Genomic DNA, 522,217 nt, shown 5'->3' with positions numbered 1-522,217 from the left:
ACAGTGGTAGAGCTAAAGTAATAAAATGAATAAATGTTTCTAGAGGCAGCGTTGGGGAATAGACGACTTGTCAAGAGACTCCTGTGTAGCAAATTGGCGAGTAGAAAGTTACATGCAAAGCGGTAATACACACTAGTAGCCTGCTGACAAGGGTACCGGGAAATGAGTATTCAGTGCGCGTGAGACTTTTTTTGTTTGTTTTGTAAATAAGTTTATTTGTATCATTTTTTAGATTGCACATATAAATCATATTTGTCTTTCTCTGTTTGACTTACTTGCTGCTGCTAAGTCACTTAAATAGTGTCCAACTCTGTGCGGCACCATAAACGGCAGCCCACCAGGCTCCGCCGTCCCTGGGATTCTCCAGGCAAGAACCCTGGAGTGGGTTGCCATCTCCTTCTCCACGCATGAGACTTTAAATTGGGGTGTTTCTGAGAGCAGATTGGGAATATATTTTAAAAACCTTTTGAAAAAACTCCTTTCAACCAATAATTCCAGTTCTCTAAAACTTGAAGAAGAAAAATGTGAATAAAGAGCTTAATAAGATGAAGATGATTTGTATGATTCAAAATACACATTCAGTTCACCTCTTCAGTCCTAAAGCATTAGATGTGCAAAACAATGTAAGCATCTACACCCAGTGGTCCAGAGCAGCCTGTCAGCACCTAGCCATTTATAATATGTAAAGGATAAAGTTTCCTTTTCATTTTTTAGCCATTCATGCTGTTTGAATTTTTTATTATGTATATAATTTATTCAATTTAAAACATATTTTATAAATTGTTTAAAGATTAACACGAGAATGTAAAATTGTGCAGATATTTTGGAAAACAGTCTGCCAGTTCTTCAGTTAAATATAGTTAGCATATGACCCAGCAGTTCCTATGTGCAGCAGTTCCTATGACACAGCACTCCTATGTGCTCAAGAGAAGTGAAAACATAATATCCATACAAAACTTGTACACAAATTTTCATGCAAATTTATGGCAGCATTATTCATAATAGTCAAAAAATGGAGACAACCCAAATGTCCATCAACAGATAAACAAAATGTGGCACATCCATGCAATGGAATGTAACTTGCCCATAAAAAGGAATGAAATGCTGATCTGTGCTATAGCATTCATGAACTTTGGAAACATCATGCTAAGTGAAAGAAGCCAACCACAAAATCCCACATATTTTGTTATTTCATTTAGTGAAATGTCCAGAATAAGCAACTTTATAGAGACAGAAAGTAGATTAGTGATTGTTCAGGATTTGGTGGGAAAGCTGAGCAAGAAACAGTAGAATGACAGCTAAGGGGTAAAAGGTCTCCAAAAACTGAGATCTTGGCATCCAGTCCCATCACTTCATGGCAAATAGATGAGCAAAAAGTAGAAGCAGTGACAGATTTTATTTTGGCCTCCAAAATCACTGCGGATGGCAACTGTAGCCATAAAATTAAAGGATACTAGCTCCTTGGAAGAAAAGCTATGACAAACCTGGATAGCATATTAAAAAGCAGAGACATCACTTTGTCAATATAGGCTCATATAGTCAAAGCTTTGGTTTTTCCAGTAGTCAGGTACGGATGGAATATTTGGACCATAACGAAGGCCGAATTCCAAAGCCTTGATGTGTTTGAACTGTGGTGTTGGAGAAGACTCTTGAGAGTCCTTTGGACTGCAGGGAGATCAAACCGGTCAGTACTAAAGGAAATCAGTCCTGAATATTCATTAGAAGGACTGTTGCTGAAGCTCCAATACTTTGGTCACCTGATACAAAGAGACACCTCATTGGAAAACATCCTGATGCTGGGAAAGATTGAGGGCAGGAGAAGGGGGCAGCAGAGGATGAGATGGTTGGATAGTATCACTGACTCAATGGACATGAATTTGAGCAAACTCTGGGAGATAGTGAAGGACAGAAGAGCCTGGCATGCTGCAGTCTACGAGGTCACAGAGTCAGACATGACTTAGTGACTGAACAACACCAACACCATGCAATGATATGAATGAATCTCATTAACATCTTGTTGGGTAAAAGAAACTAGACATGAGAAATATACATGTATATATCATAAATATATTATACATATATTTACTAAAAACTGACAAATCTAGTCTGTGGAGGTGGAAGCTGGGACAGAGGTTATCTTTGAGGAGGAGAGGAATCGAAAGGTGAGTGGAAGGAGGCTTTTAAGGTGCTAGTAATGTTTGTTTTCTTGCTCTGGGTAGAGATTGCAGGAAAGTGTGTTCCACTTATGATTTTTATTATCTTTCAATAAAACAATGTGTGTTCTGGACCTATGTTACCCCTCAATAAAACAATTACTAGAGAAAAAAAAAAGAAATTTACCCAACATCACTAATTATCAAGAAAATGGAAATCAAAACCACAATGAGGTATCACCTAATACCTGTTAGAATGGCTATCATAAAAAAAAAAAAAAACAGAGATAAGTTTTGGCCGGGTGTGGAGAAAAGGGAACCCCTGGGCTTTTTGGTGGGAATGCAAATTGATACATCAAAAAACCCCATAAAATTAGTGGAGTTTCTAAAAAAAAATTAATTAAAAATAGATCTACCAAATGATCCAACAATTCCACTCTTGGGTATGTATCCAAAGGAACTGAGATCAGGATCTCATAGAGACCTCTGCACTCCACGTTCAACCCAGCCTTATTCACAGTAGTCAAGATACGGAAACAGCCTAAGTGTCTGTCAACAGATGAACAGACGAAGAAGACCTGGAATGGAATATTACTCAGTCATGAGCTACAAGGAAATCCTGTCATTTGCAACAATGTGGATGGATCTTACTCTAAATGAGGTAAGTCAGACAGAGAAAAACAAATACTGTATGATCTCACTTGCGTGTGAAATCTATAAAACCCAAACTCAGGGAAACAGTAGAGTCGAGGTTACAAGAAACTTTGGTAGAGGAAATGAGGAGATATTGGTCAGAGGGTACAAACTTCCAGTTATAAAAATCACAAACTCTGAGGACCTGATATACAGTATGGTATAGCTAATAATACTGTAGTATATAATTGAACATTGCTCAAAGTAAATTTAAATGTTCTTACACAAAATAGAAATGGTCATTATGGGATAGCAAGGAAGGCTTAGTTAATGCTATGGTATAATCATTTTACAATATATAGCTTTGTCAAATCAACATTTTATACACAAACTTACACAATGTTATATGTCAATTCAGTTCAGTTCAGTCGCTCAGTCGTGTCCAACCAACTCTGTGACCCCATGGATTGCAGCACACCAGGCTTCCCTGTCCATCTTGAACACCCAGAGCTTGCTCAAACTTATGTCCATCGAGTCAGTGATGACATCCAACCATCTCATCCTCTGTTGTCCCCTTCTTCTTCTGTCTTAGGTCAATTACATCTCCATAAAACATGGGAGAAAAATAAATCACAAGAAGACTTTTTTTCCTTGTCAGAAAATAGGTCAGACCAACTGAAATGTATTTTTATTTTTTCTATTTCAGTTTTTAAACTGAAAGAAAATATAGGCCTTTCTCACATTAAAACATACAGGCCTTCTGAGTATTTTGTGGGTTTAAAAAAATTATGTAACTAATGCCAGCTTAATATGGGGGAAAAAACTAGAATAGTATAAAAAGATAATAAGAACCATTCACGAAACACTACCATTTACGTTATGGAGTCCTGTGTTCATATTAGCCATGCTCACACAGTTAATATTTTAGAATCAGTGAACTTTATGATATTATCAGCCTATGAGTTTTATTTTAGCAGCAAGTCCATATTTGCTTCTTACAAATTAAGACCTTTTATTCCCTTATTATGACAAATTCAACTGGGAAATTCAAAATAAAATAATGTCAAGTTATGGTAAATAAAAGTTAATCCATATGAGGAAATTCCAACTTACGTTTTCCCTTTTTTTTTTTTTTGCCATACCCCAAGTAGCATGTGGGTTCTTAGATCCCCCACCAGAGATCAGACCCACACCCCCTGCAGTGGAAGCTTGGTAACCACTGTACTGTCAGGGAATTTCCTTCTTCATTTTTATACCACATTTTCCTACTCTCTAGTCATGAGAGAACTCTGACTCTTTATTAAAGGCTTTTTACTATCATTAAAACTCCCTTTGCCTATAATTCATCCTGCAGGGTGGGGCTGACTTTTTTAATGTTTAAATAAACAGCTAAGGAGTAGAATCCATTGTCTAGATTTTTAAGCTCCTGTGAGTTTGGCAGCTGTTCCTATTGAGTAACTGAGTGAAGAGTCACAGTGGAAAGGGTAGCACTACCCTCCCCTCCCCCTTCAGAGGCAGTACATCCACTTCCTCAGTTCTAGATGTCAGACATTCCAAATGCAATGAAACCACTGGGTTATTTTGGGAGCCACATTTAATGGTCACTTGCCCTTCATTTAAAGGAAAAGGTGCTCCAGCAAGGTGGGGGCTGATGCAGTTTCAATTGCTCTCTAAGGATGTGGCTTCAACCAGACAGGATGTCAGATCTGGCACCTTTTTTTGGAGGGGAGTGGGGGTAGGGACCTCACCCTGGCTTGGCATCCGTGAGAGATGTGCTATTTTGCTTTTCTCCCTTGGGGAGCGCAATGAAAGAAGATACACTTGGGACATACCAGCTTCCTTGAGGGCAGCTGTGGGGAAGGAAGTCTTGACTTCCTTTGCAATCACAGTCCAGGATCCTGGATATTCTTAATCTCTAATCTGGTCTGAGATGAAACAAATCTTTCCCAGAACATTTATTTGAATGCTTGTCATCACTGGTCAGTTGTGATTTTTTTTTTTTTTTTTTCCATTCTTGCTTCTACTCAATGGAAAACCCCAGCATCATCCTTTTCCTGTCAAGTGCTTTGCAAAGATTACAGGCAGGAAATTTAAAATGAGAGTGACCATTTAATCTACAGATTTGAGAGCCCTGATAAAAGAATACAGCACCTACACAGGTAGAGTCATAGTAACATCTATCAATCTCTTAATAATTCACACTCCTGCTCAGAGGCCAGGTCACCTTGTAGAGAGCGTAGAATTTGTCTAAAGAGAGTTTCATCCCCAACAATGAACAGTGCGTGACATGAAGTCTTGGGTTTATGTATGTTTTAAGATATTTTAAATTAAATTATTATAAATTACATTAAAACATCAGTGTGTTTTAGCTCAGTTGGGAAAGAATCCACCTGCAACGCAGGAGACCCTGGTTCAATTCCTGGGTCGGGAAGATCCCCTGGAGAAGGGATAGGCTACCCACTCCAGTATTCTTGGGCTTCCCTTGTGGTTCAGCTGGTAAAGAATCCACCTGCAATGTGAGAGGCCTGGGTTCAATCCCTGGGTTGGGAAGATGCCCTGGAGAAGGGAAAGGCTACCCACTCCAGTATTCTGGCGTAGAGAATTCAGTGGACTGTATAGTCCATGGGGTCACAAAGAGTCAGACACAACTGAGTTACTTTCACTTTCATTTTCACTTCATACTCCCAGGGAGCAAGGAATCTCTTCTCTGTGATGTTCCAGATTGTTTTCATTGTACAATCCCATAAAATATAAAGTATTGTTATTGTCATTATACTGATAGCAATTTGGTGTCATTATAATTACTACTGAGTGATACTGCTATTTATTCTTGCTCCTGCATGTGCTTTCTCTGAATAGATCTTTATAACTAGATCCTTGTCTGGTACCTGATATGGGGATTCTGTGCAGAGAGTGGCAAACAGTTCATCTGAGAATTTTAGAGCTTAAATTAAATAATAAAACTGAGCCTTGGAGGGTTTAGTGGTGTCCTTTGTGGTCACATAGCTAGTTAGGGGTAGAATAATTTAGTTCAGTTCAGTTCAGTCGCTCAGTCGTGTCCGACTCTTTGCGACCCCATGAATCGCAGCACGCCAGGCCTCCCTGTCCATCACCAACTCCCGGAGTTTACTCAAACTCATGCCCATCGAGTTGGTGATGCCATCCAGCCATCTCATCCTTTGTCGTCCCCTTCTCCTCCTGCCCCCAATCCCTCCCAGCATCAGGGTCTTTTCTAGTGAGTCAACTCTTCGCATGAGGTGGCCAAAGTACTGGAGTTTCAGCTTCAGAATCAGTCCTTCCAGTGAACACCCAGGACTGATCTCCTTCAGGATGGACTGGTTGGATCTCCTTGCAGTCCAAGGGACTCTCAAGAGTCTTCTCCAACACCACAGTTCAAAAGCATCAATTTTTTGGCACTCAGCTTTCTTCACAGTCCAACTCTCACATCCATATATGACCACTGGAAAAACCATAGCCTTGACCAGACGGACCTTTGTTGGCAAAGTAATGTCTCTGCTTTTTAATATGCTATCTAGGTTGGTCATAACTTTCCTTCCAAGGAGAAAGCGTCTTTTAATTTCATGGCTGCAGTCACCATCTGCAGTGATTTTGGAGCCCAAAAAAATAAAGTCTGACACTGTTTCCACTGTCTCCCCATCTATTTCCCATGAGGTGATGGGACAAGATGCCATGATCTGAGTTTTCTGAATGTTAAGCTTTAAAATTCCCAGGTTAATGATCTTCTAGAACCTCTTGGTACCTTGCCAAGTAATAGATAGGTAAAATTTGTTTTATGTGATAGTCATCAGGTAAGTTTGGCTGTGACATTTTCAAGTATCTCCAATTATAATGACACTAAATATCTTGATCATGCCATAAATAAAGATAATATGATTGTTCCTTTATCTACCACCTTTCTCTAATTTTCCTACTTACCTTCAATATCAAGTGGCTTCAAACCATATTTGGCATAAGTTCAATAGTTTGAGTAGATCATAATCCACGTTTTTGAGTTCTATGAATCTGGGGCCAAGCTTAGAAACTGACAAAACTCAATGTCATTTGAACTTAGTTTCAAAACTGTTGGGGGAAAAAAGCAATTTCATATAATGTCCATAATGCATACAGTTCAAATTTATTTTAGGGAAATAATCAGAGATGTGCACAAAGATTTATATATAACAGAGATGTATATTTCAGCATTACTCATAATAACAAGCTGTAAACACAAATTAATTTTTCTTTTATACTAACTTTGTTTGCTCTCTTTCATTGAATTCAATGTTTTTTTCCCCCATTCCCCCTTTCCCATCTTGGAAGAAAAAATCAAGAATTTGTTAACAGTAATTACCTTTAGAAAGAAAGACTTATCAAGTGGGAAGAAAAACTTTCACTTTTCATTTTGTCCTTTTTTTATTTTGTTAGATTTTTCTGTGAATATAAATGAACTGCTCTTTGTTTTTTATTTTCTTTGAAAATGTCAACAGGTATTTCCTAGGCACGAAGATAATGGCAATTTTTGTTTTCTTTCTTTGAATTTCTCCATGCTAAAAAAGTAATAATTATGTTATCTTAAGAAATTAATGTCCCCAAATGGAGGATTTTATGATCCATTTAACATGATGAAACTTAGTGCATCAGTTTAAAAATCTCTCTTTATAAAGAGTAATGTAACGGCAGGGGAAAATGCTCCAAAAGTAATGACAAAAGCACTTATAAAAATTATATACATATGAGCACCATTTTATTATTAAAATACAGTGTAAATATATATGATGGATAGAGAGAGGGAGAGACAGAGAGAGAGAAGACAAAGGAAATATTTCAAGATGCTAACAGTGTTTATTTCTAGGAGGTAGAATTATGGAGAAGGAAATGGCAACCCACTCCAGTATTCTTGCCTGGAAAATTCCATGGACAGAGGAGCCTGGCAGCCTACAGGGGCTACAGTCCATGGGGTCGCAAAGAGTCAGGCATGACTGAGTGACTGAGTACACAGAAGGGTGGGTGAGATTATTTTATTTTTTCTTTTGTGCGTTTCAGTGTTTTCAGATTTTGTTGGTGAGTATTTGTTAGTTGATAGTGCCTCAGAGGGCTTCCCTGGTAGCTCAGATGGTAAAGATTCTGCCTGCAATGCAGGAGACCCCAGTTTGATTCCTGAGTTGAGGAGATCCGTGGAGAAGGGATAGGCTCCCCACTCCAGTACTCATGGGCTTCCCTGGTGAATCAGACAGTAAAGAATCTGCCTACAGTGCAGGAGATCTGGCTTCGATCCCTGGATTGGGACGATCCCCTGGAGAAGGGAAAGGCTCCCCACTCCAGTATTCTGGCCTGGAGAATCCGCATGGACAGAGGAGCCTGGCGGGCTGCAGTCCATGGGTCACAAAGAGCTGGACATGACTAAGCACAGGCACAGTGCCTCAGACTCTGTCCCTTTTTTGTCTACATTCTCTGCTATGTGCTCCAACATCTTTATGCTGATGAGTTCCCAATTTTATTACTGCTGGTCTAGACCTCTCCTCCTGGGTTTCAGACGTGAATGCGTGCTAAGTCACTTTAATTGTGTCCGACTCTTTGTGAACCCATGAACTGTAGCCCACAAGACTCCTCTGTCCATGGGATTCTCCAGGCAAGAATACTGGAATGGGTCACCATGCCCTCCTCCAAGGGATCTTCTGGACCCAGGAATTGAATCCACATCTCTTATGTCTCCTGCACTGGCTGGCAAGTTCTTTACCACTAGTGCCACCTGGGAAGCCCCCTGAGTTTCAGACATATACAACCAACTGCCTCCTTGGAATTTCTAATACTTGGATGTGTCAGTGGGCATCACAAACTCAAAACATTTCAACTGAAGCACTTGATTCCACTTCCTCACCCCACTCTAACCATCCCATTTCCTCTCTTTGAAGTACCACCCACATCCAAACTGTCAAAAAACTGAGGAATCCTTCCTGGCCTTGGACTTCAGAGCCTCCACTATGGCCCCTGTCTGACCATACCGCCCACCACACTGGGAGAAGTCCTCAGGACCAAAGGGTCATGCCTGCACAGAGTCTATGTCCCCTACTTCTAGACCATTCCCTGGTTCCCCAAGACTCCAGAATTTCCTCTCCAAACAGTGCAGGGCCTCTTTCCCTGGTCCACCTTCCTGAGAACAGAGTGACATACTACACCCAGGTGTAGGCTCCCCCAGGCCCAAGAGGGGCCCAGGAACTATTTGAGGAGGCGTGGACAGAGCTTGGCTCATGGGCTGGGTGTCCACACACCTGGGGGTGAAGGCCCTTGCAGCGTAAGATGAAGTTGGAGGGGAGAAGGGAAGGGGCAGCTGTGAGAAGAAAGCTAGTGGCCAGTTCTTCCCATGGTGCATTCTAGCACTCTAGGGAATTTGAGAAATCTCAATTCCAACCTGGACTTCCATATTGTTGTGAAAGTATATTTCTCAAGATAGGAGGACACCACATATTTTATTTGATGACCTGAAGCTTAATGCATCATTTTTGCATAAATAAGCATTTGGTATTTGGCGTCCACATGGCCTCTTGCCCTACGTCCTGAAACATCAGGGGCTGGGCTGCCTATAAGTTCTGTCTCCCAAACATAAGAATCCTACTGGCCCTCTGCCCTCCTGAAAGTCCATTCTCCATAGAGCAGCTCAAGGATCTTAACAAACACGCATTAGTCTCTGTTGAAGACCTACCAGTGGCTCCAGTTCCGAAACCATCATCAGACTTCTCAGCTCTGCCTCCATCAGACCTCATCTCTTTCTACTTTCCCACTTAGTCACCAAGCTCTGGCCACCGTGACCTTCTTTCCTTCTTCTGAACGCAGATGTTGTTCCTGTTTACTCAGAGTGGAGACCCTATGTTTGGCCGCCTACTTCTTGTTAACTGTGTCCAAAGGTGACTTCCTCATCCTCACTACATTGTCCCTGTAGTTACTATTTGTCACAGTAACACTTTGTTTTCTTCTTTCATTATCTTCTTTGTTTATTTACTGGCTTATTTTTTGGTTCCTTGTTGGTTTACTTCATCTGTTGTATTGGCCATTTTGTCACTGGCTCTGAGAACCTTACCTGGCATATAGACAGACAATCAGTAAATATTTGTTAAATGGATAAATTTGTCCCTTCTCTTTCTTAACGGATCCAGTAAACAGTGTCAAGCGCATATAAATTAAGTACCACGATCCAGTGTGATCTCTGCTTTACTGAAGATATTGGTAGCCAGAAAAGTTTGGGTTACAGTACAGATCAATGGTGAATATTAAACCATAGCCAGGTCTAATCTCACCTGCCCAGGCTCTTTCCATAGCAATGGGTTACCTGCTTGAGGGTTCACTGAAACCGAAGACGATCCAGTGTGATCTCTGCTTTACTGAAGATATTGGTAGCCAGAAAAGTTTGGGTTACAGTACAGATCAATGGTGAATATTAAACCATAGCCAGGTCTAATCTCACCTGCCCAGGCTCTTTCCATAGCAATGGGTTACCTGCTTGAGGGTTCACTGAAACCGAAGAATCTGTCCTCCTTATGTATTTTTTCTATAGTTTTTGTAAAACTATCTACTAAATCACCCTGTAATAGAGAAGGAAAAATCCTTATCAAGTTTCTAAAAAGCTCCATCTGTCATGTACTACAATGCCCTCTCTTTTTTTATCCTTTTCTTTTTGGCTTCACCTCATGGCATGCAGAACTTCCCCAACCAGGAATTGAACCCAGGCCCCCTGTGTTGGAAGCACAGAGTATTAACCACTGGACCACCAGGAAAGTCCCCATGCAAAACCTTCTTAAAAAAAGAAATATTTCTAGGCTTTCACTCAAAACTTCCTTTCATAACCTTTCTGTCCTCATAGGCAATAAAAAAAGTATGTAATTTTTTTCACATGAAATCATTTTGTTTTTCTTCAATCCTTTTAGACATTTGCAATGTAAACATAAAAAGAAGCATTCTGGCTAGAGAGGGAGGTGGGAGGGGGGATCGGGATGGGGAATACATGTAAATCCATGGCTGACTCATGTCAATGTATGACAAAACCCACTACAATATTGTAAAGTAATTAGCCTCCAACTAATAAAAATAAATGAAAAAAAATTATAATAAAAGAGAGTTTTCTGATACAAAAAAAAAGAAGCATTCTTATTTTGAAGGATTAAGACTTTTGATTACAAAATGAAATAATCAGTTAATCCACCTGGTCCTTCTTATTCCTCTTCTTCTAACAATTGTGGTACTTCTTTTTTTGTTTGGTTTTGGTTTGGTATTATTTGTGTTAAAATACAAAAAAAAATGAAGAAAAACCTGATTACCCCTTCACTTTCTGTAAGGTGCTGTGCCATGCTTAGTTGCTTGTTGTGTCCGACTCTCTGTGACCCCATGGACTGTAGCCCACCAAGCTTCACTGTCCATGGGGATTCTCCAGGCAAGAATACTGGAGCGGGTTGCCATGCCCTCCTCCAGGGGATCTTCCCTGCTCAGGGATCGAACCCAGGTCTCCTGCATTGCAGGGGATTCTTCGCCATCTGAGCCACCAGGGAAGCCCTTCTGTAAGATAACAGGTCCCAAATTCAGTGCTATATACCCTTTAGAACTGGGAAATCAATAAATACATTCAAATTAGTTTAAATTCTATTGAGGGAATTTTCTTTTATATTTTTAAAGCATTTCTTATACTTTAAGCTTTTCTTTTTTTTTACATATCTATTGAGACATAATTATATGATAGGTGGCATACGTGGGGAGGATAACATTTGAACAATTTTGACACATGTGGAGAAACCATCACCACAATCAAGATAATAAACACATGCACTACCTCCTAACAATTTCCTTGTGCCCCTTCAGAATCCTGCCCCTCTGCATCCGCCCATTGCCCCTACTATAATTTTCATTTTTTAAAATTTTCTTTATTTTACATTTTATTGAAGGGGCTTCCCTGGTGGCTTAGGCAGTAAAGAATCTGCTTGCAGTACGGGAGACCCAGGTTCGACCCCTGGATCGAGAAGATCCTCTGGAGAAGGAAATGGCTACCCATTCCAGTATTCTTGCCTGGAGAATCCCCTGGACAGAGGAGCCCGGCAGGCTATGGTCCATGGGGTCGCAAAGAGTCAGAAACCACTGAGCAACTGACACTCTTCACTTTTGTATTTGAATTACTAGGTTGTGTTTAATTTCTACTGTTCAACAGTGACTCAATTATGCATATTTTTTTCATTATGGTTTATCCCAGGATATTGAATATAATTCCCTGTGCTATACAGGAGGAACTTTTTTTATCTATCCTATGTATAGCTAGAATTTTATATTAATGCAATTGTATGGTATGTACTTCTTAATGTGCTTTTATTGAGGAGGGATTGTCTGGCTTCTTTCACTGAGCATACTTGCTGAGGTTTACCCATGTAGTTGTGTGTGTCAGTAGTTCATTGATTGCTAAGTAGTAAGTCATCTTATTGACACATCACAGTTAGTTTATTCACCTTTTGATGGATATTTGTATTGTTTCTATTTTTTTGGATATTACAAATAAAACTTCTATAAACATCTGTGTACAAGTCGTTATATGTATATGTTTTTATTTCTCTCTAGATAGCCAAGAGTACAATAACTGGGTCATATGGTAGGTGTATGTTGAACTTTTAAAGAAATTTCAGAATTATTTTCCAAAGTGTTTGAACTATTTTAGGGAATTCCCTAGTGGTCCAGTGGATGGAAATCTGCGCTTTCACTGCTGAGGGCCCTGGTTCAATCTCTGGTTGGGGAACTGAGATCCCACAAGCTGTATGGCACAGATTAAACAATATTTTAAATAAATAAAAATACGGTGAATTTTTTAAAAGCTATTTTACATCCCATCAGCAAAGTAGGGGAGTTCCAGCTATTCTACATCTTTGCCAGTATCTGGTATGACTAGTCCTTTAAAATATGTGTCATTCTAGTGGATGCATACTGGTACCTCATCGTGGTTTAAATTGATACATTTCAATGACTAATGTGGGCTTCCCAGGTGGCTCAGTGGTAAAGAATCCCCCTGCCAATGCAGTAAGACGCAGGAAATGCAGGTTTGAGTCCTAGGTTGGGAAGATCTCCTGGAGAAGGAAATGGCAACCCACTAGCAGAGTCGACTGAGCGACTGGGCATATACACACTGACCAATGATTTTGAGCATTTTTTATATGCTTATTTGATAACCATATATATTTGTTGGTGATGTGAATATTTAAATCTTTTGCCCATTTTGAACTGGGTTGTTTGTCTTATTATTGAGGTGTGCTTTTTTAAAAGTTCTTTATGTACTTTAGATAAAAATCCTTTGTCAAATGTGTGATTTATAGCTCCCCTGGTGGCTCAGGTGGTAAAGAATCTGCCTGCAATGCAGGAGACGCAGGTGCGATCCCTGAGTAGGGAAGATCCCCTGGAGAAGGGAATGGCAACCCACTCCAGTACTCTTGCCTGGAGAATTCCATGGACAGAGGAGCCTAGTGGCCTATAGTCCATGGGGTTGCAAAGAGTCGGACACGACTGAACAACTAACATTTTCATACTTTCACTTTCTCCCTGCCTGAGATTTGTCTTTTCTTTCTTTTTTTTTTTTAAGAGGTAAAGTTTTTCATTTTGATGAAGTTGGGGTTTTTTTTGTATTCTATCTTGGAAACTTTTGCCATTCAAATGCCATCAGGAAAATTTTCTTTCATATTTTGAATAACATTTCTTAAGCCCTGAATCTTCAAAATATACTTCTGGATCATGAAAACACTTAAGGAAGAGCTCCCCAGCTCCCTCACCTGGTGAAAGTGCTTTTTAAAGCATTTGAACCTAAAACATTTTAAAATTATGAAAGTATCAAAAGTACTCTAAAACCTTTTTTTTTTCAGATATTTTTTCAGAAGTGCAAAAAAAAAAAAAAAAAAAGAAGTGCAAAATACCTTACTATTGGAAACACAGAAGAAATAATTTTAAAAATATGAGATGTGGTCTCAGTCAGTAAGATGACTTGTTTCTAGTCCACCACACCTGGAGTATATTTTCTTATCACTCTTCTTTGCAGTGAAATTCTGTTTGAATGGAGGTGAAAAACATTTTACTGCCTTAATAGATAGCACTGAAGTCCTCATCACTTCATGGCAAATAGATGGGGAAACAGTGGCTGACTTTATTTTTCTGGGCTCCAAAATCACTACAGATGGTGACTGCAGCCATGAAATTAAAAGACACTTGCTCCTTGGAAGGAAAGTTATGACCAACCTAGACAGTTTATTAAAAAGCAGAGACATTATTTTGCCAACAAAGGTCTGTCTAGTCAAGGCTATGGTTTTTCAGTGGTCACGTATGGATGTGAGAGATGGACAGTGAAGAAGGCTGAGTGCCAACGAATTGATGCTTTTGAATTGTGGAATTGGAGAAGACTCTTGAGAGTCCCTTGGACTGCAAGGAGATCCAACCAGTCCATCCTAAAGGAGATCAGTCCTGGGTGTTCATTGGAAGGACTGATGCTGAAGCTGAAACTCCAATACTTTGGCCACCTGATGTGAACAGCTGACTCATTGGAAAAGACCCTGATGCTGGGAAAGACTGAGGGCAGGAGGCAAAGGGGACAACAGAGGATGAGATGGTTGGATGGCATCACCAACTCGATGGACATGGGTTTGAGTAAACTTCGGGAGTTAGCGATAGACAGGGAGGCCTGGCGTGCTGCGGTTCATGGGGTCGCAAAGAGTCGGACACGACTGAGCGACTGAACTGAACTGAAAGTCCTCTTAGGAAAAGAAGCATTCTTGTATTGGGATAGAATATTGGGGAAGAATATTGTGTTTTAATAAGTCCTTGAAGTTGGTGAACACCCACAGACACTGCCTCCTATCCCTATCCTGAGGGTGTCAATTGGCGCCAAGCTTAAGAAAATGAAAGCATGTTCTCCATAACAGAGGAGATGGGAAGGAGAGAGAAAAGTGGAGAAAGTGGCATGGAGGTAAAAACTTTGCCAGATACGATGTAACCCTTTTCTAAGAATCCCACAAAGTGGGGTACATCTATTGAATGAGTGACTTTTACTGTTATAACTGTAGAAAGGGCCTAAAATGAAACAATTCAGAACAGAAGTAACATGTGAGATTCAGGAGCTCAGAGTCCCAGATGACCCTGGGGACCTTGGTCTCACTGGGATTTACAAAAATCTTGGGAAAGGCCTCAACTTGCACAGAGAGTGAAATGATGGGTATTTGAGTTCATCTCCTTACTCCTCACTTGACCTTTGAGGAGTAAGGAGACCCCAACTGATACCCTGGACCTTTGCATGGTACAACCTCCAATATCACAAATTTAAAACACTTTATCCTAAAAAAAAAAAGAACAAAAACAAAAACACTCTATCCTTTGACCAAAACGGGCTTGGTCTGATCAGTGACATGAAGAGATCTTAAATCCCTGCCCAGGAATTGAACCTGGGTAGCCTGGATGAAAACTGGGAATCCTAGCCATCAGATCAGCAAAGGAGAGAGAAAACAAGCTCTTTTTCATGGGATCTTTGTCCCCAGTGAAAAATGAATTTCTCAAGGAGGCAAAAACTGAAAATGCAGGTGCAAAGTTTATCATTAGAGACATACCACAACAAGTGGCAAAGCACACAGAGAAACAATTTATCTAGTTAAGACAGAAGCAAGGCAGACATGTATACCCAGAGAGAAAGGGTGTGGGCATCCCCCCAAGTGAGGAGGAGTGCAATAAAGAGGCAATTAAGTCATTTATATAAAGCAGTTCTTCAGGGTCTTTATCTTCCCTTTGGCCAATTGTCTGGTTTCTTTTTCCACACCTGACCGGTCCTATGACCCTCCCTGACATGTGTGGGCGACATTTTCTCAAGGTGGATTTCAGCCCAGAGGCCTATGGGATTGCATATTAGCATCACATATTATGGGGCGGTGCCCTCTGCTTTTGACTCTCAAGGAGACTTTCCGCACATGTGAAATATTTCCCTTGCCCCAAGGATGGAAAATACATGACCTCCTGATCCTGTACTCAAACAAGGTTTAGCCTCTCTCTGTTACTACGATGACTATTATCTTAAGGAGTCCATGGGGACAAAGCCTGGCTATTTGCCCTGTTTCCGTTGTTAGTTCCATTTCAGAGAGCAAACAGGAGGCTGGTTGTAAATATCTAACCTGGAGCCCAACTATTATCCATTTTAATAAATGCATACAGGAGGCCAGTTCTAAGTGTCCAGCCTGAAGCCTCTCTTTTTCTTATCCCAAGAAATGTAAACAGAAACCTAGCTGTAAATGCCAAGCCTGGGGCCTATCTGTCTTCTGTCTCAGGCTCACTTGCTCGAGTGCTCTCCTAGAAACAAACCATAGGCCCCATCCAGAGCTCAACTTAGTTAAATCCCCACCTTCACTCAGTCTCCTTCTGTCACTATTCCATCCAGTCCAGGCTTTAAGGTTCATCACTTCCTGCAAATACTTCAAATCTCTTGTCTCTTTTTCCTTCCGTTGCACTTAGGAAAACTTCAGCCATGGAGTGACTTAATCGTCTTCTCTGGTCCTTAACATCCTATCAAAAACCTAATAACACACCTATATCTAAATGCTTCGTCCTGCATATTAGAGTGGAGAGAAGTGTTGCTGTCAAAGGCTATCTCTTTCTGAGACTTTCCTGGTGGTCCAGTGATTAAGAGTCCATGCTTCCAATGCAGGGGGCATGGGTTCAGTCCCTGGTGGGGGAACTAAGGTCCTGCATGCTGTGCAGTGGGACAAAAAAAAAAATTAAAATCTCAAACGCTAACTCTTCCACACGTCTACTCAAGGTCTTTGTTCCTTTGATACATATAAAAATACATATGTAACAATACATATCTAAGAAGGCATATATAAAATACATATATAAGAATCTAAATAGCACTGTTCTGTTCAGAGTTGCAAAAAACCTCAGACCATTTCAAATGTTTATCAATAAGAGAATAGTTAAATAAATTGTTATACATTCAGTAAAGAATCATACAGAGCAGTAAAAATTTTCTAAACTACATCTGTGTGAAACAACCCAGCAGAATCACTGGACAAAATATGAAATCAGGAAAGTAAGCCCAAGTAGACTGCCTACAGTTTGATATAATTTTTTATAAAACTAAAAACAGGCAATATTGAACAACATATTGTTTACATTATTCAGGCCTATAACTATATACAAAAACTATTTTTAAAAGGAATGATAGATACAAAATTCAGGATAATGGTGATTTCAGTAGGAAGGAGGATCAGAGAAGGGATAAAAAGATATAAGATGTTGGTATGTATCAAAAATAGAAGGGGGAAAAGTGGAAGTAGTGACAGATTTCCTCTTCTTGGGCTCTAGAATCACTGTGGACAGTGACTAGCAGTCATGAAATAAGAAGATGATCGCTTCTTAGCAGGAAAGTGATGACAAACCTAAATAGTGTGTTGAAAAGCAGAGACATTATTCTGCCAACAAGGATCCTGATGGTCAAGGCTATGGTCACCCCAGTGCTCACGATGGTTGTGAGAGGTGGACCATAAAGAAGGCAGAACACCAGAGAATTGATGCCTTTGAACTGTGGTGCTGGAGAAGACTCCTGAAAGTCCCTTGGACAGCAAGATCAAACCAGTCAATCTTATGGGAAGCCAGCCCTGAATATTCACTGGAGGGACTGATGCTGAAACTGAAGCTCCAGTATTTTGGTCATTTGATGTGAACAGACGACTCATTGGAAAAGTCTTTGATGCTGGGAAGGATGGAGGGGAGGAGGAGAAGAGGGCTCAGAGGCTGAGGTGACTGGATGGCATCACGGATGCAATGAACATGAACTTGGGCAAACTCCGGGAGAAGGTGAGGGACAGGAAAGCCTGGTGTGCTGCAGTCCGTGGGGTCACAAAGAATCAGACATGACTAGATGACTGAATAACAACAACAATAAAATGTTGGCTAGTTCTTAGATTGGAAGGTGTGGTCGCAGATTTGTATATTCTATTTTTGTGCTTTGTAATATACATAAACATTATATATTATTCTGTAGGTATCAAATATTATGTAAAAACAATATTTAAAACCTTTTAGGAGCTATGAAAAAAATTATGAAGAGATCTCTCCATTTAATATAGCTATCCCACCTTTATTTCCCCAACATTTTTTTGTGTGTGGGGGGGTGGGAGCGGGGGCTTCCCTTGTGGCTCAGATGGTAAAGAATCTGCCTGCAATGTGGGTGACCATGGCTTCGATCCCTGGGTCGGGAAGATACCCTGGAGAAGGGAATGGCAATCCACTCCAGTATTCTTGCCTGGAGAATTCCATGGACAGAGGAGCCTGGGGGTCTATAGTCCATGGGGTCGCAAAGAGTCAGACAACACTGAGTAACTAACACTTTCTTTTCAACATTTTTTATGCTTCTGTTGTTTCTCTTATTTTAGGGCACCTTCCCATACATCTATCCAAATCCTACCTAATTCCAAGATTCTGGTCAAGTTCCAGATCTTTCCAGAAGTCTTCATCAACTTCTCCAGCTCTTATTCATCTTTATTTAGAACTTAACTTTTGAATTAAGCAAATCAGCATTTAACCACATTTTGTCTTCTATCATTTATAATTGGTCCATGTATGTTAGGATTCTTCACCGCAAATAACAGAATCTGGTCTCAGTTCAGTAGCTCAGTCGTGTCTGGCTCTGCAACCCCATGGACTGCAGGACGCCAGTCTTCCCTGTCCATCACCAACTCCTGGAGCTTACACAAACTCATTTCCATTAAGTCGGTGATACCATCCAGCCACCTCATCCTCTGTTATCCCCTTCTCCTCCCACCTTCCATCTTTCCCAGCATCAGGGTCTTTTCAAATGAGTCAGTTCTTCGCATCAGGTGGCCAAAGTACTGGAGTTTCAGCTTTAGCATCAGTCCTTCCAATAAATATTCAGGACTGATTTCCTTTAGGATGGACTGATTGGACCTTCTTGCCATGCAAGAGACTCTCAAGACTCTTCTCCAACACCACAGTTCAAAAGTATCAATTCTTTGGCACTCAGCTTTCTTTATGGTCCAACTCTCACACCCATACATGACTACTGGGAAAACCATAGTTTTGACTAGATGGACTTTGTTGGCAAAGTAATGTCCCTGCTTCTTAATAAACTGTCTAGGTTGGTCATAACTTTTCTTCCAAGGAGCAAGTGTCTTTTAATTTCATGGCTACAGTTGCCATCTGCAGTGATTTTGGAGCCCCCCAAAATAAAATCTGTCACTGCTTCCGTTGTTTACCCATCTATTTGCCATGAAGTGATGGGACCAGATGCCATGATCTTAGTTTTCTGAATGTTGAGTTTTAAGCCAGCTTTTTCACTCTCCTCTTTCACTTTCATCAAAAGGCTCTTCAGTTCTTCTTCACTTTCTGCCATAAGGGTGGTATCATTTGCATATCTGAGGTTATTGATATTTCTCGCAGTCATCTTGATTCCAGCTTGTGCTTCATCCAGCCCACGATTTCTCATGATGTACTCTGCATATAAATTAAATAAGCAGGGTGACACTGTATAGCCTTGACCTAGTCCTTTCCCAATTTGGAACCAGTCCGTTGTTCCATGTCCAGTTCTAACTGTTGTCTCTTGACCTGCATATAGATTCCTCAGGAGGCAGGTCAGGTGGTCTGGTATTCCTATCTCTTAAAGATTTTTCCACAGTTTGTTGTGATCCACACAATCAAAGGCTTTGGCATAGTCAGTAAAGCAGAAGTAGATGTTTTTCTGGAACTCTCTTGCTTTTTCGATGATCCAACGGATGTTGGTAATTTGATCTGTGGTTCCTCTGCCTTTTCTAAATCCAACTTGAACATCTGGAAATTTATGGTTTACATACTTTTGAAGTCTGGCTCATCAGTAGTAGTTTAAACAGAAAAGAAATTTATTAAAGGATACGGATGGCTCCTCGAGTCTCTGAGTGGTCAGGAAATGAGGTTTGGCCACTGACAGGCTGATGTCAAACCTGTGCTTTTCTCCTACTCTAGTGCAGACTCTACTGGTGCCACCACTGGGCAAAAGCGGACTTGAGCTCTCGCCACGGACACTGGACACATGCTACTAGCACCTCTAGCCTCGCTGCCCTTGGAAGCTGGTTTCTTTTTTTCCCCCATAATGGACTGCAAGCAGTGCCTCCATCTTCACTTCACCCTATTCTGACCTGAAGCCTATTTAGTTGCGGAGCTGGGGTACCCAAGATATATCAATTGTGTGGGACCCTGAGAAGATGAGTTTTTCGCTGCCAAACATAGAAAGTATAGTTTGAAGGTAATCTTACCAATTTGGCTTATTACCTAAAACACATAACAATCAATAAATATCTGTTAATTTATTACTCTTCAGTATCTTCCATTAAAACAATACCTTTGGAATCAACTAATTTACACCTTTCGTCTCACAAAGGAGCAAACAAAGCAGTAAAGTGATTTGATGGTGGTCAGACTTTTAGTTCTTGGTGGAGCTGATGTTATGTTTTGAGGATGATGTGAATGAATGTGTTAGTCGTTCCTCTGTCCATGGAATTTTCCGGGCAAGAATACTGGAGTGGGTAGCCATTCCCTTTTCCAGGGGATGTTCCCAACCCAGGGATAAAATACAAGTCTCCCACATTGCAGGCAGATTCTTTGCCATCTGAGCCACCAGGGAAGCCATAAAGATTCCCAAAGGTCTAATACAATGATGTAATAGGTTTCTTCTGCTGAAATTGCTTACATGCTTTATTGTGAAAGTACTAGCTATTTATATTCTTAATATTTTTGGAAACACTCTAATTTTCCAGATTTACAAAATAAAACCATTAGCTTATTTTTTTCTATTTTATTATTTGTGGCAGTCTACTAATTTCCCCCCAACATCTTTTCACCCCCTTCTTCCACAGTAATAGAAACCCTGAGTTTTTACTGGGCCATGGTCACCGAGAATAAAGACTGTTCCCAGGTTCTTTTGCAGCTGTGTGTGGCCGTGGGTTTACGTTCTGGATGTAACCACAATTGTTGTATGCAACTTCTGGGAAATGTTCTTAGAAATGTTGAGTCATGCCCTTCTCTCTTTCCTCCTCCCCACTGATTGGAATGCAGCTGGAGCTGTAGAAGCCATGTCAGATGATGAGGTGAACTTGAACTTGCTCTTGTGGTAAAGCAAGAAGATAGGGTACCAGTTTCCTGACACCATGGAGCATCATACCAACAACGAAATTACTACCTCCCAGCTTCTTGTACATGAGAGACAAACTTTCTACCTTGCTTATTGTTATTTTAGTTTATTTCTTTTATTTTAGCCTTTTCTCTCCTGTTATTTGTAGCTGGCCAAATCCTAATTAATAATCCCTGGGCTGGTCACCTTGATTATTCATGCTGATGCAGACCTGACTGGGTGATATGATCCCAACTTGGGCGTGTTATGTACATGACAGGGGCATGTCAATGCCACAGTCTTGAACTGGAGTCCTCAAGCACACAGCAGACTACTACTATCAGCCACTCTAGGACACACCTAAGTGATAAGCCCAGATAACACCAGCCAATTGATAAGACACAGAGACTTGGCTTTTTTTTTTTTTTTTTTGGCAAAGAAGAAACATTTATTTTATTTTTCCATTTATTTTTATTCATTAGAGGCTAATTACTCTACAATATTGTAGAGGTTTTTGCCATACATTGACATGAATCAGCCATAGATTTACATGTGTTCCCCATCCCTATCCCCCCTCCCAAGACTTGGTTTTTTAAATGTGGTTTAGAAATAATTAATGGTCTTTCAGTTTTAAAATATTTTTCTCATTTCTCTTCTTTCAAACCTCACCTCTGGACTGGTTTCCCAGCTTGCCAGAAAAACTTTTACACCCTATACACAATCTTTGTTCTTTAATAGTCTATTTTTTCTTTAACACTTAATTTTTTCCCCAGCTCTTTCAAATCATTTTAATAACCTGGGAATGATTCAAAGTATGAAAAGAAGATTCAAACATCTTCTCTTTAAAGGGGATGCTACCATGATGTCTCACAATAAGCATGAGACTGCAAGGGTCATAGAAAGGCTTCAGGGCTCCCAGATTGGAGAGTTTGGTTTCAGAAAGTCTCTTGAAGGCCAGTAGGCAGATGAAGAGACATGAAATTTAATAGATCCTCAGAGGATGGGATGTGGTTGCTGGGTCCTGAGCACCTTGAAGCATTTCTTTTTTATGTATTTATTTGGCTGCATTGGGTGTTAGTTGCAGCATGTGAGATCTTTTGTTGTGGAGCAAGGACTCTCTTGTGATGCTCGGCCTTATTAGCTGCGGCGCTCAGGCTTACTTGCATGTGGGATCTTAGTTCCCCTCAGTTCAGTTCAGTTCAGTCACTCAGTTGTGTCCGATTCTTTGCGACACCATGAATCACAGCATGCCAGGCCTCCCTGTCCATCACCAACTCCCGGAGTTTACTCAAACTCATGCCCATCGAGTCAGTGATGCCATCCAGTCATCTCATCCTCTGTCATCCCCTTCTCCTCCTGCCCCCAATCCCTCCCAGCTCAGGGTCTTTTCCAATGAGTCAACTCTTCGCATGAGGTGGCCAAAGAATTGGAGTTTCAGCTTCAGCATCAGTCCTTCCAATGAACACCCAGGACTGATCTCCTTCAGGATGGACTGGTTGGATCTCCTTGAAGTCCAAGGGACTCTCGAGTCTTCTCCAACACCACAGTTCAAAAGCATCAATTTTTTGGCATTCAGCTTTCTTCACAGTCCAACTCTCACATCCATACATGACCACTGGAAAAACCATAGCCTTGACCAGACGGACCTTTGTTGGCAAAGTAATGTCTCTGCTTTTTAATATGCTATCTAGGTTGGTCATAACTTTCCTTCCAAGGAGTAAGCGTCTTTTAATTTCATGGCTGCAGTCACCATCTGCAGTGATTTTGGAGCCCAAAAAAATAAAGTCAGTCAGTGTTTCCACTGTATCCCCATCTATTTCCCATGAAGTGATGGGACCAGATGCCATGATCTTAGTTTTCTTTTTTTTTTTATCTTAGTTTTCTGAATGTTAAGCTTTAAGCCAACTTTTTCACTCTCCTCTTTCACTTTCATCAAGAGGCTTTTTAGTTCCTCTTCACTTTCTGCCATAAGGGTGGTGTCATCTGCATATCTGAGGTTATTGATATTTCTCCCGGCAATCTTGATTCCAGCCTGTGCTTCTTCCAGCCCAGCGTTTCTCATGATGTACTCTGCATATAAGTTAGTTCCCCTACTAGGGGTCAAATACAAGTCCCCTGCATTGCAAGGTGGATTCTTAACACTGAACCACCAGTGGAGTCCAATGAGTGTTTCTTTTCTTACCTTTTTTTTTTTTTAAATATTTATTTATTTGACTGTGCCAAGTCTTAGTTGTGACATGTGGGATCTAGTTCCCCAACCAGGAATTGAACCCTGGGCCCTCTGACATGGGAGCATGGAGTCCTAGACACTGGACCACCAGGGAAGTCCTGAAGTGTTCCTTGATCATTATGCGGTGTCAAAGTATTTGTCTGGGGAGAACCGAGCAGGATGGGCTGAGCAGGTCTGTTCCACAGGGTCAAGCTTCTTCAGCATGTGGAAAAGGTCTCCCTGCTCATTGAGGTAATACTGGAGAAACCTGACCACACTGAAGCCAGAGTTTCCAATTCCATCTGCAGCTGCATCTAACTGTTGGCCTCATGTGTTTTCAATACTATTCACTTTTAAAAACACCAAACAATTCTAAAAGTTTTAATGACATGGCCTATGTGAAAGCTATTTTTTTTTTTACATTCTGGTGCAATTGCTAAGGAAAATGTATTCCTAGTATTTCTCCCACGTGAAAAAGGTCAGATATTAATATGTCAATGCCTTACAACTGTGGTAGTTATATTCACACGGTGCATGCTCAGTGCCTCAGTGGTGTTCTACTCTTTGTCAACCTATAGACTGTAGCCAGCCAGCTAGGCTCCTCTGTCCATGGGAGTTTCCAGGCAAGAATAGGAGAGTGAGCTGTTATTTCCTCCTCCAAGGTATCCCATGGTAGGCGGCTTCCTTACCACTGAACCACCTGAGAATTCATGTTCAAGGGATTCTGATAGTAAATCTGAAGAATCGGTAGTTTCTTACAAAATTCTGTTTGCCGCTATCCTTTATATTCCATCCACAGTCCAGTTTTCTTTTCTTTTTTTTTTCATTTATTATTATTAGTTGGAGGCTAATTACTTTACAATATTGTAGTGGTTTTTGTCATACAGTGACATGAATCAGCCATGGATTTACATGTATTCCCCATCCCGATCCCCCCTCCCACCTCCCTCTCTACCCGATCCCTCTGGGTCTTCCCAGTGCACCAGGCCCGAGCACTTGTCTCATGCATCCCACCTGGGCTGGTGATCTGTTTCACCCTAGATAATATACATGTTTTGATGCTGTTCTCTTGAAACATCCCACCCTCGCCTTCTCCCACAGAGTCCAAAAGTCTGTTCTATACATCTGTGTCTCTTTTTCTGTTTTGCATATAGGGTTATCATTACCATCTTTCTAAATTCCATATATATGTGTTAGTATACACAGTCTAGTTTTCTAAAAAACCTGAGATCTATTTCCAAAGACTAAAGTGCACAGAGCATAAGCAACACGAACATCACAGGAGAAAGGAGGTTAGACCCAGAGGAATTCAGGAGGGCGGATGCGATGAGGAAGGTCAGTAGTGCTATGGGCCGGACCTGGGAAAGGTGGGGCAGGCATGGGTGGGCGGGACCTGGCGGAGGTCGGTCTGGTAGGCACCGCCCAGCGTGCGCGCCGATTTGGCGCCGAACGCCAAGGAATCTTCTCGCGATAGTTCGAGGGAAACGCGGTTTTTTTTCCCGCCGCGCGGGGCTCTGCGCTGTTGGCGGCCGCGGCCCGAGCGAGGTGAGAGCGGCCCGAGGGGCGAGTGAAATTACGGAGGGAAGAGACGGTCGAGGTAGTCAGGCCGGGGAGCGGGCATGCTGGGCAGTTGCAAGGAGGGAGAGGAAGCAGGCGGGCATGACTTAGACGGACGTGGGCTGATTAGGACTGCAGGGAAGGGAGGCCTGACCGGCCACGGCCTGTGCAGAGAGGAGGTCGGTGGGGGCCAGAGCTGCCGCTTTTTTACTTCGTTTACGTTCGGGTTTGCCACTCTCTAAACCAAACCTTTTAGTTGAAAGGAGCGTGTCAGATACATCTTTTACATCTCCAGCTTCTGTACCGCGATTTCTTAAACGCAGGAGGCGTCCTGTGAATGTTGAATGAATACGGTTGAAAGAGAGGCTAGACAAGGAAGCACGGAAGGGGGGAGGTTGGAGAAGAGGGATAGGATGGGAAGCTTTGTGGTTTTAAGCCTGGGTAGCAAAGGTGATGGAGTCAGTTTGGTAGGACTTCTGGCGACAGGGTCTTCTGTTTTGATAACTTTAAAGTTGGACACCAAAGACTGTGGGAATGAATGTGTATATTACGTTTCTTTGTTACCTTCACTCCTCTGCGATTCTGAGGCGTAGAGGAGGAAGTGAAGAGAGCTTCATCAGTGTCTAAAAAGAGACTGCAAGGAGCTGTCATACTCACTACCAGTTTACTGACAAGTCCCACTCCAGGCTCGACCAAGGTATACTTACTATAGTTTGTGCCTTGTCACCTCATTCATAGCTCCCTTTTGGCCTCAAAGATGTGAACCACATTTCTTCCCAGGAGGCTTAGCCAGAATGGGGCTAAGTATACTTTTTGGTGAGGTGAAGCTAGATTATTTTAGTTTAGCCAAAAGGTTCTTTTTTTTTTTTTTTTTTTGGTGTAATGGCTCTAAATAGCACTTAGTTGTGCTTAACTTCATTGAAAACAAATTTGTTACATTGTATTGTGACAGCTGTCATTATCAGCATGCGTTTAAAAAAAATCAAAATTGGTGAATTTTTGTGTAGCCGTTTTAATATTGAAGATGGTAGAAGAAAGCATTTTTGGCATATTATGCTTTATTATTTTAAGAAAGGTAAAAATGCAACTGAAACTCAAAAAAAGATTTGTACAGTGTATGGAGAAGGTGCTGTGACTGAGCATAAGTGTTAAAAGTGGTTTACAAAGTTTCATGCTGGAGATTTGCTGTACGATGCTCCATGGTCTGGTAGACCAGTGAATAAATCGAGACATTGAGAACAGTCACCGTTATACTACATGGGAGATAGCTGACATACTCAAGATATCCAAATCAAGCATTGAAAATAATTTGCACCAGCTTGGTTATGTACATCACTTTGATGTTTGGGTTCCACATAAGTTAAGTGGAAAAAACCTTCTTGACCTTATTTTTGCATGCAATTCTTTACTTAAATGTAGCAAAAAACTTCCATTTTAAAAACAATTTGTTATGGGCGATTTAAAATGGATACACTACAATAATGTGGAATGGAAGAGATCCTGGGGTAAGGGAAGTGAACCATCAACCACACCAAAGGCCTGTCTTCATCCAAAGAAGGTGATGTTGTGTATATGGTGGGATTGGAAGGAAGTCGTCTCTTAGCTCTTTCTGGAAAACCAAAGGATTGATTCCAACAAATACTGGTCCCAGTTTGTTCATTAGCTAAGTGTTGTCCTACTCTTTGCGACATCATGGACTGCGGCTTGACCAGCTTCCCTGTCCTTCAGTATCTCCCCGAGTTTGCTCAAACTTATGTCCATTGAGTCAGTGATGCCATCCAGACGTCTGATCCTTTGTTGCCCCTTCTCCTCTTGCCTTCAGTCTTTCCCAGCATCAGGGTCTTTTCCAAGGAGTTGGCTCTTTGCATCACATGGCCAAATTATTAGTTTTACCATCAGTCCATCCGATGAATATTTAGGGTAAATTCCTTTAGGATTGACTGGTTTGACCTCCTTGCAGTCCAAGGGACTCTCCAGAATCTTCTCCAGCACCGCAGTTCAAAAGCATCAATTCTTAGGTGCTCAGCCGCCTTTACGATCCAACTGTCACATCCGTACCTGAAGGCTGGAAAAACCATAGCTTTGACTATATGGACTTTTGTTGGCAAAGTGATGTCTCTGCTATTTAATACTCTGTCTAGGTTTGTCATAGTTTTTCTTCCAGGGAGCAAGTGTCTTTCAATTTCATACCTGCAGTCACCATCTACAGTGATTTTGGAGCTCAAGAAAATGAAATCTGCCAGTTTCCATATTAGACCAGCTGAAAGCCCTTAACAAAAAGCGTCTGGAATTAGTCATCAGAAAACAGAATGCAAGACCACATGTTTCTTTTCTTTCTTTTAAAAATATTTATTTATTTAAAATTCATTTATTTTTAATTGAAGGGTGATTGCTTCACCATATTGTGTTGGCCTCTTCCATACATCAACATGATCAACCACAGGTATATGTCTGTCCCCTCCCTCTCAACTCCCACCCCTCTAGGATGTTGCAGAGCCCCAGTTTGAGTTTCTGAGTCATAAAACAACCTGTTGGTTATCTGTTTTACGTATGGTAGTATATATGCTTCCATGTTTCTCTCTCAATTCATCCCACCTTCTCCTTCCTGCCCTCCTCCTTGTCTGTTAAGTTTTGTCTCTATGTCTGCATCTGCATTGCTGCCCTGCAGATAGGTGCATTACTGCCATCTTTCTAGATTCTATATATATGCATTAATATACTATAATTGTTTTCCTGTTTCTCACTTCACTGTGTATAATAGGCTCTAGATTCATCCACTTCATTAGAACTGACTCAGATGTGTCCCTTTTAATGGCTGAGTAATATTCCATTGTATATATGTATCACTGTTTCTTTTATCCATTCATCTGTTGATGGGCATCTAGGTTGTTTCCATGTCCCAATTCTTGGAAATAGTGCTGCAAAGGACATTGGGGTACATGTGCCTTTTTCAGTTTTGATTTCCTCAGAGTATATGCCAAATAGTGAGGTTGCTGTGTCATATGTCAGTTCTGCTCCCAGTTTTTTTGGGAATCATATTTTCCAAAGTGGCTGTATCAATTTACTTTTCCACCAGTCGAGCAAGAGGGTTCCCTTTTCTCCACACCCTCTCCAGTGCTTATTGTTTGTGGGTTTTTTGATGAGGGCCATTCTGACTGGTGTGAGGTGATACCTCGTTGTAGTTTCGATTTTCATTTCTCTAATAATGAGTGATGTTGAGCATCTTTTCATGTTTTTATTAGCTATCTGTATGTCTTCTTTGGAGAAATGTCTGTTTAGGTCTCTTGCCCACTTTTTGATTGGGTTGTTTGTTTTTCTGGTATCATATTTCTTTGATAATCTGGCAAAAACTGTTACAGCTTGGCTGGGAAGTTCTGATTCATCCATCAGACATTGCACCTTTGGATTTCCATTTATTTTGGTCTGTACAAAATTCTCTTGATGGAAAAAAAATCTCCATTCTCTGGAAGACTGTAAAAGGCACCTGGAACTGTTCTTTCCTCAAAAAGATAAAAAGTTTTGAGAAGATGGAATTACAAACTTGCCTTAAAAATGGCAGAAGGTAGTGGAACAACAGTGAATACGTTGTTCAATAATGTTCTTGGTGAAAATGAAAAATATATCTTCTATTTTTACTTAAAAACCAAAGAAATTTCAGTATTACCTTTAACTGCCTTTCCAATTTTGAAAATCTATGGTTGATAACTTGGTTTTGTTTTTATGTACTTGTTGTCTTGGAAATTTAGAATTGGAGAGACTTTGGAAATCATCTGGCTCTAGTAGTTTTACAGTTTCGGGGAAATTGTGAAATTCTTCATTCCTCCATCAACAATTGTTTTTCATTATTTTTGTTTTTTAGTGGTCCATCGCAGTTATTAACCCTCCTGCTAGGTGGAAATTGCAAGGGTCAAGTATCATTGCCATCAGAACTCTCCCTGTCCAAACTCAGGAACTGAACAGATTCAGATAACTTTCTGAGATATCTTTCTTTCATGAACTCTCATGTTATCCAAAACTCAGGAATCTGATAGATTGGGATAAAGCATTATACCACCCATGACCTGAACTTAGTAAAAGTAACTCTCAATATCTGAATTCAGGAAAAAACATGGATTTGGATAGTGAGGATTCTTGGGCTACTTGTTCTGGCAGTGAAATGAGAAAGATCAGTTGGTCACTTCAGTTCTCCTCTCTGGGACCAACACTTTGTCCGCTTCCTCCAGGGTTCCAGCCTTGCCCTCCAAGAGTCCCTTCCCTGTCCATTTCCCTCTTGGCCATATTTGCAGTCAAATGCTCTTCCACTGAGCTATACCCCCTCTCTTGGCCATATTTGAAGTAGGTGTTGGGAGGTGTGCTCTCCTTTGGGACTGTAGAGCTGCCCAGGTTTTCTGCTAGTTCAAGTTGAAGGGCCAAGATCAAGAACTGTTTCTCCAACACCAGCTGTGTATCAGCTCTGGGGCTACGTAGAGGAGACCAGAGACCCACCTTGTCATTGCCCTTTTGGAGCTACAGTCTCCTATGGGAGACAGACATTTATCAAACAACGACACAAATAGAACCTAATATTCGGTCTGCATAGTGCTATGAAACTACTACTTGACAGTTTGAATGCTGATTATAGAGGATTTAATTTAGGAAAATTGGGGAAGATTTTTCTGATTTGACAGTTGAGATCTGAAAGGGATGGGGAGTCAGAGAAGAGCCTTTGTAAAGGTCTGAGGGATAGACATAGTATAGAGAATGGTGTGAAGTCTGTAGAGAAGTAGGAAGGTGCTAAACCCTGCAGGGCCTTAGAGTTTTGTCATTAACCTAAGAGCAGCAGAAAGTTGAAGTGTTTAAGCCTGGTGGTGATGTGACTAGCTTGACGTTTCCAGAGGTTAGTTAAGCTGTAATAGGAAGAATGGAGTGAAAGGGCAAAATGAATAGGAGTAATGGAATAATCCAATAAATGTTAGGAAGTAGTTGTGGAAATAGAAATGGCGGGCTCAAGGAATAATCTGGAAGTAAATGGACAGGGTAAGTAGGATAGGGGAATGAAGTATTAAGGGTGACTTGCAGGTTTCTGACCTGTGTAGCTGGATTGGTGTCATTTACTGAATGGGGAAAATTTAGAAGATTGGTTTTATACATGTTAAGTTATAGATGCCTTTGAAAAATTTTAGAGCTGTAGAATGAGAAGTCGGGATTTAGGACTCAGATTTGATGCTTGTGTAGAAATAAAAAATTAGTGACTCATCTATAAATTAGAGTCATGTGCATAACTGAGTGAAGAGGGCCTCGGATGAAATCTTGGATACTTATTAACCAGGTTAGAGGAAGATAAATTCTCAGGAATTTAGGAGGCATGTCCAGGAAGGGAGGAAAACCAGCTGAGTACTGTGTTTCAGAAGTCAACAAAAATACTTTTCCAGCAAAAGGAACTGATCAAAAGTGTCAGATGTTTCTGAGAGGGCAAGTGAGATGGTATGAAAAGCATTCTTTCAAGTTACCAATCAAAAATTATTTCCATTTCAAAGGAAACTTTACTAGAAAGCTAATATATAAACAGTATTTTTATTTTTTTCCTTTTTTGGCCCCACTGCACAGCTTATGGGATCTTAGTTCCCAGGGCAGGGATTGAACCCAGGCCCCCGGCAGTGAGAGCACAGAGCCCTAACCACTGAACCACCCGGGAATTCCCAGTAATAATTTTAAAAAGCTCTGGTTGGAGTGGAAGTGAGGTTCTTATACCCTGCCTGTTTTACCCCATTTGGACCACAGTTTGAAACCTTCTGAAAAGTTAAAATCATTTTATAATGGGAAAACTCAACAGTTAAGGTAAAATGTTTTGCTCAAACCCATAGTTATTTAGTGGTAGGCTGTCCATTAGAACTCAGTTCTTCCAGTTTCTAACTTAGGTTCTTTTTGCTGTAACTGTTATATTCTCCACTTTGTTTCACGATGTGTGAGTTTGAAAATTGGTTTAACTGACTGAACAACATGCATTTTGCTGCAAGTGGAACTTAACTGTGCAATAGAAAAACTGCTTGGATGAATAAACATTTTACTTTTTTTTCCCCCTAGAGGAAAAGATGCTAGAACCACAGGAGAATGGCTTGATTGACATACCAGATTATGAGCATATTGAAGATGAAACTTTTCCTCCGTTCCCGCCTCCAGCCTCTCCAGAGAGAGAAGATGGTGAAGGCGCTGAACCTGAAGAAGGTCCATGACACTAAAGTGGTGTCCATGTTCAGCTATCCCTCTGTCAGCTTACAAAATGACACATTTTATAAGTGAGGCTTAAATAAGTAATATTAAGTCTTGATATGTTTCACCAGAGTCAGGGAGAGGAGCGTCTGTTCCTGTACCTCCGAAGAGAACCGTTAAAAGGAATATACCCAAGCTGAATGCTGAGAGGTACATTTACTGTTTCTTTAAACACTTCTACTTGTCTTTCCATCATCTTTTCCCTCTTACGTTACAAGCTTTTGGTTGGGATGGTTTTGGGATCAGATACTTCTAAAGGCATTTTTTTCAGTTTAACAGATAACATTTTTTTTCTTATGGTCTTGCTTTGGCCTTGATGGCTTTAGAAAACTTGAAATTTAAAAATACTTCTATTCACAGATTAATTTCAGAGAGAGGGCTCCCAGCATTAAGACATGTGTTTGAGAAGGCAAAATTCAAAGGTAAAGGTCATGAGGTAAGAAATGTCTGATTTGTATTTTAGACCTTTGTTTCTTAAAATATTGGTAAGACTGTGTGCCCATTATCATGTTCTCAGGAATCTTAGAATGTTTCACAGATCCTGTCATTCATCATCATATCTTTAGAAACTGATAACGTGGAAAGGACATTGAAGACATTTAGGAACTGTCAGTCTCTGCACAAGTGAACATTTAAAAATTTCCTTTGCATCATGTAGAATGTAGATAGAATTTTTTTGCAGATGATATCTTTGTAGAGCTTTGTAATAATTTATGAAGGATTTTCAAATATGTTCTTAAATTATCAACCTCTGGGGTAGGTGTTGGTCCCATTATGTAGTGAAGGAAACTGAGTTTTAGTTTTAAGCTTCCACTGCCAGTGGTTAAGAGCAGACCCTTGGCTTTTGTTTCATGGACCAGCTAGAGGAACATTAATACAACATGAGCATGATTTTGGTGTAGCATTTAGGAGAGTTGGAAAGAGGGAAGTGACCAGAGGCCGACTATTCAGAGGCTGTTTCACTCCCAGGGGAACGAAGTGCAATAGCCTAGATCGGATATTAATAACAGCAGGGGGATGAACAACATATAATACTTGGAGGTGATTGGGAGGTACAGAAGTAAAAGTTAATCCCCAAATTTTAAACCTAGGAGGCTGAAAAGCCTGTATTACATTTTCTTAGTTTCAGTGGACGATAAGGAAGAATATAAGCCTGTGTTCTGTTTTGCCACAAAACTAAACCTAAGTCGAGATATTTTAAAACCATGCCCAGCTCAGTTAATTCATTGCTCTTATCGGAATTTTCAGGTAGTAATGATAAACTGGTGCCTGAATTTGTGACATCTTCATCATTTTCATAAGTACTTTGTTAAGATAAATAAACTTATACGAAGAGTGAATATTTTGTACTCCTTCACTGGGTGAGGGTGGACTCTTGAGTCTGTCTAGTCTCCTCTACTTTGCCTTTGAAAATTCTTACTGTGTTCTCACAAAGCTGCATCACTGATGCCTTTTTTCCGGGTATGATTTGGGACTTTACACTGTATTTAGGTTTGTCTCTTCTCTGTCCCTTGGGTCTAACATGACATTGTGAGGTGGCTGATCAACAACTGGAAGATGGTCATAGGTGGTTGAGTCTTTAAAAGAACTTTTATCTTTATCAGAATGAGAATGATAAGACATTATGTTCTCAGTATTATATACTGAGTTATTGGTAGAGTTGATTGTTTTAACCATGAGCTTCTTACGGTTCAAATACCTCCAAGATCAAATACCACCATCACAATAACAGTGGACATTTGTGGGCTTGCTTTGTGTCAGGCACTTTTCTTGTATTACTTAATTCTTCTAACAACCCTATGAAGTGTGTATAATCTCATTTTATTCATGAAGAAAAATTACACAGGTAAAGTGATTTGTTTAAAGTCACACAGCTATTAAGTGGTAGAATTTAGATTTGAATCTATGCAGTCTGATCCAGAGCTTTTAACCACTCTCCTATTTTAAAATTCTGTAAGAAAAAAAAATTTATAGTAAAATCAGGGATTTGGAACTTTTTTCATTTATTACTGTGGTTTATTAAATTTTGTTTTTCATTAGAATTTCTTTTAATGTTAAATTGAAGTTTCAAATGTAGAGAGGTACTGTGATCTGAGAATGTTTGCACTGTCTTACTAGTCTTCAGCACTTTGCCCTTGGAGTTTCTGAGTATATTTTCACAGAGCTGATTCTCAGTGCTTTCTTCTCTGTATCAGATTTTTAGGGTCCTCTCAGTTTGTATAGTTATTTCTAAAAGATAACCTTGTCATATTTTATTAAATTTATTTTCAAGTATTACTTTATAGTCCTGAAAAGACACATGATTATCTTTTAACTTTTAGTAAGTTTTCATACTAGGTTTCTGTTTTCCTCTGATTTTTAAAGCCTACTGCAGGTTTTAAACCTACTGCAATCCTCTAAGCCCTTAATACATACTTTTCTTCTTAAAGTTTCTTGTAAAAGTTTATTAACCTTATAGATATAGAGGGACACCAGTGACTTTGGTACTACTGTTCAATTCTGAAATGTGCTGACAAGATCACTTGTGAGAATGAATCTTCTATTTAGCACTTTTATTTTTATGTGCCAGGCTGAGGACTTGAAGACCCTAATCAGACACATGGAGCACTGGGCACATAGACTCTTTCCTAAACTGAAATTTGAAGATTTTATTGACAGAGTTGAATATCTGGGAAATAAAAAGGAAGTTCAGGTAGGTGTTGAGATTATTATGAATATCATTCACAATGCTAAATTGTATAAGGATATATTTAGTTGAGGCTAAGTAGCTCTTTGGGGTCTTCATTTTGCAGTCTTAGTAGAGAGGAGGAGAGTTAATAGTAGTTACTTGAGCAACTTTTTTTGAAACTAAGAGTAAAATCAGTGACCACTTTCTCCCAAATCTAAGTGAAAAATGTAAAAAATGTCTTTTATTTTCAGACCTGTTTAAAAAGAATTCGACTTGATCTCCCTATTTTACATGAAGATTTTGTTAGCAATAATGGTAAGAATATAGGTTTATGTACTTGATAAAGTTTGCTTTTACAAATGGATCTAGTTGGGGTCGGCAGTGTTACAGGACTGACTTCTTAGTCTATTTCGAGTATATAATTACAATATAGTAAATAGGAATGAATTAAGGTGCTTTGATATATCTGGAATACACAGTGGTAAGAGATGTAAAAATATCTTTACATGTTCACAAAGAGCATGAGTTTTTGTGAACTGTGGGTCATGACCCATTGATCTTTTGTAGTGCTGGTTAATAAAAATATATGAAAAGATACAGTGTTCATATACATGCCCATTATAAAAAAGTGGTTCTGGGAAATTAGAATAATTTGATGTTGGACTACTTCACATTTCACACAAGAGTACAGATCTTGTGTATATGACTTTATTTAGACCTTTGTGACTGTTCCTGGTATTGATTGCATTTGTTAGTTGTACAGTGCAACCATAGGCAGTCACATACATCAAAACATATGGTTCCTGCCGACAGGGTCTGTATAGTTATCAGATTTTCTGTGCGATGGCTCCATACATGTTTACTTTTGTTTTTAAAATTTTTAATAGATGTAGTAGAAAATACAGGCTCCATATAGAATACCCAAAAGTTATTTATAAATTGCTTTTGAAGGTGTAAAAGATTGTGATTTAAATAATCCAAGGCTTAATTATTTGGTAAGAATTTATGGTATGAGATGCTGGCGTGGGATTTGATATGTGACAGGAATCAGTTGTTAGACTCTGAATCCCACAGCATGCCCTACTGGCTTAGTTAGCTTATCCATTCAGCTTTTTGAGCTGCGTACAATGTGCTCATGGGCTTCCTTGGTGGCTCAGTGGTAAAGAATCTGCCTGCCAAAGCAGGAGACATGGGTTGGGAAGATCCCTTGGAGAAGGAAATGGCAACCCACACCACTATTCTTGCTTGGGAAATCCCATGGACAGAGGAATCTGGTGAGCTATGGTCCATGGGGTCACGAAAGAGTTAGACATAGTGACTAAACAACAACAACACTGTACAATATATATATCCTCCCCCCACCCCAGGAAAGGAGAGTAAATGTAAATTCATATTTCAAATGGTTGTCTTGGTGATACGAATTTTTTTCCCCACTTGTCAGATCTGATGAGTTATCTTTTTTTTTTTAACTCCATGATGTGAATGATACAAAGAGAAGGTGAAGTGTCAGCTTTGCCATCTTCTTACTTCTTGCTTATACTTCTGTTATCTTCTACCTACAGATGTTCTGTTATTTTGCAAAAACCTTTTAAAGTTACCACTTGTGCATTTTGTTAGGGTTGTTTTGGTTAAAATAGATAGTATTTCAGTTTGCTTAACTGGGTCATCAGAATATCAGCTATATGTCTTAATATGCTGAATTTAAAAAATGAAGACTCAACTCCACCCTGCCTTGAAGGTAGCTTAGGATAAGTGATAGGTTGTCACTGCCAGTTCTTCTTCTAAATGTAAGTTAGAAGAAGAAATATAAATTTTTCTTAATTACTAAATGAAATATAAAGGGAAAATTTAGTATTTACTTTTCATACCCTTGTGGATCATTTTAGGAACATCCTACTTTGAATAACTGGTGTACAGGGCTTTAAGAATTTATTAAGACTAATAATGTAGAGAGCACTTAATTTAAAAAAAAATTAGCTTGGGAATATGTCCACAGATCTCTAAATTTCTTTTTCCTTTTTCACTTTGTGTCTTGGTTTTACTCTATAAAAATAGCCTATATAAAATAATTACTGTATATCATACAAACAATGTAGCAAGCTGGTAAAATGTTTTTAATGTAAAACAGGGCTATGCGTTGGATTCTTTAAGTTCTTTTATTAACAACTACAAACTTTTGCTGTTAATGCATATTTTAAAACTAGTATCCCATTTGACTTAAAATAAGTTTAAATATTCCTTCTACTTGTTTGACTCAAGCATGTCAAGCATCTGACATTCTCATACCTCACAAATTGTTTCTTCACGTCTGGTACCTTGTTGTTTTAAATTGGTTTTCAGTCAATAGCTGCAGAAACTCTTTTTTCTAACTAGTTTAACACTACAGATACACTTTTTCTTTTCTACTGCAGATGAAGTAGAGGAAAATAATGGCCATGATGTAACTGCTACTGAATTAGATCCCTTTCTGACAAACTCACATGAAAGTGTAGAGTTTGCTTCTGAGTCAAGTAGAAGCCTAACAGAAGAAGAACAACAAAGAATTGAGAGAAATAGACAACTGGCCTTGGAAAGAAGACAGGCAAAGCTACTGAGTAACAGTCAGTCCCTAGGAAACGGTAAATTTTATGCTGCATTTTATGTGCTACCATTCATATATCAAGGGCATGTTACAAATTTTAACTTCTTCGCTATTCCTCCAAATAAAATACCTCGAAAAATAGAAAAATATGGTATAGTATATTAAATTTATGTATATTTGAGAGAGAGAGTGAGCGAGAGACCTAGTTGGAATCCACGAAGAATACAAGTTCAAGATAGTTTTCTGGGTAGCTGAGCATTTGTTAAAAAGTTATTCTAATAATCACTTAAAATTGATTCTGGATCTTTCAAAAACATATTCTTCCCTGACTCCCTAAAGCATGTGACATATAATTTTATCTTAATGATCATAATTAAAATAATAACTGCTTTGTTATTAACATATAAAATATAATATAAAATACTCTGCACCCATTGAGGACTTTAGAGCCATTTGCTGTGACATGAATAGGTCCCCAAATGCTTTTTATTGCATTGTGTCACTTCTGTTGTGAGCTGTCATATTTGCTTTCTTATTGATTCCCTTATCTTTTAAAACTGCCTTAAAATTTGCTGATTTAAAACAGACTGTGGGTTTGGAAACTGGATAATCAGGTTTGGTAAAGCTGTATTTAAAAAATAATTGCAAATTGCTTTTGAATAAAGCACACCTAACCACATTTATCTTTGTCAGTTTCCAATCCAGTTTTTCCTTTTGAATTGGGAAAATAAGAATTATAGTAGTGAAGATACCATGTTATAAAACAAGTTTCACCCAAAATAATGAAATTCTCAAGTGAAAATTATTCAGTAGTATTTTAAGTTTTTTTCCAGTTAGAATGAATTTAATTTTTAACCTGACAAATGGATGTTTTATACTACTTTGTGAAAAATACATGAAGATAGAACTGTTGTTGATGGCAGTTCTTCCTTGCTGTCATTATCAAAGTTTACCTGGCAAAAAGTATTTTAAGGCACATCTTCTATTTATAATATATGACTTAAAATTTTCTGAGTAGAAATGAGTACCTTAAATAGTTTTTATTATAGATCACTTATATATCTCATAAGAACATTTGACTTTTAAAAAACCTATCTAGTAATTGTAATATTTGAATGGGAACAGTTGTATTTGGCTATGATTCAAAAGTTTGAGTTCGACTTGCATTTTTAATGAATTTTATAATAATACATGTATAGAAATGGCTTTATTTGGAAGAAAGGGATCATAATTAACATTAAAATGATCATAGATTTCATTTTTATTGATTTAGACTCGTGAAGAAGTTTGTACTAGGTAAGATTGGATCCGGTGTTTGTAATGAGTAATAATGGTTTCTCTTGCAGACTTGTTGGTGAACACGCCCAGCACACAGCCACCTGAAGAGGGTAGTACAGGTGAGGAGCAAAAGGAGGAAGAATCAAATGGATTTAACAAAGACCTTCTAGATAGTCCACGTAATGATGGTGCTGCCAGTACTGTAAATGAAGAGGAGGAATTAAAAGTCGAGAAAACGCAACTGGACCAATCCTTTTAAAATTTACAGTAGTTACTTAGGCTTCATCTAGAAATATTCCTGAAGTTGGATAGGCCTCAAATGAGAAAATCTGTTAAGCTGCTATCTTCCAAATTTGAGATGACTGTGCAGTGCATTTTGTCTGCTTTGAATAAAAATCTTTATGTAGTAGAAACTTTATGTAGAAACTTTCAGATTCTTGTTTAAAATCTGGTATTATTTTAATTATGCTATTTGCTCAGTTGTGTCTGACTGTGACCCCATTGTAGCCCACCAGGTTCTTCTGTCCATAGGATTTTCCAGGCAGGAATAACTGGAGTGGGTTGCCATTTCCTCCTCCAGGGGATCTCGACCCAGGGATCAAACCTGCATCTCCAGTGTCTCCTGTATTACAGGCGGATTCTTTAGTGCTGAGCCACTGGGGAAGCCTTATTTATAATTATACTTGTTTCTTACTAACTTTTGTTGTCTGTTTTTCTCCTTAGTGTTTATTTGTATATAAGTATGACCTTATAAAAATGATTGTTAATAAGTAGCTTTTGCTGCTTGTGTTCCATTGAATGCTCTGTTTTTACTAAATTGGGTGGTGTTTTAAAATGTAAATATGTATAATAAATACTAATGTTCTTTTTTTTTTTTTAATAAAAATCTCACAAAGTATCCCTAGAGGCTTTATAAAAGTTTCTTACTGCTCTTTAGTGCTACACTATATACTTATGGTAAAATGTTTACACTTGCTATATATGTGTTTACATGTCTTTTGAGAAGTCACTTTAATACTTTCAAAGGGTCGATGAAAAGCTGATGTATTGCCTGGCATGCATAGGTCCTGCTGCTGCGTCACTTCAGTCGTGTCCGACTCTGTGAGACCCCATAGACGGCAGCCCACCAGGCTCCGCCGTCCCTGGGATTCTCCAGGCAAGAACACTGGAGTGGGTTGCCACACAGGTCCTAGGGAAGTTCAAGTGCTCCTTGGTACCTTTTTGTTGTTGTTCAGTCACTAAGTTGTATCCAACTCTTTGTGACCCCATGGACTGTGGCACACCAGGCTCCTCTGTCCATGGGGTTTTCCAGGCAGTACTGTAGTGGGTTACCATTTCCTTCTCCAGAGGATCTTCTCAGACCAGGGATCAAACCCGTGTCTTCTGTATTGACAGGCAGATTCTTTACCACTGAACTACCAGGGAAGGTTGGTACCTTACTGACTAGTTAGTTGGAGAGAAACTTGCAAAGCATCATGAGCACCTCGGGAGGATTCACAGGAGATCCTGCGTTGGTGGAGATGCCAAGGATTGGGAAGAACATGTGCAATAATATAGAAATGAAAATCTAGGAAATAAAGAGATTTGGGAATGGTGGATATAAGGCTGAAGTGTTAGAGGCACTTGGTGGGAAGACCTAGTTGGAGTTTTTCCAGCCTCAGTTTACTTACTTGGTGGAGGGGTAATTACAGACAGTACTATGTTGAGAATCAAGTTTAAAGGTTTGTCTGGTTCTTAGGAGATTCCCATGAGAGAGGGCAAGGCAAAGCTAGTCTTTACAAACCAGGACATGGGAAGGTCGCTTCTGGGGCGAGGGGCAGGCTGGCAGAGTGATGGTGCTAAGTAATAAGTCTCCAGCAAGGGCAAGGCCTGGGCAACTCATCTGAGGAGTACTCAGCTCAGTGAGAGGATGGAAGGGAGGTGTGAGAGAACAGACCTTACCCTGTGCATCCCATCCCACTCCCTATGCCCCAACTCCAACTGGTGCTGGGGACAGCAGGGGAGACTGAGTCAAATATGAAGTCAAAGGTTTTACAGTGGACACATGGACAGGACTGAGTCTTACTATCTGAAGGAAACTGAAAAGTTAATCTGGCAGATGTCAGAGGGACCTGTGACCCAAATGGCCCAGTGTAGAAATTACTGGAAAATTAATGCAATAAAAGAACTGACTTGAGACAAGCTAGCCAAAAGTCAATTCTGGGTTTATTAACAAGACTGGCAACCTGTTTTGCAGAGCCAGGATTCAGTGATTCAGTATCTCTGAAAAACCACTTTCCATAATGACCTAATTGAATTTTAATGCAACTTAGTGATAAGAAAACATTACACAAATACGTGAAATATCTACCCAATTTCCTCACCCCCCACCCCCCGCCGCCAATCAGGGATTGGGTGGCACTGAAGGGCACAGAAAATTTTACCTTGATGTTTAAAAGAAGGTAAAACATTCACGTAAGACAAAGTTCTCCTTTAATGAAGTCAGAAGAGTTTCATATGCCATAACTGTTGGAGACATCCAGGAGAGCTAGGTCTCTTATTTCCTCCAGAAGTGTATACAGGCTTCTTCCCTTTGTTTGGCAGTATTTTTTATAATCTTCAGTGATGTTTACTTCGACTTCTTGAGCAAGTTGAGCCTCCTCCACAGATCTAGTTACTTCTTTCACTAAATCACTCTTTAGCAAGAGGGAACTCTGCTGAAAAAGTTCTGTATCTGGTGTCATGTGTGGTTTACTGCTTATTATTTCAAGCCGTATTGTATCAGAATGGCAACGTGAGGTCTGTACAGATATTCTCACCTATCATAGAGGAGAAAATGCATATTACTAAGTCACATTCTTTGCTTGTTGCATGGAAAGCAATGCTTAATGTAAATACAGACTTACTGTTACATGGTCAAACAAATGGAACGTAACAGATTCCCCTCCTGTCGTGGTAGAGGTGATTTTGTTTTGAAAGCGTTGAAGGGATCCTGGTTTCCATTCAGAATGGCCATCTGGGCCACATGAGATCACCAAACCATCTTTATTTCTTAAATAAGCAGCACCTTTAATCCCAAACCTGAATTATTGTTAGAGTAAAAATTCAGAGATGTATATTCTTTAGTATGCAGATCTTGTATACTTATCTAGAACGCTAGTTTTTCTTACAGCTTCAAAACAACAACAACAAAAATCTTCCAAAAACAAACAAACCCAGCAGAAAACGAACTTTACATCTGATTTACCTCCAAATATCTACTTCACTGAGCAGATGAAAACAAAATGTTTTGCTAAAGAAAAAATAAAACTATCTGATGACTTACACAGAAGTGAGTGAAAGTGTTAGTCGCTCAGTTGTGTCCAACTTTTTGTGACCCCATGGACTGTAGCCTGCCAGGCTCCTCTGTTCATGGAATTTTCCAGGCAAGAATACTGGAGTGGTTTGCCATTCCCTTCTCTAGGGGATCTTCTTGACTCAGGAATTGAACCCAGGTCTCCTGCATTGCAGGCAGATTCTTTACCATCTGAGCTACCAGGGATCTCTTTTTTTATACTTATATAATGAATTATATAAAGCATTAAAGCGTCTGCCTGCTGTGCAGGAGACTGGGGTTTGATCCTTGGGTCGGGAAGATCCCCTGGAGAAGGAAATGGCAACCCACTCCAGTATTCTTGCCTGGAGAATCCCATGGACGGAGGAGCCTGGTGGGCTACGTCCACGGGGTCGCAAAGAGTTGGACATGATTGAGCGACTTCACTTTCACTTTCTTTCAATGAATTATATATTACATTATGTACATATGGTAACTTCAAAACAGTTGCTAAAGTAAGTGCTTTAAAGAATGATATCTAATGTACCATTTCTATAAAGTGAAAGTCATTCAGTTTTGTCCAACTCTGTGACCCCATGGACTATACAGTCCATGGAATTCTCCAGGCCAGAATACTGGAGTGGGTAGCCTTTCCCTTCTCCAAAGGATCTTCCCAACCCAGGGATGGAACCTACCATTTCTATACTGTGTCTATACTTTAAGGTTAACTATGACTTCATAACAACTTTTGTGTTAGAAATAACATACCTTGGTATAAACACAAGCACACCATTTGTCCTAATTGAATAAATGACCCCATCAGATATGCAACGCTCCTCAGTTTCTGGGTCTTTGTCTTTAAAATACATGCATTGGAAGAGCTCAGTAGACTGCTTCTGAGAATGTTGTGCTGCCTGTAAGAAGAAACACAACCCCCAAACATGATGATGGATTCTTGACACCCCAGAAGAAACATGTGATTCATAGTCCCAAAGAAACAATGTCTTTTTTAAAAGGCTAGGTTCTAGAAAACTATTAATACATGTGATTCATAGTCCCAAAGAAACAATGTCTTTTTTAAAAGGCTAGGTTCTAGAAAACTATATTAATTAAATCAATTTTGTAAGACCCTTTATCAAGCCCTCAAAAATGTCTTAGAAAATTAATTCTTAAACTACTTGTTTGTTATTTAAAAGCTGTTTATAGTTCACTCAAGAAGAGGAAAAGTACCCAGGTCTATGTCTTACCTGATTTTTCAAGTCTGTCCTAGCAAATCCTGCTGATGGAAGTGCAAATTAGAACTATATTCTGGAGGGCAATTTAGTAATAGGTATGAAAGTTTTAATTATGCCTGATTTATGTTGATGTATGGCAGATTTATTTATCTGATTTATTTCACTATAAATTATAAAGCAATTATCTTCCAATTAAAAACAAAAGCTGAAAGTTTTGTGTATCCCTCTTGATTCAGTAATTCATTATTGTCAGGAATTTATCCAGGCAAAATGTGAGAAGTCTATAAAAAATGTATACACAAGGATGGTTGTAAACTAGATTTCGAGGAACACTGCTGCCTATCCAAACTTTCTGAAAGGATGGAAACATTCTGTATCTGTGTCGTCCCATAGGTAGCCACTAGCCACACATGTCTATTAAGCATGTGGAATGTGGCTAGTGCAACTGTGGAGCTGAAGTTTTAATTGAAACCAACATGAGTAGTGGCTATAAGATTGTATAGTATCAAACTAGTGTTCCAACTGGATACAGATAATATTAAACATTTAGGTAGTTTCCAATCTGATGTATCACCAAATGGTCTAGTTCTATCTAAGTTGTATAACATGGTCAATAGAAACAATTTGAAATAAAATACAAGGTAGTTTCTAAAATAATGATGTAACTATATTGATATGGTGTGCTATCAATAACAAGTGAAAAAAGGCCTACTTCAAACAGCAGGTATGATTGGATATTTTTATAAATAAAAAGCATTGTCTAGAATTGTTATTATCTTTGGGTAGTAAGATGATAGACAATCTTTCACATTTCTACACTTTGGGGGAAAAAATCTGACTGGTTGAATCTCATAAATCAGCATTAAGTATTTTAGAACATTTGTAAATGTATTGAGAGCTACTCAACAAACTTTATGATTTTTCATCTTTCTTATTGATTGGAATAATTCTAGAGTTTAATTTGCTGGAATAGATGGTACTGCATTCCACTACACAACAAAGCTGATATTCTGTTAGCAAAGGAGAGATGGATAAGAGAATTAAAAACCCCCCCTTACTCGGTTTCTGTTGTTGATATGTCTGCATAACTCCTCAAGATCTTTGTTGCTGAATAAATTTTCCTCAATTTCCATTTTCTTATCTTTTGAAATGGCTGCCATTAGTAATCGATGTACTATAATATCTGAGTATCTTCTTATTGGAGAGGTAAAGTGAGTATATTTATCTAATGCAAGACCTTAAAAAATAAACCAAAAAATCAAAATCAACAACAACAACAAAAACTTTTTTAAACATTTTGCTCAAGGCTTTGGCCATAACAGAAGAAAACTGTAATCATTCACCATAATGATGGAACTCTTCCTCAGCACATGATCCGGTGGAAAAATACAGAGCGTTAGACATGGCCTGTGCAGCCATTGATCGAAGTAACTTGTTGACGATGGGATCGTGGGGGTCATTTGCATTATCCAGAGAATCAGCCAGTGCTTTATTGGACCTGACAAAAAAATGGAAAAATTCTTCTTTGGTCCCCAGCAATAATTTACAAGTCAACACTCGAGGGGAACCCTTTATTCACCAACTGAATATGCTCATCTGCCCACAGTTAAATTTATTTGGGGCACACTTCAGAGAAGCAACTTTTTTCAACTACAGAAATCTAACTTGCTTTTGAGATTTAAACAAAGAAAATTTCAGAATTCAAATAACATTGTTTTCTGTTTTTGCCACACTGCACGGCTTACAGGATCTTAGTTCCCCAACCAGAAATGGAACCCGGGCCACCGCACTGAAAGCGCCAAGTCCTAACCACCAGATCACCAGGGAATTCCCTCCAGTACTTTTCTCAAGTAGTGAAGAATAATGTGCTGAACCTATGAGGTGAAGGTCACGCTCAGCACATAGTGGGTGGCCAGGTACCTTTTGAACAAAATTCCTAATGCCCTTAACCTTAAACATCCTGTATAGGTCAATAAATGAACTTTTTCTTTTTTTAAATCAAGAATTATTGAGCCAAGGACTCCCCTGGTGGCCCAGTGGTTAAAACTACATGCCTCAATTCCTGGTTGGGGAACTAAAATCCCCCAAGTCATGCCGGGCAGCCAAAAAGAAAAAAGGAAGCCTCTTTACCTACATTATAGTAAATGAAGAAAAGGCAAGAAGTTTTCCCTTTTTGGTCAAAGATCTGGCTGTCACATTTTAATATCCACTGTAAAATACACAAGTGTACAGTAACCCCTTCCATCTTCCTGCCCCTTCAAAAGAGAAATTACCGTGTATCTATGAAGAAGCCCTTTGCTTTAGCACATTCTCGGAGTTCGGAGAAAAACTCCTGGTGCGGAGGAGGGTGTCGGCGCAGCAAGGCTTGGTGGGGGAAGCTCTCCCAGATCTTCTTGGCTACCCAGTGGTTGGCCAGGATCATGCATTCAGCCACGGTCTCGTGGACTTCCAGGGGTTGCCTCGGGATGAGGTCGTGAATGTTCTTTTTCTCATCGAGCTGGATGCGAACCTCCACCCCTTCCAGCTCCAGGGCACCGCAGCAGTCCCGCCTGGCTCGGATGTGGCGGGCTATGTCTGTCAGCTTCCTGATCGCCCACACTAACTCCTCCAGCTTGGCCTGTCGGCTCCTCTCCTCCAGGTCCTTGAATTCCGGAATATCCTTCACAACGCTGAAGTTTCCGTCCAGCAAGTCTTGGGCTGCTTCATAAAATAGTTTGTATGCCGATCGAATAATGGTTCTGCCATACCACACTTTCTTAATCTCATAGGAGGTCTTATCTAATTCCCACATGACGCTTACAGCATACCTGCAAAACCAGTCACATGCATCATTGTTAATTCTACCATTTTTTGAAATGAACAGAACTAGAGCCTAAATGTAACGAAAGAAATGACGCGGCTATGGGTTTCTGATGCTTCAATCCAACACTCTGCTGCTAACATGAAAGATATTTAAAATTAAAATGAGGTTAGGCAAGGTTCTAGGAGAAGGCAATGGCACCCCACTCCAGTACTCTTGCCTGGAAAATCCTATGGATGGAGGAGCCTGGTAGGCTGCAGTCCATGGGGTCGCTAGGAGTCGGACATGACTGAGGGACTTCACTTTCACTTTTCAATTTCATGCACTGGAGAAGGAACTGGCAACCCACTCCAGTGTTCTTGCCTGGAGAATCCCAGCGACGGTGGAGCCTGGTGGGCTGCTGTCTATGTGGTCGCACAGAGTCGGACACGACTGAAGCGACTTAGCAGCAGCAGCAGCAGCAGCAGGCAAGGTTCTATGGACCTCTGAGCAAATCTGAAATGAGTTCACAGGTACTGTTGCAAGCTCAACTTGACGGTTCTCCATGCTCCTGAGAACAGCACAGCACTGATAGTTAAGTCTACTGGGTTCTCCAGCAAAGGGGAGTCAAGCCTTTTGAATGCTACTAGGTAACACTGAACTAGGATATCAGTCTTGATGGCAGGTTCATGAGCAAAAAGTTCACTTAGTAAAGAACAACTTTACTACCATCACTCTTAACATCTGCAACTGACATAAAAAACAGAGCTAATTTCTTAACATGGGAAGAGCTCTTACATACCAATTACTAATAGATCAAGAAAGCAAAAGAAAAAGGGGAAAGAAACACAAGAGTTCACAGAACAGGATACACAAATGACTGTTAGGCATACAAAAAAAAATGACTTTACTCATAGAAGGAAAAATGCAAACCAAAACCACTTTTGTAAGATACCATGTTCATTTATCAAATTGGCAAAGAGAAAAAAACACAATATATTGTGTTGGCAAGGTTGTGGGGAAACTAGTACTCTCATATATTGACAGAGAATGTAACTGGTATAACCTCTATGGAAGGAGATTTGCTTTTTAAACACAAATGCATATACCCTTTGACACAGAAATTCCACTTCTAGGACTTTATCTTCCAGAGATACTGTACTTTTAAAAATGTGAAATGAGCTATATTCCAAGTAATTCATTACAGTTTTGTTTATAATAGCAAAAGCTTGGAAGCAACCCAAATTTCCCTAGATAGAGAACTGTTATTAACATGGAGTGATCTCCAAGATACATTGTTAAGTTAAAAAAGAAGCAAGGTCTGAAGAGTATATGTGGTCACCATTTGTATGACAAAGAAAGACCACATGTCCAAACATGCGCATTAGTGTGTGACATAACAGAAAACTCATGTTGGTCTTTGTCCCTACCTCCTGACACAGGACTCCTGACACCCTTGTAACTTCCTGGGGGACAGGCATGTCTTGTTCTAACGAGGTGGGCTCCTGGATGAGGCTGGTCACTAGAAAGACCAAGTCATGATTAGAAGCTGTCAATCCTGCCCCTCATTCTCTCGAGGAGAAGGGCTGAAAATGGAGTTACTAATTGAGCCTGCCAATGTGATGAAGCTTCCATAAAATCCCCAGTGAGTGAGGTTTGGAGAGCTTCTGGGTTGGTGAACACACGGTGGTGCTGGGAGAGTGACACCCCGGGCCTAGAAGCTCTGTGTTCCTTCCACATACCTTGCCCTACACGACTCTTTCATCTGGATGTTCATCTGTATCCTTTATTATACACTTTTATACAGTGAACATAAGTAAATTGTTTTCCTGAGTTCTGAGAGCCGCTCTAACAATTAATTGAACCTGAGGAGGAGGTCTGGGTATCTCTGATTTATAGCCAGTTGGTCAGAAGTACAGGTAACAATGTGGACTTTCAACTGGCATCTAAAGTGCAAGGAATGGGTAGTGGAAGCCTGTAATCCAGTGGTCCCCAATCTTCTGGCACCAGGGACCCATTTCGTGGAAGACAGTTTTTCCACAGGCCAGGGGTGGTCTGGGGATGGTCTCGGGATGAGCCAAGAGCAGTAGGGTTCGTGCTACGAGAATCTAATGCCACCACTGGTCTAACGGGAGGTGGCGCTCAGGTGGGAACGCGAGTCATGAGGAGCGGCTGTAAATACAGATGAAGTCTCACTCACTTGCCTGCTCACGGCTCACCTAACGTGCGACGGTCTGGTTCCTAACTGGTACCACTCCATGGCCTGGGGGTTGCAGACCCCTGCTCTAATCTACAGCAGGTCAGTCAGAAGCACGGTGACAATCTGGGCCTGTGACAGTGTCTGAAGTTGGGGAGAGGGGGACAGTTGTGTGAGACTGAGCCCTTACCCTGTGGAACCTGATGCCATCTCTGGGGAAGATAGCATCAGAACTGAATTAAATTGTAGGACACCCAGCTGGTGTTGCAGAGAATAGCTTGGGGTGGAGAAAGACCTCCACATGTCGAGTGGTGAGCAGTGTCAGATGGAACGTGCTCTCTGTAAAGACAAAGCAGACTTATTGGAAAGAAAGACACAACAGGGAAGAACTGGGTGTTTCCCCATATAGGAAGGTGGAAAACAGAGTGTTTTTTGTTACAGCATTTTATCTAGAAAAAAACATAAGAGATTGGTAACTGATGGGAAGTGGCAGGTGGGAGCCTTTCACTAAACATCTTTTGGAAGGTGAATTTTCAGCTTCACGGACAGATACAAACTTTAATTACAACAAATAAACACAAAACTCCCTAAGTTCATGGTCCTTGTGAAAAATAGCCTCAACCAGGGAACATATATGTACAAAGTGACACACATTTGTTCTAAGACTTTGACTTTAAAAAGTCAACAAGAGGAAGAAGCAGCCTCCCAGCTAGGCAGAAGGAAAGGAGACAAAAAGAAAAGACGGGTGGAAGGGAAGGGAAGGTGAGAGAAATAAAGCTGCCCCCAAACAGAGGACTGAGGCGGGGGAAGCAGGGGCAGGAAGGGCGGTGGGAAAGTAGCTTAGAAAGAGGAAGAGGCCAGGAGCAAGAGCCGCCAGGCACCACAGAAGGACCAAGACAAGTTCTGACGGTGAGAATAATGAACAGACTCACCTATCAACGCCTCCCAGGAGGGAGCACACGTCAGCGCTGAGGATGGCGGGCAGCATGTCATAGTGACGGTCCGCTAGGTAATACGTGGTGGCCCTGTGAACGACACAGGCAGGTCCGTGACCTTCAGCAACAAGAGGCAGACCTGCTGGCGGCACAGGCTGCGGTGGAAACGGCCGAGAGCTCAGCACGAGCTCCCCACGGCTGCTGCTTTTTCATAGAGTGCAGCAGACTGGGCGGCAAAGCTATTCCTGTGTTCCCACTTTTTCAAGTGAGACCGCTTTGGGCTGAATATTCTTCCACTGATATAAAAGGGACAGAAAGAGTGGTACAAATCGTAGCTGTGTAAGAAAAATTAAAGTGTAATGATCCAGTATTTATAGAAAATAGGATATTACTACATGAAAAATTTAACCCATTTCACTGTAGGGTACAGCATGTGAAAAGATTTTGTTAAAAAAGGAAAGGCAGGGGCTTCCCTGGTGGCCAGTGGTTAAGAATCACTGGTCAATGCATGGGACTCAGGTTCAATCCTCGATCTGGGAAGATCCTACATGCCATGGGGCAACTAAGCCCTTGCAACCTCCCTCAAGAGAGGCCACTGCAACAAGAAGCCTGCACATTGCAACTAGGGAGTAGCTCTCACTCATTCCAACTAGAGAAAGCCCACAGCAGCCAAAAAAATAAATAATGGAAAGGTAAATTGATCGAGATACTACTTTTCTAAAGGAAAAAGGGAAGTGGACTTCAAAAATTTTTTTTCCCCCTGGAAGGATCTTCAGGCTTGTTCCTAATTGTGAAATCTTTGGTTTTAAAAATCTGAACCTAGCATGGGCTTCCCAGGTGGTGCTAGTGGTAAAGAACCCACCTGCCAATGCAGGAGATGTAAGTAAGAGACTTGGGTTTGATCCCTGGGCCAGGAAGATCCCCTGGAGGAGGAAATGGCAACCCACTCCAGTATTCTTGCCTGGAGAATCCCATGGACAGAGGAGCCTGGTGCGCTACGGTCCATAGGGTCGCAAAAAGTCAGACACGACTGAAGTGACTTAGCACAGTTGTAGAACACGTTATAGTCACACACACACAATCCTAGTGCTGATTTCTGAAAGCATTACCTTGTCCTAGCTTCAATGTCAATATAAGAGTGTGGTGCTACAAAGTGCGTCACATCTGCAATGTGGACTCCAAGCTCCAGGTTGCCGTTATCCAAGGCTCTGACCGAGAGGGTGTCGTCCACATCTTCACAGCCACTGGGGTCGATGCTGAACACCAGGTGGGTTTTCCTCAGGTCTTTACGTTCTCGTTCCTCTTGGGAACTTACCTTCCAGGGATTTTCCGGTGTGTTGACTGGCATCTCACACATCTGTACAAGTAGAGACCCAAGATTCAGCAATTCATGCACCAGAAGTTTCCATAAAAACTCTCTAACATTCTCCATGTGACCGCATAGAAACCCCATTCATTACTCATCGTGTGCGTGTGCTAAGTCGCTCAGTCGTGTCCGACTCTTTGCGACCCCATGGACTGTAGCCTACCAGGCTCCTCTTCCCATGGGATTCTCCAGGCGAGAATACTGGAGTGGGTTGCCATTTCCTTCTCCAGGGGATCTTCCTGACCCAAGAATTGAAACCGAGTCTCATGTCTCCTGCACTGGCAGGCGGATTCTTTACCACTAGTGCCACCTGGGAAGCCCCTCATTACTCACTACCTTCTACCTATTTGTTTCTTTTGAGCAATAATTATTTATTAGGTGCCTGACACGTGTCAGGAGCCGTGTGAGGCTCTGGGAAGTCGGGACTCAACAGGAAAGACACAATCTGTATGCCCTTGAAGACTCTACAGTCTGACAGGAACGTTCCGGAGCATTTACAGTCTCTTTAGTTGTGAGGGTTGAAGTAAGAATGAATGGGTGGCTTATAAATAGTACAATATCTACCCCATTTTCAAATGATCCATTTGTTTAAATGTAGTTGAGCTTTTAATTCAAGCCAAGCCCTGAAAAAATCAACATGTCCCAGATATTAAAAGCATATTCCCTTTTTAAAGCAGGATCAATCTTGGGCATTTTTTCTGCATTATTACCTATTCAAGCCATCAATTTGCAGTTAAGTAGGCTAAAAGGGAAGAATTCTAGTCCTATGAAGTCTAATTCATGCTTTATTTTGTTCCAACTTTTTCACTAAGCTGTCAAAACAAGTCAACAAATGATTTTGAGATACTAATGTTAAACATAAAATTTTAATAATGTAAGATATTCTAAAGTATTTTTACTATTATAGTTACTATTCTGTCAAAAATTATAATGAAAATAAGAACACCCATATGCTCTTGATGACAATGCAAACTGGCCCAATTTTTCTGGAGGACATGCTGCCAATTCACAGCAAAAGCTATTCAAATTTTTTATGCCCTTTGACTTGGTAATCTCAGTTTAAGTATTACATTCCAAAGAAAATGATCAAAAGATAAAAAAAAGTGATGCTTATGAAACATTTGAAGTAGCATCTTTTATAATACTGAAACATTAAAAAGCCCAAATGCTCAACAACTGAGGAAAGCTTAAGCAAACTAGAGTACATCAATATAGAGTAATTTGCCATCATTATTAAAAATAAGTAGGCTATGTCAACACATAGAAATAATTTTAAGTGAAAGAAGCAAAAAATAGCCTGTGTGCACTATGAATATAGCTATGCAAGAATAATAAACAAGATGTATGAGGATTTTAACAGATCATAACGTGACACAAATAGCTGATGCTTTATGTTCACACAATTTTTGTTTTCCGTAAAGGTCACAAAAATGGTTTCATAATGAGCATGATTTTTTTGACCCATGGGTCAGAGATGTATACCCAAGAAGCTGCTTCCTACAGTTTTCTGCAGGCCTCTGGTTGAATGATCAAGACAGGGAGCAGAACCCAGTGGGTCTATAACAACTAGGTACCCATGTAATCACGGGGGATGGATGCACACTTACATCAGGAAGATACTGACATACCATTTGTTAGCACAGTTGGAAAATGTAAAAATTTGAGAGCCACGATGCTGTAACAAACTAACTACACTTGAAGCTGACTTCAATCTAGTTCAAACACAGAGTTAAAGAGGAGTGACCTTTTTCCATTAGCTATGGTTTAGATAGCAGTTTGTTACACAGTACAAAAATTTTTCTTTCTTACTGACAGAACAACAACAAAGGCAAACAAACAAAAAAGTAGAAAATGTCTTTTATCAGACCAAAGGACTGGGGAAGTCTGACCTGAGCTTCTGAGAAGGGGACCACTGAAATGCTGTTTTCCACCAGGATGGTGGCAATTTCCCCTTCCAGATCTCTGATTCTTCCTAGAACACGCACGAAATGTCCATTTGGGTACATGGATGTCGACTCCCAGGAGTCGATGCGCACGACCACCCTGAAGTCCTGCACAGAGGGGGAAACACGAACCCGGTGTCAGGAGCTAAGTGGGTCAGTTAACGAACAAGGGATAAACAGCATTGAGCTCCATAGAGAGGGGCCAATTTATTAATACAAATAACCATCTTCCTTTTTTTCCTTTCTTGGGTTCTTCCTGTTTTACTAAATCGCCAGATGGTAGGTAAATGCTTAACCCAGTGCTTTGAAGGGAGGCATTACCTCTCCGCACCAAGTAAGTGGGCTGGAGATGGAAGCTTGAGAAAGAGGGCCAACTGTGACACATTCTAGTTAACACACGCAGCCCAAGGGAAAAACCCAACTGTGTACAGTCCAGATTAAGTTTCAGAACAAAACATTTCAACTTTTGTGTGTTTTGGAGTTACTTTCTAATTTCTTAAGACATCTTTTGGTGGGAAGAAGGTTATCAGCGTGAACTGAACCTCACTGCCCCATGTTCCAGCACACCACAGATACGAAAAGCAGCTATTGCACCTGGCCTCTGAGAGCCTGAGTGAGGCTTCAGGATGGAAAGGTACACGATGAGCAGGTTACAGGCTGGGGACATCCTGCTTCAGCATCTCACTTACAAACTACAGAACACGGGCAAATCAGACAGGGTGATGCCTATACCCTTTGCCACAATAAAGGTTAATTTCTAACGTTTTTGTTTATGTCTTCTCTCCAGGGCTCTGTTCCTTTATGGATAATCGATTCTGTGAAGTACCGCTATATCATCCCCACAGGGCAGAGCAATCGTATTTCTATATCACTTGCTGGAAGAAAGCTTGTTAGCGCTGGCAAAGTGTATCTACTGGAAGTTTCTGTGTTGGACAGCTGGATAATGAATGTGCTCTCCAGCTGTCGTGCACAGCTCTTTCTAGGACGGTTTCTCTCTGGCCTTCATTCATTAACCAAGGACGACTTAATAGATGGTTCTATATATTTAGAATTTTAGAAAACAGGATCTCGGAATGCCACATGCCATCAATAATTTATCCCTTCTTATGCAAAGAGGTTAACGTTTCCTGGTACTGCTCAAGAGCTGGCAGAGACAAGAGGCGAAGAGAGGAGGTACCTGGAGGGCTTCTGCTTGTTGAGTGCTGATTCGGATTTTGGGAATTCTGTAATCCCAAGGTGTAACTAGGATTTTCTGAGCATTTTTGCCCTGTGATTGGACCTCTTCTATGGATGGAAAGGTCACCACATAGTCCCGCCAGTTCTTCTGAAGGATGCCTACCACTCTGCCTTTGGGAAAACAAAACAAAAGAAAGCCTTCACTGGTAAGGTGTCACCTAACTGGACTCTGACCAGCTCAGCAGTGAGGAAGAAAACAGGAAATGCAACATCCAATTTTTTCAAGCACATCCACACAAGTTGAGAGATGCAAACATTTGCCTTCCTTCTAAGAAGGATGGATCATTTTTTTTTAAGATAGGTAATTTTTAAAATAAATATTGTCAGTATGCCCCCCTCCCCCTTTTATTTTGTGGTGTGACTTTTAGAAGGCATTATTCCCACTTTCTCTTTGGCCCTTACTTCACCAATCTCAGGTTTAGGTATGTGGGAAAAGTCAATGATTTTCACCATTTTTTTTTTCTTTTTTTGTGACCACACTGCATGGCATGTGGGATCTTAGTTTCCTGACCAGGGATCGAATCCATGCCCCCTGCAGGGGAGGCATGAGGTCTTAACCACTGGACCGCCAGGGAAGTCCCTGATTTTCACTTTTTTAAACCTATGCCTTCTGCTGTGCATTTTCACTGTCTTGCATTTTCCTACCAGCCAAAATCATTTGGTTCAACATTATTAAGTATACAAATCATAAGTCTGATACGTAAAACTTTTAATCAGCACAGACTGAAGTCAAGAAAAGACAAAGTGTAATAGTTGAAAGTGCTATCTTTGCTTTTCACAAGTATTTATGGAGCCCCTACTAGGGATGAGGCCCTGTTCTAGGTCCTAGTAGGGAATACAGCTGTATCAGAACACAGTTCCTGACTTCTTGGGGATTACACTCCAGTCTGGGTGTCTGTGGGGATGGGAGGCAAATATGTGGGGCAGTGAGGACTGCTAAGAGATGCAGAGCAGCTAAGGTGGCCAGGAGGGATGAAGGGTCAGAGTGGTGGCTATTTTACATGAAGGGACTTCTGAGCAGAGACCTGAAGTGAGGAAAGGAGGTGTGAGAAGGCTTGGGGAAAGCTTGTTTCTCAGGCGGTAACAGACAAGCTGGATATCCTGGCAGAGACCTGATAGGACCTGAAGGTTTTGAAAGGACCACTGTGGCTCCCTCGTAGAGAGACTCTCTGGGAGCAAGGACAGGCGCAGGGAGGCCAGTGAGGCGGCTGTCAGGAAAATCCCACCAGAGGTCTGAGTGTACTGGCTTAGGAGCCAGGTGGCAGAGGGCAGGAGTGGCTGGATCCAGACCACACATTAGCACTAGCGTGGACAGCATATGCTGATGCGTGAATGAAGGTGAGGATAGCTCCAAGGTCCTGGGTTGACCAACTACAAGAACAGCCTGGCCATTTACTGAGATGGGGAACAGTCAGAGAGAAACAGGTTGCTGCTGCTGCTAAGTCACTTCAGTCATGTCTGACTCTGTGCGACCCCATAGATGGCAGCCCACCAGGCTCCCCCGTCCCTGGGATTCTCCAGGCAAGAAGAACACTGGAGTGGGTTGCCATTTCCTTCTCCAACGCAGGAAAGTGAAAAGTGAAAGTGAAGTCGCTCAGTCGTGTCCAACTCTTAGCGACCCTGTGGACTGCAGCCTACCAGGCTCCTCTGTCTATGGGATTTTCCAGGCAAGAGTACTGGAGTGGGGTGCCATCGCCTTCTCCGAAGAAACAGGTTGGGGGGGCAGAAATCAGGAGTTTGTTATTAGGTGTGCTAAGTTTGAGGTGCCTGTTAAGACATCCAGGGGAGGAGGCCAATCAGACGACTGAGTAGACAAAACTGGCTGCGGAAGGGGTCTGGGCTGGAGAGACAGTCAGAGGATCGGAGGGCAGCTCCTGGGGAGAGTGTGCAGAGAGGGAGAGATCCAGAGAGGAGGCCGGGTGCATCCGAGAGGAGAGTAAGACGGGCAAGAACCAGCAAAGGAATAAGGAGGAATCCACCAGTGGAGGAGAAGAGCCCAGCAGCTGAAGAGGTGGCAGTGCTCTGCCAGCCAAATGCTGCCGGCGGGTTCTAGGTGCCGAGGACTGTGGGCAGTGAAGTCACTGGTGACTCTGACAAAGGACAAGAGGTAGGAAGGGGTGGTGCCTGGATGTTGTGGTTTGGGGAGAGACCAGGGAGAGAGGAACTGGAGAGAAGAGAGAGAATTCCCTTTTCAAAGAGTTTTGCCAGAAACTGAAGCAGAGAAAACGGCGATAGCTGGAGAGGATATGGGACCTAAGAGGGTTTTTATTTTGTTTTAAGGTGAGACATATTATAGCCTATTTGGGTGCTGATGAGAATAAAATAAACTTGCAGAGACAGGAAACTGATAATGTAGGAAAAGAGATGATATCATATGTCAATAATTGCAGTATTTCCGGACTAAGAAGAGGAAACAACAGCTCCCTCGGATGCCGGGCAGCCTTCGGGCGGGCTCACCTGTGGGCATGGGCTCACTCGGGGACTCGCCTGGGGCCCTGTCGTCACCGTCACTCTCGCCCAGGGCGGCGGTCCTCCCTTTCCACTCACTTTTAGGGAGCAGTTCAACAACCACCACGTCTCCATGAATTGAGCGGTTTCGAGCCTTCATCCCGTGGATTAGGACGTCACTGATGAGATCTGTTTGGGGAGCAGCACAGAGAAACCCCATAAAGCCAAGGGGAAGACCACACTGGTGAGGCCTTTCAAACATAATCCGTTCAAGACCTAATCAGCATTACTGCAAATAAAAGCTCCCTCCTTTCAAAGATGAAGTCAAACAAGGCAAACTTTTGCTCTGCAGGTTAGGAAGGAAGAGACGCTGCAGCTAGGCCATGCTGTATAATGTGCTTTCATAAAGCCACCCCCAACCATCTTTTTTTTTTTTTTTTTTGGCCCCACCACTTGACACACGGGATCTTCGTTTCCCAACCAGGGATCAAATCTGCATCCCCTGCCCTGGAAATGTAGAGCCTTAACCGCTAGACTGTCTTTTAAGGTAGCTTCCCTGCACGAGGCAGGGTCAGCCCACACTGGGACTCCGCCCCATACCTTTAGGGGCCACGCGGCCAGGGAGCGGTCCGCAGGCTGTTGAACTGCAAACACTGCAGAACTAGAAGCCTGATGAGCAGAAGCCTGGAGAAAGCCGTGGCTTCTCACTTTCCTCCAGCCTCACCCTGTCACTGCAGAACTAACAGCACACTCTAGTATGATACAATTTATTCACACAGTTTTTCATCTATGTTACTTTTTAAAAGACTCCAATGAGGCAATAAAGCTCAGGGATGCGGTACAGGACAGTGTCTTAAAACCTCAAGGTTCAGCCCCACTGCTTACCAGCTGCACCATCCTGATACACCGGGTAGTTACTTTGCTTCTCCGTTGTTAAATTTCTTCATGTGTAAAAGGCAGTAAACAATAACAATACCCACTTTAAGTGCTTAGAAGAGTATCTGATACATAGGAAGCACTCAATAAAAGAGTAGCTATTACCATTTTTTAGAGTTATTACTAAAAAATCAGAAATTATAGACAAAAAAGCTAGGGAAGAAAAAAAAAACACAGCCCATGACCCCACACAACCAGCGTATCTGAGGATATCTCACATGGCTCATATGGAGTGACAATCTCAACTTTGCTTTCAAAAGCAGTCTGGAAATTTATGTAAGGTTATACTGAACCTGAATCTTTACTGCTGGCTCCTTGAAGTCGAACAAAAGCTTCCATTTGTGCTCTGTGCTTGTTGACGTTCAGAGTTCCCTAAAATCAAAATCAATATGAAAAGCTTCTTTCCTGTCTGTTTTAACCTCCAAAAGGTACAGCTCAAAAATTTTAGGAAAATATCCCCATTATATTCTTATAAGGTTTATGATCCCTTTCTTTAGGAATAATAATAATAATTCATCACCAATGTTTATTTTCTCCAGAGAATGTACCGTCATTTTGACCTACTCTTAACTGTACCAAGTATTGTAAGGGCTACGATTTATCTTATCTAAGTGATGAGCAATCTTTAAAATATCTTCTTCCCCAAAATATCCTCTCAGGGATGCTGTAAACTTCATTATCAATTGGAAGCATTAGCCTCTCCAATAGATATAGTTTTTAAACACCCACATTCAGGGACTTCCCTAATGGTCCAGTGACTAAGACTCCTTGCTCCCAATGCAGGGGGGCCTGGGTTCAAATGCTGCTCGGGGAGCTAGATCCCACATACTGCAACTGAGAGTTCACATGTCACAACTAAAAATCTCACGTGTCACAACAAGGATCAAAGATCCCACAAATAAATAAATAATAATAAAAAAAAAACCCTACACTTTAGGGAGGGAGTTTAGTGTGGTAGGTTCAACCTAAACCTATATAAAAATCTGTATGTAAGATATTTGTCAGAACAGTTCTGTATCCTGACTGTGGTGGTAAATGCACAAATTTACACATGATAAACCTGTCTGCGTGCACACAGGCATGCACATACATACAGTAAAGCACAGAGAACTGTTGAAATCTGAATAATAATCTTGATTTCCTCTCAAGACCCTGATAGTATTTGGGTCCTGGGTCCTGAGATAACACACAGACACAGTTGAAAGGGGCAGGAAAATGGGAAAGGCATGAGGAAGCCAAATTTCAACAACTTTACAATTCTGCCAAACCTCTAGACCTTAATGCAAAAATATATTCTCCTTCCCAGTGACGTGCGTGCTAAGTCACTTCAGTCGTGTCTGTCTCTGTGTGACCCTATGATCTGCAGCCCACCAGGCTCCGCTGTCCATGGAATTCTCCAGGCAAGGATACTGGAGCGGGTTGCCGTGTCCTTCTCCAGGGATCTTCCTGATCCAGGGATCGAACCAGCATCTCTTACATCTCCTACACTTGCAGCTGGTTCCTTCACCACTTGTGCCACCCGGGAAGCCCACGGGAGGCATTTAAAGGCCACCCGTGTGATGCTTCATACGTAACCTAATTAAGAACACTAGAGAATGGCTCCGAACCCAAGGGTGATGCCTGCGGAGGGGACTCACATCACCTTGAACGTTGGCGACTCTGGCTTACTGAGGCCATCTTGCTGACAGCCTTTGAAATCAGAGGCCTGGGACAGGAGCTAAATAAAGAGAAGGAAACACGCTGGCTGGCCCTATGCTGACTCTTCACCACCACCCTCACCTGGATGTAGCGCCCAGACTTGATGCCGGCTTCTAGCACTTCCAGCGGTACATGTTCTGGGTACTCCTTCCCGTGGCTCTCCTGACTCTCATTCTCTCTTTCTCGTCGAGACTGAAGGATAGACTCACAGAGCTCATGGGCAGCCTTTAAATCAGGCCAAAAATTGTCCAGGTAGTTCTGCATTTAATAAAGGCACAAGAGAAACGTGGTCAGAAGATAAAGATTCTGTTAAAGCAGCATTACGAAAACTCCCCAATAGGAACTGCTGGCATTCAGTTTTGAAGAGGTGTTAAATGGGCAGTACCCTCCCAAGCCTCATGCTACCGGTTCATTTTCTACCATCTCATTAATCCCGGCAGCCTTGCCCATGGAACTGAGGGAGGCTGTTCCTGTTGTGGAATGCTTCTGCCCTCTGATCACTCTGCATTTTCAGATCTCCCTCACTCTCCACAATCATGCAAGTATGTGCACACGTCCAGGCTGCCTGTCTTTACAGGGATCTCACTGCTGCAGTGAATGGAGACCCCAGTGAATGGAGAGGAAAAGCTCCTACATGTGCACTTTTTCTTTTCATCTTGAAATGCTTGAGATTTATAAGAAATCTAAATAACCTGGCAAAAAATGGTGAGGAGTAAAGTATAATAAGGCAGAGTCTCCCCTCCCTCAACCTACAGGCAATCTCCGATGCTCAGAGAGGAGGAAAGAGGTTTCTGTTCTTTGATGTTAGGCTTTCCAGCCTCATAAACTCCCTGAGGACCACATCTTCTTTTATGACTATACAGATATAGTCACAATATTCATGTGGAGACACTCTATCAATGTGACGACCTAGTATGAAACATAATTCCCAAACAAGTGTCAGGGTACCCTCCAAGTAGAACATTACTGAGTATTATTGTACTTCTTGGTGTAACTTGCAGAGAGGCCCTAGATAAGACACCAAGGTCACCACCTAGAGGAGACTGGTGTAGTGAGGCTGCCTGTGCTTTATCTACTTCCTGCATCCAGGCTACACGCCCTCACTTCTTCAAGAGGAATTTATTGTCCTCATTCCTTCCAATCTACCTTCAAGTCTCCACAGAAAATTCTGGGCTTCCTGCTCATCTGAACTTCACAGTATCTCTTTTTCTCTGCTATCATACACTGCTACAAAGCCCTCGGTTACACAGTTTGCTTAGGAAATGCTATACAAAATCAAACTGTACTATGCTACTGGGCTACAGAGAAAAGTAATTTTCACAAAAAGTAGAAAAACGTAATTTTAGTCAGCTGTCCCCTGCAGGAACAAGACATGATGTATTGCAACAGGAAAAATAAGTGACACTGCCATTAATATCCAGCGCCCCTGGATTTTTCTGGCATGTCAGAACACTTTTTCTTTATAGCAGGGCCAAGAAAATTCTATTGGCAAATCTTTAGCAATACATGCACATGGGAACCTTTATAGGATCTACAATTCAAAATCCAACTAGACGCTCTGTAAACTGACAGGGGTAATGGAGGGCCTCATTCCAGTTTCTGAATCAAAAAACAATATTCACCATTGAAACCTGATCGACCAACTGGGCGTGCAGAAGTGGCCAGTAATCTCTTGAGAGATTAACAGACATCCTATTCTCCAAAAAGGTACCTAAGAAATAGGAGGACTGTGTTGGTCAGAAAGCTCAAAAAACCGTCACTGATAATGCCGCTCCTGTCTGTTACATGGACATCAAGCTGGTCCAACAGCCTTCACAGAAGTAGTATCACAGGTCACCCTTCCCTTTACCCTTACTGACCCACGCCCAAGGTCAGAAGCAAAGAAGTGTGAGGGACAGTGGAACAGTAGAAAAAGAAGACTGACCTTTAAAACTATGTTTTGTGTATATTCAGCAAAACAGTTTTGGAGTCAACAGGGCATAGTGATTAAGAGCTTTGGAGTCAGACTGCCTGGGTTCTTATCCCAGTTCTATCACTTTCTCTCTGTGACCTTGGGCAAGTTGCTTTAGCAACTTTCTGGGCTTCAGTTTCCTCTCTGATAAAATGGGGATATTAACACCTGTCTCAAAGGGTTGTTGTTAGAAGTAAGTGAAATAATATGCTCAGAACAGTGCCTGGCATAGATAAATGCTGGCTATTATTTTTAGGTAGAACCATGTAAAACTGCCATTTTGTAAGTCAAAAACAACAGAATATTGGCAATTTTATAAGATTCAATCTATTATCATTACTACTAGTATTATTGTTATAACTCTAAACATGTGTTCACTGTCAGTAGGGGTTTACTGGTCTGCCGTCTTAGAAACTGTAGGCCTTACAGTCACAGGGAATTTGCCCAAATTTTCCAAAGATAAGATTAATTAGGTGGAGAATGATAAAGACATGGAACTTCTTAAAGTCTTCATTCTTTATTTTCCCTTTTTTGTACTGCCAAAGGGATCCAGAGCCTTATGAGCGCCACTGTGGAAGTGAACACACACACACACACACACACAACCCAGCTGAAAATACCTTGAAGGAAATCACAAACACTCCTTCTGTTTCACTTCCATACTGCTGAATTGCCTCTTCATCTTCTGTCACCATAACGATGGGCATCCTATGCTGGCAGTGGTGATAGTACCAAGCGGCTGCATTGTAGATGCTCCTAGAAAGCAAGGGGCACATGAGCCCTCCCAAGGCAGACAAACCCAAGCTCTTGATCAGAACTTCATACTTGGCTTTCAATCTGCTACCCTATGGTTTATACAGACAACCATTCACTCATTCAACACATACTTCCTGAGCACCCATTATAAACATGTCCTGAATTGGGTCCTCTGGGGGATAAGAAGAATCAGAAAGTGCTTGAGATCTCTTGTTCTCTAAGACATCCAAGCAGCACAGAAACCTCATCCATTTCTTGATATGGCCTAGAAACCATGAGGCTCTGCCACCATTAACACATTTTAACTAGAGGGATGAACCACATAGCACCACAAACAAGCCTTTGGCTAAGAGCAAAAGTAGACTGGATGCAAGTAGCTGAAGATCATAACCCAGTAAAGACAAAATCCAACATGGTACCACGTGAAATGTCTGAAAATCTTCCTGACGAGAATCTGAATTGAAAATGGAGTCTAGGTCTGGAGAACGTATTCAAGAAAGGATCATATTTCCAATGAAGTGGATGGACTTGGAAAGTCAGTTTCAATAGGCATCTGTCTCCCTTTCTGCAAATGAAGATGCTATGTAAGGTTCCTTTAGTTCTAGAATTAAAAAATATTCACTCAGTACTGACTGTGTGCAAGGCTGTGTAGTTAGTAAGTGTGAGTCCTCACACGTGACCCAATCTAGGAAAAGATTTGCTTTTCCCTTTCTGGTGTTGAGCCCTGTGGGAACTTAGTCCATTAAGGACTCAGTATATATCAGTGCTTATTTTGCTTTAGAGAATTTAAATATTTAATGGCTACACAGACAAAGAATTACAAGGAAAAAGATGATGTAACTATTTTGTATGGATAAGCTATTTTAAAACTACAGTCTCTTTTGCCTTCTACAGAAGAGTGTAGCAGGAGCTATGGGTGCCCAGCACCTGCACCCTGAGGCTGCCTCTGACTTCAGCTGAAGCGGGGTGACAGTTCCATCCCTTCTTAAGGGCGTGCTGACTGGAGTTAACACCCTCTGGGAATGACCCTCAGCTAAAGCGGTAACTACGTGCCTTCGCCTCCACCCTTGGAGGTGACTTCTGGGGCACGCTCTGCATTCTTTCTTAGAGGTTCCCAGCAGACAGAGCCTCAGTTTCCCTCAGCTGTAACACATTCTTTACTGGTTTCCCTCATTCTCTGCATCACTCTCCCCAGTTCCTCACTCCTGCTTCTGGGAATTGCTTCTTACATTAACAACTCATCTCCCAAGTCCTTGCCTCAGGGCTCTGCATTTAGGTGGACTCAATTATGACCCCTCACTTCCTAAAACAGCTTGACTAGAATGAAACTAGGAGTTTCAGTTTAGTAAGATTGGTGGGGATATTAAAGCAACTTAAATCAGAGAAAGTGAAATGACCTTGGCTTAAAAGTAGGACCTCTCCCTGCCCCCCGCCCCCCACACACCTGCATTAAAGCTGTGACTTCTGGATCCTATTAGCTTTTAGGGGCCTGGGGCAAACTTAACTCTAGGCACCTGTATCTCCTTAATTACAATTTCTAAAATTGTATTCAAATGACATCTCTAGAATATTGACACATTAAGCATTTCAGTATTAATCATAGTTCCAGAATAATTGTTGGTTTGTTCTGGCATTCTGTTTAGATCAACTCCCAAATAACCAGTGATAGAGAAATGAAAGAAGCTGATAGGGTGAAAACCCAGCTATTATTCAGGGCCATACCTGCTCTGCCACTTCTCCATGGACTCCCCTCTTTCCCGAGGGAGATAGCAGGACTGCTGAAATTCATTAGCGAAGAGGACACAATCATGACGCGCATCCTTTAGGAGATTTCGCAATTTGTTATACTGTCTGTGACACAGAGAAGAAGAATGAATCTCACATAGCATGTACTCATCTCCTGCCAGCTCTTGCTAAGGTTCAAAAAAGATGAGGTATTTTAGAGTGAAAGATTGATTATTTAAAACCCAAGAAACACTTATTTATATTGGCCTTGGTGTGTGCAATATGCTTGGGCTGTTGTTTCTCCATTTCACCTGCTGGAATGGGTGTGGGCAGAGCCTCATTAGTTAGTTCGTGGATCAATTAAATTCCTCTACATCCCTTTCCCTTTCTGAGACCTCTGGCTGTTTATTACATAATTATACGAACTTGCCTCACACAGCCCCTTAGTCAAAGGCTCACAGAGAGGCAAGCAGAGTTTAGGGCTGTATTTTTGTACTTCACTTTATTCCATAAATGGCATTGGGTATTAATACATTTTATTTTTTGCTGGCAGACCTGGAAAAGGCAGGTAAGGTAAGTTTGGGGATTTATCTGTGAATTTTATTGATGCAGCCACACCATTTACATGAATGAAGGCTAGCTTCATCTGTCAGACAACTAACAGAAAGTTTTAAGGTTTTTCCCCATCAGGAGATCTTCCTGTGAATCTCAGCCAAAGCAAATAAAATGTGAAGTCTCATTTAAGTCAGTTTCTAAGAAGGTGCTTTTCAATTGTCTTGGTAATATGAAATATATAATATTCACAATTATTTTAAAGGAAATCAATTATTTATTTTAAAATGGATTAATATTAAATCAGATGTTAAATTAACATATAAATTATCCAAGGTAGACGACTGGTCTTTAATATAAAAAAATTTGTGTCCTTGCATTCCTACTTCCAGCCTGCCACCATGGGTTTTTAAAAATAAGTCTTTTCATTAGAGCAAAGGCAGAATTTCAACTTTTTTCCTCTAAATAAATGCTAACTATCAAATCTGTATCATCTCAACACTTCGCTGGAAAACAAGAAACACATTTTACTTTCTCAGTAATTCTAATTTTGAGCCACTTTAAAAGGAATCAACAACAAAAAGAATCATTAAGTACAACTTATAAAACTGTCCTAATGAACAAAAGGATTCAGCTTCATTTATGTGAATGGTAGCTTTCCTTAATAGAATTCCATTTGTGTAAACAAAAGCTGCCCCTTTCTCCTGGAAATGCCTAGAACATATTAAATTTATAACTTTCCCACTTTCACAAAGATACACTTAAAATAATTTTTCAAAACCTTTTAGAATATGCATAGAAGAGTCTCCATCACTGTGCTAACAAGACCTAGACCCTCCTTACCAGGTGCTTAGGCAAGGACTTTCACTTTCTGCTTCACACATTTCTGTCATGCATGAATTTTTTAAATGAGTACCATTCTTGTTAAGCAATAAAAAAATTGAGAAGAGGTTTTATAAACACCTGAAATTTATTAATTCAGAGAAAATACTGAAAAATTACTGCCTGCTTTTCCTGATCTCTTCCAGTTTTTTGCTCCCTTTAGCCATATCCCTAATAAAGCACCTGAGTTCCGTGCAGGTATTGGCTGCACTATACCAGCTAAACACCTTCCAGTTAGTAAACTCCTTTGTGCTCCGCTGAATGCCCTCAGGGGAACCACCAAGATATCCCTGATGCTGCCCTTCGTCTGCATGGTCCTGCTCATGATGAACGCAACACAACCATCCATTCCTCAAAAAAAAAAGTCAAAACTATAACTACCACATGTCCCAGCAATCCACTTCTGGATACAGACCTCGAAGAACTGAAAGCAGCATCTTAAAGAGATATTTACACACCCATGTTCATAACAACATTATTCATATTAGCTAAAAGGTAAAACCAGCCCAAGTGTCTACAGTGGGATGGATGGATAAACAAAATGTGGTCTATACATACCATGGACTGTTACTCAGCCTTAAAAGAGAAGCTCTGACATATTCTACAACACAGATGACCCTTGAAGACATTATGCTGAGTGAAACAAGCCGGTCACAAAAGGACAAGTATTGTATGATTACACTTATATGTATTTCCCTGAGGAGCCAAATACATGGAGACAGAAAGGACAGTGGTTGTCTGGGGGTGTGGGGGGGTGTGCAGGTCTTGGGGGAGGGGCGCGGGAAATTAACATTTAATGGGTTTCAGTTTGGGAAGATGAAAAATTTCTGAAGGTGGCATATTACAACAGTGTCAGTGTATTCAATGCTACCAAATGGTATACTTAGATAGGGGTACATTTTATGTTATATATATTTTACTGTGATTAAAAAAAAAGCTACACTAATTGTCAAAACAAAATAAAACCACAAAAAAAGATAGAACAACCCATTTCAGTGGGATAAGTGCCATGAAAGGCAATGCGCAGGGTGTGATGGGAACCCAGGAGGGAGGGAACAGACCTGAAGGATGGGTGAGCAGTAAGTGGACAAAGGGCCCCAGGGAGGAAAGAGAGGGGACAGAAGGCTTGAGAGAGCAGATAGCACGCTTCCTCCTTATATCTCTAGTACTTAACCCACGGCAGGTACTCAAAAAATTTCTTCTAAATGAGTCAATGAACTCACAACCCATTGCTACAACAGTGAACCAAGCACAAGATACAAATGTCCTGGGACAAACTCTGACATTTCCAGAACCCAGTTGCTCTTTTGCTAGGCTTCGCATACCTCACTGCATTGGTTAGCACACCCATACTCTAAACCTGGGACTTCTCGAATCCAGTCCTCTCCAAATACCTGATGCTCCACAAGCCAGACCCAGGGGGGTTTAGCACCAAATAAGTGAAATGACAATCCTTGCCAATGTTTAGAAAAATCTATCACTTAGCAAAAAGAATTTTCTGAATTTGAAGTTCTACTCCCATATATTTTCCTTAGACTTTTAGAGTGTGCCTCCATTTGTCAGCTACCTATCAGCCAGATAAAACAAATGAACAAATGGCATGAGAATATTAATGGCGAAAGCAGGAAACAAACAGTGAATCACTCTGAGTGTGACAGTCAAGGGCTCTTGTAGGCATGTGGGCTTATGGTTATAATTTAATAGCATATCTATAGAATCCAGTCATATTTTTTGCTAGTCAGGGCTGGTGGTGCACACGATGGAATGAGATATATGAGCATCCTGCATGGAGACAGCAGAGAACATCACAGTGCCTTAACCAAATCTAGCCTGAATGACAGGACAAGAGTTTCAAATAGTCAAGTACAATAAAATGATCTCAAGTTTAAAAAACTTCCAGTCTTACAAAAAAACCCTAGTTCCCTGGTCTGGCTAAACTATTTTCTAAATCTCCATTATCTATAGACAGTTGCTCAGGGGAAGCAAAACTTACCTTTTCTAGATTGATTTTTAAAAAATTTTTATTCAATAGTGATCTTATCTGCAGACTCAACATTCCTTCCCCTGCTGACTCCTCTCTCTGGGGATTAGAAGTGGGTGTCACACAACCCGTGGGAGATGTGCAAGGAAGTGGGCTCCGTACTCAATGCTGCACTTCTTCAGTTTTTGCAGAACTTGGGTGAGGTCTCCTAGACTTGCTTTCAGAGGTCCCTAAGTTTTCTACAAGAATTTCAAAAATTTCTATTTCCATTTATATTAGGTTGTATTCTTTCTTTTAAAAAAATTGTTTTTTTAACTGTGGTAAAAGTCAAATAATATAAAACGTAGTAGCTTAACCATATTTAACTTATAGTTTAGTGACACTAAGTACATTCAACCTGTGCAACTCTCATCCATCATCCATCTCCCAAATTATTCATCTTCCTAAGCTGAAACTCTGTCTCCTTTATACATTAACTCCCCATTCTCCTCTCCCCCCGCACACCCCCCCAACCCCAGCCCCTGGTATCTATCAATGTACTTTCTGATTGTGAATTTGACTATTCCAGATACCTTGTATAAGTGGAATCAAACAGTATTTGCCTGCATTAGGTGATATTCTTAAAACATTTTAAATGGAGAATATTTTGGACCAGGCTTCCAGCTGCAATGCCATTTGGTGTCAGGACCTGCCCTTTTGGAAGCCTCAAAGACTCCTCAAACTCAAGACCTCCACCCTCCCACCCCTGACCTCCTCCAGTATTCCCCCTCTGTATCGGGTTACACAAGCCAGAAACCTTAGTGACATTCTTGACACTATCTTCTCCCTTATCTCACTTACATAAATCCATTACTAAACCCTATAGATTTTTTTTAAAAAACAGTTGCTTTATTGAGATATGATTCATAAAATTCACCCTTTTAAGATATACAATTCAATGGTTTTTAGTGTAGTCCCAGAGTTATGTAACTGTTACCATTATCCAATTCCATTTTTATCAGCCCCCAAAGAAACTTACACCCATCAAGCAGTCACTTCCCATTCTCTTTGACTCAGCCCCTGGCAACTACTAACCTACTTTCTGTCTCTTGGATTTACCTATTCTAGGCATTTTATATAAATGGAATCATACAATATAGGATTTCCATGTGTGTGGCTGGATTCTTTCACTTTGCATAATATTTTCAAGTCCATGTTATAGCATTTATCACTACTTTATTCCTTGTTATGGCTGAATAATATTTCATTGCATGGTTAAACCACCTTTTGTGTAACCATTATTACTAGCCGGACATTTGGGTTGTTCCCATAGTTTGGCTATTATGAATACAGCTCTTATGAACACCTGTTTCCAAGTTTTTGTGTGGACATGTTTTCATTTTGTTATACACTTATAAAGTTCTATAGATCTTACCTACTAAACAGCTCTTAGAAAAGTCTATTTCTCTCCCTGTCTCTAAGCCAGCCATCTCTCTCATGTGAACTAAAGCAAGTGCCTCCTCTTCTTTTCTCCAAGCCTCTTTTCCACTGGCCCAGTAATCTTTTTAAAATTGGAATTTGATCATGTTATCCCCCTCGCTTAAAACCCTTTAGCACATCCCTGAGGCCCACAGGCCCTATCTTAGTCCAGTCCAGGGCCCTGCCTCCCTCCTTCTCCAGTACTCCCTCCCCTGACCTTGCATGGCAGTTTCCTTGCCTGGAAAGCTTTTCTCCTTTCTTTGCCTGGGACTCACACATCCCTCAGAGCTCAACACAGGCCTCTCACTCAGGAAAGCTTCCCCTCCGGTGCCCAGTCTGGGCTCTCCTGAGCCAAGTCCCCACGCCTCAGCATGCTTGTCACAGCCGCACTTCCCATCTGTGTCTGAGTGTGTGTCTCCCCATCAAGGGCACGTCTGCTTTTGCCCCCCACTGTATCCTCGTGCTGGCACAGTTTCTGACACACAGAATCTCTCAGGTACACAGAGGAACATCTTAACACAGGAATGATGTCAGCCTTACAGGGCAGCACATGAGCTCTCATTAAATAAGCATTTGAGGATTGTTAGATGGCAGAACGTGTGATTATTCCAATCAAAAACTTGACATTCCTCATACTGTTTTGTACAACATACTTATGAGAACAGGCATTTTCTGCATTGATATTATTGAAATCAAGCTACAAAATCATATTAAATATAGAATCTATGTCTATAGACAGAGGCAGTGTGTGCATGCTTACTCGCTCAGTCATGTCTGACTCTTTGAGACCCCCATGGACTGTAGCCTGCCAGGCTCCTCGGTCCATGGAATTTTCCAGGCAAGAGTACTGGAGTGGGTTGCCATTGCCTATCCAATAGAGGCTGTGTCTTTCCATTATTAAACCCAGCTCTGGTGATTTCATTTCAGTAAAACAATGTCATTGGTCCCCTTAAATTAATGTTCATTTGCAGTTTTCTGATTTTGTAGCTTTGTTTAATTTGAAGGTCTGATTTGGGTTTAGGGTTGCATTAAGTAGTTAGGTATGAGGATTTATGCCTAAATTTATGTTGAAACATATTTAAGTAACTTAATTTAAATTAATGCTGCTGCTGCTAAGTCGCTTCAGTCATGTTCGACTCTGTGCGACCCCATAGACGGCAGTTCACCAGGCTACCCCGTCCCTGGGATTCTCCAGGCAAGAACACTGGAGTGGGTTGCCATTTCCTTCTCCAATGCATGAAAGTGAAAAGTGAAAGTGAAGTTGCTCAGTCATATCTGATTCTTAGCGACCCCATGGACTGCCGCCTACCAGGTCCCTCTGTCCACAGGATTTGCCAGGCAAGAGTACTGGAGTGCGTTGCCATTGCCTAAATCAACGGCGGGTATCCATGAGAATTTCTTTTTAGAAACAAAGTTGACTCTGTTACTCATGTTGAGTAACACTGATGTAGGATGGGGAGTTAGATCATGTTGACCTCTGAGATCCTCTCCAGCTGTAACACTTTGATCTCAGTCTTACGTTATGTACTAAGAGACTGAGACTCATGCTATACAGATGGTATTTAGGAAGGAGTCAAAAGGAGAAAGGCAGGCATCCTTCTTCCAGACACTAGAGTAGACCAGGTATTTTCACTTGACAAAACTTACCTAAGCAATAATGTTCCTAAAAGCATGCTAAATAGAATGAATTATTTACCAGCCTCTCAAAAATCTCTAAGGAAGAACTGAAAAACAACTTTTCCCAACATTAAATGAAGCAAAGCACCAGAGAGCCTCTGCTAGGCCGCAGGCATCCCAAGTCACTTCAGTCGTGTCCAGCTCTTTGTGACCCTATCGACTGTAGCCCGCCAGGCTCCTCTGTCCATGGGATTCTCCAGGCAAGAGTACTGCAGTGGGTTGCCATGCCCTCCTCCAGGGGATCTTCCCAACCCAGGGATTGAACCTGCATCTCTTATGTCTCCTGCATTGGCAGGCGGGTTCTTTACCACTTCTGCTAGGCCACCTGTGGTTAAATACAAATACTCAAATGATTTACATGTAACACTTATGAAGGCCAAATTAATCAAGCATATCTCCTGAATCTTACACATTCAATGGCTGTCATCAACTATAAAGCTAGCTTTTAAAATATGACACTTTTCAGGGCTTAGGTAACTTCCTTTAGCTGTTTCAACCTGAATACACCTGCTGGTCGCCTAACGGGTAAATAAAGCACCAAGTCCCAAAGCTGCATTCTTTTTGCTGCTTCTTATTTCTCATCAGCAGTCATGTTCATTTCCCTGCATTGATACCAGTCTCAAAACTATTCCCTTCAGAAGGCATTTTAAACTCCCACACTCCATGTTCACGTCTGCACTTTGCACAGTCCACATTAAATCATCTTACATGTGGCCAAGGCATGCCACAATTACCTTCTTGCTTCTTGCATCTAACTCCAACAAGACAACAAGTTTGTTGAGAGAGGAACCAAGACTTCTTTTTGTACTTCAGAAGGCCTGGAAGTAGGAGCTCAAAAAATGCTCACCAAAACCTGGGAGTTACCCTGTGAGTCTGTTCCATGACTCTTTAGCTTTCATTTTCACAGTTAGTACATTCAGAGACACGATGGAGTAATGGAAAACCAGTAATTTTTCAAGTTAACTACTTCTAAAATGTTCAGGAAAAAAAGACTATTTAAATTCCAATTCTTTGCTTTCAAATGTCCCAGGAAGGGGTTTTTAAAACAATCCTTAATATTAAAAATATTTTAGAAAACAGAAGTTGAAAAGCCTCAGCAGTGTGTTAGCAACTCACACTATAACAGCAAATTGATTTTAGTAGCAGAAATTGAAATACGACACCTGGAGCAGCATTTAAACCTGGATGTGTATAAACATTTATATCTTTGTGTCTGAACAAAATCAACTTCAAGCTCATATAAAAAATATTCTATCTGAAAAACCTGCACACAATCTAGTACATGTGTATTTTTTTGAACTGAGCATATAATAAAGACAACTTATCATTTTCATATACAAATAAACACACTTCATCTTTTACTACCAACGTCTGAAAAAACTACAACATTTAAAAAAGAATAAACATAATTTCTGCTTAACTTGGGGTGTTAAGAGGTTGGGTGTATAATTCTAATACGCTGTTTCCATACAGTCAAGTTCAAATCATAAATCTTTTCCCAATGTAAAAGAAGCAAAACCATTTATAGTGTATTTACTTAAAAGGTGAAAAACTGTTCTTCCTTTACTTATAAGGCAAGCATTTTACACTGAGTTCAATCAGAAATTCTTGTTTAGCAAATACAATGACTATGGTTGGTGGTTATACCAGTAGTCTAAAAATAAAACAAGTTAATTCTGGTTTCATTGAATAAATCACAAGTGATTAAATAAATTTATAAAGAAATTTGCCTGTCCAATAAAGGAGCCTCAAATTTTAAAACACTTTCTTTTTCCCAGGGGGAAAATAATGCATGATTCTGAAACAATGTATCTATAAATAAGAAGATCAAATAATATGCAGTTTTCAACCAGAAGTAAGCAATAGGTCTGCTACTATAAAAATGCAAACCAAAAGCCAAGAATCTTAAATACCCACATTCTGGGGACACTGCAGTTTATTGATTTATAGTCAGATCTTTGGGCCAGGTGTTGAAGAAGAAATATAAAAGAATGTTACTGCATTCCTCACTGGCAAAGAAAATGCCAAATTAGTTCAAAAAGTCCTTTCTGATGAAAATAATGAATTCCTCCCCTCTCTCTCCAACAAGGGACCTTTTCTAAAGGGGAAAAAAAACCCTGCACCATAAATAAATAAATAATGCAAAACAGATACCTCCGGCCTCTTTGACGCTGCACAGCTTGACAAGCCGTTTGCATGAAAACAATTCCCTTCAACTCGGGAAACTCAAGGATCTCAAGGTAATCTTGAACGACTTTCCAATCTGGAACCATGTAATGAGTCACGTCACTGGACAAGAGTTTCCCATCTGAAGCATAATTCAAAACGGAAGAGATCAGACAGCGTTTGCAAACCTGGCTTATTAAGATTTCAATGTCAGGGTGTCCCCATGTGCAGAACAACTTCTAATCTTGGCAACACTGTGAAGTTTTTAAAAGAAAAGACAGATCCACTTTGGTAGAGGTAAATTCAGCACCTTCATTTTTCTGAAGTTATGATAAATAAAAGCTCAATGTGGTCTATGGTGTTGCCAGTGGTGCAGAAGGTGACAGATTAAAAAACAAAAACCAAAAACAAGCAAATCCTAAGCACAACTTAACTTTTTTTGTGTTAACTCAGCGACCTACACTCTCATTCCAGTGGGGCACCACAAATAAACATGTTAGCCACTTGCTTATGCCCAGGCATAAGCCGCTTCTGTTTCAAGCTTGCGAACGTGCTCAGAAGTCTCCTTGGGCCAGGAAGGCTGAATTGACTAGAAAAGATGCTCAGTGCAAGCAGGGGCAGAGGTGGGACTTCCACCCAGCCTGTGTCTCGGAGCTGGTTAGCCAAGCTGTAACTGAAATGTTCACCTTAACCATAAGCTGAGGACCCCAGATATTGGCTGAAAAAGACTACTATGCTCCTCTCCCACCACGGGGAGGAGAACCTGCCGCCCCAGCCACCCCGGCAGCCTAGAAATCAAGTGGAGGAAGGTGTAGCAGGCAGCCGACCCAAATCCAGTTTCCCCATGACCTTCCTGGACGACGAGGGCCCAGATGATTCACAAATCCTACAGTCAAGAGGGCTCTCCACTACGTCAATGTGTGAGGCCTCGGTGCTGGTAGGTCAGAAAACGGGTGGGGAGCGAAGCTAAGGACAACGAGAGCAGCAGCGGCGTTTGCTCCCGCGCCCCGACTGGGACTGCAGGGCCCACCGCTTCGCCGCTGCGAGCCTGGGGGCCGGACGCTCCCGCGCCCACAGGCCCCTCGGAGAGCCCCCACACCAGGCCTCTGCGCGGCGGGGGCGCCTGCCCCTCGGCCCTTCGGCTTCCCGGGGCAGAGCAGACCGCGGAGCCGTGGCCCGGACCAGCTCTCGGAGGTCTGGAAGCCGCCTGCCCCTTGTGCGCGACCGGCAGCCAGGTCGGAGGTGATGCCTGGAGGCGGGCGGAGGCCCGGGGGCCTCGGACTCTGCGCCTCTGGGCTGCGCCTTTCCACCTTAAGGCCGACGCTCTACCCCGGCCCCGCCGCCCCAGCTCCAGCTCCTGCCCGGCCTCGGCTCCCCGCGCTCCAGCCCCGGCCACCCGGCTCCCGCCCGACCTCGGCTCCCGGTGCCCCCAGCCCTCCGCACCCCGGGCCCTGACCGTTGTGGCAGGTGGCGGGCTGCGGGCAGAGCGGGCTGTTGCAGGGCACGCTGGGCCGCAGGTAATGCTCCCGCACAATCCGCAGCGTCCGGCCGTGGAAGGTCCTCAGAAGCAGCACCTTCTCCCGCTTCTGCAGCATGCTGGCCGCGCCCGGTCAGAGTTCCGGGCCCCGGAAGGCGCCCGCTCCGCGAGCGGCCGGGAAGCGGCAGCCGCGGCGCCGCGCGGGCGGAGGCGAGGCCGAGGCTTCGGGCCCGCCCCCTCGGCCTGGTCTCCGCGGAGCTCCAGGCGGGCAGGCCCTCCCGGCGGCGGCCTGAGCGCTCCGGGCTCCCCACCGAAAACCGCCCTAACTGCCCGAACCCCGGTGTTGAGAGCAGCAAGAGGCCCGCGGTGTAGGTTCTCCAGCCGGGCTCACAGTCTTCCCCCCAGCCCTGCCTCAGTTTCTCCCCTCCTTAACGGTTGCCTGGGGATGGAATTGCCTGGGAGGGGGTGGAAACCACGTAAAAGACTTCAGGGAGACGAAGATAAAACAGATCTTCTTCCACGTACGACGGGGTCAGGTCCTGATAAACCCATCTAAGTTGAAAATCCATTTAACACACCTAACCTACCCAACATCACAGCTTAACCCAGCCTATCTTAGACCTGCTCAGAAAACTTACTTTGGCCTAGAGTTAGGCGGAATCATCTAACACAAAGCCTATTTATGACACTGGTGAATACCTCATGTAATTTATTGAATGCTGTACTGTGAGCGAAAAGCAGAATGGTTGCCAGCGTTTCGGTTGCTTACTCTGATATCACCGTGCTGTCTCTGAGCTTAGACTTGTTCCCTGCTCAGCATCACGGGGAGAGTGTCTTGTGCCATTAGCCCAGAAAAGATAAAAATTCCAAGTGGGTATTACTTTCACACCATGGTAAAATCCAAATATTATAAGTAGAATCATGGGAAGTTGAAACTGTCAGTACAGGGAAACTAAAGTCTTGCAAAGATTTGGTGCAACTGTGAAGGATTATTGTACTTTGTTTCGATCTTCAAGTCCATATAGGAATGGGACTCCCTTATTAAAATGGATACTTATCTTTTTGTTGTTGTTTAGTTGCTAAATCCTGTCCGACTCATTGCAACTCCATAGGCAGTAGGCTCCTCCAGACTCCTCTGTCCATGGGATTTTCCAGGCAAGAATACTAGTGTGAGTCGCCATTTCCTTCCCCAGGGGATCTTTCGGACCCTGCTTTTGCATCTCCTGCTTTGGCAGCTGAATTCTCTACAGCTGAGCCACCAGAAGCCCAATTATTAGTGTTTTGTATTAATATAGACAAATATTAGTATGTTCTCTTTGTTGCTCTTGCTATCCCTGAAAGAGCTAAAAGATTCAGCAAATAAGCCAGCAACCCTGCTAACTCAACATTTTTTCCCTTTAAAAAAACTGTATTTATTTTTAATGTCATGTATTTTTAATTCATATAAAAATTCAAACAATGCAGATAAAATGGAAACCAATCCTTTCCCTTGAGGTAAACATTATCTATTCAATCTCAGCATGATAGCATTTGCAGCCTCTGGCAAAGGAATTCTTGCAATTTGATGGAGACTAAAACACAGTCCAAAACCACTGCAGATGGTGACTGCAGCCATGAAATTAAAAGACGCTTGCTCCTTGGAAGAAAAGCTATGACTAACCTAGACAGAATATTAAAAAGCAGAGGCATTACTTTGCCAGCAAAGGTCCATCTGGTCAAAGCTATGGTTTTTCTAGTAGTCATGTATGGATGTGAGAGTTGGACTGTAAAGAAAGCTGAGCGCTGAAGAATCGATGGTTTTGAACTGTGGAGTTGGAGAAGACTCTTGAGAGTCCCTTGGACTGCAAGGAGATCCAACCAGTCAATCCTAAAGGAAATCTGTCCTGAATATTTATCAGAAGGACTGATGTTGAAGCTGAAACTCCCGTGTTTTGGCCACCTGATGCAAAGAACTGACTCATTGGAAAAGACCCTGATGCTGGGAAAGATTGAAGGTGGGAGGAGAAGGGGACGATAGAGGATGAGATGGTTGGATGGTGCATCACCATCCAACTTGATGTGCATCACCAACTTGATGTACATGAGTTTGAGCAAGCTCTAGTAACTGGTGATGGACAGGGAAGCTTGGTGTGCTGCAGTCCATGGGGTCACAAAGAATCGGATACAACTGAGTGACGGAACTGAAAATACAGTCTCTTTTGAGATCACACTCTCTTGGTTGGATGGAAGCCACTGTTCCTCCAAGCTCTCAACAAAAACCTTTGAGCTGCACCAGGAGCTTTACGAAGAAGTGAAACAAGTTTAATTTCCACAAGTCAATGGAGTCAGGCATTATTATCCCCATTTTACAGATGATGAAACAAGATTAGAGAGGTTAAGCTTATCAAGGTCAAGATTATTCAGTTATTAAGTGATGGAATCAATATCCAAGCTGGAATCTGGCTGAATCCAAAGCAGGCTCTTCACTAATTACCGTGCTCTTCACAGATGAATAAAATACAGCTCTTGTATCTAAGGAGTTTATAGTCAACTTGTTCAGTGCTCGTTAAGGCACCTCAACCAGCTGATAGAAGAACATTGGCACTTCCTTTTATGCTAAAGTGAGCAGAACTAGAATATACAGTTTGATCACTTTCTTTAGGGCACTGGTCTGAACCTTCTTGACACCAGGGACCCGTTTCTTGGAAGAGTTTTCCACTGACTAGGGGTGGATGGGGGAGTGTGGCTGGGTGGGGTGGCTGGGTGAGGGAATGGTTTCAGGATGATTCAACCTCATTACATTTAGGGTTTGCATCCTATGAGAATCTAGTGCCACTGCTGGTCTGACAGGAGGCGGAGCTCAGATGGTAATACCAGCTTTGGGGAACAGCTGTAAATACAGGTGAAGCTGTGTGGCCTGGGGGTGGGGGGGATGTTGGGGTCCTCTGCTCTAGGAGAACATATTTTGTTGTTGTTGTCATTTTTAATCTTTGGGATCTTAGTTCCCTGACTAGGGATGAGCCTTCATCCCCTGCATTGGAAATGTGGAGTCTTAACCCTGGGCCGTCAGGGAAGTCCCTCTGCGGGAATATATTAAAAGAGTCATGATCCCTCACTCATTGCATTTTTATGTAAAGTTATCTGCACGTGGGATGATGTGAGTGAGATCTGAGGCAGAATCACACAAGTTAGGAGAACATCACAGGGCTGGTCCCCAGGTCAAAGCACTAGGCGGGCCCATATGGCAACTAACAGTGCAGGAGGACAGTTCTAGAGACCCCAGGCACGCAACAGGGCTTGACCTTTATGTAAAAATGCTTCTGACAGCAGCTCATGATTCCCTCCAAAGTGCTCCCATTCTCTTTATTTCTTTTTCTTACTTCTTATATGTCCTTAACATCCCTCTTTAGCATTTTGTAACTTTAAACTATTTAAAACAATAGGGAAGGACAGGGAAACCTAGCGTGCTGCAGTCCACGGGGTCGCAAAGAGTTGGACACGACTGAGCAACTGAACAATGACAACTTTAAACTTCCTCTAAATTGGGACTAGTGATCTTTTAAGGTAGAGAATGTGTCTGGGGCTCTATTGAAAGTTGATGTTATCAGTATTTAAAATAATCCAAGGCCTGCCAAGCACTTCTTTGGCTTGCATGGCAGCGATAATGTACAAATTATGTTCTCAAAAGCATACTCCCTTATTTCTTGGAACTGATGATCTAAAACGGACAAGAATGCCTTTTTGTTGATTTGTTTGTCTCACAGACCATCTGATGCCTCTTGGATGAGAATATGTTTCTCTCTCAGAATAAACTAGGTCATGCTGCAGTATATACAACTTAAAAAATCCCAATGACTTAAAACAACAAGATGTTGCATGGGTGCCTGTAAGATCCATTCTGTATTTTCTCCAGGGTCCAGGCTGGATGGAGTGAGTCCTCTCTGAAACACTATTTACTTCATTGTTGTTTAGTCGCTCCGTCATGTCCAACTCTTGCAACCCCATAGACTGTAACCCACCAGGCTCCTCTGTTCATGGGATTTTCCAGGCAAGAATACTGGAGGGGGTTGCCATTTCCTTCTCCAGAGGATCTTCCCAGCCCAGGGATAGAACCCAAGACTCCTGCATTGGCAGGCGAATTTTTTACCACTGAGCCACGAGGGAAGCCCCCCTTGTTCTTCACTGGTGGAGGGAAAAGAGCCCTCTAGACAGCCTTATGTCAGAAATTAAAACCTCCGTCTGAAAGTGGTACATGTTTCTTCTGCCTAGTGGCCAGAACTAATCACATGACCACACATCCAAGGTCAGACAAGGGGTGGAGGTGGGATGACTGGGTAGGCAGTGCAGCTCTTCTCTCTGGGCTTGAAGGTGGTGCACTGAAACCCCTTGGTGAGCAGTGTTAGTGACCACTGACTTAACTCACACCCCTTACACGAGGCTGGCTCTACCATCTCCTCACCTCCTGTGACTACTCCACTCTGGTTTCACCTCTTCTTACGGTGCTGGTCTACGTGTGATTTCTTGTGGCAGAGACTGTCTGTTAACCAAATCCATATCCTTTTTTCCCTCTGCACACACAGATGACAGCACATTTCCCAGCCTTCCTTGCATATAGATAGGTGTGGCCACAAAAGGTAATGGCATCATTTCTAGGCCTGACCCTTGAACACCTCACATGGATATTCCTCTTTCCTGAATGGATGCCAGAGCCCAGGGGATTTTGAAAGTCAGCACTGAAGACAGCATACCCACCAACTCTTCGAATGAACATGGGTCCCTGAAGAACCATGCAGAGCAGAGTTCTGTCTTCCCTCCCCAGGAGCATCCCCAGGAGTCTCTTGCAGGGGTGAAATAAACTTTTCTTATGGCAGCTGGTGTAATCCTAAGTAACATAGCCCCACTTTACAAAGGAGATTAAGGAACTTGCCAAAGCCTTGCCTATTTATTTCAAAACTCCTCACTAGATACTAAAAGTCCTGATGAAGCTGCTCCAGGATCCTCCAGCAGTTCTAAATGGCGCTCCCACACTGGGAAAGATACTTGGTAGCCTGCTTCTCTTTGCAGTTTTTCCTTTCCCTGTCAGTCTGAGCGCAGATGGACAGCCTGGTGCCCAGAGAGCAGAATGCGGTGACAGCTTGCAGTGCTCTGTGGCTGATAGAAATCTCTGATTGTGGTCAGGTTTCCCTGGTGCTTGACTGCAGTCTTCTTCAGGCTGAGCACCAGCATGCTTACACTGCAAGAGTTTGTAGCATTTGCCTGCCGTTTTTGCAGATGCGCCCCGGGAGTGCAGACATCAGCAACCACTGGATTATAATCAAAAGGTTTCATCCAAGGGTTAGCCTAGAGAGGACAGGGTGTCTTTACAAAGGGCTTAGAGGACAGGGAGGTTAAATGTATAAAAGGAATTCTGGATGATGAGATCCCAGGGCTACAGGGGATTATTGAAGCAGGCTTTGAAATATTCTTTCTTTACTTATTTAAAATCACAACAGTATATGCTTGCTGCAATACATTTCAACAATACTGAAGGATGCCAAGTGAAAAGGTTGAAGTTCTGCTTGCATGCAAAATCTACTTCTTCCATGTAATTTACCATTGTTGATATCTGATACACATCCTAGACGTCTTCCTTCTTTTCTTTCTTTCTTTCATTTTATTTTTTTGGCTGTGCCGTGTCTTTGTTGCTCTGTGCGGGCTTTCTCTAGTTGTGGTGAGCAGGAACTCCTCATTGTGATGGCTTCTCTTTGTGGGGGAAAACAGGATCTAGGGTGCAAGAGCCTCAGTAGTTGTGGCACATGGGCTTAGCTGCCCCGTGGCATCTTCCCAGACCAGGGATTGAACCTGTCTCCTGCTTTGGCAGTTGGATTCTTAACCACTGGACCACTGGGAAAATCCTAGAAGTCTTTAAGTATAACCCCAAATGTTTGCAGCTTTTTGAAGTGCCTGTCAACCTGAGAAGCATCAGCTATTGCACTTATAGCTAACGTTTCTCAGACTTTTACTAGCTGCCCGGCCCTCTTCCTGTGTTTTCTCACTTAATCCTCAAAATAATGCCTTGACTGTATACTGTTACCAATTACATTCTGCAAGTGAGGAAACCGAAGTACGGGAGAATTGACTAATTGCCCCGGGCCACAGACTTGAGCCAGCCTTGGAACCCAGGCAGTTTGGTCAGAGTCCAGGCGGCGATGACTCAGCCATGCCACCTTTCAGCTGGCAAACAGCCAGGTATGGCATGGGGTACCTTCTCTATAGTGGACCATTGGATAAGCTTATTTATTTTAGGTTTAGAGAATTGGAAACATTGGGTTTCAAATGTGACCTTACTACTTTTCCTAACCTCCCTGGGCCTTCATGATTTCAATTACAAAATACAGCTAAGCAGGGCAGGTGTTGGGTATTGGGATCACTGAGTCAATGACCAAAGGGTCCTGTAAATGTCTAACATGATCCCATTTATCTGAAGAATCAGCTAGCTTCCATTTGTGCTCCATCTCAGTGGAAGAATCATTGGAGGACAAACTGCTGCTGACATTGCTTTGCCGGTTTGTATGAGGGGTGATTTAATTTCCTATATGTTAAAGGCCGTTAATCCTTGATTTTCACTTTTCCCAGCAGATACAATGTCTCCCTTTTGGCTCGCTAAACACCCCGTGAATCCCTATAATCCAGTTTGCAATGATTATTCTAAATATTCTACTTAACTCTTTCTAATATTTTTTAAAGAGAACTATTTTGTGCTTGCCAATTGTCTCTCAGCAAGGTTAGCGTATGGATACTTTTGCCCCTCTACCACAAAGGGGCGCTGTTTCATTGATTTTTGTTGTGGGGGCGGGTGCTTCAGATAAAGTGCCTTCTGTGCTGGTATCTGAGCCGTTGAGACTTGCGTTTCACATACTGCCATTAAAATGCAACCAATTATTTGAGACAAAAACCAAACCAGCAAATAACCTTAGCGTTAAACAATACCTTTATCCAAGGAGCTCAAAGATCCAGATGCTCCAAAATTAATTAGAAACTAAGCTCCATTGATTAATACAGGAAAGAAAAAGAAAATCCTTTAAGTCTTGAAGCAGACTAGAAGAAAATTCATTCAGTTATGTGGACAGCTATTTATCAGGCAAATAGAGGAACATTACTATTTGTCATTTTAATTTTTTTGTATTGTTATTTGATGAAATTGCTTTCACCCATTTTGTAGGATTATTATTACCATTGAAGTATCAGTCATGGTATAGTTATTTCATTGGATTAAAGTTAAAATTAAGTTATACTTGACTTTGTTTTTACAATTTAGGCCAGAGCAAGGCCTATGTCTGTTTGTTTTAGGTTTCTATTGCGGTATAATGAATTCCCACGAAAATTTAGCAGCTTCACTCATTTATTTATTTTATTATTTTTTAAAGTTGCAACTATTTATTTGGCTGTGTTGGGTCTTAGTTTCGGCACATGGGAACTTTGTTGTGGCGTGTGGTCTCGTTAGTTACCGTGTGCAGGCTTAGTTACCCTGCACCATATGGGATCTTAGCTCCCCAACCAGGGATTGAACCCATGTCTCCTACATTAAGGCAGACTCTTAACCACTGAACCACCAGGGAAGGCCCCAAAACCTCGTTTATTACCTCCCAGTTTCTGGAGTCAGAAGCCTGGGCATGGCCTAATTAGGTTCTTGGCTCAGGATCTCACAAGACTGAAATCAGAATGTCAGCTGGGCTGATTCATTTTGGGAGCTCGAGGTCTTCTTTCAAGCTCACATGGTTGTTAGCAGAATTCAGTTCCTAGCAGCTGTAGGACTAGCCCCTCTTCTCTTGTTGGATGTTAGGCAGGATTCTAAGCAGAGGAGGATGTTAGGAGGCCACCCATGTACCCCCTCCGTAGGCCCTTTTACACTTCATATCTTTTTCACCAGGAGAACCCAGTTCCTTTGAGAACCACGGAGGATGATCTTCTATTTTAAGGTCAACTGATTGGAGAATTTAATTGCATTTGCAGGATCCCTTCACAGTAGCACAGGTTCGTGTTTGACTGAGTAGCCTGTGGAAGTGTGTGTACACAGGAGCACAGGAATCCTGGGACCATCTCAGAATGCTGCCTATCTGTCGTAGTCTGTTCAGGTTGCTGTAACAAAATACTACAGACTGGGTAGTCTGTAAGCAACAGAAGTTTATTTCTCATGGTTTTGGAGGCTGGAACTTGGAGATCAGGGTGGTAGCATGGTTGAGTGGGGACCCTCTTCTGAGTTTCAGACTTCTCTTTGAATCCTCATATGGCAGAAGGGGCTACAGATCTCTCCAGAGCACCCCCCCTTTTTTCTTTCTTTTAAAATTTATTTTTATTTTCAATTAATTAATTAATTCTAATTGGAGACTAATTACCTTACAATATTGTGGGTTTTGCCATACATCGATGTGACTCAGCCACGGGTGCACATTGCCCACCCATCCTGAAGCCCCCTCCCACCTCCCTCCCCACCCCATCCCTCCGGGTTGTCCCAGAGCACTGGCTTTGAGGGCCCTGCTTCATGCATCGAACTTGCGCTGTTCATCTATTTTACATATGGTAATATACATGTTTCAATGATATTCTCTCAAATCATCCCACCCTCGCCTTCTCCCACATAGTTCAAAAGTCTGTTCTTTACATCCGTGTCTCTTTTGCTGTTTCGCATATAGGGTCGTCATTACCATCTTTCTAAATTCCATATATATGCGTCAATATACTGTATTGGTGTTTCTCTAACTTACTTCACTCTGTATAATAGGTTCCAGTTTCATCCACCTCATTAGAACTGACTCAAATGTGTTCTTTTTTATAGCTGAGTAGTACTCCACCATGTATATGTACCACGAATACCTTATCCATTCGTTTGCTACCTCTAGGTTGCTTCCACGTCCTGGCTATAGTAAACAGTGCTGCAGTGAACACTGGGGTACACGTGTCTCTTTCAATTCTGGTTTCCTCGGTGTGAATGCCCAGCAGTGGGATTGCTGGGTTGTATGGCAGTCCTATTTCCAGTTTTTAAAGGAAGCTACACACTGTCCTCCATGGTGACTGTACTAGTTTGCATTCCCACCAACAGTGTGAGAGGGTTCCTTTTTCTCCAAACACTCTCTAACACAGACCTTTTTTTTCAGAGCCTCTTTTTTAAGGCACTAATTCCAGTCATGAAGGCTCCACCTCATGATTTAAGCAACTCCCAAAGGTCCAACCTATTAATACCATCATCTTTGGGGGTTATGATGGCAGCATGTGAATTTTGTTGGGGGGACACATTCAGACCATAGCACTACCATAATGCTCTAAAACAAACATTTGAACTCAATAAATTATACTTAAAACCATAGTATTTATTAAGTTTCTGAGAGCAGCATAAATGACTCTCTTAAAAAAAGAAATGAGAGAACCAAGCTAGTAATCCAGAGGCTAAATGAAAGTAAATGAATGATAGATAATGCTGCTTTGGTTAATTCAAGCTAAGGAGGAGAAAACTCCACCAATACAAACCCACATTCTATTAATGTTTTTAAAGAAGTGTTTATTTATTTGGCTGCACTGGGTCCTTGTGTGGCACATGGGATCTTTAGCTGCATCATGTGGGATCTAGTTCCTTAACCAAGGATCGAACCCAGGCTCCCTGCATTCAAGCACAGAGTCCCAGCCACTGGACCAGCTGGGATGTACCTCTATTAATCTTAAGTAGCACTGATTTACATGGGACCCAGAATCTACTAAGGAATCATTGCATAGAGCCCAGCCCCCTTTGCTAACACAGGATCATCTCGCAGAGGGCATCTTGGAACGGGATCTGGTGGGTAGAACCATCTCCTTTTGTTTTACCCCTTTTAGTTGCTTCAGAGGAATGATGCTATATCCACCCCCTCACCCCCGCTCCCAGATTAGGATCCTCTCTTAAAATCTCACTGTGACAGGTGATAGGAGCCCTTGGCATTTTTGGATATTTGAATTTTAAATTTAAAATGTCGCCATCATTACAGGCGTCTTTCATTGTGTGGTTGGCCACCGTCATCAAAACCGGGAGAGTGGGAGGCTACTGGTATGTGCTGCCCATCTTCTGTGTAGGACTGTGAAGGTGGTCAGAGCCACGATTCAGAAACCTTCTCTGACTGCAGTGTTTTGGTGGGGGAGAGCAGGGCGGTTTTCTTTTCATTTTTTTTTCTATTAAATCTGACATTTTAAGAGAGATCATTAAAAAATATTCTTCTACCCAGGAGAGAAAAGGCTTGGATCTTGGATATCTTTCATTGAAACCATAAGGCTCTTGTTATGTTTGTCATTTTAGCCTTCAAGGCCTTGTCTTTTCTGACTTAGAGAACTAAAGGCATTTTGATCCCCTTCCAGTTCTACAAACAATGTTCTTTAATCAGCTGGAGGCATCACTGTTGATCAGAGAACAGCACTTCCTCCCTCCCTAATGCGAACAGCACCTGCCAATCCCCCATCCAGAAGCAAGAGAGACGGGCTCTTCTTTGAGCCTGCGAGCACTGTTATCGCAAATGTACATTAAACCATAGAAAAGAGCCTGAAACCTCATTAATAGATGCAGAGCACAATGGTGCATAGAGATAGACACCAAGCTCACAGACCCACATATACAAACAGCATAGGTGTTTATTTATGGCCATTGTCATATGCCTGATATTGACAGCATGGTGTTTCATTTCCACTAGCATTAAGCTCATCATCTTAGTGAAAATGTTAAAAGGGTTAAAAGGGTAAACAGAAAGTACAGTGTATTGTTAATTGTATTGATTAATACAGAGCAGGCTGTAATAAACCACATATTTTTCTTTCAAACCACTTGTTTTAAGCTTTCTCCAATTTTAGAAAGGTAGGATATATATATATACATATATATATGAAAACATACAAATGTATGTAGATATAAAAATATAAATGTGTATATATATCACATACATATTGTATATGTAAAATCAGTTATGACTAGCTGGGTTGTGCTGCAGTAATAAACAACCCTCAAATCTCAGTGATTTAAAACCACAAAGCTTTATTTTTTGCTCCCTCTATTTGTCTCTCCACTCTGGGGTGTCAAATGTTGTTGTTTCGAAAGAGGGGCACACCATATGGCTTGTGAGATCTTAGTTCCCTGACCAGGTGCTGAGCCCATGCCCATAGCAGTGAAAGCGTGAAGCTGTAACCACTGGACTGCCAGGGACCTCACCAAGAGACCTGGACTGATGGGGCTCCTGTTAGCACTTCTGCAATCACTTTGCAGGGGAAAAAGAATGAGATGGTCGTGGAGTTGCTCTTAAAGATTCCAGCTGGAAATGGCAGCGGTGACTTCCGCTTTACATGCGTGTGTGTGTGCTTAGTCGTGTCTGACTCCTTTGCAGCCCCATGGACTGTAGTGAGCCAGGCTCCTCTGTCCCTGGGATTATTCTGGCAGGCATACTGGCGTGAGTGACCACTTCCTTCTCCAAGGGATCTTCCTACCAGGGACTGAACCCACGTCTACCCCAGGCTTCTAAAGTGCAGGCAGATTGCTCACTGCCGAGCCACTAGATCACTAGCTAAAGCAAGTTATTTGGTCACACGCAATCCCAAGGGCAGAAGATATCCAGAAGTATTTGGTGAACAGTACTAATTCTCTCTCTCTCACACACATATACATGCTATATATATTTAATATGTAGATTGAAAAGGGGGGAAATAACTTCACTTGTAGCCAAATGAAGAGACTCAACTTTGATTTATCATTGTAATATTGTTACTAAGTTTAGAATCATTGAAAACAATGGCATAGGCTATGTTCATAGCATATACTGCAATCATTGAGAAGCATCAGGCAGATCTTTATGTTCAGACATGCAAATATCCCTCAGAAATACTGAGTTTTAAAAAGAACAAATAACAGAATGTCATGCTTTCATTTATTAAAAAAACAGACATATAAATATATTTATGTGCATATGTCTGTGTGTGTGTGTGTGTGTGTGTGTGTGTGTGTGTGTGTGACATGCATAGGAAAAGACCTCGAAGGGTTATTACCAACAGTTACTACTAATTGGGGGCACAGAGAGATTTGTGTGGCAGGTAAGAGATCATCACTCTTTTTTACTTTACATAATCCTGTATTGTTTGAATTAATTACATCCATTTGCTCATGTATTGTTGTGTTATTTTCCTAGGGCTGCCTCAACAAATTACCACGAAATTAGCAAAACAGAAATTTACTTTCATAGTTCTTGAGGCCAGAGGTCCGAAGTCTGGCATGACCGTGCTCCCTCCCAAGGCTGCAGGGGAGGATCTGTCCCTTTCTTCTCCCAGGGTTGGAGGCTGTTGGCATTCCTCGACTTGTGGCCTCATCGCTCTGCCTCCACAGTCACACCGCTTCCTCCTCTTCTGCGTGTCTCCTCTGTGTCTCTCCTCTAAGGATATTTGTCACTGGATTTAGGAGCTACCTGGAGAATCTATCCCGGAGGGATGACTCTCGGTTTGGCGTTGGAAACTGGGACAACGGTGGTGTCACAGGCTAAATTCTCATCTCGAGAGCCTTAAGACTCCTTTTCCAAGTAAGGTCACATGTATAGGTTTCAGAGATTAAGACGTGGACATAACTTTTTTAGGGGGAAGTGGAGTAAAGGGCACCACCGTTCAACCCACTACACCTATGTAATGTGAAGAAAATTAGAAAGGAAGAGATTAAAAAAAAAAAGGAAATCATTATTAACAGTGATTACTCCTAGGAGGGAAAAATTTCCAAGTTTTCTATGGTGAACTCATATAGCATTTATAATCAGTAAAAGCAAGCAAACAGACAACATAAGAGAGCAATATAACCACCACCACCATAACATAAAGTGAAACACAGGCAGGTCCCAACTCACACACACACACCTGTTAACAAATGACCCTGACACTGGGAGGGGATGGAAAGGTCCCGCCCTCACACTTAGTGATGGGCCAGGTGTGGGGCTCAGACTTTAGGCCAGGGGGCCCTATAGCAACCTTGGCTTCTAAGAACCCCAGAGACATTAGCCTTCCATCATGCAAGGTAGAGCCTTAACCTAAGACTGTACCTAGGAAGAGCCACCCACTTCAGCGGATGAGAGAAAATAGTTTCCTGTTGGCTTGTAGACATTAAGATGAATGTCTTTTTCTCAAAGAAGCAACATTATTATTTCTGGCTGTGCGGTGCAGCATGTGGGCTCTTAGTTTCCCACCAGGGATTGAACTCACACCCTCTCCAGTGGAAATGCAGTTTAACCACTGGACCACCAGGGACGTCCAGGAAGCAACATTATTAGGCGGCAGTTGTAAGCATGAGCGCAATCTCAGCAGGAAGATGTGTCTGTTTCATCTATACTGTGTATAGATATTTTTCTAATTAGGTGCTAACTATTTTCAGCTTAAGATTCTGGTTTTGGCTTCTCCTGATGTGCTGCACTGGGCCCCTGTTCTCCCAGGGCAGCCACTGCTGGAGCTGGGGAGGGGCTCCAGCATGCGCCGATGGGGAACTCATTTAGATGGGGCATGCACAGGGGTCTCCCTCATTCCCTGGTCTCCAGACCTGACTCTCCTCATTTAGACTGTCCACCCCCCACTCCACCCCAGCCACTACAGACATTTGAGTTTGCAAACCTCTGATGAATAGAATGAAAACCTTTGTGGTATTAAAGCACAGTGTGTTATGGGTTAAGTGAGCTGTGCTCACTCATGCTTCCAGCGAAAAATGAGTTCTGAGTTCCAAAAAGCTAACAAATGAACGTGAAGCGAGCAACCTGTTAATAAATTGGCGACTCCTCTACAACGATGTTTTATAATCTACGTAAACAAGTAATGGAAAACGCATATCCATATATGCACTCAGATATCAGAAATTCAATTCCACGGGCTATTTGGGAACAAAGTTTTAAAATTCTGCCGAGGATGATTATGCATGTCTGAATCTGCATGCAGGCGAGCCTGGTGCACCCTCAGAGTCCCAGAAGTGCTGTCGTTCGGCTCTGGCCAGAGCCTGTTCTCATAACCCCACCTGTGTGGCTTGTTGGGTCGTGAGCCAAAATTAGCCATACCGTGATTGGGTTAGATCCGGGGACCTTGACAAAATTTCCTCTCTTCCATCTGTGTAGCCTCCTGGTGGTGTTTTCAGCGAAGCTCTTGAATTTTTAATCCGAGTTGAACCGTGGAGGTGAGATGAAGTGGGTCATGTGGAGGGTTGCCTCAACTGGGGCTGAAGCTTTTTGGGAAGGCAGTCCTTTTTTGTAATTTCCAGAACAGACTGCTGACTTTCAAGACCTTTGTGAAGAAGAATTCTCTTAAGGTTTTCCTCTCCTAAGTGTTTAATGAGCACCTACTCTGTTCATAGCAATTGATTAGGGCACATGCGGAAGTTAAGACGTGGACAGTGCTTGCAGACCAAGGAGCTTTCAAACTGATCAGGCAGTGGAGACACAAAGAGGCAAAACGATGTCATGTGAAACAGATGAGATGCCACAGGTAGTGAGCCATGAATTGCCGAATGGACATGTATTTGAAAGAGCGCTGCTAAATATACTTAGAGATTCTAGGTATATTGTCTTTCAGTTCAGGCCACGGGATGGCCAAGCAGTGGAGGCAGTGGCTGAACTTAATGTGAGCAGAGAAGAAGGTAAAACATCAAGCAGACACATGACAATGAGAGAATGGAAGGTGGTTTTCGCTGAATGACAGGTTACCCGATCCTGGGCTTCGTTGTATAAGCAATGGAGACCCCTGGAAAGCTTTGAAGCAGAGGAATGGTATGATCCAAGTCACACACTGAGACACCAACCTGGAGATGATGTCAGGATGGTTTATTCAAAGGAGAAGGAGATAAGAGCAGGAAGGAGACTGGAGGGAAGCTCCTACAGAGGAGAAATGGTTTCAACTTGGGTAGATCAGAAAGTGAATTGGTAGATCAGAGGGGATGGAAAAGAAGGGATAGACGAGGGAGGCTCTTGAAGGACTTGAGGGCAGACAGATTGCAATGAATGGGGAGGCGGAGGAACGGCAACGGCATCATGAAGGGATGGCTCTAGGTTTGGAGCTGGAAGCTAGGACAACAGTAGTGCCGTGGGCTAAAAGATTAGCCAAGTGTGGCAGGCGGTCCACTGAGAGACGACAAGAAGAGCAGACCGATTTGAGTCCTGCCCTGAGGTCCTCACGGGGCACCCAGATGGCAATGACCCAGCTGTGATGCCATATTCTCAACTACCCTATGGTGCTTTTCATCTGCATGTGTCTGTCTCTTTACTCTCACTCTCTGGGCTCAACACCAATAAGAGGATGGAACTTATTGTAGACGCTGAAACTCACTTGGTAGATCTCCATGCCCCCATTGCTTCCTCCAGACAGCGGTCAGCAGTCTCAGACTCAGCAGACCAAACTCCACACATCATTGCCTGGTTGGGTAAGGATTTGTACCTGAATGATGTGAGAGATGTGCAGTGGTTATTCTAGTCTGTATCTCCACCTTCAGGAAGACCCACATCTCTGAAATTCAACAAGCTCTTTTATTATGCTTCCAGGGTGCAGCATTCCTCACTGTCAGAAAGCCTTTCCTGATGCTCACTTTACATTGTTCACACCAAGCTTTGACCTTTGCAAGGAAATTTCTTTCTTTCTTTTTTCATTGTGGCTTGCTTTGAGGCCTGAGTGAGTCTAATTCCCCGACCAGGGATCAAACCCTTAAGAGTCCCAACCATCGGACTGCCAGGGAATTTCCCACAGTGGATTCTCAATATGGGCCTCCTCCCCCTCCCCACTCTTCAATTAGGCCCCCTTGACATCTGTGAACTCATGGGGGGAGTAACCCCATAAGAAGAAATTCCAGCAGGGACATTATTATGTTCCTGTTGAATACTCATTACAGCAACACCTTCATCCGAGAATGGGGGAAAGCAAAGGAACCAATGCCCTGACTGGGTTAAGGCTAAACGCAGGGACAAAATCACCACATGAAGCCTGTTCTTAGGTTGGATTGAGGATGCATTATTTAACGGGACTCTGAGTAAACCCATCCTCATTCCTTTTTATTTTCCGTTTCCCTTTGTCCTCTTCAATTTTCTCCTGTTGGGCATCAAGTCATTTTTCTATGCCCTTTGTGCTCCCTCCACTTCGATCCTCGTCTCCCTTCTTTGCCCCTTTGATATTTATTCCAAAAATTACCCAGCCCATTCTGCAGTGGAAAGCCGAGCCCAGGGACGGGTGCAACTGTTGGAATATATAAACATGACTCTTTTTCAGGTAGCATCTAAGATGCCAGTCTTAGCAGCCTCATTTTAAAAACTATTTATATTCACAAAAGTCTATAATAGCGTTTTTATTGTGTATGCCTGAGATTTGGGCGCGTTTTTTTCCTCATGCCAGTTTCTTATTATCATTCAACACTGACTACAGCCTTAAATGATAATGAAAACAGAAACACTCTTTTTAAAAGGCGATGACTGCTTTCCATGTCCTTTAGTCTAGGGTGCTCCCCTGCCTGAAGGGGCCGGTTTAGTGTTTAAAACCATCCGCACCGACTCCCTCAGAACCCAAGTTCACATCCTTGCAGCGTTGACTCAGCCTTTTATTCCTCTGCAGAGAATAAATTGAATACCAGGCTATTTAGTGGCGGGTGTCTTTCAGATGAGCCCTAAAAACCCAAAGGCTCTCTTTGGCCGCTGGGAATGTTGGAGTCCTTCCTGTCCTGCTGTCCTAGCCCTGGGTTCCAGAACCTGGCCTGGTCCCAGATGTCACACACTCGCCTTTGAAGAGAGACCTTTCTTGGGGCCTTTTTTTCTTCAGTTCCTGCTGTTTCTTTGCTTCTATATCACGACCTGCTGCTTTCATCCCTTCGTTTTCCCCTGCATTAAAAAAAAAAAAAAAATCAAGTAACAAAACAGTTTTCCCTCAGAGTGAAAGTGCTACAAATACAAGCTTGTTATCTGTATTCCATTCTTATGAATAACTCACCAACTCTCATGCCATGTGTATGATTGACTTGCAATTACGGGTTGTATTTTTTTACAGCGACTCTGAATGGTATTCTTCCCTGGCTGTTCCTTAAGCCAAGCCTGGAACCCCTGGGTCACAAGAGAAAGGGTGGATTATATAGACTCCACCCTGTCGCTGTTGTTTTTTTACTCAAAGCCTAGATATTGGATCTGTAATTAGTAATTAGGGATGCAATAATAATACCTTCCATTTGCTGTTTTGTGCCTTTTCAAAAGTTCTTTATGAGTTCTTGTGATTGATTCTCACAAAAATGCTTTTGGCACAGGCAGTGCTGATATTATGGACTGATTTTATAAGGAAACATACAAAGCAAGGTTAAATGACTTGTCCAAGTTCTTCAGTTCAATTCAGTCACTCAGTCTTGTCCGACTCTTTGAGACCCCATGGACTGCAGCACACCAGGTGTCCCTGTCCATCACTAACTCCAGAAGCTTGCTCAGACTCATGTCCATTAAGTTGGTGATACCATCCAACCATCTCATCCTCTGTCATCCCCTTCTCCTCCTTCCTTCAATCTTTCCCAGTATCAAGGTCTTTTCCAATGAGTCAGTTCTTTGCATCAGGTAGCCAAAGTACTGTAGTTTCAGCTTCAGCATCAGTATTTTCAATGAATATTCAAGACTGATTTCCTTTAGGATTGACTGGTTTGATCTCCTTGCAGTCAAAGGGACTCTCAAGAGTCTTCTCCAACACCACAATTGAAAAGCATCAATTCTTCATCGCTCAGCTTTCTTTATAGTCCAACTCTCACATCCATACATGACTACTGGAAAAACCATAGCTTTGAGTAGACAGACCTTTGTTGGCGAAGTAATGTCTCTACTTTTTAATATGCTGTCTATGTTCGTCATAGCTTTTTTCCCAAGGAGCATGTGTCTTTTAATTTCATGGCTGCAGTCACCACCTGTAGTGATTTTGGAGCCCCTCAAAAGAGTCTCTGACTGTTTCCGCTGTTCTTATAGAAAGTTCTTATAGCAAGCCTAAGCGCGGCCCAGGATGGAACCGGATTTGATGATTTCAAGATGTGTGGTTTTCCTACGGCCACTGCGTTTGTGATTAACTCAAGGCATTTGTTTTACATACAAGATTTTATTTGATCCTATGATGAACTTACAACCAACAGTGAACACCTATTATAATCCTCATCTTCCGGAACAGGAAGTAGAAGCTCAGAGAGGTTGAGTTACCAAGGTAATATGGTGACAAACAATAGGCTGGATTTGACCCCAAGGCTTCTTAACCATTTCAAAGTATGTAGTTCAGTAGTTGTACATTCACATTGTTGTGCAACCCATTTCCAGAAATCTTCATGTTGTAAAACTGAACCTCTATACCCATAAACAACTCCTTAACCCTCTTCTTCCCCTTATCTAGTCCCTAGCAACCGATATTCTACTTTCTGTTTCTATGAATTTGACGCTTCTAGCACTTCATGTAGGTAGACTCATACAGTATTTGCCTTTTGGTGACTAGCTTGTTTTGCTTAGCCTGATGTCCTTAAGATTCATCCATGTTGCAATGTGAGTCAGAATGTCCTTCCTTTGGTGGTTTCTGCCTTTAGGCTATTGTGAATAATATTACTGTGAACAAAAGTGTACAAGTATCTTTTGAGGCCCTTACTGTCAATTCTTTTGGGTATACACCCAGAAGTGAAATTGTTGAATCATACGGTAAATCTATTTTAACTTTTTTGTGGCACCATCATACAAAGAAGATTTTAAAACATAAATTTTGTCACTCTCTTGCTCAGAACCCTCTACTGACTTTCCATTACTCTTAGAATAACATCCAAGACCCCTACTCTGACCTACAAGGCCTGATGTAACCACCTCAAGGTCAACTCACCAGCCTGCCTCCTCTCTCTCTCTGCTTCAGGCATCCTCCGCATCTTGCTGCTCCTGGTGACCTCAGGCATAATCCTACCACGGGAATTTTCCACCTGCCATTCTCTCTGCCGGAAATGCTCTTGTCTGGTTACCAGCATCTGGTTATCCTTATCTGATTCAGGTCTCAGTTCAAATGCCTTTTCCTTCAGAGAGACCTTCTCTGACCACCCCCATCATCTCTGTGTCTTTAGTTTTAAAATTTTAATATTTATTTTTATTTATTTTATTTACTAGGCTGTGCCAGGTCTTTGTTGCAGCACTCCAGATCTTTGAGTTGCAGTACGTGAACTCTTACTTGCGGCGTGCGTGCTAAGTCACTTCAGTCATGTGCAACTCTTTGCAATCCCATGGACTGTAGCCTGCAAGGCTCCTCTGTCCATGGGATTCCTCAGACAAGAAAGAATACAGGAGTGGGTTGCCATGCTCTCCTCTGGGAAATTTTCCTGACCCAGGGACTGAGTCCATGTCTCTGTGTCTCCTGCATTGGCAGGCTGGTTCTCTCCCGCTAGTGCTGCCTGGGAAGCCCTCAGTTGTGGAATGTATGGAATCCATTTCTCCAACCAGTGATGGAACCCCGGCCCCCTGCATTGGGAATGTGGAGTCCTTAGCCACTGGACCACCAGGGAAGTCTCTCTACATCTTTACTTTTAATTGATCACTTTATCCCTAGCAGGTAAGTAGGGGATTTACATTAATGGCACACACATATAACACTAAACATGCACCTAGCTCTGTTCTATACACTTTACATACTTTAAATGTAAATATGCTAAATACTTTCCCTAAGGCTCTATAGCTAGTAATTGACACAGGTGGGACTGAACCAAGGCAGCGGGGATCCAGAATCCACTATATTATACTTACCTCAATGTAAATGTCTATGTGTAAAATCTGTGTATATCATGTGTGTGCTTTTTATTGTCTGTCTCTCCCCTTGGGTGTAAGCTCCCAAAGGACAGGGGCTTGGCTTTGTTCACCCTTCCCCAGGGCGTAGGACAGCATCTGGCATGTATTAGGTTTTCAATAAAAAGGCACTGAATGAATGAGTGAATGAATGAATGGGTTATTTGTATATTAAAAAAAAAAAGGACTCTCCATAGTTTTTTCTGATAGTTTAAAAAAATATCTATTTATTTGGCTGCACCGGGTCTTAGTGGCATGTGGGATGTAGTTCCCTGACCAGGGATTGAACCCAGGCCTCTGCACTGGGAGTGCTGAGTCAACTTCGGGACTACCAGGGAAGTTTCAGCTCTCAGTAGTTTTTCCTCCTGAAGTTGATGGCACCCCCAAAGCACCTCTAGCCAAGAGCAGTCACACAGAGTACGTGTTCAATACTTACTTATTCAGTGAATGATTTGTGAGTTGCTTGAGGACACAGGCCTGGGTCTGTTTTACCTCTGTCTCCCCCATAGCCCCAGTCCCACTGCTGGGCTGCCCAGCCTTTGTTGCTGTTGTGGGAGAGAAAAACTCATTGAGGGAATCTCATCTCCTGCGTTGTGGCAGTGAATGGGTGCAGTTGCTTTGGCAGAAGTAGCTACAAGGAAACTGAGGGTGCGAAATACAGGCCAAAGACTATGTGGAAGAAATACAGTTTTTGGAATCTTTTCTCCTTCTCAATCCTACACCCCTAAAACATCATTTTCCTATTGGATTTAGAGTTAGCTTATTTTAGACTCTAAAACAAGTTTGTCAAGCGGTTTCCAAAAAGAGTGTTTCAGAAAATATCCATCATCTCCTTTGTCATTTTCCTCCTCTTAAAGAACTTCCATGATGTAAAATATATCTCCTCTTGTTAGCTGTGGGAGAGCTGGAACTTCAGAGGTCTTCCTGCACAGAGAAACTGCTCTAGAATCGAGTGCCAAAATAATTAATTATTTAATAAATTGCTCTGTTTAGAAATTGCTATGAGGGATTCAGTTCCACAACTGGGTAGTTTTTAGTTGAGGAGCCGGTTGTGGTTCAACATTTCTCTCTCTCTCTCTAATTTCGAATATACTTAGGAGAGTCCTTCCAGCTACCTTTTTTCACCAGATTGTCATCAAAATGCAGGTCAGAATTAAAGGAGACAGGTATCTATTGAAGAGTAGCATCAATGCATTAAAACGTACCCTGGTGGCCTTGAAGACTTAATGCAGCTTTTTAAAATAGCTAATTTATACACCAGGCTACTCTAGCTCACCCTGGCATACTAGATCACATTATACAGAAAAGTAGATGGAACACACATATAATAGGCAATGGCCAGGCTCCGTTATGACCTTATTTTCACTGATAAAGACAAATCTCATAATTCACTGGTAGCAATGTCAGTCTTTTATCTTTCCCTGGACTCATGAGGATACAAGTCACATCCACTGAGCCTGCTCTCTGTGTGACAAGGAAACTCAGGCAGCCAATCATCGCAAAGGTGATTCATTCATCTGCATTCAGAAATCCTGTTGGTTAAAAAGCAGTGAAAGTGTTAGGGACTTTTTTTTTTCCCCCTTTCACTCTATAAAAAGTGGCTCACTGCTAAAATATATGTCTTCACTCATCTCTCAGAGCTGCTGTAAAAAATAACATTTGGCAGTGGGAAGTGTAACTTTTGCTCAAAGAACTGACGTGTGTGTATATAGTATTTGTATATTTCTTAGATGTCCATGGACACTTGTCAATGCTTCCGTGTTCCAGAGACTTGCATGGCTAAAGTTTACTATGGTGTGGGTTCTTGATTTTTAAAGTGTTTGCGAGGCTTTGTAGAGTGCAAGGTTGCAGAATGAAGCGATAAGAGAGACAAGGGGACCGGAGCAGTAGGTTGGGTGACATGAAATGAAGTATCTAATTTGACTCACACGAACCAGTTGGTTGTGAGAAAGCTCTCTGCTCTCTTTCCCTGTGCCCCTTGCCTGCTCTCGCTCCATCTCTGAGTCCTGATTGCCCACATCTGCTTCACCCTCTGCCCTGTTCTCTGAGCCAGGATTTGGCCACAGAGGCCAGTTGAGGGCCAAGCCACCCAGACATGTCCTCAGAACCCACAGCAGATTCCAGAAGACCCCAAGTTGCTCCAGGGAAATAAGAAAGCACCTCAGATGGGTGGAGGGGTGGGTGCTTCCCTGTTGCTGAAGGGGGTGGAACCCCCCTATGCCCTGCTGGAGCGTTAATCCAATAGGAGAGCCTAGATGTTTATTTTCAAAGCAGGAGTTGCCTGTTCCTCTGTGCTCTGCGCTGTGCTGAGTGCAATGTTGGTGCTGGATAAATGTTAATAACAGCAGCCATAACAACGATGACAGTCATAATGTGATAACCCCACTTCCTTCATGCCAAGGGAGTTTAAGAGACTTAACCATGGTATTGTGATTGATGTTAATATATCCAAGGGCAGTGTTCCTTGTCTGGCAAACCCTGACCCACTGGTATTTTCCTGTTCTCCCATCTGATTGGGGAAAACAGGTAGGAGGTAGGAAAGAGGTTCCAGAGCCCAGGGTTTCATGGGTATTCATCTTTAGAACCATCACTCTGAAAATGGGCAAATGCCTCTCATGTGTCTTGTCTGCCAGTCAGACCCCTCTGTCCGCTGAGACCTTTTAAAAAACAATAATGATACCTTCATTTTAATTATTTTCTGTTTTAGTCCCACTTCAGGATCGTGCTTTTAAAATAAGCTACACCAGAGCGTCTTCTCTCTCATCTTGCTCCTAATTAAGGACAGTAGGGGGTTTTCTTTGTTGTTTTTTTTTTTTAACAGATTTAATTAAACTGATCTTAGCTTAAAAGAGGACTCATTTAAGTGCTGAGAAGATATGTATTTTCTGGTTCAGTGAGGGTTTTCCCCTCCCATTCCTCTTAGAAGAGGACAGAGTTGAGGGCCCTTCTCTGGACACCAAACCTTAACTAAGCTTTCCTGGCCCTGGATGAAGGACAAGAAGCCTGGATGGGGACCTGGGCTGCTGCAGGAGAGAGGTTTACAGCTTCAGGAGAATTTCCATTTTGCCAGGAAGAGCAGCCATCATGTTGGGAAGCCAGAGTTGGGGTGTTAACTCTAGGAAATGCTGACGCTGCAGGGGTGGGCATCTCAAAAAGTGAATGATCCCCTGGGTGCCCTTGCCTGCACTCCATGGCACTTGCCAAGTCATGCATAGAAAGGCAGTCACCAAGCCACTTCCTTTCCTTCTCTTCTTTCTTCTGGATCCTGGTCTAGCGTAGCCTTGTTGGAATACTGCTGCTTTCTGCTTCCTAGAGTCCATATGACTCCATGGTAAAAGACTATGAGCACTGAAGAAAGACCAAGGTTCGAAGCCCAGCCTGGGCAGCACTGGTGATGTAGTCTTCGGGAAATGATTTTCTCCTTGAGTTCTGGGGTCCTTTTCCATAAAAGGAGATCATGATGCCTTCTTGGGAGGGTAGTTGGGAAGGATGCATACAGTCATGAATGCTAAGTGAAGAATGCCTCTTGGCACAAGGTTAGGGTTCCCTAAATATTTGTAGCCCTTCTCCTTTGTCTGATAGGTATAGGGAAGTAGAAGGGTGGGCAGATATTTGAAGGCCTGAATAATAAAGACAGCAATTCACAAACACACACACAATATCTATCTCTACCTCTCTGCCTGTCCACATCCCATTCTTTTCTCATGCCCTGTTTCACTGCCTCCTCCTTCATAAGGTTTATTCTGATTATTTTGCCTACATGGATCCTGCCCAACTCTTATGTACTTATTGTCTCAACCATGCAACTTAACATTTCATTATAAAAAGTCATGGTGTATATATTAAGATCTCTTTCTCATAAGGTATGGAGAAGGAAATGGCAACCCTCTCCAGTATTCTTGCCTGGAGAATCCCATGGACAGAGGAGCCTGGCCAGCCATGGTCCATGAGGTTGTAGAGAGTCAGATATGACTGAAGTGACTAAGAGCTAATAAGGTAAGCTCCTTGGGAAGGACTAAGCATGCTTCTTTTTCCTGTGTCTTTGCAGCATCCAGCACAGTGCCAGGCATGCAGTAAATGTTTAGTAATTGATTATTAAGTACAGTGCCATTCCTAGTTCTACCTGAGGGTAGAGGCTGTATTTTATATATATTTCTTGCATCTCCACAGTAGTTTGCCCAGTGCTAAGCATCTAGGCACTCATAGGTACTCAGTAAACATTTGTCAGGTTGAAATTACCTTTTGCTGTTGAGGGAAGGTGGGTTTGAGGGGTAGTTAAGTCACTGATATGAAAAGCATAGCAAAAGACCCAGGCAGTAAAAACTGAATCTACAGAAGGTTGTGAAATGCCTGGGATCTGAGGAAGACATATCTTCTTTTATAACAGTTTGTAAATCACATCCTGGTAGGGCAGAAAAACAATAGAAAAGGGTGTTTGGAACCTTGGAATCTGGTTTCAACTGGGACATTTTATTGAGTATTTGATATGGACACAGGGGCCAGGTCTGGAAACAGGTGGCCTCTGGCTTACAGTAAAAAATGTGTTTTCTCCTGACTCAGGGGCCCTTTGGAAACTTGTCACCTCTCGGTGACCCTGGTGACAGCTCCCTGATTCTTCTGATAGCTTTGATCTTGGCCCATAATCCTTGAATAGACAAAACTTCCAAAGCAGCCGATTTGCAATGAACCGAAAGTCAATCGGGCCACCTCAAGAATATGAAATTAGGCCTCTGGGGATGGAACGGTAGGTATTTTTCAATTATCCACAGGTCGGAGGCAGCAGTGGGGCTGTTCATCTGGAGTCACACTGAGAAGGTGACCTTCTGCCTCCCTTAAGTGCGACGGGAAACGCAGCTGGACTGCTGGACTGTCTGTCCCCCAGCCCATCATGAGGCTCATTGTCCTTCCGTGTGGGTACATAGCCCTGGCCCCCTCCGCTTCCTGGACCCTGACTGAGGGGCCCCCTAGACTGGTGGCCAGGATGTTCCCCGAACACGGGAGCTCTGTTCTGTAGGCCTTTGTGACTCTACATGTCCGCTTAACGCAGCAGATGCTACAGGAACCTCGACGTGCAGTCTTGCAGGCTGCGAAACCCAGCAAAGGCCCAGCCCCGATTCTGCCCCAGCACTCGCTTCATGCTGTTCTAGAGGCAACGGGCAGGGTGGCCTTCAACGCACAGAGCCAGGGGGCAGGGTAAGTCCCACATTATTGTTGGTATTCCCCACAGCCTGGTTTCTCTTTCCCCCAGCCCAATTTCTTCCAGCCGTCCTTCACACCATCCCCACAGTGAAGGGCAGCCAAGCTTGATGGGAGTTCCAGGGCAACCACGGAGCCGTCCTCAAGTACACAGCCTGCACGCTTCCATTAATTCACAAAGCGCTCTCCACGAGGGAGCCAGACAAGCTGCATTATTATCGTCATCAATCATCCCGTGCTGAAGAAACTGAGGCAGCTGAGGAGAAGAGGGCTGCCTGAGTTGGAGCATCCAATGGTAGAAGAAGGAGGAGAGAGTGAAAGTGCAGGCAGCCTGGGCTTGCCTGCCTCTGGGGAGCTTGGAGGTAGGTGAAAGGACGACCAGCCCGCTGGAGCCGCATTTCAAATCAGGCACCTACCAGGGCCATCCTCCTTTCGGGTCTCTACATCGAATACATTTTGATTCAATTTGGATGTTCTGGATTAGTGGAAGGGAATGAGGTTTAAAAGAGGTCAGTTCCATTACTCAGCGTTATTAATGATGTTGTCGGCCGTTAAAATCTCAAAAAAACTAGGAAACTAATAAATTTTACATATTGAGAAATCACAGATGGATCAGGCAAATGGATAAATTCTTAAAAGTATTTAATATCTGTTAAGAGGACAGAATGATAAATTCAATATTGAAAAGCAATATCAGATTCACAATTACAGGCCATTTATCATAACCAACTTGCATGGACAGCATCTTACTGTGGGGAGCATGGTGTGATTCATAAGCAGAGACCCGGAACAAGTCCATATGAAACGAGAAATAAATCTGCTTTCCATATTGGAAACTTATTTCCACTTCCTATCTTTATTGCCAACAATAATGTTAGCTTTCAAGAACAAATTGTTACACATTAAATCCATGCATAATGAGCCCAATTGAGTCAGAAACTTCCCTAAAAAGAGCTTTAAATTATTCCAAATTGGGTTATTAGCTTTAATTCTAATTCCTCTGAGAGGGCCCACCAATCTTATAGTAAGTTTCATCGTTTAAACAGTTTATTTCCCAGGGTTGGGCCCCATTCTGGATTGTTTTTTCCTTCTTCCCCCCGACCCTCCCCTGAAGAATTAACAGAGTCAGTCAAAAGAGCAAAACATGATAACGTTTAACAGAAGTTTTCAACAAGCTGTAAGAACATCACAATTTATATTCTGATTTTAAGATGAATGATTCTGCTTTCTTTGAACCTTTTTTTTGGTTGTTATTTGTTTGGTGGCTGTGGGTGGTCGCTGCTGCACGCAGGCCTTCCCGACTTGCAGGCTTCTCTTGTTGCTGACCACGGGCTCTTTGGCTCAGTAGCTATGGTTAGCTTAGCTAACCGGCTTGGCTGCCCGTTGGCATATGGGATCTTCCCGGACCAGGGATTGAACTTGCGTTCCCTGCATTGGCAGATGGATTCTTAACCACTGGGCCACTGGGGAGGTCCTTTTTGAATATGAGAGTGACTGGAATGATTTGAATTCAAACCCTTGCATGTCACAGTCAAGATATCAACTCAATCAATGTTTTGACATCTACATGTCCTGGCATCAAGTGGCGGGGAGGGGACTTGGCTATGAATGCTCTCATTTTACCTGCTGCTCAGGCTGACCCAGCCGACGTGACTCCAATCAAGATACAGGATGGGTTTTTTTTAATTTAATTTTTTCTTGATTTCAAGGATGAGGTGCTCAAATGTATTAATAGAAAATCTGGAATGTAGGGGAAAAGAGTTCTTAACTTCCTTATAGAGGCCACAGCTTAGTTACATTTTGGGGGCTGTGCTGGGTCTTTGTTGCTTGGGCGTTCTCTGGTTGTGGTGATTGGGGGATACTCTTTGCTGCAGTGCACACACTTCTCACTGTGGGGGCTGCTCTTGTTGCAGAGCAGAGGCCCCAGAGCACTCGGGCTTCAGTACTTCTTAGCTGCTCCTCCGCATCTGGATTCCTCCCAGACCAGGGATCAAACACGTGTCCCCTGCATTGGTAGGAGTACTCATATCCACTTGACTGCCAGGGAAGTCTTTGATTACGTTTGACATGTGTTTTCCACTGTGTTTGTGTGTCTGTATTTTTTTTTTTTCTGTGCATTTTTTCTTTACACAGTTCAGATTATATACACACAATTTTCTATCCTATGCCATCTGGTTATATAATACTCCATTTTATTAAAAAACACTTTCCCTAATGCTGGTCACTTAGTTTGCTTCCAGCTTTTCTCTATTATAAATAACATTGCAATAATCATCTTTGTGCATACATATGTGGCTGAATTTCTGATTTCTTTAAGATTTGTTCCCAGAAATCTCATTGCTGGATTAAGGAGTGTGAACATTTTATGGTTTTTGATATATACTAAGGCTAAAAAGAGGATTTTATGTAAACTCCTCATTCCTGAATTTTTTAATTATTTGCACAAGTTGAAGCCACAGCTTATAGGTTAAAATCATGGAGTTTGAAGTCAGATCCATTTGCATTGAAGTTCCAGGTCTGTTATGGATTAACTGGATGTCTTAACCACTCAGAGTCTTTATTGCCACACCTATAAAGTGGGCATCATGATACCTAAATCTCGGGGTTGTTGTGAAGAGAAAATGTGACAATGGTTTTCACCTGCTTAGCATAGCACCTCTTGACACACAATAAATTTTCCATAAAAGGCAGATTGTATTGGGCTTTACTTATTTTTTTGTGACAGAATGTTATATCCATTTTTTAAACAAAATGGTATAATAATTTAAAAATTGATGTATAGTTGATTTACAACATTGTGTTAATTTTAGGTGTACAGCAAAGTGATTCAGTTTTAGGGACTTCCCCGGTGGTTAAGAATCTGCCTTCCAATATACAGGGGATGCGGGTTTGATTCCCTGGTTGGGGAACTAAGATCCCACATGCTGTGGGGCAACAAAGCCCGTGTGCCCCAGCTGGGAGAGCCAGGGCACCGGGGCTAGAGAAGCAGCCCGTGTGCCACAGTGAAGAGTCCACATGCTCCGACTAGGACCCGACACAGCCACATTCATAAATAAATATTTCTAGAAGTGATTCAGCTATACATATGTGTGTATATGTAATATATGCATCTATAACATGTATAATATATACATAAAGGTGTCGTAAAAGTTTAAAACATTTAAGCTTTAATAATAGTCATCTCCATTATCTCCAGAATAAACTTCTAACTTGTTATTGTTCAGCATCAGAGCCCAGCTCATCTCCCCCACCTTTTCCTCTCCTTTCCTCTGCAGTTATATTTGCTCCAGCTGTCTATGGCAAGCATCCTTCATGGCCGCACCCTATGTCTCCGGTAGCCGTGCTCTCGTCACTTCTCTCTCCAGCCTGTCCATTCCATTTTCCTCGCTGTTTGTCAAACTCTACTCGTGGACTTCAGCTTGGCTTAGGCATCACCGCTTCCATCATGCCTTCCCAGGACCTCTCCAGACAAGAAGCAGATGTTTGTCTTCTGTCTTCCTGAAGCACCCTGTGTGTACCCGGAGTGCAGAACATCTCCATCTCACATGTTATAGGAGGTAAGGTATGTTTCAATCTTTCCCACTACACTGAGAGCTCTCTAAAGGTCAAGATCATGTCTTATTAATCTTGGTTTTCTTTAATGCCTTCTACAGTGCCTGACACAATAGAAGGACTCAATAAAAGTTTGTTAAATGTAACATAGGTAGTGGGTTTGATCAAAGAAAGCCATGAATGGCATATAAAGGCAAATTGAATTTCAACTGAATTGAAAGTTGATTGGACTTTAATTTTTTCTTTACCATGGGATTTTAAGTACAAATGCATTTTGCACAATTGTGAAGTGTTTTCTAAGCCTTGAAATACTTAATGTTATTTGCAAAGCATTTCTATGCAAATTGTGGAGATTTTAAAATGTGCAAGGAATTTCAGAGGACCCCATATAAACATTTATCAAAATGTCTCATGAGAGAATACAGAATGTGTTCAGTATGTGGGTGGGAACCCTGAAGCCCAGGGAGGAGAGACCATGGAGTTATTAGGACCTGGATTTCCTGCCTTAACTTAAATAATATGGTTAAAGCTGAAGTGTAACACGGGCTTTGCATTGACTCTACACACCCCTTAACTAGCCTGGTGAAATATCTGGGTCGTGTCTAATTGATAAGCACTATCATCATCATTATTTTTGTTTGTTTGACTCAGTGCTGGCTCTCCAATACCAGATAGTGCTTGGCACATCATAGGCCCTCAATCAATATTTGCCAAGTGACCAAATGAATCAGCAATCACATTTGGTATGACCCAGTCTGCATTCACTTGAAGTTGTTTAGTTCAACCTGACAAATCTTTATAGAGTGCTTTCTACGTTCTGGACACTTTGCCAAGGAGCTGAGGGTATGAAGATGAATAGCATATGGCTCCTGTCTTCACGATCTCAAAGTCTAGTGTAGAAAAGCAGACACACAACAGATAAGTGCAGTGTGCTGAGGTTGGTGACATGAAAGGCCTATATAGATGGTGCCAGGTAACCCAGAGGAAGGGTGTTCTATCCAGCTCAGGTGCTTCAAGGAAAACTTCCTAGGGGAGGCCATACCTGAATTGTCTTGCTGGATGAGCAAGGGTTAGGCTAAAGAAAGATGGAAGGACATTCCAGAGGAGACATCACTAACAGAGATAAAGGTATGACATCTTGTTCATGAATTCATCTCATCCCATTCATGTTGATGGAATGAACGGCCTACTGTGTTTCAGATATCGTTCTAGGTGCTGGATATATGGTAGCAGACAAAACGAAGTCCTTTTCCTGGCAGACCTTGTGTTCTACTGGACTCCGAGCCCACAGGCCTGTCAGTGTTGCCGGAGGACCCGATGGAAAGCAGGGAGTGATGGGAGAGGAAACTGAAGCGGAGACAGCAGTTTGTTTCCTGTGGAAGAATTGAATCGATACCTTACCTACTTCCACAAAGAATTTGAGGCACTTATAAAAAGCTAAGGATGTGCCAAATCCAACTGTCACTGGGCAGGAATCCCAAACCCCTTCCTGAGGAGGAGATTCTTCTATTTCCTCCAAAGTCTCTTGATTGCTGCACAAAGACTGTCAATAGTGTTGGAGAAAAGAGGCCGCTCCTGGACACTGTGCACTCCTAGAAACCCCCTTGGGGTTGATTCAGTAATTGGATTGTGACCCAAGGCTGTGAGTGGAGAACCTGGTACACAGTGAGAACTTCATAAATGTGTGTTGAATGAAAATAAGAGGGTGAGGACTTTGTCTGTAAAGTAAAGGAGTGGTTAATTTCCTTTGAGCTCTGACTTCAACCTAAGACTGAATGGCATTATGAACTTCCTGGAAAGTCAGATGGTTCCTATACCAACACTCTGCTCAACTCAAGCCGAAGGATAAACAACGTCACAAGTAAACCCTATGTGCCTTTGTTTCTAAGTTCAACCATCTATCCACCCATCCATTCATCCTTCCAACATGGCAAGGCACTGTGCATGACACTGGGGATACTGAAATGACTTCATTGAATTCACTATCCAACTCACCACTGTCAGACGACAGTAAGAAAAGTGCCAGCTGAAGTAGGTGAACCGGGAGGGTGAGGGGGCCAAGGAAGGCCGTGCCAATGAGCAGACTTTTGAAGAATGAGACTGGAATTTGCCAAGCTTGAGAGAAGTTGGGAAAGGCATTCAGGTTCTGAGCATAGAAAAATTAAAATCAGGGGGCCCAGAACACTGTGTTGAATTCAGGACATGCAGGTAAACTGGTATGGGTATCCGGTAAGATGTAAGGGTTGGTAGATTATTGAAGATGGGGAGAAGGGGAAGTGTTTAGAGATATAGTTTATTTTTTATCATCTATTGCAAAGAAAATTAAAATACTGTAGCATTGAAGAAATATGGCGGGCCTGGTGCACTGGGAAGACCCAGAGGGATCGGGTGGAGAGGGAGGTGGGAGGGGGGACTGGGATGGGGAATACATGTAAATCCATGGCTAATTCATTTCAATGTATAACAAAAACTACTGTAATGATGTAAAGTAATTAGCCTCCAACTAATAAAAATAAATGGGAAAAAAAAAAAAAGAAATATGGCAACATTGACTTGAGTCAGAGGTTTACTCTCTATCATATGGTTTTATTGTTGCTACTGTTCTTTTGGCAGCATTTGTTTACATTTTCTTTGGACCCCAAATCAAAGCAAATCAGAAAGTGCCAAGGGTGTGTGGGTGAAATGAGTTATTAAGGAGTTTCTATCCTGCTGGCTGCAGACTGCTGTGACACAGGGGATATTTCCTTTGATTTAACTTTGGCCCCTAATAAACCACACTTTATAATGACTTTTTATCTAGAGAGCATCAATAATATAATGGTAACTTACATAAAATCTGTGGGCTTCCCAGGTAGCGCTAGTAGTAAAGAACCTGCCTGCCAATGCATGAGACATAAGAGACAAGGGTTCAATCCCTGGGTCAGGAAGATCCCCTGGAGGAGGAAATGGCAACCCACTCCAGTGTTCTTGCCTGGGAAGTCCCCCTGGTCGGAGGAGCCTGGAAAGCTACAGTCCACAGGGTTACAAAGAGTCAGACACAACTGAAGCTATTCAGCACACACACAGGAATGTAAAACCTGCACATGTGGATACGCTAAATTCATTCATTGATTTTCAGAATCTGAAATCCTCCAAGGATTTTCCCGAATCTCCATGATACCTCAGAAAGCTCGTTTTGCATCCAATTCTCTTAGTTCAGTAAAAAGAGATTCAGAAATTCACCTTGCTAGTCTCCAGTGTACAAAGCAGAGCTCTTTCTCTTGGACAAATTGGTCTTGGGCAAAGTATGCCACATAAATTGCTTCCAGATCATCTTGAGCCGGTGTGATGACTAAGGGCTTAAGACAAGATGCATTTTACAGCATCATTTTGGACTCTTTTCCTAGTAAACATGGAGGAAAGAGAACAAGAGATCCAATCTGTGTTTGCCTGGACGCAAGGAAATCTGGCATCTGAACGCCAAATTTCTTGGGACTGTATAATACTCTATACTAGTGGAGCATCAATACAAGTAATAGTGTAACAGTTTCATGATGATAACCTATAATTTAAAGAAACCCATGAAGTGTAGAATTTTGCGATCTCCAGCCCTAGCCTCTGTGAGTCACAAACTCAATTCTCAATTCAAAGCAATTGGCACTTCTGACGTTTATGTGTAAATAGATCTCAACCAATCTCATTAAATATTCAATCCATATTCAAAGTTATTAAATATTGAGCATGATTTAATAAATATAACCAAGTTAATCAATTCTTCGATTGGTGGTTGTGGGTTCATAAAAAGCTTGTGAAAAAGAGTCATTTCATTAGAATTTTTCCTGAGTCTCCACCTCCCTCCCCTGTTTTTTTTAAGATGTATTTATTTATTATGGCTGCTTTGTTACAATGCACGGGCTTCTCACTGCCATGACTTTGCACAGGCTCTAGGGCACACGGGCTCGGTAGTTGCGGATTGTGGGCTATAGAGCTCAGGCTCAGTGGTTGTGGCGCATGGGCTTAGTTGGTCCAGGTGATGTGGGATCTTAGACTAGGAATCGAACCTGTATCCCCTGCATTGGCAGGCAGATTCTTCACCACTGGACCATGAAGGAAGTCCTCTCCCCTGTTTTTAAGTGAGTGCAGGAATTGTACCATCCGCCCATGTGGGCATTTTGGGTTCTGTTGGTATGCACGTAGGTGTGTTGAGTTGCTAGCTCTTAGAAGTTGTGTCCCGGGCAGGATCACTGTGTGCAGGTCTTTTTGAGGATGTGCTGGGCGGACTGTTATTGCGTGTCATGTGAGCAGGTGTAAGCCTGGTGAGTTGCCTTACATCCTGCCTGCTCCACAGTTTCTTCTTTGTACCTTGTCAATGGCTAGGATGCAGGGGCCCCACGGTCCCCTCTAATTCTTTGGAAGTATCCAAAGGTAGATTTTTCTCAGGGTTCTGCAAAGGTAGAATTGGCCCTTTGCTTGCCTCACTCCAGCCCCAGCCCTGCAGTGAGAGACACTGTAGCATGGATGATAGAGCTTTGAAAAAGCTAGAGTTCAAATTTGGGTTTTGTCACTTTCTAGCTATGAGAACTTGGGCAAGTTACCTCTTGTAAGGCCTTTATCGCATGCTTAGTTGCCCAGTTGTGTCTGATTCTTTGTGACCCATGGACTGTAGCCTGCCAGCCTCCTCTGTCCATGGGATTTACCAGGCAAGAATACTGGTGTAGGTTGCTATTTCCTTCTCCAGGGGATCCTTCTGACCCAGGGATTGAACCTGAGTCTCCTGCATTGCAGTGGATTCTTTACCCTCTGAGCTACCAGGGAAGTCCCAGTCTTTAGTTTTTACTTATTCTTTTTACAAGGCAAGGCCTGATGTGAGGCTTTGTTATAGACATGTAATAGACATGAAAATACCTTAGAGTCTAGTGGGAAGATAGACTTTTTTTTCAAGTGCTTGAATATGGCAGATGTCACTTGAGGGCTTAAAAGATCTTAGAAGTTCCAACAATTTTTCCACCATTCACAGATTCCAGCCATCTCTGGCGTGTGTTGGATGCTCTTCCTGGGACTTTGAACTGGAACTCTGTAGGAAGAGGGAGTGGGGGAAAAGGGACCCCTCAACAAAGAAAGGAGAGAGAAGGAAGGAAAATGAAGGGATTTTCCTGCAAACTTGAGCAAAGGGAAGGTGTGGACCATTATGGTCTGAGCATGGACATTCTGCCCAGCCTCCTACCCTTCTACTTACTTCTGAGGAGGAGGAGCACCTGTCTTGGTCACCAGAATTTTGACCACCTTACCTCCCACCACTGTCCACGCTGAAGGGTATAGAGGTGGAAATGGAACTGGGCTTCAGATGCCACCTCCCTGGGGAAGAGATACTCTAGAACCCTGTAGAAAGAAGGCTTAGAGAGGCTGGGGGAAGGAGGTGGAGGGTGGGAGCAAGGACTATGAAGTTAATTCTGCTTGAGCTCCATTTACCTTCTGGGTGACTCTCAGCCAAGGAATTCTTCTCTCTGAACCTTTGTTTCCTCCTCTTTGAGATGGGGGTGATAGCAGTACTTACCTCATTATCATTCCCATTTTGCAGATGAGAACACTGAGGCATAGAGAGATTAAGTAACCAGCTCAAGATTACATAGCTGACAAGTGAAGGGGCTAGGCTTTGAACTCAAGCAGCTGCTTCCAGCGTTCCTGCTTTCAGATATCTCAGTCAACTCTTCTGTCTTATGTCATCTTGCCCCTGTTAGAGTGGAAGCTTTTAGAGAGCAAGGCTTATAGCTTCAAATAGTGGACTTTTGTTTTCCATTATGCGTTCAGATGAATAGACTGGTCCTAGGTGTTGTCATAACTTCCCAAATAAACTTGTTGCAGTTGGATTGAAACTTATACAATAGGAGGTGCACAGCAGTCCTTCCCATAAGCAGACTCTCAGGGACTGACAAATGAATGATGCGATGGCGGGCTCCAGCATGACCCGGAGGCGACCCTCAGAGATGTTTGCTAAAAGTGTTCCTGGCTCTGTTGGGACATGTGTCCTTGGAAGCCTGCCAGCTGGGTGGAGAAGGTGCAGCTTTATAGATCCGTGTGGGTTTTTAGAGTATGGCAGAAAATCAGGCAATCCTCTGCCCAGTGTGGAGGGCCCAGCAACCCTCAGCCAGGCAGCTCACACCAGGCAGTGTGGGAGTGTGCGTGAGAGAGACAGGGAAGTGGGTTGCTTCCCATGCATTTGCTTCTTGAGTGGGGTGTAGGAAGAACTGAATCTCCCCAAACCTGTTAGAACTGAAGTTTGAGAAGGTGGCAGTTGCAACTCATAATCCAAAAGGGAATATGAAGAAAAGATATTTGAAAACCTACCTTGTGTAATATTAGTTGCTAGTAGTGCTAGCAGTTACCGTGTACTGCTAAATGTAGCATTTGGTTTATTCCTCACAGGGCTCACAGGATTATCATCGTTCCCATTTTACTGATAGGGAAACTGAGGTTGGAGAGGATAAGTGGCTGTCCAATGCCACGGTTAGTAAGTGGTGGAGCAGGAATAAAAACCCAGAAAGTTAGAACCCATTCTTTTAACCTGTGGCATTTCGGCTACCCACAAGCTGGAGTCCCTCAGAGCTGAAGAAACCCTTAGAGAACATGTTTCAGCCTCTTCAGAATCAGGTGGAGAAATGGAAGGCCAGAGAGGGGTGGTGATGGACCCAGGTGACACAGCTGGTTGGTGACAGCCCTCGGATTTGACTGCATGACCCAGACACTGGGTGCATCCTTGAATTTTGTGCCCTAGGTGTGTCTCACTGGCTTCAACATAGTCCAAACCCCGACCAGACGCTTCTTCTGGTTGTGTGATGTGAACAACAGAGGCCCAGGCAGGGGTTTCTTTATTTGACTTGATGTCCCACGGCAGGGAACTCAAGGTGGTATTTGTGTGGGGTTTTGCCTGGATGGTACCACGGAAGGGACAGTACTGAAGGGGGACAAGTTCTGGCCCCGTTAATCAGGGATGAAATGAGGAGAAATGTGATCCTGTCTTGACAGAGCTGAGCTGCAGAAGAGGTTCCATGGGAACCGAGACACTGCGTCTCCTCTCCGGACCCCACTGGGCTGAAATGGGGTAGCGCCTGGAAAAACTTCTAGGGGTGGGACTTGCCCCAACAGACCTGGAATTAAGTCCATTATCAATAGTTGACCTGAGAGGGCTAGGTGCTCAGACACATGTATAGACATGCATTTCCTAAAGCCTCAGACAATATGTCTGCTTTATGCATACATACACACACACAATTATTCTCCTGGGGCTTCCCTGGTGGTCCAGTGGTTAAGACTCTGTGCTTCCACTTCAGGGGGTGTGGGTTTGTCCTCTGGTCAGGGAAGTTCCACATGCTGCAAAATAGATAAATAATAATAAAGCAATCTCCTGAGGGGTATACAACACCTTTTTCCAATCTGGGCCTTCCTGGTCTGTGGTAGTTCAAGGAGAAAAAGAGACAAACCACACCAGCAAAGCACCTTTCTGCTCCTCTCCCCCTGATAAGCAGGAGTGGTTGGTTAAGTTCCCCATTGCTTGGAGACGGGGTGGGTGGGAAGAAGGCGTTTGTCACCTTTGTCACTTCCAAACCAGGACCTCCCCTTCCTCCTGTCTTAGACCCCCTAGGAATGCTGCGGGGCAGTGAAGTGGCCAAAGGCGCTCTTGGAGGGAGAAGGCTTTGTCCTGGTGGCCTTGGGAGCCTGGACCAGGCAGAGACTGGAAGGAGTGGGAGGCCTCCGGCGGCCCTTCCCCTGCGCCCGCTTTCTGGGGTTCAGTGGAGGAGCCCTTCCCGGACCACGAGGAGCAGTGATGGTCTAGGCCTTGCCTCTGGGGCAGACCTCAGCAAGGCGGGTCCCTGCCCTCGTCTCTCCGTCTCAGTTTGCGGCTCAGCTGAGTCCTGACTGTCTCGAGTTCTTGGCCTTCTAGCTTCCCCCCGGCCCAGCTGTTTCTCAAGCCCTCGTCTCTGGCCCTGGCTCGGCCCTCTCTCCCCTTCCTCAGCCCGTTAACAGCGCGACCCCCAGGGGCGTCCCCCCTCCAGGGGGTGGGGTTCCCCGACCTGAGCTGAAAGACTCAGGCGCCTGGCAGGCCACTCTGAGTAGGGATGGGAGAGGAGGGTAAAGATGGGAAAAGGTTAAAAGGAGGAGAAAAATAGTAAAAAGAGGTAGAAAGGGGTTAGAGAGAGAGAAGAGGAAAAGGAGAGAGAAGAGTGAAAGAACGGGAAGCTGGGGGGGGGGGGGGGGGGTTGTTGGCGGGAGTGAGAAGGGAGGTCCGGAAAGGCTGAATCGGAGAAAAAGGAAACCGAAGGAAAGCGAGAGAGAGAGAGACGCAAGAAGGAAGAAGAGCAAGCGGGAGAGATCGAGAGAGCAGGGTCGGAGAGGAACCTAGAGGGAGAAGGAAAAAAAAGAGGCAGGAGGTGGGGGTGGGGGTAGACATCGGAGGGAGGGAGCCGCGAGCAGGGAGGAGGGAGGCTGGGAGGGGAGGAGGGAGGAGGGACCGAGGGACGGAGCGGGTGGGGGCTGGCTCGGTGGCGGCGGCGGCAGCAGCAGCCGCGGCTCCAGCCGCCCGCCTGTTCGCTCTCTCGCTCGCCGTTCCCTCCGCTCGCCGGCCGGCTCTGGACTGCCAGCAGCTCCGGCTCCTGGCCCGGCGCTCCGGCGCGGCTCGGGCTCCGGAGGACAGGACAGCAACTGGCCGGCTGAGCCCCGGGCGGGCCGCGAAGCAGGTAGGTGGCTGGGCGGGGACGGCGAGGACGCGGAGCCGTGGAGCGCTGGGGGCACACAGGGCCGGGGGCTGGGAGGTTCTGACCCCGGGGAGGGGGCTTTGCATCCCCTCGACTAACTTTCCACCGGCTCCGTGGACCCCCGGTGCTCAGCCGGGGTCCGGGCTGCGGAAGCCGAGTTCGGTGCGGGAGGAGGTGAGTGTGGATAGAATGCCAGGGGTCCGGGCAGGACGCGGGGCGCCCCGGCGCGGGCTTTCTCTCCGCAGTCGGGACGCAGCACCGGCGGCGGGGGAAGACCCTAGCGCAGCGGCGCGGCGCGGTTGTCCCGGGGAGGGCGCCTGCCCGCCTCTAAATCTGGGGACTCCCACCACCGAGCGGCCCCGGGCGCGCCGAGGTCCGCGCGCAAAGCCTGCGGGGCGCGGCCAGATCCCTCGCCGTGGCTAGCCTTGAGCCTAGCTAAATGTAGCCGAGCCCCGGCAGGTGCCATGCGCACTTTTGCTTTTTGGAGGCGCGAAACCGAACGTCTGTTTCCTTCCTTTCTCGTCCCGGAGTCCCGACTCTCTTTGGGGAACTCCCGGACGCCCGACCCGGGCAAGTCCGGGTCGACTCCGCGGAGGTCCCTACTGCCCGCGGCCGTGACCCCAGATCCCGAAGTTGAGAGAAGCGCATCACTGCCAGTGCGCGCCTGGAGCGCGGTGCCGAAGTTCCCAACTTCTCGCCCAGCCTTGGGGGGTGGTGTTGGAGATGGGGGTAGTTGGTGGTTGTGGCCCCTTGGAGCAGCAGACGCAGACGCTTTTCCCCTGCACTTGGTTTATTTCCCTGATTTGCTTGAAAAAATACGACGAAAAATATACAAAAACGTTCCGCTGGGGACTCAACGTTCGTGTGTGGGACGGAGCCGCCCCCTCGACCGGAACCTGGGAGCGCGGAGCCTTGGCTTGACGGTTCTTGGAGCCCCGGCTCTTTCTCCCGACCTGGACTCGTGGGTTCCATCCTAGGGTAGCCGCTTCTCGGGATCCGTCCCCGCTAGCCCGCGCTGCGAGGCTGGTCTGACTCCCTCTCCTGTGGTCGTGTTCTTTAGAAAAATATTTCGAACTGTCTCCGCTTCAGGATCTCCAGCTCTATCCCCCCGGGCCTGCAAAGCCCGAGGCCTCGGGCAGGTTGGAGGAGGCCTTTGGGTGGTTTGGGCTCCGGGCCATCTCAGCTCGCTCTGGCCAGGGTACTCGGGCCGGAACATCAGCGCCCCTTCTGCGCTCTGCCGGGAAAGCATGGGTTAATGCTCCGGCCAGGTGACGGCAAGCGCAGGCTTGCGGGGGGCGTCTTTCCGAGCTGCCCGGGGCGCGAGTCCTTCGGTTCCCGGAGTCCGGGAGGCTGGACTCAACCCAGTTGGGCTTCTGCGGAGCTAGCGGGACCCCGGCTTCGCAGCCCTCTTTGTCGGAGTGCTGTTGGAGAGGTTTTTGAAGGGTTTAGAGCCTGTTTCGTGGGACTGAGAGCTGGGGCTTTTTGGAGAGGGTCCCTCTGCCCTTGTCCCCTGCCAGCTGGGCGGGGTCCCCGAGGGCGTCGAATCCACCGTCACCCCATCCTCAGCTCCTTTGGCGGGTTTCCCCTAGTGCGCATCCCGCTCTCTGCGTTGCTCACACGTTCTTTAAGCCGCTAGAGATTCAAGATCCACGACTGCAGGCTCCACCTCTTCCTCCCAATTCACAGATCTGCAAGCGAAGGCCCAGAGAAGTTGAAAGGATTCGCTTATAGCTAGTTAAGGGTGTAAGGGAACGGTAAACCAGGTCTCTTGACTCCTCATTCAGGGATCCCCCCCTCCCCCCAGCACTCTGTGCTGTCCTTAGCACTTTCTCAGCGCCCGGCGAGTGTTACCAGCCAGGCCACTGTAAGCCCTTTGCAGGCTGCAGGACTCGGTGTGCGTGAGGTCAGAGGGCTGGTCTCTTGTTAGGTGCTGGGCTCCGATCACCCCCCAGGACAAATCACTTAGGTACAGTTGGTCCAGTATCTATCCTGTGCCTGCACTGAAGTCTGGGGGTAAAGAGAGCTCTGAAGACTCTGCCCAGTCCCATAATGTGCAGTCTACAGGGAAAGAAGAGTCACTATTTCGTAGCCAAGGGAGGGAGTCCAGGCTTCCCAAGTGAAATCACTGTTTGGAGGGGGAGGGCCCAGGGTGGTCCCTGGAGAAAGGAGGGTTTGGAATTGAGCCTTGGGTAGATTTCTAATTGAGGGAGTAGGATCACCTGGCTTGGGCACGAGGCTGGAGTCCTGAGAGGGTAGAAAAGCTCTTATTAAGTGTCTGGTCAAAAGACAGAGGAGTCAGGACCAGTGAGAACTGGCCTTTGAGTGAGAAACAGGAGGGCAGTTAGAAGACCCACTGCTTAGAAATCACGCCCAGAACCTGTGGTCAATGCCTTATCATCCTCCAGCTCCTGCCTTTCCTGCACAAGAATTCTAATATGCAAAAACAAAAGACATTCCCCCCCCCCCCCCACCCCGCCGCCCCACCTCGGAAAGAGTCCTGGTCCAGAAGTCTCCTAGTTCCAGATTCAAGGTGAGCAATTGGCTGAGGGCTGTGCTTCAGCTGGGAAATATTCAGGCTCTCGCTTTTCCTTTTCCCTTTTCTCCTTGTTCCCTGGGGTTTGAAATAGTTTCTTTGCCCCTTTCCAAACATAACTTTTAGGTACTTGAAGGTTTGGGGCTTATGATTGGACTTACTATGGACAGGGCATTTACTGTGCTAGGAAAACTTAGTCAATAAACAGTTCTTGAGCTCTTGCTTTGTGCCAGGCACTGGGCAGACAGCCATGAACCAGTCAGGCAGAGTCCCATACCTCACGAGGCTGGCATTCTAGGTGTCATCCTCAGGCTTAAAGCCTAGATGTAGAGTGGAGGCGAACAGAAGCGATGTCTGAAGAACTGCTGAAATGGGGCAACAGAACAGAATAATCCTGAGCCTCCTCTCTAGTGGTTCAAGGCTCTGAGGTAAAAAGGCTTGAGGCTACTGGCTATGGGATTTCAAAATTCTGTGGGCTATCATGACTCTGGCTCCTGGTTGCCAAGGGTAACCCAGAGGCAGCTGAAGTGATGACCTTAGACGTGGCATTGGAGGACTGCTCTGCAGAGCTTCTGCCAGTCAGTATGGTGGGAGGGAGCTGTTGAGTATTGGCAACTATGATCTTGCTAGGTATCCATAGAGACTGGTGCCAGGTAACCACTTATTTCTTAAATTCCAGCACCCACAGCTTCTTGGTGAATGCTGTAGCCCCATTGTACAGATGGGTAAATGGAGTCCTACTCTGCAGTTTGAGACAGTTATTCAAAAAGGAACCCAGGCTCTGAAAAGTCCAGGTATCCCTTATCCCTGATTCAATTTACAATAATGCTCTTTGCTTCCTGTTTTATAGACCAGTGCTTCTCAGACTTCAATGCAGCACGCTTGCTTGAACACAGATTGCTGTGTTCCACCCCCAGAATTTTTGATTCAGCAGGTCCAGAGTGGGCCCAGTAATTTGAATTTTTAACAAGTTCCCAGGTGATACTGATGCTCTTGGTGCCAGGACCACAATGAAAGAACTACTATGTGAGAACAAGGGAAAGTGAGTGATTTTCCTGAGATGATGCAGTGAGGGAGCCTGGAACAAAGACTGTGATTTAGCTCTAAGAACTCCAAGAATTTGCCTAGGTTGATTCCCTCTGCCTTATCCACCAGGAGGCCTTAGAATTAAAAGAATATTTTATATTCATCAGTACATATTCAGAGAGAATATATTGTAATATAATTAGGGAATAAATAGGTGTCCTGTGTTGGGATGTAGACTCGATGCCCTGTGGCTCTGTGGGGGTTTATTTTAGCACTGTTATAATTGAAAAGATGTCATCCACTCCAAGAGCCCCTCATGAAACTTTCATGGCCCCTGTGGTCATTGTCCAAAGGGGCATGTCTTCTTCATTTAAAAGAAAGTCAGAGAGATTGCTTCTCCTGCTAATGGGACTATCTGTGTTTCATTTGACAGCATCTATATAATATGTTCATAGGGGACAGAGGAAAAAGTTCAATAGTTGAACAGACAAGCATTGGAGGAAGTCCACCTCACAGGTTTACAGATGTTTGTGGAACATTTCAAAATGTTTTGAAACTGTCTGTTTCACTTGTGTCTCTGATGTGAAGCTGTATGTCAGCAGGAGAATTTGTTTCACCTTAGTGGGTTGGGTAAGTGTAACAACACATTTTATCCCCAATGTGTTAATTAGACCCAAAAGAAAAGAATTATAAAAGAATTGTTCTCCTAAATGCTGGCATTTTTCATCTGGATTCTGTTTATTGATTATTTTACAGTTGAGAAGGAGCAGGAAAAAAATCCATGTTTTTATAGCAAATAAAGCCGGCTGCAGTAATTATGCAGGCTCAACATGTCTGTTCTGGAGCAGGAAGTTGGAATTCAGCCTGACTCTCAAACATTTGGGTGAGATCTAATTGAGAAAGACATTTCAAAGAACAAATATTTAGGAACGCGGACTTTTGGTGATGGTCTCTGTGGGCGAAGTGTGAGTCCGTTGCTTTTAGCTTGATCCTTAGAGGTGGGGGGAGGCGATGGGGAAGGACCTGGTAGAAATGTTGAGACCACAGTGCAAATGTGAAGCTGAAACTTAGAGATAATCAGTGAAGCTGAGTAAAAAGAAGAAAGATAACTGATGAGCAAAGGGAGAATCAGTTAATCAAATATAAATTGAATACTTATTGAAGGTCCAGTCTTGGGAAAGGCACAATGAGGGCAAGGAACAGGATTTTACTTGTTATGTATCTCCCATAATGCTTGGCTCAGGTACTGTAGTGACAAAAGCCCTTGGTTGGTGTGGGTATCAGTCAGGGGTGCATGTAGCAAAAACCTGGATTCAACTGGCTGAAACAATTATGGCTTAGCACCTCCTACTACAACAGATGTGGGCTGTCTGCCCCAAGCTTAGTTCTTTCAGTGGTTCAACACATCATCAAAGATACAAATTCTTTTCATCATTTCTTGGTCTCAAGGTCACAAGTTGGCTCTAACAAATCCAGGTATTACACCCTTACAATGATGTGCAGAGGCAGAAAAGGCAGGAGGGGAACCTTGACCAGAAGGCTCAGTAGACTTTCCTGCAAGTCTCACTGGCTGAATTGTGAGTCACATGTCCATGCATAAGCCAACCATAGGCAAGGGAAGGAGACCACCATAATTGGTTTAAAATAATCTTGATTTGTTGAGTCTCAGAAATGAAAAAAATTAGAATGCTTTTGGAAAAAAGAAAGGAGCAACCAACAATACCTGCTATAGCATTTAAGACTTGGGTTTTAATTTTTTGTACTCTTTCTTAGCCCTGTGACTCTGAGCAAAGTATTTTACTTCTTTGAGTCTTAGTTTATTCATCGGTGTAATGGGAATTTATTGGGAAACTAGATATGATTTAACTCAATAACTGCATTTGATTAGTATGTAAGAAGCAGAAAGTTATTTGAAGATTTGATCTCTGACATTGAAGAATTATAATCTAGTGCAGCAGACTTGTAAGGTCTAGACCATGTAGACTATCAAATAATCAGAGAACAGAACTAGAGAGTCGGAAAAGGCAATGGCACCCCACTCCAGTACTCTTGCCTGGAAAATCCCATGGATGGAGGAGCCTGGTAGGCTGCAGTCCATGGGGTCGCTAAGAGTCGGACAGACTGAGCGACTTCACTTTCACTTTTCACTTTCACACATTGGAGAAGGAAATGGCAGCCCACTCCAGTGTTCTTGCCTGGAGAATCCCAGGGACGGGGGAGCCTGGTGGGTTGCCGTCTATGGGATCACACAGAGTCAGACACGACTGAAGTGACTTAGCAGCAGCAGCAGCAGAACAAGAGAGTAAATCAATAATTGTGACTTGCAGGCCAACCATGGTATAAGGAGTATAACATCAGTGGGAGCCCCAGAAGTTAGAAACGACTTCTTAGAGGAGGTGGTTCATCGTGCATACTGGAACTCTAGCATCTTAGTATGGATGGGTTATGAGCTTCTGCCCAGCTTACTGTCTCTTGCTTTTCTTTTCTCAGTGGTGAAATGGGACCTTAAGCCAAGTTGGGTTCTTATCTCTTTTCTGTCTTTGACAGTCCAAATATAGTCTGGTGCTCTGGGAGGCAGTCACAGTGACTTCCTTGCCAGTCTTCAGTTCCTGGTTTCCACTCCTTTGAACGGCCCATCAGTCTCCAAATCTCATACATTCTAGTTGCTGATTAGATACTATTATTATTAGGGTATCTGGCTGCTATCATAAAGTCTATATGCCTAAAGTGGAATCTAATGTCTTCCCATCTCTCAAGCCATCTGCCCTTCTGGATTCTTCATTCTTGTTGTTGGCAGCACCGTCTTCCCAGATGCTTAGGCTCAAAACCTTAGCAACACTTCTGATGCCTGCCTCCCTCTATTTCAAATATTAAAGCACAGACTTTCTTTTCTCTTCATTATGTTTCTTGAATATAAGTCCTTCTTTCTGGCATGAGACGTTCCCTTTGTGCAGGTTCTTTCTATCTCATGCTGGGTGATGGCAGTAGCCTCCTGCTCTGATCTCCAAGCCGCAAGCCATAGTGCCTTGGGGTCGTGGGGACAAACGACCAGAGAATAAATCAACAGTTGTGACTTGCAGGCCAACCATGCTAGAAGGAGCATTCTATGGTGTTCGGCAAACAGGATGGTCAGTAATTAAAGAGGTGGTGATGAGCCTAGAATGTGTGCTACAGACACATTATATTGCTTGAGGTGCTATTTCGCAGCTTCTCATATCTCCCTCCTTCAGGCCATCCCCAAATGTCATTTTTATCCACTCATTACCTTACATTTTTCCCCACAGTACTCACTGGATGAAGTGCAAACTCCTCAACAGACCCCTGTAAGTCTCTGCAGCTTGCCTGCATCCTTTCTCCTGGTGGTGCGGCTCACTATCACGTCTGACTCTGCTTCAATTTCTGCCTTTCTCTGTGTTTAAGTCAAACCACCCTTTCCTTCAAGCCCAGGGTTAGAGCTGCATCCTCATTAGACCATCCCAGACCACCAGAGCCCATAGTGATCGCGAAGCATCAATCTCTCCTTCCCCTGAATTTCTGTAGCAGTTATTGCTGACACCACAAATTTGGTACTTAACAATACGCTCTGGGGTCATTGTTCAGCATTTTATTGCAATGTTCCTCATCTTCCCAATTGGATGTAAGGCCATCAAGGTCTGAGATGGGGTGAAAGCGAGTCCTTCTTTGTATCCAGTTGTGACCTGCAAGCACAGGGCACTTCAGTGAATATTTATTGAATTAATAAATCAGGAATAAGGGGAATAAGATTATTTACCTGAAAAGTCAGTTCATCCTCATCCTTTTTTTCCTTAACCTCAATTTGGAGAAGAGACTCACTTTGATGAATGCCTGCCTCCTGTATGCCAGGCACTAGTTTAGGTGATTTTTAGGAGCTGTTTGAACTCAGCCTTGTAACCACCCTTGAGGTTGGGATTATGGTCATCATTTTACAGATGAGGAAATGGAGGCTGGGAGAGGTTAAGTGGCTTCCAGGCTTACTCAGCAGCAGGAGGCAAAGGGAGGGCAAAGTCAAGTTCTCTCTTCTACGCTCCATTTCATACATCTTCTGGATGTTCTCCTGACCTGTGGGTGCCCTGTTATCCCAGTATCTTTTTCCCACTTGCTCTGTCCCCCTTCCTCCTTCCATCTCTCATCTCTGATGAGGCTCAGGCCCTCTCTGCTGTGCCAGGAGACTTTTAAAACTGTGACATTTACCGTGACTCTTTCCTGAAGACCTTCCACCCCCTGTTATGTTGTGGCTTGTTTTGATCTCTTACTTTTTGGAAAAGGGATATTTTATTTATCTGTTTGGCTGCACAGAGTCTTAGTTTCAGCAAGTGGGCTCTCTAGTTGTGGCCTGGCGGGCTTAGTTGCCCCATGGTGTATGGGATCTTAGTTCTGCAACCAGGGAACAAACCCATGTCCCCTCCATTGGAAGGTGGATCCTTAACCACTGGGCCACCAAGGAAGTCCTGATCCCTCATCTTCTTATTAATACCTTGACTATCTTTCCTGCCACCCTCAAGCCGGATCCTGAGATTCCTTTAAGAGCAAAAAATGTTCTGCCAGTGGGATCAAGCTGGATCTGAGCCAACTTTTCTGAACCCCTACGCCCTCCCTTTACTCCCTTCTGACCCTTTGTATCCACCCACCCTCACCTACCACTCCTGTTCTGTGTCTCCACTGTCTCACCTGTGGAAGGAAAACACTGCTGACTTACCAATAGCGAGGAGGTCTCTGCTACCTCCAGGAGCTATGAGTGGTGTTCTTCAGCCCGTTTTAGCATTCTTCTTTCCTTTCATTCATTCAGTCTGAAGACACTGATCATTGATCACATACTCAACATAGCAAGGAACAAAACAAAGCCCTTGCCTTCAGGACTTTTCACTGAAGTGGGGGAGACAGGTGGTAAAAAGTGAGCATACTATATACTTTGTGCCAGTTACAATAGATGGTGATGGAATGCAGTGTGGTCAGGAAAGGCCTCTCTAATGGTGACAATGGAGCAGAGACTGAGAGGAAGGAAGCCATGTGGATATCTGGGGGTAAGGGGTACCTGCAATGCAGAGGGAATAGTAAGTGCAAAGGCCCTGAGGTGAGAACTCCCTTGGTAAGTCCAAGGATAAGCAGGAAGGTGGCAGTGGAGAGAAGGAGGGGAACTTGGGAGGAGGTGAGGGCTGCCCATCTCTAGCTTCTTCAATGCCTCAGGAACACTGTCATCTTCTCACAGCTGTGACCACTGGCTGAAATGACCACGTCCCTCCTCTCAGCCAGGTCCCACTCAATCTTCACATCTCAGCTCTGGCACCCCACCTTCTAGGGACTTCCATCTCTGCTATCTCTCATTGATCTACCTCTTTCCTGAGTTGCTGTAGCTCCCGCCTCTCCACTGCACAACGTAGCTCTTAATTAACCTGCTGCTTGGTTCACCTTCTCCTGGGCTCTGTCTGTGTAGGTCCTACCTTTCTAACAAACTACCTCCTCGAAACTGGTTTAGTCCTTCTCCCAGAAGCCAGCCCTGAGCTGGCCTCAGTGTCTATCCATCAGAGATGCTGGTGTCAGAGGTGGGGAAGGGGCAGGCTCTGCAGAGATCTGTGGGTGGAACCTTCTTCATTCATTATCCCTTCACAATAGACAGGAAAACTTTTATTTTGAATCTCTTTGGAACACTTTGAGCTGGGAGCCTCTGCTTGGAGCTGGCATAGGATCTACCTTTCTTCAGGACTTGGATTAAAGTTTGGCTCTGCTCTGGGGTGAGGGAAAGAGGAACCAGCATGCAGAGAAAGTCACTTATTAGCCTTTATTCTTCAGTCAATATGAATATTCAATATGAATATTCAATGTTCAGAATAATATGCTTCAGGAGTGAAGGAAGAAGGAATTTATCTAAGATTTCTGAGACTTCCCTGACATCCAAGGTCGGGATCCTGAGTATGGAGACTGACCGATGAGTGACCTTGGGCAAATCACTTAACCTTCACCTACTGCAGTTTCTTCTCAGCCAAACCTCCCCTCTTCCCATCCACTGTTGAAGAAAATGAACAATAACCCTGATTTTTACAGACTCTATCTACTCCCCAGGTTGTTCTCTGCATTAATTTTTAGGCCAATGGTCTTAAAACTTGAGAAGTGTACAGATGGTTCCATTTTAGAGGGAGAAAATGCTTCCCACAGACCTCTAATATTGTCTTAAATTATTAATATGATAATATTTAAATCTATATAAACAAAAAATTAGACATCAACAGTTTAGGCTTATAACTCATACATAATCTTAGCGCTCAAACAAGTTCATAAATTAAAATGCAAACTACAAAGCCATTAACATTCAGATTAACAATATTAATTTCACATGATAGATGCTGTTATAGTGCTAAGACTAAATCAGCCCTTGTGACATGATCATGGTTTTGGTCGCTTGCTCCACCACATGCGCTGTGGTTACTCAGCTCTCCCAGTACTTTTCTTAGCTGGAATGTTTGTTCTTAACAACATGCTGAGGAATCATCTGGCCAGACCTTGGCACAGAAGTGTTTGTGTGTTAGGCGGCCACTTTTTTTTTCTCATTAGCCCATGACAATTAAAGGAACTCGAGTGCAACTAAAGGAATTCTAGTGCAACAACAGACACTGATGCAGAGCTGGGTCTTCAGACTGAGCGTGACTCCTTGAACCCTGAAATGAAACCACAACACCAGTGTGATACTTGGGTGCCTAAGGAACTCCTGCTTGAGAACAAGTGTTGAGCGCTCGGAAACAGCGCCCCCAGTGGTCTGAAAGAGTTAATGCTAGAAGTGAGGCTGATGGTCCTGCAATCCTAGTAATAGAAATGTTTGGTAGTTTTGTTAGGTACCATTGTCTAAGGGGTAGGTAGAATAGTGTTAGCCCCGTTGCACCGATGAGAAACTTGAGGCTCAGAGAGATTGAGCAGTCAAGGTCCCATTGGACATTGGGATCATCTGGACTCCATCCAGGTCTGTAGGACTCCGAGTCCTTGAACTTGCTCACAGGCTTCACGGCCTCCTCCCTACAGACCCTCACCAGGTTTCAAGGTGCCTTGAGTGATCAGAATACAAGGACTCTGGAGTAACTTGAGAAACACTTGATTCTCCCAGTGGACTCACAGCTTTCTGGTGGAGTAGTCAGGGTGTTATTTGGCGCAGTAAAGAGGAGTGAAGCCAGTAAAGACAGAATAATGGTTCTCAGGTCCTCCGGTGGATGGCAGTAGCAGGAGATGGTGCCTTCCCTAAAGGCACTTGGGAGGGGTGGATACCAGTGATCCCAGGAGAAAAGATATCTTAACAACAGCTACCTTGATTAGGGCTTCACACTTTAACAAGCACTTTTTTGGTGCATTTATTTTCAAGTTTGTCCTTTTTTAAAATTTTATTTTTATTGTGATAAAATACACATAACATAAAATTTGCTACCTTAACCATTTTGAAGTGTACATTTCACTGGTATTAAATACTACATAATGTTATGTGACCATCACCACCATTCATTTCTATTACTCTCTAGTGTGTATTTTTCAACAACTTTGCAAAACAGGTCGCCATCCTCAGAAACGGGGGTTCAAGTGACTTGTCCAAAGTCACGCCTCAAACCTGTGCCTGACTCTCAACTGTGACCTTGAGTGATAATGTTGGGGTTGGTTTCCCAAGGGCCTGTGGGGGGCCATGTGGGATGGCCAAGCTTTCTGAGGTAGGGGCTGAATGGGATGACCTTGAAAGAGCCATCCTGGAATTGATTCTGCTCATTGGTCAGGGTTGGGATGACTCACCCCTGTGTATCTGGGATATGCCTTTCCTCGCATCAAAAATTATTTAAAACCTACTCCTGCCCTTGGAAGCTGCCCTTCCCCTGCCTGACTTGATTGGTTTATCATCCAAGCTTAAAATAACTACAATAAATAAAAACACCCCAAAACTTTTTATCCTGCAGTGAATGAGCAACAATCTACATATGCAAATAAATGGCATGCCTGTCCCTATGAATATTAATTTGGGAAGAGAGCTCAGGGCCCTAAAATACACTCAAAACCATCAATGTGGCATTTTGCAACTGTTCTAGCTTGCTCTGAAATCACAGTCTTATTATATCTTAAGGTATTATAAAATATAATAAGCTCCAAGCTGACATCCCTTTTGAACCTCTTAGGCTACCAAGGGGACATAGATATCTCAGGTAGGCAAGCCGAGAGGCCAGGGTTGGTGGCTGAATCCTGACTCCAGGATTGTGGCTGACCTTGTCCTACCCTGGCAGGGCCCAGGCTTTAGCTCTTCTCAGATCCCAGCATTAGCAGTGAGTCCCCAAGGTCAGGGGACAGTTCTGGGGAACACTGAGGGGTAACTACTAGCCTCAGGGAGAGGGAAGGTAGGAGAGGTAGGGTCCTTGAGAATTAGCTTGTTTACCTCTCAAACAAGGCAAATGAGGGAATTGAGACCCTGGGACAGTGGGTGACTTGCCCAAAGTGACATGCTGATTTAATAGAGAGTGAGAAGTCTTATTCATTTTTTGCTCTGAAAAGCACAATTCCTTTTCTCTGTGTGTGTGTGTGTGTGTGTGTGTGTGTAGGCATGTAGGAAGTGGTGGGCAGAGTGGCATTTAAAGTTTGTATACTTTGGGGGAAAGCATCATTTTTCTAATGTGAACATTCACCGTGAGACAGGCAGAGACTGAAAATCTAGTCTTGTATCCCATTTGGATGGAAAGAAATGATTGCCTTCCTCCCCCAGGAGACCTTCAAATTAGATTATACAAAGGCCAGAATTAATGTAAGGTTGTGTGGTAGGGCACACCCCAGGCAGAGTGATGAAAGGGCCGAATGGAGAAGGGCAGGAGTGCCTCTGAGGAAGCCAGAGGTTAACCATTGGCTCGGGAGGACCACAAGGTGGAGGAGGAAGAGCTGGCAGTGATGTCTGTGTTCTTGCCCAGGGAGGCTGTGCTGGGGGAGGGAAACGGTGTGGCTTCATGATGCCCTCCGTAGCGGGGTCTGTCTTTTGTGTTACTTTCCTGTAAGCTCTAGCCTGTCGGCTCACCTTTGGGCCTCCTTTTCCTCATCAGTATTTAAATATTGGAATATACACCCCCGCCCCTCCTTAACTTTGCTTTGTGAAGATCAAATGAGGATTTCAGGTTCCTGCACCTTGCCTGGTGCAAAGTAGGTATTCAGTTGTTCTTGTTGTTTAGTTGCTCAGTTGTATCTGACTCTTTTGTGACCCACAGACTGTAGCCTGCCAGGTCCTCTGTCCATGGGATTTCTCAGGATTTCCAAGACTGCTGGAGTGGGTTGCTCTTTCCTTCTCCAGGGGATCTTCCCAAGCCAGGGATCGAACTCACGTCTCCTGCTTGGTTGGTGGTTTCTTTACCACCAAGCTACCAGGGAGGACCTAAGTATTCAGCACCTCTAGATTTCTTTCTTTCCTGATAGATTGATCAGACTGGCTCTGCTGGGTCAGCATGAAGGTGTGTGCTTCTGTGTCTGTGTTAGTATGTTTTCACTAGTGTGTGTCTGCTTTCATCCATGTGTGTCTTCAGATGTGTGGTGGGGTGGGCAGTTGTGTGAGTCTGCGTCTTTGTGAGTGACTGGTGTCTGCGTGTCCGAGTTTCATGGCAGCATGCCTGTTTATGTGTGTTTCTGTGAGTGCTGTGTGTGCTTTAATGGTGTGCTGGTGTGGTGACAGCAGTGTTGTGTGTGTGTGTGGTGCAGTGTAGGTGTGACCGGAAGAGTGCATGGGCTTTGGGGGGCTCACAGTGCCGTGGACCTGGGTCCCCTCTAAGGTGCTCCCACCCAAAGCCCCCACCTGGTTCTGGCTCCAGGTCCTGACTGCCCAGGTCCACTCACCTCCACCTCCCTCTAGAGGCCACTGGGTGCCTTCGCCCTGGCCTGGCCCTGGGTTAGTTGTATTCGAGTTTGCATGTTACATGTGTATCATTTGCATTGTCTACATAGACTGTGCTTTCAGTTCAGCACTTTTCAAGGTAAAATGGACTTGCTCTTCTTCAAGGTCATTATGTTAAGAAGTGCGGCTTTTGCTTTTACTCTTTCTGGTCCAGGACTCCCTCTCAAAACGGGACGACTAGGGCAGGCTGAAAGCTCAGAAACCTCTGCTTGTCCCTCCTTTGAACAAAGGGATTGGTTGGTGGGTAGAGGTGCTGGGACCCTTGGAGGAGCAGCTAGGGAGGACACTTTCTTATTCCATGGTAGTTGCTTGTGACCAGAGCCAACTGTGTCATATCAGAGCTGGAGACAAATACACTCCGACTTGTGCCCTGTTGCCTGCTTCTCAAGCACCCACCAACATCCCCCTGTGGGGTGTAAAGGAAGGGTCACTTTGGACACTTCAGCACCTTTGTATCCATATTTGGCTGGGGAGGACCTTATGGGAAACAAAGGAGCCAAAGATGTTTTTTCTATTCAAACACCTAATACATTATATACACATACACACACATATTCACTTATTTTCTTCCAGTTTTATTGAGCTGTAATTGACATATAGCACTGTGTAAGTTTTAGGTGCGCAGAATAACGATTTGACTTACATACATCATGAAGTGATTATCACAGTAAGTTTAGTGAACATCCATCATCTCATATAGACACAAAATTGAAGAAATAGAAAAAATATTTTTCTCTTGTGATGTGAACTCAGGATTTATTCTCTTAACAACTTCTGTATGTATCATAAAGCAGTGTTAATTATATTTATCTGGTTATACATTACATCCATACCTAGTACAGAATTAATAATATTTCTAACACCACAGTAAATACCAACCCGAAAAGCTTCCTTAGGAAGACTATATTCCCAACATATCTTCCTTATGGGCCATCATTGTGCTCTACATTACCCCTTTAGATATAAGCATTGAGTCCTGGCTTCGTGGTTTCTGGCATGTTACTGAACGTGTCTGAGCACCCGTTTTCTCATCTGTGAAAGGGACAGTAGTAGCACTTAATTCTTATAACAGTACCTAGGGTTGTTGTAAGCATTACATGAACAGTGGAGGTAAAGGGCTTGGCTTAGTGCATGGGACATAATGAAGACTCAATAGGTGTTAGCATCACCAGTTCTCAGGGGCTCCATTTGAAAGCAGAGGTTCTATAGTATGTCTTTTACGCCCTAGTAGGAATTGTTTATCAGATGCTCCTCAGACCAGCAACAAGCCTGGATCCCTTCAGTGGCTTTCAGGAAGTCAAGTTCCCTGGGCTGCTTTTACCTTTCCATGGGTGGAAGAGTTTCCAGAAGCAGCATGGGAAGCAGGAGATTCTTGGGTCTGTGTCTCCAAGGATTTGGGTCACTTCCCCCATCAAGGGGGTAGCTGTGTCTGATTTCCTTCTCAAAGTCATGATTCATCTTCTCTTTGGATCTTTGAGTAAAGCCCTGCTAGCACCAAAGGCCATCCATGGCTGAGTAGATTTTAGGTTCCCAGAAAACAGAGATTAAGGCAAAACTTGGTGCTGTTGCTTCCCCTGGGTTAGGGGTGCAGTCCCAGGGCAAGGAGAGTGAGAGGAAAAGGAAGGTGTGCAACAAGGGAGGAAAAACGAATGCCAACCAGCCACAGCTTCACAAGGAAGGGGGGAAAGAAAGCCAGCTGCTTCCTCACAAGAGATGTTTGTGGTTAAGCCCAGTGGAACCAGTGTGACTCAGAACAGTTTGCTTAGGGTGGAAGGGAGAGAATCTATCTGCCAGGATCTTGGTCGCTTGCTGCTCCCTTGCATTTCTGGGTCACATCACCTGGTCCCTCTGGGCAGCCACCAGGTAAGCCGAATCCTAGACCCTGTAGATGGTGTCTCAGCGAGTCCAGAAGTGAGAAGAGCCAGCCCCTCCTCTGTCCAGTGGACAGAGAACAGAACCTGGGCACTGCTAGGGGAGGCTGTGCCAGAGTCTTACCCCAGGGGAGAGGTAGTGGGATAGAGGGGGTGTTAGATGAGATGCTGGGTGGCAGCCTGGTTCTCCGTGAAAAAGTAGCTGATGGATGATGTGGTAGGCAGGTGCGGCAGAGCCAGTCTGGGCACTGAGTGGTCTCTGATTCAGCCACCATCACTCAGTTAATTAATGCACATGTGGGACCGGATGCTGGAGTCTGGACCTTCCCCTGCAGGCAGTGGGGAGCCATCAGCATTCCTGAGCAGGTGAGAGACCCACTCAGCACTCAGCGATGACAGAGTATGTGAATCTGCTCAGACCACTGTAACACAGTACCATAGACTGGGTGGCTTAAACAACAGAAATCCATCTCCTCACAGTTCTGGAGCCTGGAAGTCCGGGATCAAGATTCTAGCCAATCTGAGTTCTGGTGAGAGCTCTCCTCCTGGCTTGCAGACAGTTGTCTTTTTGCTACCTGCTAGCATGGCTTTTCCTGGGTATGTGCTCACTCACAGGAGGTGGCAGGGGGAGAGAGGTAGAGAGAGTGCTTTCTGGTGACCTCCTTAGAAGGACGCTAATCCTATCGGATCAGGGCCCTACCCTCATAACCCCGTACGTACATGCATGCTTGCTAAGTCGCTTCAGTTGTGTCTGACTCTGTGCGACTCTATGGACTGTAGCCCACCAGGCTCCTTGTCCATTGGGTTCTCCAGGCAAGAACGCTGGAGTGGGTTGCCATGACCTCCTGCAGGGGATCTTCCTGACCCAGGGATTGATCCTGTATCTCTTATGTCTCCTGCATTGGCTGGTGTGTTCTTTACCACTAGCACCACCTGGGAAGCTCTCTTATGACCTCACTTGACTATAAGTACTTCCTTACTCCAAATACTTACTCCAAATACAAGACTCTTGAAAGTCCCTTGGACTGCAAGGAGATCTAACCAGTCCATCCTGAAGGAAATCAGTCCTGAATATTCACTGGAAGGACTAATACTGAAGCTGAAGCTCCAATACTTTGGCCACCTGATGCGAAGAACTGACTCATTGGAAAAGACCCTGATGCTGGGAAAGATTGAAGGCAGGAGGAGACGGGGATGACAGAGGGTGAGATGGTTGGATGTCATCACTGACTCAATGGACATGAGTTTGAGCAAGCTTCGGGATGGACAGGGAAGCCTGGTGTGCTGCAGTCCATGGGGTCACAAAGAGTTGGACATGACTGAGCGACTGAACTGAACTGAACTCCAAATACAACTGCTCTGGGATTAGGGCTGAAACATAAGAATCTTGAGGGAGGAGGGGCACAGACATTAAGTCCATCACACAAGGGTTATTTGGAGAAGGTCTGTTTTCAAGTCTGCTTGTCTTTGCCCACAAAAAGTCAGATGGGGACTGCTGCCAGAAGCCCTGGTATTTCCATCTCAGGTCAGGGTAACAGAGGCTGAGAGACCATGGTTGCCCACGGAGTTTCATTTAGCAGTGGGAGAAGGTCCTTTCTGGGTCAGAAACCAGAGTGCCTGGGTTTGCATGTCAAGATGAACAGATTGAAACCTGTGCCCTTGTGGAGCTTACCTTCTAGTGGAGGCAGCCAGCCTATGAACAAAATAAGTTAGTCGATGACAGAGCATGTCTGAAGGTGACAGGGGAGTGATGGGGTGGGGATGGGAACACAGCTTTAAATAGTGGTTTTAGGGAAGGTCTCAATTAAAAGGTGACATTTCGGGCTTCCCTGGTGGCTCAGTGGTAAAAAAAATTCTGCCTGCCAATACAGGAGACCCGAGTTCGGTCCCTGATCTGGGGAGATCCCACATGCCACAGAGCACCTAAACCCACGTGCCCCAACTATTGAGCCTGTATTCTTGAACCTGGGAGCTGCAACTGCTGAGCCCACGGGCCCCAACCACTGAAGCCCGCGTACGCTAGAGCCTCTGCTGCGCAACAGGAGAAGCCGTTGCAATGAGAAGCCCGTGCACCACGACTGGTAGCCCCCACTCACCGCGACTACAGAAAAGCCCACGCAGTGACAGCGCAGCCAGAAGTAAACAAAATGATAAAGAAGGCGACATTTCAGTAAAAGCACCAGGGAGGTGAGAGAGGGGGCAATGCTAATATCTCAGGGAGATCCTGCTGTGACTCAGCTTCCTCACCTATTCAGTGGGGTTATGATAGCACCTGCCACACAAAGCTGCTTTGAGGGTTGAGTTAATCCAGGCAGAGCCTTAGCCAGGGCCTGGCACACAGTAAACACTCATCAATGTTGCCTGGCATTATTGTCACTGCCTCTCAGGTAGGATCCTGTCCCTGCCATCTCCGGGCAGCATGCCTGGGCTCCAGACTACAGGGGTTTCGGTGGCCTTCATCTCCCCAGGAGTCAGAGCGGCTCTCCTGCAACCCTCCCTGTCTCCTCATTAAAAGGGGACACGCACCCTTGCAGCTTGAGAAACAACACATGCATTTTCTTTTTACTCGAACGTCTAACTCCCAGAGGGAATTGCAGAAGCGCCTTTAGCAGTATCCAGGCTTAGGAAGCAGCTTCTAGCCTTTCTCTGGAGCATCTGCAGACTGAGTTGAGCAGGTGTTTGTGGCCTAGCTCAGGGCTGGGCTGGGGGGAGGAGTCACCCACCATGAAAATCAGACCCCCAGCAGTGGGGATGTGGGGCCCTGTCCTGTTCTCCCTGCCCCAAGTGACTGAGCGGCTGTCCACTTCTCATCAGCAGGCGCCGGGAGTTCCTTCAGCAATTGGGACACCATTATTTACTGTCGCAGAGATTTTTGTGGCTGTAATTTACCATCACTGTGAAGCCAGGGACCTGAATCCCAGTAGCTCTCAGTATAGATATTGCATCTAATCAATCCTCTATTACTATGCAAATACATCCTATAGGTTACTGATGTCTTTTCCTTTCAAACACTTAATACATAATTAATGGTATTTCTAATGCCATGGAAGACACCAACCCAAAAAGCTTCCTGCTATAATTTATACCCCTCAGATAAAAAGATTGGTTTATTGGTTCACTTATCATGCAGGAGGGCACCTCTCCTTGCCCTCCCCAGGAAGGGGCCAAAGTGTGGATGGATTCGGGAAACACTGGGAGGGCAGTGTATCCTCCAGATGGCAATGAGAGGAGCAGGAGGATGGCTACGTGTGGGAGGGTATGACGTGCCAGCCTCTTTATGGGTCATCTAATTCAGTTCTCTCACACCAACCTATAAGGGAGGTCTTCCTGTTATCCCACTCTGCAGAGGAGGAAACTGAGGCCAGAGAGGTAATAGGACCCAAGGTTAGACGTGGGCCTCTCTGCAGGCTGGTGGAAGGCACAGGAGAGCTTGGAGGTCCAGGCTCAGGCTGTGACCTGTGTAACTTGGGCAAATGGCTTGACTTCTCTGAATGTTAGTTTCTTAACCTGGAAAATGGTGGCCAGAGTTGCTCCTCTATAGGATTACTGGAGAATTAGAGATAATGGCATGTGTTAGGCACTGAAAACACGCTTGCAGTTTTCCTTTTCTCCAGGTGAATGGTAGAACATTAAATTTTTTTTGGCCCTGCCATGCAGCATGTGGGATCTTAGTTCCCTGACCAGAGATTGAACCTGTACCCCCTGCAGTGGAATCATGGAGTCCTAACCACTGGACCACCAGGGAATTCCTGAGAACATCACTTTTGAGTGTATTGTTTTGGAAGCACAGTGGTCGATTTTGGCAGAGAAAGTGATTGGGACAGAGACAGGCGTTGGACAACCTGTCTTCAGGGAACACACCATGAGCAAGAAACCGCATCCCCAAGTCCCCGTGGGGAGTCTCTTCCCCTGGTTCTGGGCGGCATCAGCCTTGAGAAGGCAGTGCACCTGGTGAAAATGAGCAGACTCAGTACCCAGTGTGATGACCCTGACGGTGGGGGCAGCCGGGTGGGGGCGTCAGTGCACAGAAGAAGGTGCTGCGTGGTGGGTGGGGTGTGGGCCAGGCCCAGCTCCAGGAGGGGCCTGAGAATAAGGAAGGAGGTGAATTTTGAATATGAGATGGTAGGCAGCACAGTCCAGTCTTTCCCAGGCAGGGGGTGGGGGTGGGTTGCCCATCTTGGCTCTGTCTCTCTGGCCCTCCGCTCTCACAGGGAGGAAATGGACCTGGGTGGGCAGAGCCTTCTCTCCAACCTAGGGCAGGAAGAGAGATGGAGGCTGAGCAGAGGCAGGAGGGACTGGGGTGCTTGGGTATGATGAGGAAACTGCCTGTGAACTGTGGCCAGCTGGGTGCAGGGGCTTACCGGGGACCCCTTGCAGCTCAAAGAACTGAGATTCAAGTTGCTTTCCTTCTCACCGTGCCCTTCCTCTCCCCAGTCTCGGAGCCCCAGGCTGCCCCCTGCTCTTCCTTGTTCGACCAGTCTAGACCCTAGCAGACGTGGCTTATGCCCCCAGAACAAAGAGCTGCTCCTCATTCAGGGGCCCTCGGCTTTGCCTCGACCCTTCCCCATCTTTTGCTGAGGGGGGGTTCTCCCTCATTGCTTCCTGCCCCCTAGTCCACACTCCTAATGGCAGGCAGAGGGATTGTTCTAAAGTGCAAACTGGACCATGTCCCTGTCTTGTCGGAAACTTTTTAATGGTTCCCTGTTGCCCTTGGGATAAAGTCAAAACTTATTAGCACGGCAGTCAAGGCCTGGCTGCCTCCATCCCCTCTCCATAATCTACCCTGTGCTTTATGCTTGGTGATAATGACCTGCTTCCACTTCCCCTCTCCCAGAACATGCAGTGCTGCATTACCCCTGAGCCTTACTCACGCTGTTTTCTGACTGCAGTGCCCTTCCCTGTTTCCTTTGTCTGGCTGCCTCTTACTGTCTTTCAAAATTCAGCCCAGATACTGCCTCCTCCAGGAAGGCTTCCCTGAACTCCTCTCCCTCCACTGGGTTAAGTGGCCTATATTCCTGCTCCCTTGGCACTCTTCTTATTACAGTCTTATAACTGCAAAACCACAGCAAGGGGCTTAGGAACAGGGATCTGGTCAAAAAGGGACTCAGTATCTAGTGCCATCCTTGGTACCTCGGGCTAAAGATGTGTTGTTAGACCGAACTAGGGCAATCCTCATCCTTGATATGAGGCCCTGATGCCTGCTTGTGGCTCTCCCTGACTATTGGAGAAGAGGTGGGATTTGGCTGCTGGATTTTAGAGTCTGTCAGTGTTCTGAGCACCTGGAAGGTCTTGGGGAGTGATGGGGTGGAATGATTTTGAGGAATCCTCAGAGACTGGAGACATGAGGATGATCCAGGCAATTGAGACACCTGGGTGGGTGAAGTCATTTAATACAGTGTTTCCATTTTCCCTCCTGTTCATGTCTTTGGATGTGTGACATATCATATTTGGGATTTGAATTGTTTTAATCAGCTTCCTACTTTTGATCCCCAACTTGATCTCCCCTCCCCACCATGTGCAGCAGAAGGGACCTATGAAGAGGAAATCTTCAATAAGTAGGAGCCCCTGCAATGGTCTGCAGGGAGCCAGCGGCACCCCTTTTCCCACCTTGGGCAGAGTAGGAGTCACGAGGTGGCTGCGGGGAAGACAAGGCGGTGTGACATCCCTGGCTTCTGAGCTCCACGGTGGGAAGGGCAGAGAGGGCCTGGTTCTAGGCCAGGAACTTCTCCGGGGCTCCCCGGCAGAGTCTCTGTGTCCTTCTGGGTATTTTCCACCTTTAATTTCTCAGCATTTTATGAACAGGGAGTAAATCAGGATCCCACACCGACTGCTTCATGTAAAGGATTAATAAACTGGAGATTTACGGGGCAGTGGCAGAGGAAGGCAGTGAAAGGGAGAATGAAATGAAACTTGGTTCCCAAGGGGCAGGGGCTGGCTCCAGGAGCTCCCTCCACTGTGGGGGGTCTGCTGAGGGCCCTTGCTGGGATCCTTGTCCTTCAGGGCTTGATGGCCAGACTGGGCTTTGGCCTGTGTTTTCTACCTAGGTTTGACTCCGGCAAGCCCAGACTCAAAGGGATGGAACCATCCCAGGGTCTGTGGAGCTTAACAGACCAGCTTGGTATCTAATCTTTAGAGGGGCATAGAGATATAAGGTCTGGGCCTGGACTCTATCTAGAGTTCACATTCTCTTTGTTACATTGCAAATAACAGAAAAGCAGGACCCCATCAAGTTACGCAACAAGAACCTAGATCCTTTCTGTCTCTTTGGCTGCTCTCCTCAGCATGTTGGCTCATCCTCATGTTAGTGCCTCATAGTGATGAGATGGCTGATGTAGTTCTAGTCATCACATTCACAAATGACAGTGTTCAGTGGAAGAAGGGGTTGTCCATCTCTTACTGGGCCTCTCCTTTTATAAGCAAGGAAACTCCCCCGATACCCTCCCTCAGGCCAGAATTAGGTCATGTGCTCCTTCCTAGACCAATCACCAGCATAATGTAAGGAATTACTGTGACTGGCTTAAAGTAATGAAATTCCACTTGAGTTATGCTTCCCTGAGTCATGGTGGAGAGGAGAGGGCACCTGGACAAAAGTCAGGCACTCTGGGGATGAGGAAGTTGACGTGGCTACTGGGTAAGCACTTACTGCAGTGACTTTGGGTAATTTATTTTAGCTTGTTGAACCTTCAGTTCAGTTCAGTTCAGTCGCTCAGTCGTGTCCGACTCTTTGCGACCCCATGAATCGCAGCACGCCAGGCCTCCCTGTCCATCACCAACTCCCGGAGTTTACTCAAACTCACGTCCATCGAGTCGGTGATGCCATCCAGCCATCTCATCCTCTGTCGTCCCCTTCTCCTCCTGCTCCCAATCCCTCCCAGCATCACGGTCTTTTCCAATGAGTCAACTCTTCAAATGAGGTGGTCAAAGTATTGAAGTTTTAGCTTCAGCATCAGTCCTTCCAATGAACACCCAGGACTGATTGAGGATGGACTGGTTGGATCTCCTTGCAGTCCAAGGGACTCTCAAGAGTCTTCTCCAACACCACAGTTCAAAAGCATCAATTTTTCGGTGCTCAGCTTTCTTCACAGTCTTAGTAAAGTGATAATAATAGTACTTGTCTTATAGTGTTGTGAAGATTAAATGTGATAATGCATGCTGAGTGCAGACCCAGGTGCCTGGCACACAGTATGTGTTAAGTTAGGTGTTCATATAGAAGTAGCTGAGTGAAGTCAAGCCCACTGATTACCCTGTTTGTGTCAGCGCTGTGTCAAATGAAGGTGGTGTTATCTCTGGCAGGCTCACACCTGCCTGGTTTATTACGGTCCTAACCCCATGGCCTCCTTGACGGCAGCATGGACTAGGGTCCTCCACTCACTTGTGGCTTTGGTGAAGTCAGTTCACTTCTCTGAGCCTCAGCTTCCTCCTCTGTACAATGGGGACACTATTACCCCCCAAGGTAGTTGGGCATGTTAAGGAAAGGAGGCAGGAAGTATGGTCCCTTGCAGGTGTAGGCCCTGCATGCTATGACCTCGGTGAAACTCCCTGGCCTTCCTCTCCCACTCCCCTCTTCCTTCAAGCGCTCATTTCAGAGGCTGAGGTCTAAGGTCAGGGTCCATTCCCTTGGGGGTGATAAGGTGAAGCAGGCTATATTAGTCAGTGTTCAGGTCCCCAAGGGATTGTGATGCCAGGCAGGAAACAAGGCCAAAGCCCAGAATGTTAGAGGGGCCCACAGACCAGGGGCAAAGGTAAAGCCAGAGCTCAGCTCTGTGCGGCTGCCCGCAGCTCCCAGAGGACTTCGCTTATTTCTCTGGCATTGCTGGTCTTAGTTGCAGGTAGGATCTTTGATTATTTTTCAGTTGTGACATGTGAACTCTTAGTTGCATCAAGTGGGATCTAGTTCCCTGACCAGGGATCAAACCTGGGCCTCCTGCCTTGGGAGCATGGGATCTTGGCCCCTAGATCACCACGGAGGTCCTTCTCTGGGGATTAGATGATGAGTGTCTGATTGCACAGCTAATTCTAGCCCCTACCATCTGCCTTGACTGAGGCTGGTCCAGCTGAAGAGAAAGGCCTCCTGATTGCAGCTGACCAGGACTGGGTGGGGAAGGGGACGAAGAAGCCAATGGGCTGGGGAATTGCTGGACTTGATGGAGGTGGTCTCTATAGCCTGGGGGTCTTGGTGCCCCTGGGCCATCCTTGACTCCTAAGATCTGCACCTGCGGCGAGTTCAGCTCTGCAGGCTCCTGGCCTGAGACCATCAGCTGGGGCAGTTCAGTGGACTGGTTCTGAACAAGGCCTCCACATGCACCCTCTCCCTGGATTCAGAGCCCAGCTCTGTCACTCATCATCTGGGTGATGTGGACAGAATCCCTTCACCTCTGTGTTCCTCAGTTTGCCCAACTGTAAAATGGGATGTAAAACAGAACCCACTCCAAGGGTTACTGTGGGGAGTGGATGTGGGTAGACACCCAGTGTGGGGCCTGGAACACAGTAAGTGCTCAATGAGGATTAGCTGTTCTTGTTTGAGGATGATAAACAGATGTGTTTCCAGATTTCATAGAGCGAATCATATTTTCTCTTCCATGGCCCATGGCCTTGCTACCGAGGAGGAGAAGGGTGGAGAGGAAGAATGGAAAAACCCTGCTTCATTAGTGATTGTCAATACAACTGTCCAAAGGGCCTGTGAAACTGCCAGAAAAGCTGGTGTGAGCACAAAAGGGTCCAGAATTGGATTAGCAAAGATGCGAGGGGTGGCAGCTTGAGTCAGCAGCTCAACTCCTGGCTCAGGAGAGGTTAGAGAGCTTGGGGGCAGCCTGTGCAGGAAAAGCACCCCCTCCCCCACCCCCGTCTCCTAAAAGAAGCCTTGTGGGGCCCTGACATTATTTGGGAGCCCTGAGAGCCAGCCTCTGTTTGGGCTCCATGTACCCTCTCAGCATTGTTGACAATGCCTGTTCTGACTCAGCCATTAGCTAGAGACTGCCCCGCATCCCACGATAGTCCCTCACTTCCCTTGCAGATTATGTTTGTCCACCTCTTGTCACCCAGGACTCTGCACACACCCAGAAGGGCTCATCTGTGGTGCAGGTTTTCACGTGGGTTTCGCTTACTTCGGGTTCCGATGTCTGGAAAGCCCTGCTCTGGGGGCTGGCAGGGGGTCTGGGGGCATTACAGGGCTCTTCTGTACTGTGGGTCTGATGTAGCTCAGTGTTTCCCAACTGTGTTCTAGGGAACACTAGCTTTCCAGAGTGCTCTGTAAAGGTTCTGGCGAGTCCTGCAGGAAATGGACAGGATGGCTTTGTTTAGCCCTTTGTTGAACTTATTTAATCACACATCTTAGTTTCCATAGAACCCTTTTAACATCCTGAGGAAATGGTGTTAGTGAGACCCACTTTGAGTAACAGTGGTGTAGAAAAGAGAGCAACTGACAAAAGGCAGGGATGCCACCTTGTTCTTGGTCACAAGGGTCCACACAGACTGAGTGATGCGGCCAGCCCACCGCTGTCTCTGGGTTTCAGTCTCTTCAGCTTTAAAAGAAGACTGGTGATGACCATGCCTTTTACTTGGCTTACATAGTATAGTGTTTTTGTTTTTTTAAACTCTTTACGATGGAAAATTTCAAATCGATCCCCAAGTAGTGAGAACAGTGTAGTACACACCCTGTCCACATCACCCTACTTCAGCAGTAATTTGCATTTTGCCCATCTTGTTTCATCTATGCCACCCCACAAACTTTTTATAAAGATGATTTTGAAGCTGATATAAAATTAAGCCCATGAAAGTGCTTTGCTGTCTTCAAAGTGCTATACAAAGGTAAGACATCTATCATTACTGTTATTAGGTTTATTATTTCTTATTTCTAAAGTTCAAAGTGCTGCATAAATGGAAGGCATCTGTCATTGTCATTATTATTCTGCTTATAATTTCTACCCAGTCTTATCACCAAAAACGCCCAATCATGTGGATACTTATGGAACTCCATTTGTAAGAAGATAGGGGGAGCTTAGATGGGGTGCAAAGCTTAAAACCCAGCCCTGCTCCTGGTGGGGCTTCCAATCTAGTGGAGGGATGAGACAGACTGAAGATCAGAAGACAGCCTGGCAATACCTGGTGGGGCCTGGGCAGTGCCAGACGAGGGATTCAACAATTCTGAAGCAATTCAGGAAAGAAAACGAGTAGAAGGCCAAGGGGTGTCTAAGTGTTCAAGTGCTAGTCACTTGTGTCCAGCTGTTTCTGACCCCGTGGACTGTCGCCTGCCAGGTTCCTGTGGAATCCTCCGAGCAGGAACACTGGACTGGGTTGCCATTTCTTCCTCCAGGGGATCTTCCTCACCCCGGGATCGAATCTGTGTTTCCTGCATTGCAGGCAGATTCTTTACCAACTAAGCCACCAGGGACGTCTAGTTGGAGCCTTTTCCTCCTTGGAGAGATTTTCCTCTCCCAGCGAGCCTGGAAGTTTGGCTGAGCCTGGAGGCAGCTGGAGGGATAAGATGCTGTTTCCAGAACACAGGCATCTAAGCACCCAGTGATTGGATGGTTCTGAAGGAGGATAAACTACACCAGCCTTTGTGAATGATGCTAATTTGCCTGTCTCCCAGGAGATAAAGATGCTATCATCACCTTCCCCATCAGGATGGGGACTGTGCACCTCTGCAACCTTCAGATAGAACTTGATGCATCCTCAAAACAGAGTTTGGTACTAAAGAAATGAATGAAAGAACAAACAAACCCCAAGTAACCCAAAACTTTCTGAGGCTGATTCATGGTCCAGTGGGTCACCCCTTCTAATCACTGCAATCCAGTTCCTCATCTTGCCCGGCTCCCTGTTCCTGACCTGGGGCCATTGGCATTACTGTTGATGCTGCCCATCTTTCCCTGTGGTCTGAGCTTTGCCAAGGGCCCTCTGCCTCAAGGACGCTTGCCGGCCTTCTTCCTTCCCTGAGGCAGAGACTCAGAGATTCAGAGTTTGCAGCCTTGGCAGGGCCACCAAAGCTATCATTGCTCCAAATCGTCTGCACAGAAGATGGAATCTCAGTATCAGAGTGTAACTTGTCGGGGAACAAACAATTCTCTGTTGGCTGCAGATGCATTTGGCTTGAGTTTTGCTTTTAAAACATGTGAGCCAAGAGAGAATTTCACATAAAAATATGTATTTCCAATTTCCTTTGAATAATTAGAAGATCTGCAACTCCAGGCCTGCATTCCGGCCTGGCCATAGTGGAGGGAGCTGAGTGGTGGCTTCCTGTCCCACCAGGGTGCATGCTATCTGGGTCACCATGGTCCCTTGGGAGTCTTGGACTCACTGACATCTTCTGCTGGGTCCTAGTGGGCATTCAGAGTGAGGATCCCATCACTGAGAGCTCCGTTATATGCAAAGCCGTAAGGCCAGGTAACTCCAGAGTTATTTCTGCCTGACTTTTTTCTGGTCATGATGGTCTTGCCACGATTCAATCAAGAACATGCTACCTGAGTGATATATTAGAATACTGATGGAAATAGGTGGCACAGTCAACCTGGGTAATTTGATGAGAACTTAGTAAAAGGGCTGTTTACAAAGGTTTGGGAAATTAGCAAAGGACAGTGCAGTATCCTGAGACCAACAACCATAAGAGCTGTTAGCACCCCAACCCGTGGGCCCATGAGGACTTGGAGAGGGTACTGCGTACAGAGGGCTGCCTGATAAGAGAGTGGCTTTCCAGAAAGGATGCAGCCACATCTTAGTGATCCTGCTCACTCTCCTCCAACTTCCTGCTGGCTGCCCCGTTGGCAGAGCCCAATTGATCATGGGTGAACCCAGAGATCAAGGGAGCCTCTGATGCAACCCATACCTGTCAGCCTCCTGGAACCCAAAGCAGAGGGAGAAATATGCAGAGAAGATCCACAGGAATTCATGGAAAACGTCCAACGCAGTGTTGACAAATCCAAATCCATTTAGCTGTAGTAGGAGATGCTTCAGTCTGCGTGGCCCAGTCTCGAGAAGCAGTTCCCTCTGTGGGTGGGGGGCTGTTATTCCTGGGGGCTGAGGAGCTCCTCCCCTGCAGGCCTGCCTGGCCTGGTTTCCATCCTGTCCTCTCCAGTGTGTGTCTGTGGGCATGTACAAGTGGGCGGGCACCCCCTCCACCAGCCACACCCTTCTCTGGGATTCTCTGGGCGTCTGCAAGTGGCCCTAAAGCAGCAGTCCCAACATTTTTGTCACTAGAGACCTGTTTCATGGACCAAGGGTTGAGGGGGATGGTTGCAGGGTGATTCAAGCACATTACACTTATTGTGCAATTTATTTCTATTATTATTAATATATCAGCTCCACCTCAGATCATCAGACGTTAGATCCCAGAGGCTGGGCATGCCTGCTGTAACGGGGAGCCCAGAGGAGGAGGAGCAGGCCTGGCTGAACGTGAGGGCTCCGTGGTTGGGGGCAAGGAGGGGGGACAGCCCACCAGTAGGCCCCCGGGCAGGGCAGCGTCTCTTCTTGACTCTATTACCTGAATACTCTCTATGTGCAGCGTTTTCTGAAGAGCCTTCCTGCTGTGCTGTGATTTAAAAAGCTCCCTCACCACAAATTACCTTACTCACGAGCCTGCCTTGGATTTTGAGATTCTGGTAGCTTCCCAGCCTCCGAGAGTGTTATAGCGTGATGACCTTCTTGTCCCCTCATTGGGCAGAGGGCAGATGGAGACCCAGAGAAGGGAGGTGACCGGTCCGAGGTCACAGGGTGGTGTTGGGCTGAAGCAAGAACAGGAACCTGGGCTAGCTCTTGGGGTCTTGTGCCTCCACCCCTAGTTACTCTGGTGGGTGTTTGAGGGGGCCGGGGCAGTGCCAGAGGCTGGGTGGTTGAGCTTAGGAGGAGGAATCTAAAGCATAAACGGATCTGCTGCCTCGCTGGGCTAGGATGACCCTTCCCTGGGAGCCTCAGGTGGAATGGGGATGAAGAAATGGAAGCTAAGAGCCGTTTCAGAGCACGTCCCAGACAGCAGAGCGTGGACCATGTCCATGGAATGAACTGGAAGGAAAGACATCGTCTGCTTTTTCCCTTCCCCTCTACCCCTCTGCCCACTCTTCAGGAAGATGTTGAGAGGCAGGGAGAAGCTCAAAACATGGGGCCAGGCAGGAGACGCAGTCCCCTGGGGGGCAGTGGGCACGGAGCAGAGGAAGGAGATCCCTGAAGTAGGGGCCTGAGCCCAGCTCTCCCGTTCAGACATGTGGTCTTGGGCACAAATCATCTGAAGTGCCTGGCTTTTGTTTTCACTTATACAGAATGAGGAAAATAATGCCTCATGGGATTGCTGTAGGATTTATTTTCATTAACAGTCAATATCAATAATAATGTCAAGAATAAAAGCTATCGTTTGCTGAGGCTTACTATTGCGGCAGGCACTGGTGCAGCAATTTCCATATATGCTCTCATTTGAGCTTCGTGCATCTCCAGGGGAAAACTGAGGTTCGAGGTGATTCTCGGGTTAGCAGTAGAGCAGGGACTTGGGAGGTAGTGTCGGAAGATGTTCTCCGTAAATGGAAACTCTGGGTGTTTTCTATGGACCTAAGAAAGCTGTCCCATCCGTATCAGTCTTAACTCCCCGCGGGCTCTGGGCATCCTGAGTCTTCTTCCACCATGGGCTTTGTTCAGAGGTCTTTTTGGACCTGTGTGTGTTTCCTGCTTCTTGCCGCCTCCCTGGGAATCTTGTCCAGGTAACAATTTTCTGAAGGAGGTAAAGGGCCCGGCAAATGGGAAAACAATCTTCTGACTTAACCACTGGCCCCCTGCTGCCGGTCTGCTCAGCAGAGCCTGGGGCCTGGAGGGCTGAAGGGCTGCCGCTGGGTAAGTGTGTAAGGATGTGAGAACATAGGTGTGACTGTGGACCTGCATGAGCATCTGCTTGCATGTTTATGTGAATATGTAATTTATGCATGCGTGTATGTGTGAGTCTGAGGCAGGCTGTGGGTCTGAAAGTGTCAGGAAGTAGACGTGTGGTATGAGCATGTTTGCATGTGTATGAATGTGAATGTGTGTCTGACTGTGTGTGTTTTCAGACTGTGTGTACTTCAGTGTGTGACTGTATATGAGTGTGTGTCAGTGTGTATAGCTGGGGTCCCCAGCCTCTGGGCTGAGAACTGGTACCTCCTGTCACATCAGTGGCAGCGTTAGATGCACAATAGATGTAATACGCTTGAATCATTCTGAAACCATCCCCTCCCTGCTGGGCCCATAGAAAAACTGTAATTGTCTTCCAGGAAACCAGTCTCTGGTGCCAACAAGTTGGGGACTGCTGGTGTATAGGATAGTGTATTATATGTGCATGCATATCTGTGTGTGTGTGTGTCTGTGATCATGTATGTGTGTGAACTATTTATGGGAGTGTATGTGAGTGTGTGCTTGCAGATGTGTGTCTGTGAGCGGGTGTGACCCTGATGTGACCCTCCAAAGGGCAGTTGTTAGGGAAGCGTTTTAATGACCCACACCGGGTGGACGAAGCTGGTTGGGTGTAGGGTGGTGTCAACCCGCTGAGTGCTGGGCCCTACCGCCTCACTGGGGCTGCTAAAGCCAGTTGCCCTCAGCACAGTTCCTCAGACGTCACCTTTCCGGGGAGAACGCTGGCTTTGGACGCTGTTCTGAAGCAGTGCGGCGTGGACAGAGGGCAACTCCACTGCAGAGGCGCCTCTCTGGGGCGGGGCAGGGCGGGGCTGCTCGAGTTTCCCCCCCAGGAGGAGAGATGCTCCTAGGCTGGGCCTTGGCGCTGCTCCGGAACAGGCGCTGGTGGAGGTGCCGGCTGGGCCCTAGCGCGAACCCGTGCCAGGCTCTCAGCTCCGCGGGCAGTGCAGACGGCAGGGCCGGGCTTCTCCGGGCAGCCGTTCCGCTGCCCTGGCCTCTCCCTGCCGCGCACCTGCCTCCTTGTCTCAGGGTCTTTGAGATGCCCAGGCTACACTGCTGCATTTTTTTCTTTCCTTTAAAAAAATTTAAAAACCTATTTACTTATTTTTTGCTGCACCGGGTCTTTGTTGCTACATGTGGGCTTTCTCTGCAGCGACCGGGGGCTACTCGCTAGCTGCGGCGCTCGGGCTTCTCATTGCGGGGGCTTGTCTTGTTTCAGCGCACCGGCTGTAGTGTGCTGGGCATTAGGAGGTGTGGCTTATGGGCTTAGTTGCCCCGCAGCATGTGAGATCCTTCCGGACCTGGGATCGAACCCATATTCTCTGCATTTCCAGGTGGACTCTTAACCGCTGGATTACCAGGAAAGTCCTGCCATGTTCTTTCTTGCTCTCACATCCTCTATGTCCAGGACGCTTCCCTGTGGGAGAAGAACTAGGGTCTAGTTCTTGGGCTAGGGGAAGAACTGTATACCTCCAGTAGAAATGGGTGCTTAGAAGTGAAATGAATATGAATTTTTTAAGACTTGCCTATCACTAAACCAAGCAATGAGATTCACTTCTGCATCTAGGGAAAATTTCTAGCTAATCCTTGTATAGCTAGATAGTATAAAGTAAACTCCGATGCTGTATAAAGCAATATTGCATAATTGCATATGGAATATTGCAACATTCCATAACCTGGAATGTTAGGTTCATGAATCAAAGCAAATTGGAAGTGGTCAAACAGGAGATGGCAAGAGTAAACATCTACATTTTAGGAATCAGTGAACTGAAATGGACTGGAATGGCTGAATTTAACTCAGATGACGTTATATTTACTACTGTGGAAAAGAATCCCTTAGAAGAAATGGACTAACCCACATAGTCAATGAAAGAGTCCAAAATGCAGTTCTTGGGTGCAATCTCAAAAATGACAGAATGATCTCTGTTCATTTCCAAGGCAAACCAGAGAATATCATGGTAATCCAAGCCTATGTCCAACCAGTAGTGCTGAAGAAGCTGAAGTTGAATGGTTCTATGAAGACCTACAAGACCTTCTAGAACTAACACCCCCAAAAGATGTCATTTTCATTACAGGGGACTGGAATGCAAAAGTAGGAAGTCAAGAGATACCTGGAGTTACAGGCAAATTTGGCCTTGGAGTACAAAATGAATCAGGTCAATGGCTAACAAAGTTTTGCCAAGAGAATGCACTGGTCATAGCAAACACCCTCTTCCAACAACACAAGAGAAGACTCTATGCATGGACATCACCAGGTAGATGGTCAATATCTAAATCAGATTGATTATATTCTTTGCAGCCAAAGATGGAGAAGCTCTATACAGTCAGCAAAAACAAGACCGGGAGCTGATTGTGGCTCAGATCATGAACTCCTTATTGTGAAATTCAGACTTAAATTGAAGAAAGTAGGGAAAACCACTAGACCATTCAGGTATGACCTAAATCAAATCCCTTATGATTATACAGTGGAAGTGACAAATAGATTCAAGGAATTAGATCTGATAGAGTGCATGAAGAACTATGGATAGAGGTTCATGACATTGTACAGGAGGCAGTGATCAAGACCATCCCCAAGAAAAAGAAATGCAAAAGGGCAAAATGGTTGTCTGAGGAGGGCTTATAAATAGCTGAGAAAAGAAGAGAAGTGAAAGGCAAAGGAGAAAAGGAAAGATACACCCATTTGAAGGCAGAGTTCCAAAGAACAACAAGGAGAGATAAGAAAGCCTTCCTCAGTGATCAATGCAAAGAAATAGAGGAAAACAATCGAATGGGAAAGACTGGAGATCTCTTCAAGACAATCAGAGATACCAAGGGAACATTTCATGCAAAGATGGGCACAATAAAGAACAGAAATGGTATGGACTTAACAGAAGCAGAAAATATTAAGAAGAGGTACAAGAATACTCAGAAGAGCTATACAAAAAGATCTTCATGACCCAGATAACTACGATGCTGTGATCACTCACCTAGAACCAGACATCCTGGAATGCGAAGTCAAGTGGGCCTCAGGAAGCATCACTGTGAACAAAGCTAGTGGAGGTGATGGAATTCCAGTTGAACTATTTCAAATTCTAGAAGATGATGCTGTGAAAGTTCTGCACTCAATATGCCAGCAAATTTGGAAAACTCAGCAGTGGCCACAGGACTGGAAAAGGTCAGTTTTCATTCCAACCCCAAAGAAAGGCAATACCAAACTAACACACTGTTACACTCATCTCACACGCTAGCAAGGTGATGTTCAAAATTCTCCAAGCCAGGCTTCAACAGTATGTGAACCATGAACTTCCAGATGTTCAAGCTGGATTGAGAAAAGGCAGAGGAACCAGAGATAAAATTGCCAACATCTGCTGGATCATCGAAAAAGCAGGAGCATTCCAGAAAGCATCTTCTTCTGCTTTATTGACTGCACCAAAGCCTTTGACTGTGTGGATCATAACAAACTGTGGAAAATTCTCCAAGAGATGGGAATACCAGACCACCTTACCTGCCTCATGAGAAATCTGTATGCAGGTCAAGAGGCAACAGTTAGAACTGGACATGGAACAACAGACTGGTTCCAAATCGGGAAAGGAGTATAACAAGGCTGTATATTGTCACCCTGCTTATTTGACTTACATTCAGAGTACATCATGTGAAATCCTAGGCTGGATGAAGCACAAGCTGGAATCAAGATTACCGGGAGAAATATCAGTAACCTCAGATATGTAGATGACACTACGCTTGTAGCAGAAAGCGAAGAAGAACTAAAGAGCCTCTTGATGAAAGTGCTAGAGGAGAATGAAAAAGTTGGCTTAATACTCAACATTCAGAAAACTAAGATCATGCCATCTGGTCCCATCACTTCATGCCAAATAGGTGGGGAAACAATGGAAACAGTGACAGGTTTTATTTTTGGGGGCTCCAAATTCACTGCAGATGGTGATTTCAGCCATGAAATTAAAAGACCCTTGCTTCTTGGAAGAAAAGCTATGACCAACCTAGACAACATATTAAAAAGAAGAGACATTAGTTTGCCAACAAAGGTCCATCTAGTGAAAACTATGGTCTTTCCAATAGTCATGTATGGATGTAAGAGGTGGGTTACAAAGAAAGCTGAACACCGAAGAATTGATTCTTTTGAACTGCAGTGTTGGAGAAGACTCTTGAGAGTCCTTTGGACTGTAAGGAGATCAAACCAGTCCATTGTAAAGGAAGTCAGTCCTGAATATTCATTGGAAGGTCTGATGTTGAAGCTGAAACTCCAATACTTTGGCCACCTGATGGGAAGAACTGAGTCACTGTAAAAGACCCTGATGCTGGGAAAGATTAAAGGCTGGAGGAGAAGGCGACAACAGAGGATGAGATGGTTGGATGGCTTCACCGATTCGATGGACATGAATTTGAGCAAGCTCTGGGAGTTGGTGATGGACAGGGAAGCCTGGCGTGCTGCAGTTCATGGGGTCACAAAGAGTTGGACATGACTGAACGACTGAACTGAACAGTACTGAATCCTTGCATAGCATTTATATTATGACCAGTCATTTATATGTATCAATTGACTTTATCTACACAATGGCCTTGTGAGGTGGATTATTATTATCCTTTCATTTTATAGATGACAAAAACCAAGGCTCAGAGACATGAAGTAACTTGTGCAAGGTCGCACAGCTGATAAGAGGCAAAGCTAGGATTTGACACTAAGTGATCTCATTTTAGAAACTTCTCTTCACTTCTATAGTATTTTATGTCTCAAAGTAGCAAGTGGTCCTGTTATTGATTGAAAGAGGTCAGTCACTGTCTTGTTAGGCCAAACAGATCTTGAGGGAGGTTATATAATAGTGGAAGAAAGAGGCTCCATACTTACCCACCCTGAATAGAGTTGTGTCCAGGGGGCTCCGGCTCCTAGGGCTTTGTCCTTGCTTTGCCCCCTGCCCCCACATAGTAAGTGCCCAATAAGTGATTAAAAAATTTTGGCAATAGCTTTATTGAAAAATAATCCACATACCATATAACTCATCATTGGAAAGCATACAATTCAATGATTTTAGTATATTATTTATATTTATACTCATTTGGCTGCACTGGGTCTTAGTTTCATGTGCAGGATCTTTAGTTGCAGAATATGGGCTCTTAGTTGAGGCATGTGGGATCTAGTTTCCTGTCTAGGAATCAAACCCAGGCTGCCTGCATTGGGCTCATGGAGGATGATGCTACAATGAAGTTTGTGTACACATCTTTGCACAGATGTGTTTTCATTTTTGCTGGATATATATGTAGGAGTGAAATTGCTGGGTCATATGGTAACTTTGTGTTTAACATTTTAGGAAGAGCCAGACTGTTTTCCAAAGTGCCTGGACCATTGTACATCCCCACCAGCAGTGTGAGGGTTCTGGTTTCTCCACATCCTCGTTAACACCTGTTATTGGCTGTTGTTTTTTTAAAATTTTAAATGTACCTACTTTTTAATCGAAGGATAATTACTTTATAGAATCATGTTGGCTTCTGCCAAACATCAACATGAATCAGTTGTGGGTATACATATATACCCTCCCTCTTGAATTCTGTTCTTTTGATAGTTGCTATCTTGATGCCAAAGACTTTGACTGTGTGGATCACAATAAACTGTGGAAAATTCTGAAAGAGATGGGAATACCAGACCACCTGACCCACCTCTTGAGAAACCTATATGCAGGTCAGGAAGCAACAGTTAGAACTGGACATGGAACAACAGACTGGTTCCAAATAGGAAAAGGAGTACGTCAAAGCTGTATATTGTCACCCTGCTTATTTAACTTATATGCAGAGTAAATCATGAGAAACACTGGGCTGGAAGAAGCACAAGCTGGAATCAAGATTGCCAGGAGAAATATCAATAATCTCAGATATGCAGATGACACCACCCTTATGGCAGAAAGTGAACAGGAACTACAAAGCCTCTTGATGAAAGTGAAAGAGGAGAGTGAAAAAGTTGGCTTAAAGCTCAACATTCAGAAAACTAAGATCATGGCATCTGGTCCCATCACTTCATGGGAAATAGATGGGGAAACAGTGGAAGCAGTGTCAGACTTTATTTTTTGGGCTCCAAAATCACTGCAGATGGTGACTGCAGCCATGAAATTAAAAGATGCTTACTCCTTGGAAGGAAAGTTATGACCAACCTAGATAGCATATTAAAAAGCAGAGACATTACTTTGCCAACAAAGGTCCGTCTGGTCAAGGCTATGGTTTTTCCAGTGGTCATGTATGGATGTGAGAGTTGGACTGTGAAGAAAGCTGAGCGCCGAAAAATTGATGCTTTTGAACTGTGGTGTTGGAGAAGACTCTTGAGAGTCCCTTGGACTGCAAGGAGATCCAAGCAGTCCATCCTAAAGGAGATAAGTCCTGGGTGTTCTTTGGAAGGACTGATGCTGAAGCTGAAACTCCAATACTTTGGCCACCTCATGCGAAGAGTTGACTCATTGGAAAAGACCCTGATGCTGGGAGGGATTGGGGGCAGGAGGAGAAAGGGATGACAGAGGATGAGATGGCTAGATGGCATCACTGACTCGATGGGCGTGAGTTTAAGTAAACTCCAGGAGTTGGTGATGGACAGGGAGGCCTGGCATGCTGCAATTCATGGGGTCACAAAGAGTCGGACACGACTGAGTGACTGAACTGAACTGAATCTTGATGGGGTGAGGTTATATCTTGCTGTGGCTTTGATTTGCATTTTCCTAATGATTACTGATGTTGAGCATCTTTTGTGTGCCTATTGGCCATTTGTGTATCTTCTTTGGAGAAATGTCTGTTCAGATCCTTTGCCCATGTTTTGATTGGGTTCTGACAAATTTGTTAAAGGAAAGAAAGGAGTGAATGAGTGACGGAGATCCTGGGATGTCAAGATGAGTTAGACTCAGCCCTTACCCTCAAGGAGCTCACAGGCCAGAGCTAGAGACACACACACACAGCTGAGCATTCACATGGGTATGGTGAGTGCTTGAGCAGCAGTGGGTGTGAGAGGCTGGGTCAAGGAAGGAAGGCTTCCTGAGGAACTGACTTCTCCAAGGAGACGCGGGTGAGTGGGAATGAGGAAAGGCTGTTGAGAAGGACGAACTTGCTCTGGGAGGAAAAGGCAAGAGTGTAGGTGGGGAGCAGCTGGGAAATAAAGAACAGGGGGAAGGTAAGGCAGGTGGGGCTGGGTATCTAGAAGGTTGTATTGACTCCAAGGAGAAACCAGGAGTGGTGCCAGCGTGGTTGATGGTGTAGAGTGGCAGAAGCTTAACATGGCTTTAAATTTGCCATCCAAACGCTGCTTGTCCTCGAGCCCTCTTCACACAATTGCTGAAGCTGCTGCTGTGGTACCGAGTGGGTCTTTTTATGTTTTAGTAATTATCCTGTCACCCACCAAAAATAATTTCATCCTGGGAAGAAGGAAGGTTGGGTGGTATTGAAAACTGCTGCCGCATAAGTGCGAGTGGCCTAATTGGGATTCATAAATCCACTTTTTAACAAGCACAATTAGGAATACTTATTGCAGGCCAGCTTGAGGATATCAGGAAAGTGCTGTTAGCAGGAGCAGCTTTTATGTGGCTTTATATAATGGGGGTGGAAGACTTGGTTTGATCCTGGCATCCCAATTAGTCGAGGGGAGCAAGCCTCAATAGTGGAATTTTACCCCAAAGTTTAGTTCTGAGTAGGTTATTAGACAATGCTATCATGGGATGAGGTATGTTCTAGATTGTCCTTTGGGGGCATGGAATGGCAAATCCCATAAGTTTGGGAAAAGATAAGAGAGATTCCCCCATAAGGGGTATAATATGGACAAGCAATCTGTGTTCTATCCACCCTGCCACACTTTTTTGATTTTCTGTTCACTCAGGTAGGTCAGGTGCACTGGAGAGGGTGGTGGTCTGGCAGTGGAGGGAAGATGAAACTAAGGGCCATGATGATTGTGAAATCATATGAGACTTGGAGGTATCAGGGGAACGGAGGGCCGAAGCAGCAGTGATTGATGGAAGGAGAGACCCTTGTGGGCTGGAATAACCTGGAACAATTTCAGGGGAAAGGCAGGATTGAGCTGGAGCTGGGAGGACAGGCAGGATTTAGGAGTATGGATGGGAGAGGGAGTCCTGTAACCTCTGTGAGCCCCTGACCCAGGCAACCAGGAGAGATGCCAGGAGGGGCACAGGCAGATCTGTTGGAGGTGATGGAGTGATGCTGTGTGGGGGCCTGTGTGGACAGGGCTGGACACGAGCTAGGAGGTCCGAGGGCTAGTCCTGGTCCTGCCACATGTCACTGTAGAGATGGAGGCAAGTGCCTTGCTCTCTGTGCATCTCAAAGTCATCTTGAATGCTCTCTGAGGGTCCTTCCAGCCTGACACTGGACACAGCCAAGACTCTAGCTGTCTATAAAGTTGGGGAGGTGTAGGAGAAACCTGGAGGGCAAGACCGAGAAGTGACGGTGGGGTCATTGCCTAGGGAAGGCAAAGGATGCTCCAGGGAAATCCCAGCATGGAAACACAGAATGTAATAAGGACGGATTGAGCCTTTGGGAATGCAGAGTGAAGAGGGACAGCTGAAGATCCTCACATGTGTGCTGCCAGAGCACTCACGGGTCTGGCCAATTCAGGAGATCCCCACAGAGAAAGGATTTCCAATTGCTTCTTGGTAAAAGGGAGTGTAATGAATGAATGGGTGGATGAGAGCATGCTGGACTTCGTGCCTGTTGTAAAGGAAAAATCCCTGCTTTGGAGTCAGGCGGGCTTGGGTCTGATCCCCATTCTGCCTTTACGGGCTGTGTGTTGTTGGATGTTACTTAACCTTTCTGAACTGAGGCGTTTGGTTTGCAAAATGGAGATTTAATAATACTTTTGTCATTGTTTAGTCTCTAAGTTGTGTCTGACTCTTGGCGACCTAATGGACTGCAGCATGCCAGGCTCCTTTGTCCTCCATGAACTCAATGAGTTTGCTCAAATCTAACCATCTCATCCTCTGCCGCCCACTTCTCCTTTTGTCTTCAATCTTTCCCAGCATCAGGGTCCTTTCTAATGAGCTGGCTTTTCGCATCAGGTAGCCAAAGAACTGGAGCTTCAGCATCAATCCTTCCAATGTATATTTAGGATTGACTGGTTTGATCTCCTTGCTGTCCAAGGGACTCTCAAGAGTGTTCTCCAACACCATAATTTGAAAGCAGCAATTCTTCAGCACCCAGTCTTCCTTATGGTCCAACTCTCATATCCCTACATGAGTACTGGAAAAACCATAGTTCTGACTATATGGACCTTTGCTGGCAAAGTGATGTCTCTGCTTTTTAATATGCTGTCTAGGTTTGTCATAGCTTTCCTTCCAGGAAGCAAACATCTTTTAATTTCATGGCTGCAGTCACCATCTGCAGTGATTTTGGAGCCAAATAAAATCTGTCACTGTCATAATCTTGTTGTAATAATCACATGAAAGAAAATAAAGTGCCTGGCATCCAGTATGCGATTAATTGTGCTGGCTCTCTCCTTCCTAGTCCTCAAACACCTCTCTCATGTGTACCTCTTTGATTTGGAAAAGTGGGATTTTTACATTTGCTTTGCCTCCAGCTAGGGTCTTGCTGGGTCCCTAAGAAGGCATAACACATGGGTAAAAAGTACTGTGTTAAACTGTATTTTGCAAGCATAAAGGAACAACTTCTGTTTTTGCGAGAACATTGGAGTGATAGCTAGGATCAAGATGGAGGGGAAGAAAGGGAAGGGATGGTAGTTGGGGTCTCTGAGCTGGGAAGGTTACCAGCAGTACCCTGTTAACACTGAGGGTCAAGTGGCAGGGGAACTTTGCAAAGCTTGGCCTGTGTTACGGGAAGGGGTGTTGTTTCCACGGAGGTCTGAGCTTCAGGTGCAGCCCGGCCCCAGGTGAGGGATATGGAAGACCTGCATATTAGAGGGACCTGGCTTTTCAGGAGAAGCTTGTCTGATCTTGAAGAGTGGAATCAAGTACCACAGTAGGACCAGAAGACAAATTGGAGGTGCGTTGTTTGAGGTAAAGATGGGAACTGACTGATTCCATTACGGTTGCAAAGTACAGATGCTTTTATACACAGCATCTCATGGGTGGGTAATATGTATGCTGCATGTCATGATTCCTCTAGGAGAACTTCCATGTGAAGAGCCAGGGGCTCAGAGAAGTGAAAGGACTTGCCCAAGACTACAGAGTTTGTAAGTGGTGAAGCTGAAATGCTAGCTTAGGTTTGTCTGCCTTCAGAGCTCTTTAGGAGTCAACTTTAAAATAGTAACGACATCTTTTTCCTTACACTTGTAAAACATATTGAATCCTCCCAACACTCCTTTTAAAATATTTTTAATTTGAAATAATTTTAGGCTCATGTAGACTTTGCAAAAATAGTACAATTCCCAGGTACTCCTCACAGCTTCCCCCAATGATAACATCTTACATAATCACAGTATAAGTAAGAACACTAGGAATTGACATTACCACCATTCTTGTAACTAAACTACAGATCTTATTTGGATTTCAGCAGTTTTTACAAGGACGTACTTTGTGCATGTGTGTGTGTGTATCAGAATTTTGTCACACTCATAGATTTATTGAACCACTACCACAATCAGGATACAGAACGGTTCAATCACCCCCAAAACTCCCTCATGCTACCCTTTTATAGTCCTGCCCTTCCTTACCTGCTCCCCTGGTGACCACTGATCTGGTTTCCATCACTCTAATTTTGTCATTTTGAGAATGTCATATAAATGGAGACACACAGTATGTAACCTTTTGAGATGGGATTTTTTCACTCTGGATAATTCTCTGGAGATTCATCCAGGTTGTTGTGTGGCTCAATTTTTTCCTTTTTATTGCTGAGTAACATCCCTCGGTGTGTTAGTTCCTAGGGCTGCTGTAACAAAGTATCACAGACGGGGTGGCTTATAACAATGGAAATGTATTTTCTCAGAGTTCTGGAGGCCAGAAGTCGGAGATCAAGGTGTCAGCAGGGCCATGCTCCCTCAGAAGCCCTAGGGAAGAATCTTTCCTTGTTCCTTCCTAGATTCTGCTAACTGTTAGCAACACTTGGTGTTCCTGATTTGTAGGTACACTCACTACGCCATCATCACATGGTCTTCTCATAAGGACACTGCTCATTGGATTCCAGGATCCCCTTTGTCCAGTATGACCTGATCTTTTGTAAACAAATAACTTATTTTTGGCTGCTCTGGGTCTTTGTTTCTGCACGTAGGTTTTTTCTAGTTGTGACAAATGGGGGATGCTCTCTAGTTGCGGTGTGTGGGTTTCTCTTTTTGTGGAGCACAGGCTCTCGGGTGCACGGGCTCGGTAGTTGTGGTACTCAGGCATAGTTGCTCTGTGGCATGTGGGATCTTCCAGGACCAGGGATCAAACCAGTGTTTCCTGAATTGGTAGATTCTTTCCTGAATTGGAGATTCTTAACCATTGGACTACAAGCAGAGTCCCTGACCTCATCTTAACTAATTAAATTTGTTAAGACCATATTTTCAAATAACGTCGTATTTTGAGGTTCTGGGTGAACATGAATTTTGGGGTCACCTCAGCCTCCTACACATTGTATTGGTGCACTATAGTGTGTTTAACCAGTCACACATTGAAGGACATCTGGGTTGTTTCCAAGTTTTGACTGTTACAAATAAAACTGCTATAAACTTTCTTGTGAAGGATTCTGTGTCAATGTAAGTTTTTATTACTCTGGGATAGGTACCCCAAAGTGCAATTGCTGGGTTGTATGATAGTTGCATGTTTAGCTTTTTAAGAAACTGCCAAGTTCTTTTCCAGAGTGGCTGTATTATTTTCAATGCCTCCAGCAATGCATGAGTGAGTCAGTTTTTCTACATCCTTGCAAGCATTTGTTCTTATCACTAATTTTTATCTTAGCAATTCTGACATGAGATCCTGAGTGATATCTCACTGTGGTTTTAATTTTCATTCCCCTAATGACTGATGATGTCAAACATCTTTTCATGTGCTTATTCATCATCTGTATATCCTCTTTGGTGAAGTAGTTCAAGTATTTTACCCATTTTTTCAGTTGGATTGTTGACTTCCTACTGTTGAGATGAGCAAGTTCTTTATAAAGTTTCTAGATACCAGTCCTTTGTTTTATAATGTGCAAAGATTTTCTCCCACTCTGTCATGCCTTTTCATTTTAACGCTGTCTTTTGCCGAGTGAAAGATTTGATTTGTAAAACCTTTCTTTTGGCTGCGCTGGGTCTTCGTTGCTGTGCAGAGACTTTTTGCTGCGGCGCACGGGCCTCGTTGTTGTGGCATGTGGGCTCTGGACCGTACGGGCTCAGTGATTGTGGAGTAAGGGCTTAGTTGTGGTATGTGGAGTCTTAGGTCCCCAACCAGAGACTGAACCTGCATCCCCCGCATGGAAGGCAGATTCTTGACCACTGGACCACCAGGGAGGTCTTGTTTTTACCTGTGTCAGTATATCTAGATAAGACTTAGGTCAAGGTTCACTTTTTGCCCATGAATGTCACATGGGTCTGGTATCATGTGTGGAAAAGGCTATCTATCCTTTCTGCCCCAGCACTTTTAAGCTTCAAGTTCATGGAATAAGTGGGCTCTTTAGAGTGATTTTGCTGATCAGGGAGTTATGCTGCAAATTATCAATAGTGTAGGAGCTAACATCTAGGTTTCCATGGTCTAAGGACATCCCCATTTTAAAGATGAGAAAACTGAGGCCAGTTAGTGGCAAAACACACCCTGGATTCCCACCAGGGTCTATCTTTTATAAAGCAAACAGACAAGCAAGCAAACAATAAAAAATGAGAAGTTGGACTCTGACGATAGAACCTATGACCCCCACCTTGGATCCCAGGACACCCATTGAGCCCCAGGCAGCAGGGAGGGATGACAGGCTGTCAGCCGTGATCTGAGAAGTTAGTCCTACATGGGAAAGAGGTTCAGGTGCAGATTCCAGGGATTCCTTCCTCCTCGGCTTTGAGGAATCTTAACTCTTGCTGGAGAGCTGGTGTGCTGGCAGTGTTGGGGAACTATTGCCATGGCCCTGAGAACAGGCTTTCAGCTTAATTGAACTGAGTGTCTTAAAATGGCAACTCGCCAGCCAGCTTTCATTTTGTTCCTTTTGTTTGGTTATATTTTCCTGTGGAGATTAACCAAATCAATGTAAATGCTTGGTGATTCTGTTTTTTCTGCCATCTTTAAATTTTGGGGACACATAGACAGGTGATCATCAACTGTAATAACCCAGCTGAGAATGAACAGAGTATCTGTTTCCTTATTTGATCATACGTGCAAGACACGACTTAATCACTCAGTCGTGTCTGATTCTTTGTGACTCTATGGACTGTAGCCCACCAGGCTCCTCTGTCCACGGGGTTTTCCAGGCAAGAATATTGAAGTGGGTTGCCATGCCCTATTCCAGGGGATCTTCCAGACCCAGGGATCAAACCTGAGTCTCCTGCATCTTCTGTCTCAGCAGGCGAATTCTTTACCACTGAGCCACCTGGGAAGCGCTTTAGTTGAGAAAGGTACCTAATAAGTCTCATAATAGAATGGTGGCACCGATGTCTCCTTCTGAGAAGGATGCTGGTGCGATGCGCCAAGAGATACTGAGAGATACGGAGAGTGTTTTGGCTGTAAGGGCCCACAGAATAGCGGAGAGAAAGCTGGAGTGAGCAGGGACTGAAAAGTAAACTCTCTTAATTACTCTTCTGGGGCTGAGCCTCCTTCTGGGGAGGCCTTACCTTTCTGGAGGGTTCCTGGGGAAATGTGGAATCAGAAGGCCTGAGTTCTAGGGTAGCTCTGCCATGGACTGGCTATATAGGCAAAGGCAAATCTCTTCCCTCCTTTGGGTCCCCTTGGCTCTGATGTGAGGGGCTAGACTGGACAAGGGACCTCATGTCACCTCAACTTCAGTGGCACCTGCCACTTCAGGGCTTGCCTGCTTCATGCCCCCAGTATTAGCATCTATGGAGGGTAAAGGCAGCGAAGTGGGGCAGAGGGAGATGTTAGGTTGTGGTGCAGTCACAACAAAGGCTTCAGCCACCTGGGCTTATCTGGTGGCTCAGTTGCAACCTGCAATGCAGGAGACCTGGATTTGATTCCTGGATAGGGAATGGAAACCCACTCCAGTATTCTTGCCGGAAATCCCATGGACAGAGGAGCCTGGTGGGCTATAGTCCACAGGGTCACAAAAAGTTGGACATAAGTTAGTGACTATACCACCACTGCCACCTTTCAGGGCAACCTGACAGCAGGGATGGCCTATAGAATCATCCCACCCTGTGGCTAGAGGCCCGCGCTTTTATGACCATCCTCTCTTTGGCCAACTAACCAGCTGCCTTCAGGTTTGGGACGTGACCTTGAGAGCTCCCTCTGGCTGGGAGCAATTCCCAGAGAGGAACTTGGGAATGAATATCTCACTCCTGGAGAGGGCATCTGGATCAGCAATCCCCTCTCTAAGCCTCCCCTCTCCAACTACCCCAGCCTGAGATGCATCAGTCTCTGGGGGTGGAAAACCTAGATTTCTGCACTCCTGACTGTCAGCTGCCTCTCACCTGGCCCAGGGCATGAGCAGAACTGAGTTCTAGGGCTTGCCTGTCCGCGGCCTCTCCTCTGTGGCTTGCCTGGGACCTGAGCTGAGACAGAGAAGGATAAGTTTGGTGTGCACTTGCGCAGCAGGACCCTGAGGAGACAGGCAACATCTTGTTGCTTAGGACCAGCTGGCAGCCAGGAACTGGGCGTGATGTTACTATGGGCGGCAAAGGAGGTCCTGAGTGCGACCTGACTGCCCTGTGCCTCAGTGTCTTCTTGGAATGATGGGGTATCTTTTACAACCAAAGCCTCAAATATGTATCCCTTACACTGGGGGATTTTAAGTGTATAGATCGTAAGGGCGATCTGGTATCCTTCCCCAAAGACCCCACCAGGCCAACAACTGCCACTGAGCGGCCACCCATCTCTGCCTTAGCATAGATGGAAATTCCAATTTACAGACTGTGGTTCTGGAAACACTTTGTGACAGAAGCCATCAATCTCTGCATTTCAAATTTATTTTATTCTTCCAGCCTGGTTGCCTGTTCTGCTGTGAACTCTATCTGTCTAATCAGCTTGCAGGCAGTTGAAGGAGAGTGGGTGTCCCCTTGATCTGGGGGCTTTCTGTGCATAATTTCCTTTAATTCATCTCAGGCAGAGCTTGGAAAGCCAGGGTGGAGAGTGATTTTCAAAGTCTCTCGCTGGAGTTCAAAGATGCATTTCTCCAGCCGGACCAGTAAATTACAGGAGTAATTGGCCATGAATTTCCAGTGTGGAACGATTCCCAGGTCCTCCCAGGGGCCCTGACTCTCTTCTTCCCTCCCTCAGTGGAGGTGGTGGCTGTGGCTTTGTGCATCTGGAGAGCATTTCCTTCCGATGCTGGCCAGATCCCCTGTACCCCAACCTGTTGGCCTTTCTGGCCCCTGGTCCCCCAGACCCTTCTGCTCCCCATTTCTGTTTGGTCTTGAACCTGTGCTGATGTCTCATTTGTGGGAGGACTCCAGGTCAGTTGTGCACTCCGGTGCCGACAGAAGCTTTATCCTGAAGGCATGTCTTCCCAGTTTATTTGCCTGTATGACAAATGCAATTTCTGCATCAAGACTATCAGTCATTTTCTGATGTGATCTGTGCAGCTTTGCTTGACTTGAATCAGTTCCTGTATTATTGTGACAGCTTATTTCGTAAGGAAATGAAATAAGATGTGTAAACTAAAGTGGAGGTGTTCATAGTGCCAGGTGGAAGTTCCAGGGGCTCAGTCGCCCCTGCTGGGCCCTTCCATCTCCCCTCTTCCCTGCCCTGGCCTCCCCACCCTTCTGCCCTTGAAGCTCAGGAAAACGATCAATGCAAGGACACGAAGGTGTCCTTGTCAGGAGAGGTAAATATGCTGGGATGTGTCAAAAGACAGACAGATTAAAAAGATGCATTGAGACTGGAACTCAGGTTTAGCATTTCGGTCTTAATGCAAAGGGGTGGAGGAGGCATTGTAGCTTCAAGTATGGGTGCAAGTTTATGCGTGCTCAGTCATATCTGACTCTGTGCGACCCCATGGACTGACTGTAGCCTAACAGGTTCCTCTGTCCATGGAATTTTCCAGGCAAGAATACCGGAGTGGGTTCTCATTTGGTACTCCAGGGTATCTTCCCAATTCAGGAATCGAGCCTGCATGTCTTGCGTCTCCTGCATTGGCAGGATTCTTTACCACTGCACCGCCTGGGAAGCCACTGCAGCTCCAACTGGAAGTAAATGATGGACAGACATCATGACTCTTTCCCTGGATTCCCTGGGTATCTGCCTCCCCTCTACTCTTCAGCCCTTGGGGCCATGGTGACCGGGGGGAGCAATCCTGTTCTCATTCCTTCTCTCTTCCCCCAGCCCCACCATCATCCTCCCATACATATTCATTTTGCACCAGCTCTGAGCTGGGTCTTGGGCATGGTGTTATGTGGGAGGGAAGTGTCCGCTCTCCATGTAGGAAGGATATCCACAGCTCCCTGAGCTCCTCTGGGGAGATGCAAGACTTGGGGGTTGAGCTGGTGAGTAAGCAGACACACAATGCAGTGAGAAGGAAGATGTGTGGGAGTCTGGAGGAGAGAGGAGGTCACTCTGCCCGAGGAGTCCTTGGCATCACTGGATTCTACCTGACCGGCTTTCCACATAAAAAATCTCAATTAACCATGCCACCAATTTCCTTCTTCCTGAGGCCTGCCCCTTTTCCCTCTGCTATGCAGAACAGGCCTGGGCCAACCCAGGAGAACAAGGGATTGGCCCACACCACTCGCCACCCCCGCTGCCCCCCATCCCCCGCCTGCCCAAGACCCTCCCCGGCCAGAATGCGTGATGAAAATGCTTGCAGTGAGAGGACCAGAGCTGGGGGAGGTCCGGCCTCCCTGGCTGGGAGGGAGAACCTGCTGGAGGCAGGGACGAAGTTTTGCCTTCAGAAGTAGCTAGCTCATCCTCAGTCTCATCTACTCCCTGGATATATCCAATTGTTTTTGAGTCCCAGATAAAGGGGTGGGTCAGGAGCGGTAGTGGTAGGGGACTACCCTGGGCCTTTGAGAGGTCCCTGGGTGCAGTTGCTGGCCATGTTTCCTTGGATGGGGAAGCTGGTCTGCTCAGCTACTGGCAAAATAGAGACAGAACTTGCCGAGCTGAGTTCTCTAAAATGGCATGGTCCAAAATTATAGCTACTAGCTACATGTGGTTGTTAAAGTAAAATTAATTAAAAATAAATACAATTTAAAATTCAGCTCTTGGTTGGAAAGAGATATACCATGTGAACGTTAATTAGCAGAAAGCAGGGATGGCTATATTAATATCAAAGTCCACTTCAGAGCCAAGAAAATTACCGTGGATGGAGAGGGATATTACATAATGATAAAAGGGTCAGTTCACTATAAAAGTATAGCAGTCCTAAACATTATGCACCAAACAGCAGAGCTGCAAAACGCACGAAGCAAAAATGTCAATGTTTGGTCACAGTAATTAAATTTCAAGTGCTCAAAAGTCACATGTGGCTAGTGGCTACTGTATTGGACAGCAAGATGGGAACATTTCCATCACTGTAGAGCGTTCTCTTGGGCAGCTTTGCTCTAGATTGTTAACCCCATGGGGAGAGAAATTTTACCATTTTGTTCACTGCTCTATCCCCACTACCATCTCTAAAAGTCCCCAACATATACCGTTGTTGTTCAGTCACTGAGTCGTGTCCGACCCTTTGTGGCCCCATGGACTGCGGCACTCCAGGCTTCCCTGTCCTTCTCTATCTCCCAGAGTTTGCTCAAACTCATGTCCAAAATCTGCATGGTGACTGCAGCCATGAAATTAAAAGATGCTTGCTCCTTGGAAGAAAAGCTATGACCAACCTAGACAGCATATTAAAAAGCAGAGATATTACTGTGCCGACAAAAGTCTGCCTAGTCAAAGCTATGGTTTTTCCAGGGGTCATGCATGGATGTAAGAGTTGGACCACAAAGAAAGCTGAGCGATGAAGAATTGATGCTTTTGAACTGTGGTGTTGGAGAGGACTCTTGAGAGTCCCTCGGACTGCAAGGAGATCCAACCAGTCAATTGTAAAGGAAATCAGTCCTGAATATTCATTGGAAGGACTGATGCTGAAGCTGAAGCTCCAATTCTTTGGCTACCTGATGCGAAGAACTGAGTCACTGGAAAAGACCCTGATGCTGGGAGGGACTGGGGGCAGGAGGAGAAGGGGACGACAGAGGTTGAGATGGCTGGATGGCATCACCAACTTGATGGACATGAGTTTGAGTAACCTCTGGGAGTTGGTGATGGACAAGGAAGCCTGGCGTGCTGCCGTGCATGGGGTCGCAAAGAGTTGGACACAGCTGAGCGACCAAACTGAACTGAACATTGATTCGACAATACCACCAACCATACTAGGTGCTCAATATTTGGAGACTTGATTTGTCTGTGGTACTGCTACTGCCCTGCTTTTGTGACTTGGCTTTTAAGATTTCTTTTTTTTCAATGTGGACTATTTGTAAAGTCTTTATTGAATTTGTTACCTTGTTGCTTCTCTTTTACATTTTGGCTGCAAGGCACGCTTCCTGTGGCCGCGTGGCCTGCTCCTTGTCCAGGAATTGAGCCGTCACCCCCTGCATTGGCAGTCCAACCACTGGACTGCCAGGGAAGTCCCTTGCTGTGTGACTTTATATATATTGCTTCTCCTCCCAGGTTCCCTTTGCCCATAAATTGGAGGATTGTTATCTCTGAGATCTTGTTCAATTTTAATGAGCTATGATCTTAAGTAGCTAGTTGCCTGGTATTCTTTATTCACTAGCAAGGGGTCAGAGAAAGCAGGAGAGGCTGAGGGGGCAATTTTTTGAGTTTTAATTTCAGGTTCGAGTTAGCTGGTGTTGGAAGTGTCACTCAGTCATGTCTGACTCTTTGCGACTCCATGGACTGCAGCCCACCAGGCTCCTCTGCCCATGGGATTTTCCAGGCAAGAGTACTGGAGTGGGTAGCCATTCCCTTCCGGGGATCTTCCTAACCCAGGGATTGAACCCGGGCCTCCTGCATTGCAAGCCCCTAGGGACCAGTCCTCCTCTAATGCAGGGTTTGCAAGCTTGCCGCCCGTCACTTTTCGTTCCTGCCCTTTTCCCTCATCGCACCAAACAGCTTCTTGGCCCTCTGTAGCTCCGCCTTATGCCCTAAAATACGCATGGCTGGGAAGTGGGGCCCACCCCCCTCACAGAGTCTGGTCCGCCCTCCCTCCAGCTGCCTGGAGAATGCAGCTCTCTTTCCCCCTGGACGCCTCCTGCATCCTGTGGTCTGAGGGAACCTGCTTGAGCCTCTACTTGAGTCCTGATTCTTCCCCTGTGTGCTCAGGGGAGTCCCTGGCAGTGGGGACTCTGATCTGGTGGCTGCCTCAGTCCATCTGCCAGCAAGCCTCTGGGGACACTCCCTGCATGGGGACACCGTGTTTGTGGGTTGAGACCAGGCAGAGAGCTGGCAGTCAGGGTGGGGGCGGGTATGCTGCGTTGTTGGGGGCAGTGTGCCAAGAGGAGGAAAAGGTTTGTAATTACCTTGATTACTGGGCTTCTGGCAGAGTGCAGGGCCAGCCCAGCCTGGCTGTAGGGCTCTGTGGGCTGAGGATTTGACAGTGTTAGAAGATACTCTCCTTCACCATCTCCCTTTCCTGGGGGCCTGGGACACAGAGGGCACCCTGTGGCTTCTGCTTTGCAGGCAGTTTCCCCTGGACACACCAAAGCTGTGCCAGTGAGGACGGGAGAATGTGGAAGATGGCTGTGAGCTGGTGAGCGGGGTGAATCTTGCAATTGTATACCAAGCCTGTGGTTCTGGGTCTTCGTGCGTAAGTGCCATGTGTGATGAGCATCCTCTGACGCAGGGGTCCCCAACTCCGGGATCTAACGCCTGATGGTCTGAGGTGGAGCTGATGTAATAATAATTGAAATAAAAAGTGCACAGTAAATATAATGTGCTTGAATCATCACGAAACCACCCCCAGCCCCCTCGTTTGTGAAAAAATTTTCTTCCATGAAACCCGTCTCTGGTGCCAAAAAGGTTGACGACTGCTACTCTGCCCCGCTGGATCCTCTCTGCCTCTTGGATTGTCACTTGTGTCTCCCACACACATCTCTGCCCTTCTGTTCCCCGCTCTAAGCGTGGAGTAGCTCCGTTTGGCCGGGGCCCTTTGATTTCTGCTTTCTGGTTGGGTTTGGCCAAAGCAGGCACTTGTGGAGGATTGGGGAGTGGAAAGCGAGAGGGTTGGGGGGTGGGTTCTCCCTGATTCCCTTCCTGCCCCGCGCTTCTGGCAGGGCTGTGTTCCTCCGCAACTGCAGTCCCTTCCTCTCTGGCTCCTGTCACTCTGATTCTTCACTTTGTGCCTTCAGTGACCAGTTATCTGGGTGGTAATGTCTTCCTACCATGGCGAATCTCTGAATGTTTTAACTACCATTCATGTGGATTCCTTCATCCTACCCTCACCTGTGTAGATAGTCCCTTTCAGTAAACTCTGCTCAGGTAAACACTTCTGGGTGGAATACAAAGGTCTTTTTGAGTCGATGTACGTCTGGGGATATCTGTGTTTTTATTTAGCCGTGCTGCATGTGAGGATCTTCGTTCCCCAACCAGGGATCGAACCTGCCCCTATGCAGTACATGCAAAAAGTCTTTACCACTGGACCGCCGGGGAAGTCGTGGGGATATCTGATTTTGTTTTGCTAGGCCTGTGCCCTGGGTCTGTAAAGTGACCAGGGTCCTTAGGGCAGTGAATCAGCGTGTTTTTTCTCTAACTCTGTGGCAGGAGGAGTTACATAAGGGAATATATCCTGGCATTTTGAATATACCCAGAGGAAGGGATGAACTACTTTCACATGGCTCCCTCATGGACCATGGGGGTCAAGAGAGTCTCTTACCCACATTGTGGTCAAAATATTTGACAGTTAGTACATCATAGCATCAGCCAATCAGAATGAGGCATTGACCAATGGGAACAGGTTCCTGATAGAAAAGTGAAAGTATGAAAGTGAGTCGCTCAGTCGTGTCTGACTCTTTGCAACCCCATGGAGCCCATGGAATTCTCTAGGCCAGAATACTGGAGTGGGTAGCCTTTCCCTTCTCCAGGGGATCTTCCTAACCCAGGGATTGAACCCAGGTCTCCTGCATTGCAGGCAGATTCTTTACCAGCTGAGCCACAAGGGAAGCTGTTCCTGATAGAGTCCAGTACAAATGTTGGCCTGAACACAGCTGCTTAGGCTAGTATAGTCACGGTACAGAACAATTCCATGGCCACAAGGATCCCTCATGCTGCTCTTTTATAGTTACACCTGCTTCCTTCCTACCCCCAGCCCCTCATTGCATGCGCGCTAAGTCACTTCAGTTGAGTCCAACTCTTTGCGACCCAATGGACTACAGCCTACCAGGCTCCTCTGTCCATAGGATTCTCTAGGGAAGAATACTAGAGTGGGTTTCCATGCCCTGCTCCAGGGGATCTTCCTGACCCAGGGATCGAACCAACATCTCTTAAGTCTCCTGCATTGGCAGGATTCTTTACCACTGTGCCACCTGGGAAGCCCATTATATGTAAATAATTTATCATTTTTCCAGTCTGAGTGAAATATAGGAATCTTATCTCCCTTTGTATCCCTACAACTCCTCATTTATAATATAATTATCTTAAATATTTCCTCTATACATATTTAATACCAACTTAATTTAAAGAGTATACAAAAATTTGCTCCTATGTAGATCCATTCCCCTCTCCTTTGTGTTATTATTTGTTATATAAATTACACCTTTATACACTGTGCGCTCATCAACATGGATTTATGATTATTGCTTTATACCATTGTCTTTTAAATCAAATAGGAGAAAAAAGTTACAAACAAAAATAGATTTAAACTGTTTTTTAAATTTTATTTTTTAATTACATCCCCATTACTTATTAATTTTGTAACTGGAAGTTTGTACTTCTTGACCCCTTTAAAACTGTCTTTTATCTTACCTATGTACTTACGTTTAGTGATGTTCTTTATTTCTTTATGTGAACTCAAGTAACTGTATATTCTTCTTCCATTTCAGCTCAGAAGACTCCTTTTAGTATCTCTTATAGGGCAGATTTGCAAATGATGAGTTCTCTCTGTTGTTATCCAAGAATGTCTCAATTTCTTCATTTTTCAAGGGAAGCTTTGTTAGGTATAGAATTCTTTGTTGATAGTCTTTTTCTTTCAGCATTCTGAGTATATTATCCCACCACCTTCTGCCCTCTGTGGTTTCTTATGAGAAAATAGTTGTTCTTATTGAGGACCCCAAGTAATGAGTTGCTTTTCTCTTGCTGTTTTCAAGAGTGTCTCTAAACATTTTCTGATGTGTCTAAGTGTAAATTTCTTTGATGTTATCCTACTTAGAGTTTTTTGAGCTTTTCAGAAATGTAATATTTTTCACTAACTTGGGGAAGTTTTCAGCCATTATTTCTATATTTTCATGCCCTTTTCTCTCCTCTCATTTTTAGAGTTCCGTTATACATATATTGATATGTTTAACAGTGTACCACAGGTCTCTGGCTTCCTGACGTTTTCCCCCAATTTTTTCCCATTCAGACTAGATAGTCTCAATTGAATTATCTTCAAGCTCTCTTATTTTCTTCTGCCTACTCAAATCTGATGTTTTTTCATTCTAGTTTTTTCACTTTTTAACTCTTGAAGTTCTATTTGATTCATTTTTATGATTTCTGGCTGCTTTCAAGGTTTTTTTTTTTTAATTTTTAGTTTTCAGAAGTTTAATTATTATGCATCTTGGAGTGGATTTCTTTAGGTTTATCTTGTTTGGGGTTTGATCTTGAATGTATGAGTTTCCCACATGGCTCAGTGGTGAAGAATCCACCTGCCAAGCAGGAGACATGTGTTTGATCCCTGGGTTGGGGAGATCCCCTGGAGAAAGAAACGTCAACCCACTCCAGTATTCCTGCCTGGGAAATCCCATGGACAGAGGAGCCTGGCGGGCTACAGTCCATGGGGTCACAAAGAGTCAGACATGACTTAGAGATTAAACAGCAGCAACAACAGTTTGAATTTATAGATAGTGTCATTTGGTGAATTTGGGATGTTTACTCTATTTTCTATCTGTCTTTCATATTGGGTAATTTCTAGTGTTCTATCTTCCAGTTTATTGATTTTTTTCCTCTGCTTTGACCATTCTGCTCTTAAGTCCATCTGCTGGGATTTTTATTTTATTTATTGTTTTTCAATTTTAAAATTTCCATTTCATTCTTTAAATATCTTCTATTTTTGAGGCTTTTTATATTTTCATTTGCCTCAAGTGTATTCATAATTGCTCAATAAAACATTTTTATAATGATTGTTTTAAATTGTCATCTAATTCTAATACCACTGTCATTTTGGAATTGGCATCTGTTGATTATTCTTTTTCATTGTTTGGGATCTTCCCAGTTCTTACTATAGGGAATGATTTTTTTTTTAATTGAAACCTGGACATTTTCATGTTATGTCATGAGATCCTGGGCCTTATTTTTACCTCTGTTTTAATTAGCTTTCTCTGACAACTCTCTGGCAGGGAAAGCAGGGATTCCTGCCTTGTAAATATCAGGTAGGGTTAGCAGTCTGGATCTGGCCCCTATTGACACCTAAGGGTAGGGGTGGGATTTTGTTCCTGCTGGGCAGCCGTGGGACTTCTGGCTCCCAACATGATTTTCACTTGTGCTACAGGGGCAGTTTGTTACCAGCTGGTGGGGATGAAGTCCTGGCTACCTACTCAGCCTTTTTGACATTATCCCTATGGTGGGGGTGGCACATTGGAGTGCTTTATTATAATCTTGCAAAGAAGGAAGTTTAGGCTCCCCACTTAGCTTCTGCTGATAGGGACCACCAGTTGGTGTTTGGCTGGAGTACAGTGAGTACGGTTTAAAAGTTTTCGGCTTGCTAGACTGCCTTCTTCCTGGTCCTTTGGCTGAGAGAGCAGGCTTTTGTTAGTGCTTGCTGTGTATGCACCCAGTGGCAATTCTGGGTTCTTGGTGTCTTCAGTTCCAAGTCTGGGACATATAAAGCCAAAAGAAAACCCAAGGAACTCATCATAGTGTGTTCTTGTGAACTCACTATCATATGAGGTCTTGAAGTTTCTAGTTGTTCTGGCATTTTCTTTTTACTTTTCACAATCTTCTTTGTTTTGCATGTAGTGTCTGGGGTTTTCAGTTGTACTTAGCAGGAGGAATAGGGGAAAATACACTTACTTTATCTTCCTGTAAGAGAAAAATTCTTAAATTTTGCATCTCATTGCCACACACTAGATCATCCCTCTAACCAATCAGGGGAGATGCAGAGAAAGAACAAGAATGAATGTTTATTGAGGACCCACAGGGTGTTATGTGTTTCTATATGCAAAAGTTGATTGAGTTCTCACAACTTAGCCATGATGGTTTTATTAGTCCTTCTTTATAGAGAAGAAAAACTTGAGGCTCAAAGAAAATAAGTTTAGGGAGACAGGAGGGGCTGCACTGACCTTGAACGCAGTCTCTAACTTTGGCGCATGTGCCCTTTCTACCAGAAGTTGCTCAGCGGCTAACATCTGGGTTTGCCACTGGCAGCATGAGGCCCAGAAGCATCCTTTGGGACTTGTTTTTTCTTCCTTTTAAATGGTACTGATGAACCTGTCTGCAGAGCAGCAAGAGTGGCGCAGATGTAGAGAGTGGACTGGTGGACACAGGGGGGGAAGGAGAGGGGTTACCAATTGAGAGAGTAGCATTGACGTATATACACGCCCATGTGTCAAAATCGATAGCTAATGGAAAGCTGCTCTATAGCGCAGGGAGCTCAGCTGGGTGAAATGTGGTGGGGGGAGGAGGAAGGCTCAGGCGGGAGGGGGTAAAGGCACATGTAGAGTGAGTCACGGTGTCTTACGGCAGCAACTAACACAACGTTGTAAAGCAATTTTATGCCAACAAAAACTAACAATAAAAATTAAATAATTACTAAATTCTACTCCTATCTTATAAACTTAAAACATTTATTTTTTTAAACTTTTTATTATGAAAATCTGCAAAGGTGCAGAAAATTGGAGATGGTAGTACAATAGAAATCCATCTACTACAATCAACATTCAACAATTGTTAACATTTTTCTGTGTTTGCCTCGTCTCTTATCTTTTTCACAGAATCATTTTAAAGTAAATGACAAAATCATGATATTTACTTCTAATCATGTCAGCACAATCTCCAAAAAAACCATATTTTTAATGTAATTATAAGAACGATGTCACAACTAACAAAATTAATAATATCTAATATCTTCTAATACCCAGTTCATATTTCTCTGTTGTCCCTCAAATGAATCTTATAGTTGTCTTTTTTCCCAAACTAAGCTCCAGTTAAGAATTGTGCGTATCTGTGGTGACCTAAATGGGAAAGAAATAAAAAAAGAGAGGATGTATGTATATGTATAGCTGATCTGCTGTCCAGTAGAAGCTAACACAACATTGTATAGCAACTCTACTCCAATAAAAAAAAAAAAAATTAATAAATTTAAAAAAGAATCGTGCACAGTTGCATTGCTTGTTTGCTGTCTTTCTCCTGTTTCATCTGGGCGATTGTTTCTAACCTTGGAAGAGTCTTGTTTTGGTAAATTTGGATAGAGTGAGAGGAAAGAGCAGAGGTGATTGGGGTCTGAGCCAGGACTGCTTGACTTGTTTCCCCCTGGAGTCAGAATTCTCTGTGGGATCATATCGTTCTTGTAAGCAGGTAAGTCGTGGCACAGGAGGGGGTCTGAGAAGTAAACCCTCGTGTATTCACAGGACATTTAGGACAGCTTAGATCTTGTGCTCTAGTTCCTGCATTGGGGCCCCAGGGTTTACCTAGAGCCCCCAAGAGCCCCACCTCCTCCTTCACCCCCAGTTTCAACTAGAAGAACAGCAGCTGGATCCTGCTGCCTCTTGAGAAACCGGATGGAGTAGTGGATGCAATGCAAAGTGATTCTCCCCTCTTGCTGCAAAGATGTACCGTGCTCCACAAGCACTGCACAGCGGCCTGTGTGCGAGGCAGACCCTCCGGATCAGTGGATCCGTGCTCCGATCGCCACCAAGGTCTCGGCCGTGCTGCCCCACCTGGGCATTGCAGCAGGTGCTTTGGGAGGACTGGGGGTGGGCAGAGGGGCAGGGGGTCGAGGTGTGTGGGAAAGGGGGCTGGTATTTGCAAGTCAAGGCTCTCAGAGCCCCTCTCCCCATGGCATGAGCTGAGGGTGGGGTTTTTTCCAGTTATGAGTGGGTTTGGGCTGGGCTAGGGGTGGAGGCTATCTTGCAGCTGTCTTGCATGGCCTGATGCTTCTGGTCAGTTCTTTCAGGCCCTTGAGGGTGGAAGGACCAGGTCATCAGGGCTGAAGGAGGATGGCGTCTTCCTCCGTCGCTGTTCACACGTGCCCTTCAGACGTGTGCTCCTGCACTAGCTGTGCCAGACTGCCTGCCTCTGACCGGACACTCGCCTCCCCTTGGGGACCAGAGCTCCTGGGGAAAGAACACAGTCTGGCAGTCAGTCCTGAAGGAAACCCGACCACAAGTGCCAAAGGAAACTTCCAGAAAGGGACGGGCTCCTCAGAATCCTGTATTGGGGGAACCTCTGGGGATGGGGCGGGGTGGGGAGGTGCTGCTCAGACATGGAGGAGAGAGAGGGCAGCTGGGGAGGGCCAGAGGCAGATGCCGTGGGGCCAGGGATGCCCTGGGGAGGCTGGGAGGCTTTAGGGGGCTGTCTGCCAGGCAGCTGCAGTTTGCTCTCCTTCTTGAAGGGGCAGGAGCACGCCCCCCTTTTCACTCTGGCTGAGGGGCTGTTGTGAGGAGTATAGGACTTGACCTTAGCATGGAAGGACACAGCGCCCACTCACCACAGGCGTGATTGCTCTCCATTGCCATTAAATATTTTATTGTAAAAATGCAGAGGTCCATTTGGGCTGCCAGGAAGCTGGCACTGGGCTTTGATTGCTATAATAGCTGATGGCTGTGCTGAAGACACATGTATGTGTGTATGTGGTGTGTGTGTGTGTGAGGGGTGTGTACGCATATCAGTGCCTATGTATGTGGAGAGTGTGCGTGTGCATGCTTGTGTCATGTGTGTCTAGTGTGTGTGCATGTGTGCACACGTGTGTGGTGTTGTCCATCATGTGTGTATGTGTGTGTACCTGTGTACATGAGAGCCCCAGCACTTACAATGACTTTGGCCCCCATCTGCCGTGACACTTTCCACCCCACTGGCATCAATGTTAAGGTCTGGATGCAGGGTTTTAACCACAGGAAACCTTACAGGGTGTTAAAGGCATCCTTCAGAAAAGCAGTGTTTGGGCAGGGAGTGTTTGCATTCACTGCAGAATAACATAAGTTCTTTTGAACAGGCTTCCCTGCTCCTTAAGTATCAATGGTTTGTTTGATTTTTTAAATTGGAGTTTAGTTGCTTTACAATGTTGTACTAGTTTCTTGCTGAACAGCAAAGTGACACAGCTTTATGTTTGCATATATCCACTCCTTTTCAGATCTCCTTCCTCCCCATTAGTGCATCACAGATCCTTGAGTAGAGTTCTCTGGGCTGTACACTAGGTTCTCACTAGTTATTCATTTTATACAGAGTTGTGTTTCTATATCAATCCCAACCTCCTTCCCCACTTGGTAACCATAAGTTGGTGTATCAGTGGTTTTCACAGCCCCTCACATCCCCCACTCATCCTATAGACGCCCTCATACAGCTCTGCCTGGCTTCAGCACCCCTGGGCTCTGTGTGATTGTCCCTGCTCTTTTTATTTCTGCTGTCTCCTACCCTCAAGAGGCCTCTCCTCCACCCTGTTCTGAGGGCAGCTACAGGGTGGGGGCTCCTTCCTAAGCCTGAAACAGCCTCTCCAGCCCCCACTTTGTCTGGAGGAAGAAGGGGAAGCAGGGGAAGATAAGAGTGGGGGAAGGGGGGGCTATGTCCCTGAGGTTAAGGCCAGGAGGAGAAAGGGGTGAAAGAGTGAAGAAGGATGGATGCACTGGGGTCAAAGGCGGGTGAGTGAGGAAGCGTGGGTTTTATTGGGGCCCCAGGAGTTGCCAGTGTGGGTTACCCAAGGTGTGAGGGCTTCTGTTTGGGCTTGTCATGGGACATCAGGTGCTGCCCCTTCAGAGACTCTTTTTTAAAAAAATACTTATTTACGTATTTTTTTGGCTGTGTTGTCTTAGTTGCAGTGTTTAGGGTCTGTGCTGTTTCATGTGGATCTTTTCTTGCAGTGGGCAGGCTCCAGAGTGCATGGGCTCAGTAGTCATGGCGCACAGGCTTAGTTGTGGGATCTTAGTTCCCCAACCAGAGATCAAACCCACAACCCCTGCATTGCAAGGCAGATCCTTTAACCATTGGACCATCAGGGAAGTCCCCAGAGACGCTTCTGACCCCAGGTGGCATGAAGGCCATTTGGTCTTGACCACAGCCCCTCTCCGATGAGGTGTGCATGCCAGGGCAGCCCAGCCCGCTAGCCTCGGGCTTGTGCCTAAATACTTCTTTGGCAGAGGGATGTGTTGGCTCTCAGCAGCAGTTATCCTTAGGGACGAGACCCCAGCCAGCACTCTGTAGAGGCAAATTGGGATCTTAGAGCTGGAAGGAGGCTCCATGCAGAAGTCCTAGACTTATAACTAGAACTTTGTACCTTTTGACCACCTTCACCCATTTCACCTGCCCTACACCCCCACCTCTGGGCAACCATCAACCTGTTCTCTGTATCTATGAGTTTGGTGATTTTTCTTTTTAAAGTCCCACATATAAGTGAGGTTGTGAAGTGTTTGTCTTTCTTTTTCTGACTTATTTCACTTAGAGTAATGCCCCTACAGCCCATCCATGTTGTCACAAATGGCAGGATTTCCTTCTTTTTTAATTGGCTGAATAATACTCCCTTGAATATATGTGTGACATTTTCTTTATCTACTCATTTAGTGATGGACAGTTAGGTTGTTTTTCCATTTTTCAGCTATTGGGAATTATCTGCAGTGAACATAAGCAGGTAGATATCTTTTCAAGACAGTGATTTCATTTCCTTTGGATAAATACCCTGAAGTAGAATTGCTGGATTGTATGGTAGTTCTATTTTTAGTATTTTGAGGAACCTCCATACTGTTTTCTATAATAGCTGCACCAGTACATACTTCCCACCAACCGTGCACAGGGTTTTCTTTTCTCCATTTACTTGCCAACAATTGTTATTTCCTGTCTTTGTGATAATAGCCATTCTAACAGGTGTTAGACCTCAGTGAGGTGTTATCTCATTGTGGTTTTGATTTGCATTTCCCTGATGATTAGTCATGTTGAATATCTTGTCTTGTACCTGTTGGCCATTTGTATGTCTTCTTCTGAGAAATAACACTTTACATAGATTTTGAGTCCTGCTTTTGTACTTGATCTTATGGCTTGAGGATTTCTTCAAGTTATTAGAAATTTCTGGAAAAATGGCTGCAAAACAGACTTATCTTGTACATATCCTGTAATTTTTCCTCCCAAACTCTACCAATAGGTATTTAGGTCATTTCTAGTTTAGACTACATTATATAACATTTTAAGGGACATTTTTATACTGTTGGCATGTTTAGACTATACAGTTACCCACTTAAGTACCAGTCTGGGGCTTTGAGCTGGGCTGTGGCTCCAGGAACAGGGACTGGGTGTGGGAGCTTCTAGGCCTGGCCTGAGAAGGTCCGGGCCCTGCTGAAGGCCAGTGAGTATGTGGGGGCTTCTGAAACACCGTGTCTAGGAGACTGGGTAGGGAGCAAGTCAGAGGTCTGAAGGAGACAGGAATAGAGTGGAGATTAGAGAGAGGTAGCAGCCAGAAAAACACCCAGGCAGTAGGGCTGGGGGTGGGAAGAAAGGAGGAAAAGAGGGTAAGGGACGGGAGGATATTTCCAGCAATGGAATCCAGTTTTTGAATGCCTGGGCTTCCCTGGCGGCTCAGACAATAATGTGCTCAGACACTTAGTTGTGTCCGACTCTTTGCCACCCCACAGGCTGTAGCCTGCCAGGCTCTTTTGTCAATGGGATTTCCCAGGCAAGAATACTGGAGTGGGTTGCCAGTTCCTCCTCCAGGGATCTTCCCAACCCAGGGATTGAAACTACGTCTCTTGCAGATTCTTTACCACTAATCCCACCTGGGAAGCCCCAGATGGTAAAGAATCTGCCTGCAATGCAGGAGACCTGGGTTCAGACCCTGGGTTGGGAAGACCCCCTGGAAAAGGTCATGGCTACCCACTCCAGTATTCTTTTTTTTTTTTTCCAAAAGCATCAATTCTTCAGCACTCAGCTTTCTTTATTTTTTTTTTCCATTTATTTTTATTAGTTGGAGGCTAATTACTTTACATCATTACAGTAGTTTTTGTCATACATTGAAATGAATTAGCCATGGATTTACATGTATTCCCCATCCCAGTCCCCCCTCCCACCTCCCTCTCTACCCGATCCCTCTGGGTCTTCCCAGTCCACCAGGCCCGAGCACTTGTCTCATGCACCCAACCTGGGCTGGTGATCTGTTTCACCCTAGATAATATACATGTTTCAATGCTGTTCTCTTGAAACATCCCACCCTCGCCTTCTCCCAGAGTCCACAAGTCTGTTCTATACATCTGAGTCTCTTTTTCTGTTTTGCATGTAGGGTTATCGTTACCATCTTTCTAAAGTCCATATATATGTGTTAGTATACTGTAATGGTCTTTATCTTTCTGGCTTACTTCGCTCTGTATAATGGGCTCCAGTTTCATCCATCTCATTAGAACTGATTCAAATGAATTCTTTTTAATGGCTGAGTAGTATTCCATGGTGTATATGTACCACAGCTTCCTCATCCATTCGTCTGCTGATGGGCATCTAGGTTGCTTCCATGTCCTGGCTATTATAAACAGTGCTGCGATGAACATTGGGGTGCACGTCTCTTTCAGATCTGGTTTCCTTGGTGTGTATGCCCAGAAGTGGGATTGCTGGGTCATATGGCAGTTCTATTTCCAGCTTTTTAAGAAATCTCCACACTGTTTTCCATAGTGGCTGTACTAATTTGCATTCCCACCAACAGTGTAAGAGGGTTCCCTTTTCTTCACACCCTCTCCAGCATTTATTACTTGTAGACTTTTGGATAGCAGCCATCCTGACTCACTCCAGTATTCTTGCTGGAGAATTCCATAGACAGAGGAGGCAGGCGGGCTACAGTCCATGGGGCCTCAAAGCATCAGACATGGCTGAGACTAGCACTTTCCTAAGAAAAGTGTTGCGCTCCACTCTGACACATGTAAATTTATTAACAAAGTATGTACATGTACTGTTTGTCACTGTACACTAAGTATTAATAAAAATTGGTTTTCACCTTTTAGGTAAATAATACAAATAGATTTAATTGTTTTTCCCTTGAAATCCATGGGTCTCCCTGTTCACTCCTCTTTGGAGAACACCCACCGTGGAGGGGCAGGAGGCTGGGCCAGGGCCATGCAGAGGGCTGCTGGGACTCATAACCATGAAGAGGACATCTAGATGGAGAGGAAAGGGCCCTTGGGTGAGTTCAGAGTCACACTCAGTGAGTTACTCCTGAGATGGTTATTTAACATTTTTACATGGGATTTGAAAGCCAATATTCATGGTGAGCTTCAGGCTTGCTGATGACATTAAGATCATGTGGGTGAAGGGCTCCCCTGGTGCTTCAATGACTTAAGACTCTGAATTCCCAATATGGGGGGTGGGGCTGGGTTCGATCCCTGGTCAGGGAACTAGGTCCCACACGTCACAACTAAACATCCTGCGTGCCTCAACTAAGACCCGGCACAGCCAAATTTAAAAAATAATAATAAATATTTAAAAAGATGATGTGGGTGGTGCAATACTAAGATGGGAGCAAATAAACTGTAGGGAAAACTGAAAAGCTTTATGAGAGATCAGAGAAATGGTAGATGAGGAACAAAGTGAGTGAGAATAAAGGAATATATTTAGCAGTGGTTTCCAACCTGGGGTCTCTTTAAGAAGTATTTCCAAAATTTCAAAAAGAGCTCCCTCCTACCCCGCACGGAACATTCGTGCATGTTAAGAGACCATTTTCTCTGATTTTATCTGAAACGCTGTTAAGTTCACATGGTAGGTAGTTTCATGCTGATCAGAAGCTCTGAACTTATACTCAGGAATGTCTTTGATTAATTTAAAGTTAGAAAAACTATTTTAATTATTTCTTGGCAAGATTTCTGGAGGACTTGTTGAGGAGAGGGGCTCAGAGAGAACTGATAAAAGAGGTTCTTATGGGAGGAAATGTTGAATTCTCGCAGGCTGGTAAGATGTGAGACTGAGCTACCCATTGGGTCACAGTCAAGGACAAAGGCATTTTGAAGACTTGATAGGTGTAATTAGAACCTAAAACACCAGCTCAATGAGAGACAATGGCCCAAAAGACAGAAAATTTACATTTAATGAATCTGGAGATGAGATTGCATATATTGTCCTGCTGAGAAGACACAATGCACTGAATTGTCAGATAGACTCACGAAGCAGAGGTTTACCCAGTATCAAAATGTCTGAATAATTTCAAGAATACAGGAGGCAGAAGTGAAACAAGGAGAGGTGTGGGACCGTTAAAGCAACCCACTAAGTCCTTTTCATCACACTGGGACTTGATCTGCCCTGATTTATATTTGAGGTCTCGAAGAGCTGTATGTAACTACATTGCTCCCACAGAAGGCAACTATTTCGGCTTTGAAATATCTCCACTTTATACTCAGATACATAGCTTAGGTGACAAAAGGGATCCATGCTCCATAAATTCATAGATTTCTGTATATTTATTTACCATAAGCTGTACTACATTGCCTGTGTGCTAAGTCGCTTCAGTTGCGTCCTACTCTTTTTGACCCTATGGACTATAACCCGCCAGGCTCCTCTGTCCACGGGAATTCTCCAGGCAAGAAGACTGGAGTACCATGCCCTCCTCCAGGGGATCTTCCTCACCCAGGGATCAAACCTGCATCTTTGGGGATCTTCCTCACCCAGGGATCGAACCTGCATCTTTATGTTTGGCTGGCTGATTCTTGATCCCTAGCACCACCTGGGAAGCCAAGCAGTACTAGACAGGTAAACCAGGTACATATGTTAAAAAAAATTCTGTAGATAAGGACTCACTCTTAGTAAACACCATCAGTTTATTGCCAAAGATGTGTCATTAGCCTATCTCCTATGAGGTTTGACCAGTTGTCTTCTTTCTTTCCCAGGAGGCAAGAAAGGAAATGCTTACCATTTCCTTCCCAGGAAACCATTTCAAACCATGATATGTTTACAGTTGCCACAGGCAATAGTTCAATTGTTTCTGGTCTTCGACCCCTTAGTTCCTGGTTGAAAGTAGTTGGGATGAAAGGTATACTTTAGGAAAGTCACAAAATAGCCATTCTTTCTATTCCAGACCCTATCTTCATCAAGTAGGTAAACCTTTAATTTTTACTATGTATGTATTTATTTATTTTTGGCCATACTGTGTGGCTTGCAGGATCTTAGTTCCCTAACCAGGTACTGAAACCTAGCCCTCAGCTTTGAGAGCATGGAGTCCTCACCACTGGACCCACCAGGAGGTTCTCCTAGTAAACTTTTTAAACACGAATTTGTTATGGGGCTCTCCTTAATAGTAGAAGTAGTGTTAGTTGCCCAGTCATGTCTGACTCTTTGTAACCCATGGACTGTAGCTTGCCAGGCTCCTCTGTCTATGAAATTCTCCACGCAAGAATACTGGAGTGGGTTGCCATTCCCTTCTCCAGGAGATCTTCTTGATCCAGGGATCAAACCCATGTCTCCTGCACTGCAAGTAGATTCTTAACCATCTGAGCCACCAGTGGAGCCCCTATGGGTCTCTCCTTCAGTTCAGTTCAGTTCAGTTCTGTCGCTCAGTTGTGTCTGACTCTTTGCGACCCCATGAATTGCAGCACGCCAGGCCTCCCTGTCCATCACCAACTCCCGGAGTCTACCCTAACCCATGTCCATTGACTCAGTGATGCCATCTAGCCATCTTATCCTCTGTCATCTCCTTCTCCTCCTGCCCCCAATCCCTCCCAGAATCAGGGTCTTTTCCAATGAGTCAACTCTTCGCATCAGGTGGCCAAAGTATTGGAGTTTCAGCTTCAGCATCAGTCCTTCCAGTGAACACCCAGGACTGATCTCCTTTAGGATGGACTGGCTGGATCTCCTTGCAGTCCAAGGGACTCTCAAGAGTCTTCTCCAACACCACAGTTCAAAAGCATCAATTTTTCGGCACTCAGCTTTCTTCACAGTCCAACTCTCACATCCATACATGACCACTGGAAAAACCATAGTCTTGACTAGACGGACCTTTGTTGGCAAAGTAATGTCTCTGCTTTTTAATATGCTATCTAGATTGGTCATAACTTTCCTTCCAAGGAGTAAGCATCTTTGAATTTCATGGTTGCAGTCACCATCTGCAGTGATTTTGGAGCCCCCCAAAATAAAGTCAGTGTTTCCACTGTATCCCCATCAGTTTCCCATGAAGTGATGGGACCAGATGCCATGATCTTAGTTTTCTGAATGTTGCTGCTGCTGCTGCTAAATCGCTTCAGTCATGTCCAACTCTGTGCGACCCCATAGACAGCAGCCCACCAGGCTCCCCCATCCCTGGGATTCTTCAGGCAAGAACACTGGAGTGGGTTGCCATTTCCTTCTCCAATGCATGAAAGTGAAGTTGCTCAGTCGTGTCCGACTCTTAGCGACCCCATGGACTGCAGCTTACTAGGCTCCTCCATCCATGGGATTTTCCAGGCAAGAGTGCTGGAGTGGGGTGCCATTGCCTTCTCCGTTTCTGAATGTTACCACTGCTTAAAACCGTTCAGTAGCTCCCATCCCTCTTTAGATCACATTCCAAATCCTTAAGATGGGCTTGTATTGTCTGGTATCTGCCTGCCTTTCCAGCTTCATCTCCCACCACTGACTCTTCCTCTGAACTTCATCTACACTGACATTATTTTAGTGTTCTGAATAGTGTTCCCTCTTGTCCCAGGGTCTTTGTACATACTATTTCCTCTGCTTGGAAAGCAAGCTGAACTTTTTTCTCTTCTGTGGTCTCAGGTCTCTGCTTTGTGCTTCAGAATCCTTTACACTCATCCTCTGAGGTCAGGGGACAGGAAATAGCCTTCATTTTGTAGATGCGAAACTGTGAATCAGGGAGATTAAATAACGTCTTGTGGTATATACAGCCAGGAAGGGACAGAACAGGGATCAGAGCACAGATTTTCCTGAACTGAAGGTCATGCATTTTCTCCGTCCTGTCATCTCCAAATACCATTTCCCAAATGAATATCAAGGATGAAATCGTAGACTCATTTGATGTTTGTAGTATCTGAAGAGGCGGGCGGGCACAGTGGAAAGGCCCCATGCCGGGAATCAAAAGGTTTTTACCTACAAGTCAGTGGTTTTAGGTGAGTCATTTGGGGTCACTAAACTCAGCTTCCTCGTCTCAAAAATGATCGTCTTCCATGCTTTAAAGGACAGTTGAGGGGCTTGCCTGATATGATGTGATAGTTAAGAGCCCTAAGGCTGGAGGCAAATCCTAGCTCTTTTACCTTCTAGCCATGTGACCTTGGCAAATCATGTAGCCTTTTTAATGTCTGTTTTCTTTTCTGTGCATGACGCATGCTCAGTCACTTCAGTCACACGCTCAGTCACTTCAGTTGTGTCCGACTCTTTGTGATCCCGTGGACTATAACCCACCAGGATCCTCTGTCCACGCGCTTTCTCCAGGCAAGAATACTGGAATGGGTTGCCATTTCCTTCTCCGGGGCTCTTCCCAATCCAGGGATTGAACCCACGTCTTTTATGTCTCCTGCATTGGCATGCAGGTTCTTTACCACTCGCGCTACCTGGGAAGCCCCTTCTCTTCTGTAAACTGGGATAATGATAAAACCTATATTCTAGGATTGTTATGAAGATTTTAGTATAATGCCTTTTCCAGAGGAAGCCCTAAACATTTCAACTACTGTTCAGTAGATCTTTTACTTATTTTTTAATTTGTTATTAGAATACAGTTACTTTACGGTATTGTGTTGTTTTCTACTGTACAGCAAGGTGAGTCAGCCAAAGGTGTACACATTCCCCCTTTTTTGGATTTCCTTCCCATTTGGGTCACCACGGAGCTCTGAGTAGAGCTCCCTGTGTTATCCAGTCGGTTCTCATTAATTATCTATTTTATACACAGCAGTGTCTATACGGCAGTCACAATCTCCCAATTCATCCCACCATCCCAGTAGATTTTATTAAGAGCGTAACCCAGGCATCAGCTGGAGTCCCCCAGGCCCTTGTGATCCAGATAAGAGATGCTCTAATGCTGCTCCCATGCTCTCCGCACGATGTGTTGGAGATGACAATGGTGTATGGGTCAGCTGAACTGGGTGGATGACTCAGCCTGAAGCCATTTGGACATGAGAGCCTTAGCCCCCATCACTCCTCGGCCTCGTCTCATCTTGCCTCTCTCTTGTAAAGCAGGCAGCAGTCCTGCCTTGGCGCCCCTCCTGTGGTGCCCTCTTCATGGCACCCTCCCACGGTGCCCCTCTGTGCCACCCCCTCTGTGGTTGCCTGGCCTCAGTGTCCTTGGACCCTCAGGGGCCAGGTCTCACAAGCAGTGTATCAAAGGCTTTTCTTCCCCTAGAGACAGTTCCCTCCCCAAGAGGAATTCTGGTGCCAGCTGTAAGGATAATGGATTTTTCCATTCAACCATGTGATGCAAAGCATCAATTCAAACCCTAGTGTAGGAGCTTAGAGTCAGGAAGGACCTTAAACGTCAGCTGAATGCTTTGTGCTTAGGCCTTGACAGAGTGTCTATAATAAATTAAATGACCATTCCAAAGATCAGGACTTCCTCCAGCCTGGGCTTAGATAGGACTGTGGTCCCTGCTGCAGGACAGAACAGCAAAATAGGATTTTATGTTTTGGGGGTACAGTTAAAATGGTGAAACTGCTTTGGTCCTCTATCCAAGGCAGCCGTCCATCTCACCCCTGGCCTGACTTGGGGGCAGAAACTACTTTTCCTCCATCCCTGGAGGCCCCACCAGACCAGTGGTAAGATCTCCCCTGTGAACACTCAGTATGTTAGATTGGAATACAATTGCACCAGGAAAGACAATAAAGAAGCCAATTTATTTTATCTCACCTGCTTGGAGTTGGGGGTCTTCCTCAAACTGAAACAAGCACATTTATGTAAATGACATGCAAATAAGACCCTTCCTGGATTAACAGAAAGGAAATTGATGCTCCGAGTAGAGCCGAGGGCCTGGCACTACATAGGGTGTAATGTGAATTGAAATGTGCCACGCAGCGTGGGTCAATGGAGTCCCCTGGGGATGGTGTGAATGTCCTTAGCTCCAGAGTCGGGTGGGAGCTGACTGGCCATCTGGGGTGGTGTCCCTCTAGGAGCCTGGTCCAGGAAGGGAAAGGGGCTCGCAGGTCTTTGCGTGGGAGGACCAGGCTCCAGGCCTGGGTTTACTGCTCACCAGTTTTGTGACGGGGCGCCTAAACCCTGAACCCGGTCCTTAGCCTCTCCCGTGGGTGGGTGTGAGAATTAGACAAAAACGAGAAAGTGCTTTGTCAACCGTGAAATGTGATACCCACATTAATTATGTTTCCCATGCTTCCCTTGCCCACCGCCCAGGACTCCTTCACTGTTCCGCGCCCCCTCCAAGACCAGGTGTTTTCAAACTTTGATTCTCTTGGCTTCCCTTCTCTAGTGCCGGAGGATTCCGCTTAATCCTTCCCGCTCGACAGAGCACAGGCGACCTATCTCCCTGGGAGAGTTGGGTGGTAATTAGGTTAAATAATTTAAAGTAACTTTTAATTTTTAAATAATTCTAATTTGCATTTGTGCAGTTTACTTTTCCTCTCTTCCCATTCCTCTCCCCACCCCTACCGCCTTCCTTGTCTTACTTGGTCGTTTATTTATTTAAAAGTTTGGGGTATTTTGATTGGTTATCAATTTGCTCCTAATGGCAGCTTGCCAGTTTGACTTGAATAATCACAGATTGTAAAGCAAAGGCAGGAGGCAAAATCTGCTGACTTGGAAGCATCTGAAAGGCAGCTCTGCCCAGTCCAACAGTCCCTCTCAGGAAAGGGAAATAAAGGAGAAAAGTACAGGTGCTTAACTTGCAGTGTTCTGCCAGGGAGTTCTCAGTGGAGGCTGTGAGAAGCCCGGTGCCTGCCTGCGTGGCTCGTAGGGGAGCAGGGGGCCTGGAGTCCGCGCACTGCGCTCAGGTCCCCGCAGCGCCTCGGCAAGTCGGCCGCTTCCTCCCGGCCTTGGGCTCCACATCTGTCTAATGGGTGTACCCGCATCTTGCCCTCCGTGGGCGGGTGTGAGGCTTCAGGGGGCACCAGTGTTTGGAAGGTCTCGCAGGCTCTGATCACCCAGTGGATGCTGGCAGCTGTGGGAACAAAGTGATTTCGGATCTTTGGGAGGGACTGGAGAGAGCTGGAAACTTGGCAAGGTCTTTTTCTTTCTTCCTTTCTTTTTAAAAATTGTAAATGCTCATAGAATTTTTTTTTTAAATTTTTTATTTGGAAATTATTTCAGATTTATAGGAAAGTTACAAGGATCAAGGTTAACATTTTACCACTTTTGCTTTCTCCAACTCACACTGGCTCGCCCTCTCTCTTGCCCCCCTCCCTCCCAGCTCTGGTTCTAAACTGCAAGCGATTTTACCCCCATTTGTTAATTCCTGGAGACAATTTTGTTGTCACACATAGGCCGGGTATGGGTATCATTGGTATCTAGTAGGAAGAGGGCAGGGACGTGTCACATAGCCTAGGATGCATAGGACAGGGGTCCCCTCACCCCTCTGCACAGAATTATCCAACCCAGAATGTCAGTAGGGTGGAGGTTGAGAAACCCTGTCCTGTGGGTGTGTATCTGAACTGTCTGATAGTTGCTGCTATACCCCTTAATATTTCTTGTTTTAAACAGTACTTTTAAGAAGTTCTTATTGGAGTATATTTGCCTTACAATGTTGCGTTAGTTTCTGCTGTACCTCAAAGTGAGTCAGTGATATGTACACACATATCCCGTCCCTTTTAGATTTCCTTCCCAGTCAGGTCACCACCCCTGACAATCTCAGTGCATATTTCCCCAAAGCGAGGGCACTCTCTTAACATAACTATAGCTCAGTTATCAAAATGCCACGGAATTGACATTGATACAGGCTTAGGTTGGATGCTGGCTGGAGCCCTCAGGGAGCTTGTGGGACTTGGTGTAAAGGGCAGAGGACATGGAAGTGAACAAAAGCTTGGGCTCTGGTCTGTTGAGATCAAGTCCCATGACCCTGGAAAAAATTTTTTTGTGATTTTCCTTCCTGTAAAATTGGATTGACAGTGGTGCTGCGGCCCTCCCAGGGCTGTAAGTGAGGTGCAGTGACTGGAGAGGAAGTGCTTTGCGCGTGCGTACGCAGGACTACTTGGGACTTCCAAGATGGTGCCGTGGTCAAGAGTCCACCTGCCAAAGCAGGAGATTCGAGAGAAGCAGTTTCCATCCCTGGGTCAGGAAGATCCCCTGCAGAAGGAAATGGCAACCCACTTCAGCGTTCTTGCCTGGGGGATTCCACGGACGGAGGAGCCTGGCGGGCTAGAGTCCGTGGGCTTACAGAAGAGTTGGACACGATAGAGCCGCTGGGTGTGAGCACACACTCCTGCACACACACAAGACTGCTATAACATCACCAGCTCCACCTGGGGCTTCTTGCTGGCATCATCAGAGGAGCAGCCTCCCTTGCCCTGGTCCCTGATCACGAGATTCCAGCTGACAGACATCCACCTTCAGGGACAGAGCAGTGGATGCGCCCCAGTGGCCAGTGGGCTGTGCTTCCGTGTGTGTGGAGGAAGGTGACCGGGCCTGGGAGGGCTTGCTCTCTGCCTGTCAGGAGAGGAAGGGAAAGCAAGGGGCTGCACCACCCAGGGTCTGAGACAGCGAAACGCTTGGCCAGACATGTTCCTAGACTCCACTTTCCCTCCAGAACATGCTTCCTTTTTCACTAAAAAAGTCCTTTGTAACCTCTCTGCTGGAATTGTCCCAAAACAATATATTTTAGGATTTGGAATTGGAAAGAAGAAACAAACATTTATTAACTGCTTTCTATGGGCCATCAATTTCTTATATTACAGCTTATTTTTCATTCTCCCATGTACCTTGTGAGATAGATAGTAATTAAAACATTTGTTTGGAGAGGAAAATGGGGCTCAGAGAGGTTAAGTAACTCATCCAAGGTCACACAGCTGGTAGGTGGCAGAACTAGGATTAAAATGTTGATGGGATTTACATCAAGGCTGATATTGCCTCCAATTTAAGCCCTGGCTCAACCAACACTAGCTCTATGACCTTGGACAACTTTCTTAACCTCTCTGAGCCCCAGTTTCCTCTTTTGTAGAAAGGTGATAATTATGTCTGTCCTAGCTGCTTAGACAGAAAGTGCTTTGTAAACTGTTCATAAGTTAGCATTTTGCTATTAGCTTGAGGGGAATTCACCTTCGGGTTTGTTTCATTCCCTAATACTTGGTGACTGGGAGGAGGCTCAGCGGTAATTGACTTAACAGAGGCAGGACCACTCAGTGATAGACAGCCTGGTCCCTCAGGGATGGAGCCCACAGCGCATCCATAACCAGATACACGCGAGGGAGTCCAGGCCTTTTCTTAAGATTGATCTCCCACTATGTGTAGAGACCTCGTCTGCTCCCTGACCTCCAGCCCTCTTTCTGGAAGCTACCTTCAGTGACCTGTAAACCTTCAGAAAACAATACCAGCTACTTTATCACAGAGGCCAGTTCTGATGGCCCGTGGCAGAGAAGGGATGCCTCAGCATTGCTGTCCTCTGTGACTTCGGGCAGCAGCTCAGACAGAGGGCTGTTCGGCAAGCCAGGGGCAGAGTGGACGGAAGCACTGCTGACTGCCCAGGGGGTCAGCTGCTGCTCCTCCAAAAACTCTGGACTCCCAGACCTCAGGGGCAGCTCACCATGGATCACTCTCCCTGCCTCCTAGAGGGTCTGTGCTGGGAAATTCCTTCCCTGCCCCCTGTGACATCTCAAGTGGTGCGGCAAGTCTGAGAACTATGGAGCCGTGTCAGGATTGCCCTCTCAGTCTTGGGTCTGGGCGCATGTGCATCTCATTCATGGCCGAGTCCCCCTCGAGCTGGGCAGGTGGAAACTTCTGAAGACAGGTCAGAAGGTTAGCCCCTCAGATGCCCCCCTCTCCAGCAGCTGCTGAGGTGGGCCTGACTACCCGGAGAGGATTTGGGTAGGACCAGACCATAGGAGCTAATGGGAGGGGTTCCCATGGTGGAGAGAAGGGCAGAGGTGGCAGCAGCCCCGGGGTGGGAGTGGGGGCTGCTTGGGTTAGTCTCACCACTTGGGGTCTCACGATGCCTGGCTGTTTGCCCAACCCTCGGAGCCCTGTGTGTGGCCCCCACCTCTTTAATTCCTGGAGCTCTTCAAGAGTCTCTGCAGCCTGGCTCTGCTTCCAGTGGGCCAGTTTACCGAGTACCTGGTTGCTGACCCACTGCCCCCTGCCCTTTGTTGCCTATGAGGCACCCATTTCACTCCTTGTGTCTCTGCTCCTGTCCCCTCTCTGACCACCACCTCCTCTTTGGGGGGCCCCTCTCTGATCTTCTGAGTCTTTGCTCCCAACTGGGAGCAAGTCCCAAGGCTTGGCTGCCTCATCTCTACGGCAATGAGCCTGCCTGGCCTGAGGGGATGTTTGTAGAAGTCCAGATCGTCCTCTGCAACTTATCTTCCTCCTCTCACCCACCCTGCCAGAGTTTGGGATGCAAGCCCAGAAAGAAAATGATTATATCCAAACACAGTGATGTTGAAATTGCGAAAAGAAAAAAAGCCCCCCAAAGTGAATATGCTGTTTGCTTTATGCAAAGTGTGCTTTGAAAGGTGCTTTGAAAGGATTGGGTTGGACATGAGGGAGACCTTTCAGATCACTCCGGTCTCCACTGGGCACATCATCAGATCACCTCCACAGAATTTGAGATAGCAGGGGCCCGCAAGGCGCCATGCCCCAGGGGAGTAGGGTGTAGGGAGGGGGGTAAATGGCTACTGTCCTCAAATCCTAGACATGTATTTGCCCAGGGATGGCACAGGCCCTTTAGGATCATCCACTAAACATTCAACAATGGAGTATTTATGGTTCACTTCCTGTGAGTCAGGTACTGTGTTAGATGCCTGGCAGAGAGGTGAGCAAAATAGACATGGTGCCCCCTCCCTGGGCTCATAGTGCAGAGAAGGGATGGACCTGGGTCAAGCTCTCACATTAGGGAAGGCGTGGTGGCACGCTGGACCGCGTGCTTGGAAGGAAAGCAACATGGTTCTAGGAAAGTGTAGAGCAGAGAGGCTGGTCTGGATGGTGGGGGCAATGTGGGGGAGGTCAGGGGAGAGGCCGAGGGAGAGACCCCTGAACTTGGACTAGAGGATGTGTGGAAATTCACTGGTCAAGAGGGACCAGGTGGGGCGAAGGGTGTTATGGACAGAGATGCACAGTAGGGGAAAAGATATGATATAGCTTATATGTGGAATCTAAAAAGAAATGATACAAATGAACTTATTTACAAAACAGAAATAGACCCACAGATATAGAAAACACACTTATGGTGAGGAAAGGTGTAGGGGAGGGATAAATTTAGGGATCAAATTAGGAGTTTGGGATTAACATATATGCACTACTATATATAATATAGATCACCAACAAGGACCACTGTATAGCACAGGGAACTCTACTCAATATTTTGTAATAACCTGTAATTATTTTTAGGGAAAAAAATGTGAAAATCTGAGACTTCCCTGGAAGTCCAGTGGTTAAGGGTCTGTGCTTCCAATGCAGAGGGCATGGGCTTGATCCCTGGTTGGGCAGCTAAGATCTCACATGCTGTGTGGTACGGCCCCAATTTTTTTTTAATTAAAAAATATGTGAGAATCTGAAAAGTTATATATATATATACATCCTAGGTAGCGCTAGTGCTAAAGAGCTCACCTGCAAGAGATGTTAGAGATGCAAGTTTGATGCCGGGTTGGGAAGACCCCCTGGAGAAGGGCATGGCAAACCATTCCAGTATTCTGGCCTGGAGAATCCCATGGAGAGAGGAGCCTGGTGGGCTACAGTCCAGTTCAGTTCAGTTGTTCAGTTGTGTCGGACTCTTTGCGACCCCATGGACTGCAGCATGCCAGGCCTCCCTGTCCATCACCAACTCCCGGAGTCTACCCAAACTCATGTCCAGTGATGCCATCCAGTCCATAGGGTTGCAAAGAGTTGAACATGATTAAAGTGATACATCTGAATATATTTGAATCACTGTGTTGTATACCTGAGATTAACACAACACTGTAAGTCACCTGTACTTCAGTTTTTTAAAAAAGATAGTGATTTGGGAGAACTAAAAGAAAGTCTGCATGGCTGGGGTGGAGAATAGGAGGACACGGCTTCTCAGAGGGTAAGCGGGGTTGGAGGGGGGAGGAGGTGCCCAGGGCAGGGCATGACTTGTGGTCTTTATACCCTGCCATCTTGAAGGATTTTAAGGTGGTGGTGGGAGGAGGCAGAATGGATAAGCAGAGGAGCACCAGGGTGGAATCAGAGCATGATTCCTAAGCAGACTTGGGGGCAGATGTGGCCCTGGAGCTCAGGTGGAGGAGGAGACCAGGTTCCAGCCGTGAGAGCACTGGCCAGCTAAAGACCGTCCTACTCAGCCTGAGAGGCAAACACGGCATTTTCAGTGTGGTGTGGGTAGAGGGGAGGACACGGGTCCTTTTTTGTTTGCTTTCAGTTTTGTTGAAGTACAATTGATGCAGAGTAAACTGCATATATTTGGCGTGTACAATGTGATGTTTTGACATATGTATACATCTGAAAAACCCATCACCACAATCAAGATAGTCAATATATTCATCATCCCAAAATGTTTCCTTTGTGACTCATCCATCCCCCAGGCCCATGTCCCAGCAACCACAGATCTGCCTTTTTTCATTATGGATGAGTATGCATGTTCTAGAAGTTTATATAAATGGAAGCATACATTATGATAATGTACTCCTTTTTGCCTGTCTTCGTTCATGAGCATAATTACCTTGAAATGTATCCATATTGGGCATGTGGGTTCTTCCCTGGACTTTGCTGCTCATTTTTTATCTTAGGTGAATCTCCTAAGCCCTGGCAGCTCAAATTGGGATCCAAGGACCTGCAGCATCTTCATCACCAGGAGCTTGTTAGCAACGCAGAACTCAGGCCCCACCACACCCTACTTGCTCAGAACCTGAATTTTAATAAGATCCTCAGGACTCTGGTGAAGAATCCACCTGCTAATTCAGGAGACGTGGTTTCCATCCCTCGGTCACAAAGATCCCCTGGAGGAGGGCATGGCAACCCATTCCAGTATTCTTGCCTGGAAAATCCCATGGACAGAGGAGCCTGGTGGGTTTCAGTTCGTGGGGTCGCAAGAGGTGGACATGGCTGAGCGACTGAGCACGCACACACATGGGACACTGGTCCACATGTTAAAGTCTGAGAAGCACTGACTCATGCTCTCTGGTCCTCAGTTTGTTTATTTTCTTTGTGGACTGCAGGTGTAAGAAGTTGAGTTGCCTTAATTACACTCAATATAATAACTCATTGTTATCATCATGCTTCATGTGGCCTTTGTGTATTTTCTCCTCCCATCTTCCCTCTCATTCTCTCTTATAGCCACCCACTCTAATGTGGTTGGAATATGTTCTAAAATCTGCATGTGTCCTTGTAAAATATGTAGTATCATTCTGTGTGAGTATGTGATTTAAAATTACATACATTTTATGGTGCTACAAACTCCCTTCCATTCCCAACTTTTCTCACTCAACACCATGTTTTGGGACCCACCATATAGCTCTAGGTGCATTCAGTAGATGGTTTCTTACTGATGCTGAGTTCTCTGTGTGTTTTTTTCCACCTGTTACTTATCTATTCTCCCAGTGATGGATGAGGGGCCCATAAGATGTCTCCAGCTCCTCTCTACCACAAATAGTTTCATTTTTGTAGGTTGAACCTGAGTCTCCATCTTTGAAAAAGGAGTGTCTTTGACTGAATGACCCCAGTTGCCTGCAGCTCTGATTCCAGTTGCTTATTTTGCTGGTGGAAAGACAGCCAGTTGTGGGTCTCCAACCTGTCAGGCAGAAGATCTGAATAGTTGTTCTCCTTTGAGTTAAGTTTCCAGCTGACACCGACGATAGTCTGAAATCCTTTGATAGTCAGAGTCCCTAAGACCTTCTCTTTTCCCCTGAGCTCATGAAGTGCCTTAACTTCTGATTTTTTTTTTCCCTGTGAATAATACACCACCTGCTCCAGGGAGCTGAGTGTTGCACCAGTTTGCAGCTCTGTTTAAAATCCTGATTCTGCAAACTCCTCAGAAGGGAGTGACAGTTCCTACTCCTGTGTAATCATTTATAGATCAGGTAATGATTTCCCTCTTGGCTTAATGACAGTTCTGTTCTCAGGGGAGCTGGTCAGCTTGTCAAATACTGCTGATGTTCCTTCTGGTGGGGCCTGGTGGATCAAGCATGGTGGCTCTGTCTGCCATTCATTCTTACCCCTGGCGCCAACACTGGGCAGGAAAAGTCACTTCTTTCAAAGGAATCACAGGGCCAGTGAGTCTGTGGAGTAAGCTCGTGGTGGAGGGAGGGGAGGGGAGAAGTCTATTTACCCTTGGCTCTGGGGTCTTTGGAAGACTTGACTTCCCTCCCTATTCTACATGCTGGTATCCTGAGAGACATCCTCGCAGAAGAGGAGGCTGGGAGCATCTGGGGGCAGGGTTCTTCTGTGGATAAGGGGACCACTCAATGACTTTTCAGTGGCATTCAGTAACTGTTATGTAGGCTTCTGTGACATGCCAGGCTGCCTGCCAGTTCTGTGAGGCTTAAGGTAGAAGGCCTAGTTGGTTACCCAAGAGAACTTTGGGGGAACTCTGCCTCATTTGTGGGTGAATAGGTCAGTGTTGATGACTTAGATAGTAAAGAATTCACCTGTAATGCAGGAGACATGGGTTCAATCTTGGATTGGGAAGATCCCCTGGAGAAGGGACTGGCAACCCACTCCAGTGTTCTTGCCTGGAGAATTCCACAGACAGAGGAGCCTGGTGGACTACAGTCCATGGGGTTGCAAGGAGTCAGGACACTGAGCGACTAACAATACACAGGTCAGTGCTGGAGGAACCCAAAGACCATGAGGTTTGTTCCTCTGGACTGCTATGAAAGTGAGCCGTGCTCTCAGTTACCTGGGCTGATGGGAAGCAAGCAGAGATCACACCTGTTTCCCAGCAACATCTCTAAATGAAAAAATTACTTAAGAAAAATCAGTCTATGCTAGTGGTTCCCAAGGGTGGCATGTGGATTTGTGCTGGGCTGTGACCAAGTTTTCACAGATGAGATTAAGAAAATGAAAACAGTGTAGTGATTATCAACAGTGTAAGACTATCATCTTGCATCCCCAGTATTCATGAAACTGGGATGATAGGAGAAGATAATAGAAAATGACCAAAAAGTCCTTTAAGTCAGTGGTCCCCAAACTTTTTGGCATCAGGGACTGGTTTCATGGAAGATATTTTGTGGACTGAGAGAGGAGGATAATTTCAGGATGCTTCAAGGGCACCAGATCTACTGTGCACTTTATTTCTATTATTATTACATCAATTCCACCTCAGATCATAAGGCAGTAGATCCAGGAGTTTGGGGACCCCTGCTTTAAGTGACTAAATAAAGAATTGGTGCATGTCTGCCAGGTCCTCTAATGTACATGAGTTTCATGGTGTGTGTGTGTGTGTGTGTGTGTGTGTGTGTGTGTGTGTGTGTGAGTGAGTGTGCAAGCAGTTGTGTAGCCATTTTACTTGTCTGTGAACCTCCAGAGCCTGAGAACTGCTGGCAACTCTGGAATTAGACTCGGATTCCTTGCTTCCAGTTAGTGAGTAATATACATTACTTTGTTTCTAATGAAACAGTGTTTGTTAAGATCAAAATCTTACTTTGGAGAAAGGCATCACTTCAGTTCAGTCGCTCAGTCATGTCCGACTCTTTGCGACCCCATGAATTGCAGCACACCAGGCCTCCCTGTCCATCACCAACTCCCAGAGATTACTCAAACTCATGCCCATCTAGTCGGTAATGCCATCCAGCCATCTCATCCTCTGTCGTCCCCTTCTCCTCCTGCCCCCAATCCATCCCAGCATCAGGGTTTTTTCCAACGAGTCAACTCTTCGCATGAGGTGGCCAAAGTATTGGAGTTTCAGCTTCAGCATCAGTCCTTCCAATGAACACCCAGGACTGATCTCCTTTAGGATGGACTGGCTGGATCTCCTTGCAGTCCAAGGGACTCTCAAGAGTCTTCTCCAACACCACAGTTCAAAAGCATCAATTTTTCAGTGCTCAGCTTTCTTCACAGTCCAACTCTCACATCCATACGTGACCACTGGAAAAACCATAGCCTTGACCAGACGGACCTTTGTTGGCAAAGTAATGTCTCTGCTTTTTAATATGCTATCTAGGTTGGTCGTAACTTTCCTTCCAAGGAGTAAGCATGTCTTTGAATTTCATGGCTGCAGTCACCATCTGCAGTGATTTTGGAGCCCCCCAAAATAAAGTCTGACACTGTTTCCACTGTCTCCCCATCTATTTCCCATGAGGTGATGGGACAAGATGCCATGATCTTAGTTTTCTGAATGTTAAGCTCTAAGCCAACTTTTTTGGTCTCCTCTTTCACTTTCATCGAGAGGCTTTTTAGTTCCTCTTCACTTTCTACCATAAGGGTGGTGTCATCTGCATATCTGAGGTTATTGGTATTTCTCCCAGCAGTCTTGATTCCAGCTTGTGCTTCTTCCAGCCCAGTGTTTCTCATGATGTACTCTGCATATAAGTTAAATAAGCAGGGTGACAATATACAGCCTTGACGTACTCCTTTTCCTATTTGGAACCAGTCTGTTGTTCCATGTCCAGTTCTAACTGTTGCTTCCTGACCTGCATACAGGTTTCTCAAGAGGCAGGAGAAGGGCATAAACGCCACAAATGAGGCTGATTTAGCCAACGTTTATGTTTATAAAGATATCCAGTTAAAAAATTGCCTAGGTTAAAATGTAAATGAGCAATAGTCTGAAGGTGCTGAGACGCGGTCGACTGAGGGTTATGGAGATTCCCCAGCTCTCCTTCTGCAGGTGGGTGGGCGTGGGGCCGCACTCAGGGGCCCCCAAACTGGGCTGGGACCTGGGCGCCTCCACGGGATCCTGGTCCTCTACTGTATTTAAGTGGTCAGTCAGAGCAAGATCGTAATTAAATTGGGGCCGTAGAGCTAGACAACTTAACTAGAGTCCCCTCATGCTACATGCTCCAGAATTTAATTTTCCAAATAAACTCAGTGTGGCTTTGATGCCCAGGGAGGATCAATAGAATGAAAATTGCTTGCAGTTTCCCCTAAAGTGTTACAATGGATTACTGCTCTCACATTTCCCCTCCGTGCTCCTTTTTTTTTTCTGCCAGAGAGAGCCTGGGATTTATTCTAGGCACATACTGTTTGAGGAAACAGACAAAAATAAATGAATACAAAGGGAAACTGCAAGCCAAGTTCAAGAGGAGGATGAGACCGTGACCTCCTCCCTGTGGGGTGAGTGGGGCTCCTGAGTCACCGTGAAGGAGAAAAGCACCCCTACCCTACTGCCTGGGGTCTATGGCGGGGATTGTGTGTGGGGTCCCCGTGCTCTGAGAAGGGAATACCTAGAATGTCTGCCTCCCCTCAGTCACCTCCCCAGGAAGGTGAGCCAAATCTCGGGGTCAACCGAAGGTGCTTCCGGGCACCTCCCCACCTGCTGATCTGCTCTGGAACCTTGGGGAATGTTCTAGATCTTTCACTAGATGAGGTTTTATTTTGTTTTTGGCATGTGGGATCTTAGTCCCTTGACCAGGGATCAAACCTGTGCCCCTTGCATTGGGAGCGTGGAGTCTTAGCCACAGGACCACCAGATAAGTCCCCTATCTGAGGTTTTAATCTGGAGTTTTCAACCATGGAGCTAACTTTACAGGATCAGGTCTCCTGTTCTTTTTTGTCCCTTTGGGGGAGATGTCAATGAGCTTGTACGATCGGCAGGAAGAAGGGACTGTCAAAAGCAAGGTTTCTAGGTCATAGGCCCCACCAGTGAGGCCTCGGGGGGCTGCTCCCTGGTTTGGTGATGGGAGACAGGCTGAGGCCCTGAGCGGAGGAGGCTGCAGGGCAATCCTCCAGAATTTTATTGGGTATGTTTGTGTGAAGACAGAGGCACTGTGCAAGGGCAGCCAGGGAAGTGGGCAGAAATAGATTAGTCGAGAACACATGGCCTGAGTGCTCATTAGAGTAACATCGGAAACCAATTGAATACAATCTCTTTGTTTTGCTTTTGGGGAAAACGAGGCACGGAGGTTTGTGCTGCTGCATGCACTGTCCTGCCTTCTGGCGCACTGCTTCTCTTAGTGGAGCAGATGCTGCAAGGATGTCACAGAAGAGGGCAGAATGAGGGAGCCTGAGCTTGCTCTGGGCACCTCTGTGCCCCACCTCCTCATGTGGCACAGGTTCCAAAACCACCAACTCCCCCTGAAGCAGGTGCTGGCAGTGCCTCCTGGGCTGACAGATTAACCATGTTTTGTGATATCTGGAGAGTGAAAGTTCTAGAAAATTAATTAGTGGCAGTAGACACTGGCTACCCAAAGGCTGAGAAATTGATGGGGTTTTTGTTTCTTTTTTGTCATGGAACAAGTTATCAGCATGTGTGTTGATTGATTTCTTGCTAAATTCCTCTCTTTAAAAAAAAACACTCTTGCAGTTTGGAGTCCCTTGAAGCATTTTAATGAACTCCCTTCCTGAGTCACTTGTTCTTCTTGGTGTTGAATCTCCCCTACCTCCTGTCTCTCTCTCTCTCTCCTGATTCTGATTCTCAGATCTGTAAGGCTTTCTGAAGAGCCAGAATCGGGTGAGGCAATCAAGGCACCTAGGACTGAAAAATTTAAGGAGACCCTGGCTCTCACGTCTGTGTGTGTAGGGTTGGCACCTGAGAGAGGCAGGGCCTCCTTAAACTTGTATGTCCTCAGTGCCTGGCTTCCTCACCCAGGTCTTGCTTTCCTGACTGCCGTCCACTCTTGTACATCTGAGGGGAAGGAGAGTCAGCATCTGGGGATTCAGACACAGGCGCTCATGGGTACGAACAGCATCACAGCCTCCACAGTAAACTAAACGTGGTGAAACCCTCCTCACACAAGAGCCTATTTTCATTTGGCGGCCAGGTGCCCTCCACTGACTGGGATGGACCCTCACAGTTGCTCAACACTCCCTTTTGTGGTCTCTCAGGTTGCTGAGGCGCATCTCGTCCTCAGAGAAAAGGCCTCAAAAAGGCTGCCGAGTTGGGGATTGGGACAAACGGAGCACCTCCCCCGCCATGTTGCATTTTTGGAGCTCGAGCTATTTACAAGGCATTGGTCCAGGTGAAATGGAAAAAACAAAAACACAGCTGTTACCAATTTAAAAAGTGACATTCCTCTCATTTCACCACCCCTGGAACCAAAGGAGAGGAATTATTGAATATGTGACATAGGAGGAGAATGATGACTGTGCATGTTAAGCAAGGGGAAGAGTGATTGCTGAATACAGGATGTAAAGGAGATCGTCACCACAAAATTAAACACAAGAATATTCAGTCAAAAATAGTTACCGTCTACACATTATAGGCTTGACATATGATATGTTTTCTACTTTTAAAAGGCTCTTGTAATTTCTGGATAACCCATTTAGCTCTCTGGATCCTGCTACCCAACCCCAAATCCTGCCAGACTTCTGTGCTATCAGAGAAGGCATTTTCTTGGCTTTTAACCGTTTGTGGGGATTTTTCCAGCCATGTATATGAAAAGTTTCTGGGAAGAGGAGAACTCTAAAATGATCTCTGGGGTTTTCTTTTCTTTTTTTGCTGCACCACGTGGTGTACAGGATCTTAGATCCTAGATCAGGGATTGAACCTGTGCCCCCTGCATTGGAAACATGGAGACAATACCAGGGACATTCTTACTCTGGCGTCTTCTAAGCTCCTTTACTCACGTCAGTAGAAACCTCTCAAATCATGGGGCTCTGAAAATACTCTCTGACTCCTGACTCTCTGACTCCTTCTCCTCTGCCTCTTTTCAAGGTTTAGCATCTTTGAACAGGGGGAATTAGCAAGAGACATATCAAATGGGGAAAGAGGAGGTGGCTGGCTAAGGGATGCTCATGAATGTTGAATAACTTCTTTCTGGTACTGGATGATTGCTGAACTGACTATGTCCTCCTCAGATGCTTCTGTGGGTGACCCAAGCATCTACGGCTACCTCTCAGGCAGATGGGAACCACCACTCCTTGGTCACTTGTGGCCAAGATCCATTCCAAAACCACCTAGGATCCTCCCCAGAGCAGAAGGCTAGAGAACATGGGCTGACTCTGCAGCAGGAAGAAATTAGGGGAGCCAGAGGAAGCCCTTTGTGGAAACAAAGGTTAATTTTTAGACCAGTGTTGTCCAAAAGAACTTTCCACAGTGAGGGAAATGTTTTATAGCTACACTTTCCAATATGGTAGCCGCTAGTCTGTAGCAGCTGAGCACGTGAAATGTGGCTGTGTGACTGAGGATCTGAGGTTTACATTTTATTTACATTTGATTAATGAAAATTAGCTTAAATAGACACATGTGGCTGCTCGATTGACTAGTGCAGTTCTAGATATTCAGGCTTGAAAGAGGATGGCCTGGAGAATGAAGGGGAGGCTAGGAACGGAAGCATCTGCCAGGGAAGCGGGGCTTTGAGTCCTTCTGAGAGGAGCTGGGGCAGCTCCTAGGAGCAGCATCTTCTAATAGCAGAGACAGGTTCAGGGGTGGGGCTGGGGTGGATTTCAGGAAGGATATAATTCTGGTTTTCCAGATTATATAGCATCAGGGTTTAGGCCACTGTTCTTCCTTTTCTCTGGAAAATTGCACAGGATCACATCACTTACAGGACTAGGGTTCATCTGATCCAACCCGCCCTTCTACAGAAGAGGCCAGGATGGGGAAGGACTCAGTGGCAGGCTTGGGGAAAAATCCAGCTCTCTTGATCCCTAACCCAGAGATTTTCGCATGGACCATGCCTCAGTTCACCAGGGCCAGTTTTTTCTGGACTAAGCCCTGCATCCATGCTTCATTCTCCTTTTGAAAGGGGTGGGATGGGGCTGTTCCCAGAGGTCTGTAATAGAACAACCCTAGTCCTCTCTCCCCAGCCCATTTCCAATCTTTGGCCTCACTCTGATTTTTGGGTGAGACTTTTTGGGTGATTGCCTATTCCACCTCCAGGTGGCAATGGAAACAGGATCTGCTGATGACTTTTTGGATTTCTGCCAGGTAAATGTGGATTTGGCAGTTTCCTTAGGTTCCCAATCCCTCTGGAATAGAATGAGTTGCCAAGACTAGAGCAGAAAGCCCTGATCAGGTGACCCATCACCAAGTGTCCTGAAGCCTGGAGGGAGGATCCTTTCTTGGGGAGACAGCAGACATGAGTGCATGTGTCTCAGGCAAGAGGAGGGGATGTGGCCAGCCCCTTTGAGGACAACAGCTCTGGAGGAGAGACTTCTGGTAATTGAAGGGAACATTGCCTTCATCTGCTGGGATGGGCTGTTGACTTGTGGCAAATGCTCCAAGGCTGATCTCTGCAGGTAGATGGCCAAGGGTCTTTCCTGTGGGTCTCGGTGAGAAGGAGGGTTGGACCCTTCCTGAACAGCTCACAAGGTTTGGCGTGGTCTCTCTGGACCCCACTGCCTCCTTCCTGGGGGGTCGAGCAGGGGAGACAATCAGGCGTTGGTCCTCAGCTTGGTAGACCTTATTTTATTCCACTGTTAGTTACAATTGGCTGTTTACATACTACACTAGTCTAACTTCAGTGCCTGGCCCACTGGAGAAGCTGGAATAGAAATTTACTAACTAAATAATCATCTTTTGTAAAGAAGGGCTTTTGTAAAAAGTCCTTTGGTGAAATTTTGGACCCCTAGTCTATTTGGGGTTTGATTGTGGTAGACATGGCCAGAAGTTCAGCATTTTGGCGAGATGCACTGTTTCCTGAGTGGGCGAACATAAAGACTGGAGGAAACAGTGTCCCAGACCACAGAGCACCTCTGAGGGGGCTGTCCCAGCATCTGGAAGGTGCCAAGAAGGGGGAACATTTGAGCTGATATTACCTTCTGTGACAGGAGCAGGTCTGTGAGCCCTGACAGCAGCCTGAACTTGTTCCTCCCAGTATTCCCGCCCCTCCCCTCCCCAAATGTGTGCTGTGGTTAGGCAGCACCCCTAACCAAGGGATCGAAAAGGAGTAGTCAGAATGGGCAGGTGGGCAAATCTTGTTAGACATGGTCAGAAGACATGAGTTCTGCAGCCAGCCCTGCCATGCATTCATTGTGTGACTGACAGCAAGCCCTGGTCCTCTCTGAGCCTCAGTCTCTTCATTGGCAAAATGAGGTATATTGGTCAGGGTCCAGCAGAAAAGAGATCTTGCAAAGGTGCGGGCAGAGTATAGGGACCCTGCTTGAGAGGTGTGCAGTGTCCCCGCCCTCCCCTCTACCTTTCACCGCCCCTCCGCCCCCCCGCCGAGTGAGTGAGGGCAGGGGCTGTGTCCAGCCCTGGAGCTGAAGGCTAGAGGAAGGCAGTATTAGGAGAGAGAAAAGGAGAGTCCGGTAATCACGACCTCACTCTCTTCTCTCCCATTTGCTGCTGGGACGCCCCATCGGCGCAAGCAGGCGGAAGCCATCCCGGCAAGTCGGCCTCCCAGACCACAGAGTAGCCTGGGGAGGGAATGGGCCACATCCAGCCCACGAGGGAGTGTACAGTGCGGCCACTAGGAGAGGCTGTCCGAGGGGGGCAGGGCGAGGGGCAGGCGTCTGTTGATTCCGGCTGCCGTCCTGGGTCTCTGCTCCTGGGACAGGGCCTCCCCTGCCCGGCTCCGTAAAGGTACCAGAGCAAACTTTCGCTGCAGCCGGTCCTGGAAGGGGGCGGAGAGCCCTCTGCCTCCCGCCGTCCCCCCGCCATCCGTCACTCTGCCAGCGCGTGAAGTAATGATAGATTAGTGCACATTAGGCCTCCCATCCTGCGGGCCTAAAAGCCGGGGCTTTACCAATCAGCGAGGGGCGAAGCGGCGCGGGGTGAGCGGGCTCCGCGCGGGGAGCTGGAGGCGCCGGGAATTAATAAGCACTTGGAGACGGCAGGGATATTGAACTCATTCCTTAAATCAATCCTTAACCAAGAAGGATGAGGGAATGAAATTTTGGACAATTAGTGGGTAATGACGACCTTGTGAAAGGAGCTATTGACGAGTGTGTGACAAGGATGGCCGGGGCGGAGGGAAGAGCAAAGGGTAGTGACCCTCGTAGGTCCAAACCCTCTCAGAGAGCAGGGCGGGTTGGGCTGGGGGGTGCCCCCAGGTCGGGTCTGGGGAGCCCGGTGGGTGGGGAAAGTCAGCGTGGTCTTCTTCCTGGGTTAGGAAAAGGGCCTCACTAGAGAGAATTTCGTGCCTGAGACCTGGTGACCCAGAACCCAGCCCAGTGCTGCCCCTCCACTCCCTCGTCTCCATCCCCTTCTCCTGGGACCCCCACCCTGTGCGAAGTACCAGGTGGCTAGAGTTAGGGTCTCTGTATCTTGGACAGACCTACGGTCCTCTTCATCCTTGGAATCTCGGGGGGGGGGGGCTTGATGGTGAGGGGCTTTGTCACCACCTTACATCAGCCCCAGCATTCTGGGAGCAGGACCAGGGTCCTAGAGGCAAGGCCTTGTCCTCCACCTTGGTGGGAGCTGGCCCCGCTCTCAGCCCTGGCTTTCTGCTCCTCTTGTCTTTTCTGGCCTTCTCTCTGGCTAAGTGAGTCGGGCAGAGACACTGGCTGTCCCCGCACCGCCACCCGCCGGCCTTCCCTGGGGCCCCCTCACGGCCCTGGTCACGTGACTCCCACATCAGCCACAGTTGGCAAAGAGGCCCTTTCTTTGAAGGAGGCTTCCTCAGTGGCTTCCTCAGGAAGCAGAGGCTATGGCAGGGATTTAGAAGACTGGTGCAGGTGGGAAGGGACGGAAGGAGGGGAAAGGAAAGGAGCCGAGTAAGGACATGGCTTCCAGTAAAGAAGAAGGTTCTGGAACTGAACCAGAACTCAGAGTGATCCCCTGGTCAGAGTGGGTCTTTTGTATCAGTCTGTTGCTGACTGTCGGCTGTCAGGAAAGCGAAAGTTTAGTCGCTCCGTCGTGTCCGACTCTGTGACCCCATGCACTGTAGCCTACCAGGCTCCTCCGTCCATGGGATTTTCCAGGCAAGAGTACTGGAGTGGGTCGGCATTGGCTTCTCCAGAGGATCTTCCCGACCCTGGGATCGAACCCAGGTCTCCCACATTGTAGGCAGACGCTTTACCGCCTGAGCCACCAGGGAAGTCCCAGGAAGGGGTTTTGCTAACCTCCTGGACACGTGGCAGCAGTCAGCTGAGGGCCCTTCTTGTGGTGGGAGGTGGGGATGGTAGCAGGCAATAGGGCAGATAGCAGAGTATTAGCTGCAAAGGCTTTCAGAGCCTCCCTGGCCACCCTCTTCCATTCCATCAGGGATAAGAATCAGAATCCCTTACATTTGCCTAACATTTCACAAACTTCAGGATTCCATGGTGGCTCAGATGGGAAAGAATTCACTTGCAATGCTGGAGACCTGGGTTCAATCACTGGGTTGGGAAGATCCCCTAGAGAAAGGAATGGCTACCCACTCCAGTTTTCTTGCCTGAAGAATTCCATGGACAGAGGAGTCTTGTCAGTCATAAAGAATTGGACATGACTGACCAACCAACACTGTCACAAGCTACAGGCCACTTAAAAAAAAAATTCTCATTTTATCCTCACAGCTCAACTCACTTTGCAAGAAAGGTTTGATCTGCATTTTACAGTCAGGAGACTGAAGCCCCTAGAAGTCAACCAGTGTGCCCAAAGACCACCCTTCTAGAAAGGTGAACCACTAATTCAGTGGGACCTGAACCACTGAAGCCGCTGTGTTCATTCAGCTTGGACTGTCCACCATCTTGGCATTCCCTTTGAGAGACCTGCTCTCTTAAGGGGAAGAATGACCCTAAATAGAGCTTGTTGTTAGCGTCTTGCTCATGCGTCTCCCTGCCCCACCCCACCCACTGCCTTTTTAGCTCATCTCCTCTGCAGAATGCAGGACTCAGAGAGCTTTCCCCTTCTGGACCGAAATCCCCCGAAGACTGAGGGGCTTCAGGAAAGAGGCATTATCTCAGAGCCCTTCACCTCTCAGTTTTTACTCCATCTTCCCCCCTGCCATTGCCTACCCCAGTTCTTGACTCAAGCCTTACTACAGCTGTTATTATTGTGGGGTTATCAGGACACTGCGTCTTTAATACAGCTTTTTAGGTAGATGACCAAAAGGAGCCACATTTAAGTTAAAATGACAACCTAGGTTTCCTTCTGAATTTTTTTGGCAGACAGTCTCTTAGTAAATTACATCTGATGACCCAAAATAAATCGTGCCCAGGATTTATGCTTTCTGTGGACTTGCAGAGCCCAGCTCCCAGGACAGTAGGGGAAAAGGGAACCCGGAGAAGGACTGACTAATTGCAAAAATCATCTGTGTGTGACTTATCCTTATGGTCCAAGTGCTGTCAGTCTGGCTTCTGCTCCAACACCTGCAGGTAGGAGGTATGGGACAGCACTGTCAGAATCTCATCTAATAACCTGATGTCGGGGTGGAGTTATTCTGGTCTGGGATGCTTTCTTCTAAAGAATTAACTACAAAAATGAAAGAAAACAGGGCAGGGAAGCTTTAGATAAGGAGCCAAGGACATGGCATCTTTGAAAGTTTCCCCAAAGGAGATGTCAGTGTTCGCTGAGACCGCCAGAATTTACTTTAGCTATTATTATGGATGAATAATTATGGGCAAACCAGCAAGTAATATGGGTTCACAGCAGGTTAATTGGGAATAATGGGTTTCATTCCAAATTGTGAGAAATGATATTTCAGAGCGAGAAAGAGAAAGAAAAGGAGGGAGAGAGACAGGACTGGGATGGGGAGAGAAAGAGACTTTGTACAATGCTCAGAGCGCCAGGGTGAACATTTCCTTGTGTGTCTGGCTCTGCTGGTCCTGGCCGAGGCTCTCAGGTCCAGACATCTGGGCCGGGGTCTTTGGTGGGCAGAGTGTTGGGGGTGATGAGGGGATGGGGGCTGAAGTCGGAGAAATCAGGTGGCTTATTTGCATCACTTCCTTTTCCTGAAATCAGGATGGGCAGCCTGGTGTTCAGTCACTCAGCACATGTTTTTTAAGTGCCTCAGATGGACAAAACCCACTGCAATCCTTTGGAGGTCTGGCCACCTCCAAAAGTCTGCATGGTGGTGAGCGGGAGAGACAGAGTGATAGAGGCAGGCATTGACCAGATCAGCACGGTTCAGTAGATACACAATGTAAGCCACAAATGCCAACTGCATGTGTGATTTAAAATTTTCTAGTAGACTTATTAAAAATGGTAAAAAAAAAAAAAAAGAGAGAGAGAGAGAGAGGGAATTCCCTGGCAGTCCAGTGGTTAGGACCTTGCACTTTCACTGTTGAGGGTGTGTGTGTGTTCAATCCCCGCTTGGGGAACTCAGATCTCACATGCTGCGTGGCCAGAAAAAAGGGTAACAAGAGCAAAGTGACATTAATTTTCATAATACATCTTATTTAATCCAGTATATGCAAAATATTATATTTTTAAAGTATCAGCATTAAAGATTATTAATGAGGTATTTCTCAATACACACTAGTCATATTTCAAGTGCTCAATAGCACATGTGGTCAGTGGCTTACTCTGTTGAATGGCACAGGATCAATCATAAATCTTACACACAGCTGTGGAGAAGGCTGCAAAGGAGAGGTTCATGAGTGTCTAACAGGCAGGCCTGATGGCTGGACAGGGGCTGCAGGGGTCAGAGAAATAACTATTTGAGCTGCAGTCTGTTCTTTAGCTGTAAAAATGAAGTAGGGGAAGGGTGTGTGGATCCGTGTGTGTGAGTGCTAAGTCGCTTCAGCCACGTCCGGCTTTGTGCGACCCTATGGGCTGTAGCCCACCAGGCTTCTCTGTCCGTGGGATTCTCCAGGCAAGAATACTGGAGTGGGTAGCTATGCCCTCCTCCAGGAATTTTCCCAACCCAGGGATCGAATCCAAATCTCTTACGTCTCCTGCGTTGGCAGGTGGGTTCTTTACCACTAGCGCCACCTGGAAAACCCGTGTGGACCCTTATGGGCCCTTTACTATCAGGAAGGTATGAAGCCTCATAATAGTAAAATTGAGTCCCCTTCTGGGTTGTCTTGGGGCACAGCCCCCTTTGTTCTGGCTGCCCCTGGACTTGGAGGGTTTCCTTTTCTACCCCCAGCTGTGGGAGGGATGGTCCATCACCTTGGGGCTGTTGGCCCCTGTCAGGATGCTCAGTTCTGTGGTGGCTCTGCTCACCGCAGCTGTGGAAGGCAGGGCTGGGGCTGTACACGGGGGAGAGGATGCTCCTCAGACTTCTGCCTTCTGCAACCAAGGCAGTGTGCCCAGGGGAGGGGGCATAGGCTGGCAGGGAACTGGAACTCCACCTCCTTAGGAGCCATTTTGCCTGCCCCTGCTGTGTGCTCCTCCTCAAAGCTATACGTTTCTGCAACTTCCTTCACTTATACATTCATTCAGCAGGTATTCATCCAGTCTTGCTCTGTGCCAGGCGGCAGGCCAGGTGCTGGAGATGCTGGGGTGAGTGTGCACAGGGTCAGGGAAAGCATCTCCGGGGAGAATGACGAGAAGGAGGCAGGCATGGGGAGATCAGGGGAAAGAGCTTTCCAGGCAGAAATGACTGCCTGTGCAAAGGCCCCGAGGTATGAATGGGCCTGACTTGCTGGAGAGAAAAAAGGAAGGTGTGGCAGTCTGGGGCAGGGAGAACAAGGTGGACATGATATGAGATGAAACCAGAAAGATGGGCAGGGGCCAAATCATGGAAGGCCTCCTATGCTAGGAAGGAATTTGGATTTTATTCAGATTATAAATGGAAGACTCTGGTGGGTTTTAAACAGCAGAGTGGTGTGAAGTGATTTGTATTTTTAAAAACTCTTTCTGGCTGCTGGCTGGAGAATAAACTGAATGAGGGACACAGGAGTCCATCAAGGAAGCTTCTTCAAGTGAGAGATGCTGGTGCGGGGATCCGGCTGGGAACAGTAGTGGGATTGTACATACACTTTAGAGACAGAGCCAACAGGATTTGCTAATGGAACGGGATCAGTATAACTCTAGCGTCAGAGTGAATGGTGGTGTCCTCCTCATAGTGGCAAACCCTAGGGCAGGGGGAGCAGGGGACAAGGGATGACCAAGTTCCATTTTGTTCATGTTGAATTTGAGAAGCCTATCTGCCATCCAGGAAAAGATGTCAAGTAGGCAGTTGGTGATGTGGATCTGGAACTCAGAGGCGAGGGCCCTGCTGTTATAAATCTGGGTGTTGTCACTGTACTGATGGTGTTTAAAAAAGGCTGTGGTGTGCCAAATCACTCAGGAAGTGATGCATGGAGAGCTAGAGGGACTTCGTGGCATCCTTGTCTTGCGCTGCCAGGAAGGGCCACCTCTGGCACCTGGAGCAACTTTGCCGAGAGCATCTTGGATTCCAGTCGTGTCTTCTGCGGGGTGTAGGAGACCATGGCTGTTCCCCATCAGAGCCGAGCCTGGGCCAGGGTCTCTGGCTCAGCAGGGCATGGAGGGTGGATGGAGGGAGACCACTCCTTTGGTCTTCTCAGGGCCCCGTACACTTTCTCAGCATCCTGACTCAGGACCTCACAGGGAGCTGGGAGCTTTTCTTCCTGTCCTTTCCCTATTAAGTCCCTGTAAATCCCCCAGCTGCCCTGAGTCTGGGAGATGAGGACACAGGTGAGCAGAAAAAGGAGAGGAAATGCAGAAGAAAAGAGTGAGAGAAGGGCAGAAGGTGGCCCTGGGAGGGCTTCCAGGGATCAGGAGGAGCCAGAGGACAACCAGAATGAGCTGGGGGAGGACAGGGAGTTTTTAAACAGTGCTCCTTTTTCTCCGGGGCTGGCATTGGGGACTAGTTCCCTTTACCTACCTGGGAAGTAAACACAGCCCCTCATCTCATAAGGAAAGTGGTCTGAAGATTTAGGACAAGGTCAGATGCCCTCTGGACCCCCACCTTATACCAGGAACTTGACCTACTCTCTGCACTCCACACTGCCCTGAGAAGGGATCGCACCAGCTCATGGCACTGGCCTCAGACCTGAAGCTCAGGAGGTTTATAGAATCTGTCTGAGACCACAGGGGTTTGGGGTGGGTGGGGGTGGGATTCAAGCCTTCATCTATCAGACATCAAGTCCAGGTTCCTGTGCCACCCACCCCCTTTTGGTTTATTTCTCTCAACAACTAAGCCTAAATTCTTAAAAAAAAAAAAGATGACTTTGGGGGAAAATATTATTTCTAAAGTGCCTGGAGGGGAAGGGCAGTGGGGTTGCCATCGTTTGAGGGAATAAGCCTGCGCGTGCTTAGAGAGGGTGGCCGGCACTCCTGGTGTAGCCCAGCCATTTGGAGACAGAGTTCTGCCAGGAAAGCCTGGATTCTGCCACACCTCCTGGCCCCAACCCCGCCCCCGCCCCGCCCCCGGTGGGCCCGGCTGTTGGCAGCTGCACTCACCTGCCTGGGATCAGCAAACAGATGGCCCTGGGGTTCTGGGACAGTTCCAATTTCAAATGTTCTTTCTAGTTGTCAAACAAATGTACTGCTTTTTAGTTCAGAAATTATGGCGCACCTTCTGCCTGGCTATAAATCCTGTCAGCTCTTGTAGGTTCTATCCCAGAAAGGTGCAGCCCTAGAAAGGCAGGATGGTAATTTTTAAAAGCTGCTTAGGAACTGGGGTTAGGGTCTGAATGGATACTGGAAGGGTCATCTACAGAAGTGGCTTTCTGTCCAGAGCTCCACAAAGCCCAGAGGAGACATGCTAGACTGGGTACAAAAGCTCCAGCGGGATAGGAATTATTGTTCCCATTTTACAGGTGAGGAAAATAAGGCTCGGAGAAGTGAGCCACCAGCTTAGGGCCTTCAGTAAGTCATAGATGAAGCTTGAACTTGAAGCCAGGTCCCCTAACCCTTGGTATAATGTCCTCTCCATTATCTCATTCTCAAGAAGAAAGACCTCTGATGTGGGTCCAGCAGGAATGCCAGGTACAGCTATCCAGGCTGCACACTGCACCATTTCATTCACGTTGGTGTTGATATGATAGGTGCCCACAGAGCTGTGAAATTCAACTGGGTCCAGGGAAGTCTGGCCCTTCTCTATCCGTCTATTATCCTTCTACCTCCATCCTTACTGGTACTACAGTTGAAGACGTAGGAAGGGTGTTGACTCCCATCCTCCAGTAGTAGGTGGAGTAAGTGATGGCTTCACCATAGTGTTTTTAGCCTTGTTCAGGCTGCAGTGGGTCCCCAACCCCAGTCCAATGGTCCTGCTCCCAGGGGTACCGTGCTTTTTCGTCTGCTCACCCAGCACCATTTGCTTAGGGATGGGACTGGAAGAAGGTGGGTTTGGGGCCTCTGGTGGGAGATGAGGCCAGCTGAAGGCTACATTTGGGATGGCTTCCTCCTCCCTCTTGCTATCCCCCAACCCACCCCCCCACATACATACCTGGAATTAAAACTGTGGCACAAGCTCTTCTTAAATATGACACATCTGCTCCTGCTGCGCAGGGAGGGAGAATTTATAGGTGAGAAGTCGGTAGACGGATCTTCACTCTGCTCCAGCGGTCAGGCTGCTGCTGACTGATGCCCCGCACACAGCGCAGCCTGGACGGCTCCTTTTTATAGGCTCCGCCCGCCTTCCCATAACTCAGGAGGGAAACTGTAAATCCTCAGAGGCGGCAGAGCAACCCTCTATTAGGACAGCCACCTGGAGCTCCTGACAGGCTCCTCGGTCCAAGTCCACATCTCACTGTCAAGGCAGCTGTGAGCTGAGGGGATGCGCCCTGGACAGGGAGTCAGGAGATCTGGCCAGCTCAGAGGCTGCAGGCTGGGAAGAGCTGGTGATGACCAGGGTCACCTGGTCTCACAAATGGTCAGCCTACGCATTCCTTCTGCCAGTGGGGAACTCACTACCTACCAACCCATCCATCTTTGGAGAATGCCCCCACTTCAGGTCACAGATTTCTTCTTCTCTCAAGCTGGGATCCTTCTTCCAAGTGTTTCCATCTTATTTCTCTTCTTTGGTGCTGAACAGAAGGAACCTAATGGTAGACTAATTGCCGTGTTTAACTTCTCCCCTGGAACCCAGCTCATTTAGTTCTCCCTGTAAAAAGCAAGTCAGTACTGTATAACGAAACATGTTGTGGTGGCTTACTATTAAAGCAGAAGGGAACAAGCCTGGGTGGGTGGGCAGAGCGCTCTCCGTTTCTCCCTCCCTTCCCTGCTCCCCGACATGAGTGTGACGGTTCCTGTAAAGATGGATCCGTGCCTCAGTGTTCCCTTTATTTTAGCCTTTGTCAAACCTAGTGTTTTTCAATCATTAGAGTGTCTCAGCGTTAGCTTACAGGGTTGTATACACCCATATGAATACATCTTCAGAAGTGATTTAAGAGATTTGCACAGGCAATTTTGACTATAGGCGATGTTTCCTTCACAGATAACTTTTGAACTTAACCTCCATCCAAGAAGTGATTTAACCATGTCTTTCTTTCCGCCCCCCGCTTTCCTTTTAAAAAGTGTTTCCCCTTTCTTTCCTTTTCTATTGAGTTATCACATAAACAGTAAAATGTACACATCTGAAGTGCAGAGCTCAATGAATTTTTACAAATGGATATACCTGTGTGATTCCCCCAGCTCAAGATATAGAGCGTTTTGTCTGCCTGCGAGGTTGCTCAGTCCCCTCCCTGGTCAGTACCACCTCTCTTCCCAGAGGTGACTCTCCCTTGCCGTTGCCGTTGCCGTATCTTAGCTTTACTTGTCCTCAACCTCATCTAAATGCAGTCACACTGCAAGCCCGCTGTCTGGCACCTCACGCTCAGCATAATGCCTCATGGCACTCCACGGTGACTCCTTTATTTCTTCTTCTTTTTTAGAGTATAATTGTTTTCAATGTTCTGTTAGAGTCTGCAGACTCTAACAGTGAGGTGAACCAGCTGTATGTGTACATATATCCTTTCCCTCTTGGGTCTCCCTTCCACACCCCCCCAAACACCTCACATTTCTCAAATGTGAGAGCTGTATTCCTAGAGCCAGCAATGGATGGGCATGTCCTTCCAAGTGTCTACACCTTCAGCCCTCTAAATCCTTCCTCAGAGAGGCCATCTCAGGGCTCCTCAGCCTGGCCTCCCACCCCGAGCAGATCCCAGCTTGTCTGGTCTTTTTCGCTTGGATTTCAGCCTCTAATGGCATGTGATTTGACCCATGTGAAGAGAGTGGGGCGGCACACTCATTTAAAACATATCCCTTAAGAAGTAGGGAAAAAGTTGGCTTAAAACTCAACATTCAGAAAGCTAATATCATGGCACCCGGTCCCATCACTTCATAACAAATAGTTAGGGAAACAATGAGAGACGTTATTTTTTAGGGCTCCAAAATCACTGCAGATGGTGACTACAGCCATGGAATTAAAAGATGCTTGCTCCTTGGAAGAAAAGCTATGACAAACCTGGACAGCATACTAAAAAAAAAAAAAAAAATGAAAACAGCAGAGACATTACTTTGTCTGCAAAGGTCTGTTTAGTCAAAGCTATGGTTTTTCCAGTAGTCATGCATGCAGGTGAGAGCTGGACTATAAAGAAAGCTGAGCACTGAAGAATTGATGCTTTTGAACTGTAGTGTTAGAGAAGACTCTTGAGAGTCCCTTGGACTGCAAGGAGATCCAACCAGTCTATCCTAAACGAAATCAGTCCTGAATATTCATTGGAAGGACTGATGCTGAAGCTGAAGCTCCAATCCTTTGGCTACCTGATGCGAAGAACTGACTCATTTGAAAAGACCCTGATGCTGGGAAAGATTGAAGATGGGAGGAGAAGGGGATGACAAAGGATGAGATGGTTGGATGACATCACTGATTCAATGGGCATGAGTTTGAGTAAGCTCCAGGAGTTGGTGATAGACAGGAAGGCCTGGCATACTGCAGTCCCTGGGATTGCAAAGAATTGGACACAACTAATTTTCTGAACTGAACTGAACTAAGAAGTAGGTGGAGATTCGACAGAGGAATGTATAAAGAAGATTTGGTACATATACAATGGAATATTACTCAGTCATTAAAAAGAATGGGCTTCCCTGGGGCTCAGATGGTAAAGAATCCATCTGCAATGTGGGAGACCTGGGTTGGAGACCTGAGTTGGATCCCTAGGTTGGGAAGATCCCCTGGAGAAGGGAATGGCTACCCACTCCAGTATTCTTGCCTGGAGAATTCCAAGGACAGTGGGCCTGGCAGGCTGCAGTCCATGGGGTTGCAAAGAGTTGGACATGACTGAGTGACTTTCTTTTTCATTAAAAAGAATGAAACAATGCCATTTGCACCAACATGGATGGACCTAGAGAGTGTCATACTGAGTGAAGTAAGTCACACAAAGGAGAAAAATATCTTATGGCCTCCCTTATATGTGGAATCTAAAAAGAAATGACACAAATTAACTTACAAAACAGAAAGAGAATCCCAGACTTGGAAAATGAACTCGTGGTTGCCGAGGGGAAGGGATAGTTAAGGAGTCTGGGAAGGTCATGTACACACTGCTATATTCAAAATGGATAACCAACAAGGACCTATTTATTGTATAGCACATGGAACTCTGCTCAATGTTATGTGCCAGCCTGAGTGGGAGGGGGTTTTGGGGAGAAGGAATACTTGTATATGTATGGCTGAGTTCCTTCGCTGTTCACCTGAAACTCTCTCAACATTGTTAATCAACAGTTTGTTGTTCAGTTGCTAAGTAGTATCAGTCTTTGCAGCCACATGGATTGCACCTCTGTAGGCTTCCCTGTCCTTCACTATCTCCTGGAGTTGGCTCAAATTCATGTCCATTGAGTGGACATGAATGATGCTACCCAACCATCTCATCCTCTGTTGCCCTCTTCTCCTTTTTGCCTTCAATCTTTCCCAGCTTCAGGGTCTTTTCCAATGAGTCAGTTCTTTGCATCAGGTGGCCAAAGTATTGGAGCTTCAGCTTCAGCATCAGTCCTTCCAATGAATATTCAGGGTTGATTTCCTTTAAGTTTGATCTCCTTGCAGTACAAGGGACTCTCAAGAGTCTTCTCCAGCACCACCCCCATACAAAATAAAAATTTGAAAGTTTGAAAAAAAAAAAAGTAGATGGAGATTGTGTTGCCAGCTTTCCTGATGTGGAACATACCTGGGCTCTCTTTGCTCACGTAACTGCCACGTCTTTCCTCATCTAGGGCTGTGCTATTGATATTTTGCATCAAGGGCATACACCTTACATTCATCCCTGTTGTGTTTCATATTCTCCCATTCAGTCTTTTGCTTCTGCCTGTTAAGATCTTTTGAGATCCTCATCCAATTCTGTCAGACTTCATATCACTCAAGGGTCTTGCAAGCCTGTAGTCCAGATGTTTGTCCAAGTCATGTGAGCTGTGTGACCTGATGCCACAAGCTGACCTCGGGATGGCCGTGTCCTTTAATCAGTGAGTCCAGGCAGCTCTTCCCTCTGCCTGGAGCACTCCTCCTTTAATACCTGCGCAACTGGCCCCTCATTTCCTTCAAGTCTGTGCTCAAATTTCACTTTTTCAGTGAGGTCTTCCTCACCACTCTATGTCAAGTTTCAACCCTTTCTTCCAATTCTGACATTTTATATCTCCTTCCCTTCTTTCCTTCTGCCATAGCACTATACCCACATAACATATATATTATTCACTTGTTTATTTCCTTATCACCTCTAGAATATAGGTGCCTCTAGGTATAGAAGTGTGTGTGTGTGTCTTTTTCGGGCCCAGGACACCACCTGGTATGTGGTAGGCACTCAACAAATTACCTTACTCACATTAATTAGCACAGAGTTCAGATGCAGGTTAAGGGGAAACTCCCACCAATCACAGTAATTTAAACAAATAGAGGTATTTATTTTTTGCATAGCAAGATTTCTGGAAATTGTGTGTCTAATGCTGTCATAGTGGTTCCACCTTGTCACTGAAGACCTAGGCTTTTTAACTTCTCTGACTCTACCATCCTGTGCATGTTGGCATGTTGCCTTATGGTTACAAAGTGGCTGCTGTACCCCCAGGTATCACAATCATGTTCCTGGCAGGAAGTGGGAAGAGAGGGAGAGTTTTTACTCAGGAGGCTTTGTCTTTTTATTTAGGGAAGAAAGTTCTTAGCTGACTTCTCAATACACTTTATACCAGAGCAGTGACATGTGCCCACCCTTATACTAATCACAAGCCAAGGGGGATGAGATCACCAGTCTTAACTCATCCTTTGGGGCTGGTGCTCCTCCTGAGGTGAAAGGGTCTCCATCTATCATATAAACAAATTGGAGTTCCATTACCAAAGAAAAGGGGGGGGTGGTGGGTGGAGGGAATGACGTATCGCGAGAGACCGTGACTGTCTTTCAGAAGGTCCGTTGTGCTGTTTTCTGCCCTTTGCTAATCTGGAAGAATTGCGCTTAGTCTGCCTTGCCTCATCTGCAGGGAGGCTGCATCCAGTTCTGGGGACCATCATGGCCTCTTCCAGGCTCTCACTGACCCTCTGGAATCCAGTCCCACTGTGGGGTCTCAATAATCCTTCCCACCAAAGCTCTGCCTCCTTCACTCTCTACTCTCCATCACACTCTATTCCCCAGAAGGTCCCCAGAAGGTACTGTGCACCAGGACCTGCATCCCAAGGTCTGTCCCGTGGTCTGGCATGTGTCATCACGGTCCCTCTGGCATCAGTGCTCGGGCCTGAATCTTCCCCTTCTGCCTTTCCATGTGCCGAGAAGCCACTGAGAGTCCGGCTGTGGTGGGGGGGAATGGTGGTGGGGAATGGTGGTGGGGTTGTGCAGAATGTGTGTCTAGAGTGTTTACAGTTGTAGACCAAGTCAGAGGGCTGAAAAACCTGAGAGGATTTCCCCTCCAAACTCCAAAACAATGGAACCAAAGCATCTTAACTGGCCCCAACCTTAGGACTGGGGATAGGTCATTCATTCCTGGGTTTTTTTATTTGTCCTTGGGCTGTGGGACTCCTGGGCACATCTTTGGGGTAAAGGATGGGAAGAAAAACATTTCTGGTCACAATAGGTGCTAGGACAAACTGGCACCAGGTACCACGTGGAAGACGGGCCCCATGGGCATTGTGTGTGTCCTTAATTCACCAGCCGATTGCTGTCCTCATCACTGCCCCCTCAGAGCTGGTGCTTTCCTGGGCTCCCTGCCTTCTACCCACTCAAGAGTGGGAGGGTTGGACCCACCCCAGGAAGTAGTGAGTTACTCATCCCTGGAGATGTTCAAGCAGAGACTTTGCAACCCCTGGGCTGGAGTATTATAGAGCAATTTCCTGCATCTGGGGTGGAGTGTTTCTTGCTGTGGAAAGAGCACTAGATCACTGGTCCCACAGCCTGAATTCTGCTCCCAGTTGTAGCCTTGTTGCCTGAAGGTCTTGGAGCATACCTCTTAAACTCTCTGACCCTTGCTTTTCTCACTTAGAAAGTGGAGGTGCTAACAATTGTGAGAGGATTGTTTGAAATAAAATGAGATTGTGGCCATGAAAACATTTCATAAACTTGACAAATTTAGCATCATTATTACTCAAGTTTAGGCAAGTTGGCAAGAAGACCAACTCTCAAAGGAAAATTCTATCCTTATTTAAATTGAGGTATAAGCCACAGCTTAAAATGCTTCCACTAGGAGTAAGGGTATTTTTTCCAGCCTTTATTGAAATCTAAGTGATATGTAATATTGTGGAAGTTTAAGGTGCCCAATGTGATGTCTTGATTCACATATATATTGTGAAATGACTTCTGCAATAAGTTAGTTTAATACTTCCATCACCTCACATAATTAACTTTCTCTGCATGTGTTGAAAACCTTTAAGGTCTACTCTTAGAAACTTTTAAATATACCATACAGTATTGTTAACTATAGTCACCATGCTGTACATTAGATCTCCAGGATTTGTTTAACTTATAAGTAGAAGTTTGCATTTTTTGATATGTATCTCCCATTTCCCGCACCCCCTAGTCCTTGGCAATCACCATTCTACTCTCTGTTTCCATGAGTATGGCTTTTTTGAATTCCACATTTGAACAAGATCTTACAGTATTTGTCTTTCTCTGACATTTCACTTAGCATAATGCCCTCAAGGTTTATCCATGTTGTTCCAGATAACAGGTTTTCTTCTTTTTCTAGCTGAATAACATTCCACTATATATAGATGTATATATATCTATATATATACATTAGTTTATCCATTTATAGTTTCTTTATCCATTTATCTGTTATCAGACACTTAGGCTGTTTCCATGTTGTGTTTGCTATTGTCAATAATGCTGCAATGAACATGGGGGTCAGATATCTCTTCAAGATAGAGGCTTTGTCTCCTTTGGATATATACCAAGAAGGGGAATTCTGGGCCATTTGGCAATTCTATTTTTAGTTTTCTGAGGGACCTCCATGCTCTTTTCCATAGTGGCTGCACCAGTTTGCATTCCCACTCACAGTGTAGAAGGATCCCCTTTTCTCCACATCCTCACCAATACTTGGTATCTCTTGTCTTTTTGAGAGCAGCCATTTGAACAGGTGTGAGGTGATAGCTCATTGTGGTTTTGACTTGTCTTTCCCTGATGATTGGTGATGTCGAATATCTTTATATATCTGTTGATCGTTTGAATCCTTTTTTTGAGAAAATGTCTATTCAGGTCCTTCATCTATTTCTAAACTGAAGTATTCGGTGGTGGTTTTTTTTTTTTTCTCTTGAGTTGTATGAGTTCCTTATATATTTTGAATATTAACCCCTCATCAGGTATATGAGATCAGAAATATTTCTCCCATTCTGTTAAAGAGCATTTACAAAGAGATGCCATGTAGGTTTTTCTGAAAACACAGAGTTCAGAAGTCACAGGGTAGAGGACTTAGAAATCTTTAAGTAGAAGTTGGAGCTGATTGTCTGGCCTGTTTTAAGATGTTGTTTGGTCGCTAAGTCATGTCCAACTCTTTTGTGACCCCATGGACTGTAGCCCACCAGGCTCCTCTGTCCAAGGATTTCCCAGGCAGGAATAAGATGTAGGTTCATGCTTGAGTGGGAAGTGCCATAGAAACGGGCCTCTGTCTGAAGAGGGAGTTTGAGGTGAAGGGAATGTTTGGGGAACAGAGGCGTTTCCGCTATTTACCTTCTCAGAGTTGACTGAGGAAGCCCACACTTCCCCGCTACTCTTTAGGATCTGGGAGAAACTTCCCAACATTCAGTTCCTGGGTTCCATCTGTGGAGACCGTGTTCAGTGGAGCTGGGTCAGGGCCCAGGAACCTGCATCTTCTAAAATCTCCTTTCTCCTGAGCCGCCCTGGGTGATTCTGTTGTGCCACCAGGTTTGGGACTCGAACCGGAGGTGGGTGTAGACGGCCGTCTGTGCCCAAGGCCAGCAGCTGTTCCTGGAACCTGGTACTCAGTTCTGTTCTCAGCCCAAGGGCAGAGTGGGCCGGCTTTGAGGAAGCTGCTCCGAGGCGGGGTCCAGATGGCTCCTCCTGATGGGAGGAGAGGACTGTGTTTGTGCAAAGCCTGCCTTTGGAGAAAGAACTTTAAATGGTTGGCTGCAGTTAAACCGAATTTCATTAGCTTTTCTACACAAAGCCTCTGACTGTTGGCTCTGCCCAGGAGAAGAGGAACACCTGGGGTGGTACCAATTTGGGATGTTCCCAGCAGGCCTCTAGTTAGGGGATGAAAATGATGCAGGGCTTTAAAGTGACCTTTTAAATATTTAGACCTCTTTCTCGCCCCGTATTTATCAAAAATAATCTTTGGAATCTGCAGCCGCACTCATTTTCAGCCCATTTGCAAGTCATTCACGCAAGCGAGCATTTCATCAGCCAAATGGGAAACGCTGTGTCTCACCTGGAGAGCCAAACATTTCAGCGGGGCAGCAGCAAGAGGGGCATCTGGGGATTAATTTAAAATAAAACCCTATTCCCGTGTTCCCATTACCACCTCGGAAGTTGGTGTGTGTATATACAACCTCACACCCTTCTTTCATCTAAAATTAAAAAAAAAATACTTTGCAGCAGAACTTTAACCTTCCTTTTAGAAATCAGCCCAAAAGGTCAGAGCTGTGCTACTGTAGATTTCTGGGGCTCAGCTGGGAACTGATTAAAGCTGCCAGCCCTGGCTTGTCAGCTTTGTCAGAGACAACTCTATAAATTCTTTGTTATTCACTTTGCAGTATGTTATAAATACATTTATCTTCCTCTGTCAGGCATCTGCAGGACAGGTGCTAGTGGGCTGGCAGTCCTGTTTAAGTGCTTCCAACAATGTCCTCTTTCAGTGACTTTAGCGCAGGGACAGAGATGGCAGGAGATTCCGGAGCCAGCGCCGTGGCAGGGCAGTGGGCGGTGATGCTGGTGGGATGTCAGGGGACCCCTGGCACAAAGCCCTGTGTGCCGGAGGTGCCCCTCCTCCGGCCCGAGCTGATTTCCTGTGGCCAGACTGGTGGGATCCAGTGGCGGGATCGTGTCACCTCCGTGACACACGGGGACTGTTGTAAGGTGATGTTGGTGGGACCAGACACGTGCACTTCTTCACTCTCTCTGATTAAAGCAGAGTTTTTGTCCTTCTTTTTTTCTTTTCCAAGGATGAATACTATCCTGCCAGCTGTGATCAGGCAAGTGGAGAGTGGATGGGATGGCTCCCTGGGGGGTTGAGGAGGGAGGTGGGCAGTGGCTGGGCATGGAGTCATCACACACGTGCCTCATCTGCGTGTGATGTGCCAGAACTGCGCATGCTCTGATTCAGGGGCTGTCAGTTGCTAGAGCGTCTTCCATCCCCCTTATTCACCTCTAAAACCTGTACGCGAGGGGCAGGGAGGTGAAAAGGCTTTCCCACAGTCTCAGAGTCTGGGCTTTCCCCTGAAGCCTGGCGTGTGAGGAGGGGGGAGCCTTGAGGGGCAGGAGCCCACACTGGTAGCAGCTGGCTCCCAAGGCCTCACGTGAAGGGATGGAGCTGGGCTCAGGGGGATTTGGTCTCAGCTCCGGGACCTTCCCAGGGCATCTCCGCTTGCTGAGCTCTCTTCTCTGAGTCCAGAGATGCTGTAGCAGGGACCAGGTTTGGAGCAGTGGTGGTTGGGAGAAGAAACCAGATTTGGGCTAGGTTTTGAAGGTAGAGCCAAGAAAATTTGCTGAGAGGTGGGGTGAGGGATGTGAAAGAAAGAGAAGAATCAAGGGTGACTCAGGTTTGTTGGCTCAAGTCCCTTAAATGAGGATGGTTATAGGAGGCGCAGGTTTTGAGGGGAGGTCAGGTGTGGGGTATGTTCAGTTTGAGATGTCTGTTAGATATCTGTGTAGGCAGATTGAGAAAGAAGGTAGAAACACAAGTCATGAGTTCACAGGCGAAGCCATGCTGAAGTGAGAAATGTGGGCATGATCTAATAGATTCTAACATGTTGCTTAAGCTGTGAGACTGGAGGGAAATAGTAAGGGTGTGACGATCTGACTCACGACTCCTTAACCTCTGATTGCCTCCTGTCCTGAGTTTGAGGTCTGCTTGCTTCCCAGACTCGTAGAGGCTGGTGTCTTTGGGTCTGCCCAGCCTCTTTCCTGCCCCATGCTCCCTGCCATCCTCCCAAGGCAGAGGTGTGAAAACTCTTTGGCCAAGGGGCTCTCCCTCCATGGTCCTTCCTCTAAGCATCACTGTGTGCACCATCCACCCGGTCACTGCAGGTGCGGTGACCTGTGACCCTGGGGTTTGGCAAGGTGACATAGGCAGCTCAGTGAGCTCAGAGTGGGCCAGGGTCCCAGCAGGCCCTGCCTGTACGTCCCAGAGTGACCTGCAGCAGCCTCAGTTTCCACATCTGCCAACTCAAGATTTGGACACGATCCATCTCCTTGATCCCTGCCAGCTCGCACATCCTGACTGTGATTCTGATTTGGCCCTTGGTTTTCCCTGAAGGGAATCTTGTTGGCTGTCAGAGAACTTGATGCTTTCCTGGGGAAAGAGGGAGTTGCCACTGGAGTTAACCAGGGAGGAAGGGGTGTGTGTGTGTGTGTGTGTGATGGTTGTTAAAATATTGAACCACTTCCATACTGATTGGTAAATAGCTGTGTTGCTTCTTTGTCACCCCAGGCTCTCCCTTGGGACCGACCTTCACTGAGACTGTACCAAGATCCATCAACTTAAAGGGGTACCTCCAGGCCCAGCGTGACGATTATTGGCCATTTCTTCTCTCCCACCAGTTGTTAAAAGATATTAAGTATCATCTCCAGTGTGTGTGTCTTTCTCTGGTAGGTCCCAACAGACAGGTGGCATCTTAGAGATGCCTCTGTCTCTCACATCCCTCCAAAGCTTTGCTTCTCATTCTAGGAAAATAAATATGATCCTAGTAAATAGCTGCATCTTCATGACAGGAAGTCACAGGCAGTCTAACGGTGGAATCCCTCTTAAATCTCTGGATTATTTATAACCCAGATGTTGACAGATGCTGATTAGAGTATTGAGCCTGTTTCCTTTCTCCTCTTCTCTGAAGACCCCATGTGCCAATTAATTCTGCAGTCTCTTGGCTCTTGGGGGCAAAGACTGTTTGCCACCAATTCCAGAAGGGATGGCTCCTAGTAAGAGTGAGACTGACTTCAGTGTAGCAAGGTGGAGAGAGTGAGTGGGGGGGGGTGGGGTAGGGGGAGGAGTATAGCAACAGTTCAGGTGTTAAACCACTGAGGTGGAAAATTGCTCTGACAGTTATGATGTTGTTGTTTCAGGTAGCAAGGGTTACACTATCATTTACTTCAGTCACGCCTGCTGGCACTGCCGGGCTGCCTGTCTCGTGCAAAGCTGCCCATTGCCGGGTGTCAGAGCAGGGGTTTTTGCTTGTCTCTGGGGAGCTGGTTGGCAATCCTGCTCCGGAGGTGGCCATGTTCCAGGATCCGGGTTGATGGGACCCTGGGCATCACTGCCCTGAGCTGCTGATACTCATCGCTGGGCACTGGATGGGCCCCAGAGCCCGCAGGGGGGAGGCTGAGGGGGCTGGCATTTAGGGAGCACCCTCGTGGGTCAGGCTCTGTGCCAGGCACTGTCTGTGCATGAGTTCCCATGACCCTATCTGCCTCTCTGCAAGGGGAGGCCACTGAGGCTCGGAGAGAAGCTGTGGATTTCTCTGGGAGCCCAGCAAGAATCAGAACTTGAGCCTGGGGTCCTGATTCCAAAGCCCAACCCTTTATTTCTCCATGCTTCAGGTGCCTCTTGGAGGGTGGTGTAAGAAGCGACTCCTCCCTATTCATTCAGTGGCCAAAGGGAGCAGGAAGTGCTTCCGGATCACACCATGAGCTAGAGCTGGTTTCTTTGTGGGCACTTCATCAAGCCAAGGAGAACCTGCTTTACTCTTTCCAGCAGGCCATCCGCTGAAGAGCTTTCATCCATCACCTATTCAGCTCTAAGTGAGACGGCAGTGCTGTGGGGGGTGTGGAAACTGTAAACCAGGGCCCTTGCCCCTAAAGAGTTGAGAGCCTGGGTAGGAAGCAGCAAGAAATGAGTGTGGAGGGGCAGTCTGGCGTGCTGGAGGTTTTCTATGAGAGGAGTAAGGCAGGAGTAAAGGGACCGAGGGCTGGAGAAGCAGTCCTGGAGCGGGTGGAGGAAAGTGGAGAGGGCTTTGGAGGGGGTGGTTGTGGGGAGGTGTGCACAGGCATGAAGAGGGTGTGCAGAGAGCAGCTTCCTGGGAGGCCTGGATCCCCCAGGAGCCCATGGTCTGACCCTGAAGGCCTCATTCCTGGGCTCTGGGTCCCTGCAGCGACCTGAGCAGGCTGGCCCCTGGGCTGAGTGCAGTCCCCACTGCCATCTGGCGTGGGGACAGGCAGGCTGGGTTGTGACTGCCTGCTCCCCAGGGACCACATGCATCCTCAAGGCCACAGTGAGAGGGCAGTCCTGACAATGGGGATGTGCCCCCTTGGTCTGTGTTCTCCTGTCAAGGGAGGGGAGATTTCCAGAAAGTTCTCTCCATGGAGACTTCCAGCACAAGAATGGGGCAGACAGAAGCGCAGTCCGGCGCCCCCAGGGCTGAAGACTGAGGACATGGGGAGGATGGGGCCTGCCATGCCCCCAGAGGATCCCAGGCAGGGCCCCTGACAGATGCCAGGGGTCAGCCCAGGCCTCTGGGTAACAAAGCTGCAGAGTAGTTTCTGTTTTGTCCACAGTGGAAAGTGTTGCTGGGAGGTAATGTACACAGCAAAGTTCTGAATCTGTTGGAAGTAGGGTAGGGAGGAAGAGGGAGATATGGTTTCTAGTCCTGGCTCCTTCATTGGGCTACTCCTGCTTTTTGTGTCTTTATTCTGTCTCTGAAAAATAGAGACCCTCTTTCTAGTCCTTTCTAAACCCCCAAGAGCACTGAAGCTCCTGTGAGGGGAGAGGTGTGACTTGAAACCAAAGTGGGTTTTATTGAACAAAGGGGGATAGCTAAGCTCAGGAGTGTGCTCGCCAGTCACTGCCCCACCCTCCGTGGTAAGAGGTCCGTGTTTCTCAGGGGTCTGGAGGGGCCCAGGCTCGCGGCTGGGAGCTGGAGGAGGCGGTGGGTAAGTGGTACTGCAGAGCTGGGCCTCCAGGAGGAAAAGTCCGGGAAGCAGGCAGGGGCCGCCAAGGCCGGGCGGGTGGGAGGGGTGAGGGGTGTCCCCAGGTACATCTGCCTGCGCTCTCCTCACCCTGCGCGCTCAGCCTGGGTATTGTCCCATTCAATGCCTGTGATTGAGTTTGGGAGAGAAGCCAGGCACTGAAGGGCATCTGGGCTGTGACGGGGCAGGGAGGTGGCTCCCCGCTCCCCCCTCCTCCCAGGGCCCACTGTGAATAGAGCCGGAAACTCTGCTCCTGGCCACCCCCTATCCCCCACGCCCACCCACAACGTGGGGACGATGGGACTGGGGCTCTCTGCAGCCGGGAAGACTGACTCTCCCATAGCTGCTGGGAGCTCTTCTCTGGGGACCTGCCAGACCTAGTGAGCCGTTCTCTCTGGGAGAAGCATTTGCTGCAGTAAGTAAGGAAATTCAGAGAGAGCAGGTGGGGAAACTGAGGGCCCCCCAGAAGACCAGGAAGCTGAGATTTCTTCCATCCTCTCAGAATCCAGGGATATCAGCCAGGAAGGAAGTGATTATCTGGGTGGTGAGCTCTCTTGATGGGTTAAGAAACTCAGACTCAGAGAGGGGGTGGTCTGCCCATGACTGATGATAGAGCAGGACCTGAAGCCAGTGTCTGACCTCTGGTCTAGGGCTCTCTGCCCACATCCCCATCTTCCCGCTGGTAGCAGTCTGGCTGATAAGACCTTGGTTCTCCCAGGGGCTCTGCCAAGACTGAGAGGGAGAAGGCAGTTATGGTTTGTGGGTGCCCAGGAGGAGGAAGGTCCTGGCTCCTCCTTTTTCTGTTCTCCCTTGCAGGAATCTCCTCTTTGGAGGAGCCTGAGGGTCAAGAGACATTTTTCTGGGGACTTTGATCAGCACTCTGCAGTTTCCCAGAATGCAGCCTGTGTTTTTTTGAGGGGGGGATTGGGGTGGGTAGTGTGTCTCAGCTATTGGGACAGTCCATCCCCACTCAGAGAATTCCAAATAAGTCAAAGATGTAAGACTGGACAATTCTGCAGTATTCCCAACACATTTGAAGGCTAATGGGCACCTCCTCAACCCCTAAAACGTTCCTTTTTTGTTCCTTGGATCTTTCCTAACTTCAACCGAGACTAAGGGTTATGGTGAGTAGAAAGAGGATGGGTCTGATGGTCTACAGCTGAGTTTTCATCCAAATTTAGTCACTGACAAGACGTGTGGCTTTGGAAAGCCCCTCCCTCTCTCTGAGCCTCAGTTTCCCCGTTTGAAAAATGGGTGGCTAGATTTTGATCCAGAATATCCTTGCCCTCACATCTTAAGATTCTACTAGATTCTCAGGTGAACCTCTTCATCTGTTTGTCCATTCTTTCTTTCAGCTGACAAGCCTTTATTGTGTGTCTACTCTATGTAAGTCACCCTCTTTTTAAGGGGTAGGTCTGTCCACCCATGGACAAATATAGAGTTGGCTTCCTCAAGTTACTAAGTCACCTCAGCTGGGGGGGAAAGCCCCCCTCAAGGTTCTGAGACTCCTCAAAGAATATTAACTATTCTCCAAGGAAGTCTTCATTCTGAGTAGCTTTCTTTCTCTGGTAATTAACATTACATGTCATTAACAGTCAGGGAACATTGTATGATCAAAGACAGCATAATTTGTAGCAAGATTCTGAGGAATAGCACAATATTTGTTAATTATGTTATTGATTCTTATGGTCTGGAATGTCCTAATTATTCCCGATCCCAACTGGACCCCATGGTGCCCGCCAGGCTGGCTTTGAACTGCTGTCCTCCCCATGGGTGGCCTGGCTCCCTGTTCTGGGGCTGGTGGGACCACAGCTTTCAAAAGGATCAGAGAAGCTTTGTCTCCCCAGAGCCACATGAAAGCGGGAGCTGCTTGGGACGTGGGGGCTGCCTCGCCGAGGCTCCCGCTGCAGCTCCGACTGAATCAACAAGAGAAATGTAACATCATGCTTTAATTAGCCAGATGCTGTTAATTGACTTCTTGGGGGGCTCCAGCAGGCCCTGCTTCAAGGGGGCAGAGGGAGGGGCGTTCTTCTAGGCCCGAGGCCACTTGCTGCTTCTGATGATGCAATACTTGGTGGTGCCTTGCCGGCCTGGTGGGCACAGGAAAGCCGCGCCCCCCCACCCCGGTGGGGGGGCGGCGTTGGGCATCAGCGGAAGTGTCTAGGGTAAACCTTCCCGCCTGGCTCTAAAAGTGCTAAATGAGGCAGTGTATTTCTACCAGTGGCATCATTACAAAATGATGCTTGTTTCTTAATCGGCTGTATTTATGAGTGGGCTGAGCTCCCTCCCTCTTGCTGTTGAATCCTGCAATTAACCTTTGTAATGCGTGACAACAGGCTTCCTACTCAGAGAGTTTTGTCTGAACCCTGGTGGGCTGCTTTCTGAGTGATACTGACAGAGGGGTGTGGTCTGTCCAGCTCAGGAAGGTGCCTGGGGTATCGGGGTGGGAAGATAGACTTACCCTGAAAAGATCCAGGGACACCATCACCAATAGTGATTAAAAAGCAACTCCTCCCCAGGCTGTATGGGCTCTTCTTTTCTCACAAAGACCCATGAAGCAGGTCCTGTTAATACCCCTACTCTACAGAGGGGGAAGCTAAGGGTCAGAGGGAGCAAGTGACTGTCAAGTTTACGGAGCCAGGCAGAATCAGGAATCAAGGCTGTCTAGACCATCTGGCATTTCTACTTGCCATGCCACAGAGGGTTTTTCCTAAGTGGCTCTGGGGCGTTTCTGGAGAGTCTACTGATGCTGCTAATCAGTGTTTGCCGTCAGTGGAGCTCCAGGGTGCTTGTGCCTGTGGTTGCAGCTATTTGGGAAAGGGAGGTGAGGGGGTCGGAAGGGATCTGTGAAGCCAAGGGCGGAGGAGAAGGCTGGAGAGCTCCTCCGATCTGACTCCCTCCTCTCCTGGGCCTCTGCCTTTCCTTCTCATGTCTGGTCTTTCCAGCATCTTCCTGCAGCTTTGGACCCTGAAACACTCACTGAGTGGCGAGGTGACTTCACCAAGAACCTCCTCCTTCTCACTGGTGAAACCACATCCAGGAACAGTCGTCATATATCGGCCATGTTGGCAGGGGCAGTGAAGCAATGGGAGAGAAGGTTCCTGCTCAGGCAGCCTCTGCTCTGACGGGATGTCAGACCAGGGGGAGGGAAGGCAACGAGAGAACTGGCCCCAGACCTGCCCACCCCACCCTCCAGTCCCACCCTCAGCAACAGCTGCAATGGGAACAGAAGTGGGGGACTGTCCTGGCTGTTGAGGAGGGAGGTACTGGATGGGCAGGGATGAAGTGGAGGGGGGCACAGTGACCAAAGGGCCGCCAGCCCCTGGGACAGGCATGGGGTCCGCTGGTGTGGCCCAGAGATGTGACCGCAGAGGGATATCGTGTCCCAGTCCTCCTGTGTGTTTGTGCTCTATGATAAGTTGCTCAGTTGTGTCCAACTCTGCGACCCTTTGGGCTGTAGCCCGCCAGGTTCCTCTGTTCATGGGATTCTCCAGGCAAGAATATTGGAGTGGGTTCTCTTACAGTCTCTTGCATTTGCAGGCAGGTTCTTTACCACTAGCGCCACCTGTAGCAGCCCCCTTACCATCCTGCCTGCTCCAGCCCCAATCCGCCTGATCCCCTCTCTCCATATCTCCATCAGTGGGAGATTGCTTATTTTTCTTTTTCCTCCTTTCTTCCTATATTCTGGGGCTACTGCCAAGGGACCCTGGGAAGGGGCACTGCTCAGAGGAAGGGGCAGATAAACTGAGACCTGAAGGATTCCACAAAAGTAATTTCACATAAGAGCAATCATATCATACTTTTTTTTAATTTCATTCTTTAATTATTTTTCTTTAACTTGCCCTCCTCTCCCTTCCCCCTGCATCATGCTCTTAGTCCCTGCCCACTCAGGGAGTCCCTCCTGTCAACATCCCTCTCTGTATCCCTCCATATTCTATAACTCCAACCATTTACAAACGTGTGTGTGTGTGTGTGTGTGTAGACTGTTTGCTTTAGGAAAGCAGGATTATACTATCTAGCCTCTGAATTTTTCCCTCCCCAGTACCTCCTGGCAATCCTTCCAACTAGACCAGTGTTGCTCTCATGCATTTCTTTTAATAGCTGCCAGATAGTCTATGATGTGGAAATCCATCTATCATGTAAAAGAAATTATTTTCCTACTAATGAGCATTCACTTTCTTTTCACCTTTTTTTTTTAAATCAGAAGAGAACCTTTGGAAAATATAACCCGGGCCAAGTTGATCCCTGACTTAAAATCTTCCAGCAGCTGCCTATTTATCTGGGGACAGAGTTGTGACTCAGAGGCACATTGTGTTCTGGGGTGACCCCCTCTCTAGCTCAGCAGGCACCAGTGCTGTTCCAGCCAGAATGAGTCAATTTTACTTCCTCAAATATACCCGTTCTTTCTCTCTCTGCCCAGAGCACTCCTGTCCTACCTGGCTAACTCTTCTGCTTCCTTCAGGTCTCAGCATATGTGCCCCTTCTTCTGGCCATTCCCCTCCCCAGATCCCTCCACAGGGGCCTTGGGGTCTGGGTCTTCTGGAAGATACTGGTCACGTGGTGTTCTTCCTCCCATCAGCATCTGACCTGATATGTTATGTATCCAAGTGAAAGTGTTAGTCACTCAGTCATCCACCTATTTGCTACCCCAGAGACTGTAACTCGCCAGGCTCCTCTGTCCGTGGGATTCTCCAGGCAAGAGTACTGGAATGGGTTGCCATTCCCTTCTCCAGGGGATCTTCCCAACCCAGAGATCATACCTGGGTCTTCTACATCGTAGACAGACTCTTCATTGTCTGAGCCGTCAGGGAAGTCGTTATGTATCCAGGGCCTTGCCTAATGCCTGCGCTTACTAGGTGCTTCTGGGTGGAGTGAATGATTGATTGAGTAAAGGGTGATGGATCAGGCCCCGTGAGGAGGCTGGCGTGAACCTTGGGCTGGGCCACCATGTAAGGTGCCAGTGTGAGAGGGAGTTGAGGATCAGGGATCAGGACAGAAGCCCGTTGGTTAAGGCCTCCATGGGGAACAGGGGGTTGGGGAGGACAAAGTCAGCTTGGGGCTTTGCAACAGATGAGATCCCTGGGGTTCACCGCTGGGTCTCACTAGTAGCCAAACAGACTCAGGAAGCAATTTGGGGACCTAGCAACTATAACTCAGCCACCGTCCCCTCAGTTTCAGGTCAGGAAGGGTGTCCATGCTATGCCTGCCTCAGAAAGAACAGCTTCAAGAGTGGAACTTTTCAGTGCGTTTTCAGGTAGCAGTGCTATGGGAACCCATAGGAAGTAGTGAGAGAAAGCAAAGGCGGAGGAGATGGGTGAAGAGCAATATTGTGCATTCCTTAGGCCGTGTCCATCTTCATAAAGAGTGCAGCACCAGGAGCTCAGAATCCCGGCTTGTTCCTCTGTGCCACTGCCTTCCAGTGACTCCAAGTGCACTCCAGGGCCTGGTGCCAGCCAGCAAGCCATGAGTCTATAATGTGAGAAGTCCAGAAACTGAGTGAAAGCACTAGAGCATGTGTGCATGCTCAGTCGATCCATCGTGTCTATAGTTGGCCAGGCTCCTTTGTCCATGGGATTTTTTCAGGCAAGAATACTGGAGTGGGTTGCCATTTCCTCCTCCAGGGGATCTTCCTGACCCAGGGATCGAACCCGTGTCTCCTGTGTCTCCTGCATTGGCAGGTGAATTCTTTACCACTGAGCTACATGGGAAACCCTGAAAGCACTGGAGATTTGGTAGCAACTTGACATTGATACAGTCAGTGGAGTCCTCTTATTGGATGAGGTATAGAGCGGCGTGGGAAGCAGGGAGAGGGGAGTTACATGGGACATGAGCCCCGTGAGATCATGCAAATAGGACCACGTATTAGTCTGTGTCTTATTGCAAATTAAAAGTAAACCGTTCTAGACTATGAGGAACTCCCACCCAAACAATGACCAACGACTTGTCTCTCCTTCTCCCAAGGGCAGAGCAAGAAGACAGCAGCCAGTTGGAGGGACATCGGTTGGACATCTGTAGGAATTAAAAGTTGTAACTTGCTGTCAATGTTGTCTGGAAGAATGGTAGACTCTTTTCCTCTGAGGTCTTGAGAGAGACCATCCCTTGCTGCCTGGGGAAGGGAGGTCAACCATGACATCTAGAATAACCTTCCTGCTGGAGGTTGATGATGATAATTCCCCACTCCTGTGCTATTTATTATACATTTCAAAGCTTTCACTTGCTTTATCTTTTTGACCTTTATGACTATCCTCACATAGATCAAAGGAGGCCTTATCATCCTCACTTTGTAGAATGGACAGTTAAGAACCAGAGAGGTTAAATCAGTTTCCCAAAGTTGCCCAGCAAATTAAAAGCAAAAATGGGTAGGAGACCACTCCAAGAGCTTTTTTTTCAATCAGTGGCTAGAAAAGTGGGAGAAGGGGATGACAGAGGATGAGATGGCTGGATGGCATCACCAACTCGATTGACATGAGTTTAAGTAAACTCTGGGAGTTGGTGATGGACAGGGAGGCCTGGTGTGCTGAGATTCATGGGGTCGCAAAGAATCAGACACGACTAAGCGACTGAACTGAGCTGAACTGACTGAGGAAAGTAGGTACAGGGGAACTGAAGGAGCCCAAAATATAAACAGTAACTACTATAGTGACAGCAGCTGTATTTGCTGAATTGTGACAGTGTATCAGATGCTGGTATAATTACCTTATTTAATTTTCACAAAGGATACAATTACCATCTCCATTTGCAGATGAGGAAACAGAGCCTCTGCGAGATTAAATCATTTGTCCACAGTCACCCAGCTACTAATTAACAGAACCGGTGTTTGATTTAGACCAGCTGACTCTAGAGAAATTCTCTGCACTGCCGCATGCTGAGCCAGGCGATACCCACGCATGACCCACACCCCGCACGCCAGCCTGGAATGTGAGTTATTGAGTCCCCCAGACAGAAGCTGAGGCTTGGTCATGTCGGGGGCGAGTAGAATTCAACACCCTGAGGCTGGGGTTCAAGGCAGGCCTTGCTGATTCCTGACCTCAGTCTTCTGGCATGTTCTGCAATCTCTCACAGCCACAAACTCTGCCCCGGGGAGGCACATGGGCAGGCTGTGCAGATGGGTCAGCCCACGCGTGGGACCTAGTTTGCACCTTCCCTCTCTCTCTCCTGGCAGCGAGGACCAGAAAGTCGAATGCATTCACTTCAGCACCTGGCAACTGCTAATTATTAACGCCCAAGCCGCTGGCAGCTCCTCGTTATGTCACATCATACAGAAGATTTATGGCCACTTTGAAAGTGGCTTTGAAATGAGACAAAACTCAATATTGAATTTTTTTCATCCCTTTCTCCCTTGGGGTTTCAGGGCATATGATATCAGCTTCCTCCTCATTAGCATATTTCTAACGAGCGCTTATTAAGGTGAATTTCCCTGCCGCTCTCTGGGTTTTCATTAGAGGAGGGAGTAGGTGGGGGGGCCCAGCCCGGCAGTTGCAAGACCTCAGGGCTCTGGGACTGGGGCCTGTGGCTCCAACCTCTTGGTGAGCTCTGTTCTCCCGTCCCTGCCAGAGGGGTCCCCCTGTTTTCGCCAGAGGATAGGGCAAAAGGAACATGGGTGGTTATACAGCGGGGCTCACCATAGTGGTGAGTGGGTTGGAAAGGCAGCAGACACTGGGGCTGACCTAGAGGCTGGAAGATTCAAGGTACACAGAACCCAATGTGGCCCAGGGGGACCTCACCACCTCCTCGCCCCCAGAGTGCCTTGCCCTTCAAGGAGGCTCTGCTCAACGACCTCCTTTTTCTTGCCCAGTAGATGGTGGAGTGGGAGGGGCACTGAATTTGGGATCCAAAGACCTGGACTTGAGGTTAGCTCTATCTGTTACTAGCTGTGTGACCTTGGTTGAGCCTCTTTGCTCTCAGTCCCATGCAAAAACAGAGCCCTGTTCACTGATTCATTGATCCAGTCATTGGCTGGTTATCAAACATTTACCAACAGCTGGCACTGTGCCAGGTGCTAAGACACCCCCATCCCCCCTGCTTTGGAGGGAAACCCCTCCTCCCTGTGGTCTGCTCTTGCTGCAGAGAATCAAGTGTAGAACTTTTTAGAGCTATCAGGGACCTTAGCTAGAGTCCAACTCTGGCTCTGAAAGTATAAGGCTGTCAGTCAACATCCTTTTATAGACGGAGAATCTGAGGCCCAGACAAGCCATTAAGAGCCTTCCCATGGTGGTGGGTGATGCTAGAAAGCTAAACTCAGGCCTATAATCTCATGCCCTCTGCTTTGGCTGGATCATCCACTTGAGAAGTGAATCTTGCTCCTCCTTATCAGGAAACAGCTGAGAGAAGTTCAGTGACTCAGTCAGGGTCACACAGCCAACTGTTGGTAGACCTGGGGGTGAGAGATCTGGTTCTGGGTTTCCCTACACCTGGCCGTTTTTTCTCCACTTTTGGTTGGGCGCTTGGCTCATGACCTCCTCGGAGCCTGCGGACAGCCTCATCAGCAGATCCTGTCCTCTCACAGGCCCTCCCCGCAGCAGCTTCATCCGGCTGGAGGTTGCACTGCCTGTTTGCTCTTTCCACCTTTATCCACCAGGACAGAGAGCTGCACAGCTCTACCATTTGACTTTAGTGATTGCGCCACAGTGGGTGAAATTGGTTTGAAATAAATGTCTCCTCTGCCTTCCTCCCTAGGGGCAATTTTATCCTCCTCTCTACTTTGTAGAGTGATCCAGAGTCTGGCAAGCTCCTGTTCTGCCTAGATATGTCCTTTTAAATGCAAAGGTGTTGCCACGGCTACTGCTGATCCCAAGGTTTCTTGAGAGCTGGGCTATGTTGGCTGCAGAATTCCACAGCGAGCGGCCCCTTCTCCGTTGCCTCGGATGCATCTGGCACCTGAGCACTCCATGAGCAGAGCTGAAATTTAGTCTAGGCATGCTCTCGCTTGTATTAGAGTATTAGAATATTTTCTGGATGAGGCCCAGAATGGGGCAGGGCACTGCTCATTCCTGGGTCACAAGCCCCACTGCTCTGCCTTGCTGGGGAACTGGCCCTTTCTGTACTAAATTTCATGTCCTTGGAGGGCAGGGGAAGTGCACAGGAATCATGTACTCAATTATTGATCCCATTCAGAGCTCTTGGCAGTTATTGCTCCCCCTACCCCCAATTAGGGCTTTTCTGATAGCTCAGTTGGTAAAGAATCCTCCTGCAATGCGGGAGACCCCAGTTTGATTCCTGGGTCTGGAAGATCCTCTGGAGAAGAGAATAGGCTCCCCACTTTAGTACTCCTGGGCTTCCCTTGTGGCTCAGCTGGCAAAGAATCTGCCTGCAATGAGGGAGACCTGGGTTCAGTCCCTGGGTTGGGAAGATCCCCTGGAGAAGGGAAAGGCTACCCACTCCAGTATTCTGGTCTGGAGAATTCCATGGACTGTATAGTCCATGGGGTTGCAAAGAGTCGGACGTGACTGAGCGACTTTCACTTTCACCCCAGTTAGCTATCTTGAGGGGCAGAGAGTGAGAAGTAAGGCTCATCCCCTTGAAGGCCTGTCCATGATTTCTCCCTGATTCCTCAAATTAGAGTAGAGGTGAGATGAATACACTTAAAGAAGATAGGCTAAGGGATGACACAGATACTCACGGAGGGTCCTGGAAGCTGAGATATCTGGTCCCAGGGGGCTGGCATCCTCACCTGCAACCTCGGCTTTGCTCCGGGATCATCGCCCGGCCCTGTAGTGGAGGCTCACCACCTCCTCACCCATCTCCTGATGTCAGAGCCCTAGCGGCCTTAAAGACCATCTTTCTCAGCTCGGTTCAAGAGCCTTAACACCCCTTGCCATCCACTGCATGTAATGTCTGGACTTTTCTCCTGTGCATCTGGAATGGTACAAGTTGTGAACCATCCTTGGGAAAGCTGACAAAACAGTCATTGAAATCATTTTCTGGATTCTGTGGTTCAGATGAGGAACCAGTGAATTAAGAAAGCCTCCCTCTCGGCTATAGAGGACAGTGAAGTACCACAGAGGCCAAAGACTGGCCCAAGCTCACACAGTGGGCCTACATAGCTCTTCCCACAATAGCAGTGTTCTCTCTTCCTCTGCTCAAACTCAGTTAGCATGGAGGAAGCTCTGATTCCCAGAGATGACCCCCATCCCTCCCCCACATGCCATATATAGCATGTGTGCACACATACCCGCCAAGTCAGAAGGGCCAAGGCAGGCCTGGAAGCACAGTACTAGAGAAGCAGGTAGTCCTGAGTCCAAGTCTAGTTCATGGGCTTCTCAACTGTGAGTCTCTATCACCTGCCAATGGAGATCGTAATACCTACTTCTTAGGGCCACTGTGAAGACAGGGATTGGCCAGATACCCAGCTCAGGGCCCAGTACAGGACAGTCCCTCGGGAGCCGTTCATTTCCTGCTTTCTTCTGGGGTTCAGTAGGATGCTCCATGGCGGGTAAGTGAATGGAATGTTCACTATTTGAGTCAGTCTTCTTGCAGATTCTCATCCAACAGGGGATATTGGCAGAGCATCCTTAGTGAGAGCTGTCATGCACTGAAGACAGCATTGGTACCCAGTGCTCACTTGAGCTCAAACTTCAGCCCTGGTTTACTCATCAGCTGGCCACACACAGCCCCCCAGCCCCAGCTCCTCCCTGGCCCCCTGTCCTTTTCTTTCTGCTCCCCATCTTGGCACCACCAAACCTTCATGTGTCAGAGGTCTGCGCCATGGCCTCACAAACTTCTGACCTGCCTCCTGTTCTTCCTATCTCACTGAGTCCCTGAATGAATTATGACAAATTTAGACATTTGTGGGCACACCACAAATGAGAATTAAAACCCTGGGGAAGCATGGTTAGACTTGGCATAAGCTTCCTGTTTTCTACCTATTGGTGATTCAGCGCTTTGGAGGTTGGCACCTTGCTGCTCAACCCGCCTGCAGACAGAGTGGAAAGCAACTTGAATTGGAGCAGCTGGAGTCCAAGTGGAACCTGCCCCGACCTCCACCTTGCCTCGAGGAATGGGTGGTTCATATTTCTGAGTTTTCTGTTGAGTTGGAAGTGAGACAGAGAAGACCTTTCTGGGGTTGCAGCACTTGCTACCAAAATACTTGTTTGCAATTGTGCCCGTTTCCTTTCCTGCCTTGGTGAGTGGGTTATGGTGACTGGGACCCGATCTCTTTGGGTTTATTGAGATTTGGCATGATTTCAGGGTCTGTATTCCTTAAGGCCTGTCCTTGTCCAGGAATGGGTTTGAAGTAAAGGACATAAAACTGAATAGATCATCAGTATAGAAGCTAGCCTTGGAAACTGCTTTTCAAGAGAGGGGGAGAAAAAAAGAACATCTCACTGGCTCTGGGGTGGAAATGCACCTGTAAGTGTGGGCAGCATCTTGGCACACCACACCCCAGTTAAATGAAGATTCAAAGGTTCCAGTTAACTGAGGTTGGGCTACATATGCTCTTGTACCCTGGTGCTCAGGATGGCCTGTGCCGAGCTGAGCCTAACTTGATGGCCTGGCTCAGATGTCACCTGCCTAATGCCTCAGTCGGCATTGTTCCATGGAAACCTCAGAAGGAACCACTCTGACACATTAAGTTTTTTAATTTAGCACATACCACGCATATATGCCCCCAGACAAAACAGAATTGATTTATAATTCTCTTAATGGAAGCAAAGGCTTTAGTTGCTCCAGAAATAGATCGTTACCTCTGCCACCTTTTGTAATTTTTTTTCCCTCCCTTTTTTTTTTTTTTTAAAAACACCACCATGGTCTAAAAATAAGATGTTTCATCTCAGCCCTCTGTCATCATCCACCAATGCCAGGCATTTCTCTTTAGACTTTTAATTTATAGCATGTTTGTTCTGTTTCACTTCATTAATTAATGTTCTTCCCAGGCCCCCATTCCAGAGCTTTTGTGTAATACTCTCTTACAGTAAGCAGGTGCTTTTATCCTTAATGAACAACTTCCTGGAAAATACTGAAATAAACAATGAATAATCAGGCCAGGAGCACAATGAGTCTGGGAGTTGTGTCCCATTCTGCAAGTTAAACCCGGGAAGATGAGGGTAGATTTTGATCCTTCAAGGTGCTGTTTTTGATGACCCATTCCTTTGGGAAGGAATGCAAGGTGCTGTTGAAGGTGAGTGAGTGTCTTGCTCCTGTAGGAAACCAGAGTTCAGAGGAACCGCTTATCACGAATGCTCTCAGCCGTGGAGATGGTGGTCAGACATGGCCTAGTCCAGAAAAGCAGCCAAATTGGCTTCTGATCCAGACTAGGAATCATCTCTTGCTGAGACTGTGGGTCAGCAGGGCCTGACGGGGCCAAATTGCAAACTTCCTGAAATTCATCTTGAGTTCCTTCCTCTGGGTCCTGGCAGACTTGTCCCTCTCCCAGAAGGTGGTCCTTATCAGAGGATCCTAATAATCTCAGTCTCTAACTCTGTACACACACCCCCAGGAGTATTTGTATTGCGTCCCTTCTGCCCTTGGCAAGAGGATAATGATCACATTTGACTCAGTGTTTTATTGACTAGTTTTTTTATTGATAGTCATATCCCATCATCCTCATTTCTTTGACTCCTCAGGACCCTCTGAGTCAGATTTTCTTACCATTCCCACTTCACAGAGGAGGAAGCTGGGACTTCCAAAGGTCAAGTGACCTGCCCAAGGTCACATAATTGGTAAGAGGCAGATCTGGGGTTAAGACTCAGGAATTGAGACCAGAGCTCCAGGTGCTTCTCAGCTATGGAGGACCAGAGCCTGTGGGGTGCAGGGGACAGGGCAGGTGCTGGAGGGAGGTGGCATTCCCTGGGCTGCCCTGGCCAGGCTGTGAGCCAGGATCCATCAGTGTCATGGACAAAGTGCTGCAATAAATTTCTTTTAAAATTGGAATAGTTGGTTCATTTATTATACCAGATAGAGCTGACAAAATCCTACATTATCCATCCATTTTTTGTGTCATCAGATCATTTTGGGTCTTTGAAATGGTATAATGTTTTTAATCACAGCATGTGTATAATCACAGCTTGGACACAGACCACTCAGTTATAATGGCAATCCCCACCCTCCCCCCACCCGCCCCGGCTTGATGGCTTCCAGGGCTGCCTGGAAAGCTCTGTAAAGTGGCCTATGTCCCCAAGAGTAGTGAGCTCAGGGCTTGAAAAACCCTGCTCTTTGGGAATATGCACCCCAAGGAGCCTTGTGGGGGAGTCTGGGCATGGGGAAGATAAGCTGTGGGGGCACAGACAAAAGGTCCTGAGTTTTTGGCAAAATGAAGATGGCTTTATTAAACTCAGAAGCTGAGACCAGCTCATCATAGAAAATGTTGACAGCAAAGTATAGAGAAGAAAGTAAGTTACCTAAAATATTATCACCCAGGTGCCTTTGCTAATATTTTTAACATCTTTCTGGACATCTGTCTTTTTTCTTGCTTGCTCTCAGAATACACATCACACACACACATACAATTCAGTTGTAACGTCCACGCTGTTTCGTAACCTGCTTTTCACATAGTGATACATCAGGGTCCTCTTTCCATGGTAGTGAATGTACATGTATTATCTTTTGTTTTTTTCCTAATCTTTTCAAAAATTGTAAATTTTTTTAAATTAAAAAGTTTTTTCCTATTTTTTTAAAAAGTGAAGTATAATGCTTTATAATATTGTGTTAATATCATGCATACAGCAAAGTGATTCAGTAACATATATATGTCTTTTCAGATTCCTTTCCTTTATCGGTTATTACAAGATATTGAATATGGTGCTCTGAGCTATACTATAGGTACTTGTTTTAATCTTTTTTTATATATAGTGGGGTGTATCTGTTAGTCCCAAGCTCCTAATTTATCCCTCTTGCCTCTTCTTCTTTGGTAACCATAAATTTGTCTTCTGTATCTGTGAGTCTGTTTCTAAGTTTATTGGTACCTTTTTTAAGATTCCACATATAAGTGATAGCATGTGACTTTTGTTTTTCTCTGACTTAATTCAGTGTGATGACCTCTAAGTCCATCCATGTTGCTGCAAATGGCAATATTTCATTCTTTTTTTAAGGCTGAGTAATATTCTGTCATAAATACATACCACATCTTCTTTATCCATTCATGTCGATGGACAGGTAGGTTGCTTCCATATGTTAGCTATTGCAAATAATGCTGCAATGAACATTGGGGTGCATGCATCTTTTCCAGTTAGTTTTTGTCTTTTCTGGTTATGTGCCCAGAAGTGGGATTGCAATATATATTTTCTTAAAATCTGTTTGCTTTTATGACTATGGTGATGATAATACTCATTATAAGAGACACTAGTAAGAGCATTATAAGAAACACTAATAAGAACAGAAGTGATTGACTTAGAAAGCAGAAGTCCTGTGATGTTTCTCCCTTCCCCTCCTCTTACAAATGACCACTATTAATGCTACAGTGTATAGCTTCCATATTTTTCCACACATCAATATTTTAAATGTTTACACAATATTTTGTTATGTATACATGGTGGGATTTATTTAACAAAGACCACCTCAGTGGTGCTAGTGAAGAAATCACCTGTGAGTGGAGGTAGACGTAGGAGATGTAGGTTCGATCCCTGGGTCAGGAAGATCCCCTAAAGAAGGTCATTGCAACCCACTCCAGTATTTTTGCCTGGAGAGTCCCATGGACAGAGGAGCCTGGCGGGCTACAGTCCATAGGTTTGCTAAGAGTCAGACTTAACTGAAGCAACTTATCACACACACGCACTACTGACTTAAGCATTCAGGTTGTTTCAATGCTGTAATGAATATATCTTTATTAAGAGATGATGCAACATTCTTACACCTGTCTCTGGCCTTGGTCAGTTTTTAAAATTCAATTGCAGAAGTGGAATGCTGGGTTTAAAGATATACATGGAAACATGTTGTGTATTGCTAATTGCTTTCTATGACAAACCAATGCCCATTTCCATGACCAATTCACAGATGTGGGCCCTTCAGGCTTTGAGACAGTTGATATCTGACTTCAGATTCTCCTGGCCTAGATACATACAGAAGGTTCCAGAAGGAAACCTGGAGAGGCTACCCTAGTCTGTAGACTAACAACCAAGCCCTCCTGTTTAGCTCCTTACTGGGGAGAAGAGGTGTCCAAGGTGTGATGGAGCAGAGACTGCCCTGGTGTGGGCCGTGGGCTAGACTAGAGCATGAGACAAGAGCCCAGTCTTCAAAGGGGTGCCAAGGATTGGACGGAAAGGTGGCAGGAACTTAGGGTCCCCACCCTCACAAGGGCACTGACGCCTACATTTCCAGTTTGGGGCTGCAGCTTGATATTCATGAGAACTTGTTCTCTTATCCTTCCTGTGTAGTCAAAGGAAAAAGAGGGTCAGAACAGTGAAATGAGTTCTCCAGGCAGGATCCAGGATGAGAAGCTAATTCTCCTGTCTTCACTGCTTTATCTCCTTGCTGCTGGGAGAGGGGACCAACCCAGTGTAGGGGGTAAAGAGAGAGAAGACCATGAGGAGGGGAAGGGCAGGGAAGTCAGACACACTGGAGGGGAACTTGTAGAGTTTGAAGAGTCCTAGAGATGGTGTAGCCTCTGAACAAACATGGAGTGACGCGCAGAGATGCAGAGCAACCTGGCCCTGGTCACACAGCAAGTTAGTGACCTAGCAGGCAGAGAGGAAGAATGGGACGTGCAAAACTGAGTTGTTCCTGAGCTGAGCTGGAACTCAGGAGGGAAAGCCCGAGGAAGAAAGTGCAGTCGCTCTGAGTCCTAACGGAGTGGACCTGGGAGGCTGACTAGGCTTGGGAATCCCCCACAACCCTTCACAGGAGCTGCCCTGGTCAAGAGTGAATTCACAGGAGTGAATGGAGATGGGCCTGATTCAACGTGTGGAGGACCTGTGGGGATGGTATGCATCAATTGCAGCAAGTATCTCTGAATTTGCCTGGGGCTTCCTTCCAGGCAAAGGCCTCTGCACTTTGAATTAAACCACATCCTGGGTCCACTGCCCTCTTGTGGCTATTCCCATACACCCTCCAGCAGGTGTTTGGGGTCTAGGGGCAGGGCCTGCCTGAGTTATTGTTGTGTCTGCAGTGACTGGGAAGTGTTCAGTAAATGTTTGCTGAATGAGTAGATAAGACCATTTAATAATTGTACATTTCAGACTGACCCTGGGGTCACCAAATACATATAGCGAAGCCCAGATTTTCCAGCAGAAGATTTTTCCATCAGTATTTCCCCAGATCCTTAGAAATTAGAATTCCATTTGAATGAAAAGTTCCAAAGAATAGCAAGGAGAGAAATAAAGCCTTCCTCAGTGATCAATGTAAAGAAATAGAGGAAAACAATCGAATGAGAAAGACTAGAGATCTCTTCGAGAAAATTAGAGATACCAAGGGAATATTTCATGTAAAGATGGGCACAATAAAGGACAGAAATGGTATGGACCTAACAGAAGCAGAAGACATTAAGGAGAGGTGGCAAGAATACATAGAAGAACTATCTAAAATAAATCTTCATGACCCAGATAACCACAATGCTGTGATCACTCACTTAGAGCCAGACATCCTGGAATGCGAAGTCAAGTGGGCCTCAAGAAGCATCACTACAAACAAAGCTAGTGGAGGTGATAGAATTCCAGTTGAGCTATTTCAAATCCTGAAAGAAGATGCTGTGAAAGTGCTGCACTCAATATGCCAGCAAATTTGGAAAACTCAGCAGTGGCCACAGGACTGGAAAAGGTCAGTTTTCATTCTAATCCCAAAGAAAGGCAACTCTACTACTGCAAAAAGGCAAATCAAACTACTGCACAAATGTACTCACCTCACACACTAGCAAAGTAATGCTCAAAATTCTCCAAGCCAGGCTTCAACAGTACATGAACCATGAATTTCCAGATGTACAAGCTGGATTTACAAAAGGCAGAGGAACCAGAGAGCAAATTGTCAACATCCATTGGATCATCAAAAAAGCAAGAGAGTTACAGAAAAACATCTACTTATGTTTTATTGACTATGCCAAAGTCTTTGACTGTGTGGATCACAACAAACTGGAAAATTCTTCAAGAGATAGGAATACCAAACCACTTTACCTGCTTCCTGAGAAATCTGTATGCAGGTCAAGAGGCAACAGTTAGAACTGGACATGGAACAACAGACTGGTTCTAAATCTGGAAAGGAGTACATCAAGGCTGTATATTGTCACCCTGCTTATTTAACTTACATGCAGAGTCCATCATGTGAAATGCCAGGCTGGATGTGGCACAAACTGCAATCAAGATTGCTGGGAGAAATATCAATAACCTCAAATATGCAGATGATACCACCCTTATGGAAGAAAGTGAAGAAGAACTAAAAAGCCTCTTGATGCAAGTGAAAGAGGAGAGTGAAAAAGCTTGGCTTAAAACTCAACATTTAGAGAACTAAGATCATGGCATCTGGTCCCATCACTTCATGACAAAAAGATGGGGAAACAATGGAAACAGTGACAGACTTTATTTGGGGGCTCCAAAATCACTGTAGGTGGTGACTATAGCCATGAAATTAAAAGACGTTAGCTCCTTGGAAGAAAAGCCATGACCAACCTAGACAGCATACTAAAAAACAGAGACATTATTTTACCAACAAAGGTCTGTCTAGTCAAAGTTATGGTTTTTCCAGTAGTCATGTATGTATGTGAAAGTTGGACTATAAAGAAAGCTGAGTGCTGAAGAATTGATGCTTTTGAACTGTGGTGTTGGAGAAGACTCTTGAGAGTCCCTTGGACTGCAAGGTGATCCAACCAGTCAATCCTAAAGGAAATCCTTAAAGGATTTATTAGGAAAGGACATATTCATTGATAAGACTGATGCTGAAGCTGAAACTCCAATCATTTGGCCACCTTATGCGAAGAACTGACTCATCTGAAAAGACCCTGATGCTGGGAAAGATTGAAGGCGGGAGGAGAAGGGGACGACAGAGGGTGAGATGGTTGGATGGCATCACTGACTTGATGGACATGAGTTTGCATAAACTCTGGGAGTTGGTGATGGACAGGGAGGCCTGGCATGCTACAGTGCATGGGATCGCAAATAGTCGGACAAGATTGAGCCACTGAACTGAACTTGGGAAATCTAGAATTCAGAACTAGAGAGTTGGAAGGATCTTGAGGTAGAAGGAGGGGATATGAGTTACCAGGAAACTAATATTTTATTGAGTGCATTCTATGTGCTCGATTCTGGACCAAGAACTTTACCTGCTAACTCATTTGATACCCTCACGGCTCTGTGAAGTTGGTCCTTTCTCATGTGATTAATGCGAAACAGCCCCAGAGTAGTTGAATGATTTTATCCAGGCTAGGTAACCAGAAAGGTGGAGTCAGAATTTGAAGCCAGGTCAGTCCAACTCTGCTATTCCCTTCCATGAGTGCTGGCGTCAGTGTGCTATGTGACTTGAGGACCTTACATCACCTAGGAGTAGTTTGCCCTTCTGTGGGATGAGGTGTTGACAGGTGATGCTCCCGGGTCTGTCCAGGTGCCAGTTCTGGTACCACGTGGTTGCTGTCAGGCCGTTCACCTGCACAGATCAGTTTAGGGGGGAGACTTGACCAGGTGATGGATCATTCTACAGGGCCCCCTTCCTCAGAGCTCTTTTCCCATCTGAGCATCTGTGTTTGCATCTTGTGCTGTAGAAATGTTCTTTGCCGAGCAGGAGGGAATGGGGACCAATCCCTGTGGGGCTGTATGGGCCTGAGTGACTGACTTGTCTCTGGAGGTTTTGGGGATGTGGCCATTAATGCCAGGGCACAAGGGACTCCCCAGTTCAGAGAACCCCACAGCCCTGGGAGAAATTGGGAGAGGGGAGCAGAGCAGGCCTGTAGTGGGTTGGATTGGTGGGGGCTCAGGCAGCCTCTGGGTTGGCCAGGCCAGATGAGTGTGCCCTGATTTGCAAAGAAATGGAAAGATGGAGATAATTGCTCTGTGAGAAATGGAATGGCCTCCGAACACAGATAAGTTTTCCCCCTTCATCTTTAGAGGGGCTGGAGGCTGGGGGCACAGCTGCTGCCTGCCTGGGAATGGGAAGGCTGAGGCCTCAGAGTCCAGGGCTGCGTCTATAGGAGAGGGAGGCGGATGCTTCTTGAATTTGTTGGTTTCTACCCCTCTGTCTTCCCACTCCTCCCCCGCCCTGGGAATATGCTGTGATTTCTCTCCGAGCCTGACTAATGTCAAGGCCGCTTGGTCTCTGCCAGGCTTGAGGGCGCAGGGGCAGGCCAGCCTTCTGACCCTGATTAATGGGCACTGCAGTTCTCCGTGGTACCATCTTCGGGATTTGCAGCCCGAGGTTTCCCGGGCGAGGAGAAAGCAGAATTTATCGGTTTGGTGGAGCCCTCGGACGAGGACGTTTACCGTGTCTCCGGAGGTGACTAATCCCAATTGATCCCAGTGAGCAGACACCTGGCAGGGCCTCCGTGTTGACGCTGGGAATTTCTGCTGCTCTTCTGCGGCCAGGGAATCACTCTTTTGGAGATTAAGAGCTACGGATTTTATTTTTAAACTTTTTTAAGTGCAGGGAGATTAGAAAGCCTTCAACATAAGCCCGGCCCCTGGAGGGATTCCTGGAGGGTAGGAGGCTTCATCAAGGCGAAGGGTGAAGCTCTTAATTACGGGCTGATCGTGGCTCCTCTTTTCATCTTGCACTAATCAGACCCCAGCAAGGCCAGTAAACAGCGGGGCCTGGGGACTGGGAACCAGCCTAGAGCAGTGGGAAGATGAAGGGGAAGGTCGGCTAGACGGGATGATAACCTTGGCATTTACCCCAATGAGTGCAAACTTGGTTTTTTTGTTTTATTCAGGAAAAAAACAGAGAAGTGTGTGTGTGTGTGTGTGTGTGTTCTATAAATAGAAGATAGAAATCTCTCTATACCCACACGCTGGGAAGAATGTGAGGCGTTTGCTTTATCAGCCTCACTCTGGGGTTTGCTTCTGCCGCGTCCCGAGCCTGAAAGCGCCTTTTCATGAGGCTCTCGGAACTCCAGTCAGCCCCCCCCACTGACTGCAGCTTGAGTTATTGAGTGGGCTTCAATGCCCGCCTTGTGCCGGCTCCGGGAACAGAATAGCCCGGCGCTGGCGGGGTGGCCCAGGCAGGAGTCTGTGAATCGCTCTCAGGATGTTGTGGTGCCCACTGCATCCGTCACCAACAGATCGGCGTCTCTGCGGTGTGATGTCAGTGCAGGGTGGGATGCCTCGCCAGCTGAGACCTGTTGGCTGGCAGCACAGGTTTTTTGGCGGCCTCTGTCAGGACAGACACAGGCAGTGTGGCTGGTCCTGGGGCTCGGGACGGCTGAAGAGGCCCAGGGGAGGTGGTTAGCTGTAGAATCGACAATTTGTGGAGTCAACAAAGATGGTTTGAGACCCCTGTCTGTACCAGCAATGCTCTGGGTGCAGGGGATGGCAGTGGACACGATAGACCAAAACCCCTGCCCTCAAGCAGTGCGTTTGTGTTTTAGTTGTGTGCTGGGGACCTGGGCTCGACCCCTGGGTCGGGAAGGTGCACTGGAGAAGGGAATGGCAACCCACTCCAGTGGTCTTGCCTGGAGAATCCCATAGACCATCGAACCTGGCAGGCTATAGTCCATGGGGGTCACAAAGAGTTGGACACAACTGAACAACTAACACACACACACAAAGGGAAGGAAAATGATGGACAGGTTCTAAGGCTCCAAGAGAAGAGCCGAGGCCACATCCAGATGGTTCATATAGGAGAGGAGCACTCTTCAAAGTGCAGACGACCACTCAGCGATGTAGGACAGGGACAACAAGTGCCTGACACCATGTGTCCGTCTCCCATCCTGTGCCTGCAGCAGACATCACTAATCAACCACGGCATGCTCCCTTCAGCCCCATTTCTCAGGAGAGCATTCCCAGTAGCTACTACCAATCGATCCCCAGCATTGTGACTGGGAGCCCCCCAGGGCCCGGTGCCTGCCCACCGTCACCCCTGCTGCCCATGCAAAGTTGCTGAGAAGGAAGGGCTCCCTGGGGGAGACTGGGATGGACAGAGAGCAGGTGCCAGGTACACGGACCAGGTCCCAGTGTCCAAGATTTTGGCACATTTGGGATGACAAGGCAGGTGGTGGAAGCGAAGCAGGTGGGGGAAGATTTCTGCACAGATGGACCATGAGGTCATCACGACTGATCCTGGGGCAGGGGCCATCTGTTTGTCTGCCTGCCCTCTGCCCCAGTTCTATGCATCTTGCCTATGTGAGCAGCTGGTGTCTGGCCAGGTGTTTGTTGCCATCAGAGACAAGCTGGATTCTACAGGTGCTGGTGCTGGCAGGGGCCCAGCAGAAGACAGGATCTTCAGAGGATGCTGCCAACTCTAAGGTCTGCTCAGCCTGCAAGGCTGACCCAGCCTGGGACAGAAGGCCCAGGCGAGGCGGAGGGATCCTTTGCTATGATGTCTCTTTAATACCCAGAGGTAGAGTCCCTTTAACACCAGATGCCAGGCACAGAAGGCCCTCAAGTATTAGCATAAACAGGAGGATACGAACTCTGAGGATGCAGATGGTCGGGACTGGGACTTCCTCCAGACTTGATGGAGAAGAGCAGAGTTGACTAAACTAGCACCCTGAAGAACTCTGTTGCTACGGAGGTCACTAGAAAGTTCTGTGGGAAAGACTGGGTGAAACGAACAAACAGGTGTCTTTACTCTGGGTCTTCCCAGAGCCCAAGGTCTGCTCAGATACACTGTGAATATTTAAGATGAGGACATAGCATGCAGCATTTCCTGAACTTCGTCACTCATGGCAACCTTGGTCTGGGAGATTTTATCAATAGCCCATGGGGCTAGTGCTTCACAGAAGCACTAATTTTGGAAAATGCCTGCCAAACTTTCCCATGTTGCCCGCTTCTGCTCCACAGTGCAAACCCACCTAGACTCTCCACCAGGACCTGCACATTCCTGCCTCCACGTGCTGCCTTATGCAGTACTTGCCCCGAAGGCCCTTTGTCTGCCCTCCCTTTCCGCATTCTGTCACTCAGCCACGTCTGACTCTCTGCAACCCCATGGACTGTGTGTAGCCCATTGGGCTCCTCTGTCCGTGGTCCGTCTTTAGTCCCATCTGCCCCACCAAGGGGACTCAACTGCTTGCTGCTTTAGTCTCTGAAAATGGACTGTAGTTGACTTGGGTTATTTCTTTGCATCCTGGAAGCATAGCCCAGGGCTGGGCAAGTAGTGCTCCTGGAGTTTGATTAGTTAAGGCCCTGCCAGGTGTGCAGCATAGCTATACCTGTGGGCAGGTGTGAGCCTCACTTCCAGGTGAGCAGGTGTAAAGCAGCCAATAGGGAAAGAAATTCCTCCACCTCTGGAGCTTCACTTCCTTCCTCTGCGGCTTACTGTGGGGGGTGGGGGGGGGAGCATGGACCAGAGGGGAGGGAACCGGCTGAACTGTTTACATGTTCTCTTCCTCTGAAGGGAAACCAGGGGCATTTTCTTATTTAATTATTAATGCCCCGAATCAGATAGTTCCCACTGTGTTAACCTCTGTCACTCCGAATGGAGTCAGCCTAATAACCACCAAGGCAGGATTGATTTTCCCTCAGTCGTCTCATAAGCATCTGTCTGTGGGATCTGTCCTCAGAGAGAGAGCCTGGGGAAGCCCCATTAAAGTTAATGGCGATGAGTTGCCCCCACGTGGGGACGGCTCCTTTGTGGCCGCTCTTCACTCCACCTCAGTGAAGTAAGTGGCTGAGACAAGTAGGAACACGTTTTCTCAAATCAGTTCCCAAAAGGAACTGACTGGCAACAGCCTAGGACTTGACCTGCGTTTCAAAGCATTTACGGACACGTCGGAAAGATGAAGTCAGCACGCTGGCAAAGATGTCAGGGCGAGATGGGAGGTGATGAGCGCTGGACCGTGTGGCCAGGCTGTGAGCTAGATGAGTGCAGCGTGCCTGGTCTGCTGTCGGTGCCAAGCCGTGCAGAGGGGAGGGTGCCTGGGCGTGGATGGTGTTTGGATGTGCAGAACTGAGAAGGAAGGGCGTTGAGGGCAGGGGAGCAGGGTGATCAAGGCTCAGGGGTGAGAAAAAACCAAAAGTGAGGCCAGTGTCACACTGGGCAGGAGGGAAGGGAGGCAAGATCACATCTTTCAGACTGGCCATGTTCGAAGAGAAAGCCTGAGGGCTGCGGGGGTCCTAGAGGAGTCACCTCTTGTACCCGCAGGGTGGCGTCTTTCCCCCCAACCACACCATCACAGAGGCAGACTTGGCCTCAGACGGGGAACTTTGTGAGTACTGGAGACGGGCTGTCGGAGGCTTGGGTGTGAGTCCTGGGGCGCACCCTCCGCTCTGTGGCCTTGGCGCACTCGGATAGCTGAGGAGTGAGGCCTCCGAACCCCAGGGTGAATGCCCCTGGCTGGCCCCGTCCTGTGGCTTCCACTTCCGCCTCCTGTGTGCCTCTCCCGACACCTGTCACCCTCTCTGTGCCCTGGGTCCAGCTATCCCAGTGGGAATCAGCCAAACTGTCCCATCCAGATTTGACTCAGAGGGAAAGGCTTTCACAAAGATTTAAACAGATCTCCTCAATTATAGCCACGATCCAAGTTACCTCCATTTGCCACCCCTCTCCTGCCAGCGTGGATCAAAAGCATCCAGAGCACGATCTCCACTAGGCCAGGTGGCCTCACCCTTTGATATTCTAAGCTTCATAAATTTGAAGATGCAGCTGGGGGTGGGGGTAGGGCGGGCTGAGGTGGGGGAAAGTCCTCTCAGGAAAACACTCTAGATTACAGGATGGGCCTGGCTTAGATGGTAAAGAATCTGCCTGCAGTGCGGGAAACCCAGGTTCAGTCCCTGGGTTGGGAAGATCCCTTGGAGAAGGGAATGGCTACTCACTCCAAGAGTCTTGCTTGGAGAATTCCATGGACAGAGGAGCCTGGCGGGCTACAGTCCAGTGGGTTCCAAGAAGTCAGACACGCTGAGCGACTAACACACGGGCTCAGCCAAAGTAATGAGACAGGGACTTCTCTGGTGGTCCAGGGGCTAAGACCCTGACCTCCCAGTGCAGGGGGTCCGGCCAGGGAGATAGATCCCACATGCCCACAGCAAAGATCGAAGATCCCTCATGCTGCCACTGAGACCTAGCATAGCCAAATAAATAAAAGTTAAAAAAACCCACAACCGAGTAAGGAGACAAGGCCCTGGAGAGAATCAAGGCCAGGCATTCTCTGCCGTTGGTGGTCAGACTCTGTGTGCCTGTCTGGATGGCTTTTGTTTCTTTATCTGGTGCCTGATCAGCCCAACCTGCACCTGGAAGAAGATGCCCATCCCCCAAACTCAATGCCTGTCTTGGGCGGTTCCTTCTCTTCGCAAAGGTGAAGGTCTCACCTTCTCTGGGAGGAGAGTGGGTTGCAACGCCCGGCAGCCCTAGCACTGTGGGGCCCTGAGCTGTCTGTCCAGGTGCTGATGGAGTTGGCAGGGTGAGCCGGTGACTCCTGGACCCTGCGAATTGTGCAAATTCACTTTTCTCTTTCTTAGCTGATTTTCAGAATCCATTTACCCAGATTATTGCCAGATCTCAAACAGAGAGAAAAGCCTCATTAATCATCAATTGGACCCCCATGGTTACATAGAATTTGTGACAATTTGTTTATCTTTGAAGGAGCTGCTAAGAAAGAGTTTAACAAGGAAAGTATTGGGGCAGGGGAGGAGAGAGTTTAACCTTTCACGAAGGCAGGAGCTCCATTTGGCTTCCCTCTGAGCACAGCCTGGGGGTGTGTGCGGCATCCGTGCCACTCTTCACTGCCCCCAAGAAGGCTGAGCACCTCCTCGTCGGAAAACTCTGGGCCAGCGGACTAGAAATCCTCAAGCATTTCAAGCCTGGGGAACCCTTTTCAGTGTCAAAATATTTTCTATACCATCCCTGCCCCCATTTGTTAGAAGCTGCCTTTTTTTTTTTTTTTTTTTTTAGTGTGGCTGATTGAGAATAAAAGCTTCTCTGAATTTGGTAAAGCTTTTAAGCAAATCACAGTCACATCTATGAACACATGAAATATAGCGCTGTCTCTCCGAGTCACAATGCTCTTTCAGTCTGTAGCTGACGTTGGAGCACATATGGATTGCAGGTCCCCTGGAGGTAGCTCTGGGCCCCCCTGCACCCCCCTAGGGTGGGAAACCTCGGCCAGTTCTCTAAGGCTGTGCAACCATGGAGTCCTGGACAGGAGGGAGCCTCGGGGGTCATTTCTGCCCCTCCCAACTTAATGGTTCTCTGCCTCTATGAGGAGCCCTCTGTTGGGGAATCCTCAGTTCCAGGGACCCCAGGGGGTTGGCATCTGTGTAGGCCCACTTAACACCTGTCTCAGGCTGTCACTTCAGGGGCTGGGATCAACTCGACAAGCTGCTTCCTCAAAGCCCCTTACCAGGCTGTCCAAGCCTTTCATCTGCCCGTGGGTATGATGTGCAGAGACATATCACCCTGAGTGCCAGTAGGTGATAGCCCACGGGAGCAAGAGAAGCAAGGGACAGCCTTCTGGGCAACTTGTTTGACCAGAGCTGCTAAGAAGGATTTTCTCAGCTTAGCTGTCCCCAGGGCCACACCAGATATCTTTCTTCTCTGTCTTCACTGAAGGAAGGAGTTGAGAGAGGAAGTGAATGGGCAAAGCGTAGCAAAGATGGACTTTCCTGGCGGTCCGGTGGCTAGGACTCTCCACTCCCATTGCAGGGGATATGGGTTCCATCCCTGGTCAGGGAACTAGGATCTTGCATGCTCCACAGGGCAGCCAAAAAACGAAACAAAACAAAAAAAGTTGAGGGAGAAGGGACAGGGGAGGGTGCTGCTTTTAAGGCAGTAGATCAGAGGTTCTTGGCCCAAGGATGGATTTAGGGGCCTCAGGGCACCCTGAAATCACACCCAAATGGTGTGCATATGGGCATATTTCAGGGGAGAAGTTCTGTAACTTTCATTAGATTCTGAAAGCAGTCCATGAACCAAAAAAGTTTGAGAAGCTCTGGCCTGAAATTTAACGTTTCCCTGACTCAGGCTTCCCACTGCCCAGTTACTCAGAACTGGTGAAGTGTTGCTGTGTTAGTCAAAGGCTGCAAGTGTGAAACATCAGATGCTCATTACATGATGATGATGCAGAACTTTGCAGCTTAGCGAACCTCTTCCACCACTTCATGTAAGGCCTCTCGGTGCCAAACAGATGCCTGGGAAGATGATGTGATTAATGGCACTACTCTCTTTGTTCTTCCTCGCAGGGCCCAGGATGATGCTCTCAGTGGCAGGACTCACTGTCTGCTCCCTCCTGCAAATCGTCCTCTCCCTGAACCCCGAGGACCCCAACGTGTGCAGCCACTGGGAGAGGTAAGATGTGGATCTTGGATGGCCAGACACTCCCTGGGGGCTTCACCCTGGTCTTGGCACTGATGGGAAGCCATCCACCAAGGGCCTGAAGTCCAGCTGGGGACATAGCACAGATCCTGAAAGGCAGCCCAAACCCATATAGATTCTGTTTGAGACCATGGGGGTGGGGGTGAGGGTGGGGGCTCTGAGTGACAGGCAATGTAAATGAGGCAGTCTGGTCATTGACACTTTCTTTCCTGAATTCGCACTTCCAGCCACTTTAGAGATGAGGAAAAAGAGTTCCAGAGGGGTTCAGTGACCACCCCTATAAAGATGAGGAGAAGGGGCTGTGGTCCAGAGGTTTTGTTCTCCGAGGCTGTGGTGCCTTCCTGGTCTCCCAGGACCGGCGGCAGTGCAGCAGCTCGGACGTGTGGGGCGGCCAGCAGCCTGCCCCGGGAGGGTGGGCGAGTGGGCCCTGCAGCTTCCCATCTGGTGGGCTCACCGGGGAAGGGCAGCTGCATTCTGGCTGCGGCCCTGGGTCCAGGGGGAACGGGCCAGGGCCCTGTAGAGGACCTGACTTTGAAGCACAAGGTGAAAGTATTGATTTTGGTGAGCAGAAAGACAGTGACCAGAGACCCAATCAGGAAAAACCGAATTAAACCCTGGAATTGATTGGCCATGCTGACCAGGATGACTCTGCCACTTAGATGTTAATAAATCAAATGAATAAAATTAAGATGGGGACCCGATGGGGGAAGCGGGTGGTAGAGGAGGGCTGGTGAGTGGGGGAGGGGATCATGCTCCATGCCCGTGAGGGTGAATGTCCCAGCCCCACAGCAGGGGGGGACCTGGAGAGACTGGCTGAGGGGGCAGAGGGATGCTGTTGCCTCCAGTGACCAGGTGCTCTGTGAGGGTCCCCACAAAGTTGAGACTGGAGTGGAAAGGCTGGAGTGGAAGGGGGCTGCCCCTTTTTGGGGAAGTGGGAAGAACAGTGACGCAGTCAGTGATGAGATCTTGGTTCACGCTCATCTGGAGTTTTCCATCTGTTAGCCCTGTGACTTTTGGATGTCTCTGAACCACTCCCAGCCTACCTCTGTCTCTCTAAAATAGGAGGCAGAATTACCCCTGCCTTACAGGCTTGTTGGGTGATCAGGGTACCAGTTTCCTGAAAGGACTTTGAGGACCATGAAGTTCAATTATGTCTTTTCTTATTGACGACTCAGCTCTGCACAGACAGTTAACATAGATCCTACTGCACATCAGGCCCCCTGAAGAGCAGATGAAAAGCAGAGTCTCGTGGGTCCTCTCTGCCCAGACTCTGATCCCCTAGGTCTGGGGCAGAGCCTATGCAGATACAGTTTTATAAGCTTTCCACGTGACTCTGAGGGCATTCCAGGCCTTTTACCCCTCCCAGTTTGGGGGAATGTAAACCTTTTTTTTCCCCAGTGGGTGAAGGAGAAAGCAGCTACTTCCACATTAGTCTTTGGTTTGCAGACTTCAGTCTCAGCAGCCCCGTCTCATCCACCTTTCCCACCTGGGGTACCATTGCTTCCTGCTGATGTCTGTGCTATATCCTAGCTTCTGGGAGGCCTCCTTCCTGTCTGCTCACCTCTGCCTTCCCAGTGCCTCCGACCTCTCCTCCAGGAAGCCTTCCCTGATGGCAGAGCCCACCCTGACCTCCTCTTCTCTGAGCACATGTGTACCAGTGGGTCAGTTCAAATTTAAACCAAACTCTCTAATTTTCTAAATCTGCCCAACATGAACTCCTTTGGAATGTGGAAGTATTCTGATCCAAACCTGCACTGAGCAGGCATTACAGGCTGGGCGATCAGCTGAGTTACTGCTTTGATGGATGAACGAGGAGAGACTCCAGCAGCTAAAATGCAGTCAAGGGGCTCCCCAGCCCCAAGGCGGGAGACTGCAGTGAGGCCCGTGTCACCAGGCACCCCTTTCTTTGTGGTTCTTCCAATTGAGCTCCACTGACAGCTGTGCACGGATGAGTCTAGTCTGTGTCATTCCAGAAACACACCCTGTTCCCCGGAGAGCACTTAGGGAGAGTTTCCCAGTTGGATTAGTGCTTCTGGCAGGCTCCTCCTTAATTATGCCCCTCCACCGTAAAACCCAGCAGAAAGACCTCCCCTGGCTAGTAAAGCCCAGCTCTACAAGATTAATCTGGCCCCTCATTAGCATGTTGGCAAATGAGCATGTTAAACCACCCAGCCATGAAGCCAGGGGCACACACTTCACCCAGAAACTTGGAGTTGGTTCAAGGTCTGGTTGTCTGACTTTCTCGGTGTAGGGCCCCCCCGGCAGAGCCGGGTCTGTCCCCCATGACACTCTCCCCACCACCTCTGTTGAGCTGATGCCCTTTCTCTGAGCACCTACTGTTCTTATCTGTGCTGGGAGGGACACCTGATCCCCTAGGTGGGGAGTCTGGTCAGTGTGTGGGTCTTGTTCCCCATTCCCTACTGTGGTTAGGGAGGAACTTTCCCTCAGCGCCCAGCAAGGAGGTGAGTCCCTGCCAGTCGTATGATGATGATGATGGCCAGCATCTATTAGGCACTGATGGTATGCCCATTAAGCTGTGTAATATCTTTTGTTGAGCATTTTACCTGTGTCATCTTGCTTTACCTTCCACCACCCTGAGAGATGCTGTCCTCGCCTCCCATAATTCTCGCAGCAGCTGTATGAAGTCCCTGGTAATACTTATCCTCAGTTTACAGGCATGGAAATGGAGGCTTATACCAGTATCATATCTACGGAGGCTTACGGATCATATCTAAGGATATATCGCTAACAAGTGACAGAGTTCAAACTTGACCCAGAGGCCCTGCAGCCTTATCCATTTGTTCTCCTGCCCCTAAGACTCAGCAGAGTTGCAGGAGCCCAGGGTCACAGACTTTCAGAGCTGGAAGGGGCTTTGGGATATCAGGGGCAAGTGACGAGCGCAGTTTCTCCAAGCATGGAGGTAAACGGGTCCGGGTCATTTCCGCATAGACGTGTGCCTCTGACACGCATCTCCAAGGTGCTGGCGTAGCGGCTCGGCAGGCGCCTCCTAACATCCTCCGTGCGGCAGAGAGAGAATTTCCCACCACCCCCAGTCCGTGTGCGTCACTGGCAGCTCCTGGCTTCCTCTTCCTGAGCTAGAGACCTTTGACATTTCTGGTGGCAGCGAGCCTTCTGGGGATCCACTCGAGGGGGCTGGCCTGCCCCAGCCCTCCTCCCTCAAGTAAACCGACAGTTTCCTCAGCACAGCAGACGGGCTTTTACAGTTTGGACCTGGCCATCTGGCCCAAGTCAGTGAGCCTTCTGGGGGAAAGCGCTGAATAATACCAACTGACACAAAATTAATTCCTGAACTCTCAGCTGAGGTCCTCTCTCCCCCTGCACAGAAAATGTGATCCTCACTTTCCACCCCGGTGTGACTACTTTCTCATAGCATTCCTGCCACTGTGGGCAGGTAGAAAGGCTTATGTTGGTAAAGCTGAGAGCTGCTTCCCAGTGGCTTCTACCCACTGGTCCAGTTTACAGCTAATAGGCAGGTAACAAGATGCCACTTTGATCAGGAGGTCTGGGGGCATGGCCTCGATGCATCCCCAGCTATACTAGAAACATAATAGAGCAGAGGGTACCTGGGTGACCTTGAGGAAGTCACTTAACCACTCTGATGCTGTTTTGTCATTTGTAAGATGAGGCTGACAACACTACTACCTACCTTATAAGATGAAGATTAAGAGGGCTTAAAACACTTAACATTGAACATTCAAATATGAGCAGTTACTGGTACCAGCTGTGTGACCTGGGCAAGCCACCTCTAAGCCTTTATTTCTTCATCTATAAAATGTGACCATGTATTTCATAACGTTGCAGCAAAGATCAGCTTCCATACATGCACTTTGAAAAGAAGATCTGAACAAGCATAAAGTATTTTAAAAATTGCTGGCTTTGGGCCTTCCAGCACCAAGTAGAATAAATGCAAACTTTTCTTCATTCATTTTCTGTTAAATGAACAAATGAATTAGAACTTCAGAAGATGAGCTGAAAAGATGAGCTTCAAAAGACAGTAAGGGGTGTGTCCTGCATCTTACCTGAGGTCAGGAAGGTTTGAAACCTGAGAGTATCTAGGGCAGGAGGAGAATGGAGTCAGGCAGGGGAGGTTGGAGCCCTGGACACTTGCCTGAGGCCTGGCTCCCCCGGGAAGGGAGACCCCATCCTGAATATCAGCTCCACCTCCCAAGAACTGACCACAGCTTCCATCTCCTGTCTGGTTCTCAGCTATGCCGTGACCGTCCAAGAATCATACGCACACCCCTTTGATCAGATCTACTACACGCGCTGCACAGACATCCTCAACTGGTTCAAGTGTACCAGACACAGGTGAGTACCTCTCTCAGATAGTAGGTAGAGGGTGGGTGAGGGAAGGAGAGGCAACCCTCAGGCTCACCTTCCTACAAGTTGGTGAAAAGCCCGCCTAGCAGATGGAGTCAGTGCACGCCCTGCATCCCCTTGGTACCCTCCTGGTGTTCACCCAAGAGGTGCTGCTGAGGGCTTCTTTGTAGTCAGAGCAGCTCATGGGCAGGGCAGGTGGAAAGTGCTCAAGGATGATTACCCTTGGGGGGCATCCCTCACCCAATAGCAGATGGGGAGTTAGTGGAAGAATATCTCAGCTTCCTTACCCTTAGGGCAGAGGGGCCAACTCTAAGGCCTGTTCTGCAAAGATTCGTGGTCCTCAGGGGAATGGAACCCCAGGCACCCACAGCAGTGAGCTGCTCAAAAGCACACCCTGAATGGCTGCCTTGACTTCCCTGTTTCATTTTTCCATACCCCTCCCAGTGCTTCCTGGGATCACCTCCTAGATAAACTGCGTGCTTTTGAATCCTTGTCTCAGGGTCTGCTTCTGGGGGAAAGCTAACCTCAGAAGGCTCCTGTTGGAGCAGATGTAGTCCCACCCAGGGGACCTGGCTTGGAGAACAGAGTGCAGGCTTGAGTCCAGGACCTCTTGGCGCCTTAGCCACGCTGCCCATGGAAAGAGCTCCATCTGAATGACTGCACATGGGAATCCTGCTCCCTTGCCTGCAGCCCTCCTGGAAATTATGCCGTGCTCTGATGGCACTGGGGAGGGAAAAGAGGAAGGAAGAGAGAACGTGTTTTGATGGATGACCCTGGGCAAGTCATTCTAGTTTGGGATTCCCCGTGGACTCAACAAATATGTAATGACCCTTGCGCCACATGGCTTCCCCGGTGACTCAGATGGTAAAGAATCTACCTGCAGTGCAGGAGACCTGGGTTCAATCCCTGAGTCAGGAAGATCCCCTGGAGAAGAAATTGGCTACCCACTCCAGTATTCTTGCCTGGAGAATCCCATGGACAGAGGAGCCTGGCGGGCCATTACATATTTGATGAGTCCACAGGGAATCCCAAATAGAATGACTTGCCCAGGGTCATCCAACAAAACACATTCTCTCTTCCTTCCTCCATTCTCTCCCTAGTGCCATGGGGTTGCAGAGAGTTGGACAAGACTGAGTGACTAACACTCGAACACTTGCCCTACATACCTGTAGGGTCCAGTGAGGTCAGGGATGTAAAAATACTTTGAAAAGAGCAGGGGTAAGTGGAGAAAACTGAGGGGTTAGTTACAAGCAAGGTAGCTTTGTTACTTAAGGGAGTGATAATTCAGCAGATGAAGGGTCAGTGAGAGAGAGGATGCCTGGTAGGCCTGTTTCCTAGTTGTTGGGCATCTGTGTTGCCTCCCAATTTCTTTTGCTTCCTCCTTGTGGGCCTGGTTGCTCTCTGATGTTATGTAGGAATCATGTTGGGAAGAAATATGGATAGTGAAACTTTCTCTGTGCTGAAAAGCCAAAGTCCTCATTTTCTTTGGGGGTTTTCCTAGTAACTTGCTGTGAAATATTGTGAAACATTGAACATAGATATAATAGCTGCTTTAAAATCCTTGTCTGCTAATTTTAACATCTGGGTCATCTGAGAGTTGGTCTTCATTGATTGCCTTTTCTTTTATAAAGGTACAATTTTCTAGTTTATGTGTCTAGTAATTTTGAATTGTATTCTTGGCATTACGAACAAAAGAGACTGAATTCTCTTATGTTCTCATATATTGTTGTTTCTGGTTGTTTGTTTAGCAGCTAATTAATTTGGCTGAACTCAGTTTCCAAACTCTGAAAGTTCAATATTTTCAGGTTTTTCTGGATCGTTTGTAACCTGCCCTCCACACATGCAATTCAAGGCCAGAATTTTGGGCAGAATTTTTTACAAAGAATATGGGACTTTCTCTTTGTGGTTCTCTCCTTTCTAGGGTTTTCTTTGCCACTTTCTAGTTACTTGTCTCACCCTCAGCTTGTCCTATGATTCTTCAAACCAGTTAAGGCAGTGTGTCCTCTATCTGAGTTTTAGCCACCTGGAATATTGTTGACCAGGACCTGCCCCTGGGCTCATCTTGTCCCGTGTCATTCCCTTCTTCCAAGTGTCTACTTCCCTCCAAAATCTGCCTTTGTTCTCTCTCTAGTGCTTTTTAGGTAGGTTGTTCTCCACCCCCCCACCCCCAGATTGCATAGTTGTTTGCAGGAGGGTGGGTCTGATAGGAACTACTCAGCCATTACTGCATCCCCTTCACCTACCCTAATTTGCCAAGGTAGCTGCCTGTCGCCCTGGTCAAAGGCAGAGGCAGAAAGAGAAGTCCTGCTCCCTCTCTGACTCTGTCAAGCCCTGTGCCAGAGCCAGGTTTGCTCTGAGGAGCGACTTTGTTGGGTACTTGGAGGCTGGAGCTGCGTTCCATCACCACTGGGGAAGGGTGAGTGAGCGGCTGCTTATTAAAATAGGCTGCATTTCTGGAACATGAATTATTTTGCTAAATTATTGAGTTGCTTTGCCGCTTTCCTGATGCCCTGGAGCATGCATGCTGACAGCTGCGCCATCAGTCTCCTTCAGTGTGGGATGTCTTGTTTGAACACAGTATCCATCTGATAGCAGCCTGGCCTCTGGCCCCTTCTGTCTCCTGTTTGCCACCCCAGCACCGGGAATCAGCAAAGATGGGCAAGCAAGAAGAAGTGGGGGACCTCTCTCCTGGGAGGCTTTAATGATGCTGAGACTGCCTCTCCACTGGAAGGGCTTGGGGATAACCCTGATGGTGGGAGACAGGGACTGCATGACCTCTGAGTCAACCCTGAGTCATTCTTTATCTGGGAGGCTTGTACAACTCCTGAGATTGCCGGGAGCTGCCTTCCTGTGCTGGGGAAGCAGCTTTGCTTGGAGGCTGGCTTACCTTCCATTATGGGCTTTTGACAAAGTAGAATGACCTTAGTTTACGACATTCCCAAATATCACGGATTTCCCTGGAGTCCCACACTGTCATTTGTCATAAAGTGAGCACTGTAAGCACTGGGAGGGCTCGCCCAGCCCATACTGTCAGATTCCCTGCCCAAGTTAGCCTGACCCTCCACGTTAAAGTGGAATATGGGCATCTCCAGTGATGCCCCCCGAGCAGGGGTCCCCAGGGCTGGCTCTCCTAGGGTGCTGGTGGGGAAATAAAAGAGCTCTGGCTTCAAGTCCCAAGGACTTGGGTTGAGTCTAACTTTGACCCTGGGGAGTTATTTCCTTTCTCTGGTCTTTAATAACCACTTCAAATCTCCTCCGTTTTGACCTTGTGTGTGAGGAAGGGGCTTTGCCTGTCCACCCAGTTTTGACTCCCTCTTTGAGGACTCCTTGGCGGCTCAGTTGGTTAAGAACTTGCCTGTAATGCAGGAGATCTGGGTTCGATCCCTGGGTCAGGAAGATCTCCTGGAGAAGGACATGGCTACCCACTCTAGTGTTCTTCCTGGAGAATCCTGTGGACAGAGGAGCCTGACGGGCTACAGTCCATGGGGACACGACTGAGTGACTAACACTTTCACCTTTGGGCTCAGTCCTCACACCATCCCTTCCCTTGTCTTACTGCTTCACAGGGGCAATCCCATAAGCCGAGCAAGCCACCCAGCAGGGACTGGCTCAGGGCTCAGTTCCCACTGGGTTAAACCCAGGGGCTCTGAAATGAGAGTGACTTCGGTTTGAATCCTGGCTCTGAAACTTTTAGCTGTGTGACCTTCAGCAAGTCCTTAACTTCCCACTTTTCTCATCCATAAAACAAAGGGGGATTTTCATAAAACAGATTAAGAATAAAAACTCTAAGAAAGAAAAATAAACACATAAAAGGGGGCATAATAATGCTACTGTCTCAGAAAGAGACTGGAATGAGATTTTGCCTACAAGTGTGTCTGGCACAGGGCGAAGTCTCAACACCCATGTCAGCATCAGAACTGGAATCCAGGCCTCTGAGCTTCTGCTCTCTGGATCTTAGCTGCTTCTTCTGCAGAGCTGGTGTTGGTTCTGAGCCTTCCCAAGATGGCATGCAAAGCTCTCCCCCAGGTGGTGTTATTTTTGGTGTGAGGGAGATTGATCTGCTCTCTGGGACCCAGTCAGACTCGGGGAGTCCTTTGGATGACTTGGCTTCAGTTCTCCAGTTGGGTGGACCAATCCCCAAGGAGCCATGAGCAGTCGTGGTTGGGGTGGTGGCAGTTGGCATAGACACTCTTAGGGCCCAACTCCTATCCAGGTCACCCCATGGGCTGCTCCAGCCCTGAGTCTGGAGGTTTTCAGGAGAAGCCTCCAGTTATCATCTATAATGTAACCCCCAAAGTATCTTCTACAGCCCTTCTAAATATCATTCTGAAGGGACTGGGGAAAAATCAGCAGGTATAGCAAACACTGCCGAGTCAGTAATACATCTGTCTCATGATGGCCCGGATCTCACCATCGATTTTTCTTTATTGTGTTCCTTCATATTCGAAGCTGCCATGCATTTTAAAGTCATTATTGAATGGCATCCTTGATATAGCTTAACACAAATATCATTCTAACAGGAGTGATTGATTTTCAATACTTTCAAGTGGCTTTCTCTCCCGTGCCTTAGGATCAGTTATAAGACGGCGTATCGGCGTGGGCTGCGGACGATGTACCGGCGGAGATCCCAGTGCTGTCCTGGCTATTATGAGAATGGAGACTTCTGCATACGTACGTGGGGCGGAGGGGGTGCGGGCAGGGGAACCAAGGGGGTGGGGTGGGGCTGTCATCCAGGCCCTGGGCAGTGACCTGAGGGCTCCAGAAGTCCTTGCCTGCTGCCCGCTCTGGGGTGATAATGGGTCAGGTGCAAACACTTTAGCACAAATTTGCCTATCAGATCAGCCTCCTAAAGAGGGTGGATGTGAGCACATCTGTTCCAGGCTTTGATGGGGTCAGGAGAGTAGTGAACTCTTCTGGAGTGGATGCCCTGAGGAGCAATGGGGAGGAAGTGCTGAGGCCTGGCACAGAGCAGGGAGGAAGGAAGAGCTGAGTGGATAAGTGGATGGAGACGTAGAGAGATGCGTGGTTGGATGGATGGATGGATGGAGGAGAGGAAACAGGGAAGGTGAAATCCTTGGATGGCAAGATTGTAGTACCTAGAAGGAGCATGGCAAGAATAAGACAGAAAGAGGCTGGTTCCAGTAATTGGGAGGATTTCCAAAAAGGACTGGGAAACATTGAAGAAAAGGTAGGTTCATGAAAGGTACCTGTCAACTCTTCCCCTCTTTGTCTACAGAAAACCGAAGCCTCGGTGTCCCCAGAGAGATGAGGGCTAGGTTTCTGGCAGCTGCAGGCCTGTGGGTAGAGGGCACTATCTTGCAGTCGGGGACACCCAGGAGCCTGCAGATCTGGGTCCTGGGTTTGGTCTCAGCCTCATACGCATGTGGCTTTGGGCAAGTCACTCAACCTCTCTGGAAGGATGATTGTAGGGTCCTGTTGTCAGGCCCTAGAGGACTCTTTCCTACTCACCTCTGAACAATGGAGAGGGCCAGTATGGAACTTTCTACTAGGCATTAGGGGTTCCCTCCCCTGAAGAAGAGTGTCAGAAAAGCTAGGAGCCCCCGGTTTAATGGCTGAGAGAAGAATCCTGCCCCAAAGCTTCTGCCTCTTAATTTGGAGAGTGAGTTTCCTTTTTAGTATTCTCCTTGCCTTTTGAGAGGGTAAACCAAGTTAGCACCAGACAGAGAATTTGGGCAGAGTGGGCATATTGATGTTGGGAATGAAATGACAATTTTCCCCTACTGATGTTACATCTCCCCTAAAGCTGAAGAAACTCGATCCTAATTGCATTATAGGAATGAATGAAAAATGCTCTCACAAATGGGTTCAATAATGATGGTTTTGCAAGAAAAGTACAAAGATACTCACCCAAAGCAAACCCCAAAAGGTTGCTCGCCAGGAGCAGGCCAGAGGACCGTGCTGGAACAAGGCCTAGGTCGACACTTCCCTTGCGAGAGGGCCACTGAGGGGACCCAGGTGTAGAAGTGAGATCAGGACCACGTCTTTACTGCTGCTGCTGGCTGCTCAAGCAGAGTGAGAATCAGGTGTGGGGTGGACATGGGACTCATTAAGCCCGAGCAGGATGGATGTGAGTGGCCCGTTGGCGCTCAGGGCACAGCGAAATTATACAGGAATTTTGGTCATCAGCAAGGGCTCCAGGAATGGATGAGCACATCGCCTTTCTAAGTTCCATTAGTGGATGTCGGTACAGCTCTTGGAAGATGAAGATGGGGAGAAGCAGAGTGTCCTGGTTGCACAGGCTCAGCCTTGCTGACCAGGAAGGGCAGCTTATAGCCTCCCACCTTCTCCTTATGTAACAGCCAGAGACTGCCTGCTGCATCCGTGCCACAGGCCTGTCACATCCAGGAAGCCAAGCTCGAAAAGCCACTTTCAGGGCTGGAGGCTTTTCCTAGGAGGGCACCACAGAGTTTCAGCAGTGAGATGGGGTATTGCGCACGCTGGGTGATGGTTCCGAGGGGCAAGAGTCACACAGCTTGGGTTTGCATCTCAGCTCTGCCCCTCCCAGCATCTTCCTCTTTGTCCTCCTTATCATTGTCTTCAGCCTACACACCCCATGTCAGGCACCATTCCGATCACTTTGCATACATTAAGGCATCAACTCCTTACAACAACCCTCTGGGGTAGCTACCCTTAGTTCTCCCATTTTACAGACGGAGCAACTGAGTCTCAGAGCCATTAAGAAACGTGACCAAGATCACAGAGCTAGAAAGTGATAGGATTTGACTCTGGGCTGCCTGGCTCGAGTCTTATCTGAGCCACTCTGGACACGCTGCTTCTCTCCCTCAGAACCTCAGTGTCCACTCGTGCAAAACGGGAATAGTGATACATTCACCTCCAGGTACAGCACAGGGTAGGGGCTCATACGTGTCACCTCCCCACTTCCTGGTTTTCGGTCTTAACATTTTTTTCAGTCTTGACCTTTAATTTCTCAGAAGTCCACTGATCCTCTCGCTGGGCAAATGCATACCACATAGATAAACCTACGTGCACACACAGCCCTTTGTACACAATTTCCGTGAGTTCATGGATCCCTTGAAACCTTTACGGGGTCCTCTGGACCACAGTGAAGAGTTTCTGCCATATGTTTGTGTTTATCCACTCCACTTATGTTTGTTGCTTCCTATTATGCAAATGCTAGGGAATGTAGACACCAAGGAGTGATGGTTGTTGCCTTGGGGAGCCTGCAGCCTGTGGGAGGAGGCCGTCTGGTTCATGAATATGTGCAACAGAGCGTTGTCCGTGCTTTGACAGGCATCTCTGGAAAACAGGGTGTATAAAGGAGTTAAGAGGAGACGCTGTCTTTTTAGTCACACCCACTTGTTGAGCTTTAATGAGAAATCAGCTGCAGAAGAGGAAGGCATCACAGGGTGTTTCAACACAGTATTTATTAAATGCCTACATTATCCTGCCTTGTAAATATGTTAACTAATGGGGCCTGTTCAAGGGAAATGGGTTTGGACTAGTGAGAGAGAGAGAGAGTGAGAGTAGGGGTAATTTCCTTGGTGGTCCAGTGGTTAAGACACTGTGCTCCCAATGCAGGGGGCATGGGTTCAATCCCTGGTCAGGGAACTGGATTCCACAGGCCACAATTAAGAGTTCGCATGCCTGAACTAAAGATTCCGCACGCCACAACGAAAATCAAAGATCCCATGTGCTGCAACTAAGACCCGGCACAGTCAAATATATAAATATAAATAAAAGAAAATATTATAAAAAAAGTTGTGGAGGGTCCTGGGAGTGAGGGAAGAGGTTCATGAGGCAAGTGGACCCTGAGGTGAGGTTATAACAGTAAGTTTCTAGGGAAGAGTACAAAAATGATTGCAAACAAATATTATCTAGACTGAAAACGGCAGAATTTCACAGCCGGAAGGAAACTCTAAGATCATGGAAGTCAATCTTATCACAGTACAGATGGGACAGTAAGGTCCAGAGTGAGGAAGGGACTCCTCCTGGGTTCCCAAATCACAACCGGGGCAGGGCTAGGACTTGAACCTGGATCTACAGACTCGATCTAGATCCTTTGATGCTGCCAACTCTACCTACTTCAAGTTCATCCCCATATCTTCCTGGGGGCCAGTTCGGTGCTAGGGCACTTGTAATTTATGTGCTGATCGACACTGGGGGGATGGAGTGCAGAGAGGGATGTCCATGGAGGTGATTTTAGGATCAACGGGAAACAAGGACTGAGGAGCAGGTTACAGGGCCGAGAGTTGCGAAGCGCCACAGTCTGCGTGGCTTAAACAGCAAGTGTATTCTCTCTCCACTCTGGAGTTTGTGCGGGCTGTGTGTGCTCAGGCCCCCAGTCGTGTCTGACTCTTGGAGACCACACAGACTGTAGCCCCCCCAGGCTCCTCTGTCCATGAGATTTCCCAGGCAAAAACACTGGAGTGGGTTTCCGTGCCCTCCTCCAGGGGATCTTCCGGACCCAGGGATCGAATCTGTGTCTCTTGCATCTCCTGCATTGGCAGGCAGATTCGTCACCACTTTGCCACCTGGGAAGCTCATTCTGGAGGTTAGAAGTCCAAAATCAGGGCATCAGGGTGTCCATTCTGAAGGACCATCTGTGAGCAGAGATCTGTTCCAGGCCTCTCTCCTGGCTCCTGGGAGTTCCTGGGCTTGTGGCGCCATAATTCTTTTCTTCACATGACTTTCTTCTCGTGCACGTCTCTAAATTTCCCCACTAAAGGACACTAGTCATACTGGATTAGGGCCCAGCCTGGTGACCTCATTTTAACCGGACTACCTCTGTGAGATCCAAATAAGGTCCCATTCTGTGTTACCAGGAGTCAGGACTTCAACAGATGGGTTTTAGCAGGACACGATTCAGCCCACGACAGGTGGGTGTTAGCCACTCCCAGGACTCTGTTCCTGCTTATTGTGATGGGAGGAAAGGGAGCAGGAACCAGCCAGTCCCCTATGGGCTTTGTCACCTTTCCACAAAGAGTGGAGGCCCCAAGTCTGGGAACTTGTGAGAGGAAGAAATAGTAGTGAGAGGGTGAAGGATGGGCCAGGATGCTGGGTGCTAGAGGAGAAGCTTGTAAACCTGAAAACCTCCAAGTTCACCAGAGTCCGGGGGGAACCCTTCTGATGCCCGAGTCTTTGGGACCCTGTACAAGAACATCACCTGTGCTCTGGGAAGGGGCAGGGGGATATTGACCTCCCTCCAAAACCATTTTCCTGGAGCCTGTTTCTTGGCAGGTGCTAGGAGAACACTTACTTGGGAGTGACAGCCTTAGCTGATTCTGCCACCAACTTGCTGTGTAATCTTGGGCAATTCCGTTTGCCTCTCTGCACCCATTGTGGCATAGGCTGGATCATGCCTGTGCGTGGATGGAGGAAAGATAAAACAATAAATGAGTGTCCTAGAAAGCATAACACTTGGTACACATGCAGGTTGGCCTATTTTTCTCCTTTTTGTACCATTTCCTCTGGCCCAGAACTGCCATCCTCAACCCAGAGCTCTTGGCAGTCCTTCTAGAACCACCTGCACCAGAGCTACCCATCCCCTCCCATTATCTACAGAGACAGCTGAGTCCTGGCCACTCTTGGTTGTCCAGGTATCAAATATTTCCTGAAGATCATTGAGTACAAGCACATTTCCTTCTTTCTCCTTTCTTGCAAGATAGGGCAGTGGGCATTTTAGGAAGCTCTGTTCTTTGAAAATATTGGCCCATATCAGACTTGATGAGGTGGGTTATGCTGCAGTAACAAACAGCACCCAAATCCCAGTGGCTTAAAACAATGAAGTTCTATGTCTTGTTCACGTTACATGTCCATTGAGGGCCAGCTGGGGCCTGCTCCTTGAAAACATCACCCCAGGACCCGGGTTGATGGAGCAGTCACCTTCTGCGATGTTGCTGGTTGATTTGACAGAGAGTAGAGGGCTTTGGCATGGGCTTCCCCAGTGGCTCAGAAAGAACGAATCCGCCTGCAAATGTAGGAGATGCAGGATCAAGCCCTGCGTTGGGAAGATCCTCTGGAGAAGAAAATGGCAATCCATTCCAGTGTTCTTGCCTTGAGAATCCCATCGACAGAGGAGCCTGGCAGGCGTCCATAGGGTTGCAAAGAGTTGGACAGGACTTAGTGACTAAACCACAACAAAGAGCGCTCAGGCAGACCTTGAAGTCAGAAGGCCAGAGGTATTTAGTGAATAGAAAAATCCTTATCACAGGTGCCGCATAGATGCCGTGGTAATCACAATGCTTTACCAATCACTTGATATCCTAATCTCAGAATCACCTGGAAGGGTTGTTACCATGCATACCCCTGGGTCCCAGCCTCAGAGGCTCAGATTCAGAAAACTTGGAGTGGGGCTGGGGAATTTGCAGTTCTAACAAGTTCCCAGGTGATGCTCATGCTGTTATAGTGGGACCACTCTTTGAAAACCACTGATGTTAATTATGCTAAGGCATGGTTGCTGTGCTGACCTCAACTTTTGGTAAATTGCCAAGAGCCTAGAGGGTTCTCAACAGGTGCGTCCCCTTGATATTTAGGGCTTCTCCTGATGGGAGAAGAGCACGTCTCAGAGTAGCCAGGGAGGGGGGAGTTTCTCTACACACCCCCCATGTCTCTTGTCTCCCCTTGGTCAGCGTCTCCCCCAGGGGGAAGTAACCCCCCGCCAAACTTCCAGACTGTGTAGTGAAGCCCTTTCAGTGGCCACTGGGAATGCCAAAGCCTCCCCCTCGCTGTGTGGATTTCATCCAGATCCAGAAGTGGAGGGGTCAGCCAGAAGTTCCAGGTATGTGGCTGATGGGCTGAGCTCATTGAGAGGTGCTCAGCATACTCGGGTAACCTGGTTGAACTGTCCCCCCCAGGCCCAAAGGGGTCAGTCTGTGTGTGGGTGACTGAGGGGGAGGGGCCACAGCGGAAGATCCAGGAGGCTGGCTGCCAGGAGGGAACCTGAGGGGCGCATAAGACTTACTCTAGCAAACTCGCGCCATTTTTTAAAGCGTTTTTTTTTTTTAAGTTTTAAATACTTGTTTGTTTTTGGCTGCATTGGTTCTTATTTGCAGCATGCGGGATCCTTCGTTGCAGGGCACAGGCTCCAGGGCACACGGGCTCAGTAGCTGCATCGGGAGGGCTTGGTTGCCCGTGGCATGTGCAAATCTTAGTTTCCCTGACCAAGGATTGAACCCGAGTCCTGTTGCTTTGGAAGGTGGATTCTTAACCACTGCACCACCAGGGAAGTCCCTGCTTGTACCAGTTTGGGATTTAGGTACCTCAGATTTACTATTGCCGTTGTTTTGTACAGTCAGCTGTCATTTGTGTTGAAATTTAACTCCTGTTGACTGGTTTCTTTGCTGCTATCTCTTCTTGCCTCTCACTTCTTCCTTCTTGGTTCAGCTTCATTCTTAAAGGGTTTTTTTTTGTGTGTGTGGTTTCTTTCCAGAAGGGTCTACGAAGTGATTGACTCTAATGTTTTAACTTGTCTGAGGATGCCATTACTTTCGCCGTCACTCTTGGTTGGTGGTTTAGCTGCAGACGGAATTCCAGGTTCTCAGTCATTTTCCTTCAGTAGTCTGAGGATGTTTTTCTGTTGCGCTCTGGACTGGGTCATTGCAGTGATCTGTGGTTTCCCTAGATTGTGTCTGGGCGTGGAGTTACTTTTATTAATACTGTTGGCTCCTCAGAGGTATACATCTTCCTCAAGCTAAAGAGTCATGTCCGTTATCAGTTCTGGAAAGTTCCCAGGCATATCTCTTCAAATATCTCCTTTCCTTCATCCTTCCGGTTCTCTCCTTTTGGAGCTCCAAAGCGTTGGACTGTTTCACTGCAGCCTTTGTCTCTCCTAAGCTCTAATTTTTCATCTCTTTATCTCTCCAGGCTGTATCTTGGACATTTTCCTCCGATCCATTTGTCAAATCCTTTCGTTCTGCTAATTAACCTGTCTTTTGAGGTCTTAATTCCAATGATGAGATGTTTCATTTCTAGTACCTGTTTTGTTTTTTAAGATCTGCCTGTTTCCTTCCTGTAGTGTCCTATTTTTTCATTATAAATTCTAATCCTTCTTTTATTGCTTTACTTACTTTAAACATACTCCTTTTGTAGTCTCTTCAAATAGTTCTATCTTGAGCTATTCGTCCTATTAGATCAAGTTCTTAGAATATCAGGTCTCCTGTTTGTGGAGATAGTTGATTCTCCCTGATTGTGGGTTGTTTCCTCATATAGGCTGTAATTATTTCTTTTTTTTTTTTCTATGAAGCTTTTTACCTTTTTTCCCTTCCCCACGTCCTGGGTTGCAGCACACTAGTTTTGCATTTACTTATTAGGCACAGTAATGGTTTTCACTGACTCAAGACCAGTCTTTGCCCTGATAATTTGGTTTGAGATTCCATACTGTGGGGAGAAGGATTAAAGTCTTTTCCCCTCTTAAAAAACAATTGTGAAATTCACATAACGTCATAAACTGTTTTGAAGTATTCAATTTAATGGCATTTAGTGCTTTCACCGTGTTGTATAACCATCACCTCTATCTAGTTTTAAAACTTTTTCGTCACTCCTGAAGAAACCCTGTACTCTGCTTACCCTGTAAGCAGTCACTCCCCAGTCCCCACTCCTGTTTTTTATTTCTTACGGGAGACATTTCTCCTCATCCAGAACCCTTGTTTCTTTCCTAGACTGGTTAGGCAGCATTTTCAAGTATCACATCCTTGGAGCTGGCAACTCCCAAGGCCCAGCCTGCCTGTGTGGGTGTTAACCACCATGCTCCCAGCCTGGGCTGAGGACTAGGGGTAGAAGCTAGCCAGGGCTGACATTCCCTTAGCTTCAGCACCTGACCTTCTGCAACTCGTAAATTCCCCCTACCCTTTTCTCACACTTAGGGATTTACCTGTCTCTTATTGGAGTTCAGGTATATATTTTTAAAATATTTTCATTATGTTTGGGAGGCGTTTTTGTAGCAGGGGTGCCTACCTTAGCACTTTTTATCTTGTGTCTAGAACTGCCCCTGGTTTATAGTGAGTGGCAGAATCAGGGGCTTTATAATCAGACCCTGTGACATTTAAGATTGCTAACTTCCAACAACGTAATAAAACAATAGTATAACCTCTGGTGGTTTACCCAACACTCCCCGTACAGAGTGTCACTTGGTGTTCACAGGCTGGAGAGGTGAGTATTATTGTTCCTGCCTTTGTTATAGGGGGGCTTCTCTGGTGGCTCAGTGGTAAAGAACCTACCTGCCAATGCAGGAGATGCAGGTTCGATCCCTGGGTTGGGGAGATCCCCTGGAGGAGGAAATGGCAACCCACTCCAGTATTAATTGCCTGAGAAATCCACGTACAGAGGAGCCTGATGGCCTACAGTCCATGGAGCTGGCAGAGTCGGACATGACTTCTACACTGAACAAATGCCCGCATGCCCTCTATAGCAGAGGAAGCTACAGCTGAGCGAGGCCCTGGGATGCATCCACGTGGACAAGTGCAGCCCAGGATTTGAGATCGACTTCCAATCCTGTACTTTCCCTTCCTGCAGTGGGCTTTCTTTTGCCAGGAGGGACCTATGGCCAGGAGAGGAAAGTGGGTTGAGATAAGAGGGCAGGTGGAGAGGTTTATAGGAAGAGGAAGGGACTGAGGGTAAACTGGTTTGATCTTACAATTTTGCTAAATGGGTCTGATGGGTGCCAGGATCAGGGTAGTGAGTGGGGGATTGCTGCGTGTGTGTGTGTGTGTGTGTGCATGCATGTGTACACAGCCGTGGGTTCTGTCAGAGACACATAAATACTAGGTAAAACAATTCTCTGCTGATCCTCTGAGAGGCTCCCCAGGGAATCCTGCCAGCCGTCATCACAAGAAACAGTGCTGGTGCTGCTCCCTTGGGTCACCAACACCTGGTGCTGAGCTTTGCTGCCTAGAACAGCATTCACCTTTCCATTTGTCCATCTATCTATCAACATCTACTCGATACCTGTGCCTTGAGGGCACTACAGAGTCCTAGGGATAGAGAAGTGAGTAAGAAGCATGGGGTCTAGTGGGAAAAAATGGTTATATATATATGTGTGTGTGTGCATTTAACTTTTCAAAAATTCCAGCACAGTATAATCACACTTTGAATAAGCAGGCAAAGACACAGAGGGTGTCACCAGGCTGGTGGAGGGGAAAGAATGGCTATCGTGCTGCCTCAGCAGGCCCTCAATGAGTGGCCAAAGCCAGTGCGGCCATGAGCATCTCCTGCATCTGTGGGCTTAGAGCACTGATTACGATGCCTAGAGTGGCTGATTCACACTGACCCAACTTATACAATACTGATGCCTAACCCTGCTTGCAAACAACTCATGTGGAGGGAGAAACAAGTGCCAAAGACTTGCTATTGTTCACCTGTGAGTGCTTTTCAGGCCCTCAGTAAATAACTGTTGAATGAGTAAATCCATGGTCCAGGCACCCAAGGCCCAGCAGATTCTCTGGACACCCATCTTGTTAGCACCGGTTTGGGATTCCTCGTTTTCTGATGCCAGGGCAGCCCCTGGTAGTTTGGGAGGTTTGGGAGCCACATGGTAGCTGGTTCCATGTGCTCTTTACCCACAGCTTCTGGGTCCCCTCGGTCACCTTGTTCCACTGCTTGGGATGCTGCTGCCCTGTCCATCTCTCCCACTTAAAAGTGAGTTCCCCAAGCGGAAGAATCATGTCTTCTACTACACGGGTTACATGCAGGACCTGGCACTTAGTAGTGAATAATTATTGAAAGAGTGACCAACAGAATGAATGAATGAAATAGAATTCATTCTATTTCTACCCCCAATACTGATAGACCTCTTAGGAATAAGCCAACAATTTTATCTGGGGAATCCAAAGCCAGGGGGATCAAAGAAGATTCTTTGAAGGAGGTCGGTTTTGAGCTGAGCCTGAAAGACGAGCAGGAACTTGGCAGGAAGACAAGAGATGGGCAATGGCGAAGAGCATGAGCTCTGAAGCCTTTTGTGCCATGCTGAGACTATTTCACCTCTCTGTATCTCTCTGTCTTGGTTTTCTCATCTGTAAAATAAGAGCTGTGTTAAGTACCTACCCTCTGGGCTGTCGTGGGGATTGAATGAGTTACCACAAGGAGAGCATTTAGGCCAGGGCTTGGCATGGAGTAAGGGCTCAGTAAATGTTAGGTGCTGCTATTTGTATTATTTTTGTGAGAGAGAGCATTCTCTGGAGTGGGGACAGCCAGAGCAGAGATGAAAGAGCAAACATGATCAGCACACTCCCGGTGGGAGTACGGGCAAAAAAGTGGTGGGAGCAGGGGCCAGGGTGAGGTGGGTCTAGACCCTCAGCTCTGCAGTGAGGAGACTGGACAATTTCGGGAGATCATTGAAGCAGCCAGTGACAGGCTCACTCTGGTGTCCAGGGGCAGCAGTGTGGAGAACCGTGGGAAGGGAATAAAGCCAAGTTAGGAGGTGTGTGCAGGGGCGGGTGAGCCGTGGCCGTGCCCCCGACCTTGGTCTGCAGACTCAGGCGATCTGGGATCTGGCAGGCTGCGTTCTGCTGGCTTAGGCCTAAGCTTCCCCGCCAGGTCTCCCCTCCTGCCCCCGCCCCCACCTGTACCAACTGCCGGCAGGGTCTTTTGTGTTGATGCAGCCATGGAAGAATGTAGGTGCTGCTTCTTAATTACCAGCTGCAGCTGTAATTAAACCTCTGCTGTCCGGACTGGGCAACCTCCGAGGCAAAGCCTTTATTAGTGTCAGAGTCGTCAGGCGTTTATTTAAGTCCCCTTTTTGGTGTCCTGGGCTGTATGAAGCCTGTGAAATAGCAAACCTGTCCCCAGCCTCACTGCCCACGTCTCTCTGGAAACTGCTTCAGGTTTCCCACTTTGCATCTTCTGAATTCCCTCAACATCTACAGAATACCACCTCTGACTTCCTTCTGGTCCTTGGTGGGAGTTTGCTGCTTTTCTGAGGTTCACACCGTGCGCCAAGCCCCGCGGGGCCTGGCCTCAGCTAACTCTGTGACCTGTTCCTCGCATGGGGCCTCCTTGCTCTTTCTTTTCGGGTTCTTGCCTCAGCACGCGGGAAGCCCTGTTTGCTGTTCCCTTTGCCCATATGCTCTTCCCCTGGACACCACGTGGCTCACCTCCCCATTTCACTGAGTGTCTTCCCACATGCCATGTTATCAGAGTCTTCCTGACCCCATGTCTGAGATAGCTGTTCCTTCCCTGACATCTTTCTGTAGGCCCTTATCCTGTTTTTTTGTTGGTGGTTTTTTTTTTTTTTTTTGAAATATAGTTGATGTACAGTGTTGTGTTAGTTTTAGGCGTGCAGTTAAGTGATTCAGTTATATATACATATGTATTTCTATCTTTTCAGATTCTTTTTCCTTATAGTTCATTACAAAATACTGAGTATAATTCCCTAGGATATATAGTAGGTCCTTATTGGTTGTCTATTTTATATATGGGCTTCCTTGATAGCTCAGTTGGTAAAGAATCCGCCTGCAGTGCAGGAGAACCCAGTTCGATTCCTGGGTTGGGAAGATCCCCTGGAGAAGGGATAGGCTGCCCACTCCAGTATTCTTGGGCTTCCTTGTGGCTCAGCTGGTGAAGAATCTGCCTGCAACGCGGAAGACCTGGGCTCAATCCCTGGGTTGGGAAGATCCCCTAGAGAAGGGAAAGGCTACCCACTCCAGTATTCTGGCCTGGAGAATTCCATGGACTCTATGGTCCGTGGGGTCGCAAAGAGTCAGTATATGTATTTTATATATAGTAGTGTATATCTCTTAATCCCAAACTCCTAATTTGTCTCTCCTTGCCCCTTTCCCCTTTGGTAACCATAAGTGTGTTTTCTGTCCCTAGGTCTATTTCTGTTTTGTGTATAAATTCATTTGTATTATTCTTTTCAGATTCCACATATAAACAATATCATGATATTTGTCTTTCTCTGTCTGAGTACACTTAGTCTGATCATTTCTAGGTCCATCCATGTCGCAAATGATGCTATTTCACTTTTTTTAAACAGCTGAATAATATTTCATTTACATAGCTACCACATCTTTTCCATTACTCTGTAGATGGACATTTAGGTTGCTTCCATGTCTTGGCTATTGTAAATAGTGTTACTATGAGCATTGGGGTCCAGGTATCTTTTCTAATTAGTTTTCTCCTTTAATTAGCATTGTCACTACCTGATATAGAGTCATAGGCTCTGTCAATGTATTTTTTATTTTCTGTCTCTTTAACTAGAATATGAGTGCTTCCCAGGTGTCTCAGTGGTAAAGAATTTGCCTGCCAATGCAGGAGATATGCATTCAATCCCTTCAACGGGAGGATTCCCTGGAATGGGAAATGACAACCCATTCCAGTATCCTTGTCTGGAAAATTCTGTGGACAGAGGAAGCTGGCAGGCTACAGTCCATAAGATTGCAAAGAGCCATACACAATTTAGTGACTAAGGAACAACAAGTAATGGCCTACATGGTTCTTCGCATTGTGCCAGGCACATAGTAGGGACTCAGAAAATACTGAGTGATCAGTTACTACCCAACGGCTCCAATTCTGCCTCGCCCTCCCATCTGGTTTAATACTTCCTTCTCTTCCCTTCCCTGATTTAAGACTGGCCCCCACCTCTCCCACCCCCCAACAATGCTGCTGCTTTCTCCAAATGCTGTGCCCTAGACTCCTTGTCATTCTGCATTTCACTTCTCCAGGGTCCTGTTGGGTCTGCTGACCCTCTACACACCACCCTGGCACCTGAATCCTCCACGTATTCACACTCAGGGACTGTGTACAGGCTGCCCCTGTTTCCTGGAACCGCTGGTCCCGTGTCCCCAGTTTCTCCCTGGAGGATTTTGGAGACTGAGTGCAGAGCTGCTGACCCCTGGGAAGCCCCATGGATACCTCCCTCTTCCTCTTCCCTCTAGGTCATGATCTCAGCCCCTTTCCCCCACAACTGCCCTTAAAATTGTCAACTTTTTTGTCCTCTCCCTGAATGGTGAGCTTGTTGAGAGCCAAGGCTCAGGCCCCCTCTGTATCGCTGGCACCCAGCCCAGGGCCTAGCAGGGAACGTGTTTTGTGCAGCCTTGATCATAGGCTGGCTTTTCCTGGGGCCCTCCAAGGACACCCAAAGGAGTGGTCTCTGGGCAGGGCCTGAGACGCCAGAGTGAAGAGTGGCCTGCCCCAGTTAGGGTCCTCGTGTCTACTCATTCCATTCCCCTAGAACCCCAGAGCCTAGTGTGTGTGTGTGTGAAGAGTCTGGGGACCCTGCTCTGGGGCTCTGTGGGGATTGAGTCTGTGGTTCCAGAGCCTGGGAGACCAACTCTGGGGTGGACTGACCTCCTGATCATGGGGAGGCAGCAACTTTTTTTCCTGCAGTGCTTTCTGGTTTGGGTTTGTAGAGTTCCTCCTCCCCTCCTGGCTCCTTGCCTTCAGAGCAGAGAGGTTTCATAAAATGGCCATTCTGGGGTTTGTGGTGATGGACCTGCAGTCCCGCATCTCCTCGAATGCTGACTCTCTGATTAAGGACAGCTGAGTGGCTTCATTGAGAGTGAAAATCGTGACTTGGCGCCTCCCCGCCATGGCCACTTCAGTACACTTGATTTTGAAGGGCTTTGATCAGCTCCCTGTCAAGGGGGTGGGGTGGGAGCGCGCTGAGGGAGATGGCCAGCCTCTCCTCCCACAAGGGTCAGGCATCAGCCAGCTCTCAAGGCAGGCCTGAGCGTCAGGTCCCCTCACCTTGTTGTAGGCACCCTGTCCCTCCCTTGTCTAACCCTGGGGGTGAGCATGAGAATGCTTAACGACAGATATGGCACTTGTACTAATAGGTTAGAATGGAATCGTCTTGGAGGTCTGTTGTGGGGCCATGGTTAATCCTGTAGGTGCTGGATTATGGGTGGATGGGGAGGGGGGTGCTGGGAGCAGGGCAGTGGTGGCAACCACCTACCAACCAGAGCAGAAGTATTTCACTACTGTAATATTTGATCCCCTTCTCCCCCGAACCAGAGCACCTGGGTCTCATTTGACCTGGAGGCATGATACATGTGGACTCTTGAGGAAGGGGCATCTCAGCTGGAGCATCTGGCTGGGGGGGCCTGTGGGATGCTGTGAGTCTACCTGTGTGAATGCTGCTCCCAGCCCCTGCGAGGAGCCTCTGCGCGGCAAGTAGTGCCTGACCCTGTGAAGGTCATGAGCGCAGACCCTGGAACTGAACTGCTGCCTCCTGCCTGTGTGACCCTGGGCAAATTACTTAGCTTCTCCAGGCCTCTGGTTACTCCATGGTGAAGTGTGTAGCAAGATTGCCTTCCTCATGGGGTTGCTGGGAGGACTAAATAAGTGAATCTATGCTAACCAAGCCCCTGGCAAGTGCTGCGGAAGAACTCTCTTATTCCATGTGCACATGTATATTCATGAGTATTCGGTGTCGCTGGGTGGGAAGGGTTCCCCTCATGTGTGTTGTGTGTGCATGTGCCTGTTCTTTGTGTACACACTTGCAGTGTGTGTGTGTCACCCGTGGACAGGGCCCCCATCCCCCCCGTGTCAAGTGCAGATCTGCCTGCTTGTGTGTGTTGAGAACCTGAGCGCACGTCTCCTCCGCTCTCCTGAGAGTCACCTTTCCCATCATCCTTTCCCACTTCGCTTTCTCCTTCTCCTTTGCAAGCAGCCAGTGGAGGTGAATTGTCACCTGGGGAGCCAGATTCGCATCTTTGCTCCTGATGGGGTGGGAAGAGGGAGCTGACTGACGCCATCAATCTCGCTCCTCCGGATGGAGACAGACCTGGAACCAAGGGCAAAAGCCAGCGAGGTGTCCTCCCATCCCTGGTCAGGCAAAAAACTGGCCCTCTAGCCACCGTTACCCTGGGCTGAGCCTGACCAAAGAGAAGGAAAGAGGATGTTCCAAATCTGGAAGCTGGGGAGTGGTGTCTCAGGGGGCAGCTGGAAGCCGGCCCCTCTCCCTCTGATGTGGCCAGGCGGAGGGACCAAGGCTTTGGCCTGTGTTTATCCGCAAGTTTCGGTCCGCCAAATAAACTGCGGAGGCCTGATAGTAAATCAGCTGCAGGCGTGATTTAGAGGACTCTGTTTGCTCAGCTCAGCTTTTGGCAAGGTAAATGCACGAACTGCAGAAAATCTGTTTGAAACAACCGCAGGGCTCCAACGCCCTTCAGTCCTCTGTAAAGGATTCTCCAAATTATATGGACTAGATGAGTATCTCTATTACATAAAGCCATGGCAGTGCCTGCTCGGGGCTCGGAGAATAGAGTCACTGGACAGACCTTTTGTGACTCTGCCCCGCCAGCGCCTGGTAATTGAAGATCTCCCTTTAAAAGTGTGTCAGGTGGAAAGAGCGGGCTAATTTACTAAGTGGAGGGCCTTTGTTAGGGAGACTGATGCTTTGTTCTGCTTGTCCCTTTTAATCTTGTTTTTGTACAATAGACTTACATAAAGCACTGCCGCCCGATTTGATTCTGGGGAGGCGGATGGGGCAGGGCCGGGCCTGGCAGAAGGAGGCCACGCAGGGTCTCCTGTGTCTCTCTCTTCCTCCTCATCTTGCGATCCCTGTTCCTCTTCCGAGCTCCTTCCTCCATTCTGGGGGCAGGCCTGAGCCCAGGAGCAAACTCTGCGGCTTCACGGCAGTGGCTGCCTTAGTCTTTTTCTAATCAGAGCACACCCTCCTCCTTTTTAATTGCTTCTCTGCATGGAAACCCCAGAGGCAAGACTCAAGTTTGGGACTACATTGTTTGCCGGTTGCTGCATTTCAATCTAGCTGAGGTCTTCAGCCCTAAAGTCAAATGCCATCTGGTGTCTGAGGGGACGGTTTGGGTTGGAGGGCCTCCAGTAGTCCAGGATACTAAGCATTTGTTCTTGGAGAGTTCTCTTCCACACTGGCTTCTGGCTCCGAGCAGAGAGGGTCACTGATCCCCGGTTGAGAGGAGTTGGACTTGGCCTGGAACAGGGGGGCCACCTCCTTGGGGTTTGAGGCCACCATGGTGCTGGTGATGAGCCCTGAGCCAGATTTCAGAGGTGGAGTTCTTGTCACCCACGCGGCTGTGATCTTGCCACACAACCTCGTGCAGGCACCCACCGCTCTGGGGTTCAGCTCACCGATCCGTCATGTCAGACCTATCAGATCTGAACATCTGAAACGGGAGCACCGATTATGGTGACTGAGGCAGAGGCTTTTTTCGTTTTGAAGTCAATGGGCAAAGTTAAGGCTGAGGGAGTATGGAAGACAGAAACATGCACCTACAGTTCTTAGTGAGAAGAATTGTTATTGTTTGTTCTTGTTTAGTCGCTAAGTTGTGTCTGAATCTTTGCGACCCCGTGGACTGCAGCACACCAGACTCCTCTGTTCTCCACTATCTCCTGGAATTTGCTCAGATTTATCTTCATTGAGTCGGTGATGCTATCTAAACCATCTCGTACTCTGATGCCCGCTTCTCCTCTTGTTTTCAATCTTTCCCAGAATCAGGGTCTTTTCCAATGAATCAACTCTGCATCAGGTGGCTAAAGTATTGCAGCTTCAGCATCAGTCCTTCCAATGAATATTCAGGGTTGATTTCCTTTAGGATTGACTGGTTTGATCTCCTTGCAGTTCAAAGGACTTTCAAGTCTTCTCCAACACCACAATTTGAAAACATCAATTCTTTGGCACTCAGCCTTCTTTATGGTCCAACTCTCACATCCATACATGACTACTGGAAAAACCATAGCTTTGACTATGTGGGTCTTTGTTGGCAAAGTAATGTCTCTGCTTTTTAATACACTGTCTAGGTTTGTCATAGCTTTCCTTCCAAGGAGCAAGTGTATTGTAGGAAGAACCAAATAGAGGCAACGTGATTGGCAAAGAATCATGGACCAGTCACAGCCCTTGTAAATGCCATTTGCTTTGTTATAAGGTGGGGGGCATCCGTATTCCTGGCACACTCTTGACAAGTTCTATGTGGGTGAGAGGTTCATGAGCTTCCCAGGGCCAGGACCAAAGGGCCAGCATGGTTTCTCCTAAAGACTTCATTACTTGGCGAGGTAGGGAGGTGGGCACCAGGCAAGGTGGAGAAACTTCTTTGGGGCTTTTTGGGACACATCCTAGATAACTTCCTTTGGGGACATTCACCTTCACAAAGAGAGACTGATGGACGGAAGCACACTTTTGGCGTCCCTTGGTATATGTGACCTCATTTTCTCCTTGAGGTGACTTTCCAGGAACATTCCTCTTTTTTTGTTATTTTTTGTTTTGTTTTGTTTTCTGGCTGTACCACTCAACATGTGGGACTTTAGTTCCTGGCCCAGGGATCAAACCCACATCCCCTGCATTGGAAGGGTTCAGTCCTTGGGTAGGGAAGAGCCCCTGGAAGAGGAAATGCAACAACCCACTCCAGTATTCTTTCCTGGAGAATCCCGTGGACAGAGGATCGTGGTGGGTTATAGTCCATGGAGTCACAAAGAGCTGGACACGACTGGGCGACTAACACTGCATTGGAAGCATGGAGTCTTAGCCTCTGGATCACCAGGGAAGTCCCCAGTTCCTCTGTTTTCAGGTGTAGAACTGAAACTCAGAGGAGTTGAAGACTTTGCCCAAGGGCACAGCTAAGAAGAGGTGGAGCCAGGCTCCCAGTGCACTGATGTGGAGGAAGCCAGGCCTGGGGAGTCCACAGGAAGGTTACATGTAAAAGGTTGCTCCCTGCCTGTGGCCAGAGTCTCCCTGTCTTAATGTTCAGGCTCTGCTCAGGTCAGGGGCCTGCTTTGCAGCCCAGCTTTGCCCTCTGACTCATGAGTGACTCAGACACATCCTTCCCCTTAGAGGTTTTCTTTCTTAGTGTACAGTGTAGGGTTTCTGCCCTGTTCGTAAGACAGCGTGATGGGGCTGTGTAATCACCAGCCCCTGATGACCCCAGTGTGCCCACTGGGCAGTAGAAATAGCAATCTTCTCCTTCTTCCCATGTTTCCATCACAGCTAACTCATCTAGCACAGACTGCACGCTGCACCTCATTTCTTTTCATTACATACATACTTATATTTATTATTTTTACTGGAGTGTAGTTGTTTTACGATGCTGTGTTCGTTTCTGCTGTACAACAAAGTCAATCAGCTCTATGGATACATGTAGCCCTTGCCTCATAAGCCTCTCACACCCCATCCCAGCCCTCCAGGTCATCACAGAGCGCCGAGTTGCACTCCCGAAGCCCTGCAGCAGCTTCCCCCAGGTATCTGTGTTATACACGGTAGCGTATATATGTCAACGCCACTCTCCCAGCTCGTTCCCATATTGACTCATTTAATCCTCACAACAACCGTATGGCGTAGGTAGGATTAACACTCTCATTTTATAGGTGAGAAAACGAAGGCACAGAATGGCTAGAGAACTTGTCCAAGGTCACACAACAAGGAAGTGATACAGCTGGAAGTCAATCCCAGCATCTGGTGTGAGTTTCATGCTCATAACCATTCTGTAACAGCTGATGGCCTGCAGGCTTAGCTACAACAAGGCCACGTTGGCCTTCTCTGACATCTTTGGAGTTTGAGGGTTGGTGGGATCTAATTGATGTGCTGTTGGCTGCCGCTGCCTGTGTGACCCTTACAGGTCACCCACTCCCCAGCCAGACCACCTGTCCTGCTCAGGTGCTCCTCTAGTTGTTACTGCCTGATGGGATGAAGCCTGACCTGGGGAACCTATATATTTACTTTCAGAGCCTCACTTTCCTCATCTGTGTAATGGGAATAATAATAGTACCTTCCATTTAGGCTTGTGAGAATTAGGTGAGTAAACTCATATAAAATGCTTGGAATAGTACCTGGCACAAAGTAAGTGCTTAATAACTTCAACTCTTGTTAGCCACTCTGGCAGGATAATGCTTAGAGAACTTCTCTGTTAGGCCGAGGGCAAAGGAATCACAATGTTCAGATCTGAGAACGAGTCAAGGGTTGGGAAGTACACAAGCCCCCTTCCCTGGATTCTTTAAAGAGAATGTCTGAAACTGTCAGAAAGAATAGCAGATACATATTGTTGAGTACGCAGTGCATGTCACAAAGAGGGTGGAGACCTCAGGTATACAAGAAATAAGCTTTGTGAATGATGAGGTCCCAGTCACGGCTCTTCTGGCTCCAGGGTGCATCATGGACTACAGTATTCCCACCTAGAAAGCGAAGATAGTCTCCATCTGCATGGTATATATATACAATGGAATACTACTCAGTCATAAAAAATGAAATTATGCATTTCCTGCAACTTGGATGCAACTAGAGATTATCATACCAAGTGAAATAAGTCAGAAAAAGACAAATACCATGTGATATCACTTATATGTAGAATCTAAAATATGACACAAATTAGCTTATCTGTGAAACAAGTTCACAGATATAAAGAACAGATTGTGGTTGTTGAGGGGAATGCGGGAAGAGAGGAATGGAGTTTGGGGTTAGCAGATGCAAATTATTATACATAGAATGGATAAAAAACAATGTCCTACTGAATGGCACAGGAAAAATTATATTCAATATCCTATGATAAACCATAATGGAAGAGGATACAAAAAAGGATGTGTATATAATATATGTATAACTGAATCACTTTGCTATATGGGAGGGATTAACACAACATTGTAACTCAACTATACCTCAGTTTAAAAAAAGAAAAAATACTACATCTGTATCATCAGGAGTTCAGCCTACAGCTGTCCCAGAGAGGGGTCAGAGGACCTAGCCTGCCAGTGACAGGAAGCTTCTCTGCCCGCTGATGCTTTTAATCTTCCATTGAGGAGGTCCACAAATTCCTAAATCACAAGCTCATCTTAGAAGTCTTTGCTAATAATTTCACAGTTCAAATGGTGGAAGGTGGACGGTTGTCTGTCTCTGTTTTGAAGTGAGCCTATATCAAAGGCAGACAGTGTGAGCCCTGAAGGTCATTTCCAGCCTGAAACTCAGACGGTACGAGCAGAGAAGAGGTGAGCTGACTCCCGGGCAGCCCCCTCTGAGTCTGTGGTGGTAGACTTTCCCTGGAGTAGGGGGCGGAGCCTCCGTGCCTTGGCCCCCTCTGAGTCTGTGGTGGTAGACTTTCCCTGGAGTAGGGGGCGGAGCCTCCGCGCCTTGTCCCCTCTGAGTCTGCGGTGGTAGACTTTCCCTGGAGTAGGGGGCGGAGCCTCCGCGCCTTGGCCCCCTCTGAGTCTGTGGTGGTAGACTTTCCCTGGAGTAGAGGGCGGAGCCTCCATGCCTTGGCCCCCTCTGAGTCTGTGGTGGTAGACTTTCCCTGGAGTAGGGGGCGGAGCCTCCGCGCCTTGGCCCCCTCTGAGTCTGTGGTGGTAGACTTTCCCTGGAGTAGAGGGTGGAGCCTCCGCGCCTTGGCCCCCTCTGAGTCTGTGGTGGTAGACTTTCCCTGGAGTAGAGGGCGGAGCCTCCATGCCTTGGCCCCCTCTGAGTCTGTGGTGGTAGACTTTCCCCGGAGTAGGGGGCGGAGCCTCCGCGCCTTGGCCCCCTCTGAGTCTGTGGTGGTAGACTTTCCCTGGAGTAGGGGCGGAGCCTCCGCGCCTTGGCCCCCTCTGAGTCTGTGGTGGTAGACTTTCCCTGGAGTAGGGGGCGGAGCCTCCGCGCCTTGGCCCCCTCTGAGTCTGTGGTGGTAGACTTCCCCTGGAGTAGAGGGCGGAGCCTCCGCGCCTTGGCCCCCTCTGAGTCTGTGGTGGTAGACTTTCCCTGGAGTAGAGGGCGGAGCCTCCATGCCTTGGCCCCCTCTGAGTCTGTGGTGGTAGACTTTCCCTGGAGTAGAGGGCGGAGCCTCCGCGCCTTGGCCCCCTCTGAGTCTGTGGTGGTAGACTTTCCCTGGAGTAGGGGGCGGAGCCTCCGCGCCTTGGCCCCCTCTGAGTCTGTGGTGGTAGACTTTCCCTGGAGTAGGGGGCGGAGCCTCCGCGCCTTGGCCCCCTCTGAGTCTGTGGTGGTAGACTTTCCCTGGAGTAGAGGGCGGAGCCTCCATGCCTTGGCCCCCTCTGAGTCTGCGGTGGTAGACTTCCCCTGGAGTAGGAGGCGGAGCCTCCGCGCCTTGGCCCCCTCTGAGTCTGTGGTGGTAGACTTTCCCTGGAGTAGGGGCGGAGCCTCCGCGCCTTGGCCCCCTCTGAGTCTGCGGTGGTAGACTTTCCCTGGGGTAGGAGGCGGAGCCTCCGCGCCTTGGCCCCCTCTGAGTCTGTGGTGGTAGACTTTCCCTGGAGTAGGGGGCGGAGCCTCCGCGCCTTGGCCCCCTCTGAGTCTGCGGTGGTAGACTTTCCCTGGAGTAGGAGGCGGAGCCTCCGCGCCTTGGCCCCCTCTGAGTCTGCGGTGGTAGACTTTCCCTGGAGTAGGGGGCGGAGCCTCCGTGCCTTGGCCCCCTCTGAGTCTGTGGTGGTAGACTTTCCCTGGAGTAGGGGGCGGAGCCTCCGCGCCTTGGCCCCCTCTGAGTCTGTGGTGGTAGACTTCCCCTGGAGTAGGAGGCGGAGCCTCCGTGCCTTGGCCCCTGTGTTTACCTTGGTTGAGCTTTGACATGCCAGTCTGACACGTGTACAAACGACGCGTGGAGCAGCGTGGATGCCTCGGCTGGAGCTCTTAATTGACTGCTAAGAACAAGAGATGATTCTGATCTGGGAAACTGCCTGGGGAAAATGGTCCATCTCCCAGAGCAGGACGCAGAGCAAGGAGAGCCATATGGCCCAGCGGTGGAACAGCTGTCTCTCGAGGAGGAACAATTTGGGAGCTTCCACCATCTGGGTGAATGATGAGACTTGCAATTTTCATGCATATGTTAAGGCAACCCACCAACATAGCAGTCAAGGGGACGGATGATGGAGAGAGATGGGACGTCCCTGTGCTCTGTGCCCTGGCCCACAGCATAGCCATCCATCTCCAGAAACCCTGACTCAGCGGCTGCCTCCTGGCTGGGCTGCCCTGGCCGGGGCTTACGTCTAAGATCACGTGAGCTGATGCCCTGCTAGTTCCCCTGAGTTTCCTACCGCGTCAATCTTCCACTTCCTCTGGAAAATAAACATATCATTCCTTTAACTGTGGCCGCCGCTTGCCTCTTTGGCAGGGCTGGGAAAATCTAGTTGAAGAGTGCTTAGTGGTTTGGGGCTGTTATATTTTCTCTGCTCTATGATCCGTGTTGGGTTAAAAGGGCCAGAGCTGCTTTTCTTGCCGACAGAAGATAACTCAACCTGGACGGGCTCCCTCTGGGAGAATTAAAGGTGATGAGGGACTTCTGGTTGGCTGGAACTGCTAATATCCTTCCCTCAGAGCGGCCCTCTCCCTCCCCAGCTTCCCAGCTGGTTGGAATGATGAACATATTCCAGTGTGTTTTCATTCTAGAGGTTAGTTCTTTTCCTTCACACATGCTGCATATCTGGGGGATAGAGGACAGGGACATGGTAGGACCCGCAGCGTGCCAGCATCATGATAGGTGATCTTCCGGCAGTGCTTTGCAGGGAGGTGTGCGTTTCCCAGATCACAGATGAGGAGCCGGAAGCATGGAGGGTTCATGTCACTGGCCAGAGGTCCTTCAACCAAGAACCAGAAAATAGAATTCAAGCTTAGGTATAACTGCAAAGCTAGGGCTTTTTCTTAGAGACTATGCCAGACCCCAAATAGCAGTGGATCTATCAGCGTGGTGTTAGCTGAGGGTGTCCTTCTTAGGGAAAAGGCATCACTCAATTTGCTATGTCTCAGGGCCTCTCAGTACCCCTCCCATGGACTAGCCAGGAATTTTCATGTTAGAGAGCTTCTCCTGGGTGATTGCTTGGTCTCCAGAAGGTCCCTGCTAAAATGTAGATCTGTTACCTGAGGAGGTAACGTGTTAATCTGCATACTTGCTGGGACGGAGAGAGGATGGTATAGGGGAGTGGGAAGGGGAGACCTAGTCAGCGGATACTGGTACCCTCTCTCCTTTAAAACTTGATCTGAAGCCAGCTGTGTCCCATTATCCTCCTGTTAGGAGGAGACTCCAACTTAAATCTCCATAATCGAGGCATTCCCAGCCCATGTAAGCGGGTTGGCTTTAGGTTTATCAATAGCCCAAGTTCATGGGATGCCAAGGCATCCCATCAGTGGAGAATATGGCCTGTGGTCCCCTCCACATCCCTCACTCCCTGGCTTGTGGGGATAAGACACAGCCTTAGGCTCCTGTGTCCCCAGAAACCCAGGGCAGGGTCTGGGTGCCCTGCCGTTGAACCTTCTGCCTCTGTGTCACTTTATATCTTCCTGTTCTTCCCCCGTGTCCTCCTGGCAGAAGTTTCCCTGAAGGCCCACAAAGCAGGGTTTGGGGATGAATGTCTCCGTGTCTCTGTGGGGCTAGTAGGCAGCTTGTAGTGTTTGGCAATTTAAGTGTCTGCCAGGAGGGAACTTTGGGGTAAGTAAAAGTCGCCCCTCCCCCAGAGGGCTGGAGTCTTGCTCACTAATCCCTAGTAGCAGAAGGGATGATCTTAGCCTTTACAGTATAACTTCTTGGGTCCATTCCGTCTCTTCACCCCAGAGACCTTGAAGCCTGGCCCTGGGATTTAGCCACTGGATTCAAGCTCACCGGGTCTTTTGCGCTGGTGCAGGTGTAACAGTGGCTGAGTAAAGCTCAGTAAAGCTGAGGCTGGAAATGAGAACATTTTCCTGCTTGGCTTCCCCCATCTGCCATCCCCTTCATGAATTTCCCTTTTGCTTGTTGGGCCATCCCCACTTCCTTCCCCTTCATGAATTTCCCTTTTGCTTGGTGGAGGCTCTTTGAAAGTTCTTCTCTTGTAGTGCCCACCCAGAGGGAAGGGCCAGAGGTGACAGCTGCATCAGATGACCTTCAGAGGTGATGGGGAGCTGGCACTCAGCCCCACGATGGCTGCCTCCCTCTCTTCTCTTCTGGCTCAGGTCCAGCTGGGCCTCCTTCCAGCTGCACCCTTGTCCTTCCCCACTCAGGGGCTGGTACGTGCTGGCAGAGGTGGTGGCACCCGGGAGTTGGCTCTCAGGGCAGTAGCCACCCCAGCACCCTGGCTAGACTTTTGGGAGCTGTGTGTGGATGAGACTGTGTGCCCAGATGATGGGGGGAGAGGAAGAGGCACCAAGGGGACAGTGGGTACCAGGGAACCCACATTTAAGGGTGGAGGTTCAGTTTTCTCACCCCAGCATGGTCATATTGGGAGAGCAGGGGCCAAAAAGCTCAGAGAAGAGCTGTGAGATCCTCTGGTCCTGAACCCCAGGCCTCATGTGCTTGGGGCTGAAGTCTTTGAATTAGGAGATCAGGGTGTGGATCCTGACCCTTCTCTACACCCAGATAGAAGAACCATAGACTCTCGGGGTTGGGTGGGGCCCCGCAGTCCACAGAACCTGGACACAGCTCTCTGGATACTAATCTCTGCCCGGGCATCTACGCCATCATTCACACATTCTTCGCATGTAAATGGAAGCCCAGGAAGCTGTGTAGCCTGGAGGCCTCATGTTGTCACAGCCAGAGATGGTTATTCAGACTCAATTTGATTACGTTGGTTGACAGGGAACTCACTCTCTTCTGAGGAAGCCCGAGTGGATTTGGACTACTCTTGGTGAGAGAAGGGTATCTATTTTGGTCCCAGAATAAGTTTCTCTCTTCCATATAATAGCTCTCTAGATGTTTATGAAACCTCTCTCCTCTCTCTGCCCCCCCCCCCCCCCATTTTCTTTTCGATGCAAAATATCATTTGTTGATTTAGCCGCTGATTTTCATGCATCTCTATGTGCCAGGCTCTGGGCCAGGTGATGGAGAAAATGGACACGATCCTTCATTCAGGGAGCTCACTGTTCAGCAAGGCATCATTCCCAGACTTCTCCACCCTCCTTTGGCATTGTAGGAAGGGCTGCAGGTCTGACTTGATCAGGGCAGCACCGATAGCCCTACTTTGCTCTCCATACTTCTATGAACCTCTATGTGAAGCTGGGGAAATTGCTTATTCTCCTTGGGAACCATCCGACAGCAACACTTGCCTACCTACCTCACAAGATGAATATGTGGGATCTGACATGAATTGGAGTTTTACTCTGTTACATACAAATGCAAGGTGTTATTTATATCCAGTCCCGCAGAGGCATGAGGGAAGTCAGGAAAAGAAAAATGTTTATTTTGGTAGTGTCCTTATGACAGTAATTACTGCACCTTTTCAGAAAGAGGGTCATCCGTTTAACAAACATTTATTGCGCGTCTACTCAAATGGCTGAACAATGTATTCATTTACTTCTGATTCAGACAGCATGTATTGAATGCCTATTATACTCAGTGCTGACGCCAGGGGTGGATGTTCAGGGATGAACCGAAGAGATGGGGGTCTCTCCCCACCATGAAGCTGATACCTAATGAGTTACAGCCTTTCAACAACTGCCCCCCCAAGTAAATCGAGAATGACATCTTCAATGGGAGCCACGAAGGAAAAGAACATGGGGTGATGAGAGCCAATACTAGGGAGAACTTCAGATGAGAGGATAGAGAAATCGGGGAAAAGAGTATGGGGCTGAGAGCTGAAGGGTGAATCATGAAACCTGAGGATGGGGAGGAGCTGCAGCCAGGGGAGCTGTGTGGGTGAAGACCCTGAGGTGGGATGGAGCTTTAGGTATCTAAGAAACTAGAAGGTGGAGGGGCTCCTATGGGAATAGAACCCCTGGCCTTGGCATCGCTACTGAGGTGGGGCACGCAGGAGGGAGCCTGGAGCAGGCTCGGGGGGCATGGAGGCATCACTGCAGCTGGAGACAGGGGTGCCCTGCCCCGAGACTGCCAGACCATGTGGGCTGGGGAGTGGCAGCTGCTGCCCTGTGAACTCTGGCTGGTCTCACCTCTTCCCTTTGTGGGAACAGGTGCCCAGAATGAGCAGGCTTTGGTGGATTGGATGCTGGCTGTGACTCTGCTGTTAACTTGCTGTGTGACGTTGGCCAAGTCACCTGCCTCCTCTGAGCTGCTTGGAGTTCTCCTCTGAGCTGCTTGGAGTTCTCATCTATTTATACTGGACAAATAACCCTCACTGTGAACCACACATGCGGAGGGGAGCAGAAAAGCAACAACAGAGATCCTGGGAAAGAAGGGTGTTTACAAACTGTAAATTGCCGGGTAGATGTAAGGTTGCCCTGGTAACTAAGACCTGCCCTCAGTTTCCCTTCTATCCCCTCCCCTTCTCCTCTGTTTGCCAAGGTCAGGGGCTGCCTTTACCTATGACGCAGGCATGTGCGGAGACCAGGCAGCCAGCAGTTAAGTGAGTAGCCTAATAACGAATGCCTAGCTGGGAAGTGGTGGAGTTGGAATTTGAACACAGGGACCCCAGCTCTGGAGACCATGGTCAACCACGAGGCTGTCCTACCACCCCTTGTATTTCCCGCGCAGCACTTGTGATTTTGTCTGTGTACCTTGTAACAAGGAGGGCATTGCCATCCTCATTTTTCAGATGAGTAAATTGGAACTCTAAGAAGCATCCACCCAAGGCCACACAAGCCCAGTCTCCTGACTCTGGTTTGATCTTGCCTTCCAGGAGGCCTTGTTCTGAGCCTGGAGAAGGCGGAGCCCAGGCCTGGGGGCTGTGTTTACACATGGGTGTGTTGGGAGCTGTGGAAACACGTGGGTTGCAACCCTGACTGCTGCCTTCCAAGGGCTTCTCAGACTCCATGGCAACCCACTCTGGGCCTGATCTTGTTTTTTGTTTTGGGAAAATGTTTTGTTCAGTGCCTGCCATTTGTGTCCCCTGTAGGTGCTCTGGGATAAGGAACGAAAGAAATGACGTAAGGGGCTTAAAGAGCTGAATCACTTGTCACTTTTCCTGTAGTTTCTACCCAGGGGGAAATAAGTGTCTTGCCTTTTTGGGCTTTCTGATTTCTGGAAGCGTGTGTTGTTGGGCCCTGGGGAGCCAGCTCTGCTGTGGGCTCGCTCCCTGCAGTGTGAGGCTCGGGCTCCCATCCCAGCAAGCGTTCACCTGGCTGCTATGCAGGGTGGGCTCTGGGCTGCATCTGTGTACTGGAAAGACCATCAGACAGGTCTCTGCTCTCCAGCAGCTGGTAGCCCAGCCTGTGAGACGAGCCCCCCACATTCAAGGCATAATTAATCATGAGCCAGTTGCTCAAGGAGGCAAGCTGGGGGAATAATACAGGTAGCCAGGGAGGCTGTACCAAGGGCCAGGGCTGAGGAGCTGGAAGACCCTGTTCTTGGCCAGCTCAGGTGTGGGTGACCTTGGGCAAATGCCTTCAAGTATTTGAGCCTCAGTGTTCCAATCTGTAAAATGGGTATAGTAACAGCCCTGCCTTGCAGACTTTTTATGGGAGTTGGGAAAGCAAATGAATGAGAAACACAAATGAGCTTTAGAAATTATGAAGTGCTAAATGAATAGTAGTATGATATGCTCTGAATATTCAGAGACAGAAATGTTTTATCTTTCTTTAATCTCTCCTTCTCTTTCTTCTTTCCTTCCTTCTTTCCATTCTACTGTCCATCTGCAGATACCCACCAAATTTTTTCGCTTTGTCAATATTGTGCTAGATGACAGGACTTGGGGGGAGGAGCAGGGTGCAGATAAAGAACATCTGGACCATCTTTTAAGGAGTTGGAGATGGGAGCCAGGAGTCACCAGAACTGAGATAGGAAGTAGCCCCCTCCTGGCCAGCTGGGGTTTCTGGCAGGATGCCCTGAGCAGAGAGGCATGGGCTGAACCTTGAAGAAAAGGTGGGAAGGTGGACAGGCAGCAAGAGACAGTCAGGATCCTTGGACATTTTCCAGTAGGATCCACTGTCGGATACAGAAAGGAAAGGGTACAGCAAAGAGGATGCTCACGTGTCAGCATGCTCTCAGCTGGATCACAGTGTCCTCTCAAGAGCCCACGCTGAGCAATCTGTGGGTCCCATCAGCATCCTTCCCTGGGGTTCTGACCGGAAATGACACAGCCAGCTGAGTACATGCTGCATTCTCTTCCTCTCTCTCCTTCTCCCTCCTTTCGCCCCAACCCTTCTCCCCAAAGGGCCAGAGGGGCTGGATCTGGATGACCAGAAGACCATCACTAAAATGGAAGGAATGGGGAGCTTTGTCACTTCTGGTACTGGGGAGATGCTTAGAGCAGGGCTGTGAATTAGTTTTCTCAGTGGTAAAGAACCCACTTACCAAGTGGAAGACGCCGGGTCAATCCCTGGATCGGGACGATCCCCTGGAGAAAGAAATGGCAGCATCTCCAGTATTCTTGCCTAGGAGATCCCAGGGACAGAGGAGCCTGGAGGGCTACAGTCCGTGGGGTCACAGAAGAATTGGAGGTGCCTGAGCCACTGAGCAGCAGTGAATTAATTAGTGAACAGAGAAAGTGGGGAAGGAAATGGGGGCATACATGAGAGGAGTGGGAGAGAAGGAAAAACACAAAAAGGGAGGAAGGAGGGAGACAGAAGGGGATGGAGCAAGGAGAGCATCTTATAGGATTAGGTTGGTTAAAGTTGGGACAAGGGAGAACAAGGGTCTTATTTGAAAAATCAATACTCCTTAGTGTGATACAAGAGTAAACGTCATCTCGGGGAATTCAGGTGCTGATGTTTTATTGGGTCACATTGTGCTGAGGTCGGCAGCTGCTGGGAAGTGGGTACAGCGCATCCTTGCCCTGCCAGCCTCTCGTCTCTGCCCAGGGTTGCAAAGCCCCCAGGGACCCTGCTGTCTTCCTGGGCGGGGCCAAGTTGACAGAGACTAGGCTATTGCTAGGGAGGCAACTTCCCAGGCCCTACTTCAGCAGGAGAACTGACTTTCAGGCAGGGGCCAAGGTTTAGACACCTGATGAGTACAAACCTTCCTCCAAGCTTTTCAGCCCGGAGTCCTGTCCCCTCAGGGCCCCGCTGTGATGACAGTTACTCTCACTCAGGACTAATAAGGTTGACACTAATGTGTTCTCTCTCCCAGAGGAGTCTTGTGTATGTTAGCAAAGGCTTTTGGAGAGAGTGCCTTATTTTTATAGCTTTAATGGTATTTATTTTCTGCACAGATAATATATTCACCTGCTTGAATATTTAACCGTTTACAAAAGGGGTTGTAATAGGAAGTCTTTCTCTCAGGTCCCCCTTCCTGAAGGAAGCCAGTGTTAGCTTTTGGGCATCTTTTCTGAGATAGTTTATGCAGATACAAGGAAGTATGTATATGCATTCTTTCCTGATGCTTTTTAATTTTTACACCAATGGTAGCATATCCCAAACCCAATGCTCTGCCTTTATGTTTTTCACTCCACCTCTAGCTTTGTGTATGTTATCAGTACGTGGAGAGCATTCTGATTCCTTTTTGTGACTGTGTAATATTCCACAGAATAGCCTTACAATGACTGTTTACCCTTCCCCTCGTGGGTGGACATTTGGCTGTCATAGACAGTGCTGCAGTGAATGATCTGGGGCATTTGCCGTTTTCTCAAGAGCAAGTATATTGAGATGGTGCTTTCTCCCAAAGATATGGGGACAGGCCCTTGGATGAGATATTTAGGAGAGAACAGAATCCCTGCCGATTTTCACCTCAGTTCTTGCTGTTCATGACTTAGGGCTGCTCATCCTAAAGGAGATCAGTCCTGAGTGATCATTGGAAGGACTGATGTTGAAGCTGAAACTCCAATACTTTGTCTGCCTGATGCAAAGAGCTGACTCATTTGAAAAGACCCTGATGCTGGGAAGAATTGAAGACAGGAGGAGAAGGGGACGACAGAGGATGAGATGGTTGGATGGCATCACTGACTCGATGGGCATGGGTTTGGGTGAACTTCAGGAGTTGGTGATGGACAGGGAGGCCTGGTGTGCTGCAGTCCATGGGGTTGCAAAGAGTTGGACACGACTGAGCGACTGAACTGACTGAGGGAGGGGTGGGAGGGGGCAAGGGCCAGGGCCATCCTGCAGAGCAAGGCAGGGAGGGTCAGAGCGGGGTGTCTGCTCCCCACCCCAAGTCACCAGGGCTGGACTTGTTCTTTGACCCAAACAGTGAGAGGCAAGTGATCCTACCCTGACCATTGGAGTCAGAGGAGAGAACTGGTCAGGATTGTCTTTGAAACCTCTGTTCAAGAGAGTTGCTTCATTCACTCTGCCCCTCCCAACACACTGGGACCCCTCTCTGGGAAGCCTTCCCTGCTCACTGAGCCTGTGTGCCCACATAGCTCATTTACTGGCCACCCTGGAGGTTTAGGTCTGCTCAACAGGCCATACTGGGGGGTGGGAAGGACCATCAGCCTGGGGTTTGCAGAGCCCTGGGCTTGCATCTTGGCTTTGCCACTTAGAAACTATGAGACAGGTGATGGTGGTTTTTGTTTTTGTCTTTTAACATGAAAAGTTTATTTAAGAACTAAAGTACTCAATGTTCAAATAGAGTTATTTGAAATGGAAGGAAACAGTCTTGACCCTGGGTCCAGGGCTGGTTGGGTTTCATCAGGGAGTTGGAAATGAACTTCTCTGAACTCTATTGAGGGAAGAACTGCTGATTCCCCAATCTCAGAATGTCAGACTGTAAAGGCTCTAAGAGCCTGTCTTGTCCCCCGCCCCGTCCTGAGTTGTTCAGGTGGAGGGTGTGAGTGGTCCAGGTGACAAATAAACCACAGAGCAGGGTCGCAGGCCTCTAGACTCTTTGGACCAGGGATGTTAAAGGGTCTTTTCAAAGAGAAGAAGTGTTAAGTTCCCAGAAATTAGGATATTCCTAAATATAACTCAGCAGGAAACAAATACAGCCCAGGCTGCAAAGAAATGTGATTTGATAAGAACTAATTCATAAAAGGGCTTCCCTGGGGGCTCAGTGGTAAAGAATCTGCCTGCATTGCAGGAGTCACAGGAGAGAAGGGTCCGATCCCTGGTCAGGAAGATCCTCTGGCGTAGAGCATGGCATTCCACTCCAGTATTCTTGCCTGGAGAATCCCCTGGACAGAGGAGCCTGGCGGGCTACAGTCCATAGGTTCACAAAGAGTTGGACACGACTGAAGTGACTGACCAGGCACACAGTTCGTAAAAGTGCCAACTCCTGTTTGTGGGCTTCTAGGGAATTTAGAGGTCCTCGGCTGGGCAGAGAACCTCACAGGGATGGTGGTGCTGAGAAGGGAGAGGCAGCTGACAGTGACCTTCACAGCTGCCTTTCCCTTCCACTTTGCGTTATTTTTATTAAAGCCCTAAATCAGTGATGCTAAGTAGCTCCTGATTTAGCTCCTCATTAGAAATGAGATTTAAAACCAGCAGGACCACAGGCTGCCCAACTCCTGGGGCGCATGGCCGTGACGATGCTTGTAAAGCCTGGTGTGGGTTTTCTCACACCAGCTGCTGGCAACAGCCTGGCCCCAGAATCCAGCACAAAATGTTAACTTTGGAGGCAGGAAGGATGCTTCTCCACACGTGTGCACCTTTGGTCCCAGTCACACCCTCCTTAGAAGCTGTGGCTTCCTGTTTGTATCTGATCAGCTTCAGTCTCAATAGAGAAAAACTCCCCGAAGGCTTGTCATGTGGAATCAGGATGAAACTCAGGCTGGGGAGCAGGAAGGGGCAGACTCAGCAGCAACACAGGCAAGTTCTGAGGAGGCAGATTTCAGCTCAGTGAAGCAAAAAAGCTTTCTAGTAATTAGAGTGGTTCACAAACAGAAGGGGCTTCATTGATTGATTCATTCATACATTTAACAGATGCTTATGAAGCTTCTGCTCTGTGCCACGTCTGTGCTGGGCCCTAAGGTTTCAAGAGAGAAAAGGAGTGAGCATCTTCCTTTCAGAGGCTCCTGGTCCAGAGTCGAAGACAGTGAAACAAGCAGAACAGTAACATTTGACCTGTACTTTGACGAGGAAGGGCAAGTGCTAGGAGAGCGTGTATCAGGAGCACCTGGCCCTTTGAAGTGTCCAGAGACGGCTTCCTGAAGTTGGCCATGTTTAAGGTGGACAACAAAGAGAAGGGGAAGATTGTCTCCTGGAGGGGGGACAACATGTGCAAAGGCCCAGAGATGGGAGAGAGCCTTTCTCTCTTGAGGGTGTGGATGTCATTGAGTGACTTTGGAGCAGAGTGACTGCATTTCCTGCAGTCAGTAGGGGTTTGGCATGGGTTGCGGGAGAGGGGCTCCGAGCACTGGCTGAGGTGGTGGAAGTGGGGACTCTGATCACTTGGCCCCTTCTGCTCTGAAGTGCTGTGGTTCTGCGTGCCTGCTGACTTCTGAGTTCTGAGTGCGTGAGGGTCATGTGTAGGCTGCCTTCACACTCTGTCAACCACCTTACAGGCATTGTTTTATTTAACCCCTCATAACAACCCTTTATTTAGGAGATGCTAGTGCAGCAGTTTTACAGTTGGAGAACCCAAGGTATGGTTAGGTTATTCTAGCTGACTCAAGGCCACACAGAAGTGGAAGAACCAGCATGGGAACCCAGGTCTGTCCAGCCTGAAGCCCACATGCTTAACCATGCCCCTCTGCCCAGAGCCTCTCTACAGAACATATCTCTACCCCCAGCACCTCCTGTGGGACTCTGTCACATGTGGCTGGGAGAAGTAGCTAGCTCCTTCAGGGAGGGCAAGCCACAAGGCAGAACCAGGGGACCAATTTTTAAATCAGAGCATTAAAAATATGCTCAACAAGCCTCATGTTTTGCTTTCCTTGTAGGCATTGAGGATCAATTTCCCAAAGAAAAAAAAATAAATCAGTTGGAATGTGTCTTTCTGGAGAAAACCTGGCATCTGTCAAACGGTGGGGAAAAAAAAACAAAACCCAGAAAAAGATCTTCTTGGGTCGTGTGCTGGGGGTTGCTGACTCAGGCCGTATGTTCCAACATCATTAACAAGTTGAAAAGCTGTTGCTCCTTGCAGGAATGCCGGATTGGTGGTTTGAACGGCTCAGCTGGGAAAATCCTTTACCAAGTGAGAAAGGCTGAAGGTCCCAGGAGTGTCCACGTGCAGATCTGGGGCCTGCAGGGTTGATCGTGGGAACTGACTGTGACGCTGGTGCTTCTGTCGGGCCCAGTGGCCTCGCATGTTCTTTTACCTGCAAACCCAGTAGGAACATTCTGATAAATTGGAAGTTTAGTGTTAGTTGCTCAGTCGTGTCTGACTTTGTAATCCCATGGACTCTAGCCCACCAAGCTCCTCTGTCCATGGGATTCTCCAGGCAAGAATACTGGAGTGGGTTGCCATGCCCTCCTCCAGGGAATCTTCCCGGCCCAGGGATCAAACCTGGGTTTCCTGCATTGCAGGCGGATTCTTTACCATCTGAGCCACCCAGCAATTTTAACTGATAAACAATTATTAACAGTTGAGCTATGTTGAGACAAGCCTGAGAGGCAGGCTAATATCTTGGGGTGACTAGGGTAGATACAAGACAGGATCCCAGGGGAGTTTGTGATCTGATCCTGGCGTTTGATGGTAAGTGAGGGCCCAAACCTGACTGAAAGCCTTGTTGAACTTTGCTGGAACAATCCTTGACTCTAAGCTGGAGAGTCCCTGGAGTTGTTCTAAAGGGCATTTCACTGTCTCTCCATGGGGAGACCTGGGAACTGGCATTGTCCTGGCCTCTTAGCTGAGTTACATCTTCAACCCTAACCAGCCTGGCCCACCTTAGAGACGAGCAGAGCACTGGGAGAGGGGAGAAATGTTTACAGATTCAGATACTCAGCCATTTCAATGTATATTTATGGGGTACTTGCTGGGTACCGGCCTAAGTGCTGGCGCATAGGATGAACTGCAGAGACCCACCCTGAACTGCTGTGGTTCCAGGGCCATTTGAGTGTTCTCGCTCGCTCGCTCACTGTCTCCCCTTCCCACTCTCATGCTGAGAAAACAGGGACCGCAGCTGCTTATTTCTGGTGATTCTAGCACGTAGCAGAGTGTCTGGCATGTAGTAGGTGCTTAATAAATGCTTTCTGGTTGAGTGAGTGCTCAGAAGCAGGGGAATGTAATAGATGATCTCGAAGAAATAATAGCATGGTTCTTACGTGACAGGCCCTGCTCTAAGTTTGTATATATTGATGACTTAACTTTGCAACCGACTTCTGTGGGAGAGGATCATTGTCCCAATTTTATTTTTTATTTTTATTTTAAATTTTTTGAGAGTGTTTTTTCCCTTTGTTGATGCCTCTAACAACCATGGGACAGTATTGAGCAGGTTTCATTTATTTATTGGCCTTTCAGCATGTGGGATCTTGGTTTCCTGAGCAGGAATTGAAACTGTGCCCCCCTGAAGTTGAAGCACAGAGTCTTAACCACTGGACCACCCGGGAAGTTCCCATTATTCCCATTTTGAAAATGAGAAAACTGAGGCCCAAAGAAGTGAAGGAACTTGCTTGGGGTCACACAGCTAGGAAGTAGCAGAATCAGAACTTACTCCAGACAGCCTGGCTTCCGAGTCCATTCTCTCACTGGCTCGTGCTCCTGGCCTGTGGGAATCAGAGCTCTGCCTGTGTTCCTCTGTGTCCAGCTCTCTGAGGGGGCGCCCCAGGCTCCTAAGGGCCAGAGGGGCTCTCAGTGGGAAGGGATCAGAGCAAACTGGAGGAGTGTTGACTGCCTGGGAGTCCCAAGGGCAGCGAAGACCTGGCCGGTTCCTCATTTCGGACTCCTCTGCATTAGCCCTGCCCGGGAGCCCAGGATACAGCAGGTGAAGGCAGTGAGGGTGGGCATTTGCATGAATGAGTGAAGGGTGCAGGGGAACAGGTAGGATCCCCAGGCTGCAGGTACCACCCCCAAGTTCACATTTCCCCCCAAAAGTACAACCACTAGTCTGCCTTGAGAGAAAGAGCCTGGTAGCCTGGGGCCTCCTTGTGTTCCATTCTCCTTTTCTGAGAAATGGAAGAGGAAAGAGGTGTGGACGGCGCTCCCCTGGGTAAAGGATAATTCACCAGTGAGCTGGACCTGGACTGTGTCTCCTCCCTTCCTAGCCTCTGTCTCTGCAGTATTCCCAGTGCTTGACTGCTCCCCTCCTTGCCTGGGTAAATGAGAAACCAGGCCATTCTGTCACCTTTTGAGCCATAAATGAGCCTCAGGATACTCTGGGACTACGCATCCCAGCTGCCCAGTCAGTCCTGGGAAGAGGAATCTTAATAACAGTAGCTTTAAAAATGAAAACAACCAACAGCAATTATAACCAACCTCTGGTTCTAGGCACTTTGCATTAATTAACTCTAAGTTCACAACCATTTTATAGATGAGGAAACTGAGGACAAGATAAGCAGCTCAAGGACACACAGCTAATACATGGCAGAACAGGGACCTGGGGCTTTTAGATGATGCTGGATGCCAAAAAATGAAACTCAGCTAGGGCACCACTGAATTAAGATGAGTGGCTCTGGGCCAAGGTGTCTGGTTGAGTGGGGGTGACAAGCCCCTGGTTACCCACCCCAGAGCCTCCCTAGGACCAACCCCCCCCCTCACTGGGAAGAAAGAGGGCCTGGAGGCTGCAGACCAGGAGAGCGTTTGGCCCCTCATGTCCTTCCATCCTATCAGCCCTTCAGGTGAAATACTTCTTTTTTTAAAAGATTGAGTATTCATGTCTTGGAGCCACATGTGACCGCAGCAATTAAAAGCCAACTCTAGATGTGTCGACCAGCTGTTTTGGTTCTTTCTGGCCGTGGAAGGGGTGCCAGGCCGGTAATTGAAGAGGAATGAATGATACACATCTGATGAACTGTTTCATAAGTTCCTTTGGTGATTCCCTGACAGACACACAAGTGCCCACCCCCACCACCCTCACATGCTATGTGACCTTGGCCATGGCAGGATCACGCATGCTAAGTATGTCACTTTGGAACTGGCACCTAGGCCTGTTTGGATGTAGGTCATTTTACTTCCAAGCCGAATGAAATAACAGCCTGATCTGAGACTCCAGCCAAGAATGCTGATGGAGAGCTGATCGATGTGCCTTGAAACACTGGGGAAAACAGGGTTAGTGGAAAACTCTGGAAGCTGTATGCTATAGAATTCTGGGAGGCTACCACCTCCTTTCCTTGGCTCCCAAGTCTTCTTTTGTCCTAGCTGAGTATCAGGCTAGCTGGCCAGGGAGCATGGAAGTTTTCTTTCTTTATCTTGACCTTTTCATGTAAGTAATTTTTATAGTTCCATTAACTAGAAGACCCTTTGCAAACCACCAGGGAAGATATATTACCATGAACACTTCAGGGACTTGCATGGAATGCTAATAGGATTGGGGGATTGATTCAGAGGGCTCATCACAAGCGAGAGACAGCCTTAGCCAGGGAAGAGCCAGTGTTGACTCAGGGGTTCATTTGCAGAGGAGACCCCAAGTCTGACCTAGATCCTTTGGTTCAATGCCAAGATCCTCATGCTGGCTGCTTTTTACAAGCCCGGCCCAGGACTGATACCCTGGCCTTGCCTCTGTACCTCGCAGCACACTTGTTCCCATGCCGAGCTTTGCATCTACATTTGTGGAATGGATTCTTCTCAAGCTTGGCTTGAATCATTGAGCCAAAACTTCAAACCCTAGACTCCCAGAGCTGGAAGGAACATTTGAATCATGTCATTCAGCTCCATCATTTCATAGATGAGAAACTGAGACCCAGAGGGAGGGAGGGGACTTGCTAAGTTGGTGACAGATTTGGCGCTGGTACTAACTTATCTCAGCCTGTGGTCCAGGTGGTGGAGCATGAGGTTAAGGGCAGACCTTTTAGCATCACATGGATGTGAGTTTAAACCTTGTCTTGGCAACTGGATCAGCTAGCTCCTGGTGAGAAACAGATGGTTTGATAACTGAGTAGGGTTTAATAAAACTATTTATAAAGGCTTGAGAAGGGATAATGGAAGCTGTTGGGTTGGCCAAAAGGTTCGTTTGGGTCCCAAACAAACTTTTTACCCAACCCAATACCTGCCTCAAGGATGAAATGGAACAATGGATAGTCAGTGTCCAGCAAAGAAGGAGGACTTATATTTTGCCTCTTTCACTTACCATAGCCACTAGTATCCACCTAAGCAACTGCAGCATGAGTGGTTGTTATGTTGTCCATATTCCTGTCCCTCTAGGAGGAAAAGAAAGGACAGAAACAAAGGGTCAAGTGAGCCTTTGTGGCTGCTGAAGGTTATGCTTCCCAGCCTCTTGCAACTTCAGGTGGACCCAGAGGACCACTTGAGAAAGGAGACTGGGCATCACTGGGTGTTTTCCTAAGCACATTTTGGGCTTTGTTTTACCATCTGGTCATTCTAGGGAATGAGTGAATGATAGAAGTATAGAAGGGGGAAGGGGACCTTAAGAGTCCCCAAATCCAACTTCCTACCAAACTGGGAAATCTAGAGCAGGAGGGTTCTGTCCCCTCTTAAGGAATCAGATAGCAAATAGTTTAGGCTTTGCTCACCATCAGTCTCTGTGACAAGACTCAGCTCTGTCCTTGTAGTTCAAAAGCAGCCTTGGACAATATGTCAATGAACGGGCCCAGCTGTGCACCAGCAAAACATCACTTATAGAAATAGATGGCAGCAGCGTGTGGCCTGAGGATCCGACCCCTGCCCTCCAGCTTCTGTAGGTCCTCTATACTCTTACTGAAATGTTCCCAGGGATGGGTTGCTACCTACCTGTAGAAAGAGGCCTCTGAACTCCTGAGCCATCCAAGTAATAGGAGATCTTGCCTTAGTTTGGCTGAAATCTGCCCCTTTGTCACGTGTGCCCCTGAGTTCCTATGTTGTCTGGGACCAAGTGGCTCCCACTTCTCTTTGACAGCCTGTCAGCTGACTTTGACTTGCCTCCCACTCCTTACTTGCTTCTCCAGGCTACACTTGCCCACCATCAACAAGTCCGAACCTTCACATGATCCTCACAGGTCACGGTTCCATACTCTCTGCATCCTGGTCCTTCTCCCCAGTCTTGTCAAGTTCCCTTGCAAAGCACAGGGTCACCCAACAGCCACTCATGGAGTAACTGCGAGGCATGGTTAGTTCCAGGGATGTTTATGACTTTGGATTTAACCTCAAGGAGCTCACACTCTATTAGGGAGACCAGATCAACCCAAGCTAATTGGGGAAATAGCAGGGCCAGTCAGGAAGAACCTTTTGTGGGTAGGGAGGTTCTGGTGGGAAAATGTTTCACCTTCCATAGCTATGCAGACTGGCTGGCTATAGCCCTCTGAGCTTCTTGGTGGAGCTGAGTGATGCAGGCTGTGCCTGGCCTTGCTGACCCAGATGACTGGGGAGAGGAGAGGAAGCCTTTCAAGCTTTCAGCTCCTGTGACATGGTGATGTCACAGCATCAAGGGAGTGTCAGCAGTAGAAGGAGCCTTTAAGGGTGATGTGCTTTAATGCTCTTATTTTATAGACGAGAGAAGGGGAAGCCACCTGCCCAGGCTCATGTGTCAAGTGGCCCGAGCCCGAACTCATACTTGGGTGTCCTGGCTCTTTATCCAGTGCCTCTTTCAAAGGAACGGAGGATAGATACCAGGGGTCCCTGTGAGATCGCAAGTAGAGATCCTAGACCATAGGAAGGGTTTCCCTGGTGGCTCATTGGTGAAGAACCTGCCTGCTGATGCAGGAGACTCGGGTTCGATCCCTGGGTCAGGAAGATCCTCTGGAGAAGGAAAAGGCGACCCACTCCAGCATTCTTGCCTGGGAAATCCCATGGACAGAGGAACCTGCTGGGCTACAGTCCATGACGTCACTAAAGAGTCGGACAAAACTTAGTGACTAAACCAGCAAGCCCACAGGAAGAGGATGGGGCTTGGGGATCAGGGAGTGGGACTAGAGCACTGGCGGTCGTCCAGGCCTTTCCTGGAGGACATGGGCAGATGACAGCTTCTGGTGACTCTCAGCTGATTGGGACTTCAGACCTCCTCTGGTCTAATCTGAATTCCAGGGGAAGTTACAGGCCTGGAGAGGAAACTGAGTTGCTTGATATCACTGAGATGGATGCCGGGAGACACAAACCCAGGTCTTCTCACATCTACAGCTGGGCTTGTCCTACAGCCCCCACCATCCCTTAGACCACCCAGCACCCTGTTCCCACAGGCCCAGAAGTAGCCTGAGCCGAGGCAGGGTCTACAGATGTGGCGACTTCTGTGGGACTGACCTCAAACCAAAGACAACCATGCCTCTCCATGCCTGCTTTGGCACTCTCTCCTTGGGACCCACAATCATTGAGCACCTACTGTGTACCAGGTATCACAAGAGCTTTAAACAGCCCAATTGAAAGTAGCCTCTGTCCCCCAGAGGCTGGAGATCTGCAAGGAGAGACAGGCACTGACAGAGGTGACTCTCTCAAGATCTGTGCAGATGCCTGTGATAGATGTTGAGGCAGCACGTATGGAAGCCTGGCACATAGAGGGTGCTCAGAAGCTGGGAGCACACAGGAATTGGCACTAAGTGGTTAGCACCATCAGCTCTCTTAGACATGGAATCCAGACCCCACAGTGTGTGTGTGAGAGAAACGGAGAGAGAATTAGTAATAACAGGTCCTGTTTATTGGGTACTCACTGGGGGCCAGGCACTGGTCTAAACACTCATTGTGTATTACTGCATTATATCTTTGCAATAGCCCATGACATAGATACTATTATTGTCCCCATTTTACAGATGAAGAAACTGAGGCACAGAAGATTAAACTATTTGCTTATTGTCCTGTAATTGTAACTGTAAACAGCAGATAGGGAGCTTAAATATGGGTCGTCACATTCTCTTCCATCCTGGCCTCGCCACAAGGGGGTGGGGAAGGGGCTGCCCTCCAGTACTCCTCCCCCATCTCCCTTAGAGCTCACCCCCTGTGTTAATGACCTCAGTGAAAGATGAGAACAAGAGAGACAGCCTGGGGGTGGAGGATTAAGGAAGCTCAGGCATGGCCAAGACCCTGCCTTGGGGCTGAGGACACCCTACTAATAACAATACAGGACTCACTCCAGCACTGACGGGACCCCAGGGTCTGCTCTGGGCACTTTGTCAGCTCACTGAATCCTTGCACAGAGCCCGAGGCCCAGCCTGTCACTCTCCCCCACTGAACAGATGGGGCAGTAACCCACCTGAAGTCTAGAGCTGATGAGCGGCACCGCGGGTCCTGCCCCGGCTCCCTGGGTGCCGTCTGTGCTCTTGGCCGCTGCGCCATGCTGCTCCTCACTAATGCACCTCTAATACCTGGGAGGGCAGAGGCAGGACTGAGGCGGGACGATGGGGTGGCCGGGAGGGTGGGGGGAAGCTGAGAGGGCAGAGGTTCAAATTTCCCCATGGGGCCCTCAGCAGAGCCAGCCTCAGGTTGCCCATGACAGCACCCAGGTGGGCAGCAGAGAGAAAGGGGGGTTGACAGAATGCACCCATTTCAAGTTACAGGAGCCTGAGGAGGAGGAGGTGGGGTGATGGAACTGTGACTTAGCCTCTCCTGGGGGGTCGGCTGGCATGAAGGACTCGGGTCAGAGAGACCTCAGGGTACCTGTACACGCTTGGGGTGGCTGCCGTGTAAACCCTGGCCCTATGTGGAGTAACTGCCCACCTGGGGTTCCAGTGGAATCTGGGGTGGGAGCTGGCTGCCCCTGCTCCAGGCGGCGTCATGGGTCTTGCCTCTGTTCCCCCTCAGGAGACTCGCCTTGCAGCACCCCTGTCCTGTCCCCTCCCCACCAGATACACAAACACGTAGTGGCCCAGTTGCCAGATAGGGCTATCTGAACCTCAGAAATGTGCTATCAATATTTCATGCTTCAAACACCACTGTCTAAACAACTCCAATGAAATATGAATGAGGTTTTGACAAGCAGATAGCCAAGACAGAATACCAGGGTGATAAGGAGGAGAAGGGGACAATGAGGTCTGGATGGACTGCGGGAACAGCAACCACATCCCTGGAATCAGACCCAGGGACTCTGCTTGTAGAGTCACGGGGAGGCTGGGTGCTGGATCCAGGGCTGAGCTGGGGGAGGTGCTCGGCATGCAGTCCTAGCGGTCCCTGGGAGAGGCCACGGGAAGAGAGAATGAGAAAAGCTTGCTCAGCGCCCCCAAAGGTGCCTCCCTTGCAGGTAGGAGAGTGTGCAGGACAAAGGCCAGGGCTTAGGTCTCTAGAGTCAGAGGGCCAGAGAGGCGAGGGCTGGCAGCGCACTGGCTAGTCTCTGTCCTTTCTCCCTTGAGCTGTTATTGACACAGCTTCTCTGGCTTAAACCTCTGGGAGGGAGAGGACGTCCAGCCTGGATGCGGCATGAAGGCCACATGACCGTGGTCGCCTCTCACCTCCCTCAGCCTTCAGAGGCCTCTGTCTCTGGGAGCCTCCTCCTCCAGCTCCTTCCTCCCTGACCAGAGATCACACAGTTCATGGGATCCCAGACAGCCAGGCCTCAGTTCCTCCATGGATAGAATGAAGCAGTCGGATGGATTTTCTGTGAGGTGCCTTTCAGACCTAACATGGGACAGGTTCCCGGGTCCACTGCCTGCCCTTGCTGTCTGCAGCAGAACCCCTGTGCGGGGATCAAGGCGCTGCTGTCTGCAGTCAGAAGGTGACTGGAGGTATCTGGGCTCACCTGATAAGCTGACGGGAGGGTCTGCTGGAAGGTGAGGGGCCCAGGAATGGAAAAAAGTGGGGCCTCAGCCTAAGGGGGTGGGATGGAGTGAAGAGGGAGCAGCTGAGGACAGGGCCGGGATGGGGAGCCCGGGGACGGATGCCTCATGTCTGGTGTATTCTGGGGATATTGACCGTCTGAGCTTGTTTAGAAAGTGTGGTGGGAGTGGGGGAAGCCAGGCAGCAGGGATGACTGACTGGGGTCTTGTTAGCTACTGAGTGAGCAGCTCATGTGGCTCTAAGTGGAATTGGTCACTGGGTCAGGGTTCAGCTAAGGAGTGGGTTAGCTAGTAGGTCCCAGCCACTGCCCAGGAGCCGTGAAGTGAGGGGCTCTTGAAGTCTTGAGCACAGCCAGAACTCTGCCTGAAAGCCATCTGTACCAATGAGAGGGACTCAAGGGCCAGGCTCCCCCCAGACACACCACATCCCAGGCTGTCAGCAAACTACGAACCAGTGGGGCATCTGAAATGGTTCTTTGGGGCCTGCCTTGCCAGGAGGCCTAGGTAAAGCTAAGGCAACAGCTTCAGAACCAAGGTTTATATTCGGGAGGGGCCAGAGGACCCCATAGGCTTCCCCGGTGGCCTCGTAGGTAAAGAATCTGCTGGCAGTGCATCAGGCACAGGAGATGTGGGTTTGATCCCTGGGTCAGGAAGATCCCCTGGAGGGAGGGCATGGCAACCCACTCCAGTATTCTTGCCTGGAGAATCCCCATGGACAGAGGAGCCTGGTGGGCTGCAGTCCATGGGGTCACAGAGTCAGACACGACTGAGCACTCACACATGCAGAGGACCCCACACCCACCATAAAATGAACTTTGTTGTCTAACCTGACAGCACCCTCTCGCTGAGCATTCGGCCAAGCAGTGAGCGTGGAAGCAGGGTGGGTGTTTGGAAGTCAGTGGCAGCTCCTCTAAGCTCACCACTGGGGGCCACCTGCTTCCCTGGCCCAGGCCAGTTCCAAGCAGAGAGAAGGTGTCTAGTCGCTTGTCAGTAAAAAAGCTTCATCTAGATCCTTTCTGAAAAACTGACAGTGTTGATGGTAGCCGCTGATTTCCCAGGCTTACAAAATTGGGGTGGGGTGGCCAAGGAGGTTTCTGTAATCCCTCACTGATGGATTAGATGGTGGGGCAGATCTCTCAGGAGCAATGGATGACCTTGAGAAAATGTGGATGTCAAAGGGAGAGAGAAATAATCTCCGTTCCTCAAACTGCTGCCAATAAGCCTTCTCAGCACTGGGGTAGTTGATGGAAACTATTCTGCTATTGCCTCCCAACTCAGGAGGCCGTAGCATTTGACTGCGTGATAAGAAATTGCCAGGCACTTTCTAATTACAATTATCATCATCATGGCTGTCTCTCTTAATTACTTTCTTATAATTAGCTGTTGCTTTTTCCTCAGCATTTGTGTACTTTGCAGATTTGCTGACATTTGAGAGCCCCAAAATAGGGCCATTTGGGGAAGAGGGCAGAAAGGTGGGGAAAACGTGAGGGGAACAGATTCTTTTCAGGCAACCTGATAAATGTGGGGGCCTTTGCAGAAAGAAATTGGGGAAACCAAAAGATGGGTCATTTTCTGAGCTGATGGGGAAAGAGAACAGGAGTGGGGATGTAGGGATTGGGCTTTGTGGAGGGTCTCCTAGTGTTAAACCTTGGAGGAAATACTCTTTTTAAAAACTCGTCTGTCTTCCTTTATTCAAATGTATATTCTATGAGATCAGAGCCCATATGCATGAACTGTCCAGATTCCTGTACTTTTGCCATCCCCATCAGCTGCTTTTTTTTTTTTTTTTTCCTAAAGACATCTTCTAGTTTGATAGCCAAAAATGAGTGTTTCCTTTTTTTTGCAGGAAATAACTCTTGAAAAGTCACCAAGCTGCCATTTCTCAGGCTTGGGTTTCATTTTAGTGAACAAGACTGAGATGAAGCACACCCTGTTGAATCCTTTTCAGAGTTAATTAAATAACTCGGGTCAGGAGTAGCTAGCTTTTCCCTGAAGCCAGTGATGCGTTCTGAGCATCCGTGGGCCCCAGGGCATCTTTACAAAGTGGATTGTGCTCCTTGACCAGATGGTTGGTTTTCACACTGTTCTGTTCTTCCTCCCTCTCTTCTGACCTCCCACAGCCTTATGTACAGAGGAGTGTGTACACGGCCGCTGCGTTTCCCCGGACACCTGCCACTGTGAGCCCGGCTGGGGAGGGCCTGACTGCTCCAGCGGTGAGTCTGGGCTCTGGGATTTGGGCGGGGCCACAACTCTGGCTGGGGAGGGGCTGTGCTGTGGTTGGATGCTGAATTCTTTGTTCTGGGCTTGGGGCGCCTAGGCAAATGTGGGCATTGGGGAGGAAGCATACCTACATGATGGTACTTGGGGTGGAGGGCTCTAGGGGCCTGGGGGTCATGGCTGGTGGAGGTCTGGAGGGGCATTGCATGTCGTGTGTATGGGGAACTGTGCTGTCATCTATGGATCATCTTTGGCTGATCCAAAGGCTCAGTGGGTGCTCACAGCGACTCTGACTTTTGATGGATAAAACACCTCTGAGTAAGGTTTTTGAGGCTTAAAGTGAAATTGAGATGACACCCATGGGTGTCGAGCCAGGAGGTCACAGTAGTCAAGGTTTGGTCCTCAATGTGGCTGATCCAAAGACTCAGTGGGTGCTCACAGCGACTCCAGGGACTGATTTATGAGACTGGTGGGCCCTGGGATGCCTCTGTGTTCCCCAAATGTAGAAGAATGGCATGCTTGTATGCGGCGGTTACTGTGTTCTTACATCTCTCTGGGCAGACTATTCATGCTCCCGGGGGAGGCTCTCTGGTGAGCACGGGTGAGGCGGACGCTCTTGGACCGACCGGGTGACCCACAGCAGCACAGGCACATCTCTACTGTGGGACTTCTCTGCCCAGAGTCCAGCTGAAGGCGAAGGCTTCCCCTTTGGCTCATTTCCCCTACGTCCTCACAGATAGCCTTCTTTCCAGTGGCACTGTTTGGGATCAGTGGTTGGCTAATGTCATAGTCTTACTTGATTCCACAGGGTCCCTGATGAGTGTTGAAGCCCAGTTTCTTTCCCGCTTTGAGCTGGGATAGGGTGTCTTTCTGTGTGTGACTTGAGTAGGTGACATAGCCAAGCCGATCCAGGAGGGGTCTAACCCGTATCAGTGACTCGTCTTGCGGAGCCACCTCCCTGTTCTGCAATGGTCGTGACAACTTGAAGAAGGAGTGTTGGGTCCACTTTGGCCCAATATGGTGTCCTTGATGTTTTCCCCTCTCGCTGGGGTGACGCCTTGTTATGGTCCTTTTTAACAAAGGCCTTGACTGGAGTCTCCCTGTCCATCCAGTCTACGGGAACTTACCAGGCAAAGCAGACTATTGGATGTGGTTTTGTTTGGGCTTTGTTTGGGTGGTTCTCTAGGCTTGGGGAGTCCAGGGTCAGTTTGGGGTGCTCCAGAGACAGTCTCTAATGTGTTGGGACCTCCATTGACTGTAGTATCTCCTTCCTTCCACCCATTTCCCTGCTTTGAGGTAAGTTGTGCTGAGGAACAGGGCAGGGACCCCTCCAGGCAATGATAAGTACACGTGGGGGACACGTAAGATAAAGAAACATGTTCAAGCAGTCTTTCTGTGAGCACCAGAAACATGTTGGCTGAAATGTTTGAGAGCTTTTTCCCCTCTTATCTTTGTTCTGCTTTGTGTAACTTTGCCTACTATGAATCTTTGATGAGGAACTATCTAACTCAGATTCGGTTAACCCTTCTGGGACAGGTTTGCTCACTGTTGCCAAATTATAATGTCAAGGGCTGGAGGTTGAAATACAGTGTGAATCTCCGGGTTCTGAGTGCATACAAATCACCACCCAGCACAACTGTGTTTTCTGCTCACTGTTTCTGGACTGTGGTGGCTGTGGGACCTGGAGGGTTTTTTCAGACAGAGTCTGTCACTTAGGGTTTCCTTCCAGTCCAGTGAAAGAAATGGAGGGCAGCTGCCTTTGGTCAGTGGGACTAGGCAGTTTAGAGTAAATCTTGTGCCTGGAGTGTGTTTACCAAGCATGTAGCCCTATTACTTTACAGTATGAAACCAAGCTGCCCAATTGCCACTCCCAATTCAGTCATCAGACTTGGTGCTGAGCAATTCGCAACCTGTTTCCTCAGTAAATATACCCTCGTGGGTTCAAGAGCCACCACCTTTGCATCTACTCAAGGCATGTACTCCTAAACTCACAGAAAGTCTTAAAAGATGAATTCCAACCCTCTTTTGAGAGATGGGAGCATTGAATGAAGGGAATTCATAGATTCCCATTCTCAAAATCATTCAGAGCACTGACCATTTAGATGCCCTGCCAAGAGATTTCCAACCACTGCTTGAATCCCTCTATTAACAAGGAGCTCGCTGCTTCCTATAGAAGCACACTCTGACTATTGAAAAATTTTCCCTCTATTAAGTTGAAATCTGTCTCTAGCTTCTACGAGTTGGTTCTCACCCACGATAAAGGCCAGGGCTGGGTGTTGGATCTCCATGACCATCCTTACCATATCTGTACTTTCTCCCAAGGAGCTCAGTGGACAGCAAACTGTGTGTGGGTAGATAGTCATCTTAGAGCAATTGATAGTAGTCATTGAAACCGCACGGATGATATCAGAGTCTCCTTCCACAGGTCAGCCCTTCAGGTATTAGAAGACAGCGATCACCTCCTTCACCCCAGTTTTTATTTTCAAAGCTTCTTTGTTTCTTATATGACATTGTCTAAACTTCCTTCTCTATCTAGTTTCTTTCCATTGGCTGTGGCCTTAATTCATTGGCTGTGACCTTTATTCCTCTTGACTATTGTTCCTAGATCTGACCACAGATGCACGCTCATATGGAAAAATAATAATAGATACAGGTACCCTTTATTGAATTTTACTATGGACTAGGTACTTTATTCATCTTCTCATTTACTCTTTGCAACAACCCTATGATATGAAAATTATTATTAGCTCCATTTTACAGATGAGAAAGTTGAAACACAGGTTAAAGAACTTTCAAAGGACACACAACTAGTTAATGATGGAACTAGGACTACTGATCAAGGAAAAACCTAAGCCTGGACGTGTAATTATTATGCTCTCCTTCCTTCTGGATGCTCAGACTCTGTTAATACAGCCTGAGGTTGAAACAGGTCTTTGATGAGAAAACCTAGTTGCTCACAGGGGAAGGAAGGATCTGCTTGAAAGATGTGGCCCTGAGATATTGTTGTGGAAGTAGATGAATCAGCCGTGGGACACAAATTATGAATTTGTTTATTCCAAGCAATCTGACCCTCTTCGGTACTGTGCCTTTGGACACCTGTCTGCCTGTGTGTGCTCTGGGGGCCTTGGGGACTTCATGGGCCCCGTGTCAATGGGGATGGCTGTCTCCATCAGTGCAGTATGTATATCTGAAGATTTCTGAATGCAGTCTCTCATTTGCCTGTCTATACATGTGACATACTTGCAGGGAAGCTTGCATTTTTTATCTAGTCAAAGGCATCATTGTTGTTGCTGTTTTTTTCTGACTCTAAAAACACATCTGCATGCTGTGTGCTGAGTTCGCTTCAGTTGTGTCCGGCTCTTTGCAACCCCATGGACTGTAGCCCCTAGGCTCCTCTATCTATCTGTGGGGTTCTCCAGGCAAGAATACTGGAGTGGGTTGCCATACCCTCCTCCAGAGGATCTTCCCAACCTAGGGATCAAACCTACATCTCTTATGTCTTTGCATTGGCAGGTGGGTTCTTTACCACTAGTGCTACCTGGTACCTGTTCATGTTTAAAAGGAAATTCAAATGGCACTGAGAGTGTAGACAAAAAGTTAAACCCATACACCCAGTGATAACCACTTCTGGCCTTTGAGTGGTTGCCTTCCCTGTTCTTTTTCTGCATATTTGCTCTTAAAGCTAGATGAGGACACACTTTTATTAGATCAAATATGCTATTCTATAACTTGCTTTTTAAATTCAACTTATATACTCATTTCCTTATCAATAAACATGAATCTCCCTTAAAAATTTTTAATGGCTTTATAGAATTTCATTCTATGGATTGCTAAAAGTAACCAGTCTCTTGGTGATGGACATTTAGGCTGTTTCTGACTTTTCAGTATGTTAGGCTCATCATCTTTTATCCAAGATCTTTGTTCCCTGTTGCTTTCAAATTTTAGATTTTTTCAGAGTTCAGGAAAGTTTATGGTGACTAGATTATATATGACATATGCCTCCAGTGGAGTTTGGGCAACACCTTGGGATGAAACATAGTAATATTTCTGAAGTGATGTATGACCGATGACTTCTAGTGACATATAGATGATGTATAACCACAAATGGCTTCCACAAAGATTTTGCCTCTAAGTGAATTTTGGAAAATTAAAAAAAAATTCCTTTGGATCTATCTATCTCTATCTAAAGATAGAGATTTGGGGGTTGTGGACCTATGGATAAGGGGCTGTGGTCCTATGTAAAACTGCTGCAACGATTCTTCCTCCACATGTATCTTTGCCCACGTGTTCCAATTTCTTTTTAGGATAAGTTCCTGGGAGTGGCAGGGAGGATTATAAAGATCCATCATCTGCCTGCCCCTGCCCTCTGTGGTTGCCAAGGGATTTATGACTTTGATAGACATGAAAGAGACAAATCCAGTAGTAGGATGGGGAGGGGGGACTTTTCATTCTTTTACAGACTTATAACCCCATAGCCTAATTTCTTGAAGGCCTGGATGAATTTTTCTGCTCCATAAAGGAAATAAGGTGATGCTGATTTTTCTGGTATGTAGACACGTCAGCTATCATGGATAATTCTAAGATGTTAGATGAACCAATATGGGCAAATGGAGTGGCTGTATGCTTGGTCATAAACTTCCATCCTATATAATAATGAAGAGTAAAAGGATGAAATGTCAGTTTACACTGAATAAAGACGACAGAGTGACTCTTATTAAATTGCACTAATCTCACAAGTGGAGATAAAAAGAAAAAAAGTTTTGCCATATTGAATATCTAGCTTTTTAAAGTAATTAGGAATATTAAAGCACTGACAATGATTGAGATAGAAACATTATTCATAACTTTTATTTCCGCACTGGGCAATGGTCCAGTATATTTCATTTATGAGGTTTCAGCTGTAAGGAGAAGGACGTGAGCCAATTCCTAAATTAAATATGCCCTGTTAACTTTTATAAATGATACCCAAGAATCAACTCGGAAATTTCAGCCTTCATTGTATTATTTAATTATTGTATTTCTTGGGTCCTGCTTCTCTACCTCCCTCCCCAAGGTGCTTTGCAGTTTGGATTCTGGCTTATAGAGTGGCATTTTGGTTTTGGTTTCAGGTCACCCCAGAAGGGAGGATGGTGGGGGTAGACATGGAGAGAAGTCCCACCACCCCCTGCTTTCTCCATAGTCTCCCATATTTTTAGATTCTACTGAACTGGTTTTATCCTTGTGCATGGAGTGCAGGAGAGTAAAGACTCATGGCACAGTTTCTCACTATTTGTGGAAACCGACTTCCCCCACCCCACCCACCCTCCAGGCCTGATGCTCAGCATGAGACAGAACTGCAGAGCTGGCCTGAGTAATGAAGGCAGCGGGAACCAAGCTGGGCCACTACCAAGAGCAGCTTCTGCCAAGTCAAATGTGTTCTTATCTTGAATGGTGTGGGGGACCCCTGGCTGACTTGGCTTTCAACTATCCTTGCAGATGAAAATATAACATTCACCATCTCAGAAGTACACTCATACTCCTTAACTAGCCAGGGACTCTCTAGGTCAGTTCTTTTCGAACCACAATATCTGTGTGCTAGGGATTTGTGTGTATGAAAATATACGTAACATAAAGTCTACCCTTTTAACCATTTTAAGGTGTGCAGTTCTGTAGCATTAAGGATATTCACGTCACTGTGCAACCATCGTTATCATCCATCTCCAGTGCTTTTTCATCTTCCCCAACTGAAAATCTCTACCCATTAAACACTACCTTCCCATTACCCACACCGCCAACTACAATCAACCACCATTCTATTTTCTCTCAAAATTTGATGATTCTAGGTACCACGTATAAGAAGGATTATATTACATCTGTCCTTTTGTGACTGGCTTATTTCACTTCCCATAATGTCTAAAAGTTTCATCCATATTGTGACATGCATTTGAACTTCCTTGCTTTTAAGGCTGGATAATATTCCATTGTACGTATATACTATCTTTTGTTTACCCCTTCACCTGTCAGTGGACACTTGGGTTGCTGGTACCTTTTGACTATTGTGAACCATGCTGCTATGGATGTACAAATATCTCTTCACATTCCTGCTTTCACTCCTTTTGCATAGGTAGCCAGAAGTGGTTTGCTGGAGCATATGGTAATTCTATGTTTAATTTTTTGAGGAATCACCATACTGTTTTCTACAAGGTCTATACCTGTTTACATTCCCATCAGCCAAGTACAAGGTTCTAATTTCTATATAGTCTGGTCAATATTTGTTAGTTTCTATTTTTATTTTTCATTGGTTTGGCCAGAAAGTTCATGTAGGTTTTTATACAGCATCTTATGGAAAAACCCAAATGAACTTTTTAGCCAACCCAATATAATTGTCATCCTAATGGGTGTAAAATAGTATCTCATTGTGGTTTTGGTTTGCTTTTCCTTAATCATTAGTGATGTTGAGTCTCGTTTCATATATTTTAGTGCCCATTTGTGTATCTTCTTTGGAGAAATGTTCATTTTTTTCAACTAGGTTGTCTTGTTGGTACTAAATTGTAAGTGTTCTTTATATATCCTGGGTGTTAATACATTATATGTGATTTTAAAATATTTTCTCCCATAACATGGCTTGCCTTTTTACTCTGTTGTGCCCTTTGATGCACAAAACTTTATTATTTTGATGAAGTCAAATTTATCTTTTTTGTTGCCAGTACTTTTGATGTCATATCCAAGAAATTATTGCCAAATCCAGTGTCATGAAGCTTTCCTCCTATGTTTTTGTCTAAAAGTCTTATAATAGTTTTAGCTCATGCAAGTAGGTTTTTGATCCATTTTGAGTTAATTTTTGCTTAAAGTAGTAGTCCAGCTTCAGTTTTTCTGCATGTGGATATCAAGTTTTCCCAGCATCATTTGTTGGAGTGACTTTGGTAGTGCTAGTGATAAAGAACCCTCCTGCCAATGCAGGAGACATAAAAGACTCGGGTTTGACCCCTGGGTCAGGAAGATCCCCTGGAGGAGGGCATGGCAACCTACTCCAGTATCCTTGCCTGGAGAATCCTATGGACAGAGGAGCCTGGCGGGCTACAGTCCATAGGGTTGCAAAGAGTCGGACACAACTAAAGCACCTTAGCGTATATGCTTGAAGCTATAGAGTTAAAATTTTCACCATGTAATGGCACATTAGTTACCTGAGCAGTGATTACTCTGAGCCTGTTCTCCCATCTATATAATGGGAAGGTTAGCATGGATATTTCAGGTCTAAAAATCCCAGGATGCCATGTTTCTGGAAAGTGAAAATCCAGCATCATCTCGCCTAATCAAGGGCCCTCATGCCCTTCCAGCTGCTGACCTCTGAAAGTAGTCTGCTCTTCCCAACACCCGTCTCCTCCATGCATAGCCCTCCTGGGATTCCTGGACCTGGAAAGGCCTGAGGGCGGGGGTGGTGGGCAGCCCTGAATGGGGATGGTGACTCACACCCTTGCCTCCCCCAGGTGGGGGCACCTGGGGAGCCTTGGCTGCCTCGTTTGGGAGGGGTGCAGAGGGGCGTCCTGCCAACCCGGAGGCTGCCGCTCACTCAGTGTTTTTCTCCCAACACGAAGCCGGCTGTCAAGGTTAAAGCAACTCCAGATGAATCACCAAAAAAAGCAATTACACTCGCTGTTCCCGCGCGCTGCTCTGCCCAGCCCGCGGCCCCTGGCAGAACCGCCTGGGCCGCCTTCTGCTGGCATCTGGTGCGCCCGGGGGCCTCCCCGGGCCGGTGGGCTCCGGGTCGGCGCACGCTGGGGCGCAGTCGCCGTGACGGGGACAGAGGGGAACTGCGGCCGTGGCAGCAAATGCTTTTTCAAGGTCTGTGCGTGAGCGGGGCTGCTCTTCACCACCGGATTCTAATTTTACACAAAAAGGTATTCAGCAGCCAGGCTAGTGCTCCGCCGGCTCCGTGCTCTCTGTCCCTTGAGTTCCATTTAACGCGCGAGTATGGAGTGCTACTCAGAGGCCCACACCGCCGGGGGTGGGGCTGGAGCCGGGTATTAGGAATCAGGAGGGCTTGGCCCCATCCTCGAGGAACTATGAACAGAAGCGGGACCCACCGGTACGGAGAGGCGGGAGGAGGAAGAGTAGGGAGAGAGAAGGTTTTGGCCTCCATGGGAGATGGGAGGACCGAATGGTTCAGGAAAGCATCACTGGGAGGAAGGAAGGAGCCAGGTGTATGCCGCATCCCATTTTGAAGGAGGAAACTGAGGCACAGAGAGGCTAAATGATACCCCAAGGCCCCACAGCTGGTGAGCACTCAAGCTGGGTCTGTTAACTTTCCCCAGGCCACTGGGGTGGGCATTGGGGGTGGGAAGGTGAGAAAAGTGAATGCCAGCTCAATTGTGAGGCGTCTGTGATAGAGGCTGAAAGATACTTGAGCAGGGTTAAGAGGGACTTCCCTGGCAGTTCAGTGGCTGAAACTCTGAGATCCCACTACAGGGGGCCTGGATTCAATCCCTGGTCAGGAAACTGGATCCCACAAGGTACAATAATGAGTTTGCATGGCTCAACTAAGGATCCTGTGTACCTCAGCTAAGACCCAGTGCAGATAGATAAGTAAATAAATTTAAGAGAGATCAACCCAGCCCCATCCCAAGTCTTGGGGGTGCTGTAGGCTGCAGAGGAAGGGCAGTAAGAAGAAAGATCTGCTGGCCTCTCGATCTCTCTGTCCTCAAATGTCACCTCCCCCTTCCCCTGCTTCCCTCTTTTTGAGACACCCTGGCTATGGCTATGCTCTGGAAGCCGGTGAAGAGAATGGTTTCCTCCTCTCCAGAGCTCGTTTCTTCCAAAAGTGCCTGCCAGTAAGAATGGGAAATGATGGGGAGCAGATGCTGGGAGTGCTCTGCTCTCGCGGCGGTCCAGACAAGTGTGGGGCTGAGGATGAGGCTGGGCGGGGGACAGCCTGTGGAGACCCTCCACCACAGGACGAGGACAGCTGGCCCTCCCATCCTCCTTCCACCCTTGGACCGGGTTGTCCTCTTGTGACAATGCCCGCAAGGAAAGGAGGGAAGACCTGCTGAGAGAGCCGCCTTCCCAGGTCCAAGGGAGGCAAGTCATGGGGCAGAAGGGGGCGTGGGACCACTGCTGCTCCTGCTCGCTGGGAGAAGGCGGCATCTCAGGGCTTCGGTCCTTCTCCCTCTGACTCTCAGACCAGGGGACGTGACAGGACCAGTCAGTGCCCTCTGAGCAGGGTCAGGGGTCAGCAAAGCCTCGGCACACGTGGCCTAGACGGAACGTCAGGCTTTGTCCCTGAAGAAGCCGGAAACTGGGTGGCCTAGGGTCTGTGTGTGAGCTGCCTGTTCAAGGGGCTGTCACAGCCGGGGGAGGGAGGTACGTTCTGCCCACCCCAGCTCTGGCCATCTGGCTCCCTGAGAACAAAATAAATAAATGACATGCAGTGAGTCTCAAGGACTAGGAGAGGAAGGAGGGTGGGAAAACCCGTCTCGAATGTGACAAAAGCAGAACAGAGGGACAACAGCCAAGCTGGCATCGTTGATTGGGACTGGCAGGCAGTGCCGCCGCCCCTCCAGAACACAGCTCAGGCCTGGAAAGGATGCTGTGCACCCCCCTACATATGTGTACACACACACACACACACACACACACACACACTCTCTCTCTGCTTGTGATTACACACACACACACACCCTGTACTTCCAGGGTGGGTGCGGGGGCTGGGTCTCCATGGGAAACACAGTTCCTGGGGGAAGAGAATCACAAACTGCGCCCACCAGCCTGGAGGACTGGCCTGGAAGCCTGACAGGGAAGAGAGGAGAGCATTCCCTCTGGAGTCGGGGCTGGCTGATGCAGCTCCCACTCTGAGACCTGCCCCCGCCTCCAAGGACTTGGCGTTCCGGCCCAGTCAGCCCAGACCTACTGTGTACCGGACACCATGCCAGACGTGGACGTGATGACCTCATTTTATCTCCCCCTGCCCCGTGAGCTGGGGCTTATGACTCCTGTTTTGCAGTGGAGGAAGCAGAGGTCCAGAGAGTTTTAGCCATGCTCTAAGGTCACTTAGGTAAAGAATCCGCCTGCTGATGCAGAAGACTGGGGTTTGATCCCTGGGTCAGGAAGATCCCCTGGAGAAGGAAATGGCAACCCACTCCAGTATTCTTGCCTGGGAAATCCCATGGACTCAGGAGCCTGGCAGGCTACAGTCCATGGGGTCGCAAAGAGCTGGACATGAATGAGCGACCGAGCAACAAGGTCACCCAGCTGCGCCTGAGTGTGTGCGGAACTGTGGAAAAGGTGGCCTTTGAGACTGGGAGAGAGGTCTGAGCTGGCCTTATACTTAGATTCTTGCCTAACTCCTATCCAGCACAGACTAAACATACTGTCCTATTCATTATCATTTGTTATTACCATTTCGACCTTTCAGCGGAGGAAACTGAGGTTCCTAGAGCTTGAGTAGCTGGCCCAGGGCACACAGCGAGTCAGTGGCAGAGCCAGGACTCGAACCCAAGCCGTCAGTCTCTGGCAACCACATTCGCAGCTCTGGTTAACCCTTCTTTCCAGGGTCGTCTGCCTTCCCTCTCCAACCCCATGGGGAGAGAGATACAAGGCAAACCCGGGTCCAGTCACTTCCCTGCTCCCTTCTGCCTGCCTAGAAGTGCCCAATTCCTTCCTCAAGCCTTCAAGGCCCCTCTGGGTCTGATGCCTGCCAGGCTTTCAGCCTTAATTCCTTCCCATGATCCCCACCACCATCCCCTCCTCTCTTCTAGCTTCCCTTTATCCACTGACCCACCACTTCTGCTTTCAAAGCCAGTTCAGGCCTCGACCCCCATAGACCTTGACAGTGTGCACATAACCAGTGTAGTCCATACCACCCTGGACAGTTGTTTGATTGCGTGTTTGAGCTCCTTCTGGCCCCCAGGCCTGGAGACCTTTCAGAGGCTGGGCCCAGCTCTTCCCGGTCACCGTGACCCCAGGGCCTGCATGCTGCAGGCATTGTGCACTCAGCCTGGGGCTGATTGGGATCCAGTGGATTTGCTCTCCCTTTTTATCATGTTTTCATTCTTCCAGATGATGTTCTCGTGGTGCTATTTGGACCAGGGAGGAGTGTGGGGTTCTGGGATGGATGTTTGGGAGTATTCAGTTCCATGTCCCTTGATCTTCCAAAGCTTCTCACGTATCCGCATTGTCCAAGGATTGAGGTGGGAGGCCAGGAGTCAGACTGGTCCATTAAAGGAAGCGAGGTCACAACCGGCTAAAAAGTGGGAAAGATGCCAAGAAGGCAGTGGAACCAGGGCTCAAAGAAGGATGAGATTTGAAGTTTTGATAGTCTGGTATGGAAAGAGAGGCCATTCCAGGCACAGACCCACAGAAGCAAGGGTACCAAATGGCGAGCAGGTCCGTGTGGCTAACGCAGAGGGTGCCTGGTGTGGAGAGTGGGAACACCCGGGGCTGGGCCAGGTGGCGTGGTGCGCTCACACCAGCATCCAGGGAGCGTGGGCCCGAGTCCATGGACCACGGGCTGCTTGGCTCCCTTTGCACCAACTGAGTCTGCATTGTGGACTGGGAGCAACGTTTAAACTCTTTCTTCTCCTCACTAACCTGGACTCAAGGGCTGGTACGGGAATAGAGGGCATGCTGGGGGCTCTGACCTGCCCCTCTAGTCCTGGCTAGTCCCTCCAGTGTAGCCAGCTGGGCCACACTCTCCTTCCCCTGTCCCTGATTCATGTGACTGAAGCAAGCTATCTAGGCATGGCATGGGAAGCAGATTGGATGGCTTGGGGGAGGGGGGACTGATTCAGAGTTAGTGAATGGATCTGAGCAGGGGCTAGCCCACAGAGGCCAGGTTGGATGTATTGATACCCATCTGCCGCCCCGGCCAGAGCAGAGGAGGCAGATGTGATGGCCAGTGGGGCGGCCAGGAGAAGCATCTAGAACAGCCTAACTGGCTCCCAGGACCTCTGACTTCCAGCTGACCTCTCAGGGATAGCTTGACCCCCCACCTCCAGGCCTCAGACACCACTGGGGCCCCAAGGCAGGTGGCAATCACCCAAAGAGCCGCAGCAGCAAAGGCCGTGGCAGAACTGAGGAATCTGTCACCGTCTAATAAGGAGAGTCCGTTCTGGCAGCCTGGGTAATAGGCCTCAAATTGAATAATTAATAAAGTTATAAAAATATGTCTACTATATGGCCAGAATAATTCAGCCCAATTAGAAGCAATTATTTCTTGCAGTTAATGCCACTCGTTTTTCCTTGTGAACAGCTCTCTTAGCAACAGGATAGGTTCATAGCTTTGGCTGCCTACTTGATGGGTTCTGTTGAGACTGAATCCTCCACTTGGGCTTCTTTCAGATGAGAAGCCCAAGATTGTCCATCTTTCCATCTGTTCACTTATGCATCTCTCTGTGAAAGTGTTAGTCACTCAGTCATGTCCGACTCTTTGTGACCCCATGAACTGTAGAGGCTCCTCTGTCCATGGAATTCTCTGGGCAAGAATACTGGAGTGGATTGCCATTTCCTTCTCCAGGGGATATTCCCGACCCAGGGATTGAACTTTGGTCTCCTGCATTGCAGGCAGATTCTTTACCATCTGAACCACCAGGGATGCCCAACCACCTCTGTGACTCTCTGAAGCCCAAGCATCTCTCTGACCATGTATCAGTTTGCCCATTTGCCTATCCATTATTCCATCAGTCTATTTGTCTATTCATCCCTTCACGCATTCCTCCATCCATCTGTCTGTCTACACATGCATCCATTTATTCATTCATGCATCTACCCATTCATTTAGCAGATACTTCTTGAGCCCCTTCCATGTGCCAGACACTGTTCTAGGCGCTGGACATGTAGAGATGAGTAAGACCTTGCCTCTGCCCCCGAGGAACTCCCAGCCCAGGCAAGTGAACCTTTGAATGATGCAAGTTGTCATTCCTGTTTCTCTTCAGAGGTCCTGCTGAATGATTTTTGTCCTTCATCTCTTATGTATCCTCTTATGTATCTCAGGAATATATATATATATTGGCTTGAGTTAGTTAATAGGTTCTTTCCCAAGATTGTTCAGCTTATTCCCCAGTGTATGAGAGTGTAAGGATCTTATGGCTTCAAAATATGAATACCCACTGCTCTGGGTCCCAACCTTTTATCAGGTGGAGGTTAGGGGGTATGGGCTCCAGCCCTGCCCCAGCCCCTGCATTCACTGACCTAGATGTGACATTTACTTTTTATGGGTCCATCTGTAAAATATGAAGAATCACTGTGCTATTGTGAACTCACAGGGATGACAGGAGTCAAGATGCTTAGGGGCACCCATTGGAGACCCAAGTTTGCTTCCTGGAACATTGGCCATAAGTTGAATTCTGAGATAAATCAACTCATACTTTACAGCCATCTTGCTGGAAATCCTTCCACAAAGCCAGTGCTCTTTTTGCAGTGAAGATGCCCTCTTCCTGATTCTCTGCTGGGAGACTGAGAATTTTCTCTTTTTTTGGCTGCACTGGATCTTTGCTGCAGTGTGCAGGCTCTCTGTTGTGGCACATGGTCTTCTCTTATTGTGGAGCATGGGTTCTAGAGCCTGTGGGTTCAGTATTTGTGGCACACACACCTCTCTCTAGTTGCAGTGTACAGGCTTAGTTGCCCCATGACATGTGGGATCTTAGTTCCCCAACCAGGGATCAAGCCCACATCCTCTGCACTGGAAGGCAGATTCTCAACCACTGGACCACCAGGGAAGTCCCGAGAGATTTTTCTTATCCTGAACCATGACTCAATTATTTAGGTCTCCATAGAGCCCTTGTTGCAAGCTCATCATTGTGCTAAACAAATCCGATAGAAGTATCTACTCAGTTATATTATAGCCATCAAACATTTATTAGGGGCCTGCTTTATTCAGGGCTCTGGAGATGCAGAAAGGCCCAAGCTTCTACCCTGAACTAGAGTTGGCCTCTCTCATTGGGGTTCCCTTTTACCTTGTTGTGAATCAGGATATCAGAACTGACAAAACAAAGTGAGAAGGCAAGGTATAGCCTGGGAGAAGGCATTCACAACATACATAATCCACAAAGGATTAGTATCCAGAATATTTTTTGAATTCTACAAATCAGTCAGATCAACCATTCAAACACTGGCAAAGAAACATGAACTTCATAGGAAAAAGATATTTTGATGGGCAGGATGGCAACCCACTCCAGTGTCCTTGCCTGGAGAATCCCAGGGATGGGGTCACACAGAGTCAGACACAACTGAAGTGACTTAGCAGTAGTAAGCGTATAAAAAGATGTTCACCTCACTGATAATCAAGGAAGTACAAATTGAAACTAAGAGATGCCGCCTTGTCACACCCAACTAATTGGAGAAAATCTATTTCTGATAATACCAAGTGTTAGTAAGTTCAGTTCAGTCCAGACTCTCAGTCGTGTCCTACTCTTTGTGACTCCATGAACCACAGCACACCAGGCCTCCCTGTCCATCACCAACTCCCGGAGTCCACCCAAACCCATGTCCATCGAGTCGCTGATGCATCCAGCCATCTCATCCTCTGTCGTCCCCTTCTCCTCCTGCCCCAATCCCTCCCAGCATCGGGGTCTTTTCCAATGAGTCAACTTTTCGCATGAGATAGCCAAAGTATTGGAGTTTCAGCTTCAGCATCAGTTCTTCTGATGAATATTCAGGACTGAGTTCCTTTAGGATGGACTGGTTGGATCTCCTTGCAGTCCAAGGGACTCTCAAGAGTCTTCTCCAACACCACAGTTCAAAAGCATCAATTTTTCGGCACTCAACTTTCTTCACAGTCCAACTCTCACATCCATACATGACCACTGGAAAAACCATAGCCTTGACTAGACGGACCTTTGTTGGCAAAGTAATATCTCTGCTTTTAAATATGCTATCTAGGTTGGTCATAATTTTCCTTCCAAGGAGTAAGCATCTTTTAATTTCACGACTGCAATCACCATCTTCAGTGATTTTGGAGCCCCAAAAAATAAAGTCTGACACTGTTTCCCCATCTATTTCCCATGAAGTGATGGGACCAGGTGCCATGATCTTAGTTTTCTGAATGTTGAGCTTTAAGCCAACTTTTTCACTCTCCTCTTTCACTTTCATCAAGAGGCTTTTTAGTTCCTCTTCACTTTCTGCCATAAGGGTGGTGTCATCTGCATATCTGAGGTTATTGATATTTCTCCCAGCAGTCTTGATTCCAGCTTGTGCTTCTTCCAGCCCAGCGTTTCTCATGATGTACTCTGCATATAAGTTAAATAAGCAGGGTGACAATATACAGCCTTGACGTACTCCTTTTCCTATTTGGAACCAGTCTGTTGTTCCATGTCCAGTTCTAACTGTTGCTTCCTGACCTTCATACAGGTTTCTCAAGAGACAGGTCAGATGGTCTGGTATTCCCATCTCTTTCAGAATTTTCCACAGTTTATTGTGATCCACACAGTCAAAGGCTTTGGCATAGTCAATAAAGCAGAAATGGATGTTTTTCTGAAACTCTCTTGCTTTTTCAGTGATCTGGCGGATGTTGGCAATTTGATCTCTGGTTTCTCTGACTTTTCTACATCCAGCTTGAACATCTGGAAGTTCACGGTTCACGTACCGCTGAAACCTGACTTGGAGAATCTTGAGCATTACTTTACTAGCGTGTGAGATGAATGCAATTGTGCGGTAGTTCGAGCATTCTTTGGCATTGCCTTTCTTTGGGATTGGAATGAAAACGGACCTTTTCCAGTCCCATGGCCACTGCTGAGTTTTCCAAATTTGCTGGCATATTGAGTGCAGCACTTTCACAGCATCATCTTTCAAGATTTGATATAGCTCAACTTGGATTCTATCTCCTCCACTAGCTTTGTTTGTAGTGATGCTTTCTAAGGCCCACTTGACTTTGCATTCCAGGATGTCTGACTCTAGGTGAATGATCACACCACTGTGATTATCTGGGTCATGAAGATCTTTTTTGTACAGTTCTTCTGTGTATTCTTGCCACCTCTTCTTAATAACTTCTGGTTCTGTTAGGTCCATACCATTTCTGTCCTTTATGAGCCCATCTTTGCATGAAATGTTCCCTTGGTATCTCTAATTTTTTTGAAGAAATCTCTAGTCTTTCCCATTCTGTTGTTTTCCTCTATTTCTTTGCATTGATTGCAAAGGAAGGCTTTCTTATCTCTCCTTGCTATTCTTTGGAACTCTGCATCCAAATGGGAATATCTTTCCTTTTCTCCTTTGCTTTTCGCTTCTCTTCTTTTCACAGCTATTTGTAAGGCCTTCTCAGACAGCCATTTTGCTTTTTTGCATTTCTTTTCCATTGGGATGGTCTTGATCTCTGTCTCCTGTACAATGTCATGAACCTCCATCCATAGTTCATCAGGCACTCTGTCTATCAGATCTAGTCCCTTAAATCTATTTCTCACTTCCACTGTATAATCATAAGGGATTTGATTTAGGTCCTACCTGAATGGTCTAGTGGTTTTCCCTACTTTCTTCAATTTAAGTCTGAATTTGGCAATAAGGAGTTCATGATTTGAGCCACAGTCAGCTCCCAGTCTTGTTTTTGCTGACTGTATAGAGCTTTTCCATCTTTGGCTGCAAAGAATATAATCAGTCTGATTTCTGTGTCGACCATCTGGTGGTGTCCATGTGTAGAGTCTTCTCTTGTGTTGTTGGAAGGGGGTGTTTGCTATAACCAGTGTGTTCTCTTGGCAAAATTCTGTTAGCCTTTGCCCTGCTTCATTCTGTACTCCAAGGCCAAATTTGCCTGTTACTCCAGGTGTTTCTTGACTTTCTACTTTTGCATTCCAGTCCCCTATAATGAAAAGAACATCTTTTTTTGGGTGTTAGTTCTAAAAGGTCTTGTAGGTCTTCATAGAACTGTTCAACTTCAGCTTCTTCAGCATTACTGGTTGGGGCATAGGCTTGGATTACTGTGATATTGAATGGTTTGCCTTGGAAACAAACAGAGATCACTCTGTCATTTTGAGATTGCATCCAAGTACTGCATTTTGGACTCTTTTGTTGACTATGATGGCTACTCCATTTCTTCTAAGGGATTCCTGCCCACAGTAGTAGATATAATGGTCATCTGAGTTAAATTCACCCATTCCAGTCCATCTTAGTTCTCTGATTCCTAGAATGTCAACGTTCACTCTTGCCATCTCCTGTTTGACCACATCCAATTTATCTTGATTCATGGACCTAACATTCCAGCTCCCTATGCAATATTGCTCTTTACAGCATCGGACCTTGCTTCTATCACCAGTCACATCCACAACTGGGTATTGTTTTTGCTTTGGCTCCATCTCTTCATTCTTTCTGGAGTTATTTCTCCACTGATCTCCAGTAGCATATTGGGCACCTACTGACCTGGGGAGTTCATCTTTCAGTGTCCTATCATTTTGCCTTTTCATACTGTCCATGGGGTTCTCAAGGCAAGAATACTGAAGTGGTTTGCCATTCCCTTCTCCAGTGGACCACATTCTGTCAGCCCTCTCCACCATGACCCTACCGTCTTGGGTGGCCCCACACGGCATGGCTTAGTTTCATTGAGTTAGACAAGACTGTGGTCCTGGGATCAGATTGGCTAGTTTTCTGTGATTGTGGTTTCAGTCTGTCTGCCCTCTGATGCCTTCTTGCAACACCTACCGTCTTACCTGGGTTTCTCTTACCTTGGACGTGGGGTATCTCTGCTGGAGTGTTAGTAAGGACACAGACGAATATGGACATTCATACGGTCCTGGTGAGTGTGTGAACTGGCGGTACCATTTCAGAGAGAAATTTGATAATTTTAAACAAAACTGAAGATTATACAGGGATTTCCCAGGTGGCTCAGTGGAGAAGAATGTGCCTGCAATGCAGGAGGTGCAGGTTCAATCCCTGGGTCTGGAAGATCCCCTGGAGAAGGAAATGGGAACCCACTCCAGTGTTCTTGCTGGGAGATACTATGGACAGAGGAGCCTGGTGGGCTACAGTCCATGGGGTCACAAAGAGTCAGATACAACTTAGTGACTAACCAATGACAATGAAAGTAATACTAACCCCATCATAACATGTTTCTCGAATACTTTTTCTATCACAACGTATGTTAGGAAGCACATTTCATGTTGTGCCCTAGCAATAGATACCCACACAATGGGTAGAAGAGATTTTAAAATCTCTTCTATTTAATTTATTTAAATGGTGGTCACAACCTTTTATATTGATTTCATGACTGTCTTCTGGGTTACTCCCTGTAGTTTGAAAAACTGTGCTCCGGAGAACCTCTCCAACATGTGGATCCCCGCATCATTTTTTGTAAAGGTAAAAAGGCGCAAATAACCTCCAGGTCCCTCAGGAAGGAAATGAATAAATTCTAATATATTCATACAATGGGATCTCCACAGCAGTTAAAAGGAATGAAATAGCCCTATACCTGTCTACTCAGATGAATCTCAAATATATAATATTGAGTGAGAAAGGCAAGTTGCAGAGGGCTACATGCATACCATATGATATCATTTATATAAAGTTTTAAAGCATGAAAAATAATGAATATGTTATTTATGGGTACATTCAGATGTAGTAAAAGCATTAAAACGGACATGGTGATGATAAACACCAAAGTCAGACTATACTCAGGGAGGGAGGAGGAAGGGATTTGGGAGTGATACATGAGGCGTTTCAGCTGTGTAATGTTTTATTCTGAAATAAAAATATCTGTAGAAAAATAGGAAAAATTAAGATTTGTTTGATGAATACACTGGTTTAATTTTCTCTGCATTTTGAAATATGCTTGAAATACTCCCCATGCAAAACAAAAAAGACTTCTCCACCTGTCCAGTACCCAAGCTCATTTTGAAGGAAAAAAATGTGTTGTGTTAAACTTACTTGCTCATTTCTTTCAATTTGGCTTACCAGATGTTTATGGAACACCTTCTATGGGTCTGACAATGCCAGGTGTGAGGTGTGTGGAATAAGCAGGAAAGTGGGGAGGATATTACAAGCAACAGTTTGGAGCTCAGCAAGGGCACAGACTGCTCCCCCATTCTGGCCATAAGGAGCAAATTAAGGGACTTCCCTAGTGGCCCAGTTGTTAAAACTCCATGCTTCCAGCGCAAGGAGCGCAGGTTTGATCCCTGGCTGAGGAACTAAGATCACCATATGCTATTGGCCAGAAAAAAAAAAGAAAGAAAATAAAATCATCTTTAGGAAAAAAAAAAAAAAAAGAGCAAGTTAACACAATGTCACAAAATAGGGCCTAAAGATTATAGCCTGTGTCCTCCTGGGGAATCATGGAGGTCTTCCTGGAGGAGACAAAGACTGAAATGGGCCTTGAAGGATAGAAAGGGATTGACTGACAAGACACTCAGGAAAGGAACCTTGAGTTCCAGAAAGCTCTGGGTCTACACGGGAAAGAATGGGTGACAGAGCAGCTCCGGCCTCTGAACTGGTGTGCTACAACTTGCACGGTGACATGCACTCCTGATGGCAGGAAATAGACACATGGAGCGGGGAGGTGAATCTAATTTATCACAAATGCCGAGGAAGGCTAGAGTCCTGGAGGCTGCAGGAGATTAGAGACAGCTTGCCTGCTGCAGAAAGGCGCTGCCTCTCAGGACCAGCCCACTGCATCACCCATCCTCCCATGAGGGCCCCTGCAGGGAAGAGGGGGGTTGAAACTCTGCTGAAATTCCAGACCCTTAAATTTATTTGACCAGCTCTCAATAAATTGCTCATGCCAGAGGCCTCACCATCCATCTCTGGGTGGACTACACAAGAAGTATCCGTCTTTGATGGCTCGGGGACATGTCCACATGTCTTGCCAGGAAGCAAGCCCCTAAATCCTCCTCTGACTTGCTCCCCTCCTCCGACCTTGAGGCTGGTGCCAACTTTGTGTCATCTATCAGCCCTGGCTGGTTTCCTATTAAGGTTCTGCTGTTCCCTTGGAAAAGTCGCCACCTTAAATCAAAGAGTGCATAGGACAAGGGTGGGACGGGGGAGCTGGAGCCAGTGGGGTGAGGGCAGGTCAGGAAGATGAGGTCCTGGTCCTACTGCTGGTGCAAGCGCGAAACTTTTCCCAGACCCTGGCTCTGCAGCATGCCTCAGACATGCTGTCTAGGACATGCTGTCTGAGGAAAGTTGTCTAAGCCCTGCGTGACTTAAAAAGACTGCCCCGGGAGCAGCTCAGAGGTGAAACACCTTCCTACAGTTCTCTTGAGAGCCAGCAGGGAGACAGCTTAGGGAGAGTGGACCTGCAGCACTGATCGCATTATTCATTCACTCACCTAGTACATTTCACTGTCATGAGACATTTGTATTGGATGCCTGATACTGTGTGCCTATTCTAGGTACTGGGGAGACGGCAGTAATCACAGAGCTTACTTTCTAGAGAGGGAGATAATGAGAAAGCACAGCAATAAGTATGGTAATTCCAGATGTTGGTATGAAGGAAATACAACAGAGCAATGAGTTAGGGTGAGGGAGGCAGAGTGGCCAGGGAGGCCTCCCTAAGGAGGGGACCTGTGAGCCAAGTCCTGAATAAGAAAAAGCAAAGCCCAGAAAGCTTACGCATGGGTAAGCCTTGACACACGGCCTCTTTCTGACTCAGAAGAGCAGAATTTGCTTTATGGGTGGAGAAAGAAAGTCTTAGTCGCGTCCAACTCTTTGTGACCCTGTGGACTGTAGCCTGCCGGGCTCCTTTGTTCATGGGATTTCCCAGACAAGAATACTGGAGTGGGTTGCTATTTCTTTCTCCCAGGGATCTTCCGAAACCAGGAATTGTACCCAGGTCTCCTGCATTGCAGGCAGATGCTTTACCATCTGAGCCACCAGGGAAACCCTGATGGGTGGAGGACAACTGCTAAGCCAGGCTCTGTTGATGTACAGATGGATAGCAAGTCCCTGCCCATACAAGCGCCTTCACCTGTATTCTAGTAGGTATGATGGCCCAAGCACCCAAGGAACTCCAGGGCAGGGTGCTTGGGACCACAGCACTGGGCTGAAATCTCAGAGAAGGTGCAGTTCCCTTCCAGCTGGGAAGAGCAGAGAAGGGCTTCCAGAGGCCAGAGCGCATGCAAGGCATCATCTGGCAGGACTCAGGCGCAAGAGTGGTCCTGGGCCTTGATTGTGTTCATTGATTCCCTTGGGTGCTGGTCCCTGGGTGGGTGTGTGTGTCCTACTAATTACCCAAGTAAACCAAGTTGATTCTTGGAGTGTCAGGCATGCAGATGACACATATTACCTCATCATCAAAAGAATATGGACAGGGAGGAATTTGGAGTTGGAACCAACTTTCTTTGAATAATTGGCAGCAGGATGAACAGCGTGGATTGGTTTTTGCCTTGCTGTCGCTGCGCCAAAGGACATCACTGAGGTTTCCACTCGTTTCTGCCTTCCATGTCTCTCGGCTCTGGGTCACAGCCCTGACTAGGAAGCAGGAGCCCTGGATGGTCCACATCGCAGGAAATGACGGGTCTCTGATGTAGCTTTGGGGCTTCTCTGGGGAAAGCATAACCCACCGAGGCCAGTCTGCTGTTGAAATGAGCAACTCTCTTTTATAAGTCAATATCATTTACTTAGCAAATAAAGATCAGCAGGACAGACTTCTCTGTTTTTGCTCTCAGCTCTAAATGTCTCCCAACGTTGGTCACAGTCAGAGGGTCGGGAGGACAACCAAGAAATGCAGTGACTTGCCATGCAGCTTGGAAGCTGATGGACTGATGACTTCAAAGGCCAGTGTTGTATCTTGCTGTGGGAACTCCTGGAGCGCAGACTCTAGGCTAGACCCTGGGGAGACCAGGTGGAAAGAGGTCGCCCATGTCCTTAAGGAATATAGAGCCTAGAAGACAGGCAGGTGAACCAGCGTGTGACAGTGTTATGGGTGCCTTCTTCTGCTGGAATGCAGAGTGGGGGGTGGGGCGCAGGTAATGAGGGAGGGGGCAATTCCATAAGGTGGACCTTGGGTGCAGATCCCCCTGCCCAGGGCAAGTGTGGGCAGCTGAGGTTTGCTCACAGATGAGTTGCAGTGTAGCGGGTAACATCTAGAGCAAATGTGCCTTGGAAGTTTTTGGAGCCCTGCTTACCACAAGCTCTGATTGAAGGGATAGCCAGGCCTGGCAGAGTTCCTGCAGTTCCCACGCTTGTTTCTAAACCCACAGTCTGTAAGTTCCTTAGCCAAAGCTGGGCTTCCCAGGCCCTTGACTGTCTGTGGGGGTAGCCTTGGGGTTGACCCTCTGGTGTGTGGTCCACTGTCCCAGAGATCAGATGACGACTTTTACCCCAGTCTTTCCCTGACTGTCGTCCCCAGATCACCAGGGTCATTTCCCTGGGGCTTGAGAAAAAAGAGGGGTCTAGTACTCTTCCTAATTAGGTGCATCACCCACAATGGAATAGCGATTAGACTGACAACTGACTTCTTGACAGCAATGAGAGAAGCCAGAGGTAGTGGAATGTCTTCAAGATGCCAAGATAAGACAATTGACAATCTACTTTAAGAAAATAATTTTCAGACAAATAAAAACTGCGAGACTTTACCACCAAAGAGGTCACTAAAGGAATATTAAAGGAAGGACCCTCTTGAAAAAGATACAAAGACATTGGTAATATGTGGGTAAAATAAAGCAACATGGACTGTTAAAATTTTTTTTCTCTTTAAACAGGAAGTTACAGCCCACGGGCCAAGTCTGTTCCATGGGGCCTGCGCTTATAAATAAATTTTAATTAGAACACAGCCACGCCCATCTGCTTCTGGGTATGTGTGACTGCTTTCTCATTATAATAGCAGAGTTGAGTAGCTGTAACAGGGATTGTCTTGCCCACAAGGCAAAAAATATTTACAATCTGACCCTTTATAGAAAATCTTTGCTGACTCTTATGTTAGAACATTTGAATTTTTGGCCCCAATGTTTTTGCCCCAAAGTAATAAATGCCTTAAAGACAGGATGATCAAACCTTTTTACCACCTCGGAGAATATGGTAATAACAATAATAATAGTAGCAACAGTAAGGCTGGGCTAAATGCTGACCCTGTTGAATTTAAGAGCACAGGTTCTGGAAGCAGTCTGGCTCATATGCTAACTTCACCATTGTCCCATTTGTGGGACCTTGGCTAAGTTAAATGATGCTTCTGTGCCTTGTTTTTCTCTTTTGTAAAATGATGGCTACTCTGGGGAGTTGTTGTGTGAGGTGACTAAGGTATTATATGTAAGTAAGGTGTTACATGTGCCTCAACAAAGTGAAAGTCGCTCAGTCATGTCCAACTCTTTTCGACCCCATGCACTATACAGTCCATGGCATTCTCCAAGCCAGAAGACTGGAGTGGGTAGCCGTTCCCTTCTCCAGGGAATCTTCCCAACCCAGGGACTGAACCCAGGTCTCCCACATTGCAGGTGGATTCTTTACCAGCTGAGCCTCAACAAGTTCAGTTCAGTCGCTCAGTCATGTCCGACTCTCTGCGACCCCATGAACTGCAGGATGCCAGGCCTCCCTGTCCATCACCAACTCCCAGAGTTTACTCAAACTCATGTCCATTGAGATGGTGATGCCATCCAATCATCTGATCCTCTGTCATCCCCTTCCCCTCCTGCCTTTGATCTTTCCCAGCATCAGGGTCTTTTCCAGTGACTCAGTTCTTCGCATGAGGTGGCCAAAGTATTGGAGCTTCAACTTCAGCATCAGTTCTTCCAATGAATATTCAGGACTGATTTCCTTTACGATTGTCTGCTTTAATCTCCTTGCTGTCCAAGGGTCTCTCAAGAGTCTTCTCCAACACCACAGTTCAAAAGCATCAATTCTTTGGCACGCAGCTTTCTTTAGAGTCCAACTCTCACATCCATACATGACTACTAGAAAAACCATAGCTTTAACTAGACAGACCTTTGCTGGCAAAGTGATTGTTTCATAAATACTGGTCTGCTCATGTAACCCTCATGGCAAACCTCCTATTGTTGCCAGGTACAGGACCCTGCTATCCAAACCTGCCTATGCAAATTCAGAAGCAGAAAAGAGTGATATAAATTTCTGAATTAAATACTCAGTCTGGGGACTTCCCCAGTCCAGTGGTTAAGACGTCACCTTCCAAAGCAGACAGTGTGGGTTCAATCCCTGTCAGGAGTTAAGATCCTACATGCCTTGCAGCCAAAAAGTCAAAACATAAAAATATTATAACAAATTCGATAAAGACTTTAAAAATGGTCTACATTAAAAGAAACCTTTAATAACAAAAAATAAACACTCGGGCTGGCAGCTTCCTCTCTGAACTTAATTAGACTTGGATAGTGAAGGACACTGTACTTGGGATCTTTAACTTGGTGTCATTATCATTCCCATTTTACAGATGCAGAAACTGATGTCGAGACAGGGTAAGGGGGCATGAAAAGCAGGACTGGATCCAGGCTGTCTGACCCTGGAGCACCCAGTAAGCACCTGCCACTTCCTGGTGACTCCTGGCCAACTGAGTCCCTGCTCATTGCAGATGCCCATGCTTGGCGGTGAATTCCTTAGTGCGGGACATCGTAAGCACAGGCTGACCAGAGGTGGCTCTACTCTAGTCACCAGGGCAGGGGACTTGGTACAACTGGTTACCCAGTCCCACTCACAACCAGCATCCCCTTAGAGAAGGACTGAAGAACAGCCCAGCAGCGTCTGGTCTCCTCTGATTTGGAGCCCGTGAGCACTGCCTGATGGGAGGAGTCCTGACAGTGAGACTTTGAACACAAAGGCAGAGTGGAAGGAGCACTGGGCTTAGGCTTATGATGCCTTGATTTGAATCCCAGCCCTGCCACTAACTTGATGTGTGACTTCTGGCAGTCATTTTCCCTCTCTGGGCATCAATGTCCTCGTTTATCAAATGAAGACATTATATTTCATCTGATCAGTGGTTCTTAACAGGGAAGGTAGTTTGCCTCTTGGGACATTTTACAATGTCTGGAGACATTTTTGGTTGGAACACTTGGTGGGGAGGGTGTTACTAGTATCTAGTGGATAGAAGCCAGGATGCTACTTAGACATTCTGCAGTGTACAGGGCAGCCCCCACCAACAAAATTATCATGGCCCAAATGTTGATAGCTTCCCTCTCAAGAAATCCTGCAGTCTACAAGTGTCCATTCAGCTCTAAAGTTCCACCCTTCATTTGTTCATCAAAGATGTATTTATCAGCTAGGTGCCTTTTGTGTATGAAGCAGTAAACAGTTCAGAGTACCTGCTCTCTGGGGGCTCACAATTTATAAGGAAATTGGTAATAAGAGTTCATATTGGTTAAGTGCTAAGTACATACCAAGTTCTTTACATAAATTGACATCTTTGGGCCACAAAAAGTATTATTCCCATTTTACAGATGGAGAAACTGAGGCTCAAAAAATAAAGCAGCTTCCCTAAGTTCACACAGCTAGTAAACAGCGATATCAGCATTTTTATTCCAGAGTGCATGTTCCTAACTGCACAGACCTTCAACTGCTCCAGAACAGTGAAAAGGAGGACAGGTCCCCATCTGCCACTGGAAGAAAGGCAGCTTGAATGCTGAGGCCCTGTGGTCTCTTTATCATGCAAACCATTTAGCAAACTGGAAAAGGGCCTCATGACTATAAACAAGCCAGTAATGACCTGACAGGCAAAGGGGCTGGAGAAGTGTTAGGACCACAGAGACATTAATCTGCTTCCAGCCACTGCTGCTAGAAAGACATTTGTTAGAGTGGTTATGGGAACCATAAAAGGCTATTTGACAGCAGCCCTCCCTACAGTGGGAACCTCAGTCACTGGGAAAAGGGCCTCTTGGGGCTCAGGTGTTACAGGCTCTGTTGGCCAGAGGGAAATCCTTCCATCTGCCACAGATAGGATGCTGTGGAGATGACAGGGAAGACTGTGAGGTTGCCCCAGGAGAGCTGGATTCTGGTCCTTTTTAATGACTCTCAAACAACTGCAAGGCCTACAAGTCCTATAGTTGCTCTGGGCCTCAGTTTCTTCATCTGTAAAATGGAAACATTGATGTTTATCTCACAGGGCTATTCTGAGGCTCTAAGGACGCAACAGATGTGGCACCAGATGTGAATGTACTTTACAGAGGTGTTAAGCATCACTATTGCTGGTGGCGTTTGTAGGAGTAACAGCAGCTACAGGAATGCTATGCGGGGATGTGTCTCTGAGATTTAATCAAACCTTAGACCTGGGTGAATCTTTATAGATCCATCTGGTTCAGCTTCCCCACTGAGGAAGTAATAGCTTTCATTCTTCACACACTTAGTTTGTGGCAAACACTGCTCTAAGCACTTTGTATTAACCTGTTTAATCCTTACATCGAACCTGTGAGTCAGCAGTGAAAAGTGAGGGGGGGATCTTGGTATTTGCCAAATGAAAAAGATGGGAAAATCGATAGAGGGAAAAAATGGGGATACTCTCCCCATTGCACAGATGAAGATGCTGAATCTCAGACAGGTACCAAGGTTGCCTAGCTGGTGGCAGGCAGTTTGGCTCCACCTGGGAGCACTGCTCCACCCTCATCCCTGGGTGAGAACCGGGGCCAATTGCAGGGTAGCAGATGGATACATACATCTCATCTCCTTCCTGGGGACCTCACTGCCTCCTGGTTGCTGGGTCACAGGGCATCTCATGACTTCAGCTCCCCTGCAGGGAAATGGCAGCAAGATGGCTTGGATTAATGGGGTTTGACTTTTCTTAGGAAGTGGGATGACTCTGAGCCTCTACTCAGTGGGATGGGCTGACTGGGAGTGATGCCTTGAGGAGACATCCCTACCTCATAGGAGCCTGGCAGGGAGATGGAAGGACCTCACCTCCTGGGAGCCTAGAGGTCTGAGCAGTTTCTGTCATTGGAGTTTGGTGTGAGGACAGTGCAAAAGGCTTGTCTCAGACTGGGTCCCATGGGGGTTGGGGGTGTCCACTTGGGAGTAGGCTGGAAAGCATGGTGGAGTGGGGCCCCTCCCCAAAGAAATACAGGGCTGAGACCAGGGAGGGCATTGCAGTGCTCAGTTACAATGCAGTCAGCTGGGTTTTGCACAACAATCCAGGTTTTGCTGATGTTTGTTTTTTTAAAATTATTATTGAAGTAGACGCATAAAATTTTAAATTGCTGTGGATTCCTTCTGGGCCTCCAACAATACTATGCAAACATTATTTTGGATGATTCCCAGTATCTATGTGGGAAAGATTGAAGGCAGGAGGAGAAGGGGATGACAGAGGAAGACATGGTTGGATGGCATCACTGACTCACTGGACATGAGTTTGAGCAAGCTCCGGGAGATGGTGAAGGACAGGGAAGCCTGGCGTGCTGCAGTCCATGGGGTCACAAAGAGTTGGGCACGACTGAGCGACTGAACGACTATCTATGTGGGTGATGAGGAAGCCTGGAGAGGGGAGGGAGGGTCACTGTCTAGGGAGATAGTTCTGCAGGCTCTAGTGTCAGTGTGGGGACTCTAAGAACCATGTTCTCCTGACCCTGAATCCGCTACTCTCAAGGAACTGTCTTCACTACACCTCTCATGACCTTGTAACTGAGCTGTCAGAAACCCCACTTTGCAGCCTCCCTTTGTTAGACAATCTCTTCCTAGGATTTGGGAAGCTCTCAGGCAGAGGTCAAATCTCACAGAGCCCTTCTCTTCAAGTTTTCTGGCCTCTTGAATCCCTGTCCAGAAGTGTCTGAAATGAGAGATGGGCAAAGTGGCTTTTTCCAATCCTATTAACTTGGGGTGTCTCTTTACAAAATGCAGGGGCCAACTGGTCACCCCAGCTCCAAGGCATGTTTCCTGAGCCCTGGGCCCTAGCCCCTCTGCAGCAGGACACCTGGGTGGAAGTTTCCCTTGTCCCTTAGAAGATGAGGGGAAGCCCAACAGCCCCCCACCTCATTGTGCCCTCGTCAAGTACCCCCAGCAGTGAAAAGTCAGGAGGAGATCTTGGTGTTTGCCAAGTGGAAAAGATGGGAAAATCGATAGAGGGGGAAAAAAAAATCTCATTTTCAAGCTTCTAAGCAGGGATTGCAATCAATAATGCAAAGAGCAGCAGGAGGCCATTAAGCCACACTTGGCAGTGTCCTCCTGCTAGGGTGATGTTTGCTGAGAAGCAAACTTCAAGGGCGCCTCAGCACCCACCCCTATCCTCCCCAGCTCATTGCCTCTTGGGGAGCTGGTGTGAGGGGGTGGAGGGGGGATGCCACTTAGAAGTAAGCTAATCAATCCCCCGACCCCTCTGTAGACCCCAGTACCAGGCCATCATATCCAGATGTGCAGAGTCAAGGGCAGCCAACATGCCCCAGGGAGTGGGGGGCATCCAGGTTGACTGGGGGTGAGAGGTTGAGTCAAGAGAGGGCACATGCCATTTTGCCCTTTGCTTTTTGTTTCAGTCTTGGAGATAAACTCAACTTTCTTTTTTTCAACCATCACAGAATAGAATAGACTGGTAGCTTACATTCTATAATTTCCTAGCTTATTTGGCATACAGCAAATTTTCCATTTCTTTTATTGGAGTATAATTGCTTTACAATTAGCATTGGTTTTTGCTGTACAAGGAAGTGAATCAGTTGTGTGTGTGTATATATATCTCCTCCCTCTTAGACCTCCTTTCAATCTTCCCCCATCGCACCCCTCTAGGTAATCACAGAGCACTCAGTTCCTTGCGCTACGCAGAGCTTCCCACTAGCTATTTCACACAAGGTAGTATATATGTCAATCCTAAACGCCAGTGTTCACTGCAGCACTATTTACAATAGCCAGGACCTGGAAGCAACCTGAATGTCCATCAAAGTTTCATTTTTAGATTCCATTTCTGACTACTGCTCCAAAGTAGTGCCATGGCGGGGTGTCAGGGCGTGCTCTGACGGTGGGCACATCATGGCCACGTTCCCTTCTCTTGCCTCTGTCCGATGTGTTGGTGCTTTCAAAACCTGCGGGATCCTTATGGACGTGCAGCCCAGCCAATGAGGGCTTGTGGATGAGCATGGTAGGCGGGGCTGGAGTATGGGGGGGAGGGGCAGGAAGGGGTCTTAGAAGGAGAAGTGCTTAGACGCTTGGTAGTGGCTTTGGGACCCCGTGGACTGTAGCCTGCCAGGCCCCTCCAAAAACTTCCAGGTTTGTGTGGGAGGCTCAGACTCCGACTCACAGAGCTCCCAGTCTGATGGGGGAGTCTAGACCCTGCTATAAAAGACAATGGAATAATAGCACTTAAAATAATTATTCAATATGTCATCTTACAAACCCATACCCCTCCTAAGACATTGTCCTAATTCAGCCTTGTCCTGGAATGCTGTTACACTATGTATTGCTTGGGGAAAGTGGGTTATTGGTGGGGTTTGGAGTTGTTTTAGACAGTGTTTTATTTTCTTGCAATAGTATTCCATCAAAGCACTAGTTGCCTGGTATGGTGGTAGGTTTAAATAGGGCCTTTGGAGTCAGATGGATTGGGTTCAGATCCCAACTATGGAGTTGTTTCTGTGCAACCTTGGGTCTGTTACTTGACTTTTCTGAGCTTGTTTCCTCATTAGGAAAAAAAAAAAAAAAATGAAGACAGTCACACCAATCACATGCTTCATTTAAGAAATAAATGCTCCCAGCACAGTGTCTTAAGTAGCGGGTTCGTAAGACATACTTGTTTAATTCTCTTTATGTCTTTCCTCTGTGGACTTTAATCTGACTAATGCAAATTTAATGGGGAACTTTGAAGTGTGGAGAGCTTTCAGGATAAGGAATACTGTAAATTTGGGGGCCAATCAAGAAAGGCTCCCCAAAGAAAGTTCAGGCTCTCCCCAAGCCCATTCTGGGATCCTTCTAACCTAAGCAGAAATGTCAGAATGAGGAACTGTGGCCCAGGGCACAGGCCTTGCACACAGTAGGTGCTTATGCAATACACGGGATTGCAGCCTGGTTTGGGGCTGGGGCTGTGACCTGTAGCTTCTGCTGCCTAGGGACAAGGACCAGGCTTTGTCATTTTCCCGGCCTTTGCAGACATCCCATGGGCCCACCATCCAGGGCCTGTTGGTGGGAAAAGATCACTGTGTTCACCATGACAAGTGCAGCCGCCCCCACCTGGTCCCTGTGTCCATTCACTTTCCCACACAGCCTCTTTTCCACCCAGCAGCCAGCATGCACTCTAAAACATGGATGAGACAAGGTCCCTCTTCTGCTCAAAACCTCTAGGAGGACTCCCATTAGCTAAGATTCTGTGCTCCCAATGCAGTGGGCCCAGGTTCAGTCCCTGATCAGGAAACTCGATCTCACATGCCACAACTAAGAGTTCACATGCAGCAACTCAGATCCAGCACAGCCAAATAAATACTTAAACAAACAAACCGAAAGAAAAAAAAAAAAACTCTAGGAGCTACTTGGAAATGATATTTAAAGCTCCAAACATTTAAAACTCCAGGAGTCCTGGAGTGTTTCCAAATATAAGTATCAATTTATCTAGGTACAAAACCATTAGTTTGAAATTATATAACTTGCTAGTATTTGAATAAAGGTGAAATTTTGAGAGTAGTAAATATATACCTTTTTACCACCCTAGCTATGGTTCGGGGACATTTAATTTCTCTGAACACATATCTGTCCTGGTTGTTTTTGTAGATTGTATTTTAAAAATTCACCTCTGAAATATACTTTTTCATTATTCAAAGGGGTATTTTAACAAAAATGTCTATCACACCAAAAACATAAATCAAAGCCTCCATATCACTCACTCTGTGATGTCATTCAGTCTCGTCTTCTACAATTGTTCCCTCGTACAACTGCCATCTGACTTCTGTGAGATTGCTCTCCTGCCTCAGGGCCTTTGTGCTATCTATGCCTTCAGCCTGGAACTTCCTCCCCCCAGTATCTGCATAGCTCACACTCAGCTTATTTTGTTTCCTATTGCTTTGTAACACGTTACCACAAATTTAGTGGCATAAGTATAATTTCTTTAGGTCAGGAATTCAGACATGGCTTAGGTGGATCCTCTACTCAAGGTCTCATGAGGCTACAGCCAAAGTTGCAGTGGGCTGCAGTTTCATCAGAGGCTCAACTGGGGAAGACCTGCTTCCCAGCTCCCTCCAGCTCTTGCAGAATTCAGCTCTTTTAGTCATCAGGCTGAGGCCCATTCACCTGCTGTCAATTAGGAGCTGCTAACGTCTAGAGGCTGCCCACAGGTCCTTGCTATGTGTCCTTCTGGTTTTAAATATTTTTGCTATAAGAATCTTTGCTGCAAGCAGTTTCAGCATACAGCTAATTGGATGTAAGACAATTTTTCCATGAAAAATAAGATTTCAAAAAATAGAATAGAAGACATTTAAAAGGACATAATGAAACATGAAACTTACTTGAAAATTTTAAAGATTTTGTGAAAAATGAAAGTACAAATAATATTTAAATACATTTAAAGTGAGTAGATTCATGGTTATAGTTGTATTTGGGTATATCTCAGAGAAAGTGACAATACTTTCTCAAAGTTAGTCATTTAAGGACTCAGGATCTAAGGTGGGATGTAAGTGCTTTATGATAAAGAATACCTGCTATAAGTCAAACCAAACTGTCAGCCAGTTATTTTACCCTTTATGGCAAAACTGCCTTAGAGCCAATTAGTTGTGCAATGAAACTGCTTGTGTCAGAGATGCTTATGGTGACAGTACTGCACATCGCTTGCCATGGGTCTCCTCTCTAGGCCGCCTCACAGCATGGCAACTGACTTCTGCCAGCAAGGGAGGAAAATCTTCCTAGTGCATATAGCAAAAGGGAGCCTTCTACATAACCTAACACATTACACATGTCATAACGGAGTGCTAGCTAATCACCTGGGTCATGTTCTGTTAGTTAGAAGCAAGTCACAGGCCCAGCCTACACTCAAGATTGGAGGGGATTTTCCAGGGCAAGAACAGGGGGTCTTCACACTCACCTTCTTCAAGTCTTTTCTCAAATATCACATTCTCAGAGAGGTCGTCTATATAATTGTGGTTGTGAAATTACAACCCTCCTGTCCCCAGCATTGCTGATCCCTTCTCTCCTGATCTAATTTTCAAATAGCACTTACCGTCTTTTACCATGATGTGTAATCTACACATGTGTTATATTCATTTTCTGTCTCCTCCTACTAGAAAGGAAGCTTCATGAGGGCAGGGACTTGGCTCTGTCTGGCTCACTGATGAGTCCTTGGTGCTTGCAGCTACAGCAGCGCCTGGCACGTAGCAGATGCTCAATTACTATCACTGGATAAATGAGTTAGGTCTTATTTCGCCTGCTAAAAGCCCTCCAGTGGCTCCCCATGGTCCTTAGAAAAAAACCCAAACTCTTAGCCTTCCTGACAAGACCTGGTGCACCCTGGCGCTGGGCTGCCTCTCACTCCCTCCACCCATCCCACCCGCACCCCTCCAGGCTGTGTATCTGTCTTGCTGGCCTCCTGCTGTCTCACAAGCCCGGCCAGTCTTTTTCTGCTGTGGGGCCTTTGCACTTGCTAGGTTCTCTGCCTGGAAGGAGCTTTCTCCAATCTTTGCAGAGTTGGCTCCTCTTGATCCCTCATGGGTCAGATGTTCTCTTCCCAGAGAGGCCTCTCTGACCACCAGACCAAAAGGAGGCTCCAGAATCCCTGCTCCCTGCACCGGGGCCCCACTCTCCACCCTGACCAGCTTACATGACTGCCGTCTGTCTGTCCGTCCTGTGGACTGTAAGCCCACCGTGGGGCCTTCACCAGTGTATCCATCCCCAGTGTCTGGAGCAGAGCCCTATACTCGAGAAATATAGAAATGAACCAATGAATGAGTCTGAGGCTGAAATGTAGGTGGTAAAGCCTTCCCAGCCTGGGGTGGGAGGGGTGGGTATGCTAGGGGAAGGGGACAGTGTGGCAGGAAATCAGCCCTGGCCTGCATGCCTGGGGATGGCCTTGGTGACTGCCTTCTCCCCCCACCACCTCAGTCTTCTCTGCGGCCAGAATAGAGCATTCTGGGCTCCCCATCTTCTGCCACTCTGGCCTTGGAAGGGCAGTGTCTCTGCTTCCTCCAGTCCCCAGTCCAGGCCTTGCCTCCCCCAGGCGTCTGGGAGCCAGTACCTGGGCCCTGGGCACCAGCGGGGCTGCGCTGTGCTTAGCCACTCGGTTGTGTCTGACTCTGCGACCCCATGGACTGTAGCCCACCAGGCTCCTCTGTCCACGGGGATTCTCCAGGCAAGAATCCTGGAGTGGGTTGCCATGCCCTCCTCCAGCAAATCTTCCCAACCCAGGGATAGAACCCGGCCTCCTGCATTGCAGGCAGATGCTTTACCATCTGAGCCACGAGGGAAGCCCAGGAATACTGGAGTCTGTAGCCTATCCCTTCTCCAGGGGATCTTCCTGACCCACGAATTGAACCAGGGTCTCCTGCCATTGCAGGCAGATTCTTTACCAGCTGAACTACCAGGGAAGCCTGGCCACCAGTGGTAGGCTTGCCTGAGCCAGATGCAAGCCAGCTGCCAGATACCAAAGGTTATGGCCCCAGGGTTTCTCTCTCCATCCCCCGGGGCTGCTGTCTCTGTGTATTTGTCATAATTCCTAGGTCTTGGGCCACGTTCAACTCAATGCTGTAAGTCTCTTCACTGCTCACTCACACCAGGCGCCTGGGACACAAAGGTACACAAGCGTGGGCTCACAGCCTGGAGGTAAGGACAGACATGCTCATGCAAGAGGGGGACACCTGAGAGCAGCAGGTGCTTGGGGCATGGGGATGGGTCTGCGAGGGAAGAGACTGTGGTCGACTTGGGGGCCTTGAGAGCCATGAAAACGGGTTTGGGGCGAGAGTGTTACTTCTTTTCTTGACCTCCTGCTCTCCTCCCATCTCTGTTTCATGGGTGGCCTTTGCCCTGTGTTTGTCTCTCTGTCCTCTTTCTCCCTAACTTCTGTCCCATCCCTGTCCCCCTACTCTGTCCTCATCCCAATCCTTCTGATCTCTTGTCCTTCAGTCCCTTCCCTTATCTCACTGACATCATATCTTTTAGCATTTTTATTTATTTATTTGTCTTCGCTGAATCTTAATTTCAGCCCATGAAATCATTTTTAGTCGCAGCACTCAAGATCTTTAGTTGCAGCATGAGAACTCTTAGTCGCAACATGTGGGATCTAGTTCCCTGAGCGGAGATTGAACCCAGCACTCCTGCATTGAGAGCTCAGAATCTTTGCCACTGGGCCACCAGGGAAATCCTCTGTTATCTTCTCTTATCTCACCACCCCCAGTTCCTAGCTCCCTGTTCCACTCTCCCCTGTCCCATCTCATTTCCCTTGCCTCTCATCTTTTCATCCCCATCCTGCGTCTCTCTGCCCTCCAAGCTATTTGTCCATCTCTTGCCCCCCCCGCCCCATCTCTCTGCCCCCTGCCTCTGTGCCAGTTTCCAGAATTCAAATACATGCCAACACCCCATCTGCCTCTTCCGGGTTCCCACTCAGATCCTTGCCTGCCCTTCCCTGCTGCCAAACATCCCAAGAACCTGAGCAGAGAGGCGTGGCTGGTTTTTGAACAAGAGTACAAATCTGCCTTAGTCTCCAGCTTGTTTGTTTTACTATAATTAGGTAAATAAATCAGCACATTAGCTTCATGCTTGAGAGCCCAACTTCTAGAAGAAGTGGCTCTATCTTACATACACAGTGGACACAGAAATCCCTGGGGGTCTGGGACATATCCCCGGCCTCTCTCAAAGGCTAGCAGGTCAGTCGATCCTCTCCTGATCCTGACAAATGGGGATCCCTGGATCTCTGTTTCTCCCCATCCTCAACTCCTGAGCCTGCACAGCCCATGTTTCTCTGACTTTAAGAGCCTGGGGCTGGGGCAAGTGGTTTGCTAGTCCTGTGGGGCTCTCTGGGACAGGGCAGGCAGGAGGGCCAGGGGCTCCACTAAGTTAGAAGCAAGTGGGTCATGAGGACGGCAGGTATCCCTTATTAAGCCACACTCCTGCTTTTCCAGTCTCCCCATCTGGACTGGAGCCCAACGTGGCAGCCGATGAGCCCAGGACCATTAAAACCCAATTAGCAGAAAGAGGACCTGCTGAGCAGTGGGCTCTCCTCCTCTGCAGGAATGCCAGAGGCTGAGAGGGGACCGCAGGGTTCTAATGAGGCTGGCAGGATGAGCCAGAGAAAGTGGTGCCCAGGAGCAGTAAGACTCGGGGTAGAGTTGGGGAGGACTTCCATGTGGTGAGGATGGCGGGGATGGGTACAACACTAGCCTGGGCTACCCTGGAGGTGCCACCAGGCTTCTGAGTGAGCCAAGGGGCTTAGACAGATGGTTTCTAAGTGGGGCAGGTCCAGAGAAGGCTCCCTGGAGGCAACGAGTGGTGATGTTGGAAATAGTGTGATGGAGGGGTACTGACCTACCCACCTCCAGGCCCCAGGCTTTAATTGCTGAATGGATGGGAGTCCTACAGGCGGAGGTCCAGTGAAGGGGCTGAGACGGCTGGGGCAGCCAGGAGACGGACTTGAGGGCTCACGTAAATGGCTCTTTACTGACCAGCATGGAAACACTTCGGGATGTTAGTAACTGAAGCAGGGATACCGACGTGTCCCAGCTGAGTAAGACCGTTGCGTGCGTGTGTGCTCAGTTATGTCTGGCACTTTGCGACCCCATGGACTGCAGCCCTAGGCTCCTCTGTCCGTGGGATTTTCCATGGACTGGAAAAACTGGAGTGGGCTGCCATTTCCTTCTCCAGGGAATCGTCTGGACCCAGGGATCAATCTGGCATCTCTGATGTCTCCTGCATTGGCAGGCAGATTCTTTACCACTAGCGCCACCTGGGAAGCCCTAGTTGACCATTGCATGGAATTGATAAGGTGGCACCTTCTCTTTCTTGAAAGGGGGGTGGGGGTTGCACTGGAATGGGGCCACCCTCCTTCCACCTCCACCTGGAAGGAGGAGACAGCATGTAATGACTTCTTGATGTCTGCCTTCTGCAGAGAGGGGATATGGCTGGGGGCATGCAGAGGCAATTTTCATCCCTTCCTTGGGACCTCTGGAGCTGCGAAAGGGCTTGGGGATTTGGAGGGACTTGTCCCAGCCCTGCAAACCATGCCTCAAATCTGTGCCTGCCTCACCACACTGGGGGGCCTCCAGAGCCCAGTGCAATGCAGAACCTCTTCCCCTCGAAGGATGTTTCCAGCAGATCTCGAAACTGCTTCCTCAGCTCCTGGCTTGTCTTACCTAAGTAGGCCTTTTGGATTTATTAGCTCTGGAGGTGGAAAGAAAACAGCTTCTCGAAGAAGTGTCTTTAGTGCCACATTTCAAACTTCCAGGCTTGATTGAAACGGTAGTTAAAACAGTTTAAGGCTCTTAGGTAAAGTTGCACTTACCTCCCGGCCTCTGTTCTGCTATCAGCCATTTATGGCAGTGGCCCTGCTTTGCTGCCAAGAGGCCGTGTTTCCTGGAGAGCTGTCAGCCTCCAAGGATGTGGCCCCAGCTTCCATCTGTGAGCCCGTCTCATCGAAGCCACCATGAAGAAAAGTCACAGAATAATAGTGCATTTTAATTAAGCCTCATTGTGCACCCTCTTGTGGAAATGCTCATGTTAAAGAATTCTTTTTACTTTGCAGGAAGCTGGAATATTTGTTCCCCATGTCATTTTTATATTCCTTTTGCATGGCAATTAATATTTAACGCCTGGGAAATAAAGCTGCCACCTGATACCGTCTTTATGGCCTGGTATTAAAATAACTGGTCCTGATAAACTATTGTAATAAAGCAGGGAGAAGACCCTCTGGCTGGAAAGGGGTTTCGTTCATGTATTAATTCTACTCAAGGAGCTGGGTCCTAACTAGTCTTTTTCTCCTAGTTCATTCCATTTTTCATGATGACATGTCAATGAGCCTAAACATAATTATAATAACTGGGGAGAGAGAATATGGTGTATTTAAGAGATGGGGGACTCAGTCTGTCTCTCATCCCTCCCATAAAGGTATTTCCAATTAGCGTGATCGCTCTGTAATTATGGTGCCCATAACTTGGCCTTCATCGGCTTTCATCACCCCCAGCCAGAGCATGTCCTTGATGTAATAGAGAAGGTGAAAGCGGCCCATTTGTAGTCACTGGTGGAAGCCCAGCTGTACCTGATATCAACGGTATTTAACTGGGAGACCTAATCTGAGTTTACAAGTGATTACAAGCTGTCCTGTGGGACTCTGCTTACCGATGAATTCTCAAATAAGTTGCAAAACAGTGACGAATTAACTTGTTATACTGTCAAAATCAATTACTGCGGAAGACGGCTTAACTTCCCGGCCCGTTCTCAGGGCCCTTGAGCCAGCACCACTCCCCTCAGCCCTGCCAGAGCGGGTCAGGACAGTGTGGCCCACCCCAGCCTCTCTCACCACCGACTTCTTCTCCCCACCCTCACTTGGCTTCACTCAGAGTCTCCAGTTTGAATTTGGGGAGCTGAATTCCCAAGAGCAGGGAGTGGAGAGAGGGAGAGGAACGTCTCCTGACATACCATCTCTGCCTTGAAATGATGTTCTCTGCAGTGAAGGCTGGGCGAGATTGATTCTAGCTGGCGCTTTAAGGAAGATAAACATCTGAAGGCCCCAAGATCTTTACTCCGCAGCATTGAATGGAAGGTGCAATTTATAAATGTTCCCTTAATATTTCTGAACCAGATTGGCCAGTAATTTATAGACTGCAATATTGAGGACTGAATTAATTTTTCCAGTGAGAAAAGTCTGCATGCAGCTTTTGGCGAGAGTCGTTCCCTGCATCTCCGGGCAGGATCAGAGAATGACAGGGTGCAAAGGGACTTGGATGAGAATGAATTCTACCCTCTCCCTGGCACAAGTAGGGAAACGGAGGCCCAGGGTCACGTTTTGAGTCCCTAGCAGAAGCAGTTCTGGAGCCCTGGTCTCTAGATGTGTTCTTCATTTCGTGCCCTGAATAAGTGAGTGATGTCTGTATCGTTGGTAACTGGAGCCTCATAACCCTGAGGGGTCCTGCTTACTTCTCTGGCTTTTATTTATTTTCTTCCCAGCAGATAGCAGTTTCTTTATGTGAATTAGGAGCTATAGGCCTACATCTCAAGATTGGGGCAGGCTAAGGATCTTGTCTGCATGGCCGTCCACCGGGGTATGTGAGGTTCCAATAGGAAGGGAACTTGTATTTATTGAGTTGAGCACCTAGTATGTGTCAGGGCCAGGGTTGGGCACCAGATCTACATTATCTTGTTCATAATCTGCACAACAACCCTGAGTAGAGTGGGTATTTTGACCTCCCATTTTACAGATGGGGAAGATGAGTCTCAGAAAGTTAAGTCCTGTTCCCTCTTGCCACCCCTCCCAACTTCATCCCCTTCTCAGCTCTTCCTGCTTCTCCCCAGGCCTAGAACAGCAAAAAATGAAATGGGTCAGAGACTTCCCAGCAATTGAGAGTTCAGTGGGGCACGAACTGAACCAGAGCTGCTCACATGAATCATCTGGGGATCTTAATAAAACACAAGTCCTAATTCCTTTAGAAAGGTGGTAACGATAACCCTATATGCAAAACAGAAAAAGAGACTCAGATGTATAGAACAGACTTGTGGACTCTGGGAGAAGGCGAGGGTGGGATGTTTCAGGAGAACAGCATTGAAACATGTATATTATCTAGGGTGAAACGGATAACCAGCTCAGGTTGGGTACATGAGACAAGTGCTCGGGCCTGGTGCACTGGGAAGACCCAGAGGGATCGGGTGGAGAGGGAGGTGGGAGGGGGGACTGGGATGGGGAATACATGTAAATCCATGGCTAATTCATATCAATGTATAACAAAAACTACTGTAATGATGTAAAGTAATTAGCCTCCAACTAATAAAAATTAAAAAAAAAAAAGAAACAAACAAAAAAAAAAAACACAAGTCCTAATTCAATAACTGGGAAGCTGGCAGGGAATCTGGGCCTGAAACCCTGCATTTCGAGCAAACTCATATGTGATGCCAACGCTGCTGGTCTGGGACCACATACTGGTTAGGAAGGGCCCGGATCACCATTCTTTCCAGAAGTCTCTGACCCAGTGTCATGAAATCACATGCTCTTGTAGCGATACAGCCTTCTGGTTATAAAGTCCATCTTTCTCTGAAAATTTGGGGATTCCTTCTTTTTTTATAAAAATTTTTACACGTATGAAGAGGGGGTTGTGTGTTTGTTTGTTTTGGCTGCACCGGGTCTTGATTGTGGCATGCAGGATCTTTACTTGCAGCATGTGAACTCTTAGTTGCGGCATGTGGGATCTAGTTCTAGGGATCAAGCCTGGGCTCCCTACATTGGGATTGTACAGTCTTAGCCACTAGACCACCACAGTAGTCCCTAGGGATTCCTTTAAAAAAAAATCATGAACCATCTCTAGGAAAGAGATAGAAACCCCTTCTCAGAGACCCCCAAATCAGATGGATGCTGTTCTGTATTTAAGACCTAGGCAGTAAGGCCACATAAGGCTCCTCACCACTGTGATTTAATAACTAGCAAATGAACAGCAAATCGGTCCCCTCCATTTACCTGATCTTTGAATCACAGAGCTTGCTTTGGGGGCAAGATATTTACTATGAAAACTGAGTTGAGACAGGAATGTTACCAAACATTATAAATAGCACTGGGTTTATTTTCCAAATGCTCCATACTCTGAAATGAGAAGGATATTCACAGAGCATCAGAATCTAAGAGGTTGGTTGCCTCTTTCCCCTCTTCTCACCGCAGCACAGATACACACTGCCGAATAATGCATCCTTATGCAATTAGGTTGTGGATCACGTCTGAATATCTCCTTGTACATGACATTTACGGAGAAAAACACTTGCAAATTAAATGTTTGATTAACATTACATCTTTTTCTGTTGAAAATGAGTGAGCATAATTGAAAGCTGCATTACTAAAGAATATGAACTTTATAGGGGCTTTATTCTGGACCTGAGACTCTCAATAGTTTTATTGTATCCTTAGAGCCAATGGCCCAGAGTATTTATACACCATGTTTCGTGAAATAATCTGAAGGTTCAGAAGTTGGCACCCCATCAGAGGACAATTAGCAGAGTTTGAGCGTGATCTTGTCTAGAGGCCTTGGGTAATATATGTTGGATTTTATGGTGTGTTTTATCAAGAGTGAGTGGGTAAAATGTACTTTCTGGAGTGGGAGGGATGGTTTTCCAGTCCCAGATTCTATGTTTATATCCACTATTTATCCAGATTCTATATCTACACCAGCAACATCTCCTTCTTTCATTGTCTGCCTCTCTTATAATCACTAGATTTAGACACATTTTCTGAACTAGTCCCTACTTCCCGCTTATATTAATAGCTATTCTCTTCTCTCTGTTCTTTTCCTTCCTTTCTTCTGTCTTCCCCTACCACCTCCCATAAACCTAGCCAGGCCTTACGTTTGAGGCCTGCATCAAATCTCTTCAGGCAATTCCCTATCAGGGGTACCCTTCAATGACCGTGCAGGGAGAATCCCTGATTGCATTATTTGGACTTTCTTATACTGAGGCTTTTAAAAGAACACACCTGTGTGTTCATTTGTTCACACCCTCACCATTACCTAGGTCGCTTATTCTGCTCAGGCCAATGGAGAACATCTCCCTCCAGAGGGCCCCAAGGTGACTCTCAGAGATGGAGCTGAAGTTTGTCAAGTGAAGAGGCTGGAGTGGGGGAGGGGAGGAAATTCTGGGCAGTGGGAGCAGCACATGCAGCGGCCTGGAGTCGGAGAAGGGCACAGTATAGCTGGAAAATGTTCGAAAGTCTGTGCAGACTGGGCAGAGGTGGGGTGGAAGTAAGGAGCTGGAGATGGAGGGGGCCTTGCGAAGAAGCCCACAGAGAATTTTAAGCCAGAAGATGTCCTGATCAGCTTTGCATGTTCAGGATCCATCGGTGACTGGAGTGCAGGATGGATCATGGTCCATGAGCTACTGCATTAGTCCATCAGGCAGGCACATGGGAAACAGGGCCAGGACAGGGGACATTGCCAGGAAGCTTGCCAAGAACTAAGAGCTGGGAGCTGAGGACCCGAGGGGAACAGGGACCCTGGTGAGCAGGGGAAAACTGGTGAGGGAAAGGTGAAGGCTTTATGTGGAAGGGCAGAGATGCCAGGGTGGCTGAGTCCTGGCCTCCTTTCCTGAATCAGTGTCAGGTTTCCAGGGCTCCCAGAAGCTCTGGGCTCATACATCCATCAGTAGAAACCTGCACCCTGAGGGTGGTGGATAAAATGCCACCAAATGCAGGATGATCACTGACTACCAGCAATGTGCAAAGGAGGTTAGAAACGCCACTGCTGAGCTGAGGATCTAAATAACAGGGATCATGATAACACTAACGCTATTCTCCATGTATACTATACTTTTAAATTTATCTGACTCACTCGGCTTTGTTGGTGGGGGAGAGTCGGGGTGGTTGTTTTAACACCATGGGAAACCTAAGGCAGGTTGACTTGACTAAAGTCACAATGAATGAAGGGTGCAATATTTAACCCCCCAAGTTTCCCCTAAGCTTCCCAGGTGGCACAGTGGAGAAGAATCTCCCTGCCAATGCAGGAGACACAGGAGGTGTGGCTTTGATTCCTGGATCGGGAAGATCCCTTGGAGTAGGAAGTGGTGACCCACTCCAGTTTTCTTACCTGAAAAATCCCATGGACAGAGGAGCCTGGCGGGCTTCGGTCCGTGGGGTCACAAAGAATTGGCCACAACTGAGCACAGTCTCACACACAGCACACATCTTCCCCTAGGCTAGTGTTTTTAACGTGCAAAGATATTAGGACTCCTTTGAGCATTTGTTTTATCTGACTCTATGCTGAGTGCACTGTGGGAAAACATAAAGGATATGAAAAATCTTTACCCTAAGGAAACTCATCTTCTTAATGAAAAGACAAGGTCAACTCAAGGAAGGTAGTGAACAATTGTAAGAGAAAGTATGCATTTATCACCCATTCAATTCATCTATCCACCCATCATCCTTCTACTCATCTATCCCTCCACCCACCATTCATGTCCCCATCATTCCACCCACTCACCCACCTACGCATCCATTTATCCATCTATGCACTCACCCACATGTCCACCCATCAACCCACTCATCTACCTTCTACCTATGCATCTGTCCATTCATGTAGCATTCATTATACAAGTTATCAATTGGGTTGTCCAGATCCCAAGTGGGTTCTTCCAACTCTTGCTGGATATTAGAATCATGTTGTTCAGTTGCTCAGTCCTGTCCAACTCTGCGACCCCATGGACTGTAGCATGCCAGGCTTCCCTGTTCTTCACCATCTCCTGGAGTTTGCTCAAACTCATGTCCATTGAATCAGTGATGCCTGCATGCAGGCATTAAAAATTACCAATGCCCAGGCCTCACCCCAGAGATTCTGATTTATTCAGTCCAGATGAAGCTGAACTTTGGTTTTGTTTTTTTTAAAGTTCCCTAGGGATTCCAAGTATAGCTAAGATGAGGACCCTCTAAAGTGTTTTAGCAGTTCAAAGGTGGGTGGGCCAGTGAGGCCTGGGACACACAGTGAACTTCAGAGCTGGAAAGGTCCTAGAAGCCCTCTGCTACAGCCACCCATTTTAAAGATAAAGAAACTGAGGCCCCTTGAAGAGAGACCTGGTTCATGTGAAGTCAGGACTTGGCCCCTCACAAGTCCAGAGTACCTTCTCCTACCCCTGTGCTATCAGAGAGGGAATGTGTCAAGAAGGAGCATACTTTAAAAACTTTTTTATTTACTTATTTACTTTGGCTGCACTGGGTCTTCGTTGATGTGCACGGGCTTTCTCTAGTTGCTGCGAGTGGGAGCTCCTCTCGAGTTGTGCTGTGCGGGCTTTTCATTGTGATGGCTTCTCTTGTTGCGGATCGTAAGCTCCGGGCACACGGGCTGTGGTAACTGCAGAATGCGGCTCAGTAGCTGCGACTCGTGGGCTCCAGAGGATGGGCTTGGTGACTGGCACACACGCTTAGTTGCTCTGCGGCACGTCTGATCTTCCTAGACCAGGAGCTGAACCAATGTCCCCCACATTGGCAGTGAGGTTCTTAACCACTGGACCACCAGGGAAGTCCCGGGGAAGCATGATTTAAGCTGGGCTTTGAAGAGTGGGGAGGCTTCAGACAGAGGGAGAAAAACATTTCAGGTAGGAGTGATAGGTGCATGTGCAAGGGTGTGGACCAGGAATGAGGGTGCTGTGTTTGGACCTTTGTGTGCTTTTGAGGACTCTTCCAATGCACAAAACAAACCTCTTCCCAAACACCCAAGCACCCCTTCTGAGGGGCACCCCAACTTGGGCCCCACGCTTTCACCATACACCACGTGCGCTCAGTCGTGGCCAGCTCTTTGCCACCCCACAGACTGTAGCCCACCAGGCTCCTCTGTCCATGGCATTTTCCAGGCAAGAATACTGGAGTAGGCTGCTATTTCCTGCTCCAGAGGATCTTCCCAACCCAGGGACCGAACCTGCATCTCCTGCATGGGCAGCATCCCTTCTGAGGGGCACCCTGACTTGGGCCCCACACTTTCCCTTTGGGAAAAGTACCGAGGACCACTAGGCCGCACATCCTCTTGCTACCATAGTCCACCATGAAGTCTGCTGTTCTCGAGCAGGCCCTGTGCCCCAAACCCCTGGGCAGCACAGCCCCACCTAGAAAGCAAGGGGGAGCCGAGCCTGTTGTAGGCAGGAAGTTTAAACAATTACTTTGCTCTGATTAAGAAGGGTAATAATGGCTCTCTTTGAGGAGCAGCATTAATGCGAAAGTGGGGATGATGGATGCTCGCCCCTCCACCCCCACCCACATAAATCTCACCTGGGCGCCTCTGCTGCCTCCTTATGATGCATGTATGAGATAAATTCTCCAAATCTATTTTTGTGCCAGTGCCAGCAGCCTGCTGATGGAGTAAATAAGAATTATGGCTACCATAATGGCATCACTTATGAGGGGCGAAAAAAAAAAAGCAAACATGTCCACACAGTTCTTATAAATCTATTATAAATGTGGGCTCAAGTTTCCAAGGAAGTTCCAGCAGACTGCACAGCACCCTCGCTGTCCCTGGAGTCCCAGTGAGTGACTCAGCAGGCAGCTGCCCGCAATGACAAACGATCCCATCCCTGTAGCTTCCTCGCTCTGACTGAGTTCTAAGCCCTGGTCAGCCACAAGAGCAGAGCCACAGAGCCATGGCCTGGGAGCTCCAGTCCCTAGAGGCAGAGTGGCTGCCCCGATTACCTTCATTCAACCTTCATTCTTCAATAACCTTCACTCTGGGATGCAGCAACCCTGAGGAGGGCAGGCCAGACCCTCACTTGCTGGGCCAGGCATGAAGAACCCTTGGAGAAAGGGCTGGCTATGGAGAAGCCAACCCATGTTATAACTCTGCAGTTTTCCTCCTGGATGGAGCTGAACCCAGGCCCTTCTGTGGGATAAGGGGTCATGGACCTGGCAGGTCTAGGAGGGACCAGATCTGAGTCACCTCCGGAAAGTCCGGGGGTCCATGCCCAGAAGGAGACCTGCCTTCCTTCTTGCTTCCCACCCCAGCCCCTTTAGGGAGAAGGGGCTTCTTCAGGATGGGGGATGGAAGGCAACGAGACTCAGGACCTCCAGGGTCTGGCCCACTCCCCACCCTAGCCTCATCTCCCAGCCTCTCCTCCAGGTCCTCACTTTCTGCTGAGAAACTCAGAATCAAAGGGTGAACAATAATAATGAAACAATAATGCAATCTGCAGGGTGATCATGAGATGTGCATGCGATGATGCAGCTAAAAGTACTCAGTGAGTACAGGGAACATGGGATTTGCCATAGGTATTATCCCTTAGGGCTCATGCCTGTCTGGGAAAGATGCCTGAGTCCTGCTCCTTGGAACTGGAGCCCTCAGTGATTCCTTTGGGGAGAGTGCCCAGGAAATGCTGTGGGTGGGGCCAAGTATCTCAACTCAGGTGTCTTCTTGCCCAAAGATAAGCTTTAAGCCCCCAGGGGACAGCACCAGCCTCATTTTTTGTCTTTCAATTGCTAAGTCACGTCCAACTCTTTGCAGCCCTGTGGACTTCAGCATACCAGGCCTCCCTGCCCCTCACTATCTCCCAGAGTTTGCCCAAGTTCATGTCCATTGAGTTGGTGACGCCATCCAACCATCTCATCCTCTGCTGCCCGCTTCTTTTGCTGTCAGTCTTTCCCAGCATCAGGATCTTTTCCAGTGAGTCAGCTGTTCGCATCAGGTGGCCACAGGATTGGAGCTTCAGTATCAGTCCTTCCAATTAGTATTCAGGGTTAATTTCCTTTGGGATTGACTGGCTTGGTCTCCTTGCTGTCCAAGGGACTCTCGAGAGTCTTCTCCAGCACCACAATTTGAAAGCGTCAATTTTTTGGCACTCAGCCTTCTTTGTGGTCCAGCTCTCACATCCATACATGACCACTGGGAATCCCAGCTGAGCACAGTGGAGAACTTCTGGATGGTCATGACCTGAGGGAGTCTGTGGGCTCACTTTCTCTGAGGAGAAGTAATAACCTCTCACCTGGATTGCTGCCACAGACTCCTAGCAGTGCTCCACCCTGTCTCTCTGACCCCCTAAAATCTACTCTCCATCAGCTGCCAGAGTGGACCTTTTAAAGCACTAGCTGGCTCATGCCATCCTCCTGGCAGGAACGGCTGCCCAAGGAACTCAAAGAAAGACCCAAAGCCCTGCTGGAGGGCTCTGTGGCCCTTCATCATCCCTGCCTACCTCTCCCCTCCTTGCCGGCTCATCAGCTGCCCTGACCCCCCTTCATGTTCCAGGTCTCTCTTGGGAACCTCGGGACCTTTGCACTGGCTGTCCTTATTAGGTGGCTCACCCCTCATTATTTCAAGTCTTTGCTGACGTATCTCTGGGGAGGCTTTTCCTGACCACTGTGTTAAAAGTAAGCCCTCCACCGCAATACTCCTCTCCTCCTTCCCTGCTGTGGTGTTCTGCTAAGCACATCACACAATTGATATTCCACATGTTGCACTTATTTATTTGACCTCTCCTTTGTCTCCTCCACTAGCGTGTAGGCTCTCTGAGGATGGGGAGACCTGTCTCTTTTCTGCTGCATACTCATTGCCTAGAACAGTGCCCAGCACATAATAAGCCCCTGGTAAATGTTAGTGGCTTGAATGAGCGCATGGATGCATGGATCGATGAATTAAAGACCCAGAGAGGTCCCTGGCTAGGCTAGAGAAGCCAATCACCATCTAGGGGCAGGAGGCTGAACACAGTAATCCCTGGAAAGCACAGTCTACCCTGGGAAGAGGGTGGGTTCTTAGCCAGAGGCAGGCAGAAGAAACGACCTTGATCTTTCAGTTCCTTGGATGGTGAGAGGCTGAAGCCTCTGGCCCACCCAGGCCTGTGCCATCCTTTCTGCCTACTCCTCAAGAGCAGAGGGAAGGTGTAAGGATGCAAAAACAACTGCATCTGGGAACTACATGGGTAATAATCCCCACAGTCATGGCCAGCACTCACTTTCCCAGGAAGCCAGCAAACCTGTTAAAATGCAGCTCGACCTCCACCCTGTAAAGTATGCAAATAGCACAGGGCCAGGGAGCACATCCATGGGCCCTGAGTCCCCATTAAAAAAACATCACCTCCCGCACCACGGCACTTGGCTTGCAGATTCTAAATGTCAATAGTTCCCCCAGTGAAGGCAGGCAGAAGGTTGAAAGGTTAGCCATCACAGGAAGCTAATTGCCGTCGGTAAATTACAACTATGAACACACCCTCCCTTTTCCTTTGTCACCTCTTACCCCACCCTGACCCGTTCCCTGGCTCAGGGGTCCCAGCAACAACACAGTTCAAAACCCAGAGTGTGAACCTCTAATATTCTTTCTGTGATGAGGAAGACAATGGGGAATAAATTCTCATCTTCCTCAAAATAAATGGATCCCAGTCTGGTTTGCCACTAGTCCAGAAAATAACAGCCAGTCCAGAAGTCAACACTCACCAGTTCCAAAGGCAGAGATGACTCTGGCTTAGGCCTCTGGTTTTGTGGGGCTGAGACCCACAGAAGGCGGGGCATACTCTGTGGGTACCATGGCTGCCTCCCCCAGAAATGCCCACCCTGGGCCCTCAGCTCTCTCCTGTTACAAGAAAAGCCCTTGGAGTCTTTTCCGAGAGGAGAGCGAGCCTCGGTTTGCCTGTCTGTGAAATGGGGATGCTGAGAACCTGCTCCTCTCAGGGCTATTTTGATCAGGATGAGGCCTGTAGGGTACTTGGCATAGGTACTAGGAACATTCCTATAAGTGCCATGTGTGATTGCAGGTAGGATCTTGTCGGTTAGTCCTGTTGCCGCCTGAGACTTACAGAATCTCTTGTGGGGCAAGTTAGCCTGCTGTGGTCTTGCTTGCCCACCTGGGACCTTAGGACGGCCAGGCAGTCCCCTCCCTGTTTGCTGCCCAGCGCGTGACAGGCTGAACAGAAGGCTCAGTCCATCAGCCAACAGAGGCCAGGCACTGGGGATCAGTGGTCCAGTGGCAAATGGCCTCCGAGCATCGCTTCCTTTGCTCATCACAGTGAACTCTGATGCAGGTGGTATGGACGAGAAGAGACACCGAGGCTTAGAAGCAGACTTGCCCCCCCAACCCCCAGTCACAGGGCTGCCATGCCCACAGAGCCCTGGGCTGCAGACTCTCTCTCAGACTTGTCAGAATCCACACAGATGGCTGTCTCTCCTTTTCTTTGAATCTCTCAGAGAACGGCACCTTCCAGGTGTCCCTTTGGTGATGCTGTGCAAAATCTGGAAGTTTAGAGCCACGAAGCTCCCCCTTGAGTCCTCTAATCCCCCTTCCCCTAAGGCTGCTCCGAAGGCAGGTGGGAAAACAAACACTCCTGTGGGGATTTCTGAATGGCCCTCAAGTTCTAATCCCCCTCCTGGGACCAGCATGGCATCTTCTACTTCAGGCATGCTGCTGCCCCTCTGGAGAGCGTGTGGACTAAGGAGCCGCATCAGCTTGCAGTCCTGGAGGATGCCCTGCGGAGCGGGCAGCCTGGCTGGCGTATCATGGAAGCTCTGCTGCCCGGATTCTTCCAGGCTCACTGGGTTTCCTCATTTCTGTCAGCTCCTTTTCTTCTCACCTTTTCAAACAGCTTCGTGGGCAGTTTGGATGGAGCTTGTGGGCCAGGGGTAAAGGAATCTGAAACAGAGAGGATGTGAAAGGAAGCATAGAAACTGTCCATTCTAGATACCAGATGGTATTCTCTGTGGAGTGAAGCGGGCCATTAATAAGGTCAGCCTAGAGACCAGAGAGCCAGTGCTGATTATGCCCTAATGCTGGGTGTGGGCTCAGATCTAGTTCGAGCCTAAACACCAACCTGTGAGGTGGCTAAAATCAGTTGCATTTTGCAGATGAGGAAACCAAGGCTCAGAAAAGATAAATAACTTGCTTGGCTAGTCCTGTAAGGAACGAAACTCAAGGTCACACAGCTAAGTGCAAAGCTGGGATTCAAACCCAGTTTTGTCTGTTGGGAAAAAGACTCTCTTCATTATGCTATGAGAGGTCCTAACTGAGTCCTTCCCCTGTGGGTAGGGTGTTTGCCTCCCAGGTCTCTCCTTTGAAGGGCACAGGGTCAGCACCACACTTTGTGTGGCTCCCTTTGGACCCAGCATCTTGGAATCTACTGAGCTGAGTCAAATGAGCTTGGAGATGCTTTGAAATCCACAGTTTTGATTTAGTGCAATCACTGGTGATAGGACTTCACCTGCAGAGGGCAACTGGGAAAGAAAGCCCTCCTAACCTTATTTTACCCTTTCCTGACAAGTGATGGCAGGGAGTGGAGTATTGGATTAACCAGCTGATTGTTAGCTATGGAAGCCTGAGCTCTTAGAGTCCATACTCCACAATAAGAAAAGCCACCCAATGGCCCGGGCACCACAACGAAGCATAGCCCCTGCTCGCCGCAACTATAGGAAACCTACGCAAAGCAGTGAAGACCCAGCACAGCCCCATGAGGATATGATCACCTTATTGCAGAGGACTGTGACAAGGCTCGAATGAGATCATGGTGGGGAAAGTGCTTTGCAAATGGTAAACATTTGCCATTTGGAACATCATCTGGGTTAGAGAACAAGGGAGCCAGAGTGTGTGCCAGAATCACACTACTCTTCCCTGCTCCGGTCAGCGGTGACACTTGGCACTCCCCTCACAGCCCCCTGGCCAGGACTAGTCCCACGGCCCCTCCTGGCTATGAGGGGCTGGCAAATGTGCCAGAGCATGGGACTATCTGGTGGGCGTGATTATCTCTGCTACAGATGGTGAAGCTGAGATGCCGTGCCAAGGGACCCTGAGTCAGAAGCAGCTTATACAGTAGAAGGTTCAAGTCGTGAACGAGTAAGGTGACCCCCGGGCAAGCACCTTGAGTGGACAAGCAAGAGGGTCCCCATCCCATCACCCTCTCCTGCCAGGCCTGAGCCCTCTGGTGCAAGACCCTTTTGCAAAAGCCCTTTATTCTACATCCAGGCACAGACAGGAGAGGAAAGTGTGGCGTGGGTGCTCTCCTCTCTGTGGCTGGCTTTTGTGCTGAGGAAGCTTTGTGTTGAGATGGTGGAGCCTCCTGGATTGCTGTCTCACTGCATGAAGGCCAGCTGCCCTGGAAGGCTGCCTGGACCCACAGCAGAATTTGTATGAGCAAAAGATGAATCTTTGTTGTGTTAATCCACTTAGATTTGAGAGTTGTTTGTTATAGTAGCATGACCTATCCCAACGAATTCATTTTTGCACTTTGGGCTTTATAATTCAGATCGCCCCCTCTGTAGGGCACTGGTGTTAAGACTTTAGTTCCACATTCTGTGAACACATGCCTCTCAGTTAATACACCGCCACCACCGTGCCCCGCGCCCCTGCCCCCTCCCTGCGTCCTCATCTTCCAAGTTAATTCCTAGGAACAATGCAGATGCAAGAGAAATTTCCATCAGCCAGTTACTCTTGTGAAGAGAATCACAGAGCACTTTCTGGGGCATAGGCCCTGTGTGTGGAATCACAGCTGTGAATGTGTACACTGTCCCTTTCTGCTTTGAAGTTGATCGTGGTGTAGACTGGAGCTCAGAGAGGATACAGTGTGATGATGGATGGAGGGATGACTGAATGGATGGATGATCTCTGGATGGATGATAGGATGGGTGAAGGGGTGGCTAGAAAGATGATAGAGGGATGTGTGAATAGATGATAACTGGATGGATAGATGATAGCTGGATGGATAGATGGTTGGATGGGTAAATGAGTGGATAGATGTTGGGTAGATGAATGATAGAGGGATGGATGGGTGATAGATGAATGGGTGGATAGATGGATGATAGCTGGATAGATGGGTGATATCTGGATGGGTGGCTGGATGGTGGGTGAATGACTGGATGATGAGTGGAAGGATGATGGATGGATGGGTAGATGGATGATGGGTGGAAGGATGCATGCATCAATGGGTGGAGAGATGGATAAAATAATCATTGATTCAGTACCTATTGTGGGCAAGGCCCCTTCTCATCCATTATCTTTTGTAATGCTGATAACTGTTCTATAAGATAGGTACTATTTTCCCAAATTTATCGGTGTGATTTGAAAGAGGTCTGATGATTCTGGAAACCATCTTCTTTCTATAACAGCAATGTCTGTATGCTTTTTATAAGCTCCCCAAGGGTAGAAAATTCCTCTCCTTTATCAGATTAGACCCGGATGACTGCCTCCTCTGGGAAGCACTCTTCATATTCTTTCCTCCCCGCTAACCCCTGCCCGTGCACCTCTTCTTTGTACCAAGTGCCCCTTGCATCTTTTCAATTTTTATTTCTCAAAACTTATGGACTCTTTCAAATATATACCAAAGTAGAAGGATAATATAATGAATTCTATGTCACCATCACCCAGCTTCAAGAAGGATAACCTGCTGACCACTCTTATTTCACCTACCTCCCCACCAACTTTCCCAGGCATCCTATCAGTTTATCTGTAAATATTTCAGCGTACGATTACCTACTTCTGCAGAGCTTTCCCCCTCAGGGGCTGGTATCAAGGTCTTTTTCACCCTTAAATCCCCAGTGCTTAGTTGACTATAGGCTGTTCAGGGTGTGTTTGTTGAGAGAATAAGTGACTGAGTCATCTGTGGGGCTGTTAGTAGGTGTCTGGTACATGTTACTGCCCCCAAATGAGCTTCTAAAGAGTCCTGTCTCTCAGTGGGGCCAGGCCTGCAGCCAGCACTTTTGGATGGAATGCTCGTTTGCTTGTGTGTCTGTGAGAACCTTTCGCTGCAGTGACCTGGGAATTTTAAGTTGGCTGATGAGACCTTCTCAGATATGGTTCCTTTAGTGTCAGTATCCCAGGGGCATAATTACACTGACTGTGCAAATACAGGTGAAGGGCAGCTGGACCACATGTTATTTGGCATTAGTGTGGTCTCTGCCCAGACGTCTCTCAGACGCCCTGCTAGGACCACAGGTGGAGCTGGTTCGGGGCTCTCCTACATCCTGGCATCCCAGCTGGCCTGGCAATGCCCAGTTCATTTGTTTCTCATTTCAGCCCAAGAAGCGTCCATAGCCACTTAGCCCTGTGGCCTGGCTACTTTTCCAACAGAGGCATCGAGGGGCAGTTGACATGATCATTGGGTTGGCACCTACTACGGAACACCTCCTACGTGAGACAGAGGGAGTAAGACCCAGTCTTAGCCTCAAGGAGCTCTCTATCTGTAGACACAAGGAAAGTTCTAGATGGAGACATTTTCAATGGAAATATCCATGAACTCACCTCACCCTAGTTGCCTGAAGGCCTCCGCTCTCTCTCTCTCTGTCTCTGGCTGACTTCCTGACTCAGAGGAGGGTTGGAACAGCCCCCCACCCCACCCCTCCCCCATCAAGAGTTTTGAGACATTCTTTGTTATGAGCCTAGTTGCGTCCCCTCAGAAAAGATGAAGCCTCACCCCTCAGAGCCTCTGAATGTGACTTTACTTGGAAATAGGGTGATTGCAGATATAATTACTTAAATTAGCATGAAGTCTTCCTGCAGTGGATTGAACCCCTGATCCAACATGATTCTGTGTCCTTATAAGAAGCTGGCTGTGTGAAGACAGAGACACACAGGGAAAGTGGCTTGGGACCTTGGAGGCAGAGATGAAAGTGTTGCAGCTGCCGGCCACCGCAAAGCTCAGGAAAAGGCCAGAGAGGATCCCCTCCGGCTTTCCAAGGGAGTGCGCCCCTGCCAACACCTTGCTTCAGACTTCTGGCCCCCAGAACTGAGAGGGAATATGTTTCTGTTATTTTTTTGATTAATTGATTAATTTTATTTTTGGTCCAGTCTTGGTTGCAGCATGTGGGGTCTTTGGTTGAGGTGTCCAGGCTTCTCTTTAGTTGAGGCACGCAGGCCTAGTTGCCTCTCGGCGTCTGGAATCCGAGTTCCTTGACCAGGGACTGAACCCGAGTCCCCTGCATTGGAAGGCAGATTCTTAATCACTGCACCATCTTTTCTGTTGTTTCAAGCCGCCCTGTTTGTGGTCCTCTGTTCCAGCAGCCCTAGGAAGCTGGATGTTCCCCCATGGCTCTGTCCCCAGGAAAGAGGTCTATTTCCTGGAAGTTTGCCTGAACCTGTCCTGGCTTCGCTCCAGTCCTGACCAGCTCCCCTAAGAAGTGATGCCTGAGCATGAGCAAGGACCTCCACCTGTTTGGCTTTAGGTCGTTGTTTCCAGATCCTTCTTGTCCTTGGGGTCCAGCGCTTTGTAAATTGCCTTAGGGGCAAGAGAGCAAGATGGTTTTGTGTTTTAGAACATGGACTCGGGTCCCTGCCCTCTGGTGTGACTCCCATCTCTGCCTCTTCTCTGTGGTGTGACTCTGGGCGAGCTACTGAACTGCTCTGTCTCAGTTTTCATCTGTAAAACAGAGGTGATAATATTAGTGCTCAACTCACAGGGTAATTAGAAGGCTTAAAGGGATTAACAGAGGGCTTGGCAAACTTCTGTCAGGAGTCAAGGAGTAAATATTTTAGTCTTTGTAAGCCACATCAAAGGTTTCTGACACAACTACTGTGCCAGTGTAGAGAGAAAGCAGCCACAGACAGCATACAAGTGAATGGCCTGGCTGTGGTTCAATAAAACTTGATTGACAAAAACAGGTGGTGGGCCACATTTGGCCAATTTTTGAATGATGTACCGGAAGCATCTAGTCCAATGTGTCGTACTTCAGCAGTTACAAAGCCCTTTCTCATACATCATTTCATTTGCCCTCATAAAAACCCTGTGAGATAAGGATTGTGCAAATCCCCTCTTCACAGACAAGAAAACTGAGGTGCAAAGGAGTTATCCACCTTACTCTGAGGACACGAGTAGAGAGCTTGTGTTTCCTCAATAGCACATGTTTGTTCACCGTTCCAGCTCACGGTGTGTCCTATAACACAGTTTCTTTCCCAGTGGATCAGTTTAGCAAGGCCCTGTCCTGTGCTTGGAGCTGAGTTTAGCTTAGAGAAAGAGAACTGGGGAAGTAGGGAAATACTCAAGAAAACTATAAGCCATACTTTCTGTTCCAATTTTCTGAAAGCTGGTTTTTACTTTGTGAAATGGAATGACAAACCCACCCATCTCAGAGTTGCTCTTTCTTCCATGCAGTCATTCCTGGATTCTTGCTTATGTTCATACATTTACTGATGCAGCAAATATGTACTAAGGACATACTATGTGCTCAGTACTGTGCCAGGAACAGGAATTCAGCCAGGAACAAATAGGCACAGCCTCAGGCAAGGACACTACCACGTAAATTGACCCTTTGTGAAATTGCCAAAAGGTGGCCCATCCTCTGGGTGGACACAGCTCCAGGGGCAAGTTGAGGGCAGGCTGTATTTTAGCCCACCTGCCCTTTGGCCAGGCATTTTGAACAGTGCACAACTCATACAACTGTACATGGTGTTCCTGCTCCTTGGAGCTTCAGTCTAGTACTAGAGGTTTGAGGCATGGAAGTGGGTGATTATGACAGTGTTATGAGTGCTCCAAAAGAGCACTAGTAAGATGCTCTAGGAGACCTTCAACTTCCCTCCCCATCTGCCAACTTCAGCCTCCCCATTTGGAGCTGCACTCTCTGTGCCCACAAATTCAGACCTCAGCTAGACCGCCACTGCCTCACCCTCACGGGAGAGTACCTGCCTCGCCATGCTGGGGAGGGAGGGGAGGGTCCTAGCTGGAGGACTGGGAGCACATTTGCTGTGAAATATACTTCCCAATGTACCTAATTTGCATTAATGTGTGCCATTAAAAGGTAATTATTGTATGAGAAAGAAGCCGGGGAAACATCAGTGAAACATCTGGAATTGTTTTAGAGACTTAATGGAGAGGCCGGCTGAAGGGCCAGACTTTCTGCAGCCACCACGGACCCCCTGCTGCTGCCCCCCAGAAAGCCCTCTTGAATTGCTCCGGGTCACACTCACCTCTCCCTCCCCCTCCAAACTGTTAAGCCTTCCATGTTGGTATTTAACCACATGCTGGCTGGCATTAGGAACTGTTTGCAGCTGGGTTACATTATCTCTCCCCAGTTGGACTGTCAGCCCTTCTAATGCCACATTTGGCTTTCTCATCCAGTAAGCCTCAGTGAACATTAAAAACCAGCAGCTCCAACGCCTTGACTGAAACATGGGAGGGTTTGCCGACAGGTAGAGACTGGAAAGAGCTGGCTCTCGCTCGCGTCCACCTGTCGCAGCTCAGAACCCTCAGCCGGATGGCTCAGCCCTGCCCCCTCGGGAGGTACCAGGCTTTGGGACAGTGGTGGCTTCCTAGACATTATGGTCCAGTGGCAAGAGCAGGGGATGGGGGGTTGAAATTATCGAGACGTGGGTTTACACTGAAACCCCAGGGTGGAGGCACTTGGGCCATCTATGCAAGCTCAGTGGGGACCCCTTTCCCAGTCTGTAAAATGGAGATCATGCCACCTGCATTCTGTTCAGGAGGATGAACTGAAATGCTGAAAGTGAAATATCCAGCCCAGGCAGGGCTTGGCACATTTGAAAGCCACCACACATGTGCGTCTCTCCCCTCATCCCTGAGTCAGGAGACTGGGTTTGCAAATTAGAGTTACATACAGAAAATAATGAAGTCCCCTCTCTAGCCAGCATTCCCTGCTCTGAGGAAAGTTTGCCCACCACCTCTCAGAGCACAGGGTCTCTGGTGTCCCGCTCCTGGGGTGTTTCTCCTGCTGGTTTCATCACCATGGAATGAAAGCCTCTCCTGTTCTCTCACACCTGCTCCAAGGAGACATTTTTCAGTGGAGTAATGAATCCTGGCATTCCTAAAATTATATTGGATAGCCACCTCATTACCTTGTATAAAATGGACCCATTTATCATTCATTTCTGACTTAATAGATCTGAGGTGGAGGCCAAGATTCTGCATTTCTAATGAGCTTGTGAGGGGATCCCCAAGCTGGTGCTGCTGTCTGGGGACCACACTTTGAGAACCAGCAGGAGGATGCGCTGGGAGCAAGCTGTTAAACCTTGCTGGTGGTGAAGGGTTAAACCAAGCCTTCCTTGCTCCTTCCCTTTCTTTTTTTCCTTCCTGCTTTGGCTTCAGGTGCTATGCAGCACAGTGCCAGGGAGACCCAGGTGATGGGATTAGCGAGTTGGCTGAGTCCCCATCATCTGCTCTGGGAAACTGCGTCATGTGGTGCAAAGAACACAGGCTTGGAGGCGGAGCCTGGGTTCAGCCTGGTGTCTGCTCCACAACAGCCATGACTTTGAGCTGCTGGTAGTTTGTAATTGAGGCCGTGGTGACCTCGCTCATCTGGGCCTCAGTGTTTCTCAGCTGTGTAATGGAGAGAATAATGTTCTCCTGGCATATCTCCCACATTTAGAGAATGTGCTTAAAATGGGTTGGTTGAAATGCCAAACGAAACTATGATCTTGTTGACTTTAGTCTGAAAGAAGAAGATGGCGTGAATTTTAACAACACAAAGATACAAGGCCATAGCCACAGAAGGTCTTGTTGGGGGTAGGGGAGTCAGTCCCTTAAACATCTCCCCATATTACAGAGGAGAAAACTGAGGCTCAGACGCAGGACAGTGACACACCTATGGCCAAATAGCAAAACCAGAAGAGACCAGCTTTCCCCTGAATCTGGCTTTTTCCTCCATTCCAGAGTATTAACTTTCTACCTCTTCCCTTTACCCCATCTTTGAAGAAAAAGCAGGTGCATGCTTCAATCTATCATCCCTGTCCCTCTTGGGAAGATGCCAGTTTTAATTGTGCTGTTTACTCCAGTTTTTTCCTTCCCTGATTCTGGGCTTGTCTCCTTTTCTGCCTCTCTAAGCCAAGACTGAGACAATAAAAAAGTTTTATTACATATAAAATTGCTCTGGTAAGTGCTGCCATTAGCTGATAATAAAAAGAAATTTTTGATTGGTGCAACCAGTTGTTCTTACCTTTCCTACAAATTGCTCAAAACTCCAGGTCTGGTGTGGCCATGAGGATGTCAGGTTGAGGACGCCCCCTCCAAGCCCCTGACACCCACCCCTTCAAGGAAGACCTGAACCCGGGGAGGGGACCCCTCGGTCACATACTGAGGGCAGTGGTCAGGCTGGTGAGGACTTTGTCTCTACCCTGGGGACCTTGATCGGCTAAGTGAGATGAGCTTGCTTCTTTTCCACCTTTGAGAAAATCCAGTCTCCTAGGGGAATTGGGGCCCTGTCTTCAGAGAGCTCCAAGGATGGTGGGAGAGACCCGGAGGGAACTGGGGCATTTACCCACTGTCCTGGTGGGGGAACTCTTTCCTGAGTTTGAGACCCTCCGCCCCCTCCCCAGTCAGTCACAGGGTGGAGAATTTTCAGGCTATCATAGCTAACCGTCAAGCAGCACTATATGCCAGGCACTGTTTTAGATCCTTACACGTGAGAACTTACTTTGACTTCACAACAGCTCTATGAGGTCTGGACTGTTCTTATCCTTGAGGAAAAGGAGACATGGAGAGGTTACACCACCTGCCCGAAGGCAGCCACAAAGAAAGCAGCCAATCCCAGATGTGGAAACTGATCGATGGCACTTCATGCATCCTCTGACTATAGTAGATGCTCAGTAAATGCTTACTGAGCCATTGACACAGCAAGCATGAGATAGTAACACTAAACGCTATAGAATTTGGTGCCTGGGAAAGTCAAGGAAGCCTTCCTAGGGCATGTGGGTTTTGATCAGAGGGCTGGACGCACCTGGGACTATCTCTCCTTCACTCAACTAGTGTGATCTAGGCCTGAGGAGCAGCAAGAACTTGGAACTGCTGTTTGCAGGCCTTCTGCACACAGGTGAACAGGCCATAGATGATTATTAGCAGCACGTTGTTTTAACACCAGCTCACATTACTGCTGGAGATGCTGGCAGGCCCACCTGTACCAGTCAGGAAGGGGGCCCAGGTAGCCTTTGCTTCTGGACTTCTGCAGGAAGCCCCCCTGACTCCTGGGGAGGCAAGAAAGAGGGAGAAGAAGGGAGAAGGATGAAATGCAAGACGGAATTAGAGGAAGATGAAGGGGAAATTGATGAAAGAGGGGTAACCCATTCAATGTGCCTGGCACATGTGGATGAATGAGTGATGATTTGAGACTAGATGGTGGTAACCAAGCTGGATCCAATTGGTATTGAAGTCCACCCACTCCCCCTTGAGTGAATCAGTTTCCCTCCTACCATTCCCTCCTCTGCCTTTTAGGACTTCGTTTAGGTACGGAGATGTGGACTTCAAAGAGTTCAATGGGAATGGGAGGCAGAATGGGACCTGGGGTCAGAGAGCCTGATGGAAAGCCCCAGGGTGGTCAGGAAACTGGGCAGGAAGGATGGCTGCAGTGCTGCTGGTCATAGCGAGACCCCGGAGGCCACGTAAGCATCCATCCCCTGGAGAGGGGTATGTATTCAGACCTGCTCATTCTATGGAATAGTCTGTGGCAGTGAAGATGGATGAAATAGAGCCGTATGTCACAACATGTGTGATTCTGCAAAGCCGTGTTGAAAGCAGAAGCCATACTTCCTTATCTTGGCTTTCCCAGAGCGAAGCCTGTGCTCTGGGATTTACTTTGGGAGCTCTTCCAGGAGGAGCAGGAGGAGGGGGGAGGGGAGGGGAAAGCCAGCCCAGAGGGATTATGAGCAGGTCCCTGGGAGGCAGCAGCTTCCTCTGGGGAAGCCGGAAGCACGCGCGCGGGGGAGCCGGTCTCTGATGGGACTGGGCAGGCAGCCCCAGGGATGCTGGCTCCTGGCACTTCCTGCTGTGCCTGCATGGCCTGAGCTGCCTTCTGGGGGCTCGGGAGAAAGCCCCAAGGCAGAGATGCCACGGGCTGGAGTGGGAGGCTGGCGGAGCCCCGGGAGCGGTCCTTCTGGGACTCGGGAGAAAACCCCAAGGCAGAGATGCCACGGGCTGGAGTGGGAGGCTGGCGGAGCCCCGGGAGCGGTCCCACAGCAGTGCTGAGAGCAGATGGGCTGAGAGTGATGGCGCCGAACACACAGCGCCTGCTACAGCTTCCGCGCATGTATCTCAACCTTCAAAGCACGCAGCGCTACAGCTGACGCCGACTAGGGGTCTAGGCATGGTAGAAACTCAAGACCCTCTTGGCAGCGATAAACATCATTTGCAGGAGGCCAGTTACCTCTGGGAAGAACAAGAGAAGCGCGATCAGGGACTCAACCAGGAGACTTCAGTTGTTTCTGTGATTTTTTTTTTTTCCTTTTTGAGCTAAGTGGTGGGTACATGAGTGTTTGTCTCATTACTTTTTGTATGTTTACAATATTTCATAATAATAAACACCACAGAAATGCATGCGGAGGGGCCCTGATGTGAGTGACTGGAGCAGGTGGTTCATGGTGAAAGTTGGATGAGAGCTTTGGCTTTGAAGGAGGAATAAGGCTTGACCAGACAAAGTGGAGAGAAGGGCTTGCAGGCAGGGGGACCTCATGAGCAAGAGCCCAAACGTAGGAGACCAGTCTAGTTCCTGTGAGGGAAAGAGTTGTGCTGGGGAAGGTAGACTATGCAAGGTGATGCCACATTGAGGAGGATGCTTAGAGCCATGCTGAGGAGCTGAAACTCCAAAACAGAAAGACCAGAGTGGCAGCAGCAGCAGTACCCCAGTAGAAATAATAATCGACTAATAGTAATAATAGACTACTAATAATAGTAGAAATAATAATAATAGACTAATAAAATAATAAACACAATAATAAAAACAACTCTGTACTGTTAGTGATTAATCTCTTGCTCTGCATCAGACACTTTGCTACATACTCTATGCACATCGGCTCATTTAAACTGCATGACCAGGAACTTCTGTGATGATCCAGTGGTTAAGACTTGGCCTTCCAGTACAAGGGGTTCAGGTTCAATCCCTGGTCTGAGAACTAACATCCCACATGTCTAAAATAGAAGCAATATTGTAACATTCAGTAAAGACTGGTCCACATTACAGACTTCCCTGGGGGTCCAGTGGCTAAGAATCCGCCTGCCAATGCAGGGGATATGGATTCAATCCCTGGTCCAGGAAGATTCCACATGATGCAGGACAGCTAAGGCCATGCACCACACTACTAATGCCCACACGCACTAGAACGTGTGCTCTGCAATTTGAGGAGCCCCCTTGGGATGAGAAGCTCACACACTGCAACTAGAGAAAGATGGCGAGCAGCAACAAAGACCAAGTGCAGCAAAAAATTAAAAATGGTCCACATTTAAAAATAAAAATAAAAAATAAACTGTGCAACAAGCCCAGGAGGAATGTACTATTAGTGTCCTATTTTACACACATTTGGAAGCTGAGGCCCAGAGAAGATATGTAGCTGCCCAGGATCACGAGCTTGGTGGATGGCAGTGTGTGGATTGGAGTCCAGGCTGACTTCATGCCAAAACTCAGTTTCTTGACCCCACTTCCTTATTGCCTTTCTACGGTGGTTCTATCTAGATGGTCTCTCCCCTTACCCCTACCCCAATAAATTCCTGGATGCAGTGCTTCTCTTGGAATAGCCCATAGTTTTCATTCTGCCCACCACCTCTGGTCTGTTGATGGTAGAATGGTGGGTAGAACCCCAGCTGGTGATCGAATTGCAGCATTTACTAGAAGGGTCTCATGTTTGCTAACCCAGTGCCCAGGCCCCTCCCTACAAGGCAGTAGCCTTGCATGTTCTATGCTATGTCCCACAGAGGAAAACTAACCTGGGCATCAGGGCTCTTTTCGATCCCAAATCAAAGGGAACTTTACTTGGATGGAGCACAGGATGCACCGGAGGATGCTCGTAAAACATCCTAACTTTGAAGATGTGGTCCTGATGCTTCAGAAAGGTGGTCAGAAGGGAGACCCAGCTACCCCACTGCTTGGATGCTATCCACTGTTCTCACACCAGGCTTATCAGCCCGGTGATTTGGGTTTGGGAACAGGATGGGCAAATGAAAGCAGGCCAGAAATCCCACTAACCCAACACATAAGCCCTCTTAGCTCTCCATTTATTTTTCCCTGAATGGAAATCAGGCCCCAGGTCAGATCCTCAAACCAAGTCTGGGAATTAATTAGGCATGTAATGCTCATTAACAGTAATGAACACTCCTTGCTGAAGTCCTTGTGCATCTTGGTGGGGGACGTGGCCTCTGCGGCAAGAGTGAAACATCTTTCCCTGAGCAGGATCTTGACAACACAGAAGCCCCAAAGCCTTCCCGAGGGATGTGCATGCACACGTGCATGTGTGTGTGATGTGTGAGTGGTGTGTATAATGCGTGTGTGGTCTGAGGCTTGCATGCAGTGTGTGTGGGACGCACATCATGTGTGTTGATGGCATAGTATGAGTCTATAAAGGGTGAGCGTTCCAGGCTGTTTGGGATTATATATGTGGGGTGTGTGTGTGATGTGGCAAGGTTGCATCTTTTGGACATGTCATGTGTGTGCCAAGTCGCTTCACTCATGTCCAACTCTTTGAGACACTATGGACTGTAGCCCGCCAGGCTCCTCTGTCAGTGGAAATCACCAGGCAAGAATACTGGAGTGGGTTGCCATGCCCTCCTCCAGGGCCTGTAAATGGCTGCAATTTTGCATATGGCGCCTATATAACACGTGTATCACAGGTGTGTGGTGTGGGGACATGAAAAAATCCTGCCTAAATCTGTGAGTGTGTGCTCAGGTATCTTAGCCTGAAAGACTCTGTCACTGTCAGAAGCAATAGATTGCCGAGAATTCCCATGACATTGGGCAGAATTATGATCCCGCTTAGCACTGAGATAACATTGGTTGGAGAAAGGACAGATGAAAAATGTCCCCAGGAACAGGGAAAGAAATTCAACTGGCTCAGCAGAGGATGAACTGGGGCCGTGGAGTCAGGGAAGAATATCCAATTAAAACTGAAAATCTCTGTTAGCAGGAGGGAGAGGTCCAGAGAAGGGAAAGGGACAGCTCATCCGAGAAGAATTCAGGACAAAAGAGACACACAGTTACTGGAAGCACTAGGGGGGCATCCGTGTTGGTGGAGAGATGCAGAAAGAGGATGTTGAGAAGGGAGGCACCTGGGAGGTGCCCCCCAGGACGGGGGCAACCCATGGGAGCCATGAAGTGGAGGGAGGCGGGACCACCTAAAACATTTGCTGACATCCCTGGTTCTGGACTCCCCAGAAGAAAGACACCCTCCCTGCCCCATTCATCAGTCATGGAAACAACTTTTCCTCTCCTTTTCTTCTTGCTCTTTGTGCTCTGGGTAATGTGACCATGTCCCAGCTGGGATGCTTTGGAGATAAAAAGAGCTATTAATAATTATGCCAGGACAGCAGATGAAAACTGGGACTGTCTCAAGCACATGAGGTGTGGTTTCTCAAAGCCTAAAGTAGAGAAGGGGTGGGTGTGGAGAGAAAGGCTTCTCATTCATTATCAGGCTCAGCCTGTCTCCTAAGCAGGAAGACTTTGTGCACCATCAGCCCCTTGAACTTGAACATCCTCTAAACCTTTCTCTGGCCTGTTCCCCATAGGTACACTGCATGGTAGCAAGGACTTCTGGAAGACTCTGAGGAAAATCTTACCATCCATAAATACACCCCAAATCATTTAGGAGTACCTAAAAGGCAGGCCACACTTCTCTAAGGCTTAGCCTCATCCAGGATGCCACTGTTTATTTGGACCACAGGAAATCTGGCCCAAGATACTCAAACAGGGATAAAGTTGGATCCAGAGACCACCCCGCTCCCACCCCAAAAGGTCACCACTCTCCTCCCTCTCTCTCCCCTCACATTCATTTGACCAACATTTGCTGTTTGTTTACTTAAACATTTGTACTGTGAAATTGATATTGTAACAATCTTACAGGAAATATTTAAAATTAAAAATAAATCACCTCCAGTCTTCTCACATTAACACAATAATTAATTTCATTTTGCCTGGTCCCTTCTGATCCTTGTCAGCATGCCTACGTTTTTATTATTATGTAGTTACAATGCACATAGAATTTTACATTCTGAGTTTTTATTTCACATCTTATAAACATTTTTCCATTTACATAGTTTTCATAAATATTTTAAATGGCTGCATAATAGTTGGTTCAGTTTATATACCATAATTTACTTAACAATTCCTCTATTGTTGAACATTTAGGTTGTTTTCCATTTGGGACTATTATAGATAATGTTTTAATGAGTATCTTCATGCATATATAACACTTGTTATTCTTTTGAGTAATTTCCTTTGGATACTGTCTTAGGACTGGAATTACTGGGTCAAAGTGAATAAGCATTTTTATAACCCTTGATCTGTATTGCCATATTGCTTTCCAAAATGATCGTTCCAATTTTCAACATTATCAGTAATGTGTGTACCAATTTTAACATAACATTGTCAGTGGTGCATGTTAGCATTTTTTTTCCTTCTAAATTGCTAATTTAGGAAGCATAAAATAGGACCTCTATGTTGCATGAATTTGCATTTATTGGCTTTCTAGCCAGGGTGCACATTTTCTGTGTTACAAGAGACTTTTACTGGATCCTTACTATGTGCCAGGGTCCCTGCTAACTGCTGCAAGGACCAAGATGCTAAGACAAGACCCCTGTCCTCAGGTCCAATAGAGGTATAAATGGTTCCAAGGAGAGGCTACACTTCCTGAGGAAGGTGGAACACCTTACTCCATGTACTGAGGTGGGCCTGGAAGGGCTGGCTGAGCTTTGAGCCTGAGAAGGGAGGAAGAGCAGCCTATGCAGACCTTACAGCTTGAGCTAAGTCATCAAAGTGGGAAAACATAGCGTATAAACCTGGAACTGGAATAGAGGCTGGAGAGGGAGCTGGCTGTGAAAGGGAGGCATAGTCAGCGGGGGGAGACTGCACTCTCAGGCCAGGAGCCCTTGGAGGAACGGTGGGTGGTTACTGGCTGGCTTGGCCTGGGTCAATGCTGAGCCAGGCACTCCAGGGGAATGCTGGTAGATGTGCTTGTACCACAGTTCTCAGAGCTCCTTGACGTGGGTGTTGCAGCCATCTTACCAGAGTATTTCTATACTCTTGATCTCTTCTGATCCTGAATATTCCTGCAAGACAATTGGCTTCCTTATCCCCATTTTGCAGATGTGGAAACTGAGGTCCAGCTCTGTTAAGTGACTCATAACAGGTCACAGTTTAGGGTGGAGAGCCAGAACTTGAGCTTTCTGATTCTAAACCCGGTGCACTCGAATAGGGAGGAGAGAGTATGGAGCACAGTGGTTTTCAGCCCCGACTGTGTGTCAGCACCATGGGGAACTTAGAAAAAGATAAAACTCTTGTTACCCAACCTGGTCTGAACCATGGCTCTGAGGCACTGCTGAGGCTGTGGCCCACTGAGATAAGATATGGGGTGGGGTAAAGGTGAAGCCGGGGCTTTGGCAGTGTGAGCAGAAAAGAATGACTCACACCGTTGCTTCAGTACATGGTCTGGCTCGCTGAAGTAAGAGGGGTTCCGGGCAGCTGTGCCTCGCCCTGGTTCCCGCCTGCCCTGCCTTCCTACCTGTCTGCAGGCAGGGCAGCTTGAAGAGATGCACTCGTGGGCAGGCACCACAGCCCAGGGCTGCCTCACAAGATGGTGATTTGGAGGTTGATGGCTTACCAGGACTGCTGGGAGCCTGGATGTGGACTGGCATGGGGTGAAAGCAGGATTTTAACCCAGGTTCTCTGAGTCTTTATTGGGGTCTCTAAAACTGGAAGCATGCTTGTTTCTGTGAGCGTCCTGGCCTGACCAGGGCTCTGGCACTGCATGGGGAGCCCTGAGAGCATCTGCATGGTTAGCGAGTCCGGTCCATGCTCAACTTCAGAGCTGCCAGAAGGCTGGGGTGAGAGGGTTGCCAAAGATAACCCACCAGATTAGAGACACCAAGAGGTCACTGAAGGTGGGATATATGTCCTGTGTGCCCTTTGGTGGCAGGTAAGGGAATAAAAAAGAATATTAATACTAATTTATGTTTTTTAAAACATTTATTTTTAATTGGAGAAAATTAATTTACAATGGTATGCTGATTTCTGCTGAACAACAATGTGAATCAGCTATAAGTATATGTAGATCCCCCCTCTCATGAGCTTCCCACCCACCCCCCATTTAATTAATTAATTAATTTGGCTGCATTGGGTCTTAGTTGTGGCAGACTAGCTTCGGTAGTTTGCAGCTCTTGGGTTTAGTTGTCCTTTGGAATGTGCAATCTCCAGGGATTGAACCCATGTCCCCTGAGTTGGAAGGCGGATTCTTAACCACTGGACCACCAGGAAAGTCACCAGTTTACATTCCACAGGCATGATGCCATTTTATTTTCCCACCCATGCTACAAGGCTCTTGGGGCAGTGACAGCATACCTATTTTTAAGATGCAGATACTGAGGCCCAGTCAACAAGTGCCTTGCCCTATGCCACAGAGCTGGAACAGTAAAACTGGGAGTCAAATACAGCCCAGCAGGCTCCAGATCCATCACTATCTTAATTTTGTGCTTAGTTGTTCAGTCGGGTCCTGCTCTTTGCGACCCTGTACACTGCAGCCTGCCAGGCTCCTCTGTCCATGGGGTTCTCCAGGCAAGAGTACTGGAGTGGATTGCCACGCTCTCCTCCAGGGGAATCTTCCCAGCCCAGGGGTAGAACCCAGGTCTCCTGCATTGCAGGCAGATTCTTTACAGCCTGAGCCACCAGGAAAGCCCAACAAATCCCACAGGTGTTTACTGAGAGCGGATGCTGGGCAGAAGCCTGTTAGTGCTGACAAGGAAGAGAGACAATAAAGCCAAGTTTCCTTCACCAGGGCTGTGCCACCCAGAGTGTGTTCCCCGGAGCTGCAGCATCTGGGTCACCAGAGCTGGTTAGAGATCCAGAATCTCAGGCTTCCTCCAGACCTCTGGAATCTGAATCTGAGTCTTCCCAAGACCTCCCAGGTGATTCTTGAGCACATTAAAATTCAAACAGCCTTGTCTCTAGACCGAGGCTCTGCACACTCGGCTGCACATTAGAATCCCCTGCCCTGGCCCCGCCCTAGAGATCTGAATCGAGATCTGGAGCTAGAACTTGGCATTGACTTTTCTGTGTTCCCCCAGGTGATTCTAAGGTGTAAGCAAGGGGAAGAAATGGATCTTGGATGTTCTAACCAATTCTAGTCAGGTCTCTCCCTCTCCACTCCCCTGCTCTTTTCTGCTTCTAAGTATTCAGGGCTGTGTGCTGTGTGGGTGGGAGGCATTATTGTTAATTATCATCTCAGGGAATGGGTAGGCCGGGAATTCTCCCTTATTGTGGGGTTTGGAGAGAATGATCATCAGATGCCTAGGAAGTTGGTGCTGGAGGCTTAAGTTTGAAGTTAGAAAAAGTTTAGGTGGGCAAGCCCAGTCTGGGTCTCAGGGACGGTAGGGAAGTTCCAGGAAGCCTTCAGGTTCATCACTTAATGATTCACACAGCATGAATCTGGCGGGCAGGTTTCATTATTATTCCCACTTTGTAAATTAAGAAACTGCGGCTTGATGGGGCTTCCCTGGCGGTCCAGTGGTGAAGACTCTGCACTTCCAAGACAGAAGGCATAAGTTTGATTCCTGGTTGGGGTAATAATATCCCACATATCTTAGGGTGCAGCCAAAAAATTTTAAAAAAGAAATTGAGGCTTGGATATTTTAAAGTTTTTAGCTCACTTAAGCATATAAGGTCACTTAAGCATATAAGAGCTAGACTTGAACCCAGGTCTAACATTACAGTGCTACCCTTGTTCTGGGGGTAAAAATAGGAGACCTGGTGGATCCCCTTGCAGCAAACCCCTCCCAATTGTGCTTTGTCCATCCCAGCCCCGCCGCTCTCCCCACAGCTTCTATGCTGACTGAGGGGGGTGGCCGCCAGTGGCCAGGGATTGAGGGGGAGCAGGGAGATGAATGTGTGCACATGTGTGGGCGTGTGTGTTCTCCCTTTCTTGGGCAGCAGCCCAAGTTTTGCATCTACATGCTGGAAGAGAGAGATCAATTTGGCCCTGATACAAACTCCACAGTCACTGAACTGCCATCTTCATTTAGTTAACGTTCTTTCTGGGCAGACCTGGCTGGGATTCATCTTCATTATTCAGCGAGGGGGCTTACTCTGGGCCAGACTTTGATCTGGGAGCTGCAGAAAATCGCCTCTTACAGATGATTTCCCCTGCAGTCCATTAGCATAGGTGGGGCCTGCCACCGTCCCCTACCACATCCCCCACCACGGCCCCACTCCACCAAGATAGGCACCCAGTTCACCTCTGATTCGCTTAGCTAAGCCGAGAGGGAGGGAAATCCTGGTTACTTCCTCTCTCTGCTCCCCAGAGGACCCCCATCCAGTCCCAGTGCTGATAACTGACCCCACAAAGCACTTTACAAAGCCCTCTTCTTTTCGCAAGCTCCAAAGCCAGACCCACCAGGGTTCAAATCCTGGCTTGGTCACTTACACACTGTGTGGACTTGAGCAAATTACTTCACCTCTCTGAACTACAGTTTCCATGTCTGCAACATGAAGTAATGTACCATAACATTGTTGAAATGATTCCATGGCATAATTTACATTAAGCAAGGGCTCAGCATGGAGTAAATGCCATGTTCACAATCACTTCTGTGAGACAGATGTTGCTTGTTTCACAAACAAGGAAACTGGGGCTCCTGCAGGCACCTCTGATTAGCCTTGTGACTCTGGAAAAGACACTTCTTTCCACCTCTGGGCTTGCTGTGAGAGGCAGGTAAGTGTGTGTGTGTGTGTGTGTGTGTGAAGGCTAAGGACCCCCAAGGGCTGCCTGAAGGTTCAAAATTCTCCCCAAAGTATCTAAACTGAATGGAAGCCTGAGGCTTCTGGAGACTTGTGGCTCTTAAAAATCCTCCCAGCATTTGGCTTATGCTCCAGAAGGGCAGACAATGCTGGGTCAGCAAGATTCAGAGTCTAGTTCCCAAGTCTGCTTGCAGCCCCCAGGAATGATCTAGCCCCACCCTGAGCCCACTCTTCCTTTCTGCTGGCCCCCTGCTCCTCTTGCTGATGACCTCCATCCCCTCGGTCCCAGCTCTCTCCTGCTCTAGCCTCAGCCCCTGCCTCCTCCACCCTCGGTGGGCCGAGGGCAGCCAGGTACCCCTCCCCATGGCCTCCAGACTGGGCACTGCCCCCTCCATCCTCAGCTCCTTTCTTGACTGTTAGCCCAGTTTCAGGCCCTTCTCCCAGGGGCTGCACTCCAGGCTGGTTTTAATCCCCTGTGATTGGCACTTTCTGACAGCGCAGGGTCAGGTCACTTGGTCTGAGAAACTGGCACTTGGCCGCTATTATCCGCCCACTGCGGCAGGGTCTGTAATCCAGCCCATTGATTCTGCCATTGTTCGTTCCTTACACACTCTCCAGCACTCCGACCCCACTTGGATTTCTCTGAACTCTGCCACCAGCAAAGACAGAGGAGGCTTTTTGCCACTGGGGCTGCGAGTCTTTGGGAGGCTTCTGCATTCAGGCAGGCCAGCTAGGAAGGATTCACACAGTGCCTTACAGATCCAAACAGATGCCTTCTGTTCCCCAGCGTGCCGCCTTGGCCGGCGTCCTCACACCTGACCACCCATTAGTCTGCCTTTTAACTGTGTCTGCATGTGGCCCAGGCACTTGGTTACTTTCTCCAGTCCCAGCTGGGCCTCGGACAAACTGGGTCACCCTGCAGGGCCGCGTCTAATGGCTCTCATGGACACAGCCCTGCTTTTTCCAGGGAGGCTTCAGCCCCAGGCCCCGAGCTGATGGGCAGTTTACTGCAACCTGGAACACAGGCCAAGAAGCAGCTGCCCCTGGAGTCTGTCCAGAGGATGATGAAAAAATAGGATCTCCATCTGGGCTTTTCTTTGAGCCCAGGGGCCCTAGAAATTCAAACAGAAATTCTTTTCTCTCTTTCTCCGGCTGTGCCATGTGGCATGCAGGATCTTAGTTCCCTGCCCAGGGATTAAACCCATGCCCCCTGCAATGGAAGCTCGGAGTCTTAACCACTGGACCTCCAGGGAAGTTTCCAAATAGAAATTCTTAACCTGGAGTCTGTGATCCCCAATAAGACCATGAACTCCTTGAAAAGATTTGCAAAATTGTGTGTAGATGTGTGTTCAGATAGGGACAGTCCACAGTTTTCATCATATTCTTCTTTTTTATTGGAGGATAATTGCTTTACAATGTTGTGATGGTCTCTGCCGTACATCAACGTGAACCAGTCATAATTATTTGTTTGTATGTATGTATGTATGTATATACCCTCCCTCTTGAGCCTCCCTCCTCCCTTATCAGATTCTTTAAGTGTCTGCACTGACCTGACAATGTGGTCAAAGGGCAGCTGCCTTAGGCCATTGTCATGACATCAGCATTAAGAAGAGAACTTAGGGGTCACCCAGACCGGGATTCTCCCTTTACTGGGAAACTAAGTGGGCTGGAGGCCAAGCTCAGAGATCACCAGGAGGATAGAGGCAATGAGCTAGTTGTCAAATTGGGGAGCCTGAACAAAAGCAAGGGGGTGTGCAAAGGGGGACATTTGGGGGAAGTAGGATCAACAGAATTTGGTGACCCATTAGTTCCAGAGAATAGGGAAGAGGAAGGCATCTGGACTGGTTCCCAGGTTGTCACCTGATTTGGGAGTCAGGGGCTCCCCTGGTGGCTCTGAGTTGGAAGAGAAAAGGAAGGGGGAGGGGACGAAGGAGGAGATTTTGTGAACTGGATTGTCCTTTCCTTTAAGAAAAAATCTTGTCCCCACCATGAGCAAGGACACCTCAGAATGATCAGTCCTGAATTTCAGTCCCAGCCCCCAGCCAAACAGAAATTCGGCTCTATGCCCTTCTCTTTGTTTAGGTAAATTTCCACACTCCACTGTGTCTGGGATGGGATGTATTTGCTGGGATGGTAAGAGGTGGGGGGACTAGCTCATAGTTTGCTTCTGGGAGAACAGGGTCCTCAGTTTGGACAGATAGGGAGAGGGGACCGGAAGCGTGTACTCAGGAGAGCGAGTACCGTCGAGCCCAGCCTCCAAGAGGAAGGAGGATTTGCCCACGGTCACAGTCGTGGTCATCTTGGCCCCAGCACCCCTCTCTGTCCTCAGGACTGTTGCTCATACCTTGAGAAAGAACACAGGGTCCCCCTTTGGGGCACCTCTCCCTCTGGAAGAACCTAACCCTGTGCCAGGGCACACAACCCGGCAAGTGATGTACCGGTTGAGTCCAGCTCATTGGACCCTCCACCGCGCACTCTTGCAGTAAACATCCTGCATTACCTTACTTGATGGTCCAAGAAAGCTCGTGTGATGGCACAGTCAGCAGACCTGAGGTCCCTGCACCTGCCACCACATCCAGAAGGGGCCCTGAGCTCAGCTAAGTGTGACCTAGGGCTGGGCGGCATCCAGTTTGTGTGTGTGCTAAGTTGCTTCAGTCATGTTTGACTCTTTGAGACCCTATGGACTGTAGCCCACCAGGCTCCTCTGTCTAAGGGATTCTTCAAGCAAGAAGAATCTTCAAGCCTTCCCCTCCTCCAGGGGATCTTCCTGACCCAGGGATTGAACCTGGGACTCCTGTATCTTCTGCATTGGCAGAAGACAGTCCTTTACCACTAGCACCACCTGGGATCTTTATATCCCTGATCTAGAACCTTGAAGCAGCCGCCAGACCTGCCCACCCAGCTGCCTAGCTAGCCCTAGCCTCCTGACCTGCCCCACACCCTCCACCCCCAGCTGACCTTTTCTCAGTGCCAGTCCTTTCCTGGACCTCCCCTGGCCCCATGCCAGTTTCCAGGCAGCCTTGACTCTGGAGAGGCATTTTTCTCTCTGGGCAGAAACTACTTGGAAATTCTCAAACTCTTGCAAATGGCAGAAATAGCAAGCAGACAGGCGCTCCCACAAGTGCCTATGCTCCCTCCCTCTCTTCTCCCAATCTTCCTCCTGAGTTTTCACACCCACCCACCTGGGTCTTGGTTCCACACTTTGCCAAGCCAACTTGAGAAGCTGGGGCATCTGGGAAACTCCTCTGATGCCCAGAATCTCTTGGAGAAAACCCATCAGGCCTGAGAACCCAGGCACTGGCTGCTATCTCTGTCTCCTTGAAACACAGCCTCTTTCCTTCTCATAGATTCTCAGGGCCACAAAAGAGCTTTCAGACCACCCTGGCCAGCTCTCCTCTACTTCAGATTTGCCTTGAGAACAACATTATTGATTTTTTTTTTTTTTGCTTTATTTTAATGTGTGTGTTCTACTCTCAAAGAGATTGTGCAGTTAAGGACAGAGACCTTCTTTACTTTTATTTCCCCAAGTCTAAACATAATAAAGACTCATAAATATAAATTATATTAGAGCTGGGGTGGAGTTCATCTTGTTTAACCCTTCTCATCTCCCTGATAGTGAGACTGAGGCTCGGAGAGGCATCTGATCTGCTGAAGCCTTCCTGGTCCTGAGCCCACCCTTCCACTACAACCCACCCAACAACTACCTTTGTTGTTGACTGACTATTTGATCGATGACACCATTGAGGAGCACCAGTAGCAGGCTAGAAAGGGGTGGGGTAACCCCAAGTCGTCCCTACAGGGCCCTACACCAGTTTCCTGACAAATGCTGGGAATGTCTCAGAGCAGCCAGTACCGCTGCCTCTGATTGTACCTGAATTCTTAAAGAAATCTCCAGGGGTAAGGGGACTAGGGCCAGCCAGCCTGAAGCACCACCATTTCTTCTGATCTGATGTCCCACTTTCCGCAAACATTTTCCTGGGGATGTAGAAGGCTTTAATTAATGAAATGAAAAGACACGCTTCAGATCCCAGGCATCAATCAATACTTTTTCATTGTAAGTGACAGAAACCCAGCCTAAGATGTCTAGGCAGAAAAGAGGATTTATCGCCTCTTGGAACTGGAAAGAACAGGGGTAGCTGTTGCTCTAGGCACAACTGCATCATGATAGCCACAATGTGTCTCCACCGTGGCTCTGTTTTCCTTTGTGTTGGCTTCATTCTCAAGTGTTCCCTTCCCAAAGGAATGACAGAGATGGCACCCAACACTTCCAGGTCTGCAGTCTCCCAGCATAACATCTCCAATGGGGAGAAAGCATCCTTTTACTCAGTCATTCCAGCAAAAGTCCCAGGATGGTGTTGCATTGGCCTGATAGGGTCCCATGCCTATCCCAGAACCAGTCACTGTGACCAGAGAATGGGGTATTCTGATTGGCCAGGCTTGGGTCATGTGCCCTCCCCGCGGGACCAGAGTGGTATCAGCCTCACTCATTCCATGTTTCCTGAGCCTGGGGAGGAAGGTAACTTTGTACTGGGAAAACAGTTGCCCACTATCCTTTTTCCAGTTTCAGTCCTCCCAGCCCCACTGGATTGGCTTAGTGAAAGTGTCCTGGCCTAGTTTTGGATGGGTGGATAAGGGTTTAGAGGAGAGGGACAATGGTGGAAGTGGCTTAAAAGCATGAATCCAGAAGGGAGTAAGTTGTTGGGGAGATAAAAACTTCTGGATAACTCATCTCTTGGCCCTCAACCCCCAGAAAGGATAATAACTGATGAATATAAACTTATTCACATCCATTATATGTTTATTGATCCTCATAAAAATTTCATAAGATAGGGAGAAGAAACTGAGGCTCAGAGAATGAAGTAACTTGACCAAGGTCACCACCCAGCAATTCAGTGTTAATGCGAGTGTTTGAACCCAACTCTCCATCTCAAGGAGATGGTGGCTCAGATGGTAAAGAATCTGCCTGAAATGCCGGAGACCTGGGTTTGATCCCTGGGTTGGGAAGATCCCCTGGAGGAGGGCACGGTAACCCACTCCAGTATTCTTGCCTGGAGAATCCCATGGACAGAGGAACCTGGCGGGTTACAGTCCATGGGGTCACAAAGAATCGGACGCAACTGGGCAACTAAGCACTCCATCTCAATCTCTAGGCATCGCCCTGTTCTTAGTACCAGGCCGGGTCCCCTGAGGAGCGGCTCTGGTGACGGCTGAAAGGCAGAGGTGGACAGCTGTTTCAGCTGCTCTGAGAGCTGCCAGGGTGCTGGAGCAGGGGCGTGTGCTGCCCCAGGGCCAGGAAGGGCAAACTTGGATGGGGACCAGTGCAGGCTGCAGGAGGGGGACAGCCTCTTGCAAATGAAATATTCATGGTGGTTATTAAATCAAGTTTTATTGGAATAAAAATACACTTGCTGAATACATTTATTTCCCCTGGTTCCTTTCAACCCCCTTCTTTCCCTGAGTGATTTGATTTGGGGGCCAGGAAAGAGTTTTTTCCCCAAGTAAATTAGACTTAGGTCAGCAGAATAAGATGCCACGTCAGGATTGGCGCTTGGCAAGAGAGGAGCCTGCTGGGGGGCCTCCTGGGTGACTGAAAGGTGGGGGATGCAGGCAGAGAGGAAGCGGGGAGGGGGTGCTCCTGGTTCACAGGCAAAGCCCTCTACACGCGCACAAACACAGGAGCATCCCCTTTCTCCTGTGCTCTTCCCCAGCTGATGATGAGTGGCTGAGGCCAGCTTTGGAACCAGAGAGAGCTCCAGGGGCTGTGGCAAAGGCTCTCTGTCGGGCTGACCCTCCAGTTTTTCTTTGTTTTTAGTTGCAAAGTCGTGTCCGACTCTTTTGCCTCCCCATGGACTGTAGCCCACCAGGCTCCTCTCCGTGGGATTTTCCAGGCAAGGATACTGAAGTGGGTTGCCATTTCCTTTTCCAGGGGATCTTCCCAATCCAGAGGTTGAACCCAAGTCTCCTGCACTGGCAGGCAGATTCTTTAGCACTGAGTCACCCGGGAAACCTCCAATTCTTCTTAGGAGGACCCCAGTCTAGGGGGACATGCAGGAGTCACTGGCCCGGTCCTCTCTGCTGGTTATCCTTTCAACGCTTCTCTTCTTCACCTTAACTCTCCTGTGTCTCTCCTTCCATCTCCACTGATCTCCGTTCCTCTTTATTGGAGTTCTCAGCCCCACTCGAGACTGTCTCTGCAAATCCTTCTCTTGATGTTAGCGTCCTTTGGGCTCCGTGAGTCTGCCAAGTTGGCTGTCTGTTTGCCTCTCCATCACCTCATATTTAGAACTGTTCCACGGTCACACACACACCTTAACACACTGTCTCATGCTCTGACACAGTCACACCCTCAGTTTCACAACTGAGGCACTGATTCTCTTGTGCCTTATCACTCACACTCACAGTGTCACTGTTTGTCGCACACATGTTCGGGCTGCTGGCTGACTCAGCAGACAGAGGCAGGGTCCTCTGTCTCCACTCCATGGCCTGGGGCAGGCACCAGGGCATTCTCTGCTCCCCTGCACCCACTCCACCAACATGACAGGGTGGCTCTGGGGCGGGCCCAGCCACCCGAAGCTACCCTGTCCATCCACAGGGAGGGGTCAGAGGTGGGAGTCAAGAGATCGGAGCTCAGACGGGAATCGCCTCTCCTACAGGGACACCATCGGATGAAGTGGAAGGCCCCTCCCGACGGGGCCCTGCCACCTGCGTAGTCAACACCCTGCTCAGCCTCTGGGATGAGATGGGGCTCCATGTGACCCTGAGACTAGACTGTGGAGCACTCAGGGGAGACAGCTGTTCCTGAGAGCAGGGCCTGGCTTCTCTCACGGTCCGTCCCTGACCATTGCCCGTGACCCCCCAGACTTGTCCCTCAGGCGCCCCTGCTCCTGACGCCTGGGGGGCCTACTCGGGTCTGAAAGGCCCCGCCGGGTGCACCCTGTGTGTGGGTCTGGCCCCTTGGGATGCCTTTTTCTTATCCCTGGTCTCATCCAGGCCACGTACATGCTGGCGCAGCTGGTGCCCTTCCGCTCACCTTCCAGCCTCAACTGTTTCTTATTTAATCCCTCTCCTGAGACTTTTGAAAGCCAGGATCTTTTCTTTTTTCTTCTTCTTCTTTTTTCAAAATATTTATTTATTTATTTGGCTGCAGCGGGTTGCGGCACATGGGATCTTTCATTGCGAAGCATTCTCTGTTTGCAGCTCTCAGGCTTAGTTACCCTGTGGCATGCAGGACCCTAGTTCCCCCACCAGGGGTTGCACGTGCATCCCCGTGCCTTGGAAGGCAGATTCTTAACCACTGGACCACCTAGGAAGCCCCCAGGCTCTTTTCCTGCCTGGAACCCCTCTCGGATCTTATCTCTGAGGGCCTGTCTCACCTCTCTTTCTCCTGGGCTTTAAGTCTGATCACACCCTGCCTCAGGCTCTGTCTTAAACTGTGCTCTGTAGACTGGCCAACAAGTTAGCTTCTTGACCCCCTCCCCCTTTCCAAGCACATTCGCCCAACACTCTCTTTGGGGCACCTTTCTCCACCAACCTGACCAGTGGGCCTTGAAGGGTAGAGAATCCAGCCCTGAGTCAATTCTGTGCCTGGGCCAGAGACTGTAACAAAAATGCCCTCTGGGCTGCAGCTCCCTGACCCCTCCAGCAGGTGGAGCTGTGGGCACCCAGGAGACGGGTGTGATCCTCAGGCACCAAGGAGCAGGTCCCGAGGGTGGGGGTGTGGGGGCAGGAGAAGCCCCCTGGGAAGAAAAGATGGGTCCACCCAGCAGAGAAGCATGTTCTAGGAATCTAAACTTACTGACTCCCTGGGCAAGATGCAGGTCTCAGTCCACCATTGTTTCACTGTTTGGGGACATGACTCAAGTTTCTGTTGCATGGTTTTGTTGCTGAGCAAGCTTTCTTGGTTTTGTGATTAAGCAAACCTGCTTTCTTGGGTGATAATTAACTTACAGGATCTCTCATACTTTTTTCTTTACTTACAGTCCCCTACAGGATTAACTATTTAATCGCCTACATTGTCCCTTTACTCTGTTCCTATCAAGTGGTGAGATAAGAAGAACCAGCTTTATCTGAGAGGGAAACTGGTGCCCAGACAGACCTGGCCCTATTCCAGCTTCTTCGCCCTACTAGCTGTGTGGCCTTGAGGAAGTCACCTGGCGTCTCTGAGTGTCAGTTTCCCCTTCCGGAAAATGGACACGGCAATGGCCATTTAGGGGTTAAATGTGTTTGGCCCAGAGGAGCTCAGCTCATAGCAGGTGCTGCTGCAGCCGTCGTGAGCAGCAGCATCCTGGGGACCTGTGAGCACCAACAATTCCCTGAGGTGGCACCGAGGCCTCCCGCCAACCTGACCGTCTCTGCCAGGCCCGACATGTGGCTGTCTGCTGGCAGATGGCGGCTCCGTGGCGGTAGTAATGGGCCCGGCTTGTGAGTCCTCCCCTCCTCAAGCCCCTGCTGCGTAATGATAATTTAATTGATCAAGCTCCGCCGGCTGTGCCTCTCCAGGAGCTCTTCTTGGCTTAACTCTGAAAAGATTAAAAAAAAAAAAATCAACCCTGCCCAACATCTCTGGAGTCTGGACTCAGGGCTGAGTCCAGTGACTGTGAGTGAACCAGAGGGAGATGCAGAGCTTCCCCTGTTGGAAGGTGTCAGAGGAGGAAAGAAACCAGCTCCAGCCCCAGCCAGGCCCCCTTTGGGACAGCTTCCTGTCTCCAGAGGCGTCCCTTTCCCCATTCACAGGAAGCGGATAATTAAACCAGAGTAATGAAGACTCATTCATTGCTAATTCCTGCAGTGATGAAATGAATTCACTTTCCTATGCAAAGGAAAAAAAGAATTTAAAATGTAAAATAAATAAAACCTCAAATAGTTGTATAGCGCTTACTATGTGCCAGACACTCTTTTAAGCCTTTTACAAATAATAACTCATTTAAACTTGTCGTTTTGAAGGTGATATTCGGCTGTCAGCTTGGATTTGTAGATGGAAGCTTTGTAAAAGAAGGCAGTTTGAATCAGAGACAGTTTGTCAATGTTGCAGGCTGTCAAGGGCGTTGCTAAGAGGACGCACTGTGTTTAAATTTTGTTTAACTCCTTGCTTCCAGAAAAAAAGTTGGATGTGGGAAAGGAGATTTTTTTTTTTAATTAAAGAATAGAGTGACAAATTTTTCATTTTTATTAGAAAAGCCAGGGTTGTGACTATGATTTCAGATAAAATTCTTTTAACCATTTAAGTAAGACACCCTGCTTCTCTCTGGTGGCAGCATGTAAGTATTGCAGGAAAAGTACTCAAGAGGAAGTTATTGTGCAAACCTGAGTGATGGGAAGTAGAGGGTGGGGGTAGCAGCGAAAACTCAACTGACCTTGATTGACATAAAAAGCATGGCCACGCTGTGGTCCCCAGGGCTTCTAGCCCAGTGCTTCATTAGGGTAGGCAGGTGCCACCTCTTTGATGATCTCTTGCCCCATATTTGCTTTCCTGAGTTTAATAAACATTTGCTAAGCCCCTACTCTGTTCCAAGTACTGTGTTGGGAACTTTATATGTGTGTTCTCTTTCCCTTTTCTGGGGTAATCCTCTTACCCCTATAGATGAGGAAACTGATACCTACCCCAAATTATTGTCATTTTTATGACTCTCTTCTCCTCCAGCTTGTGAGTTTCTTGACCCAGGGGCTGTGCTGTTTTTCATCTTTATTTCCCCATCTTGTAACAATAAAGAGTCAATAATTAATGAATGGTTAATTATTCAAAGAAGACTATATGATTTACCCAGGTTATCATATAGTGATAGAATCTGGGTTCAGATCCAGCCCAGAGCACCTTTTGCAGCACCACAGCTTCTCAAATGGCACTCAAATGCCTCAATTAATAAGACATTTGTAACTTCTAAACTTGTATCACATGACCACTGCAAGGTGACTAATCCAAAAGGCTGTCAGCTGGTAGGAGAGGGGACATGTGTAGACCCCTTCCCTTGGTTTTCTGGTCCACAGATAACTGTGTGTAGTGGTGTTCTGGAGTTGGCTCACGTTGGCTCACGAGAGCTGACTGTGCTGATCTTTTCCCGACTCTGTGTTCTCTTGCTTCATGTAGGCAGCTTGACGTCAGCCATGGTAGGCGTACTTACTCCATGCTAATTGGCAAATACTGCATATCAAGGTTTTGGTGGTTTTTTTTTTCCTCTGCAGACCTGATTGTTGAACCTTTACAAGCCCCCCCACTGACTAGGTTATAGCCAATAACAGGAGCTCTGGAGTGAAATGTGACCAGAAGTTGTGCATCTCCATGTGCTTATTTTCTGAGGTTGGGAGGCAGGGGGCTAGTAGACCTCGTAGTTCACAGCTGTGCGTGTACAGATTGCTACACATCTGTGATGCTGTCAGGAAATCCATGAAGTTGAAAGAAGAGAACTCTCATCTGCTTTAATTCACTTGTCTCTCACAGAATTGAGTAACACCATGATGAGGAATTGCAGGGCTGGGCAGGGAGGTGGCTCCCCAGAGCACTTGATGAGTGACAGACGGTGCCAATTCTTGTTCTTGAAGTGCTCAGGGAATCTCAAGACAGTTTTTGGTGACTATCACTCTCCTTCCTGGATTTGTCCTTCTAGAGTCTTTTTAAAAGCTATTTATTTATGTATTTATTTCTTTATTTGGCTGCTCCAGGTTTGAGCTGTGGCACACAGGATCTTTGATCTTTGTTAAGCATGTGAGGTCTTTAGTTGCAGCCTGAGAACACTTAGTTGCAGCATGTGTGATCTAGTTCCCTGACCAGGGATTGAACCCAGGCACCCTGCATTGGTAGTGTGGAGTCTTAGCCACTGGACCACAAGGGGAGTCCCCTCAAAGTCTTTCTAAGACTTCCTGGCTGGGGATTCTATGCCTGAAAGAAGAATAATGAAAATCATGTAGTTATATCACATAATTGTATCTCATTTACCTCTAGAAAAGAGCCACCCTATGAGAGGGATATTATTCACCCTTGTACTGAATTGAATCGTTTCTCCCAACAGCCATGTTCACTTGGAGCCAATGAATGTCACCTTGTTTGGAAATAAGGTCTTTACAAATATCATCAAGTTAGGATGAGCTCGTACTGACATACCGTCCCCCAAACACAGAGTCTAGGAGTCCCACATTCAATCAGTTGCAGTTGCCATCAACCCTACTCATCTCCATGCCTTCCCCATCCCCACCACCACTGCCTTAATTCCATGTCTCCTAAGGTTGTGTTTGGACCACTGTGGTAACTTTCTAATGGTCTCTGCTTCATCTGGTCTCTTCTCACTCAGATCTCAGCACAGAGAAGACTCTTAGGAAATGAGGGCTCATCTGGATCCCCTAGGACTCAGGATTACTGGGACATGACAAGTCAAGGGTAGGGGCTCTTGGTGCAGCAGACCTGGGTATGGCATAAGCCCTCTTGGAGGAGGTTGCCATTTACCCCACCGTAGAGCTGCGAGAACTTACACAGGACTAGGGGAACAGACTCTTGGAGGGCACAAACAAAACCTTGTGTGCACCAGGACCCAGGAGAAAGGAGCACTGACCCCACAAGAGACTTGCCCGTGAGTGTCCAGGAGTCTCTGGCAGAAGCGTGGGTCAGCAGTGGCCTGCTGCAGGGTCAGGGGCACTGAGTGTGGCAGTGCATGCACAGGACCTTTTGAAGGAGGTCACCACTATCTTCATTACCTCCACCATAGTGTGGCCAACCAACAGGGAGGGAACACAGCCTCACCCACCAACAGAAAATTGGATTAAAGATTTACTGAGCATGGCCTTCCCATCAGAACAAGACCTAGTTTCCCCCTCAGTCAGTCCCTCCCATCAGGAAGCTTCCATAAGCCTCTTATCCTTATCTGTCAGAGGGCAGCCAGAATGAAAACCACAATCATAGAAAACTAATCAAATTGATCATATGGACCACAGCCTTGTCTAACTCAAAGAAACTATGAGCCATGCTGTGTAGGACCACCCAAGATAGACGGGTCATGGTGGAGAGTTCTGACAAAACGTGGTCCACTGGAGAAGGAGATGGCAAACCACTTCAGTATTCTTGCCGTGAGAACCCCATGAACAGAATGAAAAGACAAAAAGATAGTACTTTGAATAAAGAACTCCCCAGGTGGGTAGGTGCCCAATTGCTACCAGAGAACAGTGGAGAAATAGCTCCAGAAAGAATGAAGAGGCAGAGCCAAAGCAAAAACAACACCTAGTTGTGGATGTTACTGGTGATGGATATAAAGTCTGATGCTGTAAAGAACAATATCGTATAGGAACCTGGAATGTTAGGTCCATGAATCAAGATAAATTGGAAGTGGTCAAACAGGAGATGGCAAGAGTGAACATCAACATTTTAGGAATCAGTGAACTAAAATGGACTGGGATGGGTGAATTTAACTCAGATGACTATTATATCTATTACTGTGGGCACGAATCTGTTAGAAGAAATGGAGTAGCCTTCATAGTCAACAAAAGAGTCCAAAATGCAATACTTGGATACAATCTCAAAAACAACAGAATGATCTCTGTTCATTTCCAAGTAATCCAAATCTATGCCCCAACCAGTAATACTGAAGAAGCTGAAGTTGAATGGTTCTATGAAGACCTACAAGACCGTCTAGAACTAACACCCAAAAAAGATGTCCTTTTCATTATAGGGGACTGGAATGCAAAAGTAGAAAGTCAAGAAATAACTGGGTTAACAGGCAAATTTGGCCTTGGAGTACAGAATGAAGCAGGGCAAAGGCTGATAGAGTTTTGCCAAGAGAACGCACTGGTCATAGCAAACACCCTCTTCCAACAACACAAGAGAAGACTCTACACATGGACATCACCAGATGGTCAACACTGAAATAAAATTGATTATATTCTTTTCAGCCAAAGATGGAGAAGCTCTATACAGTCAGCAAAAACAAGACCAGGAGCTGACTGTGGCTCAGATCATGAACTCCTTATTACCAAATTCAGACTTAAATTGAAGAAAGTAGGGAAAACCACTAGACCATTCAGGTATGACCTAAATCAAATCCCTTACAATTAGACAGTGAAAGTGAGAAATAGATTCAGGGATTAGATCTGATAGACAGAGTGCCTGATGAACTATGGACAGAGGTTTGTGACATTGTGCCAGAGGCAGTAGTGATCAAGACCATCCCCCAAAGAAAAAGAAATGTAAAAAGGCAAAATGGTTGTCTGAGGAGGCCATACAAATAGCTGAGAAAAGAAGAGAAGTGAAAGGCAAAGGAGAAAAGGAAAGATACACGCATTTAAATGCAGAGTTCCAAAGAAAAGCAAGGAGAGATAAGAAAGCCTTCCTCAGTGATCAATGCAAAGAAATAGAGGAAAACAATTGAATGGGAAGGACTAGTCATTTCTTCTAGAAAATTAGAGATACCAAGGGAACATTTCATGCAAAGATGGGCACAATAAAGGACAGAAATGGTATGGGCCTAACAGAACCAAAAGATGTTAAGAAGAGGTGGCAAGAATACACAGAAGAACTGTACAAAAAAGATCTTCATGACCCAGATAATCACAATGGTGTGATCAGTCACCTAGAGCCAGACATCCTGGAATGCATAGTCAAGTGGGCCTTAGGAAGCATCACTACAAACAAAGGTAGTGGAAGTGATGGAATTCCAGCTGAGCTATTTCAGATCCTAAAAGATGAATCTGTGAAAGTGCTGCACTCAATATGCCAGCAAATTTGGAAGATTCAGCAGAGGCCACAGGACTGGAAAAGGTCAGTTTTCATTCCAATCCCAAAGAAAGGCAATACCAAAATATTTTCAAACTACTGTACAATTGCACTCATTTCACACGCTAGCAAAATAATGCTCAAAATTCATCAAGCCAGGCTTCAAAAGCACGTGAACCATGAACTTCCAGATGTTCAAGCTGAATTTAGAAAAGGCAGAGGAACCAGAGATCAAATTGCCAACATCCACTGGATCATTGAAGAAGCAAGAGAGTTCCAGAAAGACCTCTACTTCTGCTTTATTGACTACACCAAAGCCTTTGACTGTGTGGATCACAATAAACTGTGGAAAATTTTTCAAGAGATGGGAATACCAGACCACCTTACCTGCCTCCTGAGAAATCTGTATGCAGGTCAAAAAACAACAATTAGAACAGGATATGGAACAACCATCTGGTTCCAAATTGGGAAAGGAGTACGTCAAGGCTATGTATCGTCACCCTGCTTTTTAACTTATATGCAGAGTACATCATGTGAAATGCCAGGCTAGATGAAGCACAAGCTGGAATCAAGATTGCCGGGAGAAATATCAATAACCTCAGATATGCAGATGACACCACCCTTATGGCCAAAAGTGAAGAGGAACTGAAAAGCCTCTTGATGAAAGTGAAAGAGGAGAGTGAAAAATTTGGCTTAAAACTCAACATTCAGAAAACTAAGATCATGGCATCTGGTCCCATCACTTTATGACAAATAGGTGGGGAAACAAAGGAAACAGTGAGAGACTTTATTTTTTTGGACTCCAAAATCACTGCAGATGGTGACTGCAGCCATGAAATTAAAAGGTGCTAGCTCCTTCGAAGAAAAGCCATGACCAACCTAGACAGCATACTAAAAAGCAGAGACATTACTTTGCCAACAAAAATCCACCTAGTCAAAGCTATGGTTTTTCCAGTAGTCATGTATGGATGTGAATCCAATACTCATGTTGGACTACAAAGAAAGCAGAGCACAGGAAAATCGATGCTTTTGAACTGTGGTGTTGGAGAAGACTCTTGAGAGTCCCTTGGACTTCAAGGAGATCCAACCAGTCCATCCTAAAGGAAATCAGTCCTGAATATTCATTGGAAGGACTGATGCTAAAGCTGAAACTCCAATACTTTGGCCACCTGATGCGAAGAACTGACTTATTTGAAAAGATCCTGATGCTGGGAAAGATTGAAGGTGGAAGGAGAAGGGGATGACAGAGGATGAGATGGTTGGATAACATCACCAACTCAATGGACATGAGTTTGAGCAAGCTCTGGGAGTTGGTGATGGACAGGGAAGCCTGGTGTGCTGCAGTCCGTGGGGTCGCAGAGTCAGACACAACTGAGCGACTGAACTGAACAAGTCACCATGTTGATATCAACAGCAAGTGTGTAGTCCTGGGGTAGGCGTGGGACGCCTGATTTCTTAAAGCCCAGGAAGATAACAAGAGCTAAGACAGAACCAAGATGAAAGGGTGAGATCAAGAGCAGACAGTGCTGGTTCCTCAGGGCTACACTGGGTATCAGACTTCCCTGCCTGAAGATATGGGCCCTGTGATAGAGGACAGAGACATGAGACAAAAGCTGTCCCTGCCCTCCAGTCTCAGCGGGGCACACTTTCCACTCCACGTGAGTGGGAATGGACATGAATGCAAAGGACTTGATTTCCAGCGCCAGCTGTGCCGTGACTCAGTGGGCCATCTTAGGCAAGATCCTGCCCCTCCATGGGGCTCGGTTTCTTCATTTACAAATTGACAGGGCAGGAGAGGAGGATTTCCAAGGTTCTTTATACAAAAGGGACAGTGAGATGGACATTAATATCTACCTACTGATACAGCAGCAGAATTCTACGTGGATTCTAAAGAAAGCCCAGACCTGCTGGCTGGCAGATGCCACATTGGCCCTTTCTTACAGAGCCCCCTGTGCCAGGGCAGCCCATTGTCAGTCACCTTCCTTAAGGAAGCTAACAATGGCTAGGATGCCCCACGCCCCAGCCCAGAGCTTCTCAGGGGCAAGAGCTAGCGTGCCACCCTGCCCAGAACTCCCAGGGGAAGCTCTGTGGCCTGGTGGCCATGGCAGCTGAGCCTTGTAGAGGGGAGGAAAGATAAGGGAGCAGCAGGTGCCTCTGGGCCTAGTTTAGGGCACAACAGAGATGACAGCACATCTGCCCTACGTGTGTTTTCTTATTTGTTCCCAACAGGAAATCAATGATGTCAGAAACCGAGGGATGACTCTGCAGCCCCAATCAATAGACCCTGATTAATTCAGTCATGGCCGTTGGGTAAATTTGCTGCATCATAATTAGAATTATTAATTAAAAATAGGAAATCAATTGACACAAATTAAGCAAAGTAGGAATCAGCTGGGCTTCTTTGACATTGTTTGGGCAGGAGTTGAGGAGCTGAGCTGCATGCTCAGCTCTAATTTGGGGGGCCCACATCCTATGTGACCCCCCCAGACAAGTCCAGCCTCCAGGCCCCACAGCTAACAAGGGAGCAGAGTGAGCCCCTGGGCCTCCAAACTCCAGAGCTGGAGGCACCCCAGAAGCATCTTATTCAATAATCTTATTATTTAACATTGAAAAAAAAGAATTTGGGGAGAAAAAGGTATTTCTGCTTATTACTTTGCTTTCTCCATTCACATGCATACATCATTTTATCATCAAAATGTATTCATATGGTATGTGGTCACGTGCTCTTTTTCCTCTCAACAGCATGGCATAATCACCTATTCATTTCCCACACAATTATCATTTGAATGGCTGCATAATAGTCCATAGATGTACCATAATTTACCTAACCAGTTCTCTATTGTTGGCCTTTGAGTCGTTTAATATTAATAGCAGCTACATTCATGCGGTTCGGGGGGGCGGGGTGTGTCCTTCCTTATAAGTTGTACTGCGGGGCTTCCTAGGTGGCGCTAATGGTAAAGAGTTCGCTTGCCAATGCAGGAGACGTGAGAGACACAAGTTCAATCCCTGGGTCGGGAAGACACCCTGGAGGCGAGCATGGTACTCACTGCAGTATTCCTGCCTGGAGAATCCCATAGACGGAGGAGCCTGGAGGGCTACAGTCCATGGGGTTGCACAGAGTCAGACATGACTGAAGTGACTTAACATGCAAGCGTGGGCTTTACAGACAGTGTTTTGTCTAATCCTCACAACAGTCCTGTGAAGCAGGTGCTATTTTTACTCCCATCCTTTAAGCAGGGAAGCCAAGACTCAGAAGAACAACTCTGATCCAAGTCCTGCAGCTGGGCAGTGGCATGCCCAGGAAGGAAGCCAGGCCTCCTGCTCCTTCGTCAGGGCTCCAACGACCCTCTCCTGGGCCCCCTTCCTCCTCTGCCCCCTCCCTCCTCATTGCTCCCTCGTGATCCTCTGAAATCCAAAGGTGGCCACATCTGTTCAGAGCGGTTCCTAGGAGCGTCTGTCCTCAGCTGACTACTGAGGCTGGAGTTGCTGGTGGGATGGACAGGGCAGGTCTGGCTGTACCTGGCACAGTTTCCATGCCAGCTATGAGAGAGCCAGCACCTGGGACAGCTCCTGCCAGCCCCGTGAAGCACATGCCCATCCGCATCATGCCACATCGCGAGCTGCTGGGAGCATTCCCTCCCTCTACCTTCTGCCCACCCCCCGTGACCACACCTAAGGCTCCCCACCCATCAGGAGCAAACCATCTGACCACGTCCACGGGAGCAGTTTTCTAATCTTTATTCCACTGACACACACTGCCATATACCGCTCATGTGGGCTGGGTCCAAGAGAAGTTGCCCATGGGTTACAGGCTATTTCAGTGGCTCCTGGTGATGGCGCATTCCCACATTCCCCTGCCTCCCCTCCCACCCCCTGCACCATCATTTAAAAAAACATCTAGGAATGCAAGTCACACAGATGGGAGTTATCAGGCACTTACAATCTTGACACACTGTTATTTAGTATGAAAAATAAATTATTCACCAGCTTTGTACTACATTAGTAGCAAATCACTGTGACAAACCTCATGGTCTGTGGTGTTACGTTGGTTTGTCATGCATGATACAATAGTAAGTGTACCTAGTCTAAAATACACAGATAGTTCGCTGCTGAACAAAAATTACTTTCTAAAATGTCTGCCACTTTGTGCAAAGTCTTTCAAGCCTCCTTTTTTTTTTTCTCTCTCTCCTTTTTTTGTTAGGCCAACAATGACCCAGAATTTTCACTTACTAGATTCTTCTCAGTGGCTCGGGCCTCCGCTTTTGAAATGCCTGCATTCTGCCACTTCCTTCCACTCTGACACCCCTTGTCTCAGGCCAGAGTCCCTTGGTCTTGGGGAAAATAGCCTTGAGTTACAGATAAGAATCTGCCTGACAGCCTCCCAGTCCAGCACACATCTACACTTCCTTCTCTGCCCCACAATCTGCAGTCCCCCAGCCCCTTAGAAGGAGCCCCCAAGGACACCCCCTCCTCTCTGAGCGAGGTGCATGGTCCCTTGTGACTCCCAAGAAGCAACATTAAGGGATCAGTCTCCCCTGTCCTGATAATTTACAGTACTTGGGTGCCATAAAAAGTTAGTTTGAAGCGTTCTCTAACCAACTTAATTACCACGAGCCTCCTTCTGAAGATCGTTCCAGCTAGTTGAATATTAATCTGCAATCCAAAGAGTCCCCAGGCACAGACTGCAAGATCTCGTACACACAAGTAATTAAGACCACTAGTAGACAGACTCCAAAAAACTGGGAATTTTCTCCAAGAACGCAAGTGAAAAGCGAACTTCTGTCCTTCTCACCAGCACCCCCAGCTCACCTGGCAGGACAGGCTGGGACAGGAACTCGGTTTTGCTATTTCATAGGTTTTAGAACACGGGATCTTGTTACATAGTGGCAGGATGATGCAGTAAAAAGAGCACTGGACTGGGAGTCCACGGACCTTGCTTATAGGTCCTCAGACTCATTTATCCTGGGCAGGTCACCGTCCCTCCCAGAGTAACAGCATCCTCACCTATGAGAGAATGGAGTTAGACCAGTGTGTGTGTGTGTGGGCGTGTGCGCACGTGCCTTTATTTTCCTAAGGTTGTCCCAAGTGTGGCCTTGGCTATTGAGGCTAAACATTGCATAAGCCTCATGCTGATAATGACTAGCTCTGCGATCAGCAGGAGGATGTAGTCAGAGCTGGCAGGAGTACCTGGTGACTCACCTTTGCTGACTCAAGAGGCTTTCTGAAGGTGGCTCATTCAGTGCTGGAACCATGGACTCCTCAGCCCCAGGCAGGTCAGCAGTATATAACCACTGAGTCAGAACCTGAGTTAGCCTTACTGATAGCCACTGACTCAAGAGAGAAAGAATTCAAACCAGGCTAGTAGAAAGCATGTGGTGAGGTGCAATCCCTGGGAAGGGTGAGGGGCTTGTGTTTGCTTGCAAGGCTGGATCGCCAGGCTCAACTTCCTCCACTTCCCAGGGAAGCATGAAGGTCCCTGTCCCATCGTATGTTCATCTGGGCAGGATCCCTTTGCGTTGAGACCAGATGGGTACCCGCGAGAGCTGTTCTTGGCTCGCTCTCATCCCTGGAGCCCATCTCTCTGTGCTTACTGCTCTGGCTCTTAGAAAGGGCTTCTACATACAGGTTATTTAATGTCATTCAGATATCTTATTCCTGGTATATAGACTGGAACAAAAAACAGAATGACAACAGCAATTAATTTTCCTGTCGAGGATGCCAGCAGCTTGAGCCAGAATGGAGCCAGGGAGCTCAGCAGAACACTGAGATTTTGAATTCACAGCTCAGAGTCTCTGGGACCCACCCTGTATAAATCACATCCACTTTGGGGCTCAGCCACACATGAAGGAGAGAGTCAAAGGGAGGTCTGTTTACTCTCTGGACCTTGAGGCTTGGCCTTTCCAATCAGAGATGAAATGGAAATGAGGGTTGTTGGCTTGGCCCCTTCTCACCTCCCTCAGAGAGCTCTAGCCAGCAATTCTTTAGTCCTGTGTGCTCAGAGAACTCAGTAAGGGGGAAACCCAGGGCTTGGGTAAGTAGGACATTTTAGCTGGCAGGAACCAAGCCCCATCCATCCATCATTTTGAAGATGTAGAAGTTGAGGTCTAGTTACCTGAGGTTAAGAAGAGGTGATAAGAATACACAGAAGAACTATACAAAAAAGATATTAATGACCCAGAAAACCACAATCACTCATTTAGATCACTCATCTAGAGCCAGACATCCTGGAATGCGAAGTCAAATGGGCCTTAGGAAGTATCACTACAAACAAAGGTAGCGGAGGTGATGGAATTCCAGCTGAGCTATTTCAGATCCTAAAAGATGATGCTGTTAAAGTGCTGCATTCAATATGCCAGCAAATTTGGAGAACTCAGCAGTGGCCACAGAACTGGAAAAGTTGAGTTTTCGTTGCGATCCCAAAGTAAGGCAATGCTAAAGAATGCTCAACTACTGCACAATTGCACTCATCTCACACACTAGTGGGAGAAGGAAATGGCAACCCACTCCAGTATTCTTGCCTGGAAAACCCCATGGAGAGAAAAGTCTGGCAGGCTATAGTCCATAAGGTCACAAAGAGTCAGACATGACTGAAGTGACTTAGCACTGCACACACTAGCAAAGTAATGCTCAAAATTCTCCAAGCCAGGCTTGGAGTGAACTTCCAGATGTGAACCGTGAACTTCCAGATGTTCAAGCTGAATTTAGAAAAGGCAGAAGAACCAGAGATCAAATTGCCAACATGCTTTGGATCATCGAAAAAGCAAGAGAATTCCAGAAAAAACCTACTTCTGCTTTATTGACTATGCCAAAGCCTTTGACTGTGTGGGTCACAAGAAACTGTGGAAAATTCTTCAAGAGATGGGAATACCAGACCACCCTACCTGCCTCCTGAGAAATCTGTATGCAGGTCGAGAAGCAGCAGTTAGAACCAGACGTGGAACAATGGACTGGTTCCAAATCAGGAAAAGAGTACATCAAGGCTGTAAATTGTCACCCTGCTTATTTAACTTATATGCAAAGTACATCATGTGAGATGCCAGGCTGGATGAAGCACAAGCCGGAATCAAGATTGCTGGGAGAAATATCAATAACCTCAGATATGCAGATGACACCACCCTTATGGCCGAAAGTGAAAAGGAACTAAAGAGCCTCTTGATGAAAGTGAAAGAGGAGAGTGAAAAAGTTGGCTTGAAATTCAACATTCAGAAAACTAAGATCATGGCATCCAGTCCCATCACTTCATGACAAATAGATGGGGAAACAATGAAAACTGAAAGACTTTATTTTGGGGGCTCCAGAATCACTGCAGATGGTGACTGCAGCCATGAAATTAAGAGGCTTGCTCCTTGGAAGAAAAGCTATGACAAACGTAGACAGCATACTAAAAAGCAGAGATATCACTTTGCTAACAAAGGTCCATCTAGTAAAAGTTATGGTTTTTCCAGTAGTCACATATGGATGTGAGAGTCAGACTACAAAGAAAGCTGAGCACTGATGGATTGATGCTTTTGAACTGTGGTGTTGGAGAAGACTCTTGAGAGTCCCTTGGACTGTGAGGAGATCCAACCAGTCAATCCTAAAGGAAATCAGTCCTGAATATTCATTTGAAGGACTGATGCTGAAGCCCCAATACTTTGGCCACCTGATACGAAGAACTGATTCATTGGAAAAGACCCTGATGCTGGAAAAGATTGAAGGTGGGAGAAGGGGACCACAGAGGATGAGGTGGTTGGATGGCATCACCGACTCAATGCACATGAGTTTGACCCAGCTCTGGGAGTTGATGATGGACAGGGAAGCCTGGTGTGCTTCAGTCTATGGGGTCACAAAGAGTCGAACAAGACTGAGTGGCTGAACTGAACTGAACTACCTGAGGTCATGCAGTTGAACATAACAGAGACTGAAACCCCAGTCTCTTGACTTCCAGCTCAGCATCTCTCCTGTGCTCCATCCCACTTCCCTCATGATGTTAACAAAATGTGTGTGTGTGTGTGTGTGTGTGTGTGTGTGTGTGTGTGTGATTCTTCTCCTCATCCTTATCTCACTTTTACAGTCAAGCATTATTGCCCCCATTTTGCAGATGATGAATACTGAGGCTTGTACAGTGTTCCAGCTTACCTAGCAAGCCCTTTGTCATCCAAGAATTCATTTTACTCTCATAACCATCCTGCTGGATAAGTTTTAGTATACTCCTTTTCACCAGAGAAAACTGAGGATTGGAGAAGTGAAGTGACTTTCCCAAGGTCACACAGCCAGTCAGTGGGTAAGCAGAATTTGAGCCCAGCCACTTTCCATTACGCGAGGAGGTTAGTGACAGAGCCAAGGCTAGAATGAGTGCCCTGACACTCAGCCCTCAAACCCTTTATAATGTCCCAGGAGAACCCATTTTCCTACCTGGTGAGACTGCCCCTCAGTTCAGTGAGTACCAAATGACACCACACCATTTTTTCCGCTCAGAGATGCTTCACTACTCACCTCCACACTCAAGTTCTGTGATGCTTGCAAATGCCACCAGGTGCCATCTGAAAAGGTTTTCATTTACCCACAGGGAAGCCAACTGGACACTTTTTGTCAAAACATTCTCAAGAGTTCTCTGAGCTTAACTCACCACTCTCAACCCACTACCTGCCACACTCACTGCCTTCTTGGCTTCCTACCCTGAGAGATAGTTCCACTTCACACATACTGGAGCAAGAATCACAATAGTATTACCAGTTAATAATTATATTGCACTTAAGTGTTTTTGCAAGCATGTTTTCAAGCATTCTGTCACCTGATGCAATTATCTCCACTTGACAGATGAAGAATCAGAGGCTCACTGTAGGGAAGGAATTTGCAATGGGTCACACAGTCTGTAGTGGCTGAGCTAGAACTTAATCCCAAGCTTTCTGGCTCCCAGTTCTATGCTTCTAGCATAAGGTTGGGAAAGAACAAACAACTACTACCAGAAGCTGGGGAGTAGGAGAGAATTTTCAGGAGAGCAAATGCCAGAAACCCCTCTAAGAAGGGCTTCTCCCTGTCATTTTGATCACCAAAATGTCCTGGAAATTGAAGCATTAGTTTGTATCTTAGAGTGACAAGAATAGAAGGAATTATTCTTTTTTCCATGCTCTAAGTTTCTTGGTGTGGAATTCAGTACCAAGGACAGCGCTTCTCACCACCATGGCCCTGGCATTGTAAGACCTAAGAATTAGAAGAGTCCATCCAGCCTTCATCCTCTGTACAAATCATTTCCATAATACTTCGAGCCCATCTGACCTTTGCTTGAATATCTCCTGCAATGGAAGAATCTTACCATTTTCAGTTCTTTGAACTTTCCTATTAAAAGTGGAGGAAGTCAAGGAAATGGTTACACTGAGAAGAGGATCACCAAATTCTTTTTAAAACTATTAAATATTTGTGACATATGGAAAAATAAAGAAAATACTATGAAAAATACCCTCCACTCACATTGAAAAAAAATATAAAAAATCACTCCGTTTCCCTAAGATCCTTTTTAAAGAAAGAAAATGTTACAAAAGTACTTAATGCCCCCTTTGCTCCTTCCCCTGCTCTAATTCTCCTCCCTCTGTATCCCCAGGGGTCACCTGTATGGTTGTTAAGATCCTTCAATTCAAAAAAGTTATGTCAGAGCCAAAAGAGTTCCTGGAGACTTCCTTTTCCTACCCAATCATGCAGCAAACGAGTAAGGCAAGACCTGAAGAAGGGATTTGACTTAAGATCTCAGTGGTGGTCCTAAGCCTTTTCATGACCATTATCTTCTCTTTAATCTCATCCCAGTCTTTGATGTGGGGTGAGCCATGGATTAGTATATCCATTTTATAAGTTGGGTTGCTTGCCTTTTTAGCTCTCTACTGCATCTCAAAGATATCAAGTCACCCTCTGTTGCATGTGAAAAGATCAGGACAGTTATAGAATCTCCTGTTTCCTCATATGAAAAACTTGAGTTATGGTAGAGGTAACTGAATAATAGGGAAATCAAGTTGACTTGCCATATGGGGTTGAGAGTGGGATTGAATGGAGCAGAACTCAGGGTGATGGAGCAGGGGGAATAGCTTCAGCAAAGCATGAGGCACATGGAGGCGGAGTCTGCAGGAAACAGGGCGTGAAGGGTGTCAGAGGGATTTGGGCGGCGGGATGGCTGGGCCTGGGTGTAGAGGGCTTTAAATACCAGGTCCCCATGCATCTGAACTTGAGTCTTGAGTCACTGGAGACCATGGAAGAGCTTTACACAAGGCAGTGACCTCATCAGATTGTCATTTGGAAACATCACTCCGGAAGTTAGGCACAAGTTGGGTGGAGGAAGATACTATAAGTGGGACACTGGTTTTGGACCCTTGACAACAATCTATAGCCACCCATATCTGCTCTTTCTCCTGGTGCTGTTAGGTTATTTGGCAGATAACGGACAACTCTCAGGCCCTGATGGCTTATCCCAGGCCAGCTTCTCCTCTCCACCTTCCATTCATCCACTTTCAGAGACTGAAAGTTTGTCTTCATGAGACATGAAAAGAACATGGCAAGAGAAATTGCCATAAGCCACTCTCACATGGCAGGAAAAGTGCAAGCAAAGAGGAGAGTTTTGCTGTCTATTTATGGCTTGTAACTGTGGTTCAGCTCTGATGATGCGGTAGAAGCAGCTTTGGCCCTCTGAAGACCTGTTCTAGACTCAGCACTGCCTCCAGTTCATCGTGTCACCTTGAAAAATCACTTTCCCTTTCTAGGCCTCCCATTCTTCACCTGCAAAGGGAGAGAATGAGACTAGCTGATTGCTAAGGTGGCTGACCGTCATTCTAATACTTTGTAATTGCATCCTCTTCTTCACTGTCTATGAATCATCTATGGGACTCAACTCTGAGGCCTGCAAAGAGTCTCTACTCAACCTTGGTCCTTCATAATCATAACTGCTACAATTCGCTGTCCATTTGTCATGTGCTTGCCACTGTGCTAAGCCCTGTGTAATTGCATTTCATCACTACAACTACCCTACTAGGTAAGTGGCATCATTATTTTCATTTTACAGATTTGGGAAACTGAGGCACAGATTTAGTAACTTGCCCAGGGTCACCCTTAAGAATTCAGGTCTGTTAGCCTCCACAGCCATGCCCTCAAAGCCTGTACCTTAATGCCCAGTGCCAAGCTCAGATCCATGCCTGGATCCCTTGTTGCTGCTAAATCACTTCAGTCGGGTCTGACCCTTTGTAACCCTATGGACCGTAGCCCACCAGGCTCTTCTGTCCATAGGATTCTCCAGACAAGAATACTGGAGTGGGTTGCCATGCCCTCCTCCAGAGGATCTTCTTGACCCAGGGATCAAACTTACATCTCTTACGTCTCTTGCATTGGCAGGCAGGTTCTTTATCACTAGCACCCCCTGGGAAGCCCCCGATGCCCATAGTAGCACCTTCTAAGTTCTCTGTGGTCTGTATCAAACCGCGAGGGAAAAACTTGTCTGGGACTCTGCTCAGCTTGGTGAGTGGCCAGACCCCACCCCCACCCAGAGAGCTCTGCTGAGGAGCGTGCCTTCTGTTTGCTGATTTTAATAAGATCGTTCCCTCTCTTGATCTTGAGTGATGACAGGTAGCCAACTAGAACTAACTACAATGTTAACTTTGCCTTGAAAGCCTCTGCCTGCTCCCCAACTGGAGACAGCTTGAGCCATGAGCTCATTAAGCAACAGAAGCCTGTCTCCCCACTGCCTGGATACCAGCAAGAAAACCCATAATAGACCTGCTTTTACACTGAGTTGAAAGAGCATCACTCACCCAGTCCTGAACAACTTGCTTTCAGCCCCCTTCCCCTCCCCCCTCCCAGCGTTCAATTAGCTGCCAATTAGGCATCAAGGGTTCCCTAGCCTCCTGCCAGCCCCTGACCTGAAACAGGAGAGGACCTCAGAGCTCTCAGCCCAAGTTCAAAGGCATTTTGATTGTGTGCCTGAGTTTACCCCCGCTCTCTTCACTTGGGCCTGGCTTCCTTTCAAAGTGAAATGCTTTAAAGGGAAAAGAAAAGAAAACCTCACACACTGGGGTCCACTGGGACCCCGCTGGTTCAAGCATCCAGTTCAGAGGGCCTCCCGATCGCCCTCCCACACAGCTCCCAGCACATCCTGGGATTCAGCTCACCTAGGCCTCCCACTCCAACCCCTTTGGCTCCCGGTCACTAGGGGAGGGGGATGGAAGAGAAAGATGGGTAGAGCAGAGGAAAGGAGGCTGGGAGTGGGGAGGGAGGCGGTAAAGATGGAAATGGAGATAGAAATGGGGGAACATCAGGGGAAGCAGCTGCTAAGTCTCCCATCCTCTCCGGGGAGGCTGAGCTACAGAATGAGGGTCACCTTTGCGGTCCTTCAGCTTTCAGGGAATCTGATGCTTGGTAATGAAGAACAGCATCCTCTACTGGATTCTGGGGTAGAGTGGCAATCATTCCAGCCCGGGGAAACGTCCCCTCTCCTTCAGTTTCTAAGCCCTTCTCCTCCCTTATACCAGCCAGGCAGGGCTGTTAGGTACAGGTGTTCAGGTTGTGCACTGCATAAACCTGACATAGAGGAACTTTTATGGGGGGGGAGGGGGTGCATGGATGAATGTGGAGAATCCAGCCCTCCCAGCAGCCCTGGAGGAGACTCTCCTACACATAATCAGAGATACACACTGCCTGGAGGCTGCTCCAACCCTGATTCTTCCAAGCCACGCCCCAAGGTCCCTTCCCTAGAGAGCCGTGCTGTGCTGTGCTTCGTCACTCGGTCATGTCTGACTCTGCAACCCCATGGACTGCAGCCCGCCAGGCTCCTCTGTCCATGGGATTCTCCAGGCAAGAATACTGGCGTGGGTTGCCATGCCCTCCTCAGGGGATCTTCCCAACCTAGAGATTGAACCCAGGTCTCTGGCATGGCAGGCGGATCCTTTACCAGCTGAGCTGCAGGGAAGCCCCTCCTAGCAAGCTATCTGAGGCCAAATTTCTGTCCCCACCGCCCAACTCTAAAGAAGGTAGAGATGCTGCAAAGAGACTCTCCTACCAATTGTCTCCCTACAGCCCATGATGACATTCCTGCCTCCAGGCCTTTGCTCACGCTGCTGTCTTCAGCCTCCTCCACCGCTCTCCCTTATGCCTAAGTCCACTCTCCTTTCAGGTCTAGGGAGTCCCATCTCCTCCTCGAAGCTTTCCCCACCCTGGGGGCCACACCTTCTGTGCGTACCTGAAGTTCACAGAGTGCCACCCCTTCTCCCTGGGCATTAGCTCCTTGACCTATAGAGAGACTTCTCCTTTGTCTTTTTATGTGTCATTGTGACTGCCACCCCCTCCCCCATCCCAACCCCCTGGTCACGAGGACTGAGGGCAGGAGCCATGTCATCTTTTTATCCCCAGCCCCTGAACCATTTCTTTCATGGATTTGTTGGTTTGCTCATTGAGTCAGCATACATTAATACGGGGCTCCCAACACACAGCAGACAGCATGCTGGGCATCGCACATGCAGTGGGGAACAGAGGGGACTTGGGGCCTGACAGAGACACCCCCGCTTCCCCAGGCGTCTCATGGCAACCCAGCAAAGGCAGCAGTGACAAGGAGCTGCAGTTCAGCCTCGGGCACAGTCCATGCAGCCAGCGGGACGTGGGGCAGAGAGAATGCCCACCCTGCCGTCCTCCGCCAGGGCAGGAGCAAGGGGCTCATGGAGAAGCACCCTGGCGCTCTTGCCCCTCGATTGGGATAACTCCACTCCAAGTGCTTGGTTATCTCCCGGAAGTCCAGGCAGATTAACACCCACTGCGCTGCATCTTCCTTCTTTGCCCCTCCCCACGGAGTCACCTTAGGGTCTGCTCCCGTGGAAGCAGAAACCAAATCCCTCCCTGAAGGTGGAGTTGAGAACAAGTCAGGTGATGATGATAATGACCTATTATTAATCCAGCTAATAACTCAGCTCCCTGTGAGTTAACCCTTGCATGATGCCTGGATCAATGACTTTGTTTATTCATTTATTCATCTCCACACTTTCTGGGAGGGTTTGTTACATAGCACTGAGCACCTTCTACTTGCAAGTCATTTAGTGAGGTACTTTTACGCCATTCACTGACCCCCACTCTCTCCGGCATGTAAGACCCATTTTATAGGTGAGGTGAGGAAGCTAAGTCTCAAAGGACAACTACGGGTTGCCCAGGGTCACACAGGTAGTAAGAAGCAGAACTTGGATTTAAACCCAGGTCTGTATGATTCCAAAGCTCTGAGGCCTGATGGGTAAGCATCCACTTCAAACAAGGCAAACAGCAGTAGGCACAATGAGTTTAGAGTGACTGGGGAGAAGGAGGGTTCCTAAAAGCTTTCCTAGGGCAGAGGCATTTAATCTGAGTCTTTGGATGGGAGGGTTTGAGAGATGGAGAAGTTTCCTGGGTGGGGTCTGCAGGGCTTTAAGGAGTGAGTCCCACGTGAAGGACAAGGAGAGGTTCTCCAGAGTAGGCTGGGCCACTCTCCACCAGATAGAATGAGGGGTACTGAGGCCCAGGCCACTTTTGCTAAGTTCAGCTCATTAGATTCCCTCTAAAATCCCAGGCCCCTTTGGGCTCAAAGGGTGTCCCAGAAGCGTCAAGTGTAAATATCCCACTTAATGAAGCCACCTACCACTGCCCACTGCAGGCCACACCCGTGGTCATCAGAATTCAAGGGTCATTAACTGCGCTCCGTTTGCTTGTAAGCTGTTGTGTTTCTCACCAGTTGACTGACTGGGAAGTCAGCTCCCGGAGAGGCCCTGGCCTTCCCTGCAGCCCTGAGTCTCCTCCTCGTGGTCTCAGCTGCTCAGGGGTACCCACCACCGTGGGACAGGACTCTCCCCTCTCCGACCTCTGGCAAATGCAGCACTCACATTTAGGGGTGGGAGAGACAATCTTCAGGAGTCTTCGCTTGATGCCCAGAGACATAAATAACAATAAGGAACTATATTTAGTCCCCTGGAGGTGGGCACATAATCTGAGATCTCAGCCTGTGTGCACTGTCAGCACATTTTCTGAGTCACCCAGATGCTCTCATATGGAGCTGCCCCAACTGGTTCTTCTCCCCATTCATGCCCAGCTGTCTCCTGCCCGGTGGGGGGATGAGGGGAGCCTCTCAGAGGCACCAGGCAGAAGGGGGCTCATGTTCACCCCCTCCACCCACATCCTCCTAAACCAGAAGGTCCTGGCTCACCCAGGGTGTTGATGGGCTACATAGAGGGACCATGTCCCTCCTGGCTCAGGGTCGGAAGTCCTGCCCACAGGGAGTCCTGCTTGCCTGCTTTCACAGAGCCCTAGTGGACCCTCCAAGAACTTCCCATTGCTCTTAAGAGAAAACCCCAGCTCTTGTCACAGGCACATCTGGCCCGACTGTCTCATGGGGCCCCTCCCTCTCTCGTTTCTCTCAGAACTTACCAGCCAGGCTGCCCGCTTCAGTGCCTTGGCTCTGCCAGCCTTTCCCCTCCCCAGGACACTTGCCCACGCTCTTACCCCAAAGCCTTACTCTCACTGTGGCTGCCTTCTTCTCATCCTTCAGCTCTTAGCATACATGTCACCTCCTCTGAGGGGCGTTCCTTGACCTCTCAACAGAACCCCTATCTCAATTACCATCAAGCTATTATTTGCACCTCCATACCCTTGTTGTAGCTTATGATTCTTGTTAATGGATTCACTTGTTGAGCAAGTGTTTATTGAGCACCTATTGTATGCCAGATGCTGTTCTAGGTGCTGGGGATACAGTAGTGAAGGAAATAACTCCTCAGGGAGCTGACATTCTAGTGGGAGTCCCTGACAAAAAATTAAGAAGGTGAAAATAAGTATATGGTATGGTGATCATATGACATCAGATAGAATAAGTTCACGAAAGAAAAAAATAAAGCCAGGGAGATGGAGGAGAAACTTGGAAAGGATGGTCCATGAAGGCCCTTAGGAGATGCTGTTTGAACAAAGGCCAGAATAGAGGCCTTTACTACTTATTTTTTTAATATTGGCTATATTCACTATGCTGCACAATATAATCTTTTTAATTTTTATTTATTTATTTGCTTTTGGCTGTGCTAGGTCTTCGTTGCTGACATGGCTTTCTCTCGTTGTGGCAAGCACGGGGTGTGGTGCGTGGGCATCTCTTTGCAGCGGCTTCCCTTGCAGCTCACAGGCTTCAGAGCACACGCTCAGTAGATGTGCGGTGCACGTGCTTACTTGCTCTGCAACATGTGGCATCTTTCCAGGCCAGGAATGGAACCCGTGACCCCTGCATTGGCAGGTGGACTCTTAACCACCGGGCCACCAGGGAAGTCCCTTCACTGTTTCTTGTCTGTCTCCACTCCTGGACGATAAGCTCCTTGAAGGGACCCTGGAGGCTTTATTCCCCACTTGATCCACAGTGCCTGGCACTCAGTAGGCCCTCAGTAAAGCCTTATGAAGTGAGTGGACAAATGGACAGCTGGCCAGACCTCCTACCACTGCAGCAGAGGCATCTTTCCTTCGCTCCATCAGCAGCTCCCAGGAGCAGCTGGTCCCTGTCCTTTGATAATAACTCTCAATAGACAGGAAGGCCATTTGTCACTCCGCCTTCAGGTCTCCTCTCTCCAGGGTATCTGGAGGTCCTCACCCAGCTGTGATGGATAGAGTGTCCTCTGACTGGCAGGCCCAGCTGGGAGCTGCTCTCAGAGTCCCTCCCTATGCAGGGACAAGTGGACCATGACACAGGTGACACAAATAGCAAGATGGGGTTGAGTGGGAAGCCCCAGATACTGAAGAGACATGGCTTCCTGCTGATAGGTGGGTCCTGTGTTAAGTGACCTCACTGGGGATGCGGTACCATGGAGAATGGTAGATGGGATCAGAGCCTAAAGATGTGGAATCTCAGCTCTCCTAAGTACACCGGGGCCTTGGGCAAGCAGCTTCATTTCTCTGGCCCTGTCCATCTGAGTAATGGGAGTACCAATGTTTGCTTTGATGACCTGTAAAGCATTGAGGTGCTTTGGAAAGTCAAGGGTGTTCAGATAAGTAGAGTTATTCCAAATAACAAGTTATTTGTGCCAAGCCTTTAAAGAATAGTTGCATAAAGCAAGGAAAACCTGCATGTGTTGTCTTTATTGTCAAAATTCTATTGATGCCTATAATTCAGTGGGTGCCTGTGAGCAGAAATTCAGCACACACACATGCGCCCCAAGATTCAATGCTTTGTTTCCTCTGGGGTTGCTATTCCCTCCATCGCCGAGTCTGTCTCTGATAGTTTCTCCAGGTGATTCAGAGATCGAGGCATGTCTGAGATACAAAGCTTAGGGCTCATCTAGTGCTGCCCCTTCATTCGACAATGAGGAGATTGAAGGCCAAAGAAGATAGGTGATTTGCCTAAGGACACACAGAAAGCCTGGTGTCCATAACCCCAAGATAGGACCAGAAGCCAGGAAAGGATGGAGGATGGAGGGTGGAGGCTCTCCTTAGGCCTGATATCACTTCGTGTTGCCTCAGCTGACAATGGAGATTATGGAGTGGTGGTTGTTGTTCAATTGCTGGCTTTTTGCAACCCCATGAACTTCAGCAGGCCAAGCTTCCTTGTCATTCACTATCTCCTGGAGTTTGCTCAAACTCATGTCTATTGAGTTAGTGATTCCATTTAACCATCTCATCCTCTGTCATCCCTTTCTCTTGCTCTCAATCTTTCCCAGCTTGCGGGTCTTTTCTGATCAAAACGTGGTCCCCTGGAGAAGGGAATGCCAAACCACATCTGTATTCTTGCCTCGAGAATCCAATGAACAGTATGAAAAGGCAATAAGATAGGGAGTTGTTGGGGGGATTAAATGAGATACTACTTATAAAGAATTCAGACAGAGGTTCATCGATAACAGGGCTTACTCTGTGTTAGCTGCTACTGTCCTGACCATACCAGCAAGCGCCAACGCCACCACACAGCCTTTCTGATCAGTGGGTGCCCTGCCCTAGCAGTTATTGAGTATTCTTAATGGCTATATTCATCATTCCCAAGCCCCTAGCCTTTGAAGCAGCACGGTAGTTCATAGGACTTCCCAGAAAAGACAGAGAGGACAGAAACACAGCGCCAATAAAGCTGTCTTGGTTTGCTTGCATCCCCCTCTGAGCTGTGTTCTAGCCCAGTGCCATTCGGGGTGCTTTTCTGTGGACCCGAAGTCCAGGCCAGTGATAAGTAAAAACATCGGTTATAAACGTTTAGAAACTTGCAGCCGTTTCGACAGCACTGTGAGACCCAAGTCTGCAGTTGGTGGACTCCTCTGCTGAGCAGGACATAGCCTACGTGAGTGTGTCAGAGGTTCATGGAGGGGCCCACGTGCTGTGACCCACATAGGAGTCATGCCCAGGTAGGACCATGAGTCTCAGATGGGTTGGAAAACGAAACTGTTCCTTTCCCAAGGATAGTTTGAGAAGCCATGATCTAGCCATGAGAAATGCTGGGCTGGAAGAGCACAAGCTGGAATCAAGATTTCTGGGAGAAATATCAATAACCTCAGATATGCAGATGACACCACCCTTATGGCAGAAAGTGAACAGGAACTAAAGAGCCTCTTGATGAAAGTGAAAGAGGAGAGTGAAAAAGTTGGCTTAAAACTCAACATTCAGAAAACTAAAATCATGGTATCGGGCCCCATCACTTCATGGCAAATAGATGGGGAAACAGTGGAAACAGTGGCTGACTTTTTATTTTTTTGGGCTCCAAAATCACTGCAGATGGTGATTGCAGCCATGAAATTAAAAGATGCTTGCTCCTTGGAAGGAAAGTTATGACCAACCTAGATAGCATATTAAAAAGCAGAGACATTACTTTGCCAACAAGGGTCTGTCTAGTCAAGGCTATGGTTTTCCACTGGTCATGTATGGATGTGAGAGTTGGACTACAAAGAAAGCTGAGCACCGAAGAATTGATGCTTTTGAACTGTGGTGTTGGAGAAGACTCTTGAGAGTCCCTTGGACTGCAAGGAGATCCAACTAGTCCATCCTAAAGGAGATCAGTCCTGGGTGTTCATCGGAAGGACGGATGCTGAAGCTGAACCTCCAACACTTTGGCCATCTGATGCAAAGGACTGACTCCTTGGAAAAGACGCTGATGCTGGAAAAGATTGAAGGCAGGAGGAGAAGGGGACGACAGAGGATAAGATGGTTGGATGGCATCACCGACTTGATGTACATGGGTTTGGGTAAGTTCCGGGAGTTGGTGATGGACAGGGAGGTCTGGCGTGCTGCGGTTCACGGCATCGCAGAGAGTCACACACGACTGAGCGACTGAACTGAACTGAACTGATATAGCCTTCCTTCAGTGAAGCAGACTGCTCAGCCTGCTCACCAGACCTTCTGCAGTCGGGTTGTGTGTAACCCCTCCCCCACTGAGGGCCACTCTGTGCTCTGAATTCTCCCTTCCTGCCTTCGCAGCCCACCACTCAGACTGTCTTCCCCTTACTTTCCCACCTACTGAAATCCTATCCCTCTTTCTAGATCCGAAGCCAAATCCTCTCTTCCCTGAGGCCCTCAGTGTCCCCCACCGTACCCCCAATCTCCCAGTGCCCTTCACCTCCAGCAAGCGCTGCTCCCGGTCTGTCTCACGCGGTCCGCAGCTGCTGCATGTGTGCCTGACCTTGGTCACTCTGTGGCCCCTGAGGGCCAGCTGGGCCTCCCATCCTTCTGAAGCCCTACCAACTCTAGACCTTACATCTAATCAGTTTTCAACAAACGTCAGCCCAGCTGATCCAGAGCCCCAAGTGTACCAGTTGGCTCCAGGTGCTGCTTCTGCTAAGTCGCTTCAGTCGTATCCGACTGTGTGCGACCCCATAGACGGCAGCCCACCAGCTCCCCCATCCCTGGGATTCTCCAGGCAAGAATACTGGAGTGGGTTGCCATTTCCTTCTCCAATGCATGAAAGTGAAGTCACTCAGTTGTATCTGACTCTTAGCGACCCCATGGACTGCAGCCTACCAGGCTCCTCCGTCCATGGGATTTTCCAGGCAAGCGTGCTGGAGTGGGGTGCCATTGCCTTCTCTGGGCTCCAGGTGCTACCTTTGCCAAAAGGAAAAATGGCTCAGATGTGAACCCATTACATTGGAACAGTCATGGTGTAAGCCCTGCAGGACCACTGCTATTTCTGCAGGCAAGAACAGCCTTCTGCCAGGCCTCTGGGGCGCGACATCAGCTCTCAGGATAAGTGGCTGGGCAGAGGGTTCCAGGTCCATGCTGCCCCTGGCCCACAGCTGACTCTCCACATGACTCTGCAGGCTGCCCTGGCCCAAATCACCACCTTGACTTGCTCAACTGCTCCTGTGCCTGTGACCCCAGGATCAGCTCTGTACAACCCCACAGCCCTCCTCCTCCTGCCCACCTGATGAGAAATACCCCGCTCCATCATGAACAGGGCAGCAAGTGAGCCTGGCTTTAGTTCAGAAATGCTCTGTGGCCTCACTAGGGAAGCCAGCCTCCACTTTCACTGCTTCTTTTCCTGCTTGCCACATATTCCCTGTGGGGACGGTGCCAGAAAGTTCCGTCAGGACAGAGACCCCAAGCGCCACTTGGACTGCTTCTCATCAGCGTCCATTGCAGAACTGGCTGGAAGTGGCTGCTCACTGGGTGAGGTGGAGGAGAAGGCATTACTTTAAACTGCGGCAAGAAATTCCTCAGCTAGACAAATGGAAGAACTTTCTGACTGTGAGAGGAATGAAACAGACATTTAAAGGCAGAAAAGATCTTAGAAGATGGGTCCCCCACCCCCACTCAGCTGGTTGTCCTTGTGTGAGAAGCCAGAGGAAGACTCAGCAGCTCTGGAGCCGTGGAGGCGGGCGGTCCAGAGCCCCTGTCATGGCCCCAGCCCCAGGCTTAGGACCCTCTGGACTCTGGATCGCAGCTTCACACCCACTCATCTAGGCTAATCCTACCTCTCTGCCATGGGAGACGTGGAGGCCTGGGAGGGTGGTACCTTCCAGGGCGCATGACAGAGCCTGAGGGGGCGCTCCCACCAGACAGACCTCACTGTGTGAAGCAAGTCAGAGAGAGAGGCACGATGGGAAATGGCAGGTGAGGCTGTGGGATGAGTTCACACCTCATGGGAGGCAGACTTGTACCCCGTGACCTTCCGGTCGCCTTTCCTGCTCTGCCTGTAAGTTCACCTTCCTCAGACCCCATCTGGGGGTCCCACTCCCACCCCACAGAGCTTCACCAAATTCCCTTTGATCCCCAACCTCTCCCCCAGCTCCTCAGCCCACGGTTTGCTCTGGAGCTTTGAAAGGGGGGTGAAGGCTGGGCCCCGCTGCGGAGGGTGCTGGGCAGCGGGCCTCCTGGCTGATCTGTCTGTCTTTGCCGCCTTTGAAAGGCCCTTCCAAAGAGGTAATTCCTTTGTGTGCAGACGTGATTTATGAGACTTTCTAGGCAAATTGCAGAGATAAATGGTCTTTGGGGCTGGGAAGCTTCAAAGGCAGTGATGCAGGCAGATCAGAGGGAGCCAGGCAGCCGGGAGCTGGGGCCTCATTAAAAGCCTCTGGTATGGGGAAGGAGGCAGGAGGTTCTGAGCAGAGCTGAGGAACCTCAGGCCGGCCCCTGGCCCATTTGGGGCAGCCCCAGCTTGCCGCCCTGTCCCTCACTGGCCCCACTGCTGAAGCGCAGGAGGCGCACGTGCCGGGACCACCACGGTGCATTTATCCAGAGGTGGGTGCCGCCCAGGGCAGAGGCCTTGAGGACAGAACAGGGTGGGCTCTGGAAGAGAAGGGGAAGATAAGGCAGGGAGTCCATGAGTCAGCACCAGCCTCTGCTCCAGGGACCTCACAGGCCTGGGGTCTCACCCCCCAGCCCGTCACTGATATTCTGGACATCCCCCTCCACTCTGGCCTCAATATCCTCTGTGCATAAGGACGGCGTGGGTGTAAATGAGCTCCAGGGTTCCAGCTCTGCCATGCCTCCCGTCCGATGCGCTCTGGTTCAGGGCCCTATTTCCAAATGTCCCCGTCTGAGAAACAGGCCAGAGACCACACTGGCTGCAAGGTGACGGGCGAGTCGCCTAACCACGTTGACCTTGGTTCCTTCCTCTAGAGGATGTGGATGATCATAGCTATGCTGAAGAGTCGTGGTTTAAACTGAACAAGTACCTACTACGAAGTACCTAATACCTAGTTTTCTTCCACATTACCTGGCCACACAATATCGCAGTAGTCTTGTCTGGAACAGTCCCTGTGAAGTGGATAGACTTGATTTCCACACCTTCCCATCTCCTCTCCCCGAAAGTAGGTTAACGCACATGCACATACATCCTTCCTAATCTGGAGCCTGGGTCTGCTAATTGCTGCTTGAATGCTCACAGATAACTGGGCTATGAATGGCTGGCAACGCCCCATGATGTCACCGACACCCTCCCCACACACCCTTATACGAACATGGGATGATGTGCAGTTTAACAGGGGATTGCTGCAGACGCTGAGGAATGGAGTCCTACCAGGGCAAGGCCAGGCAGCCTCAGCAGTGTCTTGAAAGCAGGAGTTCAGGGCTGCATCTATCCACAGAAAGATGCAGGGTTCTGTCTCCCAATGCCTGCCTGATATTCTGATGGTGTGATATCTGGTTAAAATGGCCTTGGTTGCCTGGAGCTGTGGTGGAAGCTGTGGCGATGAAGATGGGGAAGGTAATGAGCTGAAGCCTGTGACTTTGCTCAGGGTGTTTTGATGTACCCACTGGCTTTGTCCCCTCCTCCTGCCCTGTTACCCAAGACCCAGCCAGCACCCAAGCCCTCTGACCTGACAACGGGCACTCTTTCTAGTTGTAGCTGCCCCAAGAATGGCCTTCCCAGCACCCCTCCATCATCCCCAGTCCTGGCGGGCCAGTGTTTCTGTTTGCTTGTCTAGTTCTCATATCAGCTATTAGAACATAGTGAGTGCTCAAAAGTTGTTTGACAAGCAAATAAATGAGCCCCAAAGCTGGTTTGGGGGGATGGAAAGAGTTTTAGATTGACCTGGCCAGGTAGTTTCAAATCTAGTTCTCCACTGTGACCACAGGTAAATTACTTGGTCCTCTGATCAGTTTCCTGACTTGGAAATTGTAGAGGGTGTACAAGATGCCTGCTGAAACCAAGGGCTAAGAAAACCAGTCTTTGAACACTGCCTTTTGGAGTTTGGGGTACCTTTTCCCCCAAGGAGACATTTGTCAATATCCGGAGACATTCTTGGTTGTGGAGGAGGGGGTGCTACCAGCCACCAGTGGGTGAAGGCCAGGGATGCTATTAAACATCCTATAATGCACAGGCGCTCCCATGACGAAGAATTTTCTGTCCCCAAGTGTCAATCATGCTGAGATCGAGAAACTCTGATTTACTTATTTCATGTCTTTGAGCCTCAGTTTTCTTAGTTGAAAATGGGATAATCATCTACCCCACATGGTTTGTCTCAAATCCTCTTTGAAACAAGGCCAGATATGAAGTAATGGCACAGGTTTAGTAAAAGGATTAGGTGAAACAACCCCTAGGAGAGTACAGATGGTCCGATAGGAGGCTCACGGGGTTAGGGTTTTGCTGTGTGTATGTTTAGTCCTCCACCCCGGTGGCCTTTGGGAGCCAGTGGAAATGGAGAGGCAGCCTACATTCCATGCAGCCGTGGTGAATTCTGCCTTCCCTTAACAGGAGATGTAGACAGCATGGTTAAATAACAGAGAGCAACAAATGTAATAAACAGATCACTAAGAGCTAATGGTACATCATTATAATCCTGTGCTGTAGGCATCTGCTAGGCTTAGGGACTGTGTCAGGAGATTTGAGTTTTAATCTACAGCACCTTAGTCTATTAATATTTAATTCCAGCCACTTAAGTGGTGGAGAGATAGGGAACAGAGCCATGGCTTGGCTCAGAGCCTGGGTAACCACCTCGAATTTTCCTTTCCACACAAGGGCAAACATACCGTCTACCCTGTCCCCTCTGGCCTGTTCTCAAGTGCGGACAGTGAGCAACAGAGCATAGAATCACCCCAGAATGGGAAGAGACCCCAGCACATACCTATTGGTGTTTCTTTTTTTTTTTTTCTTTTCCAGTCTGGTTTCTCACAGGATATTGAATATAGTTCCCTGTGCGATACAGAAGGACCTTGATGTTTACCTGTTCATATACAATAGTTTGAATCTGCTAACCCCAAACCCCAATCCAGCCCTCCCCTACCCCACACTGGCGTTTCTTATGCTGAAGCTGAAGTTCCAATATTTTGGCTACCTGATGAAAAGAGCTGACTCACTGTAAAAGACGTTGATACTGGGAAAGCTTGAGGGCAGGAGGAGAAGGGGGCGACAGAGTATGAGATGGTTGGATAGCATCACTGACTCAATGGACATAAATTTGAGCAAACCCCAGGAGTTGGTGATGGACAGGGAAGACTGAGGTGCTGCAGTCCGTGGGATGGCAAAGAGTCGGACATGACTGAGCAACTGAATAACAAATGCAGACGCCACTGGAGCTTGGAGGGCATAGTTCATTGTGCAGGACGGTCCCTGATCACTTGTGACGGCCTAATCCCTCCCTCCCTCCCCCATCTCCAGGTGCCCTCCTGGGGAGGGTGACCCACGCTGAACAAGACCCACCGGTCCAGATCTGTCATTTTACACACAAGAACACAGAAGCCCAGAGAGGAGCAGGGTCTGCCCAAGATTGTCCAGTGTTGGCTCCAACCCACCCTTTAATGCTCCCTCAAAACTGCATCTTGGATCTGGAAAAAGCAGACGGGCTTGGCCTTTGAGGATTTGTCAGGGCTTTTATTGGGGCCAGTCAGTAGACTAACGGCCTTGCTCACTGGGAAGTGACTTTATTTAGCAGCTGAAATGGTTTCCAGTGGCTGCTGCCTTGTCTCTGCCTCCACGCCTGCTGCTTTGTAAACTCAGGAGTAATCCCACCTGGCAGCTCGCCCACTTCTTCTCAGGGTGGCTGGAGGCATGGGGACTAAGAGGAGCAGACTCGGGGCTGTGGGCCACCCCTGGGATGTGCTCTGACTTTCACTGCTAACGAGGAGGGTACGTGGGGACCTTGGTCCAGACTCTGGTACAGGCCAGGGCAGCTCAGGGCCACTGGGTTCCAAGTTCCTTTCTACCTCTTGACCTTTGCATCAGCAACCAATCCTCCTCCTTGCTAAGTCTCAGGATTGCCATCTCTGGCATGGGAGGAACTATCCATCTCTCCCATCCTCCTGCCCATCTCCCTGAGAGGACCCGTGAGAACACAGATCTCCCTAAAGACAGTAGTCCTCACCTGCTGAGCTTTTTAAAATGCCCTGTCCTTGGGCCCTGCCACTCCAGAATAATTATATCAGAATGTCCAGGGCTGAAACCTAGGCCTGAGAGGTTTCCAAAACTTCCAGGGTAATGCTGGCAAGCATCCAGGCAGAGGACCACTGTCTGAGGACACGAGTGACTGGGAGGTGGCTCTTGGGTCGCTGGAGAAGGGCTGGCCAAGCACCCTCATTGGCACAGCCAGATGGCCTGTGCCCAGCTCTGGGGCGGATGACGGGTGAGACTATGTGTGCATGTGAGGGACAGGGGAGCTGCAAACAAGAACTCACCCCAGCTCCCCCTGCTGTAACCCACGGGGACCCCAAGGCTAGTAGAGACACCCAAATCTGCTTACATAGAAGTAGTGACAGAAAAGCAATGGTCAGCCAAGTTATTGTTCCTGATAGAGAAAGGCAATAAAGGCATTAAAAACATAGCACATTTGAATCAGTTCTAATGAGATGGATGAAACTGGAGCCCATTATACAGAGCGAAGTAAGCCAGAAAGATAAAGACCATTACAGTATACTAACACATATATATGGAATTTAGAAAGATGGTAACGATAACCCTATATGCAAAACAGAAAAAGAGACTCAGATGTATAGAACAGACTTGTGGACTCTGGGAGTAGGCGAGGGTGGGATGTTTCAAGAGAACAGCATTGAAACATGTATATTATCTAGGGTGAAACAGATCACCAGCCCAGGTTGGGTGCATGAGACAAGTGCTCGGGCCTGGTGCACTGGGAAGACCCAGAGGGGTCGGGTGGAGAGGGAGGTGGGAGGGGGGACCTGGATGGGGAATACATGTAAATCCATGGCTAATTCATTTCAATGTATAACAAAAACTACTGTAATGAGGTAAAGTAATTAGCCTCCAACTAATAAAAATAAATGGGAAAAAAAAAAACATAGCACATTGTGCCTTTAATAAGTGATCTTTGGGGACTTATTCTCTAAGAAGGTCCTTGAGACACCCATGTTCATAGCATCATTATTGACAATAGCCAAACAGTGAAAAGAACCCAAGTGTCCCTCAAGAGATGCATGGATAAATAAAACGTGGCATATGTATACAATAGAATACTATTCGGTCATAAAAAGGAATGAAATACAGGTACATGCTACATTGTGGAACAACCTTGAAAACGGTATGTTCAATGATAGATGCCAGACACAAAGGACTAATTTTGTATGATTCCATTTATGTGAAATATCTAGTTGAAGCAAATTCATAGAGACAGAAGGTAGATTAGAAGTTGCCAGATGGGAGGAGGGGATGTGGAATTATTGTTTCATGGTTCCAAAGTTCCAATTGAGGGTGATAGCAAAGTTTTGGAAATAGCAGTGATAGCTGCTTAACACCGTGAGTGTCATTAATGCTGCTGAATTGACTGTACACTTTAAAAGTGATTCAAGTGGCTAACTGTATGTCATACAAGTTATATGACAATAGAAAAAGTTCAGGAGAAATAAATCATCTGAAGAGGATAAAATTACAGGAAATAGGGCCAGGCATGAGAAACCTGGGCCTTACGACCAGCACTCCCACCTGAACCAGTTCCTGGATAAGACCTGTGTGGAAAATAAGCCTCTGTTCTCACATCTTCCTGTGAGTCATCCACAGTGGCCATCTAAGCCCAGGCTGGCCACCAACATCCCATGTCCCCTCTTCCATCAACACCAGGCTGTGCCCAGCAGGACAGCAGGGGTTAGAACTCAGATTCCTAGTCACCCCCCAGCTGTGTGACCTTGGACAAGATTGTTCACCTCCCTGGCCTCTGTTTCCTAATCTGCAAAATGGGGATATGAATAGCACCAGCTATAAAGGGATTGTTGTGAAAATATTTTTAATGTTATTTTGATTTGTAGGCTCCTATTCTTTTTTATGTTTATTTATTTGACGGGCTTCCCTCGTGGCTTAGTTGGTAAAGAATCAACCTGCAATGCGGGAGACCAGGGTTTGATCCCTGGGCCGGGAAGATCCTCTGGAGAAGGGAATGGCGATCCACTCCAGTATTCTTGCCTGGAGAATCCCATGGACAGAGGAGCCTGGCGGGCTACAGTCCATGGGTCACAAAGAGTCGGACACGACAGAGCGTCTAACACAGACACATTTGTTTGACTGTGTTGGGTCTTAGTTTCAGCATGCGGTACCGTCACTGCAGTGCACAGACTCTCTAGTTGTGGCACGTGGGCTCTAGAGCGTGTGGGCTCGGTAGTTGTGGCTCACAGGCTTAGCTGCTCCGCAGCAGTGTAGGATCTTAGTTCTCCAACCAGGGATCAAACCTGTGTCCCCAGCATTGGAAGACAGATTCTTAACCACTGGACCATCAGGGAAGCCCCCTGTTGTGAGAATTGAGAAATTTGACTTTATGCCTTTATCTTATGGCCTGGCATGTATTCACTGCTCTTTCAAGTGTTGTTAGAAATTTGAAAGTATGTCTGTGCGGAAGGTCAGAGTTTGGGAGCGAGATGGAGCCCCTCCCCTTGTGGGGGCGGTGGAGCACCCAGACCTGGGCCCGGCCGCACAGTGAGGTCAGCTGGGAAGGCGCAGGCTGAGAAGGGCAAGAGCTGGCCGGACTCAAGGAGCAGAACGAGACAGGCCACAGGCTTTCGGGTGACCCAAGCCCTCACTCGCTGTCCAGAGAAGATGCACCCACTCGAAAAATTCACCCAAAGCCAAATATAATTAGGAAGGAGCATCTGTGACTGAGACAGAAAAACAGTCAGTGAGGGGGTGACATTCCAAAGCCAAATTGGAAAGAGTTTGCATTTGTCTGTGAAAGAATGTGAAGTCTTGTTGTAATTTTAATGATGATAGTTTTTATTCACCTTCAACAGGGTAGATAATTGACTTACTGCCTCATTTCTCTGTCATTGTAGGGAATGAGGTGTTTTTAAGTAGATTTTCTAAGATAACTGAAGCTTATCCCTGTGAACCCTAACTTTTTTTCCCACTTAATCACTCTAGAGGGAATGTCTATGGAATGGATTACACACTTCCCTGCCTCCTTAATCAGAATATTCTAAATTGAATGGAACGACTTCCTGTCAATTTGGATGTGAGGGGTTATTTGCTCTTATGTAGTGACTCTTGAGTTACTTTGCTTTTTCAGTCTACAGATGTTTTCTGTTTATTTCATGGGCCCCTACTGTGAATAGAGCTCTTGCTTTTTTTTTTTTTTTTTTTTGGAGCCACATAAAACATACATACACACATATAAATACAACATATATGCATGCACACACACTGACACTCCCCAGTCTGTGATCTGAGAACCCAGATCAGGCTTAATGGAATTCCATTTCCATGCTCTTCTCTAATGCCCTGAACTGCCCTTATCATGGCACTTCCACAGCATTCCATAAATGCTCCTTCCGAGGCTCTGTCCCCACTTGATTGTAACTGCAAGAGGGTGGGACACTTTCTGACCCTAGGTGTTTGGTAAATATTGGTTGAATGAACGAGTAAAAGAATGAAAGCACTCAAGTGCTAGTTCATGGACTTCATGACAATATCCAGATCCCTCATCAGAGGCATAGGTTTACTTCTTACTGGGTTTTGGTTGTGACACAGTGAATGGAGGTCCCCTCTGATAAGTGAAATATAACTGTCTGCCCTGGGATGCACCAGGGACCAGCTGGCTCTGGACTCCAACAGTTAAACACAAGGCCTGAGGGCAGTGGCCTGGCCTACCCTTGACTATAACCTCGGGCAGTCACATAATTTCCCTGACCCTTTATTTCCTCATCTGTGAAATGGAGAAATGATAAAATCTAATTCACACCATTTTAAGTGTCACAAGTGAGCATTTAAAATGTGGCGGTGATTATTACTACAATGGAGTCACATCGTATGTATGTTAAACTCATGCAAATTTGGTTATATGTGCTTGGCAACAAAAAGAGATAGAGAAATGATACACTAGGTAATTCTGCTAGTCTTTCCATTCGCTGAGTAGATGTTCCAGAGAGAAGGTGACATGGGAGACACATGTCTGCTGCCTGCTCCCCCACTCTCTGTCCTTTGATCCTCTTACAGTGTGAGTGCAGGCTGTCATGATAACTGTATTCAGTTTTTTATTGAGATATAATTGACATAGTTAACTTTATATTAGTTTCAGGTCACAGCAAAATGATTCGACGTTTGTATATAATAATAACCACTGTGAAGTGAAGTGAAGTGAAGTCGCTCAGTCGTGTCTGACTCTTTGCAACCCCATGGACTGTAGCCTACCAGGATTCTCAGTCCATGGGATTTTCCAGGCAAGAATACTGGAGTGGGTTGCCATTTCCTTCTCCAATAAGCACTGTAGGTGTAGTTAATATCACATGTAGTTACAAATTTTTTTCTTGTGATAAGAACTTTCAAGATCTTCTCTTTTAGCAACTCTTAAATATACAATACAGAATTATTAACTATAGTCACCATGCTGTATGTTACATCCCCTGAACTTACTTATCTTATAACTGGAAGTTGGTACCTTTTGACCACCTTGCCCCTTTTACCTGCTACTTACCTTTGACAACCACCAAACTGTTCTCTGTATCTATGAGTTCTATTTTTGTTCATTGTTTTTTAGACTCCACATGTAAGTGAGATTGTATGGTATTTGTCTTTCTCTGTCTGACTTATTTCACTTAGCATAATGTCCTCAATGTCTACCTGCATTGTCACAAATGGCAAGATTTCCTTCTTTTTTGTGGCTGAATAATATTGCTTCGTATGTGTGTGGGTATACACATATATGCGTGCATACATGTGTGTGTGCCTGTATACACATTTTCTTTATCCATTCATCTACTGACGAACATTTAGGTTGCTTCTGTATCTTGACTTGTGTGAATAATGCTGCAATGATCATGGGGGTGCAGATATCTTTTCAAGTTAGTGTTTTCATTTCTTTCAGATAAATACCCAGGGGTAGAATTGCTGGACTGTATAGTAGTTCTATTTTTAAGTTTTTGAGGAACCTCCACACTGTTTTCCATAGTGGCTGCACCAACTTACATTCCCACCAGCAGTGCACAGAAGTTTCTTTTTCTCCACATCTTTGCAAACACTTGCTATTTCTTGTCTTTTGGATAGTAGCTAACCTATCAGGTGTGAAGTAATATCTCAGTGTGGTTTTGATTTGCATTTCCCTGATAATTATGAGCATCTATTCAAGTACCTGTTGGTCATCTGCATGTTTTCTTTGTAAAAATGTCTATTGAGATCCTCTGTCCATTTTTTAATCAGATTGTTTGGGGTTGAGTTTATATTTATTTATTTTACTACTTAGTTGTAAAAGTACTTTATGTATTTTGGATATTAACCCCTTATGAGATATGTGATTTGCAAATATTTTCTCCCATTGGTAGTTTGCCTTTTCATTGTGTTGGTTTCCTTTGCTGCATAGAAGTTTTATAGTTTAATGTAGTCCCACTTGTTGATTTTGCTTCAGTTGCCTTTGCTTTAAGTGTCAACTCCAAAAAATCATTGCTGAGACCAATATCAAGGAGATTATTACCTATGTTGTCTTTAGGAGTTCTTTGGTTCTGGTCCTGCATTCAAGTCTCTAATCCATGTTGAGTTGATTTTTACATATGGTGTAAGATGGAGGTCCAGTTTCATTCTTTTGGATGTGGCTGTCCAGTTTTTCCAACACCATGTATTGAAGAGACTGTCCTTTACCCACTGTATATTCTTGGCCCCTCTGTCGCGAGTTAATTGACTATATATGCATAGTTTCTTCTGGGCTCTTTTCTGTTTTTACAGCAGTGTCATAGTATTTGTGCTACTATAGCTTTGTTTGAAATTAAAAAGTGTTATGCTATCTTCTTTCTCAAAATTGCTTTGGCTATTGGGCTTGGTTTTTGCCTCACTCACTATAGTACCAAGTGGAAAATGCAGGGTGAGGCCCACTCAGAATTTGTCAGCTCAGTTTGCATGTGTATTGGGGGCACAATGAAAAAGGGATGAGGCAAGATAGGGTGATTGGGATTCCAGGCCTAGGGTTGTTCCATCTACTAAAAGTGAGGGACAGTTTCCGTGACTTTGACCACTTGACTTTTGTTAGCAAGTGGGAGGAAATGCAGGAGGATTGGTGGGGCTGTAAAGTGATTCTCCATCAACCTTGTGGTTCCCAAAGATCCCATGTACTCACTGGCTTCACTGGAACCTTGTGCTTTTGTCCATATCCAACACTTGGGTACCACCATCTATTTCTTATACTGAGCCGGCCCCTGGGACACCTTCCCCAATCCCACTCACCTGCCCCCTTTTCTTCTGAGTGTCTAAATCCTAGAAGCACTGGAGCACAAAGGTCAACTAATCATCTCCTTATCTTCAGGCAGTAGGGTCTCTAGCCATTCCAGTTTGCCCAGCACTGAAAGATTTCTCAGAATGAGGGATTTTCCATGGTAACACAGGACAGTTTGGTCACTCTGATGGACATCTTTTATGGTTCACTTCAGGTGCCATCTCTTCTAAGAAGAGCCTGGTTCCTTAGCTGGGAGCAGTGTTTTTCTCCATTGAACATCTCCTAGTACATTATTTATGCCTGTCCTTGCCTGAACTCCACGTGTACCCCTACTCCAGGATTTGAGAGAATGGGGTTAGAGTTGAGGACATCTTGTTGTTGTGTGTCCTGTATGCATCAGGTGAGGGTCAGACTCGGGAGTGGTAGCAGGCTGGGCGACCTACCTGAAGACTGCCATTCAGCCCCTCTCCCCAGCCACAGAGTGTGAATTTCTGCAAAGCTGGCTCAGCTATCACTCTGTGAAACATTTAATTACATATAAAGATCTTCAAGGCTGTCTGTCACCTCCCAGGGAAACATTTCTTTTTCCTGCCCCTTCTGCAGTTAGCTGCTTAGAAAGTAATGAGATTGAACTGAAGATGAAGGAAGCAGGGGTGTCAGCATTACCGGTAGGGAGACGCAGCATGAAAGAGAGATGGGAAGGGTGACAGGGAGTGGAGCCCAGGGAGGGGCAGGGAGTTAGAAGATGTGTTCACAGAGAGTGAGATGCAAGCTGTGAGACAAAGTAATGTTTCAGGAAGAGGTGGAAAGAGAGAGATGGGAGCTGGGCTGGGGCAGCACCAAGAAGGAGGATAGAGTCACAGAGAAAGGGGGAGGCAGGCTCGAAGAGAAAGGGCCTGGCTGAGAGGGAGAGAGAGCCCACCAAGAAGAGTTCAGCAAAGGTTAAATAGCTTATGGTTCCAGAGTTTCCATACAGAAGAGGGGTTTGGGAGACTGGATTGACCAGTCTTGGTTGGACTGGAATGACCCTGACTAAGAGATGCATTGAGAAAAGAAGCTTCTGAGCTTGTTTGATTATTTAGGGGAGGTGGGTAGAGGTTGATGACCAGCTGATGGAGGTTATTGGTGAATGCTTCCCCCCCAGCAGAACCCCCTTGCTGCCTCCTGTCCAGGGAAGAGTGATGCAGAGATGGGAAGGCTGGTCCCAGCCCCCATCCAGGAGAGTCCACGGGGATCCTTCCGTCCTGACCCGCTCCTCTCTTACAGGCTGCGATAGCGACCACTGGGGCCCGCATTGCAGCAACCGGTGCCAGTGCCAGAACGGTGCCCTGTGCAACCCCATCACAGGTGCCTGCGTGTGCGCCGCCGGCTTCCGAGGCTGGCGCTGCGAGGAGCTCTGCGCGCCGGGCACCCACGGCAAGGGCTGCCAGCTGCCGTGCCAGTGCCGCCACGGCGCCGGCTGCGACCCCCGCACGGGCGAGTGCCTCTGCGCACCCGGCTACACCGGCGTCTAGTGAGTAAAGCCCAGGCGGGACGCACGCGGAGGGGTGGCTGGGAGGGAAGGATGGGGACACACGTGAAGGCTCAAGAAAGCCCTGGCTGTAAAATCTCCTGCGCTCTGGCCCCAAGTCCTGCAGAGGCTGAACTCCCGGGCCTCACTCACACAGCTCTCAGATCCCTGCTGTCCAGGGCCCAGGGTGACTGAAAGTGGCTTGGAGGACTCATGGGTGGATGCTCTCATGGCGGGAGAAGCTGGCTAAACCTTCTTCTAGGAGACACTTCCTGATCTGGGCTCCAGATTTTGGCTTGGAATTCTCTTCTGATCATAATCCAAGTGCCATTACTGAGCCTTCCAGGCCATTTGAGGCAGAGGGGTGAGGGCCTTGGGCAGATATCATGCTTAGATTTGGGGAGATTACTGTGCCTGGCCCTCTTCCCCTGCCTTTTCCCCTCATCCAGTTTTCAGAAGAGGGAGTCTGCATGGACAGGGTAATTGTGACCCCTCAGAGGCAAGATTGACGTTCTCCTCGCCACCCTATCAAAGGCTCAGTGGCCACCTCAACTGCCCTAGATCCTGAGGGAGCGACCAAGGAATCTGGCCACAGATACATCTCTGATGGAGGGGGTCCCCTGCCCCCATGTCTGACCAGCTCCAGGGCCAAGGCATTGAGCGAAGGCCCAGGACCAAGACCACATGCAGATCCTCCCCTGCATCTCAGCCATGCCCAGTCCTTCTAGAGAAGCCTGTTGTGGGGGCTGAGAGCCTTCCAGAGCCTGGAAGGGAGTGGAGGCCTGCCCCGCATTCTCTCTCTCTCAGAATCTAGGCAGATTCTCGAAGGCTGGACTCATGGCTATGTCTCGTGTTTTCTGCTTGTCCTGTTCCTTCTGCCCAGCTCAGCCTTCCTCCCCTTCTCCCAGTGGAACTAACTTCACCTTCAAGACTCAAGTAAAATGTCTCCCTCTCAGGGAAGATTTCCTCCGCTTTCCCACCCGGAAGAGCCCTCTTCTTTATACCGAAAGCCCTTACGTCATCCCCCGTACTGGCCCAAGCACACAGCCTCCAAGGACACTATCTGAGTCCCTCTTTCCCATCCTGGACTTGTACCTCGTATAGTTCACATTGACCAGAAACTCACTGACTTCTAGGGAGACCAGGAGCCTTGGGACTGGCTTTGCATGCTGCCGCCTCTCACACTTCTGCTTCTCCATGCAGCTGCGAGGAGCTCTGCCCGCCTGGGAGCCATGGGGCTCACTGTGAGCTGCGCTGCCCCTGCCAGAATGGGGGTACCTGCCACCACATCACTGGCGAGTGTGCCTGCCCCCCAGGCTGGACGGTAGGTGGACCTGCAGGACCCGGGTGGGGCTCTGTAAGAGGTCTGAGCATCCCTCGTTCACATGCACCCTGGAGGGCTAAATTCCTCTCCCATCCTGAAGAGCCTCCCTCCTCTTTATGGTCATGGGGACCATTAGACACTGCCAGGGGGGCCATGGACACAGCTTTGACTGCCAGGGCTCGTATCTAAATGCTGTGTGATCCGAAGCAAGTCGCTTAGCCTTCTGAACCTGTGATCCCTTGTGTGCAAAGGGGTTGAATTCTTCTCATAAGTTGTCTGTGTCTTTCAGCGTACTCACTTGAGTTGCCATGGCTCTGAGATGTGGTGAAAAAGGCCATAGTGTAAGGATGGAGGTGGTGCAGGGGAAGGGAGAGAGCAGGCATGGCCCCCCTGCCTTTATAGAACTTCAGATTCCCAGCCTCCAACCCCTATACTCACAGATGCACACAGATATTCTGATTCTGTGGGCCCCATGATCTGTATCTTAACGTGGGCTCCAGGTGATTCTGAGGTAGCCTCCACCAGTCCAGGTCTCTTGTCTGGGAACAACCACTGTGGGAAAGAGGGATGGGATTTATCACATTACAGGCCTGAATCCAGGCGTCACATACAGTGTTGGCCCTGAAAAAAAAAAACCCTCGATCATTCTAGTCTCTGCTTCCGTAACTGTAAAACTGGCATAAAATCAGGGGCTTCCCTGGTGAACCAGTGGTTAAAACTCCACACTTCCACTTCAGGGAGGGAGGCTCTGATCCCTGGTCGGGGAGCTAAGATCCCATATGCCGTGCGGTGGGGCCAAAACGAAAACAAACTGGCATAAAAACAGTCAGCCCCGTGCGTCAGAGCGGCACGGTTGGCAGAAGGCTCAGATGAGGGCAGCGTAGGTCCCAGGTGCCCTGCAAACACTGAAATGCTCTACCGTTATTCATTTTCTATGTCCTTGGATGCCACAGGCAAGCCACAGCCTCCTTTAAGCCAGGCTGTTCCCCCGTCAGTGTCCCCACAGTCTGCAGTCCCAAGCCCCTCAGAAGCAGCGAGTCACTGCGGCTGACTTTCCCATTTCAGGGAAGCTCAGTGACACAGTCGGCTGCCTCCCCTGGGGCCCGAGGCTTTGTGGAGCCAGGAAGGGACAGGGCTGTGGAGGAGCAGGATATTTCAGGAGGCTGTGAACACGAGGTCACGGTGGGGGGCAGGGGGCAGCAGGAGGGATGGCCACAGGGCCTGTGACGCAGGCAGATTGGCCAGAATTCTTTACAGCAGGAGAAAACCTGCTCTATGGGGGATCATATGGTCCAGGCTTGTCCCAACCTGGCTGCGCACCAGAGTTGCAGTGGATGGGGGTGGGGTGGGGTTAATACAGATTCCCAGACTCCACTGTAGACTGTCCTGGGCCCGGGATCTCTCTCTCTCTCTCTCTCTCTCTCTCTTTTCTTTTTTTAATAAGCTCCCCTGATGATTCTGAAGCAGCCGACCCTGTCTTCAAGTCTGCATTTGGAACAAATCAATCCAGACTATAGGATTTTCTTCTGTGTTTCACAGAACTCAAGAGTTTCTTGGAGGTGAAGGTGGGCGCAAGGAGCCTAACAACTGGGGCTCTGGCACCCACACACCCCCGCGTCTCCATTTTAATCTACTAAGAGGTTCTGGGTAAGATTTCACATAAAAACAGGACCTCCCAGCTTTAGGAGTCTTGAATACCACTGGTCTGTCAATACCTTCCTTTCTCAGATGAGGCAGCTGAGGCCCAGAGCGGCTAAGTGACCTGGCCAAGGCCACACAGCCGGGGAAGAGGACGATGGAGCTGGAATGCAGGTGTTCCGACTCCTGAATCCACACTCTCGGTGCCCGTCCGTCTCTGTCTCTTCTGAGGAGAATGATGTGGCTCCTGCCTCTCCCACACCTGCCCGTTTCTCCCACCCTGAACCACTCTCTGTAAAGGCTGTCTCATCTCCAGCCAACTTCCGGAATTCCATCACTCGCAGGCTGCGTCCCCAGAGGCCCAGCAGCAGGCAGTGAGGTCAGATCAGGCTGAGGCAGGGGGAGAACAGGCCACCGGCAGACCTGTACCTGTAAAGTCCTCTCTAGAGAGATTGGAGACTGAGGGAGGCTGGTGATTGAAGAGGGCGGCGGGGAGGAAACCAACACAGATAATTTTTTTCCCCTCCCAACACAGTGAGAGGTTTGTTCTTTCAGATGACAGGAAACTCTGTCAATAGCGGCCTTTGGATTTAGGAACTTCATGTTTTTAATTTTATTGTACACAATTGCACTTCTATTTTTGACAGAGCATTTAACTTGCAGATTTGTATGAATTATTAATACCTCTTGTGCATGCAGTCACAGTGTAATGAAGCTGCTGCTGGGGCCTGAGACCCCTCCCAGGGAGAGGGCTGGGGCCAAGGGGATGTTGCAGAGCAGACTGGTCCTCCCTTTATTATCCTCCATCGTCTCATTTGCCTGCCAGCCCCACGTGGCTTTAGCCGCACTCAGAGATCTAAAGAATACGATTGCTCCCTCACACAGAGCAGGTCCCCAAAGAACCAAGGCTTCATGCAGACCTGGAGAGGAGCCGCCTGGAACCCTGGCCCCCCAGGCCCCTTCCTCAGGGACCTCTGGCCAGTAGGGGTATGCCCACAGGTGTGCGGGCAATCTGGTGTATGCCCACAGGACACGACTCTTGCCCAGTTGTGGTGAGCCCGTTCCCAGAGGGGCTCTGCGAAGAGCCTAGGGGGCTGTTTCCTCTCTCTTTCTGGGCTTTGAGACCTTTCAGAGGAGGAGACCCAGGTGTGAGGAGTTCACTGTAAGTGGGAAGTGCAGATGGATGGGAGGTAGGAGATATGCCTGCCTTAGGAGTTCCCAGTCTGATGGTGGAGGCTGGACACATACATGCGCATGCACACACATATACACTCAGGAAACAACAGGCCTCAAGAGCTGGGAAATAGAACCAATCATCATGGAGGAGCAAAGAGAGGAATTTGTAAAATCCTAGAAGCTCAGGTTTAGGAAGTTTTGTTCATGGAGTCCCAAGCCTGACCTGTATGGCCTGGATCATTTCCACAGCACCCAAGCCAACCACTGTTCACTTTCCCCTGAGGGCGTCCATTCCACCCGGGACAGCAGTGATCATTAGATGCTTGGAGAGGCTGCATTGTCTTATTGGCTTAACCTCAAGTCCCTCACCATCTTGGCCCCCTCCTTTCTTATTCTCCATTTATCCATGGTCTTCTTTATGTGCAGCTGGTTTCCAGATTTGGACAGAACCATTTGGTCCATCTAGTCCCGAGGAACAGGACTCTTGCCTCACTGCATCTCCCCCACCTTCTCCACGCCACACTGCCCGATATCCCGCCGCTCTAGGAGACTTCACTCAGCTGACTACAGGGCAGCTGTGTTAGGGCTGTCATAACAAAGCAGCACACACTGGGGGGCTTCGACAAGAGAAATGTTTCCTTGCAGCTCGGGAGGCCGGAAGTCTGAGACCGAGGTGTCGGCAGAGTCGGTTCCTGCTCGGGCTTCAGCCCCTGCCTTGTAGCTGGTGGTCTTCTCGCTGTGTCTCCACGTGGCCTTCCCTCTGCCCTGTCTGTGCTAACCTCTCCTCCCAGTGAAGACATCAGTCATATTGGACTAGGAGCCGCCCTGATGACCTCACTTTAACTTTATTGCCTCTCTAATGGCCCTGTCTCCAGCCACGGTCACATTCTAAGGTGCTGGGAGTTAGGATATGTGAACCTGGGGGACACAACTCAGTTCATAATAGCAGGAAAGAAACCGTAAGATCACAGCCCTCTTTCAGGCTGATACTCTCCTGTCTGCTCTCCTCCCCTGTCTCTCCCCAAAAGCTATTCTTCTAACCAGCAGTAACCTACCAATTATGTGGTCCTCCCCCACTCTTCTCTGTCCCAGGTGATACTGGGCTCCTACCACCTCCACCTCATCAGGGGTCTGCTTGGGTTGAGTATTAATGAAGGGCCCACTCGTCTCTAATTTAATGAAGGTTCCTTCCCATCTCTGATCCCACTGAATCTTTACAATCACCTGGGACACTGGGGGTTACCACTCCTGTTTTAGAGATGTGGAAACTGCGGCTCAGAACTATCACACGACTGTCCTCACTCGGCCATCTGGAAGGAGGTAGACCTGGGGTTTGAGCCCAAGTCCTGACTTTGAGCCCAATGTTCTTCCCACCCTATCAGGCAGTAGCCCCAGGAGCTCGAGCCTGAGGAGGACTGAGTATTATAGGGGCCTGGGGTGCTGTGGGTGGGGAATACTGATCAGGGGCTGAAAGAGGTGCTCACCGTCCCATCCAGAAAAGGCTCAAGGATGCTCGATTTCCCCAGGAATTGTTGAAAGGAAGCAAATTTTCCTATTGGGCTCTTCAGGGAACCCTGATCATGTCTCAGAAACTCTGAAGAGAAAAGGGAGTCTGTGGTCTGCAGGATGGACGGATGGATGGATGGATGGATGGATGGTTGGTGTGTGTGTGTGTGTGTGTGTGTGTAACTAAGTATAGGAGGGCTTCACTGTGCTCCATGATGAGGATGTAGGAGGTATAAACACAGCTCCCTTAATGGTTCAAAATGTTTTTTCAGGGTCAGAGTGTCCTCGTCCAACCCAGGATTGCAGAGAACTAGCCATAAAGACTCCTCCCTTCCCTCAAGAATCCCTAGAACCTGTGGGGTACAGTGAGAAAAGCAACCCAAAGTACCACCCCCACCACCTCCAGGAAGAAGAGGGACCCGTCATCTGAGGAGCTTTTCCCTGCCCCCTCCTCACATACACACTCATCTCACCATCCTCGGCTACTGCCTCTACCACTCAATCGTCCATCTCTGCCCCTCCCAGCCCCCCTCTCAGCCCCACACTATCTGACTTACATGTAGGGGAGAAATCTGAGTTAAAAGCCCTACTGCTTAATTCATTACAAGTAAATTGGATGATATTGATAGATGACTCTGGTCAGCAGGATTTTCCTGACTAAACTAGCTTCCTCACTGTTGGCAATGATCGGTGCTTAATAACTGTGTGTTGAACTAATTGATTAATTAATTGTGGGAGAATCCTTGATCTCCGTAAGAGAAATGACCATCTCTGGTGTGGGAGAGGCTAAAAGGGCAGCAGGAGACAAAAGTAAGTTTATTCCTGTTTGATAAAGACCAAAGAGTCATATGAATAATTTTAAAATTATATACAGTATCTCATACCACAAGGCTACTACTGGAAGGAAGGGAAAATAGTCCTCTGTCTGACCCTCTGACAGGTCCTACTCCTGAAAGATACCAGATTCAATTTTTTTAGGTGTTTCTTCTGGCGTTTCCCTCCGTATTTCTCCAAAATATGCTTTACCACCATCTCCCAACTCAGAGCCTCATTTCAAGTATCTGCTGATTTCTGGTCTCCTGTTCATGTTTTACCGTAATCCTTGGAAAAGCCAGCTGGAAGCCTGAGGGGCAGGAGAGGTGCCAGGCTTGTTGACTGGTAGGAGCCTTAAATATCAGTATCGGCAGGTCTTTCCCCTTGAGCTCTCAGCATTCCCAGAAACGAATCCTCCAGGACCCTGCAAGAGGGAGCAGTCTGGTCACTAGAATCGTAGGGGAAGGGGAAGAGAGAAGAGGGTCTGACTTATGCAGGCAGATCCACAAGATCCCCGTTTCTGATGGCCCCAGCCCTTGGCTGTGCTTGCTGTCCCCATGTCTGAAGCGTTCGTGGGTCAGCCTCCCTAAAGGTAAACTGCTAGTCTTGGGAAGGCTATTGGAAATGGGGGTAAAAATCTGGGGTCTGATTCCCTCTCTTATAAACCTCCAAACGCTCCTCCTGTTCCAGCACACCGGCGCCTTGACCCTCAGAGGCCCCTGGTATCTCTGATCCCTGAGCTTTTCTGGGCTTTATCTTCCCACGCTCCGTTTGCAGGCACTAGCCATTGCTGAGAAAGCAGAAACCCCAGCAGATCCTGTTCCTCTATCGGCCGGTCCATCTTCCACCGCGTGATACCTCTTGTGCTCTGAGGTCCCCTCTCCCCTTCCTTTTCTCCTTGGAGGTTTATGTGTCCCCCCCCAGGTACTGGTAGCCGGGTTTACTCTTTACTCTTCTGGTAGCTGGGTTTGGGAAAGAAGTAGAGATAAATGTATGTTTCCACACCACTGTGTTTAATCACATCTCCGCTTTCTTTTCCCTCAGCACTTTCTCGTGGACCACTGTGAGGGCACCTAGCACTGTACACAAGTTACCTGTTTTCTTGTCTCTCTCCCCAGTGGACTGGAAGGACAGGAATCAAATCTTACCTGTTTTCATATCCCTAGAGTCTAGTACAGGGTCTGGTACACGACAGGCGCTCATTAAATACGTGCTGAATGATTGGATAAGCAAACGGGTCTCAGTCTGCCCATCTCTAAAATGTGGCTTTGGAGTCATGGTGTCCAACTTTCTGTGCTTCTGTGATCGGGGGGAAGGTCCAGCTAAGGGATAGGGGTGGTCCCTTGGGCTCTAGCAACCGTGCTACTTCTAGAAGAAGGTGGCCTCAGGATCGCATCTCAGAAGCACCACCTCTGCAGGTCTTCCCTCCTGTGTTTCAGGGAGCAGTGTGTGCCCAGCCCTGCCCACCGGGGACGTTCGGCCAGAACTGCAGCCAGGACTGTCCTTGCCACCACGGAGGGCAGTGTGACCACGTGACTGGGCAGTGCCACTGCACAGCCGGATACATGGGAGACAGGTAAGGATGCTGTCAGCTATCGTCCTTACTGGTCACGTTACTCATTTTCACGGCAGCCTTGCAGACAACAGGTCAGGTTTACCAGCCTTCTGCCCAGCTTTCCTGTTCCTTTCTCAGAAAGCATTCTGAGTCCTCCTGCCAATCCATCCTTCCTGGCCCTCAGCCTGCTGAGGGCACCCAGGGACCCAAGCCCAGAATTTGCATTGACTCACCTGGGGGAGGAGGTGGGCACCTACCTCCACCCTCTACTTGCTGCCCTTCTGAAGGGAGACAGCAGCACCGATAATCCGAAGAAGCTGAGCATGCACTCTCAGTTCACACATTTTGCACTATTCTTTTTAGAAGTAGATTTTTATTCCTGATATGAGTTCTGCCAAAAGGATACTGACATCAGTTTGCATCCTCTGAAGGCCTGTGGCCTAAGAGCAGACTGAACAAGGCCACCAATGTTCTGGAATCGAATTAACCTTGCCAAGTGCATAACCCACAAAATACATAACGGGAGCGTTACCAGACATGTGCGTTTGCCATGACGAGAGGGATTCCATGATGATGGAGAAGGAGAAACGACAGCCAGGGCATCTGATGGTGAGTGAATTCAGAACTGGTGGAGGACCCTCGCCCACAGAATCCAGACAAATCTCCTCCCTCTCAGTCTGAACCACATCTGTCTCCTTGAGCAGAGAGATGGGCAGTAGAAAGGAAACTCTCACACCCCTTGCCTGCTTCTGTGGGATTCATGTTTCACCTGGATTTTGTTGCTCTGGATTTTGTTACTCTGCCTCCCCTGCCCAGGTAACATCAGGAAGCAAGAGTTAGGACTGGATTAACCAGTGAGTCCTTCTGGCTCTGACCAACATAGTGGGGCTCCTCCAGCTCTCACTGGAGTCAGCCCCAAATCCTTAGTGATGTCCAGAAAAGAGATTTTCCATTTTCAGCCTGAAGCTTGTTTACCCCTAGCCTGGAGGCTTTTAAGCCAGATCTGAGATCTTGGTGAGCTAGTGTTCATCTCGTGAGCATCCCTGGCATAGAATGTGGGGTGTGGCATCAGGGGACCCATCCCCCTCTGACCTCTGCTGGAGTCTGCGTCTCTGAGGGAAGGAAGGGAGGCAGGACTGAAATGCTGTGCCCACCTTCCCATCCCCACTGTCTCCCCCAATGAGAAAATGCTCAGGTTGAGCTAGCAGGGGCAGGAACTGGAAGACCCTGGAACCAAAACAGGACCTTTTGTCTTGCACATGATGGCCAACAACCCATTCACCATTGGAGATAAGCAGGTTGATAGCTCCAACCAGCTAGACTCCACACCAGGAGACCCAACCTCATCGGCGCTTTCCATTTCCACAGCCAAGATGTACCAAATGGAGAAATGACCCTAATCCCTCATGTTGGGACCCAGCCTAGGAACCTGAGACAGAGTGAAGCCCCTCAGACCTCAAGTCCTCTGGCAAGCTCTGCCCATCAACTCCAGGAAAAGAATACAAAAACAGGGCCCAGTAACATTTGGGTTTCCCACCTAAACGGGCTGCCTGGTGTTTAATATTTTGTAAAATTGCCTCCATTAATTTTGTAAGTGACAGCTGCATGAACCCACCCCACATCATTGTGATCATATTATAGTTGAGTGGGTATAATAATGCAGGCCTCCCCGGATAGGCAGAATCCAGTGCAAATTAAACATGAAACGTAACGAGGGTTTTGCAGCTCATTTTGTAATTTAATTGAGCAATGTATCTGGTTGTTAATGGTAATATCGGACACATTAGATTGATATGTTGCAAAGGAAGGATGTTTAAGTAGAAAACTAATTCCTGCTGTGATTACCCTTCTGTTCCACAGTCCCCGTTATTAGCATGCTTTGTGTAAAATTCATTAGCAGTCGTTGCTTGATCTCTAAATAAATAAGTTGTTTAAATTGTGGGTAGAAAAAAAAAAGAAGCTGATTATGTAAATGGATTAGGTTGTCAATATTTCATTTCCAGATTCTTTTTCTGGGGCTATGGAGTGTCACTTTGTAAATATGACATGGGGTGGAGACGTGCCCTTCAGAGAAGGGAGCTCACGCTCTAGGACTCTCTCTACTCAATCCTGCCAGGGGGTAGGGAGCAGGAACGTTCCAGTGAAAGGGAAGAGTCTGGAGGTGTCTCCAGACTGGGGTTTCTTCCCTGGTGGCCTGAGACATCCAGGCAACCTGAGTGACTTCCGGGGAAATCCATTGTGAGGCAGAACTGGGGCTGGCAGTGTCCAATGCTTCAACTGCACTGCGTCCTCTTCCTTCGGCTGCCTCAGTTTCCACCCTCACCCCTTCCATCTTATTCCCCTCTTCCTTCCTCTCTTCTACCTCCCATTTCTTCTCCGCATATCCCCTTCTCTCTTCCCTCTTCCTTTCTTTTCTGTTCTTTCCTTCCCTGAGGCTTCAGTGGGCTAAAATGCAGCAAGACTTGCAGGAAGACAATCTGGGTGCTGTGATGAAGAACACTGCTTCCAACTCAGAACTCACCAAGATTTAATAAAGAGGCTAAGGCTGTATTCTTTTCCCCTAACATCTTTTATGGCTCCCCTCTGCCCTGATTATTGTAGAAGATAAATAGAAACCTGAAAATGGAAAAACATAATCATTAAAGCATTCGTAATTCCTTAAGTCCACTCCATTGTTAACATTTTGGAAGTCTTCCCTTTGAGCCTTTTCGTGCCAAAACGGCTCTGTTAGGAGAACTACAGAGAACAATATTAACAAGAGTAATAATAAGAACTAACACTTCTTATTGAGCACTTAACATTCATGGTACACCTTTCTAAATATTTACACATGTTATCTCATTTAATCCTCAAACACATGGTGAGGTTTAATTATTACCATCCCATTCTGTGATGAGGAAGCAGGTGTCAGGGCAGTAAGGCCAGTTCCCCATTCTCCACACCTTTGAAGCAGTGTGGGGACGCAGATAATCCAAAGTCCATAGGCCATTTCTGTTCGTTTGTCTCTAGGATGCAGGGGTGGACCATCTCTTTCCTCAAATGCCCACAGGTTTACCGCTTAATTTGTTGCTGTGACAATGAATCCACATCCGTGCATGCTCTTAACCAAGTCATGTCTGACTCTGCGACCCCGTGGACTGTAGCCTGCCAGGCTCCTCTGGCCATGGGACTTCATGTGGTTTGTCATTTAATGGGTACAGAAGTTTCAGTCTGGGAAGATGAAAAGGTTCTAGGGATGAATGGTGGTGACGGTGGCACAGCACTGTATGTTGTATGTCTGCACTCACTCAGCCGTGTCCGACTCTCTGTGACCACACGGACGTAGCCCCCCAGGCTCCTCTGTCCGTGGGATTTCCAGGGCAAGAATACTGGAGTGGATTGCCATTTCCTCCTCCAGGGGATCTTCTCCACCCAAGGATCGAACCCACGTCTCTTACATCTCCTGCTTTGGCAGGCATAGTGTTTAGTGAGCCACCTGGAAAACCCACACAATATACATCTACTTAATACCACTCTGTACTTGAAAATAATTAAAATGGCAAATTTATGTTAGCATTATTTACTGCAGTCAAAAAAATGAAAAAAAAAAAAAACCACAAACCCACAAAGCCTGCAATCAGTGAACTATGATAGTAGGAACTCACTCTGAGGGCTGGCCTGGAGAGGGGAATGGACTAGAATGGTGGAACCACAGAACACTTGCTGCAGGAGGAAAGGGAAGAGGGGAGGAGGGTGTGAGGAGGCAGGGGGGTGTGTGCCGGAAGGATCTGGAAAGGCAGGTCCGAGGAACGGACTAACCATACTCTGTTGTCCTGCAGGTGCCAAGAGGAATGCCCCTTGGGGACCTTCGGCTTCCAGTGCTCCCAGCGCTGTGACTGCCACAACGGAGGTCAGTGTTCCCCCAGCTCCGGCGCCTGCGCGTGTGAACCCGGCTACAAAGGCCCGCGCTGCCAGGAGCGCCTGTGCCCCGAGGGCCTGCACGGCCCAGCCTGCAGCTTACCCTGCCCCTGCGATGCCGACAACACCGTTAGGTACGACCTGAGTGGGGATAGGGGAGCCCAGGGACAGGGACTGGGGGGCCCTGGTGGAGAGGGGGCTCTCAGGGCACAAGCCACCACCTCCACCTGGGTTATCTGGGCAGGCAGTGGCAGAGCTGGGACCTTGGCGATCACCATCACTGGCCAGTCTGATCAGAGAAGGGAAAGCCAAGGTCACTCTGTCGGTCAAGACGAGGACTGAGGTCGCCTGCTCGTCCACCACTCCCGGTTGCCAATGTTGAAACTGGCTGCTGGCATCGAACATAGGCCACACACAAGAGCAAGAGGGTGCCTGGTGACCCTCAGGGAAGCAGGGTGGGCATGGTGCAGCCATGCAGTCATGGGGGGCTGAGGCTGAGCTTGGGGTACCACAGGCCCTGTGGGCATTTTCCTGGAAAAGATTTCCCCTCCACACAGTCCACATCTAACCAAGTTGTCTCCCAACCCCAAGGACCCCAGAAACCAAACTACCAGGGCAGAAGCACGGGGCTTTAGCCATAGAGGGTCAGTGTTTTCAGAAGAAACCTTCAGGATGGCTCACCTGGGACCTGCAGAGAGCTGTCCCCTCTGGCCCTGGCTAGGGTAGAAGAGCAGGAGGGACAAAGGGCAGGCCCGCATCAGGGTCTTGGCTTGGGGCCAGCCTTGCCCTGCTCTCTGCCCTTCAGGGCTCGGGGACACCTGAACTGATGTTGGCCCCACCCCTGCTTCCTGGAAGTGGAGAAGCCAGAGCTGCCCTGGGCCACCTCCCCCAGCTCCCTTCAATTCCCACTTCCTGCACCAGTTGGCACCGCCCTCTGGTAACAGATGAGGCTGTCGGGCCCCAGATAAATGCTTCCACAGCCTTTTATGTGGCCGACTCTTATTAGGATGGTGCAGGGTGAGGGGAGTCTCCTTCCCTCCAGCCTGCAGGACAGCTCAGGGGAGGACCGGCTGCCCTGGGCCATGGGTGTTGCTGCTGTTTTCAGGCCAGAGAGGCCTCTGCCTTGTAGCCTTGTCTCCGGGACGGCTAGGACTCAGCCTCAGCTCCTCCTCACTTCCAGCTTTTACTTCTCCACACATCACCCAGGAGCCTCTGGTCACTGTAAGCAGAGGCATCTTCGCAAGTGTTACGGCTTAGACAGAATCTGTCCTCAGTCCTTAGTTCCTAGAGCTAAGTGGCTCAGGCAGTGCTGTCTGCAATGGCAGAAGGTTGGAAAGGAAACCATTCCTAGAGCTGAGTGGCTCAGGCAGTGCTGTCTGCAATGGCAGAAGGTTGGAAAGGAAACCATTAGCAGGGGGCCTTGGAGCCAACGGAGCTGACCTGTATATGACTTAAGCATTGATTCACTTATTCATTCAACAAACACTGAGAGCCTGCAGGGCTGACCATGAGAAAAGAAAGTGCTCCGTAACACCTGTCCAGCCCTCAGGAACTTGAGTCTGGAACACACACCCCTCCCCTACACACACACACACGCACACATGCACACACACATGTGCACACACATTGAGCATCTTCTACCGTATTTCTTCAAATACAAGGCAACACCAGTAGCGAGGCTCTGCTTTATTGTATGTACTACTACATCTGAACCATGACATACCATTGACTGCATAGCGCACCCATCAGAGCTATGAAAATGTGGGGCAAAAAGCATCTTAGAAGCAACAAAATTTATCTGGCTGGCCCTGTTGTGTCATGTGCTCGAGCGACTGTGACCAAGGGCTCTGAACAGAAAGCATACTGGTCAGGAAAGTCTTCCTGGAGAAGGTGGCTTCTAGGCTAGGTCTGGAGGGCCCAGTGAGAGCTCCCAGGCTCTAAACACAGGGTTTCCACATGGCTGGTCAGGGGCACTGGACAGCTGCCTCAGACTGTTCCATGGGTGGACGGGCAGCACCAGGAACCCCAGCCACCGACACCCTACCCCCCCCCCCCCCCCCCCCCACCGCAAGCCTGCTCTGCAGGGAAGCCAAGGGAGGTCCATGTCAGGGACAGGAAGCAAGACTGTCACTGAGATCCAATGCAGGAATAGTCCCTGCCTTGGAGATCCAACTAACCCCCAAATTAAAGAGCTATTGTTTCTTCCCGTGCCCGAGCAAGCGTGCCCTGCATAATTTACCCCTCCTCTGAAGGAGTCCTCAATGCATTATTAATCTGAAAGGACTCCCTCTTCGCCGCCGCTAATCTCAGCCCATTCAATATTGATGATTATTTGCTTTACTCTCTTTAACACGTGTCACGTTTCAGGGGTTGGGAGCAGCAGCACTTCTTAGGCGTGGGGGCTCCCGGATGCCTGGCAGCCAAGCCCCCAGGCCGGGTTCCTCCGGGTCTACTTGACCGCCTCCTTTCGGCAGCGTTGTCACAGCGTGGGCTGGCCCCCCTCTGCAGCCTCAGCGCTGCAAGGCGCCTGGCACAGAGCGGACCTTCGGGAAAAAGAACCACTGACTTCATCTTCAACAGCCCATTCCTCTAGGGTGCTTCTGCCCAAGCTCCAACATTTCACTGCTTTCTCCTGGCACACTGCCCCAGTGACTGAGCCCCCAGCACCCACCAAGTTTTTATTTGGTCTAACTCGAAATTTCTCAGCCTTGCCACTATGGAGGTTTTGCCCTGGATAATTCTTTGTCATGGACGGCTGTCCTGTGCATTGAAGGATGTTTAGCAGCATAGATGCCAGTAGCACGACCCCGACCCCCAGTCCTGACACCTGAATGGGGTAGGGAGACACCTGGATGGGGTAGGGAGACACCTGGATGGGGTAGGGAGACACCTGGATGGGGTAGGGAGAGGCAGGACTGCCCAAGCTGGAGAACCTCTGATCCCACTCAACCTCTCTCTTGCTGCACTTGGCTTTGTTCTCAGGGACACAGAGAACAGTTGTCTTCCTCTGTGTGGACACAGGTCACTCCTCTCTTCTCGTGAGCCTTTGTCCCATTCTAGAGCCTTCTCTTGGGATCTAAGAAAAGCAGAGGGATGACTCTAGGACTCCTACTCCTAAGGCAGTTAAGCTGCAGGTTTTGGTGGGTCTGGGACCCCTGGATCCCGGCCTTAGAACTACCTGTGTCTGAGCCAGTGTCCTGATATGTGTACTTTCCCCCTCTGTCTCAGGTTCCCAATCTATCACCTTTCATCAGCCCAGTAAGGGTAAAAGTTTTCTTGTGGTCTTTTCAAGTGAAGCTTCCACTCAGCTCCCCAAAAGATGCAGTGTGGGGTCCTCAGCAGCCTTGCCTCATTGCCCCCCTAGCTTCTGCAAGAGCCCCACCAAGACGGCTTGCAGGGAAAGCCCTGAGCATCTTTCTTAGAGAAACAAAGACCTCCCAACCCCTGACCAAAGAAAACTCTCCTCAACTCGCCCCAGCCTCTTTCTGCTCTGTGCCCTTCTGGAGAGGACGCTTCAAAGAGGTTGAGCCCAAGTGCCCTGGGAAGGAAAAAGTGGCCAGAGAAATTCCCCAATGCTTTATTCCCTTTGTAAACGCTTTGTAGCACACACAAAGCAGCCTCCCTCCTTCATCAAGGAATAACCTTGAGAAAGTGAGCGCCCGTGTGTCAGACCATGTCCATGTCCCTGCCACAATTGGATTGTCATAGACGAATTCCAGCGGCCATGATCGTGGATTACCTTTGAAAGATTTGATTTAGCCAACAGATGCAGTATTGATAGAAATCTCAGAGCAGCCAGGAGGAAAAAAGGCAGAAAATTCCACCCTGAAAAGATTCCTGTATTGTTCAGCTTTCGGCTCCTATTAACTTGTGATTAATCTATGTCTGGGGGAAATGGAGAAAGGTGAGGGTGGGGGGGAAACTGTGCAAGTGAACTGGCATCAGTGTTTGTGACTTTCGCCTGAGCTGAACCAGCAGCCCTTTGCTCACCCTGTGACCCAAGGAAATGGCTCTGCCCCCAGGCAGGGGTGGTGGGGGTGGTGGGGTGGGCAGAGCAGGGGACACCATGGAAGGGGAGTTGTGACGAAGGTGCTGAGAGCATAGTGATGGCAGTTTTCTGAGTCAATGACTGAGTCAGCGGTCGCTCCCCACTCTCTCTCCAAAAGGATTTTTGGAGTTTCTATAATAAGTAACAAGTAATCAAATCAAGAAAATAGAAATTATATTTTTAAACATAGAATTTTAGAGACATGAAAGGGGAGAGAAAAAAAATGATTTCAGATTTGGTTTTGAGCTTTCTGGTTTCTCAGAGTGAAAGGCAAAATTAGTGTTGAGATATACCCCTATGCATCCAAAACACCGGTGGGCTGAGACGGAAAGTAGAAATGCAGGAAGGCTTAGAGGCCAATGTTTGCCAGCTCACTGTTCCTCTAGTATGCTTCTCACAGAGTAGCCTTCACACCAGAGCAAGGACCTGTAACTAGTGAGTCTACTGAAGAGAGGGCAAGAGGGCGCCTGAGACCCTTCAGAATCTTCAGGGCAGGACGGGGCTGATCGTGGCAGCCAATGCTGTCTGCTCACATGCTTGAGTACTTCCAAGCATGTCAGTCTCCATGTCTGTGGATTGAGCCAGGCCCTCTGACCCTAAATCAAAACCTCAGAGGAGGCCCCTGGAAAGTTGGAACTGAGAGAGGCCATGCCTCAGAGCTTTGCTGGAAGTGTTGACGACGGAGAAGAGAGCTCCACAGCTGTCTGGCTGAGAGTCGGGCCCACCAAGGTGGGCTCCCGGCCCCGCGGCAGCTGTGCAGGCCACTATCTCCCCGTACAGTGTGGGGGCCAGGGAACCACGAAGGTCAGGAAGCCTTCAGACATCCATCCTCTGCACACATTCTTTTCTATATATTTGTAATTTTATTGCTTTTTATCTGTTTGTGAATATAATAAATGCTCAGTTTGAGAATACCTAGAAATTTAAAGAAAATCTCAGAGTCCTTCATAATTTCTCAACCCAGAGGTGAGCACAGAAACCATTTTGTTGTAATTGGTTCATTCTTCATCCATGTCTGTTACACACATTTTTCATGTTTTAGATCATGACTGTGTATTGATATACAGTTTGCTTATTTCATTTACCCTTATGTCATATCATTAAATAGGCTGGAAAACATTTGCGTACTTCTCTACCATGCCTTCATATGAATTGTCATAATTCTTTTAACCAGTATCCTGGTGTCAGAGGCAGCATGACACAGTGACTAGGACATGGCCAGACAGACCTGGGTTTGAATTCCAGCTGCCGCTGAGTTATCTTTGTGACCTTGGGCCAGTCATATAACCTCCAAGTGCCATCTGAAAAATAGAGGCACTGATGCCTAACTCACAGGCTTACTTGAAGATTAGAAATATAGGTGTAAAGTGTCTGGTATTTTAATAGCCTAGTCACATATTATTTATTATTATTTAAATTACTTCAATTTTCCACTGATATAAATAATGCTTCGGGGAACATCTCCATGCATAAATCTTTCTCCACAACTGTGATCATTTCCTTAGGATAGATTCTTAGAAATGGAATTACAAGACCAAAGGGTCTGAATATTTTTAGGACTCCTGATACACAACCCCAAATTGTTTTCTAGAAACCTTTACCAGCATTGAGTATTGTCCATTTAAAATAATAATAATAAAGAAACTTTACCTTTTCGATAGAGAAAACATGATATCCAGCTGTTGTTTTGACTTGAACAATTAATTAATGAAACTAAACATTTTCCAAAATGATTTTTAGCTACTTGTACTTACCATTCAGGAACTGTCTGCTCCTGTCCATCCCTCATTTTCCATGAGAAAATCAGAGCTCCCAGAGGAGAATTGGCTTGGCTGAGCTTCACACAATTAGTTTGTTCATTAATTCATTTGCCAAATACGTATTAAGTATCTTCCCGGTGCCAGGGACACTGCTGGCCACTGGGGTAAGATGCAGAAGTGAAAGAGACAGACACCACCCCCCACCAGGGAGCTGCCACCTGGTGGGGAGACAGATGATAAACAAGTCAGCGGAGAGAAAATAATTACTTGTAGTAAAAGTGCTATTCATTCCCGAGTTCTTAATTGGGCAGTGCATATGAGCCTGGCACTGGGGATCCACCAACGCCCCAGGGAGATGAGGCCCATAACCTATGTGGAACTTAGCAGAACCGAGATCTGTAGGTACGCTCCTCCTGCCAGCCCAGAGTGCGCCTTTCAACCACAACCCTTGGACTGGACTCCATAGCAGGGAGGCTGATGACACCGGAAATCCAAAAGTCTTGTCTGTACCATCCAGCATCTTCTCCACAGTGTCAGTCGGGGTTCTCCCCCACAGAAGCAGATGCCAAATGCAAGAGGTTTTACTAGGAACACAGCCGTGAGGGAAAATGGGGAAGGAGCTAGGGAGGCTAGAAAAGCATCGACTATAAGGCAGATCTGACCTGTGTGAAGGAAACAGAGGAGGAAGGAAGGCTAGATGCAAAGTCTTAAACTGAAGCACAGTTCAAAGAAAGTTTCACATGATGGGGAGTCTTTCAGCCAAATTGCCCATCAGAGGAGTCCCAGACTTCCCAGGAATATGTCGACCTTAATATAATACCGCTGTGCTCTAACTGAGAGGAGCCTGGGGGGAATGTGACTGCGGAGAAAACAAAGCCTCCTGCTTTGTTCTCTGTGGATTTGTATTGTAAAGAGCACTTGTTTGAGAGTCAGGAGACCTGTGTCCAATCCTGATTTTGCAATTCCTTGCAATGTGACTTTAGGTAGATTATCTGGATTTCAGACACAGTAGGTGGGAACATCAGTCAATTACACTCCCCACAGAAACTCTAAGAAGAAGATGGTCACCACACTCAGCATCTCCTCTAACGTGAATGCATATTGGCTATTGGATCAGACTCTCCCAGCCGGAGGTTGCCCATCTCTCTAGAGGTTTCCAGGCAGCCGTTACCTCTAGTCAAGGGTTCTTTCTCTGGCCTAGCCAGACCAGGGATGGAGATGATCTTGCTCAGTCTTAAAGAGCCCTAGCAGTGCATGAATGGAGGGTGTCCTCTCCAACACAGACTTTGCCAGAGAGGGGAGGCTACATCTGCCGAGAGGTTCCATTTTAACTCAGCAAATGCTCAGTAAGCACCTACATTATACAGACCCACTGGGCCTCAGTGCAGCCCCCAGTGTCTGCCCACACACGGGGCATCTGCTTTGGGTGCAGAGTGGGTGAAGCTCTGAACCTCACAGTACACAAGGGAAGGACCTGCAAAGGCCGCCTCCTGCTTTGGTCTCTGTATTTGTATTATAAAGAGCACTTGTTTGGGAGTCAGGAGACCTATGTCTAATCCTGATTTTGCATTTCCTAGCAGTGTAACTTTAGGCAAACTTTCTAACAATTATGAGCCTCCGTTTCTTGGGCTTATAAGACCATGTAACCTTGGCATGTTCTGACAAATAAACAAAACATTAAGCTAGAAATTTTTTTTAAAAAAAGCAAAAGGGACTTTCCTCAGGGTTCAGTGGCTAAAACTCCATGCTCCCAATGCAGGGGGCCCAGGTTTGATCCTTGGTCAGGGATCTAGATCCCACAAGGTGCAACTAAAGATCCTGCATGCTGCAGCTAAGACAAAGTGCAGCCAAATAAATAATAAAAAATAAAATAAAAACATTAAGCAGTTTAACATCAGAGGCGCTTCGATCCTGCACCAAGGGCAGACCAGAGTTGGGGTGGGCAGAGGGTGGGACATGGCCGCATTCCTGACCAGACTGTCCTCTCATCCTTCTCTCATCTATTCAGCTGCCACCCGGTGACTGGAGCTTGCACCTGCCAGCCGGGGTGGTCTGGCTACCACTGCAATGAGTCCTGCCCCGTTGGCTACTATGGTGACGGCTGCCAGCTGCCTTGCACCTGTCAGAACGGTGCCGACTGCCACAGCATCACAGGGAGCTGCACTTGTGCCCCGGGCTTCATGGTAAGATGGGAGGGGGCTCCCCTGGCCTCTCTGCCCACCCCTGCCCCCACAGAGGAGAGGGGCCAGCTTCTCCCACTTCTGGGTGGAATCAGGGAGTGCGGCCCTGTGCCCAGGGATGAAGAATGAATGAGTGTCTCCATGGGCCACTCAGAGGCTATGACCAGACAGCTGCCATGGCTGTTCTCCAAGGCCAGTTCTGCTGAGGTTTGTAACTACAAAGTGTAATGGAAGGAAGGTGTCTTTCCATTGTCTCCTCACCCTGAAACACCAGTTGTCTCCTTTGGACCCAGCTCCTGCCTGTCCATATCCTATGTACATAATATTTTTCCATCCTAATAACCACAGAGCACATAATAACCACAAGAGTTTGTATTTTGCTTTATTTCACCCACGTTTGCTGCTGGGGCTTCTTGATTATCCATTTTCAGTGGTTGCATAACACAGCAGGAGTTGATGGACCCCCGGGATCCTCAGCCATTCCTTTAGTGCTGAATACTGAGTTGTTTCCAAAGTTCACAACACATGTGCACTGAGCATCTTCCTACCAAAGGCTTTTCCCCTCCTGTTGAATTATTTCCTTAGGGTGACTTCCCAGGGTCAGTGGGCATAGTATATTTATGGCTCTTGATGGATGTTGCCATATTATTCTCCTCAAGGGTTATATAAATCTATACTGCCACTGGTCGTGTATGCATGTGCTTATTTCAAAACAACTCTGCTGACATTCTTTTCTTGTTTTAATTTTTGCTAATTATATAGCTAGAAAATGGCTCCTCAATATTGCTCTAATTTGCATTTCTCTGATTACTAGGGAGAGTAAAACCTTTTCCCTATGTGTTTGTTTACTATTTGTATTTCCTCATGAATTATGCTGGCCTTTTTGAAGTTTGATTCCAGGGAACTTGACATTGCAAGTGGAATCCTATTCAAAGGTGGTGCATGCCCAGTGAGTGTGAGAACCCAAACATTCAGGGGACCCCCGTGGTCATATTTTTGTGTCATAGGAAGTGGTTTGTGTAGTGCAAAGTCAGGCCTTTGGAACCAGTCCAGGGTCACATCTTGGCCGTCCTACTCACCAAATGTGTGACCTGGGGTCAGTGGGTTAACCTCTCTCAGGATCAGTTTCCTGACCTGTGGAATGGGACACCTGCCTTGCAATGCTGCTGTTAGGTGTAGAAACGGGCTATGTGGAGTACCTTCGCTCAGTGCTTCTTAGACCTTAGTGAGCTCAGGAACCACCCGTGGACCTTGTTAAGTGTAGGTTCTGATGCAGTAGAACCGAGGAATGGCCTGCGGTTCTGCATTTCTAACATGCTCCCAGGTGATGCCAGTGCTGCTTTGAGTAGGAAGGGGATGGTGCTCAATTGGGGCTGCCCACTGTAATCACCTGGGGAGCTTTACAAATACTGATGCCTGGGCTGCCCTCCTGGAGATGCTGATACATTTGGTCTGGATGTGGTCTGGTTGAAGCCAGTGCACTGCCAAGGTGATCCAAAGGCCTGCAAGGAAGCTCTTGTGATGATGTGAGAGTGCAGCTTTGCCTGTGGCGCTGTCTTTTGTGGGCAGGATTCCCCTGGACTATAGAACAAAGTTCTGTTTAGCAGCCCCCTTCTTTTCCCCAAGGCAGGTAAGACTAGATGAAAATGATTCCAGTGACATCTTCAGAAGAGAAAGAGATCTGTCCTTCTGCAGGTTTCCTCTTTCATTTACCTTTATTGGTGTGAGCTTGTTTCACAGTTCAGTTCAGTCACTCAGTTGTGTCTGACTCTTTGAGACCCCATGAACTACAGCACTCCAGGCCTTCCTGTCCATCACCAACTCCCGGAGTTTACTCAGACTTATGTCCATTGAGTCAGTGATGCCATCCAACCGTCTCATCCTCTGTTGTCCCCTTCTCCTCCCATCTTCCATCTTTCCTAGCATCAGGGTCTTTTCAAATGAGTCAGTTCTTTGCATCAGGTGGCCAAAGTATTGGAGTTTCAGCTTCAGCATCAGTCCTTCCAATGAACACCCAGGACTGATCTCCTTTAGGATGGACTGGTTGGATCTCCTTACAGTCCAAGGGACTCTCAAGAGTCTTCTCCAGCACCACAGTTCAAAAGCATCAATTCTTCGGAGCTCAGTTTTTGTTATAGTTCAACACTCATGTCCATACATGACTACTAGAAAAACCGTAGCCTTGACTAAACGGACCTTTGCTGGCAAAGTAACATCTTTGCTTTTTAATATGCTGTCAGGGTTGGTCATAACTTTCCTCCCAAGGAGTAAGCGTCTTTTAATTCCATGGCTGTAGTCACCATCTGCAGTGATTTTGGAGCCCAAAAAAGTAAAGTCTGCCCCAGTTTCCACTGTTTTTGCACCTATTTTTTTCACAACTTCCATAGAAAAATGGAGTGCTCCAGGTTTGGGGTTTGAGAATGGTTGTTTGGGATTAAAAGTCTCACCTGGGTGAGTGATCAGGTGACTGAAGTTGGAGTGAAGTGACTGCAGCAGACTGCAGAGGACCTGCAGACCCAGTCCCGGCTCAACTACCAGGGCAGTTCTAGATTTTGGGCAAGTGGCTGCCCCCCTCAAGGTCCTAGCTCATCATCTGCAAACAGTGAGTGTGTGGGGGTGGGGGATGAACGCCCCCAGGTCAGGGCTCCAGCAGTTTGGAGGCCAGCCTACTGTCTCTCTTGCTTTCATCTGGGATTAAAATAACAGACTGCCCTTGAACTTTGGGAGACTTGGCACTTGTAGGAATCATCTCTATGTGGAGTCCCACCTGCCTGGGGCTCAGGGCTGAGACAAATTGTGAGCCAAGGAGCCCTGCTGACATCCCGTGGATTTCCATCCATCTCCTCCTGTCCAGCCTCACTGTACCTGCAAAGGCTCTTCCAGGGCCCTGTCGGGGGATGAGCAGGAGCTGCTCCACGTGATTATAAAAGTCAGTTGCTCTCATCCAGCATGACTCATTCCTGCACACACCAGGTTCCCAGAGGGGGGGAAACCAAACTGTTTCCCTCACCCCAGCTTCTGAATCAATCCAGTTTCCTGCAATCAGTCAGCTCTGGTCAGGGTCGGGGATCAGGGTAATTAGTTGAACAGACTTGGCTGAGACCCTCCCTGAAACATCCCACAGTCAATGATAATTAGCAATGCCTATATTTGTTGTTTGGTTTGTGAATTTATGCACCTGCCTTTTTCCTTGAAAGAGTTTTAGGATGGGCAATTAATTTGAGACTCATTCAGTTCAGTTCAGTCACTCAGTTGTGTCCAACTCTTTGTGACCCCATGGGCTGCAGCACACCAGGCTTCCCTGTCCATCACCAACTCCCGGAGCCTGCTCAAACTCATGTCCATCGAGTCGGTGATGTCATCCAACCATCTCATCCTCTGTCATCCCCTTCTCCTCCCACCTTCAGTCTTTCCCAGCATCAGGGTATTTTCAAATGAGTCAGCTCTTCGCATCAGGTGGCCAAAGTATTGGAGTTTCAGCTTCAGCATCAGTCCTTCCAATCAATATTCAGGACTGATTTCCTCTAGGATGGACTGGTTGAATCTCCTTGAAGTCCAAGGGACTCTCAAGAGTCTTCTCCAACACCACAGTTCAAAAGCATCAATTCTTCAGCACTTAGCTTTCTTTATAGTCCAACTCTCACATCTATACCTGACTACTGGAGAAACCATAGCTTTGACCAGATGGACCTTTGTCGGCAAAGTAATGTCTCTGCTTTTTAGTATGCTGTCTAGGTTGGTCATAGCTTTTCTTCCAGGGATCAAGCGTTTTTTAATTTCATGGCTACAGTCACCATCTGCAGTGATTTTGGAACCCCAAAAAATAAAGTCTGTCACTGTTTCCATTGTTTCCCCATCTATTTACCATGAAGGGATGGGACCAGATGCCTTGATCTTAGTTTTCTGGATGTTGAGTTTTAAGCCAAATTTTTCACTCTCCTCTTTCACTTTCATCATGAGGCTCTTTAGTTCTTCACTTTCTGCCGTAAGGGTTGTGTCATCTGCATAGCTGAGGTTACTGATATTTCTCCTGGCAATCTTGATTCTGGCTTGTGCTTCATCCAGCCTGGCATTTTGCATGATGAGACTCATTTAAAAAGCCTTTTTCTGAGAGTTGGGAGACATTGAGCCTTGGCTCAGTAACCTTGGGCATGTTGCTTTACCTTGCTGGGCCTCAGTTTCCTTATCTGCTGGGCCTCAGTGTCCTCATCTGCAAGGTGAGAGTTGCATTAGTCCTGTCTGTTAGGTGTGAGTAGCCAGCAGGGCAGTGGGTGTGAGGCTGTATCCTCAGCTGTCCTCTCACACCAGAGCTCCTCTTGCCAAGGGAGGATGTTGGAATCTGTTTGTGAAGGCAGAGTCTCTGAGGGCTAAGAATGGCCTCAGGTTCATCATAAACATGAGGGGTGAGGAGTACTGAACCACCTCTGGGAGCCCAGTGACATGCCTGATCCAGCCAGGTGCTCCCCACGCTTTGAGGTCATAAGAATATGGGGCAGAAAAAACAAGCCCATCTAGCACTTGGGGTGTTCTTGTCCTCACACTCTTCCTCCTTCCTTCCTAGAACACTGGATATTTTCTCTGCCAAGAACTTGAGGAGTTGCTGGGTGTGTGGATGCCCATCCAGCCTTCTCAGAGCTTGTGCAATAATAGTCATAGTCACACTAGCAGCAAACACTTACTGAGTACCCGCCACATGCTTCATCTCTGTTCCTCACAAGCACCCTACAGAAGTGCACTTTCACATTCTTCAGCTTGAGAATGAGCTGAAGTTCAAACAGGATGTGTGACTTGTGCAGGATCACAACGCTTGCAGTGGTGGGAGCACCACAACTCTCCTCTGTTAGATGACGGACTTTGATTGATGGGTCACCATGGAACTACGCAAATTTGGGTTCAAATCTTGGCGCGCCAATCCCTACTGTTCCTATTAGTAGGTCACTTATCCTGCCTACGTCTGAATTTCCTCAACTATTCAGAGGAGAGTGAGAATCTTCAAATGGAAAGTTCATGGCTTAGTGCCTAAAACACAGTAGAGGCCCAGTAATTATTGGTGAACTATGAGAGTGTAGGGAAACATTGCTTCCCTCAAGCCCAGCACTCCCTTCCAAGCAGAATGTCAGGATGAGTTATGCCCAGGCATTCTCAATGCAACAGAGCCATACATATGCACAGCTGCTGTCCCAAGCAGGTCCGCTCAAGCACCTGTGGGTTACCCTGAATGGTCAGTCTCAGGATGCGCTGCAGCATGGACATACATTTCAATGCATAGGGAAATGAACATAGGGATGGAAGTGGGCAGAGAGTCTGGGCATTTTCCATGTTAGCTTGGCAGCAGCACTGAAATCACTTGGGGTGTGAATTGCCGTACTGCATTGAGGCTGCAGAGTGAGAGGAAAGAGCCCTGGGCTGAAAGGCAAGAAACCAAGTTTCTAGCTCTGGTTCTTCTCACTTTGGAAGCTTCCATTTCTCAGCTGTAAGATGGAAGTGAAGTTTTCTACCCAACAGAAACCATGGTGTAGGAGCTTATCGTTAAAATGGCAGTGTTTAAAGTTGGGTGTGGTGTTGGTTCAGCACCTTGGACAGTCCCCGTGAGCTGTTCCTGCTTTATTGGAACCGGGGGTCTTTACCCAGCCAGAGCACCTGGGGGGATGGGGGTGGGGGAATGTAGAATGAGGGTCACAGGTCAGGGGCCTCACGGTGGCAGAGTCCTGGGACTGTCCAAGTGAGGGATGGTTCACCAAGTGAGGGGAGTCTCTCTGAATGGTCGTTGAGGGGACTAAGTGGAGGTTTCCATCCACTTGGACGTTGGGGGTCTCATCACCCCCTCCATGGCTTCTCATCACCCACCAAACCTCAGTCCTTGTAAGTTACCCTTAAAACTAGTTGGCTCACCCTGACCTCGTCTCCTGCTCCTTGCCACAAACCTGCACTGTGGGACACACATTCACTTTTCCCCAAACAGTGTCTGCTTCAGGACTCCACCTATGCCATTTTTTCAAGCTTTTCCCTCTTCCTGGGACACCCTCCCCCACTGTCCTTATCTCAGTCTGTGAAAATCCTTCTCAGCCTCTCAGGCTAAAGTCAAAGGCTGCCTTTTCCACAAGGTGTTACCTGAATATTCCTCACTTTAGAATTAACCCTTCCATCTCCTCTGTTCCCACAGCATGTGGCTCAGAGTCTGAATCCCTCCAGCCTCCTACTGCCTTCCCCAGTGCCTGCCACATGAATATCTTGCTCAGTACACTTTGAAATGAATACAAATCTTGGGAAGAGTGATGAAATGCCCGTAGCAGAAATTCCAGAACTGACCTTTATAGGAAGGAAATTCATGGCATTTCCAAAGGGGCTTGCCAGCAGGGTGGGAGCTTAAGTCTACCCATGGGCTTCTCTGCACATCAGATAAACAGGCAGCTGCAGGGGGCCTGGAGCAGCTAGCCCCCAATATCAATTCCAGGTTCGCTGGGCAAATGATGTAAGTTTCTACCTCAGCAATACTGTAGAGTGGTGTTACTCAGAAATGCTGGAGGGAGAGTCTCTGCCTTCAAATAGCAGCTTTGCTGAATATTAGTTGTGTGACCTTGGGCAACATACAACCTTTCCATGCCTCTGTTTTCTCGTATGTGAAAGGGTAATAATAATAAAGTCCAGGGAGTTACTGGGCTGATTAAATTAATTCATACATATAAAATAACTAGAATACCTGGCATATTAGTCATCCTTCAACAAGTATTAGCTATTTTCATCACCACTGTTGTGGATGCTGCCACTGCTATATTTGTTGTTATTTATCCAAAGGGGTCCCCCACCTGAAGAGGTTGACTGGTCCTGGCCAGAGTCCCCTGTTGGGGGGTGCAGGTGGAAATGGAAGTGAGAGGAAGAGCAGAGCTGAAACTTCCTCCCGGCTGGGAGCAGCAGGGTTCCCAAGGGCTCCAGGGTTCCCAGGGACAGCTGCAGAACCAAGAATAGACTTTCTCATCACAGCGGGGAGAAGACCGGCTCCTCAGCCCCTCCATGCTCCTCTGTTGACCAGCTTTCCTTAATTAAGGCCTCACCTAGGTGGCCAGCCTGATGAAGCCTTCTCCGCTGCTCTAAAACTAATTGCTGCCACGTTGGTGCCTGGAGTGAGCAGCCTGTGAGGTCACTGCCAGAGCTACAAAGACTTGATTTCCCAGACCTCCTCCCCCCATCGAACCCGTGTGGCTGGGAGATAAGGGACCTTCTGGTCATTCCTCACACAGATGGTCCGTTTCAGCTCAGGCTATAATGGGGACAGGGAGTGTGGGAGGGGGGGAGGGGGGCCTGGTGTCCCCTCCCCTGGGACCCAAGGCCTATATTTCTCCCCTGGATGACAGAATTTCTATTACCTTAAAGGGCTCATCTATTTATGCTGCAATTTTTTGAAGCCCTGTCTGCCGTTATTGAACCTTGCATGCTGGCAAGGGGAATGGGCACTCCATCACCCAAATGAACAAACTCGTTTCCCCATTTTTCTCCCCTTTCTCTGTGCTGTCGGTCGGTCATATGCAAACCTCAGCCACTCAGGCTGGTGAAGGAGCAGGGGGGTGAGAATTACAAAAATCCAGATCAGCAGAGCAGTGATTGAATTTTCCTCTGAGGTTTCCTATGTCCTTTAAAGACGTCACCATCCCCCGCCCCCCCGCGCACGGCCCCCACCAGCTGGGTGAAGTGCGTGTCTGCCTCTTGTATGACTCCTGAGCTGAAACTAGGGGGCAAGGGCAGCTATGGGGCCAGAAAAGAAGGTTGACTGAAAATTAGAGCTGGGTGACATGTGTATAATGTGTGTGCATTTCCTGTTGTAATTGTTTTGTTCTTCGCAGACGGAGGTCTCTAGATGATTAGCCCTATGCCTAGGAAACTAGCTTCTCATCCCCTGCCCCTTACTGTTGACTAGCTTCCTAATTTCTACCCTAAAAGGTTTTCCTGGATGCTGAGCTGGGGATGAAGAATTTACCCTCTAGCTGCCATGTGTATGTGAGCAGAAGAGCACAGGGGAATAGTAGAATGATCCAAAAATATAAACATACACACACACATATGGTCCAGTACTCAAACCCTAGCTCCATAGTCATCTGCTGAGTGGCCTTGGCCCTGTTATTTATGCTTCTCAAGCCTTAGTTTTTTCATCTATAAAACAAGGGAAATAATGGTATTATGTTCTAGAATTATTTTTAGGATTGAATTAGATAAGACATGCATGATGTTTAGGGGAAAGCCTGGCGGGTACTGAATGTTCAATAAGTAGTTGTTGAGGTTCCTTCTCTTTACTGGAGGCAAAGGGCATGGACTGTGGGGTCAGACAGGTCTGGATTGGAATCACAAGTCTGCTGCTCAGTATCTTTGTGACCTTAGGCAACATACTCAGCCTCTCTGAGCCCCAGCTTCCCATCTCTTAAATAGGTTAAACACACCTACCCTTCCTGGTCCATGTGAGCACAAAACAGGAAGTAGCCTTCATAGTGGCAGAGTTGAAAGAACGCTCAGTGCTTCCCTAGTGCACCCTCTTATTTTACAAAGGAGGCAACTAAGGCCCAGACAGGGCACGTGACTTATCTTAGGTCACACAGCAAATCACTGGCGGACCTGGGATGTGAAGCAAGTGACATAGCTCCCAATCCTATGCTTTTTCCGCCTTCGCCTCTATCTCATGAGTTTGCTGTCCCCAAATCAGCAGACACCTACTGATTTCTCCCAGGGCAGGGAGGGATGGGGGTGTCGCCAGCATGTTAAATCATGTTGGCAATTAATCCACAGAGCAAAATAGAGAAAGCTAGTTTTATGTCATAAAGGCTGAGTCCAACCTTCCCCCTCTGGGACTCCATGGTTTGTGGCCTTATTAGGGAAAACTGCTGACTCTTCTGTTCTAAAAAAATAAACGGTCCCCATGTCACAGCACCTTATCCCTGCCGTGCTCCTCATGTCTTCATCACTGCCCTAGGACTGTGGTCCGGACCTGGGACTTGGGCCTCAGGCCTGCTGCCTGCAACTCTCTCAGTGCAGTAGAAGCTATTGGGGCGGTCTGAGGCGTCCCTGAACAGGCCTTAAACACTCCCAGTTTTCCTTTTGTCCAAGTCTCTGGAGAAGGGAATGGCTACCCACTTCTTGCCTGGAGAATTCCATGGACAGAGGATCCCGGCAGGCTACAGTCCATAGGATTGCAAAGAATCAGACATGACTAAGCAACTAACACTTCCACTTCTGACGGGGTTGAGGTTTCTTCCCCTGCCAGCTCCCACTCCTGGCCACCCCGCAGACTCCGGAGAGTGGGTGTGGCTGGGCCATGAGTCAGAGGAGCTTCCCCGAAAGGTCTGGAGGAAGTGGATGGCCAGGTGGGGTGATAGTGGCCCACATTTGGAGCACTGAGGAAGTGTGGCGGGCCCAGGCCAGGCTCTCTTGTTTTTCATACATCATTTTATTTAATCTTTACAGCAACCCTATAGGTAGGGGATGTTAGGATCCCCATTTTGCAGATGAAAAAACTGAGTCTCAGAGAGCTGAAGCAACTTTTCTAGTTGGTCAGAGGCCTCCAGGAGTTGAGTCTATAACTGTTTGAACTCAGAACCTGCACTTTGAACCGCAACGGAAAGTTATCTGGAGAGGAGAGGGCTATGGATCTGTGGTAACTAATTAGCTTTGATGCGTCCTCAGGCCTTTTCCCAGGATGTGGGACAAGCCCAGCCACTTTATTTCTTAGCTGGGGCCTAGTGACTTCCTGCCCTTTGTCGTCAAGGGCAAATGGCTGGCACCTTCAGTACCCCTCCCTTCCTGTGGGGCAGCACTTTACAGTTTACCCAGCTAGCTGTCCCACCTAAGCTTTTAATCCTCACGGCTCTCCTGTGCGGAAAGCAAGGCCAGTATGGTGGGCTGTATCTCACGGATGAGGAAACCCAAGTTCAGAGCAGTTATGAGACCTGGCCTGTGAGAACCTCGAGCTGGGCCTAGAACCCAGGCTCATGGCTCTAAGGCCAGGCTCGCCTCAGGACAGTGGTGCGGGAAGGGGGAAGTCAGTGCTGAGCGGAGACCAACGGGGGCTGAGACCTGGCTCCCAGCCTGGCTCCACCTCCTTGCTGTTTGGCTCTTCCCAAGGACCTTAACATCTCTGTGCCTTAACTTCGTCTTCCGCAAACTGGAGCACAAAGCCTGTGCCTGGTGTCCTTGGTCTGGGGTAAATCTGAGATGAGACACATTGTTGAGAAGGCTGGAAGCAATCCAGAAGTGAAAGTGAAAGTCACTCAGTCCTGTCTGACTCTTTGCAACCCCATGGCCTGTATCCATGGAATTCTCCAGGCCAGAATACTGGAGTGCCTTTTCCTTCTCCAGCAGATCTTCCTGACCCAGGAATCCAACCAGGGGAACTTCCCAACCCAGGGATCAGGGATTGAACCTAGATCTCCCACACTGCGGATGGATTCTTTACCAGCTGAGCCACAGGAGAAGCCCAAGAATACTGGAGTGGGTAGCCTATCCCTTCTACAGCGGATCTTCCTGACCCAGGAATCGAACCAGGATCGCCTGCATTGCAGGCAGATTCTTTACCAGTTGAGCTGTGAGGGAAGCCCACACTAACACCCTCCCTAAGCCTTCGGGTCTGGAACAAAGGAGAAGCCACTCCCCTCCTGCTTCCCCTGCTCTGAAGCTCCAAAGCCCCACCCAGCCTGGCCGCTCCCCAGCCATCTCCTCGCTAAGTCGTTTAGCACCAATAATCCATCTGCAGGAGTAATTATGGACCCCAGGAGGGGAAGGGATTCCTGCCAGAGATGTGATTATGTCTGGAAAATGAAAGATGTGGAAAAAAATGTCTTGAATAAATTACTTTAAGGTGGGGCTAATAGACTAATATTGGGAGTAAATGAAAAACAAAACTCAAAAGTTCTCTCCAAAAACACTACTAAATAATTGTTCTCTCGTCTCCTAAAAGTTCTGAGTATGAATTCCCTGAGACAGGCCCAGGGGAGTGAGTCCCCAGCGTCTCTGCCTTTGACAAAGATGGCCCGGGGGAGCAGGGGCATAGGGAAAGCAAAGGAGAGAGTGGGCGCTGAGCAGGCTGGGCCCGGCCAGGTGAGCACCGCGGCTCAGCCCGGCAGGACGGAGTCACAGTCCGGAGCAGGGCTGTGACAGCAAGTGCGGTGCCTGACCTTCACCCGCTGTGTGGGGGGACGGTGACATCACAGTCTAGGGACCCAGCACGCCGTAGGTGTCCGCTAGATGCTGGTTCCCATCACTCCCGTGGTCCTTCAGTGGAGGCTGCTAGCCGAGTAGGGAAAGCATGGGCTCTGAGTCAGGGAACCTGGGTCTGAATCTCAGCCCTGATGCTCGCCAACTGGGTCACCTGCTCGCCAGCAGGACCAGCTCTTGAGCCTCCCTCTGCTCACCCCATGCATAGAGCACCTTCTAGGATGGTATGAGGGTGAAACAGGGCAAGCAATACCAAAGTGGCACAGAGCAGGTAAATCTTGCATTTCTTTTTTTTAATCAATTAACTTTTATTTTTAGCTGTGCTGGGTCTTGGTTGCTACACGCAGATTTTCCCTGCTTGCGGTGTGAGAGCTTCTCATTGTAGCAGCTCCTCTTGTGGAGCACAGGCTCTAGGCATGCAGGCGCAGTAGTTGCGGTACTTGAGCGTAGCAGTTCCTCGGCACGTACAATCTTCCCGGACCGGGGATGCAACCCATGTCCCCTGCATTGGCAGGCAGAGTTTCAACCACTGGACCACCAGGGAAGCCCAATCTTAAGTTTCTTTCCTCCCATTTGCAGTGGGCTTAGGGTTCATATTCAGCTGCATGTAACAATCAAAATGCCTAGAGCTTTTATACCAATTCCTCTGGGCCAGGCACTATCCTAAGAACACTATGTGTGTTAATTTACTTAATCATCACCCCTACCCTCAGAAGAAAGTACTATTGTAATCCCATTTTTGCAGATAGGGAAACTGAGACACAGGCTGGTGAATGACTTGCAAAAAGTTTGTTCATTTTACCCCCAATAATGCTGAAAAAAAGAAGTTGCCCAAGGTCCCAGAAGTGTCAGAGCCAGAACCTGAACTTAGTAAAGTTCCAGAGCCCACTGGCTTGATCAGCCTTCTGCCACTGATCTGCCTCTCCTGTGGGCAAAGCCAGAGTCACTGTCACTACCCCTCGCTAGGAGGGAACCTGAACCAGGGCCACAGGCTGCTCCAGCCACGCGAGCCCAGTTAGGAAGCGGCGTCAGACTCTAGGGCAGGGCTCCCCTGGCGGCTCCGTGGTAAAGAATCCCCCTGCCAGTGCAGAAGACATGGATTTGATCCTGAAGATCCCACATGCATCAGGGCCACTAAACCCACGAGCCACAGCTATTGAGCCAGTGCTCTGGAGCCCGTGCACACCTACTGAAACCCAGGTGCCCTAGAGCCTGTGCTCCACAACAAGAAAAGTTGCAATGAGAAGCAAACCCATGCACCGCAGCTAGAGAGTAGCCCCTGCTCACTGCAGCCAGAGAAAACTTGCGTGCAGCAACAAAGACCCAGCATAGCCAAAAATAAGCAAATAGATAAATGATTTTGAAAAAAGCCACTATAGGGCAACCAGGCATCTGTCAAGGAGCTGAGCGGAAGTGTTAATTTCCCAGGCGATGGTGTGGATGGAGCACCCAGTCATCACCATGACACTCATCTGTTTCACAGTTCTTCCACTACAACACACTCTCGCATCCATCACCACAGGTGTCCCCTCAGCCCTCTGAGGTTAAATGCCACTGTTGCCATTTTACACACAAGGACACAGTCATGCAAGGTTACATAGCTCTGAGCATCTCAGCTCTCAAACCCAAGACCCAGCCACTCCCCAGACAAATGCTGCCAGGATGAACCTCTCCTGCCCTGTCTCCCTCTGAGGCCTCACTGCCTTCTTTTCCCTCTGGCCTTAACCCCAGACAGCCTCTGCCCAAAGCTGGAAGCCACCTATCCCTTCCTGCAAAGAGGTCTAAACTGAGCTCCCATCAAACCCGCCTCCCTGAGGCCTCAAGTTCTTAAAAGAGGAGCACATCCCAGACCCATGTTATGTGTAGTGGTGAATTCTATGAGAACTTGTCTGAGACACCTCCGGGGCCCAGAAAAATCCAGAGGAAAGCAGCGTTATAAAGACTTGAATAATTTATAGAGTTGGGGGATGGAAAGGACGGACAGCATGTGCACACGTGTGTGCTAAGTAGCTTCAGCCGTGTCCAACTCTTTGTGACACGGTGGACTGTAGCCCGCCAGGCTCCTCCCTCCATGGGATTCTCCAGGCAAGAACACTGGAGTGTGGTTGCCATGCCCTCCTCCAGAGAATCTTCCCCACCCAGGGAATGAACAGTAGAGGCACCCTTTCCCACCTCCATTTCTTTTTGTTCACCAGTAGAAGCCTCTCAGGCTTCAGCTTTACCTTTCTTGCATGCATTCTGTAACTTTTAAAAAATTGCTTCCACAATCAATAAGCCATGGGATTTTGCCTGAGCCTGGACTCTCAACCTCTCTTCAACAGAAGCGAGTAGACCAGATTTCTGCCTTCAGGGGAGGGGTATTCCAAAAATAGGTTGGAACACTGAGGCACTTGCCTGCTCTTGGGGACCTGCCTTTGTCTAGTTTTTAAATTTTAAAAAACCTTTATTGAAGTATAGTTGACTTATAATGTTGTGTTAATTTCTGCTTATAGCAAAGTGACTCAGTTGTACACATACATATGTGTGTGTGTATATTTTTTTCATATTCTTTTCCATTATGGTTTACATAGGATAGTGAATGTAGTTTCCTGTGCTGTACAGTGGGACCTTGTTGTTTATCCATCCTACATATAATAGTTGGCATCTGCTGTTCCCAAACTCCCAATCCTTCCTTCCCTTACCCCGCCCCCTTGACAACCACAAAGGGGTTCTCTCTGTTCTCTCTGTCATTGAGTCTGTTTTTGCTTCATAGAAACATTCATTTGTGTCATATTTAGATTCCACATATAAGTAATATCATATGGTATTTGTCTTTCTCTTTCTGACCTGTTTCACTTAGTATGATGCTCTCTAGGCTCATCCATGTTGCTACAAATGATGTTATTTCATTCTTTTTAATAGCTGGGTAATATTCCATTATATGTTTACACAACCACATCTTATCCATTCATCTGTAGATGGACATTTATGTTATTTCCATGTCTTGGCTATTGTAAATAGTGCTGCTATGAACATAGGGGTGCATATAACTTTTGAATTGTAGTTTTGTCTGGGTATATGCCCAGGAGTAGAAATGTTGGCTCATGTGGCAACTCTATTTTTAGTTTTTTGTGAAACCTCCATGCTATTTTCCATGGCGGCTGCACCAACTTACGTTTCCACCAACAGTGTAAAATGGTTCCCTTTCTCCATACTCTCTCCAGTATTTATTATTTGTAGACTTTTTAATGATGGCTATTCTGACCAGTGTGAAGCAGTACCTCATTGTAGTTTTGATTTGCATTTCTGTAATAATTAGCAACGATGAACATCTTTTTGTGTGCCCATTGGCCATTTGTATGTCTTCTTTGGAAAAATGTCTATTAGCTCTTCTGCCTATTTTTTGATCAGGTTGGGTTTTGTTATTATTGAATTGTATGAATTGTTTGTATTTTGGAAATTAAACCCTTATTGGTCACATCATTTGCAAACATTTTCCCCCAGTTCATGACTTGTCTTTTCATTTTGTTTATGTTTTCCATTGCTGTGCAAAAACTTATAAATTTGTTTAGGTCCCATTTGTTTGTTTTTGCTTTTATTTATATTGTCTTGAGAGACTGATCTAAGAAAACATTGGTATGATTTATGTCAGAGAATGCTTTGCCTATGCTTTTAGGAGCTTTATGGTGCTTTTTCTTATTTAAGTCTTTAAGCCTTTTAGAGTTTACTTTTGTGTATGGTGTAAAGGCATGTTCTAACTTCATTGATTCACATGTGGTGGTTCAACTTTTCCAACTGCACTTGAAGAGACTGTCTCTCCCTTATTGTATATTCTTGCCTCCTTTATCAAAAATTAATTTTCCATAGGTGTGTGCTTTTATTTCTGGGCTCTCTATTCTGTTCCATTGTTCTATATGTCTGTTTTTGTGCCAAGACCACACTGTTTTGATTATTATAGCTTGGTAGTATTGTCTGAAGTCCAGGAGAGTTATGCCTCTTGCTTTGTTCTTTTTCCTCAGGATTGCTTTGACAATTCTGCATCTATTATGGTTCCGTATAAATTTTATGACTATGTTTTCTAGTTCTGTTAAAAAAAAAAAAAAAAAAGTCACAAAAATTTGATGGGGAGCACATCAAATCTGCAGATTGCTTTGGGTAGTGTGGCCATTTAAACAATATTAATTCTTCCAGTCCAAGAGCGTGGGCTATCTTTCCCTTTCTTTGAGTCATCTTCAGTTTCTTTTATTAATGTTTTGTAGTTCTCAGCATACAAGTCTTTCACCTTGCTGAGGTTTATTTCTTTTCTTAGTTATCAAAGGTTATAATTGTATAATATGGAGAAGTATATATATATATTTTTTTATTAGTTGGAGGCTAATTACTTTACAATATTGTAGTGGTTTTTGTCATACATTGACATGAGTCAGCCATGGATATACATGTATTCCCCATCCCGATCCCCCCTCCCACCTCCCTCTCCACCCGATAGGACAAAATACAATTATTAGAAGACAATTGCTCCACAAAATTGTGTTGGCCTCTGGCACCCATCAACACGCATCAGGCACAGATGTACATATGTCCCCTCCCTCCTGAATCCCCCTCCCATCTGCCTATCTATCCCACCCCTCTAGGTTGTCACAGAACACTGGGTCGAGCTCCCTGTTTTACACAGAATTCTCACTTGCCGTCTGTTTTACATATGGTAATGTATATGTTTCCATGCTGTTCGCTCAAGTTGTCCCACTCTCTCCTTCCCCCACTGTGTCCCCAAGTCTGTTGTCTATGTCAGTATCTCCATTGCTGCCCAGCAATTAACGCATGCATATGGAATCTAGAAAGATGGTACTGATGAATCTATTTGCAGGTTTATTTCTATGTATTTTTGATGCAGTTTTAAGAGGGATTATTTGTTTACATTCCCTTTCTGATAGTTTGTTTTGAGTGTAAAGAAATGCAATTGATTTCTATATGTTAATCTTGTATCCTGCTACCTTGCTGTGTTCATTTATTGGTTCTAGTAGTTTTTGTGTGTTGTCTTTAGGGTTTTCCATTTACAGAAAAATACAACCACTTCACGAATTTGGTGTCATCTTTGTGTGGGGGCTATGCTAATCCTTTGTGTATCATTCCAATTCCAATTTATGTGTTGCTGAAGCCAGCGCCTGCCTTTGTCTTTAGGGTAAAGTTTGGAGCCTTCCCAGCTGGGACAGTCTAACCTTCAGGCTCCCGTCCCACCGCTACCCTTCAGGTTTGGTGCTCCAGGAAATCCAAATGGATTGCCTTACCTTAGAGACCCACCCACCTCCCATGTACAGTGTCTCCTCTATACCTTTTTTCAATCTGTCCTTTCTCTGGAATGCCCTTGCTCTCTATCCTCCTGGCTGAATTCTGCTGTGTTCAGCTCGGCTGCCATCCCCTCATAAAGCCTCTTTGCTTTCTTCCTGTGGGACACCACCTTCCCAGAGGACACCAGCATACCCACTCTAGGGCGCACTGTGGATGAGACTGTCCTCTCTACCAGACAGCTGCTGGGGCAGGTCTGTCTGATTCATTCCTTTCCCCCATCCTGCCAGTCTCCTAACCCCAATTCACTCCCAGGCCCGCACAGAGAATGGTCAGTAAATCTCTTTGGATAAGATCCCAGGTCCTTTAGAAGCATCCCATGAGTCATGAATGTGCCACACTCTGCCTGGACCCTAGTAAACTCCCCCACCAGCCCCTGCAGAACCCTCTGTCCCACTGTCAGTATAGCTGGCCTGTGGTTCTAGAGGCCCCGGCCCCGGGCCCAATCCTCCCAGCCGCCCCCTCCGAGGAGCTGGGTTCTGCAGTACAGATGCGCACATACCCCGTGTATTCAAGCCTACAATGTGAACCCAGCATGTCCATGCTGTGCACACCATTCTCTAAGCCCCTGTGATCAAATCCCCCCGAGGCTCTATGACCGGGATCAGCCCAAGTGTCCTGCATCCGGTGCTAAGCTTACCTCACAACTGTCATGCTGCTGACACAGGACACACCCCACCAGAGTCACACACTGCATAGACCATGCAATTGTGGGGAGGGGAGCCTATAAGCTGCCATTCAAACCAAGGCACTGGGACGATAAGCCAAAAATCCCATCCCTAACCTGCTCTTCCACACAGGCAATGCATCTGTACAACTGATATGCATAGGGCCCACGAGTATTATTTACATCACACATATCAGGAGTGTTTACCACTGTTTGCACACACATATCACTACCCTTATGGCAGACAGCAAAGAGGAATTAAAGAGCCTTTTGATGAAGGTGAAAGAAGAGAGTGGGAAAAGTTGGCTTAAGACTCAACATTCAAGAAATGAAGATCATGGCATCCAGTCCCATCACCTCATGGCAAATAGATGGGGAAACAATGGAAACGGTGACAGACTTTATTTTGGGGGGCTATAAAATCACTGTGGATGGTGACTACAGCCTTGAAATGAAAGGATGCTTGCTCCTTGGAAGAAAAGGAATGACAAACCTAGATAGCATATTTAAAAGCAGAGACATCACTTTGCCTACAAAGGTTCATATAGTCGAAGTAGTTTTTTCCAGTAGTCATGTATGGATGTGAGAGATGGACAATAAAAAAAGGCTGCACACTGAAGAGTTAATGCCCTCAAACTGTGGTATAGGAAAGACTCTTAAGAGTCCCTTGGACAGCAAGGAGATCAAACCAGTCAATCCTAAAGGAAATCAACCCTGAATATTTATTGGAAGGACTGATGATAAAGCTGAAGCTCCAGTACTTTGGCCACTTGATGCAAAGAGCTGACTCATTGGAAAAGACCCTGATGCTGGGAAAGATTGAAGGCAGGAGGAGAAGGGGACGACAGAGGATGAGATGGCTGGTTGGCATCGCTGACTCGATGGACGTGAGTCTAAGCAAACTCCAGGAGATGGTGAAGGACAGGGAAGCCCAGCGTGCTGCGGTCCACGGGGTCACACAGAGCCGGGCACGACTGAGGGATGGAGCAACAAGGCGCACATGCACACAGGCTCACCAGAAGCAGCTGCAGAACATCTGGATGTAACGGGGAGGCTCCCACCACACCCCTCCCGTGTTACAGGCTCATCTTGTGCCTCTGCCCCTCCACATTGCGCTCACACACTCTAAATGCTCGTGAAGACCCCTGTCCCCACCAGCATGGGATTTCCCAGCAGTTTAGAGGCAATGTTTTTTGCAGTGCTCTTGGTTGAAGAATCCCAGGGACGGGGGAGCCTGGTGGGCTGCCGTCTATGGGATCACACAGAGTCGGACACGACTGAAGCGACTTAGCAGCAGCAGCAAGGAAATCATGAAACCTAATGCAGAGCAGTTGGGGCCATATGCTGTCAGTGTTTGTCCAGGAAGTCCCGAAAATTCTGGCCAGCTTTGCAGGGACTTTTCCTGCCTCTGTCCACAGAAGGAGTTGGACCCAGAAGGCCAGTAAGAGATGACTTGATCATCTGTGGCCAAAATCACCCCCATTCCCAGGCCCTCAGGAAGTTCCAGAGTGCTTGACAGGGCTCAGTCCTGGGAGAACAGGAGCAGGAAAGAGAGGCTGTCGTAGGAAGCTCCTTTCTCTTAACTAAGAGCTGAGGCCTGTGTGTGATGTTGCGAGCATCCCCAGGCATCAGCAGCAGCAGCAGCGGCAGCATCCCTGTAACCAGCTTTCTCTCTTTCAGAAAATGTATGCTATTTGATGGATCTTGGCATAGTCACCAGTCTGACTCTCACTCCCACTACCTGTTATTCCACCTTAGCTTGGCTCCATCAAGCCTTGAAGGCTTCTGTTTTTTTTTTTTTAATATTTATTTATTTGGCTGCATGGGTCTTAGTTGCGGCATGTGACAATTAGTTGCAGAGTGTGGGATCTAGTTCCCTGACCAGGGATTGATCCCCAGAGCCCCTGCTTTGGGATCATGGACCACCAGGCAGGTCCATGCCTTGAAGGCTTTTGGACTTCAGGAGCCTCCTAACATACGATACAAATTCCCCCTAAGAGCTCCCACCGTAAGTCCCTCACAGCCATTCTTGCCTCCACTGTCAGCATACATTTAACAACAAATCTGTAGAAAAGCACCTAGGACAGGGCCTGGCATATGGTAGGTGCTCGGGACATTGGGGTCCCTGTCACATTGCCACCCCATTTGCAGGCAAGGTGGCCAGGTCTAGAGGAAAGAGACTGGGCTGTGGAGTCAGTTGGCCCCTTTTCCCCAGCATGACTAAGAGCAAGTGACCTCTCTAGCCTCAATTTGCCCTCTCTCTAGGATGGTTCTCTCTCTAGGAAGGTCATTCCTTCCCTGCGAGTCTGTTAGTGCCTAGCACAGGCTGGCACCAAGGGGTTGGTTAAAAATCTGAGTCTCCTTCCTCCTGTCTCCAGCACTGGGGATCGGTCAGTCTGTCCTAAGCCAGTGGCTCATCCTGTCTATAGGCGTGAAGGGGCGTGGACAGGGGTAAGGACCAGAGTCCCTGCTCCCTCTTCTTCAGGTCCTTCCCACTATGCATATACCTTTGTGCAAGAACTTTCCCAGGAATTTTAGATTTGAGAATCTCCTGATAAGATACAAATACCTCTCAAGAGTGTTTGATAAGCTCTTATCAGCCTGTGATGCCTTCTTGGAGCTCACGAGAGGGAATAGTTGGAGAAGAGGAAAGGGCTATAGATAGGACAAAGGCATCAACAGAGAGAAGAGAAACTTGGTTTTGCCAGTTGAGTCTCCAGGAGGATCCCAGATCCTGCAGCCAGCAAGTGAACATAGCCTGAACTTGACTCTAAATATCCTCTTTTGGCCACACTCACTGTGTCTCAAGTCTTCCTGAAGTGTCTTTGTATCTGTTTGGGAACACAAGGTGTCTGTGCTCCTCTAGGGAGACCTGAGGGGTCAGTTATGTAGCATATTTATGCAAATTAGAAAATGAAACACCCTTTTATCAAGACAATCTATTGGCATCTGCCAAAAAACTGATGTAATAAATATACAAGCTATAGTGGCTGCCATTTGAGTGGCTCCTGAGGGTTGTGCAGTGCACAGCCTGAACAACTGTACAGAGCAGCCTCAGATCACTGATAGCCTACTCATGTTGGACAGATATAGGGTTTCCAGGCCTAATCTTCAGCCTCTCTCCAACTATCCCCCGGGGGGCCAGATAGAATAACTCAGATAGGCCCTCTGCGTTATCTGCTTGGCATAGGGAAACAGGAATGGGAATGGGTGTAACAAGAGGCCTCCATCCCTCTCCCCCTCTCATTTCTCTGGCCCTCTGCTCCTCATGCCTTATGCAGAGTCTCTCTTCCCCAGCGTACATTGGCTGTCAGTTGCTGCTTTATCAGTTACACACTAATTAGGTCCAATGAGGTTTGCTCTGCATTGGAAGGGCCTCTGTGGCTGGTGTTCAGTCCAAGCTGTTCTCTCTTTGCCTTATGGACCTCGTGTCACTCTTTCTCCCTGGAAAATCACAAGTCTCCCCACCTGGGAGTCCCACTGCCTGAGCCCTTCAAGCTAGGAGTGGGGATGACCGAGAAGGGTGAGGAGAGGGGGGTGCAGCATCCCAGGGCTGGCACTCTGCTTGGCAAACAGCAGATGCTTGCCTGGCAAGAGGCTCTGTAAACCAGGGGTCCCCAAACCCCAGGGCCAAGGATGGGTACCATTCTGAGGCCTGTTAGGAACCGGGCTGCACAGCTGGAGGTGAGCAGCGGCTGAGCCAGTAAAGCTTTAGCTGCTGCTCCCCATCACTGGCATTACTGCCTGAACCATCCCCCCACCCCATCCTGCCATCCGTAGAAAAATTGTCTTCCACAAAACAGGTCCCTGGTGCCAAAATTTGAAGTGCATTCCACATGTGTGCTTCTGGTATTGGTGTGACTTTGGACACCAAATCAGCCTAGTGGGTGACCCTGAAGCTCTAGTAAGAGTGGGGAGACAGGGAAACAGGAGAAACCAGAGGATTGGGGAGGCCACTGTAGAACATCTGGAAGTAGGGAGGGACCTAGCCTGCAGCTTCTCCTGCCACAGCCTCATCATATGCCTCACCCTGCTCCCCCACTAAAGGGTAAACTCCATGAGAGTAGTGCATGCCAAGTCACTTCAGTCGCGTCTGACTCTGTACGACCCTATGGACTGTAGCCCACCAAGCTCCTCTGTCCGAAGGATTCTCCAGGCAAGAATACTGGAGGGGGCTGCCATGCCCTCCTCCAGGGGATCTTCCTGACCCAGGGATCGAACCCACATCTCTAACATCTCCTGCACTAGCAGGTGTGTTCTTTACCACCAGTGCCACCTGGGAAGCCCCATGAGAGTAAGGACATGCTCTGTTTTGCTCACCTAGTATCCTCTGGCCTAGCTCGGTGTCAGACATGCTCTAGCGCTTCCAGAACATTTCCTGAATGAGTGAATTAATTTGATCCATATGCAATGAGCACTGACTATGATCAAGGTACCATGCCAGGACCGAGGCCACAGGGCTTAGGAAAACAGACCGAGTCTTCACACTCATGGGACTTACAGTGAGGATGAGAATTCTAGTAGAATGAGAGCTGATTTTAATTCATCACAATTGTGATAAGTGCCACCAAGGAGCAGGTAACAGACACCTGCTCTTGAAGTGGGAAGACAAGGGAAAGTTAGAGAATATGGGAGCTGAGAGTCCCCTTGGGCTGTGTGCTTAGTCACTCAGTCGTGTCCTCCTCTTTGTGACCCCATGGACTGTAGCCCCCCAGGTTTCTCTGTCCATGAGATTCTCCAGGCAAGAATCCTGGAGTTGGTAGCCATAGCCTCCTTCGAAGTCCCCCCTCTTAGGTCGCATTGAATTTAGTGTGATGGCTAATGGTTCATGGCCTGTCACCACATCTGATCTATGGTAGATGCTCGACAAGTGTTTGAGAGGACTTCCCTGCAAGTCCAGTGGTTAGGACTCTAGGCTTCCACTGCAGGGGGCATGGGTTCAATCCCTGGTCAGGGAACTAGATCCAGCATGCCACATGGCATGGCCAAAAAGGTAGTTGAGCACTGAATGGGTAAACGGATGAGGCTGGGTCACCGTGAGCCGGTGTCTTTGCCTCACTGAAACCCACATACTCTGACCCCAGGTCCAGGGCCCTTTCTTGCCTAAACTATCCCTACTCCTCTAGCAAGAAGACCTGGGGGCCAAGCTGACTTCCCTGGCTTCCTCTCCTGAGTCCTCTCTATTGAGCTCCATGGGCCTGCAGAGCATGCCCACCCCTTTGGCCTGGACCTAGGGAACCCAGTTCACCCCATTCACACTGCCTCCTACCAACAGAACATTTTGAAGGGGACCCTGAGGTGAACTTGCACAACTGCCTACCCCTTTTGTGTGAGGGAGGGTCAACCACTTTCCCTCCTTCTCCTCCTTTCACTCCAAGAAGTACTCGTTAACCTCCTGCCCACTGCAAGGAAAATGGATGATCAACACAAGAAGCCCAGCTGTTGATGAATTTTCCCAAATAGGGCTGAACTACAAAGCAGTGTATTGCAGGAGCGAAAATTCCATAAACAGTATTTGAAACAAATGTAATAGAACACATAACTCATTACCCACCGGGGTCCCAGCCCCTGCTGCCACGTTGCACAAGGAGGCAGGTGGAAGGCAGGGAGGAGATCTGCAACTCTGCAGTGGGACCAGCTTGGGGGCTTCCATTCAGCCAGCCGCTCTTTCAAATCAAGCTCAAGGTGTTAATAGCCTAGGCTGCATCTATAACTAACAGGACTCTGGATTGGAGGAAGAATTCTCACCCATCCTCCATTTGCGGAGTGCAGACACCTAGCAGGACAGGAAGGCTTCCCCCTACAGGAGCTGGAACCCGGGGAGCCTGCCTCTCTGGTGGGTGGAGGGCTGCCCTTTCCTGGGCGGAGGGAGGGGGTGCTGGGAGTGGGCTCTGCAAGTGTAATGGGGATAGGTAACAACACAAGAAACACCCAGATACCAACTTCCAGGTGTTGAGAAAGAGCAAATGTCTCAGCTTGGCAGGTGGCCTTTCCTCAAGGTCAGGGCCATGTCCCCTGGTTGCTCTGTGCCTAGGTGGTGAGCGTGCTGTCAATAGTAGTGAGCAAGGGCAGCACAGGCTACCCCCGCGTTTCACCACATCTGGGCTCTTTGCATACTGTGCTGAAATGAGAGCCAGGAGATTCGAGTTCCAAAGCCATCCCTCCCAGCGTTGGCCGTGTGACCTTGGGCAAGTCGCTTTCCCTCCCTTGGCCTCAGTTTCCTCACATGGAAAACAAGGCAGCCAAACCAAGCGATTTGCAACATCTTTTCCAGTTCTGGCACAAGGAGCTAGCACCCCACTGAGAATCCAGGTGTGAATACAATGAGATCCTGGCTCCCTGAGCTTACAGCCCAGGGCAGAGGCAGGATAAGTGACCAACCCCAGGCCTTGCATTAGGAGCATTGGTGGCCTCTCAGTTGGTGTGATTCTTAGATTCCAGGAGGGCTCCCTACTCTGGGCCTGCACTCCCATCATTCCTCACTTCTTCGGGTTAAGACCCCCTACTGCAGGCAACAAGATGCTCTGAGAGGCAGAGCTACAGGGTCCTTAGAGATGATCCAGACGCTGGTTCCCAACTAGACACATACAGAAGCTGCAGCAGGTTGCCAGGAGCGATTCTGAACATTTTACAAAGCCTACAGGCAATTTTCCATTACCTAGGATGAAGCTCACTAAAACACCAAGGCTTTTCTTCTGCTGTTAATTAGAATTAAATTAACTCTATGTGATCTTCCAGGTTAGTGTGCGCTAATCAGAAGCCCTGATTGGTTGTAGGTGACATCATAGGAATTTCTAGGTCATGGTTGGTGGACAAGATGCTGCCACCAGCATCAGACGGCATGTGGTCACTGGCCAAATTGCACCTGCTCAGTACGTGACTGGCCTTGGACACCAGCGCGTGGTGACAGCAGTGTCTCTCAAACAGAGAGCTTTGCAGACAGGGGACACTAACAAGGCTTCTTGATGGTGAAACGTTGGGGAGACTGATTGATTTCAACAGCTGCCTATAATTGATAAAGAAACCAAGACCTGTATGTTACCTAGTGCGAACATGAGTCAATCGGAACAGAAGATTGTTTTCCAGCAGTAAAAGTGCTTAGTCGCTCAGTTGTGTCCAACTCTTTGTGACCCCATGGGCTGTAGCCTGCCAGGCTCCTCTGTTAATGGGATTCTCCAGGCAAGAATACTGGAGTGGGTAGCCATTCCTTTCTCCAGGGGATCTTCCTGACCAAGCGATCGAACCTGGGTCTCCTGCAATGCAGGTGGATTCTTTACCATCTGAACCACCAGGGAAGCCCCTCCAGCAGTAAGGTACAGAGGAATTCTGGATGGAGATTTTGGGGAATGACTTGAAAAGACCTTAGGGTACTCCTGGCTAAGGGAGTGAGCAAAGGTGCTAGGCTATGTGAGATGCCAAATGCAAACCCTTCCTACTTTCTTGGGTTCTTGTCCTGTCCTTTTTTCCAGAAGGTGAAAAGATCAACAGGTGTGGACTCAAGGCTGGTCTGGGGCCAGGCCCTGGGCTAGGGAAGATATGGTAGATAAATCCCAGCTCTGCCTCATGGGCCTACTCTGACTTTCAGTCTCTTTCTCATGAAGGCGATGAATCTGATCATCTCTAAGATCATACTCAGCTTGGAGGGTCTTGTCTTCCTGAGTGGATGCACTCGAGGCCAGCAGGGTAATTTTCTGGCTGTATGTCTGACCCTCAGCCTGGCCGGGGAGGGTTTGGGCAGGAGGTGGCAGGGTGGGACATGAAACCACAGACCAGGATCTGGCCCGGCTTTCTGTTTGCATAAGAGCCCCCAGAGAGGCCCAGAGTTGGTGTGGCAGCACCGGACTCATCCTTAGACCAGGCAACACTCTGCTTCCTGTGTGTGATAGGAGCCACAGAACCCCGGCCCACCAGGGCCCCTCACTCATTTGTCCAACAGTATTTATAGAATACTTCTACTCCATGCCAGGGACTGAGTTAGAAATCCTGGGGCAGCCAAGACAGATAAGACCCCTCTTATCACAGAGCTTCTAATCTGACTGGGGGAGACAGCGAATAAGTGGACAAATAAATGCATCTAGATGCAAACATGAGTATGCCTGTGTGAACACTGCCTGGGAGCTGCCCAAGGGCAGAGATCAGGTCACAGGCTCCTGTGTGTCCCTGGAGCCCACTCCCAGGGCTGGCTCAGAATTGGCCCCCACTCAGCAAACATTTGTTGAATTGCTTGGCAGGAGAAAGAAAGCATATGGAGAGTGCCCAGTCCTTCTGGTTTTGTCCACGGTAGAAGCCAGCAGGCACACACAGACATCTCATTTCAATTAAACAACAGTTATCGGGGGTCCATTATACACCAGAAGGACCCCAAGCTCTGAGAATCTAGAGGTGAGTACAGTGAGGTCCTGCTCCCTGCGCTCACAACCCAGGGCAGACGCAGGCGTTAAGAGGTAACCAGGAGCCACCCCAGTGTGCTAGGATGGTGGTGGCTGTGTGTGCACCCAGTTCCTACCAGGGCAGCCCAGTGGGCTGGGGAGGGAACACACCAGAGGGAAGGATGAGGAAGGAGTCACAGTTTTATACCCAAATCCACACAGATGGATAAACAGACACCCTCAGAGACAAACGCACACAGAAACTCATAGGTGTGTACTCTGACTGCCTAAGCATGCATGCATACTAAGTCGCCTCAGTCGTGTCCGGCTCTGTGCAACCCCATGGACTGTAGCCTGTCAGGATCCCTCTGTCCATGGGACTTTCCAGGCAAGAATCCTGGAGTGGGCTGCAATTTACTTCTCCAGGGGATTTCCCAACTCAGGGATTGAACGTGCATCTCTTACATCTAACCTGCATTGGCAGGCGGGTTCTTTACCACTAGCACCCCCTGGGAAACCTGGGAGATGCCTAAGCATGTGTACACATAAATAATGACCCCTGTAGGCTCAGGTGCCACACAGGCCATCATGATCAAGGCCTGTTAGTGGTGCCCAAAACTAGGGAGATGAATGTGTAAGAGAATGGCCTATTGCGGGGGGCGAAGGGGGTGGCGGTGAGCACCCTGAGAATCGCCAGACCTTGGCCAGGGGATACCTTGAGGTAGGTGAAGCTATTAGCCTAAACCTGAGAAGTCAGGTTGATTATTGGCTTGCCGTGCATGTCCATCACCAGTCAATCAATTATATGCCCGGCCTGACCCCGCAGATCAGAGGACAGAAAGTAGGGAATGTGATAAAGTCTCCCTGTTGGTATTTGTGATTACTGAGGAGTTGGAACCTGGCTGGGTCAGGGCCGCGAGGTGTAGGAGGGGGCACTGTACCAGGTTCACATTCCTTCAGGGCAGAACTGTGTCCTTTATAAACTTCCCGCTTCCCCATTTGGGTTGTTTTGCCATTCAGAGCTAACAAACAGGAAGTTTTTGGCACTGTTTGGGGCACATGGTAGCCCCTCAGTGAGTGGTCATTTCATCCCCGAAAACCATGGCAGAAGTTCAGGCCTGTTCAGCTGAGGTAAGGGGAACCAGGAAGACAGCCTGGAGGAGGTGGCAGAAAGATAAAACTGGGGATATAAGGTCACATGTCCACTGAACCCTGAAGTTGAACATTCAGGGTTGATTCCCTTTAGGATGACCTGGTTTGATCTCCTCGAAGTCCAGGGGACTCTCAAAGAGTCTTCTCCAGCACTACAGTTCAAAAGCATCAGTACTTTGGTGTTCAGCCTTCTTTATGTTCCAACTCTCACATCTGTACATGTGAAGACTACTGGAAAAACTATAGCTTCATATGTAATAACTAATTTAATCCTCTTAACAATACTATGAAGTAGGGACAGTATTATTTGCATTTGACAGATGGAAGAACTGAGTCCCCAAGAGGTTCAGTAAATTTCTCAAGGTCAGGCAGTGAGTCAGTGGTAGCAGCAGGATTGTACTAGAGTCCATCCTCTAACCCCTGGGCTCTGCTACCTTCTTGGAGAGGTCTGGTTCTTCCTCCTTCACCCCTCACTGATACCCCATGGGGCCCTGGATAAGCCCCTGCCCACTCTGTCTCCCTTTCCTTCTCTGGGAAGCAGAAAGTCTTCTCGCCTGGTAACTTCCCAGGGCTGTTGTAAAGCCAGGCTGACTGCCCATACCCCTGTACAGGCTGCTCTGGGAGAAAACGGGGCCTGGCGCAGCCTTCTAGGACAGAGATTCTGAGCTGGGTGCTCTGCATCTTGCCCCCTGGAGCAGGGCAGGGTGGGCAGCCCTCTCAGCCCCACCAACAGATCCACAGTTGGACTCACAGGCCCCTTGAAACCTCCTCAGAGGGCAGGGATTGGGGACACTAATGAGGATGCCAGGAGAGAAACCCCTTCCTCTTAAAGTAAACTCATGCAGAGAAAATCATAAACTGAGCATGCAATTTACACCCCAGTCAAGGCTCTCAGAGCTTAAACATATTCTTCTGGGCTATTTATAGTCCTGGAGAAATTAGAATTTTTCTGGGTAGTGGGAGCGCTAGTAGATTACAGCTGATCAGGATCGGCCAAAGACTGGCCTGGAAAAGAGTGGGAACCATGGAACCTTCTGGTGCAGGACTCCACATATCCCAGTCTCTCCTCCCTGCCCCAGCCTGGGCAGGTGGGAGCAGAGATAAGGGCTAGAGAGGAGCCTCTTCACCAAGGACCAAATAAGACCTCTCTGTGACCTGAATGGGGATGAGGCCAACTGCCTGGGACCCTTAGAGTTGAGAAGTGAGCTCCCCTATTTCAAGGCTATCATTTCACAAATGCTGGAATTGAGGCTCAGAGAGGGACAGTAACCTATCAAATGTCACACAGCTAGTGGGGCCCAGGTGAGCACGGGTATCCTGGCCCATGCATCAGCATTCCCACAGTAAACCTTAGAACAAGACCTGAGAAGTTAGCTGGAGACACTCCTTGGGGGCAGACGGTGAGAATCCAGCATCCCAGTATGTGCACCAGAGCAGACATCCCCAACGAGGGTTCCTGAGTAGGGAAGGCATGTCCTGGGGACTCTGAGAGCCCAGACTCCCTTCCCTCGCCTTCAAGGCTACCAACGTCCCCTTTTAAAAAATATATTTATTCGGCAACCTAGATGCCCATCAGCAGACGAATGGATGAGGAAGCTGTGGTACATATACACCATGGAATATTACTCAGCCATTAAAAAGAATTAATTTGAATCAGTTCTAATGAGATGGATGAAACTGGAGCCCATTATACAGAGCGAAGTAAGCCAGAAAGATAAAGACCATTACAGTATACTAACACATATATATGGAATTTAGAAAGATGGTAACGATAACCCTATATGCAAAACAGAAAAAGAGACTCAGATGTATAGAACAGACTTGTGGACTCTGGGAGAAGGCAAGGGTGGGATGTTTCAAGAGAACAGCATCGAAACATGTATATTATCTAGGGTGAAACAGATCACCAGCCCAGGTTGGGTGCATGAGACAAGTGCTCGGGCCTGGTGCACTGGGAAGACCCAGAGGGATCGGGTGGAGAGGGAGGTGGGAGGGGGGACCGGGATGGGGAATACATGTAAATCCATGGCTAATTCATTTCAATGTATGACAAAAACCACTGCAATGATGTAAAGTAATTAGCCTCCAACTAATAAAAATAAATGGAAAAAAAAAAGAAAAAAATAATTTAAAATATATATATATATTTATTTGACTGCACCTGATCTTAGTTGTGGCATGTGGGATCTAGTTCCCTGACCAGAGGTCAGACCTGGGCCCCCTGCATTGGAGCAGAGAGTCTTAACTGCTGGACCACCAGGGAAGTCCCCCAACACCCTTTTGAAATATCTCCCTTGCCTCTCCTTACAACCAACTCCCCGCTCCTGCTACCCCTAGAACATTCCCAGCTCCCATACTCCTCTGAACTCTTGTTCACACCCTTCCCACCTAGACTGCCTTTACCCCACTTCCCCTCATTAGCTGAATTCTTCCACCCCTCAAAGCCTCTGAAGTCCCCATTCCTGGTAGCCCTGTGACTTGCCCTCACTCTGAATGCCTTACTAGGGCTAACAGCCCACCCAAGGAGGTCCTGTAGGGTATCACCCAGATACATGATTCAGGATGAAGACATGCAGTTTCCTCCCAACTGCAGGAAACTTAGTAGCTCCCAGATGAGTCTCTGCAGAAATTGCCTTCCATCAAAGAGCACAGATTCCCCTGAAGTCATGCCCCCTTCCCCGGGGCAGTGGATACCAATGATTGGTCTGGGGTATGGAGTCTCTCCCCCTTTCCCCTGGCAGGACAATTCTAAGGGCCAACCAGGTCCAGAGCTTCCTAGCAGATCAGCTGAAGCTATCGTTGTAACTGCACCCGAGTTCAATTTCTGTCTGCTCTTCCTGCTTCCCTTTCCCCTCATAGGGCTTGTTCTCAAGAGCCCACTGGTCATCATTTCAGAGAATGTTTTCCAGGGAAACTGGTTTGCAACACTAAAAACAGAATGGTTTAGCAGCCAGCCTGGGTTCAAATAGAGTTCAACCATAGTTAGCTCCATGACCTGGAATGACCTGAGGCTCTAGTTCCTATCTCTTGAGGATATTATGAAGATTAAATGAAATGATAGTACTTGATATTGAGAAAGTGCTTAATACACATTAGCTGTTATTATTTACATTTAACTTCTTTGAGGTTTGGGTAAATGAAAATAAGATATTATTATCTGCCTCAGGGGGTTCCTGGTAAGAATCAAAAAAGACTGAGAAGCAAAGGGGTGTGACCTAATAGAGGTTCAGGGGTCAAATTCCTTGAGGGTTTTGCCCACTCTAGAGCAGTGGTCTGGGGGCCTGACCTCTCCCCCAACTGGGAGAATCATTGTATTGCTTTCCTATCACTGCTGTAGCAAATTGGCACATTAGTGGCTTCAAACAAAACAAGTGTGCTATCTTAACATCTCTGTGGGTTGGAAGTCTGGTATGGGTCTCACAGGACTAAAGTCAAGGTGTCATCTGGCTGTATTCCTTTTTGGTGGCTCTAGGGGAGAATCTGTTTTCTGCTCATTTGGATTTTTGGCAAAATTCAGTTCCTAGGGTTGTGGGACTGAGGTCCCCATTTTCTCGCTAGTTGTAAAATGAAGCCTCTGGCTTCTAGTGTGTGTGCGCGCTCAGTTGCTCAGTCACGTCTGACTCTTTGTGACCCTACGGACTATACCTTGCCGGGTTCCTCTGTCCATGGAATTTTCCAGGCAAGAAGACTGACTTCTGGAAACCACTGCATTCCTTGGCTTGTGGCCCCACTCCTCTGTCTTCAAAGTCAATGCAGGCAGGTGGAGTTCTCAAGGCTATCTTTTTAGTTATCTTCTACTCTTAAGGACTTACATGATCAATTTGGGCCACCCTAGCTAATCAAAGACACTCTCCATCTCAAAGTCTTTAATCATGACTGCAAAGTCCCTTTTGCCATGGCAGGTAACATATTCACAGGTTTCAGGAATTGGAACATGGAGAGGGGGGCAGGGGGGAGGCATTACTCTACCTACCATAGCCGCTCATCATGGGGCACCTTCTGACCCCAAATCCCGCTCCTCCTTTTCCAGGGGGAGGTCTGTACCGTTCCCTGTGCGGCAGGGACCTATGGCTCCAACTGCTCGTCTGTCTGTAGCTGTAACAACGGGGGCACCTGCTCCCCAGTCGATGGCTCCTGCACCTGCAAGGAGGGTAATGTGCCTGCTTCCCCACCCCATCCCCTCAAATGTGCACACAGAGGTTGCCCAGGTGGGCTGCCAGCTGCCCACCCACCCACATGCAGAGTCAGGGAGCCTGTATGTCAGGTTCCAGCCAAGGAGACTCATGCCCGGGACATCAGCAGCAGGAATGTAATAAAAGGGATTCGTTACGAGGGTGTTAGAAGCGCTGAAGAGATTTGCAAGGGAATGTGAGCAACCCGGAAATTAGTAGCCTCCTCTCACAGTTGCTACCACTTCTAGGGTGAGAGGGACGGAAGGAGAAAGTGGAGTTCCCAGAGCCTGTAGGTGAGGGCCGCCTGGTAGGGACTGAGACAGGGGCAGAGGGGCCGCAAGATGGTGCTGGAGTACCGAGACAGCCACCCCAGAGGCCCTGCTCACGGCAGAGAAAGAGGAGAAGATACCTGTGCCTCTCCTGCTCCCGCCCCCCCATCACGGGCCGGGTCTCCCGCTGGCAGCCCACCTGAGAGCAGCTGCAGGGCTCAGCTCCCCGTGACACAGAGCAGGGGGAGGGGAGAAATGATCCGAGGGCAGACAGGCCGTAACCAGCCTGCTCCCAAACACAGCGCCCTGAGATGAGCTTCCCGAGTCCACCCTGGGCCCAGAGAGGACCCCCACCTCCGCTGATGCCCTGTCCGGGTGGGACCATCCACCTGTAGCAAGAACAGGGAGAGCCAGCAGGCGGGGGAGCCAGCTTCTAGCCCCTGCACTCTCAGCAGCCACGCTGTGGTTCCGAGTGGACTCGGAAGGCGGGATGTGCGCGCTCACCCAGCTACCGGAGGAGTGGCTCCGGTGCTCCGTCTTGTATGGAGCTGGGGGAAGTGGGCAGAAAACCGTGCGGACACGTGACAGAGAGGTGACAGCCTTGTCCCTCGCCCTCAGGGTGGCAGGGCCTCGACTGTGCCCTGCCGTGTCCCAGCGGGACATGGGGCCTGAACTGCAACGAGAGCTGCACCTGCGCCAACGGGGCGGCCTGCAGCCCCGCAGATGGCTCCTGCTCCTGCACGCCCGGCTGGCTGGGGGACACCTGTGAACTGCCCTGCCCGGTGAGTGTGGGGCGGGGGAGGATGGGGGGACACACAGCCCCTCAGGCCTTTTCCCTGTGGTTATTTCGTCCACAGAAGTGCAGAGAAGGGCATAGGGCCAGGTGATGGAGCACCCGGATTGAGATCTCAGCCCCAGTTCTAACCTCTCTGTCCTACTTTCGGCCTCAGGCCTCTCATCCGTTACATGGTAGACACTGGACAGATGTGGTGATGTGAAGTCACTTTCCCCAGCGTGCTCTTGGTGACCATTATTGACTCTGGAACAGTTAACCTGAGCCCAGGTGCAACTCCCGAATCCTTCATGACTCAGCGCTACAGGCCAGCCCTTACTAATCCATCAGAGTGGCCATTCCTTGATAATGTCTAAGTTTCTAACTCCAACAGCCTATAATTTTATGATCAAGATGTGGGAGGACTAAACCAGCAATAACCACCTAGACTTACTCCCTGGGTCTTAGTCTCTGATACAAATAAGTTAAATTAACTGATGGTCTACTGGATGAGTCCTGTAGTCCCCAGTTCCAATCCTGGCTTTGCCTCATCCTAGCTATGTTGCCTGGAGCATGTTACCTCACCTCATCTTTAAATTTTGAATATAATGAAACCATCTCATAGAGTTGTTGTGAAGATTAAGAGAAATGAGTTAAATAAGACTCTTGATAGCTAATGTTTGAGCACACAACAAACGTCAATTGCCACCTTCTTACCCAGTAACAAAGAATAAATCATAATCCTTCTTTATATGTGGTCAATGTTCTAAAATTGGCATTTTCATTTCCAATGTTAATTAATGATCAGTACAGCTCTCTGAGAAGTAGGAAAGGACTACCACTTCCCTCCTTCCAACTGCATACTCCTGTTAATGCAGCCAAGAAAATTTTTGGAGTGGCTTCATTGAATCCCCAGTTATAAAAACGTGCCTTCCCTTTGCCCTGGCCCCAGCTTCTCTGCATCCTTGTCGGGTAACAGCTCAGTTTTGTCATCAAAATCCCACAGAAGTGTGAGAACCTCTGGGGGTCTAGATCTCACCATTTCTGTCTCCACAGGATGGCACATTTGGGCTGAACTGCAGTGAACGCTGTGACTGCAGCCACGCCGATGGCTGTGACCCCGTCACAGGCCACTGCTGCTGCCTGGCTGGATGGACAGGTAACCCCACCATCCAGGTCCTGGGAAACTGAGTTTTGGGTATTCTGCTGCCTTCTCTTGACTTTTCTTTCTTTTCTCCTTCACTATCTCTTCTTATTTCCTAGGTATGCATCTTTCCTTTATCTCCTCTGGGCTTCAGGTCTCCATTCCATGCAAATTAACAAACATTAATTGAACACCTATTATGTACAGGCTCTTTTCTAAGGGCAGGGGACAGACCAGTTTTTAAAAAGTCAGACAAAAGTGTGGGTGCTCAGTCTGTGCTTACAAAGGATACGGTGGAGACAGACGAGAAACTTTCACCTTCGCCCAGGCTTAGACTCCTGGTCCCTACATGTGTCCTGGCAGTCCACCCCCTAAATACACTGCAAAGCCATCCATTTTTCACCAGCCTCTGCCACTGTCCTTGTACACTGAGCACCATCTCTCACCCAACACTGCCTTGGCCTCCTTTTTGTCTCTGGACCTCCCCTTTTGTCCAGCTGCACCTACTCTGAACATGGTGACCAGATCCGTTCACATCACATTGAGGCTCAGAATGCCTCAATGGCATCCCATGGCATTTATCCAAAAGCCTTACAGTGACCTGAGGTCCACATGGTCTGGCCCTCCCCAACTCCTCCACCTCTCCTATACCCCCTCCCATTGCTCACTTTATTTCAGCCACCTGGGCCAACCACCTCCCTGACTCCAGGCATCAAATGTGCATTCCCCCTGCCTGGATCACTTTCTCCTTCTCTTTACCCAATAATACCCTCTCATCCATCATATTTTGACTTAAAGATGACTTCCTATGGGAAGGTTCTCTCCTTGGATACTACCACCTCCCCAACCTGGCCAAGATTATGAAAGAATGCCTTTAATTAATTCTCAGAATACCCTACAGTATTTTGATTCTCAGAATGCCCAACAGCAGTCCTTACTTCAGTTGTCACTGAACTCTGATTGAGTAACTATTTGTTTATTATCTGCCTCCCACATTGACCTCAGTTCTGTGCAGGCAGGGACCAATCCGCCTTGTTCACCACTGTATTCAGTGACTGTCACACACAGAAATGGTTAAGGACACAGAGCCGGAGCCAGGCCACTTTGGGCAAGTCCTTTAACCTCTCAGGGCCTGAATCTTCCATCCATAAGATGCAGATAATAATAATCCTTATAACTACAGGGTCCTTTGGAAGTTTAGATGAGTTAATACCTGTAAGTGCTAACAGTACCTGGCACAACAGCAGGTGTTCAGTAAGTGTAAGCCGGAAACACAGTGTTGATAAGATGTTGCATGAATGAACCCACTGGCCATTCCCAAAGTGGAGGACAGCAAGGAGTGAAGAACGCAGGCATTGCTGGCAGGGAATGTCCTTAAAGAATTCACACCAGGCTGCTCAGGAACCTCTGCTCTCCACAACCAGAAAGTCAAGGACTGGGGGCATTGCTTCCTCTGTAGCATCTTCAATCTGACCCCCTTGTCCTGCCCCTTAGTACAAAGCTGGACTCCACCCTGGTTACTGACACCCTACACTCTTGGTTGAAGTCAAATGGAAATCCACTTTAATTTTTCATTGCCTTAATTTTGAGTGAACCGATAAGATTTTAATGACATCTGGTGCTTAAAAATTCTGTCTTTGATGGACAACCTTTCAGCAAGGTCTCTGCTGTTCTAAAGCTAATTTCCCCAAACATGGTCCTGAAGTCATTTCAAAGGAGCAATTGATGTTCTGAAATTTGTTCAAGCAGAAGAAAACCAAGGAAAGACAGGGAAGGCTTGGGGTACAGGCCCCAGCCTCCTACTTAGCGAGCCCTCCCCACCTACCCCTGACCACCTAGCCCCTGGCATACTGCTAGTCCCTTGATTTCAACACTTTTTATTATTATTTTGGCTGCACTGGGTCTTCATTGCTGTGTGTGGACTCTTCTTTGCAGCATGTGAAGTCTTTGTTGCAGCACAGACTTTCTAGTTGTGACATGTAGGCTTAGTTGCCCTGCAGCATGTGGGATCTTAGTTCCCGGACCAGGGGCCAAACCTCACACATGCCCTGCATCGGAAGGCGGGTTCCTAGGCCTGGACCGCCAGGCACATCCCTCAGCACTTGTTTCTCTTTCCTTTAAGCAAGTGCACATCTTCTCCCCTCAACCCCAATTAGCCACAGGCTGCTTGACTGGCATGATGTCTAATTCACCTTGCCCTGCACATAGTAGTTGCTTATTCAATGTTTATTGAATAAGTTGAAAGAAACTGGCCTGTAACCATATACGGATTTTCCCCTTGAAGTGAGGAGACCTTGATGATGATCTGCTCCCATCTTCTCCCGATACGCAGGAGGGAAAACAGCTGTCCAAGGTCTCAGGACGTTACTGCCAACAGGATGCATAGGATTGCACTGGAAAGGGAAAACATTTCTTCATGCAACTAGCATTCATTGACCCAAACCATCACCAAATCTTTATCTGGCAGCTACCACGTGGCTGGCCCCAAACTAGGCCCAGGAGTAAATGGCAGAATTCAACAATAGTAATAGACCCTGGGCACCTATTGTGTGCCAGACACTGTCCTGGGTGCTAAAGATGCAGAAATGATGATGATGATGGTTTCCCTGCCTATTGGGAGGACCTGAATAAAGAGTCAGAAGTGTCAATAAACCATGATCCCTGTCTCCCTAGGGCACATACATGAAATATTCAAATAATAGGTAGGGACAAAGCTGTATGCTGCTATAAAATATATGCTTGAATCCCTGGGCAGACATCCAGGAAGTCTTCCTGGATGAGGAGGACCTAAAATAGTCCACAAAGAATGTGGGCTGCTGAGTTGCTACTGGCCTTGTGATGTGAACTAGAGGTCACAATACATGGATTCTTAGTCTAGCTGCACCCATCAACATGGATGTGTAGAGAGCCCCGAAAAACAAAACAGGGAGAGTCTCTAAGGTAAAAAGGAGAGGGCCCCCAAGGGCGATTATTATCCCTAGACAGGGCCTAGAGAAGGCAGCTAACTGAAGACACCACACCTCTTCAGAAGCTGTAGTTCTGAGAGACAGCCTCCCTTTAGGCCAAGGCCAGCCGCCCTGACCACACCAGTGCAACTGACCTTTAGATTCTTCTCTCCATTTAGGTGCCAATGTCTGATGTTCCAGGTAGGTCTTAGGACATAAAAGAACCTCAAACAAGAGCCTCACCCACAGCACCAGACCTAGACTAGAATAATTGGCAGACCCTAGAACCCAGTGGGCCCTTGCAGCCATCTGCAATCTGAGCATAATCACCTTACACCTATGATTCTTAATCTCCAAAATAAAGAGACACATTTTTAACATGAAAACATTTTGAGGATCCCAGACAGGAGAGTAGCTATATTTCTAATGTCTACTGATTTGGGGAAAACATAGAGTGACAGGCTGCCGTGAATTCAGGGGTACTTTTGCATGCACTGCTTTATTAATCACAGTAATATCAGCTCATAGTTTTAGGGAAGAGCTGCATCTGCGTGTGATGCACGTGCCTCGAGCCGCCTAACAAAGAGCGCTTGATGCACAGGTGGGATCGGAGGCCCCTGTCTCATAGTGGGACTCCGCCTTAGTCCTGTGTGCCTCCAGAGAGCAGCAGGGCCCCTCGGCCTGCAGTCCGAATCTCACATTTTCAACATCCACAGGCACAAGAATTCCTTGAGGCAGATCATGGCTTTTGGTTTTGGGGTTTTATTCTTTTAATATTTATTTTTAATTGATTGATGATTGCTTTATAATATTGGCTTGATTTCTGTCATACAGCAACATAAATTAACCATAGGTGTACATATGTCCCCTCCTTCTTGAATCTCCCTCCCACCACCCACCCCTCTAGGTTATTACAGAGCCCCAGTTATTACAGAGCCTCCCTGAGTCATATGGCAAATTCCCCTTGGCTATCTATTTACATATGTTAGTGTATATGCATCCATGCTACTCTCTCCATTTATCTTAAACAGCTTTGTGTTTTTTCCTGCCTCAGGTTCCCCTTCAGTCCATTCATGCTATTTGCCACCTCTTGTGAACCTGAAACTCCACTAGGAGAGACCTCCATTGCGGAGTGAAATGTGACCACCGGATTCTCATTGGGGAAAGATGGCATTTCCTGGGAGAATCTCCCCCCACCCCCTTCCCTCCATTGTCCAGTCGCTCAGTTGTGTCCAACTCTTTGCGACCCCACACAAGGCTTCCCTGTCCTTCACTATCTCCCAGAGTTTACGCAAACTCATGTTCCTTGAGTCGGTGATGCCATCCAACCATTTCATCCTCTGTCGCCTCCTTCTCCTCCTGCCCTCAATCTTTCCCAGCATCAGGGTCCCTCCGTACAAAGGCCAGTTTTCTGCAGAGTGGCATCAGAAGCCCCGACCCAATGTAGAATTGAACTGTCACAGGAGGAACACCCAGGGAGAGTTAGGGAGCCAGGCTGGACGGAGGCGCTGGAGGGGAGTAAAGCCTGCCGACCCCCTCTCGCCCACTCTGCCTCTGTTCTGCCCCCTCCCCTTTCCTGCCAGCCACGGTGGGCTTGTACATTCCAGCCTGCCTCTAAATTGGTCCCACCGCTCTCCTGCTGCTGCTAGGGTCGGCTCTGTTCACTGAGCCTGAATGTCTTCCTCCCACTTTCTTTCTCTTTCTCGTGATCCCTGTCCTTATAACAAGGCAGACATGCTTTTTAAACGAATTCTGCTCCTCTCTGAGCCTCTGATATTCACCTTCCAAAGCCAAGTTGGTCTCCGGGGCCCCCACGGTCCATTCACCTTATGCATGTCAGACTAGCAGCCTTTCTGCCTGGGAGGAAGCCACTCCGCAGAGCTGGGCATCCAGCCTCAGGCCTTTTAAAATTCCTTCTCAACCTGTAGGCTGTAATCACCCCCAACACGCATTTCCTTTCTCTCAAGTCCAAAAGATTGTGTAGTCCTTGTTCTTCTTTCTTTCTGACAGATTCCATCCATTCCCCCTTAGGCCACTGTTTGTCAAACTGAAGGTCATTAAATCAATTTGTTGGGTCACAACTAGATTTTTTTTTTTTCTTCTTAATGAAATGGAATACATCATAGTGCAGAGAAAACATCAGATTGCATCATACTCAGTGACAGTAAATGTCATTTGCAGAGCACTGGTTTCTATTATTCATATGTATGCACATTTGATATAAAATACATATTACACTGAGGACTGTGGTCAAAAGAATCTGAAAAGAGCCTCCCACTCTCTGAGCCACTGCCCAGGGGCTGGTTGGCTGGGGCCCCGCAAGGACCAATGGCCCCTGGGCTAACATGGGTGAGCATGTAACTCACTCCTGGCTCATGTAGCCCCCCATCATGGCACTTACTTGCTCCACTAACCTTTGTTGTTCAATCACTCAGTTGTGTCTGACTCTTTGTGACCCCATGGACTGCAGCATGTCACTAACCTTGGATTTCAGCTAAGATGTCAGGGACAAAGGAGGCCTTTCATGATCTGACCCCTTCTGATTCCCACAACCTCATCTCTTACTGTATCCCATCATGTACTTTATGCTCCAACACACTATATTATACTTCAAGGCATGATTCTGCAGAGTGGCATCAGAAGCCCCGACCCAATGTAGAATTGAACTGTCACAGGAGGAACCCAGGGAGAGTTAGGGAGCCAGGCTGGACGGAGGCTCTTTGCACATAGGATTTCCTTTACCTGGTCAATTCCTACTTGGTCTTTAGGACTTATAGTTCAGTCATTTGCCTCTTCCTAGAAGCCCTCCCTGACCAGCCAAGCCTCTCTGTTCTTTCCTCCACATTTCCCGATGTGCTTGCCTCTCCACCCCCACCCCCCTCTCGCTGCACAGTGCACCCTCCTCATCACCACTGACCCGAGTCTGTCTCTGGCCCACAGGCATCCACTGTGACAGCACGTGTCCGCCTGGACGCTGGGGCCCCAACTGCTCTGTGTCCTGCAACTGCGAGAACGGTGGTTCCTGCTCCCCAGAGGATGGGAGCTGCGAGTGTGCCCCGGGCTTCCGAGGACCCCTATGCCAGAGAGGTAAGGCTGACCCCCACCCACAGACCGTGGCCAGCTCTTCCTCCCTACTCCTTCCCAGCTGGAGAGAGGCTGGACTTAAATCTCTTAATCCCTATCAAATCCCTCCCTCTAATTGCCTTTCTCCCAGCCTTAACTTTTCTGTCCCCAAGTTCAGGGCCCAGCCTGACTCCCCTATAGAAACAGGATCACCCCCACTCCTCTCTGTAGAAAGGAACAGGCCCTCCGAGATGTGGGTGGATGCGACTCTCCCCGTACTGTTGAGAAGCCTCTCTTCATCACCGTGGGGGACTGGGCAGGTGGCCAGGCTGGCTGGTGCCCCTCGAGCCGCTGACCACCATCTCCCCTTCGCCGCAGTCTGTGCCCCCGGGTTCTATGGCCATGGCTGCACCCAGCCGTGCCCCCTCTGCGTGCACAGCAGCGGGCCCTGCCACCACGTCAGCGGCATCTGCGAGTGCCTCCCCGGATTCTCCGGAGCCCTTTGCAATCAAGGTAGTCTCACCAGGGATCGGGGGGCGTTGGGGGCGGGTGCAGGGAGACGAGGAGTCCTGGGAGGGGAGCAGAAGGGAAGAACGGTCCGGGATCCTCATCAGGCTCTGTGGAGGCAGCTCCTCGGCTCTTCAGGGCTTCTTGTTGTTCAGTCGCTAAGTCATGTCCGACTGCGACCCTATGGACTGCAGCACGCCAGGCTTCCCTGTCCTTCACTGTCTCCCAGAGTTTGCTCACATTCATGTCTGTTGAGTTGGTATTGCTATCCAACCTTCTCATTCTCTGCCATCCTCTTCTCCTTTTGCCTTCAATCTTTCCCAGCATCAGGGTCTTTTTCAGTGAGTCGGCTTTGGGGGGCTTAGAGCTACCTTAATAAGAAATGGACATCATGGGCCATGAGAAAAAGCCATTATGCAATTGAAGGAACAGGCTCAGAGAGGGTAAAAGACTTCTCCGTGGTCTCACAGCTAGCAAGTGGCAGAGGTGAGAATCAAATTCTGACTCCAAAGCCCAGTCTAAACAGATGAAAAATGAAACAAGTATAGCTGAGGTCCACCTACGAAGTGGCCCCAAATGGCTTGTGCTGCATGTCAAGTGGGAAAGGCAAAGAAGGCTGTGGGAGCTCAGAGGAGACAGTTCTAGCTTTGCTGGAGATGGTAACTTCCCAGCCCTTCTCTCCTTGCACTCAGGCCAATATCACTAATCCCCCGCTACATGCTTTCATGTCTCAGCTGCAGAATTCACAGCACCTACTCCAGCCAACCTCTTCCACTCACTGGGAGTTGAAAGGGGAGTTAAAGCTTATTGCACTGATCTGCTAAAAAAGCCCTAATTTGTGTCATATACAAATTTCCATGATGTAGATATTCCCACCATGGCTGATTCGAAGGTACTAGTGGTTTAACACCAGTTGTGAAATTCCTGAATATTTAACAACCAGGGTGAAAGTAGAAGCTGGGTCAGTGCACATTATTACTTATTGCTGTCCCTGGCTTGGTTAGGCCAAGGTGGGGTGGATTTGGGGGACAGCTCCATCCCGTGCTGGATTTCAACTGGGACTTAGCCTAAAAGACAGATGGAAGAAAAGCATTGTGGGTACAGGAGCCAACCTGCGCAAAGCAGAGGGGTGGATCCGTGACTGCCCAGCGTAGGAAGTGACAGGAGGGTTCCAGGGCTGTGGGTGACAAAGGGGACTGGGAAGGTAGTCTGGGGACTCCTGAAACGTTCTGAAGACAAGGATGCAGAATTTGTACTTTAACCTGTAACAAGGGAAGAGATCTTCATCTAAGGTAACCTTAGAGCTAAAAGCAACTTCAAGGTCATCTATGAAACAGTTTCATCTGTCTTCTGCTTAAATACTTCCTTGGAGAGCTCACTGCTTCCCAGGGGACTGAACCCTTTTGAAGAATAATGACCACTGAGCTCGGCTATTTTTGTAAGTGTGTGGGCCGTTAATATGTATGAGTGGGAAGTTTACTCCGTGATGCTTTGAGGTCATGAGAAGTTTGGAACCCCCCAGGAAACGTATGTGACAGTTTCATTTGCTTGCATCCCTCCTAGGACAGTTTAATCATAACCTGACATGTCGAGGTTTACTTATTAAACATCAGAGACCCAGCCATCAATACAGATAGGCTGGGTCTAAATTAGGACCTAAGCAGCTCGAGGAGTAACTCTCAGATCCTGCAATGTCTGATTTATCGCCCGCTGGCCTAATGAGTATTTTCCACATATAGATCTAATAGAGTTTGCTATTAATGGCAACTGCCCTGGTTAAGTCTCAAACCTTGTAAAAAATTGAACTGACAGTTTCTAATGACCGGCTTTTCAGCAAGTTACAAATTACAGACACTGCTTATGTAGAATCATTAAACATAGATTAAATATAACCAGATGTTTTCTTTTCACCAGCCCCCCCACCAGCTCCCCCCACCCCCTTCTCTCCACCTTTCCTCTCTTTGCCTCACTCTTGATTTGGCTAAGAAGTCAACCAATTAATGCATTAGACTGATCACATTAGCAGCTCTGTGGGTGAATTTGTCAACCTTGTGTATGTGAGAAAGACTTCAAAGATAAGACCGTCTTGTTAGCAAAGATGAGTTGGTTTTAAGAAGGGCGTCAGTGGAGCATCTCTGGCACCCCATTCCCCACAGAGGGCCAGGACTAGGGGATGGATTCCCAAAATCAGGTGCCTCCTAGAGGCTGACCTGTTTTTCAGGAAACAGAAGCGAGAGGCTGAGCTGCAAACAGGTGAGATGAATGCCATCCTCCTGGCAGTGGACCTGCCCTGGAAGGAGTTAACGTTTTTGCTAGGGAAGAGCACAGGGGCCCAAAGCAACCAGGATTCCCACAACCATTAACTACATCCCAAGGCCTGTGGGTGAGAGTTATCAGCCCCATTTCAAAGATGAGGAAACAGACTGAGAGGGGTGATGTGGTCTGCTTAAAGGTACTGAGCCAGTGAGTGGCAGAACTTCCAAGCTGTGGGCAAGTAACTTAACCTCTCAATGCCTCAGTTTCCTCATCGGTAGACTTAATAATAAGGACTAGTAATGAAAATGTATAATAATGAGAGTATTACAGGTTATTGGACTAATATTTGTGAAGCACTCTGAACAGTGGTACATGACAGTGCCATAGAAGTGCTTATTGAATACATAAATAAAACCAGCAGCCAAAGCTTTGGCTGGCGAGTCTGGTACACCATGCTGCCTTTATCGTTGGTCCCATTGCTAACAGTGTCCTGGAGAGACAGAGTGGACACAGATCCTAGGCAGCTGCTGCCCGCCATCTAGTCGGGAGAGGGCTGGCAACATGAGGCAGTGTGGCATAGGGAGTGGTGAGGGCTGTGGGCCCAGGGAGGTTGCTTTTCTTCAAGAATCAACACCTTCCCATGGTTCTCTGTGTGGCCCAGCCAAAGGAGGGCCTCGGGGATGCAAGGACTTCCTCCCCCATAACAGGGATGCAAGGAGGCCATCCTGGAGGGTGTAGGGCTGGCTGGAGCCGGGTTTCGACGGGAGCGTGTCGAGTTGAAAGGAGCTCTAAGGGGCAGGGGTCACTGATTGCAGTTTCAGAACCCACTGGAAGGTGACTGCTCCTGAGGCCTTGGCCATTTGGGGAATAGTTCTTGAGTGTTTGTTGTATGCCGTGCACTGTGCTGGGCACTCAGGCACAACAAAGAAAAAGAGAGGCAAGTTCCCTGCCCTCACAAAGCCTGCGGTCCAGGGGGGGAAATTCTGAGCTCAGCCTTTTCGCAGAACTTGGTGGGAGGCAGCGGTGGGGGGAAGGGGCAGCAGTTTATTTCCACATATTCAGCCTTGAGCACCTGTTGTTTTTCCAAGTGTGGTGGGGATACAGACATGGGTGGAACCCAGGCCTGGCCAGAAATGGTTCACAAGCCACAGTAACAGAAGACCAGAGAAGAAACTAATAGAGGGTCATAGAAGCTCAAACAGGGATGTAGCCTCCCAGAACAGAGAAGGGGGTGAATATACCAGGATTAAGTTCAGCTATAATACTAAAAACCAAAATAACTGAATTGAAAATGACAAGCTTTGTTTTCCTCATACATTAAAATAAATAAAAAGGTCCAGAAGCATGTTACTAGGAAACAGTGGGGTAGCTTTCAAAGGTGTCAGGGGCCCAAGCTTCTTCTGTCTTGTTCTCCATCCTCGGCATATGGTTCACCTCTACTGTAAGGGAGCTGCTTGAGCTCCAACCATCTCACCCACAATCTTCCTCCATAATCCATGTTATTCTTCAGTAAGAGGGAGGAATGGGCAAATAAAGACACGCATTTCCACTTAGCATTGGTCAGAAGGTAGTCACACCTACCCAGCTGCGCAGGTGGCCAGAAGCCCAGGAAACTGAGGAAGAAGGGAACTGGTATTAAAGGACTTGCTGTCTACTACAGAGGGATCACCGGGATGGTGGCACTCAAGATGAGTCTTGTAGGCAGGGTAGGATTTCCATGACTGGGCATAAGGGTCAGGGAAACTCTGGGAGGAACAGTTGGAGGCACAGACAAGGAAAGGCATGGGGTGTTATTTGGAAGACAGTGTGTGGTCCAGGGGCTCATGGTTTCTGTGCGAGGTGTGTTTAAGTGCTGATCTCTAGGATCTAGGTTTTATTCTAGGGCAACAGGGAGCCACGGAGGATGTTTGAGCAGGGCGCAGGAGTGCAACGAAGAAGGCTGTGCTTTAGAGAGCTCAGGCTGTAGGAAGCAGGTAGAGGATGTATTTCAAGAGAAATGAGCGGTAGGTGCTTGGTGAACTCATACCTAGTACTTAAAGGAGCTTGCAGCTTGGTTGAGGAAATCAGCCCTTCTTCCAGCAACCAAAGAGTGACTCCTCCAGGAGGGGCTGGGCCCCAAATCCCACAAGTGACTCAAAGTGGAAATATGACCGGAGCTCCATGTTGGAGAGCCCATAATGGACTCAGGAAGGTTCTCCTAAGGAGGCTGAGTGGAAGCTCAAGGAATAGGTTGTATTTGGAGAGACAGGGGACAGGTGGACAGGGACAGACATTGGGGGCCAGCCCCCTCTCCAGCTAACTGCAGACAGACCGGCCACCCTGCCTGTGTCCCTCTCCTTCTGGCTATGAAGGTCCTCTGCCCCGTTGTGGGATCAGTGATGCTGATGAAAGTGTGGTCATGGCCAGCTGTGGGCAGGGAGCAGTAGGGTCCAGAGGTGGAATTCCCAGCCTTACCACTTGTCTGTGGGACCTCAGCCAAGTCATTCTCCCCTATGGGCCTCAGCCCATTCCTGTCAGAGGTGGTCAGGAAGAAGGCAGCTATGGGGACAAGAGGAGGAACTCACTGCTGTGGAAATGGGGGTGCTGAGGCAGGCAGCTCCCACCTGATCCATGACCCCATGGGGGCCACGGCTGTGGCCTGGGACAAGGGGTGTGGCTGTGGGTGGTGGTCTGAGGAGTGCAAGTGGGAGGGCAGGTGCCAGGCTATCCTGTGCCCACAGTGTGTGCTGGAGGGCATTTTGGGCAGGACTGTGCCCAGCTCTGCTCCTGTGCCAACAATGGGACCTGCAGCCCTATCGATGGCTCCTGCCAATGCTTCCCTGGATGGATCGGCAAAGACTGCTCACAGGGTAAGCTGCTGCGCCCCAGGAAAGCCCCCAACCAAGGTCGGGCCCAGAACCTCTCTGCCCCTGGTGCTTCCACCTCCCAGGGCTGAAATCTCCTTCTGCACATAGGGGTGTTCCCCTGAGTCCCATAGAGTCTCTACAGCTAACATGATGAATTCCTAGGAGTGATCACTGGCATTATTAACTGCTAGTTTTAAAGATATGAACATTATTGGTAATATCATTAATGCTGTAAATGCTGCGTGTTAATATTCCTAGAACCTGAGCAAGGAGTAGCTGCTAAGTTTGGATGGGGAGGAAGAGGGAGCAGGGAAGTAAGGTGAGACGGGGCAGTCACCTCAGAAGGGTGAGGGCATTCTCTGGGTAGCTCATGTGAATGATGTCCTGGGCATCACAGGCCCAGACAGGGCCTTGTAGGGGCTGTAAGGTGAACCCAGTCTGATACAGAGATAACAGGGACCTCCAGTTTAAAGGCAGAGACCCAGCCTCTGCCCTGTGGAGTCCTTGGCTGATGGGTGAGGCCAGTACTAGGAGCCAGTACTCCTAGGAAGGTCCCAGTTAGATAGCCTGGCTGAAGGCATTTCCATGCTGATGGCGGTGTCATCCTCAGGGAGCTCACCAGCCAAAAAAAAAGACTCTCTACCTTGGGAAAATCCCCATCCTCGTGGGGAAGCTAGCACAGTGTTCACACCGTAAACCACGGCTTACCATTTACCACAGACACCCACAAGCTCCAAATCACAGTCAGTCCCCAGAGAGGAAGAGTCAGAAACCCTCAGGGCTGGGAGAGTGGGCAGAGAATCACCAGGAATCCGGGGTGCCTGGGCCAAGAGGTGACTGGAGTTCTGGCCACAGTGGTTAAGCCCCCTGCAAGTCAGGAAATGCCAGCTAGGTGCATCGTGGCGCCTGGGCTCTGACATGCACTCCCCTTCCTCTCCCTCCCTCTCCGTCTGCCCCTCTCTGCCTTGCCCTCACCCTCTGCATCCCACCCACCCCCAGCCTGCCCACCTGGGTTCTGGGGCCCCGCCTGCTTCCACACATGCAGCTGCCACCACGGGGCGAGCTGCAGCGCGGAGGATGGGGCCTGCCACTGCACCCCTGGCTGGACCGGACTCTTCTGCACGCAGCGTAAGCCCCGCCCTGCAGCCTCCCAGCTATTTGGAATCCCATGCTGCAGCCTGCTGGCTGCCGTGGGCATCGTCCGGGCCTGCAGTGGAGGTGGGGAGGAGACCGGTGCCTGGCTGTGAGCTAACCATTTCACCCTCCACCCCTGGGATTGACTGGAGAGGGGGGCTGGCTTCAGGGGATTGATGGGGCCCAATCCTGGAAGGTCAGGGCTATTAGGTACCCCAGCAATCACCAAGTCCAGCTGCTCGCTGGACAGGGGGCCCAGAGTGGGCAAGAGCAGCCTGTGGCTGCGCAGCAAAGAGATACCAGCCTGGCCTCTGGTTCCAGGGCCCCTTTGTCCAAAGGCCTCCCCACCCGCTTCAGCGTGGAGGTGGCTCAGTGCAGGGTCTCACTGGTCTTCACCCCGCGCTGAGAGAGAGAAGGGAGAGGAGACGGGTTTGGTCCCGACGCACATCCACAGCTGCCCCCACCCTGTTTCTCTGCAGGCTGCCCAGCAGCGTTTTACGGGAAGGACTGCGGGCGTGTGTGCCAGTGTCAGAACGGCGCCAGCTGCGACCACATCAGCGGCAAGTGCACCTGCCGCACAGGCTTTACCGGGCAACACTGTGAGCAGAGTAAGCGGCCCCGAGCCCCGAGCCCGGGAGTCGATGCGGGGCCTCGGCCTCCTGCCGGGAAGCCTGCCCCTTCCCCGTCCACCCATCGGGGCCCCGCACCCTCTGTTCTCTTGACTTTGGGAGCAGCTCCCAAGGAGAAAACCTGAAGGCTGGGCCTACATTGATGTTTGAAGTTTCTTCCTCCTATTGGGGTGGGGATGGGGAAGTTGGGGCGAGCAAAGGCTTTACCGGGGGGAGGAGGAGCTTAATGAGAGAAACTGAAGCAGACCTTGTTTGATTCTTCTTTGAAACTCCTGTGGCACCCAGCTTGGGGCCTGACGCTGGAGGATGCTGTGTAAATAGGGACCAGGTGAGGAGGTAGGGGTGGGCATCCCCCCACACAGGGCTATAGGTGTCATCTTGCCCCAAGTGGCAAACCAGAACACATCACGCACTACAGAGAAAGAGGCTTTACTCCATGAAAGTGAAAGTGTTAATAGCTCAGCTGTGTCCGACTCTTTGCAACCCCATGGACTTTAGCCCGCCAGGCTCCTCTGTCCGTGGACGTCTGCAGGCAAGAATACTGGAGTGGATAGCCATTCCGTTCTCCAGAGGATCTTCCCAACCAAAGCATCAAACCCTGGTCTCCTGCATTGCAGGCAGATTCTTTACCACCCAAGCCACTTCCCTGGCTTACTCCGTGAGGCAGAATGATCACCGCTGCCCGCATGTGGGATGGCGGGGTGGAGAGTAAGCACATCGCAGGCTCTCTGCCACCTCCACTTCGTGCTTCACAGGGTGTGCCCCAGGAACCTTTGGCTATGGGTGTCAGCAGCTATGTGAGTGCATGAACAATGCCACCTGTGACCACGTCACTGGCACCTGTTATTGCAGTTCTGGATTCAAAGGGATTCGGTGTGACCAAGGTAAGGCACAGACGGCAGAGTTCCCAGGGGCTAGAAAAGGGTCCCATGGAGGCAGGCTCTGGGGAGATTCCAGTGGGACTGACTGAATTGCCTAAGGACCCTTTGTGACTTCCTTTTATTCACATCTGGGAAGAGACTGGGAGTGGAATGGGGTGGGTTAGGGAGGGGTACTCAGGTGCCAGAGAGGCTGATGGAGCAGGCAGCCTCTCAGGCACTGCTTCCCTCTGCTCATCCTTGACAAGTCTTGCGAGCCAAGGAAGGGTAACCGCAGCTAGTGCTGTGGAAAGGTGAGATGAACGAGCTGGAAGTGCTGCCAGATTCTGGTCCTGCCATGACCCACCAGGTGTGCTTGGGCAGGTCACTTCCTTTTGCTGGGGGGTCTGTTATCCCCACGCAAAGTGCAGACACAGGGTTCTGCTGAGACCCAAGGAGGCCAAAGGGGCTCATCCTTGGCTCCAGTCTATGGTCAGACAAGACCCCAGAGTGTAGTTGTGACGACCAAGTTGATATTATGTGAGTACAGGACTCAGCACGGTGCCTGGTTCGTAAGCGAGCACTGGATGAATGGTTTCTGCTGTTGGTTCTAGGAGATAGGGACGAGAATGGGCACGCAGGCATCCACAGTCCAGGAAAGGGGCAAAAGCCATTTCCACTGCGCTCTGACGGGGGATGGGGGCCAGCCCGCACATGTATCACTGAGGGGCGATGCTTTAGGGGCAGTAGTCCTGAGCACACTGGTTCAGCACTCACAGCTCTCACCGCCAGTCTGTCACTAGTGCTCACAGTGGGGTTACTGTCCCCGTGTTACAAATGGGCAGACCGAGGGCTCCGAGTCACACAGCTGGTAGACAGGGAGGGGGCTGAATCCAACTTTTCCTGACTCCTGAGAAACCCAACTCTACCAGTTACTGGTTGTGTGATCTCAAGTAAGTTACCTAACCTTTCAGTGACTCAGTTTCCTCATTTGTGAAAGCGGAATGATTAGTCTTTATTTCTTATAGGACTTATAAACACCCCTTATAGGGCTACTAAGAAGATCAAATGGGTTAATATCTGTAACTCAGTTTTAGAACAAAGTAAAATACTCACCAGACACCTATTATTCGTTTCCCATCTCTGATCACATTTGCTCCTTGTCATGACCCTGGGTGGGACTCCACCTTGGTAGACAGCTGAACACACGGCCAAACACGTGATGCTGAAGGGATTGAGGAATAGGGCCAAGACCTGAACCAGGGTCTCCCGACATGAGAGGAGCCTGGAGGAAGCAGGCCTGCCTCCGGCTCAGCGCTCCCTCTGTCTGCAGCTGCCCTCATGATGGAGGAGCTGAATCCCTACACCAAGATCAGCCCAGCGCTGGGTGCAGAGCGGCACTCGGTGGGCGCTGTCACGGGCATCGTCCTCCTGTTGTTCCTCATCGTGGTGCTGCTGGGACTGTTTGCCTGGCGCCGGCGGCGGCAGAAAGAGAAGGGCCGGGACCTGGCTCCCCGCGTCTCCTACACGCCCGCCATGAGGATGACCAGCACTGACTACTCCCTCTCAGGTAAGAGCTATGCCCCCAGCACCGCCCGCTGCCACCCCCAACACACACACAACCCAGCAGGAACCATGTGGTGTTCTTGGGGACCCCCAGGTTTATTGCTGCAGGTGGGTGGTGGTGGTGCCTGCAGGGCTGGCTGCTCAGCCCCTAGAGACAGAATGGCAGTGAGCAGCAGGAGCTAACTTGGAAAGGTAGACACTAACTTGGAAAGGGAATGTCACTTCCTGGGAGCCCACTCTGAACAGCTATGGTTAGCAGCTTTCTTTCATTTCTCCAGAGCTTCCCCTTCTCACTGGGCTTCAGTCGCAGGAACGCCCACAAGAAGCAGTAACTTTCCTAAATGCTGCAGGGGACCCTTTCCCCAGCCTCATGTCCGCACCACCTCAGGAAACCAGCCTTGGGGCCCACTGTCCAAGCCGTCTCATTTTTGCTTCCTTGGTGAAGGCCTCAGAGCACCCCTCCCTCCCAGTTTCCAGAGTTAGGAGGGCCTGATCTGTACAGTGAGATGGGACAGCGCTGAAAGTGTGGGCAATGTCCCTCAAGCCAGCCTGTTCACAAATGTGGTATCAATGCCAGCAGGCATTCGATCTGGGAGTCCGAGAAGGGTGGGGATGGAGCTCTTGGGCCAACCCTTCCTCTCCCCTAACCCTAGACTGCTGCCTTAGAAATAAGAACAGCTTTTTGCTTCATATTTCATTAAACTGAAGAGGTCAAAATGCCCTAACGTTGCCCCCAGCCCTGAGCCACAGGAGGGCAGGCCTGTCGGGGGAAGCACAGGATGCCAGCTCTCCACATCTGGCTCCACTGCTCATGGCTGCGTTAGAAAGCCCAGAGATCGTGTCAGCCTGCTGACACGTCATTCCTGCTGAGTGTGGCCTAGCATTTCCCAGCCCTGTGCTATGCAAGGCACATCACAGGCCCAGGCACAGACCCTGCCTCCTGAGAGCGCTGCTGGCCTGGTGCCGCCCTGGGTTTCAGCCAAAGCTGAGGTCCTCTGATGAAGCCCCAAAGCTTGTAGATTTGGGGACTTTCTGACTATAATAAGCAAGGTTGGCTGGGTTTTCCCGGCCCATCCCACTGGGATTCCCGCGCCCAGTGTGGAAGTCCTGGGATCTACAGGAGGGCAAGGCCAGGAGTGGGGTTCTCTCTACAGCCTCACTGGGACCTGACCCTGCAGGAGGCAGAGCAGGGTCAGCTCAGCCCTACACAGTTACTCAAGGATGCTGAGGCTGTCAGACTAACACTTCTCATGCTGGTACACCGCCCACACGGGCAAGCAGGGCCAACGCAAGGGAAGGGGCAAGACAGGCTCTGCAGGTTTCCAGGGGGAGCAGTAGATGCCAGGAAGCTCGGGGGATGGGGGCCTGGCTGCCTCTCTTTGCAGAGCACTCTCAAGGCGTCAGTTTAGGGGTGTCTCATGCCAGGGGCAGGGGTGTGATGGTATGTGGCACCTTGTTCTCTTCCCAGATTTGTCTCAAAGTAGCAGCCATGCCCAGTGCTTTTCCAATTCCAGCTACCACGCACTGGCGTGCGGGGGGCCTGCCACCAGCCAGGCCAGCACTCTGGACAGGAACAGCCCCACCAAGGTACCGGGCCCCTGACTCTCCCAGTCCCCATCCACTGTCCCCTCTGCCCGGGGAAGAAGTTTGCACCACCACTACCCTACCCAGGGTCTGCACGGAACCACTGCCAATACAATAAACACAGCCCTGTGATCCCACGTATGCACTCTGGGAAGCATGTAAGATGAAGCCAGCAGGCTCTATGGAGCCAACACAGACCGTGTAATCAGTACACATCACGTGTAACCAGCCCACAGCATCACTGAGTGAAACATACACCCCCATAGCCTGTGTGTAACGAGCGGCTGCCAAGTCATGTGACCATCCATAGCCTTCTTGACATACTTGACACGTGACCACTCTTGCCTCATGTTAACATATATAATCAAAACACCCCACCTCTCACCACTGCAGCGTGTTACCAGCACCATGTGTGGTAACTCTGCACCATGAGTGCAGAGAGTAAGTACCAGTGCTCAGGTACCACCTGACGTCCCTGTATCCGGACACACGACGTTATCAGTACACACCCACAACATGTGTTGCTACGAGAACCACCACAGGGGACATGGAAACATCAGCCACAGCCACTGTTCCCACTGACGGAGTCGGGCAGGACTTCAAGGTCAGGTGTGTACCACCCTGGACAGGGCCCTCCCTCACAGCTTCCAACAAAACACTGGCTGATGGCAAGACGTCCTTTCAGATGAGTCACAGGCCCTTGGGCAAGGACGTCTCAGCACACACATGTACTAACCCCCGCTCCTGGTGTGCCAGGACCTATAATGGGCAGAGAAGTTCAGAAATGAAAAACAGCCCCCAAAGACCACAAGGTCAAAGGGCTCACATTGCACGCACACACACACACACACCATGGATCATGGGGGGTTGGGGGGTGGTGGTGGTGGTGGTATAATCCCAGGATTCCTGGCTTCTTGCAACTCTGTCCTGGAACAGAAACATGTACAGGAGCACAGTTTTCATCCTCCAGGCCTGTGCCTTAGAGCTGTAGGGATCACTTCTCCTCCTCTGCCCCAGAGAAAACATCCACAGACCACAGATCCAGTAGGAATGCATCCTGAACTCCCCCCCAGCAACAACAACACAGACCCCGTACAGCCCCAAGAGCCACTACTAAGCCAGCACCCAAAGGCCACTCTTCAGGGCTCTCATCTTCGGTTCTCCTATGGAATAGGAGTGTTGCATGCAAGGGGGCCTTGAGGTCCACATGCAAAGCCTGTGACCATCAGCTCCACACCCAGCTTCACAGCTTTAGGCCTATCTGAGGAGCCAAGGGAAAGGAATCCAGAAGTTTCCCAGTAGGAGGCCCTTGATTAATAACAGCCATGTTATCAAGGCTACAGCAGACGAGAGGCAAAGGATGCCAGGGATAAGAGGCCAAGTCCCTGTGTCCCTGTCATTCCTGTTCTCATTCTAACAGCGAAGTACCAGCCACCCTCTTTCACTAAGTCAGGGGGTGGAGTTACTACCGTGCAGCCCACTTGGTGGTCCTCTGGCTCGCTTCACCCTAGGGCCCCAAAGTGCTTCTGTGTGGTCAGGAACCCTCAGCCTAGCAGACGTGTAGCAGGGGCAAGCAGCTGTGATGACATGGAAAAGACACGGGTCTAGGAGCTGAGACCCAGCTCTTCTGTGACCATGCGCAGGGCCTGCGAGCAGGACTCGGGTCCCCAGCTGTGAAATGAGGACAACGATCCTTGCCTGACATGAAGGGCAGCTGAGTGCAGGAAGGAGTACCACAGGGACACCATATCCTGACGCCTCCCCCTGGTCACAGGAAAGGGAGGCTCTCCCACTCAGCCTGGATCAGGTGGCAGAGGGGACACTGATGTTGCAGGCAGCCTCAGTGCCTCCCCCTCTGCTGGAGATGGCCTCATGCTGCAGCTGAGACACTGCCAACACCCTGTCTCCCGCAGCTTAGCCCCACCCAGCTGACCTGCTTCCCCCATCAGGGCCAGCTTGGCTCAGGTCAGTTCTTGGCTCCCCTTTGTCCCAGGGGCCTGGCAGCCCTACAGCTTCAGCCAGACAGCTTAGATGGGGACATATGCTCGGCTTCCCCTGGGCCCAGCCACACCATGGTGGCCTGTCATGGAACACTTACCTCTTCCATCCAACGACCTAGCACCTAGGTGGGTCAGGGTCATCACAGGGGTGGTACATGCGGGTGGGCAAAAGCAAAGGCTGGGCAGGGGCATCTCAAGGGCACTAGATATTAACTTGTTCTCCTGCTTTCCAAACAGCTCAGTAACAAGTCCCTTGACAGAGACATTGCAGGCTGGACCCCCTACAGCTATGTGAACGTGTTAGGTCAGTAGTGGTTTGAGTCTGGTCCCTGGCCATCATGTCCGCCATCTTCTTCTCCCACACTGACAGGGGCCCTGTACCAGCTCCAAGGGAGAGTTAGTAGATAAATCTTAAGCATGATTTCCCCCGGGAAAAAGGGGTGTGGGGAGGAAACCCAAGCCCCTATTTCAGTTCTCATACGTAGATGAAGTCCAGGGCCCCTTTCATTCCTATTAGGAGATATGAGAGGGTGGCTGTGACCCAGGACCACAAGGGAGAAAGCTCGGGCCCAGATGTGGGGGATTCAGGTTGGAGGCAAAAGATGCACTTACCATCTGGGAAAGGGACCCGCTGCCTGAGCCAGGCCCTACTACCAAAGTGCCCCATTCAAGGGCTTCTTCCCACTGCCATGGGGACACCAATTCCTGTGGGGGGTGGGGTGAGGGATGGGGGTGAGAGACAGGCAAGGCCATTTGGCCTCAGCTCTTGCAAACCCCCGACCCCACTGGCTCTAGGCTCCCTTGGATGCTACACACGGAAGCCCTAATTCCCTTCAACCTGCTCCACCCTGCCTCTTGCCCCCCCTCCCACCCCTCCCCTGCCATACCAGGGCCCTGGGAATAATGGCTGCTCCCTGTCATTCCTCTCACTAGACTCCCATTTCCAGATCAGTGCCCTGGAGGCCAGGTACCCGCCCGAAGACTTCTACATTGAACTTAGACACCTCAGCCGCCCCGCTGAGCTACACTCGCCAGGTTAGACTCCCAGCCCTACCCTCTATCCCCTGGACCCCTGAGGTCATCCTATCAGACCAGACCCAGCCCCTACCCCAAACCCCTTCCTACCCCTTAACCCACTCCCATGGTCCCAAAACTCTCCCTATTGAGCCCCTTCCCTCTGACAAGCCTAGATAGTTCCCCATGGAAAGAAGGAAACCTATCTGGATTCCTCAATCATTCCCACTATCATGCTCAGTGGATATGTACAAACTGCAACTAGTTTTACGTGGAGGGAACCCAGCATAACCACACTCCCTGCAGCACGGAATACAACCCCAAACCACTGAGAAATGACTTGGGGATGGCCACATCTTTGGGCCCATGGGTGTGGATGGCAGAGTTGACAGAGAGTTTGGCCAAAAAGCCCAAAGTCCCCCAGAGGGAGAGCCCAGACCAAGCACTCCTAGGTCAAAGGGCAGGTGGTCCAGTAGGGATCTAGAGAAGTTGAGGCCAGATGTGTTAACCAACATCCTCTGTGCCCACATATTAGGCTCAAACCTGGTAGCTTGGGAAAAGATGCAAAAAGGAGACTCTGAAGGTCAGTCCCTACTGTGGGAGGAGGTGGGATAGGAGTTACCGAAGTAGGTACAATGAACAAACAGAATTTGGGCTCCCAACCAAGTGCCCCTGCCCTTGAGGGCACCCTGAACACCCTCGGGGCCTAAATTCAGGCTCGAGCTGGTTTCTAGAGCTCAACTGAAATGCAGCTCTAGCAACCCCTGCAGGTCTCTGGGTCCAGGGACAGTAAGAAGAGCAAAGGTCTGAACTCATCTACCCAGGTACGGGCTTCAGAAACCCTGGGCTTATACCCAGGAGGCTGTGCTCCTGGCTGTCAGCCCCCTGAGCAGTGCTCAGAATATTCAACAATCCCACAGAATACAATGCCCCCCCCCCGCCCCCCGCAACACACACACAACCACCACCCTGTCCCCTTTCCACCTGGACGCGTCCTCTGGGCTCAGCCCAGCTCTGTCCCCTCAGCCACCACACGTCATTTCTGGCTTACACCGCGGCGGGCTGGTGAACAGTGGGAGAGAGCACGTCAGGACATCTGGGTTCTGTGTGCAGCTCAACTTCTCACTTGTTGGTGTGGTCTCAGACAAGTCATCGCCTTTCTTTGAGTCTGTATTCTGTTCTATAAAACGGGGCTAACCTTGTAATAGCCTGGCCTCCATCCCTCGGGGAGGGCAACGGAAGCCCTGGTCCCAGAATAAAGTGCTGAAGTGATGCCAGGGGTTCAGACTGTCGCAGTGCTGTTCCTAAAGGGCACAGGCACCTATGGGTCCTTTAGAAGAACAGCAACCTTGAGCAGACCTGGACCTGGCTCTGCTCCATCGCTCAGTGCTGTGTGGAGGGCAGGGAGGGAGGAGCAGGCTTCCGCAAACTCCACTAGGGAACTCTAACTGGAGGAGGCATGAGGAGGCATCGGAACGGCCATGTGTTGGTCTTCAGTTGGTCTTAACTGGGGAGAGTTAAGTGGAGTCTAACTGTATCTTAGTAAGCACTTGCTGCATCCCTGGACTAATACCGCAGCCTCAGTTAAAAGCTGGGGGGAAAAAATGGCTTTGACTGTGAGTTCAAGTCACTACTGTCCGAATTCAAAATATCATATACTTTCTTTTCTGGGATCACCAGCAGCAAAGAACCTGAGCTTGGTCCCTGAAGTTTCATGTCCTTCCTGCCTCTGGCTGGTGCTGAGGACCATGCATTGTGGGAGCCTAGGATAAACTGTGGTAGCCAAAAGGGAAAAAAGAAATCCTTGGGATTGAAAAACACTGGTAATATTGTTCAAAGACAACTCTCAATTATGTGCTAAGAGTCCACCCAAAAAAGTGGGGCAGGGGACTAAAAGAGCTGACTGGCTGGGAATGACTATATAACCTATACAGAGGACTAATCAAGAACCTCAGCTGCCTCTGGCTCCCCTCAATTGAGCACTGGATCCACAAGGGGAGAGACAGGCAAGACTAGAACTATGAGGTGAGAAAGTCTTCACCTCCATTCCAAAGTCCAACAGAACTGGGATTTGGAGTCATACACCCTTCCCCCAAGCTAAGAACTGGTCCTGATTCATTCCCTATCCTATATTCTTGGAACCTGGAACTTCACTTAGAGTGACTGTAGGTGGCATCAGAACTGCCTGTGATCGTCTCCAGGAAAACATTCCCCCCAAAAAGGTTACAGAGCAGTAGTGCTAAATATGCAGGGGGTGATAGAGCTCACCACTTACGCTTAGGAGCTTTTTAAAGAACTCTCGTATGGTCAAGATGATTTAGAGGAGATTAAACCCCGAGTAATTTTCTAGCACTAAAGAACTATTTTCTGGGTAGGAAAGAACAGGATAAAAAAAAAAGAATACACATAGTCTAAGTAAACCTCATTCACCCCTCTATTTTTCTTTCCTTTTACTATTTTTATGCAGGTGCTTGTGGAATGGATAGACGTCAGAACACATACGTTATGGACAAAGGCTTCAAAGGTAGAGTATCTAATCATGATGCCCCCTTAGGAAGGCTAAGAAAGATAAAGGATGCAAATCTGAAATTGACAGGGTTTCTACCAGAGACAAAACTACGAATTTCTTCCCCCTACTCCCCAAAAAAGTTAAAGACCACACAACCTGGGACGGCTGGGTAGCTCTGCCCAGGAGGAGCAATCAATAATAACGATTTCATCTTTTGATTTCAGTTGCACCTGCTTAGGAAATGCTTGTGGCTTTTTTTATAGATGCCAACTAAATGTCTTCGGAAATGCAGAACGTCATTATCCTACCAATTAGTATGAGTTCAATTGATTATGAAATCTGAAATAAAGTCTATCTACTTGCCCCAGAGGCCTCCTGTCATTGCACTGGCGAGGAATGCCACCCTGCACCTGCAGGCTTTCTGGGGCAAAAGGAATGAAAATGACACCTAGTGTTACTATTGTGCGATGCTCCACCCTTACGAGGTCTCTGTCCCATAGAGGAGGGAAGCAAGGACTAATCCCCAGCACGTGAGAACTGCAAGTCAGATCATCCTTCTAGGAAGTATACAGATGAAGCCACAGATGAAAGGTCAGGTCCTTTCCCAGGCTTAGGGCCTAGGTTTAAAATGATACAATGTATGAAATAGGTGGCTTTGAAATTATATCACTTATTAACTATGACAAACCTCTCCAAGGCCCAGTTTCCTCAATTACAATGTTGAGATAAGTATGCTTGTCCTACTGTCTAACAAGGTTATCCTGAGTATGCAATAAAAATCACAAATTAGAAGAGTTTTTGCATACTATACAGGATTATACTGATGTAACAGAGTTGTCCCTTTGTCTCTGAAATGTATTCAAGAATCTCAGCCAGGGACTTCCCCGGTGATCCAGTGCCTAAGACTCTATGCTCCCAATGCAGGGGGCCTAGGTTCTATCCCTGGTAGGGGAAGCAGACCCCACTTGCCACAACTAAGATCTTGCATAGCCAAATAGAATTTTAAAAAAAGAAACTCAACCAAACTGAAAGAGACAGGACTTACAGCAACGATCCCAGTGGATATCCTAAATCTACCTGTGTACCAGAATCACATGGAAAGCTTGTTAAAAAATACAGATGCCCACACCCCGCCTCCCCAAGATTCTGATGCAATAGATCAAGAGTGCTGAGTGCCTCAGGGTAATTCATATAGCAGATCACCTAACACAAACCACTGGTCTAGACGGACTTAGATTTCCCATCAGATTTAGCCTAAGATATACCTGAGACACAACTATTTCCTAACCAAGGAGAGCTAGTCATATACAGCCCTTTGTGGGGTGGTTATTAGAAGTAGGGTGTGCTAGGGGCAGGTGGCGGTGAGTGCTGTGTTCTGAACAGAGCAGGAAGAACAAGTCTCCACCAGTACATGTTAAGATGTACACTGCCCAAGAGAACGATCCGAGGACAGGAGGCCACCCATAGGCTCCTGGCAGCCAAAGAACCCTATACCCTTGGGAGCATCATTCTGGCAATTTTTTTGTTTTGACTTAGACCACCCGAATGAGAGCAAGCACCATCACAGTAGATGAAGTTAAACAACAGAAAAGACAACTATACCATTTCATCACCATGATCTTGGACTTGTTTCTTAAAGAGGCCTGGGAAACTGGAAAAACATCTCTAAGGGCCCTTGACAGCTCTGAGAATATCCATGACTCAAGCTTGAATGAACTCAGACAGGCCCAGACACCTCAGTACATGAGCACACACTTCCCAACGCACTTTGTGTCCTGCGCATTGTGGTAGGAGTTGTTACTCGCAGCCATGAATGTGAAAGAGTTAAGGACAGCAGTGTCCCAGCCTCGGCGTCATTCACTCGTTTTGTGGGATCATACATCTGAGTCTTAGTGCAGGGGAGGCCGAGCAGGCTAGCAGCCAGGTTTCATTTCATCACCCTGACTATAAATCTCATCCTCTAAATTGGACAGAAAAGAGGGCTATATAGGCACAACTGTACCAACAGGTATTAGGGATCAACACACCAGAAACCAGAGGAAAACAGAACATCACAGGTCAGAGCTTTACAGAAACACATATCAAAGACATGGAATAAACCGCACCAACTGGTTGTCCCCAAAAAAACATTCAATAAACAAGTTATGTACCAGGAATGGAACTGTTTCCTAAAACTACTGGGCCAGACCAAATCAGTGGTTACCAGAGTTAAGAGTCTTAGTGTTCTCTGAACTCAGTGGGAAAGAGACCTGATCTGGGAGTTAAAAGATTTGGGTTCTATGGGGGAATTCCCTGACAGCCCAGTGGTTAGGACTTGGCACTTTCACTGCCGGAGCCCACGCTCAATCCCTAGTTGAGGAATACATGCTAAATCTTAATGTAAATCAGTCAGTGCTCCCTTTCTTCCGTTACTTCCTGAAGGCCTCCCCTCACTGTCATCCAGGAGGTTGCATGAGACCACTCATACTGCCGTGCTAACCCCATTTTATCTCTAAACACCTTTCCATCTCTCCTTCCCCTTCCCGACCCTCAGCACAATTATTCTCCAACAAACTGCTTCATGACAGCACTTACATCATGCATTTCAAAGTGCTATAGAAGAAATCTTCCCCACTAGTCTCCATCACCCTTATCCTGAAATCCTGAGTCCTGCTGCTGCCACTTTCCCCACCTGTATGCCCCCTGCTAATCCAACCTCCAGATGTCTTCTTGCAGCAACCTTGGCTTCCAAGGTAGTCAGGAGCTCACTGACATCCTGAAAACTTTTCTCAGCCAGTTTTTCCCCCTCCCTCCAGTTCTCCTTATGGCCCTGAGATCTCCCCAACTCCTCTCCCCAGTCCTTCTCTCTCAATCAAGAGAAAGGTTGAGAAGTCAGGGCCCAGGAAGAGAAAAGGCAGTGCAGCCTCCTAATATGAGTAGGCTGAGAAGAAAAGAGAAGGCTAGGGTTGGGTTTCCCTGTTGAATCAAAGTTAAAGAATCCGCTTGCCAAAGCAGGAGACTCAGGTTGGACCCCTGGATCAGGCAATCCCCTTGAGAAAGAAATGGCAACCCACTGCAGTACTTTTTCCTGGGAAATTCCATGGACAGAGGAGTCTGGTGGGCTACAGTCCATGGGGTTGCAAAGAGTCGGACACAACTTAGTGACTGAACAACAAAGGCTAGTGTTAAGTTCAAATCCTACTCACAAGGTGGCCTTGGAAAGTCATTTTCCCTCTCTGGATTTGCTGCTTCCATTATAAGATGATGTTTCAACCAGCTCATTTCAGAGACCCCTTCTGCCTCTGATGGTATGTGGCTGTATGTGATTTGGGAGAGGTAAGAACTATGTGAGAAGCAGTGCCAGGGCATTATAGGGCTACATCTGCAGGCTTGATGCTAATTACAGGCCTTGAAAGAGTGACTCCCCAGAGCTTGGGTAGCCTTGTTTGAAGCTTCCCTTTTCTTTGCAACACGCCCAAAGTGCAGACACTGGCAGAGAAGTGGGGCTATAAAGAGATGAGGAAGTGTCCTAGAGCAGCTGGTTCTCTTCCCCTGGCCCCGCCCTCCGCAGGGCAGGCAGGTAGATGACTCAGCTGGAGAAAGGAGGAGCTTCCTGAAGTAGTCTTCCAGCTGGCCTTGCCCTCCCTCCAGTCCTCAGAAGTAGAATCCAGATTATTCTATATTTCAACACCCTCCCAACGCTACCTCAAATCACACACGCACATGCGCACACACTCTTCTCCATCATTTTGTCTTTACCTCTGGCCCCTTTATGGATGATACAGCTGCTCCCTGAGACTAGCCCCCATTCCCACAAAACCCAGCTTCTCTTGTATTCATTTAGGTGCATTCCCTGCTACAGAGCAAACTATTTATTTCCCCCAAACTTGAAAGCAGCCAACTTTTCTGGTGGATACAAGAGGAGCACTACTGGTTGGCTGAATCACTGTTAGGCAAGGAGCTAGAGTGTCAAGGCTTTCCCACTGCTGTAACAATTGGTCATGGGATGTCCACAAAAAGCCTACAGCTTGGCTTTCTCAGCAGAACTGGGCCCCATAGGTAAAACACCTTCCTTGTTGAGGGTGAACTGTGTCTTTAGATACAGATACAGTTTGCGGTTAGGATATAAGAGAGGAAGTTGTGGCTAAGTCAGGTCCAACCCTTCTGTGACCCCATGGACTGTAGCCTGCCAGGCTCCTCTGTCCCTGGAATTCTCAGAGCAAGAATACTGGAGTGGGCAGGCATTCCCTTCTCCAGGGGATCCTCCTGACCCAGGAAGGGAGCCCCAGTCCCCCAAATTGCAAGAAGATTCTGTACCATCTAAGCCACCAGAGAAGCCCATAGATAGGGTAACAAGGTGTGAGGGGAAAACATCTTGACTGGGTATCAGAGAAGGTAGGGGTTGTCCTAACTTACTAACATTAGGCAAACTTTATGAGCTGTAGCTTCCTCATTTCTAAAGTAGTAATACTAGTCCTTACTGCCTGGGCCCCCTGCACAGATGTAACAAGAATCAAATGATCTAACTGGAGTGAGCGGAGACCAGCTACATGTGCTATAAAGCGAGCTATCACTAATTATCCAATTTTAGAAAATATGTAACTGAGTCAGGTGCCAACCAAAGCAAAAGGATGTGCCTGCATGGGGAGGAGGGGCGAGGTGTAGGACTTGCCACTCAGGGAGTAGCCCTTCTTTAAGCAACACTGGAAGGCCTCAGCTTCCACATGAGCAGCTGAGTCATATACTGCCTTACTACTTGGCTGGTAAAGTCAGAGAACCTCAAGTGGGAACAGTTGGCCAGCTGGGGTTCTTGGACTTCATTAACCCCAATCCACTTATACTAAGGAACAAAGTATTAACTAGAAGCAATTTTATGTGGCTCAGGTAGGTCATGACCAAGGACCCACAGCCACCTTCCCCCCATGAGCATCTCACCAGCAGTTAGGCCAATCCAGCCTCCCTTTAGTCTCTGCTAGGGCTGGCTGTGACTGCTATCTAGCAGGGATGTTTTCTCGGGACTTCCCTAGTGGTCCAGGGGTTAAGAATCAGCCTGCTAATGCAGGGGCATGGATTGGACCCCTGGTCCAGAAAGATCCCACCTGCCAGGAGCAACTAAGCCTGTATGTCACAACTACTGAAGCCAGCCCTCGGAGAGCCCGTGCTCCACAGCAAGCCACCACAATGAAGAGCTGCCTCCACTCACCACAACTAGAGAAAAAGCCTGAGGGCAGCGACGAAGACCAAGGACAGCCGAAAATAATTTTTTTAAAAATAATGTTTTCTCCTCTCTAGGGTTCTAGGCTAGAGAGGGCACGAGCTAAGAACGGACCCAAGGCTCACATCTCTCTCTCTCTGACTGTGGGCTAAGTTGTGACACAATGTGCTCTGAGCCTGGTTCTGGAGCTTGCTTTAATACCGACGAGCAGTGTGACCCTGGGGAAGTCACTTCCCTATTCAAACCTCAATTTCCTCATAAGCAGCAAAGCGGAAGGGGAAATGATAATTACTGCTGTGCCTACACTAGAAGGAACTAATAGGTGAATGCAGTTTGTACAAGATTGAGGAAACATTAATTGTGAAAACAAACATAAATAATCCTACACTAACAAAGTGTTAGTCGCATCTGACTCTGCAAACCCATGGACTATAGCCTGCCAGGCTCCTCTGTCCATGGGATTCTCCAGGGAAGAATACTGGAGTGGGTAGCCATTCTCTTCTCCAGGGGATCTTCCTGACCCAGGGGTCAAACCCAGGTCCCCCGCACTGCAGGCAGATTCTTCACCAACTGAGCCACCAGGGAATCCCAACCAAAAAAAGTAAATCCCTCCAACCAGTTCCCTGCTGTGGGAGAAGACTCCTGTGGTGGCACCCATGTCAACTACTGCAGTCACGTGCACTGTTCTGCCCTCACTGGAGGTACCTCCAGTCACCTCTTGAATTACATTACCACTTTCACTTCTTTACATTTTTATTAATTTCACAAGTTGGAGGCAGAGGCATAGATAAAAAGCAGTCCAAAATGTAATCTATGGTGGTTCTAGGGAAAGATCATCTGAAAATTTTACCATCTGCTACCACTTATAGAAATTTAGAGCTGAGAAATAGAGAAATTTCACCATCTGCTACCACTTAAAAGAAATTTAGACTTCTTAGATCACTCTTGTCTTAAAGTCTCTGCAACTCAGTGCTTATTTCTAGAGGCCCCTGGCTGGCAGAGCCTCAGAAGGAGGGCCAGAGCTGCCAGATTAGTCTCCTGCTTTTCCTGGGCAAATTCTGCCACATTTGAAACGATCAACAAGAGGCAGTAATTTTCCCCCAAAAGGGAAAAATAGACTGAAGGAAGGGTTCCCCTTTCCTTGCGACTCCCAGTCACAATGAAAACCTTCTTCCTCCAGTGAGCTACAGTTACCTTGCTTCATATTTGGAAATTAGTTTGCAACCTTTCATACCCTAATATACTCTGAAGTCTTAGGGATGACACACCTGAGAGATGCTAGGAGAAGCAGTATGAGTTCTCCTGGTATCAGAGAAAGATTCTGCTAAATTAGATTTCAGTGAGCATTCACAAGAACAGGAGTAAGTGACCCCACAAGATATACTGCAGGCTTGCTAGAAAGCAGGAACTTCCCAAAGCCTAGCTTAAAACCTGCCCTGCCTCTGATCATGAGCTTCGCAAGAGCATGGATACTACCTGTGGGCTGCCTAAAAGTTGCCAGACTGCTGACACTTGTGCCAAATCACACACCTACTGCTGAACCTAAGCTTAGCCGTCAAAAAGAATTCAGAAAAATTTTGTCACAGAAAACATACAAGCCAAGGAGTCCTGAGGCATGGATTCAAGTACTGGCACTGCCATTCATGCGCCATGTGACCTTAGGCAAGTCACTTCCGCTCCCTGGGCCATCATCCTCTAAAATGCAAAGTCAACTATCCTTGCAGGATTTTGTAAAAATTAAATAACAGATGTGAAAGCACATTATGAATATCTTGAATTAATCCCTCTCTGATGCTCTACCTGACTACTAAAACTAAAAAGTTCTTATCCCTCCAAAAACATGTTTCTTTAAAAAAAAAAGAACTCTGCTTATCTCACAGAAAGCATTTCTCAACATAGTAAGTGAATCTTAGACTGTCATAGGCGCTTACAACTTCACAAGTCTGATAGCACATAAACTGTACTCTGCTTTTGGTATTTAAGCGTATGTCCTTGTTTGTCCTAAGAAATTTCTCTTGCCTTACAGATTACATGAAAGAATCCGTGTGCAGTTCTAGCACTTGTTCCTTGAATAGCAGTGAAAACCCTTATGCCACAATTAAGGACCCACCCATCCTCACCTGCAAGCTTCCAGAAAGCAGCTATGTAGAAATGAAGTCGCCTGTGCACAGGGGGTCTCCGTACACAGATGTGCCATCCTTGTCGACATCTAATAAAAATATATATGAAGTTGGTAGGTGTCTCAAATAAGTAACTTAGTGAAAGCAAGGCACTAGTGCAGCATCTGAAGTAAAGTCAGCCCTCTCCAGTCCCCCTTTTGAAAACATCCCCTTCTTTTGTTGTTTTTTTAAGAAATTCAAAGTGAACTGTCTTTCCCAGCACCTCTATCCACTCTCAAACAAGAAATCAAATTCTTGTGCCAACTCTGCTTTTTAAAAAACACTAAGTATGAAGCAGAAACACTGGGGGTGGGGAGCTGATACACACAAACACACTCTTCAACTGATTGTTGACCCAAATTCCTGTTTAAAACAGAAAACAATCAGAACAGACAGTCTGCAAGTTTTGAAATTACCTTGTTCTACTTTCTCCCAGTTGAACCCATGTCCCTGGGTTCACTGATAATACTACCGGTAGGATATTCTAAGTCCCTTGGTTTTGACCAGAGCTTGAGATTCTGATAGCACACTCACTTAGGTTTTCAATCTCTTGAACAAGCCTCAGTCCTAACCCTCATACACTTATCCTAAGTCCTTAGTTTCTCTCCCCAAGTTAAATAGAATTCTCTTCCCCCGCCCAATGAGGCAACTAAAGCTAATCTGTTCTCTGAACTCATTTTTCACTATATTCCTTAGAGCCCACAGTCAGTGTGGTCCAAGAAGGCCGCGGTTGTAACTCCAGCTATATCCAGAATCCATACGACCTACCTAGGAACAGCCATATTCCTGGTCATTATGACCTTCTCCCAGTAAGACAGAGTCCTGCCAGAGTGCCATCCCAGGACAAGCAGTCTTAAGAGGGATAAGCGCTCTGCTGAATATTCTCTGACTCTCTGAAAGAAGACAATCCCTTGACTTGAAATAATGGTACAGACTGACTCCAGCTGCGTATTAGTTATAACATTCACCTGGAACTAAAGAAGAGCTTCCAAGGGGCTGGGTTAATTGTTCAAGAGGTCTGTTCTCAAAATCTACCACCCACCCATCCCCAACCCCAAATGTTCTGGATGATATGATCTTTTAAAACATTTAAGATACAGCTACTCATCAACATCAGCTAAATATATATATATATTTATATATTAAATTATCTGAAACATGATGCTTAGAAAGCATGTAGAATAGGTTTTACCAACTTTCCTAAGAGGAAAAGGAACTGGGGAGGTGAGGGGATTACTTTGAGGCACCTGAAATGTATATGTACCTTTAATTAAGTTCCTGTTACCCTCAATTATCTGCTTTATTGCCGAAGATAATTAGTACATAGACACAAACTGTGCTGATATCAATCCTAAAGCACCTGTACATGTATGTCAAGTCACACAAATTACAACAGCCAAGCTTACAGAGTTTAATATATAGTCTAATGCTGACAACTTCAATTTTTTTTTAAATAAAACTTTAAGAAACACAAATTAACTCTCCCCCTTCTGCCCCTGGTAGTAGTAGAAGAAAAAAGTTTCCAGAGTGCAGCAGCCTCTTTCAGTCAAACAATGATTTCTAAGCCAGCTTTACCAAATCTTGCCAATTCAAAGTTCAAGAACATTGCAAGCCGATCCCAGCCTTCTTGTATCTCCTTAGCTATCCAATTCCTGAGTCATTCCATATGAAATAAAACTCTGAGATGATGCCTTTCAGCAAGCAGTCATAGACTGGTAGGAATTAAATATCCCTACAAATGGTTACTTGGCCTCCTGAATTTATTTTGGTTGGCATTATGCTTTCAAGCATTTCTTCATAAATCTTGAGCTTGATGTAGTATGGAACCTAAAAGTGTAGAAGAGATTAGACTCCCACTTTTAGGAAGTAGAAATCCACTTCCTAAAAGTGGATATAGGAAGTTTAAGTTGTTAAAGTGCATTATGCTTTTTGATGGAACTAAATGAAATGACTAAAGAATGGACTGTAACAAACTGCCGTGGCATGATGTAAAAACTTTACATGAAGTACTTCCACCTTCCAAGCACCACCTGCTGAGAAGGCCGAAAATGTATTACAATGAGCTTAATGCCCCTGATTCCAGTATTTGGTGTATCTGTATGTTCCACTTTAATGAATATAAGTAAACTAGAGCTCAGATGGGTCAAAAAGCTACCACTCCCAAACCCTACAGAGGACCTCCTCGCAAGAATTGAAGAGCAACAGGGCAAACTGAGATAACCAACCACCACCCCAATACCACTCCTTTCCCTGATCAACAGTCCAGGCCATAAAAAACACTTCCAAAAAGGTATACAGAAGAGGAACCAAGTGACTGTAAATGACTGCAAAGCTGGAACAGCTGCTACAGGAAATGTGGGAGTTCTGAAACCCTTGACACGCTGGAAGTCTGCCATGGAACCCATTAGTTTGGGCAATAACCAGCAAAAGAAAGAAAATAAATGAGTAAACCTCCCTCCCCCATTTCACTCAAGGCATAAACCAATTTTATTGTAAGGGGAAAATATAATACTTACATGAATGCTGCATGTGTGCATGGGAGCAAGTGATCAGCAATAGCAGATTTACTTTCCAAAAAGCCTTATTAAAATATAAATACTAGAAAATTACTTTGTAGGCCCAAGGAAATGTTTCTCATACATATGTAGAAATATAGATAAGAGACTTACCTCGGTATTTCAGGGCAACAAGTGCTCAAGTATCTTGTCAAGTAAGGATCTGGAAGCATGGTGAAGTCAGACCAACAGGAGGAACTTGTCTCAATCCCAGGTTTTACCTTCTTCCCCACCCTGCGTCTACAGTAACTGCTGCCTGACAAACAGCAAACAAGCAGCATCACTCGCGTTTCACGTTTCACCTCTTTTTTGCTGAGTATCTTCTGGGCAAAATTCAGCAAGAGGTGACATGGTGGAACTGCAAAAGCACTGGGTCAAGATTAGTGTTACTTGCCCTCTCTGGGTTCCTTTTTTCCCCATGTATGAAAAAAAAAGGGAGAAGCAGAGCCGGGTAAGGGAGCTCTAACAACCCTTAAGCCCTAGCACTCTATGATTTTCAAAGAAATGTAATACAACTCAAATCAGGCAAAGGCACAGTGTGATTAATCTATTGTGACAACAGCAGCCTTCACATATCTAAGAGTTACTGATAAAAGACATTTCAATCTAAGAGAGCAACTGCTAGGAACTTCTGTCTAGCACTGTCACAAACAGGTTCATGGTCAACCTAAACACGTGCACTGTACATTATATTGGCAACTTGGAAAAATCTGTTCAATTACTTTACAGAAATTAAGTTTTGACTCAGTGATGTGCATATAATTCAAATGAATAAGAAAAACACAATTATTGTACAATAGCGTAATGCAACTATGAAATGGCAATACTTTTTTAAACAATCCAGATTTGTAATATATTTGTTCACTGTGCAGAGGGATCATACCTTGTACCAAATAAAGTGGATTTCTCAAACTAATTTAACAAGAATGCCTACTGTTGTGCTGCACACTGAAAATGTGTCTATAATCTACACCTTAGGTTTAAAGGTACAACTAACACATTTTGTGTGGCCACTCTAGAGAGCCAGAAAAGTGAAACTCATCCTGATAAGGGTTTGAAAATAAAGTGAAAAGGTTCTATCAAAGTTATAAGAAGAGAGTCTCTTCCTTTAAAGTAATGAATGGGAACAACACATTCGTGCCCAAAAACTGTTGAAAAACTGCACACACATCAGTATACTCAAATAGAGAATTCCTCTGCTTTCACAAATATTTGGACTCAAAGACAACTATCACAACTTGTGCTCAGCTCCAAAGGCACAAAGGTTCTTCTATGGAAAGGCATAAAGGCAAGTGTAATGGCCACGTAATTTGTATAAGTGTAATGAATAGCTGTCTGCCAGCAGAAGTTGTCACCCACTATAGTACTCTGGATGCATCTGTTTTAGGATCTTTTAAAACATATGCTTGTGACCTAACTGGTAAAGAAGCATCAGAATTAATTTTGTAATAAAATACAGATACTAAAAATAGCTTACTGAATGCATTCAATGGTGTTTGTTTAAAATTTCTCCCTTTTATTTTCAAAGTTTTATATGTACTCCTCAAACTTAAGTGAAACTAAAGCCTTTCAACTTGTCAGTTCACGAGGCTTAATGTGGTGGTCAAATCAACTTAATAAAATGCCTAACCAAAAATAATGTATTTTTGCAATTTAGAGATTAAGACTCATTCAGAAAAGATACGACAGACAATCCTCAAAACAGGGAGGCTGGGGCTTTGACATCTAAGTGAAAGATAATACATAATCAAGAGTTGTAAGGCTAAAAAAGGTATTTACTGAGAATAACAGTGTTTTAAGTCTATGACTTACGAGACTCAGAACACCACCCAATACCATAAATGATAACAATAAATGATAAATGATAAAGGCAGCAGGTTGTGCACTCAATCACTGCAAGCTGTGCACTCAATACAGAAGATTCTAGAATGATACTACTAGCCATTCATGAAGCCAGAGGAAAGACAGAAGAGGCCCAATTCATCTGTATATGGCAACAGAAGATGGAAAATCCCAGAAGGGGTAGATGATGGATACATAAAGGATTCATTATATGATTATTTATACTTGCATATAATAATTATTAGGGCTTCCCAGGTGGCTCAGTGGTACAGAATCCTCCTGCCAATATAGGGAATGTGGGTACAATCCCTGGATTGGGAAGATCCCCTGGAGAAGGAAATGGCAACCCACTTCAGTGTTCTTGCCTGGGAAATCCCTTGGACAGAGGAGCCTGGTGGGCTACCGCCCAGGGGATCACAGTCAGTCAGACTGAGCACGTATGTAACAAATACTATATACTATTTATGTAGTAATTTTATATAAAATTTTTTAAAGATGCTTAATCTAAATGGTAATTCTCAGACTATAGCTCCCAAGCTAAACTAGAATGAACCCTAGGATTTGGCCCTTCACTCTTTCCCATGAGCCTTCTTTATTGTTTCAACACAGGGTTGTAGGAGAAATAAACATTAGGAATCTAAGTATGAACAAAGCACTTTCCTACCTGTGTGGATCTTACAATATAGCAGGGATAAATACAGAGCCCTGGTGATTCAGTGGGGTGGTGACTATATATTTACTTCTTTCTAGCTTTCTGCAAAGCTAGAAAGACTCTGAGCAGTGGTTCAGTCCAAACCCACAGGAGGAGGAAGCTCTAGTCTATAGCAACAGTTGTCAGGTTACCTCTTCATTCCAGTTTCTGCCTCCAAGGGCGCTGTTTAGCCCAGCAGATGGTCCTGTGGAGCCTTGGGAGTAAGTGCTGAAAGCATCTTGCTCATGTGGATGGGGATAACAGGGTCTGAGATTTTGTGGTCCAAGGCAAGGTTAAGTTACAATGACTCAAACACAGGAAAGGAATCCTGTTGGCTATTTTCACCACCATCACTGGTACTGATAACAGAGTAGGTAACAGCCAACACACAAGACATCTGTGCCAGGACCTATCAATTCTATGCTTAATTATGTTATATAATTCAATCCAAATGTGGAGACTACTAATAATTAAATTACAAGTTTTTAAAGGTTCTCTCTCTCAAACACAATTATATTTCAAAGTATATATTAAAAGCCAGCAGAATTTTAACAGTAAAAGCCCAAAAAACAAGCAATTCTCAGTTCACAGTTGACAAAGCAGCCCCTCAAGTGTTTCTCCCCCCATAGTACATATGGTACTTTGATGCATATTGTTGAAACTGACAGTCATTCTGCAAATGTTCTGAAAGCTTTCGTCTTATTTAATGGCATTAACATGGAAATAAAGATAGGATTTTAATCAAGTTATTGTAAGACCAAAAACATCTTGCAAAGTGTACATCTGATTTTAACTTAGCTATTAAATTTAAATTTTAGTTAGAATGTATAATAATTTGGCTCTAGTACCTGAAAAATGCATACATTCATAGGATTGCTGAATTAAAGCTAGGATACACCCCCAAAATGATCTAATCCAGTCCTCTGGAGAAAGTGAGGCTCAGAGACACAATGACTAGAAGACCTGTGACTAATGTCCAAGTTTTTGTCACCCACTCTATCATACCTACCACGTTCAATCTTTTACCTCAGAATTTAACATACTTTCTAATTTTATGCCTAGAATCAACTTCCTTTCAAATATTCTTTCTCTATCCAATTCGGTTTTTAGGAAAATGGATACTTCAATAAAAATTCTCTCTCAGTCTAATCCTAATGGTCTCCTTTACTTAAATGGTAGTCACAGCTGTGGTTTTTCCAGTAGCCATGTATGGATGTGAGAGTTGGACTACAAAGAAAGCTGAGCACCAGAGAATTGATGCTTTTGAACTGTGGTGTTAGAGAAGACTCTTGAGAGTCCCTTGGACTGCAAGGAGATCCAACCAGTCCATCCTAAAGGAGATCAGTCCTCGGTGTTCACTGGAAGGACTGATGCTGAAGCTGAAACTCCAATACTTTGGCCACCTGATGTGAAGAGCTGACTCATGTGAAAAGACCCTGATGCTGGGAAAGATTGCGGGCAGGAGGAGAAGGAGATGACAGAGGATGAGATGGCTGGATGGCATCACCGACTTGGTGGACATGGGTTTGGGTAAACTCCGGGAGTTTGTGATGGATAGGGAGGCCTGGCGTGCTGCGGTTCATGGGGTCGCGAAGAGTCGGACACGACTGAGCAACTGAACTGAACTGACTGAATGACATTAGCATTTTGTATTAGCTCATTGTTGCCATCAGCCTCCTACAATTTAAGACATTAGAATGACAACTCCAGTTTATTTGGCATATTGTATAGATGAGTGGAAAAGCTGACCTGCCAAATCCCAGGAAGGGAGGCAGCTCCAGCACTGACCCAACCAGGAGAACAGAAAGCAGATCTTGGGCACTAGTTTGACTGCTATGCTAACCCACTAAATGTATCGGTGAAAGAGGGTTCTTTCATAGGTTTTGTTCATCTTTTTTCCCATACAGGGAATAGATATCCTTGGGCACAGTCCTCATGCAAAATTCATATTTTGTTTTGAATTTTTTTCTCAGGCTTATGATGTTTGTGAGACATCAAATATCCAGCCTTCATTTTTTTCCTTAAAAAAAAAAAAACCTCCAGAAATTAAAATTTAACAGGTTGGAATTAAGTTCTAAATTATCCACCTAACCTTTGAATTATTCTGCTTCTGATGTTAGCCAAAACTGTCGAATAGTAGGGCTTTTCTTTTTCTAGATAGACGAGATGATCACAATAGCTCAAACCACTTAAAGTATTTGCATTCTGTTAAGTACCAATCACTGACAAATATTAGGATGTCTATTTCCCCAATGACAAAATAAATATGACTAGCTCTAATGGGCAATCCCAACTCTTTAAAGATTCTTGTCTACCTGCAGAACCCTTTGGCCTAAGTCACCAACTAGCACCCCTTCTGAGAATTAGAATTTAGCATTCTCGGTGCAACCGCTGAAGAGATTCACCTATACAGAGTAACAGCCACTACTGGACAGAAAACGTAAGCAGCATCTTTAGGATGATGACATACAGGTTTAAACAAAGTCAAGACGGCTGAGTGACTTTCAGGACAATAAACCTGGTTTTTAGAAATTCAAAGTTAAATAAATGAAAAGCAAAGTCAAAAAGTAAAATACTTCTAAACTGCCTTGAGCCCTAAATTGTCATAATATTAAAAACTTCATGTTTCTTGAGACAGTTTGTCTCCTGGGATACTATTCAGAATGAAGATACTAGTTGAAACGCAATCAAATTCATTTTCTAATACTGCTTAAAGTTTCCTGGAATTCTCCCAAGATCCAATCATGCCCAAGGCAACATTAACTCTACACTTGGTAAAAATTCAAAGTTACTTTATTTATTTTCAATTCACTATCTAGTCTCTCCTCTTAAAAAATTTTGTAAAAAATTAACTACCAATTTTGAGTAAAATAGCAATGGAGCCTCTTCTTGGGTCTGGTGACACTGTTACATACCAAAGTACAGAGATTACTTTCCTGATGCTTTTGGTAATACTTTTTCCAAGAATAATTGAACTCTATGTCTAAAATCAAAGCTGAATTCACATAATGATGCCTCCAATTCAATAGTTTACTCTATTATCCAAGGACCTATGCTCTTACCATCAGAAGCAAATATTTCATGGCTACATCCAAAGCACTCAAAGGAAAAATATAATCTGACAACATAAAGAATAGTCCCCCTATAACTGTTTATTAGAATGTGAATATATTCCAAATCAGTAACTTAAAAAAAAATCAAGTTACAGAGCATGCATAAAATACAAAGTAGCGATTTACAAGGAGATAGTAGTATCTTCATAACCAATACACCAAAATAATAAAACAGCTACAGAGGAAAACTAAATAGACTGACCACAGCAATGCCTTCAGTGCACCCCACACGTCATGAGCACCGCAAAAGACAGATGATTAACTATGAAACATAGTAATCCAGGCAAGCCCACACACATGTATATTTTGGGGATATTCCACCATCCTGAATAGTATCACTTTAGTTGACACAACTTTCAGAACACTTCAGAGTTAAGTGCTTAATATTATCCACAAAAAAAAAAAACCTAAATATTAGTGTGCACATTTCGGAATGAAAAATGAGTTGCTCCATTGATTTCAATAATGTAGTGGAAGAAAACTTTCAGGTTTGTACAATGCCTAAATGCATTCTATTTAAACTCAAGGTACTATTTCATCTTACATACTAAAATACATGCCTTTAAGTGGTACCACTTGAGCAGAAATTAACCTCTCTTGTATTCTTTAACATACTGAAACCAGATATTTAACTGGACTATATTCCATAATATACTATAAAACTCAAAAATCAGCATTGTTAAAATAATTATCCATGCCTGCTGGTGGCTATGGTGGTAAAACTAGGTTGCATTTACTGGAAGGTTTTAAGACAAAATTAACACTTCACCATCGGATACTAAGAGCATTAAACCAGCTATTGCCTGAGCAATAAAATGCCACATAATATACTGCTGGGAAATTAGAGAAGTTAAATGACTTGGGCTGCCTGATTACTGTTAACAGAGGCACCTCAGATGGAATTCCACCAGTCTCTCCAGTTCCCAGCCTTCCAGGCAGCATTGTGTGACTTATGGCCCCGTAACCACACTACTGAAATCATCAGTCTTTTGTGTTTATTAAGATAATTCTTGTCCAGAAAAAAGTATTCCCCCCTCTCTAATCAACTTTGATGTTTACAAAAATTAAAAAACAAAATTTACTAAACTACATAACCCTATTAAGGCATTTTAGAAATTGACTTCCGGAATAATGGAAAATTTATAAGCTCTCAAAATTCTGCTATGTTTATAGGGCAATTATTAGATTTATGGAAATATACTCTGCACTTGGAGAAGAGTGTGTTAATTATAAGCTGCTCTGTGGCAAAATGATAGCTTATTTCTACAGTCTTCTTAATTTGATTTAATCAAGACCAACAGGTCTGAGCTTCAAGGGATCAAGTTCTATTATGTCCTACAGTGACAGCTTCCATGATGAAAAGTAAACAATAATTGAGGAATCCAAACATTCAGTTTATTAAACTAAGGCTAGTAAAGCCATAGCATGAAAAAAAGCTGCAGTCATTCGGGACAAATGGATGATTTTATAAAGCTAAAATCAAAAGACTTGAGACATGGAAAAATTCATAAGTATGAGGAAGTAATAAAACACAAAAATGACCACAAGAATTACAAATATATTTAAATCTCAGACCTGGGAATTGGACTATACACAGCCTTCTAGGGGAGAAGAGAAACGCCTTATATGTTCTGACAGCACTGCACCTTTGGCTTGTTTTCAGTGGTTGGTGGAACATGAATAGGAACCACATTGTTGCTTGGAGACATGTCATTTTCACGTCTGTCTGACATCTGCTTCTGAGAAACAATGCGGTATATCTCTGAGGGGAAAAAAAAAGAAACAGCAACACTCACTGTGAACAGACCCATAAATCAGTGATTAAAAATAAAAGATACACAGAGGTAGAAGTTATATTCACAAGAGAAAAAAAATGCAAATAAACTGAACAGAGACTGCATATACTCAAAGCTCTTTTTTCAACCAGTCACTGATCAGTCAACCCATTATTTCACAATTTCCCTTAAGGTAAGAACAGAGACAAAGGCTTTCCATTCCAGAGGGAAAGGTTTACCAACCAGTTAAATAAATCTTGGTCTAAAGAGATTATATAGTTTATGGGCTTAGATCTAAATTTCTATCCTTATCAAAAAAAAAAACCTACACTGTACCACAGAAAAATATTTAAATCTTCATTATCAGACCCAGTAGGTATTTCGGTATGTAGTGAAGAATACAACTTCATAGACAAGTCAAAATCCCAAAGAACTCTTGGAAAAGAAGACTGAAAAGATAATGTTTATCAATGCCTCCTGAACTAAAGTTAAATTGCAATGAGATAATTATGCAAAACAGGCAACTTAAGATTTTCTATGACACTTAGCAAAACTAACTGTTTAGCATCCACCTCTTCCACTACATGTCCCCTGCCATATCAGTAAGAAGACGACGCTGGGGCCATCAGCCGCTACACCCACCCCCTCTCCCCAACGAAGCACCCTGAGGGAATTGAGGATGGAGAAAAGTAATATACTGGCACTATCGAGTTAAGGTGCATATCAAAAGAATGATTTCAGACTTCCCATACCTAGAAAAGCCCTAAACTCATTAACTTGAGATGTCTGGTTTTCTTCAGTTTTGAATCCAGACTACCTGATTTTTTGTTCCAAAACCTCCTATATATCCTGGTTCCTCTCCTAACTCTTCTGTTCCTCAGAGCTATCTGAGAGGCTGCCTCCTGGACTTATGGCCTCAGCAAGTCCACCGAATAAAAAATATAATTCTCAACATTCAGACTGCCTTTTTTTCAATCGACAGATTATAAGGACCAAAACTGTACTACCTTATTCACTGCTGTATCCCCAGCATATTAAGTTGGTGCAAAAGTAATTGTAGTTTTGCATTGTTGAACTTTGTCATTTGATATTAGAACACATTTGTAAATAAATGTAGTTATGTTATCAGTTCAGTCGCTCAGTCATGTCCAACTCTTTGTGACCCCATGGACTGCAGCATGCCAGGCTTCCCTGTCCATCACCAACTCCCGGAGCCTGCTCAAACCCATGTCATCAAGTTGGTGATGCCATCCAACTATCTCATCCTCTGTAGTCCCTTTCTCCTCCTACCTTCAATCTTTCCCAGCATCAGGGTCTTTTACAATGAGTCAGTTCTTCATATCAATGGCCAAAGTATTGGAGCTTCATCTTCAGCATCAGTCCTTCCGATGACTATTCAGGACTGATTTCCTTTAGGATGCACTGGTTTGATCTCCTTGCTCAAAGGTTATGTTATACATCATTTTAATGTGCATTTCTTGCATTTCTTTTTTTTGGCTAATGACTTATTACTTGCTATTTATATTTATTTTAGACTTGGCAAATGTTAGACAAAAAGCAAATTTGAGTGATTTTCTTATTCAAGTTCAAAATGGCTCGTAAAGCAGTGGGGATAGCTCGCAACGTCAACAACATGTTTGGCCTAGGAACTGCTAACAGTGAATGTACAGTGCAGTGGTGGTACAAGGAGTTTTGCAAAGGAGACGAGAGCCTTGAAGATGAGAACCACAGTGGCTGACCATTAGAAATTGACAACGACCAATTGCGAGGACCATCGAAGCTGATTCTCTTACAACTACGTGAGAACTTTCGGAAGAACTCAACATCGACCACTCTATGGTCATTCAACATTTGAAGAAAACTGAAAAGGTGGAAAAGCTCAGTAAGTGGGTACCTCATGAATGGACTGAAAAATTTTAAAAAAATCATCATTTTACAGCGTCTTCTCTTATCCTAAGTAACAACAAACCATTTCTCCATCAGAAATTGTGACATGTGACGAAAAGTGGCTCTTAGACAACAACTAATAACAACCAGCTCAGTGACTGGCCTGAGAAGCTCCAAGGCACTTCCCAGAGCCAAACTTACACCAAAAAATAGTCATGGTCACTGTCTGGTGGTCTGCTGCCAGTCTGGTCCACTACAGCTTCCTGAATACCAGCGACACCATAATATGTGAAAAGCATGCTCAGCAATTCGATGAGATGCATGGAAAACTGCAACGCCTGAAGACAGCATGGGTCAGGATGCGGTCAACAGGATGGGCCCAACTGTCTCCATGACAAAGCCTGATCGCATATCGCACAACCAAACACTTCAAAAGTTGAACGAATTGGGCCACGGAACTTCAGCCTCATCTGCCATATTCACCTGACCTCTCAACAACTGATTACTACTTCAAGCATCCTGAAAATTTTTTTCCAGGAAAGTGCTTCCACAACCAACAGGATGCAGAAAATGCCTTCCAAGAGTCTGTTGAATCCCGAAGCACAGATTTTTACGCTACAGGAATAAAAAACACTTATTGCCCATTGGCAAAAATGTGTCGATTGTAATGGTTCCTATTTTGGTTAACAAAGATGTGTTTGAGCCTAGTTATAATGACTTAAAATTCACAGTCCAAAACAGCAATTACATTTGCACCAACCTAATAGTAGGGGACTGATAATGAAGTACGTGAATAAATTATATTAAATTCCTCTGCAGCAAGTTATTGTCGTTCAGTTGCTAAGTCTTACCCAACTCTTTGCGACCCCATAGGCTGCGGCATGCCAGGCTCCCCTGTTCTTCACTATCTCTTGGAGTTTGCTCAAAATCATGTCCTACAGCAAGTATCCTTATTTAATAAATAATTGTATTTTTTATAAATTGGTCTTACAGTGCACTGCCTAAAACAGTAGCTCCCGGCTACTATCTAAACTCCTTACAAACAAATATATCTTACTTTGTTTTCACAGTGCTTCCTCAGAAAAAACACCCTCTAAAAGTAAGGGAATTCTAAAAATGCAACAAACTGACATGATATGCCTATTATGTGGTACTGTGAGGTATAACATATTCCTGTGAATGACACCTACGTATTCCTACCAAAAAATGCTTAAAATGAAGTTATCACGAGGAAATAATGAGATAAATCCAGACTGAGGGACACTGTCTAAGACAACTGGCCAAGATTCTCTTTCGGCTGTGCCCTGTCTTGGTTGAAGCACATCCTCGAGTTGCAGCACGTGTGATCCCGTTCCCAGAGCCAGGGATCAAAGCCAGGCCCCACTGAGCTGGGAGCAGAGCCTGAGCCACTGGACGACCACAAGGGAAGCCCCTTGGCCAAGACTCTTCAACAAAAGTTAGTCACAAAATACAGCAAAAATTGAGAATAAATGCTTTAGATGTGGGCTATGGCCCATCTATTTATATTAAATAATGCATTAACCACCTGTTTAAATAAATAAAATTTAAAATCCAATTCCTCAGTCTAACAGCCATATTTCAAGTGCTTAATAACAACCTATAGTCAGTGGCTACCCTATTCAGTACCCAAATATGTAATGATTCCATTAATGCAATGTGTTTTCCTGGACTGGATCCTAGGTTTAAAACTGTAAAAGCCAAATCTGTAAAACACAAATCTGAATACAACTTGCACATTAGATAATACTACATGAACATAAAGTTCTTAGATATACGATATTGTGATTATTTTAATATAAAGTTACGCGTTAAAAAAAAAAGAGAAAGCAGATTCATACTTTCAAAATGTCCAAGAATATAGCAACCAAATGCAATGTACAAACATCATTTGGATTCTAGTTTCAACTATTAAAATTTGAGACAGGAAATTTTAATATTGTTTGGGTAATTAATACCGGACAATAAGGAATTACTGCCAATTTTTAAGTGGTTTTGTTGTTACGGGTTTAAATTCTATCTTTTAGATATACATCATGAAATGTTTACAAATGAAATGACGTAATACCTGGAATTTGTTTCAAAACAATGGGGGTGGCAGTAGTTAAGACAGGCTCTGAACTGATGGCTATCAATGGCTACATGGGAGCTCATGACAGTATCCTACTTTTGGCACGCTGAGAATTTTCCATAACAAAAAGTTAAAGGAAAGAAAATACATTAATAGATTAATATGTCTTTTTCCCCAAATTAAAAACTAATGTTCCTAAAGTTGAATAAGAGCAAACTATAATCAACTGTATATGTAAACGAACAAAGACACTGACAGCTAGTGTACCTTCTTATGCTTTTCTGGGGGATCAGGTGGCTAAAATGTATGCTTTAAAAGGTTGACAGTGGTTCAAAGAACCAAGAGAAAAAAATGAGATTATAATAAACGATATTGACTAGAGTTTTGTTTGTTTTTTTTTTAAGGATATGAAGGCAGAGCCTTCATTTACATTCTTTTCATTAAAAGGGGATGGGACCAGAGTATGTCAAGGGTAAAAAGGAAAAATTGATCAATCAGGCAAGTGACTAAGGACTAAAGTTAACCATCAAAACGTACTGTGAAACTAGACTCTTCAGTCTTTGTTATGTTTTCTCTCTAATCCAAAACTGGATGGCTCTTCTTCTTCAAGTACAAATTATTAAATTAGATCCTCTATAAATTTAACTTCTTTACAAGTGGTTTTGAATGTTGTTAAGGGAACCAAAACAAAAAATATTTTATAGGTTCTTACATGAAAAGCAAATACTGGAAAAGAGGAAAAAAGCAGAGTTCTCAGAGAACACAGAAAAGTAAATAAAGAGATCTCATTATAAGGAAATAAATCTGAGCAGCATTACAAAACTGCCTGCAAATACTACATACTATTTGGCAGAAATAGATTACTCCTATATTGCTCCAGTCACCAAAAAGATGCTAACCAAGGCAGTGAAGAAAAAGAAACTGCTGATCAGGAAATGAGGAGAAGATTTCCTTTCAGGTAGAATAGGCACTAAGAAGCTACACAAGTAATTTACTTAACATCTCTCGTGGCTGGATGTGTCACTTAGGAAAAAAACTTTGATAAGAAAATAGGAAGCACGTACCTTCCAGCTGGGATCTGATTAAGGAAGGTTATTTAAGTGGGAGAAGGGATACAGGACTAAACCAGCTAAACCAGATGCAAATATTTTCCTCTATAAAGGGCAAAAGGGCATGTTCTCCTTTAGAACAAAGTGTATGTGATATACCAATTACTGTGCAGACCCTTTTCAAGAAATCCAAAGGACAGGTAAGGTTAAAAAGAAAGAATGCTGCTTTATCATTCTTACATTAGGATCTCTTGTAGGAGATCTAAATATAAAGTAAAATATTAATATAAAATATCTTTAAATATAACCAAATAAAGTTAAATAAAAGACATATGCCTATTTCTACCCTAATGAAGTATTTACCAAGATGCAAAGTAAATTCTAAGTTAAATGCAATAGTTTCAAACTGGTGAATAAAAAAAGCTAAAATTCCTCAGTCCTTCCAAACCTTGTGAAAATACAAGACCTGAATTATCCTATTAATACTACAGCTCACATTAGAATTTATTAAAACTTCTTCAAACCCACTGCTCATGATATAAGTTTCCTGAAGGTCAAAAATACTCCAATTTGAGTTATTTAAAAGCTGCCACATGCAAAGAACCAAAGCTACTATGCCTGATTAAAAGACCCTCACTACTCCAATAAAATTAATGTCTGAAAACTCTAGTCCCACTTCTAAGAGACAATATGCTAAATGAATTAAAATTCTTTCAACTGGGAATTCCTTGGTGGTCCATTGGTTAGATCTGCACTTCCACTGCAGGGGCACAGGTTCAATCTCAGGTTGGGGAACTAAGATCTTGTTAGCCACGCCACAGGACCAAAAAACAAAACCAAAAAAAATGATTTACCACGGAATTTAGAATTTAGTCTCCATACTACAAAGATGGCTTGGACTTATTAGTCACATGAAGAAACCTGGCAGACACCATAACCAACATCACCAGTTTTTAATAAGACAAACCAATATTGTGAGCCTCCTGACATGATGCACTGAAACACTTTGTGGTGTTCCTGCTGAAAGCAGATAAGCAGAACTGAATCAAACGGAAACACCAAACAAACCCAAACTGAAGGACGTGACAAAATACCTGACCCATACACTTCACGAAACGTCAATAAGCCAAGACAGACTGAGGAACTATTCCAGATTAGAGGAGACTGAAGAGTTATGATGACTGAATGCAACGTATGATCTGATCAGATTGACTTTAGCTAATAAGGATACAACCGGAACAGTTGGCAAAATCTGAGTAAGATCTGTAGCTTAACCATGATGAGGCACTATCATCTCTCTTTTGACCACTATACTGTGGCTATGAGATACTATATCCTTGTTTTTAGGAAATACACACTGAGAAAAAGTTCCAAGGGATAACGAGCAGCATGCTTGTCACTCTCAAATGGTACAGCAAAACAAAACAATGCAAAACGGTATTGTTTATGTATTTAGAGAGAGGAAGAAAAAGAATAAACTAAGTGTGGTAAAATTCCTCAATATCTGAGGAATAGAGGTTAAGGGTACTTGCAAATACTTCGTACCACTATTGCATCTTTAACTCTGAAATTGTCAAAATTCAAATTTAAAAGAAAAAAATAATACAGTATGGAAGTATGGATTAGTAACATTGCTTAATGAACTTGAAGATGAAAGAAAACAAAGCTGCACTGGAATCTAGAGACTATGCAATGTATTAGACTCATTCATGCACTAAGCAACTACCTCCTAACAATACCATCAGCAAAACTATGTCATGAAGTTACTGTCAAATTCACAGATATCAAGAATGGCATGGGTCTATTCTAAAATAAGCAACACAAATTAACTTTGAGGTAACAATGACTCATTGGAAAAAGACCTTGATGCTGGGAGGGATAGAGGCAGGAGGAGAAGGGGATGACAGAGGATGAGATGGCTGGATGGCATCACCGACTCAATGGACATATGTTTGAGTAAACTCAGAGAGTTGGTGATGGACAGGGCGGCCTGGTGTGCTGCGATTCATGGGGTCGCAAAGAGTCGGACACGACTGAGTGACTGAACTGAACACTGGAGATACATTTTCTAATACATAATTTTGCATCTTAAAAAGTAAAAAGCTAATTTTTTCTTACAGTAACATCAAAATACAATATAAATACTCCCTTAATACTGTTAACCTGTAAGTCAGAATTAAACCTAAATGAGAGTACAATTCTATTTCCTGTTTTTTTCTGCATTAATACTCCCATTAGTATACAGAAAAGTTTAGATCCTAACACTTGCAAAACACAGATTTCCCTGGCCACATGCAGCGAACTCTGATCCTACAGATCAACACTAAGATTTATTGCAGGAAGTTGAGGAAGTAGTGACTAGAGAGAGGAAAAGTGGTAATAAGTCAAGCTTTTGTTTGCTTTCAAGCAATATTAATTAAGCAGTAACAAAAGCTTAATCGAGAGTGAATTTTAAGAGAAACAGCCAGATGTTCATCATTCAGGACAAAACAGTTCAATTTTAAGTACAATATACATCACTGCTTATTGATTAGTTCATCTTTGAATGGATCATAAGCTCAGTGCTACAAAATGACACACAAAATTGTAAGCCACAAATGAAACAAAACACTTGGCCTCATTTTCACTAAATAAATGGGCTAGAAATTGAGATTGGAATGGGCTACAATTATAACAGAGATTTGATGGAACGTAAAAAATAACCCAACAAGGACTGACTAAGGTTTTTTCAAGTGAGCTTTCTCAGAGGGTTTAAGAAGATGAAAGATGAATCACATCTTAAAACACTGAATCTTAGGACTAGGGAGGTTCACTGACTTTAATTACAGAGCAAATGACAGTAACTCCTGGGTCTCAATTTAGTATTCAACACATTGACTCAAGAGAAACCACATAAGTGCTTAAAATGAAAAAAACAAGATTTGAAGACATATTGCATATTCAATCAAATCTTGCCCACCTGAAACAATCTGCATTGAAAGTTGACCCAAAGATTTTTTTTTTTAAAAAGCTACTGTGTTCCAAAGACTGTTTATCCAACCCTAGCACCAGTCCTTTATTTACTATTTTTCTGATGAGAAAAGAATTACAATAAAAGATATGTAAATCATCAATGTAGTTAATTTTTAATGAGTTTTTTTTTCATACCTTAATTGCTACTTGCTGCTGCTGCTAAGTCACATCAGTCGTGTCCAACTCTGTGCGACCCCATAGACGGCAGCCCACCAGGCTCCGCTATCCCTGGGATTCTCCAGGCAAGAGAACCTGAGTGGGTTGCCACTTTAATTGCTACTTAGCTAATATCAAATGTTTACAATGTATCAGGCGCAGTTAAGTATTTTACATGTACCAAACTCACTCACTTTTGAAGTCTAGATTTCCAATGACAGTCAATTCTTTTCTATGGATTAGGTTACAAAGATAAAACCTTTTCACTTACAACATTAACAGTCAAGTCAAATTATACCACAAGGTTTTATAAATACAAGCCCTCTCTTGAAAATAACCAAACTACCAAAACATACTGCAACTTTACATATGAAGAAGTTAAGGCCTAGAAAGGTTAAGTAACTTGCCTAACATAGCTCATTAGTAAGTGAAGGAGCCAGGACAGAACACAAGTCAGGCTTCCAAGCCCATGCTCCTAAACCCTAAGTTTTATTCCCTACATTTTTACAGTAAAATAAGACAACATTTAAAAGCTAAAGGACTTCCCTGGTGACTCAGATGGTGAAGAATCTACTTGCAGTGCAAAAGACCTGGGTTGATCCCTGGGTCAGGAAGATCCCCTGGAGAAAGGAATGGCAACCCACTCCAACATTCTTGTCTGGAGAATCTCATGGACAGGAGCCTGGCAGGCTACAGCCCACGGGGTCATTAAGAGTCAGACAGGACTGAGTGACACACTTTACAAGTTAAAATCTGTTGGCCTCTAGTACAAGTGCAGCATACCAAGAATAAAATCTTGTTACATTATAATTAGAACCTCATTTACTTAACCATTTCTCCATATATACTTTTTAGAACATCGCATAAGAGTACCATATATTAAGACTACACTCTAATTAAATCATAAATTCTGAAAAGTAATATACATTTTTAAAGCACTTTGTATTTATTAGACTTCCCTGTAGCTCAAATGGTAAAGAATCTGCCTACAATGCAGGAGACCAGAGTTTGATTTCGGGAAGATCCTCTGGAGAAGAGAATGACAATTCACTCCAGTATTCTTGCCTGGAGAACCATGGGGTTCTCCATAGATGCCTGGCGGGCAACAGTCCATGGGGTTGCAAAGAGTCGGACATGACTGAGTGAGTGACTAACACACACTCGTTTATTAGAGGATTAAGATTAAACTTTCAGATAAATTGTTCACTCTATTAAACTGAGGGCAAATATGCTCAGTTGCTCAGTCGTGTCTGACTTTGCAACCCCTTGGACTGTAGCCCGCCATGCTCCTCTGCCCGTAAGATTTCCCAGGCAAGAATACTGGAGTGGGTTGCCATTTCCTCCTTGAGGGGATCTTCCCAACCCAGGGATCTCACTCCAGTCTCCTGTGTCTCCTGCATTGGAAGGTGGATTCTTTACCACTGAGCTACCTGAAAATCTCCAAATCTGAGTCACTATAAATAAAATATTCTCTTACCCCTGAGGTTGACCTGGTCTACACATCCACATTCCAAAACACCAAGAATTTTATTTCTTTTCCACTCCTTTTTAAAACTTTTCAGTATGTAACCACTGGTTGATTTTCTCCACAGGTGACACTGCTTCTTATACAATAATAAATCATGGGAGAATTTTACCTTTTGTTTCCTAAGTTTTTAAGAATATGTATTTTCCTAGGTGCTTCTATAACACATCAGAACCAAGAACACCTTTTCTTTACTGAATTTCAAAAGGGCATTCATCTTCCCATAAACGGGATTTCAATATTTATCTTATTAAAAAGTACCATTAAGCACTATTTTGTGCTTATGACCAGGAGGCATGGTATGCACAGACTGAAGTAATAACAGGAGTGAACGCATTATTTTCAAAGTATTTTTCCCACTATAAAGCAGATGAATTAGGATGACTGAAGTTCAGCAAGCAAGGGTTGTAACTACAGTAGCTCTCAAATGATAGTCTTTCTCAGTGTGATTTTATAGTTTAGTTTTCTGAATAATTTGTTTAAATTAGCTTTCTATGCTTTCTAATTCCCACTGGTCTAATCTAAAAATTCAAGTCTTACCTGTCAAGATTGTCTGAAAAGCAGCTTCCACGTTTGTAGAGTCTAGAGCAGATGTCTCAATGAATGACAAACCATTTTTTTCTGTAGGGAGACACAAAACTTCAGTCTTGTCAAATTTAAAAATACAAGGGACGTAATACACTCAGATCTTCAAAAGGAAAATAAAAGAACTTTTTAAACCCCAGGTTCTCCACCACTTCTTGAGCAATAAGAACACCATGCTACTTCCACTTTAGTAGATTAAAAATGAGAATTTTCATTGGCTTCTTAATTAAAACAAATACTTGCTACATCTAAATACTACCATTAGCAATGAATAACACTGGGCATAATGTAGTAAACTTATCAAACACCCAGCAAATTTCATCCCTTACTGAACTTCCGTCTAACACATAGCTGTGGTATGAACAAGGGTGGGTATATGTGATTCACTTAGAATTCTGTTACTATATTGTCTGAAACGAAGCTCCTTGACTAGAAAACTGAAAACTTTACTCATAGCATAATCAACAGTGAAAGCTCACAGCTTGCACTAGTCAAGAATGTACCATGTTGCCCTCTGGTAGGCTGCCCCTACCAATACAGAGTCAAGATAGGCAGATTCTCTCTTAAGCCAAGAAAATTATAACTCCAAAGCAGCTACATCCCTGTTAGTCCTCTTCATTCCTGGGCCACTACTTTTCAGACCCACATAGAACAAGTCTTGGTAAAACAAAGACATACTGGAAAAAGGCAGGAAGCACAGAACAAACTGATCTTATCTACCACTTCCAGGGAGAGAAAAGACAGTATTTATAGTCAAGTTTTGGCAGCAAAAATTTAATATGACAGGTCTAATAACTCAAAGTTAAGCAAGAGAGTCATACAGTCATCATACACTTTCAAAACAACAATATTTGTCAAGCACTCATGTTTACCTTTCCAAAACTGTTGCAACCCATTACCCTCATTGGAAGGGTCACGAAAACTGCAAGAAATACAGAAGCACTGTAATATCATAGAATTCGTACCACTAACCTGCAAAAGCTCTTGCTTCATCTGTAGGAACTGCCCTGAGATGGCGCAAATCACTCTTATTGCCCACAAGCATGATAACAATGTTACTGTCAGCGTGATCTCTCAATTCTTTCAGCCACCGCTCTACATTTTCATATGTGAGATGTTTAGCAATGTCATAAACCAATAAGGCACCTACAGCTCCACGATAGTATCTGAAAACAGAAAAACGTATTTAACTATTAGACAACAACTGTAAGATGGGAGAGAACACCAGAAAAGACTAAGTATATGAACTGCACACACACACACACACACACACACACACGTACTTTTTTAAACACACAAATTTTGGGATCCTAATACAGGAATTCTTTAAAGGAAACAAAACAGTAATTTTTTCCAATACCAAAAGTTAGCTAATCCACTTTGACAGCTATTTCACAGAACTTAAAAATGCTGAGACACTTCCCTGGTGGTCTAATGGTTAAGAATCCACCTACCAAAGCAAGGGACACCGGTTTGATCCCTGGTCTGGGAAGATTCCATGTCCTGTGAAACAACTAAGCCCATAAGCCACGTGCTGCAACCAGAGTGCTGCACATGTAGCAATGAAGACCCAGCACAGCCAAAAATAAATAAATAAAATCTAAAAAAAAAATGCTGAGACTTACGCTGATGTTATAGCACGGTATCGTTCTTGCCCTGCCGTGTCCCATATTTGTGCCTTTATTGTTTTCCCATCAACCTGGATGCTTCTTGTTGCAAACTCTACTCCAATGGTGCTCTTGCTTTCAAGATTAAACTCATTTCGAGTAAATCGAGACAGGAGATTACTCTTTCCAACACCAGAATCTCCAATAAGAACAACTAAAAAGACAAAGTACTTAATGTCAGATGGATGAGGCACACACATTCAGAATACCATCATGTTTTAAAACAAAAAATATAGGGCATCTGATTTTTAAAAAAGGAATGAGGGTAGGGAGAAAGAGTTGAATGCCCATGTTACCAATCGATAAAATCAATTTATTCTTTTTAACGTGTTTGTACCTGCATAGTGTCTTCCACACATCATCTACTTAGCACAGATAAAGTATCCTGTCTTACAAATGCAAATATTAATCATAGGTCTACTAGGCACTGATGACGGGCTAATGCATTAATTTAACAATCAACACTATACCAACCTTATTACCTTACAAGGTTATAACTTGCCAGATAAATCCTAAACCAAATGAACAATCTGTGATATGAAAATGTATTAGAGATGAGAGCAACGAAAGATGTCAGTGCCCTACGTATGTTCTACTCAGTTTCATCAAAGCCTGGGTGTGAGCTCAGGACTCATACCTCGGCAAAATGAATCATGTTTAACACAGTAGGCAGCAAGTTCATAAACTCTGCCACCCAGATCACAGAAACTACAATGACCCTCTCATAGTTACATTTATCAGACTAGCAGGAAACTAGAGACCCTTCCAAAATCAAGGAGCCCTAGAAAGCTGACTAATAATTCTGACTTACTTTGAGTCAAAGGCAAACCAAGTCATAACTTTCACTAATGACTTAAAAAAGAAGAAACAGGTTTCACTGATTAGATGAATTTATTTCCTCTGATTACTATAGGAGGTAGTTTATTTTCAAGCTAAATACAGTGGATTCTTTCTCACCTAAGGTGATATCACACTTCAAAAACAATGGGGAAATAGGCAGTTAACTTGTTTTAAAGCATTTCTATCTGAATTTAAAGAATAAAACGAGTTCACAGGTTTACAGAATCTAAGCTTGATAACATTTTTTCCTTGGTAGAAGTTTTTTATCAGTGTTTCAGAAAATATGCTTATTCCTACTAATGACTGCTAATGCATCTTCTTAGCTCTTACTAGCTAACTGATTTATTAGATACCAGGAATAGATAATCAAACATTCAAGAATAACACCAAGGAACAAGACCATGCCTTACTAAAGAGATTGGCATTTCGGGGGAAGGGGGACATGGCAAGTGAAAACTGTGAGAGCTCACTACACTCAGGTCAGGCAGCAGACAGTCCATTATGCATGCAGTCCTTCCTCGCCACAAGAACGGATATAAGCTGGCCTCTGGGCAGTCTTGGAGAGAGCACATTATCAAATGCATATCTTTCTGGCTTCCTCTATCAGCTGATTCAGCAAAAAATCACCCAGGCAGCAGTGACTCCACACAGCAAAAGGCACAGTTATTTCCAGTTAGTCAATTAGAGCGTGTCAAAAGTACTATGGCAAACACAGACAGTACAGTAAATGCTCCTACCAGGGAAGAAGATGGTAAGGTCATGAAAGTAACGTACAAACAATGCATTTCCAATCTTATAGTACACTACAGGTGGTTCATAAGTTACTTTACAAGGTCCTCCATTCTAAATGTGAGGTAAAATTCCACTTTCAGTAATAAAAGTCTACCCTGTTAGCAGAGTATACTCACTTAGCAGGGAACTAAGGTTGCCTCTCAGTTCAAAAGGCTGGATGTTCTGCTGACGACACCTCTTTTGAATCTTTCCTGGCCCCACACTAGCACTGAGGTATAAAAGCCTCACTTGAAGTAGGAATAGGAAACGAAAAAAACCAAAAAGTTGAACATTTCTACTTCCAAGGCACTCAGATGTATCAGTCAGACGAATCAACTTAGAAACCAATCACTTAAAGCCAAAGAGCAAGACATCTAGAATGACACTGCCAGGACTTCCCTGGTGGTCCAGTGGTTAAGACTCCACGCCCTTCCACAAGAGGGGGCATGGGTTTGATCCCTAGTGGGGGAACTAAGATCCCAAATGCCACACAGTGCAGCCAAAAAAAATAAATAAAAATAAACAGAATGACAATGCCTTTGGAAAATAAAATAAATAACTCAAAGAACTCAATAACCCCATCCCACAAAAACTCTAGTACTTTCAAGTTTGGGTTTCTTGCCTTTTAACCTCAATTATATTCTCTGTCTCCCCATTCTCAAACCTTTGCACTGTCACAAAGACATTTAGTGATAACATTTTTTCCCTTGATATAACCAATTAATTTTAACATAAAATTTATTACTAGCACCCTTATCTGAAAATAATTCAAGGTACACGAATACTTTATACAGTATAAAAGTTATCTCAACTAGACACAGGCAAGATTGACAAGAATTATGACTAGCGACTTGTTAAAGGATTATATCTTAAATGACAACAGAAGATATTGCTTCTTTAAGAACAGCACTGCCAAGATGCTGCTGAGAAATGACACAATATGGAAAACCTCTTCTATTCAATTATCAAATGAGAAACTGCACCAAGAAAGGTTGTATTTAGGCTCACTAAATAATAAACAAACTAGAATGGATTAAGTTACCTAAACAACTGAAAAGAATTCACTGTGATTTTAAAAACAAATCAAAAGTTCACAAACTCAAACTTAAGTGTCTAATCAAAAACAGTTTCATTAAGACAACAATATTCAATTGCTTTTTTAAAATATGACCCACGATATGATCACATCCTATAGTTAAAGAAAGGAATTTGCAGTGACTTTCCTTTTCATTACTAGTATCTTGAAGTTCTTCCACTTTAAACATTTTATAACTGTAGCCATCTACATAAAAAATATATATGTAAGTATAAATTAAATAATAAAATCTGTATATGAAACATCACATTTCTTAAATAAAGCTGATAATATTCATTATCACTTGGTTAACCTCATCTAATACTAAATTTGGTTCATTATATATCAAATACTAGGCTGCTAAAAGCTATAAAAAGAATATACACATTAACTGACCATCATTTAATAAGAACTTCCAACTCTTCAGCCACATTTAGTTTTATACAGTCTGTTATAAACTAATGTACTGGACAAAAATTTCATTCAACAAATCAATCATAATATCTCAGACCTAACAGTTATAACCTGAACTGGTAATTTTCACACTGGTTTATAAATAAACTTGGAGATCTTTCTACTTTCAACTATATTCATAGTCCAAACTCACCAAGAGTCTTTTTTAAAATTAAATAAGGCTGAAGTCTAGACAAGTTTTTCTAGATTCAGCAGAACCCTAATTGCTCAACCATAAGTTGTGAAAGAAAAACTATCAAGATGCAAGACAGCAAAGTTCCTATGATCAGCCCCACGAACAATCAGCTGATGGTTAATTACTGCGGACCTTCAATTAGACTGAAAAGAAAATGGTGCAGACTAGGTACACTGGTATTTTCAGAAGATGTGGCTCTGACTGAGTTAATGTCCAGCACAGTATTTGCCAATAGGAGTCATGATTGAATTATCCTTCCCTTATGTGTCGGTCGCACAGGGCCTTAATCACACTGTGCATAAATGTAGAATGAAAGTTTTTAAAATAGTCAAGTTTTAAAATTAAAATTCACCACCACCAACAGTCTCACTGTTGAGCTAAAGATTAATGTTCAAGAACAAATACATAATTTAAAATAAATCTCCTACTCTCCCCACATTACACTTCCACTTGAACCACTCCATCCTACACCAATCAGGATATCCCTTCAATTTCAACTGATTAGAGCTACAAACTAATTTACAATTCTCTCAACTATTAAGTTTGCTAGGTTAAATCTTCTTCCAAGTCGACAGCTACAGCTCATCTCAGGGAATATCTACATAGAATTAAAACCATTTTAAAATGAAATTATTGTTGCTTCTCTTTAAATTAAAATTGTATAAATAAGAAATTGGCTATATAATCATCACAGAAGTTAAAAAGTGACTCATATCCTGTTAAGAGCTTTTTTAAAAAGTGGAAATCTTTCTCAGCAGAATTTTTAAAAACACTCTACCAAACAGCAAAGTGTACAACAAATGAAACCAAAACCTGTGGAAAAATAAAATACTTTAGAAGGCTCTAGTTTTAAGTTTCTTTACCAATACTTAAATGCTCTTCCAATTATAGATTTAAGTTTAAAAAAAAAAAACTGTTAAGAACCATAGTAACTTCTTTAACATTATCTGAGTTCTCAGAGAAGCTAAAACTTTACAGTCTCACTTAATTCTCACAACAGCCCTGAGAGATACTATTTTCTTTTTACAGATGAGGGAACTGAGGCTCAAAAAAGTCAGCTTTCCCAAGGTCACAAAGCAAATACAAGATCTGAGGCAGTAATCTGAAACCAGGCCTGTGCGATTCCAAAGCCCTGTGCTTTCTCAATCATTGTTAGCAAGGTGGTCTAAACCCAAAGCTAAGTTTAAATCCCTTAAGCCAATCCAGGGTACTAAGTATTTTTGGTGAGGAAATAACTAGGTTCTATAACCAACATTCAAGTTGTAAACCAAACAAGAGAAATACTCTGATAGTCTATCTTGTCCTAAATTAATTACTTCAAAAGCAGCCCTTATTTAAAAAAACAAATCTCCCTTTAGTGACTAAACCCCAGTCTCCAGGGTCTCACTTAAGTAATTTCACCAGACCTCAGAAGCCTTCAGCCAACAGTATGTAAACTAATCCATATTTCTTTTTTGTATTTGTAAAATGATTAAGTACCCTCTTCTCTGTAAACAAATTCCCACTGTCAGGTGGTGGGAGTGGATACTGAAGGTACTCACTCAACAGAAAAATTTCTGGCCCAGAAGAGTAAGTGGTGGTAGGCCTATCAACTAGTAGGCCAAGGTTTGCAGAGTACTGGTAAAGCAATGTTTCCTGCTTTGTTTAACCATACTTAGAACCCAGTGGCAAAGTCAGAAAGAGTCACTAAGCTTAACATTCTTTTTAAACTCCACCCTTCACCGTAAAGCTTTAATAGTAATGGCTTCTTCCTCCCTGGTAATGATCTTTGTTCAGCATACTACTGATGGCTGCCCTCCTAACTCAGGATCAGAGAAACAGCATCAGAGAGAGAGCATTCATCCAACAAAAAAAAGGCATTTACTGTACTTTCCTCTCAAGGAAAACTGTACCTATTATCTTTGTTGATTTAAAAAAAAAAAACTACTTGGATTCTTTCCGGACTAACCAATAAGCAATTCTTTTTTCCACTCCCCATCCTCCACTCTGTTTTGTCCAAGGGCGCTACATGGTTCCCTCTTATGAAAAATATTTAATTTGACCAAAGAGCACACAACTTCCCCATGCTCCCCCACCTTTGGGGAAAGGTATGTGGCCAACCAAGACGCTTCCCTTTCTGTTCTAAAAACACCAAAAGGTTGGATCCTCCCAGTGTTGCAGCAGGAAGCAACCAGTCCGTAGCGATAAAGCAAGCTATTTGTGCAGCGTACAACCTTTCCTGCTCAGGAACTGGGCCTTCAGGTCTGGCAAGGATAACAGCCACCACCCATCCGCAACCCCTAGTCTCGGACAGTCAAGAGTTATCCCAGGCTGGTTGCCGCTGGGTAGGGAGGGTAGGAGAAACGAAGGTTGGGTGGGAAGTCACATCGGTCTGCCGGGTCACTGCGACAAGTGCGCGCGTGGGTGCTGGGACAATCCCTCCTGCCCTGCTCCCCACCGCCGGGGTCGCACGAGCGACGTGGGAGAGCTCGTAAACTACTCCGGGAGGGAAGGCAGAAAAAGAGCTATCAATGCCGGGGGCCATGCGAGGTTTCGGACCGCGAGAAGTGTGGAGCGGGTGGGGGTGGGGACGCCGACCCGCTCGGATTTTCAACCAGGGCCTGGCCCCGGGGATAGAAGAGGGCTTAGGAGAGGCGTCTGTCCGAAGGCAGGTGAAGGGTTCGCCCGAGGGAAAAGGGAGGCAGATAAGAAAAAGATCTGTATGGGAGAGTGCGCCGAAAGAAAGGTGAAGACTTAAGGGAAGGGCCTGTCGGAGGGGCTCAGAAGGGTGTATACCGAAGGGGAGGGGGCGCTGAACCCGAAAAGATGGATGGTGGGAGGGGCGTCCCATTAAGGGGGCCCCGGAACCCGGGGAGGAAGGAAGGCGATTTGAGAGACGGCAGCCGGCCGCGAGAGGGGCGCAGGGTAGGGACCGTGAGGCTTCCTAAGGCCTCTGGGGAGGTCGCTATGAGACCGCTGTGTGGTGAGGACCCCCATCCGTGAGTGGAAGGAAAGGGGCTGAGCTGGGAGACCTCAGGACAAGCCGCACAGAGAGGAAGAGCTGAGGAAGGCCGATCTCAGGGCAGGGGCAACCCGCGGGCGGGTCCCCCGGGAGTGTCCCGGGCCCCCGAACCGGGACTCCAGGGAGAGTTCCAGAGCCCACGGCCTCACCTTTGAAGAGGTAGTCATACTCGTCGTCGCGGGTGCCCATTGCGCGGCCGAGAAGCGAAGGGGCGGAAGCAGTAGTGGTACCGGTGGGACCAGGGGGCGTCGCTGCAGGGGTAACCCGAACGCCGAGCTTCAGCTGCCGGACCGGGTAAAGAACCCCTCCCTACCGCTACGCCACTTCCGGCAGGCCCCCACCCCTAAGGGGAAGTACTTCCGGGGACGGCGCCCCGCCCCTCAGCCCAATAAAGAGGGCGTGCGCAAGTTTGGTGTCTGTCGTCCAAGCTTCCCAGGTTTGGAGGGGTTTCGCGTGGCTTAATGAGCACTGTACTCCCGGCTTACCTCACTCATAGAGGCTGCTCTCCATACATAATAGTCGCTCCCTCACTCCACTCGCCGCTATTCGGGGAAGCGGGGCACCGGAGAGCGCTTCAGTACTGCCTCTCGTGGTCGGTTTGTGGATGGGGGTGGGGTTCTCTAAGCATTAGTGAGCCCAAGGCAGCGTTGTGAGCGTGGCGGTTCCATGGTGTAATGGTTAGCACTCTGGACTCTGAATCCAGCGATCCGAGTTCAAATCTCGGTGGAACCTGCGCTCCTCCCACTTTTGGTTTAGATTTTGTTTTTTCTTTGGCCACGATTCTATAAGTCCTGTACTTATTCACAAGGTGACTCTTGTACACCTGCGGGGTATATGTGTCCTTGAACTAACTGGGGAGGGAATGTCACAAAACTCAGTTGCCTAGGAAGACCACGTACATTTCCTTCAGTTCTGTACTCTGTTTACCTAGGTGTCTCCTAAGTATCCTCGACACTTAACCCGTCTTGTTTTTTTAACCTCGGCCGTCTTCTAAAGCTTCCATGAAAAGTTGATTCCTTTTGCTAGAATTTTCAACCTCCAACTTCATATGAGGGCAGGCACTTTCCACTCCTTCTCTCCAGAAATCTCTCAAACTGTCTCCAGATGTATTCACAGAACCTCGCCCACCCTCCTCATCAAGATTCATCAAGAACTTCTTGAACCCTATTTGTCATCCTTTAAGCTGAAACTGGTTACATAATTATTTTCTTTAACATGCAGAGCAAAGGATGACAATTTCCATTTTTGTAGAAATGTGGATGAGGAGATTCAAGTGATTTGCCAAAGATAACACAGCAGGACCTCCCTATATGTGAAGAGACTTATGGCTCAGTGGTAAAGAATCTGCCTGCCGATGCAGGAGACTCTGGTTTGAACCCATCCCCTGAAGGAGGAAGTGGCAACCCACTCCTGAAAAACCCCATGGACAGAGGAGCCTGGTGGGCTATCTAGTCCACGGGGTCCCAAAGAGCGGGAGACAACTGAGTACACAAGCACTGTATTTATGCCAAAAGCTCTTCCCACTTACTGTCAAACCTTACTACACCTATGTGCAATTTAGAGTTTTCATCAAGGGTGCCTGTAGTAAGTAGAATAAAGGCTTCCCCAGAATGTCCATGTCCCAATCCTTGGGACCTGTGAATATACTAGATTATGTGGCAGAGGGGAATTAAGGTTGCAAATCAACTGACTTTAAAACAGGATAATTATCCTCGGAGTCTCCATGTGGGCCTGATGTCCTCTCAAGTGTCCTTAAATGTGGGAAAGGGAGGTCAGAGTGCTGTGGTGTGAGAAGGCCTCAGCTGGCCCTTCTGCCTTTGAACATGAAGAAACAGGACCAGGAACCTAGGAATGCAGAGGCTTGCAGAAGATGGAAAAGGCAAAATATAAATAAGAGGAGATGGGAAAGGCAAGGAAACGGAGTCTTCCCTAAGGCCACCAGAAAGAACACAGCCCTGCTGATACCTTGATTTTAGCCCAGTGATACCCATGTCAGACTTCAGACCTACAGTACTATAAAATAATAAATTTCTGTAGTTTTAAGTCACCAACATTGTGGTAATTTGTTACAGCAGCAATAGAAAACTAATACAGTGCCATTTTCAGTGCTTTCCAAAGCAGTATATCGCAACAGAAGGTTTACTAAAGGATCAATAACAGTTCTGAAGGAGTAACTAATGAGCAGAATGAGCAATTCTGGCAACAAATGCCACACTTCAGAGGGACTGAGATAATTAGGAAGAACTCCCTGGGGACTTCGCTGGCAGTACAGTGGCTGAGATTCTAAGCTCCCAGTTCGGGGACCTGGGTTGGATCCCTGGTCAGAGAACTAGATCCTATGCCGCTCACATACCAAAACTAAAGATCCGAATGCCATAAGGTAGGCTGAAGATCCCATGTGCCACAACAAAGACCTGGTGACCTGATGCAGTCAAATAAATAGTAAAAACAAACGAACAAAAAAAGAACTACCTGGAAGAGGAGGAGCTAGCATTGACTCCTGAAGGAAGAAGCAAGTAAGGAAGCTCATTTGGGGAAGTGGAGAAGATTAGATGATAAGAGCTTGTTAAGTAAGGCTGTTAATGCCAGAGAAATAATCATGAACTTTTTCCCTTAAGTCATTATTTCTCAATGTGCATCTTGAGAAGATCAATAGTATTCCTCAAATGAAGGATTTCATGCTCAAATAGATTGAAATGCACTGTACACTGTCTCTCCTGCCTTAGAAGTTCCCCTAATACTCTGGTGTTTTAAAGTCTAAATATCCCACTCTGAAGGAAAAAAATTTTAACTGTATGAAACACAGCATTTCTCAGATTCACCTGTGAACAAAAAAGAACAGAGTATCATTCATCATTCATTTACACAAGGATTAAATCACAACCCATTGCAGTCACCCACAGTGCCAGAGTGCATCCTGAGGATAATTTAAGATGGAAAAAACTGGATAAGGCATTCTGTGCTTTGGACAAACAGCCCCTAGATACTTAAGATGCTTAAGATAGTTAAGCATAGTTAAGTTTTTTTCCCATACAGAAGTTTTAACTTTTTATTTACTCAAATCTTTCACAGTCCTTTGGTTTCTGAATGTTGCATTTCACATAAGCTTCCTCTCCACACAAGATTTTTTCAAAAAACTTATTTCTTCAAATATTTTTAAAACTTTTTTCTCCATCTGAATTTTATGTAAATTGAGGGTGAAGTAGGGGTCTAAATTAGTTATTTCCAAATGGATAGCCAGTTGTTTCAACATCATTATTTGAAAAATCTTTCCCCCACTGTTACAAATGTCTAATTTATTATAAATAAATTTCATACATATAAGTCTATTCTTTAATCTTCATAATATACCTCTGACAGCCAGAGAGGAACACTGCTTAGATGTCCCTTCAAGAAAGAGGCTGTTGGGGACTTCCCTGTGGTCCAGTGGCTAAGACTCCGTGCTCACAATGCAGGGGGCTCAGGTTCAATCCCTGGTCAGAGAACAAGATCCCACATGCCGCAACTAAGAGTATGCATACCACAACTAAAGATCCTGCTTGCCAGAACTAAGACCCAGTGCAACCAAAGAAATAAATATTAAGAAAGAGTCTGTTGTGAGAAGTGTAGTTCGCTGATGGTCTCCAGTTGCCACACCTCCAAGGCCCACACTCTCTCTGGACTGCTCCCAGACAAGGACTGAGCACCTTGGGGGTACTAGAACTGGGCCAGTTCTGTCCAAAATGGGACTCCTAATGGGCACTCTTCTAGATCTCTCAATTGCACTGAGATTTTCTCAGAATTTCGTTATAGTCCAAGGTTCTTCCTATCCAATCCTTCTTCTTTCCCACTCTCCTTGCATAGGTGTTGAGCCTAAATTGTGGTCTGAATGCCCTACTTCTCCCTTTTGTCTTTCCCCCCCAAATAAACTCTTTTGCTTCTAATTCACCGGGTCATCTTCCAGAGGACCTGACCCCGATACGGTCCCATTGGTCAACTTTTCTCCTCCTATGCCGATACCACATTGCTGTATCACGACTTTGCAGGCTATTTTGATGTTTGAGTGTGGCATTTTGTTTTTGTTTTTTGGCTGCACTGGGTCTTCATTGCTGCGCAGGCTTTTTCTCTAGCTGTGGTGAGCAGGGGCGACTCTTGCTGGCAGAGCTCAGGCTTCTCACTGCCGTGGCTTCTCCGGCTGCAGAGCGCAGACCCTAGGCGCGGGCACTCAGTAATTGCGGCTGACAGGCTTAGTTGCTGTCAGGGTTTTGATTAGGGTTTCACTACTGATCATTAAAAATACCTTTTTCAGAAAGGAAAGGATTTGCACAGGATATCCAAAGATATGATATTCTGCCTATAATGATGCAAAAGAGGGAGATCTAAGGCTTAATAACTATTTGGAAGAATGATCAATAGAAAGGGGGAAAGGATAAAAAACAGCAAAAATGTTGACATTAATTTCAGGCATGCCTAATTTTAACAGCTGGTAAGAAAACCAAAAGGAAGTACCCAGTAAGAAGCCTAGAAATATAGATTGAGAAATGTCTTGGCCCTAGAATATATAGAAGAAGCAAATTCTAGAATGTATCTCATCTTCCACAGCCTGGGAGCAGCTCTAAATGATTATTGAAA

At 47.0% G+C, this 522,217-nt stretch overlaps 4 protein-coding genes, 1 long non-coding RNA gene and 3 other non-coding genes across 31 annotated transcripts; 5 read left to right on the top strand and 3 right to left on the bottom strand.

Moving 5' to 3' along the window:
- The first annotated feature begins 24,600 nt into the window (after window positions 1–24,600).
- On the top strand, window positions 24,601–38,368 carry TIPIN (TIMELESS interacting protein). 4 transcript variants are annotated; one of them, XM_020876834.2, is made up of 8 exons: window positions 24,601–24,682; window positions 30,758–30,898; window positions 31,015–31,093; window positions 31,304–31,379; window positions 33,513–33,635; window positions 33,863–33,926; window positions 36,023–36,229; window positions 37,539–38,368. In XM_020876834.2, exons 2-8 carry the CDS (start codon window positions 30,766–30,768, stop codon window positions 37,727–37,729), a joined length of 873 nt encoding a protein of 290 aa, XP_020732493.2. In that variant the 5' UTR covers window positions 24,601–24,682; window positions 30,758–30,765; the 3' UTR covers window positions 37,730–38,368. The 4 variants fall into 4 exon arrangements, with proteins under 4 accessions (XP_020732493.2, XP_020732494.2, XP_070324771.1 ...); XM_020876835.2 differs by having other exon boundaries at window positions 24,657–24,734; XM_070468670.1 differs by lacking the exon at window positions 24,601–24,682 and adding an exon at window positions 24,895–25,391.
- Window positions 34,334–34,469, top strand: LOC139035797 (small Cajal body-specific RNA 14). The gene has a single exon (XR_011488508.1). It is a non-coding gene; the product is annotated as a small Cajal body-specific RNA 14 (non-coding RNA).
- Window positions 38,369–39,653: 1,285 nt separating the features above from the next.
- Window positions 39,654–72,397, bottom strand: DIS3L (DIS3 like exosome 3'-5' exoribonuclease). The gene is made up of 17 exons (XM_020876833.2): window positions 72,140–72,397; window positions 70,672–70,825; window positions 61,965–62,093; window positions 60,107–60,242; window positions 57,617–57,793; window positions 56,131–56,209; window positions 54,911–55,090; window positions 52,395–52,564; window positions 51,164–51,325; window positions 49,018–49,265; window positions 47,906–47,998; window positions 44,271–44,804; window positions 43,341–43,495; window positions 43,056–43,234; window positions 41,531–41,676; window positions 40,356–40,530; window positions 39,654–40,268 (listed from the first exon to the last, which is right to left on the bottom strand). The coding sequence occupies exons 1-17, from the start codon at window positions 72,276–72,278 to the stop codon at window positions 39,963–39,965; spliced, it is 3,162 nt and encodes a 1,053-aa protein (XP_020732492.2). The 5' UTR covers window positions 72,279–72,397; the 3' UTR covers window positions 39,654–39,962.
- LOC139035553 (uncharacterized) lies at window positions 71,230–104,425 on the top strand. 4 transcript variants are annotated; one of them, XR_011488141.1, is made up of 7 exons: window positions 71,235–71,877; window positions 91,514–91,696; window positions 95,790–95,922; window positions 96,696–96,840; window positions 97,175–97,484; window positions 100,398–100,679; window positions 101,875–104,425. It is a non-coding gene; the product is annotated as an uncharacterized lncRNA (long non-coding RNA). The 4 variants fall into 4 exon arrangements; XR_011488143.1 differs by having other exon boundaries at window positions 71,230–71,877; window positions 96,696–97,484; window positions 100,398–100,684; XR_011488140.1 differs by having other exon boundaries at window positions 71,232–71,877; window positions 96,696–97,484.
- A 4,529-nt stretch (window positions 104,426–108,954) lies between these two features.
- Window positions 108,955–493,501, top strand: MEGF11 (multiple EGF like domains 11). Of its 18 annotated transcripts, none has more exons than XM_070468651.1 (26): window positions 108,955–109,079; window positions 239,499–239,604; window positions 243,859–243,960; window positions 248,543–248,643; window positions 292,396–292,488; window positions 405,858–406,104; window positions 407,305–407,425; window positions 413,998–414,134; window positions 417,932–418,144; window positions 425,827–426,001; window positions 456,735–456,855; window positions 457,764–457,927; window positions 458,974–459,076; window positions 464,947–465,093; window positions 465,448–465,582; window positions 470,553–470,681; window positions 471,678–471,806; window positions 472,292–472,420; window positions 473,197–473,325; window positions 474,632–474,868; window positions 476,333–476,451; window positions 478,686–478,752; window positions 479,382–479,483; window positions 481,930–481,986; window positions 489,192–489,398; window positions 490,021–493,500. In XM_070468651.1, exons 2-26 carry the CDS (start codon window positions 239,507–239,509, stop codon window positions 490,179–490,181), a joined length of 3,423 nt encoding a protein of 1,140 aa, XP_070324752.1. In that variant the 5' UTR covers window positions 108,955–109,079; window positions 239,499–239,506; the 3' UTR covers window positions 490,182–493,500. The 18 variants fall into 18 exon arrangements, with proteins under 18 accessions (XP_070324752.1, XP_070324750.1, XP_070324753.1 ...); XM_070468649.1 differs by lacking the exon at window positions 108,955–109,079 and adding an exon at window positions 109,170–109,385; XM_070468652.1 differs by lacking the exons at window positions 108,955–109,079; window positions 471,678–471,806 and adding an exon at window positions 109,170–109,385 and having other exon boundaries at window positions 490,021–493,501.
- On the bottom strand, window positions 442,230–442,335 carry LOC139035763 (U6 spliceosomal RNA). Its single transcript, XR_011488479.1, has one exon. It is a non-coding gene; the product is annotated as a U6 spliceosomal RNA (small nuclear RNA).
- Window positions 493,502–498,898: 5,397 nt separating the features above from the next.
- Window positions 498,899–517,936, bottom strand: RAB11A (RAB11A, member RAS oncogene family). The gene is made up of 5 exons (XM_020876832.2): window positions 517,756–517,936; window positions 511,229–511,424; window positions 510,576–510,769; window positions 509,559–509,639; window positions 498,899–499,287 (listed from the first exon to the last, which is right to left on the bottom strand). The coding sequence occupies exons 1-5, from the start codon at window positions 517,793–517,795 to the stop codon at window positions 499,148–499,150; spliced, it is 651 nt and encodes a 216-aa protein (XP_020732491.1). The 5' UTR covers window positions 517,796–517,936; the 3' UTR covers window positions 498,899–499,147.
- Window positions 517,937–518,266: 330 nt separating this feature from the next.
- TRNAQ-CUG (transfer RNA glutamine (anticodon CUG)) lies at window positions 518,267–518,338 on the top strand. The gene has a single exon. It is a non-coding gene; the product is annotated as a tRNA-Gln (tRNA).
- The last annotated feature ends 3,879 nt before the right edge of the window (window positions 518,339–522,217 follow it).

Source organism: Odocoileus virginianus, chromosome 6 (genome assembly GCF_023699985.2).
Source record: "Odocoileus virginianus isolate 20LAN1187 ecotype Illinois chromosome 6, Ovbor_1.2, whole genome shotgun sequence".
Taxonomy (NCBI): domain Eukaryota; kingdom Metazoa; phylum Chordata; class Mammalia; order Artiodactyla; family Cervidae; genus Odocoileus; species Odocoileus virginianus.
Note: the sequence above shows the minus strand (reverse complement) of the source record. Positions and strands in the feature narration are given on the sequence as shown.

Excerpts from the sequence above, each read along its gene's own strand:
- TIPIN (XM_020876834.2), top strand. The coding sequence starts at position 30,766 with ATGCTAGAACCACAGGAGAATGGCTTGATTGACATACCAGATTATGAG. Across the intron at positions 30,899-31,014 it reads AGGCGCTGAACCTGAAGAAG|AGTCAGGGAGAGGAGCGTCT; the intron begins GTCCATGACACT and ends ATGTTTCACCAG. Across the intron at positions 33,636-33,862 it reads GAAATAAAAAGGAAGTTCAG|ACCTGTTTAAAAAGAATTCG; the intron begins GTAGGTGTTGAG and ends TTTTATTTTCAG.
- DIS3L (XM_020876833.2), bottom strand. The coding sequence starts at position 72,278 with ATGCTGCAGAAGCGGGAGAAGGTGCTGCTTCTGAGGACCTTCCACGGC. Across the intron at positions 56,210-57,616 it reads AGTCTGGGCGCTACATCCAG|GGAACTCTGAACGTCAACAA; the intron begins GTGAGGGTGGTG and ends TTTTGATTTTAG. Across the intron at positions 40,531-41,530 it reads GTGCTTGTGTTTATACCAAG|GTTTGGGATTAAAGGTGCTG; the intron begins GTATGTTATTTC and ends ACAATAATTCAG.
- MEGF11 (XM_070468651.1), top strand. The coding sequence starts at position 239,507 with ATGATGCTCTCAGTGGCAGGACTCACTGTCTGCTCCCTCCTGCAAATC. Across the intron at positions 407,426-413,997 it reads CCTGCCCCCCAGGCTGGACG|GGAGCAGTGTGTGCCCAGCC; the intron begins GTAGGTGGACCT and ends CCTGTGTTTCAG. Across the intron at positions 489,399-490,020 it reads TAAAAATATATATGAAGTTG|AGCCCACAGTCAGTGTGGTC; the intron begins GTAGGTGTCTCA and ends TATATTCCTTAG.
- RAB11A (XM_020876832.2), bottom strand. The coding sequence starts at position 517,795 with ATGGGCACCCGCGACGACGAGTATGACTACCTCTTCAAAG. Across the intron at positions 511,425-517,755 it reads GTATGACTACCTCTTCAAAG|TTGTTCTTATTGGAGATTCT; the intron begins GTGAGGCCGTGG and ends TTGTCTTTTTAG. Across the intron at positions 510,770-511,228 it reads TACCGTGCTATAACATCAGC|ATACTATCGTGGAGCTGTAG; the intron begins GTAAGTCTCAGC and ends TTCTGTTTTCAG.